Below are 500,209 nucleotides of genomic sequence, written 5' to 3'. Positions count from 1 at the left end.
TTTTGACAACATGCCAGAATCATAACTAAGCAGAAACACAGAGGTCAGGCCCATCCCACTGTCAAAGCACACTGTAGCAGAAACACCTGAAGATTACCAGGATGGAGGCCAGGGGCAGGTTGATATTAGAGAAGCAGGTTGGGGTCCCCCCTTGGGGGGGGTTCCCCCACTTTACCATAGACATAGCTTTCCCACAGCAGGCTACCACCTTCATGATTTCCAGCAGTCTCAGCATTTCTTTTGTGTGCACAGATACTGCAATTGTCTTTGACACTTGCTTTCTAATTTTGAGAGTTTCTAACTTAACCTTCATGACAGAAGGTTCAGCCGCAGCTGGCAACTAACTACCACACATCTTCTCACACCTTTCTCTGGTGGGATGGAGAAGAGAATCAGGAAAAAAAAAAAAAAAAAGTGAAACTTAAGGGGTGGGATACAAGCAGTTTAAGAAATAAAATATGTCAATAATAGTAATAATAATAAAACTTGTTAAAACAAGTGTTGCACAACACAGCTGCTCACTACCTGGTGAACAATCCCCTCCCCAGCCTGTTCCCAAGCAGCAATCAGTCCCTTCTGGGTGACTTCCCCCAGTTTATATATTGGGCATGATGTGCTGTGGTATGGAACACTCCTTTGGCCTTATTTGGGTCAGCTGTCCTGTCTCTGCTCCATTCCAGCTTCTCTTGCCCCTCCTCACTGGCAGAGCATGAGACACAGAAAAGTCCTTGACTAGGGTAAGCACTACCCGGTAACGACTAAAACTTCAGTTTGTTAGCAACATTATTCTCACACTAAATCCAAAACACAGCACTGTACCATCCACCAAGGAGAAAATTATCTCAGCTGAAACAAGGACACCTTCATGTTATTTTCATGGTTCTTTTGGGTTTGAAATTTGATATTTTGTTTATTCGATTTGGTAGCATAGAAGAACTCAGGCAGATGTGGACTTATCTAATTCCTTCCACTACACTCATATAATACCACTCTGTGAGCAAAGTGTTACCCATCTGGCCTGGATCACCTTTAAAGGTCCCTTCTAACCCAAACTATTCTATATTTATCCTGGGTAGTTTCAAGTTATTAGATAAGGTGAAGTAAAGACTTAAGTCATTTAAATTCTTCTTTCTTCCTTGCTCATTTCAGGTATAAAAAGCATAAAATCTTTATGCTGTGGGGAAAATATACCTGTTTAGAATATTGGAAAGGAAATAAAGTACTTTTTGCCTCTTGGGTTTGTGTGCGAACCTGCTGCATTTTGTACTTTTCAGATAAAAAAATACTATTCAGTGGTTCTCAATGAAGAAAAAGCTACCAATTTCATTCTTGTATATAGTAAACAACCATGCACTTCAAAACCTGAAGTTTTCCTCTGAAGGAGAATATCAAAGTGATTGTTTTTAAAGCTGATGCTACTCTCTAATTACAGAGCAAACTGCTGATACTAAAACAGATTCTCTTCCTGGGATCCCATGGACTACTCTCAGCAGGCTGCATCTACCAGAGCTCTTTCTCACGACACCTCTTTTCTGGTCAGCAAGTTCTGCACGTATACCAGATCCTCTGAACTGTTTTGTCACAGACATTTGACAATATGTTTTTCCATTGGAACTCTGTACACATTTAAAGCTTTCATTCCCAATCCTCCTCAAAGTCCCTTTCATCCCTTTTTGCTTTTCTTTGTTTGAACTTGATTAATTGTTGTGGAAAAGGAGGGAATTGTTGCTGTTTGTTTTGGGTATCTGTCTTTGTCTCTCTCTGTGAGAAGTATACATATTGTTTTGTATGATCTCTCCAGTTCACAGAGTGTTTTCTTAGCTAGTTCTTAGTCCTGTCTTTGTATTTTATATATATAGGCACGCTAGTCCTTCATTTGAGAGATACAGCTTTGTATTTATCAAAGCCATTCACTACTGCAAAACTGAAAATAATGTTTGGGTCTCAAATTTTGTGCTTTGAAGTAGTGTGCAGAACCACTGCTTTTGGGAATGACAGGGTTAAAATGCCATCGTAGGAGAGGAATGCTACAATAGGAATTAGCAGGTACACTGAGGAGCCTGAAACCAGATAAAGCAGCTCACTAGAGCTGCTACTAAGATCTGCAAGGAAAGATGAACATGTGGCAGAAAAAAGAAGGGACTGAGATATTAATCTTTGGTTAGATGTGGCAAAATCTTCACATTCATCTACAAAGACCATGAAAAGACCAACACTACTTTTGGGTGAAGATTTTGTCACATAAATGCTGTTATATGACGAGAGTTCAAACTCTGAAGTGATAAGTAGACACTGACCTTTTTCCAGCCAGTGACTTCTATTTTTCTGCTGTGCAGCTGGTCTTACATTTTGACAGTATGCTTTTAGTACTCATCTTTCCTCTCTGTGATCAAGGCATTTTGCTTGATGCAGCTAAAAGTTGTTCTGAAGGCAGAACAAGATAGCCTTTATACCAAATAGTCTCATAGTGTTTCAATCACAGTAGATACACATCTTCCTGTGAGATACCTTTGCTAACAATGCAAAACCTATGATTTAATATAAAAATATCATGTATATAACTTTTTTTTTTACTTCTGGCTTCTGAATCTTTGGAGGAGTCATGTACTGTAAGTTTTCTCCAAAATCCATATGACTAGAAACCACCTGTTTTTGTTAAGAAAATGAACCCTGGGTTTTCAGCATGATCACCTCTCTGTAGGAACCGATGTTTTCAATAGATACTCCATATTCTGAAGAACTGCAAGTTTTGATCTTCACTTTTCCAAAAGGCTTGTTTAAATCTGAAATCAATCTATGATCTATATTCCCTACTCCCACCCTTCAGTGAAAAGAGATAAGCTGGAAGCAGAGCTGTATTTTGAACTGTTCACATCTATAATGTCTGGCTGAATTCTGGCCATCCTGTATTTTATGGTTACTGCTTCCTTTTTAAACTCAAGTCTGCATCATGAGCACAGCAATGCTGGAATTTTTCGTGGATTCAAAAATTAATGCTTTACAGTAAAATCAGAGCAGACAGGTGAATGCTAGCACCTCTATGTGTTCTGCAAACATTTCTAGATAATAGACAGCTTTTAATGGAAAAGGTCATAAAAATGAGATCTTTTTAAGATGTCACGTTTTATATTGTAAAGAACCTAGAAGTCCCAGAGAGATATTTTTTGCCATTTTCAATCTTCTATGTTCCACAAGAGTTTGTTTAAATGTAATTGTTAGTTTGATTCACAATTCAACACATTTCAAAAGTCACATAACAATGAAAAAGAACTAGACACAAGCAGTAAGTAGCTGTAGCAACTGGAGTAGTTTGTTTAATAAACCATGCGCCTGAGCCAAGAGACCATTTCAGCCCGCTACAGCACTGAATCATCTCTCATCTGCAAGATGAAATCACTTTGGTTTTGGTTATAAAACATAAGTTTCATAAAACAGGTCATCCTCTGATTATGACATAGAAATAAAAGTCGGGGCCCAAAAGTTCTGTTTCTGGCTCAGAAGCAGACTTGCTGCCTTTATTAATACAGTTACGCTTCAAGATTGAGACCAAGCTATGAACTGCTCTGCTTACTTGGAGGGGAAAAAAAAATATAAAAAAAAAGGTAGATAAAATGATGAATGAAAAAAGAGAATAATCAAAAGTATGAGGCCTGTACCTACTGGACAAGGCAGTCTTGATCTTTATCGATCTTTATTCTCTGCATTACAGCTTAGTCACTCTTCAGCACAAACGCATTTGTAATCAACATGTCCTTACAAAATCTTCAGCTTTCCTAACCTTGAGCTTTATAGTTCCATCGTACAAATAAGAAATGAAAGCAGAGAAGGACTAAATAACTTGTTGGAAGTCACACAGGAAATCTGTAGCAGAAATAGGGAGGAAAACAGACCTAAATTTTACTTCACTTCAGATCATTTTTCTCCTTTCTCTGTAACTCACAATTCTTTGGCAGTAAAAGGGGATTATGCATCTCTTTCTGCCTTGAATTTTTTCAGGGAGGGAAACCCCACCAAAATAAAAACACCTGTTATTTGGTGTAGAGAGAACCTCGAAAGGGAAAACATTCTATATTTCACTAATATTTTTCCATTGCAAAGTTTCATAAGTTTTCCTAGTCTCTTTGAAAATGTTTTATAGCTTAGTTTATGTCACCAAATAAACTTTTCCTTATTATTTGCAGGATGTTTTGGTGGTATTCTCTTGACTAAGTTCCCATACTCACAGTCACTTCTGGTTTTTAATTGCAGTCCAAATGTTTCCAGTTTTAGAAATAACTACACCATGTGTGAAGAGCTACTAAGGGATATACTTCTTTTTAATCTCTATCAGATTAAAGAATGTCAGACTAAATCTCTCTATCAGTTCAAGATATTAAATGACTAATGAGAAAGCTAATGTATTTCCTTATGAAAACAGTGGGAGTAGTATCATACAATGAAGGCAAAAGAAGAACCAAACCTTAAAGGTCATTTTTCAAAATAAGCTCCATGAAGATCAACAAATCTTATACTTGAATTTTTTAATTTATCCGTACAAGAAAGACATGCTAATTACCCATAATTATGAACTATTTGTACCCAGTCTTGTTATCATCTTACTTGTGGTTGTGTATGATGTACATTGAGGTTAAATATGGTGCATGAGGCAGTGTGGGCTTCATCACACCTAAAATGTAAATATCTCCATATCTAGCCTAAGCACTGTAAGCTACTTTCCAGTCCATGGGGATCAGGTCAATATAGTGAATGGCAGCTAGGCCTTAACTTATTGTTAATAAGGAGTCAGAGGTAACCAGTTCAGATAGAGATACTTACGCAGCAAACAACTACATCTAGTATATGGGTGAGGAATGCCACCCATACAGTAACAGTTCTATGCCACTGTACGTGTCCCTCCTGTTTTACTTACAGATCTCTTCGGTTCTGAGTTTTAATTTAAACTTTTGATACAGGATTTTATAAAGAATTTCAGTATTTTTTCCTGAAGGTTTTTTTAAAAATAACTTTTCCAAGACTTTTCCAAGTTAGGTTTCCATAAAGTGGTACTAGATTGTTTCATAGCAACTATAAGAGAAAACAGATACTACCACAACAGAGGCATGCAACATAATACAGTGGAGATCTCCTGTATCAGTGAGATGAATCACCAAGTCACCTATTTGATTTCTCCAAGAAATGCCCACGTATGTACACTAAATTGCACTCATGAACTTTTCATCAAATTACATTTATAGAGACCTAGATGTTTAGATGTAACAAAATAGATGTTAATGTTACAACACATCACTCTTTTCACTGCTTGCAAAACTCCTGCAGCACTCTTATAATGTATTCTTAAAATTTTGTCCTTGGCACTGATTTTATTTTCAAGAATTTCAACGTACTCTATTGGCCAAATCAGGATTTCTAATGGAGTTTACAATTAGGTATCTTTGCTGCCTTGCGAAAGTAACTAGCAACTTTAGGTTGAGCTTCAAGAACACTATCTCCCTCTACTGGTAAATCACACGGCATGTTTTGACAAAAGGTTAGAAAGTGTATTTTTACCCTTAATGAGGTTAGGGGATATAACACGAAATTACTTTTCACAGTTAAGGTTGAAAACAATCTTCAAATATCAGCAGAATTTAACAGAAACACACAGATGTACACCATCCATATATCCAAATGTCTTGTATATAACATTTACACAAATCTCTTCTACAGGAAAGCTTTTCTGGAAAGTAAGTTTAGCTGAACAGAGAAAGCCTAGTGATATGAGACTTCAAAAACCAATTGTACTGGTTATATTTTGAAAAAAATAATATTTAAAGCATATTTTTACAAAGCTGGCCCAGCAATACATTTTTTTAATTACTTGACAAGAGAAAAATCTACCATTTGTTAGTAGTTTTGTATTGCCTTATTAATATTTTTGAATTATTTACAACAAAACCTTGAAAATCTACAGAACTCCACATTGCAGCCTATCACATGCAAACAGCAACTTTCAGTGTGAAGAACTATTCTCAATTATCTTATTACAAACAAGTCATACACACTGAAGAAAGACCTTAGATTAGATATTTGATGCAGATCTAACAGAATTAGTCTAGCAGTATAGCTCTTCAATCTCTTATCTTGCAGGCAAGCAGCAGTATTTCCTGGCTGACAACCAGAATAAACTCCCAAAGAAGAGGAAATTACTTCAGGTATCATAAGCCTCTGTTACAAAGGTCAGTTGCATTGCTGCTTTGGTCCACAGACTTAAGCTTATTTTGGAGTCAACGATAGATACTCAAATAATAGATAACATCAAAAAAAGCATCCCATTCCTTTCATACCAGGAGCTATTCTCTGGAATGCAGTTGGAGGATTAAAGCCCAGGAGCTTAATTACTGCACCTCATGCCTTGGAATGTACTCTTTAATTTTTAATTTCTCAGAAGGAGTTAGATAGGGTACAGTATTGTATTAACACTTCATGACAGAAACGCCTAGATCTTTCTGACAGAACTGCCCTAGAGCTGTATTCTAACAAAGTGGTAGTAAGAGAGATCTAGACTTCCTTGATCATAAATCATGAAAAGAACTACTCCCTTAAACAACAAATGCATTCAGGTGTTAGTGCCATTCACATAACAAAGAAGAAAATAGGAAAATAAATGTTTACTTCTCCAGCTTTATACGCTTTGCTTCTTTTAAGTCTGACAGATATTTATTTTGAAAAAAAAAAAAAAAAAAAGAAAGGTAAGTCCAGATTCCTGGCATCTGTCTATACAAGCTAAGACTGTGATGAAAACTACATGGCACTTTTCCCACTACCTATCCTCATCCCCATGAAAGTGTTAAAGGAATTAACTCCCCATTCCAATCTCAAATTTTTTTTTGTTTGTTTTTGCAGACCTGAACGATTTAAATATTTCTCACATTATTAAACATCATCCTCAAAATTTCTTTAGCAAGGCAACACTAATATCTTCAGGCACATGAAGTGTGTTTTCCTGGCATTTGAAGAAACCAAGGTCACCCAGTTTATAAGATAGTCATTTCTGAGTGATTTTTTTTACTGTCTGCAGTTTCAGTTTTTGCATGTAAGCCCAGAAAGACATACACATCCTTTTAAATCCTGCCAGACTGTAAATTAGCACCTCACCAGTAGTTACCAAGTATAACTTCCCAAGAACTCTAGGTAGTAGAGCTAGTCTTTCTACCAAAATGGACTATATTCTCCACAGTCACACTCTTCTTGGCATAATCGAGAAGTTCTTAAAACTTCAAAGTTTTCACATGTTTGGTTCTTTTTTTTCATTATTGTCTGATGCTCCTTGTACTGGGAAACAGGAGACTCCTGCCAGGAATACAATTTTCTACGATTAAAGGTATGAGGTATGAGTTAAGTAAGCATGGGCTTGAGCTTTTTTTCACAATAAGGATAAACAGCTTTTCATAGCGAGGGATGATAAAAAAGTCTTACCCTTACAAAATGCAGTTGTTATATGCATGCACACATTACATACAAAAATGGCTAGGCTAATTCATTGTCATCAAGTTACCTAGCAGTTTCCATTACAACCCTGTTTTCAGGCCTCTGTTTTTTTATTACACTCACAATCTGGTCTGAAATTTTCCAGATAAAATGCCTACTTTGAGGTAATTTTGTTGTTCTTCAACCAAAAGAACTCAGGTGTTTCAGGTGTTGCCCCAGATAAGACCATCTGTACCCTTTTCTGAATGGATTTTAAAAGTACACTTATGCAGAGCACAATGTGGGAAGCCAAGTGGTGCCCAAAGATGAATTAACAGTACTAGGACCGCTGCATCCAAGATGGAAAGAATACAGACTTCTGAGCCAGCACAAGTGGATTGATACCACTCTGATCATGTCTGCTGTTTGGTTGCAGGGTAGCCCAGACAAGAACCCAACCCATGCTCCAAAGTAGGACTCAGATCAGTGCTGGGTGAGGTGCTCAGCCTGGAGCTAACAGCATCATCTAAACTGCAGCAGTACATCAGGGCACACAGCCCTGATCCTGATGTTCTTGCATCAGCTGAGCAGTCTTAGCAATTGGGTCCCTGTCATTAGGAGCTGGGATTTTACTTTTTTGAAAATTGAATTGCTTTAGTCAGACTAAAATCTTTAAATTTAATATGTCCTACAAGGCTCTGTGTTTGTCACCAGTCAGATACTTCCATCCCTCCTCCTGGAGGGACATAAAAATACACTAAGAACTGTGGATCAGGTTTTCTTTTATTTGGGCACTATGAGAAGCACAAGAAATGTCTGCTTCAACAAAAAAGCCAGAGTGACATATAGTCCTCCAGCTGTAAAAGCTGGAAATCATGAGCCACAGGTCTCACGGTCACAGGTCTCGTATGCAGCACTTTCTGAATGCATCATTTCATGCTCTTGATAACTCCTGCACAACAAATACCACACATCATCTTTACTGGGGTTCTACGATGCATATGAACAACTATCCTTATCAGATCAATGCTGTTTCAGCGTTGAAGTGTCCTTTAAAGCATATCTTTTGATGTATTGAGGATCAGATTATATTATTTAGTAGTCACCTACTAGTCTACCACTCTGGAGAGAAACCTTTTCCTCTATACATAACTGTAGAAGAATTCAGTGCTCTTTTTATGACACACAGCTGTTTAAACAGTCAAGGATGCGGGGGGGGCCCCCCCCCAAGGTATCATGTACTGTCTTTAGTGACTAAATCTGTAATTGTAAAAGCTGTTAATATGAGAAAGAGTGGTTTTTGTTGCTGTTGGGCTCTTTTTCTTTTTATGATTCCAGAGGTAAGGTTGCTCAGACTGAGTCTGTTAGTTCACAGAGACTACAGAAAGTACGCAGGGAGGAAGGATGTGATGCTTCCTAAGTAGAAACTAAACCAATGGACCTGGTTTTCCATACAAAGCTCCAGATGAATGAAAAAGAATTACCTGACAAACTCTACATTCGGTTTATACCCATAACTACTCATTAAGATGCTGTGACACGTAAAAGCCAGACTTCTCCATGCAGCTCAGAGCTGTCAGGCAGCTCTTCCTTCCATTCCTCCTACTCTCTGCTTGCTTCTCAGTTTCTGCACCTCATCAGAACTGAAGTCCAGTCCTGGTACCCTTAAAAAGCTCTGTACCTATAAAGTTTCCAGACTAACTAAAAACAGGAGTTATCTGAAAAATTATAAATCAATTTATGTTGGCAATGTTTCAAGCTCCTTTTCTAAGACTCAAGAAAACCTAATTGTTTGCATAAATGCCCACAGCTGCAACTGGTCTACACAGCCCTTGCAGGCTTTTCAGTTTTACCTTACGAAACACATACTGAAGCCAACAAACTTGTCTGCAACTATAGTAAGTGTAAAATGAGGTCCCATATGGCCCTCATGAGATTGATGCAACATGGCAAAAACCTCCATGTACTAACAATGTAGTGATTAAAGACAGTTACAAGCAGCAACAGTAATTTTCCTGTGGTCACTGAATCCCTTGGCCGCTGTCAAAGCACAGCAGTGGTTGCTGTCACTAGTTCAAGGTCTCAGTTTAAAATGAGATTTGCCAGTGCCATGTCCCAGGCTAAACATCTCTTACAAAATCTAACTTGCAAGAGAAAAACTTGATTTAAAGCCAAACCACAGTGGCATGTGAGACAAGCAAGCCCATTCTACCCTAACTCAATAGAGCATCAAGTGACGCTTTGGTCATTGCCTGTGGTTTGTCCCTAGTCCAAAAGAGTTAGCTACATATTTTCCTTTCCTTACTTTGTATAACTTGATGACAAGACCTTTGTGAAGAACTCCAGTAGATCTTTATAAGTTTACATCCTGAATAACTAACATTAGCTGAACCAGGAGAACTAATTGTTCCTGCAATTACATCTGCTGGCCTATACACAAAAAAGTTTTCTGAGTTTCTGTAAGAAAACTATTGTGGCTATGCATAAAACCACAAAATCTTATTTAAATGTTCCACTTTTGCCATGTGGTTATCTACTCCAGTTAGGTTTACCTCCTGTGTTCAAGTTCTTGTTTCTAAGAGTCTAAAAGCAAAAGGTTGTTATGTAGAAAGGCATCAGAAATAATGTTAATTAAAGTTAAATATAAACAGTAACTCATTAATGGCTTCAACTGAAACTCACTAAGATTAACAGGCTTCTTTATTTTCAGCCAACTTTGCATCAGATCATTGTTTTTTATGCAGGCAATGTGATCGTACTCAGAACAAGCTGCTACTTCAGTATGAGACTGCCTGAGAGACTACACAACAGACTTGAAGTAGTCTAATAAACTTTCTCATTTCTCCTCTTTGTGCATTTAATATTCATTATTAAGTTTTCTAAATCCACTGATTAGTATGCTATGTATATTTTCACATATAATAATTCAGAAGATGTGGGGAATAGATTAGTAGGACTGCTGTTTAAGCCCATAGGTACACTGTTAAAGCTGTGCATGACTTCTTTCAGCCTCTTTCTGTGCCCACTAATAAACATGACCATTTTCATGAGTTTTAGAATCCAGTGAGTAAAACATATAAATACCTCCCTTTGCCAAAGCTTGAAGATTAGCGAAACTTGAGGGAAAGTCCGGCTGAGGGAAGATACACCGAGAAAATATGCAAAGATGTATGGAAAGAAAGGGGATGATGGGTGAAAGCCAGCATGGCTTCACTAAGGGCCAATTGTGCCTGACAAATTTGAGGGTGTTCTATGTTGGGGTTATGGCATTGTTGAGTAACAGAACAATTAGCATCATCTACCTGGACTTGTGCAAGGGATTTAACACTGTCCTGCATGACATCCTTGCCTCTAAACTGGAGAGGCATGGATCTGACAGATGGATCACTTGGTGGGTAAGGAATTGGCAGGCTGGTAGCACTCCAAGAGTTGTGGTCAGGAACACGATGTCTAAGTGGAGAACAGTGACAAATGTCATTCCTCAGGGACGGGGTATTAGGACCGGTGCTGTTCAACATCTTTGTCACCGACATGGACAGTGAGATTAAGCATGCCCTCAACAAGTTTTCTGGCAACACCAAGCTATGTGGTGTGTTCAACATGCTGGAGAGAAGGCATACCATGCAGAGAGACCTTCACAGGCTTGAGAGATGGACCCATGCAAACGTCATGAAGTTCAACAAGGCCAAGTGCAACAGTCTTGTGATTGGGTTGAGGCAATCCCAAGCACAAATATAGGCTGGGCAAAGAATTGGATTGAGAGCAGCCATCAGGAGTAGGACTTGGGGGTGTTGGCTGATGAGTAGCTTGACATGAGCCAGCAGTGTGCGCTTGCAACCAAGAAAGCCAACTGTGTGCTAGGCTGCATCAAAAGGAGCATGTCCAGCAGGTCAAGGGAGGTGAATCTTCCCTTCTACTCTGCTCCTGTGAGACTTCACCTGGAGTGCTGCACTCAGCTCTGTGGTCCCAACACAGGAGGGACATGGACCCGTTGTAGTGAGTCCAGAGGAGGCCCATGAAGATGCTCCAGGGACTGGAGCACCTCTCCTATGCAGACAGGCTGAGAGAGCTGGGCTTGTTCAGCCTGGAGAAGAGAAGGCTCCAGGGAGACCTTAGAGCAGCCTTCCATGACCTAAAGGGGGCCTACAAGAAAGCTGGAGAAGGACTTCTTATAAGATCAAATAGTGACAGGACAAGGGGTAATGGCTTTAAACTGAAAAAAAGGTAGGTTTACATTAGATATTACAAAGAAGTTCTTCACTATATGAGGGTGATGAAGCACTGGAAGAGGTTGTCCAGTCAATGTGTGGCTGTCCCATCCCTGGAAGTATTCAAGGACAGGTTGGATGTGGTTTTGATCAACCTGCTCTACTGGAAGATGTCCCTGCCTGTGGCAGGAGGGTTGGAACTACATGATCTTAAAGGTCCCTTCCAACCCAAACCAGTCTACAATTTTATGACTCTATGAAAATGTCCTTTACACATCTGTCAGCTACATTTTTTCTAAAAGAAAGTGAATTTTAACAGTCACAAAAAGGATTTTGCTTCAAAAGAAAAGTCACTAAGGCTATTAAACTTTCATTTCCCCTCTTTTTTTGTTTTTCTTTTTCAATGTAGTGAACAAAATGTAATTGCTGCCCACATTTCAATTGTCTCCTAAAACACGCACATTCTACTTGCCGAGGCTTCCTGAGCTGTTGAAAAGATTTGTAAGATCTTCACACTTTAATAACTTCAAATAAGTGTGTGTACAATAATTTCATTAATGGGAATGTAATGCGGCAGATTTTTTCTGTTATGCTTATTGAATACCAAGGTAAAATGTATTCCTACTGAATAACACTGGTGATAGTAATGCAGAGGTTGTGAATTTCCTTGTGATCAGAGCTTCTCTGCAGCCTTTTTGGGATGCCTACTTCAGTCATTTCAATTACTGTTACTTGCAGTTACACAGTCTTTACTACTGCATCTTTTGTTCTTACTGAAGTATTTCTAAATCTACTCATCAAAACCAAATAAATGTGTGATTGCAGAGAAATATTACCTTTAGGACTGTCTTCTGATTGTATTCGTAACAGTTAAGAAAGACCTCCACTCAGAGAAGGTTCTTGACAGAAAAGAGGGGCAAAAATACGCCCCATTACCTTGTGTTTCTTAATCTTTCAGTATAACTGCACTAATTGTATTTGATCTTCAGCTTGAAAGACACCTCAATTTTTCATTGCTGTCTAAACTATTAGAGATTTTTTTTTTTTTAAGGGACAGTATATATGAGGGAAGGTGAAAACATGCATTCTATACAGGACAACGTACACAGAATGGTGAAGAAGATCATCCATACTTATAAACATAGATAAAAAGCAGCACTAAAAGCACAGCAGTGTTGACAGTAAGCAAACAGTGAAATCTTGATGAGGTCTCAAGAAATGTGGAGACCACAGGCACAATACTTGATTAAGAACTTTAATTCTTCCCTACTTCCCTGAATAACTAAGCATTGTCTTCACCCCCAGAGCTTCAAGACGGAATCAAGCTTTAATCTCCCTCCTGCATGGTTGTATGTTGGTGGGATGGGGAGAATGGAGACATCTCATGAAGCACCTAGGTCGTGACAGAGGTTAGAATCTGTGGGCAATTGCAGATTGAGTCCCCAAGGTCAAGACCCTGCTGTCCACACATTCAGATAACAGCACAATGTCTAAGCAGGGACACATGCTTGTCTTTGGGAAGGCAGTCAACCTTGATGACAGTTTACTTTCAATAACATGACAATTTACTTTCAGTACTCTCAATAACAGAAAGAATATACAGCTAAATTGCAACATTTAACATCAATCTAACCCTTTCTGTTATTTGTCACACTACAGTGTGCATACTGTAACTTTTCCAGCACAGGCTTAGTAACTCAAGGATCTGGGAATAGATCTTCTTTGTAGATTGATAAATACTAGTATGCAACATCTAAAATGCATTTTAGAGTAAGATCTACTGTAGATGGTCTCATTGAGAGACTATTCTTGCACGTTGTCAATTAAAAAGTCCATCTGGAAACAGAAGGTTTACCATTTCTTGCAAAACAAAATATTTGAAGATTTCAGTAGTTGGTTTTATACAAAGGCATTTATTTCACTGAATCTGAGTTTGTTCTGCAACATTTTGAACTATTTAACTAACAAAACAGCTTTGAGAAATTGTCAGGGCAAGACATCAGATATAAATTGTGCACTGGCACCACTACAAATTTTGGTTTGGTGACTAGAGCTGTTTTCTCTATGTATTGAGTGGAATTTGGGTGTACTGAGTTCTCAAGCCAATTAACCTCTTAACAAAGTTGTGTTATTTCTCCAATATGCCTTTGCTTTCATGTTTGGGCTTTAAAGTTTCTTGTTACCTGACGTTCAGATTTTGAAGTCATACAGCTGTAATGACTAATAGCTCTCTAAATTATCAACTTATATTTTTATGAACCAATCAGAAGCTGCTGCAACAAATATTGCTTACATAACACCTTTACAACTCTGCTTTCTATGCAGAGTGTCTCCTGGACCAGGATATAACAACAAAGGTATAGATAAGATATACGACCTAATGCAAAGACATTTCCTGCATCTTGTGGTCTAGAACAAGGTAACATTTGCATAAACCAAAAGGCACAAACACTCAATTACTAAGATACTGGAACTTACATTCCTCTGAGCACCAAAATGGGAACAGTGGGTAAAGAATGGGGTGTGTCCATTTTCAGTCCAGTGCAATTTTGACGGACAGATGACACCTGGGAAGGTAAAGGGGATTATCTGTCCAAAAATGAAAGCTACATAGATTTTCATATTGTTATATTCTTACTGGGTTTCTGCAGAAACATAATACTGAAACAAACATTACGACTTGCTGAAGGTTTAGATGGATGAAATCAAGAAGTGACACACTGATCATTTTGAATACTGATAATTATAGAATTTGTATTTGTCACTTTTTTTTACAATTAACTTGGGAAAGAAAGAGGATCTATTTGGTTTTTATGTCACTAAATCTAGTTAGAGTCTTGATGAAGCTTGTGTGTTTTTTTCTTTTAGAGAGCAAGAAAATACATAGAACTTGAGAATATTCAGTGATCGGGATATCTTGGGACTTCCAAAGATCAATTTTATTTTATTTTTTAAACAAAGCTCTCTTTTCAGAATATATTCAAAGACCTCATTAAGTAGGAAGCTAGAATTAATACAAATCTCAGTAGAATACCAACTTTCAGGATCAAACACAACTGTTTAAAACACAGCTGTATAGAGTCCTGTACTGAGAATCAGCTCATATTTCTCTGGGGACAGGGGCCAGAGATGGAGGAGGTGAGAATGAAAGAACAAGTTCTGCTTAAAAAGGGTGGCCTGAAACACCGCAGTTGTGTTTGTCTCTCTCTGAAACAGCACATCTGGGACACAGCATTACTGCTTCAGAAGGCCAGGCTAATCAAGGTTGGGAGAGGAAGCAGGGATTCAGTCATACTCTGCCTCAGGCTGGTCTCACTGTCACGAGGTGGTCTTAATCTTGCTTAAAATACTGGAGAGAAGACTGCTCTGAACTCAAAGAGTAGTACATGTTTTCTGAAAGCATTTAGAACTTGTTTTAATTATGGGTTTTCTTGATCTTATATATTACACTAATAATTACATTATATGACAACTGGAATAGTGAATAATTATACTACCACAGTTTCCATTGTCCTTTCATGAGGTATAATCATACACAGGTATAAATTGAGAGAGGAGTGGCTGGAGAGCAGCCCTGAAAAAAGGGATCTGGGGCTGCTGGTCAGGAGCAGGCTCAATAGGAGTCAGCAGTGCAGTGTGCCCTGACAGCCCAGAGGGCAAATTGCATCCTGGGGTACATTAGACACAGCATGACAAGCCAGTCTGGAAGACATGTCCTATAAAGAACAGCTAAAGACTTGGGGTTTGTTTAGTTTGGAGAAAAGAGAAAATCGTTTTCTACAGCTTCCTGAGGAGCAGAAGTGGAGGCTGAGGTACTTATCGTTTTCCCCTGGGATCCAGTGATGGGGCATATGGGAATGGTCCAAAGCTGTGCCAGTGGAGGTTCACACTGGACATTAGGGAGCAATTCTTTACCAAGAGGGTAGTCAAACACTGGAATAGGCTTCCTAGAGAGGTGGTCAGTGCCCTTAACATGCTTTAACTTTTGCACAGCCCTGAATCATAGGTCCCCTCCAAGTGAAACATTTCAGTCTAGTCTACTCTAATCTAGTCTAGTCTAGTCTCACTTCTAAACTTGGTCAACCGTATCTAGTCAAAAGCGTTATACAAGGTGAGGTTGGTCAGAGCCTTGGATGACATGGGTTAGTGGGAGGTGTCCCTGCCCATAGCAGGGGGGTTGTAACTAAATGATCTTAAGGTCCTTTCCAACCCTAACTATTCTATGATTGTATGATTCTATGTCATCTCTTAGCCAACAACCATATACAAAATCTGTCCTATTATCTTAGCTTTCTTCTGCCATCTGAAGTATTTTCCACCAGTACTCCTTAGCAGTTTTTCGTTTTGCCCCACCATAACTTCTTTTCTGCAGTTGGTGACTTACAGTCCTAATCTACACTTATGAGATGCCTAATTAGGTACAGACGTAGGATCACGAAGCACATCAGCATGTCCAGTCCAGACTGGTGTCTCCACAGGTCTGCTAAAGGTTAAGTAAAGTGTGCAAAACAATGCGAAGGAATGCAAACATCCTCCTCTTCTTTTCAATCCCCTCTATAAGCATGACGGAGAACTGACAAGTGTGCCGTTTGTGACTGGAAACTCCAAATGTCAAAATATCTCAGTGGCATTATTTTTCAGCAAAAAAGTTCAGTGGAAATTCCAGTCTGTGGCATTTCATTGCACACCAAGTGTTTTGACAACCCACTGCTTGTAAACAGCACTGTGTTGTCCATTAAACTGCAGCACAGTAGTTTCTTTCTGTTCTTAAGTGGACAACCAAATTTGTGGTGCATCCCTTAGCTCTCAGTAGGAGTATCACAGAAAAGATTGATGTGAAATGATGCTCTGCCTTTGAAGACAGTTGCTCTGTCCTAAAGCCACTGCTTTTTTTCCCCTTAACCCTGCAAAAGACTGGCAAAGTTTTTCACAAGGTGATCTCTAACAAAACCCTATCAACAAGAATGAAGTACTCCATATGACACACAATAAATTGAGTCAAAACCTTAGATCTATTTAAAACGATAGTTTTTTATAGCATTCACTATCAGTGTTTAGTGGCAAGATAGAAATAAAGTGTTATAACAACGGCTTCTAAAACCTACTAGTGGTGAAGCCAGCACAGTAACTTACGTGGACAATTAGAAAGTGAAAAGGAAGTTGCCTTACGTTATATGGTGGATATTTTTATTTTCTTATTCATGAGGGTGGAAGACTTGCCTGCCTGGTTTGTACAGCCACCTGGCTTGTCATTAAGTAGATAAGTATTGTTCTAACTGAACTCATTCTTATCCTGATCTCTAAAGAAAAAAACACATGATAGCAGATCTAATCATGAATACCAGGCTGTTTGGATACAGCATCCTCTGAGCGCAGCTCTACACACGCCATCCTGGAAATAACTTCTGTTTCAGTATTCTCATGGTGTGAGGCTATGTCTCAGTACCCACCAGGAGGAACTTAACAGACTTAATCGAAACCAGCAAAGTTTTAATTTAGGTTAGCTATTTCAGTGACAATTTCTGTGCAGTTGGTTTCTCCTTTTCTGTAATTTTTTTTCACTCAGGATCCACTCAAAAAAAGTGACTATATTAATAGCATTATTCACAGCTTGTGTACTGTCCCTTACTGGATCTCAGATATACTCACAGACAACTTTTCTACTTGTCAGCTCTATAATCCAATCACAGGACCTTTTCTTTTTGCAAATCATCCTAGAAATAAGGGCTTGTAGGTCTCATTGTATTTTAATTACTCTCTACTGTTTTAGGGTAATCAGCAGGTGTGAAACTAATTGGCTGTGCAAATGGAGCACTGTCTAAAAATTTGGTTTTGATGCACAGCATGGGTTAAATATGTAGCATGTCTCATCTCCCTTATGCTAGACACAATCATTTTGTCACTTAGGACTGAGTCACAGTGAACCCAGGAGACCACCACTTTGAAGCCATCTTTCACATTACTGTATTTTTTTAAGGACTGCAGAAGGCTACTTAGCTAAGAAAATGATTGCAAAGCGTAGAGGTTGATTTTAAGTTTTGAATTAAAGGATCTTAATGGTGCATACAGTACAAAAGGCTGCACGTTTTACAGCAGCAGCCACAAGGTGGAGACCTTCACAACAGATTAGTCCAAACAGTGATTGCTGCTGTGAATATGCACACCTGCTAATCAGAGGTTGGGGTTGCTAGCATCTGTGCCTACGAGCTATTTTTCCTGTAATACTGGTGTTAGAGCTTAGCATAGGGAAATGCTGTATCAGATGCTACGTTCTCTAGTTGAGAGTCATGCACACACACAAAGCATGCAAGAGTGGTACTTCTCTGCCAAGTAATTGCCAGCTTGAAAGGGACATTCTCTGCCGCAAAGAGTAATCTGACTAGTAGAGGAGAATCATTGCATTTGTGTCTGTTTTTCTGGAATCTTTTTCCTATTTTTTTGCAGAGGTGTCTTGGGTCTTAAAGATTTGTTCTTGAAAATATCCATTTATACTATTTTAGAGGTTCTTATTCCTATGCTTTTACCTTAACTAACAAAAAATGTGGGGGCAGGAAAACGTGAATATAAAAGAGAATTGTTAGCTAGAAACTACTGCTTCCAAAATAGACTTATTTTTTGGCTTTGAAAAGCTCTTTTTAGCCTCTTTCATCTGCCCTCCTTGAACTCTCTAAGAGGGGTAGGTGGTGATAAACCAAAAAATACCTGACTATGGGCAGAACAAGTTTTGTGTAAGATTTGAGGTTGTTACTGTTCATGTCCCAAGACTGGCAAAAATAGCTGGTATAACAGCAAAGTTAGTCAAAATGTAGAAACCTAAAAGGAACACTAACATGATCAAATGTGAAAACAATATTAGTAACATTGTATGGAAAAATATAAATTAGGTGATTATGAAAGATGACAGACTGGCATGCCCCTGTTCATTCTCCAGCAGGCATTAACAGAGACCCTTTACGTCTGAACAAGTATAGCAGTTCAAGTCAGCGGTGCCTGACCACTTGGTTTTAGAGGAAGAACTGTGACTGACTAAGTATCAGATTTTTATTTTGAGTTGTTATCATCATTGAAGGCCTCACTAGAATTTGAGGAACCCTACCCAAGTCTTTGCTCTAGGTAGGAACTGAAGAGATGCTTTCAGATTTTGACAATGTCAGAAGGAGACTGCAGAATGAAGAAAAGAAATGTGAACCCAAGGGACATTGTCTTGTTCACTGCCTTGGTAATAATCAACCGTTCACAGTAAGGCAGGTTTTAGTTTCTCTAATATTCAGCCTCTTTATTCTGCCCAGTGAGGTTTTTCCCTTTCACAATGCCATACAACATTAACCCAAGCAATCCCACCATTCTACCAAAAAAATGGCATTATGTCTCTTATAACAAGACCTACCTTCCATGAAACTGGCTGGCTGGCATTAATTATAATTTTAGCCTCAAATTCTTCACTGGTGCAGTCTTGAATTATGCGCCCTATGACTTTCATCAGAATTGACACCAAGCAAACAGTCTGGTAGTTTTCTGGGTCACCTTTTTACCCTTTTAAATACTTAAAGTATATGGCAAACCTCCAAACTACTAATATTTTCCCTTTTTCTTCAGGCTTTTTTAACAGTTAACACCAACATTTCTGAGGAATTTCAGAAGGAAATTGGTAAAATTGAAAACATCTGAACTAGACCTAATTGTTTCAACTTCCCCCTTTTTTGGCCAGTGTTTTGAATTACACTGTATTTTTGTCTTAGCAGAAGAACTTTACATGAAGAACAGAAAATTAAATTTAGTACACTTGTGTTTGATTTTTTTGCTTTGACATTGAATCAACTGTTATTTCACTAGCTGGGATTATAACTAGTCTATATATAGGAAGTAGGAGGATATGAATATAATTGCAGACTCTAGAGTTAAGTATATTAATGTGGTGGGAAACAGTATTTTTTCACAGCATTTGGGAAAAATATTTGGGCTAAAGATCTTTGTGCTACTATCCAATTAAACACAGAAAGCGTCCCCTTCAGGAGGAATAATGTCCTTCAATGTAAGTGGTCTACAAATTGACAACCGAAAGAGATAGCTACTATGAGCTGACTGTAAAGTGCTATGAAATATATAGCACTTTATATATATAGCAATATACATGAAATACAGACACAAGATGTATTTTTTACATAAAAATAAAACAAAACCATACCAAACCAACAAACAAACCCCCCCCCCCCAAAACCCAAACCAGAAATCATACTGTGAATTCTTCAGTACTATCACATCCATAAAGGCAATATCCCCTCCATGCCCCATTTTTTCATGAACAACCTATTGTTCTTTATGAATAAACCCCACCACCATCAGGTGCTATTTAACACACCTAGCAATAGCTGATCAAACACTTACAGAGTTACCAAGTCTCATTATGTTTTGTAACTGGTCCCAGATCACAGATCTAGCTGACACGGAAAAATTAAAACTTCCATAAATAAAAAAGGAGTCAAAACTACGAAGACCACCCACCTTGAGAGCATCTATATGGTTACACAAAAATGAGTCCTCCAAAAATGCCCTTCCCTACCCAGCTAAGAAAAAATAAAAAAAATCCACCACAAAATTTACAATTTAAGCATTTGTGTCTCTTATTTGTTTCCTGCATACTTACAACTGACAAATCATGGGATGCAAATGCAGCCACTCCCTCTTTGAGACACTGTCCTTCCGGATCACCTTGAAGGCACCTGCAGCAGAAAGCAATAGAGAATGTTCATTTCTATTCATTGTCTTATATTTTCCTAACAGATAAATTGAAGGCTGTAATGTCAGTTGTTTTGATCAATCCAAATGTGCTCATTAAAAGATAATCTCAAGACTACTGTTTAAGATTAAAATTTTGCACAACTATAGCAATACACAAGTAACTAAGAAGAAATTTCTTGTGTCCTTTAAAGGCACAAACCTTCCTGTAATGGCAAATATTTTGATCAGAACTGCAAGAAATAGTTATTTAGCTCCTTACAGAAGCTATTTTGGATTTATGTCTTCTGTTTACTTAGGTTAAGTGTTTTCAATACAAAATATTAATTCTTATAGATTAGCTTTGCATTCATTTACCTCCAATAAAATGCATCTACATACCTAGAAAGAGAGAGGAAAATAATATTTTTACTTCAAAGATAATGCAAAAATATGTCATCTATAGGAAAAACAAGTCCTAGCCAGCTTTTTTACATTAACTTCTCTAAATAACTTTTCTACATTGCTACATGATCATAATAACTGCAAAGTGTCAGACTCTTAACAGAAGCTGCACTAGATCTATATTCATAATCACACAAGTCCTCACCTACTTGCTATAGAAAGCAAGGACTATCTCATGACTAGCAAGCAGAAAAGGAATCCATAAATTCAGCTACAAGAGGATCATGTTTTACATCAAAACCTAAATATTGTATGAAGCTTATGCTGAGACATGTCCTTCATAAAGCATTCAATGACTGGTTGATCTGGAATATCTCAACTTTGTGGATGTCTAGAAAGACATTAAAGCTAAGACAGAGTGAGCCAATGTGCAATCTGCTTGTGTATTTGTTGTCAAGACTAAATACACCCATACATCCCATAGAGAAAGACATTCAATTTCTAGTACTGCCTTTTGACATTATAAAAGACAAGATGACTGTATAATTTTTGGATTCTTGAGCCTTCCCCATGTACAATATCTCCTTATGTAAGTACAAACAAAAATGAATAGGAAAACAGTTAGTAAGGAAATAACGGGTCGCCATACACAAAGCTGCTTGTGTGGTTAGGCAGGTGGTCTTCTGCCTAGGTAAAATACTATTTTCTTTAATGCTGGGTGTATAGATTTAATAAACCAAAGGCAAACCTTATTCCGCAAAGCCTGCCTTGCAACAGCAGCAAGTCACATGTTTCTACACAACTAATTCACCTCCCTTTACAATTAGTTTTATGTACAACACACTTCTGTATTCTAAACATACAGTTTATCTTTTTCAATGACTGGTTTCATACATGCACCTCATATTGAAGTCAGGAACTGATAAGGTCAGGAGCTTTAACATGTACAAGTCTTAGGGTTTATTTTAGTCAAAGAAGCAAAGGATTGCATAGTATTAAATGGAAGCATAAAAGAAAAGGAATGGGGAAAATAAATAAGTCTTAGAGACCTGATGTATTGTATATTACAAACTGCTTATGTGAAGTAGAGTTAGACCTTGCAAATGAAATGAAAATGAAAGATGTAAAATTAAAGTTTTAAATTAAAAGCTATAAAAATAAATACATTAAAATATTGGTTAAAGGAAATACAGACTTATTCTATCACTGCTTCTCAACCTGTGGTCCATTAGTGTTCCTCAGCATATCAGCAAACAGTCTCAAAATGACAACACAGGAAAGCAAACTCATACACACATTCCCACGCTTGCAAGTAAACAAACAAGTAAAACAGAAAAAAACAGTAACAAATGAAACTGTTTAGGTTAATTTTTAGCTGACTGTAAATGAAAAAATACAGCATGAACTGCATTCATATATTTTAGTTTTTCCTCAGATAGGCTAAGTAATTCCTTTTAAAAGACTGAGAATCTCTTTCTACTGTTCAGCAAGGATGGAATTGGAGTTAAGTGTGACATAGAAATAACCCCTAAAAGTAAATGAAAATATTGATTCAGTTAGCGATAAAGTGATGACATAAATGGAGTTAAGATGCAGTAAATTTCTAGGTCTGGGGAGAATCAGAGTAATTTTTAGCAGGAACCGAATGGCTCATTATATTACAGTAAAAAAGAAATTACATTTCACAATATAAAGTCATGCCCACACACCTGAGAAGCAGTTACAAAACTTCAAGCTGTAAATTTACAGCTGGTAATAATAAACATACAAATAAATGTATTTGAATGCATTAACTTGAAAAAAAAGTCTAATAAAAAAAAAAAAGAAAAAAGTAAACCCAGATGTTGCCATGTTAGAAGCAGCTTTCCATTAGAACCATTAAGACAGAAGTACTTTACATTAAAACAGAAGTACTAATACTGTTGTACTGACACTGTGAGACTTCATTTTGGTCATACAAATTTACAAAAAATGTTCCAAATGAAAGCAAGTACAGAAGAAGTCTTCAAGAAAGATCACAAAAGAAGGCAGCTTACTTACATCGGAAAAATTAGTTAAAGAAAGGAAAAACAAACCCAAGCCAAGTATGCAGGAAACCAACCTGCTGGTCCCAGTTAAATACAGTTGGTACTAAACTGAACTCTGAGCTGGTCATTCAGCGGACAAATGGACATTTTAGGTCTGCAGGTAATTTCTGGTTTTTGTTTGTTTTTTTGTTTATGCTGAAACTTGTAAGAAACTGATGAAACTGAACGGCAAAAAAATCCACAGATTGCTCTAGCATACTGTCAGGCATAGAACTACTGGACTGAAGGGAAGAAATACTTCTTTAGAAGCTATTGAGAATACTGACAGGTCATGAAGGGAGTCACAGAAGATCCATTCAAAAAGAGATTTGATATGAAGGTGGATATGATTATGCCTAAAACAGAAAGGGACATTTGATTTCTTTATGACTCACACACTAGGAATAATAGTGCAATACCCAAGCTTCAGATTCATCCCTTGTGAATTTCCTTTCAAAACAAATCTGTGTAGCTTGACAAGACAAGTGTCACATACCATGTACATCTGGACTGGTAGGCAAGGCACGAACGCACAACTCAAACCATTAGACTTCAATGGTTTCAGGAAAAGGAGAATTTCTGTAGCATAGGTTTTAAGCAGTATGCACACGAAGACCAGGAGGAGCTATGTCCAACTCAAAGAATGTCAGGAGACCACGTTCAGATGAGTTTTCCTTGCACAGACACTGTAACACACAGCAACAAAAAAAAATCAGCAAAAAAAAAGGTGATTGTTTTTGTTCTCATTTCTCCATTTCTAGGTTCTGCCAGTAAGAGTATTTCAGGCTTTTCAACTTTAATGCAAGAACCATGAATACTTGTATATCTCACTATGAATTTATCAATTTATCAGGTTAAACACAATGGGCACAGAGTAAAACAGCATTCCCTTTTCTGAAGAAAGGCTATCTTTCATTCTCAAAGATAATTCAGGAGATTATTTTTTTTCAGGAACTACCTGAAAGAATTACACTGCAAGAGTTAAATAATCTGACAAGAGCAGCAGCCTGCCATATGACTTAATCATCACTGGGATTAGATATTAAGTATGAATAATTACAACCATATAACTTTTCTCTTAATTACTCAGATACCTCCCTTATGCACACAAAGCTAAATCAATCTGAAAACAGTGACTCATACCCATCTACTGTGCACTAAACCCAGTGGTATGTAAAGCTATTGTTCAAATTTTAATAATTCCATTCAGAGCCGTCTTTTGTCCCTCTGCTTTGTCAGTCAACCCACTTTAATACCCTGTTAAATCTATAAAGCTTCTGATTTTTATGTGGCTCATCTTTGTTACAAAAGCTTATTACACAACATAGCAGTTCTTTTCATGGTACACACTGATCAAGAATGGATACATTGATGCTTTCTCAAAGTCGGGGCATCAATCTGCTCCAACCAAAGGATATATTCAAGTTAATGAGGTATGTGTTCGCTGGCTGCAGCTGGTACCCAGACATTTCACTGTAGTCAGCCTCTGTGTTCCATGTACTTTTGCAACTTTGATTGCTTAAGTAAGATTATTTTCTTCGCAAAGTATTAGCATGTGGTTTACTGATAATCTTATCAATCTACATAGCCATCCTTCTGGTAAAGGCAGACCTAAAAACTAATCTAGCAATGTAATAACAAGTGACCACTTCTTCTGAAAGTTTATTTTGTGAATAACTTCCTAAGACAGACTACAGGACAACTACTGAAATTCAAGATTTCTGTGTACTGGTTTCAGCCTTGGACCTGTGGCAATAAAGACAGACTTTCTCTGAAAATGCATAGTGATATGGCAAGAGGCAAAGGACACAAGCTGGAATATGGGAAATTCCAGTCACATACAAGCAAAGTCTTTCTCACAATAGTGGTAAAAAACTCTAAAGCATGCAAAATCCCTGTTACTGGAGATAATCAGACCTAGACTGAACAAGGCCTGGAGTAAACAGACCTAACTGGATCTTCTCGGAGCAGAGAGATCTAAATGTCCTCTAGAGGTCCCTTCCAGTAAATTATTCTGTGATTCACTTACAATTATTCCTTTATCCTTAGATGAAGTGGGATTGAGTGCACCCTCAGCAAGTTTGTCGATGACACCAAACTGTGTGGTTCGGTTGATAAGCTGGAGGGAAGGAATGCCATCCAGAGGGACCTTGACACGCTTGTGAGGTGGGCTGATGCCAACCTCATGGAGTTTAACCATGCCAAGTGCAAGGTCCTACACCTGGGTCAGAGCAATCCCAGGCACAGCTACAGGTTGGGCAGAGAAGAGATTCAGAGCAGCCCTGTGGAGAAGGACTTGGGGGTGTTGGTCGATGAGAAAATGAACATGAGCCAGCAGTGTGCGCTTGCAGCCCAGAAAGCCAACCGTATCCTGGGCTGCATCAAAAGGAGTGTGACCAGCAGGTTGAAGGAGCTGATCCTGCCCCTTTATTCTGCTCTCGTGAGACCTCACTTGGAGTATTGTGTGCAGTTCTGGTGTCCTCAACATAAAAAGAACATGGATCTGTTGGAACAAGTCCAGAGGAGGGCCACAAGAATGATCAGGGGACTGGAGCACCTCCCATATGAAGATCGGCTGAGAAAGTTGGGGCTGTTCAGCCTGGGGAACAGAAGGCTGCAGGGAGACCTCATAGCAGCCTTCCAATATCTGAAGGGGGCATTTAGGGATGCTGGGGATGGACTCTTCATTAGGGACTGTAGTGGTAGGAAAAGGGGTAGCAGTTTAAAACTTAAACAGGGGAAGTTTAGATTGGATATAAGGAGGAAATTCTTTCCTGTTAGGGTGGTGAGGCACTGGAATAGATTGCCCAGGGAGGTTGTGAATGCTCCATCCCTGGCGGTGTTCAAGGCCAGGTTGGACGAGGCCTTGGGTGTCATGGTTTAGTGTGAGGTGTCCCTTCCTGTGGCATGGTGGTTGGAACTTGATGATCTTAAGGTCCTTTCCAACCCTAACTATTCTATGATTCTATTCTATGATTCTATGAACATTCCAGGAACCAAAAAAGCAGGAAAAGGTAGTTTGTGCCAACATACCACCTTTCACTTTTCCCTAGGCCTTTTTCCTATACTTTTGCCAAATGCCAAACTCAATCTTCTCCAGGAACACCTCCAAGGTAAATTCAACTTCTGTACTTTAACAGTGATTAATTCATTACCTGTTGAATAGCATAGTTCGTTTTCCTACTCCACATTATCAAGTAGTATTCTGAATATAAACTTAAGTGGAAATCCAGGCATATTTGCAAGCAGCCATAGGCGCAAGGATACTCATACTCTGATGATCTCCAAATACAGTACTACATTTTGTGAGCTAGGCCATTTTGTGTTCTTATACTGCTATTATCTAGTTTCTGGCAAGAAGTCCTAACTCACACAATTTTACAGTGTATGTTTTAGGTGTTATTTGCCAGAAGAGTTGTTTCAATTACCTTTCAAACCTCCTTAAACAATAATGAAAATAAAAATAAAAAAGATCAACTTCATTAAACAATAGAGAAGACAGGCTTGTTCGTTTGCTTAAATTAAGGTGCTGTGTTCATTTTACTTCCGAATAGTTTTACTGCTCTGAGATAGTACATTTACATTAAAATAGTCTCCATTGTCTCTTTCTTTCCTGAAATTCAATCTATTATGTAACTTGTTTCATTTAGAGATCTCAAAGCACATTTTATTCATGAAGATACTGAACAAAAAAACCCCCAAAACAGCAGTCAAAGAGCTCACCAGAGTCACAATTTGCAGATTGATGTTAAAACAGAACTTGGTATATCCAATTCCCTGCTACTCAGCCCACTCCACTATGCAAGTACCTGCCTCGACTTTTAGATGGAAAAAATGCCTGCAGGGAAAACTTTTGGATGGTTGTTGGTTTGGAATGCAAGTGGAACAAGAGTGAATATGCTCAGTTAGCCAGGGGTCATACAGTTTTCCAGACTACAGTCTCAGAAAATGTTACTCCATTAGTAGAGTAGCTTTATTCCTGCTTTGCTCCCCTAGAAGTGTTCTTGCCATCTCTTCTCACCTGTAGGCAGAATGTTTCTCAAAACTCTCCCTCAGTACACAGCCTTTCACAGTCTGACTATGCCACTCTAACTTCTAAGGTCAAAAATTAGTCTTTATCTCTTTACAATGTAAAGTGTGTTGTACACTGAAAACCACTGCACACCTGGAAATATTGTAAAGTAGCAAATAGTTCTTGCTGAAAGAAATGGAAGAGAAACTCAGTGAAATTCAAATTGTGGAGACAAAGAGCCAACCACCAGCAGCTAATAAAGACAAATTATCCGCACTTCTATATTCACAACAGAGTTGCACTTTTATATCCAAACAGTATTGTTAGTATTAAGGAAGAGAAAGAACTGGGGGTGTTCTCAAAAGTTCACTAAATCCTTTTGATTCCAAAATGAGATACGTGTCTCATGAATATCTACATCATAAGCTCTATACACAGAAAGGACACAATTCTGCTTTCCATGATCATCAACATGCGTAGCATAGTTTTTCTTCCCATTTGCATCAAGTAATTAAAATGTGAGACAACAAACATTGAAGGCAAACATGGGGGGAGGGGCTTAGCAGAGACATTTCCTCTCTCCAGTTTCTGTTTCTGCTTCCCCATCCTTTCAAACTCATTCTGCTTTAGAGTTATTTTGCCTGAGGTTAGATGATATTTGAATAACTTAGCTTAGATTATGGGAAGATTGGCTCACAATTTAGTGACATTGTTTTATTTCTTCCCCCCCCTTAATTACTTCAGACCTCCTATTAGAAGCTACTAGCTTGATAGTTCCAGATGATAAAGTTGTCCCATTGATACAGCAGGTCAAACTGAAATGTAGACTTTTTCCGCACTAATGTTACTTTACATCCTCTTGAAGATGAATGAACCAACCAGGCATGGGCTCGATGGAGGAAAATGAGAAATGGAGGGAGAGGGGAAGTGAAAATGGGCCTTTAAGTAAAACAGTCTTTCTCAGCACAAAGAGGTTCTGCTATCTTTCTCTATCCAGCCTTTCTGCTGGTTGGAAGGTAACATCAATACTGAGCCGAACCCAAGGTCAAGCCCTTGGGAACTTAGGAAGAGCAAGACACCCAGAGACAATGAAAAAGTTTCAGTCTTCACTACTCCCACTAGCTGCAAGAAAATTTAGGGGATTATCCAGTCTTTTATTTTACTTTATTATTTTTCTCATTTAGAAGTGTCTGTCCTTTAGGCAGAAGGTGTGTGGCATGGGAAGCTTTCAAAGAAGCAGGTATGTTTGCATTCCACAAGCTCTTTAGCACAGCCAGATTGGTGGAAATGCAACAGAAGCACCAGGATTCTACAAAAACTGATCTGCATCCCAAGGAACAATGCAAGGAACTTGTGCTGTTTACAGAGGGAAGACAAGTACATCAAACCTAACAAAAGTTGACCAGACTACTTTATCTGTGAAACTTTAACCTTTAATGGCTCAAAGAGAAAATGACAATCAGTTGTCACAATTTTGAATTTAACTTTGAACTTTTGTACTGAACAAAGAGAATACTGTTCTATGAAAAGCTATACTTACATTACTGTGAGGAAACCAGAGGGGAATCTGGCTGCTGTGACTCCAGTCCTTCCTCAGGTTAGAACATGTTAACAAAAGGGAACATAGGCTATCAAACCATGAAAATAAATCAGACCTCAATCCTATTAGAAAGTCTGTGTATTTTAGTAGCCAATACTATCAGCAAAGTCCTACCATTCCCCGCATAATCCCCATGCCCAGTGATGAACTTGTCCAGTAAAACAAGTAAGAAATATCTTCTTGACTCCACACAGGGATAAGCAGCAGAATTTATAACTTTTCATTTCTCCCAGCTAACTGCAAAATAAGCTTAGCAATCATTTCCTGCCATGTAGAAAACAATATGCTGGCAACACATACACCTGTGTGTGTTAGTGCACTATACGAAGGTGTACTGTTTTGAATGTCAGTATGGTTGTGTACATAAATATTAATGAAATAGAGGCCAAACAGGAACTGAACTCTCTCTGGGAACTGCTCCTTCATGGCATACCCAGGGAAGCAGGGAATGAAACATTCAGCAAGTGTGCAAAAATTGCTTAAAGCCAAACACCACTATCTTCTATTGTGTCCATCTTTTGTATAAAAAAAATCCAAGAAACTAAACAAGTGCATTTATAATGCTCTCAAGTGGGATTTTTTGCTGTTGTTTGGGTTTTTTTTTTTTTAACTCTAACTTGATTTAAATAACAAGAACAATCCAAAAGTTATTCTCCTTGAGAAACTTAAAAAGGAAATTTGCCTTTCAATACCCAGGAAATTCACTGGTACAATTAAGGCAAATATTTCTGAAATATTTTACAAAGTAACTCTATCAGCCTTTTGTATTGCAGAAGAAACCTAGTCTTTTCACAATTTTCTTAAGGAGAAGCAACTATATATTCACAGGCAATATTTAGAGGGGAAATTTTTTTCTTCTCTTGTGCAATAAAACTGTATTTGTTTTGCTGTACAATGGCCATTTTAAGGTCACATGAAATTTTTTGTAATCTGCATTGGATAGTTGTTAGAGCTCCATAATGACTGGATCTTCCACTACGCAGACCAATTTTACCAAACTCTTCTACTTTGGTGTTACATCTTTTACTTTTGTTTCTCATCCCTGGCCTGTATGTGTGCTACAAAGTGTCATGCACTGTTGCATGCATAAACCTATCTGATCTGGTTTTAGGCATCCATTGGTAATAATGGCTGAGAAACCACAGGAGCACGTATATTAGCCATAGATGTCTAGGGCTGACCTAGGCACCAGGTACTTTCTCAAACATAGAGCTGCTGCCTTTACATCAAAATATTAAATACACAGATGATGTTATTATATAGAAGGGGCTCTATTTCCCATGCCTCAGATGGGAAAAATGTACTTTCTAGGAATTAAAAGAAGTTATTTATAAAAAACCTTCCTGAAGGGGAAGTGGGTTTTGTGGTTATTGTTTGTTTGTTTTTTTTTCTGAAAGGATTATTAAAATGATTAAGTACCAAGGCATTGATTCTGACAGAATGGCCAACTTGCTGAATCTGAGGCACTTTCTGAGTTTTCTGGAAGAAGCCACCTTCAAAAATCCTTCTTTAATTCTTGCTGTAACCAGAAATTTCATAACTGTGACAGCACTGTACCATTTGTATAGAAGAATCCTGCTATCTCTCTGGTAAATAAATAGTTATTTCCTCAGATTTTACAGTTTTAAATTCATGCAAGTGGGAAATGTGTTGAGCCTGTGTGGTCTGAATGGAAGACAGACAAGAGCTGAAAACTTCCTCACCTAAATGGACAGACTATCAACACACACAAAGGTTTTGAGATGGTTAAATGGTTAAAAATGAACCATTACTTCATCTTTTGTTACACCTCCCTCGTGTCTGAACCTCCTGCTGGAGAGACCCATGTCTGCCAACAGCTTAATAAAAAGCCGTGGTTTCAGCAACACCTAAGTAACAATAAAGCAAATGCAGGAAAATGCTGTGCTTAAAATATTATGTTATTAACTGTTTTGTATAAAATACAGAAATCTAAACTCTAGCTTTGTCATTTTTTATATTCCCATTTATGGTTTGAATAATCAGGCTAATACTTACACAAATGATTCATTAGTGGATCATTAGTGGATGAAAACACCCAGAGCAAATAAAGGAATTCATTTGAAAGGAAAGTCGTGGGAGGAGGAAGAGAAGCAGCGAGAGAGGCAGAGCAGGACAGTTTTAAAGAGAAGCAATTCGGAGACTTTTTGTATTACTTCTGTGGAATTAAAATTAATTTTCAATATTTTACAAAAAAAGAAAAAAAGAAAAAAAGAGATGGGCTGTATCCAAACAGCAGGAAGGCTTTAATTTGCCTCATATTTGATTATTAGTTCTTCTCTAGCAGAAGAGAAAAAGAACGAACATCCATGAGAGAACAACAGAAAAGTAAGTCAAGAGAAAATTTTTAAAATACCTTAAAAACCTTTCAGAGAACATCATAGTCTAGTCACAGCATTGAACCAACACCAGCATTTTGAGAGGTTTATATACAAACCAGGATCAATAAATAGTACTCTTTGGGGGCACACAGAATTGAGACAGGTTAAAAGCAGCCTGATGCCAAAATGGAGTTGATTTGGAAGGTTTGGTGGGTTTCCCTACCATTTTCTTCAAGACCTCCATTTCTAATTAATCTGAAAAGTCAAGCCTAAGTGAACTTCAAAATTCAACATGTTGATTCTACCTCAAATGCATAGGTTGAAAAAAAACCCAAACACTAGCCAACATACTTTGAGTTGTAATCTCATCAGGTGGTACACATCACACTGTATCCCCATTTTTTACTGAAATTATTAGAAAGGGTGTTTTTCTTCTAGATGCAATGTCATAAATCTCCATTTTAGCAAGAAGAAAAGAAGTTTAGGTATCCTTAACTAAACACATCTTTGGTATACCTTGCCTCAAAAATATTTTTGTTTCCCAAAATTTTATAAAGAGACCATCTTCCATGTAGGAATACTTCACCCCATCTGCTATTCTTTACAAAGTGAAGGAAAGGAAATACAATATTGCTTGACCTGTGATCACCTTTGGATAAAGCTTTCTGGCACAAAAATCCTGCTGCCTGAAGGCATGCTTTTCACTGTTCTCTCATTTAGGACCAGACATGATGTAACTTTGCTTCTAAGGCAGACTCAGGACTCTATTCATAAACAAAGTCTGCAATCAGGATACATTCATTCCACAGTTTTCATACAGAAATGTTAAATTGAATGGCATGCCTATTCTTCAGTCTTAAAAAGTAAATAAATACACACAAAATTTGTTAATAGAGGGAATCCCTTCAGTTTGGGGGGATAGAGCAGTTGCAGTGGTATCTAGAAATAATGTATCTGTGTCATAAAGTTGGCTTCTTTGTTTTTCTCTCTGAAAAGAAATTAAATATTGTTCTCTATTTAGGACAATTGGTTGAGTACACCTCCTCTCTTGGCTACCTCTTCTTGTTTTCTCCAGCTGTGCATCATGAACACTTTACATAATTGGTCATACTTCATACAGTGAAGAGAATGTATAGGTCTACTTCCTCTCAACTCAAATCCTGATTAAGAAAGGCATCAAGAAGGAAGCTTGCTCAGCATTAATTAGCAGTCTTTTATATGTATTAAAATGTTTAATCTATCACGCATGCACCCAAAAGGAACTTTGATCTGAGTTGCTTGCACCTTGTCTTCCTCCCTAACATCCCTTCCTTGTTCATTCTGCTGTCCATGCCAATCCTGAAGAGATGTATTTGTACATTATTTTGGAAGGAAGGCAGTGATAGGAAAAGGGGATCAATTTACTTCAGTGTCAGACACGGAGATAAACTTTGTTTACATTCCTGTTCCCTGGAAAGATCATGAGATTATTTAGACTATGTCTGGACAGTGCTTTGAACATTTAGAAGAGCCATGTAATGCTGAGCATTATTATGAATAGTCTCCCCTTTCTTTTTAAACCTCCAATTTCCAAATACATACAGGCAGCCAAAATACAGAGTTGTGTATGTCAGCAATGCTGGTATAAATCCCTGGCATCACACATCAGTATGTTCTTTCATGTGAAATTAAACCTCCTCTTTGAAGCATTAGTCGAAACAAAAGATGGGCACCAGGACAGTCAAAGGAAAAACAGAAGATGAGAAGAGAGGTGATTGGAACAGATTGGACTGAGTTAACTGCTCAACTGTAACCAAAGGGCAGATGAAGAAAAACATTTTATGCTCAGCCACATTTCTCTGTTAGCCACAAAATATCCCATGAAGCTTACCATCAGGCCCTGACCAATTGTGTGCTAAGTTTGATGCTCATCATTCATTGCATGCAGTTTCTATAAGATGGCTTCTACTTAAAAATCCAACATTAAAATATTCTGTGGCTTCCCCTTGTATAGCTCTCCTGGAGTAACTTCAGAGAAATAAGATTTTTTCTGAATTTCCCATACAAAAACCCAGATAAAATACATTATATATACTGAGCTTTGCAATATTTAAGTCAGTGTTGATGGTAGAGTAGCTTGAAATTTCAAACTAAAAAGTCTTAGAGAAAATTACCAATATTAAAGTAAAATACTCCATTTATTATTGGTTTTAACAAAATGTCTTTCTGAATTCTACACCCATTAACATGTAAACTGCTTTGAGTAGAGTGCAGTCCTGTTTCCAATTACAACTAGCTGATTTATCCAGTACGTAGGCTTAGAGTTATGGTAACTCTTTCACTTAGCTTAACAACCCACCCATTTTGCAAAGTCAATAAAGTACTGACAGTCCTCAATTTTAGTCTAGTTCTAGGATCAAAATGAACCTCCCTGTTCACCCAATTTTGCCACAAAAAGTATTTCTATAGAATTATCATATAGTCCCTTTCTTAATCCCTCACTCCACCTACTAAGAAATCTTCTAAGAACTTCATTACTCTGTTTAGAAGCCTCCATTCAACTCCATCTTATGCTTGGACAATTCATATCCTTTTGTTCTTATGTCTGCATCTGCCTTCAGCTTTATAGCTTTTCCCCCTCTGCTATGTACCCTGCCCCAGCTTTATCCATAGAGAAGAATGATCCCATGTACTCCCTGTAAGTCCCTGGGAAGTCACCAAAGGGCTGCTCAGCTTCTTCAAACAGAAAGAACCACAAAATAAATCTAGCAAGAGACCAAAACAGACTTAAGCAGGAAAAACACAGGAACTAAGTTTTGCTGCTTGGGTACCTGGGACCTGCTTGTGCCATAGTCAGCAAAAGACAGTTCACTGAGCAGGGTTTGTCTGACCCTGGTCTGTCTCATTAGTACTGAATCTATTGAACCCCTAAAGTACTTTTCTCCCTTTTCTGCAGAGTTATGTCAGGCATAAAGAAACCCCTTCCTGCTGCTGCTGCCTGTGCTTGGGAAGCAGAATCTGCAAGGCAGGCAATACTGCCAGCACTCCAGCAGACCTTCACCAGAATTGCGATGGATTGCTGTCCTCAACAGTAACTATGTCCTCAGAATAGTATGACGACTCCTAGATGCATCTTGGGAACCTTCTGGAATTCTCTTGTCCCCAAAGGTGGAAAAAAGATAAACATAGTCAGGATAAATAGCAATGTCATTTCGTCTGAGGGGCTAGGGGGTAGGTAATTTCCCACATGTTTGAAGAAAATAATCCCAGGGGAATTAAAAAAAAAAAAAATAATCACAGCTTCTTTTTCCCTTCATAAAATCCACAATAAAACCAGACCTTATTAAGCAGAAATGAACCTACCAGAACTTATGAATAACTTGCATTCTTTCACTGGAGCCCAGCCAGTTACCCTTGGAAAAAAATCCTGTTTACTTTGTAGTGAATGTGAGAGACACACAGTCTGCCAGAAGCTGTTACGACAGTAAAAACACAGCCAGAGGCTGTCACAAATGGGCAAATCACAGAGAAAGTTAATATGTTAACTTCAAGGACAAAGATTAAAATAATATCTATTTAGTAAAAAGTTATTTGCTTTATCACATAGAAGACTTGAGTTTACATGAAAGCTATTCTAGTTCAAAGGCAGATTTCAAATACTTCTTCAATAGTTAGCTTGTTTTAAAAATTTTATTACATTTACAAAGAGAACTTCTTTCCTCCTTGTTCTCAGTTTGGCTGAGATTAATATTTTGCCCTACAACTGCATCTTTCTTCCACAAAGCCTCAGCCAGGATGGTTGCATTAGGAGTTCAGATGCCAATGTCCTTGCTCAAGGCACTTCCTAAAATCTTGGGGAATTATTAGACATGCTTGCATTTCTGGCTCTTTAGAAATTTGATTCTGGGTAAGTCCTACATAAATTATGTCCTAAACTGTAATTTTAGAAATCCCAGAAAACATACTATCAATCAGTAACCACAAGCCGAATTCTGAGTCCCAATTAAGATGACAAACTCATTTGAGAGCAGAAAGAGGGTAACATGTAGCCTTACAGCTCATGCATTTTTGTACTGTAAGTTTAGATTTATTTCTTTCTGAAGTCCAACAAAGGTGAATGCAGTTTTGAATCATTTTCTATAGTTTTGTTTAGAGTATTTGTATTCCTCCTTTCTTGGTAAATTTTAATGAAAACTGTAAGACGAACATAAATGCACTTTCTCTTGTTCATTTATATTCTTAATTAATTTTTTTGCTTATCTTTTATAAACAGCTTTTATCTTCTCCCACTAACTAATCAAAGGCTCACAATCTACAGACGTCTGCTGTCTCAAAGCTGTCACATGCACCCCAGCTGTCATAACTTCTTTCTGTCTCTGGTATATTTTTCTATTGTCTATCTCATTCCCTCATTCCTTTAAATCACATTTTCTAGTCTTTGTTGTTTTGCTTTATACATAAGACCAAGAACATGTTGAAGTCTTTTCCTGAGCCTGAATCCAAGAATGGTGACCTGATAACCTTGTAATGATAGTAAAAACAGGAGACAATATCAACTCAAAGAGACACTTAAACATATCTGGCCTTGTCAGAAACAGGAAATACCAGGACCCTTACGTAAAAGATTTCCGACCTAAATTTGCAGACCCAAGGGATTGGATGGCTTGAATATTGTTCGGACAAACATCCAGACTTTGTGGTGATTATCCAAACTCTTTGAGTATCTCAAAGTTTTGAGGTTCCCTCATCAGCATTATGTTGAATGCATCCTAAAACCAGCTTGCACCTTGAAGGAGTCCTAAATCTCACCAATATTAATCAACCAAAAGAAGGAGGCTTTGTATTTAAGTGGTCTTTCTCCATCTGTTTTGTAACATTTTAACTTTGAAATCTGTTCAGCATAATGCATCAGAGAAACCTTTCAGGCTGCTATGTGCAAACCCCTGTTGTTTTTGGTAAAATTACTCAAAATTATCAAAAGGGAAGGCATTTTTAGATCTGGTTAGTAAACATACCTTGTTAAAGGTTCTCTGCAGCCAGCGTGGGAATTCAGGGGAGAATGGAAGTTGAAGGTGTGTATAAATGCACTAATTGTGATCTGTAATAAGAGGGTGAAGGAAAATGCACTGTCTCCAGCTTCTTACTGAAAAAAAAACAAACCAAAACCAGACTAGCCTGAATTTCCATTATGTCTCAACAACCAGTTCGCATAGATTGCATTTTTATCTTTAGAGGACAAAAATCTAGACACATGCAAATTCAAGTCTACCTCAGGTTAACTCTATTAGCAAGGTATTCACACATTTTCTCTGAGAACCTGCTCTTCTCTTTCATCTTGCCAGTAATAGCACTCATAAACCTCACGTGCCACCACCAAACCATAGATATACCAACTAATCTATTTATTCCCAAATATTTCATGGGCTTTAGATAAGGCTTTTTGCATTTTCTAGGCACTGTTCACAGGCCCAAACTGTCAAACCTGAAAGAAAATTGCTTAACTCTGGAGTACCTCTTGCCTGCTTTATATGAGCTTTAAAGCTCTTGCTTTGCTTTAAATGAGCTAAAAGCAATCAGCAGTGCTGCCTCATCAAAACCTCAAAAACTGCATGTCTAACCAAACCTTTGTTTGTTTTTTTCCAATTACAGTAATTGGTCTCCTAGGGAATATTGACTCTACCTTCATACCTTACTTGCCTTTTCTTGCAGGCATGACAGCACTGCTACTAAATCATGAACACGGTGGTTGCAAAAAGGTGCTCTCCTCCTGCTGTGATTTCTTTCCCACACTGGAATCTCCTAATGTCATTCAAAACATGCAAACTGTACATCATGACACATTACTACTCGTATCTCACAGATCAGTGACAACCCTTCTATTGCCCTAATTACAGTTATGCCACTTTCTAGTATCCCTTTAGAAAGAAACAGCATTTATAATTTTCCAAAGGTAGGATTTTATACACCAGCCCTGATGAATTTAATGTTTTCTCAGAAGTGCTTGAGGAAAACAACACACAGTATTTATAGAAAAACTCTTACAGGATTTTAGTGGGCTGTCATGCAAAGCCATTGTTTTGCTTTCTTATTTGTTGTCCCTATGGAACTATAACACCCTATTCTAAATTGTTCATTCACATCTATTCATATGGAGCAATGAATTTCAAGACACCACAGGCTGGCTGCTACTGCCAAAATGCTGTAAGGACATTTACTGCCATTTGAAATATTTTTACTTCAAATGAAAGAATTAATGTAGATTATGGAAATGATCTTCAATCTCTGTATTTCCACTGACCAGTTTTCCCTCCAGATACCTCATAATAATTTATTAAACTACATGTTAGCTTTATAATAGAAAAGAAATTGTAATGCAATGCGGAGTGGAGCATAAAATCTTCCAGATGTATGTACTGCTTCCAACACAAAAACTTTTTGAAGTGACAAACACCCTTGTCACTCAGTCCTACTGTCCTGCATTGGTGTAGCACCATTTGAGGTAATATAAGTTCCCCCAGTCTTCCCCCATGCCCAGTAAGTGTATACCAACTCCAACACTAAGAAAACTGCTAGCACTACATCTGTACTCACTGAAGAAAACATTTGCTTGCACAGACTTCAATCGCTTCTGACAACTCCCTGAGCTGCAGATCCACCATGAATCCACTATATTAGTGGTTTTATATGAACATGGACATTGTAGGAAATGAATACAGAAAACAAGAAGTGCACTATGACAATGCATCTAGACACGTGAAAAAAGACAATCTATCAGATCAGCAAATATAATATCAGCAATATGCAAACTTACGTTATTTCACTTCTTAAGAGTATCTTCAAGTTTTCTGCCACATTATCTATATTGATATTACTTACTCTACCTATCCATATTGACGCCACCTTGACCTGTATTACCGAACATTTTATTTAAAGACATTCAGTATGTGTTATATCCCAATTGCTTAAAGAGTCTTGTCGTGCTTGCAAAAAAGTCAACTTGAGAGGCTGATGGAGTCTCCATGATTGGAAATATTAGGAACTCAACTGAACCTTCTCTAAGCTCACGTTGTTTTGACCAGATGACCTACAGAGATCCTTCCAATTTGAAATTTTCATAGCATCATTTAGGTTGGAAGGGACCTTGGGATTTCCAACTTTCTATTCAAAGCAGGGTCAGGTCTGAGGTCAGAACAGACTGTCTGGGGCTTTGAAAATGTCAAAGGATGGAAATCGCACAACATCCAAGGTTTGATTATTTTCATGGTGGAAAAGTTATTCCTTATATTGAGGGGTGACCTTATTAGTGTATATAAATATATAAAGGGGGAGTGTCACGAGGATGGAGCCAGGCTCTTCTCAGTGGCAAACAATGATAGGACAAGGGGCAATGGGTACAAACTGGAACACAAGAGATTCCACTTAAACTTGAGAAGAAACTTCTTCTCAGTGAGGGTGACAGAACACTGGAACAGGCTGCCCAGGGAGGTTGTGGAGTCTCCTTCTCTGGAGACATTCAAAACCCGGCTGGACACGTTCCTGTGCAACCTTATCTAGATGTTCCTGCTCCGGCAGGGGCATTAGACTAGATGATCTTTTGAGGTCCCTTCCAATCTCTAGCATACTGTGATACTGTGATATCCAGTCTACACCTCTCATGTTCAAGTTATGCTCCTCCCACCCTGTGCTTCAGTGAAGAACTCCAGATTTTCAGTAACATTTTCATAGGTACTGAACATTGTTGTGACATCACCCCAAAGCTGTCTCTTCCCCAGAGTGAGCAACCTCTATTTCCTCATCTCCTCCTCACATGGGAAGTGCTCTAGCCCTGAGCATCTTGGTGGTGGCCTTCCACTAAACTCACTTCAGCTTACAGTCTTTCCTCTACTAGAAACACCAAACTGGACACAGTATCTGGATGTGACACACTGAGTGCTGAGAAGAGAGGGGATAGTCCCCACCTTTATCTGCTGACCATGCACCTGTTCATGATGCTGCCCTCAGTGCTGCCAGGTCACTATGGGCTCCCTCTGTTTGATGCCCCCAGGCTCCAGCACCTTTCCTGTAGAGCTGCCCAGCCAGGCAGGCTCAGATTGGATTGCTGCCAAAGGCTGTTTTCCTAGGTGCAGGGCTTTGCGCTGAACTGAATTCCTTAAGCTTTTTTCAGACCATCCTTCCATGCTGTCTAGTTTGCTCTGACTGGCAGCCCTGCTCTCAGGCTGTCACTTGGTACTCCCAATTTGATGCCACTTAAAAACTTGATGAGACCTGCTTTCCATAGCTTCCTGCAGGACATTGATAAAGCTCTGTCCGGGACAGATCCAACGGCACATATCTGTGGTAGTCCACTTTTTATCAGCCTTTGTGTAAAGAACCGTCTATTCACTATATCCCTGTGAATCGGATTGTCTAACTACTCTTTCAGATGGATGGACAACTAGTTGGAGAGACTGTAACTCCTATTCTGTGTTTCAATAAACAATTTATCATTTAATGTAACATAAAAAAGATTCATTTCCTTTTTCAGCATATTCTGAAAGATGCCAGGCAAAGGACATTGGAATTACTCAGATGTGTAAATGTCCTCAGTATAACCATTCTGTGAAGTAAAGGTTCTGAGTACTGATTTCAACAGAAAAATCTCACTACTGGTTTTGGCAGTATCTAATAGAGTTAATGCAGCTGATTTCCAACTGTGGTGATATGGAAGAGCTGAAGACATTATGATGAAAAATCATTTGCTTGAGAAAATTACACATACCTAGACCTTTTTTCTTTTTTTTTTTTTTTTTGGGGGGCGGGGTGGAGGGCTTTATTTGGTGAATCAATTGTTGGTTTTTTTTTAATATGAGCTGTAAATAGAGCAAGCAGTACTAGAAAAACTGGTGAAAACCTAAAGAAAAAGGGAAAGTCTGTGTCAGAACTGCCATATACCCACATAACATGGTTTATAATTAGTGTCTCAGATATGCCAAGTTGTGAAGCAAACGAGTAGAAAATGTTTCCCCCAAGACCTGTTTATTTTCATCAGAATATTAAACTTGAAAAAGGAGATGGTTTGACTTACCCAGTCAGAGAGCAGACTGTGATGATGTACCATGGAAAGGGAAATCCCCCTTTCCTTTATTTACTAATATATTTGATTAGGCAAACATCATAGGACATATTCCAATGCATTCAATGTAATACCATAATACATACAGATAACACATTGTAGAGAAGCACCTCTCTTCCAAAGGAGCAGAATGGGGGTGTTGTTCATGTTCATGGCACGCTATTTGAAAAGCTACTTACTATCCTTAAATAATTAAACATTTCTTATACATCTAAAGTCAGGTACAAGTCACCTCATTTGTAAAAAAAAATTTTCTTAGTAAATGAGGTTAGAGATTTTGCTGGGGTGATGCTTTGGCTCTATTTTGTTTAAAGGTAGATGTATTTGCATTTCAGAACAACTCATTAAATCTTCTATCATTTTGCTACAATTGCAAGTACAGCAGACAAGTTTAGAAATAATTTTATGTGCTGACATCTATTCTAGAGGGATTTTCAATGGCATGAGTTTTATCTCAGTGGAAGATGAGCTTCAAATGCCAGACAGTGTCTGCATTTGGTGTTTCTCCTTTCATCCACCTGGTTTCAAATAATATTTTTACCAGGATATGTATGCAGCACCTTAACGTTTCCTATTATTGATATGAACAGTTACAAATACACCCTCTCTGCCAGAGGAAAAAGAAATTTGGTGGAGTATCTTAATAGCCTCCTGTATAGCTACGAGACATATCTGGTTATTTGCATAACTATCACAAGGCAAAGATTTCATCTATTGCAGAGGCCGCTACATTATATAGAACTTCATAAAAGTGCTCTAAGCCAGCCAGGGGGACTCAGAGCTTGCCACTGTCCCATAGTTGTATGATCACACACTTGGTACACAAACCTTGGTTCTAAGGCACAAAGAGATCAGAGAGACTCAAACAAAACTCCTACACCCACAAATGAGCTGCTCTGTGTTTTGCTAGAAGTAGTGTGTGAGAGTATGCAAAAAAAATGTGCTTGTGAACATTTTGTACTTGCAAATCCAGACCAGATGAAGAGCTGACTTTTGATTTCAAGTAGCAGAGCTCTTGTGCAATGACATGTCTACATCCCTCCAGGTCTTGGAGCCACACTACCAGATTTGCCTTTGTTTCTGCTGGGAGTTCTTTGTGCTTTGGGCCCTTTGTCCAGGCTTTGCTAACAGCCTTATTTCTACTCCAGAAGAATAGTAAGAATTGCATTTTGGTATTCAAAGGCTGAACTCTTCTACCATAAGATGTGGAGGAGGAGGTGGTATGGAAAACCAGACAGAAAGACTTAAAAGTTGGACTACTGATCCTGCTACCAAGAATAGATGCAAAAGTGGAGGGAGATCCTGCCCTACACACCCCACTCCCTTCCTTCCAGTGCAGCAGCCTTCCTGTAAATAAACCAGCAAGGCCGTAGCAGTCATGCTGCTTATAGTCAGCTGCTGCCCTAAATGATGAAATACTTCTCCATGGTACAGCTTTCTGTGGGGAGACAAAAGCCACATTTTAGGATTATATTATGTTTCTTGCTCTTTGGTTTGGTATCTCCACCCTACAGTAGAAAGGTATCCAAGTCCTTTCTCAACATGCTGGCAGCCATTACATGTCATAGACAACAGACATGCTGAATTCCCTTGCACCAGTATTAAGAGAAAGCACAGTTCAGAAAACACCTCTCTATTTGCACTTTAATTCTATTCACTTCCACTAAGCTAAAGCTGACAACCCTCCAATTAACATTTTCTCTGCCCACTGTTTACCCCAGTCTGTTAGGGCAGAACAGAGATTCATGGGCATTTGTTACATACAACAAGTAGACTTACAAGAAAAGTTGCCATGAGCTACAACATTTGAAAGCAGGACTGATTAGCAGAAACGTGTCTACCGCCTGGCAGCCTTCAGAACAGAAGGAAAGAAGAAACATTTCAGGTCAGACCAGAGAGGGAAGAGCAGAGGCAATAGGAACAAGAGGAAAAGGTAACCAAGTAATATAGGGAATGTAAGTCTAGAAACACAAGTTCAGGGGCTTTTTAAATTCGTATCATCATGACTTCTTTTGTCTTACATGACTCTTAGCTGGATTTATGGCATCTTAGAGCGAAGTGTTGGGGAGAAAAAAACCCTAGATACAAATAACTGAAATGAAAAGCAACAGGACATTTCAAGGCTTTGATGATTCAGCAAGAAGGTGTAGAATTCCTTTCTTTTGTTTTTTAAGCACTTACTAAAAATAGAACTAAAAATAGCTAAAAGTAAGGATATCAGGGCAACGAGGATATGCTGACAGCCCTCTTTGGTCCAATACTCTCATTTATTCTTCAGACAGTGTAGGAACAGGAATTGCAAACTATAAATTGCAAAGCCAGCATCTGCAAACATTCATTCAAGGTTCCTAATTGTTCTGTTATTCAGCCAGACATGAGGTTCTTTTTATTTGTCATTTGTATGTATTCAGGCAAACTGGCTGGTATTAGCACGTTTGGAGGATGGCCTTTTTTCAGTAAGGTGTGGGCATATTTCCATTTTGGTTTTAGGAGATCAGTCATTTGGGACCAGACTGAAACATTTCAAAGCCAGGACAATTTTTTTTTTTTTTTAATTATCCTCAGGGAAAAATAACAGTCTTGGCCATTGCACAATTTTAAGAGTTACAGCCTTACTTCTGCCAGAACTTTCATCCATGACTTATACTAACAATAGTACAATTCCATAACCCTCAAGGTGCAGTTCACCACTTCAAAATGATCAGATGTTTCTTTATAGCTTCAAGACCAAAAGTAGGCAGTGTTTCAGAGCATGTATGTGTAATACAAAGAGGACAATTAGTGCTACAGGAATAGTCTTCAGAGCATGTAGATTCATTTTAAAGAGTACAGCAATGCTCCATAATGTTCTAGGTCATTATAGACAAAGACGTGCTGCATTTTAATTGCACAATCCGTGACAAATACCTAACCAATGCTCCCTAGGAGGACACTGCAAATACAAAGACAGAAGTAGATGAACCATGCTCTAGTTCTCTCCTAAAGCAAAGTGTTATGCATTACTATTAGGAGATGCACTAAACAGCCTAGATCTGCCAAAAATGCATATTCAGGTATGTCTCTATTTCACCTCAAGAAAATGATATCCTAAAACCATGAAAAATTGTACTGATTTTCCCTAGAGAATAAACATTACACATCCATCAACACTGTACTTGTAACCTCAAGAGAAAGAGATCTGGGTGACCCTGGTGCAGCTCTGACTTAGGCTACCTCCTTCATTTTCTGTAAAAACAGTATTATAAGCATTATACTAGTAAAATCCTACTGAGTTATCTGAACAAATCTCCTTTTTTGTCATTAGGTCACTAGAAGTACAGAAGTAGCCCAACAGGATATTACTTAAACTGACATCCAAGCAAATAACTCAGAAACAGGTTACTTCATAGGTAGAGCACGGCTTAAGGTCATCAGAAAGCCAACACAACCCAAAGAGCAATAGCACTTCTGGGACCTTTGCAAACCTACATCTTGCACTCCTTCCCATTGATACGATGCTAACATCCAAGGGCTCAAAGACGTGCCTTAAGCCATCATTACTCAGCTTTTGGCTCACAAAACCTTAGAAAACAGAGGCAGAATAAATTTCTCAAGGCAAATACTGGGGGTGGTAGAAGGAACCAAGTATATCTCTCAAGGTTTTATACATTTCACATATACAGAATTTTGCAGTTATTATGTTGTAAAAGTAATCAGGTTGTTCACTTAAGTGCTAATCTTTTTATCAGACTCCTTTCCACAACCATACTACAGTGGAATACAAAGCCTGTGTAATTGCAAGGTACTGAGAAAGGCAGCTTATTTCCACCCTGACAAAGTTGTTCTGAAGTGTTGGCTATGCTATACACCAGGCCTGTCTATTGCTTTCAGCAAGATGAAGTCTATCTCTTCCACTTGTGTGTCACAACGCCCTCCTCCTCACATTCTACAAGCAGTATTTCAACACCCTAGTGTTACCACATCTTGTAGCTACTGCAGTCTTTCTGGCTTTTCACCTGCTCCCAGCTTTTTGAACACAGAATCTTAACTTGCATTGAAAAAAAAAAAGTTCTGGTAGCCTCACTTTTGAAGATAGGAGTTTGAAAATAACTACATAAGCATCAGAATTACGTTGTTGTTGACTACACCCGAAGGAAGGTATTTTCCTATGGACACCGTTTTCTTTAAAAAAAGGGAATGTTACAAGGTGTGACATTAATGTGAGGTTATGATAAGTGTGCTATTTACCCATGACTTAAGTCAATTTAAATTCCGGGCTGCAAACAAGTCATGTACCTGTATTTCCCAATTCATGCCCTCAGAGCTGGTGTAGGTCTGCTAATTAACAGAGAAAACAGTATACATGAATTGCTTCCCAGTCAGAACTCCCTCATCTGGCTGGCAATGAAGCCACATATTAGTGCTACTGACTCAATGAGAGGCATGATTAGCAATTTCAGAGAGAGCAAACATTTATTAAGATACTTGTAAGAATGTGTGTTCAGTGCATCCCAGAAGGTAAGTGACTTATTTTGCTTGAACTTCGCTTGGAGTCCAAAAAGAATCCCTTGGTCTCCTTCCCCTGAAGAGGAACCCAGGAAAAAAAACAACAACATACATTACTGAAGACCAGCATTAACACACGTATTCTATGTGTCATTTGGAGATAGAGCCAGGGAGTTTCCGGAACTAAGAAACATGAGCGACATGAACTAGACAGCTAGGTGGGAGGAGAAGCCTTTGACCGTGGGAACAAAAGAGCTATAAACAGAGTATGCCAGGAGAGAAAAATATCTGAAACTAACAAAGATAGAGCATACTGGTTAGAAAAGTACTGCCCAGGTAAGGGTGTACCCCATTCCTCCCACACAGCCTAGCTGATTTACTCACTCCTTGAGAACAGCTAATTCAATTTGAAACCGGGTTTTACCTGTCATGGGCTGAAATAATCCACTCAAGCAACTAAACTGTATTTTATATTCTGTACAATTCTATTCCTTTTGTATTCTATAACATGTCTTAGGACCTCTTATAGAAGCCCAGATTTGAGAACAACACAATCACAGCCCTGTATCCCTAGAAAATAAATTTACAACATTTCCCAGCATATACAGTGAATATTATTGCCAGCACTGTGAAATTTGCTTTCTGAAACTTCGGGAGAAAAGAAAAAAAATCAGGCAAGCTTTTTTTTTTTCAGACAAAATAGGAAGAAACAAAGGAAACCATTACCACACACATAAACAGCCTGAACTTCCTCCTCCTTCCTTAGCACAAGGCTTTGTTTTTCCCCTCACAACTGTTTAGATGTTATGAGAGGTCAGGAAGTCAGCTATTAATCACTTGAGTTCTCAGGCTGCTACAGATGAAGTAACTTACTGCTCTTCTCTTCACTAGGAAGCAGTAAACACACTTTTTTTCAAGCTGGGTTTCATGAACTGCAAGAGATCAGATGCTGAGATCCTGAAGAGGTATAGATACAGTCCTACTGGTGTTAGTAGCTAACCTGCAACTGATATCAGTGGAGAAGGACTGTATTCAAAATACAGTTTTATATTTGCCCCAGCCTTTCCTTGCATGGGTAATAGACTCAGCCAAAGCATCCTTTCACAACAGATAATCTGTAACACCCCAGACTCTTGTCTATTCATGCCACTGGGTTAACAAGTCCTCAGCTGTATTGATTGTATCTGTAGGACATGAAGCATTTCAAGCACCAGTATAGTTTCACTTGAAATGGTTAGAAAGAGTTGGTTGGCTCTTCAGAGCCTTCTGTTTACATTGCTTGTACAGCAATCATGCTGAAAATACTGAGCAATTCACCTACTTGTATATAAAAACTTATTAGAAGTAAATAACTGCAGCAGGCACTAACATTTTGATCTCATCAGCATAATCCTCACCAGATTATTGAGCTATTTAGGGTAGAAATTGAATAAATTTAGCTGTGCCTGCAGTTGGGTGGATATATGCCTTGATAAAAAGCAAGTCTATACGTTAGATCACTCTTCTTTTTTTTTTTTTTTTATGCATAAAAATCTTTCACAGGATCATAGAAGAGTTAGGGTTGGAAAGGACCTTAAGTTCATCAAGTTCCAATCCCCCTGCCATGGGCAGGGTCCCCTCACATTAGACCATGGCACCCAAAGCTTTGTCCAGCCTGGCCTTGAACATTGCCAGGGGTGGAGCATTTACCACTTCTTTGGGCAACCTATTCCAGTGCCTCACCACCCTCACAGTAAATATCCAGTCTAAACTTTCCCTGTTTAAGTTTAAACCCATTACCCCTTGTCCTATCACTGCAGTCCCTAATGAAGAGTTTCTCTTCAGCATCCCTGTAGGCCCTCTTCAGATATTGGAAGGCTGCTATGAGGTCTCCACGCAGCCTTCTCTTCTCCAGGATGAACAGCCCCAACTTTCTCAGCCTGTCTTCATATGGGAGGTGCTCCAGTCCCCTGATCATCCTCGTGGCCCTCCTCTGGACTTCTTTCAACAGTTCCATGTCCTTTTTCCGCTGAGGACACCAGAACTGCACACAATACTCCAAGTGAGGTCTCACAAGAGCAGAGTAGAGGGGCAGGATCATCTCCTTCAACCTGCTGGTCACGCTCCTTTTGATGCAGCCCAGGATATGGTTGGCTTTCTGGGCTGTAAGCGTACACTGCAGCCAGCTCATGTCCAGTTTTTCATTGACCAGCACCCCTAAGTCCTTCTCTGCAAGTCTGCTCTGAATCCCTTCTCCGCTCAACCTGTAGCTGTGCCTGGGATTGCCCAGACCCAGGTGCACTTGGCTTGGTTAAACCTCATGAGGTTGGCATCAGCCCACCTCTCAAGTGTGTCAGGGTCCCTTTGGAGGGCATTCCTTCCCTCCAGTGTATCAACCAAACCACATAGATTAGTGTCGTTTGTAAACTTGCTGAGGGTGCACTCAATCCAACTGTCTGTGTTGCTAACAAAGATGTCAAACAGGATTGGTTCCAACACCGACCCCTGAGGGACACCATTCGTTAATGGTCTCCAGCTGGACATTGAGACACTGACCATAACTCTGCATGAGAACATCCAGCCAATTCTTTATCCACCGTGTGGTCCACCCATCAAACTGATGCCTCTCCGGTTTAGGGGCAAAGAAGTCATGCAGGACAGTGTCGAACACTTTGTACAAGTCCAAGTAGATGACGTCAATGCTTTACCCCTATCCATCATTTCTGTAGCCCTATCATAGGCTATGTTGGCTGTCACCCACTGCCTTGTTGTTTTTCATGCTTTCCATGAGAATCTGCTCTATGATGCTGCCAGGCACAGAGGTGAAACCAACTGGTCTGTAGTTTCCCAGGTCTTTCATCTTCCTCTTCTTGAAAATGGGGGTTATATTACCCTTTTCCAGTTGTCAAATAACATATTTCAACATATTATGAACCAGTATTTCTAATTTTGCATCAGAACAATGGGAGACTGTATTTGCCTACAGCAACTGATGATCCACAGAGATCTTTCTTTATGCAGTGTATGTCCTTGCATTTTCTAAACATGGTGAGAAAACAGTCTAATGCGATTTCAGACCCCTTCCCCTTTCATTGCTAACCTAGAGTTGTTTGTGTATGAAAAGGAAGAACACACAATGAGCACCCAACCACACAGAGCTGAATTGCCTGCAGCCAAAAAACAAAAGATTGGATATGTAACTTTTTTTGTAGTATAATCATTCTGTCCTGCATAGTGGATGCACCAGCATAGTTTGGGCTTTTGAAGACCTAAAGCAAAGCTTTACTTTATTCCTGTAAACCTCATCAGCTTCAAATTGAAACATTCGTTTCTGTCAGTAGCATAATGCTTAACAATGAAATTTCATTGCCCGAATAGGACTTAGGGGTCATAATTACGCTTTGAAAATATATTGTTAGTAATGATTTTGTTATTCTGGGGGCATATGAGATACAAGAGCCTTAATATGTCTATAATCCCATAAAGGGTGTGGGAAAGAAGAAACTGAACAACAGATTATCCCAAAATTCTATTTTCTTCAAATTCAGACTAAAAACTTCTGGAGGTCTGAGAGTGGATGAGGCTGAAAGTGTTGGGGGGTGTGGCAAATAGTACAAAATATCTGGGTGTGGAAGAAATTGATTGGTATATTCTCCAGCCCTAAGGAATTAATTAGGCAATCCTCATGAGTGTGCTTCAAGTGGAGAAGCAGTGAAAGCCATGGAGAGTTGGTCTTCTTGCTTATTTGTGAAGCTTGGAGGTGGGGGACATGACACACAGAGCTTACAAGAAGAGATACTTTGGAGTTCCTCCCTAACCAAAGTGAGCAGTCAGCTCAAAACAAATGAAGGCAATGGATTAAAATATTTTATATAAAAATTTTTGTTTCTCTGCCTGACAAGATTGTTTACAGCTCATAATGCAATGTATCAAATTACCTCGAGTATGTGGCTTCATTTTCCTCACAGGATATCAAGAAAGTTGGTCAGTCTTGTTTCACAGAATGGGAATTATGGCAAAAAGAGACCAGATGACATGCCCAGAGTCAAACAGGTAGTTTGTGGCCAAGATGGGTAAGATTCAGAGTCCTATCTTTTTTAATGACATAACTGCAAGATCGCAGTTGTTTTCCTAAATGAAAATCATCTTTCACAGTGATGAGTACCCAAATTGTGATCAAAGGCTTGGATGCCTGGTATCTAGGCATTCAAAACATTATTTCAGTGTGATTCATTTCAAAGGAACAGGCCAGTCACCACACTCTGGTCAAGATTTTAATTTTTTTTACTGCATCTGCCCAGAATTGGTCAGGACCCGTTTGTGGTACCATTACCTTCAAAGAGATGCAAGCCCTCAGAGAAAATGGTAACAACCCATATGCATGCTTGTGACCTGGTTATAAGACCTTCTAGAGGTCATAAGACCTACTAGCTTATTGACCACCTATTGCTTGCTGTGCTTGCTTGCTCCTCTTATGCTTGGTCCTCTTATGCTTGCTCCTGCTTGTTACTAGTCCAGTTACAGCATGTATGCAGCTATAATTTCAGCCCTGATGAGTTTTTAGGCTCAGCAGAGTAAGAAGGAAATTCCACCAGCACAGCCACTACAGGATTATCCAGAAGAGGGAGTGCATAGCATACATACACATAAATCACTATTTTGCTACGCTACATCCTCACTGCAGAGCAAAGAGACTGTGCAAATGTCCAGACTCATTTTAGACTCTGCTACATGCTAAGTTTTGCACAGTGTTCAGTGAAATCTCTATAGCTCATCCAACAGTATATCATTCCTCTTTGCTGTGTGTTTGAGATTTTTCTCTGATGTTTAAAAAAAAAAAAAAAGCTTTAAAACGCTTGTTTTTCATATCAGCTTCCTAGTCAAAATTAATTTCTCAAGTTACAATTTAGGTAAGCTTGGCTCTGTCGTGGTTTAAGCAGTTTAAGCGTGTTTTAAGCATGGTTTCCAAGTCCCATGCAATTGTTCTTGCTCCCTGAATTGATAACTAACTTTTAAAAAATATTGCAGAATGCAAATTCATTGCTCAGACTTATTCAAGAGTGAAGCTTATAAACTCACTTCCTGTGAAGAGTGGAGATTTCTAAGTAGAACTTCCACTTATGTTTATCTTGTTTTGTAATAACAGACCGAAATAGTACCTAGGCAGTGTTGTAGGTGCCCTTGACAATTAAAAATGCGGTCAACCACAAGAACAAAGCCACAGGCAATCACCATGTACAGTAATAACCAGTTAGACCTAGATTATGAAAAGGAAGCAAGAAATGGGCAGGCATACTACAAGAAGTTTATAAAGTAAACAATTCTGATAATGTTTTCATGTTTTTCTTAATTTCTACATCAGCACGTCCTCTTCCTCCCCCTCAACACAAGCTGCTCAATTTTCTGTTGAATTACATTCTTTTTATCCTGGACTAGATCTTTGACCTTGGTTTGACTTTTTTTAATTTTGCTTATGTCCTTTTCTCTGGTTAACAGAATACACCGCCAGACTTAATTTTGAAAGAAGGATTGAAAGGCCATATTAACTTCTTTTTTTTTTTTACTCTCCCCAATAATTGTGCAAATAGTAAGAACAGGTTTCTTTAAAGGATTATTACCTGGTTTTATGTGCCTTCCTTACCTAACCTTGATCTCTTTCTTTTTTCTAATGTCTTTTACAGATTATCAAGAGCTAGTATATTGTTGACTTTCGTTATTCATTAAAAATTAAGTTCAAGGTCAATGTAGCCACAACTGATATATACATGCTGTTGTTACGGTTTTGAAAATAAATAACAACCATTGTAGCGTAGTCAGTAAGATTTTTAAAGGAAAAAAAATAAAAGTAAAAAGACTTCCTGCCTTGTGCTCCATTACTAAGCATATATAAGCATATATAAGTGGGTTAAAAAGAAAGTAACTGCTGTAATTTAAATTATCAGTACAATATACTGCTTTATCTTGCCCAACTTGCACATTTTTTCTTCGGATGAACCCAAATAGCAAGTTCAAATAACAACCTCTGCTTATCTTCAGCAAGGTAAATAACTGAGAAAGTACTCAGTATTAAACTTTGATTGATTAACATTGTTTCAGTTCGGTTATCAATCCCTGCAAAGTTTAAGGCCCAGGTCCAGTCCAGATTCACCTGATCTCTGACTACATGACAGCAGAAGCCTGAGGAAGGCACAGACTGACATGCTGTGCAGCAGCAAAGCAGAGGTGTCTCTTGTAATGGTTCTCACTGCAGAAAGCCTTTTTTCTTTAGGAGACTGGGAGAAGAGGCAGCAATGGCTTCTCCTTTCACCTACTTCTATGGCACTGGGCAGTTTACTAGCTCTACACATAGGCAGACCGGCACTGCAATTCCTGGACGAGTGTCAGAGGGCAGGGAGGTGCCTGCTGACTGAGAACCTCAAGGTCTTCTGACTCCCAGGGGCTGCACAGGGCAATGATAGCATCTAGGCTGGGGCTGAGCACACAGGTGGGTTCTAAGCAATAAAGGACAAAGCACCATGCAAATGTTATTTAACAGCTCAGGCTCTGCTCTCTGAAGCAAGAACTAGCAGAGTATCTATAGTGATCTGGAGAGCAGGAGATAAACTGACACTCTGTCCATGTGTCTTTTCTCTTTTGAGAGGCCTAAGAGCACTGAAAGAACAGACCTTCCAAGATGCTTCTTAGGGCAGAGGCAGTAGATTTTGCTTGCTGATGCAAAGTAATTCTGAGTTGCTTCCATGAAACTCCAAAGGTTTTTTCAGTGTAAGGATGACTGGGCGCAGACAACTGGCACCACAATGCTTGGCAAAAATACTAGCTTTTGTTTAGTAGTGTCTGTAGAACTAATAAACCACCTAATTATTTGCATTCAAACATACAGTAAAGTCACCTACAATAGCATTCAGAATATTAGATTTGGCAACTGACTTAACCTTTCACTGGAGTTGCTATGAATGGGATGGAAATTCAAAGGCTTGCCTCCAGCAAAGGCTGGAAAAATATAATCCTCCTTTGTTTATATGTTTCAGTTATTCAAGCAAAAGAAGGGGATGGTAATAAATGATGCCAGTTAAATAACTAGTATCAAAAAGAATGATCATGGAAAGTGGAAAATGATGACAAAAGCAGAATCAAGTGGCACAGAGCACTGGAAGCCTGGTATAGAGCAACAAATTACCCTCACCTGACTTTGATTTCCTCAAATGATAATGGTATGTTGTTCCTTTCACTGCCTGCCCCAATGATTGGTTTGTTGATTTTCTAGAAACTTAACCTATTTCCTAAAGGAAACAGTTGTTATTTTCATTTTACTTAGTGGCTGAGTTAAGGTTCAGATGAAAGAAAAAAAACCAACAACCCAAACCAAAAAACCACCAACCACAAAATAAACCCCAACAAAACCAAAGCAAAGCAAAACAAAACAAAAAACAAACCCAAACATAAAATCTACACCATGGTGGAATCCAATTCAATTTATTCTGGTTGGAGTCTGTTTCCAACAAGTTTTAAAACAGTATCAGGTCTTGTTCTACACTTTCTCCCAGCCATGACTACTGCTATCACCTAGGAAAACATTCAAAATCAGCTCCTATTGTTGTTACTGAAAACATGCATCTGAATCATTACTAACACAGCATTAGACTGCTGCTCACAGGGATAAGAAGTTGCTGAAAAAAAGTCCACTCAACAGTTACATTGCAGACATCAAAGTAGTTAGATGTAACCCAAATCTGATGTAGGCTTGTTTTATAAATCAGACTCTTGCACAACAGGGATTGATTACATTTGATAATGTCTTTCCCTGTTGGCTGACTTAATATTCATACAACATTTGGTCCATGAAGACAGATCTATTTATAATTTTCTTCTCCTTATTAATAGATCTTAGATATCAATATGAGAACACTCTAATTTATTCTACCTAGTTATACGTGAGTTCTCTTGATTTTATATGGATGAATTGCAATTAGTTCAGCAAAAGATCAGTGTTGCTACATCCAGGATGAGAGAACCTGTGTCCCTTTACAGTCATCCCTGCGACTGTGTGTTAATGTTTTTGATAGCTGTTATAATTGCACAGAAATAAAATGCACTATTAATTTGTGTGTGATTATGTATTTCATCTGCTATTTTGAACAAAATGGGTGTGGAAAGAAATATGCTAGAGAAGTTACTCCTGACATTTGGAGGAGGGAGGAGACTAATTAAAGTAAATGTACAAACCCTTAGTCATATGAGTAATTCTTTCCACTGCAAATTATTTTATTGACGTCAGGTGACGCTCCTTTTGTGAGGCAAGGTTATGTATGTGACCAAAGGCTTGAAGGATTAGGTCCAAACATTATTCCAGAAAGAGTTCTCATAGTTTTCCAAGATTATCTTAATTATTCTGCCCTTCGTAAAGTTCCTTCTCAACTGAAATTGCCTCTGACAAATTCAATTTCTTCTCTAGATTTCCTATTACCTTTCTACTGTTTTTTAGTAATTTTCTAGCAGTCGTGGTGATTGGAACAGTGATCTAATGTTTAATTCAGCAGTATAAGGTAATGCTGTTGCAAGAATATCTTACACTAACCTCCTGATATGTCTGGGTTTATTCATCATTATGAAGGAGCAGAATTTATATACTGTCTCTCACTGCATTCAAGCAATGCCAATATGTTGCTATTTCCTTTTAACTGCTTGATATAACATTCCAGTGCCAAATTATTACACATGAATGCAGAAATCTGGCTTGCACAAAGCTTTAAAGCTTTTAATATATAAATGACAAAAAAAAAAAAGTCTTATTTTCTTGTAGAATTTCAGTCGTATTATGTCTCTATAGTAAAAAAAAAAAAGGTCTGTATTGTAACAACACTTTATACATCTCAGTAATGTATCATCGAAATAAATTCTACTGACTTTTTAGCTTTGTTCCAATCTTACATTATTTTGTTACGAATATCACTACCACAATCTTAACTCAATAGTGTATATGATTTTTATTATGCAGAATGGAAAACAGCAGGTTTTTTAGTTTAGAAACCATCCTCTTTGACACTTGCAATAGTGTTGTCCCTTAAGTGTATTAAATTATTCATCTACCAGAATACTGTAATAGAGTGAACTATATTGAATTGTTTACACTGTGGAACCTTGAACCCTTTCTCTAAAGCAATAAAAGGGAGAGAGGTATGCTTTCGTGCTCCCATCTGGACCTGGACATGGGATCCATGGATGTGCACATGTTCATGTGCCTCTGCACTGCATGCTCAAGTGCAAAAGTTTTCCAAAAATGGGGCAGGTTTTAGTTTTTGTCTCCTAGTTCCAGAGCTCAGTTCCCCACTGCCAGGTAAACCTGATGATGGATGATGGAGAAAAATTGAGATGATGGAGAAAATCTGAGATGATGGAAAAAAATTCCCAGATCCAGTATTAAAGCAGGGAAACAAGAATTTCTGCTCTGGTGGATCTTGCAGAATATACCTTACATGGCCTCAAAACAGATAAAGCTGCAAAAGATGACCTCTTGAGGGCCATTTTGTTTTAATCCTGATACCAAAAAAACAAACAGAAAGCCACTGGCATCTCTTACTAAGCCATTACCTGACATTCATTATTCCCCAGGTTCACATAAAACCCAAGGCCTAGTTCAGGTTAGACACAACTCTTACTGCTTTCCAGAATAGCACTGACTATACAACTGATAAATTTTAGGCTTGCAACAGAGAAACTTACATCAATATATGGAATGGATTTGAACCCCAGTTTGCAGTTAGAAGTAATCTCAGTTATTATGCCATACCTAACACTGTTTCTAGATTTAATCTGTATGCACACACTGAGTTTTAGGAAAATTTTACTGTCGTGGGAGTATTAAACTGAAGAGGACTCAGACTCCAGATTTTTAGAGCATCCATTTTGAAGGGATTGCATTTGTTCTCCAGTTTTGGCTAATTAATCATTTCCACCATTATCCAAAAAAGCAGTAGATACTACACAATCATAACAAGGCAAAGAAGGGATGAGCAACAAGGCATTTAATTGCATTTATTGAGAAATTTGTATCTAGAAGGTACTCAACTGGCACAAACCCTCATCAGTACTAAAATGAGCTTCTAAATCATGAGTTTCCACCATTGCAAGACTGTACCCTAGCCTCAGCACAAGCAGGAGGAAAACCATTCTCAGCTTAGAGCCCATTTTCATATCACCTGGATTCCCTGTGCAGTTTCAGGCTTACTTGTCCTTAAACTAGATACATATAGGGTTATTTTTTGACCTGCAGAAGTGACTTCTGGTATACCATTAGTATGTAGGAGTAAGTAACATATATGTTGGCTAATGTCATAGGAATAAGACAGCAACAGTTCATCATTTCACCTGCAACCAAACACACCAACTTCTCTGTTAAATACACAGATGAACAGAATGGAATATTCAGCACACAGCCCTCTGTGCCAGATAACGTATTTCATATGATAACAAGACTCCTTAAAACTAACCCTAACCAGTTACAGGGAGGTTGCACTGTAACAGCTCAAGAAAATAAAAGGGGTCTAACTGTGAAATTAGGATTCACAGCTAGATGCAAAAGCCAGTTGCCATTGTGTTCAGTGATGATTAGATCCTGATTTTGTTGTTTATTTGTTAGGTTTTTTAAAAAGACTGGTGAACAGTGAAACACTGGATTTAGTAGTAAAACTAAAATGTACGTATACATATGTCAACGTGAGGAAGATGTTCTTGAAAATGAAGGGCTTTTTGGTTGAGTTTAGAATAGGAAATATTTCATCTTGCACAGAATAGATCATCAAGGATCATAAACCGTCTCATGGACAGATGATGGGCAGTAGATGCAGAACTCCTGCAAAACAAGCACCTCTGCTGCTGCTCAGCTTTCATGCTTTACGATGTAGTTTTCCTAAGAATAGTGCAGCACTAGTACTGCCATATTCCCCTAGTGCTTTTCATTACAGAAACACGTTGAAAATGAAAGCTGAAGTCTTTCTAACAAAGCATACCAGATATGCCTACTTCCCAGGAAATGCTGTTTTCTCTTGAATTCCTGTCATTCCCATCTTCTCCAAAGATGGATTTTAGTGATACAAAATCGCATACATGTCATTGATTATATTACTTAGATTGTCATGGCTTATATTTATACTAACCACTATGAACTCTAGTCATTTAGGCATTTTGATCTGTGTCACAGAATAAACCTGCAAAACAGACAAGAACAAGTATTCAGGTGTTTCACTTCCAATCTACTCAGCATTTTATTTTATTTTATTTTATTATGGTGGGTTTGGGTGTTTTGGGGTTTTTTTTAAGTGTTGGAAGCTGTAATTCCCCCCCCCCCCAAATGACAATACTCCACATGTAAATGAAAGGGGGGCTGCGGAGAAGCACAGAAGCACAGAAGATATATGTGGAAAAGATTTCATAGCACAAGCAGCAAAGTCGAGGTTAATGAGCAATACTGACTTCTTATGGTTTAAAACAACACTATTGCTGGTATCTTCAAAACTCAAGAAGCAGTGCAGCAGGTACACCACAGGTTTAGGGATACTTACATATATACAGTAATACTGCTTGAGCAGTTGGGCAAATGTTTGCAGTGAACCATTGCGTTTTTACATGAGTCATTTGTTTATTGTCAGCTCTATCAGATGAATCAATAACCTTGTGTATCAAAGTCTCTAATGTGATTTTGTTTGTTTTCTTTTTAAAATGTTAAACTGAAACATTTATTCCATTCATCAGGTAATCTCGCAAATTATTAACACTGCTATCCATAATAAAATAAATCATCAACAACAAAACAGATAGGTCTTACCAGGACAAAACCAATCACTTAATAAAAGCCCAAGAATTAGACACTAAATTATTTCTTTCTGATTTGATTTGCTTGTATTCTTAGTTAGGAAAATGGGATCTTCCAAATGAAAAGCTTTACCACAAAAGATCATCAATATCTCACTCTTTAGCCCGTGTCTTTACAAGCTTGAGTTTCTCTGAAAATTTTAAACTGTCTAACTGTAGGAAGAGGGGAGAAGAGCAAGACAACAGATCTCCCAAGATCAGTTTCAACTGGATTAATAATTTCTCCCTAAAGACAGCATGGCTTAACAGCATAGTGACCCCATGAGATACTTCAATGCAGTTCTAATAGAAAGCATCAGACTCTGAAAATATTTTCCTTCTGGGACAAACACAGTAATTTATATCAATATTATATAAGAAAATATTTGCTGTGAGAAAAGCCTTCACTGCATTATGAACGCAATAAATTATGGCTGGTTGTTTGGAATTCTAGTTTCATTAAGTCCACTAAAATAAATCTGCTAACATTTAATTCACCAGAACAATAGCTATTTGTTCTTTCTCTGCGTCAAGACCTAAAGTCTCTTTCTTTCTGTTTACCTTTTAAAATAGAAAAGGGTCTGATTGGGAATTCCCAAGCAGGGCTTTTGGTGCTGGCCTTGCACACTTCACCGAGCTCTTTAGGGACAGTCAGAATTTCTAAAAAGGCAAGGCTCCAAGCAGGATTTAAGTCAGTGGTAGTTTTGATATTGAATTGAGATCTACATCCAACTCTCTTTCTTCCTTTCAACATAAGCACAGGCTGTTCGATGAGATCCTGTTCAAAGCAGATGTACAAATGCCACAAAGTAGTACTATTCAGGAGTACTACTTCAGGCTTAGACTTAATTTTCAGGCTCAAGGAATATAAATCAGTCGCTTTCTTTTGCAAGAAATACACTTCCAGTGTGGCCACTTCCCCACACCAGTCAACAGCCTAATATCTATTATCAGCCTCTCTGCAGGCTTTCAGAAAGCAAATATGAAATGGTAGGTACAGAGAATGAATAGGAGTTTAGGCAGCCAGACACGAGCCTTTCAGGACATCCTACCTTGCAAACATTGAGGAAAGGGGCACCAAGACTGCTTGTTTGGCTTTTTTCTAGAGCCATTGGCTCTAGTAGGAAGTACCCACTACCATGTTTTTGAACTCTGATGCCAAACTTTGTCAAAGAAGGGAAAACAGAGAAAAATACTTTTCAAAAGGTGATGTTAACATTGATTTTTTCCTGATGTCTTTGCATAACATCTAAAAGAAGCAGTACGTTAGAGGTTTCATCTGCAAATTAAGCTATTTCCTCTGTAATCCTTAATTTACTTTAGATTTTTATTTGTGTAGTAAAAGGTATATCTTTATATAACTAATTAAATTTACGTTCTTGCAACAGTTAACTTCCACTCATGAAAAAAAAAGAAAAAAAGATCAGAGTTATTTTTCTTTAACACAACAAATAGAGACATATTTCCTAAGACTGAAAGCCTCATGTATTTTGTCTTTCTGTCTTACGTGACTTGTACACGTGGCCTATATAATGTGTCATGTCTTTTACAAAAGTAAATTTTTAATCAACTGCAATCTTAGTGACCTTCTTTGGAGCATTCAAAGTACAATCCAGTTATGGTTTACATATTGATAGGTCACTTCAGAACAAGACCAGTGAGCCATGGAAATGTTTCCATATGAAACTGAGCCAATAGCATATGCTGCCAACATTTGATGATATCAAAAAACATCTTGAGCATGCATGGTAACTACCTTTTCTTGCTCAGCCTGGTCTGGACCCCCTTCAGAGAGTCATCACTGTTTCCGTGTAAATCCAGCTGTGCTTTACACAATTTTCTCTGGATCTAAGCTGAATCCAGTCACTGTTTCTCCCCAGAGATCTTTCAGGCATGCCTGAACAGAGACCTCTTGCCCAAGGGCTTTCTATAGACACATGTATCTACAATCAACTTTGGTTCCCAAAAACCAGGGACTCAAACACCTATACTATAGAGTTATACACACAAAAATGCTACTTAGCTCTTCAGGTATCTGGCAGTATATGGCATCTTTGATACCAGTGAGAACTACTTTGTCCATCATAGTAGACGATTAAGCGATGTACATATGATACATATAAAACTTGGTGGAGAGTCAGCCTTACTTCCTACTATCCTAAGATGTAGGAAATACTAAGGAAAGGCAGTTACGTGGTAGAACTGAAGGAAAGGAAGCAAGGCAGAAGATACATGAGGCAGCAGCAATACACAGCACTTTCTCCCAGGCCAGGAGCAGCACGTGGTTTTCATGACATTTGAAAATTGCTTCTTTTTGGCAGCCTGAGAGCCAGAACTGAGCAGCCCTAATGACACCCACACACCTTGGGGAAGAATGGATGTTTGATTTACTCTTAGGTGTTTGTACTCCAGGGAGAAATGGAGAAGCCAAGCATATGAAAAAGCATATGATAAAATCCATTAAAACACATATTATATCAAGAACTGATATTAGAATAAGTGACACAAGCATAAATAAATAGATGTACACAAAAGCAGGGGAAGATACAAGCACAGACTCCTCACAAGAAATCAGAAGTTTGCTCGTTCAGGAGAGGATCAAGTTTGACACCATCTTAGAGAACCTGAACGTGCACAGGTCCATGGGACCTGATGAAATCCATCCATGGGTCCTGAAGGAGCTGGCAAATGAAGTTGCTAAACCACTGTCCATTATATTTGAAAAATCATGCCAGTTGGGTGAAGTTCCCAATGATGGGAAAAAGGGAAATATAACCCCCATTTTCAAGAAGGGGAAAACGGATGACCCAGGGAATTACAGACCAGTCAGTCTCACCTCTGTGCCTGGCAAAATCTTGGAGCAGATTCTCCTGGAAGGCATGCTAAGGCACATGAAAAACAACAAGGTGCTTGGTGACATCCAGCATGGCTTCACTAAGGGGAAATCCTGCCTGACCAATTTGGTGGCCTTCTGTGATGGGGTTATGGAACTGATGGACAGGGGTAAAGCAGTTGATGTCATCTATCTGGACTTGTGCAAAACGTTTGGCACTATCCCGCGTGACATCCTTGTCTCTAAATTGGATAGACATCCATTTGATAGATGGACCACTCGGTGGATAAAGAACTGGCTGGAGGGCTGCACGCAAAGAGTTGTGGTCAATGGTTCAATGTCCAGCTGGAGACCAGTAACGAGGGGTGTCCCTCAGGGATCTTTGTTGCTGACATGGACAGTGGTGATGACACCAACCTGTGTGGTTTGGTTGATACATTGAAGGGAAAGAATGCCATCCAGAGGGACATTGACACACTTGTGAGGTAGGCAGGTGCCAAACTCGTCAATTTTAACCATGACAAGTGTGCAAGGTCCTACACCTGGGTCAGAGCCATCCCAGGCACAGCTACAGGCTGGGCAGAGAAGAGATTCAGAGCAGCCCTGTGGAGAAGGACTTGTTGGTGTTGGCCGATGAGAAACTTCACATAAGGCAGCAGTGTGCGCTTGCAGCCCAGAAAGCCAACCGTATCCTGGGCTGCATCAAAAGGAGTGTGATCAGGAGGTCAAAGGAGGTGATCCTGCCCCTCTACTCTGCTCTCATGAGACCTCACTTGTAGTATTGTGTGCAGTTCTGGTGTCCTCAACACAAAAAGGACATGGATGTGTTGGAACAAGTCCAGAGGATGGCCATGAGGATGATCAGGGGACTGGAGCACCTCCCGTATGAAGACAGGCTGAGAAAGTTGGGGCTGTGCATCCTGGAGAAGAGAAGGCTGCGTGGAGACCTCATAGCAGCCTTCCAGTATCTGAAGGAGGCCTATAGGGATGCTGGGGAGGGACTCTTCATTAGGGACTGAAGTGATAGGACAAGGGGTAACGGGTTAAGATTTAAACGGGAAGTTTAGATTGGGTATAAGGAAGAAATTCTTTCCTGTGAGGGTGGTGAGGCACTGGACTGGGTTGCCAAAGGAAGCTGTGAATGCTCCATCCCTGGTGGTGTTCAAGGCCAGGTTGGACAGAGCCTTGGGTGATATGGTTTAGCGTGAGGTGTCCCTGCCCATGGCAGGGTGGTTGGAACTAGATGATCTTAAGGTCCTTTCCAGCCCTGACTATTATATGATTCTTTCTGCAGCTATTATAGATTATCCCATATATCCCATATGCCCATATATGCATCATCCCATATATCCCATATGCCCATATTCTGGGCACTGATGTAATATTTCTGCCTTGAATGCAGACTAAGCAGAAATGTGGTTTATTCTGTTTATTGGAATATATCCCAATATCGTTAGCAGGTTCAGTGTCCTAAACATCTGATGAATGGCAGAAATCCGAAATACTAAATAAAATTGGATCTATTTCAATGCTAGTTGTACTGTGCTGACTACTATAATTTGTTTTGTGTACAAGATATATAGTACAAATACTTTTGTGGAGTTACTATGGGAATAGTCTATTTCTGTTACTCTTCTCAAGACTGCACAGTGTTCCCCCAGATTCACATTTAACCTACTCCTTGCGCTAACAGTGTGTTGATGTTTTTAATCACCTGAAAGTTATTTGTTTTAATGACCCATATTCTGACGTCAACCTGGCCACAAATTAAGCAAGTTCATAAAAACCTGCTTGGAAATAGAAGGTAGGAGTTAAAAAACAGGAATTTTTTTTTTTTTTTTTTGTCTTGTTTAATGCTGTGCAGGCAGGCTTTCAGTGAGCAACAGTTACATCTTGACACAAAGTTGAGTAGACTATCCCCTCCTGCCATACACGTTTGAAAGCATGCTGTCAAGTGGGCTACCTGTCTGGGGGAGCAAGGCAGGCAGAGATCTGTCCTCTGAAAAGGTCATTTTTCCCATAATCAGGAGGACAGATAAAAACTGCCCCTCCTCCACGTGTTTTGTTTTCAGTTTGACTCAAGGTGCCAGATCTACTCCCGGAACTTGTAAACACTCATATTTCCTTTTAAATATTTACAGCAGAGCAGAACACAGTACAGGTTTGTGTCACTTTGTCCCAGAAGGGTGTACAACCGCTGTACAATTACAACATTTATGCAGTTTTGGATGCACCTCACTCCCAACCAGGATATAGCACTGTGTAGTGCTTTTTTACAAAGAGCTGGGCTAAACTGTTCCCTTATTTTCTACAGATCACTAGATGGGGCCTGTCTGATAAAGTACAATATGTGTTGTGTCCTTTCAGAGATACGGGCTGTTTACCTAAGCTTGCTAAAACAGGACTTGATCTGCTGCATGTTGAGCAAATACACCACTGTCTTTAAAAAAAGGGTAAAGGGAATCTGAGGTAATGTATCAGTCAGCCAACCTTCAATCCCTTAAAAACTCATGCACACAAAAAATATGAAACAAGAACTCAGGTTAATTTTAAAAAGGCAACAAATTATGTCAAAGTAATGTACTCATTTTCTTGGATGGGGCAAGTGGCCCATTAGCAGAAGGGAGGTTTCTTCCTCCCACTTGGTAAAGCACATTCTCACAGAACATTCGCGTAAGGAGCTATTATTGATTAGTACTTGGTTTATGATTCTCTCTGTCAGCCACAATTTCTTTGCTGCTGAACAGCTTCCTTGGTGCATGTGGTCAAACTAAACCTCTTCTAATCAAAATAAAAGTTGAGGGTTCTAAAGTCAGAAGTCCACATTTTTTTTTCTTTTTCTCTTTTTTCCAGGGGAAAATGACACAGACAGTTATAGGTATGTTTGATGGTATAATTGTAATGCTTTACAGGTTGGCAAATACTGCCGTTTTTTGGGTACCAAAGAAAGTTTGCGGGTTTACATAAGTGGATGCACCACTGCACATCAAGTCAATTTGGCAAAATGAAGCCAGTGCAAAATCACCAAGATGTGCACTCCTAGAACCTTTTGCGTGTGTGACGTCTCCTTCAAGCACCCGCATAAACCTCACTAGTCCTGATCTTTTTTGAATCAAAGTGACACCCTGCTTACCAAGGAACTCGATTCAATCAGTACATGTCATCTCACTTCAGTCAACAACCTCTCCCCTCTGGTCTTTCAGGAAGACCTTTGTACAACTAGTGGCTCCTTTGATCCCTAAGCTATCATCTTTGGCAAAACAGCTACATAACCCAGGTCAACTAAGGTAATCTGAATCTTTAGATCTTTTACCTTGCTGTTGTTTTGAAAAGCATTTTTTGGGAGGCTCCTTATTAAACATTTTCCTGCACTGGCTGAGAAATTTCCTCCCTTTGCCCAGGCTTTAAGCATGCAAGAGAATGCACAAGATTTCTGCCTCAATCCCCTTGGTCTTCCTGTCCTGCATTTCCATTCCTTTCTTTTCTTTTTTTTTTTTTTGTTCCCTCTATTCTTTTTTACTTTCTCTTCCTCTTGCTCTCTTTATTCCTCTCTTTCCTTCCTCTGCTTCCCTCTGTTCCATCCTATAAATGCACACACCCAACCCATATCCACCATATATCTTACCAGCTACAGCCAATAATAATAAGCCTGGTAGATTAAAGACTCAACTATGCAGACTTATGTTTCATGAGCCACTGCAAGCAAGCCTCCTATTTCCCATTTTCAGTCAGATCAGAAAGTCAATGCTTTAAAAGGCCACAGGCATTCTTGGCAAATACTATAATCCCATTTTCCAGATGGGATTTCTATTCAATTAGAAATAAACAAGTATGCAAAACAGCTCAACATTCCCACTCCTACCCCCCAAGTCACAATGTCACCCATCTCTACTCCTGCTTAAAATCTATATACATTATTAAAGATGTTTTGCAAATGTGTGAACACAAGACTCCAATCCTATACTTAAGAGTGATGTATATAAACATAAGTATTTCTACAGTTGTTGTTATTGACCAACTTTCTACAGGTAAAAGGGTCATTCAACTGCTGTCAGCTTGAGACTAATGCTGACTAATAATTTGTCAGCAAGTGCAGTAAAGGGAGTGCTAACCCTGAAGGAGAGGGAAGGCTGGAATAAGGTCAGCCTTCCAGTAACCCACCACTGAGATCCACTGGACTGACATCTGTAAGTCACACAAAGTCACTAATGACTTAGGAGGTGGAAACTCATGCGAAAGTATCCACATGAGTTTGTACTCTATCCAGTTGCCAAAGTGAAGAAAAAATGCATGATATAAACCACAAAAAGAGCTTCTGAAGGTTCCCAGCCAAAAGCTTTCCAACAGAAAAGCAGACTTCCAGACATTTCAAATCAGATCTATCAGATTTTAGCAAAAACTGAAAGATATTAAAATTTCTATTTAAACCTTTTCTTGCCGTCAAATATAATGAAAATGTCAATTTGATGAAAATGTCAGTTTGCCACTTCTTCAGTTCCCCCTCTTTTCCCAAAAAAAAATGTTTTCTAAATATCTTTCCAAATCTGTAAAAGTAATGATGTTAAAAGGAAAACATGCACAGGAAAACATGTAAGAGACTTAAATATCATCTTGTGTGCCTCATCCCAGCTTTTCTTACATTGCTTATTTAATTAGATCCTAAGATACTGTGAACCTGTCAAAAGACAAAAACTTTTGGTAGGCATTTTAATTGTTTACTATTATATTAGAACTTCAAAACTAGTACTTTGATAAGCGCATCTACATTCCCATGAGGACACAGTCCTTGTTCATCATTAATACATGACATCTTCCTCTATGTTAGAAGTAAACTACTTAAGATGTGATTAAGAGTATGCACATGGTAAATTATTTGGTTTACTTCAGAGTAATTTTCCCACCTGGGCAAGTCCTAGGTTTCACTGTGTTTTCTTCTTCATGTGAGTAATTGCAGTGGGGTTTAAAAAATAACTGATATCTCTTTTCTAGAGATTTTTTGTTTTGGTTTGGTTTTTTTTGCTAGAGAATCTTTTCTGTTTTGCTAAAGCAATTTTAATAATGATTAACTCATTTTCTAAGCACAACAGATTCTATGGTTCTATGATTATTACAAGTAAAGGTTTACCTACGTTGACCATTTCTGATGTAACAACTGATAATTCAGTAGGAAATTACAGTGATGTAGGTACCTATGTGTTGGCTTCTTGCATGTCAGTCTTATATCTTAAGAGTATTTAAGCAGACACTCTGAGTGAAGTAAGGCAACTCGGAAGTTGCTTAACCTGTCACTAGGAAATACTGTAGTCTACATTTATAAATAAACAAAGAATTGAAACCAATGTGAATTTATTAACTGGAATCAAATTATTGTGTGATTTTCAAAACATATATAAAATTGCATATTGTGAGAGCCATTTGATTGTAACTGGTACTTAACTGTGATGGCATACAGAGTAAAAGTTCTGCATTTCAGGTAAATAGGACTTTAATCATCCAAACAAGTTTTTTATGAATGTTATTAGGTACTTTGTGAAATAATCTTACTACAGGATGATGTTCATACACTGAATACAGCATGTTAGTGTACATGTCTTGCTCTCTGTACCACCTCCCAGTACAGTTACTGACATGACAGTATCTCCAACCCTTATAGTGCCGCAGGAAATAGAGCCACAGAAAGTATTCATGCATTGTACTGATTTAGAGACAACAGTTTCAAACCAGCAATGACAGCTGTAACCTATATCTGTCAAATGACACATCAAAAAAAAAAATAATAGAAATAGGGCAACAAAACCCCATCTCAATTAGCTTTTATTAATCCTGTTGCATAAAAAGACCAGATAGTAGCATTAGTGTAGAGCTCCAGATGCATTTTTGTCTTTGTTTTCTGGATTGTCTAATGGAGTAGAGGTACCAAGAATATTACATCCTAGCTACATGTGCAACACAGCACAGAGCCAAGCTTAACACACTTAAAACGTAGAGCCTAGAGAGAAGCTGAACAATAGCCTGGACACAGGATTCCTCTGTGGAACAAATAACAAATATATACTTAAAATTTAATCTCTGAAGAAAAGCTTTCATCAGCTTTCACAGAATTGTCAAATGCAGACTCCACTTTTAACATATGTTCCTTTATTACTGTTACCAAAGAGAGAGTCTATCACCACTTTTTCTGTCAACAAGATGGCATTTCTAAGCAGTTCTCTATAAGAGCTGTTTCCTTCAAGAAAAGATTAGAAACAAAACAAAACAAAACTCAAAGAAGTACTGAGTTTTCAAATGGATAAGAAGGAGCTAACATTCCTAATCAAAAATGGCGCAACACGAGATGCAAAACCAGCTAAGCAATCTGACCTAGTTCAAGATGTCCCTGCTCATTGCAGCGTGGTTGGGCTGCATGACTCCTGAAGGTTAAACTAATCATTATCTGCAGAAGCATTATGACCAGTGCAGAGAGACTGCACTTTTGTCTACCAAGGAATGCTCACTGATCAAACTGTGACAAATTGCCATTAAAACACCAATATGACCAGAAAATAGTGAGAAGCCAAGAGCAGAAGTGGTGGCAATATTTACTGTTCTATCTACAACAGACAACTCCAGCAAGTGGAGTTTGAAAGAATCACTGCCACTACTTAAGACGAACAACTCCTGACGTGCTGTAGCCAGTATGTTGTTGAAAGTAAGATATTTGAAAATGGGCACTGAAGGTGTGACACACAACAGTGCTGTGAATTATCCCCTGTTGGTAAGGAAATTAGCAGGAACACATGAGTTGCCATACAATTTATTTGGCCAACCAGGCAAACCAGTTTACACTTAATGTAAACACGGAAGAAACGCTCACCAGGTAGCTGCAGCAGGGAAGGGGAAGTACAGAGGATGGGTTTTGGTGGTGCAGAGAGTAACAAAGTTTTTAATCTAAGCAAAAATCTGAGTTGCAACAAACTTGCTGAACCTGATACATAAATTACCCTTGTTTTCTGTGCACTTGGGTATATGCTGTCTCCATTTACTAGAGACACAAGAGAAGTGCATACCTGTTCTGTGTCTGGAAACAGCTGCGGTTTTCACCTTGTCTGGAAGTTCTTTGGGGAAAATGAATACTGCCTTTTTTAAGGCATTCTTTTCATGACTTTCATATTAACTAGTGTTTTCGCTTTCCTGGTGGAAGGTGCATTTCTAGACATCCATGGAGTCTTACAGCACTGACCATGTTTCACCGCAAATGTGTCAAGTGTCCATGATACATCAAGCATTCGACAGCCTTTTGTCATGAAGAAACTGCATGGGATGAATCATTGCTAATGCAGAAAGGAAGAAAGAGCTGTTAATCTCTTCAACTGTTCTGGGGTGTATTAAACATGCCAACTTGCCTTTTTTTGAAGCTACTGCTGCTGCAACCACTGTCAGAAATTTGCCTCAAACAAAAGCTGGCACATTCTATTTCCTTAATCCTCTTACTGAGATACTTTAGCATAAAGCACTGATTTATTGGCAGTATGAGCATTTTCAAGAAATTACAGTAATAGTTATTTGGAAATCCAATATAAAATCACACTCTATAGAAAGTAATCCTAGATCCCAGTTCTAATATTGTACTAATAAAATTACTCTGGTAATAGCTCTTTAATGATACTGACTGCTGGGGAATTGTAAATGACTCACATAAAGCGCAAGACCAGAATCAGGAATTTAAAACAATGACATGACCACCTATCAGAATATCATTTGTATGTAACAGGTAGGCAATGCTTTGGCTCTTCTTCTAATAATTATTATTGCAATAATCCTGTAAGTGGTAAGGACCATTACTCATCATATACTACAAATGTGGAAAACAAATGCAGCAGTAAGAACTGAAGTTTATCCACACAGATGCAGTACAGACAACCTGCATTTCAGTCCTATCCACTTTAACTGTGCCTTCAGCAGACAATTTCACCAAGGTTAGGCCAATTTCTAGGTTTGGTCCTGTTTTGCATCTTGTTATGAGAACTCAAAACCATATAGTTGCTTCTACTGAATGTCTGTTGCTGGTTCTTGTACAGAAAGAAAGGTAAAATCTCAAAGAGCAAAAATGGTAAGGGAGAAGTGAATCCAGTGTTTGACATTTGTGATCATTTAGTACTGGGGGACACAGCTCATCCAAATAAGGGCAATTAAAGAAACTGAAAAGATTCAGAAACAAACTGGTGAAATTAGGAAGCCTTCCTGCCCACAGTGCTAATGAGCTTGCTAGACAACTTTTCACCAGATCAAAATCCATGCTAACAGAAGGAAGCTCTTCACATGCAAGCCCAAGCAGCCAACACAATGAAAAACGTGAGATTATTTGCTTGCTATACCTCCTTTTATTCTCACAGCAGGCAGCTGTATGACAAAAAGTCCATCAGCATTTGTGTTGTAGGATCATGTCTGGCCCAGCAGCATAGCTCTTCTTACTGTGTTGCTCCACCTTTTGGGACTTGAGACAAATTCCTCCAACTTCTGTCCCTGCTGGAATGCCCAAGTGAAGGACCATTTCTCCAACTTGCAACTCCTGCATCAGCTACTATCACTGCTCACAGATTCTGCCACTGCAAGACTTCCCTTCAGACTAAGTTTATCTTATGTCACCACCTTACTGGCCCAGTATGTTCTTGCATACATGCTTCAAATAGTTGTGAACTGGCCCCTTCTTAGGGACTTTTAAATTTTTTTAAGGCTTCCCTAAGTGTGTAGCACACGAGTATCTACTGCTGCTTTAAATGTCTTACAAAGTGACCAGTAGTCCTTGCTTGTCCTTGCTGTGAGTCATGAGCATTATGACCTCCCATCAAGCTTTAGCATTTTCTGCTTTTAATAACTCATCCTACCATTTCCTCAACCGCACCAAAATTCTTGCCAGTCAAACTTCAGAGTTTTTTTTATTTTCTTTAATTCTGCTTCTGGAATGAAAGAAGGCTACTCAAGAAAGGACCTCAAATCCTATGCCTTGTGGCATTCCCATGCCAGCATTCAGCGTATAACATGGGAAGGTACACTGCCCAACAGACAAAATCGAAACAGAAGCTGATGCATATTTTCCTTTTAATATTCTTGTTTTCTTTAGTCCTGAAGAATTCTATGGGGTGCCTGTGGCTATAAATGCTGCAAGTAATTAGAGCCCAACTCTAAAAGTCAAAAAAGTTGTTACCTCTCTGGTCTTGAGCAAAGGTGTAAAAATGAAATGCTAAAAACTAAACCCCATAGCCCTAAAAATAAGTATAAGAAAAAAATCATGTTCCTTACAAGTACTTGTTCGTAATTATGTTGTCATTGTGCATCCATTTGCACTTCTGGAAAAGTCTTCCTGGCTACACCATCTGCGCAAATTTCAGAAGCATCTGATCTGAACAACTAATATGAGAGATGAATCATGGAAGAGCTTTGTGGAACTTACATAGATTCTTACAGTATTTTCCTTTATATATATATATATATATGCATTTCAGATCAGGTTGTCTTAAGACTTATGCATATATTTTTACATTCATTGCACCATGACATAAAATTAACATGTGCATAAGTCTTTGCATTATTACAGCCTAACAGAAAGTGATACTGACTGCCGTACGTTTTCTGGTATGTCTATCTATCTGCTGTAGAGTTAGATGGGTCCATTAAAGAGCCCGTTTGAAAGCACATTGCTTTCCATCTGGTCATCACAGAAGTTGCAGTTGTTTCATCCTTTTTACATTCTTGAGAACTTGTTAATGAGAGTGTTTCAATAAATGCTGACAAACTGTGCAGATTTCATAGGTATTCTAAGCATTTTCTTATTTACATCCTTAAGAACACCATGCTCCAGGCAGTGAAATTAATTGGAGCTGGCTGGCTTACTTTTTTCCAACTTCTCAAGAGAATTTGTTATTCAGTTTAACAATAACAAGGTGGTAAAGAGCAAAGTACTACAAGATTTGTAGGGCAATCTGTAAACTGCATAAAGAACAAAAGTTCAGGGAATTAGATCCATTTGAAATAAAGGAATTATAATGCAAAGAATAAAGTTGGAAAAAAATACCCTGAGAAAAATAGTGATGTTCTTTTCAGACAGTAAGTCCAGATACATAATTGATTTATTTTTTTCCTCTCTAAAATACCTATATAAAACTATTATTTGACTATTTTGCAAGCTATAGGTAGGGTTGGGAAGAATCCAAGAAGGCACACTCTTAAAATCAGATTAACTTCATTTCGCATTGATATTGAAAGTCTGCAGAAGCATTCCATAATATCAAGTAAATATTAAAATTGTTCCCCTTTCAAAAAGAAAGGCATATCAAAGCTCTTTTATGGTGGCTTGCTCCACCTGCTCTACCTGGAGAAGCAGCAACCTGGAGCCATCATTTCCAATGTATTCCTTCAGGCACTATGAATGGGCACCCAAGTCTTCAAAATGCAAGAAACTCCTCACAGTGAGCTTACTCCTTGCCTTTCACATAAGCAAGACACAACAGTTCAATAGTGGCAAAGGACTCCCCTAAGTAACACGGACATTGGGACTGCACACATTCCTATTGAGTGAAAGGGTCAACATGGTCTTACTGGTCTAATTTCTGTGAGAGGCAAGTATTTTTCACTCCCAGGTGCTGTTGAGATTGTAACTATATTCCTCACACTTCAGGTTCTGACACGCCCCATAACAGAAATAACAAACATTTGTTTCAACACCTCTGTAGTAGAGACATGACAGTTTCCCAGAAAATCTGCTGCAAACACATTTTTTATTTGATGTTATGTATTATAGATTTCATGGACATGGAAAACAGAGTAGTACCTTTGTCTTTACAGCAGCTTTTTAGTCATAGAATCGTAGAATCATAGAATAGCTAGGGTTAGAAAGGACCTTAAGATCATGTAGTTCCAACCACCATGCCACAGGCAGGGACACCTCACACTAAACCATGACACCCAAGGCCTCGTCCAACCTGGCCTTGAACACTGGCAGGGATGGAGCATTCACAGCTTCCTTGGGCAACCTATTCCAGTGCCTCACCACCCTCACAGTAAAGAACTTCCTTATACCCAATCTAAACTTCCCCTGTTTGAGTTTTAAACTGCTACCCCTATCACTGCAGTCCCTAATGAAGAGTCACTCCCCAGCACCCTATAGGCCCCCTTCACTGGAAGGCTGCTATGAGGTCTCCACTCAGCCTTCTCTTCTCCAGGCTGAACAGCCCCAACTTTCTCAGCCTGTCTTCATACAGGAGGTGCTCAAGTCCCCTGATCAGCCTCGTGGCCCTCCTCTGGACTTGTTCCAACACATCCATGTCCTTTTTGTGTTGAGGACACCAGAACTGCACACAATACTACAAGTGAGGTCTCATGATAACAGAGTAGAGGGGCAGGATCTCCTCCTTCGACCTCCTGGTCACTCTCCTTTTCATGCAGCCCAGGATACAGTTGGCTTTCTGGGCTGCAAAAGCACACTGCTGCCTTATGTGAAGTTTCTCATCGGCCAACACCAACTAGTCCTTCTCCGCAGGGCTGCTCTAAATCTCTTCTCTCCCCAGCTTGTAGCTGTGCCTGGGATTGCTCCGACCCAGGTCCAGGACCTTGCACTTGTCATGGTTAAACTTCATGAGGTTGGCATCAGCCCACCTCACAAGCGTGTCAATGTCCCTCTGGATGGCATTCCTTCCCTCCAGCATATCAACCGAACCACACAGCTTGGTGTCATCGGCAAACTTGCTGAGGGCGCACTCAATCCCACTGTCCATGTCGCTGACAAAGATGTTAAACAAGACCAGTCCCAACACCTATCCCTGAGGGACACCACTTGTTACACGTCTCCAGCCGGACATTGGGCCATTCAACACAACTCTTTGTTTGCGGCCACCCAGCCATTTCTTGAAAGCTTATGTTCTTGTACAGTCTCCTTTCCTCTATGTAACACAATCCTCATGCTTTCAGACTGCCTCATACACATTATTTTCCACATCCCTGAGAACTCTTACCACTGGCATCTGGACTGCTTGCTTTGGTCCATTTCATTCTTAACATGCGTATTTCAAACACTGAAAACTGAACACCTCTTTTGACTTAAGGTCTTGCCAAAGATAAAAGCTTCTTCCCTGAGACCACTAAGCAAATTTTTTCTATGTGAAAAAGACCCCCAGATCTTGGGTGAGTTAGACTGAAGGTAAAGTTATGATCAATCCTGTAGTAATGAAATGACAAAAAAGAAAAAAAAAAAAAAAAGAAAAAGAAAAAGAAGCAGCAATTAAATTGCTTTTAATTTTCAGACTTCCTTGATTAATCCTAAGTGTATGAACATATTGTCAATTACCTGAAGGTATCTCATTAATTATCCATTAAAAAGAATGTGTAATTGCAGATGTCATAACTCTGTTTCACATATTCTGTGTTACACAGCTATGTTTATGGTGATCCCAGACTACCACAGCAAGATATTTAACTCATTTCAGGCCAAATGTAAAAAAGATATTAAGATGACTAAAGATACAGATTTAAATCACTCATATTATTAAATCTTATGAAATTCAACATGCATATAAAATACAAACTTGTAAATAGTTGTAATAAAATATATTATTCGTTAGTTCTGGGATTATTGAATCAACATGAACACATAAAAACAGGCACAGCAATAGCTAGGGTTTAGGTGAAGAGTTTCATAAAATTGTCAAGTCAATGGTTGGCAATTGTCAAAAAAGACAGCCAAGTCTCAGGAGTTATTACAAAAGCAGTGCATCGTGAAACAGAAAATCATGTTACGACATTACATACATCCACGGTTCTTTCACACAGAGTACGCTGCAAAGGTTTGGTGAAACATAAAACATTAAGAGTGGAAAAAGTTCCTAAGAGAGCAATGAGGATGTTCAAATGTATGAAACAACTTCCATATGAGGGATGATTGAGTGCAAACTATACAGCACAGAAAATATTTTATTTAAAGGAGATATTTCAGATGCTTATATATTAATAGCCTCGAGGAGGTGAATAAAAACCAACTGTTCATCTCATGCACTGGTTCTTGCACTGGAAGAAGAAGTGAAGCTAACAAAAATCAGATTCAGATAAATCAAGGTTGTCAGTTGTTTCCAAAGCACTTATTTGTCTCTCTTTCAAACTAATGTAAATATTGTGCATCTACAGCATGCTTTGGTAAAGAGTTGTATAGGCCTACCACAAGTTGTGCAACAAATTGTCTCCTTTTGCATTTGGTTGTGCAGTTCTATTCAATCAAACCTCACACAGATGTTGTTCTGTACCTTTTGTCCTTTCCATTTGTTGCTCTTTCCATTTTTAATAAGCAAAAAGCTTACATGAGATCACAGGGCAACTGGACAAATGCTTATTAAAGAGCTGCAGCTAGGATTATAAAATTGACAAATTCCATCAGCTTTGTCTGGAAACGGCTGGGGGCTGGGAAAGCAGATGGGCGAAGGCAGAAGAAGAGAGGGAGAGGAAAAAGTATAGTATGCACTCACTCCAGTTTTACTTTTTTCTTGACATTCATACACATCTGGCCAGTATAGGAGTCAAAGTTGTGAGCCACACAATAACTTGGTCCAAATCCACATGTCCATTCTTCTGATGGCTCAAATAAGAGTGAAATATAAAAAAAAAAAAAAAAAAAAAAAAGTATATATAGACTTTTACCCAAAAAATCAAATAGCTTTTACTGTTATGTCTTGAGTCAAGATGCTTTGAGCACCATGCTTAGTGGTAGCTAGTAGTTAATAATTATTAGTCAGTAAACAATATGGATAGTATTGGGAATCTTGCTGAACAGTTTATGATTTAGCAAGATGTTTTGTGAAGATGCATTCTTATGACTCAGTTTTCCAGGACACATTTTTCCTTCAGGACTCCTTAAGTTTGTTGTGATGACTCATTCCTATTTACTTATTCTTCATGCTAAGGACAAAACTGTTTTGTGAGAACAATTGACCAGACTGACAGATTGTCACCAAGATCTAAACAAAGGGAATGGATGGCTTCAACCTTTCACAGTTTTAATGTCATTAGACAAACTGCCCATAAACTGATCTAAAAGACACAAACCAGGCTACTCCAGATTTTGGGGTATGCCCAATATTCTGACATATATATGTTAAAAGGCATGTTACTCCCTACCTTTGATAAGGCAAAGGCCAGAAATGTGTGATTTTGTGTTGTAAAAAAAGCTGTTAAGCACACACAGATGCTTCCTGCTTGATATTGCCAGGGTTTGAAAAAGCCCTCAGTGTCAGCATTAAGACCTAACACTGGCAAACAAACTTTTATCTTTGCTGATATTTTGACTCCTTTGATCCTTTTATTTCAAACCTGGATCAAAAAAAAAATCATATTTATCTTTATTTTTAGGCTCCACTGAGAGGAAACAATCTTTTAAAAGCCATGAAACTTCTCAACATTATATTCTGAAAATAGTCTTCTACATTCAGAGTATTCAGAGGGCAAAGTCTGACTCAATAACAGGACTACTGCCCATGCCAGCATTTTTAAAGAAAATGAGGTTCCCCACTGCAGCAATATAAGCTAAAAGCATGTTGAGCTTTTTGTCTCTAGCCCTGCACAGGGCAGGTTCATTTCAAGTACCAAACAAGCTTTTCAGATCTCAGGACTCTCTTTGTCAGATTTACTCTGCCATTTTCACACCAAGAATTTCCATATTCAAAAGGGTAGCATGAACCAATGCTCCAGTGTTTTTCTATCAGTTAATCAAACACTTTGCTGACTTTTACTACATTAGATTACGTGCCAGTCTGCTGCATTCATCAATTCTTTCACTTGACAATATTTGGGAAGCAGAAGAATGAAAACTTCCCATAAACAAACAAGCTCTCTATAATCAGGAAGTTAGTAAAACCTTGACATAGAACAACAACATAAGCCACATAAACACTGTTACATTTCAAGACTATGATAAACAAACAAGAGAATTTCTCCTTTAGAAAGGGAACAAATAACAGATAAAGTGAATGAAAAATGTGTTTACTGAATGCCCTTTGGAAGCTTCCTTCCTGTAAGCCTGCACACGGACTCACCAACAGTCATTCAGTGTGCCAATCACCATTATGTCAATGGTAGCAACATGCACCTCATAAAGCAGGTTGTAAGTTAAATTCTTGCAAGGTCTCATCAGATTCCATAAATTTATAAGGAGACTAAAACAAGTGAACCAAGCTCAAACCCATTAGAAGGAAGACCTTATTTCAAATATAAACATCAGTGAGTGACATCGCAGAGGATAGACTTCATCACAAATCCAATTTACATTGTCTGATCTTCAGAGACAAACACTCTTAATTCCTGGATAGGTAACCTCAAAGCAGTTTCCAAAGAAGATCACCTTGTCTCTGCAGGCCAGCCTATTTTACTAACCCCAAGAGTTGTGATACTAACCTTATCTGTAAATCTGGGTCACTTCTTATTTGCCTTTGTGGTTACACACATTTCATTTATTCTACTTCATGAAAAAGCAAAGCGTAAGAGACCAACAGCACCTCCCTCAAAGGAGGGAAGTAGGAAGGGGCTGCTGAAAACAGTGAGGGAGAAGAGACATTTACTTATAAAGATCATTCAGTAATGACACTATAATGTAGATTGGCAACAGAACAGGTGTTAGCAGGGGAATAGATTGTATGGTATATTTTTTTACACAATGCGTGATTTTTACATAGTCTTCTTATGCAAGTATTGTGTACTACATTCAAGCAAATTTAAAAGCTTAAAATCTGATATTTTTCTGAGCTGCAAACAGAGTATTTTGCCACAGCATTTATTTAACCTACCATAATCAAAACTGTTGCTTTCTGTGGCCAGACACTTTGGAAATACAGCAGTTCCCAGAAGTCTGGAAAGGTTTATTTTTCCTTTGACTACTCAGACAGTATTTCCTTTTAGCCCTGTCATACTGCTATTTCCACCAGATGGTTTGCTAGTTCCTATTCTAGCTAAGGATTTAAGCCGCTTGAATTAATCCTTACAGTTGTCATCAACTAAGTGTTAATGCTCAGGCACTGATCTAATCCTTTGGGATTTCTTTCCTCTCTGCCCCTGCCATGCCTTTTGGAAAAGGAGGGAGAACACTTGTGGTCTTGAGCTGACCAAGGACAACACAACACTGTGCTCCATTTCAGCATCAAGTTTACTGGTACTCTCCAGGCACTGCCTATCCAGGCACATTCAGATGGTAGATAAATATTACTGAGAAAGAGCTTTTTTATCATAGGAAAACTCAGTAATTCAACTGATGATATGTAAGCCAATGCATGTGTAAAATTTGGGTTGTCAAATTTTAGATTTTGTCTTTCAAACTGTACAAATTTTAAAATTTTCATCTTCTAATTCATTCCCTTCTCATTTTTCAAAACTACAATCTCTTTTAAAACAGTTTTAACTCTGTTTTCTTTCTTTCTAGAGTCTGTATTTCCTATTGTACTCCTGAATCCAGTACATCGGCATGCCCTCTGTGCGCATTAAGAACAACTCTTGGAATCTGGGTCATTAGCATATCACTAATCTCTGGAGACTAATTATAAAGTGCATGCCCAATTTACACTGACCTTTTCACCATGAGACTTAGAATCCAACTGAACAATTGATAGGCTCTTACTTTTCACTTCCCACTGTACCTTGGGGAACAAAGGATGAGTGCTTACAGTAAATGCAGGTATCACCTGGTGGGCATTTAACATTCTGTAAGAGATGGTAACATCTGTTGCTTGTTTATCAAGACAAATTAATATTCAGGTTAAAAAAAAATAAAATAGAAGAAGCCTATTTGCTACTGATAGAGCCCTTCCATGGTAAACTTGCCTCTAGAAAACATTTTAGATCTTTCTTCAAACTGCATCATTTCTGCTACAGATTGCAATCTGGAAAGCATCTATTTATAATCAGGAGGGTAATTCAGGGGCAACATTCCTGTTGTCCTTGCAGGAAAGCTACACATAACAGAGAAATTATTTTGACTGTTATATCAGAAGCAGTTTTCTGAAGGATTGATTTGAAACCATGCAGCATTAGATTTGTTTAATTGAGACAATACCTTTTCAGGAAAAATAGACAGTCTGCCACCCCCAGGTTTGAAAGCAGTTGTGTTTGAAATTATTTGCAAATGCTTTGGTTGGCTTAAAATCTTCCCTAGGTAAATTTTCTCAACAAAACCAGACAACCCTAGACATGCTAGCTTTAGTAAACTAAATATGAAGTCATTTAGCAGAATTTAGACTGTGATCTCACATCCACTGACTTTAATAACCATTCACCAGTGTGAAAGTAATAGTTTTAGGTGTTTGCAGATGATTTGCAGGATGAAGTTTTAAAATAAATATTTCCAGGTACTGAATGAGCAATTTCAAAAGAAAATATAAGCCTTCTCTGGTTATGGCTGGGATCCTGAAAGAGCCATTCATATATTCTATTTTATCTTTTCTGTCAGTTGTTTTTTCACTTCTTGATTTAGCATTTTAAGGAGCATAACCAGATTTTTTTTACAATAGGCAAAGTGTATATTTATTCTACTTTCCAGCAATGCTTTCAAGAACAGTTAATAGAACTTTTGCTCTCATTTTCTAACAGTGGTCTTCAAGCAGCAACAGGTCATGCAGGACTTCTACCAAAAACGAAGCAGGTGAAAACATGTTGGTATAATGGAAACTTCAGCAAGACTGAAGCTGTTATGATGAGTTTCCAGTATTAGGGTTTAGGGTATATTTCTATTTCTATATGTATGTGATTTCTATGTCCTCTCTTATCCCTCTGCATGTTCATACACATTGTGTATTCCCTCTTTGTTTTATGCCATACTTCAACTGGACCACTTTTCTTCCGCACTGCAGTGCCTGGGCTCTGGCTTCTCATTCCTTCCACAACGAGGACAAACCACCACAACTTTTCAATTCACTTCTGTGAATTATGGTTCCCAAATTTACATAGCAAATTTACATAGCATTCCCAAATTTTAAGCATGCTCTTGAACAGGGATACTAGAAGATAAAAAGGTAATGAAATTACAAATGGGGTGAAGGTTTAGTGTGCTAGGACAGCTTTTCTCCATTTTCACATTACACACAAGTTTCATGTGTACTTCTAGCTCAGAATGACTTTTATTTTTTTTTCCTGCTGCAACTCTATTCCAGATAATACCTTATAATGTAAAGATCCTCACTGAACTGGGGGTAGGAGGAAACCAACTTTGGTGGGCTTTGGATCAGGCTGGAACTGTTAAGACTGAACATCTTTATGCCTGAGATCCCTTTTTCTTCCCTCACATAGTAGAAAGTTTGCTTAAAGTCAGGAGTTGTCTCTCCAACCTCAGGTTTTGTGTTCAAGGGTCTTTTGTTATTGAGCAGAAGCTCAGGCAGGATTTGCAAGGGTCCCAGCTCTGTTATGGGTATGTCTGTGGTGTCTGCATTACATGTACAGATGCGTGAGTTGCAAACACCATCATTCCTCTCATGTTACTGATCCTTTTTTCCTAAAAGTTGAAAGTGTAAATTGAAACACTAAAAGGAAAAATGGCGTTTTGTTCTGGCTTTCAATTATCATACCCCACCACACACACTGTGATGGAGACATCAATGGCCGTTGCATTCTCAGACCTGCAGTAAGAAACATGGTTTGACTTGAGCTACATGAGCTCTTATAAAGAAGTTCAATGACAATGATTAATTTACCCCAAATTTAATGACAGGCAGCTCTTGCATGGGAGGCTGCCAGAAATCCCAGCTCCAGTGTGCTGCCCAGCACTGCAGCCCCCATTGTAGCACTTAAAGCCACCTCCAGCCCCCTGCCTTCTGTGCTTTTGCATTTCTGTCATCACTGTCAACCCAACTGTAGATCTGCCTAATTTGTCTTGCCTTGGCCACCTGGGCATATGGCTGTCCCTCCATTACCTACCTTCTTCCCTCAGGCATCTGTTTCTGCCACAGCTGGCCCCCAAGCAGCCAAAATGGCTCTGGCCAAGCTTTCTCCTGAGGTGGTGACAGGCAGGGGCTGAGGACAACATGGACACCACAGGGGCTGTGAGGAAATAGTCCTGGACAAAGAGGAGGGATGGCACTGTGATGCAGGCAGTTCTGTGGGAGGAAGAAGCTCTGACATTGTCCAGACTCTGAAGAGGGCTAAAATGGATGAGAAAAAAAGAATCCTAAACCAGAAACAATGGGAGTGACTGTTAATGAAATGCCATTCAGTACCCTGCGGGAAGCATCCAGAGACTGAGGCCTGAAGGAAGGGGAAAGACTTTATGTTTTAAACTGGCATCTGTCACGTGCTTTTTCTAACCCAAATGTACTCCCAGTCTGAGGAGGAAATATCGCTTTGGGAGGCACTCCTTCACCTGGGCCTTGAGGGTGCTCAGCGCTGACCCCTCCCCTCAGTAGGGTTGGCCACCTGGGACAGGGGCTGCAGGGGGCCATGGTGCTACAGGAGCTCTACCCTGGCATCACATGATGGAGAATAAGCTCCTTTAGAGAAGGCAAACATGTACCTAGCATCACAGCAGCTAGGCAAAGCATGTAGAGTTTGGATAAATCATTTAAAATCATGGGCATTTTGCTCAGATGCAGATTCCTTGTGGGAATGTGAGTTTCACAGAAAAGCAGATGAATTTTTATTAATGATGCCTTTGTTCCACATTTCCATGCAAGTGATGTGCTGGTCTAGTGCTGTCATGGCAGTTCCTGGGAGGCACAGCTTCCATACATGCACAGCAGAACAATTCATGGAAAAGGCTAGTTTGCTCCTCTAGGTCTCTGTGCTGTGCCCCTAAACCCCACCACCACATGAATGCCTATAGGCAGATAGCATGCCTGCTGTTGACTGATGGGTGCTGATGCCAACCTGTCCTAAAACAAGTGCTTTTCCCCCTTTATTCCGATGAATAAGAGAGTAGATGCTATCAATGTCCATGTCAACAGCAGGGACAGTCCTACCTAATCTATCATTAGAAACATTTCTAGCTCTTAACAGTTGTTCAACATCTATGATTAGTTACTTACTACTTCTATTTTAATAATCCACAATATCAATTGCTGTCAGCTTATTTTATCCGTGTGAATATGCTTATGTAGATATTCACCATACCTCCTGCCACTGAATTCCCCCTGTGTTCATTAAGTATTCTAAGCCTATAAATAAAAAACAAACAGTAGCAAATAATCACATAGTAAACAATCATGGGTATTGGGTCTCCATCATTTATTTTATCCAGTGGTGCAGAAAGTGGGCCAAAGAGCTCAAGTCTTCATGGTAATAGCTTTGTCTGCTGAAATGTTTTTGACCCCCTGATTGATGTATGGTGATCTAACATTTATGATTTCTCTAACCCAGTGATGGAAATAGCATTTCCCTTAGGAGGAATACTTTTTTAGGGTAATGCCCCATTTCCTTAGATTGAGTTCCTAGCACTTGTTTCTCTCTGCTCTGCTCCATAGGTGGAGCAGATTTACTTTGGTTATATACAGTACATTTACTTGAAAATGTTTTCAAAGTCATATCCATGATTCTTAATCCCTAATGACTGCTAATTAAAAAAATTTACTCATTAACTTTGCAGCATTACTTTACATGATGTCAATGATTACCTCTGCTATTACTCAGGACAACATCTTGTGTAAACCTGTTTCCCACAGTTAATAAGATAGTAACTCCTGGTTAAGAAAGAGAGCGAGCGATTGTTTTAGTCACATTTTTCACTGAATTTAAGCCCTGACATGTATACTTGCTCATGTTGAATACCACTATGGTTATGGTCTTTTATTCAAAGTAAGTATGAGCACATATTATTTTAACAAAACACAGAAATCTGGCTAGAACATGTAGTAACTAAGATTCTTGGTCTTGTTGTAACCTGTAACAATCACCAACAGGCTGGTTTAATGTTTGCTTTTATGAATATTCTCCCTTCTGCTCACTAGTTGAAATAAAGAGAGAGTTCACCCATACTAGTGGGTGCATGTTGATCTATACAAAAGGAGCACACATACAGGATTGTACAGAAAAGAAAAAAAGCACTCTCGCATGGTAAAAGATGTTTTCATCTTTTTATACTCATGCTGCAGTCTCCCACCTCAAGCACCCTCTGACAGAAAGAAGAAGAAAAGACTTCACAGACCAGCTTGCTTCCCTGTGGGGAGACAAAAATACAACAAAAAGCAGAAGTGGAGCTATTTCTGCACTGCTAAGAGTTAAAGCCTGTTTCTCTCAATGGTCTCTCACTGGAGGAAGTTCTGGACAGATTAAGAAACAACAGGTATCTTCTCCATTAAAACTGCCAACCTGATCTTTACATATTGATTAATGGACTCTAGCATAAAGGAAATAGGGATTTTGCACTCTATACCATAACCCTTTTGTCTGAAAAGTCCTTGTGCCTGGAAGAGGTGGCAGAGCTCCAGCACAGCATACCACCACATACTCTTCTGTGTAAAAAAATCCAGTGGACTCACCAAGTGTTGTTTGACTTAAACACTTTCCCAGACCTCTGTCCTTTCTCATCCCACTAAGGCTTGAAATAGTCTCACAACCTCAGTGTCCATTTGGTTGGTGAGCCGTATGTGGCTCTGAACTAACTAGCTACCCACAGGACCAGAGCTACCTAAAGCCTTTTTTAGAGGTCCTATCCCAAAAAATATCACAAGTAAATTAAAATAGATGATTATTCTATATCCCACTGCTGATACTAATAGGGTATTTTAAGTTTATTCTAGTGAAATTTGCTGTAACTTAAACTTGTCAGATGCCTTGTTTTGTCAAGTTAACAACAGGCTTTTACATTCATGGCTTTGTTACAGGAATCTAGAGCTCTGCTTTCAAAGGAAATAGCTTTAGGCTGCATCACATGCCATACCTCCATATGGCAAACAGTTATAAAACCCTTTTCTTACACATATCCAGGAAAATTCAGCATTGCTGTCAAGGCTGACATAACAGTCTGCTCTATCTCCTTAGTCGACGAACAGATTAAAATACCCTTTTTCTCACAGAATGCTAACACAGTTCTGTTTCTGTGTATAATCCCATGGATTTATTGCAAATCTACTCATAAAACAAGCACTGTAACAAATTCAGCAGACTAGTGATTTAATTTTTTTCCCCTTAGAATATTTGAGTATATATTGGTACCTCTCATTTTAAATATTTTTAAAAGTTACTTTAGGAAAACAACTGTTTTTCAGTGCACTCCAACATTTTCTAATTTGACAAACATGTCAGAAAACAGACATGAACTGAACAATGCTAATTCATGTGTTTGGGCTGAATCTGTAAAGCAGAGATTTGAAATTTAAGTTATATATATGTCTTAACTTCTTAGATGTGCATCTAATAATATCATGCCCAAACCAATTGCCAGCTTTTTTGGCACTGGTAATGTCTAACCCTGCCTAGCCAGAATTTAACCTGGCAACCAGCTTTCAAAAGACTGCATACCTCTGCCAGTCACATGAGCTATGCTGTCTCCCAGACCCTTTCCTATCCTTTATGGCTTTGCCTGAGGCATTAGTAAATCTTCCTTTCAGACACATACTCTGCATACTGTTAATAGCTGATGGTATGCCAGCACCCTTCTCCTCATGTATTTCCAGCTCTCCAAATAAACCATTTTTAGAAACCTGAAAATTATCTCTAGAGTCTTTTCCAACCTAAATGATTCTATAAAAAAAAGAAAAAGGGAGGGTTATTTATGGTAAGTTTTCAGCAGTTTTTATTCTAATTTCTTCTTCAAAATTTCTTTCTCTCTGCTGTAGCTACTGGCAGGTTCTAACTGTTTCCTCACTGTGAATGTAAATTCGAGATCTGATGTAATTCTGACAACAATAGACCACACCTTTCTGTGGAAAGTTTCTAAGGTGTGGTAACTATTAATGTGTCTTGCACTTGGAGGGTTGGGTAAATAAGTAAAATGAAGCTGGATAAGTAAGTGCTAGTATATAACGAACCCAGCTTGAGCTCAATTATCTAGTAATGCTTTTCGTGGAGTACGTTAGATCAATAAAGGTTTTAAACGTGAGAATCTTCCTTTAACTCTATTCGTCAACTCTTTTCCATTTTCTGATAATTAGTAAATCCTGGCCTAGATTTACCAGAGCTAGAGAAGAACAAAGGCAGAAGAAGCCTTCCATAAAGCTAGAAGGAAGGTGTACTTTGTCTTGCTTTCTGTCTCAGTGCTTGCTTATGGTACTCCTTTCTTTTTTCATTTGTATGTGGGTTTTAGGGGTTATGTTTTTAAAAAATTACTTAATTTTCCCTAAATATAGAAACTCACACAATGATATCACATTCATAGGCAGTTGTGCTGACCATCACCTCTACATACTTACACCAGATGTAAGTCTGCACAGAAAAACCTTGGCTAGCCAGACATCTGAAGCAGGTTGAAATCCAGGAGGAGGTGGGGTGGATGTTGCATGTCAGATCTGGTATAGTGACGTTTGCATTCTCCTTTATTACTCATGTACTGACTACCTAGAAATCACTTTAAATTCAGATAATTATAACACTGTTCAGCTCTGATATCTTGCTTTTAAATCCTCCTGTATCTTACTTCCATTTACTGAGGTGATACTGGTTTTTAGGAATGTCAGTTTAAAAACTGCCACAGAAACCGAAGCTGAGCCATCCAGGAAAGTCAAGATGTTCCATTCCCTAAAAACAGCAAGCAGAATAAATATGAAGAACAGATCTGGCAGCACAGTTTGCATTTCCCAGTATTATTTGCACTGTCGGTATGTTGGAGATAGTAAGAGAAAATAAGCTGCTCTGAAATCTCTTTTCATTGCTTCAGAATAGTCTAGTTTATCTATATATTCAAACTTCTCATTATTCAGACAGACACTCCTATTTCACCTCCTTTCTTTGTTTATCCATGATAGCATGATTGAGTATATTTCTAGTTTACCATGCAAGTAGGTGTTCTGATTTATGCTTTGCTTTCTTAAATACCTTCCTATGATAGGCTTCTTCTCCTTCAAAACACAATCTGCACTGCACTTTCATTTTCTTACAGGCATCAAGTTAGGTACAATTCACATAGTCATTTCTCTAACCCCAGAAAAGGGGCAGTCTGGGTAGAACTGAGCAGTAATTACTCAGCACTTACTGAGAGGTGTCTGGCAGCCACAAGCTTGATGTAAGTAGCTGATTGAGGAGCCATGGAGAGAAAGGAAGAGTTCAGTCTTCGAATCTCTTCAATTGTTGTCCTTTTTACTGAAACATTCGGGAATAGAAATACTTGTCCTTCTGGAACAGAACAGAAATCACATTTTTCCCTGGTCAGGACAAATTGTATGTTTTTTTAGCTCATGCCAACTTGAGTGTGAACTGACACTTTTATAGATTAAAGTAATAAAATCTCATCCTTCAAACCAGTGAGTTTTTACTACTAATCACTACATTTTCAACTAATGAATAAAATTAAATCGTTGTGTTTTGCATATGTCTACCCATAGCAATTTCAGGCTGTAATATTGCTGATGACTTTGCTGTTTTACAGGTCAAAAGAACAGAAATCTTCCATGACATGGTACAAGAATTTCAAAACCATCTAAAAAATATGTACCTTTGTAGATTAAAAGAAGTATTACATTACTTCAGACAAAAAAACTTACTTGACAGCAACTGCTGAAATAAAGCAGTGTAAATACAGTGGGACTAGAACACTGCACTTACTGGATACACACTTCTTGATTAGATCTGCTCTTTTCCAGGTGCATGGATAGTATTTACTTTACAGATTAATTATACTTGGAGTGAAAACTTTCTGAAAACTTATCACTAGTTAAATATCTTAAGCTAAATGTCTAAGTTAAATGTCAAACTCTTTTTTCTAGTTATTTCATTACATCCTACTGGACAATGTTTTCCTGTTACACATCTTTCCGAATTGGTTTTGCTCTGCTTCATTATTCTTAAGCAATCTCTAGAGGAGCTTCACAGGAAAGGGATTTATCATGACTTTCCAAATAAAAACGTCTCTCTTAAACTCTGTTGTCATAACAGTCACAAGGACTCCCAGCCCAGTTAGTGTGCATGTTGTAAAACCAAGAAAAATACTGTACTTAAAAGCTTATGAACTTACAAACACAAAGAGACAAAGCAAATCGTAGGCTTTCTTAATTCAAATACCCCACGTAGCTTGCCTAGGAAAAGATTTGCTCTGCCACAGCTAAGTGCAGAGATCTATGTGGGAAGCAAATATTGAAATGAAGTATTTTTATTTCCCTGCTCTTCATCTTCAGGTGAAAACACTTGACCTTATTTGTAGGAGGCCTCTTTATATTCTTGTGTATAAAATAGGGAAGACTCAAGTTTACTCTGAGCTTGTCGTATACAGAGGCTGTTTTGTATTATAACCTCATCAAAACTCTGCATTTGAGGAATGAAAAGAAAAGGTTGTAGTAGTAAGGCAGATTGTTTTTTTTCTGATAGAAATACCTAGAAAGTTCATATTGCTTCATCAGTATGAGACAGCTTCTACTTAACTAAAACTTTTGTAACCCAAGCTATGTTCAGGTTTTTGTTTGCCCTGGAATCTGGAGCCTTTAGCCTATCAAAACCTATGTGTTTTTTTCAACTTATTAATAGTTAATTGCACATTAATAGTTAGATACCTCTGTTCTCTGATCAAGAGAACTAAATTATATATACTGCGTGACATCCTGTTTGCTTTAAAAATCTGAGAGCTCCATCTCTTTTGCAGTTGTATTTTTAGCTCTGTCATTATAAAAATGGATATGTATTTCAAAATGGGTCATGCAAAAACTAAAAGAAGACATACCACCAATTATGCCCCAAGTCATAATCAGAACCTTAAATGTCTGTATTTCAGTGTGTTCAGTGGAGCTATAGCAACTTCAGTAATTCTTTTTATGGTAGTCTATGACCAAAAAATATTTCTTCATATTCAGTTATGCTTCATCCCTCATTCTTTACATGCTGTAATATTTTATTTTTCAATTTATACTTGCAAGTTTCATCTCAGGAGGCTAGTGGTATTTTCACATATTCATATAAGCTCTTAGTTTCATAAATATAATGTCATGAATTCATGAATAATTGTCATCACCCAAGAGGGATGTGAACCTACCAAGTTCTTTTTTTAAATAATTGAATAAATCTTATCTCACACCAGGGATTTCTTGGTTTTAAGTGTCTTCAATTAATTATTGTTACCTAGAAGATTCATAACCTATCCTATATTTCCTGGAGAGACACAGAGGCAGAATTCTTTCAGACAAGGACAACCAGAAAATAACATTTGCTCACTACAGATAATGTTTTTCATTGATTGTGTTAACAGTTAATGCTTCTGACATCTTGAACAATTAGAGTCTTGAAAGTACTTAAAATGTTTTGGGTTTTCTTTATCTTCCCTTTTTTTCCTCCTCTTCCACGGTGTCATATGAGATCTGACTATGTATCACTGACTTTTTGAAATGTCCTGGTTATGGTTTGGAGCCAGGCTGTTTTTACATGAAATCACTTTAATGGATTTCAAGTAAGAGGCTCTTACTACATCTACTAAATATGGTTTATGTTAGCTTCACCTTTCAAACTGCCTGAATGTATGAAGTCTCCTGCAAATTTACAGTGTGTATACTATGAGGTGATACCTAATTTAGTTTGTGCTATGGAAGTCTAGTCCAGTTCCCATAGAAATAAAAACACTCTGCTGCCTTAATGAAAATTGGGATTCAACCCTAAAAGGGTAGGGCTCTGTTTTTATGAACAGAATGGAGAATATGGTATTTCTTTCAGTGTTTAAAGCAAGAATGAAAATTCAAGACTGTCTTATTAGAAAGAGAAAAGTAAAGACATAGTATCAGTGAGGTCTGCAGAGACAAAATGATATAAATGCTTTCAGGTTAATTGTATCGTTCTGACAAATGATGCAAAACCATAGTAGCTGTTGCAGCCTCAGGTTAAAATCAAGACACAAAATAAAGATATTTTGTGTGATAGAGACTCTACTGAATTTATGAGCATAACATATACTCAGCTCAGCATTTGCATCTTTTTCATTTTATACCTGCCTTTATGATCTCATCTTGGTTTCCCACCCTTGGTTTCTTAAGTCATAAACCTGCTTATACTATGTGCTTAGGGACTTTGTGAGCTAGTATGGATTCTGCTTGGAGAGTGTATATTTCAATATCTATGGCACACTGCATCAGTGCTATAAGATAGATGGCTTTTTTTAATTTTTTTTTAAACTCATGTGCTACAGCTTTCATATAGTACTTCATGTAGGGATAGAGTCCCTGGCAAAAAAAACCCAAACAAAACAAACCTTGGGACCTCAGTAGAGGTGTAGAGGTCTTCTGGTGCTCTGCATACAATGCATGGAATAAAAATCTTCCTGAAGTTTCTGACATGCTTTTGCTCCCTTGGATCTTCGGAGGGAAGTGTAGCTGATGAAAAAGTTGAATTATTCTCTGCCATTAAGACTCTGTGTGACTGGGCATATTGGGCTACTTGTATTTAGCTATGAAACCCTTTATGGCTTCCACATAGCATGGACATACTGAAGCTGTTACCACTCAGTGAGTATGAAATGAAGTGGCACTCATTTGTTTCCTTCTTATCTATAGCTCTCTGAAGCACTAATTAATAAGATAATTAGTGTATATCCAGATCAACCCTGTAACAAAGCTGGTCCTCAAAATGTGAATAATCATCACTGATGAAACGCTGAAGGAGAATCTATTAAAGCTTCTAATACTTTTGTATTTACAAAATACAGTGCAGAAAACTTATCCAGAATCTGGATTTTTGGAAAATCATGCTTAAAGAAAGACTAATAGCCACCATTAGAGAAAATACAGTGGCTGAACCTACAGGAATATACATGTTAATTTTAGAAGAAAGGCAAAAAGGCACTATTAATAAAGACTAAATAAGGAAACATAGCTGAGATGGATTTGATTAATACATTCAGAATAACAAAATAACACAAGTACTTTTGAGGTTCCCAGTATTAAGTAATCTTAATTATATTCTACTTCTCTAATTCAAACACACGCGTTTATTACTGGACAGCTGCGGTAAACTGTGGATAGTGAATAAAATATCCACTATGTTGAACAGTGAATTTATGTATTTATATTATTCTCAATATTAGAAGTCTATTTTAGAAGAAAAGTTAAGGTAATGTATTGTTTTGTATTTAGGGTCTTTTCTATAGTCCACTGGAGTCAGATGCAGCCTCCCACTGAATCCACAGCACTAAACTGAGCTTATTAATGTGAGATGTTTCATACTGGGGAGTGTAATTGCTCTCAGGTGTGTCTAGCATCCACTGAAATAGTGCATTTACCATTTTTCTGTGGGTGAGAAAGTGAGCACCAAAATTTTGATTCAAGCTCTCTACCAGGTTTTATAACTCTATATTGCTGGGAGGTTGTGGAGAGCATCAATGACTAGGAAAGATTTGCTGCTGCCCAGCCCTTAGCAGCCCAATCTCAGCAAAATCAGAAGCAAAGGCAAATTGCTCTGAATTCTCCCACTTGCATAAGGCTAATAATGAGTTTTATGCCACGGATATTATGTGTGATGGAGCCAGGGACCCCAGTGGTGCTTCCCAGCTGTGCTGTGTCTTTTCCCCCTCCAAAGGGAGAGGGGTGGCCAGCCTGATACTGCTGATTGTGCAGCTCCAAGCATCTGCCTTCTATCTTTAGCAATGGCGTGCTGCCAGTTACTGAAGATCCAAAACCCAAATGAACTGCTAAAGGATAAAGAAGGACAAGGTAAGAGCTGACATGAAACATTTGAAACCATATTCTATTTGCAAATTTTTCATATATTTTGCTCAACGAAAATGATTTCTGAAGAGACAGAGATAATAGCTGTTTATAAAAATGCAGTATTTGTTATCACTGTGAAATAAGAACAAATCCTGGAAAAAGTAAAGTTATTTAAATTATGAGAAAGTTGAACCCCACAGGTGTGACATTTAAAACTGTAAATGTGGGAAAGAAGTAAACAAGTGAATAACGCCTTTCCACAAAACCCTGCTCATAGTAACTGACATTTTCAGTCCCAATATCCATGCTTTGTTTTATGTTTAATACTATTGCCACATTAAAATATAAATTTCAAATTTTAAATGTTACACAAATAACTCCTTACTACCTGGAAGAAAGATGTTAATTTCAAACAAAATTAACTCACCAGTAAAAAAAGAGCTTGTCTTTTGTTATAGATGGACTGCAAAGAAGTAAAGAAGACATTTTTACAGAGGTAAATCGATTTGGAGTAGGGGGTTATAGCAGCTTTCTGAAGGAATCTGCTTGTATTATTATTATTATTATTATACTTTATATTTTTTCTGTGTTGCATTAAGCCTATTAACTGTGCATCCAGTTTTGGACAGCAAATGTGTAAGTCTTACTAATAAGAAGTACTTTGAATCTTTGCTCTGCTATAACCAAAGCCAGGGTGGTTTTTTTGCATGCAAAAACATTTCATAGAATCATAGGATCATAGAATAGCTAGGGTTGGAAAGGACCTTAAGATCATCAAGTTCCAACCCCCATGCCATGGGCAGGGACACCTCGCTCTAAACCATATCACCCAAGGCCTCGTCCAACCTGGCCTTGAACACCACCAGGGATGGAGCATTCACAGCCTCCCTGGGCAACACATTCCAGTGCCTCACCACCCTAACAGGAAAGAATTTCTTCCTTATATCCAATCTAAACTTCCCCTGTTTAAGTCTGAACCTGTTACCCCTTGTTCTATCACTACAGTCCCTAATGAAGAGTCCATCCTCAGCATCCCTATATGCCCCCTTCAGATACTGGAAGGCTGCTATGAGGTCTCCATGCAGCCTTCTCTTCTCCAGGCTGAACAGCCCCAACTTTCTCAGCCTATCTTCATATGGGAGGTGCTCCAGTCCCCTGATCATCCTCGTGGCCCTCCTCTGGACTTGTTCCAACATATCCATGTCCTTTTTATGTTGAGGACACCAGAACTGTTCACAATATTCCAGATGAGGTCTCAGAAGAGCAGAGTAGAGGGGCAGGATCACCTCCTTCAACCTGCTGGTCACACTCCTTTTGGTGCAGCCCAGGATACAGTTGGCTTTCTGGGCTGCAAGCGCACCCTGCAGCCAGCTCATGCTCATTTTCTCATCGACGAGCCCCCCACAAGTCCTTCTCCGCAGGGCTGCTCTGAATCTCTTCTCTGCCCAACCTGTAGCTGTGCCTGGGATTGCTCCTACCCAGGTGTAGGACCTTGCACTTGGCATGGTTAAAATTCACGAGTTTGGCACCTGCCCACCTCACAAGCATGTCAAGGTCCCTCTGGATGGCATTCCTTCCCTCCAGCATATCAACCGAACCGCACAGCTTGGTGTCATTGGCAAACTTGCTGAGGGCACACTCAGTCCCACTGTCCATGTCAGCGACGAAGATGTTAAACAAGACCGGTCCCAACACCGACCCCTGAGGGACACCACTCGTTACTGGTCTCCAGCTGGACATTGAGCCATTGACCACAACTCTTTGTGTGCAGCCCTCCAACCAGTTCTTTATCCAGCAAGTGGTCCATTCATCAAATTGTTGTCTCTCCAATTTAGAGACAAGAATGTCATGTGGGACAGTGTTGAATGCTTTACACAAATCCAGGTAGATGACATCAACTGCTCTACCGCTGTCCATCAGTTCTGTAACCCCATCATAAAAGGCCACCAAATTGGTCAGGCAGGATTTCCCTTTAGTGAAGCCATGCTGGCTGTCACCAAGCACCTTGTTGTTTTTCATGTGCCTTAGCATGCCTTCCAGGAGAATCTGCTCCAAGATTTTGCCAGGCACAGAGGTGAGACTGACTGGTCTGTAATTCCCTGGGTCATCCATTTTCCCCTTCTTGAAAATGGGGGTTATATTTCCCTTTTTCCAGTTGTCGGGAACTTCACCTGACTGCCATGATTTTTCAAATATGATGGCCAGCAGCTTAGCAACTTCATTTGCCAGCTCCTTCAGGACCTGCAGATGGATTTCATCAGGACCCATGGACTTGTGCACATTCAGATTTTTAAGATGGTCTTGAACCAATTCCTTTCCTACAGTGGGCCTAAGGTCTTCATTCTCACAGTCCCTGCGTCTGCCTTCCAAGACTTGGGTGGTGCGGTCAGAGCCTTTGCTAGAGAAGACCAAGGCAAAGAAGTCATTCAGAACCTCAGCCTTCTCCAAATCCTGTGTAGCTAGTTCACCCGAGAGCTTCCTGAGGGGGCCTACGTTCTCTCTAATCTGTTTTTTATTTGCTATGTACCTGTAGAATCCCTTCCTGTTATCCTTAATATCCCTAGCCAAGCTTAATTCTAACTGGGCCTTAGCTTTCCTCACCTGGTCCCTAGCTTCCTGAACAACATCCCTGTACTCTTCCCAGGCCACCTGTCCTTGCTTCCACTTTCTATAAAACTCCTTTTTCATTTGAAATTTCCTCAGCAGCTCCTTATCCATCCAAAGGATTTCAAAGGAAATCATTGTATATATTCCCTCATTAAACAACCTATTTTTCAGCTGGAGACATGTTTCAAAATTTGAAGTGTTAATATTTAAACTTACTGTTTTCTTATTTTGAAGATATTACCTGCTGATTAAAACAGGGATCCATCTCAACTGGTCAACTTCAAGTCTCTTTGAGATGTCAGCAATCATAAGATTGGTAACACCTGCCTCCTTCATGCAAGGATGGGGCAAAGTTTATTGGTTCTTTGTAAAGTATAAATGAAGAATATTAATGGTGCAATGTGAGGAAGACCTTTTTCTAATCTAATGTAAAGTTCACATTTTGCAGTATGAATTTGGGGTGTTAGTGCAGTAGCCTATTGACCCACTGATTCACTCAGAACATTAAGGTAAAATAAGCAGCACATAGCTGAATATTTGAACATCAAAACCTCTACTGTAAAGGGTATACTGATGCCATGAAGTTCAGCTTTCACACTGAATAATGCATCTCACATGTGAGGCAGACCAGCTCTTTTAGCATTTTTGCTGGTTTGGATGACTTTCCTCAGTCTGTCAGCACCCTGAAGGCGAAGCTCCTGGTACTGTGATGTTTTAAGGGCTTAAGAGATTTTTTTTAAATATTATTATTATTATTTTTATATTCATTCTCAGGAAGTATTTGCACAAGATTTTACAAGCATGTTGTTTTCCACTAAGGAGGTGTGTTTGTTTATATACAGGTTGTTTTTCAGACTTACAGACCTTTTCCAGCTCAACAGTTAAATCTGTTCCAAGCTGAAGCAGAACAAGCTAATTGCTAAGAGATTTCATGAACACGGAGCTATTAATTGCAATTAGAGTATAATACACAAGAAATCTTTAAATTTTGTTATCTGACCTCAATCAACTCACATGGACTGGGGTTGTAAACTTTATGTCCCATCACATGACTTCTCTGGATAGTACTTGGTAGTCAGCCTTGAAAGGAAACAGTTATAATCTACAAGCCCAATTAAATTTTCGTAACAATTAAACTTTGGTGGTGATTTGTTGAGTGCCCTGTGCTTAATGCTGTCTTTCACCCTGGAGTAATTTCCCTTGATAAACATTGATGAAAATGCAACCAAAGTTAATTGACACAATTTCCCTTTTTCATTCTGAGTGTACTTGTTCTGTTTTACTCTGCACAGGCAGAAAGATCAGTTGTCTTAGAGATGGACTTATTTTGCCTGAGAAAGAAGGCCCTCTGTTAACCACATCTTTCCACAGGCATTTCCATGACAATCTCCTCCAGTCATCCAGAAGTCTTTTGTCAGCCGTTTCATACTCAAGGACAGCATTAATCTTGTGGTGGAAAACCTTATAAAAAATGAAAGCTCTTGTCTCTGCTAGCAGTCAAGAAGCTCTCCTTCCCTTTCATGCAACCTTATAACTTCCCTCTGAAAAGAGGCTTCCCAGAAAAGAGATATTTCTAACTCTGTTTTAACCAGAAATATTTAGCAGCACTTTTTTGAAAGGTACTTTTTAGAGGTTTAGTTTTATCTCTAAGACATCAGCAGCAGCATGGTAACGAAACCTGGCAGTGTTTCCTTCCTAAACAGAATTGATAGCACTGATCTGCCTAATCAAAGCCCGCACAGTATTTAGTAACAATAACAGCTTCATTTGCTTCAAAGCAACAGCACCAGTCGCTACATTCCTGAAGGGTTTTACAACATTTTCTATTGAGACTTCAAAATAGGAAGATAACTGGAAAATATAAATGTATTTTTTTAATGTATAACTTTGTGTATGATAGCATTACACACAGAGAATATTTTTCTGCAGACATGCCTCCAGCTAATGTATTATTTTCTTGCTCAAAGCCCTCAAAAAATTAGAGAGTATGTCAACATTGACTTGTGTGAAAGCAGCCTCCAGGGCCAAAACATGATGCTTGTAAAGTTGGAAATTCTGAAGTAAAAACATCTTAACCATTTGAGTGCGTTGCTTTATTTTTAGTGAACTTAAAAAGCGTCATCATCAGTTAAGAACTAATGTTTCCCTTCTGTTTTTCAGGAAACTTATTACCATGCTCCTAATGATTTCTGGGTTTCAGCAATTTTAAAAAGCTTCTATACAAAAATTTCCAGTTTTGTTCCCTTCCATTTGCCAGCCATTTATTCCTGTTTTCCTTTTTGCTGTAGTTGAAGGAGCCAGTCTGGTTGCCTTTATTTGCATGAGCAAAACCACACAGAGCTAATCAAATACATGAACTTGCTAGGGAATGGACAGAGTCAAAGAACATCAAGAAAATCTAAGCATTCAGTTCTCTCTGATCTCATCTGTCAGTTTACTGATCACTGCAAGATCAACTCCACTGAGTTCCTTCTGCTATGGTAATTAAGATGTCTGGGCACCTTGCAACACCCTGCTTGTTGTTTGTAAGCTAAGGGAAATCAGCACTGAGGCATTTTTGAGGGAAAAGAAGCACAATTTCTAAACTGTAAAAATATAGTAAACTGTATAGCTAACTAGTCCATTCCCTATTGATTGGATCTTCTTTTTTGTTGGAGAAGGCACAGGGGTCATCCTCTCTGCCTCAAAGTTTCTGGATCAGGATATAAAGAAAACAGTGGGGCTTGCCTGTCTTGTTCCTCATTTGGTGGAATTCTCCCTCATTTGAGGAGAATTTATGCTTCTTGAGATAGGTATTGGGCCATGATTAGATGTACTGCAGTTTAAAAATAGAGAGAGATGCATATACAGATATGCACACAGAGACCAGTCCATAGGGATTTATCCTACAACTAGACAGGGAAGTGAAATGTCAGGGGAGCATTTGTACATTTTCTGCAGACTGTAGTAAAACTTCCACTTTACAAAGCACAGAGAAGGTAGCAGAAACATGTCTTGGGTAGTACATATTCAGAAGTGAGCAGATCTGTGCCAGGGATTCTCTACATCCAGGGGAAAAATGTGCCACCAGCAGTGGGCAAATGAATGAAAGTGGCAAAATAGTTGTGTAACTGGGAGATGATCTGTTCTAGACTAGGATGTGCAGGCATCACCCTCAGAAAGGATCTGTTCCCTTCAGCCTCTCCATACCATTGTCTCCAGAATACAAACCAAGAGGCCCCTCCACTTGTAATCACTTGCATTCAAGGACTGTTATTTCTATATCATATAAACTAATTTAGAGTAAGAAATTACCTGATTAGCTACCTTCCTGTTCTCTCCAGTCTGAGCTTGTACTTGGGGGTGGGTGTCCTTCCATGCAGCAATACAAGATTTTCTGTTCAGAGATACAAACTTGGTACAGTTTAACAATGTAACTTGTAAATATAATAGCCTGATTAAAAACCTCCTGAAGTTAGTAGAGTAACACCCATAGATTTCAAAGGGATTTTGCTCAACTTCATGTTTTTCCAACTTATTTAGGTGCCTAATGGGATTTTCAAAAGTACCTTAAAACTTCAAGCATCTAGTTGTGCTGAGAGTTAAGCATCTCATTTTCTTTTCTTTAGATTTTCTTTTCTTTAGATTTTCTTTGGAAAACATGATGTCTGGGTGCCAGCTACATTTCTAGCGATACAAAGGTCTCTGAAAATTGGACTCAGCAGTTTTCAGAGAGCACATGGTATGTCAGAAAGTAAACTCAAGAGCACCAACACTGTAGTCTGCTCGCTGTGGCTCTCTGAAGCTCATCTGGTCAGCCTTAGATTTTAATGACTTTTCAGTGCATGAGTACATTTTCCTGACATGATTAATAATAACTGCAAATAAAGATAACAAAAACAACTTACTGTCCTCTCCATTCCACATTACATTTTTTGGAAGGAATAACATATATTTCTAATTATTATTTGTGGAATTTAAATTTAAGTAAGTTTAAAACCACTTTAAATTTTGGCTTTACAAGACCAAATTAATTTATTTTTATCTCATCTGGAGGTCTTTTTTCATTTTCCATTGTACCTGAAGATGTCCTGTGCACAGTATTTATTTCCCATTAATTTATTTTTTAAATCCCTCCTTTAAAGCTCTGTATCCCTATACTCTTATTTTTCACGAAAATTTACCATGAAAAAAAAGAGGAGCAGACAGAGTCAGGGTAAATGACACTACTTTATTTAGCTTGGCCTCTACATGGACCTACATATTTGTTTATGATTTGTGAGGTTCCTGCTTTCATCCAGGAACAAAATGGTTGCTAAGCAGTAGCACTGCTTCTTTAAAGGCAGAGCCAGGGCCTGATCCTGCACTGGCTTGTTCATGTGGTTATTCACAGGGTTACACCCAAGGAAAGTAACTTATACATACCTCCCACTTATGCACAAATATATCTGTCTCTGTATAATTCAAATAGGTATGTACATGTGTGTGTATATATATGTACATACAGAGATAAAAAGAAATTAAGTTTGTGTTCTCGTATGTATTTCTGGGTGCATTGGTACAAATCAACTTAAAAACTGGTATCTGTCCTTTTAAATGAATTAATTATTACCTAAACTGTGGTGGTATGAAACTCATTCACTTATTTTTGCCTCAGTAAAATCCATCATAAAAACCTTGCATCAGGCCTGGTTTTTTGGTTTTTTGTTTTTTAATTTCTTGACAGACTTCAAACATAATGGAGAGAAGCTTTGAGCAAGTCAGAGAAGTTAATAATATATAAAAGAACTATCAAGTAATGTCTCAGCCTTTCTTGCATTATCATGCCTCTGCCATTATTTTTATAACAATTAGTAATCTGTTGAAATCTATGTGTGTGAGATGCATGAAACTGTAAAAACATTTGGAGATTTTGCTCATTAATCCTTCACTGATTTTTTGCATTTAATCTTGAACACAGGAGTCAGGAGAGTGCATGCTGTCCCTCGGCTCACAAACCAGACAAAAGGGCTTACAGGAGATGACTGCAAAAATACAGATTTCACATATCTGCCATACAAATAGAATATAATACAATATGTGGATATCATATAATTTTAGGTGTGCAAGCGAGGTGACTTCAGTAAATCCTCTCTAAACTGCTATAAAGCCACTGTTCCCACATAATACCTAGAACCAGTGCACTTTTAATCTGCAGAGTGCTTTATACACTTCACCTAATTCTCAGCATTGCTCTGGAGAGACAAGTCAAGTATCTGGGTGCTGACACATCACCTGGGAAGTCAGTCAAAGCACTGCAGTGGCTTTTTTAAACCCATAAGAGGGAGTTAGATTGAGGAGAGGCATCATAAATTCCTTGCTTCACGAGCCTAGCAGTAAATAGGCTGGGCTTAAACACATAAAACTAACTCATAAAATTCCACGGATGTGGCACAGGTTGCCAAGTGACTTGGGGCAAATTGCATAGCTTATCCACATCTTGTTTTCTTTGTGTATATTATGCAGTGGTCTGGCTAGGCTCTGTAGGTTCCTGAAAGACACTGTGATAACAAACAGGGTGACACACATGGGCCAAATCACTTCATCTGACACACTCTTAGGTAACTGTTTTCAGATCATTGTGCTCTCTCTTTCCTCCTCCACCACCACCTGCATCTTTGTGACAAACCACATAGTCATTAGCATTAAATGACAGGGAGGTGAGCACTTTCAAGTGTAACCACAATGTCTGACAAAGACCAGGTAACTTCTAAAACAAGCTTCTGTTGCACTGTCTTTCCTTGTTATTTTTATAGTAAGAGATTAAGTGAATGTTTAAGAGGACCACAGCTTCTTTGTACCACTGGAGAAGTTTTGGGCATCTCTATAGGGTCTGGATGAGATGGAGTTAATTTTCCACATATATTATTTCTTCAGCATCCTATAACATTGTGTCAATATTAGAATTTAAAACAACTTTGAAACACAACCTTCCTAGCATATGAAAACTTTGTTTTGCCCAAATCTCTGGCTCTTGGGAAAACTTACTGCTGTTTCTCTTTGGTGTTGAAAAGCAAAATTGATTTAAAGTATATTTTTCAAAAGCCAGTAGGAAGTTAAAAAGAGAAGTCATACACATGACTCATGGTCCTGGAAACAGCTGTACTGCTTTTGGTGACAAACAGCTGGGTTTATGCCTTATGTAACTTCAGAAGAATCAATATGAGCAAATGTAGTGAGTCAGAAAGGAATCTGACCCAAAAATTTAAAAACACTACAGGCTGCCTCATCTTATATCTAAATGGGTGTTCTTTGTCTCTCCAAATATCTTACTTTCTGCGATGTCCTCAGAAAAGGATGAGCGATGCACTTGCAGTAGATTGGGTTGCTTGGAAACAATGTATATCAGAACAGGTTCAAAGTTAACAACTGCTATATCGTAACAACATGAAGACACTGCTGGCCAATAAAAAAACGCCAAAACTCCAAGTTGCATCCAGCCTAACACAAAGCATCTTCATGAAAATAAAACCTGTACAGCAACTATCTTCCTCTGGAATTAAATATTCAGAGGCCTCTGTAAGTACTCTCAAAACTGCTCATTTCTACACCTCCAAAGTACTAAGGAAACTGGACCAGGAATGTTGGTTGTCCCTCAGACACAAATTCTATTTGATACCAAAAATGTTGGATAGTAGAGTAACCTCTTCTTCAGTACATGTTTGAAATGGTTATATTTGTGCCTGGCTGTATTTTGTTTCCCGATACCCCTAAACAATGTTTTATCTTGTGTTTATTTTTATAGCATTCTGTTCACATACTACTGGGTACTGTGCTACTCAAAACTAAAGCAAATCCAGATATTTGAGACATATATTTAGCAACCCCAGACCCATTTATATAGCAGGTATAAGAAATGTCCTTAGGCCAATGGTCCATCCTGCCCAGTTTTCTTCCTCCAACAGAAAACACTGTTTTGGGAGAGCACATGTGCCTGACCACTTTCTGTGGTCTTTCCTACTACCAAACATCCACAGCTGTGTTTGGGATATTAGAAGATACAACTCTGCCTATTCCCTATGGTGGCTATTTATGTACCTAGCATCCATGAATTTGTCTAAGTCCGTTTTAAATTGGCCTCCATCACCTGCTGTGGGTATAAATTCTAGAATGTTATTGCACGCCATTTAAAGACTTTCTTCAATTTAATTTATAAACCTACCTCTTATTTGTTTGAACATATGCTCCCTACTACTGAAGAATTCAGTGAATAACAGTTCATCAGGTATCCATTGCCTTCATTTGTACTTTTTTTTGCCTTACTGATAATGAAAGAACTACAAGTAGACACTTCGTATGGCACTGCTTGTGCCTTCTTCTGGTCTTCTTAAATATCAAGCCAGTTGTATCAAGGGATACACTGTATATAGTACTGCTATCCTGAGACTGCAGCCCATTGCACAGTGGTTGTGTCAGCAAAAGGAGGTGTAAGTCTTGCCAGCTAATTAATTGCCCATTCCCAAGCAAACTCAATCTGTTGGAACATTCAGGTTGAAAAACGTCCTCAGGGAAAAAAAAAATAATAAAATAAATAGTTGTTTTTATCTTAGGTCTTATTGCTTGTCCCAGCAAGCAATTGCATTGGTGTGATGGGAGGAGGGATGAAAAACAATGGTGAGGCCATAGAGGTTGGTCTTCTCAACCACTTGTTTCTTCAGCCAGATTTGCAGAACTACAGCAACCGTGGTTACATATAATGAAAGGAAACATGCTTGCCATATTTCTGTTTTGCTGTTCAGATAATCATGAAAAAACTCTCCATTCCTCCTTATGAATGGAAGTACAGATGACTGTAGAGTATGCCTCCTACACTCATTTTTCTTAACCCTAATTTGTACAACCCCATAACTGTGCCTAACAGAATAACAGAGGTATGTGCTGAAGTGCTTGTCTTATCAAACTCTCAAAGTTTCTGCAGTTTTGCTCCTGAAAGAAAAAAAAAAAAAAAAAAAAAGAAAAAAAAAAAAAAAGGTATTCTAAGTGATCCATCAGGCTGTGCAAGAAACTACTGTAGGTTATCTCTGTTGTAGTGCAGTAGAGTCCTGCACAGCAGCAAGAAAGGAATCCCTTCTTGTGACAGCTGATATTGTCATCCTTTCCTGTTCTCCTGGAGGGAAAGTTAGTACAGCTGCAGCTTGCATCTCTTCCTCTTTAGCTCATTCTCTGTATTTTACTAATTTGAATCATGAATCCACTACTGAAATTATAATGCCCAGAGAACAAAGCACACCACCTATACAAAATCACATGTCAATGACATGCTCACCTATACAAAATCACGTGGCAATGACATGCTACTCCCTGAAGTCTGCAGTGTATCTGGTTCTCATACAGTACTCCCAGTATTACAGCATGAAGAGGAGGCAGAAAGCGAAAGATGCAGGATTATTCCAGAGAGCTGACTTTCTTCAATGACACAGACTCAGGACACCTGTTGTTCATATCTAGGAGTAGTTTTTCTGCCTCTAGATATGGCAGCAGCTGCATCCACAGCACAGGTGTTCTGAGACAGAAGAGCAAGTGTTTCTGCATCTGTCAGTGAGCTTGTGGAGGAATAACATCCAACTTTAACAGCTGCTTCTCTGACCTAAACTCTGAGTAAGGGAGGAGGCAGCAAGGAGCTTGGAAGCATGCAGGCAGTTCAGAAGTGATTGGTGTTGAGAGGGTTTGTAATAAATGAAGGGCTTTCAGGCAGTGGAACTAGAGGTGTGCCTGGGCATATGCATGGAGACTGGAAAAAATGACTGGGCATAACAGTGAGCTATGCAAGTTCTAAATTAGGGAGGAGTCAGGACTGTCAAAGTCAAATTCATCACAACAGTTTGCGGATGAAGGTGAATTAAGTCTGTAGGTGGAGAAGGGTAAATGAAAATCATAGGAGGGCTATAGCTGAAAGGGAAGATGTCACAGTGTCAAACAATATCTCCTTCATTCTGCTGTTTTGGTTTGGTTTGGTTTAGATTTTTAATTCTGAAATTTAGAAATCCTAGAAAGCTTGCGAGTGTTCCCTTTTATTTCCTCCACCAGACTTTTCATTATGATTGTGCCATGATCCATTCTTTCAAAAAATATTTTTCCCCAGTTCTGACACCGAATTTTTCAAAGAAGTACCTATGAAGTATAAGAAGATACTACAGCAATACCTGCAGCTAGCCAGTTATTTGTCCAGCAGCTTTCACTGTTGACTTAAAAATTCTCAGGTTTTTAATCTTCTCCAAATGATAATACATCTGTTTGGATATTTTCTGCTTAAAACCATGCTAGGTTATTAATATTTGTAAGGTGGTCCTCTTCTAAATGGGTATATAAAAAAGGAGTATATATGCATGAGTCATATTATTCTTTGCATCACAACAGAACAATAGCTTTAGGGTGAAAGTGTTGATGCAGGACTTGGGTGGTCCGAATTTAACTCACAATTTTGCTGCATTCTTCCTTTGTAACTTGAACCAATGACTTAGCCTTTTTGAGCCTCAGTTTCTTAAGCTGTAAAATGAGATCTATGAGTCATTATCAGTTTTGGTGGTAGGATCAGATATTACAGAGAGGAAAACTTCAAGAAAAGTAACTATAGTAGAATTCCAAATAACAAGAGGACATAACCCTGATTCACTCATGAAAAGGGAATAACTACAGAACCAAAATGTATCTGGCTTTTCTTAGAGGCTTTAAACTTGTTTTTCTTTTCAACATTGTGGCTGCAAGTTTTATAAAATGGTTATGCGGCTTCCTCTTTCCCACAAACATAATTCAGATCTCATTTCTTTATAATTTAAAGGAAAAGAGAAGGCATCCCATAAAATTACCACACAAGTAAAGCCACTGGTGATTGTTCTCTCTAATGAAGAGTCTGCAATTTATCACCTTGGGTTTTGCCAAGTGACATAAAAGCAGATAATAAATATTACTGAAGAAAGGACATACAGAAGACAATAAATTAACACAAGAAAACAAGAGAGATGAACAAAAGGCAAAACTTAAGAGACGAAGATAGATTACCAGTCAACTTCTTTTGGGAAAAAGCAAGACAACATTTTCAATTTCTTTTCAGAACTTGAGGCCTCAGCAATGCAATGTGAAAATGTTTCTCTGGACTGATATAAAATGTGCATTTGCATTCTTTGCTCCAGTAAAACTAGAATTCACAGGAGTTGAATACACAGTATGTATTTTGGAGTGGCTGTATGGTTGTTTTTTTTTTTTTTGGTCTGTGTGTCTTGCCTGAATATTGCTTGTAGAAAACCACTGATACATTTTTTTTTTCTTAAATACATGTAATTTTTAATGTTAGAGACTTGCATGATAATTAAAATGTAAAACTGCAAGTAAACCATGTTACAATTACCTGAGTAATTTGATTCAAATCAACTCACAAGGCTGATCAGATGACTGAAATAGATGTTACTAAAGCATATTATTTCATACAGCTACCCAAGGGGCCCGTTCTTGTTCCCACAGAGTTCAAAGATAAACATGCTTTTAACAATAATAGGAGAAGGAACTTGATGTTGACTTGTAAGGATGACTGAAGACCTTTGAAGCTGAAACAAAATACGCATGGCTATCACACATCACTAATTATCTTGGCACCATAAACATTTATATATCAGCATGTTACAAAATTTTCATCTTATGTATGATAATAAAGTAACTGAGGTCTTATTGTGAGAGCCAAAACACAGTATTCCATCTTAATAAAAATTGAGTTTATTGCAATAACTTCCTCTCCTGAGTGTCCTAACATGTTAATATACAACACATAAGGATGGCATTATGAAATGCACATATACATATGTAGGCTTAAAAAATTAAGCTGTTTATTTTACTGCAGTGTTTGGCCAGATAACAACACTATTAATACTTGAGTGTAACACAAGGCAGGCTGTAACACTTATTCTGTGGAACGATAAAGATAGATGGAGCCAAAAAGTGAGATGTATGACCTTATAATGGAATTTGCAGTCCTAAGGAGAGCAGATATATTTGACACTGAGCGTACGTTACATACTCTTGTTGCATTTAGTTCATTCCCTTAACACCCATTATGCTGGAATTTTAAATCTCTGCAGTATTTTTGTCTCCTCTCAAAATTGTTGAAGGGATGCTGGTGTTGCATGAAAAGTATTTCTTGCTTTAAACATGTTCCTTTACAATTTCCCTCTATGCTGCTCTACCTTCCACAGACCTTTCAGTTCTCGTCCTATTTACACTTGCATTCATGTCTTCAAAGTGCTTGGTTATTTTGATTATGTAGATTTTCTGTGACTGTATTACATGGTGTCAGCAACCTAAGGTTGTTTCTGTGCATGAACTGGCTCCTGATTAAATCAATATGTGGGCTAACTAGCTCTAAATTAAGACCACTTTGTTCCTGTTTACTTGTGTTTAAATTGAATATTCTCATTAAGAAAAAACTTGCAGTTAACTGTGCTCTTTTATTTTAATGGTGACAATTTCCCTAAGTATAAACAGGTTACACTACAGATATTAGATGTGAACATCTCCCATTTAAACTGTCAGAGATTTCTTCTATTAGCATTGCAAACAGAAGCTACCAGCTAAAAATGAAAAAAGAAAAAAAAAGCTGGAAACAATGACCTGCTCAGTTTTCAAAGAAAGCATGCAAGCAGAAGGGCCTCAGCTGCCTTAGGCATAATTTTGGCCCAACCATTAAAGTGAAACCCACTGCAATAAGGAGTATAATATAGTCCTTCTAGCCCCAAGCTAAAGCATTCTTTACATAGCCCTTACCCACTATATCGTTTCCAGTGAGCCCTAGCCACCTCAAGGCATCAAGGAGAGGAGACACTCATGACAAAGATAGTTACCACCCCTGCAGAGTGGAGGAGCCCTAGGCAGCAAAGATCCAGCCCCCATGCAGAGCTCAGGAGGGAGTGTTTGGGTTGATACATTAGAATTGCCAATGTTACAGTCAGGGCTGCACGGGAACCAGTTCAGTATGGCTCAGCACAACCAGCTGTTAAAATCACAGTCAGATGTCCAACCTGCTCTTAAATGTCATTCCTATCATCTGCTTTCTGCTGCAGTTCCCTCTCTATTCCCTCCCAGGTATTTCATCCCTAGAATAATGTGCAGTGTGCCATGCATTGGACACACACCATACACACATGCAGAACACCAAAAAAATTCTGATGAGTGCAGATTGCACTGATTTTTATTTTAATGTAGTCTCTCTAGATTCAAGAGTTGGGAAACTAAGTTTCTGTCAGTGTTGCCAGTTTTCACACTTTTGTGATCTCAGACAAATCAGACAGCTCTGTTCGTGCAGTCAGTTAATCTGTAAAAACAACTACAAAAAGCAAAGCATAAGTATAAAATAGTTATCTCCTTCTACACATTTCTATGCTGATGAATTAATTTACATACAGTTTGAAGGTCTTCAAACAGAAAATGCTATAGAATTGCTAAATATCAGGAGTCACATGAAAGTAACCATTTCAAGACAAACTCTGACAGCTAAACTCTACCTTTGGTTCAAAGAGATTTCACTTTTGTGGAAGTGTTCCTCAGTCCTATATAAACCTACAGTCTATGGAAAGCCATTGTAGGACTTATCAATGTTTTCAGAAAGAAATCCTTCCAATAAAAGAGACGTGTCAGAGATGTTAAACAGAAAAGCTGCATGTTGAATGAACTCATTGGAAAGCAAAGAGGATCTACATATAAGAATGTTATTTTTTCAGACACTATCAACCTGCAGCATAATACAGGGTGAGGACAGTTATAAATTTCTGTTGTTTTTTTGTTTGGTTGGTTGGTTTTTGTTTTGGAATAAATGATTAGTTTTTCAGATTAATTTATTGCTCTTGACTAAGAACCAATAGAGCTCATCTTTGTCTTGTTCCTATGCACATCTGAAAAACAGTCCTAAAGGAGGCTTTCTCATTAACCTTCTGCCTTCCTGCTATCAGGGATATACAATGAGAATAGCTTTCCTTTCACAGGACATAAAGGTTTTCTATGTTTTTCTTCTTTTTTTTTAATTAAGATAGTCATTACATATTGTGCCTAAAACATACAAGCAGAGCTAAAGTGCCTTTAGAAATGAGGGTACTCTTTTGCTTGTGCAGAGATTACGAACGCATAGTTCAACTCTTAAATAAAATTTCTCATTAGTTTAAGATGTTAGCATTAATTAAAAAAAAAAAAAAAAGTAATTGAAGGCCACTGGGTTTTTCTGCAAAACTGAAAAAAAAAGTGTTGCTTGGAAAAGAAACAACAGACAACACTGAAACAGGAGCTTTGGAGCTACTAGTATAAGTCTTTTGCCATTGCTTGGAACATTAAATGGGGCATTTAATTCCCTTTCATTTTTCCCAGAAAAGCAGATAATTCACTACCTGGTCATTTCTGCACTCACAGCTTCATGTTATTTTAAAAGATAAACTGTCTTTGAGATGGAGATGACAGATAGTGTTTTCTTCACAGCCACAGGAATGAAAGCAGTCTGTCCTGGAGAGCACACATGATCTCCCAAATTGTTAGGATGGTGCTGTGCCTGTTATCAGTGTTGTATTCTAGTGTTTCTAATTATAGTCATCACTTAATGACCAGATTAGGGATACAAAATTCTGCAGAACCATAAGTGACAAACCGCTGGCAGGAAGCAGCCTTTCCCAGTTGCAGTGGCATAACAGGAGTCACTGACCCTTTGGCACAAGGGATTTATATATCTCCCTTTCATTCACCTACATGACCCCACACTAACACAGACTTCTTTTTTTTATTAGAGGCAATTTGGTGTTTGTTTTCCAGAGATTTCCTAGCAATATTATTCTTAATATTTGAAAAAAATATTATCATAATTGGAAATTTCTAATTATTTTTTTTTATTCTAATTTTTCTTTAGGACCAGAGTGAAAGTAATGATGTAGTTTCAGGGGGGTGAAAAAAAAAAAAAAAGACTGGACTGGACTGCAGTGCAGTCAAGAAACATATTTTGTGAATGCAACACCAAAGACAAATAGTACAAAGCTCTTATTTGAATGCACAGTCAGAAGCTGGCAGAAAGCTTAAGGATCACGAAGGCAAACAATTTAAGAGCAAACTGTTTTACAGCCTTTTATTGTAACGCTCTGAACAGGATGTTTCAGCCAAAGAAACTATTGTCCTTATGGAAGCAAGGAAGACATACAGGTGTACTGAACAAGTCAGTGTCTTTATAATGAACAAGTAGGATATATTTGCAAATATCACCAGACAGCAACCATAAATTAATACAGCTGGAAAGCATGGGACATTTGTTTATTTTAAACTGGTCTTCAGTCCTAAAGAATCAAAAACAAAATTTCCATTTCTACAGGAAAGCCATGAACTTGAGACTTTTTTACAGATTGATTCCTGATGAGAAGCCCTTGAGCACACATAGTCCAAAGGATCAGACTTTAAGGAAGTCTCCTTACAGTGTCTTCTCTTTTGATTCGTTTGCTCACAGAATGACAGGACAGATACTGTTTTGTGAACATGATTATGCATTTTACAGACACACATCCATACTTTCAAATTGGTATTACATCTGAGTTAAATACTGTTACAACTGTCCCAGCCAAAGTAAAAATAACTTGTAACATAAATAAAGATAATATATCCATGCACAAAATAGATCTGCTAAGAGTTGCCTGGTGAGAATTATCTTGAAAGCATTATAAAAGCTACAATTTTTCAAAAATTGTAGCTATTTTCTCTATGCAAGATGTATTTGCAGCTGGGAGCTCCCATGAGGCTTCATCCTAAAAGCTGTGTCTTTGAGATTGCAGGATTGATCCTTCAAGGACATGTAGTCAGGAAAAGATTGGGGTTTTCTTAAGACATTAACTAGCAGCTCTGTCAGAATCCTCTGTACATTTCCTATGGACTTAATACAATTGAATTAATTAAAAAAGACTTCTGTTTGCTTAATGGAAATGAGACAAGACATCATTTATAACCTTGGTGTTGAAGACAGCCTCTGGCTTTCTGTCCAACAAAAAACTATTTGAAAGCAAGAAAAGTTGCCGTAGTGGAAGAATGGTGTCTCTTGAAATGAAGAAAAAAAAATTGTTTACATTGTTTAAGAAAGATGAACAGACACATGAGAGAGAACCTGCCTTTAAAATTAAGCCCACAGCTATTAAAATTGGGTCTTTAAATACTCTTTCATACTACATGTAAATTTCCTACAATATTTCTTCCTAAATAAAAAATTCATCCAAGATTATCATTGCTTTGCCTAAGAATAGGGGAAGGAAAGGAGATGAACTGCCCTCCTCAGAGTAGCTCTTACCAGACAGCCAGATTGCAAGCAATGTGCCAGAATTTACAGGAAAGAGTCCAATGAAGATTATTAATTCCACCACTGCCTCTACACCCCAAACACCATTAAAATGTCACTGCTACAGACTCTGAGAACCAAGACACCAACAAAACATATCCTACAGAAAGATTTCTGTAACCTTAATGAATTATTGAAAACCCTTCAAAAATGCAGTGAGGAAAAATTATGGAATGAACAGGTCAGTATATGTGATAACTACAGAGAAAACAAGTAATCTTCAACTGCAACATGTCTATAAATATCTATATATGCAATACATATATATGATATATATAATAAATTATATTTTTCTAAATTGTATTTGGTTTCACAAAACATTTTGTTCATTCAGAAAAAAAAACAGTTTTCTTTTTAGAAGAAGACCATGGACCAAATCTTTGACTGGTAGCATACTTCACTAAGCTATACTAATCTGTGTCCAAAGAGAAATGCTACATGAAGCTACATGAAGATTTAAAGAAATTGTGGAGTGGCTTAGATGAAAAAAGGTCTTGATCTTACTTTTACCACCAACATATTTCTTTTACATTTTCTCCACTTTTAGTGCAGCAATTCAAGCCACTTATTTTGCTCTCACCAAATATAGTATTTTCCCCTCTCAAGTAGTATTCACGACTAGGCTTTGGTGGAGGCAGTTTGATGTTATGACATTAAGCCCTTGCAATATCCAGAGTTAACAAATTCAGCCTTTTCTTTAAATATTAGATATTTAGATGAGACAGGGGGAGTCCATTATAACAAGACAGGGCCCAGCAGAAAAGCCACGTCAGAGTCAGGGTCACCAACAAAATGCCTGACTTAGGAGTAACATACTATTTGGAAGACAAACAAGAGGGCTTTCCAGGAGAGGACTTTCCATTCATTAATTAGGAAGACTGTATTTTCTGTGGTGGGAGACAAAAGGTATGCAGAACATCCAGAGCCCCCACAAGCATAACTTTATTATTTATTTAGTATTTTTTAATACAGTGTTGTTAGAGGAGTGGTTTTGTTAAGGAAGTATTCTTGACATATTACAAACACTGTTACAAGGAAGGACAGCTGTCAAACCAGGAGATCTAAAACCCTAATGAGCATCACTGCTCTGGTGGCTACAGATGTTCTAATTAGTTTTCCTGGTTCAGCTCCCAGTGATTTAATTGTGTAGTATCAACCCAATCCCACCTTTCAATAAAGTGTTCTTCAGAAATAAATTAAAGTTTAGAATAAGTTTCGTTGGGAAGTATTGCAAAATATCTAACAAATTGAAATTTGGATATTTTCATGTTACAGAAGTCTTTTCCATCATCACAGGAAATACAGTCACATCTCAGATGCAGCAATGGTGTTTTAATGATGTAAACCAATTTCATTACAGAGCAAGAAGCAAAGAAAAAAAAACCCAGCTTCTTCAGTGGGAAGTGAGTTTGGGTGATTGGAATGCAACCAGTTCAAATGAGACTCTGCCTGAGCTCCTGGTCTTGCCATAGTTTACAAAATCCAAAATGTGTTCCCTGTCATAGGGATCTATGTGAAAAGAACTGGAAACGCCCATCTGTTAACTCTGTGCTGTCAGGAAGATGCTATGCTTGCTCTCTGATATCACTTGCAGGGGCTGATAAGGAAAATTGATGGTGATTCATACAGATATCTCCTTTCCTAAGAATACTGGAACAGCAGTTTGCGTAATCCTGAGATTTACTTAATTAAGGAACATCCCCAGCACTGTTTTATTTGATCATAGTTCCTGTCTCTTGCCTTCACCTCCCTCTCAGCTTTACCACAATGCCTTTCATTTAATGCTTTTCATTAGCAAGGCCCTAATAAGAAGATTAATTCAAAAAGAAAGCAGAGGGTGGAAAGGTAGGCTCTTAGGTGTGGCTAGTGATTTAAAAACCGAAAGGAGAAGGGAGTGGAAATGTATGAGGGAGAGGTGGGACGCTGAGGCAGTCCTGTTTACTGCCAGCAAAAAGAGAAGCTGAAGGCAGGGGCCTAGCTGCAGCATGAGCACTGTGCTATCATATATGTCTCCAGAGGAGGGATTCATGTAGGTGAGGAATATATCTAAAGCTTAATGCCTCTGCTCGCTTCTGGTGAGACATGACCAGTAATTTTAAACATTTTGAAACATTTTTTGCTTGAAACCTCAGTATCATCCAATTTCAGTGTTTTGAAATACGCTTCTTCAGTGAGATTCTTGAAGAATGTTGAGAAATGGTGGATGACATATACGATAATATTTACCATTTGACAGCAGACACTAAAGCTGTATCTAACATAATCTCCTACAGGTCTCTGTTTCTGACCAACGCAGCCTCTGAATAAGGAGAAAGCACACAGGAAATGTACCACTGCCTTCCAGGTGACCTTGGCATTTTAAATCAGGAAGCCAGCAAGAAGCCTCGGACTTCATCCAGCTCTAGTTAGTTTTATTTGCTACAATATTGCAGCAGCACTCAGGGCTCCAGCCAGGAATCAAACCCATTACACTGTCCAGCATGCAACTGTATAACTAATAGACTTCAAACACCCCTTATTTATCAGCAGTGATGCTTTAAAACAACTTTGCCTGGCAAGATAGGATTTATTGTGAAAAAGGGGGAGATGCAATTTTTTCATCCAGAAATGCCTTCTCCATAAGGATTCAGGGCCGCTGGATCCAGAGGCAGGATGGAGCACGGTCTAGCTGCCCGTGCACACAGGACAAGGCTGCGCATTAAATGCGGTAATTTTTGATTAAGCAGATACGACGCCTCGAATCACAGTTCCGAACAGCGAGGAAGCCGTCGCTGAGAAGAAAAGGCAACACCAGTTAATCGAACCAGACTGAACCAGCAATAAAGAACGCGGCAGTGGTTACCCGCAGCAACGTGGGCCCGCGCGCTACGGGCGGCTCAGTCCCAGCGCCTCCCGAGCCGGGGCATTCCTCCCCTCAGCTGCGCCGACCCCTTCCCGTCCCGTCCCGTTCTCCCGACCGGCGGCCGCCACTAACGGGGCTGCCAACGACGGCTCCCTCAGGAAGGCGGGCCGCGAGCACAGCGCCCCCTCTCGCCCCGCCACCGTCCACCGACCCACTTCGGCAGCGGAGGGAGGGGCGCGGCCGGACTTGTTTCTCGGCGGAGCGATGCCCTCCTCCTGAGCCTGCCAGTCGCCCCGCCGGAGGCGGAGGGTTACAGGGCGCTGTGCAGCGTCAGCGCAGGCGGGGTGGCTTTTTCAGCTGTCGCGGCGTGTTCGTGGGTGTTGTGCTCCTGCTTGCCACCGCCGTTGCGATTCGCTTCCGCTGCCCCGCCAGCAGCTCCGCGCCTCGTCCCGCTCTATCTGCGCTCTCCGCTACCGCTTCCCGGCGGGCTGGGGCTGCGTCTGCGTCTTCGCGTCGGCTTTCCCCTTAGCCTGGAGGCTTCCAATATGTACAGCATCGTCTGTCCTGAGAGGCACCAGGTACGGCAGGATGCGCCGGCTGTGAGGGGACGGGAACACTGTGAGGCTGGGGACAGCCGGGGGCTGCGCCGCCACGGCCCCGCTGCTCTTTGTTCGCCGCTCGGCCCTGGCGCAGGGGTGGTGGCGGCCTGAGGCTGCCGGCGGGTGGAGCGGGCCCCACGGTGGCAGCCGCAGCCCCACGGTGGCGGGCCTGGTCTGCCGCACCGTGCCCTCCCCGCTCCCTCGGCGGGGGGAACACGAGTCCGGCTGGGTGTGTGGCTTTCTGTTGCTTATTTGGGCCCGTTTCTCAAGGGCTGGCCAGATCTCTAAGTTGCCATGCTCTTCAAAGCGAAGTTGTGTGAATGGCCTGAATGGTGTGAGATGGATCCCCTCACAGCTGCCGGCCTTCGTCCACGGGGGTGCCGCGAGGGGAAGTCGGCGTTGCCGCCGTTTCCCCGCATGGACACCAACAGCTGGTGGGAGCGCGGTGTAGCTCCCAGGCCAGAAATTCAGATGTACCTCATACGGGTGGTTACTGTTCCAAGGTCAGGCGTTGCCTGCGCGCCTTTCCAAGCGCCGCGTTGCAAGTCACGTAGTGACAGCTTCCTTAAACCCTTTATAGTAAAGGTAGGAGGGGGGTGATGGGGGAAAAACCGCAGAAATCCTGGACTTCGAAAAAAAATAGTTTTTTCGGGATGAAGAACATGCCAATGTCATAGCCCTCCCTGCCATCTATACCAGTTCTAGGAAGTAGGCGGTAACACAGTGAAAACATCGGGTGTCAGTCCACCTCAGTGCTTCTGGAGAAAGGTAATGAGTATGAATGACCAGAAGGGGGTTTGGGGCGGGGGCGGTAGAGGTACAGTATTTTTTGCCCGCATACACAGAGTTTGAGCACGTTTTTAGAATTTTTTAGAGGTGTTTCAAGGTAAAAAATACCTTTTAATTGGCATCTTAACTGCTCCTTAATGTGGAGTTCCCACAGATATAAAAACTGAGTTGGTTACAATTTTATGCAGGGTGGAAAAAAGTTGATGAAGTGAGAGGTGAGGCATCGGGTTATTTACAAAGGAGAAGGATAGCAAGACTGAGTGGAGGTAGATTAGTGGAAATTCAGTATCATGTCACTTTCCTTGTTTGTTGTGATTTGTGAAGGGGAGGATTTTTCTTTTTATTATTTTCCAGTGATGGGTGTGTAGACACCACATTTATTCTCTTCTGTCAAGGATCTATAATGTAAGACACCAGTCAGGATGTGGTGCTTTGATGGTGAGATGGGTTTAATTTTAGAAAACAGATTTTGTAGCCACAAGCCTAACTCTTGGAGCAGAGGATGCAGCAGTCAGGTAATACTTTCCAGTTAGGAAATGGTACTTTAGCTACTGTAAATAATTTTGTTTGTCTAACTTTATTTTCTTCAGCTTAAGTTCTTAAGGAGCAGGAGATAGTAAGACAGGCAAAACCTGCCCAGAATGGGGGGTGAGAGACAACACTGACGCAAACAAAAATCCACCAGTTTGCTGGTTGTGTGACAGAGGTTTGAAGAACTGTGGGAAGGTGTGTAAGTAGAAAAACAAACAGGAAAAAAAGGGGGGGGGGGGGCGGGAGGGAAAGAGCTCAGATTTTAAGAGTGCGTATGAAGCAGAAGGTAGAAAAAGAGGTGTAGATAAAGACTATGACAACAACAACAAAAAAGTACTATGTGGAAAAGGAGAAGAGGAAACAGAACCAGTATGGAAAAGTGGGGTAATGAGCAGTGATAAGACTTGGTGAAAGAAAAACAATGTATCAATAGAAGAGGGTTGGAGGGGGGAAAGGATAGCATTGGAAACTGTACTAAATGGGCACCTGGTGTGCTACAGCTCAGTTGTAGTTGGAAAAGCAGTAACATTCAAACATGAAACCTGCTTCTCAATTTTTTTAAGTGTACATATACAAATGTGTGTCTGGTAGATCTTTCTAGACTTGTTTGCTTAGAGGACAGGCCAAGAATTACACCTTCTTGGACTGCATCTAAAAGATTTCAAAAAATGTTCGTAGCTCTTTTTCTTTCCCTGTCAATTCTTAACCAATGATAGCAAATACTCTTTCCCTCTTCCCCTCGTGGTTGAGGTGGGAAAACAGCTAAGCCTTGAAGTGAAATAGAACGGTCTTGTTTACAAGTCAGTTATCAGTGAGACTAAATCTTTAGTGGATAACAATTGAAAACTGAATATGCAAAGCAAAAGCCATATAAATTCTGTGAGTCTTTGAATCACTGGTGTAAAGAAAGTGGGCCTGTTTAGTGGTGTAAAGTAGGTTGATATATGTCTTGGTCCATGGTGTTTATCTGGAATGCAAACTTGGGCATGAAAAGATTGTGTGGTTTTACCATAAATAAATGCTAATGTATGAAAGAGAAATTTTGAGGATGCCTGGTTTTATCTTCTGATAGAAGTAATGGATTATGAGTAGTTGTAATTGTAACCTACATTTCTTCTGAACTGGGCCATGAAAAGCCAGAAAGCCCACAGCAGCTAAAAGGCACAAAGTGTGTTAAAAGTATCTCCCCTAGTTGATCTGTTACTTGTAAGTTGAAGAGGTACCAGCCTTTACCTGAGGAAAAAGTTTGGGCAGAATTGGTACAAATCAAGGCTTTTATTTACTTCTATAATGAAATACTGCACATGGAAAGTACCAATGGATTATACTAAAGATGAGAGTTGTCAGATGGGAGGAAAAACAAATACTACCTGTGGTGTTAGGTCATGGCCAAGGTGACTTTTGCCTTACTCTGTTGCTCTGGGACCTGTTGTCTTAGCACCTCACCTGAGACCAGAGGTCATGTGTCCCCTGAAAGTGGCTCTGCAGTGGAGAGCCCTAGGGCAGGTTTTAGATCTCAGAAAAATTCAACAGTAATCATCTTGTGGCAGGTTTCTTATATGTTGAAATATTTTCTGCAGTAAGCAGCTGTTAAAAAATTATAATGAAAGCATCCTAAATTTTAAACCCATTAATTCATGGTGCAGAGGTACATATGTATAGCAAGTGAAAATATTTGTCTGTGCATAACAGTAAGTGTTTAGGAAACACAGTTACGTTTAAATCAAGCAACTGGCCAGACATTTGTGTACTGCATTCCTTTAGTTATGTACAGCTGTATCAGTGCAACACACCACATGAATGCTTCATGGCTTCTGGCCTGTCTCAATCCTCTGCTTTGTTAATGCCTAACATGATTTTACACCTAGCTTTCTTTACAGTGAGGGTGGTAAAATACTGGCACAGGTTGCCCAGAGGGGTGGTGGATGTGCCATCCTTGGAGATGTTCAAGGCCAGGTAGGATGTGGTTCTGGGCAACCTGATCTAGTTGAAGATGTCCCTGCTCATGGGGGGGTTGGGCTAGATGACCTTTGAAGGTCCCTTCCAACCTAAACTATTCTGTGATTCTATGATCAATTCTTGATTGAAGGTGGCTCAACAGGAGTATCAATCTTAAATACTAAAACTAGAATGAAAGTCTGAATTTTATATATCGCACTTTTTTTTTTTGCTTTATTTTAAAAAATAAATACAGGAAATAGCCCTGCTCTCCAGAATTTTCTGAAATGGAATGTGTTGTTTCCATTCTGGAATGCTAATTCTCTAGCATGTTTAAGTAAGTGTGTTTTTATTGAGCTTGAAAACTAATAATTTCCAGAGGCATCAGACTTCATACTTTGCCTGTTTGGCAGTGATTTGTAAACATAGTACTTAGTTTAAAAATGTAAAATCCAGCAAAATTATAAAAAAGCAGCTGACAGTTCTTAATGTGATGAGCTAGAAGGGATTATCATCAAGGGGGTGGGGGAAGTAATGGCAAAGTGAGTCAGAGTTTTGAAGTAATTTTAAGAAAGGAGTTTGTTTGCCATACTTGCAGCATTCTTAGCTTTTCTTGAATTTTGGCTTATTATCTGGCTCTTGTTTTGGCAGTATACTCCAAACTAAAAGGAATGCAGAAAGTAATGAATATGATTGTTCTGTTTAATGGTATTTTGAGTAGTAATATTAGCTGTGGGTCACATGCAACAGTCTTGAAACTTTGTGGCAAGAATTAAGACACTCTAATTCTTAGATATTCATGTTGAACAATATGATTAGCTGCATGAATGCAAAATTGTGTAGGATGACCTCATGCACAAAGGAGGGCTTTAAAAGACAAACCTTCCATTTCAATCCAGAATTATTTTGGATGTCTTTTTTAGGTCTTGAAGGTTGTAAGCAGGTACATCAGGCAAAGTTAAAACATTGCACTTGTTCTTCTGTTACAGCAGAATGTGACAAAACATGCCCAGAGAACTGTGCAAGGATGATTCTGGAATTCAGTTGAAATTGTGGAATAATCGTCATGTAACTCAGTGTTTCAGTTGAGGTGAATCTTTGGGGAAAGTGTGGACATGAGACTGTTTCTGGTTTTGAGAAGTGAAACTTTGACTGCTTTAGAAACGGGAATGGTTATGCCAGTTGTACCAACAAGAAAAACACTGACTTCAAAATGCTTAGTTAAATATTTGGTAAACAGAACTTGGTTTCAGTTTCATAACTTGCTTGTAGGATTATATATATTTAATCCATGAGATTTTTTTTATTTTTTTTTTTCCTAGCAAAGTATGGTGACATTAAAGTATATTGTAGAAAGTTGTAGTCCCCAGGGCACTGTTCCTATAGTCCTTCCTGCATTTCAGGGGTACTATAATCCAGACAGACACCACTGTTGCTCTGGAGCAGTTGTTTCCTTCTTTATACATGTTGTGTCTGTTTTAGTAGCTAACTTAATATTAATTTTTTGTACAAGATTATCTACCTTCAGCTTTGCTAGAAGCTGTTAAGGATGGAAGCAGTTTTTTTATAGAGCTGGTGTATAGTGGGATAATGCCCCTTGCAGCTCTTGACAATCAGCCTCCTGCTTGAGCTGCTGATCTACTTCCAGACCAAGGGCAGTGCTGTTCCTGCCAAAACGATCCCCATGCGTAAGCGCTGGCCAGGCAGTCGGTCACGAGGCTCCCTTGCTACAACATGGGTGACTTAATTTTTGCCGAGGAGAAAAGAGCTGCACCTCTTCACAGGAAACCTGATTCCCAGTGTGGCATTTATTCTGTAGATACAAATATAGGTTTGAAACTGCAGTGGTAAACTCAAGTGGATGAAGTGATTGATGTTTTCCTGAGGTGGCATCAGGGTCATGGAAAGTTCCAGAGTGGGTGTTTGTTGCCTGTTCCCTCCCCACTGCTGCTGCTCCTCCTCTTCTCTCCTCCCCCCCCCCAAAAAACCCAGCATAAACAGCCCACCCACCTGCAGAATCCCAACAAAGCTACTCCAGTTGTAGAACTTGACCAGAACGTAACAGTTTCTGTTTGCAGGGTAGCAAAGAGACTTTTTTTTTATCAAAGAAAGTTGTCATTGAAATAGTGATTTCTGACTTTATAAGGTTTTTTTGTTGGTTTTGTTTTTGGTTGTTTTGTGTTGGGGTTTTGGTTTTTTTTATTTTATTTATTTTATTTTGGAAGTACTGAAGATATGCTTAGTCATTTCAGACATGTCCTTAATCCATCTCTAGTCCGTTTTATGCATTCAGTAGAAGAAGGATATAAGTAGATGAGTACAGGAAAAGCAAAAGGTAGAAGGTGTGTGGATTTGTTTCTTTTTTAAAAGGTAGTACTTTTTGTTGTGTTACTCAAGTTATCTACTACTGTAAGCAGCAATAATGATCTGGATATAGGAAGTGCTGGAGATTAGAGTTGGTAAGGAATTATCTAAAAATGAGATGCAGCTGTTAGAACTTTTTCTCTAAGCACAAATTTAGCTACTTTTTTTGTCTCTGGGTATAAAGTTGATGTGATTGACTTCTCATTAGGCACGAGAATATATTGGTGTCAACAGGGAATTTTTCAGGCTTTTTTTGTGTGTGTGTGTGAAGAAAAACATGTTTGTTTGGGCAAGGAACTCCTGTTTAAGACAATATTAAAGTTTTGCCTGAAATAAATGGTAGTACTCTCTACTGTCCTTTTACTTTATGCCTTCTCCTTTATTGCAGGTTATGATGCATGATTATCACAGAAGAAATTCATGTCTATAGCTTTTAAGGACTTTATTACATCATCTTCAAGCCTGATAGTTTTGGAATCCATATTGCATCTTCAGAGACCCATCTGCAAAGACACATCTGCCTTTGCATTTCAACAAACATCTTCCCTGTTAAAAGATACTGAAATTAAAGTGCTCTGTTTTAACAAAGTAATACCATTATATTAAGATCTCCCAGTTAAAATTTTACTGTCATACATTTGCTAGGTAAGTTGATACTGTTAACTGTGTATAAAATATGTAATACTTTTTCTAAAGTTATGGACTTTAAAACCTTTCTAAACTAAAATGCAGCAGAAGGAAGTGTATGCAAGTGGATAATGATCTTTGTAAGTAATATTATTGTTGCCAGTTTAGGGTCAAATGCTTTCAATATTAAGTGAATTTAAAATAATTGGATTAACACTAGAACTGGGATGGGGGAGGGTGTTGCCATTTTTGCTACTGATTTTTGCTGTCCTCTTTTTCTGTTTTGGGGTTTTCTTGTTTAGTTTAGTCTTAAGAGTTTTCTTAAACTTCAGGTGGAAATCATTGCTGGTAACATTATTAGTATCCTACATGTACTTTCCTTTAAAAATGTTGATGAAAGTATACTTTTGCATATATTAGCAAAAAAAAAACCCAAATCTGATCTTTGTAGAGGGGAATGAAGCTTCTTGTGTAATCCAGTGGTTTTTAGCTTGCTCCTGTGGAGTTAGCACAGATTCAGCATGTACTTTTGAAGTTGGTACCTACTGAAGTGATGTGAATATGTTAAAAGTTACGGTTTCAATCGCTGAAAATCATTAATGCCTCCAATCCAAAGGTGATCAACATGTGCTGATCAGCAGTAGGATTTCTCTAGGCTTTTTTTGAGGTGATTTTTTTTTTTTTAGTTCCTCATGAATGTTTGCAAGCAATATGTTAACAGTACTTCAATCCTAAAGCAAATGTTGTATCTATAAGCTTTATACATTGTGTTTTCAGCCATACCAACACAAAAATGATTCCCAATGGATATTTGATGTTTGAAGATGAAAACTTCATTGAGTCATCTGTTGCCAAACTAAATGCTCTGCGCAAAAGTGGTCAGTTTTGTGATGTCCGTCTCCAGGTACTTTTTTTCTTTCAGGGTATGGTGATTGAATGCGTTGGGGATTTTTGTTACATTGTGTAATGCTATGTGCCTCATTAACTGTGAGGCATGAGACTTTAGAATCTGATTTTTATGAAAAATGTATACTTTAAAAATCCCAGATATACTTTGAGAGAAGCAATGCTAATATTTTTTCAGGTGATGTAAATTGGAGACAGTATCGGTTTGAAAAAATTGTTTGAACTTTGACATTCACTAGGGTAGGCCTTTATACTATTATAATACAAACATAGTTTAAGAAAATTCTTACCAGCATGTGGGTTTCTTATTTGTGTTTTAAATAAAGGTATGTGGACATGAGATGTTGGCGCACCGAGCCGTGCTAGCTTGCTGCAGTCCTTACCTGTTTGAAATCTTCAATAGCGATAGTGATTGTCATGGAATTTCCCATGTTAAATTTGATGATCTCAATCCAGAAGCTGTTGAAGTTCTGTTGAATTATGCCTATACTGCTCAGTAAGTAGTTTGCACAGAAAGTAGACAGAGCAGACTTTCATTTAAAAAAATCAAAATAATAAAGATTAATTTTTAATAGGTTAAAAGCTGATAAAGAACTGGTGAAAGATGTATACTCTGCAGCAAAGAAGTTGAAGATGGAGAGAGTTAAGCAGGTACAGTTCTCACTTCTCCCAGAAGTGTATTCCTCTTTCTCAAGCTGACTGCATCATGCTTTTTGGTGTTAATGAGACAAAAAATTGTTTCTGTTTAAAATGTGTTCAGTGGATAAGCTTCTTTAGATGTTCATTATAATTACATAGTTTAAAGTGACATCACTATGTATTATTTCCACTTGTATTATCTTTGTGCTGAAGGACTCTCTGAAGTTGTGTATTTGTGTACCTGTATAGTCCTAGCTGGTTACTTACTTTCAGGTTTGTGGAAGCAGTGGTATGCTTGGTTGCATTGAGGGAATAATTAAACCTGTAAATCTATGGCAGTATGTGGAAAAAGAATAATTCACACATCCTGATTAATTCACGTATCCTGAAGATACGCTTGGTAGCACCTGACTTTGAGAATACTTTCTCTTGCTGCAAATGGGGATACCTTTGACAAGGAAATAGGGATTCTTATCTTCACTTGACTGCAGATAAGCAGTTTTGAATAGGTGTTCAGTAGAAAGGCATGGGGGTCAGTGTATGTGTGAGAACTTTTAAATGTGCATATCCGTATGGAAGGCAACATTTTGTTTACAGCTCTAGCTCAGGGAGAGGATGACAACAGTCAGTCACTATTCTGCAGTTAGAAAAAAGCCATTGTTATATGTTGGGAAGGATAATTTAAATGTATAACAATCTTATCTATGTGTAAACTAAGATGCGGCTTTTTTTTTTTTTTTTTAAAGGTTTGTGGTGACTATTTGCTGTCCAAGATGGATGCTCAGAGCTGCATCTCTTACCGCAACTTTGCAAGTTGTATGGGAGACTCGCGTTTGTTGAACAAGATTGATGGCTACATTCAGGAACATCTTTTACAGATTTCAGAACAGGAGGAATTTCTCAAACTTCCACGTTTAAAGGTTAGCTTAAGTTTGTAGATGTCCTTCTGGTACGCAGTTTCCAAGAAAGTAACCCAGGGAGCAACTATTACAGCTTCCTTCTGGGGACTAGGAACAGTAAAAGTCAGTAGGTGCACTGACTTTTATCAACAATGTGTATATTCTGGATCTGTTCATCTTAACAGTAGAGTATACATACTATCGTCCTTTCTGAGCATGAAATGTAACCGCAGATGTACTTAAATGTGCTTCCTAGTTTCAGTGCATGGCCTGAAATCTTGTAGCTGGTGTTTTCTAGCTCTCTGGTAAAGCAAGAGTATTGTTCACTACGTAAAGTACAGTATGCTACAAATACAGGGGTAATACCTATAGACTAAATCATCTTTCTCTCTTCTAATTAAAGCTTGAAGTAATGCTGGAAGACAATGTTGGCCTACCTAGCAATGGCAAACTGTACACAAAGGTAATCAACTGGGTACAGCGCAGCATCTGGGAGAATGGAGACAGTCTGGAAGATCTAATGGAAGAGGTTAGTCTTTAAGAAAATGGGATTAAACATAAAAAAAAATCAATATGAAGGATGATCCCATGATCCCTTTTTTTTTCTTTCACTTTTTTAACTATGACCCTAAAGAATTTAAATTTTACTGTAGGTACCCCTAAGCTGAGAAACTGGGGGGGTGTTCAGGTGAGCTGAATGAACTGTTCAGTCTGGTCTTCCTCTTTCCTTTTTTTTTTGCTCACTATGTGCTGTATAGTAACCTCAAAGTGGCGTGTATCTTGCTTTAGAACTGGGGAGGTGGTACTGAAAGTTGCTGTAGATTCTTGATGTTTTCCTTTGCAGGTTTTGCTTGTAAATGCAAAGTAGGTAAAAGCTTCTAATGGTTGTTCCTCCCCGTTGATTTATCTCCCCATAGGTTTATTAACAAAACTAGGATACCAAGGCTGAAGAACCAAGAAGAAACCTCAAGTGTATTGACACGTACAGAAGCAGCAGTCCTGCCCCAGTTCTCCTAAGAAAATCCGCTGTGGGCAGAGAACGATGATGATGCTTTAATGGTGTTTACTTACTCCTTTACAGGATACATTATTTTGAAAGTTGTGTGTTTATTAAATGGTTTTGCTCATGAATACTTATACTAGTTATGGCCTGGGCAGTGTTTAATGGAAAACTTAGTGGGGAATCTAAATTTTTAATTGGCTAGAGACAATGGACCTTACAAAATCCCCTGAAACATCAACATTTTCTGAGTCTGTTACTAGAGGCACAAATGATCTTCGAAAACACTTGTATAGGCAAAAGTACATGTTGATACTGTCATATATTATCAAGTGTATATTTCCTCTTTGGAAAAACTAATTTTAAAAGCTTCGATCATGTTCAGATGCGTTTCATTGAAACAGTTGCATCTGATGTTTATTTGTGGCAACAGTTTCCTCAAGAACTTAAATTTATGTTGTCTTCCCTCATTCCCATACCTTTCTTTTAGAGTCCACTTGTGGCTTCTCTTAACATCTTTTGATTGAGATAAATATGTGTATTTTTCAAAGCAGAAAACTTGTTTGCGGGGATAGTGAAAATGCTTGCATGAGATTGTGAATTTGTGTAATTCTGCAAATTAATGTGCTTTTTGCTTGTCTAATGTTTCTGTGCTGGAAAAACAGTAGAAGTCCTTGGAAAATGAAGATTTCTCTCAAGCTGAGAAAGTAAGGAACCTCATCCCATGTTTGAAGATTGCCACCATGACATCTGCTTCCTTTTAGTTTTGTCATTCTGCTAGATTGAGATGAGATCACAAGAAGTATGCTGGCGACTGCCTTTTGTAATCTGCCTGTAGCTAATAGCAGTGGAGACAGTAGCCATATGGGTATTCTGTTGTTGTTTTTGCAGGTTCAAACGCTGTACTACTCAGCTGATCACAAGCTGCTTGATGGAAATCTGCTAGATGGACAGGCTGAGGTGTATGGCAGTGATGATGACCACATTCAGTTTGTGCAGGTACAAATTGCAGACAGTCTCAGGTAACCCCAGATAGACTGGAGCAGTTTACAACACACCTGAAGTCTTGTGTATTGTTAGCAGAGAAAGCAGCAGTAGCTTCAATGAAGAAATAGGTGATGAGAAAATATTGTTCTCGAAACTGCTGGAGGCAATGATTTAGTCTGTGTTTCCAGTTTTTCAATAGACTGACTGCAAGTCTTTGCAAAACAGAGTGCTTGAGGTATGACTTCTAAATAAATCTTAGGCTGTTAGAAGAAAGAAGAGGTAGAAAAGCAGCCAGCTGTAGCAAGTCAGCTGTGGCTTTGTAGACATATTCAAGAGACTGTAAAGAATCACGGACTGCTTGGCTTGCAGTGGAGAATGCATCTGTTAAATTTTGGCACAGACAAAGATCCCAGACGTAAGTTCTAATCCTTCAGCTGTCAACGTCCATTTCTTTCGTTCAGCTGCACTCTTCATGCGCAAGAGAGATTTTTAAAAGCTGCAGTTAAGTAACGTCTCATCTGGAGATAGCCAGTAGTCTGCGTACAAATCAGTCTTGTGCTGAGGGTTTTTTTGGTCTGTGAATTATACTTTTTTTTTTTCCTAGCCAGATATAATCATTCTCTACTCTTGAAAAACACAGCTTAGCACTACAGAGGCTGTTTAAGAAAAAATAATAATAATGGGCTAATAGATGCAGGTTGTCAGTTGCTTTATACAAATAAAGGTTGTTTAAATTCACGGAGTTAGAAGCAAATATGTTGTAATATTTTAATGCATAACAGTGGAATATGCTGATCCAAAAGTCATTTCTGAATTTTTTAGCTAATGTTTACATAAAACACTATCCCAGAACATGCATTTTAGAAGTGAAAAGAGAGGAAAATGAAAAGGCAGTTAATTTTCAAGTTTCTTAGTTGTTTTTAGTAAGCTTTCACAGCCTTCACCACCTTTGGCTACTACTTGCAATAGACGCTGATAGGTGAACATTCAAAAAGTTCGTTTTCAGAAATAAGGCCAAGAGTTCTCAACTTCTATGCAATCCTTAATGACAGTAAGAATTGCCAACTTCAGCCATTCTAAACAGTTGAGAAAACTAACACCATATAACCCATAGATGACAGCCCTGGAAAAATTGTAACTCTTAAACCTTTTAATTACAAAAGTTTGTAATTTCTGTAACTGTCAAGGCAATTCAGGGATAAGAATAAGCTGTTAATTGGATGAAGATTCAGAAATAACAAAAATGCCATCCACAAAGGAACTGATTTTCATGGTGAGCGGAGTATAGCAATCAAACTCTTATATATAAGCTTATCTATGAGTTAGATGATGTATTTCAAAAGTCGTATGACAGTTTCCATACAGATCAGACTCCAGGGAACTGCAAGCATTGCGGACTTGATATTGTGGTCATAAACTTTGCTGCTAAACCAAGTAGACAGAACATTAAAACTTTGTGTTTGGTTCTTACAATTCAGAAAAAAATGAACAACCCAACCAACTGTGCAATGTGCTCTGAAATGTGAAGGGGGGGGGGGCGGCGGGCAGGGGGGATGTGAGAGGGTGGGATGTTATAGTTGAGCAAAATAATGTAAGTTATAGTATAAATGTAATTGAAGAAGAAAAGAAAGCAGAAATCTTCTGTTAGGTATCAAGGGAGTATAAGCCAAGAAACAGCTAATCTGAGCACAGAGAGCAACTGAGGTGAAATAAATTTGTCTTCAGGGAATGAACAGTTAATTCACTTCCAAATAGCATTGTAATTAACCCAAGTTCCAGAAGCAGAGCTTGTGAGTGAGGCTTCTAGTTTGTATCTCAGTTCTTTCCAAATGGATGTAGGTTTTTCCTTCCTTTTGAAAACCTTGCTAGTAACTTATACTGTCTTCTAAGAATTTGAAATGATTTCTAGTCAGACACCAGCAATATAAAGCTACTGTCGCAGGATGAAAGGATTACCAGGATAAGATGTAGGGTGGTTTTTGGCCACTGTTGCTGAGTAGGCAAGATGTTCTGTTGAAAATGTAGATGTGCTATAATTGATGCTCTGCGGAGGTGGTAGCCTAAGTGTTCTTTTGAATAGTTATGTGTTAGAGAAGCAAAGGAGGAAGGAGGTGTAGTCTTTGGCTAGGTCTCTGTAGCTGCCTTTTGATTTTGCAGAAGAAGCCACCACGTGAGAATGATCACAAGCAGATTAGTAGCAGCTCCTCTGGAAGTCTTTCTCCAAATGCTACTGTTCAGAGTCCTAAACATGAGTGGAAAATCATTGCTTCAGAGAAAACTTCAAGTGAGTAACTGGGGCAGGGTTTGTCTAAAAGATGCATCTGGTATTGTATACCTACCACTTCCCACTCCCTGGGCATTTTCAACATCTGTAAGAAATGCGGAAGTACCTTTTCTTCCTGATGATGCAAGTCAGATTTGCCTAGTAATCTGTGGGATGTTTCTAACATAACTGGGGCCTAACTGGGGTCACTTACATCTTGATTGCTTATATGCACGCTGTCCCAAATCCCACGGAAGTTTACCCAGAAAGTCCTAAGGAGTTAGGCAGCCTCTAATTTACAGAGCTATTTGGTGTATGTGCGCAAGGCACCTTTCTTCTAGCACATCTTTAGATTGCTGTCTTATGTCTTTGAACACTACATTAATAAGCTAAACCACATATTTTTCAGTAGCTATGTGAATACTTGGAACCACAAGAAGAAATAAAATTTTCACACTTAAAAGGGGAGAAGCATAATCTGATGACTCTAGTTAGTATCCACTTAAATTCACCTAAAATTTTATTATATTGATGGTCTCTCCTTTTCTCTTGACAACAGGTAACACCTACCTCTGTCTTGCTGTTCTGGATGGTGTGCTGTGTGTGATATTCCTGCATGGCCGTAACAGCCCACAGAGCTCTCCCACAAGCACACCACGGCTGCTGAAGAGTCTGAGTTTCGAGCTTCATCCAAACGATGTCATTGAGAAGCCCATGTCTCCAATGCAGTATGCTCGCTCTGGACTGGGCACAGCTGAACTTAATGGCAAACTGATTGCCGCAGGTAAAAGAAATAGTAACAATTCTTTAAACAACTTGCTGGGTTGGGAGTGGGAGGGCAGTTATTTCCTAACTGTGTATGCTGTATTGGAGTCGGTGTTCTTCAGTGTCAAAACAGTTGGTGTTTGGAAATGTGGTATCATATAACCTTTTGCTTTTAGGTGGATATAATAGAGAAGAGTGTTTGCGCACAGTGGAATGCTACGATCCGCAAAAGGATACTTGGACTTTCATTGCACCGATGAGAACACCCAGAGCTCGGTTCCAGATGGCAGTTTTAATGGTGCGTGTTGGGTGGAGATCACGTGAAATGTGACTTTATGTAAATGTAGGTGGGACAAACAGGGCAAACTTTACAAAATAGTAACAGATGTTGCTTAACTGTAGTTACACAATTACTAAAGTGCTAATGATTTTTGTTGTGTACTTAGATGTGAAGCATCTTATCTTTTCTATTTAGGGGCAGCTGTATGTTGTGGGTGGGTCAAATGGTCACTCAGATGACTTGAGCTGTGGAGAAATGTATGAGCCAGAAATAGATGACTGGACTCCTGTTCCAGAACTGAGAACCAATCGCTGCAATGCAGGTAACAACATCTACAGTTGACTGAATGGGTTTTTAAAAATATATCCATTTATTAGCTTACCTATTATCTTTTCCTATATGAATAGGAGTATGTGCCCTGAATGGAAAACTGTACATTGTTGGTGGTTCAGATCCTTATGGCCAAAAAGGACTTAAGAACTGTGATGTGTTTGATCCCATAACAAAATCTTGGACAAGCTGTGCTCCTCTCAATATCCGTAAGTGTGTTGTGTAGTGGGGAGGGGAGGAGTGACTGCAAACCTGCAGGTTTTAAACCAACCAACCCAAAAACCTGTTTAAATATCAGCTGCTGTGGCATGATGTTAGTGCGTGACTTCTGTGCTGGGCTGTAACTCCTGGCATTTGATTGTAGGGAGACATCAATCTGCAGTGTGTGAGCTGGGTGGATATTTGTACATAATTGGAGGAGCAGAATCCTGGAACTGCCTGAACAGCGTAGAGCGTTACAGTCCAGAGAACAACACCTGGACACTGATCGCACCCATGAATGTGGCTCGACGAGGAGCTGGAGTGGCTGTCCGTGATGGTATGTTTCCATGTGCTTAAACAACCTCTTGCTTGATGCTTAATGAATCTTTCATGTTAAGCTATAATGCAAGTAAAATACAAAGTTTCCTTCCTTCCCAGCAAGGAAACAATACAGTAAGAACCTGGCTATGTTTGCCTCCAATTTTAATTAAGAACTGTAACCAGAAAAACAAAACACCTCTGGTCTTTGTTTTGGGGCATTCACACCTACCTGTTTTCTTTTAAAAACATCACCGTGCAGTTTCTAGAGCTGCATCTGCCTGACTTTGGACACTGCACTTACTCTGAAATAACGTCCAGTCAGCTTGAATGATCCAAAGCAGATCAATGCTGTAACTTTAAACCTTAAGTAAGGCAAAGGTTTCTAACAGAAAACCTGAAGTTCCTTCATTTTTACTTAGTTTAGGAGGGGTTGTATTTGGTGACACAGGCAGTGCTTAGCAGTGAAACACTCACTTTGTTTCCTTTCGCTAGGAAAACTGTTTGTTGGTGGAGGTTTTGATGGCTCTCATGCGGTGAGCTGTGTGGAGATGTATGATCCTGCTAGGAACGAGTGGAAGATGATGGGAAGTATGACTACTCCAAGGAGCAACGCTGGGATTACGACAGTGGCAAACACTATTTATGCAGTTGGGGGATTTGATGGTAATGAATTCTTGAACACGCTTGAAGTCTACAATCCAGAGTCAAATGAATGGAGCCCCTACACAAAAATTTATAAGTTTTAAGCAAATTAAATTCTCTTCAAACTAACAGGCTTAGTGATGTAATTGTGTTTTAGTTGAGGTACACATGTGAATAGGGTTGGGGAGGGCATAGATGTTGCCAACAGCAACACAAAGCTTTTGCATATTGCATATTAATGTGCTGTACATATTTGTTTTGGAAAGAATATCAAGATGAAGGGGGTTTGTGTATTTTTCAGCTTTGGTTTAGGGTTGAGTTTTTTAAGATTTTGAAGATAACACAGGAAAAACTGGACTGGGCCATATCATTGCAGGAGCTTCCCCCAGTGTTTGTTTTGTCACTTTGCACATTAGATGACTTTTTCCTGTAGGAAGTGTTCTTGGGGCAGGAAGTGTAAGGTTTATGGGGGATAGTTTTTTTTCCATCAGGCCTTGTTTTCCTTCAGTAACTGGAACAATCTGTAACAAGAAGCCTTATTTAAATAGATATAATGGCTATTTTTTTTATTAAAAAAAAGCTGACATACCTGCCAATACCTTATCTTTTATGATTGCCTTTTTATAACAATTTTTATATACTCAGCAGAGTATTTTATCTGTTGAAATGAAAATGGCAGATAAATGGTTACTGAAGCAAAAAGACAACCTCGGATTTCATAGAGACTGAGTGGGACAACGGATTTACCACTGTACATGAGCTTCTGAGCTTTTGCCTCTGCTACAATACTGTAACTTAGTATGCAACACCTTTGTTAGAGCTGAATAGAGTTTCTGAACATAACATAGCCTTGACTTTCTAGGGTGGGGAAATTATTTTGGCTCCAAATATTTTGACAAAAAAGGCAGAGGGTGCTTTCTGTACAGCAGTTTTGTTACTTTGGGTGAGCTGACCTTTGTAAAACAAAAACTTTGGTGTGTGGGTTTTCTCATGGTTATTAAACTCTAGCCAGTTGGCAATGAAAATGTGTTCATCTGGTTAGTAACTGTCTTAAGTTTATTTTTCTAATATTACAAGCTGAAAGGGTGACAGAACACAACTTGACTCTGTATGTGCTCAAAGTACTATGTTTTAGTTCACTTTCTCTATTCCTATGGATAAAATGTTGGTTAGGATGACTTGGTGTCTAATGTGTAGTGCTGCACATCTAACTCCTGGTGCCAAAACTAGCTTGCTGCTGATGCAAACACATTAAAGGTACCTTTTGGGAAATCCTTGCACTACAGGGCTGCGGTGGTGTGTCTGTGTCCTCTTCTTTAACAAGGTGTAATTTTCAATAAGAAGTTTGCAATGCTGTAACAGACCTTTCAAATGGATGTAGCTAAACCACAAACAACAGATGTTTAACTGCATCCTCTTCCTCAAAGTAGAAGAAGATTAAAGCGTGAGGTACACCTCCTACCAGAACCTTGAGCATTACACTTACTTCTGGTGGGCAGAGGGCTCAGAGCCAGCACTGGCTCCTAGAGAACAACCAGCTGTTGTCTGAGGGAGATTTACCCCCTCAGAGGCTGCTCTCAGGCTCTGTGCACATGAGAGTGTGGTGCTCCACAGGTGAGATGAGAAAGGGGCCAAAGTGAACTTGAAGAAAGTGCATTACAGTATGATGAAAAGCAGCACTCTTATGAGGAGCTTGATCTTGTGGTCCTCAGCATTAATTAAGTAGCTTTAGGAAATTAAGCTACACCAGTCACAGCACTTATTTCAGGAACCATCCCATTCTTAGTTCACTTTCTGATCCCAACTCTAGTTATTTCACATACCACCAGGCAGTCCTGCTGAAGGGGAGCATGAGCAGACCACACCATCTCTACTGGATGCAGGAAACCATCAGATCAAAGAAATGTACTGATTATTCCAAGGTGTAAAGCTGGGTGCATTTGAACAGTAACAGTCAGTATGGGAGTAAGTAATAAAGTACTTGTCTTCATCTGTCAGCTGTCCTCCCATACACTGTATCAAAAGTAGATGTGACAGACATCCATCACGTGGTTAAACTGATCCAGCTTCTTAGATTTGGGTACAAAATACCAATGTAAGCTTATTTGTGCATAACTAACCTCAATGCTGGGATAAGAACTTGGATGGAAATAGCCCTTAAAATGCTTTTTGCTCCAACAATAACTCCACTAAGCTGCTTCTCTATGACTTTGAAGTGTCTGGGGGCAACAGCTACATCCACAGTAATAAGGCAAAGTGAAAACACCTACTCAGAGTGTAGAATTAACAGCCATTTACTGTAACAATAAATAATATTTTTACAATGAAGATTTTACAAATACATCTAAAAGTTAATATCAAAATAAACGCTTCTAGCACTCTGTGATCATCTCATCTCTGTACAAATACATACATAGAAGAGGTAGGTTCAAAGGCCACAGAAGCACTGAAAATGGCTTTTAGAAAGTTTCCATGGGCTTAAAGCAGTTTTGAAAAGCAACAAAATTGGTTCAAAAGGGGTGGCACCTGGAAAGCATTTCTGCTGTATGAAGATTAAGCAGACATTTTAACAAAGGAAAAACATCCATTTCCTCCAAAAGAGGAGCAGGACAAACATACCTGCATGACAGTGGGGGTTTGTTTTGGGTTAAAATATATATATATGGATATATATATATATATATATATATTCTTTCCCCATCTGCTGTCCTCTCTTATGTATCCTGTAGTTCACAGGCTACATACTGCATCTGCATGTTAGCCTTTCATGTCTGCAGGGTTAGCAAGCATTATGGGTATCTGGCTTGGTATTCAGCTGCTTTCCTTTCTGTCCTTTCAGAGCCCCAGGTGTCACAATATATTCTTTTTTCTCACTTGTTACTTCAGCAAACAAATACCTTACACGGATTTTCCTATGCAACCATTAACAAATCCAACTCCAAATGTCTGGAATTTAGAACACCAGCACATCTGCTGTGCACCAAGCCAATTCCATTAGCTGGTGATTCTTAGCAGAAATCCTGGCATTTCATGTATACCTGTAACTAGTTGCTTGTTTTGTTTTCCTTCAAATCAAATACAAAACAGCACCATCAAAAAAAAGGCAGATTTTTTTGGTTCCTCAAATATTTCCCTCACATAACTCAGAGAAGTTAGACTTTGCCTGGACAAGGGAAGCACAAGGGGTGAGCAGCAGAGCTCCAAACCTTCACCCAGGTGTCACAGCCAGCCCCTGTTCTTGGCTTCTGTCTGAACTGATGCATGGCACTGCTTAATGGTGTGTTCTAGCTGGACCAGCTGGCAATATCCGATTTCTAACCTTTTCCTAGGGAAGAGAAGATAGAAAGGTTATCAAGACCCTATGGACCCACTGTATAAGACAAGAATCTGGTCCTGTATTCCTTTAAAACAAAGTTCAAAGGGATTCTAATACCATGCTTTAATTCTGTCAGAAACAGAATACTTGGTGCCTCTGGAGATCCAGACATATTTTTATCTTTATAACAAATGTTATAAAAACATTATAAAATAAATTACATTTATTATAGAGCTGGCTAATCATTACATGCTCCCAGCTGTATCCTGCAATGAAATCTTTAGAAAGGAACAATTTAAGAGCCACACTGCAGTCATCAGTTGGGTCTTCTCAACCCAAACCTGAGCCTTCAATTATAAAAAGTTACTGGTTTTTACCCACTGTGTTTAAACTGAAAGTCGACTACACATTTCCTACAGGTTTGTGTGTTGCAGATACAAACAAGTTCTCTCCACAGTTACAACATTGTCAGAGACTGATTTTAGGCTTTGGGAATAGTGTGACCAGTATTCATTGGGCGCAGCTAGTCCTGTTGCTCTCGCACTTGCTCGACATCTGTCATTTTCCTGATAATCTGTGGAGTGTCACCAATCAGAGACAACATTTTACAAGCTTATGCTTGCACAAGTTAAATATTGCTCAAATTAGCTGGTCATAAAGGGACTTATGGTCAAATATTCAAAATGGGACACTGAGAAAAAAGTATTGTAACATTTTTTTGGAAACCAAAACCTCCCCTAAGTATGCATTTACGGTAACCACAGCAATTCTACAGTAACCACAGCGATTCCTGCCTTGGAACATATGTCAGGCTGGCAAACGGTGCCAAACATTTAAATAGCAGCCAGTCTAGTTGAAAACCTCTCTAATTTCAATGTTCTTCTGAAAGAAAGCAAAACAAAGCTTCCATTCCTCAGAGCGGTTCAATAGGTGTTGGCAAAATGACCAGATCCAGGACGTTGTTTCCCTGTGTCCAATTTCATAAAAATCAGTGGACAGACACTGAACTGCTGCAGGCCCTGGTGCATTCTTATTTACTCACACAGACTGATCAGTCTTCCCTGTGCAGTTTTGCCTATTTCCCAGCTGTGAAATGGCTGAAATACCTGCTCTTGTTTTTCTATTTCAACTTGGAATTAGATGGTAAACCGAAAATGGTTAATGGTAAACAGCAAGAAAAAAAATCCCAAATCCTCATTTCTATACTTAAACTTGAGTATTCTGCAAACATATTTGCTATTGCAGTTGGTGAGGGGAAAAGGAAAATAAAGCTTGCCACACAACCCCAATACTATACAGGTACATACATATTTAATACAATTCAAATTAAATGATGCTTTTAAAAAGGAAATGCACCTTATCTTCCCAGTATGTTTTGGCTCTCACAGGTAACAGAATCTTGGCAGATCAGCCCAACAGAACAGATGAATTCTATCATAAGCAGCAGTCTAAATGTGTATCATTTCTCTGGCAATAATCTACAGCACTGGCACAGCTACGCTGACGAACATCCATCCTCCTAATGAACAAGTGTCATTCACCAGCTAAAAACTGTACCTTGACTCAGTTTTGACACAGGAGAGTTAAGTACTACTGGGCAGCCAGTAGTAAGCACACAGTGTACTTACTTGGGCTATCAGTCAAGTCTGAATACAGAACTAGAAAGAACATTGAGATGCCTCAGCAATACAAGTTATAAACCCTCTGCAGCAGTGAGCGTCTTGAAAAGCTTTCACTAAGAGCTCTTAAAACTAGCACAGAAAAATATCAGTTTCATTACCCTTACCTCAATTAAAATTTTCCCTACATCATTCTAGTGGCCACTGAGTAACAGTTAAAATTATAAATAGTATGATATTACATGAAGACTTTTATACCCAAGAACAGTACAAGAGGTGAATCAAATGTAGCTACTGCATTAACTAGGAATAAAGCTAATCAGGCCAAGAGAGGTTCTTCCTGTACCCTCAGTAACACACTGGTGCATGCTGGATTGTGGATAACTTCCATTGAAACATGTGATGCCACAGTGGGACACCCAGCTGTGCCAGGCTGGAAGAAAGGGGTGTATACAGGCACTGAAAAAGACTCTCAAGAATCAGAAAAAGGGATGACGTTTGCAGCTGATGCAGCTAGTACTCTCAGAGAGCAGTCCTGTGCTTCACTGCCACAGCCTGCGTATCAGGACAATACGCTAAACCACTGCTTTGACCACACCACACTCAGAATCTGGCCCCATGGTTGGTAGGACAAGGAGAGGCACAGGGTGCTCTCCCTGGCTAGCACAGAATACTTGGCCATAGGGATCAAGCATGCTGGCACCCCTGTGTCACTGCCCATGTCAGACCTGAGGCATCAGCACGTTCCCAACCGCCAACTACCACAGTCACCTCCACCTCCTTTGCTAGTTTACTGTAAGACAGATGCATCAGATGGAACAGCAAGAAGAGCAGTGCAAGAGTCATGCATTACTTTTAAGCAATCTACTTGGACACCCAGCCCTCCATAAAATAGATTTTCTTAGTTATGACAAGATCATAGGCTTGCAAAAAATATTTCTTTCTACCACTTACCTTTTATATCAAACTGTCATTTATTAAATGATACAAACTGTTCACTGCTCAACAGTGTATCCTGGGTAACTAAGAATTCACATTAGCTGCTTGCCATGCAAGCTACAGAAATCTCTCTGAAACTTCCCTTGCAACCCAGCAACCCTATTGCTCACAGTGCCCACTTGAATGGGGAGTGAGGGACGGAGGAAGAAACAAGGGCTTTAACTAAACCTCCCTTAATCTACCTAATTCTTCTGCTGAAGCAGCTCAGGACTGTAATGTGTTCCCACTATTCAGAAGGCAAAAAAAACAATTAAATTAAGATTCACCAGGCTACAATTTTCATGGTTTAGTGCGAGGTGTCCCTTCCCATGGCAGGGGGTTTGGAACTAAATGATCTTAAGGTCCTTTCCAACCCTGACTATTCTATGATTCTATGATTTGTCAGGCCTGAAGAATGTGGACTGAGAAAGAAATCAGTGGCCAGGCCTGCCCTCTGCCACCTTTGTATAATCCTGTCTCTTTCCTCACAGGCTACTGCCTGGCCCCATAACAGTGATGTTAACTGTGACAGATCTAACTCAGTAAAGTGGGTGACTTTTCTCTTGTTAGAGAATCTCACCAGATCTCAGTCTCTACCAATAAAAGACGAGGAAAATGTGAAAGCAGGGGAGTAGGGAGGGGAAAGTAAAGGGAGACACGGTACACAACACCCCACCAGAAAAAGAGAGGTGGGTCAACACTACCCAGATCTATGGAAGAAGATTGGAATCTACCAGGCAAGTTCAGAAAAAAATTAAAATAAAGTCAATTAAGAGTTTCTGATAGAAAAACTTATTTTGTGAATTTGCTGAAGATGCAAAGAATTGCTACACTGGATCTCTGGGGCATCTTTGTTCCATTTATATCCTAATAATCTGGACTCTAGTCTTTGGCTGGCATCCTCTAAATGCTGCTGTGATACCAAAGCCCATAGTAACCCTTAGGGATACAAAAGCAGTGAGAACTCTGCATGTAGCTTTGACTATTTAGCTCCAAATAGTCCTTTTCCTTCTCCAGACAAGAAGAAACCCTTTGGATCAAATTCTCAAGATGAGAGCACCCTGGCATATCCTGAAAAAGAAACAGTGAGAGTACAAATATTCCAGACAGGAATTTATCTCCCAGAGAATTAAGAGGCCAGGCTGAAGTAAAAACGTTTGCTGGTAACTGAAGCAAGGGAAACACTTTGTTCAGCATGTTTCTGCCAAAGCACAAGTAATTCAGCCTGCCTTAAAGTAGTCTCCTTTCCTGTGCTTTTGCTCTTGCCACACCTCTTTTTAATTGAGGGCTTTTAAGATTTCATTTAGCATCTCTGTTTTACTGGGTGGAGTAGTATCTTATTTCACTTCTGTAATACCAAATAGGTTCATTGCCGTAAGAACCAAGAACAATTAGACATAATTAGTACTTTGAAAATCTGTGGACTGAATTTATAGCAACAGATCTTAATCTTTGCTTAATTTCCTTTATATGTTTTCAAAGGACATTACTTTCATATAACAAAAACGTCATCGTCACTCTGTACCACTCTTCCAGAAAATCAAAGCTCTGGTGAGAATGTTTGTTCTGGCCATGAAACCTACTGTGACACACAGAATTCACAACAGTGGTCCAAGTACTCAGGTTTTCTGACAAAATGTAGACCTAGGGACATCTTTCTTTTCAAAGATCAAGAAATTTATCTCCCTGTCTACCCTTAGCACAATACCAAAGGCTGTATGTATGCTGTAGATTTACTACAGACATGATGGAGCTGTCCACAAATGCTTGAAAATATGAGAACTACAGAAGCGCTGGTCATCAACTCAACACAATTAAGCTTCTGAACCATTTTTCTGCATTGATACACAGTCAAATCACTCCCTCCTGCATAACTTTTCTCTCCTGACCTTGCAATTTGCACTTTCAAATCCACAGAAGATTTAGGAAATCGGTATCAATCCAGGGAAAGGAAAGCTTTTTAGAATAATTTGCCTACTCAGATTAAAATAATCTGCAAGCCTTTCACACAGAACCACATTTCAAACCCTGGCAATTTACAACTTGCTCATATCCATGTAACAGCAATGTCAAAGAAAATACCTGCCTTTTATTATCCACTTAAGATTTATTAAAAAAAAAATCTTATGGCATTTTAAAAACCCTACAGCACCTGGATTTACAAGCTCTCAATTACACAAGTTCAGAAAAAAGACCTTATATGAGCCAGAACCTTTATTGTAAAGAACTGTAATGTTTGCATGCCACTCATTTTTAGATTGCTTTCAAAGCCTTTAACTCAGCTCTACAACAGAACATTTATTTTCCGGTGGCTGAGTTGCGAAAAAGCCTCATAAAATGGAAACAAGGACTTGGAATCTTATGTTTGTTTCTCTTTTTTTTTTTTAACTGTACTTACAAATGGCTTAGTAACACACAATGGCTTGAATTACAACTTTTATAATGATGGCCACAGTGTAACACAGCAACTGCAGAGCAGACATGCCTAGTTTGACTTGAGAATCATTTGTGGTTTTACTTCTGCTGATTTAAGCAAAGTTCTCACACCAAGATGTTTTGTAAAAAGAAAGGGGGGGAAACGTCAAAAAACATCCCCACTCATCTTCCCTATGTCCCTCCGACAAATGACAGCTTTTTATTTATCCAAATGATTTCTCTTATGGTACTTTGGTTAATCCAGTACATCCTAAAATGCTGTCTCAAACCCCATCAGATGCTGTCAGTAACTGGCTTACCGATACATCTCTTGTGAAACACACTCATAAAGCTCCTCAGCAGTGAATTTCATACTGTTATTTACCTAAAACAAAGAACAAAAAAATTAACATAGTAATTTATCAAGTATCACATATAGATTAAAATTATACAGCTGGTGTTAATAGATATGGTTAACATATTACCTAACAGGCTCTCAAGTTGAGACACCACACAAAAAAGTCCTGTTATGTATTATAAAATCTAATATTACGAACATAATTGCATATAATGGGTGTGATAGGTATCACTCCAGCTCCATTTTCTAACTCTTTCTGCAGGAATCTAAAATACCTTAAATAATTAAATAATTATTTTTTCCTTCCTAATTTACCCTATCGCACATTAAGTAAATTCTGACTTGTGTTAATTCCATAAATGTAAGTACAGGCCCAAACCCAAATATAGCCTGTATAGGAGAGGACCACAAATATGAATACATAATATACTGACTAGAAAAATACCTCTATTCTACTGCAAACATTCATTCTAATTCCTCTTCTTAAAATCTTTAAGCACAGAGGAGTTAAAACTTCATGAATAACTGGTAATTTCAATTTATCTTTTTTCTTCTGAACTGCAGCCAATATTCTCCACAGAACTACTTAATGCAATGTGCTCTCTTCTCAAAATGACTAGATTAGGGATGTTTTGGTGACTTCAGCTTCAAGGCTTTTTACTCTCAACAGCGAGTTATTCAGAAGAAGTGAGCACTCAGAACGTCAAGCAAGTAACTCAAATACCAGTAGAGATTTGAATACCTTTTGGTAAGTGACAACCAAAAAATGTGGTTTTATGCCCAATGCCTAATAAATAACAGCAAATCTTCAAAATTCTAGCTTAGTGGAAACATAATGATGAGACACCCAAGCTCATAACTGCTTTAAATAAAAACCTGTAACTTAAGTGTATCTGACAAAACTTTAATAAAACGTCATACCTCATTGCTTATAAGGAAGTTATAGAGAGCCCAAATATCTTGGAAACTACTGGTTGGAGTCAATATTCTGAAAATGAAAAGGTTTGGGATATTTTAAGCAAGTATAAAAGAATTCTATGGCGGAGGTAAAAATAGTCAGAAATGCTTCATGGGAAAAAAAAACCACCTAATTACTTTCTTTAAACAAAAAGTAAATTATGATCATTGAAGAATTTTCCCTTCCACCTATCCCTTTCCACTCCTCTAAAAGAATTAAATGAACTTATTATATCTGTGAGGACTTTCTATGAGAGTTCTTCCTAATTAAAAATTCAACTGATGTTTTTATGAGCAATTTCTCTATATAGACAGGAAGAAACCCAGCAATAATTAAAAGCCTTTTGTTTCACATAAGCAAAGCCTGCTGTACTGATGTGGAACAACAGAAAAGTGGCACGCAATACAAAACTTTCCCACACTAGCTAAAACTTTAACTCATTCCCTCCAGTAATCTGATGTGCAGCTCAAACGCTACAATTTACATACCATGTTTGCTACCTCTAATAATAACCAATTCCCACCCACTGAGAGGTGAAAATGGGATTTGAGAGTTGAAGAGAGGTGCCTTTATGAAGAACCCAGTATCATGTGAAATATTGCTATTTTATCTAGCCACAAATGCACACAACAGTCAGCGACATCTCAGCCTTCCCCAAAATCTAGTCCTTGTTCACCTTGTTAAAGCCGAGACGCCACCCAAATCAAAAAAGCATCAGCTTTGGTGTCTCTGTAAGGTGGTGTAAAGTTCAGAGACACGTACACCCTTTTCTGCAAGGCTCCCAAAGTGACCCAATAAGGAAATTAGTCTCTCAAGAATTAATTATCCCAACCTATTTAAGCAGATGTGATTCAGTTATACCTCAGCATAACTTCATTTGCATTCACTAGGAAAAAAAGAACCCTCCTAAACAATGCAAAATGTACATTAGAATCCATATTAAAAACATGTAACACTTTACATATATTAAAAAATAGTGATAAAATTCTGCCTTAAATTTTAAGTAAGTAATTAAGGATTAAGAAAATTATTGGATTTGGATTGGGGGTGTGTCTGTGAGGGGGAATAATCTAATAATCTTTTTGGGAAGCTCTATTTACTTTCCCATGGGAAAGTGCCCACATTCTTCCTACCCTCCCCTTTACAAACTGTAAGCCTTCATAAATGAATTAATTAGGAATTGGAAAACAAAACAAAACAAAATGCAAACAAACCCACAAAAAAAAACAAAACAACATGACATAAACCCCCCCAAAAACTAACAGAATAAGTTCAAAATCCCAGTTAAAAGAGAAAAAGGCAGTATCTTTTAAACAGGCTGGAAGACTGTGACACACCACAGGATTTATTGTAACTAGGAAGTCCACTGCTTATTTTCATCATGATTTTACATAGGAATCACTGTTAAAAAAATCAGTCCCACATTCTTTCCCCCTTCATAAGAACATGAACTCAGAACTTTTTTTCTTAAACTAAAACACTTAACCTGCCAACTAAAAGTCAGCAAGAGAACCAACTGGCCACTTTTCCTACATATACCTCGAAGCCTTCAACTGCTGCCTCAGTGAGAAAGCCATCAACTTTGACAGCGTAAAACCCCAGCAGAGACAATCTGGCAAATATCCTTTGAAACACTGGGAATCTTGGCAGCTTGAACTGCATCACAGCTAAGATTCCCACTGACCAGCTTCATGTAGCCATTAGCCAGCAACCCCGTCTGTATGTGATAATACATCAGATTTAGCTATCAGACCAGTCATCTGTAACATAAATAAATGAGTATACCTAAACCTGGGAAAGAGGGATTGCTATTGCTGATGATTTTTGTGTCACTACTTTATGCCTTCCATTTTATGAAAAAGGAGGAAAACTTGCATGCTTGTTTTAATAAAACTGAATGCAGAACCATACAGAACATTAAAGGTAAGATATTACTTTACTGATGCCCATTACATGTTGCTACACAATATGACAGGACAAAATACATTCATCACTCTATTTTTCCTGATGTGCACATATGCAAGACTGCTGGATATGTAAGGGTGCTGCCACAGCTGAGCTGCTGCTGGGAAACTGAGCCAGGTTCAGTTTTCTTCAGGAAGGATGGAGAGTGAGGGGAATGGGCAGCTGATGAAAGAAGGACCTGTATAATTACGGGCCTCTGAATTTTGTTGACAGAAAACGTACATGCAAGCTACAAAAGGTGAAGGAAGAGACTGAGCACAAAGGCAGGATTAAATGGTGCTGCCTTTCTCTTTGACTATAGGGCATCTCCACATGGCTACTTCTCTGTTCACCTGACTTCTAACCTTCCAGGAAAGAGAAGTGGCTAGAAACGTCACATTTCACTCCATAGTTCTTAGCAAAGCTACATTTAAAGAAAACTAATTTGAAAGCAATTTTCAAAGCAATATTAGACTATAAATCTAAGGTCATATTTAGACACCTGGTTTTGCACAGATCTTTAAAGGTACTGTATGAAAGCAGCCAACATGCTATCTACATGTTCTTTCCCTTAACACCATGAAAACACCAGCACTGCACAATGCTCTATTTGATCTTTTCTCATTGAAGGGAGCACTTTTCAACAATCACTAGAGAACTGGAATCTTGACACCAGTTAGGATGTTGCAGACTTAAAAATTATTCCATTGAATTTTCCTAAACAGTTCACCTTAGATACCCCATAAGATACCCTTCACTACTCTTCTTATTCATTTTTCATCAGGGCATCAAGTTGAAAAATCATACTTATTTTTGTACTGATGATCAAAGCATGTTAGCAAACAGCTAACATCATCAGTTTAGCTCACTGTAAGTAAGCAGACCTCAGGTGGATGTACAAATCAGCTGTGCTTCTGGTTCTTTGGGAAATGAACAAACAAAAACTGAAGTAGAATAAGCGTACAAGTAACAATGTTAAATCCTGTAACTTATTTCATGGTGTTTGCCAGGATTATAACAACAATTGCTTCTGCACTTGTAACATGAAATGAGAAGTCTGACATTTGACTCAAAGTGTTCCAATATCTTCAAATAAAAGACATGCTGTTTTCAAGGAAGAACTGTTGCTACACATGGAGTACTGAAAAGAAGCTGGTTGAACAAAAAGCTTGCACCATAACTTCCCCCACAAATTCTTAACAGGTCAGCATTCATAAAACATGCTTATTGCTGTTTTGAACTAAATACAAGTGGAAGACAAGCTCCACTCTTCAAATATATTTTTCTGTAGAAATCTGCAACACGTTTCTGTCTGCAAAGAAATGATTTCACATCACCACTGCTGTCTACGGGTTTTAATCCTTTTGTGTTAGTTTCTTCTCCAGTAGCCACCATTCTGTGTTATGGAAAATAGAAATTTTAAGAGATGATGTACATTGGGAAATCCAGACGTGCTTGCATGCACATCAACTCTGCATTCACCACTTCATTAAATCAAGTTGATCTCATTTTCACCAAAGTTTCTTAGTGAAATCAAGTCTGCCTCAGCTACAGAACTATGACTAAAGAACACCCTCTAATAATACATGAAGCAAATGGGCTCTTACGTAAGTGCTTCTAATGAGTAATGTAAATCTCAGTATTGTGACCACTGCAATATTAGCCATTGCTTTTTCTTCTCTCAAAACATGACATCAAAAGAATTTCAAAAGCAGAGACTGGAAAAAGCAGAGACTGAATCACTTTGCCTATCCTATCAGCACAGCCATGCAAACCCAAACTACAAAACAACTCCACGTTATGTACTTCAACTCTGATTTAATCCAAACATCATGCACTGAGCAGGTGTGTTGGCAAGGATGCTGGATCACATGAACTCTGGATTGCCACTAGAATGCAATTTGTTAATCAAGCTGAAACCTACATAGCACGGTTCCAAGCAGTTTTCTTAAAATCTTTAGGACAAGGTGTTGAAGAGCAAGTCATAGAAAGACACAAAAAGTTACTATGGGTATCGATGGCTACACAACAGAGCTTAGGTATTGTTCTTGGGACAGAAGGGACAATGGATAGAGTCAGACGTAATCACTTCTATCTCATAAGCAGTAGCGCTTTCCAAACCGCTCAGAATGGTTCTTTACTTACTGTCCTGTTACTAACTGGACGCTAAATGCATGTATGGAGTATAATATATGAAAAAAACGGAAATTAATAGGAAATAGTTCATGCGGCGATTCCTCACTTGTGCGTTGAGAAGATGAGGGAAACAAACAAAGCTTATTCAGAAAGGATCACAAAAATAAGTTACAAAATAGAAGGGGAAAAAAAACACAACACCCTCAACTTGCAAGACAATCTGTCAGTGAAAGCAGGTCAGCCTGGCAGCTGCTCACAAACGCTAAAATCCTGGGCAATGACAAGTAAAGCATATGGATAAAAGTCCTATGAGACTATGTGGTAATCACAAATCTGGGAAAACCCCTGTACCTCAGCATCTGTCACTGAGCCATTCCTCTTTAACAGTTCTGTGTAACTGCCTGTGGCGTAAGACTGGTAAGACTGTCATAAAGCATTAACCAATTCAACAAAACCATGTAGATAATCAAAAAGGCATATGGTTTAACTGTATAAAAGTCAACTAAACCTGGTAAAAACCCCATTTAACTTCACTGTCAGAATACCAGGAAGCAAAAAAGATGAGAAATGGAAAACCCAACTTCTGTGTAGCTTACTAACAAATTATCATTACACTGCAATAAGGGACTCAAACTGGTGTTACAATGATCAATACATGCCAGAGATTTTTTTCCAATATAAACCTATTGGGGAATAAGGGATTTCTTTTCCAAAATGAAGTCAAGCTCATGCTTTCTACTGTGGAAGCACTTCAGATGTGAGATCCTAGTGCTGCTTTGTCTAGATGCCTATTCTCTAGCTTTACAAGGTCAGAAAGGACCATAGCTTTTATCACACTAACTCATTTATTCACATTTTTCTGCTTTCTGGAATGGTTTAAAGGCAACAGGGCTTAAGCAGCTGTCACAGCATCACCTCTGCCCTGCACCTTGCTAACTGCTGGCCAATTTCAGCTGTATTTGGCAGAGGCAGAGTACTTAAAACTTTTATACTTCTTACAGCTTTGATTAAAATAGGAGGAAGTGTGAAAGACAAATTTCAGCCCTGGCAGCAGAGAAGACTGTAGGCAGTATCAAATATAAAAGGAGATGGCAAAGAATCCATGTGGGAAATGACAGAACTAGGAGAAAACCTTCTGTCAGATACTATGCATGTTCAACTTTATCAGACATGATAATTAAACTAAAGGATACAATACTACAGAAAGACGAGCTCTGAAACTGTTATTATTGATGTAAAATAGTTGATTTCTTGGTAACTAAGAGGATGTTTCTGTATCAGTTCTGACACCTGGACAGGGACATTTCTACACACAAGTCTTCTCCACAAGATGCTTTACAACACATCTAACCATAATCGTGCTCTCAGCAGTGCCAATCTGTGTGGTTAAAAAGCTCCATGGATGCTGTAAAACCTCCTCTTGCTCACAATTCACGAGTTACACAAATTATGTTACACATCTTGTTCAGGGATCAGAAGATAGCTGATGGGTGTTAGCCATATCTACCCCTAAGAAAAGGAAGAGGGAACCACGCTCCATGTTGTATAATGATTCAATGCGGTATTTCCAAGTCAATTTCTCATTCACAGCAAATTGTTTACTATGGGACACTGCACAAAGCCCAGAACTCTGAGGTTCAAATTTACATGTGAAGTAATTTAACTGTTCTCTTCTAGCAGCTCAAGAACATTTCAGGTTTCGCCTAAGCAAATAAAAAAATAAAAATCAAACAACTACTGATAGGAAAGTCTGATACTTTTTGAACTAGGAGTTAAACTCCATTTTATTTCCAGAAGGAGACTGCATGTGGAACTAGAGCTCTTAATCTAGACTTTATGATAGAAATTACTAAATGCCATGGCATTCTCAGAGAAGGAAGACAATTCTCTAACCAGACACCATGAAAATAAAATATTAGTTCCTTTACTGATCACCTGAATAAACAAAAAGGAAACAGTTTCTCTGCATCTGTAGAATTTTGTTTTTAAATTAGTAAAACTGTAAAACTGATTTTAAATTATTTAATCTCAAAATATTCAATTTAGTGATCAGCTCTGGTATACTAATGCTTACCTACGCTACGGAGATCTTAAAGGACAGTTTTAATACAGCTGATGCTGTATTAGTACAAATATTTATAAGTATTGTATCTAAGAACACATGCTGTAAATTGCGATTTTAAAGTTGGCTTGTGAACAAAACAATCATTTCTGTCAGCAGATGAAAAAAAAAAAGACCCTATAAATAGCTATCAATTCACCAAAGACTAAACTTTCTTTTTCTTTTCTGTTAACAAGGATTTCTTATCTAAAAGTAACTTGAGCAGGAAACATGAGGACACAAAATTCCCTAGAGGTGCACCCAAACCTTTCAATCAGAAGTTGTATTTAACCAGGGGAAGAAGGAGGCTGGTTATACACAGCTCACAACCACACTAGTTATTGTCTTTATTTTAGAGCTGAAATAATGTAAAACATTTATGGCATGCAGTATTCTGCAGTATAAATACCATTCTGCTACCAACGTTGTTAAAGGAAGAAGCAAAAATAATAGTATGACAAAAATACAAAAATAGGGTAAGATGAAAAAGCCATGAATATGATTTCTTCCACAAAATAGCTTTTTTAAATTATTATTTTTTTTACTATCTATATTTGTCATAAACACGGTCTCTGACAGAGGCTCGATGACCAGATTTGTTATAAATATGTCTCTGGTCACGAAGAATTGCTGTAGTAGTTTCACTGGCAATACCACTAGTGTCAGTTTGTTGGGTTTTTTTTTTAATGAGGAAAGGTGTTACTACACACATTTACCTCAAGAAGTGTGATTGTGCTTTTCTGTTTTTAACAATCTGGAAATCTGAATTTTCAATGCAGTTGCACTTATAAGTGTAACTTATTTGTAAAACTTGCAAACTTTCACAAATCAGTTTCTCTCTCCTTTGTTCTGGACAGCAAGGAATAGAAGGTAGAACAAAAAACAGTTTAATTTTATCACCAAAAGCTGTATTACCTCCAAATATTCCAGCCAGAACTTCTTCACTACTTTTTCTCCAGATACCTCCTTTTCTGCAATCGTACCATTAGACTGACTATAAGCCACTGGAAGGTATTTTTTCAAAATCCAATAAAAATAAATATACTGTAAGCTCAGTTTTAGAAATGCTGAATAACTTAGGCAAAACGAGCCTCACCCTTCCTTTTGTTGTTTAAATACTCTGTAATATACACAAACCTACAATGATTCATAAATATAACTTCTGACTCTTCGGAAAACCTACCCAGAAGTCTCTAAGCTAAATATCTACACAAGCCTAAACCAGAAGGGCCATCGTTAGTGTCTCTCTGAATTCCTTGCTCCACGATGCCACCTACTGCAAATCTGCGGAACAAACTCGAGGCAGGCATTTCCAAATGCAACCGTGCAGGAAAATTACTCCACTCTGAGAATCCTCCCGAATGCCTAAATAATGTATTTCAATTTACAGGTGCAAAAGAAAATTTTGAAGAGTATTAAAGGAATTTTTAAAGCTATTTCATCAATGTTACCGAGTGTCATGTGAATCACCTGGAACAGAAAATAGCCTCTCCATTTCAAATGTCACTTGACAGAATCCTGTTTAACTTTGATCCGGATATTCTAATGGCTCTTATCAATAATATATATATTTGTACAATAAATATCTCTGATATTTTTACTTTTATAGAACTCTTGCTTAAGGGGAAATACAGGAGGTAAATAGCTTTCACCAAAAAGAAATACAAAATGTGTTCTGGTATCGCCACCATTTCTCTTTGAAAGGATTTATCCCACTATTAGTGAACTGTACAGAAAATAATCAGAGCTAGAATGCAGGCTATAATGCTACTGATGCAGGGATGGTCTTTTATGCCTTTTTTTTTTATTACTGAAAGTCATGTAACCACACATAATAAATTGTAGTTTGGCATCAAAATATTTCAGTGACTTTTATGACTTTAGGTGACTCTTACTATCACTACCTGCTATGAGGAGCTTAAATGCTTACCTACTAATTCCTTCACGGATATCATTCACAGCTGACATCAGTTTCTGCAGACCTAAAAGAGCTTCTTCAAATGAAGACTTTGCAGTCACAGTTACCGTGCCAGGGCCCAACTTTTGGAAAATTTCAATACTAATATTAAAAGGAAACAAAGAAGAGACATTGAAAAGCTGTTAATAAAAATTATCAAAATACAGAGAAACCCAATATCTACTGTATGCACTATATTTTGACTATCACAAAAAATAAAAAAGGTCAAATGTAAATCTATAATAAAACCACATTATCTAAAATAGTCTTATAATAAATGGTAGAAAGACCACACCCTACAACTGTACTTCTCTGTTTAAAATTTTCCTTGGCAACTATATTCTGTAACAGTTTTTTACCTTTGACTTATCACTAAACTGCACTTCAGGTACAACCTGCATACAACTAACTGCCTCACTTAGGAGTGTTAGGTTAAAGCAACAAAGTTTACATCAGTTTTTCAAGCAGCTTCCTTTTCCAGATTTACTGGAATGGTCTTGACACCTTCCCTGCAATGGTTGTACTGGGAGAATGAGCTCCAGTGCACTCATGAAGAATTACCCACACAGGTGCAAGGTAAGTAGTACTTTCTTGACATGAGCAAGAAGCGTGTGAAGTGACCTCTGATCCTAAAATTTTATCCTCTTTTCACAGTATGGTCCTTAACAGATAGTAAGAGCCAACAGTTCGGTTGCCTTTTCATTACAGAGTGGTACACTTGAAGGAGCTGTTCCTCAATGCCTATACGAAACCTTCAAGCTCACAGTTAGTATTCCAGTAATAGACCACACAGCTGACCCAAACACCACATCAAGCTGATGTCAATTTAGGTTTATCTGCACTGGTGTAAGCCAAGATGATGGTGCAACTGTACAGTACATTCAAATGCCAGTGTAGAAATGGCATTGGTAGAGTTATTATCACTGTTTATTAGGCGAGTGTAACGGACCACTAAAAACAGAGCTCCTCTGTGAACCCAGCTCCTCCTTCAAAAAGACTTCAGATTAAGACTACAAAAAGAAAACACAGTATCTATTCATATTTTGTGAGAGTATCCGGAAGTATGGCATCTCAGTGATTTTCAAGCAGATTTTTCAAAAATAACCAAAATAAAAATAATAGTAAAACACCTAGAGTTTAATTTCCTGCAATTTCAAGTTTATATGAGAAAGAAAATTCATCACTAGATTCTACATGTGGATTTTATAGATTGAAAGGTTTGGATTAACAAGAAAATACACTGTATTTCAAATTGATTAGTTTTGTTGGTTCTTTTTTACAGAGTTTTCAATGCCATTCTCTCAGGCAACTTGCTTCAGCCACTGTCCAGAAAAAGAGCAGTAGACTAGACAAACCACTGGCTGTATATACATAACAATTTGCATGCTCCTAACTCCTTAGTGTGACAAGATGTGTGATTTTTTTTTCTACAATTTTGATTAATTACATTACTAACAGCATCTTCTCTAAAACGGGGGGGGGGGGAAGGCAATTTCTAAAGTGTGCTTTTTTGAAAATTATCTAAGGTTACATAGAAGTTTCAACTTCTCCAGCATAACCTACCTGTACAAGTTTATTGTATTCCATACACCTTCAAGGACTGACCAGATTTCCTGGTGCCTGTTTTCTTGAGACGCATGAAAGCTTGGATGTAACTTTTTTTCCTCAGAGCTTTGCAGATTTGGTGTCATTGCTTCCATTTTTTCACATACAGCATTTTCTGAAAGAACCATGATGTCTTCTGATAAATCCTGCTCATTGTCTGACCTCACCTTATAAAACAGTTTAGCAAATAAATAGTGAATGCATTTGGCTCCCAATTTAAGAGAACTTGAACACTTCTACATCTTTTTTAAAGCAATGCTCAAAAAAGCAGGACTAAACTCTTCTCAGCACAACCATCTTTTAGTTATGCCAAGAATATAGTCTCTGCATCTAAAACACCTTTCGGTCTTTCACTAAGTCCTTCTTCTATATGTATATATTGGTATTTATACAGATAGGTAACTGAGGCAAAGGGAAACTTTATGCCAAAGGTTCCCAGGCATGACAAGCAGGCATAAACAAGAACTGCTTCTTACTCTACTCCGCACCACACAACATTTTCCTCTGCAACGGCACAAACTATTTACAATATGTTATCATTTGGTAAGCTGGTTCAGAAAATTTGTCCAGCTTAAACAGATCTGGCAAAACCTAGTCTGTGTAAGAGCAGTTCTCTATGAAGTCAAACAGTTGCCAGGACAAGGACAGGACGAAACCAGTTTTCGGACAGAAAGCCTGCTTCATATAGCAGCACAGTTCACAGAACTGTGGATTAAGTAACTGACTGCAACGTGCACTGAAGTTACAGCACAGTAGGCAAGCAAGACTCCCACATCATCCTTCATCTCTTTAATCACCTTCTTCCTTTCCCTTGCAGATTTCTCCAAAACTGAAGAAACCTTCTTATGATATTCTGACCCGTATTCTTTCCCATATACAGGAATATTTCAAGTCATCCATGCTCATTATCCCATTTTCATGCCATTACATATGGAACTAACAGTAACCACAAGACACCAAAATGTCCACACCAACTCAGAAACCAGCTGGAAGACATACTTCTCAGAACACAAAAGGTGTCAGGACACCCCCCCACTGACTATCACAAAGGACATGACAGAACAAGTCTTTTCTTCATGTGTAGCACCAGAGCTATCAAGGCAACAAAAGCTGAAATAGCACACCAGGAACATATACTAGGAATAATAGTATTGGATCAATGTCAGAACTAGAAACAACAATTTTAATCTTAAACATCCTTTTCCATAACTACAAATGCAACAGAAAACTAAGACATTTTTCCTGAAAACAGCTAAATAATGTTTTTCAGTCACCTTCCCAATACTAAAACATTTATAGTAGGGAGAAAAAAAAAAACAAACAAACCAGAAAGTCTACCAAACATATACATAAAGGCAGGTGCTATATTAAAAAGTTAAATTTGGGGTCTAGAGCAAAAACACTCTAGAAACAATATTTCCTGAAATAATTTGTTGAAATTATGGAAATAATTTAGAAATCTAAGCCAGGTTTATAATACAAACAGAGCAATTTGAAGATGTTAGCTGAACAAATACTACAGCTCCCCTTACCTCTGTAAGTGTTTGGTATAGCTTATTCACTTCAGCATAAGCTTGAGGAAGTACACCATTATAGTCTGACCTTGAACTGAAAGCATGGAATAATTTTTTGGATTCCTGGAGCAAGATACACACTGTTGAAGGGTCAACTGGTTTACCTGGTATTTATACATTATGGGGAGTGGAAAAAAAAAAAAAAGGCATATTTAATAATCAAATAGCTGAACAGAAGCATATAAAAAGCCTTAAAAATAGCTTAAGTATTACATAAAACATTCCCAAGAGAAACACGTGAAACATATCACTTCTTAATCAAGTCTTCACCATTTATCCCAGGATCCGGCAACAGGATCAACTGCCATACCTGAAATAATTCTGCAGAACATATCCCAAAAGCAATATCCCAAAAAAGGTACGCCTGTACAAAGCAAATTCTTAAAGATATCTTCAAATAAATGAAAGCGTTTGTTTCAGGGGTTTTTTTGTTGGCTATTTTTGAAAATAAGCCTCATCTCCCATATTTAAGTAGTCATTACTTATCCATAATTTACTTGGCAAATGCAGATCATTTTGCCACACAAAACATTGTGGCAAAGGAGAAAGTTTATTTGCTATTTAAAAATAGTTTAGAGATTTTTGTTACTATTAATATTTACTAGATGTTTATCCCCCAATTTTTGCAGGTACATAACAGATGTTTGAAATAAATTCTCACATGCCTGATAATGTCCATACAAACCAAAGTCAACAAGAAACCCACAAACATTTCAGAGATTTTTATTATTATTATTATTATTACTATTATTATTATTATTATTTTTGCAGGTCATATTTGGACCATCTGGGACCAGAGCCTGGATACACCTGAACTTGGCATAAGTTCTGTCTCTTTTTCTGTTTAATACAATTCATAGCTCATCAATTCTGGCTTTAAGGCTGCAAAAACAGTGTTGGGATTTTGTCATCCATCCAGGGAATAAATTGTGGATCAAGAGAATAAATTGTGGATCGACAGAAAAGTAGATGAGACTGCCCAAGGCATGGCTCCATTTGGACAGTCTTAAAAAAACAAAAAAAACAAAAAAAACAAAAAAAAAAACAAAAAACACAAAAAAACCCCAAACCAACTCAAAACAAAATCCATAGAAGATGGAACGCATTACTATTTTAACATCCAGAAGTAGGTCTTTTGGAAAGACGCATACTTCTGTACTTACTAAAACCAGAACAGTGTGACTTTTCTAGAAGTTCACAATTAACATTCTCAGAGATTCTTACCTGTACAAAGGTGTCCATAGAGACATTCAATAGTTGAAAGCAAACTCCTTGGCACAATATGACCAAAAACAGCCACCCAGTGTTTTCTGTAACACTTCAGCAAGTTTGCTAATGTCCATGGTGGCTTCAGATACAGTATCTGAAAGATAATACGTTATAAATTCAAAGGCTGATTTTCATATAGACATAATCCTATACATTTCACAGCTGCTCTGTTCTTCAATAATATTATGATTTGTGCTTTTTGTAGTAGAATTTCAATGATTCCTCACAAATATGCTATATTCAAATTTAACAAGTTTATTATTAGAAAAGATTTTACTCAGCAGCAGCATGGATTAAACAGTGATGCTCATGTAGAAGCATTTAGTGTACAATCATTTTAATGATTTTTGGTTCCCCTTTCCTCAAAAGCTCCAAATTTTCCAGTTATCTCTTGAAGTGATTTAATGTGTTGTGTACAAAAGCCAAAACAGTAAATATGCCTTTGATTTTCTAGTATCATTAAAAAACAAAATTAAATACGCTTTTCATAGCTATGACTATATATACATGAAGTAATATACACATATTGCAACAAAATTGAAATTTATTAATACCAAGTGAAAACAGAGCTTGAAAAGATCCTAACAGAATTCAACTAAGGTAATCAGAAGTGCCTAAAAGCTTAACAGCTAATCAAAGTTCAACCTTGTTGAACAACAGTCATTCCACGTAAATTATTTTTTTTTATGAAAGCCACAGAGGCTTTATCTACAATAAATTTAAGCTTCTAGCTAACTCCTACCAGCTATAAAATGGAATCTAAAAGCATGGATAATCTGCAAGTGCCTTGCACCTAAATATTTTTGAATACAATTCTTTTGAAAGAGCATTTGGAGGTTCTCATTAACATACTTGTAATTCTGTACCTGCACTGCAACCAATTTTGCTGTGAACAATTTTATCTACGTGGTATCTGAAAATACAAGTTCCAAGGAGGAAGTGCCTGAAACAACAGTGCCTCAATGTTATATAAAATGTAACGGAATAACCTCTTGAAGGACATATTTACAATGCAGTGATTTAACCATACTAAAAAAGCCAAAATCAAAATTTAATGCAACTAATAAAAACATTTCTGAAAATTCACAGTGAACAGCCACCATTTCCATTACCATATTATTAAAAGACTATTATACTCTGCAGTCATTACTGCAAATAGAGTAATCTTGTTACAGAATGAAATAGTAAAACTGAGCACAGAGCTGTTCGCTATCGCTGAACTGGTATGTTAGTGAACTAGACAATGGCTTAGTAAGGGTATCAATATAGTTAAAATAACAAGGACACTCAAACCTCTTAATACTTAATATAGTAAGCTGACATAAGAAACCACCTCCATCCATAGGTTTCCAAATGCGATTTTCATTTCAGTCTCCAAAATACAAGATAAAGCTTCTCCTAAATTCTTTTCAAGGTCTGGAAGTATATTTGGGCATTGTGCAGTAAGACTAGCATCACCTCTTCCTGTTTTCTTGAATTCTGTATCTGTCAAGCCAATGATAATAGAAGGTACTTATTGCAACTGTTTCTGTATCTAATTTATGTTGATAGTACATAAATAATTTATACCCATAAAGGCAGACTAGTGGATGGTCTACATCTAATTAGGTTTCAAGTATTTCTAGTTATACCCACCTGTACTGTGGGCATTTTTAATTATAAGCTACTAACCAAGAAGATTAATTTCCCAAGAGCTTTATTCATTTGTGACATTACTCTGCATTTCTTTTTTCCTTAAATAACTTTGACTACATACAGCCAGTGGGGTTATCACTGAGTATAAGATCACTTCTTAATACTGTAAGCTGGAATTCTGCCTTTGGAAAAATGAACAGGCAACCCAAGAATCAAGTTCTGCTCTTGAAGGTAAAGATATTACCACAACACGCAAGGAGTGATCTTAGCATACTGAATTTTATTACCAAGAATAAGACCCAAATTTGCTCAGCTGGAGAAACCTCTCTTCAGACCTAAAAAGTTCAGGATATCTTTTAAATTACTATGAATACAGGAAATTCATGCTGGTTTTTCTGTGAACCAAAACTACATCCTATTTTAATTTCCCAGAACACAAGAGACAGATATGTTAATAAAGGTCTCCAACTTTCAGAAAAAACAATTTATCTTTGAAAACCAAAATTTGCCCCAAACAAAAAGCATTACAAAGATTCAGAGTATATAAAAACTGGTTACAGTAGAGACTATTCTCCCTCATCTGCACCGATTACTAGGTGTCTCAAAAACCAGCATATGCATACATTTACACTAAACAAACTTACCACATTTTGTCTGTTGCAACTCAAAACAGTTCTGCTGCATGTTTACATGCAGATTCTGTAGAATAGTAACCAAATCAGCTTTGCAGAATGCCTTGACCTCACTCACAATGGCTTTATTACATAAATTTTTATCATCCCTAGGAGAAGAGAATTGTTGACATAACTATGACATTACATTAAAAGAAGCACACTGAAAAGACTGTTTTTGTTAAGCTTATTTTGTGAGCTTCATTATATACAAAGTTTTCTTCCTCAAGCAACTAGAAGCAGTTAAAAAAAAAAAAAAATCAACCAGAAAATTAACTGAAGCTTCTGTTTTGAGGAAAAAAAAAAAGGAAAAAAGAATACTGAAAAATGTTTCCGGCTTTATACTGCTTTAAGAAAAAAACAGCTATAAATACTACAGCAATGATGCCAAGTTGCTATCATCTTTGAATGCAAACAAGGCAATAATTCTAAGACAGTAATATCTTATACAATTGCTACATTAAATTCTCATTTTCGACACTATTTTTTACTGTTCTACTGGTCGAATCATAGTTCCAGATGCCACTCTGAAGTATACGCTGCTCCAGCAGTACTACTACAAAGACGCAGTACAAAGTTTGGATCCTAGTACTTTCTCAAAAATTCCTGCTGCTTACATTGATAAAATGTATTTTCAAATGAAAAGCACATCTGAAGTCACCTCTTGGTCTTTATTCAGAGAAACCTAAATCATTATCAACAGCCCTACCACTACTGTGACTGAGATAGTATTTTCACCAACAACCTGATCCACATGTCAACTTAAACTGATGCAGGGTCTTAACCTTATTTACTCAAACTATGCAGGAAATGGTTCTAGCAAGGACCAAAGCAAGCTCTTTACAGTACCTGTCAAGAGAGTATTAGCCCTTTAAAAACTAGCTTCATGTGACTTGTATTGATAATCAATACTCATAAGTCAGCTCTTACCCTTACAAAACAAGAACAGAAGCCATCTTCCCTCTTTCTAAGATTAGCCCCTGACAATGGTTATCACTGTTCCTAAACAGGTGAGCAGGAACAAAGTATCTAACTGGATTTCAGTCATTAACAGGAATACTTTTTTTCTCATTTTGTAACTCCAGTAGTATTTTTATGAGAAACTGGAATAAAATCTGAGAAAGCTATGCTTTACAAAGATTTAAAATTGAATACTGAATAAACTTAATTCTACTTCAGGCCTAAAGCACATGCAGCTGATTAAGTCTACAATCTTGTTTATTACATCCTTCTACCCCAGCTTTAAAGAGGGTGATTGCTCTTCAAAAAGCTTACTTTAGAAACAGCTCTTCATTTTAAGATATGATTTGAAAATAGTGCATTTGGCATGAGACTAGCTTCCACCTCATAAGAGACCTAAAACCACACAGGAACTCACGTGCAGAGTATGACAACAGCTTGAGGGAAGAGGTTCTGATACTGCAGACAACATTGTAAAACACGATCATCATTGTTCTCGTCACTCAGGCCATCTGCAAATTTAGTCAAAAATGAGCTGAATGTTCAGGAGTAACTCAACACAAGAAATCCTTCAGTGCAGTCACGGTACTGTTTATAAATTTAATAGTCCCCAACAAGGACAGAGAAGCGTAACGTAAACACAAATCTAAGCTTTGAAATATTAGGTACTACTCCACTCAAAAATGCTGCATTTTGCCAGAAAAGGTCACGTGAGCCACATGTAATTTAAGTATGTTAGATTTTGTGATGACAGAGTCAAGCAAAAGCACACAACATATCCTTAGTTTACAAGTAATAGTAATTAGATGAATTTTCATTAAGTAATCCCCTAATAACCAACAGATACAGCTAGAAGTGAGAAATAACTAATAAACCAAGGACTTTGCAAGCTCTAGCCCTGAATATGCTCTGAAGGCTTCTGTAAGCCGTCCCTAATTTCAGTTAGCAAACTGCAGAGCAAACACTGTACTAAACTCAAACTTTAGTGCTAAGGCTCACACCAAGCAAACCACAATGATTAAGTGCCCAAAACAAATTGATTGCACATATATTACATATTTTTTGAGAAGCAAGCTGCATGGATTGTCCCCACAATTTTGAATCTTGGTTTTTGAGACACATATAGATGAACTGGACTGCAGGGATAGCTTTGTCCCGAACATGCTGCAGCATTTTCCCCTTCTTCAAGTTGTCCAGCTCTTGTAGAACAACCCAGGGAATTATTAATGCAAGTCTGCCAACACCTGGAAGTAAAAAAAAAAAAAAAAATAAATAAAAAAAAAAAGAAAATTGAGAGAATACAACCAAAAAAGAAACACATTTTAAAGAGCCACTCAAAATACTACAGATAATCAGATAAATTTTAGTTCAAACATTGTATTTACATAAGTTCACACTTTTTTGGCCAGTAGTTTTCATATTCCATGCTCAGGAGTATTTAGCATTAAAAAAATTAACAACAGAGAAAGGCTAAGTTCCTTCTTTCTAATTTAACCTCAAACTGGCACTACATTGGTTACATGTAAAAATTATACTATTAGGCAAACAAAAGGAAGACATGATTTTAATCAAAAGACTCCTTTAACAACAGTATGTAGCAATATTATACAGCATATTTGCAGCAATTATCACCTTGTCACAAATTAGCTATAAAATGGTAAAACAAGGTGACAGTAGCTGAAGTAAAAGGCTCAAAATACCTGAATGACCATGACAGTCAATGTGCCAAAACAATCACCAAACAGAAGGAGCAACAGCTTTTTCTAGTCTGAAAACCAGCATTCCTAAGACAGGAACAGGCAGTATGAATATCTGACCATGCCTGCCTTTGTATGTAAGTATGGTCTGAATTTTAAACCATTATATATGAAATACAGTGTACTAGAAATTTAATGACTGAATTTAATTTAATGACTGTTCTGCTGGTCCATTCAGGACAAAAACTGTTTTCCTTCTCATTCACAATAAGAATGCCATCTTGAAAAAATACATTAGCATCCATCTGCTTTGTAATAGAAAGGTCAGGAATCAGCAACCTTCTGAATACAACGGGTCTGGTGCAGGACCAGAAACTGGGAGCTGCAATAGTCTAAAAAAGGCATTCCAGTGTACACAATGCAACGCTCTTCCTAATATGGGAAAGACAAATACAGTATGATACAGTCATGAAAATTACTCAGGCCCTTATTAACGTTATTTTCCAGGTGGCCAGCATAAGTGTACTCATTAACTGAAAGTATCAAAGAACCTTACATATTCTGATAGAGAGAATCACAGAATAGAATCATAGAATAGTTAGGGTTGGAAAGGACCTTAAGATCATCAAGTTCCAACCCCCCCTGCCATGGGCACCTCACACTAAACCATATCACCCAAGGCTTCATGTAACCTGGCCTTGAACACTGCCAGGGATGGAGCATTCACAACCTCCCTGGACAACCCATTCCAGTGCCTCACCACCCTAACAGGAAAGAATTTCTTCATTATATCCAATCTAAACTTCCCCTGTTTAAGTTTGAACTTGTTACCCCTCGTCCTACCACTACAGTCCCTAATGAAGAGTCCATCCCCAGCATCCCTATAGTCCCCCTTCACATACTGGAAGGCTGCTATGAGGTCTCCACGCAGCCTTCTCTTCTCCAGGATGAACAGCCCCAACTTTCTCAGCCTATCTTCATATGGGAGGTGCTCCAGTCCCCTGATCATCCTCGTGGCCCTCCTCTGGACTTGTTCCAACAGTTTCATGTCCTTTTTATGTAGAGGACACCAGAACTACACACTATACTCCAGGCGAGGTCTCATGAGAGCAGAGTAGAGGGGCAGGATCACCTCCTTCGACCTGCTGGTCACGCTCCTTTTGATGCAGCTCAGGATACGGTTGGCTTTCTGGGCTGTGAGCGCACACTGCAGCCAGCTCATGATCAGTTTCTCATCAACCAACATCCCTAAGTCCTCTCCGCAGGGCTGCCCTGAATCATTTCTTTGCTCAACCTGTAGCTGTGCCTGGGATTGCTCCGACCCAGGTGTAGGACCTTGCACACTTGGCTTGGTTAAACTTCATGAGGTTGGTGTCAGCCCACCTCACAAGCATGTCAAGGTCCCTCTGGATGGCATTCCTTTCCTTCAGCGTATCAACCGAACCACACAGCTTGGTGTCACTGGCAGACTTGTTGAGGGTGCACTTAATCCCACTGTCCGTGTCACCAACAAAGATGTTAAGACCTGTGCCAACACCGATCCCTGAGGGACACCACTCGTTACTGGTCTCCAGCTGGACATTGAGCCATTGACCACAGATGAGAAATATGTCTACCAACAACTGACATGCAGGATCCTAATCCTTCTAACATTAAATTACTAAAGTTTCACAACCTATTAAAGCCAACATTACAGCCAGGGTCTGCAATTTGAATTCCTGAGAAATTGCTCACACATTTTGTGAATTCTGTGATGTTTACCAAGACAAAAAAAAAAAATAAATAAATAAAAACACTGCCTGCTTATCAGATTTTAAATGTTTTCAGATTTGTAGGAAATTAAAAAAAAAAAAAAGTAGGAAACATGATTACCACCAGTGGACTAAATGCTTAAAAGTATGTTTTTACAATAGGCAGGAATTACTTACCTCTAAAAATTCAAACATGTTCACGGGAACATTGACCATGATTCTCTATAGGTATGTAGATACAAGCATAGTAGGTTCTACTTTCACAGCTGAACTCTCCTTGGGAGGCAGCTTAGCTGGGTTCACAGAACCTGCCTCTTAAGTGTGAACTTTCTGTCTTTGTATGAAACCTGCTGCCTTTTTAAGGAGCCCAAGTCAGTTTTTCTTCACATAGCCTCAAGTTCTTACAACATCTCTATTTTCTTAAAATGTCATATCGATCACCATGTATTCACATACCTGGTATATTCTCACATTTCAGGGATCTGACAAACTCAAGGTGACTAATCATTATATTTGTGTCAATCACCACTAGTATGTTCAGACCAGAAGGAAAAGTCTCTGGGGAAAAAAGAAAAAAAAAGTTGAGGAAAAAAAAATTGGAAATCAGTTGTGCACTCTCTATTCAGAACATTAGCTACTTGCAAGTAGATACCAAAGAACATCAACCCATGACATACCAGCAGAAATATTTAAATCCTGCTCTGGAAGATCTATTTCCATACTCGTAAGTTCTCCACAAGTCTCTACTACAGGCAGCATCATCCTCTTCTGAACACGAGCGACATGCAAATCTTCAACTATCTGCATCTACAATGAAAACAATCTGCATCAATTCTAAGTAATCCTGTATGAACTGTTCCCAAAAAACATACTTTCACATGAATGCTGTTAACACTGACTAAAAATGAAGCATGAATAATTTGAAATTGGTACAGCAAATGTAAAGTCATGAGAACTTACTGCATATCCTCTGCTATAAGAAGCCCACAAAAGATATCCAAAATACAGCTTCAAAGGAAGATTTGTTTATGACATTTGTACTTAGCACCCCGAAACTTTTTTCCATTTTTTGCCTCACAGAGTTTCCTGACTGGCATTTCTTAGAAAATATAACTTTCAAGTTGGAAAAGAGACAAGATGGAAAATGACATAGATGCAAGAAACTATGCTGGTGCCCTACATTGCAGAGAGTAATAGAAAGCCAGTCTTCTATCTCTGAAAGTTCCTAATGAGCAATACTTCAGCAAGTTCGTTTAGTATTTGAAAAAAAATGCTCCACCTAACCTCAGTACCACGAGTTTTTAATCCAACATAGAAGTGTTAAAGTATTGCTAACCTCTTGGTCTGTTTCAGGGATCGGACTGTCTTGAAGAGGTGGAAAGACTTCAGAGCTCTGTAGGAATTTAAAAAAAAAAAAGTACCAACATCACAAAATATTAAGGAAGACTGAAGAACAAATAATGTCTATGTCAAAGAGCTTTGAAATACAGCTCTTCAGAGTTAAGTAAGCACAGCACTAACCTTTTGGACAGACTTTGTGTCCTCACCTTCTTGGTAGGTGTCAGAGGTGCATGGGACTTCAAAATTTGAGAAACAAGTAGGAATGGAAGTAGAACATCTATCAGTTGTCTAGAGAACAGTGAATATTCACAAGTGAATTGAAAAGGTAACATAAAACATATTTTCAATATCCATGATGAAGCATCTACAGCATCCTTTCAAAAGGGCTTAGAATCTACAGCGTTCTTTTAAAATGGCTTTTATTTTCAAATAAGTATAGTGGATTACACTGTAAGCCTATTTTTCCAATCTCTTGTGGGTTTATGTCTATGTTACTCTTGGTCTGAGCAAGACAATTCTTGCTCTGGGCAATACAAGACAGACAGGGATTTAAAAGAGTGATTTAAGCAATAGATCACTAAGATGACTAAAGGGCTGAGGCATGTCATACAAGATTCTGAAAGAGCTGGTACTGTTTTGCCTAGAGAAGGGAAAGTCTTATCAATGTTTACAAATATCTGATGTGAGAATATAGACTCTTAGTAGTGCCCAGTGCCAGGAGAAGAGGCAATGGGCACAAGCTGAAACACAGCAAATTCCATCTGAACATTAAAACCTCCATTTATTTCAGTAAAAGTGCTTAAACGAGCTTCCCAGGGAGGTTGTGGACCCTCCATCCTTAAGAGATATTCAGAACTTAACTCGACAGTCCTGGCAACCTGCTCTAGAAGACCCTGCTTCAGCAAGGGGGCTGAACTAGGTGATCTCTAGAGGAGCCTTCCAACCTCAATGATTCCATTATTCTGTATGTCATTACTATCTTTGTGTATGCACAAAATGATCATGCTACCTTAATGTGAACGGAAATCAAGAAAATCAAAAAGCAACCCTGCTCAAGATAAATTTAACATCCAGAGTCAAACACAAGCTAGAACTCAGAAATAAATCAATCACAGCCAAACATGAAGTTCTGCAGGAAACATATATATTTAGTCCTAGACCTACAAGAAATTGTCCTGGCATCACTTTGTCAGCAATGAGCACCTGTTTAGCATGCAGGTTTTCACTGGTTCAGTTTATTCACTCAAAAAATGATACAACCATGTCAGCCTTCCCCAAAATTTTGTTAAACCGAAATGGAAGTATTCCACATCCCTTAGCAGCAACACTATGAAAGTGCATGTGCAGATACAATCCTACTATGCAAGATCTTTATTCTAGTTCATTTAACCAATTAGCAGAGAAACATTTTAACATGGTTTAAATTGGGATCAGAAAGATTCATCTGGTCAGCTATGAAATCCTTTTCAAAATCTGTAAGACAGTCTGCTTAGATAAAACCTGCCTGTCCTTCAGAAACTAGCCTGAAACAAGACCTGGGTTCTCATTACCTGTTTGAAACATAATGATGTGGCTTCAAAGCCCCTTTTTTCTTTCTCTGTATTACCAGCAGCTTTATCAGAATTGGCATCCTGTTTCTTCCGTTTACAAGAGTCCCATCGTTGTAGTATTTCAGTCGAATAGTGTGAGGGTGTAGGTTTACTCACGTACTGTTTTTTCTTAGAAAACTCTTTACATTCATCTTCATACCCTTCTTCCCAAGTACTAGATAATATATTTGGCCTCTTAGTGAAAGACCTATTATCACGCATAGCCCGTGCAGAGGTGTCAGAGCACTTTTTTGAATTTCTGACATCCTCACTCAATTTTTTTCTATCTGCCTTCTTATGTGGTACATGTGAATCATTGACAGATGACCTAATTTTTTCCAACATGGTTTGTTCCCCTTTTAACTTTAGTTTACAAAGTTCAGCCTTCTCTGTCTTTTTCTTCAGTGCCTTTCTCCTCTGAACTGCAAAGCTATAGAGTCTTTTTCCTTCTGTCCCATCAAGATGACTTTTGTTGTAACTTTCCTTGCTAGTAGTCACGACATCAGGAGTGCGCGTACTTTTTCCATGTTTAATTTCTCTGGCTTTAAATTCAATAACTACTTTCTTTTGCTTTTCAGTTTGGATTAAAGAATTGTCTGTGGTTTTGTTTCTATTTAAAGATTTTCCTTTGGATTTTCCGTCAGTGCCATGAGAACATCCAGAACTTCGTTCTTGCTTCTCCTCTTGCCCATCTTTCTCTGTTTTGAATCTACAGAAACATTATGAGAAATGTAATCTAGCTCAGTTAATGCAAGAATAAACAAACAAAGCAAAAAAAAAAAAAAAAGACTGCATTTGCTTTAGGCAGTCACAGCTAAGTATTTATGAGTATTGGTTCAGTACGTTCTTAAATATGGACTTGCAGCAATACCTGTGCTGACACACCATTTTTAGTATTTACATTGTTTTCTTAGCTGGACAGCTATTTTAGCTTATCAAATTGAGAAAAAGCTTTTTCTGCATTCACTATCTATTAGTTTAAGATGCCCTACAAAGACTAGTTTCATCACACAGATAATTTTTAACAGCAGTTTAATGATACAAGGTGTGTCACCCTAAAATTCAAGTGTGTAGCAGTTCAGCTTGGCTGCCAGCACCAAACACTGCACAGCTTTCAAACAGTGCAGAATAGACAGACTGGAGAACCAGGAAAAGGAATAATTGATGGGGACAATTTTACAGAAGTAATGAATATGAAAACTGAATTGGAAACTTTCTTGTAAGAGCAGAAAAAAGTATTAATAAATCTATACATTAGGTTTAAAATAATCCAAAGAAAGTTCTACCCTGCCCTGTAACAGTGTTCTCAAAACTGTTGGGGAGGTAAAGGCCATTTGACAAACTCATGCAGGACAGGTAACTTAAATGCACAGATTGCCATTACAATTTCAGACTTAGGAGATCCCTACCTGGTTCTTAGAAGATGGAAGAGTATAAAACAGGAAAAAAAAAATTCTACTTTTCTTGTTTCACATATTCCTCCCTATACAAGCCCTACTGGCCACTATTAGGATAGATTACTGGACAGAGTTCTAACATGAACATAGCTCCTGTTTTACAGTTCCATTATACTGTACTAACAAACGTATTTAACACCATGTGTACATGCAGCTAAATATCCTGCAACTTACAACTCCAGTTAAACAGAGAATCTGCAACAGGATTTTACCATGACTAAGAAACAACCCATAGCCAGTGTTGAAGGCCAGATTGGATAGAACCTTGGGTGACCTGGTCTAGAGTGAAGTGTCCCTGGCTCATGGCAGGGGGTTGGAACTACATGATCTTAAAGTCCTTTCCAACACTAACCATTCTATGATTCTGATTATCTGGCTACAAGCCAGGCAGCATATGGAAATATGCTATTTGCTGTCTGAGGATTCATGAGAACATTCTTGCTTTATACAAAGCAGTTTTAAAACACCGTTTATATTTGCTATACTCAAGGTGAAACATTACTTTCTTTGCCTTGGAATCAATTACTCCAAGCACCAGGGAGATCAATCATTTCAGAAATACCAGAATCTAGTAAGGGTATTAAGTTCACTGCAGAACTACCCACCAGACTTCACTGGAGCCTCCTTTGCTAACAAAACACATGTAATATGCAGTAGACCAACAAGGCAGTACTCAAGACAAAGGAAAGAAAGATTTTTATGACAGCAGTATTGGAAGGATAAAATTTCTACCTCATCTGAAGTGTAGCAGAATACTACACCTACAAGTTAAAAAAAGTAATTTTTTTTCAAGTAAGAGTTAAAAAAAAACATAATTCTAAATCCTCCCAAACTCCTCAGCTTAGACAGGATCCCCTCATTAATGCAACACCAACACCATTTTGTCAGTTAAAATACCATATTTTATTTGGTGAACAAGTAAAACAAAATTCTTAAATTCAGTCTTAAAAAAATAAAATAACAGACTTCTTTAAGCAATTCCACTTAATGGCAGCAATAACTTACCTCTGAAATTCTGTCTCTCCTTTCATAGTACGGTTATAAGATCTTATGTCATCAATGTTCTGAAAGAAGGAAAAATCCAAGGGCTTATAGAGGAAACTACAGTTAAAAAAAGCTTCATGAGGTTCAACAAGCTATTACTTCATACTAGATTCAGTTTGACTTTGAACAAAACCTTGAAAAAGGCAACCACATACCTTGCTATAATTTAGTATTTAGATTTTGTTCTATTTCAGAACAACACAAGGGGAAAAACTGAATGTGTTACACAGTCCTGGGGTATAAACAGAGAAAGCTCAAGTAAAACACATTTAGGATTCATGTGTTTCATATACTTTACAAGTATATTAATACGTAAATATGCATTTTTGTATATTTACAAAAATTCCTCGTGACAAAGAAAGTGACCCGAAGACTGCTCCCAGCTACCTACTAGGTAAGGCCAAAGAGGATCTTTCTACAGGATGTTTTTGTGCAGAAGATATACATTAGTAATTTTCATCAGATCTATTAATAAGGTGGAACAACGTGAAACTGCAGTTACATAGACCTGGTTAAGAGTGAAGGTAGTCCCCAAACAAAGAATTTGAACAACCCTTATTTAGAAAGCAGTCATATCACTGCTTGGCATATCTATATTGCAAGCTGTCACATGCATGTTGTGGAAGAACTGGAAGGCAAGTTTGATCAGCTCAGAACACAAAGCAGTTTATTATTGCAGCTATGGGAGAGAACAGAAAGCAGCAAAATGACAGACCCTGCTGATAGGAATTCTGCTAAACAGAGCAGTAAATTTTTCTTTTTTTTTTTTTTTTTACACACCTTTGTGTTTGCGAAAGCCTGGAAACTGAGCTTGTCTCAAACACTGCTTAAGCGAGTTTCTCCCAAACACTGCTTAAATTGAGTTTGTCTCAGATACCATCTGCATTCAACCACGGGAGGCCTTCCAAGAATTACCATAAATGAAGTTAGCTTTCACTACTGCATCAGCAGGATCATTCTGACCCAGTTGTTTGAAACTGATGAGCCTCCACAGGACTGTAAAAAAATGGTCAAATAGGGGACAACACAATATAAGGGACAACAACCACCCATGGGGCTCCTTGCAGAATAACACTCCAAAGAACATGAACATAAAAGGGCAGGGCTCTCTCTCTCTCCAGTCTGTTGAAGAGTTTCAGCATCTGGTCTCATTTGTGCCTTAAATCCAACCAAATACATTGACTCTGACCAGGTCTGAGTCACATACGTCTTCCGACCAGGTTGAGACAGGGTTATATGACTCTGTTTTCCCAAAACTACAGCCAGGTGCAGGAGATTACAACAAAGGACAGTACTTCAGATAAGGAAGCTCCAGACAGCACATCCTTTGGCAAATAATTTACTCCTTCAATTGGGTCATGCTGACTCAGGAAGGCCATTAGGTCACTGCTGCAGAGATTTTCCTGCTTAGGGAAGTCCATAAAAGACCTATGAGACCTTAGGTATTTTACTTCCACATTAGAAAGCACTTCATGAAAACAAAAGAGTCACAGAAATCATTGGAATCCTGATGGATGAATTAATTAAATTTTGAAAGCTTCCACCTGTGGTTGGTCCTGGAGTTGTGACAGCAGCAAAATCAATGGAGGCTGTTAAAGGCTACTGCCACTGAATCATCCATGCAACTTGCTGCAGGAAGACCTGTTCAACTTGGTTATCATCAAAAGGCATCTAAGGGTTTTACTGGTTTATTAACAACTCAGTTAACTGGCAATCAGTGAATTATACACTCATGACCAATACCAGCAATACAACAGAAAAAAAATGTAAGAACAGACAATTACAAAGGGATACCAGATCAGATGACTTGGTACTTCTGTGCATACTTCGGCACACATGCTCGTGCTGTTAAAGACATGGGCGCTCCAGCTGTATGCACAGCCAAACCACTTCCTACAATCTGCTAATGCAGTTGCTGGTGATAAAGGCCCCCCCATAAAGTCACATACACACACCCAAGGTGTGGAAACCTACAGAATGCCCACCCTGTAGTTTCACACCACCAGCTAAAATCAAACAGGCCTAAAGTTTTCTGTAATCTGTTGTCGCACTTATACCACACACACATATAAACAAAAACAAACACACAGTCCACTTAAATAGTTACTTTCACCTGTAAGACCTCGAGATACCTCTTATCCATAATACGATCACACTGAAGAAACACTTGATACTATTCAGAAGTTTCCTTCTTTTTAATATTATTAGATTGTGTTCTCATTGTTGCTTATGCTGGTCAGTATCTGTGTATAGCAGTATTTAAGGTAGTCTCAGACCAAAGCGTCATGCAACAGTTAAAGCTCCATATGCTTCAAACTGGCACAGGCATTATCAATGTCAATACAGCTAGATCATGACATTTTAAGCCAAGTTTTTGACCTCTGTATTACACAATAAAAAAAAAAAACAACCAAAAAAACAACCAAAAAAACATTAAAATGACCAAAAAAAAAAAAACCCAAGAACCAACCAACCACCAACCAACCAAACACAAAAATCCCAAATAAAACCCAATATAAACCACACATCTTAGGATAAGTTAACATTAAAAGATAAACTGAATAATAAGGAATAAAGAAGAAAAAAAAAGATACAAATATTTGGCTTTGAACAACATTTTCTAGGAGAGCAAAAGGCTTCTAGCATGTATAACTCAGTTTATAAGGCTATAATCACACTCATTTATACACACTTCAATTTTTTTTTTTGAGACATTTATAGTAAGACAGTTAAAAGCTCTCTTCTTTCACACACACCTTACAAAATACAAGGGAAAATAAGTCCAGCAAATATTAAGTGTGGATTTATTTGATATATATTACACTTCTGGCAGGAAATAGCCTCCCAGAAAGCAATACAAATAATGAAAAAAGAACAGGAAACTGCATACAAACATGACCAGAAAGATTATCCCCCTGTAGCACCTGCATTTCCAAGTGATTCACTGAAAGCTTACTCACTAGATACAAATAGGTGCCAGCATATTCTAAGAATTTTGGTCATTGATTTCTGTCTCAGTGGTTAAAACTAAATATTTGAGAGTTACTTGCTAAAATGTTGTGAAGTACAATTTGTAATTAATCATAAAATTAAGACATATGATTCAAGATAAAGAACAATCCAGAAAAACAGCAGTGGTTTTAGCAATTGTTTTAAACTTGACTTAGATCAACCAGAAACATATACTAAAACTAAAAAAATCTTTTGTTTTCTGATACCACACCACTTACAACCTCTGGAGAAGATCTGTCTAGAACTTGTAGTTAACTGACAGATTCAATCCTTCCGATATTTACAACCTCACCTTTAAATTTGATTCAGCCTTCTATCACAAGGCTGCTAAACAATTCATGCTCTTCTCTTGAATGTGGGGTTTTGAATTAAAATAATCATCGTAGTAATAATATAGCTGTTCCTACTTTGTCATCCCGGCCATCCAAACTGTCTTCTTTTCCAGTTAATTTCTTCAGTTTCTTTTTAGACATCTTCAAATGCTACAAAAAAGCATTGCCATTATTATTATTTATTTCAAATTATTTCCAGCTAGTACAAAACTTAAATTTTAACTGCATATAGAAAAAAGAATACTCAAATACTCTTATTTTCTCATTACAGAGCCACAGCAGGTTCCAGAAGATTTTAACAGTAATTATGTCTAACTACTGAGAGAACTTCACAGGAAAAAAATAAATAAATAGAATGACCATTACTTTACCACCTGCTCTAGAGACACACATTTTGTACCGGCAAACATACCAGACCACTAGAAACAAACATCCTTTGACACTTAAGTCATGCAAACATCAAGTTTTAAAGCAGTTCCAATTATACAACTCTTGCTTTCGGCCTTCCCCCACCTTTCCTCTAGGTTAGGTATAATATCGTGGTATCTCACAACAGCTACGCCACACCTTACATAAACCAACCCTTCGAGCCTGTCGCGAAGCAGGAGAGGTTTGAAGGCTGTAAGAAAGCTTCACCAGAAGCTCCCAAAGCTTTAGAGATGAATTTTCATAGTATAAGTCAACTATTTAAACAGACAAGACACAGAAGGAGCTCAGCCATAAAACAAGGAAGACTCACTAAACAGCGAGCTCTTTAAGGCAGTCATCAACATGGGCGGGTTGAAATGACTGATAGAAGAGTTGCTGCTCCGCCAAGACCCAAGAATCTGCAGCCTCTTGCCCCTCAACCCCACGCGTGTAGAAAAGGGCAACTACGAGGAGACTCCTTCTGGCAGAAGCCAGAAAGCCAGCTCGCCCACCCCCGGCAGCTGCCGGCACACCCCGTTCCTTCCCTCTTTCGCTCCCACAGCAGTAGGACACAGGAGCGGCCCCGCCTCACAAGGAGCCAGTTCAGACGCACCCTCCCGTGGAAGTGGAAACCGATGCGGGCAGCGGGTTTCCACCCCTACCCCGCCGGACCGCCCGGCCTCAGGAGAGCGATCCTAGCTGAGGGGTCTCAGGGGTTCCCCGAGAGCAGTTCCGCTCCATTGACAGGAAGAGCTCACCGCCAGGTTGCCCGGCGCGGCCTGGCCTGGCTTAGCCCCTCCCCACCGCGGTGCATGCTGGGCCAGGTCCGGGTTCCGCAGGAGCTAGGGTCCCAAAGCACTTTGGGAAATGTAGGCGGTGTCGGCCCGCCTCTTCCCTTGCTGTACGTGCTCGGCCGCCCGGCTCTCGGGCGAGCGGTGTGTGGGTACGGCGGCGTGTTCCTTCGCCTCGGTTTGTCTCCCTTCGTCCCCCACTGGGCCATCTCCGGAGAGGATGGCAGAGGAAGACGCTGCGGAGTCCTCGCTGTCTGGGCTGTCTCCTGAGCGGAGGCAGCCAGGGCTCGAGAACGACTGCGACGAGGATGAGGAGAACCCTGAAGGCGACGGCGAGACCGCAGCCCTGAGTGAGCGCCGAGGTGGAGCCGAGAGCGGGCGGGTGGGCGGCCAAGGTGGCGTGGTGGGAGCCGGGCCTTCCCTTTGCAGCTCTGCAGGGAGCAGCTGCTGCCCCTCTTCCCATGTGCGCGTGGTAGGAGGCAGTGAGGGGGGCGGGCGGGCGCCATGAGTGAGGATTTGAATTTACAGCCGGGCGCCTGCACCCGCCTTCGTGCCGTCTCCATTCTCCTTCCACCTGCACCGTGAAACCGCTGCGGAGTGAACGGAGCTCGGTTTTCCCCGTTTTACTGGCTTTTTGTAGAATGGGGCCGGTGCGGCGCAGGCGGCCGGGTCGCCCGTGGTCTTGGCGGCGGCGCGGCCCGGCGCTGAGCCCCGGAGGTGGTCTCTGTGCTCAGAGAGCTTTGAAATAGCAAAGCAGGGCTTTTGGCGCCCTTTTCTCAGTTCGGTGAAGTTTTGTTGGTCATAGTCTTTTATTATTTCCAACCGCAGTCCACGAGGTCCCTTTACAATCCTGGCCTGCTGGAGGCGGGATGGGGATGTGCCGGCTCCTTGTGTGCCTCAATATTTTAAGCCAAATGCGTTTAAATTGGTTGTGGCGGTTTTCCAGCCGCGCTAAATGTGGCATCGACACCAGGCATTTGCTCCTGCAGTCGTCAGAGTTGAAGTGACCAGGCTCTTCAACCTAAAAAAAAACCAAAAACTGTAATTTAGGGTTTTTTGAGCACTTTTCTGTTTGTGCGCTGTCAGTGGTTCCTGATAGGCATTTAAAAAATCCTGCAATCTTGCATCAGTCGCAGCCTGATCTTCTTATTCATTTAAGGTGAAAGGTTATCTCTTTTTATGTGGGTGTATATATAAACTATACGTATATATATGCATACTCTTTCAGCCAGTTTCACCTAGGCACTTGCTCTGAAGGTGCAGACTGTTAAACTGTTACGGACTTAGGTCACTGCTACGCTCTTGCTGTGCGTTAACCATGTTCAACTTTTTCTAAGAGTACTTGTAGTCAAAATCAGTCATTGTTCTTCTTACAGATTTATTGCCAAAATCCTTTTGCTTTATTTTCTTTCTGTCTTTGTACTAATAAACTGTGTAGAAACTACAACCAGGCATCTTGCAACTTTTTAATTAGAAGTAGGCAGGAAATACAAGTCTCTCTCAGGTGAGTTGTCAGCTTCAAAATAGATCTGTGAGAAATACAACAATGCTTTCTGAATAGAAGTGCTGGTCTTGATAAATTTTAAGGTACATAAAATAATTTCACTCTGTGCTTTTGTCTTTCTAAATAGTTTCTTGACAGCCTCCCTTGTCTTAAGGTATTCCTTCAATTTCCTCTGAGTTTTGCTGTTGTGTTTGGGTTTTTTTTATGTAGAATAGCAAAGATTTGTATCCAAATGCAATGCTTAAAAGTAAGCAATTGAAAAGCCCCAGGGGAATTACAAGAACTGCTGTAAGATCCTTCCACCTCTTACTATGTTATCACTAGTGACCAGGAGTAGATGGCTAGGGAAGACTAGCAAATCAGAGCAAGTATACATTAATGCATCCTCCGGAAATATCTTCAAGCACAAAACAGTTTGTTATTCCCAATTTTCTTGAACCAAAATTCATATTTTCTTGAAGTCTCAGAGTGGATTTCTCATCCACAGAATTATCACTTTGGCACAGGTAAGCTCGCAGCATCCACAGCAGCTTGTGGCAGGGAGGTCCACAGCATTAGCAGTAGGTCATATAGAGAACATTTTTCTTCTGTGGATTTCCAGCTGAAACCTCCATGGGATACATCCCAGTTGTGTTGGAATAGACAGTGAGTCGTTGGCTTCTCTGATTTCTCAGCATCTCATGATCTTGTAGAAGTCTGTCTTATCCAGGTTGAAAAGTCATAGTCTGCTCTGTTGCTTCTCAATGGCTAAGAAGTGATGCCATAGCTTTGTTACTTCTTGTTACCCTTTTTGGAAACTATCCTTGTTCTGCCTGTGTCTTTGAAGCCTGGGGGTCAGGGCAGTATCCTTCAGAGTGCTGGTTGAATGTGGATTTCAGCATCTTTTACTGGTACTTCTTGACAGCCTCCCTTGTCTTGAGGTATTCCTAAAAAAAGGATGCTGGGGAGGGACTATTCATTAGGGATTGTAGTAATAGGACAAGGGGTAAAGGGTTAAAACTTAAACAGGGGAAGTTTAGATTGGATATAAGGAGGAAGTTCTTTAAGGGTGGTGAGGCACTGGAATGGGTTGCCAAAGGAAGTTGTGAATGCTCCATCCCTGGTGGTGTTCAAGGCCAGGTCGGACGGACCCATAGGTGACATGGTTTAGTGTGAGGTGTCCCTGCCCATGGCAGAGGATTTAGAACTTTATGATCTTAAGGTCCTTTCCAACCCTGACTATTCTGTGATTCTACTTCCGAACACCTGTCTGTGAGGAGAGGAACCTACTGTTTTTGAGGATTTATATCTCTTACTTGCATCAAAACCGTGTCTTAAAATACCAAAGTGGTTGTCCTGACTGGTGATGCTCAGTTCAGAGTCCGTGCATTGGACAGGGAAATTGATATTGGGCTTTATCCCCAAGTCCACCACATGACCTTTTTTCTCAATTTATTGTCCAAATTGCTCAGCCTCTTAAGTCTCCTTTAAATTCTTGAGTCACATGTAGGCACATGAATTATCCAGAGAAGTAATTCATAGAATCATAGAATAGTTACGGTTGGAAAGGACCTTAAGATCATCGAGTTCCAACCCTCCTGCCATGGGCAGGGACACCTTGTACTAAACCTTATCACCCAAGGCCTCGTCCAACCTAGCCTTGAACACTGCCAGGGATGAAGCATTCACAACTTCCTTGGGCAACCTAATCCAGTGCCTCACTACCCTAACAGGAAAGAATTTCCTCCTTATATCCAATCTAAACTTCCCCTGTTTAAGTTTTAACCCATTACCCCTTGTCCTACCACTACAGTCCCTAATGAAGAGTCCCTCCCCAGCATCCGTACAGTCCCCCTTCAGATACTGGAAGGCTGCTATGAGGTCTCCATGCAGCCTTCTCCAGGCTGAACAGCCCCAACTTTCTCAGCCAATCTTCATATGGGAGGTGCTCCAGTCCCCTGATCATTCTCGTGGCCCTCCTCTGGACTTGTTCCAACAGATCCATGTCCTTTCTATGTTGAGGACGCCAGAACTGCACACAATACTCCAAGTGAGGTCTCACAAGAGCAGAATAAAGGGGCAGGATCACCTCCTTTGACCTGCTCGTCACACTCCTTTTGATGCAGCCCAGGATACGGTTGGCTTTCTGGGCTGCAAGCGCACACTGCAGGCTCATGTTCATTTTCTCATCGACCAGCACCCCCAAGTCCTTCTCCGCAGGGCTGCTCTGAATCTCTTCTCTGCCCAGCCTGTAGCTGTGCCTGGGATTGCTCCGACCCAGGTGTAGGACCTTGCACTTGGCATGGTTAAACTTCATGAGGTTGGTGTCAGCCCACCTCACAAGCGTGTCAAGGTCCCTCTGGATGGCATTCCTTCCCTCCAGCATATCAACCGAACCACACAGCTTGGTGTCATCGGCAAACTTGCTGAGGGCGCACTCAATCCCACTGTCCATGTCAGCGACGGAGATGTTAAACAAGACCGGTCCCAACACTGATCCCTGAGGGACACCCCTCCTAACTGGTCTCCAGCCGGACATTGAGCCATTGACCATAACTCTTTATGTGCGGCCAGCCAGCCAGTTCTTTATCCACTGAGTGGTCCATTCATCAGATTGATGTCTCTCCAATTTAGAGACAAGAATGTCGTGTGGGAGAGTATCGAACACTTTACACAAGTCCAGGTAGATGCCATCAACTGCTCTACCGCTGTCCATCAGTTCTGTAGCCCCATCATAGAAGGCCACCAAATTGGTCAGGCAGGATTTCCCCTTGGTGAAGCCATGCTGGCTGTCACCAAGCACCTTGTTGTTTTTCAAGTGCCTTAGCAATTCATTTGCAGATGTTAATGGCACCAGCACTTAACCCTCACCATGGCCCTTGATGGTAGCAAATTCCTTCTTTACTCTTCTCCTTTCAGATTATTCAGCTAGTCATTAACAGTTCTAAACTTCTCTTTTCAAATTCTCTTAGTCACTAGTATATTGTTATGAGTATTTAGTCCTCCGGCTTGCCTGCTTTGTCCTGCTAGGACTGCATTTTGCTAGAAAATAGCACGTAAATACTACTTTGTTAACTTCAAATATCTGATGATACAGACTTTTGCCTGTCCAGGATGGCATTATTTCTCAGATGTATTATTCTCCAAAATACTGTTTGTGTATTCCTGTTTTCCTTCACACTTTTGCTTGTTGGAAGCACCAAATTATTGGAAACAAATTTATTAGTATAATTCAGTTCTGTCAACAACACTCTCACTGGGTTTTTGTCTGATTTTGTTAAGATGGCCTGGTTGTCTCTGGAAATCTGAAAAGCAACGATGTGGATATGAAAGTTGCCAAGTCAGAACTGAAAACTGATGAAAAAGGAATGGACGAAGAATCCACAAGGGAATCTGACAGCAACATTTTGGATGTATCATCTGATTATCCAAGAGGTTTGCTGATAAACTCTTAATATGTGTGTTGTGTGCTTGAGGAAATGAGGAGAAAGGTAGAATTAGTGGGAAGAAAGGTAAAGGGAATGTGAAATCTCATTTTCCATACATCCAGTAGGTATGATACTTTTTCCCATGCATCTAAATAAATTATTTTCTCAAGGTGCTGACAATGTCTTTGAAATGAGGGGCCATTTTCCCCTTACTAACATTTATAGAAATCACTGCTGAAATTGGCACATAGATAGTGACAAGAGAAGTTGGTGTTGGATGAGGTATGATTTACATTAGGCTCTGATGGTAAGGGCACCACAGATGTCAGAGAAAAATCATTGGTACCTAAATGCAGAAATGAAAAGCTAGGAATTGCTTTTAACCCTGGCTTTAAAATTCACCTCTGTTTCTTAAACACATTAAACAATTGCTATCTTCATTTCACCTAAGAAAGCGTGAAGACAAATCTTGTAAACACGTTGTAAAAGCTTTAAAATTGCTATAGAATCAGTATTACTGTAAACTGTGATATTCTGTATGCTAAAGCCAATAGAGCTGGTTTATTGGATAAGCCAGTTCTCTTGGTTTTGGCAAATTCTCCACTGTTTCACTTGACTAATAAGTTAAAAAATCAGGAGGTAAATTTAAAAGTTAAACACTCCTAAGGAAAAAAAAAAAAAGTGATAGAATTTAATGTATAAAGTGAATAATTGTTGTTTACAATTGATCTACTTCTAGCTGTTATTTCAATTTTGCCAGACAGCTTCTAGGATGTTTTTATAGTGCTTTGCTCATGCTTTGCATTCACCTAACAATGCCGAGCATTAAAATCTGAAATAAATGTAATGTGACTTCATTTTTTCAGCTTGCTTTTTCTTTGAAGCAAGCATAATGAAGGTCTTTCCCATTAGAGAAATTTGATGTGTGTCAGCGTTAAGAAGAGTGTAGAAATACATGAATCTTGTTAAAGAACCATTCTAGGGGTTAATTTTGCAGTCAGTTTTTCTACCATGGAATTTAAAGGACACAAACAAATACTCCACTTGATACTGTAGTCATTCTCTAACAGTGTTAGATTTGAAATGATGTATAGAAAAATAGCAGTAAACTAAACTTTTAACTAATGATGTTTAATTTCTAAATATCTCTGCTTTTTAGAGAAACACATTTCAATTCAAAGACATCTTGCTGATCTAGAGAAACTAGCTGATGTGAAAGAAGGTGAGTTTACCATGTCAGTATCCCAGAACTTCATGTTACAGGTATTCACATATTTTCTTAGTTTTTATTTTTAACACATTACATATATTTCTAATGCTTGATGACTAGGTGTTTCCTACAAAATAGCTTTATGATTTGTTCCCTCCCGTAATCAAATTTTGTATTCTTTTGGTAAATTTAATGCTTTAGTGATTCCTTTCCATCTTTTTCCTCTGCATTGTAACATTCCTAGTGTTGACAGTGTGCATTGATCAGTATGGTGTTAATTCTACCTATTCATCAGTAGCTTAGTCTAATTTTTATTTTACTTCCAGTGCCAGAATAACAAAGTGTCCTGGGTTCAGCTGTAACAGTCATTTTTTCTCCTTTTTAGTAGCTGGTGCAGTGCTGTGTTTTTGACTTTCAGTCTGGGAACAACGCTAATAACACTGATGTTTTAGTTGTTGCTAGGTAATATTGACTCCGATTAAGGACTTTCTCAGTCTCATGCTCTGCCAGGGAGGAGGGGAAGCTGGGAGGAAGCAGAGACAGGACACCTGACCCAAACTAGCCAAGGGGTATTCCATACCACAACATGTCATGGCCACTATATAAGCTGGGGGGAGTTACCCGGAAGGCACAGATTGCTGCTTGGGTTGGGCTGGGTAGCAGTCAGCGGATGGCAAGCAATTGTATTCTCTCCCCTTGGTTTTTTTCCTTATCATTCTTATTCTTGGTGGTAGCAGTAGTGGCTTACAAAGGGAAGCTTATTGTGTTTGCAGTGTTTCAGTGTCTGTTTAAATAAATATGCATTCTGTTTGGATGGTTGGGGGTTTTGGTTTGTTTTAGCTAGGGGATTTTTTCCCCACTTTGTGTTAATTTCTGAACCAGTTCTAAATCAGAGGATTGCTTTAAGACTGCAAAGTGGTTTTATTACAACTTTAAGTGTTTCTCTGATTGCATCTGTATATGAAGTGCTGGTAGTGGCAGCCCTTGCGAGTGAAACTAGTTTTTATTCATAGATCACAAAAAAATCAGTGTCCACATGGGCTCTGTATCCTAGAGCCTTGTGCCTGAATCATCTTTTACAGTGGCAATTGATGGAAATAATAGCCTACCTCCATGTCTGTTTAATTTTACTAACAAATACACTAAAACTTCTATAGAGAGTTTGTTCCATTTTTAATGAGGAGATAGATCATAAATATCTCACAAGTCTGGTACTTGTATCTGTTCCTGAGCTGAGTGGTATGTATATCTGCAGTAGTGGAAAGAAATGTGTTATACCCTTGTCTGTTCTCAATAGGGTGTTTTGTTTTTTGTTTCTGCCACAGAAATAGCATTCTTTTGCCATGTGTGTTAATGGATTGACTTGTATGTACTACCATTGCCTTGTGTATCTGATACTTAGTAAATCATAACTCAATAAAAGAGGCTAACCAATTTTAGAGAACTTGGTGATTTATTTGGTGAGCTTCAGGCTGCCTTTGTTGGCACAAGTGTCGTGGGACTCTGCATGAGCATAGTAATCCACTCATTGAAAAACTCGTAAAGGAATTGTACTGTTCTGCAAGTCTAAGGCAAGTAATTGTTATAGATGCCCATTTTGCATGGTGTGTTTCTGTACTGCTCTAACACATAGAATCTTTCCTGCTAAGATCAGCGAGAGGTTGGTTGACATTCAGCAGTCTTAAGCCCCAGCAGCAGGTGTATGCATGTTCTAATATGTAGTCCCTGTGTACAGCTCTACAGCATTGATCTCCCAATAGCTAGTTTTTATTTGGGTTAGTACTTTTAAAACCTTTGATTTCAGATAATCTTGCCTTTGCATTTTTGTCCCTTACATGGGATTACTAGGAACTGAAATTACTTTAACATGGAGTACATTCTCTTTTTTGCAGCTTAAAAAGATAGGAGCTGCTTTTTTATCTAGAAGATTTGGGAGAAGGAGAGACAGAGTCTTGTTTTAACCTCTTCAGTTGGGTTGGGTGTTTTTTTGAGACACTGCAAGTGTCCAGACTTCATCTATAAAATTGTGTTACTCTGCAATAAATTTACGTTGCTGGAGTAAAAAATACTAGAAAACAAAAGCTAAAGATTGTAGGCATTGATGATCTTCAGAGTAATAGGGGTTCTTGTCTTTATTCAATTGAGTAGAAAGAGGCCATGCATAAATTTGAAGTTTGTATGTACTTAAATGGAATATAACCCTGGGAATAAATCCTTAACTTCCATTGATAGTACCTTCATTCTTTTTATCTCTTACCATGCGTTTCTCGTAACGAGTGGTAACAGCATTTCATATGTTTCTCATACTTTTTGTTTATTTGTATTTTCAGATGAAAAGAGGCCTTGTCCATTGTGTCCTGAGGAGAAATTCAGAGCTTGCTATAATCATAAGCTTCATCGTCACCTTCAGAATTTACACTGGAAAGTTTCTGTTGAATTTGAAGGTAATGTCAGTCATAGAATCATAGAATAGTTAGAGTTGGAAAGGATATTGATCATCCAGTTCCAACCTCCCTGCCGTGGGTAGGGACACCTCACACTAAACCGTGTCACCCAAGGCTCTGTTCAACCTGCCCTTGAACACTGCCAGGGATGGAGCATTCACAACTTCCTTGGGCAACCTATTCCAGTGCCTCACCACCCTTAAAGAACTTCCTCCTTACATCCAGTCTAAACTTCCCCTGTTTAAGTTTTAACCCATTACCCCTTGTCCTATTACTGCAGTCCCTAATGAATAGTTCATCCCCAGCATCCTTATAGCCCCCCTTCAGACACTGGAAGGCTGCTATGAGATCTCCACTCAGCCTTCTATTCTCTAGGATGAACAGCCCCAGCTTTCTCAGCCTGTCTTCATATGAGAGGTGCTGATCATCCTTGTGGCCCTTCTGGACTTGTTCCAACAATCCCATGTCCTTTTTATGTTGAGGACACCAGAACTGCACACAATACTGCAAGTGAGGTATCGAGAGCAGAGTAGAGGGGCAGGATCACCTCCTTTGACCTGCTCGTCACACTCGTTTTGATGCAGCCCAGGATACGGTTGGCTTTCTGGGCTGCAAGCGCACACTGCAGGCTCATGTTCATTTTCTCATTGACCAGCACCCTCAAGTCCTTCTCCTCAGGGCTGCTCTGAATCCTGTTTAAACAGTAAATACTAGAAAATATTGTGGACATGTAGGAATTGTTCTGCTTCATCTTTTTAAATTCCTCTTGACTTCCATCTTGTTAACCAGCTTTGAATCAGAATCATATTTTGATACAATGAATTTTGACCTGGGATGTAAAATGTAAATGTAAAAAAACTCTGTATTTGACATGCAAATGAAACAATTGCTTGGCATGCCATAAAAATTAGTATAACATTTAAAATATGTATGTAATGAGAATTAGTTTAATAAAAGTTTTGGTTTTATTGCTAATAATGAGCCACATACACATGTGATCATTTTTGGCTTGTTATAAAGATTCCATAATTTCAGGTAAGTACTTAATAGAAGTGTTTGTTTGGTATTAGCGTTTAGCAGCCCTGTCTATTTTTAACAGGTGTGCTTGTAAGTTGAATTAAAATCCCTACAAGAACTCTAAGAAGGAAAAGAAAGCGAGCAGTATGTGTTTTTTTAAGAACTAGGTGTATGGGTTTGCAGGCAATAAAATGACTAATTGGAAGATGGACAATATTAAACTAAAAAAGGTCAGACTGGAGTTCTGGTGTTGCATGCAGTTTTTTTGTTGTGCTGGTTGTTCTTTGGTGTGGCTTTTTAACAGTGGAACGTATGTTTTATAGGAGTCTTCACACATCTTTTAGCTAGGTTACATACAATATTTTTGTAAAATGCTCTTAAGTAGTTTTGAAAGTTATATACTGTATAGCCTGAAGACTCAATGTAGCTTTGTACGATGCTGACATACTTACTAAAATTAATAGCTCATATGTAATGTTTTGTGCATTTTAAATTTTGAAATGTATAATTAGCTGATAAATTTCCTTGTGCAAAGGGTGAATGTACCAAATAATTGACAATGTTCTCTTACTGCTGTCTCATGGCAGTATTTGGGAATCTTAAATGAGACCATTCAGTATAGGACAAACTATGTTGGGTTTACTTACTGTACTGTGATGTGACAAGAACTTATTTTCCAGGGTACCGAATGTGCATCTGTCACTTACCTTGTCATCCAGTGAAACCAAACCTTATTGGAGACCAGGTAAAAAGTGCTGAATCACAGATGTACTTGTTACCCTATAGAGTGGGGAAAACGGGTAGGGGAATTTCTGCAGTCTACTTAGTTGCAAAATACATCTTGCTGTTTGATGTGGGATACCAAAACTTTATCAGTCCAGAGTACAACTATTTGATATAGTCCTTGGTTAGTTGAATGTAGTTGGATCTCTTATTTTGGTGTGTAGCTGCCTAGATTATTTTGGAGTAAACAGCAGCTTTGGTGGAAGAGGTGAAAGGTTCATTAGGTCAAGCAATGAATACTTGTCAGTTCCTTCCCTGTGTGCTGAGTGTATGGAGTATTGGCAGAGTTCAATTGGATGCGGTGCTGTGCCAGGATAGCTGTGCTGTGTTGTGTTGGCCCTGTGGGTATGATTATTTACAGTTTCTGTAGCTGTAGATTCAAAATATTTTTGTATGCGCTGGAGGTAAGAGAAAGATGACTTCATATGCCTGTGTTCAGGTATAGCTCTGCTTTAACCATGTTTTATGTATTCTGAAACTACATGTATTTTACAGACATTTTCAAAGATGGGAGCCCATTACCATTGTATCATCTGTTCAGCAACTATCACACGAAGAAGTGACATGATAGGTCATATCAATCGTCATGTGAATAAAGGAGAAACTGAATCAAGGTTTATTACAGGTAGATTCTTACGTAAAACATTCAATCCTTTTATATGTAGCATTTGTTGAGAATTAGTCTGATTTCTTTTTTATCTCTGTGTAGGTGTAATGATTTTCTCTTGGTACACTATAGTAAAGATGGTTCTGGGAGCCATGAAGTTCACATGTCTTTCTGTTACCAGTACACATTTAGGAATAGCAATTGAGTGTCTGGACATCAGTTTGAATGTCTGAGAAGCAATAGTAGTGCCATCCCATACCATATTCCATACCTTTAACTAAAACCTGTTTAGATTTCATGTTGTGAAATATTGCTCTCTATATGGTTCCCTTCAGAGCTCTTTGTAAAGAGTGGCCCATTTGTTATTTCATAACAAATTCATGTGGTTACTTTTCCTTGCAGGGAGGGGAGAAACTTAGAGGTCAGATATTTCATGCTTTGTACGCGCTTCAGCAATACCTGCAGACTATGAACACGGAACATGTGGTAGAGCAGTTCATAGATAGGCAATCTGTGTGTTTGAAAGCACTGAGAAAGGCAGGCTGAGCACTGGAAGGTATCTAGTTAGTAGCCAACAAGTTTTTCCTGATCGTTTCTGGGTAAATTTTGCTTACCGTTAGACTGGGGACAAGGTGCTCAGATGAAAGCATGTGTTTGCAGTTGTCAAATCAGTTTTGCCACAGGCTATTTTATATAAGGCTTAAGTGCTGCAATTTGCCCCATACTTGTGCTGTCTATACACATTTCATGAAGCTGTTTGATAACTTACAGAGATTAGATCAAGGTATTTTGAGGGGATTTTTTTGCAGTTTGTTGTTCTATATTCAGGATTGTGTTAATAGGGTTTTAATTAGTTGGCAATGTTTCATGTTTGAACATGCAAAACAAATGTGATAAGCCTCAGGTCCAGGAGATTGCTGTCTTAAATTTGAGTAGATACAGAGGAGCCCAACTGAGAAACAAATCTGATGTTTTATGGGAAGAAAACTGTGGTAGAGTTTGATCCATATCTGCTGCTCTTAGGACTACAGGCTAAATTGTTGCTTGCTTTTTCTCCCCAACATACTTGTTAACTGATCTATGTCTTGCTGGATTACAGCATAAAGATTTCTTGCAATATGGGAGTAAATTCCTAATTTAATTCATCAAATGTGTTAATGTCAATTCTCACTAATTCTTTCCTCATGATTATTCTTCCAGCTCCTGCTCCCAAGTCTTCTCTAGAAGTGCTGAAAGAGTCGGCCACAGATGTGCAGGTTCTTCCAAACTACTCCACACCTCATAAAACAGATTCTTATTTTAATCCCAAAATGAAACTCAACAGGTAAGAAATCAGAGAGTGGGAGGATGTACCAGAGGGGTGCTGAGTTTGTAGTGAAAAATATTTAATGCATTTTGAAAAGCAAACCCTGCAAAACTTCTGTTCAGAGGGCAGGAGAAAGAGATTTCCATCAGGAAACTCCTTATGACAAATAATATTTAAACCCAAGAACACTATATGGGAAATATTATAATTTCTGAAGCAATTGAAGTATTTTTCTGGAATGAGTAGTTTATGGCGAGTAATGGGATTTGAAAGGAGCATACTTGAAAACTAAATTCGTTGTGTACACTTAGTGTTTTTCTGTTCATCTCCACAAGATAGTATGGACAGTCACTGTTCTCTTTTCTCTAACTGAAGAGCAGCATACCTATAATTTACATTTTTCATATTTTAGGCCTTTTTCTCTTGGGACTCAGATTCTCTCAAGTGTCTTCTCATTATTTGCATTAAAAAAAGATGAAGAAAGAAACATTGTCTTTCTTTGAGGAGAGTCATAAGTGGTGTCTGTACCACAAAGGAAGGTTGTGAGAATGGACACCAATGCGTGGGGCTGCACTTCAACCCATGCCAACCCCTCATGTTCTCAGTGCTGTTTGTATTTGAGCTTCCAGATTTAGCTCAGATATATGCATCTCATGAAGGCTGTTGCAAATCACAGTATGGCCATGTCTAAAAGAATCAGGCCTGTTCCTCAAGTGGAATTTCATTGCTCTTCAGGACGTATTTTTAAACACAGAGCTTTAGTAGGGTAGTATCAGATTGTGCTAGGAAAGTAGGAAAAACAGTATTTACTTTTGAATGCTAGCCACTTTTTCCAGTGTTATGAGTAATTAGTAAATTGATTCAGGATCTTATCATGTGAATGTCTGCTGTAGAACTGAATTTGTTCAGGGTAGTTGTGGTTTTCAATTTACAATTCTTCTGCGTAAAAGGTAGAGTTTAGGTTAGATGTTCTAGTTTTATATTCAAGGGAAATAAATAAGGAAAAATACTTCTTAACTTACTATGACCATTCTTTTTTCTTTTCAAGGCAATTGATATTCTGTGCACTGGCCGTTCTGGCTGAGGAACGTAACTCTATAGAGTGTTTGGATGCTTTTGGTGCCACTGGTAAGGTCAATTTCTTTAATCTTTTGGCTAATATTATCCAATAGTATGAAGCTGCAGAAATCAGGAGTAACTGAGTTTTAAAAGTATTTAAAAATACTGTGAGCTAAAGAATATATTTCTTCTTAGGCAGTCATCAGCTTCCATACCAGAAAAACAGCTGGCAAGAGCCTGGTAATAGGCCTTTTCAGAAGACTGTACGTAATACTAAATGAAAGTTTATTGGTCTCCTTAAAGTCACCTTAAAGGCCATGAAATGGCATCTTCCTGAACTTGCATCCAAGGTCTCACCTATCTTCTCACTCCACGGCTGTGGAATTTGGCTGTAAAATCAACCTGTGGTTTAAAAATGGTGATGAATCCAAGCTTCTATATCAGAATCATTTCTTCATGTTCAGAATTTCTGTAATCAGTTAACTATAAATGTAAAGTAGTTACATCAGTGTCTTTTAATCATCTGTAACTAAAATCTGAAGTGATCTAGAGTGCTGCCTTATTACTAGCCAGCTACTGTAAACTTAAGGTCATAGTTGAGAACAGCAGTAACTGCTTAGCATTTTGTATAAAAATTCTTGATGATGAATTCATCACCATTCTGAACTAGGCCAGACCTCACAGTACTTCCTGTCCTGTACTTATACGGTATAATCACAGGCTTTACTACAAAAGTCAGGAGTAAACAGTTGGAGGCAGCCTGAAAATCTTCCTGGCACTTATTCTCATGTCAGTGTTTTATGGTAGTCTGTCACAAAAGTCTTGTCTGCTACACTGGAGTGTTAAACAAGACAAGGGGCTTTCCCACAGATTGTGGGTCCAGCTTGCCACAAAAATCACAGGTCTTTTGGTCTACCGGTTACCGTAAAAGAATGTGCCAATTGTCCCTTTACATACCCCATTATCACTGTGTTGAGGCAGAAGGTCATCAATACTTCTTTGCAGGAATATGATGAAATTCACGTCACACAAACTTCTGTTCTACAAGTATTTAAAAGGATGATTTTTTTTTCTTAGTAAGTTCAGCAATCCAGAAATCTTTATTCTGTCACAGAGTTACAATTCTGTCTTCCCTTAGGTATAATGGGATTGCAATGGGCAAAGCACCTTGGAAGTTCTGTGAAAGTTACGATTAATGATTGTAATGAAAATTCTGTGAGAATGATTCAGGAAAACTGTCATTTAAACAAAATGAAAGTGAAATTGAACATTAAGGAAGAAGACCACGATGAAGCTGTGGGAGATGAAGAAGGAAATCCTGACACCATTGAGGTGACAAAAATGGATGCCAATGTTATAATGCATTTGAGATCATTTGATTTTATGTAAGTGTTGAACGTCTTTGTTAATAACTATCTGGTCTGATAATGACACACCCTACCCCATCTCCCAGTATATAATAATTTGGGAAAGTTGGAATGAAAGAAACAACCAACAGTCAATTGGTATTTTAAATGTAATTCTGTTGTCCCAGAAATGCTGTAGGGAGTAGAACTTTAATCTTAATTTGAAATCACTGGAAAAAATACTAAGCCCTTCTGACATCCAGGGAGGACTGTAAATGTACATGAAAATTTTAAGCCAAACTTTTTATATATATCTAATTTTATTATCTGTTTGATAAAGTGTCAAATTAGTCTTTTTTTTTTCCTAAAACTTTTAAACTTATCAAAATTCATAACTGTGTGCTGTTCTGTAGGACTTTGTTGCATCTCTCATTTTCATCCATTTTGCAGCATATTCATTTTCAGTTAAAGTAGGACGACTCTTCCAAGTTGGTTTTATAGATGCATACATTGAAAACCTATACGGACATCAAAATAAGTAATTGGGGGGGGGGGGTTGCATTGATTAACATTCATATCTAAGCTGCAGATATTCAGGATGAAAAATAGCCTAACTATTTAGTACATAAACTTTGAAGATATTTCTGTTTTTAGAAGCTTCCCTTTAAGGATGAAGGTAAGCCTGAAGGCAATATTCTTGTGACTTGAATTAGCTGGTGGGTCAGGATGCAACAAGAAGTACTTGCTGGCTTTGTGGTGATGTGTATTTTTCAGCACAGTGTTTCCATGCGTCTTGCAATTTGACACTAAAGTATTTCAGAGTAATTCATGAGAGGTGTGCTGAAAATTTTAGTCCAAGTTTCCTATTTTGTTTTAAATATGACCATGGGCAAAGTTTATAATAACAGTGTTTTCCTCAGTTTAAAGCTAAACTCTTGAGCATTTGTAGGTACTCAGTGGCACTTTCTTTTCAGCCATTTGGACCCCTTTGGAACTTCTGTGAATTATCTGGATTCTGCCTTCAGAAATGTGAGAAATCTTGGAATTGTGTCATTGACATCCACAGACATCAGTTCTCTATATGCAAAGGCTCAACACGTTGCCCTACGTCATTATGGATGTAATATTGTCAGAACAGAGTACTACAAGGAGCTGGCAGCCAGAATAGTAATTGCTGCTGTGACAAGGTACTGCTAAATCAGTTCAAATTACGGTAAAAAAGTTATTAGAAAATTATTAGCCATAAAAGACCTAAGACTGCTGCTGTAGATTGTGCATGTTACTTTCCAGAACTCCCTATTTTTAAAAGCCAGACATCTTGTTCTGAAATTAGTATTTCATATTCTTTACGTGCTGGTATGAGATAATCTAAATTTTAAACTAAAGGACTGGGAAAGGTGAAAATGCATAAATAGGGTAGGGGACAGGGATGGTGAGGTTTTTTGATGGTGGTAATAAATAATACTCAGATTTGCCTTTCTGCCAACTCTTTTTTTTCCTCTGTTGGTGTTGTCATTTTAGTGCTGCATAGGGCTTTGTGAATATTAAGCTGCTTGAATGGCTTCTAGCTAAGCGTTGGAGCTAGACTTGCTTCAGTGAAAATTGATGTTCACTTCAGATCCTCATGCTTGAGGTTAAAAAGATAGATGTAATTAATAACTTGTGAAATTAGTCATTTGCATAGAGATATTCTCAGTAAATTCAGTCTGTTAAATAAATGAAGACATAAAACCTGGTTCCTAATTGGGAAAAAAAAAAAATATATAGGCAAGAGGGTGTGACAACTGCTCAGGAAAGATGGGGAGGAAATTAAGCATACAGAGGTATTCAGAATGCCAGAGCACAAGTACTGTCCTGAGTATGTTTAGATTTGCATATATAAGGTTGTTCCTTTCAGAGTACTCTTAGATAACAGACATGTTGCTCAAGCAACGTTTTAATTGTGTTCTGGGTTACATGCTCAAGCTCCCTAAAGATTTCTTCTTCTCAATGGTTGCCTGCTCAGGAACTGTTGGCATTCCTTCCCCCAGTCTATTCAATTAACATGCAATGATTTACCATCATGTGTGCCCCCCTACATTTGTACATTCTTGGATTTTTATTTAGTTTGTGTATGTTTTTGTTACAATATTCTGGCAATAGGTATTTGGAAAGAAAGGTGATGCAGGTGGCAGACCAGTATTTCTAAACATGATAAAAAGATGCAAAGAAGATGTGCTTAGCTTTCCAGCAACGAGACAAAACCAGGCACTTAAGAAACGCACTTTCTTCTGATCCCTTTGTCAGCTCTTTAGTATCTCCTTCTAGAAAGTGGATGACCTCAAGAATCTTGCAGCAGGTTCAGGTGTCCATGGCAATGTTAGTCTGCTACATTCAATGCAATTTGGTTTTCTGTTTGTGTTTTCTTCATAGAGCTGCAGCTCGCTGTAACAAAGGCATCGAAGTTTTACTTGCAGTAGCTCTGGAACATTTTGTTCTAGTAGTGGTCAGAGTTTTAAGGGGACCATCCCCTGCAGATGATTCAGCCAAGAAAATAAGATACCTCATCCATTGCCAGTGGTGTGAAGAGAGAATTTTTCAGAAAGAGGGTAACATGGTAGAAGGTAAATGTTTTTTCTTTTGCACTTTCTAGAAGGCCTGATTCCTGTATATCTGTTTCATGCTTTAGGCCTTGTTTATATTTACATCAATTTAGTAAAGTAATTATTCCCTTTAATGTAACAGTGAGTATATTGTATGAGGCGAAGAAAGTATGTCTGCCTCACTGTATGATGTGGAGAAGTATCACGCTTTATGGTACTGGGTTAGATTAGTTGTCTATGTGGATTTTGCTGTAAATATACTGGATTTGTTTCTAGACAGTACATACTGCTGTGGCTGTAGCTTCTGAAGCTGCCAGGATGCTCGATATATCCATGGATCCGTCTTCTCATGAAAGGGCATAAAAAGTGGTGCAATCTTTGCTGCTGCTGTTTGGTTCCTACATACAGTGGCAGCGTGATAGATTTCAGTGTCAGATTGCTTTTCTGCTGTTCATTTCAGTTACCATAATATGTAGTGGACTAAACAGTATCACTTCCCCCTGTATTTGTACATGCCTGATGGAAGTATCCTGGCAGGTTTGGTAGGAAAGGTGTACACGATTCCTGTAATTCATGTAACAGTGGTAGATGAAGGCAGCCTCTAGGTTAAAAGTTGGCTGTTCATGGACTCTATACACAAGTTAGCAGAGGTAGGAGATGAAAATTAAGCTAGGATGTAGCAACTAGCCAGATGGTAGTTTGAATGAAGATAAAAGAAAAAAACCTTGTTTCGAAGTTTTGGTTCCTTGGATATTTTAATTGCTAACTGTAGTCTCTGACTGCCCCACACAGGAGCATGCAATGAGCTTGTTACTACTAATTGTTATTAAAACAATTAGATACTAAGAACAGGACTGAATAACCAATAAGTACAGTGTTATGATAGAGATCTTAATTAGCAAGTGATTTGTTTACTTAAAGATTTAATTGCGAGCAGGCTGACTTTGGCTTAGAAAACTTGTAGGTGGGCTCTGTTTTGTAGATTTAATTGGCTGGTTTCTGTCGGTATTTACTGTTAATTTGGACAGCTGCTTCTGTTAGGTGTAGGAAGGCTCATTATTTCCTTGTTAGTCAATGTCTGCCAAGAAACAGAGGAGGTTATATGACCTTTTTCTTTCTCAGTGTTTTAACAATGATTACGTATCAAATCATCAATCACTAAATTCTCATAAGCACTGCTTGGCAGAAATGAGAATGTGTCACACTTCTGCTGTGTCTTGCCCTTCCAAATACCTTCACTGAAGTAAGCCTCTACTTCATATCTGTATCATCTTTCTCCAGTAATGCAGGCATTGCTGACTATTTTCCTGTTTTTCTGTGGTAGAAAACCCTTACCAGCAGCTGCCTTGTGATTGTCATGGCAGTATGCCCGGGAAGACGGCAGTAGTTCTTGGTCCTCTCTGGTAAGTTCAGAACTCAATACAGAATTGGAGAATAATTGAGGTTGGAAGGACCTCTGGAGGTCAGCCGTTCAGTCATAGAATAAAAATGCAAGTCTGCTGGGTAAGGAGGTACAGCAACTGGGAGGAATTCAGGAAACATTTAATTGATCTGAATTTAGTATGGTATTCAGTTCTTGCTTTTTTTTAATAGGGGTCAAACCAGTTAATAAACAATAACAGCATCGCTTTAAATTTCAGATTTAGTACAAGTGTTGTAATACCTCCTGCACAGGAGAACCTGCCTGTGTGTTCCTCTAGTTGCCAGATGTTAAGCAACTCTTCTTTTACTCTGTACTTGTGGAGAATTTATTTAGTAAATCCTTACATGTGCTGACAGTAGTAAATAATACACTTCTTGGTAATTAATATTTAAATTTTCTCTTGTGAGAAACAAAAATAAATCTCTTTTAAGTTTTTTTTTACCATTTCAAAGTAGTATTAACAACAGCTTACAATTGACAGTACCTTTCTTCTCAGAGTAGAGTTAGCTTCTCAACATAGTAGGGCAGAAATAAAATTGCCATTCCTGAGATCTCTGTTTTTTTTTAAAACGAGACCAATGTTACTGTCATTACAAACAAAGCACTTCAGTATCGTTAAGAACACAGTCGGTCTAATAACTGCTGATCAGTTTGGGCAAGAGGTTTTTGGAGCAACTTTTTTGCTTTCATTAAGAAGTCTCAACTTTTCATCTGTCTTGCATTTCGTAGGTCAGGACCCCTGTTTAACACTGGATTCCTCAGAAGGATGCTGTTTGAGGCTGTCCAGTATGGTTTGGATGAAGCTCAGCCACTTTTGAAGACATTAGTTTGTGAAGCAGAGTGCACAACTTCAAAACATTTTTCTACCCATAGTCCTTACGATGAGAACAAACAAGGTAAGAAAAATGACAAGACTGTTCACAGAAAGAACTGGCTTTGCGGTGATTTAGAAAGATGTTGCTCTTTGATAACTTACTACTAACAGCATTGTATCCATAAAATTGAATGCAGTGTGGGCCTTGTCAGCTCTTGTCAGGTGGTCTTTGGCAGAGCACTGGATTTGGACATCTGGAATGTGTGACAGGTCCTAAATCAAATATCATGCAGGCAGGTTGACTGCCATGAGATCCAGTGCATTTCCTGAAGGAGATGGAAATCCTGTGTCTGCTAGTTCTTTAGTGTATCCTGATCCTGACCTAAGAGCATGTGTTGTTGGGATGAGAAGACTCCAGCTGGGTTTGCAAATCAGTGTGCCAAAAGAAATGGCTTTCTGTACTGAAATGCTGTTCTACTCATAAAAGGAAATTGCATTTTGAGTATTCCCTCTAAATTCATGTTACTGAGAGTTAGTATGTAAAAGTTGCCTATACGCATGCTTCTTATTACAATTCCTTCTTTAGGCTGGAATGTGATATGTTTTCTTTATGCTTAACCAAGGCATTTTGCCATTTTACTGTCTTACAGTGGAATTAATTTTGACTTTTAATTGTATTTTAGAAGAATGTGGAGTATATATTAAAACACAGAATACTGCTGCAGAATCCTACTTGCTACAAGGTAAGTAGATCATTCTGGTTTAGCTGTAGCAGTTTCAAATCAAACTATAGTTTAAGTGATGGCTAAGCCAACCTAGTGTTCACTTACTTTTTTTTTTTTTTTTTAATTTTTATATTTAACAGTACTGCTATGCAGGAGTATGGGGTTTTTTTCCCCACCAAATACTGGTTTTACTTTATCTTCATCCAGAATCATACTTACTAATAAATGCAGAATGCTAAATATTAAATGCTAAATACATGAAGCCTACTTGACTCCCTTGTTACTGATAATGGCATGTTAATTAAATTCAGGCTGGATTTCATTCAGCTCTGCAGAATGCTGTCTTACCTCACTGAGGTGTAGTTACTATGTGGCTGGTTTTGCTATACTGTCTTTGGCTTTACTGGCACTTTTTTGTGGTCTCACTGAATGTTCACTGGTTTCACTGTTATTTTTTGTGATCCAGGAAAAAGAAGAAGTGATGAAGTGATTCGAAGTGCAGCCAAGAGACAAAAATCTGAGAACAGTGCTGAGCACCCTGCGTTTTACTACAATATCCACAGACACAGTATTAAAGGAATGAACATGCCAAAGTAAGTTTAACTTTAATGCCAAAGTTTTGTTTAACTTCTGGTCTAATATTACTATAGCAACTGATACATAACTTGTATTTAGTCACCCTTACAAGCATCAACTCCTTTTTATATTGCTAGTTTAGTTTCTTTTTTACTTCTTGTTTGTTTCTTTCTTCCAGGTTAAATAAGTTCTTAAACTATCTTTCTGAAGCTGGATTCCGAGTAAGTAGAACCCACTTTGATCCTATGGGAGTTCGCACGAATGCGCCCTTGGCACAATTTAAGACTATCCTTACGAAGTACAGCATTCCCACATACACGGCAGGACAGGCAGAAGGCCCTGTCCATCTAACTGAAGGTGTCCTGGCAGAACAGGTTCAAGCTGCTGCAGCTGTCAAGGCAGAGGATGTTGAGTTTCTGGAAGATGGTAAATCTGGAATCACTGCTGCCATGTTCACAAACGACTACCCTACTCACGGCGCAGCTGATTAGTGCAAATAATTTTGTTCATAGATAGGATATTGCAGACCTGCAGTCACACCCTGTTGAAGTAAGCCACCACTTCTTACCAAACTGGATTTTGAAAATTTGAGATATCTGCTCTTTTGACAGATGTGTTAGAATTGTGTGGCAGAATTTACCCCTGATCACAGCGTGTGTGTGGTCAACGTACTGTTACTGTGAAAGGGTCTCAGAGGCATTTACTTGGATCTATGCTCACATCCACATTCAAACTGAAGCATTGTGGCTGCTGCTGAGTGTTTGTCGAAGCCTTATTGCTAGCACAGAATGCAGAAGAGTGGGTGGGGCCAAAAGTCTTTAAGCATTTCTGAACATGAGGTTAATGTGAAATGGAATAGTCCTAAAATTAATCATTCCTAAAACCTCACTGGTTACAACTCAGAGGGGGCTCACTTTAAGATGGTAAAATAAGACAGAATAAAATGTTAGCTGAGTTTAAGCAAGTTAGAAAGTTCTGGCTCAGGACTTATAAGTCCAGATTGCACATGTAATTTGGCATTCAGTTCTGTTTTCATTGTTCTGCCTACAAGCAGGGACCTAGCACAGGTGAGAATGCAATAGAATGGTTACATTACTGTTACTGAAACTTCCGTTTATAACCAAACTTTAGTGAATTGTGTTAGTCACTCCGGGTAGTTGTTTGGTTAGAGTTTACATTTGGTTGAGTATTGCAATAAAGGTACAGTGACGATGCACCACAGCTTGGAAGCTCTACTACAAATTTGTCAATAATACAGTCTTAGTGGTTAAAAAGATCTCTTCTGTGAATAAGCAAAGATGCTGTGTGTTGGCAGTCAGTTCTGGTTTCCTTAAATACATGGCAACATTCCAGCCAAATCAGCTTGACTTTTCTCCTTTCTTTTCCCCAAACTTTGTTCAGATACCTCCATATATTCAGTTTGGAACAGCTTTCAAACTTGAACCAGTCATTCCAGTTTTTCACAGGTTTGGCATTAGATTTATCTAAGAACAGAATGTGAGAGGTTATTACTTATCCATCTCTGAAGCTTCACAGTAAGTATTTTTTTCTCACACATTGAAAGCTAATCAAGAGTAACATGACTGATGCGCCTCTGATTATGCAAAACTACCTAAGCTCCTACTAGGCCAGAATGAAGTTGCTGTCTCTTAGGCCAACTTAAACTCAGCCCTGAGGTGGTAGTGAGTTACTCTCATTCTGTCCTAATATATATATATATATAAAAAAAAGAAAAAAGAGGAGATTGCTAAAGGAATCATAGATTGCACTTCAGCAGTGATACAGCAACAAAGTTTCCTTCAAAAATTGAGTGCTTATAGTTCTTTTCCAAAGATAACATGGGATTGAATTGAAAAGATAAATGCAAGAAAAAGAAATTGGTGTTCCCTAGTTCAGAGTAAGTGCCGACGCTGTTGTAAGACTTTTGTTTGCAGACAACACCCTGCTTACTCGAGTGTTAATATTTAAGTGGGATAGAATCAGTCATAAAGTCAGTTAACTGGAGAAAAAAAAGAATGCTCCAATTACAGTAAAATAGGCTTAAAAAAGTTTAAGTGAAGCCTGTTGTGAGAAATATTTTTTATTACTTTCACAGTTTCTCCCAGTATAACAGCATTGTGCACCTTTTCTAAGTCAAAGCAACTAGTCCTTAATGTTTGCAGATATGCACAGGGAGGGGCACAGAAAGTGACGTTCAGGCTTTTCCCCACAATTCAGGCTTTTTTTCCTCTGTCAGATGGCCAGAAGCCATCAAAATCTGGGACAAGGAGATTTGACTGTTGTAAGTAAGTGACCAGCAGAAGAGGTGTTTGTAACTCAGGCCTGTGAGGATTCACTTTCTCTTCAATAGATGACTCAGTTGTTCATCAGGCAGGGTCAGTCCTGCAATAATTAGTTAACAGAACACCAGTGTTGGTTCAGGGCTGTTGTTTAGGGGTTTCTCTTTTATTTTTCAATTCTATTATAAGGTATAGACTAGTGCCTCAACCCAACTGGTACATTCCAGTTACACTACACTGTTTCTGTTGAAGCTGCTTAATACACAATTAAATGCAACCAAAGCTGATGGGTTTAACATGAGTGCTGTGAAAATCCTTCATACTATTTCTCGTGGTACAGAATATGATTAGAACAGCAGCACCTATGACTGGTAAGTGGTAAAGCAGCTATCTTTTATATGGATTTGCATTTCTCATTCATGGTATGCAACATGCACAGGAGCTCAGCTGGTTTCAATGGGCTAACTGTGCTGAGGACCAGACTCAGATTGACACTAGTGGAAGTCAGCTGGTCCCTTTCTTTTGGACAATAAATCATAAACACAGCAGCACTAACAAAGTTGTCCAAAGGGTTTCTTTCATGAATTGTAGGAGGAAGCAGCACTGGAATTTCCAACAGATTATTGACAATTTCTCTTTTATTGTCAGTTTGGCAGTTTCAGTGTGAGCATCTCCCTTATGAGGAAGGACTGAGGGAGCTGGGTCTCTATAGTTTGGAGAAGAGGAGATTGAGGGGTGACCTTACTAGTATATATGAATACATAAAGGGGGAGTGTCACGAGGATGGAGCCAGGCTCTTCTCAGTGGCAAACAATGATAGGACAAGGGGCAATGGGTACAAACTGGAACACAAGAGGTTCCACTTAAACTTGAGAAGAAACTTCTTCTCAGTGAGGGTGACAGAACACTGGAACAGGCTGCCCAGGGAGGTTGCGGAGTCTCCTTCTCTGGAGACATTCAAAACCCACCTGGACACGTTCCTGTGTAACCTTATCTAGGTGTTCCTGCTCCGGCAGGGGGATTGGACTAGATGATATTTTGAGGTCCCTTCCAATCTCTAACATACTGTGATACTTGAGCTATGCTTACATGTACCTAGCACACATTATGTTCTTAACATGGCTTTAAAAAGTGGAAGGGTAAAGTTGTCTTGAAAACAAAGGTTTATAGGAGTAAAGAGCCACAGTGCAATCAATGGTTTAATCAAACAACTACATTATATATATAATATTTAAAGAACATAAATATTCAATAAATTCACTACAACATGAAAATAAAAGCTTCACATTCTCCCACGCTTTTTAAAGAACTGGGGACAAAGTGACAGACGCCTCCTAGACAGACTGCTCAGTTTCACAAACATCTCTCTTGCTTAAGGGACTGAACATTACCTTAGCTATCACAATGGGAAGGTATGCTGCAACTAATCTAGAAGATTCCCCATATATTTTAAAGCATTTATAATCGCTGCTCCCTTCCACCCCCCCCAGATTATATTTAGTGGACATGCACTACTAGTCTACACAATGCAACATTTCATCAGAAATTCATGAACAATGTAGTTCCTTAAAAACTGCCCCCTCTGTGTTCTGGGGCCTGAAAACTTCATTTCCTGTCACAAAAAACCAAAGTATTTCCAGTAAGAGAAAAAAGTTACTCAAAGGAGTATGTGCAGTTTTCACATTGGGATACAGCTGATATGAAGCAGCAGTCAGAATAGATGCATATTTACAAGTGCTAGGCTTGAAAGACACAAGCCATGGAAGGGTACTTCCTTCTTTATGTACCACATGCCAAAACTGGTCTTAATTACAGGCAAGAAGAAGAAGGAGCAATACCGTATGGTTTAAAACACATTACTTCTCACCTATCATTGCAACTTTTCTTGCTTCTAGCTTCAGGTGCAAATGGGTGCAAGATTCATCAGCAAGTCTTAGAGCAAAGGAAATTCACAGTAACATATTTTCCCTTAAAACGGATTGCTAATGGATAAAGCGGCCCCAATTAGGTGGCAGCAAGGTCCAGAAGGAAGCAAGAGGAATTTAACATGCAAATGAACAGTAGCTACTGGATTTTACATAACGGCTACTGCCAAGTTTTAAAACTTGAACCTAAATTGAAGACACTAAATGGTAAACTTTGTCAAGTACTAAAACTGTCTTCCAAAGTGCTAAACCACATCTGTTAAGCTATGGTAAAAAACAAACAAACAAACAAAAAAAAACCTGAAAGACAAAAGTAAAAGAAAACAAACCTCAAGCAGCTTATGTCCTCCCTGCTCAAACTGAAGCCCGGATAAGCTCCCAGCTGGGGTGGTGGGGTGGCACAAATTCCATAAAGCAAAGCATTTTGATGTTGCATTATGCCCATGTGCTGGAATTTGGGGCATTTGCTTTTAAAAAAACCCAGACTTTTCAGAACAGTTCTTTACAGAACATTCTAATACATTCACAATAAAAATCTGTTGTTACAGGGAACATAGTAAGGCTGTAAAACTTCCAGATTTTCTTCAATTAGGCTTGTGAGGACACTACAACATAGACCCCATGGGAAGCTGTAGTATGCATCAAGATTGGCATGTTCTACATGGGAAGGTTACGGGTTTGGCTTGTTTAGGGTTTGTTGGGTTTTTTTTTTGACTGGCTTGCTTTTTAATGGGTATTTCAATCTCATGAATCACCTTGCACTGAAGTATTAGGCCCAGTAAACAGCAAGGTTTTAAAGTGTCAGTTTTCTCACTACATCTCTGTTCACAAGAAAATGACTAATTGGATTACTTCTAGCTGCAAGACTATCAGAAATCCTTTACCAATCATTCATATGGATAACCATTAGCAAAGTACAACATTTAACACATTCCTTTGTATATGTTACTATTGAATAGACTTACTTAGCCATCCAATGCTCAATACTTCACAGAGGCTACTATAACTGTGTCAAATGTATTAGAAATCCAGATTTACCTGGACAAAATAAGACATTCCAAACTGGAACACTCATTCAGTTATCATGCATTAGGAACAAAAAAGCATGTCAAACACTGGAATGCACTGGAGAAGGTCATTTAGTCTCCTAGGGAAAAAACCAAAAGCCCAAAACAAAGACTAAATTAAATACAACCCAGAATATTAATAAGTATACTGAGAGCCTGAAGGCATGTGTATTGTCCATGAATGTAATGGTGGTGCCTTCTTTTAATATTAAAGAAGTCAGCTATAAAAAGAGTTAGTCCCATCTCAGTTTTCCAGCACAGCTTATTTATGTTCCTTTGTTGGTGCATAGTACAGTTCCATGGGTTTGTTCACTTTCCAGTACTTCTCACTGACCAGTTCCAAGGAAAAGGACCCATTTAATACCTAGAAGAGAACACCAAAACAGAAATTAACTGTCTGATGGTTTGCAAGGCTAGTGCTGTAGAAACAGACTATTTAAATTAGAGGACTGTGCCAGCTTAAGGGCATCACCAATAATGTGGCACAAGTTATTAGCTGAACACCAGGTGTCAAAACGCAGCAATGCAAGCTGTTGTGAACTCTTGCTGATCTCACTAAAACGGCACCCAAGAACATTTTTGCAAAGTGAATATAGTTGTAAGTAAACTTCAGTTTTTCCTCTTTCCTCTCTCTGCAAACAGGGGACTAGTAGATCGTATTTAGACAAAAGCAGAGATGTTTCTGGTGTAAGGGACACCCTCTAGTCTGTTTGAAATAGACTCTTAATGCAAAGCATCTGCTTATCTCTGGCTGGTTACTTGGGACATGGAGAAGGCAGACATATTTAATAATTTTTTTGCTTTGGTCGTTATCAGCAAGTGCTCCAGCCACACTGCACAAGTCACAGGAGGCAAAGGCAGGGACTGGGAGAATGAAGAACTGCCTATTATAGGAGAAGATCAGGTCTGAGATTGTCTAAAGAACCTAAAGTTACACAAGTCCATGGGAGCTTATGAAATGCATGTGCAAGTCCTGAGGGAACTGGTGAAGTTGCCAAGTCATTTTTGCCTTATATTTGAGAAGTCATAGCAGTCTGGTTAAGATCCCACTGACTAGAATAGGGCAAACATAACACCCATTTTTAAAAGGGGAGAAAAGTAAGACCCAGCGAGCTACAAACTGGTCAGTCTCATCTCAGTGCCTGGCAAAATCATGGACCAGTTCCTCCTGGAAATTATGCTAAGGCACATGGAAAATGAGGAGGTAATTGTTGACAGCCAACATGGCTTTACCAAGGGCAAACCATGTCTGACAAATGTGGTGTCCTTTTATGACAGGGTGACAGCACTGGTGGATAAGGGAAGAGGAACTGACATCATCTGCTTGGACTTGTGCAAAGCATCTTGACACTGTCCCATGCAACGTCCTTGTCTCTAAACTGGAGAGGCATGGATTTCATGGATGGACCACTCAGTGGATAAGGAATTGGCTGTATGGTCACACTCAAGAGTTGCAGTTGCACTCAAAGGTTGCTCGATATCTGGGTGGAGACAAGTGACATTTCCCAGGGGTTGGTATTGCAACTGGCACTGTTTAACATCTTTGTTGGCGACATGGACAGTGGGGTTGAGTGCACCCTCAGCAAGTTTGCTGGTGACACCAGACTCTGGTGCAGTCAACATGCTGGAAGAATAGGGATGCCATCCAGAAAGCCAACCCTGTGCTTGGCTGCATCAAAAGGAGGTCCTTGACCAGCAGGTCAAGAGAAGTGATGCTCCCCTTCTATTCCACTCTTGTGAGACCCCACCTGCAGTACTGTGTTCAGCTCTGGGGCCCCCAATACAAAAAGGATGTGGACCCACTTGAGTGAGTCCAGAGGAGGGCCACAAAGATGCTCAGAAGACTGGGTCACCTTTCCTATGGAGACAGACTGATGGAGTTGTTCAGCCTGGAGAAGAGAAGGCCCCAGGGAGACCTTACAGCAGCCTTCCAAGTACCTATAGGGGGCCTACAAGTCTGAAGAAGGACTTTTTATAAGAACTAGTTAAAGACATGGGGCAATAGCTTAAAACTGAAAGAGTAGATTTAGATCAGGAAGAAGTTTTTTCTTGTGAGGGTGGTGAAGCACTGGAACAGGTTGCCCAGAGAAACTGTGGCCACCCCATCCCCGGAAATGTTCAACACTAGGTTGGTATGGGGCCTTGAGCAACCAGAGGAGTTGAACTAGATGATCTTTAAGGCCCCTTCCAATCCAAACCATTCTATGGTACAATTTTATGGTTAAACATATGACTGACTTTATTCAGATAAATGTCCAGGCTCAGAGATCAGTCTAATTGAGATATTGCCTTTTATCTATATTCTGAAGTCAGCAACTGACAGCAGTGGTTCTTCCCTAAGCATACTTAGCTATTTCATAGTGGAACTGTGGAAGCCTACATGGAAGAGGAGAAATGCCACCTTAAAATAGACACTTCCTAGTGCTAGAGCTATCTGCTCTTGAAACAAGATTCTCAGATGAAGTAATATTTTTTCTCTTAAATTTTAACTGTAACATAATAGCATAAGTCAGCTTGTAGCTGCTGTCATCACTGCATTTTCCAAAAGTAACTCATATACCTCCTTTTCTACTACCAAAGTTTTTACTGTACACTTTTTCTTAAAAAGCAATTTATCTGTCTCTAATAAACAATCTGCTGCTATGAATTTTACCCCTAAGCCAACCGTAGAAAAGTCCAGCTGAGTGGATTTTAGTGAGATCTATATCAAAGATATACTGATGCTCAGTGTTACTCTTAGGCACAAGTTCTACTCACAGTGAACTGCCCATTGGCAGTAGCAATGTAAATGGTATACTGCTTCTCACTGGCTGTGTCAAGGTTCATCTGGTTTGATTCTCCTTTGCTACGAAGCTCCTCCAAAGCCAGTCTTACTGCTAGATACTTGGACAAGTGATCAACAGTGGCATTGCCTGAGGTCTTGATGTATCTGTCACAACAACCACAAAGGTAATCAGACATTTGAGTTGCAGGTATGGGAACAAGACAGCTGGAACACCCCCAGATATTAAGCATCAAGTGTGAAAGGCCTTTAAAGACAGCTTACAAACAAGAATTATAATTGCTTTCACCCCTGCCTTGCAAGCAGCTTACTAAATTAAATTGCTCCTAAGTGTTCTTGCATCCCTTTGACACTTCTCCCACAGGCCCTCCTGCTCTTTTGTAGAGAAAAGACAACACTGTCCTGTCATCTGCTCAAAATGAAAAACCTTATAACAGGTTCTCAAGGGGTTTTGAGAACTACTCACAGCTGCTGAAACCTGATCATAACTACAGTCTGAAGTGTCTGGACAGAAAGCCATGAAAGTGCCAGAGCTATACATGAGACACTCTCTGCACCTCTGCTCTTTGTTAAAGTTACTTATTGTCTCACAATCTGCTCTCACTTCAAGTCTTTATTCAAGAATTAAAGGCTGACACAAATGCTGTAGAGGCCTCTCCCAGAAGCTCGGCTTTCTTTTTTGCCTTTCAGCACAACACCAAGAATTCCCTTGCAATTCCAAACCAAAAAGAAAAGCTGGCTGAGGCTTATAATACATTTAAAGACACTACAGAGATATGTTTCATCATGACAGGAAGCCAGGAAGGGACCTGAGGAAAATATGAGACTGCTCATTGCTGTGATCCAAAATTTGCAGTCTGTGCTTGGACTGGATCATGAAAAAAAATGCCAGGAAAAGCTTCCAGCCTACAAAACCACAAATCCTGCTGACACAAAGCTGCTCTGAAAACTGCTGACATGGATAGTTTGTTTATTCCCAAAGAATCTTAGAATAAGTAGAAAGGGGCTGATGCCATCATCCTAGTACCTACTGTGAATTGCAACACTAGAAACTCTTAAAAACATCTTTATCTGCAAAGGCTTAAACCAGATTGTTACTGTATTTCTGATAACCATTGAGCAGTACCATCTACCTGACTTGAAACAGAAAGACAGGAAGAGTGCACATAGTTAAACAGCATGTGGTATGACCAAAAGTAAATTGATTTTTAAAAGCCCCAAGAAGTGCTAGAAAACAAAATCACCAGAAAATAGCAGCAGCATTCATGAAGAGGAATAGAAGACATTTACCTTGTCTGTGCACTGTCATCATTCTCCATGAGGGTCGGGTGAGGCCTGAAGACTAATTCAATTTCACTAGCACCATCCATTACAGGGTCTATTGCCACAGTTGTGTTGTTATTGTCCAATTCTAGCCCAGAGTCATCCGATGTTTTGGTTCTCTTATTACTAGGCCCTGCTTCCTGATTGCTGTGTGTTGAGGCATTGCTACAGTGTGAACTGTCACCATTATCCTCTGCACCACTACCATTCTCAATCTGTTGTTTCTTGCCCCTCTGCAACCTAATCAGAAATAGGTAGAAATAAACACTAAGCCAATGCAGTATAAGCACAAGCTTCAGAGATATACAAAGTTTAAACAACAAAAAAAATCCATTCTTACTAAAAAAAAAAACAAAAAACACAAAAAAAAACCAAAATCATAGACAAGATTATAGATTTTTTCCTATCCCTCAAACATCTTTTAGACATGTTATAGACATGGGTTTAGATATGTTTTAAGATAATTTTTAACTTCATATGTTTATTTTTATTTTTCAGGCAATTTCAGACCCTTATTTTCATCTAAATATGAATCTGTATGTGATTAAAATACAAATGACACCATGCTTCACCATAACGTAACATCTGGGGCCTCCTTCCCAGCTGGCTCTCTTAGATTTAAATACACACCCAGAATTTCACTACTGTGGGAAAAACACGTATTCCAGCCTTGTGAATTAAGTCAGAACTAAAACATAATTTCTGGTGGTATGTGTATTTATTTGTAGGTAATGACAGTATGTTGGAACAGGATTAATTGTATTACAGTTTATTACCTAAAACACAATAGCCGTAATTTGGTAAAGCTAAAATGAAATCTGTCTATGTCAGGCTGCCACAGAAGTTGCAGGGAGTGATACAAAGGTTTCTATCAGTAGATAAAAGGTTACAAACTATTTTGGCAGACTTCACAGGAGGGTATCTCAAGCTATATGGGGAGTGAGGACAGACTTTTTACTGTCAAAGTAAAAAAGGCTACACATGGACAAATCACATGGATTACATACCTGTTCATCGCTTGAATCTTTAATCCTTCCTCAATGCTGTGACTTAAAGCTTGCTGGTTATTGTGCTTGCTGATTCTTGCTAGCACTCTCTCCTGATGAGCTTCATACTCATCTCGGCTTGGATAAATTTTACTGATGAGAGCATCAAAATTGGGATCTGGTCTCAATGACCTTTTTGAAACCAGCTTTTTACGACACGTGGGACATTCTTTGTTGCTGGACATGAACAAGAAGGAAGAAAACAATACTAACTCTCCAGCAAGAACAAGTCTGTTCTGACATTGCAATTCATACGCAAAGTGCTCACTAACACTGAATATTTATAGTCAACTTTGAATAGGGCTTCTATCTTTTGACAGATCAGGTAGTTACAGATAGATATTTAAGCAAAAAACCCCAAACACATCTCCCTGCTTCTTGGGGGGTTTCTTTGTTTTGTTTTTAAAGTACGTTTAAACAAACTATATTTAAGAGTTCAAAAGTTCCACTCTGCAAACCAGTTCTTCCCTTAACCCTGTGACTGGATTTTCACCTAGAAAAAATGCATGTCTAGTGGAAATTATATTGAGGCATAGTCTTTCTCGCACCTACAGGACAAAAGAAAGATTAAGGAACCTGTTCTGTAGTTGAAGCACTAACTACTGCAAAAACTAAGAGAGTCTTCTCCTTCTTAACATTTTGTTCCCATTTAACTAAAATGCTAGGTTCACACAGTGTTTTTCCTGTTAAAGGGAGAGGCCTGAATAGCTGAAACATTGGCATCATTACTTGTTTCTCTCTAATGTATTTTTGCTCATTACTCATCAGAATTTAAAGAGGCACAGTAAATTAAGTGCAAACACAAGTAATTGCCATTATCAAGAATAGGTGCATCATTAACTTACTGTTGATTACCTCAGAATTCTACTGCTTTTGGGGAAATGTGAACTTGTAACTGAAGAATACAAGAAAAATTATTTTTACTTTATCGTAAGTTGTTTCAGTACTGAAGTTTGGAAGCAGAAACACAGTTGCAAGGACACGATTTGCAATTTATTATTAGGAAAAAAAAGAAGGGAAATGGGACTCATTTTTGAAAGTAATGTGTATTTTTTTGTTTTGCTAGTAATGGATCTTAAAAAAAAAAAAAGAGGTTTTTAACTCCTTGCAATGATTTTTCACATGAGGAAACAAACAGATCTGGTCTGCCACAGATAGCTGAACACACAAGAATGAAATATGGAAGGTGTGTTACACATTCAGAAATTTGCAGGGCACAGGCATGTAACTGTTCCACATCAACACCCAGGACTTGAGGGATTTCCTTGATCACGTTTTCATCTAAAGTGAAATCCCTTTTCTTGTAATGATATTTACATACCCACTCCTGAGGGCTGTAATGATACAGTCAGCACAGAAGCGATGCAAACATTCTTTTGTTGTCATGGTGTTTTTTAACATATCCAAGCAGATGGGACACATCAGTTCACTGTGCAGGCTCCTGGGTGACACAACTATTTCCAAGCCATCAGTGATTGCTTCCTAACATGAAATAAAGTACAACTTCTTTAATCGAATTTAGTAGCTTTTTCAGAAAGATTGCATGTTTTCCTATTTCTTTAAGAGAAACACAGTAAAAAGACCAAAAAAAAAAAAGAAAAAACAAAAAACACCTGCACAACCACATCATGCACACACACACACATGCTGCTAAAGAAAGGAAAAAAAACCAACCCAACAACTTTATTTTTGGTTGATTGGTTGGTTTTAATATCACAAGAGAGGTTTTGTTTTGGAAGGATTTTGATTTTAAATATGGTATAATTTAGAATAGGCAGTTAGCACTCCTAAAGGACAATCTTACACATCAAGCTTCAAGTTATAAAAAGTATCTTAAAAAGCCCTGCCTTAAAGGCCATTTCTTTAGCACATATTACCTGAGGTGTTCTTTGCAATTCATACAAACTAAGCTCCCACGTTTTGCTTAAAGGTTGCGTCCCATTCGTCTGCACGGCTTGAGACATGGCTGGGAAGAAAGAGAGAAACAAGTTGCACACTGCCATACACTTGGCTACAGGAGCCAGCTCTTTTGAGCAGGCTTCTCTGGCAAGTGCGGAGTCACAGGAGTCTGTGCCAACAAAGCAGAAACACAGGAGGAGCCCTTGTTCATCCAGGTACCAGGCTCCACTTTGTTACAGATGGCTAACCCTGTGCTCTGTACCACTCCAGAAAAATCAGAGGGAGTCAGTCAGCCGTGAACACTTTGCAAAAAAATCAATTAAGACTGTTAAACAAAAGTGACACAGAACTGAAGGCTGTAAAATTTGGCTGTGTGATGTGAAAGCTGCAAATGCCACCTGATGTGGAAAACATTCATAAAACATCCACTTATAAATGTGCATGTGGGTCAAACAGGTCTACTTCCTAACCAAGTGGAAGGTCATCATACACAGCAAACTAGCTAAACATGTTCACTGGAAGCATGCTATAATGCTTTTCTTTTTCCTCCTGAAAATACATCATCAGGGGTTTCCAACAGAATTTTAGAGAATTCTAAAGGTCAAGTAAAACCTAGTCACTGGGTAATTTCAATCAAGAGCTTCAATTTTACTGCACAGTCCTGCTGGGCTTCAGCTGATGTGCACCTGATTCTCAATGACCTGGGGAGGTGGGGGAGGATGGGGGTGGTGAGACGTTTTTAAGTTTCAGAAACCCAAATCATACACACATTATCAGGGTTTTTTTTGTATCAGTAGCAGTAGACAGATACTTCTGGAAACAGACAGGGCTAGAAATAACTGCACTCAACAGAAGACTAATAGACTCCACAACCACTGCTGCAGAATTTGCTCACAGGGAGAGGAGAGGGGACAGTCATCTCCATCTTTCCCCTGAGGCAGGAAAACTTACCCCACACTGTGTATGTTTAAAGAATAAATGTAACCATATAAGAAGCAAGACTGTAGCTGCAGACATTTCTACTAGGTGGAAAAATTGGAGTGCTTTCTCCCTTTTTATAAGGGTTTTATTTTTGTTTTGTTGTATTTCTTTTTGTGGTTTTTTGTTTGTTTGTTTGTTTGTTTTGGGGTTGTTTTTTTTTTTTATTAACCTAGGCTTGTATTTCCAGACCATCCAAATCAGCAGCCAAATGCAGAATCTACTGGCATCTGCCAGGTACATTATAATCCCCTTTCCAATTCATCAAGTTCTATAGGAAAACGATCTAACTCTCTGGAGAACAAGGTTGCTTTATAAGTTTTAATTAATTGTTGAGGGAAAAGCAATAGAAACAGTGCAGCAAAGAGTATTATATCTACTTTTACCCAGGCACAGAAACTATAGTTTTCTTACCTTATGAAAAAAGGAGAGGGTAAAAAAAAAAACAGCCTGAGAAAGTAACCAAGTCCACTACTTTGTCTAATAAGCAATCAGGGACTAAAGACGTGTCAAAAGAAATAATTAGGAGATGACAGACTGTCAACTCCAATTTTTACTATATAAATATTGTGCCCTAAAAATGCAGTTTACTTGCCACAAGAAACACGTTCCTCTGTGTGGATCAGAAAAGTAAGATCTCACCTCCCCATTAAAAGTGACAAGCCATCACAACCCAGCTGCAGACTGTCAGCTCCCCATCTGGCCAAGCATTGGGCTGTCCTGTCAGGATTCAGGGCATTTTATTTAAATTATTCCAAGGTATGAATTTAATTACGGTATTAAGTGACAAATCTCAGTAAAGAAACAGCACTGAAAAGCATACTAATGGCAAATAAAAGAAACAGTATTTCTGTGTTCTAATTTCCACTATTATTTAAGGTAAGGATTTTTATTATGTGTTGTTGACAGTCAGTTGTTGTAACAGAGGCCCAACATTATTATTCTGTGTCCACACTGGATACTGCTCTTGAGTGTTTTAAAAGCTGACACATTTAATTAACTATTATTCCAACTACTAAAAGAAATTTGTGAAGCTGCAGATCATTCACATCTTTCCCAAAATCTGCTGAAACATACAGTCAAGACTGCAGCAAAGACAACTAAGTCCCACTAAATCCAACCTGCCTTAACAGAAAAGCCTGCTCCAAACATTATGCAGCTCTATCACAATAAAGAGCGGCCCCATAGTAAAGAGATGGTCACATGCACAAGTAACTTCTTGCCTAAGCTTGCAGGCCTACACTTGCTAACAGAGAAAAGCAGCTCTCCAGGTGCCAAACTGCCAGCAAACCTATCAATCTGGAGAAAAAGTGTATTAACAGTACCATTTATATTGCAACCTTGCCTACAAGCTTGAGGCTACACTGCAGAACACATGGTACAAATGTCATGATAAATAACTGATCAACTTTATTCTACAGGCTTCTAATCTGAGATGCCAAGTCCTTCATTCTCACCCTAAGCTCTGCAGTAATATCACTTTAAATTTTTTAAGGAGGAAAACCCTGGCCTGAAAGCTGGACAGATTCACACAATCCCCTTCATCACTAGTAAACACTTCCTCCGCCTCTGGTATGTCCAAAGTCAAAATCTGAGCACCACTGGAAACATGGTCAATTCAAACATGTTGATCAGATCTTTTCAATTTCCTAAACAAAGATGACCAGATTTCTTCTTCACAGCTCACAGGTGCTAGCATTAGGAACAGTGTGAAGTCAGGTACCTCCTGTGAGCCTTTTCTCATCATTAGGTTTTTGAAAAATCTTCTAACACACACCACAACTTTTTAATTCTTATCAATTTTTACTTTTATGACTTGTATATACCCTCTGGATATAAGAGGAGAGCAACCAGCCACACAACAGAGTGATATAAGGGGGAGAAGCTACATTCCTGTAGGCAGATCAAATATCTTCCTCTCAGAGTCATTAATGAGTCCCAGTTATTGTGATTTACGATATAGCCAGAGGACAGTATTCTAAGGAAACCTGCAATTCTTCAGACTGACTCAGTCTTCGAGGCACAGTAAAACTCTTAAGGACAAACTTAATAATTACAGAGTACACACATCTGTCACTATCAAAGCAAGAGCTGACTGATATAACCAAAAGAATATATTACAGATCTGAGAGCAATAAACACTATGAATCTCTTCATGTTTGATTCCTTGTCACTCCCCAGTTCCAAACAGCATCTGAAAAAAGGGAAGCAAGCTAACATTCAGTATTTAGTCATAAAACTTGCCTAGTTGTGTAGTGTTATTTATAGAGAAAACTGGAAGATGAGACAGGGAGATCACTAAAGATTATCAGGACATGTAAATTTTGATTTCTTTGTACCCAGAATGTTTCCGAGTTCTCCACATTGCCAGAGCATCAAAACCAAAGTAAAACAAAACTCACCTGTACTGCTTTTAAGGAGCTTCAGAAACTTTTGATCAGTATTATATATAACCAAACTTTATCTACACGTGGAACAGCCCCTTAACTAGAGCTGGGAGATGAGCCCGCCAGCTTCAGTGAAAAGCACCATATAACTTCATTTGAAAATCTTGCTATTTAATTTGGATTTCCTTGTAAAACAGGCTTATGCAGTCTTGCTCCTTGTGCTCATCCATCTGCAGACTATTTTGTAAAACAAATCTAAAAACAAGTAGCTGAGGTTTAAAAATGTAACAAAAGAGACCTTGTTCCTGAAGCACTGGAAAACAGAGACAGTTACAGAAGAAAATAACACTATGAAAGACCCCACCAGAAAAGCTGCTCTGATCTGCCTACCTACTGACTGGCGAATTTATGCCAGCAAGTCCTTCCAACGCACTTAAAAAACCCCTCCAGCAGAGCAACATCTGTACTTGTCACACCACATCCACTTTACAAGCTCTTATACTTGATTAATTGCTCAAATATAGTCATGAGTCACAGCAGGCTGGGCATTTGGGTATCCCATTCCTGAAACTGGCCAGTCAATATAAATTCCAGCTGGCAAGAAGTACACTTCAGATCACTCAGAGCTGCAGACCGGCTGGCTGCTCTGGCTATAAGGCAGCCAAAGGAGGAGCTCAGCAGCAGCATGTCGCTGCTCCTGCTCTTCCCTACTTTACCATTTCAGAGGTTTAAACCACCCTGAAATTCACTGATGTATAATCACTCAGACTTATTTGTCATTTGTGAGATTTTGAGATTTCCTGAGCTCTAGTTTAGAACTAACCTTGATGGTGGTCCTGCTTTAACCAGGGAGCCAGGACTTTCTACCAGATGCCATCAGAGACCACTCACGACCTGAATTATCCTCCGAAACACTTTGCAGTGCCTATTTTAGCCCAGGCAAAGGCTAAGGAGCAGCTGCACATGTGTTTGTGTTAGCACACCTTGACATCAGAGAAATGGTGGAATGGCACCAAGCAGCTGGAAGAGATAACCGTAACTATACCACACAGCACAAGTTCACCCCCCACAGTGGGATAGGGAAGAGAACTGGAAAAAAGCTAAAACCTGTAGGTTGAGTTAAGAACAGTTTAAAAATTAAGGTATAATACCATACTAATACTACTAATAATGATAATAACGAAAAAGAAAATAACAAAGAGAGAAATAAAACAAAAAAACCCGCAACAAATAGTATGATAGCCAACACCATTGCTCACCACCTTCTAACCACGGCCTAGCTCATCCCCAAGAAGCAACCAAACTGTTCCAGGTAACTCCCCCCAGTTTATATACTGGGCGTGACATGCTGTGGTATGGAATACCCCTTTGGCTAGTTTGGGTCAGGTGTCCTGTCTCTGCTTCTTCCCAGCTTTCTGTGTCCCTCCTCACTGGCAGAGCATGAGAGACTGAAAAGTCCTTGATTGTGGTAAGCATTACTTAGCAACAACTAAAACATCAGTGTGCTATCAGCATTGTTCTCAGAATAAATCCAAAACAGAGCACTGCACCAGCTACTAGGAAGAAAACTAACTCTGTCCCAGCAAAAAACAGGACACTGCTATTGAGCTCAAAACAGTGTACTGATCTCTGATACTTTCATGAAAAAAAAACAACCCCAGAAAACACCCAACAAAAAAAAGAAACCAAAACCCACAAAATAAAAAAAAAAACCAACCAACCAAACCAACAAAAAAAAAAAACAAACCCAAAAAACCAAAACCACCACAAAACCAAAAGAACCCGACAACCAGACACACACACGCACAAACACACACACACACAAAAACCCACTTCAGGATAAAAATTGCACTAGTTTCCTTTAAAAAAAATTTTACACAGTATTAAATCCTTAGAAATCAAATTATCTTTATTCCAAGCCTTACAAGATAAATATTTAGACTTAAAACAGTAAGAGTTTGACCTCTATTTGCCGTGCCAAGTTCAACAGCACCTTCAACCATTCCTTTCCCACCCCTACCCCCCCAAGGGATTAGTTCTTTAAATAGGTATCATAGTGCAGTTACTTGGAAACGTAACAGGATTAGAGTTTTATGTTTTACTCCCTGATACTTTAACTAGTATTAAGGACAAATTGCATGTTTTGACAAAGTATTCAATTCAATCATTCATTTCAATTTATTCAATTAAAGCATTCTCAAATAAAACATCTTTCCACCTTTATTTTCTTGCTAAGCACTTGACTTGAAAATAACTCAAACATTTCTGGATAGACATTATTTGAAATAATTTATCTTCACTGCAGTTCACTGGTGGCTCAGACTGTACTCCAGTACTAGTTGTTCTAGATTAAAACTGGATGTAAAGCAATCTAGTGCTTTTAGTATTCACTCTTTTCTGAAGCTTTTTTCATCGCTGGTTCTCAAAATCCCTGGGAGACAGCTGAATCAGGTTCTGGCCTGGAGCTCATTTTGTTCCCAGCTCTGAAATTAACTGCTCAATGATCCTGAACAAGTATGTCACTGCATTTGTCTGTGCCTCCCCATCCTCTTCTGCTTGTTCACTCATATTGCCACCTCTCCTCAAATTGTCTCTCAGCAAGTTTATATTGCACTCACGGTAATTATATACTGATCTCAAAAGGGGATAAACTTGAGAGAGGAATGTCTTACTAAAGTGTTTTTTAGTTCATTCAGCTATCAGTCCTTCTCTTCCCAATATCAAGTTCAATGTCACAACATCCCTTACTGGGACAGTTTTAACTTCTTTGTATTTGTAAATTGAATTCAGTATTCTATTAGCCATGTGTAAAGTCATCTTCTCTTGACACAATCAATTAACAGCAATGTTAACAACGAAGTCAAGCTCATTAATTCATATTCAGAGTTGCAATCAAAACACAGAGCCTCTGTAGTGCAGCTCACCTCCAACATGCAAGGTTCAAGTTGTCAGCCTTACAGCCATCAAAAGATAAGATGTGATTTGGTATCCATCATAATCTCTTACAGTCATTAAATCCCCATTTAAAATCTTCAGGAGACTGTGCTGTGGACTCATAGCATGAGCCACACATAAAGCAACAAACATAAGCTCCTAAGAACAAAATGAGAAAGTATTTGCCATTACTAAAGACATATGGACAGATAGAATAAAATCCTAAGTGTCAGGCAGCAAAATTCATAGGGGAAACTAATTCTATACTGACAGCATAAAGCCACAGCAAACAGATCACTAATAAAAGGTCACTTCAGAGAAGCTGCAGGATGTCCACTCTTGGAGATAGTCACACTCAACTAGATGTGGTCATGAACAACCTGATACGATTGACCCTGCTTTTATCAGGAAATTGTATTAAATGATCTCTGGAGATCTCTTCCAACCCTAATTATTCTAACTATAGGGTTACCTCACTATCAGGGACATGTATACTTAGTTTTGCCATATAGAAAGTGACACAGCCAAGAAAAAAACAATAGCAACTAACATTAATCAACCAATAAAGCACTACCATAATAGAAAGCTGAAGAAACTTGAACAGGACCCTCTCATAGTCCACACACTTTTTACAATCTGTGTGGCTGAATATTATATGGAGATTGTCACACAAAACAAACATCAGAAGGATTCTGGGGTATTACAGTGACCACTAGCTTTATGTAAAGTAGAATGGATTTGTTTGAACTGTGTGAAAACAACAAGGGAATTCAGATTCCTAGTCAGTTTTTAAAAAAAACCAGCAAGCCTACTTAAGGTGGGAGTTTTCTCCATAAATACATGATATAATCATAGGATCATAAAATAGTTAGGGTTGGAAAGGACCTTCAGATTATCTAGTTCCAACCCCTAAAGCCATTCAAGGAAAATAACACTTTCTTTAAGTATCTTCTGAGAACTTGTGGAATCAGCAGTGAAAGCCCCAACCAGGTATTTTTGTTTAAATTGGAAAACTAATAAGCACCAAAACACCATACAAATGTTTTCTGAGAATACAGTTTCTCCTGTATGTACATTTAAACTCACCAACAGCAAGCAAAACTGCCTTGGGTTTTCAGCAGCTACTGAAAAGCAGGCCTCTTGAGAGGTGAAGGTATCTGCCCAAATGTAACACTCGTAGCTGTTAGAATAGAGCTGTGAGTGGTGACAGATTGGTAGTCAGTCTGAAGATCTGATACAGATTACAAGATGAATGTTATCAAGAGGATAGTCAGCTACCATCACAAAACACCTAAAAGTATATTCATGGGCTAATTTCAAAATTACCAAGCACTTTATCAGTTAATAGAATCATAGAATAGTTAGGGTTGGAAAGGACCTTAAGATCATCTAGTTCCAACCCCCCTGCCATGGGCAGGGACACCTCACACTAAACCATATCACCCAAGGCTTCATCCAACCTGGACTTAAACATTGCCAGGGATGGAGCATTCACAATCTCCCTGGGCAATCCATTCCAGTGCCTCATCACCCTAACAGGAAAGAATTTCTTCCTTATATCCAATCTAAACTTCCCCTGTTTAAGTTTGAACCCGTTACCCCTTGTCCTATCACTACAGTCCCTAATGAAGAGTCCCTCCCCAGCATCCCTATATGCCCCCTTCAGATACTGGAAGGCTGCTATGAGGTCTCCACACAGCCTTCTCTTCTCCAGGCTGAACAGCCCCAACTTTCTCAGCCTGTCTTCATACGGGAGGTGCTCCAGTCCCCTGATCACCCTTGTGGCCCTTTTCTGGACTTCTTCCAACAGTTCCATATCCTTTTTATGTTGAGGACACCAGAACTGTACACAATACTCCAGGTGAGGTCTCACAAGATACTCTATAGTAACATGAGTTCCTTTGGAAACAATCTACTATGTTTAAAAATGAGCGGTTAGCAATGCTTACGCAAAGCCAGTGCTTAAAATACTTCTGTACACATTAACTAGAAGTACAATCAAAACCAATTAAATGACTATTAAAGATGCCAAATTAATGTAAACAATAAAGCTGAAACTTCAAGTAGCAATTATGTGCTTCAGAAGTCAAATCTGATAACAAACAACAAGTATTTAGACCATGCTTTTCGGCCTTGTAATACATTCAACAGATACATCCTTGGACTGTATTTATGGCATAGAAACACTGAATTAGAGAAACAAACAAACAAACCAAACCAAACCAAACCAACCAAGACCACACAAACCCCAACATAAAAAACAAAACAAAACAAACAAACAAAAAAAGCCAAAACCAGAAACCAACACACCAGGAGGGAGAAGAGACAGGTTGTTGTTACATGCTCCATGAAAGAGATGAAAGGAGCACACCAGCAACACCAGGGCAACAGTGTTGCTGGAAAATAAGGAAAGAATCAGATTTTTGTCAGGGCATCATCCTGAGCTGGGCTTTGCCAGTGCATGTTTAAAATCATCTGCAACATTACAACCCTACCTACCACATTCACTCCCCCAAAAAATCCTTACAAATGCCAGCACAGTCCTTCCCAAACACCACAAGGAAAAACAGTATTACCTCTATGTTCTCCTGCAACCACCCAAAGTTTCCAGCACATTGCAGGAAGCCTCTGCTCTTCTACCTCTCTCCAAACATACTGCAAGAGTTAAGAAAATGTCAACCTACAGAAAAATTCCCATCTACCTTCACTGCAGATTCAACTGCTGCCCTTACACACTTTGCTGGACAATTGAATGATGGTACAAAAACCACATTTATGATTGCTTGAAGGCTAACATTATAACCTGTACCTTAGGAAAGCTATTAGCCATGAGACATGCAGTTAAGTATCTTCTCTCCTTTTTTTCTCAGGTCCATTTTAAGGGGTTGTGTATTTTGTTCTTAAAGATGAAACTTGGAAACCCAGTTGTGAGCTAAACAAAGTAAACAGAAACCAAGTCTGAATAAAAATGTATGAAAATAAAGAACAGCTGGTACCATCCTGAGGCTACACATGACTGTAAATAATAACGTATATTAATGCAAGCAATCTGACTGCAGTGCACATCATGGTGAATTTTTAAATGTGATGAAGCAATTTAAAGCAGGTCTACCCTTCCACTACTTTAAGTCATTCCAGTTTCAGTTATTCTTGAAGGATATGGGTAATGCACACTGAGAAATAGTCATGATGTGATATACATCCTGACAATCTCATTTTAACAATGCTTGCATTGGTTCTTTGTCATACTATTTTCCTACTTTATTTAGAGAATTAAATGAAGAGATTAACAGTAAAATGTTTTGATCAATTAAATCAGCATAGCCTCACTATGGCTGAGAAAACAATTTTGCTAGAACCAGAAAACTAACATTAAAATGAAGCACTTTCGGATGGGTACATCCAGCTCCCACGGAATGTTAGATAACTGATCAACTGGCACAGTGAAGAAGTTACAAAAGCAATAAAGCTATTTGTACACACGAGTGCCAGATGTTCCCCACACTAAAGGTTGTGCCAAGTTCTACATTTAAAATACGAATCCAGCTTCTTTTGTATGAAAAAATGACATGTTCTCCTTTTTTTTTATAATATTGTGTCACCAGAACGCACACTAGGAGAAGCTGCAGGTATGTATCTCTACAGGCTGCTTGAAAGCAAAGAATCTGAATTTAAGACAGTTTGCCAGATTCTCATTTGCCACTTAAAATTGAGCTTGTATTTCTCAACATGTGAAGTTCATTCAAATCCATTATACAGGTCATCCTAGAATGAGTCATACTTTTTCCTTTTATCCCATTACTTTCAATAACAAAGCTTTTCATCTAGAGGAGACTCAATTACATGAGATGGTACTTTATGGTGACTCAGCACTGAAGTACATAAAAGTAAGGGAAGCTACATCTGTTCCCAAAGCAAGTATTACAAAGCTCTGTGTTTTCAGATGGCCAAACTGAGGAATACAATTTTGTCAGTCTGTAAAGAGCAGTTAGCAAAGACAGAAAACCTCATTTCTGCCCTAGAGCACCAGCAGCCGGGAGGGTGTGAAAACAAGGAAAAAAAAAAAAATTAATTCAAGACCACAGACTCAAAAATGTCCCAAAGCAGCCAATAAAACTCAGGAATGCAGGGAAATCTGAGGCACCGGTGCAGCTTAACAGCCTCAGCAGTCAGCAACATTACAGATGGTTTTCCAAAATGATTGTCCCTCTCAATCACACTAATTCAGAGCTTTTAGTTTTCCTCATAACTAGCCCCAAACTCACATTTTTTTCCACAGTGTGCCCCATAAACTTAATAGGCATTTTTCTTCAAAATAAAATAATCCTTCCTTGAAAACCAAGTAACAAAACCTAATGCTCTTATTATGGAACATCCATCAAGCTACTGGACAGATGACACCCAACAGATGGGAAAAAAGAAGTAACACTAATATTGCTGAAACACACTGTCATGCTAGCACATAGTCTTTTACAACTTCTTCACTGTATTTATTCTCCTAAGGAAGAAGTATTTTGCCTGGTGCCTTAAGATGTAGAATCTTGCCATTAACTGCCATTCACAATTTACTGGACCTGAAATGAATTGACCCATGGAGTATGGCAGCATTTCCAATCTGGACATCAAGCTGCTCACACTGGCCTTTAGAAACATTTGTGCTATGACCTCATACAAACCATCTGCTATACATATGTACACCTATGGAAAAATTCAATTAATATAATGCTAACAGAAGTGACCACAGAGAGATACTCTTTCCATTTTGGATGGCAAGAGCATTAAGAAAAAAAAAGTATCAAATTAAACTTTTAATTATACTCAAGGTGGTTTCATTCCAGTGTTAAGAACATTCACATACTTTTGGACATGACAGAAGTACATGATTTTAAGTTGGTGTTTCTCTGTATATTTATGGCAGTGAAGCATATCAGTGTAGAAGCACTATACGTCCATGTACATTGCTCCTATGTACCTGATGCTCAAATTTAAATTTATTCTAATGAAATTTATATTCCCTGATAAAGGCATCAGGGGCCTTTTCATGCTACCATCTGGATCACTCCATTAGTGTTGATAATCTCAGTCCTTAGTGCTCAACTTCTTATTTACAGTTCTGTATCATACCCTCCCAGACATCTCCTCAGCCACGAAAATTGAATACACAAATTTACTATCATTTCCAGGGAACTCTCTCTGTATCATGTTAGTTGCTTTCAGATAGTTCAGAATTCACCCATTTTCCTCTCACTGTCATACCTGCAAATGCTCAAATTCGTCACATTCCAAAACCAGCCTATTCCTAAATTAAAATGCTTAGATTTCTCAGAAGGATTAAGTAGAAAATTTTCAGGTTTTGGTACAAGAAAACAAACAAACAAAAAAAAAAAAAACAGAACAAAAAACCCACAACCAAAAAAACCAAAAACCCAGACAAAAAAACATTGCCCACTATTCTAATGCAACAAGTTGCAAAATTATTTTAATCATTAGAGCTAAAAAATGCTGGCACTTACCCTGACACACTCCCTCTATCTTGTCCAAAGCAAATACTGAAATATGATGAGACATTAATGCCTTCTGCCAAGAGTGAAAACAAAGCTGTTATAAGAACAGTAGTTTTCCACTCTTGATGTGGGTCAATAGATCAGGCAAGCACTTGACCTCAAATGTGACAAACCTTCGCCAACAATTCATGTAAGAAGTAAAACAGCCATTTCCAAGCTATAATCCAGCCCTCATTACCAAGCCATAATTCAGCCCTGTGAAGTAACAAAATAAGCAGCACTCTGGGGGAGTGAGCAGAATTGCAGTTTTCTCTGTTAACTGTTAAATCTTATGCAAAGTTTTTCATATTATGAAGCATGCTACAGTATACTGCATGCCAGACTAACACAGGTGAGCTTCAAAAATTAAGTTCCTAAGCTCTTTGGAGTTAAATCAACTCCAGACTTCATAATTAATAACCAACTGTGAAGGAGAAATGCAAAATTGCTTTTCTAAAATCCTGCTTAAATTCATTTCAGTACAGTAGCAGACTACAGTAGGAAGGATAAAACACTTTTGGGAGCAACCAAAAGCAAAATAACCCCAGTAACTAAATACATACAAACAGGCCAGGAATCATACATTTTACCTTAGAATATTTTTAATAAGACTTACTTTTTCCCCTCTCCTTTTAAAATTCATTCTCTAGTAGCATGTTTATAGTGCACTGAAACTCAGAGTCTGCAGTAAAAGACCACATTCACCTGGATGTGATCATATCAAAATACTCTGTGCCCTGCTATTGTGCAGTGTACCCCCGTCATAGAATTATCCTTCAGAACTAGTCCTTTTGTTTTTACAGTACTTTCTTACCCTCACAGCACTGCTGGCACATTTTCTAAGGCAAATCAATGTCTCCCTGAAATAAGAGTGGCCAAAAGCAAGAACTGACCACTACAATCAACAAGGTTAAGTCTGACCTTTTCAATACCCCCATTGGTTACTTTTTAGTTTGCTGTACATTTTATTAAAAATTTTATGAACATACTTGTACTACTATTCAAGTGATCTTTCCCAGCTCCATTAATGCTGTTACTAGCTCAGTAGCAAGGGTTAGGTCTCTAGAAAACTAGTCTACTTCCAGGTTTTACATTGGAAATGAGGAGAAACGCATTCCTTGACTGATAACTACTGGTAGGAATCACTTCTGTAACTGCAGTTACAGCAGGAAAACAAAACAAATAATCAAGAAAAAAACCCAAAGGAAACAAAAATAAATCACACAGCTCTTTTTCTACCCACAGCACAACCCACTGTCAGTGGTGATAATAAAATTCACTGATTCTATTTTACCTTGAGGACTTTGCAGTTTTAATACAACTCACTCAGATAATACTGCTCACTCAGATAAAAAACAAACCTCCTGCCAGAGGTATGTGTAGCCTCAAATACACTGTAACTTGCGTGTACTGCCACTTTCTTATCCTTCTCTTCAGCATACAACATACTTACTCACATTTACTAATATAAATAGGAGTATTCTAATGAATTTATGTTGTGGGAGAAATTCTGAATTCAAGAAATATATTTGGTTTTCAGTTTTTGCAGACCTATGCTAGCCACAAAAATTTCTCACCCACTTACCAGTTATCATAGAGAAGCTAGCCACAATCAATAGTAATATAATTTTTTTAATGAGAACAAAAGATGGCTTGGTTATTAATCAACAGAAAATAAATTCCCTCCAACCCTTAAGAAATAAGAAGAAAGACTTGAGTCATCTCACGATAATTGACTTAATAGCTACAATAAGTATACAGAAACAAAACTGTTAATTTGGCAACCAGACAGCTTTCATCTGAAGCTGGGTGACAGCTAAATACAATTTGTGTTTTAAGGACACTCTTTCAAATAAAACTGTACATTTTGTAAACAGTACTACAGGAGCAATACATTCATAGCTTAAACCCAGTAATCATCCAAAATAGTTTAATGTTATCCCTGAGTGGTAAAGAGTAAAGAATAGATTAGGTTTTTAATTAGTTAGCAGAGTACTACTGCTCCCAGCTGTTCACAAGAGAGCTGTATGATCCAGAAGTGGGGGGTATGCAGACTGTGATAATTCCTAAAATATTTCTCCACTGCAACAAGTCTAAACTGCTCCATCATACCGAACACTGCTCATTCCTCAGAAAATTAAGAATTTAAGGTCAACTTTAAAGGCCAGTTATTTTCATCAATAAGCAGATCCAAGCTGAGGGTCAACAACATCCCCCCCTTCCATTATTTTTCCTCTCTGTTTGCATCACTATTAAATTGCTGATCTATTCAGGGGAAAGTAGGTGAAGGGGGAAAAAAGGAAGAAAAAAAGTGAAAGTAATCCCTCTACTCTGATACTTCTTTCATGCATGTTCTTTGAACTGGTGCTTCATTAAGACTAGATCCAGTGCTCCTTTTAACAAAAATACAACTTGCAGACTTTCATCTCATTTCTTGAAGTCCCTTTTTCCCCTTGCTTCCTTCCCCACCTTGCATTTGTTTTGTTAGGCAAGGGAAAGAGAAGGATTTTAAAGAAGCTGAAGAAATTCACATATCCCAACATTTACTCCACATATAAAACTGACGGTTTTCCTACAGGTGCCAACTATATTTTTATTTCATGATAAGGCAGCCCTGAAAATGCCAGAAAACTCCTCTAATCACCTAACATGCCCAACCAAGTCTTTATACTCAGTATGTTACCATGCATCACTTTTAAAACACAAAGTATCATTGATAAAGAGAGACCCAAGCAATTTATTCCACTAGCGTATGCATATAATTTCAACCTAAGATACTGCAGGCAGTGTTTTTCTTGGCAGCTGTAGCAGGGCTGGTGTTTCAAAGCTCTGAAGCCAAAGCTCAAAATTTTAGCCACTGAAGAAGTTAAAAAACTCCTTCAATGAAAAATCTGTGTCCCACTATTATTATGAAGCTGAATGCAGAAAATATTTATTAAACATTGTAAATGACAATTCACAGGGTCACTAAGGTCTAAAGATATTCTGAACTTACCTACATGCCATCACTGGAAGGGTAACAGAGTCAGATCCAGCTGCAAAGCTTGCCACCCAACACTGAGGCTCACAACAACATCTATCCAGTGAAAAGTCCTCCCATCTCCAAGCAATTGTCAAAGATAACCCTTCAAGCAAGTATATTTCTTAATACAAAATATACTGCTTATCGATATCCAATACTTTCAAAATAAGTGCCTCTGTCTTAGCTGACAAGTTGAATGCCAGCTCTGAGCTTAGCATGATGTATTAAAAAGTCAAATTATCTCATTACAAAAGTTTTTAATGAAAATACAGATGAATACAAATGCGAGTACCTCTGCAGGGAACTCCAATGACAAATAGTCTTTGTCACTAAATGAATGACACATTTGATTAAAGAATTTTCCCCAAGCAAAATAATTTCACCCGCACACCAGTCACGTTTTCTCAAATGCAGGCAATTTCCTTTAATCCTTAAAAGCCTGCGTGCAATGCATAGTTATTACACAGAGCTATAAGGAGCTACACTTCCAAACAAGACTGGATTAAGATTTATCGTACTGAAAACACCTTTCTCCATTGGCTGTCCTATGGATTTTTAGGGAGTAAGACACTCGATCCAATTACTCTACATAGAAGAGGCTCTGAAAAAACAAATAGCTTAACAAAAGCCTTAAGAAGAATACTGCTCAGAGTGTGCATTTCATATATATGCTACATGCTACGCCATGGGATGAGTCCAAGGAAGGCAAATACATGATTCTGATGAGCCAGCTACCACAGACTATAAAAGTTGGCAAGAAACAGGTGTTAAACTCATATCGGAAGCAGTGACAGCAAGTGTGAAGGGAGAAGACACAGCTACAGTTCCCGACACAGTGCCTTTCTCCACCTGATACCCTGCTGGAAACGATGACATTTTCACAAGAGCGGTCGGGTTGCTCCCAGTACGTTTATCAGCATCACGCCTTGCAAATACTGTTCAACATGGTTATGTGCATGGGCTTTAAGAGAAACAAAAGACTGGGAATACAGAGCAATAAATCATATATGACATACTTCAACATAACGTATTTTAAGCAGGGGCAATTCGTAAAAACAACAACGGCTTGTGGCTCTGTTAATCAGCTCTCCCTTCCCAAGTAAGGCATTTGGCAATGCCTCACTCTTTGGGCTAGTGTTACGGTATGCGGGTGTGATACGGAGCTTTGTACGGTACCTCTCCCTGCAGCTTCCAGAGTATGTGTGCACACACATTTATCTATATTCCCGCCGCACACTGGTCCCCAGGGATAGCTCAGGGCTTCAGAAGCTCCCCGCAGCTCTGCAGCAACGCCAAAGGCACCAGGCTGAAGGGAGGTAGAAGAGATCCGGGTCTTTCCCGCGGCCCCACCGCCGGTCCCGGCAGCCCCGCACGGCAGGGCGGGGGAGCAGCCTGACAGGGACTCCAGGCGACCAGAGCCGCCTGACGCAGCGACTGCCCCACTGGGGTCGGGAGAGCCCGACCACGGCTTCCCCTCAGACAGCCCCGCAACCTGGAGGACAGCCCACTGCGGAATACCCCCACGCCACCACAACAGCCCCTCCTCCGCCTCGCCCGCACCAGGTCGGGCACCGCTCTCCGTACCAGGCACCCGTCCCAAGCACCATGCTACAGTGGGCGGCTCCGCACCTTTCCCTGCCCCACTAGAGGGAGAGACCCGGCAGTGGCAACCGCAGCCGGCCCGGCCCAGTCCTCGCCCGTCACCCTGAGCTCACCGCCCGCCGGGCTCCCGCCTCAGGCCGCCGACGTCGCACTACACGGCTCGCTTCCACCGCCCTCTCCCGCCAGCGGTGAGCCGCAGACCCAGCAACACAATATGGCGAGCGGCAACCTCCGCAATGGTGCTCGGGAAATAGAGGGGAGTTACATATTCATGGCTGGGGCTGGGCAGGGGGAGCGTGGATGGAGCTGTCGTGACCGGGCCTCCCAGCTCCCTCCCTCTTTCCCTCTCTGCCGGGGTACATCGCTGGCGGGGGTCTACTGTCTTCTGTCCCCGCCTTCTTCGCACCTCTGCTGCGGCTGCTCGGGCCTCGGCTCCCCGCCGCCTGTCAGCGCCAGTGCCGCGCTCCTGCTGTCCTCATTGCACTTCTGGTCTCGAGCCCAGGACGATGCGGCACCGAGAGCGGCGGGGCTCCTCACGGCCGCCCTCCCTTCCCTCAGCCAGCGGCTGTCGCTCTCCAGCGTCATGGCCTCCCCCTATTAACAGCCTACAGCTAGGCTAAGCTCTCAAGCCAGCAGTGGCCCCCTGCTCCGAGCCGGCGCCACGGCCCTGGAGCGGCGCCAGCCGCCGGCGGTGTTGGTTTGCGAGAGCGAGTCAGGGAGCTGCGTTCCTTGAGGCCGATCGGTGCGATCTCGTATTTTGCACTCAGCGCCTGAGGGCTGAGCCTTCCGCAGCCCCGGTGCCTGCCCTAGAGCTAGCGGGTTAGTGTGAGGTGGTGCGGGCTACTCCGTGACGAGAAAGGCAGGCGGGATGGCGCCGGCGATGTTCTGGGTCTGGCTGACACAGAGCAGCCGCTTGCGTCTCATCGTTTGTGGGCAAGAGCAGGTCCACCAGCCTAAGGACACATTGAGCCGAATGCATGACATCTGTCTGGCCTTTGCTGTGCTTTTCTCCGTGAAGGTGTCCTCTAGACTCCACGGTTCTTGACTGGTCTTGTTGTCAAGACACCATTCCAAAGAGAGGGACATGCTTGCCGTTTGTAGGCCATGAGATTAAGCTGGACCCCCAGGCAGGACTGAACCGTGAAGTTAGGGCAGTGTGGCACCATCACCCAACGTAAAGGCATGATACCATTTTCACACTTTAAAAACAAGGGTCAGAAACTGAAACAAGACTATGTGCTTGTATTTAAGATGCAAAAATGCACATTAGACATTTTCAAGTGTCTCAAGTGTGCTCTATGGTTGTAATGTGAAATAGTTTTAATGTTTGTTAGTTTTTATGAGCTTTGGGTCTTCAGTGATGCATTTATTGGTCTTGTCATTAACTGTTTTATAGCAAAAGCAAAGTGGTATGCTTAGTGTAGTTAAATGGTGAACAGAGATCACCTAGTTAGATGTTGTGGTTTAAAACCAATCAGGCAGCTCGTTCACTCACTTCCCCCCTTCTTTCCCTCTTCCTCTTCCCGGAGGTACGGAGAGGAGAATTGAAAAGAATGCAACTCCCACAGGTTGAGATTAAGAACAGTAACTAAGGTATAACACAAATCACTACTGCTACTACCAATAATAATAATGATAGGAGAAATAACAAAGCAAGGGTATACAACACCTCACCACCCACCGACTGATTACCATGCTGTGGTATGGAATACCTCTTTGGCTAGTTTGGGTCAGGTGTCCTGTCTCTGCTTCCTCCCAGCTTCCCCTCCTCCCTGGCAAAGCCTGAGGCTTACAAAGTCCTTGGCCAGACCAAACATCCCAGCAGTAACTAAAAACATTGGTGCTATCAGCACCATTCCCAGGCCGAAAGTCAAAAACACAGCACTGCACCAGCTACCAAGAAGGAGAAAAAATGACTGCTACTGCTGAACCCAGGACAGATGTGAATTTGAATTAATACTTCAGTCTTTAATGATGCAGCAACATCCCCAAATATTATTCAATATGGAGTAGTTAAAGCAATTCAGTATGGAATATTTTACATTTTTCTAGTTTTATAATAGATGTTTCCATAATTGGTATATTAATAAAGTCCTGGTTTGGACTATTAACCTCTTTGCATAATTTCAGATATTTTTAAGAAATGCTAGCCTATGACAGGTTATTCCTGGTAGTTCTAAGTAACTTTTTATGTTCTTTTTATCTTTTTATCACTTCCCCACGCTCATTGTGACCTGCACAGCAGCTTATATAACTAAGTACTCACAACAGCTTGATAAGGTAGTCAGCAATCTCTCTTTTCGAAATGTGATCAAATGTCTCAGCTAAATCTCAGAGGGGGTCAATTGGGGACAGGATTTAACAGTCCCTTTTTGTTCTTGATTGGGCCTTTTTTAAGAATTATTTTTCTTAAGTGGTTATGTTGACCTCTTTAAACGTTAAAATTTAAGGATGGTACAGAACAGAAAAATAGGTTATGATATATTCCTTTCTTTAGAAGGACACTAGTCAGAATTAAGGGCTGAAATTTTCCTGATGTTTCAGCTCTCCATCAGTGCTGACAAAAGGAAGACGTCATCTGCCAAGCTATTGCTGTACCAGCAATAATTGGTGAAAATTACTTCACTTGTTAATTGTTTGCAGGACTGTGGTGAGTGAAGAAGTTCCTATGTTAATATACCACTCTTAGTAAAATTTTTTTGAGATTAGGTCATTGTATGTTGCAAAAATAAGATTTGTAAAATTAAAGCATGCAGTTTTAAGGAAGCCAGATCTCCAAAGGCAGATGGAGTGCAAGGTGAGTTGAAAACATCTGGTAAAATGCAAAACTATACAGTGTCATGTAAATTAACAAACTATAAACATTTTAGGAACATTTGCTGAAAGGGAGACAAAAGGAAATTCAATATAGTTAAGTTGGGCTAGTGGTGTCCAACTCATAAGGACATTTATTTTATTTTGGTTATATTTCCTATATTCACCATTTATTAGTAGCACCATGGATCTTCTCTGCAGTGTGGTGTTCACGCTGCTTTTAAGGGTGTAAAAAAAGCCACCAAATACTTCTCAGGTGGAAACTGTCAGTCTGCCAAGATATCAATATGAAGAAAGTTTCCTGTTCAGGGGAAAAATGTGGCGCAGATGCACATTTCTTTTCCATACCAGATACCTCCCTTGTTGCAGGAGTTAGGACACTACTGCCTCTGTCGTGAAGGCCCTGGGACCAGCATCCTGGGTGGTACAAACATGGGAATGGCCAGGAGATCAAATTAGTCTGTTTTGCTCAGCACTTGTTAGGTCACATCCAGATACTGTGTCTGGGTGGTTGGGGATGAAGAATTTGACCTGACAGGAGAGGCTGGCCGTGGGAGTGGGACTTGGTTAGCCTGGGGTAGGGAAGATTTCAGGGACCTTACACCATCCAACTCCATCCTATGAGGTTATTGAGAATATGAAGCCAGGCTTTTTTCAGTGTTGCAAGGGAGTAAGGTGACAGGAGACAACAAACTGAAACAAGAAAGAGTTTGACAGAATGCAGGGAAAACCTATTCCCCAAGAGAACACTCAGGCAGCAGTACAGTTTGCCCAGTGAGATTGTGCCATCATAATTCTTGGAGGTTTTCAAGACCCAATTGGTTCAAGCTCTGAGGAGCCAGGTCTGACCTCAGAACTGGCCTGCTTTGAGTGGGAGGATGGACAGGGACCTCCTATGGTCACCTCCAGACCAGGTTATCCCATTAGTATGTGATTCTGCAGTCACAGTGCAGACAAGAAAGGATATGGATAATACTGTATTTCAAACCTTTTATTTGTGAGCACTTTTGTTCTTTGCAGCTTTCCCTGCAGCAGGTAGAAAAAAGCATGCAGCATGATAGCTGAAAAAGCTTTCATCAGCTCAGGGTTTCCACTGTGTAATGGAAACATTTTTTCTGCTTTTTGCAGCAGCAAAATAATACTAAAGAAAATTAGTCGTCAACTGAGACATGCTGTTTCCATGTTCTCCTTCTAGGTAAAATATTTATTACCTGTTAAAGTTATTGAAGGTCATCAATTCACTGCCTTTTAGAAATCAGTATTTAGAGAGAAGAAAAAGGGGAAGAAAACCCCAACCAAACCAAACCAAAACAAAAAAGCCAACCAAAAAACCCCCCAAAACCAGAAAAACACATAATTTTGTAAGTCTGGAGGGAGGGAGCTGTAAATAACATACAAAAGGTGGAAAAGGTAGAAGGAAATGTCCCTGTTGGTGTGTTACTCCACTGTGGTACATTACAGTAAAGAAAGATGAGTGTATAAATAAATGATAGCAAGGGAAAAATAGTCAGTGAATTGGAAAGATGAGGTAAGGTGGTGATGTTCCAGGTAGGTTGAGAGATGTGTCTGACCCAGTGGTAGTAAAATATTCAATCCTTTCTCCCATGCTAGCTGTCCTTGTGAAACAGAGCAAGAGAGATTTTGGAGGCATTTACCCTTTGTGCAGATCACAAAGCATATACAAAGCAGCCTTGCTTAAGATCAAATTGGATACAAGCAAGGCAGGAAGAAAGGATACTGAGTTTGTTCTTCTGAACCAACTTTGGCTCAGAATTGATAGGTTTTCTACAATTTAAGATTTTGATTCTTTAAAAATAAAGCAGAGGCAAGCAAGCTGTGTGATCTTTAGTGAAAACTGTTGAATATTATGAATGGAAAAGGAGGGAAGTTAAACAAGATTGCTCAGCAAAATTGTATTGTGGCAGATCACATTCTTGAGGAAGCTCAGGACACAAGAAAACCCTCTGTATACTTGCATGTGATGTTTGTGTTTATTCCAGCTTCAAAACTAAACTACCTTAACAAGAAATGTTTGCTTGACAGTGTTATCTTGAATTGAGAGGCACCATTGGCATAGGTAGATGGACTGATGTGACATGGCTGCAGTGGGGCTGTAACTGCAATGTACCTCTTCCTCTTTCTAGAGCTATAAAAATCTGGTGAATATGTCCAGTGGCAATCCAGAGGAAAAACCTTTTTCTGTATGATAAGAGAGCTGCAAAAAGGTAAAGGCAGGAATTACCTTTTCATCAAGTGACAGTTTACTTTCATGAAGGTATCGTGTTTGAAGTACGGTTCTCTGGCTGTAGCTGGATTTACTAGACCCTAAGTAATCAGTGATAGAGGATACCTTTTGTACCAAGGCAGAAGTTAGGTAACATTATGCAACCTTCAAATGGGCATCTCGAAGTTAAGGGTAAGGAGTTACTTTGGATGTACTTGCTAACTGTGTAGTCGATTATGCTCAGCTCAGGCTTATCATCGATTTCAATAGTGAATCACACATTCTAGATACTTATTTGTATATGCAATGAAAATAATTCAATGTCAGAAACATCATCTCCTCTATAATCTGTATTAATTTCCTGGACTGATAGGCAAGGTAAATATGTTTGCAGAATTTTGAAAAGACTCTGGCTTTATTTTGAGACTTTTAGACAAAAAATAAGTGCGAAGGAGAAAGCCATGGTGTATTTACTACTCACAGATGTAACATGAATAAATTAGAATTGTTGCAGAATCTGTTACTCAGGGATCAAAGTGCACAGATGAGGGATTCTGTTAGCTTTATTCCTTTGGAAAAAAAGTTGTGCATGAGACACTACAGGGTCTTCAGTATTCAAGCCTCACCGTTATTAAGTTCTTGCTTTCAAAAGGGTCACTGAAGGCCAATACTAGAAAATCAGTGTTGACCCAAGAGGGAAAGATATTGCTAAACCCAGCAGTTTGTAAGTCCTGAATGATCTAGGAGTGGCAGAGATGGGAGCAGAGAATAACATAGTGGATCTTGTTTAGGAAGTGCCAAAGACTTGTTTTCCCCTTCAATGTATCCTTAAAATGTTCATGTGTCTGACCTAATATAGCCTTAAAAAACTTATGACTACAATGCACTTCCTAAACTGTGTGCAGATTGGCAACAGATTTTAAGAAAGCAGGGGCATAATATGTTTCACCAGCTTTGATGGGAACAGTATTAGGTCACGTTCTCTAATGCAGATTGCTTATGAGGCAGCAAAGGTGAGAGACAGTGTAGGAAAAAAAGTATCTGTCTGAACTCTTAACTGGCAATATAGTCTGATAGCTTTGGTAGTTGTATGGGGATGAAGCAGTTGAGCTTAGGTGCAAGCCAAAGAATCACACAGCCAGAACTGGTGAGCAACAGTAGGAAAGTGGTATCAGTAACTGGTAGTAATACAGAATTATTTAGTATTTTCCAGGCAACTTTTTCATAAACCCATTGAACTGCATGGTCCTGAAAGTAATCATATCCGCAAAACAAAAACAGAGGTCAAAACTAGGCGAGAACTTCAGGATTAGCTGCAAGATAATTTTATTTGCTTCATAAAATGAAGTTTCAAGCAGTGATCAAAGGGTTTTGCCCGTTTAAAAAAATGAAAGACAAGTCAAAATATTACATCCCCCAAATTAAAGAAATGGCCATAAAAATAAAAAAGTTAGTATATGAAATTCAGATTCTTGAGCGTTTCAAAAGACAAAACTCCAAACTCACTTAGACTGAAAAAAACGTATTTACAAAATCTATAGCCTTAGGGCTTGTGATCAAAAACAATGGTTTCAGAATACTCATACTTTGAGTAGAGGTACTTTGAACAGAACTAGGGACATGATAAAATAATTTTTACAACTTCTTAATTTGTGATTCAGCAAACATGTTTGCAACATCCTATCCTCTATAGTAAGAAAACAAGTGTGTTTAACATGTATCAAATGTGGTTTCCCATAGGGAAAATTGTATATACAATGTTTTGAAATAGGCTTTAAAACCCAGTGTTTGTTGGGTTTTATTGTTGTGTTTGGGGTGTTTTGTTGTTTGGTTTTTTGTTTGTTTTAGTTTTGGGGGGGTGTGTTTGTGTTTGATATAGTTTGTTTTGTTGGTTTTTTTTTAAATAACTATGTATATACATTGCAAAGACAAGGTCAAAGGCATATAAGGTGGTAATGTTCGGGGAATAGCTCTACACGCTGAGACTGACCCGTAGTAAAACTGTGTCTTGCACCAATGAACTTCTAATTTGTGGTGAAAAAGTTACACTGTGCCCTGGAAAACAAATCTAACAATTTCTGTTCTTATCCTAGAGCTCTAGGCAGTATTTTAGGTATGTGCAATATTTTAGGTATGTGACACAAGACAGCATTGGAAGTAAGATTAGAAATCGGGCAATGTTTGTAGGTAGAAGCAATAACTGCGTGCAAACTCTCCTTGGGATCAGAAACAGAAATCTTCAGGCTGAGTGTAGATGGAAACACTAAACTTGCCACTTAATGTGTCTATATTGAAGGCCTGACTTGTAATTGGTTAATACAGCTATTGATCTCTAATTATGAGAACTTCTTCACATCCAGCCCCCCATGTGATATTTCACATAACTGTCTGGTGCCCTCTTGTGGAGTTTTCCACATCAAAGTATAGTGAAGTATTTTACTCTTTCCATAACATCCACAAAGATCTCTTTTAAAGTGCACAAGTAAATTTAGTCTTATTTGTAATTGTAGGTATATGAAACAGATGTAATCAAATACAGATTTTTTTTCCTGGAATTATTACTTTTGCAAACATAGATTATTTTTCTACCAGGGAATCATAGAATCATAGAGTAGTTAGGGTTGGAAAGGACGTTAAGATCATCTAGTTCCAACCCCCCTGCCATGGGCAGGGACACCTCACACTAAACCATATCACCCAAGGCCTCATCCAACCTGGTCTTGAACACTGCCAGGGATGGAGCATTTGCAACCTCCCTGGGCAACCCATTCCAGTGTCTCACCACCCTAACAGGAAAGAATTTCCTCCTTATATCCAATCTAAACTTCCCCTGTTTAAGTTTGAACCCATTATCCCTTGTCCTATCACTACAGTCCCTAATGAAGAGTCCATCCCCAGCATCGCTATAGGCCCCCTTCAGATACTGGAAGGCTGCTATGAGGTCTCCATGCAGCCTTCTCTTCTCCAGGCTGAACAGCCCCAACTTGCTCAGCCTATCTTCATATGGGAGGTGCTCCAGTCCCCTGATCACCCTCCTGGCCCTTCTCTGGACTTGTTCCAACAGATCCATGTCCTGCAAGCGCACACTGCAGCCGGCTCATGTTCATTTTCTCATCGACCAGCACCCCCAAGTCCTTCTCCGCAGGGCTGCTCTGAATCTCTTCTCTGCCCAACCTATAGCTGTATCTGGGATTGCTCCGACCCAGGTGTAGGACCTTGCACTTGGCACGGTTAAACTTCATGAGGTTGGTGTCAGCCCACCTCACAAGTGTGTCAAGGTCCCTCTGGATGACATTTCTTCCCTCCAGCATATCAACCGAACCACACAGCTTGGTGTCATTGGCAAACTTGCTGAGGGCGCACTCAATCCCACTGTCCATGTCAGCGACGAAGATGTTAAACAAGACCGGTCCCAACACCAATCCCTGAGGGACACTCCTCGTTACTGGTCTCTAGCTGGACATTGAGCCATTGACCACAACTCTTTGTGTGCGGCCAGCCAGCCATCTCTTTATCCACCAAGTGGTCCATCCATCAAATTGACGTCTCTCCAATTTAGAGACAAGGATATCATGTGGGACAGTGTCGAACGTTTTGCACACGTCCAAGTAGATCACATCAACTGCTCTACCGCTGTCCACCAGTTCTGTAGCCCCATCATAGAAGGCCACCAAATTGGTCAAGCAGGATTACCCCTTAGTGAAGCCATGCTGGCTGTCACCAAGCACCTTGTTGTTTTTCGTTTGCCTTACATGCCTTCCAGGAGAATCTGCTCCAAGATTTTGCGTGGCACAGAAGTGAAACCAACTGGTCTGTAATTCCCTGGGTCATCCATTTTCCCCTTCTTGAAAATGGGGGTTATATTTCCCTTTTTCCAGTCATCCGGAACTTCACCTGACTGCCATGATTTTTCAAATACGATGGCCAGCGGCTTAGCAACTTCGTTCACCAGCTCCTTCAGGACCCGCGGATGGATTTCAACAGGACCCATGGACTTGTGAATGTTCAGATTTTTAAGATGGTCTTGAACCAGTTCCTCTTCTACAGTGGGCCCAAGGTCTTCATTCTCACAGTCCCTGTGTCTGCCTTCCAAGACTTGGATGGTGCGGTCAGAGCCTTTGCCAGTGAAGACCAAGGCAAAGAAGTCATTCAGAACCTCAGCCTTCTCCAAATCCTGTGTAGCTAGTTCACCCGAGAGATTCCTGAGGGGGCCAACATTCTCCCTAGTCTGTTTTTTATTTGCTATGTACCTGTAGAATCCCTTCTGTTATCCTTAATATCCCTAGCCAAATTTAATTCTAACTGGGCCTTAGCTTTCCTAACCTGGTCCCTAGCTTCCTGGACAGCATCCCTGTACTCTTCCCAGGTCACCTGTGCTTGCTTCCACTTTTTATAAGCCTCTTTTTTCATTTGAATTTTCTTCAGCAGCTCCTTATTTATCCAAGGATGTCTCCTGGCCCTCCTGCTGCACTTCCTTCTAGTTGGGATAGGGAATGGTCCAGCCAAGATCACTTTTGATGAAGTTTTATGGTGCACTGAAAAGCACAAAAGAAGTAAGTAAGTATGAGGATATCTTGGCCTGTTGTATTTATTTATTTCTACAAGGCCATTTATAAAGTGATGAACAAAATTGAATTTTTAGATAGACAGTGAAGGATAAAACCAGAAGCAGGAAGAAAAGAGGAGGAGGGGGAAAAATCGTAAAACATCCCCAAACCAAAACAAACCCAGGATACAGTTTTAGTCATCCCTGGTTTAAGCATCAGTTATAGCAAATGAATGACTACTCCTTCCCCCTTTGTGTATCTTCTTTTAAGAATTTCTCATAGCATAGACTTACCTTTTTTTGTAGCTGGTCAAAGCATGTGATCTCCCATATGACTTTATCATTGAGTGGGGCCTAGTCTCCATTAGTGGAGAAGCTCAACAGACGGTTGTGCAGTGCCTTTTAGGGGCTGGTTAATATTTGCAAGACTATCCTTGAGCTATGTGTTTCAAATATAATTCAAAGGGGTTTTCTTTTAACGCATCTGGGTTTTTTTTGATGTTTGAACTTAAACAGTGATCTCAAGAAATTGTGAAAAATAGGTGTATGCCAGTTGTGTTCTTGTTCTAAGTCCGTAAGTGACTCACCAAAGCAATTCTTCCCACTTCATTATAACACAGCTCTTTTCTCGTAAATTATTAAGAATTGTTTAACTAAAAGATTGTTCTGCTGCTATAGTCTTGAGATCTCTTGAATTTGGGGCACATAGATTTGAGCTCAAATTTATCTGGGATGGTAGTGCATATTGCACACACTCACATTTCAGCCCAACATATTTAGTAGGGTATTGCAGTTAAAGATTTTTTTCCCAAGGAGGCCCAGCCCAATTTGCACTTGTACTACAGATTGCCTGTGTGAACCTAAGCAAGTCACTTAAGGCTTGCAAATCAGCTCCAGCACCTGAAGGCAAAGATAAAAACTGTCAGATGATCTTCTAAACAACCTTATGAATGAAGGATCTGCAGTGGACTGTGCCAGGTGCTGGGGCAGGCATTACATTAGGGTAGAGGTCTAAAGAATAAATGATTTCTCTGGTTTCCACCTTCACTCTCATTATTTTTCAGGCTAAGGGATGGAGAAGTGAAATCTTGGCTATATGTCATTAATATATATATATATATCTTTTTTTTTTTAAGTCTGTAGTTCTGTTCTTTGGAAAATTTTTGCCTTCCAAATAATCAACAAGAACACAGATCAAAGAAAAATAGCCTGCACCTATTCTCTATATTCTCACACATCTGCTTCAGAATTACAGCAAGAGAAGAAATGAGATGTATAATACAGGTTTATGAACACAGCAGATATGTATGTCCATACATGCACACATGTTGGATACAGAAGACTTAAACCTTCTGGATGCAGATAAATGAGGCATAAAGCTAGTGAGAAGTACATCACCATTTGTTATAATGGTTTCCACATCACTTGTAAAGAACCTGCACTTACCAAAACCACCCTGCTTCTCAGTGTGGTCTGATAATGAGGATTGCCTGGTTGCTGGATGTCTTCTTACAGTAAGATGAGAAAGGCAGTTCAACAGTTACTCTTGCATTGCCTAGAAGAGACCTACGCAAATCTGCTGCACATAATAAATTTCAGGACACCAACAATGCCTTGAATTATTTGCCACAAGACAGACAGCTCATCAGTGTCTTGAACCAGCCCCTGAAAACAGTCAGAATATGGATTTAGAAGTTAGCTATCTGGAAGTGAAGTCTCATAGAACTGGGGGTCTATGTTAAAAGTTGTCAGAATTTATTATTATCTTTAGAACAAGCAGTGGAAAGGCTACAACCTTTTTAAAGCAAGGAGGGAAAAATGGAACAAGCCAATATTTCCAGACAAAGAAGGTGATGATTAAGGTGTATTAATGTACAAGAATTTTAAACTTCTGACAGGACATAATTCTCCACAGTATTTGTGTTGTATAGTTAATAAAATGTCAGTATTAATACATATTTAAAGTTATTCTGTTTCTAGTACCTTTTTCATTTTTTAGTTGATTGGAAAGATTGATAATGTGCCTCAGGTTTCCAGTCATTATGAATTTATTTTTCTATATTGGTTATTGTAAGGTATGTGAGCAAGTGTGATCAAAACAGATGATTTACATTACACAGCAGTGTGGTCTGTTGGGGCAGCACATTTACAAAGCCATTGAAAGTGGTTTCAGAGAGAGCTGACAGATTACTACAATGTTTGTCATTGTTACAGTCTCAGTGGGAGTCTGTTTTAATCTAATTAACATAACAGTGGGAACACAGTGACAATAACAATTAGATGCACTAAAGAACTCTTCTGTTATGTAGCCAATGTGCCTGACTGGAAAAGAGACATTGCAATGAATGCAGAACAGAATGCTGAAGAGTAACTAATAGAATCCTAGAATGGATAGTGCTGGAAAGGACCTGAGGATCATCTAGTTCCAACCCCCATTTAATAGTTTAAAGAAACTTCTCTATTTTTTTTTATTTTTGGGTTTTTTGTTTGTTTTATTTTTTTACTTATAACATTAAGGTGGGCTTTTTTCCACACAGTGTGCTCTGATCATCTATTTTAGGTATTCTAGATTTCCTTGTCTATGCTTACATGCCTCTGAATTGACTAAACTAGTAAGATAGCTTCTGTCCTCTGAATCATACCTAAGTTAGATGTGTAGAGTGACTTAACACTGAAGTTCAAGATTTCCACCCAGGTCCAAACTTATAAAAGTAAGCTACAATTTGAAGTTGAGCTTACAAAGCTAAGGAAGAGAAATTGCAGAAGGTATAATTTGACAGGTTTAATCTGAAAGAACCTGATTATAAGTTCTTAAAAAAAAAAAAGACCTTCATTAGTTTCGTGTTTAGTTTTTTGTTTTGTTTTGGAGTTTGTTTGTTTGCTTTTCTCTGTGTGTGTGTGTGGTTTGGATTTTTTTGTGTGTATGTGTGTGTGTCTGTGTTGTTTTGGGTTTTTTGTTTGGTTGGGGGTTTTTTTGTTTGTTTTAAACTCTTTCAATTACAGCTTTGGAATTAAAAACATGAGGGGAAAGGAGGGAAGGCTGGAATGAAGGAAATAGAACATAGTGATTCTCTCCAGGTAGTGATTCCATTGTATCTATGTGATTAAGATGCATAAATCATACCCACTTTCATAAAGAACATGAGCTGCTTTGAAAACAGTATTTTCTCAAAGGTCAAAGCTAAAAGATTTTGAAACACCTTGAAGACAGCAAAAGCAGGTGGGAGGAAGTAGATGTATTTATTTCTCGTCACGATCCACAAAACCTGGGTTGTTTTTTTTTTTTTTGGTAATAGTTTAGCAACAATAGAGAACACTTCGTTAAGAAAAGTTAAAACAAGCCTATTTCAAACCATGGAAACAATTTAAAGAGTACCATTTGAAAGGAGTTCCAGGCATCACTAATAATAAGCTAAGTGGAAGTGGGGGGGAACTGTCAATGGATACCAAGACCTTTACTGCCATAAATGAGTAGGCATTGTTGAAAGCTTTGTTCTGCTGGTTTGTATGCTTTACAGAAGTGCCTACTGTGTTTCAGGAACGGGTATGCTGAAGTAATTCATACAGTAGATGGTTTCAATTCATGAAACTTTGTGGGTTCCTTTTCCTACTACTTTGAGTGGCTTATTTTGAGGAAGTTCAGTGTCTTGGTGTGCATCAGGAGGAAGGAGTGGGGACAACCTAAATCCACAGCAGAACTGTAGAAATGCCTTTCACAAATTTATCTTAGCATATGTCTTGGTCCTAAACACTTATCTACAACAGGAACAGTGGAGCAACAGTCTTACTCACTTAGGAGATATAACATAATATTGCATAATAGGTTAATAATAAAAACAAAAGTTACAAATGCATTTTTAGGAGGATTCGTCCTGTCATTCACTACTGGACCAGGAAGCCTATAGGAAAAAAAAAAGTAATCTATTGGCTGAAGTAGTCAGTGATACAGAGTTCTTGGAAAATGAAACTATAGAGTACATGCCTGTTTTCACAAAGCAACTGAATTTACGTTTCCACAAAGTAGCTGGAAACAAGTTTTTAATGTACCTTCTTGTGAAATAATTTACAGTAGTATTGTGTAGCCACTGATGACAGAATAATCAAAAGGCCAGCCTGCAGAAAGATTTTCAAAGGCATCTACAGAAAGTGAATGGCCAGTATCTGTGAATTTTTACTGAAAACAGCATTTATTTCTCATCCCAAAACTACAAATAAAAGGCCATCTAAAACATACAGATAAAATGCCATAAACATTACTGAAAAGCATTAGCCAAAAGTCAAAGCATTCTCTGTGTTCTCTTAGACAAAATTTCTCTTCTTAGTTCCTTGCAGGTTTTTGATGACAAACTAGGAAAATATGGTAAAAAGAGGTCTTGGAACACTGCATGGGGCTAAGGAAGCAGTGTGAACAACTTGACATAGTGAAAAAGACAACAGGGAGGAAGGAAACAGAAGAGAAAGTGGTTTGGCAATCAGCCTATGAGGAGAGGATGTAGAAATGTGGTGATTAAGTGCTAGCCCCATATTGTTTCCTCTTGTATGAATTCTTAAAACCCTCAGGGCTTGTGTCCTATTCCTTGGCTTTTGTGGAAGTTGGGACCATAGATTTTCAACTCCAGATAAAGAGATGAGTTCATTCTTTCTCACACCAAGGGAACAAATTTTCTATTACAGAGCTGTTGTTTCAGGTTGTTATACTCTCAGCTGGATGAACTGAGAAACTGCCATCAGGAGGCAGAGGTCAAGTCACACCTCCCTAAACTTTCTCTGCTGCAGATTCAATGGGTTTTCTGGGCAAATCCACTTAGAACTTATATTTGAGAGACACAAAGTCTGCCTGCTTTTTCTTGCCTCTACTCAGTGCAGGGACAATCACTGATACACAGTTATTCCTATCTTTCTACAGGGAGTAGCAAGAAGGCTGAAGGTGGTATGATGGTAGTGAGGGGACAGTGAGATGCAAAGCAATTTGCTTCAACTTCAGCTGAAGTCTATGAAGGGAAAGGTAGAAGATATTACCTTGAGGAGGTAAAGACACTAATACCTTCTCAATTCATTTTGTGGCAAGGGTAACTGTTGTCAGTAAGTTGGAGACAACCAGTGGGGAGCTGGACCATGGTAAACTGAGGATGCTAGGAATAATTTTGTAAAGAAAACAAATTGCATGATAACTCTACGTTAACAAAGCTATGGTTGCCTGGGAGCCTTTCAGAAAAGAATGTAATGAGTGGCCACAACCGAGGTATCTGAAAAACAGAGAGGTAAGGGTTGGTGGGTCAGGAAGGACCTCTGTACGGAAAGACCTCACCAGAGGAGGACGATGCTGTAGGAGAGTCTCCCTGTAAACAGACCTTCACACACAAGTAAATGTGCGGGAGAGGGCGCCAGATAGCAAGGAGTAACTTGCCGCGCTAACATCTGGACGAAACAGGAAGAGAGCAACTAGTTTAAAGTTTTGGTTGAGGTTATATTTTGCATAGCCTCAGAGAGTTAAAGCAGACAACTGAGCATCCGTGATTTTGGTACCTAGTGGATTCAATATGCGTTATAACAGTCAGTGATATATGAATGTCAACAGGAAAACCTGATTTCTGACATTCATGTCAGCAACTCTACCCTTTGATCAGTTAGAAGAAATCTTTATCACTCCTCTATAATTAGATGTGTGAAAACAAGCTTAGGAACTGTACAGATTCCTTTATTTTTACTGTGTCATACTAGTGCTTCAATTACAGCCATGTGATACCAGCCTCTACATTGAACTACTTCCTTGATAAACTAGAAAATTCACTTACAAGGACTCTCAATTGATAGAGTTAGCATTGGCTGGCTGTGCTCCCAGGCTATGGAATTAGGAAACATACAACTAAGTTACAACTTTGGCTCTATTTAGTTTCAGGGCTATAGCAATACAAGGTGCCTGCTCAATGTAGACAGCAGAAACATTAAGGAAACAGGACACTGAAGCTGTATCAGACAGGGTTTAATGACTCCTTTTGCAGTGGTGAATCCATTTATGTGAAATGCACTGAGTGTCAGCTGCTTATACCCATCCTACCCTCAGACACAGAAGCATCTTCATGTTTGGTGGACTTTCAGAGTCTTCACCTATTTGTATAGGTTGCTGCTTGATGCAAAACTTTCGCTGCTCTATCTTCAAATTCACGTATTCAAACTTCAGTCCTATTTCACTGCTATTGTCAAGAAGACCTCAGTGCCTAGTGAAGATCTAGTGAAAATATTCATAATTCATCTTCATGTCTTTCCTCCACCACTGCCTGTCTAATAGCTGCAAAATAAATAGTCTTCACAAGCTGATGTGGTGCTTTTCCTTACTATCCTTTGCAGATACATCTAAACACAGCAGATACAGTTGTTATTTGTGCAATTGATTCTAGTGGTAACTGCCATCCGTGGTGGCCAGAATTAAGGCTGGTACGTCACATACTTCATGTACATAGACTTTAGATTATTTTTCTCTTTTTTTTTTTTTTTTCAGAGGAGTTTTCATTTTGCACACAGCAAACCTCTGGAACAGCTCAAGATATCACTGGGCACTCACAAAATCTTTTTGGTCATTTACTTTTTTTGCCCATGGACTAACAATGCAAACAGTCCTCTCAGCTGATAGCCAGCAGACAAGTGGCTACTGGTGATAAAGAGAAGGAAGGAGGAGCAAGTGAGAGTATGACCTCACAATATTTGTTTAGATTGCTGGTTCTTTTTAGTATTTCCTCTTGTTATTCTTTCAAGTATTTAGGGAAAAAAGAAGGGAACTGTAGCCAAACCATGCATGCTTATTCCATAATCTAAACATTTTTATAGTCTCTCTTTTTTCCTTTTTTTCCTCTCACCCTCTTCCCCCCCAAGTTGCTTAAATAGCTATAGAAATATACCAGAGAAATAGAGACCAGAGTCTAAAATTTTGCATGATTTTGTTCTGGGCAGTGGGCCAAGAAACAGGTAATTGTTGGCAGGACTACAGGTTAGTTTTGCATACTGCTTTCCGTCTACAGCAGTGATGTATGTGCACAAACTGAGGGTTGAATACAGGCCTTCAGGCAGTGTCTAGGACTTTTATAGCTCACTTATACTATATCGGCAGAATTCTTGAAAAACTTTGCTTTAAAGTGGGGTGGGTGGCTGTTGTAGAACATTAATACCCTCGATTTCCAACCTCTGGCCTTCTCTGTTTCTTGGTTCTCTGGTACTTGATGAAGTACTTAAAGACCACTCTTTTCTGTCTAGTACTTGTGGAGGCTGGGGAAAGGGGAATGAAAGACTTGGGCAAAAGCTAGTGTTCAGTTAGTTCAATTACTAAATATCTAGCATGACATCAGAAATAAGGCTACTGCTGTTTCTTCTGTTGGTTATTTAGACAGGCAAGCACTAATTTGCATATCTGAACACATCACAGGAAAACACATGAAGGCTAGTATAAACAAGTTACTTTAAGGAAAAATTCTCTCTGGATGTAGGTAAAATAAAAAAAAAATCACTGTGAGAACAATTAAACATTGGGATAGGTTGCCATGGAAGTGATAGAATTTGCTTCACTGGGAATATACAAGACTTGGCTTGACAGAGCCCTGGACAACCTAACTCAATGACTCTGCTTGCAGCAGAAGTTTGGACCATATGGTCTACAACAGTTTCTTACAACCTAGATTTTTCTGTGATATATGACAATACTTCTAATCATCATGTTTCAAAGTTGGGGTAATAGAAGAATGTCATTATTTTCTCTCATGTCAGGCAAATGAGGATTCCAGTGCCTAAGGAAATACTAACTTTATTATGAAATAGAAAAGGAAGGAAAAGCAATAGTTGCATATCATTTTTGAACATTATTGCAACTAACTGTAGTCAAAACCAATCTGGTAAAGCTAATTCACATAGACAACCAGGAGAACACAGGTTTCTGCTAAAAATCATCAAAAGAAGTATTTTATTTTTTTTTTCTATAGAGGGTCTTTTAATGTCATAAATATGCCAATATGTTCAATAGAGTACAGCAAACAGCTGGACTTGCAATGATGGATGTATATATAAAAGCAAGCAATTTTTTTAATGAGTATTATGCTTTCCTATAAAAGCCAAACAAACATTGACATTTAAATTGCTTTGAAAAAACACAGACTTATGAGTGATTTGAAAGAATTTAACAATTCTAAGTAGATCACTATTATATAAAAATGTTCAATTTAGAGCAAAAGGAAAAATTGGCTACCTTCTAATTTCTAGAGCTTAAGACTGTATTTTTCACTGCTTCTACAGCAAATCAGGGTGTCTGTCATTGTACAAATTACTGTTAACCATTTTAAGAGATGTAAAAGACACTGCTAGCTTGGCCATGCACTTGACATATGTCTATGAGTTGTATGACAATAATGCAGGAGGTACTTTCCTCTTTTTTATTTTATTTTTTTTTTTAGATTTAGTTAACAAAGAATGTATAATAAAGCAAAGCTAATGCAATTCATTTTGTTAAACATATATTGGAAATAGTGGGGCCAGCAGGCTAAGGAAGTAATAGTCCACCTGTACTCAGCATTAGTGAGGCCACACCTTGAATACTGTGTTCAGTTTTGAGCCCCTCACTACAAAACAGATATTGAGTTGCTGGACAGGTCCAGAGAGGGGCAAGGAAGCTGGTGAAGTGTCTGGAGAATAAGTCTTATGAGGAACAGCTGAGGGAACTGGGGTTGTTTAGTGTGGAGAAGAGAAGCCTCAGGGGGGACCTTGTTTCTCTCTACAACTGCTTGAAAGGAGGATAGAGCCAGGAGGTAGCTGGTCTCTTTTCCTAAGGAATAAGTGATAGGACAAGAGGAAATGGCCTCAGGCTGTGCAAGGGGAGGTTTAGATTGGATATTAGGAAAATTATCTTCACTGAGAGGGTAATCCGGCTTTGGAACAGGCTTCCCAGGGAAGCAGTGGAATCACTGTCCCTGGAAGTGTTAAAAAAATGTGTAGATGACCTGGTTGATATGGTTTAGTGGTGGACTTGGCAGTCCTGGGTTAGCAGTTGGACTTGATGATCTTAAAGGTCTTTTCCAACCTGGTTGATTCTATAAATCTATATAAATATCACAAGATACAGAAACTGCTATAAAGGTGTTAGCTAGAGAGAACCCAAGCCAGGTAACAAGCTAAAAAAGCAGATTACTTGTTACCCACATTAACAACCAGAAGAGCAACAAAGTAGGCATAAGAAAATCAGTGCAAAGGTAAGAAATATACCAATTAATTACATTTGCTCTCCTAAAGGACAATGAAAACCTCTATGTCCAGGTATTGCTACTCAAATAAGTCTTGGTAATTATTAATTGCTAAGATTCTTGCTTCCTGCTTCACCATAAGATGCTTGTTGCAATTTATATACTAGTCAGCATTACTATGGCAGATCCTGAAATATTAACAAACATATCCTGACACAGCATGTACTGGAATGGGGGAACTGCCTCCATAATGTGCTGGTGCCATTGAGTAGCTGAAATCCTTCTCTTGTGTAATGCAGATGGGCTGGAGAGGAGTGTGAGTCTGACAGGATTATAAGGATCAGTGGGTACCTCACCCGCTAACATGATTAGTACATTGTGTCCTTTATTGTAAAAGCTTATCACTTGTGGCTTTCCCATGTCAGAAGCTAGGGTTGGATGGGTGGATGCAGTTATGCTCTGAGCAGCTAAACTTAATGAACAGAAAAACACGTAAACATTCTGAGATCCATTTATTGTAAGTTGAAAACCTAGGAGTGCTAAGGTTTTGATAAAATTCTCTAGAAAGAAAATGAAGCAGATGAGACAATTACTTCTGGGGAGAAGGAGAGGAAGATGGTGGAGAATATAAAAAATCCAATCTATTCAGCTTTCCTATGTGTATCTCCTTTTGAACTCTTGCAGCCCATTCAGTGTGCGAAACAGTTTAGCAAATCCCATTTCAATCACAACATATGCCATCTTGGATAGGCTCCTGATGAGGAGCTTCTCCATGGAAAATGGAGACTTGGAACAGGAAAACTGTATTTAAACCCCATGCTTAGTCTTAATGTATATACTTGGAATGAAAAGCAACCAAAACCATCTGTGGCCAAAAGAAGCAAATCCAGATGTTGTGGGGATTTATTCCTCTCCTTTGTTAATCCTGTCTGCAGGATCATTCAGCTTCTGCAGCATATGCCTGCTGTACTTTTGAAGGGTAGTTATTATATGAACATTGGCTCACTTTGGAACAAAGTTTCGGTCACATCTTTGTTAATCAAATGGAAACGCAACTTCTTACTCCCCTAAGTAGAGTCATACTACAATTTACTTAATCAAGAAGAAAAAATGACAGGTCTAATTTCTAGCTTTTAATGTCTTGCCTCAAAGTCTGTTCAAAGACAGTGGGATGTGTTAAGACTTCCTATGGTACTTGAGCTGAAAGCCTTTAATGCTGTCTTCTGAAAATCCTACCCTATAAACTCAGTTTCAACACTTGCGAAGGTTTTTCTTTTTGTCTTTCCAAGCAGGTGTGGCTGCCCAACCGAGACAGTAAAGAATCCATTGGATCTCTGACAGGCATGTTCTTATCCTGGATTTTCTGCTGAGATCGTCATATTGAGCTGTGCCTTTTTGTTTGCTCTTCTGTAGCTATGTGCACAATAGGCAGTGAAAAGTGCAGTCAACTGGAGTTTTATTTACTGGTTTCTATATGCCACTTCTATTTTAAGGTGACAAGACAAATCAATGCATCTTGTTTGACAATGAGGAAGCTTGCTTCAACAGTTAATTTACAAAGGCTGTATGTTATAGCTGCTTTGATGTGAATGCCCTAACTAATTAAAATACAGCCCTTAATGGCAACTGAGCAGGAATGATCACCTCTAGCTCTGTCATTTAACAGATTTCATAGCCTAGTCACTAAGCAGAGAAGGAAATGGCATTTGAATTTACGAAATAGGATTTGTGTATTTAGTAAACAAGAAAAGTTCAACACATATAACTTATTTGAATTTACATACATATAAACCCCTGTAATTACTTGGCCACTGGGACAGGCAAATGAAGTATGCAACAGCTGGAGGCAATTCTCAGCTCTAGGTTTCCTTAATATATCCAAAACAAAATCAAGAATCACATCTTAAAGATTCTGAATTTCACATTCCTACTGAGAGTCTTCATTTCTTTCCCAAATGCCCTTAGTCCTGTGTCATGTCCTAACAGAGTTTCCTCCCTAGTGATTCCCATTTGTTTTGGGTTTGCTGCACTTCCTTACTTTCCTGTTCTTCTAGATCCAGCTTTGCCCATCCAACCTTCCAAAAGCAGACTCCAGCTTCAAAGAGTCAGAAAGCTGACATCAAAAGACCAAGCTTAAACCAATGCTCTTTTTAGGTTTTTGATGTGGTAGGTGATAGGCCAATATCATTCCTGCAGTAAAACCAGAGAGGAAAGAAGAGAAGATCAGGGGCACCTTTCACCACAGGGCTTGAAGAGAAACTCAAAATTAAGATAAAGCAAAGTCTCTTAGTCTTTTCTTGTGAGGTTACTGTTTGCAGAAATTTTCAGATTTTATCTCTTCCCTAGAACATGGTAGTACTTCATATACTCCACATCATGCTTTTTCTCTTCATCTTGATAAAAGAAAGAAATTTCTTATAGAAAGAACAATCATTCACTGGAACAACATCTCCAGGGACATCGTAGTCTCCATCGCTGGAGGTTCTCAAGATGCAATTGCACAGAGTGCTAGATAATCTCATCTAGGCTCACTTTCCCATGAAAGACTGGATGATCTCCTGTGAACACTTTCAACCTGGGCTGTTCCATGATTCTATTAATGAAGAATCTATTAAAATCCCCTCTTGCTTTTTGGGTTTTCAGGGCTTCTTCCTGGTCTCTCAGGATAGTAGGTAAAGCACAACCAACTCTAACTTTCTTTAAGGCTAGTTTATCAAAATACTATTTTGGTCTCTCCAGCCAAAACAGTTGTGGTTCTCTTAGGTTATCTTCTGCAGCTAGATTTTAAAACCTCCTTCCAGCCTTTTGAAAACGCCTCATAAGAATAACATCTTCCTATATTAGATAGAAGAGATTCAGAATATATTTCAACCAACAACCTGTCCTGAGAAAAGGGCTGCTTTTATCTTCTGGTACTACTTTCTGCAACTTGGTTTTGTCTTTCAGACAAGAATGGTTAACCATTTCCTCTAGCAATAGATAAATATTACTTATCTGTGATGGTTTTATTATATTTGCAGCTGTCTGTCGAGAGTGCCTTGATATCCTGCTTACAGAAGTCAGCAGTCTTAAAATGACTACGGGCCTTTGGAGAAATCTCATAAAGTAGTCTGCATAATTTCTTTTCTCTCCCAGTGGATTTCATACATACTTCACTCCAATGCTTCTGGTTGATAAGCTGTGCTTCTGAGGCAACCAAGAAAGTTGTGGGAGAGTACACACAGGACGAACCCTCTAAAGCAAAGGGTGCAGTTAAGTGCTATTATGTGGCATGTCAAAGTAACTCGTTCCTTGGCAAGTCTTATTTACAATTAGATAAGTGTTGGTACACAGGAGAAGTAGCCAACAATATGGCAAAGATTTTGTCACTCCTTCTGATGAGACATCTGCAATTTCTCAGCCTTGTGGTCGCATTAAGGACTGTGTGTTTGACTAACAACCACTGGAAATTTATTTATATATATATTATTTATTATGGTGGTATGCACATTTGCATTGAGAATGGATCTCGTCATGTCTATGTCTGTGGCACGTCAGGGCTACATTACAGTTCCCTTCAAAGGGAGATAATAAAGCAGTTGTGGAGACAACCTCCTTCACCCTCCCTCCCCAAAACAGAGTTGGAGTCTGATACAAAATAAGGCAGTGCAGTGACTGTGTACTGACTGCACTTTTTGGGTATGAGAGTTCCCAGCAGTTTCACTGGCTGCCTCCTGAGTAAAGACTATAAGTAAAGTTTGGACTCTGGTGATGTAAGAAACCACCTCTTTCCTGATGTCAAGCTGTTACAGGTGAAGTTGCAGAGGCAGTGGAGACAGATCTTCATTCCTTTGTTGGAGAGGAGGTGCATGTCCTGGTCCTGTTCACCCCTGAATTCACTTTCTCTATGAGATGGAAGTGTTCCATCATGTTGTCCTATAGGATATAATACAAAACAGGTGTTTAGAGAAGGAACTTTTGGGGAGAGTAAAGGTAAAAGGTAAAACGCCCTAAAAGATCAGGATTTCACTGGAGAAAAAGTTGGAAAATATTTGTTTTATCTTTGGTGGTATTTTTGTTTTGATGTTATTACTTTTGTCATTGATAGCTGCAATGTGGATATGTTACAGATCCCTTATATGTGTTCCTGACTTTGCTCACATTTCTCATGGTATCTTCTTAAGACACTTAAGATAAAAACTTTGCTATTAAAATACCACATTTCCCTATCTTAAAAGGCAAATTATGATCTTTAATTAGCTAGCATTTGTGAAATGCTTGGGGATCTTGGGGATCAGGTATTGCCAAAGTATAAAATGTTATAATTAAAAACACTATTCAGTTCTCAGTTTGTTTTTACCCTAGCTGTAATTAGACAGGGAGATTTCCCATTCAGTATGCATACTGACATCTGTTTCTGGGTATACAGCTTCTGGGATTTGGCATATTTTCATCTGCTAAATGATGAGACAGAATAGCAATCCAGTTCACAGCTCATGAATTTTCCATAGTTTATCTCTCCAGACTCCTTGAGCTGACTTTATATTACATATGACTGTACATTATGAAACGCTTTTCAAAGATATTTGATAAAAGATATACTACACTGAGTGGACCCCAAATTCTCCTCTAAGTTAATGCCTTTAAGATGCACAACAGTAAACAGTATTTCCTCATCATTGCCTACTCACACAGCTCAAAGACATGCTGTGAGCAAACTACAACACCCACCTTTCTGCAAGCAAGTGCAAAGCTCTCAAGGAGAGCTTAATAACCAAATATATTGATAATAGAGTCAGATCCACTTTTGACCTCTGGAAGTGCTGTTGATTTAATATTATATTTTCAGCTGTATATAGACTTGTGAAATGCTGTTTTAGTGATGCTTTGGATGAATGTGGTCTCCTCAAGGTAGTTCAACAATTGCTCTGTCACATTTTGGCACAACCAGCATGTGGCCAGCAAGCATGAATTTATATTGAAGTTGCCTTCAATTAGCTTTCTTGAAGGAAGAGGCTGTTTTGCAGAATACTGAACTTGATGTTACATATCAGTTTCAATATTTCAAATCTGATCAAGTTTAGCATTGGTTTAAAATGTTTTACAATTCAACTCAAAAATTTTTAACCTTCCTTAACCAACTGAGTGGCAAAGTACTAAATTTACCTACTGCACAATCCTTATAAGCAAAACTTAACTATGTTAGAGCAATTTCACAGCAAGTGACAGATGTGCACAAGCTGAATGAAAAGTATTTAAGTCTAAAATGCATAACTTCCAGTCACTGTGACAGCACAATCCATATTTATTGCATCTCATCAACTCCATACCAAACATATGAGGCACAATAACATATGGCAAGCTGCCCATTCCCAGTCAGATGAATTATCATTATAAAAACAGCAAAAGACAAGAAAATGCCTTAGAAAGTTGTAGAGGGTATAAAGTCTTGCTGAGACTATTATTCAGAGGCAAGGAAATTTGGGTAACTGTTCCATACCATCTTACACCACTGTGTTGAGAATCAGCAAACTGGTGCTCTTGCATGTTTTAGGAAGTTGGTTTGATCATTGGATAATGTTTACTGAAGGGACATACATTTTATTGCTTGCTTGTGTAGGTTTATCATCCTGGAATCATATGTTTATGATTCTGAAATTGTATATTAAATAGCATTCTATATAGACCACCAGGATTCCCAATAAGATGAGCAGGAAGATATGGCCCTGAATACTAAGCCATATGAATCCCATGGTGTCTCAACATGCCTTGTAGGAGGCATCCTATTTGAAGGATGTTTCAGGTGGTTCTTCTGTCTTGAAAAATGTTGGAGAATATTTCTAATGGACTTCAATCCCATGATGCCAACAACATGTATAATCTTTAAAGTAGCCTCCATGGCTACTTCAGAACATCTTAGCACATCTCCAGAGGGATGGGGATTTTGAGATGGGGTAGCAAATGACATGTGGGCAAAAGGAGACAGCGCTGTACATTTTGACGAGCCAAAGAAAAAACCTAGGGACATGCGTATCTAGAGGCACACTCTGCTTGCCTTGCAGGTGGATGTGTTTTCATTGCCTCTACAACTCCTTCTGCGGCCTCCTGCCACATTCTGCTCTTCAATTTACGAGACTGGTGACGGGCAACCTCGGGGTCGCCTCTTGTGCACGGCAAGAGGGCTGCTGGAGGGTGAAGGAGGGAGCGAGGAGGGGAGGAGGCCAGAGGGAGGCTGGAGTATGGGCCGGAGGAGCCCTCCCGCTCCCGGGGCCCGACCTCCTCGCGGCGGCGGCGGGCGAGAGGCGGCGCCTGCGGGAGGAAGCGGGCAGGGAGCGCGGGGCCGGGCAGAGCCGGGCAGGGTTGGGCTGGGCTGGGCTGGGCTGAGCGGCAGCGGTACTCGGCATCGCCCGTGCAGCAGTCCCGCGCCGCCGGCAGCATGGGAGGCTCTACCTCCAGCCTGCTGGACGAGAGCAAGTGCACTTACATCCGAGGTAGGGCTCTGCAAGGGGGAGGCGAGGCGGCCGGCTGCCTCCGGAGACTTCCGAAAGCGCTGCATCTGCAGGCACGCTTTGTGGTGGGAAAGGTCTCAGAAACTCACCCGCAGCGCGGCAGAGTTCCGAGCGGGGCTGGGGCCGGGGCCGGCGCGGTGCAGAGGCGAACCGGGTGTCCCAGGCACCGAGCGGGCTCGGGAGTCGGCGGCGTCAGCGGGGTTCGGGCACATCGCTGAGCTGGCTCGGAAAGGGACAGTGTCCCGTGGGGGTCTGAGCAGACGGTTTCCTACAAGACACTGCTTTAAAATTTTCCCGTGAGGGACTTAGAGCATGCCGAAGAGTAGACGGTAAGACTGTGAAGAGTGTGGAGAGATGCGACCTGTAGCTGCGTGACAGTCCCAGTTCCCCAGCCCCGGCAGTTGAACCTTTAAAGCACTTTGGTTTTGCCAAGGTAGATCGGTTCAAGACTATATGGCTTGATGTTTTGCAAAGCCATTGAAGGCAGTGGGAAAACTACTACGTCGATATTTAGGTAAATGACTCAGACTTGTGTGGGAACAATGTTTTATATCATTAAAATGTTAGTAGAGAGAAAATGAAAAAAGAAAAAAAAAAACCAAAAAACCAAAACCTGCTTTAAATTTATGCATATTACACTTAAACTATGAAATAAAAGTGCATAATTCTGTATTTTGGGGGGTGTTTTTGTTATTTGAGTAGTTAAAATATTAAATACATCTTGCTCCTGTCTACCTACACTCCTCACCAGTAAGGTAGCAGGTAAAGTGTTTACAAAGCAAATTTTAAGGCTGGGGATTCACAAGCAAAGTAGAAGTTTGAATGTAAAAAGGAAGCCCTGTTCTGGTATATTATGTATTATGCATCTGGAGCCTGTAAGAGTCCTCTGAACTGGATGATCAAACTCAGGGCTGATGACTAAGGGCATGGGGTGACTCCTGGGTGGTGCCCATCAGCCAAGTTGTCCTTTTACTCTGTTGCTTTGGGATTTTTTTGTGGCTTAGAGAGAGTGCAAGTGTTAAACTGTGCCTCTGTCAGGCTTTTGAAATCACAGTGTATCTTTCGATAGATTCTCATAGTGGAATCATCCAAATATTACATGGCTTTCACTCAAAAAAGCAATCAGCCATGTATCCAACCTCACATGCAGAGATTTTTGTATTGTGTCCCCTCAGCATTGTCATTTTCACCTGTCCCACTGTGGGTGGTTTCAGGTGCCATCAGAGCCATGAAGGTACAATCCCCCAATCCCCATGTGTTTCTTCTTTTCTTTACACTCATCCCTACGCTGCAGCCAAAATTGCACTTCCACAATTCAGCATTTCAAGCTTTCTGGTCCCTAACTGAGTGAGGGCAGTTAAAAGCGTCTGAACAGGCTGGTGTCCAATTATTGGAGAAAAGGGAAAAAAAAAACAAACAAAAAAAAGGAGGAGATACAGGGAACTTACCAGCTTCTTCACAGCTGTTTGAGAGGAAATTGTCATTACCCTGGCCATCATCTAGAATTAGAACAAGGAACTCGTGCCAGAGGGTTGGGAAATCTGTATCTGGACCCATGTGAAACTTGGCTGGACGTATGTATCTGAAATTTCCCTGTAGCAAAAAGGGAGAGTGCCTTCGCCTTGCTAAGAGCTGTGCAGCTCTTCGGACACATCTCTAGTTTTCCTATCACGTCTTTGCAGGTGCAACTGCTAAAGCAAAATCCTTGTGAAAAAAGGGATTAAAACATAAGGCTTATTCCCTGGCTCAAGTTCTTGCTGTGAGGATGCCCCACTCTAAACTCTTGCTTTGAAAAATAATTAATGAGGAACTTTATACAAAGGCTGCCTGTAAATTAATACTTCTGAGAAGGAATTGGGAAGAGCGTCTTAAATTGAAATAGAGTGTGGTCCAGCCAGCTCACCAAACCTACTGCTCATGTTGAGGCTGGAGTCTGCAAGTGTGACGTATTTTCAGGGCAAGTGCCATGGTAGACTGTGCTTATTCAAAGAGGAAGCGGCCTGAATCACTGATTTTGTAGATTGAATAAGCAGCACAATTTTTAGCTGTCTTTGTAAAGATTAGGTGGGTTTTACTGGGGGTCAGGGAGCTTTGTGGTTTGGTTTTTTTTCCTCCAAAGAAGGTGCAGGAGGGTCCCCAATAAAAAGGGAGAGGGAATACATGCTTTTTGTCAGTAGAACTGTAGATCCATAGTGCTTGAATGGGATCACATTGGTCATGGAGATTGTGACACAACAAGCTCAAGGGTGCTTCCTTGTACATCGCACATGCCAAGACTGCAGCCAACGACATTCTCCAAACTTTGTGCATTCTGGGATGCTCACTCATATTGGCCCAAATACCAGTGGACTCAGGACAGGAAATCCTGAGTATTACTTCAAGTGAGAGTTTGGTCTAGATCATCTCTAGTGCTCCCTCCCAACCAGTATTTCAGTAAACTAATTTACACTTGCAATCTTTATGTCCTGATTTCAGCACTAATTTTTTTCATCTCCCTTAGCATAGCTTGCCTCGTGCCCCCATCTCCTTGCCTTTGCAGCAGAAGCTTGCTGTGATTGAACACTGGTATCCTGCATCCTCCGAGATAGCTCCTACCATGCAAAACTCAACCTGCAGCAGATAAAATTATTTGGGTGGCATGTCAGCTCTGCGGCATGCCAGGCTGCTCCCTGCAAGGTAGGGGAGTTAGCCAGTATAGCGTGGGGGAGGGTTAAACATGACTGTTTTAATGTATAGTAGGATTGCTACATGGTTGTTGTCATGGTGGTTTAATTTGATTTCTTGTTGACGTAATGATAATTTAATTTGTCTGAAGTTTTATCCCTGTATTGTAAAGCCTTGTAATTGGTATTTAGACAACATTTGAGCTAAAACACAGCGTAACAAATGGAAATGAGGGACTGAGGGCTTAAAGGAGTAGATGGAGTTGTCAGCAATAAACTGATACAGTTTGTTCATCAACATATGTACAAATCTACAGGCTTTCTAATTTGCAAAAGTCTGCTTACATTGTTTGAGAGATGAGAGTAGAGCAAAACAAGGGCAAAGAGTATGTGATATGTAAAATTATGTAAAAAAAATATGTAAAACCATATATGTAGGTGTTCATATAACCAGCGAGAACATGGCCCTCAGAGCATGGGAGACACTTTGCAGTTCCCCACAGGTGAATAAGCATGAGTCTTGTCAGACCAGTTGGAGAAATGAACCCCAGAGAAAATCATGAAGGCATCCTATGCAGAGTCTTGGTTACTGAATGCAAAGGCTGTGTTTTCCACCAAAACCTACTGCAACTTCTGTGCTCTTAAGAAGTGGTAGTATTGAATCAACCAAATTGCAAATTGTTGAGACCTGTGTATACTTGTACGTGGGGCAATATCTTGAGCCATACCTGAAAATCAGCTATTATAACTATTGATCTGGTAATATGTGTTTCCTGTGGCAAATAATGCCTAAGAGGAAAATATACAATGCCAGTGTGTGATTTTTCAAGTGGTCTTCACTTTACAATACAAATGAGGCTGTGTTTGAGATTGCAAGGGCACGAATCATCCTCATGAAGTTTGAATTGAGGACAGGAACTTTGTAAACTGCCAAAAGACTTATTTGCAGATGGCAATGTTTTGTAAAACATTTTTTTACACTCAGGAAATCTCCACATTAAGAAATTCTCTCTCACAAAGTTATATTTTGCAAACCATCACAAAATCTTTTTGTCTTTTTCAAGTAGAAACCAATGAAAATTGATCATTATTGAGGGATGAAATTGTGAAGAAAATGTCAAGACTCAATATTCCTTACTCGTACCTGAAGGAAATGAATGTCATAGTAAAATAATGGAAAACCAAGTCATCAGGGATTCCTGTGAGTGTGGAAGACAGCTTGAGCCCACTGTGAGGACCTGGGTGGAGGGTATCTAGAGCAGAGTAGGAAGCTGTAGTGCCAGCAAGGAGAAATGCGGCAGAAAGCCAGGCCACACACACTGCAGCATTGCTAGTCTTGAAACCGTAGCAGTTTCAAAGGTGTCTTCTCTTCTGTGTAGCACAAACCTGTTTTTCTAACCATACCTGTGGAAAAATATTTTTTCCATTTATTTAAGATCCTTATGATATTTTAAATGCACACACATTATAAGCAGTAAAAGGATTTAAAGCCTCCTGAAATTAAAAGAAATTTTAATAGTAATTCCTCTAGGTGTTGGACTGAGCCTTTAAAAAAAAGGAAAGACTTGTGGCAGAAATAATCCTTCTTTGTAGGGTTTTTGTGGGACTACATGGGAATTACTCAGGATGTGAGTGAAATAGATGGAGTTTAAAAAATGTCAGTAATAATTAAGAGACTGGGAGTTGGTCAGGTGAAAAGAGTTTATTAAAAAAATTCATGCTTTCAGCTTGGTGAAGCGTGGGCTAAGCTTGTGATGGGACGTGTTTGTTGCATGATTTGTCTAATGACATTCAGTGAGTGTTACACCCAACAGGGAGCAGTATAGGGCAGTAGTGAGGAGTTATGGATTCAGGGTGCAATCATGGAATTGGGGAAAAATATGAAAGTGCTGTTAAAACCACTTAGTAGTATGCCCTGGGAGATTGCACCAGAGGTGCCAAGATAGCTGATAGAAAATTCTTGCTTTAGGTCTCTAATATTAGGCAAGAAACAATCAAGGAAGCAGATCTCATAGTGGGGCGAAGGTGGGAATGACCCTGATAGTGCTAATGATTTTCCATTTCTGCAATCTCAGCAGCAGTAGTAGGGGATCAAGCTCTGCTCTGTCAAGTGTGGTCTGTCGGGACCAAGTATTTTTAAACTTGAAGAGGTGGGGAGATTTCAAGTACCCAGTGCCAGTAATTTCAACAGGTACATCTTCAAAAGACTCTAGCATAAGAAAATGGATCTTCTGTGAAGGCTATTTTTTTATTAAAGGTGTTCAGCGTACTTGACTATATCCAATCTGACCATTTCTGTAAAACATAAAGATATCCAGAGAACAAGGCTTTGTAGTCATTTGCTTTCGATTTGCTTGTTTAAATGCAGTTTTTCCTTCTTCCTTCTTTCCCTTCTTTTCCTTCTCTTTCCTCACCCAGGCATATGGAACAGCCCAACTGAGTGACACAGCAATGGTGCTGTGACCCTGTGGTGCCCAGGGGCGCACCCTATGGGTTTCCTCATTGTTCAGGACTTTTCTGAGCAGACCTTCCAGCTGTTATTCTTTTCAGTTGTCAGTGAAAGCTATTGCTTAACGTCTGTAAGAAATTTCTTTCTAGTTATTTGTTTTGCCTATGATTTTCAGTATGGTACTAATTAAGATGGGGTTTTTTGCACAACAATAAAACACTTCAGATGTGCTCCTACAAATGCAGCATACTTACAAAAAGCAGATACACTCTTCTTATTCTGTCAAGTTTTAGAGACTTGAAGAGGAGCCTGATTTGCACTTAACGTAAAAGGCAAGATAAGGAAATCAGTTGCTAGCCTTACAGGAAACTGTCTGGAAAAAATACCATTGGTTGCATGGAGGCAAGTCCCACTGACTTGGAGGGAGCTAACCCAAGTGCCTACTACAGCTCTGCAGTGAAATTCTTCCCAGCAGCCAGCCGGCGTGCACATAGCCATGAACAGGGATGCTGGAGGATTGAAGAATAGCTTGGAATTAATTGTGGAAAAGTTGGCCTTTTTTGGACAGGCACTCAGAATGGATATTGGATTTTCTTCTTTAAACTGTCGCATAGTCCTTCTGGTTTTAATTTGGTGTACAACTGCAAGTATAAGAGTTTTGTAAAAATCTGTCTGCACTTACTGCCTTTTCTCTCAGCCTTTTACAAGCTATGGCTTGCTGTGTTTTGGAAATCCTCTCTTTCATTTTCTGCAGGTGAGTGTGGATGTTGCATCATACAGAGCAGGAGCATGGAGTCTTTCTGGACTTCACAGTGTCTGCTTCATAGCTCTTAGAAGGTGCTTTTCGTTTTCATGTTCTGAGGTTTATGGTGAAAGCTGATAGGATTTTCCTGCCATTACCAAAATCTAGGGAAAACGGAGAGTAATACTTTCTTTTACAAACATGTACTGAATCCAGAATTCATGATTGTGCGTTAACACCAAGCAAGTACATCTAGTCCAATCCAAATAGGCATAAATACCCACAGAATGAAAAAATTAAGCAAAATGCATAGGAAATTCAGATTTCAATATGGAGGAAATTCTGTTCATTTTATGCACCTTGCTAAGTTTCCAAGTTCTTGAAGACCTTAAGAAATGAGAATTTGGAAAGATACCGTTTTGGCTTTACTTGCTTTCTTGGAAGTTTTAGTCGTCAGAGAGGTTGTTGCTCTTGGAGCCAGTGGCAGATTTTCATCCCATCGTCTTAATAAATGGTGCCTGTCTGTTTGGAAAGGAGAGGCTCTTTATTTCTTCTTACATTCTTTAATTCAGGAGGCCAAGCACTTTATCTTAGCTCTCGACTGAATGCAAGCAAAAGATGTCCAGGGACGTGACTGATGGAAAAGGTATTTGCCACCCAATTTGAACAGAATTTACTGTACTTGGTAACTTCCAGATTTCAGCTTTGGGAGATTAAGGCAGCAGATAGCTTTTCTATTCAATTTTCATTGCTCATATAGGCCTGTTTATTAGCTTCTTTTAAAAGCATGACAATCAATTCTGGAAGTTTGCAGTCCTGTTGTCTTGCAATGGGAGTGGTCAGGAATTTCCCTATCAAAGCAGGAGGTAAGATTTTGTTCTTCAGTTTGTCAATAAAAGGATTGTCTGTGGTCACATCCAATTTACCTTCTCTAAATGGCTTGAGGTTTTCATAAACCCAGAAATCTGTTATCCATTTTGTGACACAGCTCTCTCTTCTGCCAAAAGCATCTGGAAAGCTGGGTCAGGCTCCTTGCCCATTCATCAGGATCATCTCAAGCTTCCTTACACCAAAGACTGGGTTTGCACAAAAACTAACCTCAGAAATTATGTGCTACATAATGCTTGCTACAGAGCCTGAGTTTGAAAACTGAAAGGTGGCTTCTTTCTGGGAAAGAAGGTCTTTTTCAGGTGGTATGAGTGAAGGGAAACCGTCAGGTGGTAGGAGAAGGCATGTGGCATTTTTCATTCTTTTCTGCTGCCTGTGTAGATGGAACTACTGAGAGAGTTGAATTAGGCATGAGTATTCATGGAAAGAGCTTCTTCTCAACAGAAAAAGTGAGAAACATGCTCACCTTTGCCACAAAAATCTGTAATTGAGAGGCACACTGTGTGGAGTCTGCTGCACTGTTGTACTTACTGTTTTCCAAAAGCTTAAAGACTGGAGGTGCAGCTTGGCCACAAATTATAAGACAGACTTTGCATCTGATAGAAATTTTATTGATACTAAAGGGAGAAAAAGCGAGCTCTGAGATGATTAAAGCAGCTTTGTTGTTGATGCCTTTGGGCAGTGGCAGCTGAAAAGCCAGTGTCTAGATTGGGAAGGATGATATTCATAAGTAATGTGGTCATGGATGCTTTTAAAGTACAGCAGCATTTCTTTCTACAGCTTTTTCCTTTGCATATAATAAACATTCTGTTCTCTTTGCACTTAAAGGACAATTAAAAGTGGCTTCAAGCTTTTGGCCATGTATGCGAGCATTTTAGTTCCTTTTGCGTTTAAGGGACAGTGATGAAATGAGGCCAACTCTTACACAAAAGTAAGATTACAGCTTGTGGAAATCACACAGATTTGTGTGAAGAAAGAGCTCATCTGTTTGATTTTTCTAAAAACTTTATCCTGTTTTTTATTATTATTAAAAGTTTAGTGTGGATTCTATGCTAATACTAGGTAGTTGTCTTAGCTAGCAGTTATCAGGAAATAGAAAACAAAAGGTGGTTTCTTCTGGTTAGATGATTAAAAAGTTAAAAGTGATATAGTTTTCAGAAATATGTAGATTTTTTATAATATAGGAAATAAATAAGGAATAGAGTAGTTAATTTATTTTCTAAATTAAATTTCTAATCCAGAAATAGCTGTAAAAAATAACACTGATGTTGTTTGTTATGATCTTGGTTCTAAGCCCATTCTTCTGCCTTGCCCTGACTAAGGGGTGTGCAGATGCTACAGAGGCTTTTATTGTGTATGTTCAGTGTTCTCATGCAATCCCTGTTCAGTGCCAGACCAACCAAGTGTCTCTCAGGTAGCTTTCTGATGAATGTGTTGTAGGTCCCATGTGAATAGGGGGAGGCACAATGTCAACTGTCAGTGTGACCATGGTGGTTAATATTTGCTGCTGGCAGGTGTGTGGTCATGCTCTGGGATTTCAGAGTATGCTATGGCAACCCTTTAGTCAATGCAGCATGCACTCCTTCAGGACTGCCTCAAACCATGTCTGGCACCATGCTGCCTAATGAGCTGGGATAGCTGCAGCAATGGGTTGCTGCAATTCAGGATGGAAACAGCAGCAGAGGTTTCTGGCTTACTACCCACTTTACATATCTTCCCAGGAAGACACGATCAGTCTTTCAGAATAAATCCTGCTTTTGAGTTTTATGCAAAGTGAACATGTCAGCTGATGTTGAGGTTGTTTTTTCTACATGTCATTGCTTAAACAGTGGATGTAATGGAGCCTCCTTGTTATGGTTCCTGGCCAGCGAGCATACTGAGAAAAGCCACCCACATCAGTGCCTAGCCCAGTTTTTTGACTCTTCACTAACAATACCAGCAGTGGTAATGCCTTTTCAAATGATAGTGGACTCGTAAGGAGATCATTGGTAGTGGACTAAGACAGTCAGCTCATAGCTCCCCCAAAATGCTAGTTTTTTCCAGATTCATTCTGAATTGTGCTTCTAAGGTCAGTGCATGTTTTGACTGTGGCTCTCATGCATTGCAAAAACTTGAAGTAAAAGGTCATCTACACCTGAATAGCACATTACTTTTTGTGTGTGGGACATGTAGGTCCTCACAAAGACTGTTCATGGTACAAAGAGCATAAAACAATCCTTGTTCCTGGTTGTTTACTGTTTAAGCAGGCAGAACACACAAAGCTAAAGCAAAGGACCAGAAAAACAATGGCATGGGACCAGGGAGTTCTCCTAGGCAGGACTAAGAGAAGCAGCCTGCAGCAATCTCCAATGCAGGGTCAGGTTTCTGCCACAGTTCCAGTTGAACCATGTTGATGTGTCCCAGCCAAGGCAGAGTCAATGGCTGTGTTATGTGCTAGGGACCAGCTGGACCTTTAAGCACTCGTGATCACTAAATACTTTCACAGACAGCCTCAAAAGAATGTCTACAGCTTCTTTACATTATAAAAACATCTGGTGTTTCCCATGAAGGTTTACATTCCCCAGGTTAAGGTAGTTGCAGGTTTTGTGGAGCTTGAAAGCTGGCTCTGTCCACACATACCATTTCTGAAGATCCAGTGCTCATTGCCTGGGATGGCTCATTCACTGGCATAATGCCTTTCTGGTTTTCAGTTCTTTGTGCTTGGGATCCCAGATAAAAAAATCTCCTTGTCTGCTGTATCTGGAAACTTGCTGCCAAGAAGTTTTTCCTTACCCTTTTCAGAGATATATGGGCATTGCTTCATATTTACATAAGGTGCCACCACCATCCTGCCACTCGGCATATCCAGCTCACTCCTCCTGGACCTTTTATCTAGCACTCTTCTTAAGTCCCTCTCACCTGCTTCCTTAAGAAGCAGTTTTTAAAGCTTTACATGATATTTTCCCTTTCTCTACATGAAGCCACAATTGCTGTTTGTGCTGTGATTCTCTGGAGAACTTTGTCACAATGTTGATAGCAGAAGACTTGATTTTTGAAGCAGAATTGGGGACATTAAATGTCTAACATTGTCTAAAGACCAGCGTGCTTTTATTGAACGTGATATGGAGGTTCCTTGTGTATTTTCATTTCATGTTCCACATAGTGTAGTGGTCGCACTAGAGGAAAGGCAAGCTTACATTTTCTGCAGGCAAACGTTCAACGGCAGAGCCTGTGCAAAGGGAAAAAAATAATCCCAAATGAATGCAAATATTATCTTAGGAGTATTCTGTAAAGTAAGAGCATTGTCTCTGATTTAGTCTACCAGACACTTTCCACTGTTTTCAATTGCAAATGAGAGTTACCAGTCTTCAGCTGTTCAGCCTGAAGTTTCTGTGCTGAGTGTCTGTCCCATTGCATTTTTCAGAAAACTGCAGCTAAAGCGGAGGAGGTTTCTTTTCTTTTCTTTTCTTTTCTTTTCTTTTCTTTTCTTTTCTTTTCTTTTCTTTTCTTTTCTTTTCTTTTCTTTTCTTTTCTTTTCTTTTCTTTTCTTTTCTTTCTCTTCTCTTCTCTTCTCTTTCTCTTTCTCTTCTCTTCTCTTCTCTTCTCTTCTCTTCTCTTCTCTTTTCTTTTCTTTTCTTTTCTTTTCTTTTCTTTTCTTTTCTTCTTTTCTTCTCTTCTCTTCTCTTCTCTTCTCTTCTCTTCTCTTCTCTTCTCTTCTCTTCTCTTCTCTTCTCTTCTCTTTTCTTTTCTTTTCTTTTCTTTTCTTTTCTTAATTAAGCTACAGAAAATGTGTTTCTCTTCTCCTGGATATTCTGTTGAGCAGCTCAGGCATATCCTGGAGGAGGAGGAAAGGGTTTGGAGTCATAAAGCTGGAATAAGGGAAACCAGAGGTGAATGCAAAGGGTTCCTAGTTACTGACAGTGTTTACCTGTTGAACTAAACCCCATTGTTTCCACATTTGCCCGCTGTCCAGTATAGCAAACAGCTGGGAACCCCACAGCTACCAGCAGCTGTTCACTGCTGTAGACAAAGGTGATGCCACAAACCGAACACAACTTTCTACCACATAAGCTTACAGTGTTAGGTGAAAAGGTTCATGGATCTAAAGCCCTGAACTCACCAGTGATGCTTGAGGGACACCAGGGTGCCAAGGCAACATTTTGCTTGCTGTTGGCTTAATTCAGTAGGAAGCCCCAGATCTGTTGTTTGGGTTTGGGTTTTTTTTCCCCTCCTGAGATTTCCTGTATACCTGTCAAGCTACATAATGCCGTGCAGGCATCAATCAGCAGATGATCTTCCCACTGAGATACTGTGATAAATGTTGGTATTTTATTTCATGCATGAGGAGTTATGGATATTAATTTGGGGCTTGACACATCTAGTGCTTAATTGTTCAGGGACCTGGCCATTTTAATGCTCCCCCCAGATTTCCAGCCAGGCTCCAGCTGTCCTTAGTTGTGATTGCAGGCATTCAGCAGTTCTGGAAATTAGAAAAAAGTGCAGCAGGAGCCATCTGGGAGCTTCTCCCATAAATGACATATGTTTTGTCTGGCTTTACATTTTGTAGCAGACACAGAAGACAGGATCTGGTTCTTTGGGGTTACATTTACCTGTTATTTCTAGCTCACCATGCTAAAAACATTCAGAGCTCTGCAATGAATGGGGCAGGTGCCATATGAAATTGATTAGAAAATTGGAATTTTAGATGTGACTGTAAAGCTTACAGTCTAAGCCACTGCTGCTCGTACTCTATCAGTTTCTTTGCTCTAAGCCTAGGAAGTAGCAGTTGACACGAGTATTTTGAGGTTAGTGATGGTTTGTGAATGTGGCTGGAGGAAAGTATCCAGATGTCAGGGTTGCATTTGGCGTGTCTGCAGGAGGGACCTAAAAATCATCCAGATTGTCAGCTCATATAAACTGGTGGTTTTTGTAGTGATTTGGAGGAGGAAAGATAATACATTCATTCATAGAATGGTCTGGTTTGGAAGGGACCCTTAAAAATCGTCTAGTTCCAGTCCCCCTGCCGTGAGCAGGAACAGCTTCCCCTAGACCAGATTGCTCAAAGCCCTGTCCAACCTGACTGTGAACACTTCCAGTGATGGGGCATCCACAGCTTCTCTGCGCAACTTGTGCCAGTGTCCCACCATCCTTTAAAAGTGTTTCAACTGCATGTGTTAAAGATGACTGTCTGAACTAGAGATGCAGAGAAGACATGAGCTCTTGATTTTTGTGTTTTTTCAAAATGTAATCATGGTTGCTTACTTATTACTGTTTCTGCCAGACCTGGTATTTTGCTACTAGCTTTCCAGCTATGGCCAGGAAACAGAGAATCAGCTGGAGCATCTTTTACCCCTCTTGTGACCCTCAGTGAAGACCCTCATTTGCAGAAGGCAAAGTGATCATGTAATGAAATTTTGCTAAGACCACAGGGCTTTTATGCTGCCATATTTTTAATGAGAAAGGAAGTGTTTAGACAGAGACTGTGCCATTTCCTACAAAGGGATATTGAAAAAAAAAATTCCAAAGCCAAACATTGCATAAAAAACCCAAAAGGAAAATGGTGAAGGCATGTCCACCTCCTGTGTAGGCTGGAATTAGGAAATCAGTTGTGTATAGAGGGAAAATGAAGCTGTAAACTTGTGGAAAAACTATATGTAAAAGTGACACAGCTGCCGGATTGTTCATGAGGAATCGTGTTTTATATAAACCAAACCAGACTCTAGCATTTCAGGGATCAGACCCTGGAGGCATTGCTCAATGTTATACCAAAATGCATGCACACCTACCTGGTGTTGCTTCCTATACCTTGCATGGGAGGCTTGATAGACTGCAGCCAATGGTTGTTTCAGCATCTTTTGGTTTAATAAAAGATAAAAAAATCAGAAATCCTGTGAAACAAATCTCCACATGCTTCACAGGAGGATTTAATCCAGGGAGATCAAACAGATTAATCCAAGTGTACAGTCTGTGAAGGAGGGACATATATCCATTTGAATATGAAGCATAATGAATCATCTGTTTACCTCAAAAAAAAAAAAAAAGAGAAATTTTCTATCCAAAGCAGGATGGCAAGCTATGTTAGCCTCCTCGTCCATTTATTCAGCTTGTGGCGCAAATCAAACATTACCATTTGCAGGGAGGTCTCAAGCAGACCGGTGAATGGCCAGAGGACAGGCATCACTTTCAGTTTCCTTGAGCTTTATTTGAGTCCAGCCTGCATGTGAAAGGTGTTTGTAGCCCACACAACAGTCTTGATTCAGCCATCACAATGTATTTAATAGAAGAAATTGATCTCTAGGAAGTTCAAAAAGCCTTATGAACTACAGAAGCAAATCATGTGCTGAGCGGAAAACTATGTTAATAGCTGCTTCCATCAGCCTCTTGATCAAAAACAGACTGAAGGAAAGGGAAAGGATGTCAGTGTCCATGTGGACTGATGTAGGATTTCAGTGCCACTCTCTCTGAATGCCAAAATCAAGGCATCTTGAAAATGTGAATTCTGACTTAAATGTGAATTCTGACTTAAACTTATTTCTAGGTGAGTGATACTTCACCAGTCTGCTACATTGGTCATACTGTATTTTTAGGGCCAGTATTAGGACGTGTCTCCCACTTCTCTTGTTCCTTTAGAGATAAGTATTTTAATTATATGGTGGATGCTTTTCTTATGGAATAGCTGCAGCATGCATGCTTGGTTTCATGGTACATAATTACTGTGCTGCTGCAGTGAGCATGGGTATTTCATTAGCACAGCAGTTTTTTTGCCATTCTGATTGTCCTCACCATGGAATTTCCTCAGAAGCTGTACAAGAAAGGTCCTCATGTTGTTGTACATGTTTCACCAATCTCTACCACATCAATTCCTTCCTCCTGTTCTTGGGTTCCAGCTGCTTTTCACCTGAGAGCAGGAGGGCTCAGCAGCAAGCTGCTTTCAAACACTGTCCTAACAAACCCAAGGGAAACAGCGGGAAGCAAGAGTGCCAAGAAGAATATTAAGGCCATATTTGCTGTGAAACACACCCGATATCTGCAGCAAAATAAGTTTCTGCAGATTTTGGAGGTTGGCTTCTTGTGTTTATGATAATCCCTCGGGGGCTGTGGCCAAGTAGCGGTGACAAATCATAAACTGAAGCAGCCCCATGAGATGCAGCGCTGGAATTTGTTGGAGGAAGAAGTTGGCTTCAAAGTGAATGAAGAAGGAAGGCCCTCATCTGCATTTATCACCAACTTCCCTTATGCATGGAAAAAACTTGAATCTGCTCAGCACATCTTGTACCAGAATGGGGATGTCTAAAGCTGATACCACACTGAGATACAAGGGAGTTACTAATGTAAACAAACATATAAAACCAAAGTGTTGATAAGAGTATAAGATACTGCATGGTAATTCTGAGCAAGAGCTTGTGGTTTGGTAGCTATTCATCTTGCTACATCGTTTTTCTTTAGCGTGCCTTAAATATTTAGGCAGCAGGAAGTGTGGTCAACTGAAAAGTTGCTGTGCTGTTTGCATAAAAGTTGGCATTGGCAGGTGTTACTTTCATGAATATAAAATGGAAGCAGACTTGCCTTGGAGCATGCCAGGTCTCGCAGGGTGCTGGGGCTGAACAGTGTAGATGAACACTGGCTGGGTTTTTACTGTTACTGTCTGCAAAAGAGCAGTTTAGAAAATAAAACCCAGCTTCTCTGATAGCAGAGGTGTCTGGAGTTCTGTTGGAAGGGACATGCGATTTTCTGAGAGACTGAAAGAAAAGTAAATTTAAACCTGAATTTTAGGATGCTATACGGAATGTTAGGTTGAGTTTCTGTCACCATTATGTATAGTAGCATAGTCTGAGTTGGTGCCAGAGATGTGAGTGTGTGCAGCCTTGGGAGGATGTGAAAGCCGTATTTCATATGGGGCCCATCTCTCTATTCATTTTTAATTTCTTTTGGATGATGGGAATAAAGACATCTGTAAAAAGTAATAAGTCTCCTTTCCTTCCAGAATAAGACTATGAGTTTTCCAGCTGTTGGCTAAGACAGGTTTTCCTGTCGAAATAGCTTTTGTCTGATGTAAGTCTAAAGCAATATGGTTATGGTAACAGAAAATACTTCTTTGTCAATTCTGTCCCTTGTTAGTTTTAGTTGTAAATGCAAATATTTCTATTCATTGTTGCATCTTGTAGCAGCTCTCAGATTTTTAAAACCTTATGGATTCTTCCAAGTTAAGGGCACGTTGTTGTTAAAATGCACTATAGCTTATATTCTGTATTTTCTTTATATTATGTATTTATATTATGTTGTGTGGCTAATTCTCTTTTATCTTCATAGTAGATTCTCACGATTATAAAACATGTTTCTGCTTTTCTTCAAGAGTCCTGTCATCTTGAATAATACAAAACCAAGGTCATAACATTGATTCATGTTCTTGGTAGCAACCACAATAATATGGACTATGCCATATATTTGTCAACTGATGCCATTCTATATTCATAAAACAATCCTTGAGATCTTTTTCTAGACATGTAGAGTTTTAAGATTAGCTTAATAGGCATCTCTCTGGTGTATAATTATTCCAGACTGAATAATATGTTAACCAGTAGATATATAATTTGTATACAGGAGACAAGGAAAGAAGAGTGTATGTTTAAAAAATTATTTTCCCAGAGCAGTTTGACAAAAAAAGTAGTTCTATTTACTATCTTCTAATATGACTTTTATTTTTATTTAAATAACTTCTTTTTCTTTTTTTTTGAAGTGTGCTGGCTATTGAAGCAGTTCTGCTTTTGCATCTTACAGGTTTCTTTGCTATAATTGTTTTCTTTCAGTTTCAAGATACAGTATTTTACAAGTTAGAGGAATGCTAGGAAACTGAATTTAAAAAAACATGTTAGTGTATCTGCTCAATCTTGAAGCCAGGGCCGTGATATCTCCTCCAACTTTCTTCTCATTGCTCTGTACTACTCATTCTTGAATGAGACAAGATCTGACACTTTCATTTTTTTCTTGTAGAAGGTTCTTCTGAAGCACACCATGCAGATATTTTTAATACATCCCAACCAAAACTTGTAATTTTTAAAACTTCAGTTGGCATTTAGACTTCGAGCTTGGCTTCAGAGGTGCTGAGCACCTGCCCACCCAGTGCTGGTGGTTAGTACCCAGCAGTTCTGGAAACTGCCTCACACCAGTGGTAGCAAAAGTAATTTTCAGAAATGCCTTTGAATCTTCAACCATCCTGTTAGTGACAGAGGCACTTCTGAAATAATTACTACAGAAAGACCCGATCTCATTACTGATTCAAAAGAGGTTGTAAGAAGACTATCCTCTTACACTATGGTTTTTGTGGCTGTTAGCTGAGGCATATGTCCCTCATAGGGACATGTCTGCAAGCAAAATTGGAAACTAATATGTTAAATGAGGCCTGTGTTTTGATGTCTTGACCTCTGAATTTCTGAGACATGTAAAGAAAAAGTCATGACCCCATTTAAACCAAAATTTTTGAAGTCAGAAGGTTCAACCTGACTGGCTTATTTTGAAAGGTTTGGTGCATCTTTGCTAGAGGAGCTCGGTGTAAAGTGGAGAGCATAAGATGCACTTTTACAACAGTCTCTCCTAGTGACTGTGGTTTTGCATTGGAAATTATAAAGAGTCCATTAATCATATTGGTGGTTTTTGTAAATACAGTTTTCCAAACTTCCTGGCCTGTTCTTACTCTATCATCCTTTAGCTTTTTAGCTAGCAAAGAGCCTGCCTGTTTGTATGAAGCTGCTGGTTTTATGCAAAACATGTGGTGAAACTGTTGGTGAAATGGTTGCTCAGTGATGCTTGAAAGGGTAAGTAGCAAAGAAGTAGTGTCCCAGGGTACAAAGAAGTTTTGCTACTGCATGAGCAGAATGCAGCCTAAGTAGCACGTCACTGGAAGAGATGATTGCACTGTCTTCAGGTCTTCAGAGGTCTTCAGGAGTAATAGTAAGGGACAGAAAAGTCTCCAAAAGGTTGTTCTGGCTTCAAGCAAGCCATGTTGGATGCTGTTAGGTGGGAAAATACTTTGTAGAAATTTAGTGCTCATCCTGCATTTCCATCAAGCTGGTAAATCCTGTAAGCCTAAAAGAAGACAGAAAATGGATTTATGTGGCTTTCTCTGCATTTGTTTCTCAGCCAGCCACATTGAAGAATGCAAACATGGCTTGAAATTTAGTTGTAGTCAATAAATGCAGGCAGCCTATAGAGGAATTCAGCTTTGGATCATATTTGAAATGACAGTTACTCTGTTAGATTATAGAGGTAGTTTGTGAATATTGGATGCTTACATGGGCTCATGGCAAAATTTTGCAGATCAGCATTGCAGGGGCTGGAGCAAAAACTTGACCATATCGTAGGCTCCTTTATCTTCTGCAGTCATTTAACTGACAAGTTTGGGGAAAGACACAAAGAAAACTATGTTGTATAATTTTGAAATTTCAAAGCAATGCCACATAATCACAGCTATTTCTTATTATCCAAAATCTTCTCTCCCTTATAAAGACCTGCACTAACGTAAACATTTTGTGACTCCTTTTGCCACAGAGGGGTGCCTTTAGCATCCTTCTTCCCAGTTGTGAGTCTGTGAATCATACTCCTGCCTGCCTGCCTCCCCAGTGAAATGAACTGATAGTATGCTTAAAGTGCAGTTGAGTAGACAGGAGCTAAATATGTTTAAAGTAGCATTACTAATGATTACCTCTGCAGTCAGAAAAATAAAATGTAATCTGGTGCACATGAATTTGCCACATAAATCTCTTATGACAGGAAAGCCATTTTCTTTTTTTCTTACCAGCATGTTGCATTCTTAGGGGTGTTTTTTCCTTAGTCCCTTAAATAAAACATTTTACAAAACAAAGAAAGGTGAAGAATTTAGTTTTTATTAGGGACAAACAAATCAGAGGACAATATTCTTCTCCAAGAAGAGAGGAAGTATCAGCATCCACACTGATGAGAGCTCACATGAGATTGATGTGGGAACTTCACGGAGACCCAAGATGGAAGAACTGAGACGTACAAAATGAACTCCATAACTGATTGTACAAAGGCAAGAGCAATGCAAGTAAACTGGTAAATGCCCTAATTGAGGTATTGCCACCATAGATATAAAACCAAACCTTGAGCATGTTGTGGTTATGTGTTGCCACAAGTTGCAACCTACCAGAAAGTACTTTTGATGTGTCTATGCACCAGAGGTCCTGCTGTAGACCTCAAAAGGCACAGGGTTTCTGTGAACCACCAGGAGATCTCTCACCGAGCTATTTCCAAATAAATTCTCAGGAACTTCCTCTTCTTAATAATAACCTGTCTGGCTGTTTTTCCAAGCCCAGAAGCTCACATGATCCTACTGTACAAACACAGCACTGGAAGAAGATGGTTTTTATTTGTTTTATTCCTTTCAAGTTGTGTCGTGTTGTCACAAACCCTTCTGAACATGAAAGATAAATGGAGAGGAAATGAGGCAACTTATCGTTTTCTTTTTTTTTTCAAAAAGGAAGGAGTATTGAAACATTGAGGCGGAAGAGCTTGAGCAGCCAAGGAGACTTAAACCCACATTTAGTGTGAGAGACAATAGCTGACTGGAGCTTCTTCCCGGGAAGTCTTCTTAGAAATGGAAAAAACAAACACCAGTGCTAACCCTATTGTCTTCTTGGTGATGCCTTCATGAGAGTCTGGGGAACTGAAACTTGTCCAGGCAGAAGAATAATAATGTACAACACTTGGCGGACTGTCAAGTAGCTAGACTGTAACCCCTGCAAGCTTTATTCCACCACATATAAGCGGGTTTTATTGAAGTCACCTTCATGAAGGAAACAAGACGACTTTGAGACTCCACCTGCAGAGTTCCCTGCCATCGCCTTCCTATTACAGCAAGTGACACCATAGCCATGCCTGTCTGGGAGTCACAGACACACTCAGTGGGCTCTGGCATTTCTCTGAATTAGGCTAAAATAGAAGCCTGAAAAAGCAAATAAATACTTTTCAACAAAAAGTTTAAAAGGCAAAAAGGTAAAAAGGACAAAAGGTAATTAGACCTGAAACTCCAGCATTTGCCCGGGAATGACAATAAGATAAATATCTTGCTTTGTATGTGATCTCTGTTATATTTACATCGAATTCTTTCTGAACACAGTTCTTTTGCCCTAATTTTTCCTTAAATTCCCCTAACCTATGACTTTGTGACCTCTGAGTATTTCTTCTACATCTGGTGATCTGGATTGCTGGCACTGGCTTGTTGTAGGGAGGGGCAAACCTGGTGAATGTGAAGGCAACCCTTTAATAGTGCTGTAGTTGCAGAAAGTTAAGGGTTGTTAAGATTTTTACTTGACCTCTTTGCAAGATGAAATTTCCAGAATTAATTATGAGTTTGCTAGCAGAAGGTATACTTTTATTAGTCAGGTCCTAACTTCAATCCAGAAGAATCAAAGGCATAAACTCTGACAAGTAAGACATGGTTACTTAAGTTTAATGGGTTCTTTTAGCCTTGAAAAATTAGAACTCAAAAAACTTTTGGATCACTTTGTTTCTTTCTTTCACAGTGTTTTGGGAATACTGGGATCTTGATTCTGGCCTTGCTCAGATTTGAATGGAAGAAAAAAAGGGAAAAAAAGGCAAATGACAGGTCTCCCATGTTGAGAAACTCCAGGCAGCCAGAGGGCCATCTCCCATCTTCTCTTTGCTTGTTCCCCTTTATTTTCTTTTCATGGCCTTTTGCATCATTTCTCTGCTTCTGCACCTGGATTGCCCCTGGACAAACAGGGGCTTTTTGCGTAGTCACATCAGTTTCACTAGGGAGGGCAAGACCTTCACTCCATTGTAGTCAGTTCTATTTCCTTTGCACCCATTTCACAACTGGAAGAGAGCAAAAGGCTGCTCCTAACCCGAACTAGGACTTTTAGGCAGTAGCAGCAGTTATAGTAGAACCTGAGTGTGAGTGAGAAAACCTGGCGTACTCATTAAGTCCAGCATTATTTTGAAGGGTGAGATATTTTCATAGCTTTAAAGAACATCAGGTTCATGGAGCTACTGCTCTGGTGCCACTTCTTGGTGTTTCTCAACTAACTTGGATTATAAAACTGAATCTTGCATCACGGAGCTGTAGTTTCCCTTCCTTATCTGTAATATTCACAGAAAAAGGAATGTTTTACATGGGGTTTCATGAGCAGATTCACGTTCTATACACTTATTTTCTAAACTCTTAACCTTAATTGATGTTTTTTTTTGTAACAGTGGGAAGAAACCTCCTTCCCTGCAGGATGAGGCGCCAGCGCTTCCTCCTGTCTCTTCTGTAGAATTGAAAATTCAATGAACAGTGTGGTTTTGCTGGCTGGGAGGTATTATCATCCACAGAGAAGTACAGAAGGGTTTGATTATAAAAGGGGAGACTTTTAGTTGCATGAATATACACCCTTTAATGCTTGGAAGTATTTCTTGCAAAGTGTGAACACAATTTTCCCATTTTTCTTGTCCAAGCTTAATGTAAAGTGGGAGGTGGGGTAAAAAAATTCCTTGGGCTGTGAACTGCACATAGGCTAGCTGAAATATTGTCCCTTGGAAATTGTGACATTTACTGTTTTTCAGGGTATATGGGAGCCAAAAGAGAATCAAACACCTTACGATTTGGGGAGGAAAACAGTAAAGAAAAGGGACCTGATGGTGCCCTTATTCTCATTTTGTTAAGCACATATAGCCCTTTTCCTTTTTCTGTGATTTGTGTGTTTGTTGAGAAATAGAAAAATAATATTACCACGGGAAAGTGGCCTTCTGCTGCAGTGCTTAAAAAGCAGTGTCTTCATGGGAAGCCTGGTACTTTGAACCTGGTACTCTGAGAAATCCATCTGAGTTGATTTACACTAGAGTGGTGATGAAAGTAGTTACAATGGGAAGGAAAAAAGGGAAATTTAAGACTAAGGTACCTTCAGCAAAAATGAGGCCCCACATGGAAAGACGTGTGTGTGTGTACTCATAACTATGTCCAATGTCATATATGCCTTTCAGTAATTTTGTAATAGAGCTGTCTAGTATGGCATAATTTTGGCAAAATAATTAAGGAAAAAGAAAAAAAAAAAGGAAGGTTGTGCATGAGCACAGTCCAGGCATTGCACAGAATTAACCTTCCGCAGGTGTGTGTGCCTATATAAACACATATATAAGGAAAAACCTTTAACTAGTACCATGAAGGTGGTTATAGCTGTTTTTTGTATCTGTGATGTGAGGATGGGTTTTGTTATTTTGTCTTGTGGATGGTCATGCAGGGAAGTAACTGGCTGCAACAACACCCAAAAGGGAGGGAACAGGGCATACATCATCCTGATTTAAAGGGTGATGCAACATTTGCTTACATTTTTTGAGACCTGTTTAAGTGTTCCCAAGAAACGTTCTTGTATGACCTATCATGACATGTAACGTGATGCTGAGTTCTGGATTGGAGAAAGCTGATCAAGAGATGCTTGGTGTCTGTTTTCACATTAGTGGCTCAACTTGTGGCTCAGAGAGTTGAAAAAAACCCAAAACAAATCCAAAACTAGAAAACCACTCACTTTCTTCAAATTAACTTAATACAGAGCATAGTTTAGCTTCTTGTGACCCCAAGGAGCTAGGTTGGGTTCGTTCGTTTTATTAAATCCCTAGTTCTTCTGGGTGCTGTGAAATAAGCTTATAAATAAAGTATTATCAGACCTTATTCTTGTTGAATTTGATAGTAATTGTTTCTAGACAGAATGTTGCTGCTTCTAACCTCATTACCAGTAAAGGATAAATTTCAGCAGCCTTAAGGATAAGCTTATCTGACACAGTGTTAATCAAACCCTTGGCTTGCACTGGGCTTGTTTCTGCTTGATTAACCACAGGTTTTGACCTTTATGTAATTCATGATCATTAGGATATTTTTTAATCTAACAGAAGTGCAAAGGCAACTCATGAAATCTTTTTTCTCTCCTAAATAACGATTCAGCAATGGGAATGTTGCAGAGCTGATGGCTGGTGGCTCCCACTGTTTGACAGAGGAGTACCTGATCTCGCTGGTTGCAATTCAGATCTTTTAACGTTAAGATTCAAATCCTCCCAGTTGTTTTCCCTATCCCCTGCTTCAGACCTACATGTTTAGGAGGACAGTAGCACTGCAGATACGGTCCTGGTGTTTACTGCCTCTCTGCTCTGCAATGTTGGTGGAGCTGCTTGTGCAGGACCCATCTCTGGCTGGAGAGGTTGTCCATTCTTTTCTCCGAGCATGGGAGGTTGCACATGTATGGGAGAAGGTATGAAGAAACTGGAGGGGGTGGTGTCCCAGGGCTGGCACGTGTCTGTGAAATGCACATGTTGAAGAAGTAGATGTACACAATAGAGGCTCCTTTTCTGTTTTAAGTGGTCATGAGATGTGTGCCATCCCAGCCTTTGGCTTTGCAATTGTGGGTTGATGCTAAAATATCTTTTCCTGGGCATTTCCATCTTAACAGCAGCAGGTATCGAATGTAATACCTGGCGACACATAGTGAAGTCAGAGGGAATTGTGTACTTCTTGCAAGAGACACATTCATGAAAATAAGATGATTGCAATTGAGATGATACTCTCCAGAGACTTTCAGGTTATAGCAGATGCTTGTGAAAGCGTGGAAGACATGCTGTTAGGATCATGATGGTTAACCACAGATCAAAGGTGTGATAGTCCTGTCTCTGCATTTCCTGATAAGAATTTTCTTGATCTCAGTCTGAGAGGGAAGGGAAAAGAGGAGAGGAAACACGGACAAAGGAATGAGTTTTTGACTTTGACCCAAGAGAGGGGCTGTGTTTAAGCAGGATTAGTGCTCTGTATTTTGCTCTGCATTTTTAAAAAATGAGATAGTATTCAGAATTAATTTAAAATAGCAGGATCCATGGTCAAATCATAGAATCATAGAATAGCTAGGGTTGGAAAGGACCTTGAGATCAAGTTCCAACCCCCCTAACACGGGCAGGGACACCTCGCAATAAACCATATCACCCAAGGCCTCGTCCAGCCTGGCCTTGAACACTGCCAGGGATGGAGCATTCACAACCTCCCTGGGCAACCCATTCCAGTGCCTCACCACCCTCTCAGGAAAGAACTTCTTCCTTATATCCAATCTAAACTTCCCCTGTTTAAGTTTTCACCCGTTACCCCTTGTCCTATCACTACAGTCCCTAATGAAGAGTCCCTCCCCAGCATCCCTATAGGCCCCCTTCAGATACTGGAAGGTTGCTATGAGGTCTCCACTCAGCCTTCTCTTCTCCCCGCTGAACAGCCCCAACTTTCTCAGCCTATCTTCATATGGGAGGTGCTCCAGTCCCCTGATCATTCTCGTGGCCCTCCTCTGGACTTGTTCCAACAGTTCCATGTCCTTTTTATGTTGAGGACACCAGACCTGCACACAATACCGCAAGTGAGGTCTCACAAGAGCAGAATAAAGGGGCAGGATCACGTCCTTCAACCTGCTGGTCACACTCCTTTTGGTGCAGCCCAGGATACGGTTAGCTTTCTGGGCTGCAAGTGCACACTGCCAACTCATGTTCATTTTCTCCTTGACCAGCGCCCTCAAGTCCTCTGCAGGGAGAATCACAAGCTACTCTTAAGAAAACAAGCCCTTTTTTAAGAGAGTATGAGGTCTCTACTACTCAGGTCTTCCTACTCCCTCTGAAATAGGAGATGCTTATGAAGTTGCCCAAGATGAACATCACAGGTGCATAAAGCTATTGAATATCTATGGGATAATTGTACAGCTCAGTATAAAATTTAGCCTCACTTAGCAGAGCACTTGAGGAAGACCTAAGTACTTGAGTAAAATTGTAGAAAAGGAGATTTGCAAGGTTGGAATGGAACCTGTTATTTTTGGCTCCTCCTTTGCCATGGATCAAGTTTACACAAACTTACAAATGTGTTTGTTTAACTTGCCCTGAGAGAGAAGCTTCACTTCTCTTAGAGCGCAGATTTCACACCCACGGTCTCAGCTGGCAAACTTGCTAACAAATCTGATTTTTTTCCACAAGACAGCATCAACTTTCTCAGTCATCCTATAGAGAAGATGGGCTAAGCATCCAAGGAGTGCTTACATGCTGAGACTGAGAAGAATATGATCTCAGGTGTGATGTGTATCATCCTCTCATATGCATTGAGTTTTGGGTGACTAACTGGAATTTTACCAGTTTAATTCAGTGTCTGCATTACAGATGGATAATTTGGGAGTGTGCGCACTCCAGAGTAGTTACAGCGTTATAAATTTTTAATAAGAGTAGGATCCATTAATACAAACAAGGCTGAAAGTAAATAATAGGTTTCAGTATTTTATAAGATGCAAAGCATGATTTTCAGCATGTCTACATGGGGAAGAGAGGTGGCTCCACCAGAGAGCTTCTTGGTTTAGCTGAGTGAGTGCAAACAAACCTGCGGAGAAGTGACTCAGCCAAATCAGAACATGGGATTTGTGTCTGTCATCCCTTTTTTCATAACAGGTATTAAGTCATGACTCACAGATAATCGAAATACTGTTTCTGTAAATAAAGATCAAACTGAGCTGTGCTTTCAACAACAAAGAGTGTTTTATATTGCTTCCCTGTATGTGCAGGACAAAGCGTGGGAACACTTGGATTTTGACAGTACTGCACAAGAAAGAAGACTGTAGGAAAGAGGGAATTGCTGGTATTTCCCACTGCACTATAACATATCCCAGAGTCCTGGAAGGTGCTCGGCATTGTTTGAGAGGATATGCCAAAGAGAATTGCATTTACAGGGTTTTTACCATATGCATTTAATAATTGATAATAATGTTTCAGATGAATGAGTGAATTTGGGAAGAGCAGCTTTTATACACAGTATTGCAGCAGAAGCAGCAGAGGCTGCTTCTCTCTCTTTATGGCAAGCATCCAATCTGTTTCAGAGCTGCTAATATTGACATCCAGCTTTGCCAATTCACAGGGCTCAAGTAGAGCATCTACAATTTTACATGTTTATCCTAATCAAAGGCTGAGTTTATCTTGGACTTGGGATGAAGTCGACCCATGAACTGAACACTGAAATTATTTTGTTAACTTATTTGCTGCTACCCTGGTGGGCTGTGAGAATAAGATTATGTATATGGATGGATGATAGTAATTTTAAAGCTCAGTACTGAATTTGCTGAATAACATTAAGGCATGAAGTGTAGTTTATAGTTTGTCATATAAAATCATGTCGTCGACTGTGGGTTGTACTCCTGGCTGGTGAAGTACCATGTGGGTATGATCGACTGATCTTTTTATATTTACTTCTGATGACTTTGGTTGTGGCCTTGTGGAAGAAATACAAGGACAAAGTCATTAATTCCTGTTCTGTTTCAGTACTTCACACTTGTTTGAAGTGCTGGGTGTACTGGCGTTCAGCATGCACAATCCTTACTGTTTATTTTAGGTTTTATTTTGTCTAGGGTTTGCTTTGATACAGCAGATCATCTACTTTTCCTATAGTTCATGACTCTTGAGGGCAAAGTATATTTTCCAACAGGTTTAAATAGTTTAAGAAGATAAACCCTCCAGACCTCCAAGGAGATTCATATCACTGATCGTGGTATTTTTTGAAAACCACATTCAGAAGGTGCTGAGTGCAAGCAATTGTGCCATGGAGAGGAGTGTCATGGTCATCTTGCTACCCTTGGAAGGTAGCAAGATAAAGGTAGCAAGATCTTACTACTGAACACCAATATGTAAGTGGAATAACAATTTTCATTTGAAGTCCTTACCTCTTTCTAACTTCCAAATGGCTGAAATCCAGTGACTGTGAGCAACCCCTCTCTTGTATGCCAGCCAGGAAGTTATTGTTTTTTGCCCTTTTCTTCTGAATTGTCCTGACCTGTATCTGCACCAGTCTCTTGGCAACACATTGTTAAGAGACAGAAGTGTGGCAGGGTGAGCTAGCTGGGTTGCATGCAGCTGAGCCACCACGCCGAAAGCCAGCGGCTACACCAGCAGAAATTCATGGGACAACTTGACAAAGAGTGTCCTTAACGTTTTATTTCAATAAAAGCAATGAAACACAATATTGAAAGTCAGCTATCTGAGGACATGCTGTGGGTGTTATGTAACCTGGAGTTACATAGAAGTGTCTAGCACGAGTCACACACGGTTAAGAAGGTCAAAGGCAGTGGAGCAGCAAGAACAAGTTTGAGGGAGGGTTCCTGATTTCCAGTGGAGCAACTGGCAGGTGTTTCTTGTTTGTCAGTGCAATGACATTCTTTTTTTGTTTTAAAAGACATATCGTAGCGTCTGTCAAACTTTTGTGATCAAGTGCAAGAATGTTTCTGTGGAACAGGAGATGAATCTTGAAGCATTAGCAAAGTTTATTCTGGAGCAGGATCATTCCCCTCAGCAAAGGGGGAATAGACCCTTTCTTCATTAATTTGACAGAAATCCTTCCACCCCCATCTTTATCGTCCTTTCCTGTTGGTAATTTCAGTTGCATGAAGGCTTCTACTGGAGATGATCAAGCTATATATTCTCCTAGGATAAACATCTTAGCTGCTGGGTTTCAGATCACATTCATACGGGCTGGAACTACACTGTTGCCAGACCAGCCAAGTGGGAAGGTTGGCCTTGCTCCATATAAACATCTCAGACTAAGCAAGCTGCACTAAATTTGGAAAAGAATTAAGGGAACTCATTTTTCAACTGCCCTGGAGTATTTTATCTCCAGTTGCCCCATATTATTATTACATGGGAAGAGTTTCTATTACTCGTGACTGTTTCCATGGTGTTCATTTTCTGATAGTGTATTTTTATCTTTTGTAAACCACAAGAGTTTAAAGATCTATCAACAAACAATGGATCAAGGGTTCATCCGCTTCTCTTCCCACCCGTAGGTAGTGTTGCAATTCCTGCTGAGCCAGGAAGTACAAGACCAGGTCTTCATGTGTTGCCACTCACAATCTCTTGATAAAACCTTTTATTCTAATTTTAGAAGGTAGACTTTTTAATGCAGAGATCCTTTGCAACAAGTAGTGTAAAGACTAGAATAAACAGCCTAAAGCATTTGCTCCTTGATTCGTGTTTTGATTGATTGTAAATACAGTCTGCACATAAAAAAAAATACATTGATATGATATTTTTCATTTATATGTATTATGAATTACATATTCCTTTCTCTTTGGTCATTGTACTTTAAGCTGCTCTAAGAAATGCTGACACTGAAGAATCACACTTCTGAGCCAACATAGCCGTAATTGAAAGACCTCGCCAAAATTACAGGTATTTCCTGTGATTGTTGGGGTTTTTTTCCCAACACCACCATTTTGTTCTTTGTTCCACTTCCTCTACAATTTTTACTGCAGGATGCAGGCAGTAGTCAAGTGAGGTCCAGTGTCCCAGAGCCCTCTGTAATAGATTATGAGGCCACTGCAAACTGCAAAAGTAAAAGCTGTGGTGGAAAATAGAGGCAAACCCTGAGCAGGAAACTCCACCGTGCCTGGGGCCAACAACATCCTACTGCTGGCTGGGACCAGAAGGAAAAAAATGTGCTATAAAGAATGTTTTGGGAAGCTTTATCCTTATTTGGAGAACAAGCTTATGCCTCTGCCCAAGCAGGCTGGTTTTTAAAAGGATGTCATACAGGCAGGGGTTTTCTGCTTCAGCAGCATCGGTATCCTGCTATTATATGCAAGCATGTCCTATAATCAGTAAGCCTCAAAAAAACTGGTGTCTTAAAGCTGAAGAGTTGGAGTGCAGATTGTCACCTGGTGCTGTCCCACAGGTAAATCTGTGAAAAACTTGCATAAGTGAAAACTTAATGTGGCTTCCTGACATCCCTTCAGCTTTGTGTAGTGACTCTGCAAACTCAGCGGCTGGCTGAGCTGTCTCCTCTGTATACCCAGTTTTGTGGCAGTTTTGTAACCTGGTGGTGATGTGTGGTTGGAATGGTGTAGGAGTGGGGCAAAAGGGGCCTTCAGTTCAGCTGAAGACAGTGATCCTGTTGATGCTCAAGCAGGAAAAGGCTCCAGCTCATGTCTCTGAGCCAGTTACACAGCTGTAGCTGGAATGTAAGTTCATGTCAGTGTTGTCCCTAAACTTGAGTGGTGTCAAACTCTGTGCATCAAACTGAAAATAAAATTGCAAAAGCAGAGGAGCTGATGTGTAGCTTTTTCCTTATTGTGCATATCCACACAGCTACAGTGATGTAAATGTAATGATCAGGAAGTTAGAGAGTAATTAAATACTGTAGCTATTTGAATCGATGAAATTACCTCTAACAACCCAATAATGTCCCACATTAGGAACAAATTCTGGTTGGACCTAAAATAATCACATTAAAAACCTTTTGAGATCTCACATCCCTGTGAACTCCTTAGCAAACTAATTATTTTTCCATGGCAGTCTCAGCCACACATATTTGTATTTTTTAAATGGAAATAAGATGGCCAGATGTAGTAAATCTTGGCCCGTAGCATCTTGTACACCAGAGCATCCCACACACTTTCTCCTGCAAATTCCCAATACACTCATTTTGGTAATAATCCACAGCTTTTCTCTTTACTTCACCATACGTAAAATTGTCTAAGATGAAAAAAAGCATGAACAATCTGGGAACTGTGCTGCCATGTAAGCCAGATTATTTTTTTTTTTTGTGAAAAATGGCAACAGAATCAGTACTAATTCAGGAAGTTTTGCATAGTTACTTTAGAAGGACTATGCTTATATGTTTGAAACAGCAAACCTGTCTAAACCTCTCTCTGATTACATCATAGCTGCTGCAGGCCCACAGCCCGTTGTATAAAGTACAGAAACATCATGAAAACTCCCAGTGGGTCCCTTTTGGTGGCAGCGCTGGTGGGTGGCTGGAAGGAGTTTGTCAGTCCAGCAATATCATTATATAATGCAAGTGGTTCAGCTTTTTCAGGACTCTGGAAGTCACGGTGCTTCTTGCTGGTTCCTCTGTTTGGCCCTTCAGGAGTGCTGAATTCCAGTCCTGGTTTAGGAGTCCATACCTTTAAAAGCTTCAAGAATTCTCAATTTGTACATTACCATTCTTTTGTCTTATAGATAAAATTTGATATTATTTCCCCAATGCGGAACAAAGTAAAATTTTGAAAGCATCAAAATTCCTTGAGTTGTGAAATTCCATTTCTCTTTTGTATGCTCAAAAAACCACAACCCTTTGTCATGGGACTCCTTAATACACGGAAGAAAGATATCTCTCCAGTATTCAGGAGGTTGGGATGCTATGTATATCATAGTCCAGGTTTTAGTTTTCACATTGCCAGAGACTCTCTGAGTCATGTATGTGCACATGGCTGTAACTTTCAGCTTCACTTCCCTGTTTGTAAAGCATTATTATTTCTTTGATAGAGTTAATGATTCAATTACTTGTAAATTGCTTCAAGATTCTCACAAATGAGACTGTCAGTGTGTTTATTGCTCTTATTACTGCTGATGAGATCTTGATCATAACAAGACAATACAAGATTAGTGTTTATTGCAGCATGACTGAGTATCTGTTTACATTAAAACAAAGAAGAGACTTTCGTGCCCAAGCCTAGAAAACATCCTTTGTAGGAGCTTTGAGTCAGCTTTAAAATCTCATTATGCGAATAAATTGGTTAATACAGCTAAATACTATCCAGTATCACTTGTCTGTTTCTTTGAAAACCTTACCAGCTCTTGAACACCTATGGCTCTGTGGCAGTATGTCCCAGGAAGAGGCAGATAGCGTCTTTTCTGAGAGAAATGGATTTGGGATATATTTTGACCACTCTTAGAAGGAAGAACAACATCCAAATCCCAACATTTTCTTGGACAAATTCCCTGTGTGCTTGGTTATCACAACAGCTGAAAGTATTTTTGAGGGTTTCCTGATCTGCTGTGCAGCAAGTGACCATTGTTATGCTTTGAAAGTATTTTGGGTTGCTGGTGATAACTGCCTTGGTTCTGCATTGCACTTTCTGAACCCGTGTCATTCATTCATTCATTCATTCATTCATTCATGGCTTGACTTCGCGAACGAAGATTTGGGAAGGGCATTTACCCACGCTTACTACAAGCGCGCTGATGACTAAGAAGGCCAATGTGGGATAGGCAAATCCGGCTACAAAAAGCACAGCAGAAGGTCTCCTTGGGTGGAACAGGTGGGACACGATTCTTCCTGCGTTGTCTTTTCTCCTCGAGACTAGTTCTTCGTGAACTCTCAAAGGAGTCAGCGGCATTATGTATGGTGTGCCTCCAAGTCTCCCGATTGGAGGCCAAGGTGGACCACTGATGGTAGTCAATATGGCCAAGGCTAAGGTATTGTTTCAGGGAGTCCTTGTATCTCTTCTTTGGGGCACCTCTCTTGCGGCTACCGGTGGCAAGTTCACCGTAAAACACGATCTTGGGGAGGCGGTGATCCTTCATCCTAGAGACGTGCCCTGCCCAGCGCAGCTGCAGTTTCAGCAATGTGGCCTCGATGCTGGTGACCCCTGCCTGTTCGAGGACAGTGACATTAGATACATAGTCGGTCCAATGGATGTTTAGAATTGTACGAAGGCAGCGCTGATGAAAGCGTTCCAGGAGTCGCAGGTGATGACGATAGATGACCCATGATTCAGACCCATATAAAAGAGTAGACAATACAATGGCTCTGTAGACACTGATCTTTGTACTTTTCTTCAGGTGTTTATTACACCAGACTCTTTTATGGAGTTTTCCAAAGGCTCTATATGCCTTTGCTATTCTGTTGTCTATCTCTTTGTCGATCGTGGCGTCCGAGGAAATGATGCTTCCCAGATAGCTGAACTGCTGAACTGTCTTAAGCTCTGACTCGCCGATGGTAATATGGGGATGGTGATAATCTTCTTGCGGTGCAGGTTGGTAGAGGACTACTGTCTTCTTCAAACTGACTTCCAGCCCAAAAACCTCAGCCGCCTCCGCAAAGCAAGATGTTAAACGCTGCAGAGCTGCTTCTGTGTGGGCAACAAGGGCGGCATCATCAGCAAAGAGCAGTTCACGGACAAGATGGTTTAGGGTCTTAGTGTGGGCCTTCAGTCGCCTTAGATTGAATAGGCTACCATCGGTACGATATCGAATATAAATGCCGTCTTGTTCGTCGAGGTCTGCTGTAGCCCTTTGGAGCATCATGCTAAAGAAGATTGTGAATAAGGTCGGTGCGAGAACGCAACCTTGTTTCACACCATTGGTTATTGGGAACCCGTGTACATTAAATACAATTGAATCTCTATTTTTGCTCCAGGAAAAACAGAGGCTGTCATCAAAAACTTCAGCCCACACTACAGACGTCAGTATGCGGTGGCTTTCTGCAAGCATGTGCAGGATGAGCTGGAGCAGCACCGGGATTCTCAGTCCCGGTTCCTGAAAAGCAAGGTAGGAGGGCATATAAACTATTCCCCATCCTTAAGATGCCCTTCAGCTCTGCTCTCCTGACAGAGTTAATTAACACATTAACTATTTAAATAGCACATTCAGTAGTTGCAGTGTATGAAAACCTGTGCTGGAAGTGTATCAGACACTGACTGAGCTTGGTTTTCTTTTTTCCAGTGTTTAATACTATCAGGTAAGGTTTATAAGCAGTACAGATACTCAGAGCTTCTAAAAATCAAACCCAAAGTATTTTTCAAGTTATTTAAATGCTCTCTATATAAGTATATACATATACAGATATATTTTATATGTATACAAGCATTTCCAATATAGCAAGTGTTCTTTCAGCTTCTTATATTGGATAGTTGCATACATAATAAATGTGCATCTGGGACATTTTATGTGTGTACTTCTTTTTTTATATAACCCGAGTGTACACAACAGATTTGTAAGTGCAGATGTTGGATTTGGTTCAGTTATGTTTTAGGTGGAAAAGTTGCATTTGGGTGCAGGTTTAAAATTTATTTTGGAGAATTAATCTTTGTTTTGGTCTTGTTTGAATATAGCATGAGAAGAATCATGACACAAGTTTTTGGTACAAAGCATGCATTTCATCAAGGTAGAGTTGGACACTTGGACAAAACTAGCTGCTTCCTGCTAATTGCAATGTTTTGCAAGAATCTTGGTACAGAGATCATACATTCAGGATTTAATTATCCTTGGCTACAGGGTTCCATAAAGGAGATGGCAATAATCCCCTCTGTGAACTATAGAAAGATGTTTTCTAGTAGGGGAGGAGGGACAAAAAGAGAAACAAAGCTTTCTTATTAGAGGAAAATGCAGAGAAACAGCATTCAATGTTAAGAAACAAATCTAAATTTTTTGGCTTTATTGGAAATCCAGTGCTCTTGACTAGGGTAAATCAATGAGTTGGGATGTAAAGGTAGGATAATATAAGAGCCCTGTCTTTCAGAAAGATGCTTATCAGTTACAAGAGCACAGGTGCAAAAGAAATGGGAAATAATTTACTATTTTGTAATAAAATTCTTCGCTGCATTGATGAAACAGTTTTGGTACATAGTGGAAAATGGGAAATGATGAACTACAGTCATCTTGCATTCAGCATGCCAACTGAAAGGTAAATAAGAATGCTGTGTCTCAGAAAGCTGGAATTATTTTTGGAAAGCAGAGCTCTTCTGCTGCCTCCTCACCTCAGGCTACAGAAATTTGTTTGTGTATGTAGTATCTGTCCAAATCAGAGAGATGTTTAATAACTTTAAATTGCCTTTGAAGACTCAAAAGCCCTCGTAGCAGCATTATGGGAATGTAGAAATAAAAGCTTCAAAATGAAATCCATAGTAATCCAGAGTAATTTTGAAACTTGAAAATCATCTTTGTAGCCCCCAATGGAAGCTGGGGTGGTCTTATATGAAGCAGAACTGCTGCATTTTGCTGAGGATCTGAAGAAGTGGAAGGACAGATATGTTGTTATCAAAAATGATTACACAGTGGATTGCTTTGAGAATAAAGAGGTAAATGCTTCTTCCCTTTATGTTTCCAAATAAACTGATATTGAGTGAATTTGCTCTACCTTTCTCTTAGCAATACTAGATGAAATATTGTCCTCAGTGAGGTGGCTCCAGCCTTGTGGTCCAGAGGGATGGCTGTGTACAACCAGGTGTCTTCCATTGGCCAGGTGTCTTCCATTTTAATGCTTCGAACCTTCCTTTTCCTATCACAGAACACTTCTTATCTGTATGTCAGGGTAATATGTTCCCATGTTTCTGCAGTTGGATTTTCAGTAGCAGTTTTTGGGTGGCTTCAAGTTGACTGCAGTGAAACTTTTGATTTGGCAGCTGCTGTAGTCAAACAGTCCTGGATGACAAATCAATCAAATAGAACTTAGAAGCAAATCCCATGCTTTCCTATCACTTCTGTTCCTGACTCTTTATCACAGCTGATAAACACCTAGAGGATATTTTCAAATATGTTTTTTATGTTTAACCATGGTTTAGATTTGATGTGCCTAGGGAATGTATCCAAAGTTCAGTCTGACAAAAATTTCCCTTTGGGGAATATCCCCATGAATTAGCTTTGTCAATGAGTTGTGGGGTTTATGTTTTCCCTGTCTTTAAATCTCTTATTTGACTCCCTCTCTCTTGATTTTCCAGGCCTACCAGAAAGGAGCCAGCCCTAAATATCATGTTATTCCTGCAGGAGGCAAAGTACTGACTTCAGAAGAAGATTACAATTTGCTATCTGATAAACATTTTCCAGATCCTGTTGGTAAGCCCTGCTCAAAGCTGAACTGCCAAACCCCAGGATCCATTCCTTATGCAGACCTCTCCTCATTGGGCTTTCAGGATAGACTATAAAATGGGGAAACGGGAGATGGGCACAGCCCTTTTTCTAAGTCAAAACACAGCTCCAGAGTGGATGTACACAGAACGTGCTATAGGCTAACGTTCAGAGAAATGCTGGCTCCCTTTTCTTTCCAACATCCCAGCACAAAGCTGCTGGAAGCTGCCTTGAAGCAGGGCAGGAACCACACCACCATTGTTCCCGGGCTTTGTTAGTATTTCTGGTTTATTTGTTTCCATTTTTAGATGCCAGCTGCCTATGTTGACTTACAGTTAATAATAAGTCCCACAGAAAGGCCAGGAAGGTTGCTGCTGCTGAATTTGTTGTTTCTGGGACTGCAACTGCTGTGATCCGGCCTGCCCCCACTCCACAAACATGGAGAAGATTCAGGCTTTAAGGGAGCAGATCTCATGTTGCAGAGTCAGATTTTGAAATTTGGATGGGATGCCACATAAGGAAAGGGAGAAGAACAACATGTAGAGAAAGATTATTTTTTCTAAGGTCTGTTTCATACCATTTAAAGTTATGACTGTTGGGAGGTGGCCCTTTAAACCGCTTTCCCAAGGGTGGTCAGAGGGTAGCATGAGGCAGCAGTGGCTGGAGGGGTCCTCTGTGTGTATCACAGCTCTGCAGTAGTTGAGGTTGAGCAATCTGCAACAGCCAAGGCTGCTTGTGGGCTTCCCATGGTCTCCCTTCACAAAGAGTGACTGGGTCCTTTATGGCTCTTCTCCCTTTCTGTGAGATGTGAGGATCCCCTGAGATAAACTCCTTGTGGCTAGGCTCTCAGTGTGTGGCATTGACACAAGACTGGGTTTGGTCATACATAAACTGCATTGTATAGCATCCCCTGTTCACAGTGACTCAGGGCAGGTGGAAACAAGATAATGCTTTCTTTGCTTTACCTTCAATGGCTCAAAGTGACAGTTCATAAGGCCATTTTCCAGTTGTATTTGGAGACCCTGGAGACAGGGAAACTGCTGCTGCTCCTACATGGTTTAATGCAGTTCTTTTCTGTATGGAAGATCATGTGCTCCTGTGCGGTCTCGACATGTATGCCTGCTCACTGACTTACACATTTGCCTTGAAAACTTTTTTCCAAGCAGCTACAAGCCAATGAAATAGTTTCTTTGAAATGTCACCCAAACTGTGTAGTTTATGGCCACCTTGAATACAAAACAAAAGGACATGAAGTTGTATGGTATAACCTAGAGAGGTGTTTGGTGCCTGCTGAATTTATCTGACCCAGATGTGTCCCCTTGACCTGTGTGCCATATCACTTGGATCAAGAAGGAGACAATTTTTTCATGTCTTGTGCATCCCTTTTCTCTCTGTTGTAGCAGAGTGAAAGAGGAAAACCCTCCATGAAATGTGCAGATTTCACATGGAGATGTCTTTTTTCTGTGTAGGTTCAAGTGAGAAGGAGGTTGCTCAAGCCTTTGTTCAGCTGCCAAGGGAGTTCCCAGTTTACCTGTGGCAGCCCTTCGCCCGGCACAGCTACTATTGCTTCTCAGAGCCAGAAGCTCAGAGGCAGTTCAGCGCCATGCTGGGGGACTGCGTGAGACACTCAAACTATGGTGAGTGAAGAAAGACCTCTTCCTGTATGTCATTCACCCCAGTGAAGATTTCAAAGCTGAAAAAAAATGCAAGTCACTTACGAAAGATTTATGACCTTCAGTACCTTGAGGAATCCTGTAGCATACCCCTTCTTGCTTTGTTGGGAGCAAAGTTAGGTGGGATTTGAGCTGCAGTGTAGTAAGCTTAGGTAGAAAACATGGGAGTTGCTTTGAAAGTGGCATTCCCCTCTCTGACAGCTCAACTAAATCTAGTGTCATGATACAAAATCATAAGAGATGTTTACTAAATATGTCATGGTAAACTCTCACCTGTGTTTGCAAGCTTGACAAATGCATCATATATATAGTAGACCAAGTCTGTAAAAATGTGAAGGGAATGTAGTCTCCTGTACATGTTTAATGTTACATCACAAATGGTTGAACGGTTACATCACAAATGGTCAAACATTTGATCTTTTCTGTTGGTGTTTAGATAGCACCTGAAGCGAGGGTTAAGCCCTGTAGCTGGGTCATGAATAGTGTGTAAGACATGGTATTGATTGTACACATGAGGATAAATTTTAAATCTCACTTTCTAAGTATGTTAGACTAGAAAACATAAAAACTTCCAGCAAATTGTGTCTTGCTAGGATTGTGAAAATGACCTTACTCCCATGAATTTGAAACACCATTTATGAGTTGTATCCTTCAGACAAATAAATGCTTTCCTGTTTTTCAGATGACTTTTCTCATTTTCCATCAAGCTGACCTGGTTCCTCTGCTGGTGTCCAGGTTCTTCCATGCCTTTAGTGTCACTTTCAAGTCCTTTCTGCTGCTGTTAGGTATGGAGTTAGGGAGTTAGGAATACTCAGGAACATCTCCAGCAATCTCAGCCACTTGGGCCTGAAGCCCGTGCTTGCAGATAAATGAGAGTGCAGTGTGTGAACAGTCCCTTTACTTACAGAAGTGGCTCCCAGTGTATTTTTTTTAGCTGTCACTTTTGTCTTCTCGTCATCAGCTTCACCCTATTACCCTCTGACAGTTGACTCACACTGTCCTCCCTGGATCCTTCTCAACTTCCTTTGCTATTCATTTGCCTCCATTGCCAAAGGCATTCCTGGTCTCCTTTAGGACTCCATTCCCATAATGAAAACACACATTAGGGTATATTGCAGTGCAGATGTGGAGAGGCTGAAGGCTAGAACACCCAGTAGGTAAACACCCAGTCACAGGGACTATAAAGACTGTTTCATGGCTAGATTAGCAGGGGTTGGAGGCAGAACACACCTTCACTTGGCACTTCCAAATATCTTGAGTCTTAATAAATACTCTCTACGTAGCTGCCAGAGTAACTCAAATTCCCATAGCACGCTGGCATCTATGATTTTCAGTACTGATTAACTTGGTTTCAGATGAGGTGGTCATACAGTATTAAAGTGTTCTGGAGCCATGCCTTTGCTCCTTACTGAGTTTTGGTAAGGAGACGGGGATACAATCAAGTTTTCCTGGCACTGTTAGTCCTCCATGACTTGAAGCCTGTTCATTAGGTTGGGTTTTTCATTTCTCTCTTCTGGAGCAAGTGTAACAAGCTTGACAAAGCTTTTGGCAGCCTTATTTTTTCTTAAAGTTCAGCACATTACTCTAGGGGCCAATTCTGCATTGGCAGAAGCCGGGACTAGATGACTTAATAGGTGTTTTCCATCTCCAGTGCCTGCAAGTCTGTGTTTTATTATATTTCATATAGCCCAGCTATTGCTCATTTATGCATCTGTTCCAGGATTTATCCCTCTCAGCCTTTCCTGTGGTCAAGTTTTTATCTGACCAAAGATGCTTAGAGACACTGGAGTGTTTAATGACACTGAAGAGCTTTCATCAAGGCTCATCCTTTTTGTTCCATTATTTCTGCCCAACAGACTTGTAAGCAAACACAGTCTGTATTAAGAACTAGAAAATGCAGCTAGGAAAATGGGAGCCAATATTTTCTGGATTTCTTGGAGTTACAGTATATTCTAGAAACCTAGGTGCTGCAAGCAGAAAAATGATCACTGACAAGCACCCCAGTAACCTTAGCTTTGTCCTTAGGGTGAATTTCAAGGTTTTTTCCAAGGACTTCGTATGGATTAATATTCATTCTCATACATGATGCTGCTTTATTAATACTTTAAAAAGCCCTATTTGCAAACAATTCTTCCTATAAAAACAGGTACCTGAACAGTCTGACAAAGTTAGAGGCACGTGCAGAAATACAGTGGGTAATAAGGCTCATGATAGAAAATTTGGCTGTGTTCTTTTATTAAATAAAATAGAAAAGAGAGAAGAAATGTGAAAAATCCCTGGAGTTTGACTGTGGAATATTATTTACAGGGATAAGGAGCATCAGCCAAGGCAGCACTTGCCCCACATCTTCTGAAAAGCACTGAGTTAACTTTTGCCAGGATAAATTTGGCAAGCGCAGGAGAAATACAGATGTAATGTCTGATCAGAAGTTGCCTTTCTGTCTTTTCTATAATCTACCACCTCTAGAAAGGAATGTATCACACTGGGCTTTAGCCAGAAGCTTGGAGTAGTTTTTGGTTAAAGTCTGTTTTCTCCCAGGAAGCAGAATTAAATAGGGTTACTTGCTGAACAGAAAATTGAAGTGAATTTGCATGCAGTCTTACAATGTGAGCTGCCCTGGCATTCAGCTGTTTCCTCTCTTTAGAGTCACTTTGTTTTACCTGGTCCAGCCTGTGTTTCTGGGTTTTCTGGTCAGAACGCACAGTCAGGAGAATAGTTACAAAAGCATTTGGATTTAGAGTCACCACTTCTAAATATGATTGAGATGTATGGATTGCAAGTTGTTCTCCCCCTCTGCTCCCTGCCCCCCCACACCTCCCCTGCCAATTTTCCTGTTATGTTTATCTTTTATACTACTTGGTAAGGGTTTGCAGTTTGAGGGGACAGTGATTTCCTTCATTATCAATGGAACATGTAGATTTTTTGCACCCTTCTTTAATACAGTTCAAATAAAGCATATTTAAAGCCTTTAAAATCAGCTAAGCCAATCAAGACCTGATTGGTAATGGCTTTAAAAATATTCAAGCACAACCAGATGCATCCACTGAGATTCTCTGAATTACCTTCACTCTCAGGGTTGCTTGATGGATTAATCTCTGTACAGAAATCATCCCAGTTCAATGATTCATCTGGGCAACTCCCGCTTTGAGCTTTGCAAGTTGGCTTTTGGGATGCTTCAGGATTTGGGGAGGGGATCAAATGCTTTTTGGGTTTTTAAGCTTTGAGGTCATGTGATTCAGGGAAGGATAATTAAAGAAAACACAAGTTCGCAGGAAGCATCAGAGGAACCCAGGCAAACTGATAGAGGCAGAGGAGACCCTGACTTGGCTGCCTCAGTCCTCAAAGGAGGGAGCTCAGCTCATGAAACCCATCCAGGTGGGCCACCAGTGGTCTGGACCTGCTATCAGTAGGAACAGGTGCAGAAGGGTGTAATGAGATTTTGCAACTCTAACATAAGCCATGCTTGCATTTGACTCCCTTTTCTGGCTGAGTTGAAGTAAAATATATGTCAAAATTGCTTTTCAGCATTTATTGTATGACGCGTCTCCCGTGAAAATTAGTGGCTGTGTAACTTTTCTCCTAGGAAAAAAAAAAGATTACTGTAAATTTGCATACTCAGTACAGAGGTGCTACTGTCTAATCTTGGCCATTATCTCAAAAGCTCCGTCAAAAGGCTTTCTTCACTCCAAAGTGTCCATTCTTTACCAACAGCTTTGTAATGAAGGACTTCAGTGGGCTGCATTAAAGAACACTGCGTGCGGCTTGAAATGCCACTGTTCATTTCTCCTTGAATTTATTACCTAAGCATAGGATATAAAATATTGTAGCAGTCATATATGCTGATTTCAAAGCTTTGTGGCTTTAATCAATTAATATGATAAATGAAAGGGTGAATTAAAGTAGTTAAATGACATAAACATAGAATGATAACACTGAGGGAAGTCTCTGGATATATAACATGGGTCAAAAAATACTCTTTGTAGAAAAACAACAGGCCAACAGAGGAGTAAATAGTAAAACAAGGTGGTGTAGAGTAATACAACCTAGTGGTAGCTCTTGATAAGCATAGAATTCTAGAATGGTTTTGGTGGGAGGGACCTTAAAGGTCATCCAGTTCCAATCCCCTGCCATGGGGCAGAGACACCTTCCACTAGACCAGGTTGTTCAAAGCCCTGTTCAGCCTGGCCGGGAAGACTTTCACGGATGGGGAGCCCACAGCTTCCCTGGGCAACCTGTTCCAATGTCTCAGCACCCCCATAAGTGATGAATGTCTTCCTAATATCTAATCTAAATCTACTCTCACCTTAAAGCCATTTCTCCTTGCCCTATCAGTATGTGTCCTTGTAAAACTTCCCTCTCCAGATGTCTTTTTGGCCCCTTTACTGCTCTGAGGTCTTCCTGGAGCCTTCTCTTCTTAAGACTGAACAACCCCAACTCTTCCAGCCTGTCTTCATAGGAGAGGTGCTCCAGCCCACTTATCATCTTCATGGCCCCTCTCCAGACTTGCTCGAGCAGGTCCACATTCCTTTTGTGCTGGGGGCCCCAGAGCTGAACGCAGTACTGCAGGTGGGGTATCAGCAGAGTAGAGGGGGAGAATCCCCTCCCTCGACCTGCTGGTCACGCTCCTTTTGATACAGCCCAGCACATGGTTGGCTTTCTGGCTGCAGGCTGCAAGCCCACACTGCCGGCTCATGTGGAGCTTCTTAGCAACCAACCACCCTCCAAGACCTCCAACCCCCCCCAAGTCCTGCTCCTCAGAGCTTCTCTCAATCCAGCCTCTGCTCAGCCTGTACTTGTGCTTGCGGTTTCCACAGCCCAGGTGCAGGACCTTGCACTTGGCCTTGTTTTTAATCCCTTATGTTTGTATGTCCTGAAAATCTGCGTAAATATTCTGAACGCCTATTTAATTTTCCAGTATTTTAGGAGGGCTTCTCATTTCCTGTATGAGGTTACCAGCTAGTGTTTCACTTCATATTTGCTGTTAAAAGTGAAGAAGCCTAACCACTTGGTGCTTGGATAGAGGGGATCTGTGTGACAAGAAGGAAATTACAGCTAGCTAATTCTGAGAGATGTGGAGTTTCACTTCATGATTTTGTTTTCTTTCATCTTGTTAGATTTCACTTCCTTATCTTGATGATCAACCTCATGACACAGGAAGCTAACGTAGTTTAAAAATCATATCCTGTCATCTCCAGTTTCACCATAAAAAAAAAAGAAATAAATATATTAAAGAAGTAAAATAAAGAAATACATTAGGTAAGAAAGAAATACATTCGGTAAGAGAGAAATACAAAATGCACTTTTAAGGTCATGCAGGATATTCTGTCACAGCTTGGCTATGTCAGGACAGCTTCAGGTTCTTTTTTCTTCATCTCTGTCTTTTAGCATTGCTATTAGCTGCGTCCACATTTCCTTTTTTAACTGTAAGTTTAGCTGGCAGGTGTTTTTCTCATTATTACTTCTAGCTTACCTATATTACATTCATATAGTACATGTAGGGCTTACCAATGCTTGGACTATAGTTCAAAATAGTTACCAACGTGTTGATAAAGGTTGAGAAGTTAACATTAAATACTTAAGCTGAAGCATACATATCTCCATATACAGAGCAAAGCAGCTGTCAGAAGTCCAAATGGGACTTTGGAAAGACTTCTTAGTCTTCGTGTTACAAACAGGGTGGCTTATTTTGTCTGGAGATAGCAGCTGAAGAGAAGGATTTTCTTGTTGCCTTTTTCAGATGACATTCAGAAGAGCCAAGTAAAGTAGAACTGAGGAGGGAATTGCTTTTTTTTGACATTAAAGAAAATGTACTTCTCCACTGGGATGAAAGCAAGACCTTTCTGAAGGTTTGCATGATGATCTGGGGTTGGAAAAAGTGTGAATGGAGACAGAATATTCAGCCCTTTGACTGCCTCACTCAAATTTGGGATATGTTCATTGGCTCCTCTCACTGCATCTGCTGCACTTTGACTAATTAAATCACTTTATGCTTAATAAGATCAGATTTCCTGTGATCAGGATGAGTGGCTGGGACCATGGCTGTCTTTCACCAGATATCTGAGACCCAAATGGACTTTTCAAAACTGATGCGTAAATTTGCATAGGAATGTTATTAATGTAGTCATAACATTCAAAACCATTCTGCTGTATCTTTGATGAGGCTTTTAGGGTGCTACAAAGTATTTGAGGACACAACTTGGAAAGTTTTTGTATAATTTAGAATATTTTGCTTAAAATAAGGCCATTTTTCATCTTTTGGTGATGTTTCATGCTTTACAGCATCAGTTCTTTCAATCAGTGTGGCTTTTGCCTTTCCAGTAAGTGTGTTTGCCTATACCGTAGTGAGGATTTTCAGTCTGTAGGAGCTCCATTCATTCTGAAACACCATGATTAACATGCTAAAATCCTAATTGTGAATTCAGTCTGTTCATCTGTTATTACCTCCATGCCTTGTGCTGATTCTCCTTTTCTTATGTATTACCAAGCATGGATCAGTGCAGAAGAGCCACTGTGGTGGGCTCATCACCCTAGCCTAACTTAGGAGCTGTGAAGATACTAATTTCGTGGGTGTAAGGTTGTATTAAGGCTCCAGCTTCAAAGTTAAGCAGCAGAATAATTCCCACCTGCACCAGTAATATTGTAGCTGGTTTGGAAAGCACTTGGAAATTGTCACAGATAAATGATACTGTGATTCTTTGTGTTTATACAGGGCACTCATGTCTTAGATTGTGAAACATAAAGCTGCTGGTTGCAGTAGAGGGAGGTTCCTTGTCATCTGTCTTACGCTGCTTTGAACAGCTTTAATACAGGCATTATGTGCTGCAAAGCAAATAGTTAAATCTGCTGAATGTTGGTTTGATGGTCTTGGAGTGAACTTGCACTGCAAAACTGTATTTGCTATAAATACAGTGTATTATTGCAGGGTTGTATCCTGTTTGGAAATGACCTCATCTAGCTTCTGTTAGTGGTTAGCAGCTTCATACCGCATGATGTATGCATAATAGGATAGTACATTACTCTCAGGGAAACATCTGAGCTATAAGGTTGATGCTTCTCAGACCCAGTGCATTATACTTTAATTTATTCTCAATTTGGATAATAATATGTCAGGACTCCATTCTACAAAACTAAACTCTGTGCCCTTCTATTCAGGGGATCATTTCCAGAGATGCTGTAGTCGTGCTACAAGCCCTGGGCAAACTCTCTTTTCTTGAGGTCCAGTTCCCAAGCTCTCCTCATCTCCTCAGATTGAAGCAGATGGATTGATTCGCATTTTCTTAACTGCCACCCTCTTTGGGTTGGGACTATTTGCTGATTTTTTGAAAACAGAAATTTTTCGAACTTATTTTTTGGAATTGATGCCATGGGTTTTCTTACCAACCTTCTGAAGTATCTTACAAACAGCAGCTCTTAAAATGTGATGGGAACCCAGGTGGTAGCTTTTTGTCATGTGGTAACATGATCAGATGGTCTTGCCCTCTCTTAGCCATTCTCTGAGTCTTGTCCATAATCCTCTGTGTGATGATATCACTTATACACCCTATAGTAGAAAGTTGCTCATCATTAACCAGAAACTGTGTGAGCAGGGGACAGTAATCATCACAGTCCCTACCCACAGCAAAAAAAATCCCAGGCAGGTGTTACCAGAAGTGCTAGAAAAAAATGCTATTGCAGGAAACCTGTGCTACAAAGATCACTCATACAAAGGGAAATTATTCTTCATCATGCTATTTTTATTTGATAGACATCCCCTAACTGCAGTGTTGAGAGATTGGCAGAATGATTCCTTAACTGCAGGAGCATCTAACTGATGTTTCACAGCTGCATTCACCCGAAATCCTTCGGTGGCTGGCAGTGTGCAGTAGCTTTCTTTGAAGTACCAGTACAAGAGATGGAAATGACCTATGTATTCAGATGGTTAAGACACCACAGATTTTAAAATAGCAGCCTTTTCTTTAAGCAGCCTCCTTCTGGTTTGGGTTTGTGTGTTTTCATTTTTACCTGCTTCTGTTTTAAAAGAACTAGAATTTGGTGGGGTTTTTATTGTGTGCTTTTTCTTTTGTTGTTGTTGTGGTTTTGGTCTGTTTTTTTTTTTTTTTTTTTTAATCAAAGAGCATGTACAAAGGAAAGCAGAGGAAAAACAACAGTCTAGATACATTTGAAAGAAACAGATGCCAAGGGGAGAAGGGGATGACTTGGAAGGATAAGAAAATTGGATAAAACGTAATTTGTATTTCCTAGCACGAAATCTATTCCACTGAGAGTAGCAGTGTCCAGTGGAAATAGTAAGTGGTGAAATCCCCATCTTTTGAGACTGCTAAAATAAAGTATAAGACATTTAAAAATAATTTTTAGCCTTATCCAGCTCCTACTACTATTTGTAGCATCACAAGAAGGAAGACCCTTCACTGATACTTGTACAGAGATTTTTGTCCCAGGAAAATGCTATATAAGGTGCACAACAAGAAAGAGCTACAAAACAGTTTTGGTGCTGCCTTCACCTGAGCCAGTTTTCCATCAAATAGATGAAGAAGCAAGGAAATATTACTGTGGGATCACATAAAATTAAATGTAGTTTCTACTAATTTGCCATACTAATTTCCTTCAAGCGGCTGTCTTCCTACCTTCCCCACTCTTTAAACAAAGTCAGCCTTGGTTTTTGAATATTTGAGGAAGTATTCATGGTCCCTGCTGTCTTGTAGGAGGGAATTACAAAGTATAGCAAGTTGTTTGTGACTTACACTGGGAAGAGACATTTGACCAAAGCTGCAATTATTGAAGATGGAAGGCAAGAGCCAGGCAAGGCTACCTTCCTACCTATGGGCTTTTACATGATCATCTCTTATATATACAGCCATAGTTGAATGCCAGATTGCTTTAATATCAATTATAGTTACCTGCAGAAAGAATTCAGGGACTGTATGGAAAATAATATTCACTGAATGCAGAATCTTCAACAAAACTGTAGGCAGCTCTCCAGCTCAGTAACATGTACATAGATGTGAAAGTTACAGGAAACAGATGAACCCAGGGTGGATTACTTCTGAGTTTTGGTAGTCAGCTGATGTGTGTTATGTCAGAATCAGCATTTCTTTAATTAAAACCCGTGCTCCGTGAGCTCAGACTTCTGGATTCTGTTTTAACACTTGTTCTCCTAAGTCTTTGGGCCTCAGCCTATTGTGAAATGTCAGCCAAAAAGCTTAGATTACTCTCAGTGTTTTAGCTCACTTTGGTAAAAGCGCTTCGTCCACAGTCAATCCCCTCACTACTATTACAAATAAAAGTAATAAATTTCTTGTAAGAAAAGCCCATATGGGAGACAGACATTTAGTGGTTTGCAATAGGGGCACTCTGTTTTCAAGAATGACATACTTGTTTTTTACACATCATGAAACATACTGACTGCAGTTCCTTGGCTCTCCAAACAATTTAACACAGTAACGCTGTTGCTGTGTGCAAAAATCAGTGAGTCCCGATTCGCAGCATTAGCCAAGGCACAGGAGGGAACCGTGAACCATTGGTGTCTCAGGAGAGCAAACCACCCCATCACTTCTGGGAGGTGGAAAATTCTCACTGTCTGAAGTCCCACCAGAGCTGGACAAACATTTCCCTGTTCTTCCCAAACACAGACTTTTCTATGCAGTTGCACAAGGATTACAGAAAAGAGCTGTGTTGACACTTATAGGAAGACTTAACTGTCGCTGTTGCATTTGTTAAGGAGGTAAATGATATGCCGTCTGTCTTCAAACACCTATTGGCATTCCTGTTGCTTGATGACCATTTTAGCCTCTTTCATGCTACAGTAGTGAGTTTGAATAGCTTCATTCATGACAGTTATTGTTCAGAGGGGCACACAATTTAAATATTGATATGGATATTGATATATCCATTCAATATGGATATTGAAATACTCACTTTAACAGTTAGCACGGCAGGTTAGTATATGTAATGTTAAAGAGGCATGTGTTGCAATTAAGAAAAATATCAACTAAGCGGTTAAATATCAACTTTTGAGCTTTTTGTCACAAAGCACAGCAAGAGACCCAATTCAGCAGTCTGCAGTATATACAGATACAGAATCTGAACTGAAATATTCAACTGCAGATTTCGTATTATTTCGATTTGCTGAAAATCCACCATTTCAGCTAGATGCAGTGATTTCTGTGGCACTCATCCTCTATGGTAATGATGTGTATTTATAGAAGTTTTTGCACAGTGGTCTTAGTGTTTTGACTGATCTAAGACCAGTCAACCTATGACTGTAGACAAGACCAAATTTAGCAGGGCAATTAGTTTCCACTGCTGCATTTAGACATACAGAGGAAGTATTAATGAGTCAGAAAAATTATTCAGATAGCCTTTCCCAAGGGGCTTTTAAGCAATGTGCCAGTGACACATCCATCCTCAAAGTTGCAGCTGTCCTGCCATGGGTGGGAGAACACACAGGAATTTGGGACTGAAGATTTCCTTGTTGATTGCCTGTACAACCAAACATTCACCTGCCAAGTAACAGAGAAGGAGTCCCAGCTCATTGCCTGAAGCACCCTGTTAGGAGACTGCAGATCCCACAGTAGCCAAAAAATTGGACACAGGTGAAATTAGGAATGAGGAACTCTTAAGTTAACACTTCTGCATCAGGTGCAAGTGCGCTCAGTAGGCATCAAACAGTCTGTCTTCTGCATAGCATTTTGTTAAGGTTTGAGATTTTTTGCTTTTTAAGAGAGATTTAAACTGTTTATCCACTGCATGCTGTAGCTTACTTCAGTCCTGAAGAAACTGAGCTATGCCTTTGAGAGACTTTCAAATTTGGGTAGATTTGTGAAGTCATGGTGCTTCCAGATGTCCTTCTATCTTCTAAAACAGAGCTTTATAGTGGTTATTCTGTTATGTTTATAAAAGGAATTTATGGCTAGTAATATCTGTTATAAAAATTAGGTTCCATACTTGGATGTCTAAAGACAGAGTCTCTAGGTGGGTTTTCTTATGTTAAAATTAAACAAAGAGAATTTTGTTTTACTCTCCACAAATAAGATGATTCATTATCAGTTGGAGAAGATGCTTGGTAATTTTCCAAGTGCAGACTAGCCTGGATTAAGCATGTAACATCAGTCTGGGTACCTATAAAGCCTCACTGGCCTTTTGCTGGTAGACATTCAGTAAATTGTATGGCTTTGTATGGGAGTTGGTTAAGGCTGATGTACAACCACCACTGCACCAAACTCCTCTAAAATGTTCCATTTTCTACAAGCAACGGGGACAGATGTGTCACTCATGGTAGGTGCCAGCCAGATTTGTTGAAGGGGAAACCCTTGCAAGGGCGTTAAGGAGAGTGAAGTACACATCATCCTTTCTTCTGATGAACAATTGTTCCTGATACCACTGGGGTTTACCACCTGCCCTGTTTGCAGCTGCAGCATTTGCTTCCATCTCCCACGCACCATCCTCTCTCCTGCACGCAAGTGGTGCTATCCCAACAGCTTATTCATTGTTGTCCTTGCTTTGCTATGGCATAACAGAGCTGGCTGCGTGGTCCTCTAGCCTTTTCATAAACTGCTAGATCTGATTTATAGAAGCTCTGTTTCTTCCCTGCTGAAATCTTAGAGTATGTGCACCACAGCTCCTTTCAGCTTGGGTACAATTCTTTCTTCTTGAGCCATACTCCATGAATGTGCCTCTGTCTTGTGTGCATCACTAACAGCTTCTGCACAGCCCAATGTTGGATGGATCTAGTTGTTCAGTGCCTTATCACTGATGCAATCTTTTCCTCTTATGGAAAGGGGGAATGAAATTGCCTAAATTAAGCAATTGTAGAAGCCTTGAAGGATAAAGCTTTCTTTCTACTTGGGGCTGTTTTTATAGTAAGACTGCCATAGTTGTGTTTTTCCTCCATGTTTACTGGCATAGGAAAGAATGCATGACTGGGATTTTATGGTACTTGCAGCTTGATATTTTTCCCATGAACTATTCAAATAAATTGCTTTTGGATTTTTAGCATCTTCTTCCCACTTCTGTATTGAATTAGGACAGTCAGAACAGAGAGAAAATATTCTCTTGACCATGAAGTTAAATGAGTTTGATGATCTTAGAGGGCAGACTCTTGTCAGCACTGGTGCATCATCATCTCAGCAGTCCGAGATCCAGCCCTTTGGATGGTCTGTTGTCCCTTTTGGTTAGGAGCACAGCTGTGAAGAAGGAAAACATGTGAGTCATGATCTGAGAGCTGCAAGAGCTGCAGTTTTCCCTTTCTCCAGCCAAGACTGGCCCTCTTCTTGTCAAAATATTCAGAGTCTAATTCTGTGAGGACAGAAGCTTTCATATGCAGTGCTCCACCAGTTTCTCAGATGAAATACTCCATTCTTTCACTAAAGCTGCCGTCTCTTGGCAGTAAACAACCTGACTTAAACTCCTTTACTGATATGTTAGCATCCTTGTTTTTTACTTGCTATTAAAAGTGCTATAAATCATGGAGGTAGCAATGAAGGTAGGGTTAGGATTTTACCTGGCTGTTTTTCTCTTGTTTGATCATCGTGTGAGCTTGAAGAAATTGTGTGATCTCTCTGGACCTCCAAATAGCTGCAAATTGGGGATGGTATCTAGAGAGTGGCACTGAGTGTTTCCTGCACCACACTATCTATAACTTACCTTCCTGAAGTAATTATTACGTTCAGGGGAAACTCTGAAAGGGCAAATTCTGACATGTGGGCTCTTAGCAGATCTGAAACCTCATTGCCTACCATTTAGAGAAAATCCATTCAGTGCTGTTTTCAAGCAGCAGCCACGGTAAAGCACTGATGAAATTAATTGTATGTTTCACTAGCTTTCATTTTTGTGTAAAGCATGTGGTAGTTGACATTTCAGGCATTACTGCAGTTTTAATCCTTTGTGTTTCCCATAATTTGTATAATGCCTGTATTGTCCTTGGTATGCATGCAAGCCTCCTATAAAGCTCCTCTCTTCAGAAGTTTCATGAACAAGTCAGAAATGTCTTGCTTGACAGGCAGGACTTATGAATTTACTCTGACTCTTCACATAACAATAGTTTTTACATATCGGTACCTTTTAAAGTAGCATACTTACCTTTCAGAGAATTAACATTCTTTCCTCCTTTCTTCCTAACATGTACACAACAGGATTTCAGCTGATCAAGGCTGCAAGTACACAACTTTGAAGAGTGGACAGTAAATCATTGTGGCTTTGTTTTTCCCTTCAGATAATCCTCACAATAATCCTGAAGCTCAGTTCCACACAGAGACACAGCACTTGAATTCCTGAAGTGTTTCAGTGGTGGTTTTTTCTTACTCAGGTTTGTCAGGCAGCCTGATAGCACTACGAAGCTTTTCCACATTTTGAGGCAAAGCGAATGTTTCTCCCCAGATCATGACAAACTAGTCCTGTTGTATAACTGCTGATGCAGTCTTAATTAGCTGTGGGTTTGTGCACTCTCATGTGAAGGAGAGTGTTGGCTGCAACTCTCTTGAAAGCCATTAGCAGTTTGGAAAGAACAAATTGTCTGTGATGTGATTTCTGTTGCATGACTGGTTAACCGGAGTTTGTAAGAGCAAACTAGCTCAGGGACTTCTCAGGTTTTCCTGTGCTGTGGTCTCATTTTTACAACAGAGTAACATTTTACAACAGAGTCTCATTTTACAACAGAGGCTACCATGCTGCTCTTGGGAAAAGCTACCATCTAGCAGCAGTAGCTGTGGATGATAACCAGATACTCTGAAGCTGTGGTTAAACATTCTTGAAATATTTAGGGAAAGCAGCATGATTTTGTCAGAAGTTTTTGTGCTTAATTGGTATGAGCGAAGTGCTTACTTTGTTCATGAAAAATCATCTTTATCATCAGTTCCTGAATAAAACAAAGAAAATAAAAGATTATTGGGAAGTGTTTACTCAGGGTTTAGAAATTCATCAAGCGCTTACAGCACGACACAGTCAGCTGACTATGGTTATCTTAAATTCTTAATTCTTGTCTTAAATTAAAGAAGCAGAAGCTCCCAACTCTTGGTCCTGATATGGACCATCAAAGTCTTCCCATGTACCATCTTACATTGCTCATAGGTATAAAGGCAAGGGATGAGCTTTCACATGTTATGTCCACCTTATCTAAGTCTACCACAGACAAGGCTTCCTACCGTAAAACTCTTACCTTATCATGTGCTCCATATCAACATTTGCTGGTTTGGTTTAACTTATCAACTCAGATGAGGTGGTATCATACTTGCAGTGTGATAGTTACCATTGCACTTCTAAATCTTAATGAAAACCCAAGATCCCCAGACATTCAGGTTTAATAAATAATTTAAAAATATTAGTTAGATGCACATGAAACAGAAAAATGGATCAAAAAAGGATGGTAATTTTGTAAAGACTATTTATGGGTAAATCCTTTATGTTACTTTGTGTTTTCTCTAGATTTTCTCAACCAGACAACGTATGAAGTTGAGGCATTCTTAGAAGCCATTCAATTCTTCCGGCAGGAGAAAGGCCACTATGGGATGTGGGAAATGATAACTGGTAATGAAAAAGAGGTAAAAGAATATATTCCTGATATTTTATTGGCTTTGAATATGTCAGCTTTGAGGATAATGAAGGTTGTAAAGCCTCTTGGGAAAAAATGGCATTTTAAAAAAGAAAATCTGGTAGGTAGAAATGCCCAAGATTTCAAGATACTTCTTACTGATATGTAAAGTGATAATTCTTTTTTAATAAAATCCATTTTGAGTTTTTTTTGCTAGAAAGTCAAAGAAAGTGTGCTATGAACTAAAATTCTTGCATTGTACTGGAATGTACGGATGACCACATTTCCACAGAAAGCTCATGCATCTACTTTAATTTTATGCCATGGGGTCAACTGGTGAATAAATGCTGTGTCTAAAACAAAGCACTTGCTAATATCTCTCTATTGCATTTGGTGCTGTTTACAGTTTCAGTAAATTAGTGACAGCAAAAGCAATACACACAGAACCCACGGTCTGTACGCAGTAGATACTCTCTGTCAGCTGCATTGGGCTGTGCCCTGTTTTTCTGTCTTTCATGAGAGCTATTTTGCAGATAAGAGATTTTTTTTTCTTCTGTTGCTATTACCTTTGTTACTTAACACAATAATTTCCTGCTCCTTTTCCTGTAATGGCTCCTCCAGATGCCATCATAGGATATCAAGTTTCATGAAGAACAGAATAGCAGCTAAACAAAAATTTTGAAGAACCTCTTCGTTTTGCTTTTCCCTGTACTTTGGGACTGAAGCTTTTAGTCCTGAGTGGATAAACTGGTATCCCTACTTATTGTGCCAGACTTCTGAAACAGAGTCTTGCATAGTAACAGTCACACTTAAACACCAGAAATTTGTGTACTTCAGTTCTTCAGAAATAAGGTCCCAAGCTCAAGGTCTGGGTCCATATTTAGGCACCTGAGCAAGTAGCTTTGGAGCACTGGTGGTAGCTGAAGTAATTCCACTGAGCTCTCTGGCATCACTCCAGATGTCTTTTAGTGCAATTGAGCCATTATTTGGACCCTGATTTACAGTTATTTTCCTAAGCACTGAGCACTCAGCAGCAAATATTTACTTTAGTACCAGCTGCTGGGTGTTTTCCTTCACGAAATCTGGCTTCCCTTTGGGAAAATGGGAAAAAGCTTGATGGAGAGTTTATAATCTGGGGATTTGTTTTAAGAAATCAGATTATTCTTTTAGGAGAAGTCTACCTTTGAAATGCTGAAGAATGTGGAAACTGGGGAAGAAACTATAAACAGTGTCTTTCTCAGTGTCATCATGTCAGGGTTTGAGGTTTACTGCTAACATCTGATAATTCCTTAGTATAAGGAGTTTCATCCTTCCAATGGAGGGAGTGAGGGTTTTCCTCTTCTCCCCTCCTCCCTCAAGTTACATAGCTGTTATAGCGCTAGTTCCATTTTATATTTTATTTTTATTATTGCTTGCCAACTACTTAGTCATAGCCCATATACCTCAAGAGAACTGTAATCAGAAGACATCCAGACTAGTTATGCTATTATCTTCTTAGTAATAATTCATTCTACAACTATGGTTTGTTCTCATGCCTGCTTTGACAAATATAATAATTATTTTAGGCAAATATCCAAGATAAGTGAGTGGTTTGGAATGAGCAAGCTACAGTTTATTGCTGTAAAAATCTCTGCAGAATGCCAATAAATATATTCCCTGACAGAGTCCTTACAGCATTAGATCATGCAGTTCTACCTAGGTACTGCAACACGGATGTACTGCTAGCAAGTACCCGTCACTTGGCTGAAGACCTACTGATTTTTTATATTATTTTTGTGTCATAAAACTTCTTTTTTCTGGTTTCGTTTTTGTTCTTTTTCATTTTTAAGGTTTCATTATTAATAAAGGATAAATTCTGTAGTAGATGGTATTTCTGTGGGTTAAGTGCTGAAATACTGGGTTAAACCCACGAAATTATCAACAACACTTGTAAGCAGCAGCAGAGAGCTTTTTTTGGTGAGAGCACTAAAACACCCTGATGTTGTACTAATATAACTTCATTGGTCAGTACTACATGAATGCAGAAGTAACGTACTGGTAAATCAAGAATAGCAGAATAAGGGATTAAAAAGCCCCAAAATTCTACAGTGAACCTTTCAGTGCAGAAATATAAAGCCAGTCCAGCTCAGATTCTTCAGAATATGTTTGATCCATTGTCACGTTTATTGTGACCAGTTTGGGTTATTGAGATTATTTTTAACTGACCTATTAGTTTTAACTGACCTATTAGTTTAGGACCTGAAATAATACATTGGTTTTGACAGGTATTTGAGACAGCACAGCTGAATCCAAAGTGGTAGTGAGGCATAATCTATAAGTACTTAAGTTACATGAAACAATAATAATAGGGTATGGCATGTTATAGATATATTAGATGTATAAGTAGGGTATTGTGTGTTACATTTCTGTAGGGGCTCACTTACACCCAGGAGGTACTCTATTTTACACTATGTGGCATGCAGTCAGAGCTCTTTCTTACTTACTTTTGCTGTCTAAATTCCTGCCATTTTCTTGTCGTGTTGTTGGTGCATGCCTAAAACCCACTCAAGGAGCTGTAATATGTGAGGTGGAATGTCAGGAAGCATTGGCATGATGAAATGTAAAGTTGAGCAGTGCTTTTGCATTTTGTATTAGCTTAGCCAGTAGCTGGGTGCCTCAGGGCTGCGGTCATTGAATGAGGACTATGCTGGGCTGTTGCTGAAGCAAGGACAAGAGCTGGGTTCAAATATGCATCACTTAGCAAAACTTCTGTTCAAGCCCCACTGGAGGAAAAGGAAGACTAGGTACTTTGTCTGTGACACTTTACTGAAACCATTGAGCAAGGTAGTAATCCTTTAAATCCTTTACCCAGAGTAAATGAGAAATCTACAGAAACTTAAGATGTATTTTGTGCTCCTTTTATAGGGTTACTATGTCTCTCTGTGATTTTCAGGTTAGCCACTGCACTTCAAAGCTTTCAAGAGTCTGTGGGCAACCTCATATCTGTGCACAGTTGGGACAGATAAAAAGCCTTGATGAAAGGGCTATGTGCTGTTCTGCATAGCACATGAACCATAGTATTGCCTCTGTCATCATAAATTGGCAGCTGTACATCTGTAACTGTGGGCCACGACAAATATACCTGGCCAAGATCTATGAACAGAAAACGAGCATGTCCAGAAATAAAAGATGTCCCTTTCTCCTCTGAATTATAAGGATGAGTAATGACTGAACCAAATATGAGACTGAGGAATTTAGTTCAAAATTGAGATGCTTTAAGCAGAGAAATTCAAGAATCCAGCATATATCCCCAGCACTGATAGATGCCTCTATAGGAAACATTCAGAGACCTGAGGTCACAAAGAAATAGTAATAGGGCAAGTCCTATGATGAGCTCCTTACCTTTGCTTGCATAGTTCGCCTTATTGGCCAACTTGCTGCTGAAAGTGTAGGAGAGAGGTCTCACAGCTTTCTCAGGCCAGAGGACATACAGTGTCCATAAATAAAAAATGAAGAGGAAAGCCTAGACTCCCCAAATCAGAACTCTGCCTGTAAATCTGTGCATTTATTGCCAGTTTGGTGCATCTGAGTGGGATGGGCAAGGAAGAAGTTGTAGTTCAAATTTACGCAGACCAGGTTCAAAGCCTGATACAGTGTGTAATTCTGAAGAAAACTTCTGAAATGGGTATCAGTGAATGAAACCAGGCATCCATCTCACACCATTAAAATCTTTCTGTATTGAAAAAAGAATTTGATCCTTCTCCTGTACAAAGTTGGGTGATGCTATCAAGAAAACCACAGAACCATAGAACAGTTTAGTTAAAAGGGGATCTCTGGAGGTTATCTGGATCAATCCCACACTTAAAGCAAAGCCAACTTTAGGGGCTTTGTGCAGTTTAGTTCCGAAGATATCCAAAGCTGGAGGGAGCATGACTTGTTCCCATGATTGCCCTCATGCTGAAAGGTATTTCTTAATACCTGACTTATTTCCCTTGTTACTACTTGTAACTGTTACCTTCTTCCTTTCCCTGGCCATTTCCAAGAAAAGTCTGATTGTGCCTGCCTAACGTCCTCCATATTGAAGTTGTGGACAGCAGTAAGGTCTCTCCTGAGCCTTATCTTCTTAAGGCTGAGCAAACCCAGTTCCCTTTGCCTCTCCTTACATGTCATGTTCTCCATTCCCCATCCTGGTGGGTTCTGCTGGATCCACTCCAGTGTGTCAAGTTCTTTTTTTTACTGGGGAGCCCCAAACTGGACACCACTCCAGATGTGGTCTGACAAGTGCTGAATAAAGGGGAATGTTCTCCCTCAACCTGCTGTTGCCTTTTGCTGCAAGGCCACCCTGCAGACCAATGATGAATATCTTTCCACCAGGATGCCCAAGTAATTTTCTGCAAAATTGCTTTCCAGCCAGTTGTCACCAGCCTAAACTGATGTTCAGGGTTCTTCCATCCCAGATGATTTTGCTAAACTTCATGAGGTTTTTGTCCACCCATTTCTTCAGCCCATCTAGGTCCCTTTAAATAGCAGGCTTGCTTGTCAGTGTATTGAACACTCCCCCAAATTGGTATCATCTGTATTCCCAGTCTGATGCATTTTCTTTCTAATTGGAACCATCTGCAAGACTGAATTGCTAGCTAGATGCTGGGATGAGAAAGAGTGATGCTGCTTTTCTACAACCACTGAAACCTGTTTCAAAGTAAAAATGTTCTTGAGGGAGAAAAGTACTAAGTGTCAATTTAGAAAAACACAGCAATGATAGACCAACCATATACTTAAAGAAATGATAAAAAAATGGGGCAATGACACTTTTTCCTGAGTTTCTTTACATTCCATCATGAACACTCCACGTGTAGAAGTCCCTCTGACACTTCGCTCAGCCTTTCTGCTGTGATGCGCCTTTGTCACAGAGTATCTTCTTAGGTTTTCATTCAAGAATCTGGAGGTGTTGAGAGGAAAGTTTAATGTGCATGAATCCTACAGTGTGAAAGTTTTATTGGTTTTCGACTCGTAGAGTTATCTTTTAGTGACAAAAGAAAGTGCTTGAAAATTTTTTCTTGAACTCCAACAGCTAGCTATTTATTTTATCTCTTTTTCATATCAGTATAAGGTTGGAGGTAATAAATCTTTTGGGTAATGTTACAGATTTAAAAATTCAGAGTAGAATTATGTGATTCACAGGTTACCCACAATTCTGGTTCCCATTTCTGTCCTGTATCCTGTTTTTCATAGGATTTTGTTCTTTTCTTGTTTGAATTGTGAAGTTGGTGGTCACCTAAAAAATGCTGGAGATTCACATTGGGACAATCATATCTTTCTTTTCTTGCACAGTTATCTTCCTATCAGAGCATCCTTTGGTTTATGACTTGTTAGAACAATTTATCTTCGATGATACCTCCTCTGGGAGAGTGTGAGTGTCCCAGACCAAAGTCACGGTGGGGAAGCAGCAAACCAACTTTTTTTATCCAGTTGCTGAATTAATCATTTTATCTCCACTGATTTGCACATGGCAATTTCATAATAGCATGCGGTAAATTTTAACAGACATCCTGTTTCATCTGTTGTCAAGTTTTGCATGGTCTCTCAAAGTCTTTGAGTGAGAAATGCTTCAGATGAAATTCCTGGATTTTCCCTCAGGCATACTAATATTTTTAAATCCAGTGTTCCTGGCAACCTGGGATAGTCATTGTATTTATTTGAGGTTGCCTGAGTTTGCACATCACAATGTGATGTGAGTGCTCAGTTTTCAGATGGAGAACAGTATATGAATGTGTAATTTTAATCATCTGATGATATAGATCCTGAGCAACCTTGTGATGGAGGAACTCCTGCCTAACCTTCAAACAATGATCCTGCCTAAAATGAAAGGAAAGAGGAATGATAGGAAGCGGACCTGGTTTGGTGTAAGTGCTGATATTTACATAGTTTTTTCTCGTAAAACCTTGTTGTCTGTGTGTGCTGATTCTAACCTATGCTTCTTAATTTAATTTGGGTTTAGATCGTAGAAGAAACTTACAGCTTAGTTCAGCAGCAAGTGTCAGAAGGATTAAGTGCCTTGAAAGAAGAATGCAGAGATTTTGCAAAAACTCTTGAAGGAACAATTCGTTCAGACATGGATCAGATTCTGAACTCCAAGAACTTTTTAGCTGGAAAAATCAAAGGTTAGTGGAGGAACAGCTGTGTTTTGCAGCAATTTTTTAATGTTTCCCATTGTGTTGCTCAAATTACCAGATGTCATTGGTTTGAAATTCTCACGTGTTTTGAAAAATCCAACTGGAGACACTGATTTTCAGAAAAAAAATGCTTTGAACCTCTGCTGCCTTTGATGAGAACTGATACCTGTGGCCAGTGTCTTTGAAAATACTAGGTCTTCTCAAATGGAGGTAGACCTGATGGGTTTTGAGTATTATGATTAGAGTTCCTTGTTCTGGTTTCATTTTTATTTGGGCAGCCTTATGCAATGAAGATAAGAGGTCACGAGCATAATTAAAAGTGTAGTGGTTTTGACCTGATGTCTGGGAATGTGCCACAAAACCAGGTTCTGGTTATGTGAGAAATTCATAAGCTATGAAAGAGTACTTAAGCCAAAGGGCTTCTTAGATAGTTTTAAACTAATGTGAAGTAATTTATAATTTTCCTATGAATATAAAAATGAGCATAAAAAACAGGCAAAACATTAGTTGATGTTGCTTAAGCTAGCAAATAAATAACTGATAATTTAGGAGCTGTTTTGATAAAACTCAGGATGTTCTGTTGATATCCTCACATACCAGATTAGGATGCTTTCAGTGAACTATAAAGTACCAAGTTTGGATGCTTCCTTATACAGTTTCTGTGGCCATGCTCTGTCTGAATCTCCCAGTATGTATCAATGCTAAGAGCTGCCCTTCCCTGTGCTCTCACAGTGCCCCTACGCTGCTAGCATTTGATTAGGCGGGACATGGGAAGCATGTTTAATTGTCACTCATAAAACTATAAACTCTCGTTTCATCATCTTCATCTTTGTGGAGGTGCGACTCTGGGGAAAAGCAAGGATTCATTTAATTCATTGTAAAGTAAATCATTTCAGATTACTTTTTCACTATATCTCTTAGTAGCCTAAATGCAATTGTTGTATTGTCTGACACTCTAGCCACTGTTTCTGAGCCTGCCCAGAAGTGCTGCACAGAAAATATCCAGCCATTTCTCACTTCCATATTAGAGGAGCTCATGGGTCCAGTGAGTTCTGGATTCACTGAAGTTCGCTCACTTTTTGATAAAGAAGTCAATGAAATCATCCAGGACTTCCAGAAGACAAATGATACCACAAAGCTAAAGGAGGTAAGACAAAAAAATATATTTGGAGCCTTTTATATTAGCACAAGGGCCTTCTAGCTAGACTTTGATTGACAGCAGTGGTTGCTTTCCCAGGTGATAGTATGTTAGCTCTTGCATTTTTTGTTTAGGAAGTCTTGTGGTATTTGTGCAACTGGAGTGCAGATATCAGAATTTGGTTTAGGGCCACTGTTAAATTCTCTATTAAAAATTCACCTCTGGTATCTTTCTCTTGAAACCTGTTCTTCCTCCACTGGAATGCAGAACATGGATCAGCTTATGAACCTGCCGTTCAACTCTGTGAAAATGGAGCCCTGCTATCTGAAAGTGAATCTCCTCCAGGAGCTCCTTCAAGACCTCAAGAGTCGCTTCAAGGTCTATCACATTGATTTTGTGATTCAGAGGACACAGAACTTTATGCAAGAGGTATTGTAACATCCATTTTTTCCTCCTGGGAGAACAGGTTAGGTTTGCTCTTCTAATGTGCTTCAAAGTAACCTTGATAAAAAGCTGTGCAAGAGTCCCAGAATATCTCTCAAAGTACAGATAACAAAACCTAAGAAAATCACAGCTAGAAGATGTCTGACATTTACGTTTGTGAGGATGCATGTGTCTTTCAGCAAGGCACAAAAGTTTGGGATGGATCATCTCTTCTCCTGATCTTTCATGTTCTGAATTCTCAGTACCCAAGAAGCTTGTGCTTGTATCCAGTGGAGTGCTAAGATCTGCCTGATTTCCATTCTCAAGGATTCAGGAAGGGTCTTAAATATATTTTACCAAAATGGAATGTCTCTTCCTTGGTAGTCTGTTTTCTCATTAATATAAAGTCAGGCAATTAATATTAGAAACTGGCAATTACTTGGACACAGATGATGTCTCAGGATGTAGCTACATTTACATGCTTTAAACAAACTTCACTTCTCATTGGAATGGTTGAAGTGTCTACATCATTTCAGATAGAAAATTAACTCCTCTTTTCACCATCTAGTGTGTATTGGTACAGGCTATAATTTTGCTTTGCATTTGTTTCTTCCGGATGCCTGGCCAGAAATCTATTAAGACCTGGCTGGTAGGCTTACTTTGATTGCCAGATCACAAGACAGATTTGGCCTTCTTCCTCTAGGTTGAATCTTGTGATTTTACTATGCAGTTGAGAAACTAAATAATCTAGTTGGTAATCTTATGAAATGGAGCTGGTCCAGTTCTATGGAATGGGAGTTGTGAATATGGAAAGGAAGTCTCTAGCACAGTGCTGGGATAGGGTTTTCCTAAAAGCAGATCTTTTAAATACAGCCATGATCAGCAGCCAAAGAATTATTTAGAAATAAAGTTCTGATTTCATGTCTGGGTCTTTCAGGGGGACCATTCCAAAATGCTGCCAAATAAAATGTCTTTCAGTAAGTGAAGGTTATGAGTCAAGATATAGAAGTAGACAAAAAATAGATCCCATACAGTCCATGTGCTGCTTTTTTTCTGAGCAGAACATGAATAAAAATTCACAGTAAATAAATTAAATTAAAGAACAAGATGTTCTAAAAATGCTGTTAATGCTCCTCTCCTTGAAAACCTTGTATCTAAAAATACTGTTAATGCTTCTCTTTTTAGAAGGCTGGTATTTTTCTCAGAAACATAGCAAGTAGTTTCACTTTGTAGTCACGGACATTTATTTTATTAACGAGTAAGGTCAGACATGTCTATGCTCGCGTAGTCTTTATGTCAAAAGAAGCATTTGACTCTGGTGGAGGAGGGAGCAGGATTCCTTGGTTTGGGAGCTTGGCATCCTCTAGTGGCCAGTTCTCAGAAACTTCGGAGCACAGTGCTCAACTGGCGTAAATAAAACAGCTTTAGTGACCACCAGAATCACACCAATTTATCATTTGCTTCAAATAAAAATTGAGATAAGAAACGAGTAATCTTTTAATTAGCCTCTGACTTAACTCTACACTGATCCTGTATTTTTCTTGAATCCAAGGTTTTGTAGTGCATGAGGATTTATTGCACAGCCTTCTCATGCACACACAAATTGAATAAATCTCCACCTTCTCCATTATACAGCCTGTATAGTCCAATCCTACATTATCTGAAAAGTCAGTTATAAAACTGGTCTTCAACATTTGTCACTATGTGTTTTCATTCACTAAGATTTACTAGCCAAGGAGGAATTAAAAGGATGTCTTATCCCTATGTATGTACATATTAATTTACAGACTACAAGAAGTCCTATATTATATGTGGCTATGTATATTGAGAGAGGTGGCCTCATGTGATGCAAAGGAATAGCTGGCTCTATGGACAGCCTCCCTGTGGATATCCCTGTAATTCTTTAATCAGAATATATTAAAATTTAAATGAAAACACTTAGCTAAAAAAGACAAAACCTTATTAAGTAGAAGTAATTAACAATTGCAGAACTGTTTTTATGAAATACCTTTACAGAATAGTGGATTAATGTTTTTAATGAATCACTGAGCAACTTGAAAATATGAGAAATGCCAGCCTACCTAACATAATTCCATGAGAAATTACTTCACTCTGCAATTTTTGCTGATAGTGATTTGTTTCATAAGGAAAGCTACTGATTAGTTACCTTTAAAAAAAATATTCTTCAGTATTTATGATCAAGACCATTAGAATCTGATAGGAGTCAGTGGGAGTCATCTTATTAGAGATGAGTTTTGTCAATGGCCTTCATATATATAGATGATTGATTCTACTTTTTTGTCTTTGTGACTGTCAGTTTGGATGGTGACATGAGATAAAATCTACAGGAAAACTATGATAGCTTAATAATGATACCAAGGCTATATTTTCTTTATTGCAAGATTTCTATGTATGTTTTTTCTTCCCCTTCTACAATAATTTAAAGTAATTGAAATTTTTATTTTAGGCCTGTTATTCTTTCTTTGTTTCACCTTCTTAAAAGTACAGTTTTATGTTACTGGTCTTTAACAATTGTTGTGGGTTTTTTTACTTGTTATTGTTTTTAGCTGATGGAAAATGCAGTTTATACTTTTGAGCAGTTGTTCTCTCCAAGTCACCAGGCAGACTCAGCAAAAGTTGCAACCACCATTGAAAAAGTCAAGCTGAGAGTACTGAAGGTAAATGCCTTTTCAGAAACTGAGAATGTATTTTATATTAATTTATCTCAGTATTTGAAAGAGGATATCTATTACCATCCAGCTGGAAATACTGATTTGATGGCATTTAGCATTTGGGGGTAAAACCTAGCTCTGGACATACACTTGTGAAAGTATTTACATGTGCGATGCCTTTCATTGCAATTAAATCAGATGGATATGATGCTGTGAATCTGGGTAAATAATTTTTATTAGCTTTATAATTAGCCTGCCCCTAGAGTTTGCTACTCTCAGAAGAGGCAGTGCTGAAATACCTGGAGAGAAGAATTGGGGGATTGTTTCTACAAGGGAAAGAGATCCAAGAAAACTAGATTTTAGATTACTTTTTAAAAGCTGGAATAACCTGCATAAGAACTCAAACTCCTGAGTGCACCCATGATATGGTGTCCTTTGGAATTCACCCATTACCAGTTACAGGATAACAAGAGCCAGTTCCTCTTACGAGTGATTAATAACCACAGATATGTTTGGGCTTGTTTCTCTTTTTGTTTGTTTTGACAGCAGTATGATTATGACAGCAGTACTATCCGGAAGAAGATATTTCAAGAAGCACTGGTACAGATTACTTTGCCCACACTGCAGAAGACACTGGCTTCAATGTGCAAACCAGTAGGTTTCTGTGAATATAAAAAACAATTATAAAAGGTAGAGAAGGATTAACACCTTGGCAGTAAATCCTCAATTCTATAAGGCTGTTTTCTCTTGGACAGTTGTGCAGATTGGCTGCCAGCTGGGACAGACACTTAGATTAGCCAGTTCATGGGTTGCTTACATACGGAACATAAGGAGGATTTCAGGAAACAGGGAAGCTGTATATACAGCTTGTTTTCTCAAAGATAGTTGCAGACCTTTGCCTATCCCTATTTCATTTCTTCCGTAGAGGTTTGAAGTCCCCTCAAACTGGACTCCTCTTGACAGTTACGATTGTTGTTTATGAACTTGTCCTTGTGTTCAGCAGCCCTACTGCAGGCAAAAACGCAGTCTGTGGGAGAGGGCACTTCCCTCTTTAGCAGCGCTCTCAGAGGCACACCTGTGACTATACAGAGCCTCTGCTGTCAACCTCCGACAAAGCCAATGCCTGCTTAGGTAGCAGGAGCAGACAGGCCTTGCACTTGCTGTCAGTGATTTTAAATGGAAGTAATTGTGTCAACAACCAGGAAACAAACAGAGATGATCTCTGTTATCCTTAATCATATGGGTAGGTCAGTACTCAGCAAATGTGGGTACCAGAGTTTCCCGGAGATGTTATCAGTACGGCTGCATCAGAAGTGTGCTGGAATGCTGTTCACCTTGACTCAAAACAAATAGTCTGTGCCTTTCTCGAAGCCCATGCATATCCTCTTGCATTTCCACTGTACCTGCTGAAAAATGACTGCCCTAAGCCATCCCAGCCTCTTTTGTTTCCCTTGATGTTTATCAGTTCCCACAGGCTGTGCTGCTCTTGCTGTTTCAGTTTTAAAACCAACTATTTTCCCAAGTTATGCTTGTGAGACTTTTAAGTACGGATTGTTAAAACTCACAACCTTCAAAAATGTGTTTAAAATTACTCTCTTCTCTATGTCACTCTACTTTCTTTACTATCCCAAAAATAATACTCTCTTGTAGAGTGTCAGCAGTGCCTTCACACAAGCGCAAGCATTTCATCACCTTGAATATATGTAGAGAGGGTGGAGTCCCACATCATGTCTCTGTCATACAGGATGAAGGAAGCAGTGGTGGTGCAAACTTCCCACAAGCCCTTTCTGTTTCATTTCTGACAATTGCATTTATGCCTCTGCAGAAACGAGCAGCCAGCTTTAGAAGTAAATATGTGGAACAGCTGACATGCCCAGCCAGGTCTTGTTGTCTTACAGGAAAACCTCCAGATATTTTCATGTAAGCACCTTTTCTAGAAGTAGGCAGAGGTCACATATAGACAACCAACAGCTGTTTAGTGATAATGACTCAGTTATTGTTTAGACAGGCTACTGCATATAAATCAGTAAGCTAAAATGTTACACACCTATTAGAAAAACAAAGTCAAACCATGTACCTCCCATGCTCACTGTGGATTTGCCTCCTTGGACAAACACTGAGGCATTTCCTCACTAGCTATTTATTTCAGAATTGTTTATTATAGTGCAGATGGTGGCGATCTATACTGCTTTTAAATGTAATTATTGTGCAAGAATACTGCTTGATAAATGCACAATAAATTGTGAACATACATAGTTCATTTAGTCATAGTTTGAATAGATCATCTCAAGAGCCATCAAGGTGCATTGCAAGACCTGCTAGAAGGCATCTCCAAGGTGCTATGTTGAAGCAGAACTTTCAGAATCTCTCATTTTTATATATCTGTTCCTTTCTTCTCTGTCTGCACAGGAGCTGCAGAAGTACGAGCAGTTCATTTTTGCTGATTACACTAGCGTGATTCAAGTAGAAAATGTGTATGAAGAGATTTTATATCAGACACTGCTTGAAGAAACCCTGAAAGGTGAGAACTTTATTGAGGTGACGGTAACAACATTTCAATGTGAGCTCTTGCCTCAGAGCTTCCCAGAGTCCTAACCTGGCTGTTTCAGTCCCAGGTCCCGCTTTCCTTAAGACCGTTGGTTACGATGCTACAGTGCTTTTATTGAGCTTGGTAAAAATGTGTGGCAAGCCCTAAAATCTGAATTATGTAGCAACTTCACTAAACCTGGGAAATTCAAAGTGATAGCTTGGCACAAGCCTATTTCTAACAAAATATAATTATACCAACTTCATTTCATCTTGATTTCCTGGGTCAAGGAGTGAAATTACGATCTTATTTGCAAAGACTTGGTGATATCTAATGGCAGCAAAAATTAATTTCCTCAAATGAAATGTACTGCAGGATGCAGTTTCCAGCACATCAGTGATGCCAGTGCAGTGTTCCCTGCAGATCTCTCTGCTTTTGTGGCAGAAAACTAAATTATTTTTGATGGCATGTATAGATACATAAAATACTTGCATCTCTCTGGACCTGCCTGTGTGTCTATACCCTAGATAAAAGACAAGCATGTGTATTGCACAGTAAATTTTAATAGACCCTCTTTGGCACTCCTGTTTAAAAATATGAGTGTAATAATAAAAGTAAAGAACACACTTCTATTCATATATTCTTGTAATATGCATTGAAACATTATCTTTGTGCACTGTGGGTTCCTCTGGTAGTTTTCTATTACAGCAATGCTTAGGTCAATATTGAAGTTCTATTATTCAAAGCAGATAAAATCCCTGCTCCCCCACCACAAAAGAAATGTAAACTAAAAGCAAGTTGAAAATGAAAACTACTGTTGTCTGCAATATAAAAATGTACAAAATTAGAAACTTGGGAAAACACTGTACCTTCTTCAGTGTACCTCTGTCAGTCTTTCCAAAACAGTTTGGTCTTTCTGTTTTATCTAGTGATAAAAGAAGCTGCCATTATGAAGAAGCACAACCTCTTTGAAGATAACTTGAATTTGCCCTGTGAAAGCGTGTCCAGCTTAACAGACCTGAAGACCCCTTCAGGATCAGCACAAACCACTCCTGCAAAGAAGCCTTCCACCACTCGAGCTGAGATGTCAGACACTGAAACTCAAAGTGATGAAACGCTCATTGTGACAGGAAAAATTTCTTGGGAGAAGGATCATGATGATAGAAAGTCATCAGAGAAAGAGGCAGTTGCTTCTGTTAAAATAGCTAGTGATCAGGCAAGCAAAAGTGAAGAAATGTTCCATACAAACATTGGCCAAGACCAGGAGTCCCTTTCAGCTATCCTCACAAAACAAGAAGTTGTAGAGAAAAAAAGCACTTTGGAGAATGAAGATACAATGAAAGCAGAGTGTGTAGTAAACACTGAGAAAGAGCTTAAGACACAACCAGAAGCTGTGGAGGGAAAAGTAGCTTCTGGGAATGAAACTGAAGTAAAACGTCTTGGAGCCAGCCCTAGAAAAGAACTTAAGGTACATGAAGGAGCAGTAGAAAAAAAGGTAACTTCTGAGAATCAAATGGCAATGGATACTGTGTTTGTTGTTGGCACAGAAAAAGAAAGCAAAGCATGCAAAAATGTTTCTGAGATAAAGATGACTTCCCCACATGATAATGTAGCAGAAGCAGATTTTTTAGGGGATGCTGAAAAGAAAATCAAGGTAGAAAGAGAAATTACAGAAAAACTAACTCAGAGTGAAAATGCAGTAGGAATGGAATTCGAAGGGGATAGTAAAAAAGAAAGCAACGGCCAAGGAGCTAGTACTGAGACAAGGGTTATTTCCCAGGATGAAAATGCAGGGAAAGGAGGGCCTTGGGATAATCCTGACAAAGAAGGCAAGTCAGAAGAAAAGAGTTTTAAATCCCTCGATGATATAAACGAGATAAGGAGTTTGCTTACGGTTACAGTTGAGATACCAGCAGATACTCCAACTGAGAACATAAAGGAGATTTGCGAAGGTGAGATACTAAAGTTGCAGGAGCACAGTAAAGGGAATAATGAGTTGAGCAAAATGGCTGCAGCAGAAATTCAAGTGAGCCAGATGATGATGAATAAAGATGCAGCAGAATGTGCAGAGTTCAAGGAGGACCGACCATCTTCACCTAGTTTGGGGACAGATGGTACGAATTCAAAGGATGTGTCCAAGGGGGTCTGCAATATGGCACAAGCAGAATGGCTGGTGGAAAGCTCAGATATGCCTCAGGAGACAAAAGCAAAGGTGGAAATCAGACAAAGTGTTTGGTACACAGGTATGGGAAACTGCAAAAGTGATAGATTGCAGCCAGAAGAACACACTGAAAATGTCTCCAAAGACAAAAGATTAGATGGTGAGGAGGGAGGAGTAGGGAATAGCCATGCCACCATAGTGGAGACTGAGAGCTTTTTTCACAATCCTGCTGAAAATGCAGACACAACACAAGTGCCCATTTTGGATACAGAAAACCCAAGAACAGGACTACTAGGTACGCCAGTTTCTTTACGGCTGGAGCAGGGCGAGGTTAGTGCCAAAGAGGTCATAGAAGATACAGAGGCTGGTGAGGGTGAAGGGAAGCCAGGACATGAATCATCTTCACACATGGAACCAAAAAGCACGGAAGTAAAAGATATTTTAACAGAAGAAAACAGAGAAGATAGTTACACACAGCAAAACTCTGAGGAGTAAGAAGTGTTTTTCAACCCATCGCTGCAGGATTTATTTACTCCAGTAATCCCTGTTTAATTGTGACTACTTTGGGTCAGAGCTAGAGGAAATGGGCTTTGTTGTGGTTTTACCAGCTCTTGCAGTTTTAGCACAGAACCCTTCCTGTGTGATGGGTGATAGGTTTCTTTTCAGTTAAAGCCCTCACTGTTTAAAACCAGGTTGCTGTTGGGAACCTCATCTTTCATTCAAAATTTGCTACCTTTTATGGCTATAGAAGTCTGAAAATATGACCACTGAATGGTTCAAAAGCAACTCACTCTCAATTATAAAGTTATTTTAACAACTTAACTTTCTTAGTTTTTTAGCAAGGGAGTGGCTTGTGGTTTTAAAGTACATGGATTTGACAAGTACTGCTGTGATTCTTAGGTGGTTGGTACATACATTGCTATTCAAAGATGCTTTTAGTATTTGCATGCAGTATATGTGAAATAAATAAAACCTTTACTAGTTAAACAGAACCAAATAATTAATTTAGAAAGTTGCTCAAAAGCCACACTCTGTACAAACTCTGCAAACTGATTAATTTAATATCCACCAAAACTTCAAAATAATTAAGACAAGCAAGAGTTCTGACTTTTTAATTGCTGTATTTAAAATTGGGAAAATATGGGAGCAGGTTTCTCAGTCCCGCTGTGTACTTCTGGGTTATTTAGCCTCCCAGAGCACTTTATGGCTACTTTATTTTGTTTAATTTTATGGAAGGAAAGATGAGAATGTTTACAACAACTATAACTATTAGGCAGCATCTTTCTGTTTTACTTCCCACCATAAAATATATTCATTTACGGCTGTCTAATACAGAATATTAATAATTCTGCCATTCCCATTCTTACTGAGTTACCCAGTTCTGTAGGTCTTTTGAGGTGTAAAAAATATATAATAAATGGCAATAATTGTGAAATATCATAATAATTGCATAGAATTTCTAACACAGATGTTAAGCAAAGAGCAGCCAAAGGTTATTCATATGTGCTTAGACTTTGGAGGGCAGAATCACATTTCAAAAGCAGTTATTGAAAAGAGACCTATTGCTTTCATAGGTGGCATATTATCATCCATATCAAATCTATGCACAGAGTTGCTTATATGCATTATCTGCATATTTACAGCACATAAAAGCTTGGAAATGAAAACCAGTATTTTAGTAAAATGAGCTTTAGATTTCAAGGCCTCACTTCAGAGATCAGTTTAAAGCACCTTAAAATTTTTGCCTGGTATTTCAGACTGTTTCTGAATAAATATAATACAGTACAGGACAGCAAAGATTAATAATAAATGATTAATGATAAATGCAGCATGGAGTGCAGGATTTACACCCATAAAGACATGGGAAAAAATAATAAATTCCTGAGAGCACAATACTTGTTGGCATTTAACTTCAACAGATTGTGCAAAGTCTATTATTTAATGCTATCAAAATATGCTATAATACTAACACTGAATTGACACTAGAGGAACAGGCAAATATTACTGCACAAGCAAGGAACATTGTTGAGTAACTGGATCAACTGCAATGTCACTATTATAAAATAAATGCAACTGCTGTTTGTTCTAGAAGTAATACTGAGGTATAGGAACATTAAGGTCATGGAAGTTTTCCTTGCAAAAGTACTTTGACTCATTTCCTCGTATTTCATGCAAAAATACTAATTCATAAACACACAAACCACTGTCAGCCATTTTTTAACAAATCATTGATTATTTCACTGTAAGCTGCTTTGTTTTTACGAATCATTAGCTATTTCTAATTAGTACTGAATGTTAAGTGACTTCAAATTTATAATGTATTTTACAGTTAAGCAGCAGCAGTCTCTCTTAGCCATGATAAATTAGGCGACATGACTGTTTTTCATATGATGTTGTATGAAGGACTAGCAAGACTGCGACTCTGCAAAAAAGGCTGCAGTCTCCATGAGCTGTTTAGAGCTAATACAAATCAAGATACATCTATACAGAAAGTATTTAGCAAAAGCAATCCCACCATAGTAATTTTCCAGGTATTTCTATGACAGATTTAGACCTGGGTAATATTTTCCTGTAATATTGAAGAATTAAGTTGCTGAATACAGGTTCTCAGCATTATTTGTTTTTCTTAACTAGGGTGGGAAAGAGGGAAGATTCAGCCTGTACATTACCTTGTTCTGCAATTTAAATTGAAGTTCCTCATGGCTAGGGGACAGAACCTTTGACTGTATGGACATTTTCTGTACATTTGAATGTTTGCAAATGGATAGAGTAGCATTTTTCTTGCCTTTAAATAGACTTGGGTGGAAGTGACAGCGATTTAGAGGTTAGCAATCCACAAGGTTATGTTGGACCACTGATCAGAAAGTACAATAATCCACCCATTCAGTAATTTTTGCCATGTTCTTGGAATTTTCTACACTTATTCATACTGAATTATTGCACTTGTAAACTAGGAACAATAATAAATCACCTTTCACCGCCTGGAAGGTTGAGGGTTAGGAACACTGGGGTGTCTTGAAGGGAGTGGCCGGGGGGAGTGTTACTGCTGTTTTATTTCATGGGATTGCCAGTTTTAAATGACAGGATATGAAACACGTTGTATCTTGCTTAGAACCGTGTAAAAACGCTTATCATGAAAATAAACGAAGCTCTTCCCTTCCATCGCTGGGAGGTTGGTTTTTGTGTGCGTGGTAATTTAACTACAGGGCGGGTGTGCTAAAACCACGCGGGCAGGCGGCTGCCGGGGGCCCAGGGAAGGAGGCCGGTTACACCGCGCTCCCTGGCCGCGGCTCCCCATGGCCCGGCTGAGCCCTCGGCGCCAGACTGGACCGGGCGCTCCGCTTCTCCGCCCGCGCCGTTCGCAGTTCCCCTTGCGGCGGCCCCGGTGCATACCGGGAATTGCAGTCCGACACTGCACCAGATTTCCCGCCCCTCCATTTGTCCACGTCGCCCTCTCCCCCGGCGTGTCGCTGCCGTCACGTGGTCCGCGCACCCTCCTGCGTCGCGGTGTTCCTGTTCCCGTTCCTATTGGCCCGGCGGGGCGGTGCGTGTGGGGGTACCAGGAAGTGGCAGAGTGAGGCGGTTTCCCTGGCTACGCCACAGGAAAGTGGAGGGCCGGTCCCTTCCGCCTGCGCGTCGGCTCTGGGAGCTGTGGCTGCCGTGCCGCGAGGGGCGGGCAGCGGGCGAGATGGACCGGAGCTGGGCCTAGCGGCACCGGGCAGGCGGCCGCGGCCATGAGCGGAGGTGCAGGCTGCCAGGGGGGCGGCGGCGGAGGAGACGACGACCGGGGGCCCCGCTGGAGGAGGCCGTGGAAGCTCCTGGCCCTTGGCCTGCTCTCTGCCTCCTCCGTTCTGGCGGCCGCCCCAGGCGCCGGGGCCATGAGCAAGGAGGAGAAGCGCCGGTTGGGGTGAGCGCCGCCGCGGCGGTCCGGGCTGGGAGCGGGGGTTGAGGAACGACGGCGGCGCCGGATCGCCCTCGGGGCTGCCAGATAGGCGGGGGCAAAGGCCGGCGGGGCCAGGAGCTGTCGCCGTGTTGCGGTAGGGGGATCTACTCTGTCTCCGGGGTTTGGGCTCGATGGGTGCGGCTCTGTCCTTCGCCAGGTAGTGCTTCTCTGGTCCTTTCGTTACCCGCACTGAGGACTCCACCAGACGAGGGGTTTCTGTCTCCCGTCAGTGTCTGAGGTGTTTATGTCAGAGCCGGGCTAGTCTTTAGGGTCAGGTCATCACGATTATTTGGGGCAGGCAGCCCCTTACCGCCTCTGCTGTGTGTGGGGTCAGACCCTTCTGCCATAGGCTTGAGAGCTGCCGTCTTGAAGACTGTAGCTAGTGGTTGCGTGTAATGATGGGTAAAAGTGATCAAAGGTAAATCTGAATCCGTTGTCAGTTTGTCTAATTATGGCTATGCCTCTGTAGCGAGTGTTTGGGAGTCGTAAAAAAAGGTAAATGTTTGCATGTGTTCTTGCCTAGTTGCTATATGAGATTGACTATAAGATAGACTACTTTGGTCCTGTGTGCTTGTACAGATTCTCTTTTAGTATAGTTTTTAGTTGAAGGACAAAGACTACAATATAGGTGGCCATGCATTGCACTGCACCTAGTAGGGCTTTTTTAGACAAATATGTGATCAAGCATATCACGAGCTTAGACTATTAGTGGGGCAGTTTCATCATCCTCCTCCTCCTCCCATCTACTGATCAGTTGCATGGAATAATGATGCAAAAAGTCTGCTGGAGAAGCACTCTGGATACTTTCATGGTTGTTAATCACTAGTTACAAGTTGATATTTAACTTTGATAATGTTTACAGTTACTGAGGTTTTCCATCTTGGATTCTCAGGGTACTTTGTGTGGACAGTGTTTTGTATGTTTGAATTTCATTCACCAGTTGGTTTTAAAATTTTTGTGTTCATAACTTGCAGTCACTGTATCATCTCACGCCCAGGCATATGCAAGTAATGTCTTGCCACAGTTTGTATGTGAGAGACTGAGCTGGGTCGTTTCTCAATAGTGGCAGGTTATCTGTGTGCTTATTTAATGACAGTCGCAGAAGTTATTACAGAAAATGCCTTGTAGATGTAAGTTGTGTGTACAGAAATAAAAGTTTTAAGAAGCTTTCTGTGTGCTGCATTACTGAACAGCATTGTATGCTTAGTTCATCTGGATGTGTCACCTGTGTGCCAGATGCTGGGGTTTTGTCTGCTGAAAGGCACACCAGAACTGCAGACTGGATATAGGCTGTGAAGTACCTGAAAAAAGCTTTATACTCTGGTCTTTTGATGACTTAAAATATTTGATGAGTTAAAACTACTTAAATTTCCAAGTCACTGAACTAAATCAGGTATTTAGAATATAATTGTAGTGTTCTTCTATCTTTTATGTTCAATCTTGTCAGTAGAGATTGTGAATTATGCTACTGGTAGCTTAGAAATTAGCATACTTTTTTGCCTTTCAGGGCTTCTCAGTAAACAGGAGCAATTGGAAGTAGTGTTGTCTCAAAAAAAAACCAAACCAGTGCTTTTTTATATAGTAGTGTTTCTCACATTGACAGCTTTTCAAACATGTAAAATAAATGTGTCTTCAAGGTTTTTCTTTGGTATTTGCCTGCCAGGACTTCTAATGCAAGGAAGAGGTGTACCTCATAATTTACGGTCCTTTTCTGAATGACAGACAGGAATTTATGCTGTGTCAGTAGGTCTTAGTATTGGTGATTACAAGCAGAACATAATTCTATTTGCTGGTTTTTGCTGAGCATGGAATGTGTCCCATCTCTAGTTTTAACGTGTGGGTCGCATCTACAGATATTTTAAGGGGAAGCACAGGAGGTTGAAAGAGATCCCCAAATACTTACCTTCATGTTAGTGAACAAAAGTAGCCAAATTAGGAAAAATTACCCTGCTATGTTTCATTTACTTGAGTAGAATACATTAGTAGAGTATCGTTACTGATACTCAGATATTAAAGTGTAATATATCTTGCTGTTCTAAGATGGTGAGTTAAAGGCCTTTGTGAGGCAGATCACTAATTCTTTTCCTTGTTTCTTTTTTTAGAAACCAAGTGCTTGAAATGTTTGATCATGCATATAGCAATTACATGGTAAGTAAAATACTTGTTGGTTTATTTTTTTTAGAGTTATTATTGCTGACTTGGGAGAGAAAGCAACCTACAGTGTCACAGAATCATAGAATGGTTAGGATTGAAAAGGACCTTAAGATCATCTACTTCCAACTCCCCTGCCATCAGCAGGGACACCTCACACTAGACCATGTCACCCAAGGCTCTGTTCAACCTGGCCTTGAACACTGCCAGGGATGGAGCATTCACAACTTCCTTGGGCAACCTGTGCCAGTACCTCACCACCCTTACTGTAAAGAGCTTCTTCCTTACATCCAATCTAAATTTTCTGTGTTTAAGTTTAAACCCATTACCCCTTATCTTATTGGTACAGTCCCTGATGAAGAATCCCTCCCCAGCATCCTTATAGCCCCCTTTCAGATACTGGAAGGCTGCTATGAGGTCTCCACTCAGCCTTCTCCAGGCTGAACAGAGGCTCCAGCCCCCTGATCATCCTCGTGGCCCTCCTCTGGACTTGTTCCAACAGTTCCATGTCCTTTTTATGTTGAGGACACCAGAACTGCACACAGTACTGCAAGTGGGGTCTCGCGAGAGCAGAGGAGCAGAGTCACCTCCTTTGACGGGCTGGTCACACTCCTTTTGATACAGCCCAGATGTTCTAGAGAAATAGCATGGAGATAGGGGCTGAAACAAAGCTAAATTAGTAAGAGCACCTGTATTGCCTTTGAAAATAAATGAATAAATCTTACTTTCAGGAAGATCAGCATCAAGGAGGTTATGAGGGCTTTTAGAACGGTAGCTAGGGTTAATCTGTGCGTGATCTTTCTCAAACCAGTGTATCTCACATCAAGTTATGAACAGTTTTAATTTTGGTAAAGTATTTGTTTTGAAATTCCAGACTCCTAAAAATACTAGGAAAAGGAAGCTCAGGAAGAGCTGTCTGTAGTCATCAGATTCTGGAGAACAGAAACTGATCTTACTTTGTAGATAAAAAAATATGTACAATATTCCTTTTGCGGTAAGATATGGTAGATGCAGTTTGGTAGCTCTTTTGCAAACAAATACTGTTCGTAGAACAAGAGGGGATCTGGCTTCATATCTACACAAAATAGCCTCTTCTGAGAATGTGACCATCACATGACTGAACTGTGCTCACTATGGTTTCTTTTAATGTGAGTTGTGATTTTCTGTGGAGGTATCTTTGTGTTCTGGATGCGTGAGCCATTCTGCATTCTAATCAACCTTGAAATACATTAGCTTGGTTTAGATATGTTTAAGAATAAAGAGTTAGAGTGGACTGACTTTCCTCAAGTGATAACTACTTTCAAATATACTATAAGTAACACACTTCTGAGAAACCGTGAATGTGAATAAGATAAATATAAAAGATGGATTCTTACTGAATTTCCATTAACAAACATTTTGTACATTTTTTGTGGCTGTTGCAGAAACCTCTCTTCTTTTAGGTGGCACCAGTTCTTGCGGTCAAACTGCTGTGTCTTGACAATATCGTGCTACAAATTCTGGTTTCTGTATTATGGTTTAATACTTTAAAAAGCTTGTGAGTTACAAGCTTATGTAGTATGGGAGAGTTATAGAACTCTACAATGGATAAAAAGCCAAGTAAGGGTATTTTTGAAGAGAGTGTAGTTACTCTTTTTTTAATATTAGTCTTTGCTTTTGACACTTTAGCAGTTTAACAAACATCAGCCTTTTTGTGCTAATTTGTAACTAGTTACTTGAGACCTGGTTCAATGAGAAAGACTTGGCTTTTGTTTCCCATGGCATTCTGAAGGAAAAACTCTTACATATTTGTCAGAATTGAATAAAATATTATATCCTGGTAGAAAGGACCTGTGCTTCTACTGCGCATTGTGTGTTGAACTGGAAACTGGTAGGTGTCTTGCTACACCTGAAGCAAGAAAATTCTGGATGAAAGAGAAAAATGACCTCAGCTATGCTGGAAACTTTGAAGCCAAAAGGATATTTGCTTGCCACGTATGCTGGAGCACTAAACAAACAGAGAAATATGATTTGTTTGTTTAAAGCTGAAAAAAAGATTACTGTATCAGACTTGATTCTGACAGGAGGAAAATGAAGTATTTTTGCAGCTGCTTTTGAAACAGCCACCTGAAGAGTTTAGATTTTCTGTTTCTATTATTATGTGTTTTAGACTTGTGTATTTAGAAGTCTGAAAATTCATGTTTGCATGCAAGGGGGAAACTCCCTTGGCTTATTTTCAGTTGTTAACTGGAGCTTTGAGTAAAAAGCTGCTACTTTTTTGGTGGTGGGTTGTTTCTTCTTTTTTCCATTCCTTTGGCAACATCTGTAAGAATCAGAATTCTTTTCTTCTTGACTGCTAGAAATATTATGTGAAAATGTCAGTTGCTTGAGACCAGAAGGTGTTTTTTGTTTTATAGCACTATTAGCAATGCGTCTTTTTTCATTAATCAAGTGCTGTTCTACCCTGACTTTACAGTCCCAACATTAGGCAACAGGATCATCTGTTGGTCAGAATGTGTAGAAATTCCTGAGTCTGTTGAGCTCTATTTTATAATATTTTCCAGACATACGTTTATTGAAACATTTATATCATGTTCTATGTCTTGCTACCTTCCTTTGAGCTTACTTGAAAGGGGAAGAGTTGAAAGTTGGGAGATCATTTGACCCAGTAGCTTTCCTGTTCTAGAGAGAGAATAAGTGAACTTCTATTTTTCAAAATGCTTCTATTTCCTTATGATGTTGTAAGGCTAAAAGGCATTTTTTTTCCCAGAATTTGTATAACTTTTTATCCTTAACTTAACCCAGAGATCTTAATTTTGACATTGCTTTTGTTTGTACTGCTTAAATCTGTTTTTCTGAATACATAGCACAGATACTCAGAAACATCTGAGCCATATGAAAATTATCTAGACTCTGGCTTTTGTAGTTAAACTTGAGGAGAAGAGAGTCATGCAAAGACTGAAATTCTTGAGAGGGTGGTAAACGGGGAAACAAAACTTCATTTTCAAAAGAAATTGCTGGAAGAGCTGTTTATTTATAGATGATTGTTCCTCCTATTCCTCTGTTTCATCTTTGAATATAGATTTTATTTTTTAGCATTTTTTTTTTAGCATATGTTTGGGAAGACTTTGCACTGAAACTATAAGTAAAGACATTCAGTATTTGAACTTTTTATATTGTCATGTGTTAGTTCTCCACTAAAAGTAAAATAGCATGGCACAGTACAATAGCTGGTTTCCTGATGTAATCGAAAGAGAGAAGCTTCACCTCCATCCCAAATCGCTTGTCTTTGGCTTCTAATGGTGTGGCAATTTCATGGATGTTTGTTGAAATTAGGTATCTTTCAGATTTATCTTTATTAATGTCAGTGGCCTCTGAAAATTTTTCAGTAAACCTCTCCTGTTACACAATGATGTATTTCAAATCTGTTTCTATTTAGTTTGCTGTCCTATTTTGGTGGTAGCTTAAACCTGCAAAACTTGGGCAGTGGTACCACTCCTGTTATTTCTGACTGACTGATGAGAAATAATATTACAGTACAGGATGCTTTGCGGAGTTCTTTCTCTAGAAATATGGAAAGTAACCATTGCTTAAAATAAAATAGCAATGTCTCTCCCTTTAGAAAAAGTTAATTTGTAAAAGCCTCAATCTTGATAGGCTTTTTTCTGTGTGTGAATGTTATCCTTTGTTATGCCTTGTGTAGTGATTTGACAAATTTTTATTTTAACTTCTAAGTGAGTTCTCTTATCTGTCACTGGTTGTGACCCTGAGTCACTTACATTCATCCGGAAATATTTTGAAAGTCACTTTAAAGTCTAATTCCCACTGTTGTCTCCCATGAAGTACCAACCACTTGATAATGCCTGCATTAGTTTTAGGTTTTAAATTCATCTTTGACATGATAACTTCTGCCTAAAAAACATAATAGAAAGTGTCATACGCACCTTGTTGCAGAAAGCACACAATTAACTATATAAGTTAATTGTTCTGTTGGGCTTTTTTTTTTGTTGGATGTGCATTAGTTGTTCCAGATTTCTCTGGGAGGTTAGATGGAAAGAGGTCCTGTTGTTCTGTTCACAATTTAGTGATTTCCAGCCACCCATCTGGAAGGCATCTCAGCAGAAAAAGACCTGGGGTCCTGGTGGACTCCAAGTTGACCATGAGCCAGCAACACGCTCTGTGGCAAAGGCAGCTAAAAGTATTTTGGGCTGCATTAGGCGAAACAATGCCAGCAGGTCGAGGGAGTTCATCCTTCCCCTCTACTCAGCACTGGTGATGCCACACCTGGAGTCCTGTGTTCAGTTCTGGCCTCCCCACTTCAAGAGATGTACTGCACAGAGCCAAATGAAGGGCCATAAAGAATAATATAATAGAATCATAGAATAGTTAGGGTTGGAAAAGACCTTAAGATCATCAAGTTCCAACCCCCCTGCCATGGGCAGGGACTCCTCGCTCTAAACCATATAACCCAAGGCCTCATCCAACCTGGCCTTGAACACTGCCAGGGATGGAGCATTCACAACCTCCCTGGGCAACCTATTCCAGTCCCTCATCACCCTAACAGGAAAGAATTTCCTCCTTATATCCAATCTAAACTTCCCCTGTATAGGTTTTAACCCATTACCCCTTGTTCTATCTCTAGAATCCCTAATGAAGAGTCCCTCCCCAGCATCCCTATAGGCCCCCTTCAGATACTGGAAGGCTGCTATGAGGTCTCCACGCAGCCTTCTCTTCTCCAGGCTGAACAGCCCCAACTTTCTCAGCCTGTCTTCATATGGGAGGTGCTCCAGTCCCCTGATCATCCTCCTGGCCCTTTTCTGGACTTGTTTCAACAGTTGCATGTCCTTTTTATGTTGAGGACACCAGAACTGCACACAGTACTCATGAGAGCAGTGTAGAGGGGCAGGATCACCTCCTTCAATCTGCTGGTTACGCTCCTTTTGATGCAGCCCAGGATACGGTTGGCTTTCTGGGCTGAAAGCACACATGCCGGCTCACATACATTTTCTCCTTGACCAGCACACCGAAGTCCTTCTCTGCAGGGCTGCTCTGAATCGCTCCTTTGCCCAGCCTGTAGCTGTATCTGGGATTGCTCCGACCCTTGTGTAGGACCTCGCACTTGGCATGGTTAAACTTCATGTGGTTGGCATCAGCCCACCTCACAAGCGTGTTGAGGTCCCTCTGGATGGCATTCCTTCCCTTCAGCGTATCAACCGAACCACACAGCTTGGTGTCATCGGCAAACTTGATGAAGGGCACTCAGTCCCACTGTCCATGTCAGCGACGAAGATGTTAAACAAGACTGGTCCAAACAACGACCCCTGAGGGACACCCCTCGTTACTGGTCTCCAGCTGGACATTGAGCCATTGACCACAACTCTTTGTGTGCGGCCAGCCAGTCAGTTCTTAATCCACCGAGTGGTCAAATTCATCAAATTGATGTCCATTCATCAAATTGATGGACAGTGTTGAATGCTTTACACAAATCCAGGTAGATGACATCAACTTCTCTACCACTGTCCATCAGTTCTGTAGCCCCATCATAACAGGCCACCAAATTGGCCAGGCAGGATTTTCCCTTAGTGAAGCCATGCTGGCTGTCACCAAGCATCTTGTTGTTTTTCATGTGCCTTACATGCCTTCCAGGAGAATCTGCTCCAAGATTTTGCCAGGCACAGAGGTGAAACTGACTGGTCTGTAATTCCCTGGGTCATCTATTTTCCCCTTCTTGAAAATGGGGGTTATATTTCCCTTTTACCAGTTGTCAGAAACTTCATCTGACTGCCATGATTTTTCAAATACGATGGCCAGTGGCTTAGCAACTTCATTTGCCATCTCCTTCAGGACCTGCAGATGGATTTCATCAGGACCCATGGACTTGTGCACATTCAGATTTTTAAGATGGTCTCAAACCAGATCCTCTCCTACAGTGGGTCCAAGGTCTTCATTCTCACAGTCCCTGTGTCTGCCTTCCAAGACTTGGGTGGTGCGGTCAGAGCCTTTGCCAGTGAAGACCAAGGCAAAGAAGTCATTCAGAACCTCAGCCTCCTCCAAATCCTGTGTAGCTAGTTCACCCGAGAGCTTCCTGAGGGGGCCTGTGTTCTCCCTAGTCTGTTTTTTATTTGCTATGTACCTGTAGAATCCCTTCTGCTATCCTTAATATCCCTAGCCAAATTTAATTCTAACTGGGCCTTAGCTTTCCTAACCTGGTCCCTAGCTTCCTGGACAACATCCCTGTACTCTTCCCAGGCCACCTGTCCTTGCTTCCACTTTCTGTAAGACCCTTTTTTCATTTGAATTTTTCTTAGCAGCTCCTTATCCATCCAAGGAAGACTCCTGTCCTCTTGCTGCACTTCCTTCTAGTTGGGATGCAACACTCCTGAGTTTGTAGCAGGTGATCCTTGAAGACCAACCAAGAGTCTTGGACCTCCCTGCCCTCTAGGGCTATATCCCATGGAACCTTACTAAGCAGGTTCCTGAAGAGGCCAAAGTCTGCTCTCTTGAAGTCCAGGGCAGTGAGCTTGCTGCACGTTCTTATCACTGTCCTAAGGATCTCAAATTCAACCATCTCGTGGTCGCTGCACCCAAGGCTGACCTGGAGTGTCACATTTCCAATGAGCCCTTCCCTGTTGGTGAGCATGAGGTCAAGCATGGCACCTCTCCTTGTCGGTTTCTCTATTACTTGCAGCAGGAAGTTGTCTTCCACACAATCAAGGAACCTCCTGGGTTGCTTGTGCCAGGCCGTACCGTCATTCCAACAGATGTCAGGGTGGTTGAAGTCACCCATGAGAACGAGGGCCTGTGAGCATGAGGCTTTCCTATCTGCCTATAGAGTGCTTCATCTGCAGATTCCTCTTTCTTGTGGGGAAAGGTTGAGAGATGAGACTGTTCAGCCTGGCACAGAGAAAGCTCAGGGGGATTTTACGGATGTAGAATACATACCTGAAGGGAGGGTGTAAAGAAGATGGCGCCAGGCTTTTCTCAGAGGTGCCCAATAACAGGACTATAAGCAACGAGCACAAACTGAAACTTGGAAGGTTTCTCTGAACATTAGGAAACACTTTTTTACTATGAACATGACAGAATATTAGCACAGGTTGCCTAAAGAGGTTGTGGAGTTTCCCTCATTAGGGATACTCAGAAGTTGTCTGGACATGGTACTGGGCAACTGGGTCTACTTGGCCTTGCTTGAGTAGAGGGGTTGGGCAAGATAAACACCAGAGGTCCCTTCCCATCTCAAAGATTCTGTGGTTGTCATTAAGTTTTTTTGAAGTGTGGCACAATTTGGCTTCCTTTTAACGGGCTCTAAAGAGTTCCTGAAATGGCTATAACAGTTTTAACTTCTTCCGTTGTTTTGTTTCCCTACAGGAGCATGCGTATCCAGCTGATGAACTCATGCCTTTAACTTGTCGTGGACGAGTACGGGGTCAGGAGCCAAGTCGAGGGGATGTGGATGATGCCTTGGGAAAGTTAGTGCTTGCAATGGTTACTGTCTCTTGTAAACATTTAGAAATCCAAGTACAATTTGCAGCCCATAAAATTTATTTGTTCAGTTGGCATACCCCAAAATTTACATGTGTAAGAAATATTTATTTTTATCATTTTTCCTCATGATATTAACTGATGTGAAATTGTACCTTAGTCAGAAAAAGAGAATTGACAGTGAGTGAGATCAAAAGATGCTTGGAGAATGATTAAAAACATTATTTTCTGTAGCAAAGTCTTCCATATGTGAGCTGACATTTATGGTATTAGTAAATTTGACTCCTCAATAGAGGTTGTAAGGGTTAATTATGAGCTACACACAGCAGAAAACTGTTATCCTTATAAGTGGTATTTAAAATGCCTTTTATTTTCAGTAGAAAGCTCTTTGAAAACAGAATTAGTCAAATGATTGTCGTGTGTGGTAGCCTGAGGCCTTCGCCAAAGTATAAAACATTATTTCAGACATGGAAATTCTTAATATTTTTTCTTGTAAGATAGCTTATAGTACAAAGTACTGATTCTTTGGACAGCAAAATGTAGGTTTAAGGACTGGTTTTCACCATGTTCGATTGAACAATCAAAAGACAAAGTTAATTTGGTCTAAGTGTTTGTGATTGATTCCTTTGTTGTCTGTTTGTATGCAGTTTTATGTTTATAGAGCAATACTTCAATAACAAATAGCTACTACTCTTTTTTTAGTGGTATCACTGCATGGTGTCCCTAAGCCGAATAGTATTAATCAAAGATGAAGTCCTTGTCTTAAATACTACTTCAAATTCACTGTATGATATTGAGCATGTAATTTTGTTCTTTTTTTTTGTTTTATTATATACAAAAGTACCTTATTCTAGAAATTCCTATATAAGCCTGCTGCCTTGGAGATTTTGAGAGATATGGTTGATGAGAGACTTTTGTTTTTTTTTTTTTAACATAGTAACATGCTGTCATTTGAGTGAAAGTATGTTTCATCCACTTAGATGCACTGAATAGTAGAAGTATGTACTATTTTTCTGTATACATGCTTTTTTTCTGTTTTGATAATTAGCTACATAAGTATTTATCAGATTTCTTATATAATCCTTTTTCTATCCAGTTGGCTTATCAGTCCTGTTCTCTGCAAGCCTTTGCAATCATAAAATGCCACTGCAAGATAGGTCAGTTATGTTTTCCAGGAGGGCTACGGAATTATATCGGCTTTCTCTAGCTCTGAAATGCCTGATCTCCCCTACTGCACACAGCCACTAGTTAATCTCTTTCTCCTGTAGAACAGTGCTCATGGAATGCCATTATATCTTCACAAATTAAGAAAAAAATTATAATCTATGACCACTAATTACGTTGCCTACAGTGTCTCAAACATTAGGTGCTTGCTTAAATTCTTGGAGCTTGTTCTTCAGTAGGCAGGTGTAACTGTTTCCAAAGTTTTCAATATTAGTACTATCATATTCTGTAAATTCTGTTCTATGCATTATGTATTTCTTAACATAGGAGCAATTTTATCAGGTTCAGCTAAAGGTCCACTCAGCTTGTATGCACTACAACAGCCCTAGAGAAGAATTTATGAACAGGACAAGCCTCGTTGTGATATTACTGTTTCAAATAGTATGGATCTGACTTGATGTCCTCTTTTTACGGAATAAGTAGTTATTTATTTTAAGCCTGCCCCTTGCTTTCCCATGTGGGAAGTTTCATAACAAAAGTACAGCATTTTCTTTAGTCTTCCACAGCTAAATTTAACACTGAGTTTGATTGTACCAAACTGCAGCTTTTTCTGAAGTAGGTAACTGGAACAGTTGTGAAAAAATTTAGTTTTTTTTAGATTTTTTAGATTTTTGATCTTTCTAAATATTTTTGCTGTTACACTTAATAAGACAACACTTAATTTTTTTAAAAATAAAAAAAAGGTTTGAAAAAGACTTTGAACCTTTCTACTGGGTTTCTTGGATTCCACTGGAAAATACAAATAAAAAATTAATTTGCTTACGGGAAATTTGAAAGATTTTCAGTAAATAAAGGTATCTTTATAAATCATAGCTTGCTTCAGTCAGCTCCTATTCTGGTCACCAACAAAGGGAGAAAACTTAGTAGGGTGTTTTGATATTAAATATATTGTGTACAACTAAAATTTTTGAAGCTATGGTCTGTAAGAGTTTAGTTTCTCCCACAGTATTGTTTACTGTGAAAAACAATTTTATTTATACACATACAGGTCAATAGTAAATTTGTTTTAAATTTTGTTCCATAGATTTTCACTAACCTTGATTGATACCTTGGACACTCTTGTGGTAAGTTTAATCTATTAATAAAACAAGAAGATTGTCATCTGATGCTCAGACTTACTTTTAGATTTCTATTTTGTTAAATTATACATTAAAAATACAAATTTTTCTTCACTTTTGATCTCTGTCTGTCTGTTCGAAGTGGCTATTGATTGTAAGAACTTCCAAGTGCTGTGATGGTGGTGTTTGGAGTTTGTTGCAAAAAAGAAAACTACACCAGTTCCTTCACATTACACTGATGCTTCCTTATCTTTTTTTTTTTTTTCTTGGACTTTAAATATAGAATCATAGAATGAATCATACAATGGTTAGGGTTGGAAAGGACCTTAAGATCATCAAGTGTATGTGGGTTTGCTTCCCACTATAGTCTTAAGCAACATGCTAACTTACAGGTGAACACCTCTTTATGCCTACTGAATTATTTGTGGTTTTGGATTGTATGTATATGTTTCATGGATGAATTTGTGCGTGCTTAAATATACATTTTAAAAATGCAACTCTGGATACGTTAGCTAGGAAATGTTGCCAAACTTCTTGTTTCATCTCTTATTAAAAGATTCCAATCATTAACAAACTACTTTTTGTTAGATTTCAATCCCTTTGACGTATTTTGTTGTCATAAGGTGGAGTTTGGAAATCAGAATTTCTGGCCATTCACATCTACATGTAAATCTGTTTTGAAAATCCTTATTGCCCTGATTTGGTACGTGAATCATATAGTGGTCTCTCTCTGATGGCTGTTCCCTTTTTATGATGTGCTGTGAGGTGACCATTGGCTCTTCTGAATCAGGACCACAAATGTTGAAAATGTGGAGTCTGGACCTCCCTGTCTTGAGCAGACGTTCAAATGGATTATTGTGGTTCATTTATTGTTTTCTTGTCTTACAGCAGGATTAACAGTTGTAGAATTTAAAGGTACTAGTGATAACAAGTTGGATAACAAAGATTCTTAAAGATTGATTGAATAAAAAGAAGGTGTGAAAGGAAATATGTAGGAAATACGGAGCTGTTCTTCAGGTACAAGGAGAAAACTGTTGCGAGGAGGAAGATTGCTAGGACAGTTCACTGAACTTAGCATGTGGCTCCTTGGTGGATAGGAGGCTTCTATGAAACTGGAGGCACCAGAGCAGGCTAGCCTTCGGCCACTCTGCTAACGTAGCTGCAGGCCACTGAGTCCTGTTGCACTACAGTCATGGTGAGAGAGTAGGGAAGGAGCAAACAAATAAATCCCTGGGTAGGTACATTCTCAGTGACTTCATTCTTTGTGTACAGCTTTTATTCTCTTTCATGCATCTCATGAGAAAAACAATACTACCAACGTCTGTTGCACTGTGTCAAGAGTATGCCCCTGCAGGACCAGGATATCAGTCTAAGCCGTGTTAAATGCTTTCTTTTTTAATTCATTGCACTAGTTATTCTATGCCTGATTGTGATTGTATTAGCTATGTTTGAACCTAAACACCTGCTTATATTTCTATTCCAGGTGTTAAATAAAACCAAAGAGTTTGAAGAGGCTGTAAAAAAAGTAATAAAGGATGTTAATTTAGATAATGACATAGTAGTATCTGTCTTTGAAACCAACATAAGAGTCCTTGGGTGAGTAACTTCTATGTTTGCAAAACGACTAAAAATGTATTTTTCAGCTGCATGTCCTTAAGGCATACCTTTCTGTATGTATTTAAATTAGATTTAAGGAAGAAAGTATTTCCTGTGAGGGTGGTGAGAGACTGGCACAGATTGCCCAGAGAAATTGTGAATCCCTTGAAGTGTTCAAGGCTAGGCTAGATGGAACTGTGGGCAGCCTGGTCTAGTGGAAGGTGTCCATGCTCATGGCAGGGCATTGGAATTAAAAGACATTTAAGGCCCCTTCCAACCAAGACACTTCTATGATTCCAATTCTATGGTTCTGTGCTGTTTTCCCCTCATTTAAAACAGTTGTGCCTTTGTCAGTTAGCATACCTTGACACCTGCCCTAAGAAAGGTTTTAAAATGCTAGGCAAGAATTAATGCAGTGAAGTTGACCCCCATCTAGCTGCTGCAGGTAGAGTTTTTTTAATTAAAATAGATAGATAGATAGATAGATAGATAGATAGATAGATAGATAGATAGATAGATAGTGTCCTTTGGTAGCATTGGTTTTTATTTATGGAAGCAGTCTTACAAATTATGCTGTTCAGTACTTGATTTAACAGGTGGAACATTTCCATACTTGGTATAATAGCTTATTTCAGTTTGGAAGTGACTTCTGGAGGTCTCTAGTCCAACTTGCAGCTCAATGCAGGATCAGAGCAGGTTGGTTTTAATCTATTATGTGCAGTTTTAGAGATGTTGGTTATTCTTGACTGTCAATGGAAACAGTGATTCCTCTGCAGTTTAGGACCAAGTCCTAAATGATACAGAATTGCTTCTGAAATACTGACAGCTAACCTTGATTGTAATTGGGAGTTGTGTCTGCTCAGCATTTCTGAAAACTAGGGCTATGTGAATATAGCACAGTTATGTACATGGGCATCTAACTGTTGAAAGTTTTGCATTGCTGTTCAGATGAATATGCCTTTTGAGATTGTGGATAATTTTTCTTGTGTTTAGGGGTCTCCTAGGTGGGCATTCAGTGGCAATTATGCTGAAGGAAAAAGGTGAATACATGCAGTGGTACAATGGTGAACTTCTGCACATGGCAAAGGAACTAGGCTACAAGCTTTTACCTGCTTTTAATACCACTAGTGGTCTCCCTTATCCAAGAGTAAGTTGTTTGGTTTCTGCAATTCAGGATTACTTGTGTAAGCAAAATTTTTGTTGTTTTGCTTTTATCCCTGTTTCTAAAATCACTTCTAAATTTAGCCATTATACAGAAAATAAAAGCTGGTACAGTGCTCTTTTGTAATGCATGCTACCTTGTGTTTTAAAATACAGATTTAGGCTCTGAATACCTACATTTCCACCTCTGAAAATTCTAGTATACATTGTTTTGTGTAAATAGTAACAGCAGAAACCTTGTTTAATCACTGCTGATTTCTTGCTCCCTACTACTGTAGGCATCACCAAGAGGCTGAGGAGAGTAATTTTTGTTTTGGTACATACCATTCACTAAGACGTTGAAAGAGAACTAGTAAGCATTTGCTTCTGAATTTAGCACAAAACTGATTAATCTTTGTAATCTACATCCACATTTTTAAGAGGGCAAAGTTAGCTGTAATCTAAAAATACTCAATGTAAAAAAATTCATATTCAAACGGACCATGTTGCAAACTTAATGACAGAAAACTACTTCCCATGTGTATCATCCATTGATTTTGTGAGATGTAGCTTTGATTGGAATCTTCCAGAAATTAAAAATTTAGGCTAGTAAATCAGTGCTTTTTTAGTGAAAAAGGCTAATTCAAAATGTTCAAGCTTTGACAGTCTTCTGCTGAGAGGGCCCTCTTCAGAGTACAAAGGTTATGTTGTGCCCTCAACAAAAGCAGGCCCATCTTGCAGATATTCTCTGGAGCTAGGAGTAGCAAGATATTTACAAAGCTTAATTTTGAGCACTTGTGATGTTCTGAGTTCCTGGTTTGCTGGTTAATAAATAGCTAGAATTAGATTTTTAGGGTGGTATTCTTTTATTTAAATTTTGAGTGGCCCAGGCAACAGGTATTTAGGCCAGTCCTTGTTTTGGAGGGTTGAGTATTTTGGGTACTTCTGGATAACCTTATGTGCGTGTTTGAGTTGATAGTATGTGGTAAAGCAGAGGAAAACTGAAGGGGGCTTTGTGATCTTTTTTTCTTGCCTTTAGAAAAAGTTACATAGTTGCTCTACAGACCTATCATAGAAGTATAAATTCTTTCAGCTAATAACAATAAAGATGATGATATCTACTTTTCTCTAGGTTAACTTAAAATTTGGTGTAAGACATCCAGAAGCACGAACTGGAACAGAAACTGATACCTGTACAGCTTGTGCAGGTACCTTGATCCTTGAGTTTGCAGCTTTAAGCCGATTCACAGGAACATCTATATTTGAGGTTTGCTTTCCATGCTAACTTATTTTTTGGATTAGGTATTCATTAGTGTTCTGTTACATTTCTTTAATTCTGGGCAAACAATTTTGTGTTTATGAAATGGGTACATATCTTAGGTGTTCTGCACAAAAGGTTTGCATGTGTTCATATTTGCCATGTGTTGGGGATTTTTTCCTGAAGTGTTAATCTGATTTTACATAATAAAAAACTACAGGAAATAATTTTGTTTGAAAGTAGTTACAGTAATGTAGAAGTAAGCTAGATAAATATATTGAAGAGTAGCTAAAGGATAATGCTTGCATGGCTTTGGGGTAAAGAGATCAGGACTAGTAAGAGGAAAAGTGGGATATTTGGTCCTTGATATGCAGCTTGAAAAAAATAATAAATAAACCCCACACTTATGTAGTCCCACTGAACTTGTGCAAGACCCACCTAAGGGTATATTGTCAGCAGGAAGATAAATAAAAATGCCTGCAGGTATGGTTTTGTTGGTATGATACCAAAAAGAAAAGCCAACAAACCCCTTCATTATGTGCCTGGTATTTCACTTTATGTCATGTGGAAGCATAGCTGGGCCTGTGTTGTGTGTTTTGGTAGAACTTGTCTGCTAAAATCCCATGAATATGCTTTGTGATTTAAAGCCATTTTTGTTGTATAGGTTATTACCTTCAAGTTAATTTTGTATATATAAAGAATGTATGTAACTTGTGTACTAACCCATGCAAAGGATGTTTTAACTTAGTGATACACTGTATGGTCTTAGGCAAATAGTTGAGTAGTCAACACCATTCTTTCTGATCAGAACTGAGTAACTATTCAAAATGTGGACTGAACATTATAGTATCTAAGTGTAATACCGAGTTACAGAATTGTTAGGTATGAAACATTTTATTACTCCCCAACATCTTAATTTCAATAGTCAAAAGAGTAACAGTCTTTAGGATCAGTGTTTCTCTAATTTCCTTTAATTAGCATTTTTTTGCTGTTGCAGGAATATGCCCGGAAAGCGCTTGATTTTATTTGGGAGAAGAGACAGCGCAGCAGCAATTTAGTGGGTGTTACAATTAATATTCATACTGGAGACTGGGTCCGCAAAGGTGTGTGATATTCTGACTCAGAATCAGTGACCACAAATGGTTTTGGGCAAGAAAAAAATCTTGACACCTTCCTGCCCCAGGCAGGTTTATCTTGACTATTTAAAAATAATGGGATAGACAACTGGACTTAAATAATTCAAGTAGTGGAGAAACTTGCTACAACGGAGCCTGGCTTTGCTCAGGGAGGGTGTTTTGGCAGCAAAACTAGTTTTATTCATTGCAAAGGAAGTGTTCTCTGATTCACTTTAATACTGAGAGGGAAATGCCTTGGGATAAATTTTCAGAGATTCTACTATGAATACATAGGAAAAGTATAAATAGGGCTGTGGTTGTTTATGGCAGCCAGTAGAAATATTTCCATATGAGGAAAGTGAAACAACTGATTTCAGTGCATGTCTCTTCATATTATGTGCACTGATATTGTAAAGCCTTTACCATAGATACACCGTATTGTGTCTCTGCATCCATCTGTGCCTTAATTCTAGTGATAGGAGGCTTTTCCTTTTGCTGAAAGAGCCTTTAAAGTAAAAATGAAACCAAGGGAAAATATCCATATAATTATTTAAAGCAAAACCACCTTTTAATTTTCTGCTGTTTCTAGATAGTGGAGTTGGAGCGGGAATAGATTCATATTATGAATATTTATTAAAAGCCTATGTCTTGCTGGGAGATGACAGTTTCCTGGAAAGATTTAACACGGTAAGTTAACACTTTGTTCAGGTTTGTGCCTTCTGTAAGACAAATTTAAGACTAGTTGTATTGTCAGTCAGCTGTTAGTCTGTAGAAGCTTATAAAGGGATTTAACAGAATGTCTATGACTTCTGATATGTCTGGTGCCAGTTCTTATTACTATAAGTTCTTGCTAATTGTGGGTGAATTGTCACCTGAGCTGCTATTTTAACCTCATCCAATGAGAATTGGAATCTTCTGGATCTTTTTCCACGTTTCCAGTACAGGAGAAGCCGTATTTCAAGATCACCTTGAAGAGTGTAGTAGTGCAAATGTTTCTGTAAAACAACATAAAGGCCACTTGTTGCAAGCCACAGTGCAAGTTCTTTCAGACCTGGAGCAAGAAAAAAGAGCTGAAAATCAAAACCTGGATCTTGCATTGAACTGCAGATCCTAAGGCCCAGTATACCAGCTGAAAAGCACACCTATATTACTAGATTTTTAAGATTTCTAAGCAACTTTGTCAGCATCATTATTCTTTCATGAAAGTATGCTTTCTTTTGAAAATAATAATATCCAATAAAAACATTTTTGTATAATAACATGATTTTATATAGAATAATTTTCTATCATAAGCAGTATTAAAATTTGAATAATTCAGCAGCTAAAGGCCTGCTGCAACGCTCTAAGTGTAGTGATTGTTTTATATTCCTAACCTGCAGCCCCTTTTTTTTTCCCCTCTGTTGTGTCTGTTAACTGTTTTCTATTGATTAGGCACCTGTGTCCATGATTGTACCTTCTTGTGCTTCAGAAAACAGGAAGGACAGTAGTCTTAGGGTGTAGTAGGATTGGAATTTAGTAAGTTGACAAGTTAGCTAGTGGGGTTTAAAGTTCTGAGACATCTAGTCCAGCTGCTTTTGTTTTCTATACTTCCTTTTCCCCTTCTTCTGCGAACTGTTTGCTTTAGAATTCTGTTGTCCAGAGAAAGCAATTTCAGCTTTGTTTAGCTTGTACTTAAAAATTAAGCCAGAACTAATATACCTTAACTGTAATAGTTACATGTTTATTGCATGGCTACTGAATATACTTTTGTGTATGCGTACTACTTGGAAAATGTGATGTATATTACATATGTAATACTGTGGAGCTTTTCAGTATTTACTACACATTTTTAGTTTGCAAAACTAGAAATTAGTGTCCATTGCCAAATGCAATAATGATCGGCAGTGTAGTATTTATCCTTCCTTTGAAATAAAATTTCATAGTCTGGTAATCTGTATCTGTTTTGTAAAATGTATTGATTATGCAAATTCATGATTTTTCTGATGTTTGTCAGCACTACAATGCCATAATGAGATACATTAGCCAACCACCTCTTCTTCTTGATGTCCATATTCATAAACCAATGCTAAATGCTAGGACCTGGATGGATTCTTTGCTAGCTTTCTTCCCTGGATTGCAGGTAAGGTTTAAAACCCATGCACAGATGATCTTAATAACAAGTAAATAATTAAATAAATTGGATATATCATTGACAAGTCAAGCTTAGTAATCTGACTTTCCAAAATACTGAAAGAGGATTCTTGTACTGACTCTTCCTGTAACTTCAATGCTATGATGCAAGTTAATTTGTATTCTGGCCATGTTGAGAATCAGGAATAGTATGTCTGTATGATTTGCTTCCTTCACCACCAGTCATTAAAAACACTGAACTTAAGCTGCCTTTTTAGTAGTCTGGTGACAGATTTTCTAGTTTGTGTGCCGTTTAAGACAAAGTCCCATTTCCATCTCTGTAAATGATAGTGATCCTTTTTCTACATAGGCAGTAGTCTTAATAAGGTCACTGATTTTGCTTTAAGAGCTCTAAAGGAATATCTATGGCTTACATACTGTAAATATTACCCCCTTTCAGTGTATCTGCTGGAAATGTAGAAATTGGTCTGTAGCTTTACATGAACACAGTGAGTGTGCTTAACTTTGACTATTACAGAAGTAATATTGGAATGCATGGTGAATTAGTGTTAATTTTATTATTTAATTTTAGGTGTTGAAGGGCGATATTAGACCTGCTATTGAAACTCATGAGATGCTGTATCAGGTTATAAAAAAGCATAACTTTCTCCCGGAGGTAAGGTAGTAATTTTTTGATTGTGTAAACTGATTCTTACCTCAATTTGAGCAGTCTCAGCCATTTAAAAAAAAAATAGTCGGTATACCTGTTACTAAAACCAAAGGCCTCATTTCCACAGCATTCTCATGTGAGCTACAGTTCTGCACATATGACAACTGTGTTTTGGATATGAAATATTTTTCCTTCAGTTATGCTGTAATTAACAGTCATAGGAAGCTGCTGGTGTTAATAATTGCTTAAGCTTTATATTTCAGCCTTTCAAAATTGACCTTGACTCATTTCAGTATGCAAAACCTGTACAAGCAAATGTAGTAGTACCTGCTTAGTAATATAATAGCATTAATGCTAAAGATCACAGCCATGTTCGTACCAAAGAGGGAAACTAAAGACTGAATTGTTCTGAGAGAACATTCTGAAATCTTGCGTATTGTAAGTAAGTACACAAACTTACCTGTAGATACTGCAAGTGCAGTGTTTGAGCAAATTAATTCTGCACAGAAAAGCGTGTTTACCTGCTGAAGTGTATGTCTTTGTGATGATCCAGAATATACAAGAGCACTTCTGACTCCAGTTTTAATTTTGACTTTCCCTAGTGTAAGCTTATTTCTGTTAGAGAACATTTAATTAACATCACATTCACCTAATGGAGATATTGAGACTAAAGAATGCTCTCTAAGCACTGGGATAATTTTTTTTGAATGCTTTTAGAATGGTATGATTTGGCTTCTCAGGACTCTTTTGGGTTGGTTTTTCAGTGCTTTGTACTTAGGAAGGGAACTTTGAAATATCAGTTATGCCATCTCCTTTAGCAAAGACTTACTTTAAGCGCTAGAATGAACCAACTGGTAGTGCATGTGAACACATAGACTAGGAAATTTTTCGGTGCCTGACTTTTAGTCTGTGGTATTTCGTGTGTTAGAAGTGGCTGCTCACCATCTGTCAGTCTGAAATGACTGTTCAATGCAGTGGAAGTGTCAGGTGGTAGGTATGTTCGCAAAAATGGTATTTGTGAAAGTTTGAGTGGTCTCTTGGTAGTGGCCCTTCAACAGACTGCTTTAGGTGGATTGCGGCAGTTGTGTATTTGTGCTGACAGGAGTGATTGCAGGCTGCGTGCTGCGTGCTGCCTTCTGGGTCTGGACCACAAGTTCTCATCTTGCTGGAAACTTACTAAGAAGCTGGGTAGTGTCCACAGTCCTGCACTAACACAAGCTTAAATCTCACTCATACTAAGTGTACAAGAGCACTGGTTTAGGTTTTGGACTCAAATGTAGTAACTGGACAAATGTTCTTGTAGCCTCCTGAGACTGATGTTGGGCCTTCAGTCCTCTACTGTTGTGTACTTTAACTATTGTAGTAAGTAGGATTCAAAATAAACCTGTGTTTAGTTTTTATTCTTGTTTTAATTTTTGTTCTTTTTCTTCTTCAGGCATTCACAACAGACTTTAGAGTTCACTGGGCTCAGCATCCTTTAAGGCCTGAATTTGCTGAAAGCACTTATTTCCTGTATAAGGTAAGATAATTCTCATTTGTCTGAGTTTTTGTCACTTGTCTAGCAGCTAGAATTCTGTTGACATTTTATTTCAATATAGAATGAGTAGCATATCTCCAGCTTATTTTATCTACTGGTGCCAGTTTGTATATAAAGAAGATGACAGTATTGGTTATCAAAAATTGTTCTAGGAATTTTGTTTGATATGCCTAAAATTAGAACAAAACTGTTTAGTGACAAAGGCCTGTATTTTTAAAGATATGTCAGTGTTGCCCATCTCTCCTAAAGAGATGTTGGAGAGTAAGAGCTAAAACTGTTTGTATCTTGCAGAGAAGAGCAGTGCCTAAATGTCGTGTTTCTGTGTTTCCATGTGTGTATCTGCATATCCATAGAAAGTAATGTCTCTCAATGTCTCAGAAGTCTCTCTTGTGACTAATATTAATAACTTAAGACTTTACTGGTGTCTGAGAAGGTACAGAAACAATAAATTAGCATTAGGAAAATGATTGCTGCTGATTGTAAAGTAAGTCTAAGGGCACCTATATGTTTGGGATTGATTTTTGTTGATTTTTCTTTTCTAGGCTACTGGGGACCCTTACTATCTAGAAGTAGGAAAAACGCTCATTGAAAACTTGAACAAGTATGCAAGAGTACCCTGTGGCTTTGCTGCAATGAAGGATGTTCGTACAGGAAGTCATGAAGATAGGTAAAAGTTTTCACAATTTTTTCATAAAAAAAGACTAGAGAAAAAAATTCTTATTACTCTGTTTATATAATAGAATTGATTGACTGTTGGGTAGCTGTCTGTCTTCAGTTTGATTATGCATTTAAATTATGCATTTGTCATAGTCTGTAAACTATTTCAATAGTTTTAGTTTGTTACACAAGAATATTTTTAGCTTAATAATGCTTCATTTGTCTCAGAGCAATTAATTATTTTCCAAAAAGATACTACAAATATAGAGGTTTTTATTTTTCAGTAATGCTGCTTTGTAATGATTATGCTGAATCATTGCCTTACAAACATGGTTTCTTCCAAGTGAAAGGAATGCTGATGGAATGAAGTTCAACAATAGTAGTCATTAAGTCTTCAGAGGTGGAGCAATATAAGTATTTGTTTTGGTGATGTTGTAGAAAAAAGGGCATCTTCCTAAAGGACATCCACTTTTTTCCATAGAATGGATTCTTTCTTTCTGGCCGAGATGTTTAAATATCTTTACCTGCTGTTTGCTGATAAGGAAGACATGATTTTCGACATTGAAGATTATATCTTCACTACAGAAGCTCATCTATTACCACTTTGGCTTTCTACTACAAATCAAACCATTGCTAAAAAAAATACTGTAAGTAATAGGTTAATCAGTTTTCATAGTGCTTCGGAGCAGTTCCTTTTTTTATGAGAGGAAATGGAAGAAAAATCAGAAAAAATCATAGTTTCAAGAAATACATTAGTTGTAACACTTCATTTAATATGAACAATTTCATCATATTAACAGTGCCAGCCACATCAATATGAATGATGTTTCTGTGACTGGGCTCAGCACAACTGAATCTTGAAAAAATGCCGTGGAAAATTAGCAGTTTTTAAAAAGAAAATCATTCCCTATCTCTGTATGGATTTGAAAAGAACGCACTGTGATGTTTTTATATCCATCTTTTTTTTTCTCTAAAACATTTGTAACACTGTGCCTAAACTTTTGTCCTTTATTTTACTACATGAGTCCTTGGCAAATTTTGAAAGGTTTTTTGAGCCCGCTAGAAAGTTAGTTTGACAGCTGCAGCTTTGGACTATTTAATTAGTTTAGTCCATGCAGTAGCCATCTATTGTGTAAATCTGAGGACATTTATTGGTTTATAAATTACTTAACCTTCCAAAATAACCTGTAGTAATACAACTGTCCTTTGAAGCATCATAAATACTTGGGGGTTTTGTGTGTTCAAATGAGGTGACGCTATTTATTTTTAAGGCAGTAATACTTCTGGCAAGCAAAAGAAATAATGAGAAAGCAAAGAGAGAGGTGTCTAGGGTATCAGGGACATAAATTTTCTTATGTTAGTGTACCTTTATTTTTGCCCTTTACTGAGAGTTTTACAGTAATACCTGGATCAGGGGACATGCTCATGCTGTATGTCAAGCCATGTGTCCCAGAGAAATGAGTAGGTCGCACTCTGTTTTATGGACTCTAGCATTAGACAGTGAACCATTTTTAATTACTTGCACTTAGTGTCCAACATTGGTAATACATTTAATGGGTCATGGGGTTGGCTTTTTCATGTTCTTGATGATGGAGATCCTGCACCCTCACTGAAGTGTTCTTTCTTTGAGGATTTTATTATCTTTTGTCTTTTAGTTTTGGAAATGGAGACTTTTTTAAGCTATGCAAGAAGTTCTCTGAAGGGTCTGAAGGAACATTTTATATAACTTTTGTTGCTAACATGAAAAGTTGATACTTTTGAGGCAGACAGGATTCCCACAGCTGATGCTAATAGATGGCCAATAAAGAGGATAGAGTAAATTCATAGAATCATAGAATGGTTTGGGTTCGAAGGGGCCTTAAAAGTCGTCTAGTTCCACCCTCTTGACACAGACAAGGACACCTTTCACTAGACCATGTTGCACAAAGCCTCATGCAACCTGGCCTTACACGCTTCCAGAGATGGGGCATCCACAACTTTTCAGGGCAACTTGTTTTCTAGGGTCTCACCACCTTCAGAGTAAAGAATTCCTTCTTAATACCTCATCTAAATCCATTTCCAGTATAATCTAAAGCCATTTTCCCTTGTCCTGTCAGTACATGCCTTTGTAAATAGTCCCTCTCCAGCTTTCTTGTCAGCCACTCTATGTACTGGAAGGCTGCTAGAAGGTGTTCCTGGAGTGTTCGCTTCTCCAGGCTGAACAACCCCAACTCTCTCCGCCTGTCTTCATAGGAGAGGTGGGCAGCCCTCTGATCATCTTCATGGCCTCCTCTGGACTTTCTCCAAAAGGTCCATGTAAATTGTTCAGATGCAGTCTTCTTAAGCTCTTTTAGGTCAAAGCTGCTAATGTTCAGAATATAAGTAAGATCCATTGAAAAGAGTGTCAACAAGATGCATTAAATGGCTTAAAGGCTGTGAAGATAAGTGTGTTAATCTTTTATGGAATTTATCTGATGGGGAAAAAATGATAAGAAAAAATGGAATGCATAAATTATTTTTTATATAAACACAGTGCTATTAAACCAAACTGTGACATAGTTGTAGTATCAGCCCAACATCCTATTTGTATTTATGCTCATAAACAGGAAACGTCATGTCTTACTATGCTGATGTTTACAATTGTGCTTGCAAGACCTTCTTTCTTAAGTGATGTGACTACCCTTTGTCACACTAAAAGCATAGGTACTTTAAACTGTTTGTTCCAGTAAACTAATAGCCTTTTAGGCCTTGTTTTTAAGGGAGCCTTTAAATACTTGATTCTTAATTAGCTAGTGCATTGCGAACAGTGGGGTGTGTTTTTTTTTCAATACATAAATACTACATTAACTTTTGTAGGTGAGAAATTTAACTTGCCAGTTATCCAATCAGTTATTTGCAAAACTAAGAAGAGGTTAAATGTGGCTCCAAATCACTGTACATGTTCCACGTGGTTTTACATGTTACAAAACAGTGATCTGTGCAAATGCTAGCTCTGTCATCTTTTCTGAAAATAGATTGTTTGAATTATATATAGATCGGGGGTTGGACTAGATGATCTTCTGAGGTCCCTTCCAACCCTTGGGATTCTGTGTGATTCATCCTTGCCCATTCAGACTACCAAGTCAGTATGGCTCCTGAGGAGGAGAATGTTTTGCTCACATGAAAAGATGTGACATTCAGTATGAATCAAGAAAGACCTAAGGCCTGAAGCTGATCCACTCTGATAAAGGTGGTATCAATGTAATTATAACTACTTCCTTTCATAGTTTCCTTCCTTTCATGTTAGGAGTGGGCTTTAGAAGTACTGTTTGCTAGTAGAGGATTAGCTGTTTCTGCAGGAAAATTCTAGAAATTGTGGATACAAGTTTGGTAAGTTACAAATTAGAATGGGTGTTACATTTCTGTATCTCTAGAAAGGGATTATAGTGCACTGGTTACCCCTTGCTAGTGCAGTGTGTGGCACAGAAGAGTGATGTATTCTTCATTCCTGGAATCTGTGTGCTTGTAGAATATTTATTGCATTCAGTTGCTGTATGTCCTGAGTAGAGAGATTACTTAAGGGTAGGTCTGGCTGTTGATTGTTCTTTGTATAAAAATGTAAACAGCAGTTTTAATAGGTGATCTGTATCTTTCATTTCAGACTACAGAATACACAGAGCTGGATGACAGCAACTTTGACTGGACCTGTCCAAACACCCAGATTCTTTTCCCAAATGACCCTATGTTTGCTCAAAGTATTCGTGAACCTTTGAAAAATGTGGTGGATAAGAGCTGTCCTAGGGGTATTTCCAGAGCGTAAGATGAATATTTTCTGGTTTTTTGGTAGCATAGGAGTATGTGGAACAGGGTATGTTAAGCATGGACAGAGAAATTCGAGCTGTATTGGAGCTTGCTCTGCTCAAGTTTGTAGTCCTTTCAGAGTGTATAGCCTAGCTGTAGGAAAAATCAGTTACGTTTTCTCTGGCAGCATCATCAAGACTTAGTTAATTTTGAGCAGGAATTAGCAAGTCTTTCAAGTAAAAGATGCTGAATGAGCCATATACTGCAAGTGGTAGTTGTAGACCAGGTATTAAAGGAAGTATGTATTTCTGATTTTTAAAATTAATGTCTATAGACTCTTGAACAGTTCTGCAACTCTTCTTTGTAGTAAGCAAATCATATTACCATATTACTTCATCTATTTCAAAGAATTTAGGACAGTCTGTTATAGCTGCGGAAGTTTTATCTATCTAACCAGCTCTTTGATATTTATACTTAAGTAAAACTGACTAGCAACTCTGTAAGGAAAACTGGGTTTAGTCAGTCTTAGTAATGCAGGCTATTTAGAAATGTATTAATTTTATCAACACTGCTGTGTTTTTTTGCACTATAAGATTACTGATAGAATTAACAACTTTTAAAAAAGATAGTTTGACCGAGAAGTTGCATTATAGTGAAGCTTGTACTCAGTGTTATTCCAAGAAATTCCAATTTGTGGCGGGAATAATGTGGAAGTTAGGTTTCAAGAATAATCTGCTTTTTAAAGATTTGACCTCTAATATCTTTTGGCAGGGAAGAGAGTTTGGGAAGTGGACCAAAACCACCATTGAGAGCCCGAGATTTCATGGCCAGTAATCCTGAACACTTGGAGATACTGAAGAAGATGGGAGTCAGTTTGATTCATCTTAAAGATGGAAGAGTACAATTAGTACAGCATGCAGTGCAAGTAAGGCCCAATGGTACTTTTTTTGAACACTTTCAGTAAAATCCTACTAGCAATGATTTCTGACTTAGAGGTTCAGGAGGGACATCCAGACTGTGGAAGAAGGCACATGAGCTGGATATGCAAATATATTTGGCAGGCTGATGCTTGTTAATGTTTTGCCTAAGCAGCACTTTTAACTAATCCTCCATTACATTAGATGGGGGCTGTTCATGTCAAAGTGATGTACCTAACAACATCTTACCTGAAAGCCCTAGCTTTCAATGTGGGGTGTTTCCATTTGTTTAGGAGGTCTATACATTTGTATGGTTTTAGTCTTCTGGGTGGTGGACACAGTAAAAGGTTAACTTCTGTATTTGAAATGACGAGCAAGTGCCAGTGAGCTTCCACTCTGTGTTTTAAAATCTTCTTAGCACTTGTCCAAGCAAATGTAATTCCAATTCAAAGTTTCTTGAATATTTAAGAAGAAAGTGGGTTTTTTTGGTTTGTGTGTTGTTTTTTTTTCTTTTTTACTACTCAGGCAGCAAGTTCACTTGATGCAGAAGATGGCTTACGGTTCATGCAGGAAATGATTGAACTCTCAAGTCAGCAACAGAAAGAGCAACAGCTACCTCCTCGTGCTGTTCAAATTGTTTCCCATCCATTCTTTGGTCGGGTGGTCTTGACTGCTGGACCAGCACAATTTGGGATGGACTTATCCAAACACAAAACAGGGGTATGTAAAATGTGTATGTAATCTGTTTCTAGCTTTCTGTTACTTTCCTTATTGCATAAGGCTAAATTTTACAGTACTATTTCAGGATGGCCAGCTGGAGGATGACCAATTAATTAGGAATTAAAATGACAGGGCACAGGAATGACAGAATGACAGCAGTGATAGTCTTAGATGAGTGGCTTATCAGTCTGTGGCTGGTGCTCTGTTCCTGAGTCACTGGTCATGATTTAGGATTTAATACACATACAGAGTATGATTTTTTTGAAAAAAAATTGTATAATCTGCAGTGCATATTTTAAGAGATGTTAATTTAACGGGAGGTTTTCCTACCATGTCAGCCATGAATTTGCAGAAACCTTTTTAGAGGAGGCTATTTTTATGCAAGCATTTATAAAAGGCTGTACCTAGATGGGAGAAGAAAATATCACAGAGACAATGGTCCTTACTGGAAACTGTAGGAGAACCTGGTGACTTTGGCTAGGCAAGATGCAGCCCCAGAGAGAAGCTCCAGACTAGCAGTTCACAGAAGAACATTTTCCAGAGGCAGCGGTTCACAGGTGTAGAAAAAAATACACTGTATAAGAGTTAGGTTTTCACTTGGTCACTTTGCTTCTTAGAACTCCAGCTTCATGGTAAAGACTGCCTGCACTGACAGAAAACAACATGAAATACATAAGATTAATTGAAGAAAATGTTTAGGGATCTTTTGCAAGCCTGAACCTAGTGTTCTTATCCTCTCTTTGCTTTTGTTTTTCCAAACAGACAAGAGGATTTGTTGCAACCATTAAGCCATATAATGGATGCTCAGAGATCACTAATCCTGAGGCAGTGAAAGAGAAAATTGCTCTGATGCAAAGAGGCCAGTGTATGTTTGCTGAAAAGGCACGAAACATTCAAAAAGCTGGAGCTATAGGAGGCATTGTTATTGGTAAATAACATTTTGAGTTCTTAATTTGTGTAGATGTAATCTGTATTTTACATATTTGAAGGTACTGGAAAGCTGACAAGAAGCTGTTAAACTCTTTGAGATGCACAGAAATCATGCTTTCAGAAGATGAAGAAATGTTTTTGGCTTTGTCTGGTTTTGCACAAAAAGCCTAGTGAAACAAATTGGGATGGGTAATTGTCACTGCTTTTGCAGATTAAGTTATTACTTTAAGGATCACTGTGTGTTGAAATAGTGCTGTCTGCTAACTGCTGAGAAAGACTTGAGATACAAAAGATGTTACGGAAAACAAGTACACAAGCTGGCTTTTTGCATTTTACAACCAATGTACCATTTTATGTGTGGGATCCTCTTAACTGACTGCACAGTAGAAAGTTGCTCAAAAGTGCTGAAGTTCAGAGTTGTAGTCTGTTTATCTAACAGGATGTTTGCTTGCTTTTCCTTTTGTGTGCATCTGGCTAGATGACAATGAGGGAAGCAGCAGTGATACAGCTCCTCTCTTTCAAATGGCTGGTGATGGAAAGAATACAGATGATATCACAATTCCCATGCTCTTCCTATTCAACAAGGAAGGAAACATTATACTGGATGCTATCCGAGAGTATGAGGCTGTGGAGGTGCTCCTTTCTGATAAAGCAAAAGACAGAGGTAAAATCAGAGGTTATTTTTACAAATTTAGCTTCCATCTCTATCATGGCACAATGTGAAATGTACAATAGTGATTTCTACTGCTACTCAAAGGTACAGACACCTTATTTGATAGCTGTAGTTTTCTGTTGACATTGGTATCAGTTTTTCCATAAGAAAGCCATTATCTGAGACATTCCATTATCCACTGTCCCATCAAGTTAACGTTAACATCCAGAAATGCTGTTCATAAGTTAAATGTCAGTTTGACTGATGAGAAAATACAGCCTTTTTTATTTCTTTTGAACCCTTTTTGCCACAGTCTGCTTTGAAGTAGTATCAGGAATAGCATAAGTGGTTTTAGTGCCCTACATTGTAAATGCCTGTCTTATCAAGCTTCCCAGTGGCATTCTTGGTATTCACAAGGAAAGAGGCAACTGTTAAAACTGTTTTGCCTAACTAAGGAGAAGTGGTTATCATGAGAAATAAGGCCACTGACCTCAGATGTTTTGCAGTTTTTCTTGTATAATGCAAGAAAATGACAAGCTAATATATTCCTAATTAAAATGTTTGCATGTGGCAGAAAATTCTAGGTTTTCCTTCTGTAAGCCTTCCTTGTAGTGCTGCTTTGTCCAAGCAGAGCGTGTAAGAACAAGTATCTCTAGTAAACTAATGGGAGTGTTTATTTTCTGCACATTTGCAGAGGTGATATGCTGAAAGCTAGTGGTGTTTCTTCATAGCTGCTTACAAATTCTTCCTAACTATGGTTAAGCTGCTCTAACAAAATACTAAATACGAAAGATAGCTCTGCATTTGAGAATTTGTAATTCATGTCTACTTCTTCTTCTCCCTCTTTGTGCTTCCATTTGGTATCCCAGCAACAATCTTTAAAGGTAAAATGATTCCAAACTACATTATTGATAGCAGTAAGTATCCCATGTTAAAAGTGGTGTATGCCGTTAAACTCCCTAGAAGTCTTGAAATATTAGTGTCCTGTACACTAGGTATAAGCTTCAAACTCCAGAGAAATCTGCATGGTTAAATTGGATGGCTGTTGTAAAGCTAAATAGGTAGTTGAGATACGTATGTTACTTCATTTTAGTGGGGATGTGATGAGGGAGGATTCATCTTTGGGGCTCTCTAGTTCACAGTTCAGTAAACTCATGAAGCACTGTCTTAACTCGTGCTTGCTTAGATGTGAGAGAGCCTGTTGAATCTGGGAGTGGTTTAAAATTGGTGCTCAGTGTGCATGTAGTGGGTATTTACTTAAGACTGAACGATGGTAACTAGCACTTACCTGGAAGTCAGTATTCAAGTCTGAGGAACCAAAACTGATCTCACTATATTGTTTGCCCTCATTTAAAATGTGTTTAAATGTCTTCCCTCCCCTCCCCCTCTAAAATGTGTTCCTTAATAATGTTTTCGTATCAGAGGTAAGTCTGCACTTCCTTGAGGACATAAGGCCAAGGGAAATGACCTGACTTTTAAAATACATACTAAAATCTGCCTCCGTATCTTCCCCCCCCCCCCAACATTTCTTTTTTTCTTTCCCCCTCTCAAAGACTTGGAAATGGAGAATATGGACCAGAAATTGTCTGAAAATGATTCGCATAAACAGAATTCAGAAGAAGGTACTTCAGCATTTCAGGATGTTGGTGAAGTCAGCGAGGAGCCTGAAGAAGAAGAAAGTTCTGATGTTATTGACCCAGAATCTTTAGCTCCTGCTAATGCAGACAGTGACAGTGTTTCCATTTCAAATCAGGATTCCTATGTCCGTGAACCTGATGAGGCTAGTGCTCCAGAGCCAACATGTACGCAAGGAGATAACCAGCCTCAGGAACAGAAGACCGAAACAGAGTCAAATTCCAAAGTTAACTGGGATAATAAAGTCCAGCCTATGGAATCCATATTAGCAGACTGGAATGAAGATATAGAAGCATTTGAAATGATGGAAAAGGATGAGCTATGACTTGTAATAATAACTTATTTGTTAGTAAACAAATGGAGAACTCTTTGGGTAGAAGTGAGGCCCTGGTATCTGAGAACTAGAAAACATATTCAGTATTGTGACGAGCAACCAGGTTTCACCTGGAAAATACCATAGAAATCCAGCACACACTCTTTGTTTTAATTTTTCCTGTTTAAAAATGGGAATGTGCAATTGAAGCATTTGTCTGGCTCCACTGCATGGTGCTGTAACCCAGGAGGCTCATTCAGGGAATTAGCCCGATTTCTGCGTTCCAGGCTCTGAGAGGTCACACTCCCTTGGTCTCTGGAAAGCAGTTGAACACAATGGGGTTAACATACTACATAACGGTTATCGGTGAGAGCATGTGAAAGCAGTAGTTCAGCCACTGTTCTGGTTGGAGTGAAGGTGCAGTTTCACTGATCACCACTGAGTTGAAAGCCTTCATTGATAGCAACAGGTCAAATTGTTTCCAATTGTTGTATCTTTAGGACACAGCTAGAAGCAGTTTGATTTTTGTCCTGACATATCATACTGGGACATGGTAGTGTTGCTCATCACCCCTTCCATTACTTTGAAGGACTGTCACAACATCTGAGTGTTCTGCTTTTGACTAAAGAAACTGTATAACCCAAAGGTAGGGTAGAGTATACATTGTAAGCAGGTTTCATCAGGGAAACTAAGACAGCCTTGGTGTGTACCAGATAAAGGTGTTCCCAGTGCTTTAAGTTTGAGGTTAAGGTAAAGTGGACAAGAGAAGACGATGAGTTACAGGTATTTCCTTTGGCCTCCCAGGTTGGAAAAACTCAATCTGCCCTGAAATATGAATTTAAACTGGCAATATCCTCTGAAAGGACACTAAACAGAACTAGATAAACTATAACATAATCTTCCTTTTTCTACAAGTTTGACTTCTTACAGCTTGACTTTGTTGTCATTGTTTTTATATGCAGCTTCTATACTTGTGATACTTAAGGCAATGAGGCCAGTACCGGTAGTGAAAGGCAACAATTTTGGCTGTTGGGTCCATAGTTCAAAGTATAGTGGTGTGAACTGCAAGGATGACTGGTGTATTACTCTGAGCTTTGGGGGTTTATTAGGGTTTATTACAGGTAAGTGTGAGTCCTAGTTTGCTATCCCTATTATGAAAAAAAATATTTAATTAAAAAGGGGGATGTTTAAACAACTGAGAGATGTTTTGACTGTGTCCAAAGAAACTGCCAAAACCCAATTAACTTGATTTATATAAACTGCTTTTAGTGACTTGTGTTTCAAAGAATTGTTTTATATGAAAGAGTGAATTAACACTGCCTATATGCTGCACCAGGCTAAAAAAAAAGGTTTATATTCATTGTTACATGGAATAAAAAAAAAATCCCCATCCTGAATTGCACCTTTCATTTAGCTGGTGAAATTATGAGTGCTGAATATGCAACTGTTAATTAGTACAGCCATACTGTATGTATTTATGTATACTCCTGTACAGTGTGAATGGAGAGATCCCAGGCAGATGTTGTATACATGTATACTTAATGTCAGTTGCTTTCAAGAGTATCAAAATGCACAGGCACCTTTTGACAGCATGACAGTCAGTCGGAATATTATCCATAAACTGAACGGTAATATTAAATCACTAGAGTAGGAGGTAATTTTGAGGAGGAAATGAAGCAGTAGCAGAATAGTGAGTAAGTGTCCTTTTAAATAAATTAGCTTTTAAATGTAGTTATAATTCTTTTGCACAAATAACTGTATGGAGGTTTGGTCTGAATGAGTAAGCTTGAAGCAGCTGTGGTTTTTCAGTTGAGATTTTTTTTTGTATAAGTTTTTTTGTTACGTGAGTTTCTTTATGTCAGGCACTTGATCGTGGGAGCCTTTTTAAGTGTCCTTTGTTACTTTAAGCCCCAGTGGTGCTGTGTTCCCCAGCAGCGCCCAGGCTCAAAGTGACGTGGCCAAGTGCAGTCAGCTGCAGGCTCAGAACCATCAGGTGCAGATCAAATGTTTTCACTCTGGTAATTCCTTTGATCTGTCAGTGTACAGTGCCACAAAAGGAGCATTTTTGTTCCCGTGCTTTTCAACATAGACTACATCTTCATACTTGTTAGCTCTTTTGGTGGAAATAGAATTATTTTTATAGCTATAGAGGCCCTGTGATCATTCTGTTAAGACTGTCAATATAGCAACTAAAGGTTTTCTTCTTTTTTACTTGCAGAAAATTTAGGTGTAGATGTAAAATTTTACTAAAAGATTAACTTTATTTGCCATCACCAGCTCATTTTGATTTAACTGCTTTTTCTACATCTATTGCTAAAGCAGCAGACAATAGCTCTCCTTTTACGGGATTTTGAACGATCCCAGAGCTCTGTTTGGATTTGAAGCATCATTTTGGTGGTGGCCTACCTCAGATAACTGTTGCCTCCTTCCTTTTGGGGTTTGTTTTTTTTTTTTTGCTGTTTCAGTTTTCCTACTTTACTTTTGAAACCGTCATGAGAGACACAGCTTTGTTTACAGAACTGAATCAGGTGTGGTTGACCGGTAGGGAAAGAGGAGTAAATTGGGGAGGGGTGGGGGATAGTTTTATTCAGGTTATTTTAAGTTCGTAGTTCGTGATGAACTATGCAATGGGTTTTAGTTCAACCTTTCCATATCATTTGGGAAATAATTCAATTTTCTGTCACTGTCATCTTAAAAAGTGAAAAGAATGTATTTATCAAAAAAAACACCTTTTAGAGAGGGGAGTAAGTGTTCTTCCCAGATTTTTAGAAGCCTGCTCCCTCCATGTGGAATATCGGTTGTACATTGTTAATCAGTAATCGCCTCTTTCTTTGGATAGTTTTGTACATTTATTTGTATGGTATTTAACACTGACGAATTCAGGAATTACAGCTGGAACTAGCACTTACTCCATGACATGTAACTCAGATCAGCCAATTAATTTCATCTTAGTGAATCTTCTAAATTGTTTACATGTATTGTTTCTTAATGAAATTTCAAAATGAGCCCAGCTTTTGTTCTCCTCCTCCTGCCAGAGTAGCTGAAGGCGCAGTCATAGGCATGGCAAAGTGTATGTTGAGAGGTTAAAAACAGGACATCTTATGCAAAAGGCATCAGTCAGAACATAGAAAAAACCAAAACCATTCTGTGAATGAAATATTGTATGTTCAGATTTTATAAGATTTATTTTTTTTTTTAGCCAGCCCAATTTACAGCCTTATATTTTCTTATGAAAGATGTCTAATAACGGGTGCTGTAACACTATTGTTGGGTTTCACTGTCTGGTGATAAGTGTATACAATATTTCTAAGGGCAACTATGTACTGTGATGTAAAAGTCTGGGCTAAAATGTATATAATCTGTGTACATAATTGTGTACTTGATTATAATTGCTGATTGTAAAGATTTAATAAAATGTAAATATTCTGGTCAGGCTCTGCTAAACTGATGCTAATTTCTGAATTATCCAACCACCCGTGTTTGCCTTCATTCTTAGTAAGACCTTTGGTAGTCACACCGGTACTCCATGTCTGTCTGTATTAGCAACCTTAATGAGGTCCTCTGGGGCAGGCACCAAAGGAAACCAGAGCCCCGTTTAACCTGTTGCCCTCCTGGCTGCTGATTCCTTGTGGATGGTGGAGAGGGTCTTGGGAGGAGGTTGAAGCAGAGCCATGAAGAGCAGCAACGTTGTCTCTCTTGTCTCTGCTGGACTAACTGGAGACATTTTTGAGCAAACCCTCAGCAAACAGCATTACTTTATGTACATACATAAACACACACACGCACATATATATATAAAAATATATATGGAAAGATAAAAACTCTTAAAGGAATCGGTGTTTTCTCTTTGCAATACCCTTCCACAGTCATAGAATCATAGAATCATAGAATAGTTAGGGTTGGAAAGGACCTTAAGATCATCAAGTTCCAACCCCCCTGCCATGGGCAGGGACACCTCGCTCGAAAAGTCCTTGAAGGATCTGGCTTTATTGTTCCATATTCTTCATGACCTTGCTGGCCTTGATGCCCAGATGTTTGAATAAAACCAGGAGCCACCATCCCATTGCAGATGGCCTCTGAAAAGGCAAAAATATTTTGCAAAATCAATAGCTGGGTGTGCCCCCATCCCTGCTCCTCTTTATATTTCTTTTATAACAAGGAATCAGGAATATTTAGTTATTTATTTTCCAGTCTGGACACATTCCATACATTCTTACTCTTCAGGGATATTCGCACAGGTGCATTGAAGGGTAAGTAAGGCATTGGTATGTCACACCTCTGATAAAAACTATCTATCTTGGTAATTACCTTATACCAATGGTTGTATCGATGGTCTGTGACTCAATTTTCGCATTTCCACTTTCTAGTTAGGTCACTCAAAGCTGGATCTTCAGCAGCTGTGACAAAAATTCAGCCTCAGCAGTTGCTCATCCCGTCATTTGTGTCAGTGCAAAGCTGCTGTGGCAGGACTCCGGTTTTATTTGGAAGTGCTACATAAAAAGGTAATGTTGATAGATGTTTCCAACTGCAATGGTCCCTAGAAGCCACTATTTGCCTGAGAAGGTTCCAACCAAGCTATTAAGCCCCAGCATGGGCGAGTTCATCTTTATTAATCCTTTGGTGGAGGGTGCAGCAGGTTGGCCTGGCACCGAGGTTGGTCTCTTGGCCAGGGGCATTTAAGCCAAGATTGTGCAAAACAACGTGCAGTACTCGGTGGTACTTGCACAGCTTTTGTGGAGCACCAGTGGGAGGGCTCAGGCACCCCACTGGCTGTGACACCAGGACAGACCTGATAGCAGCAGTGCAGGGCAGAGAATGGGAACAAATACAGAAACCCGATTTCACCCTTAACAAAAAACCACCACAAACCTTACCCGGGTGTTTCTCTGCCTGCACACCCATTGCTGGGTGCTGCCATCAGCCTCACGGTGCCATAGGCTGTGATCACTGTGCTAGGAAGGACTCCCCGAGTTTGGGGCATAAGCCCCTGCCAAGGGGGTGCTCAGAGGGTTGTGCAGGAACAGGCGGAGCTGGTGAAGTGGCAACATGGGTGAGAAGAAATGAATGAGCAATTCAGAGCTGGCTGTACTGAATTTGATGCATTTGAGGATCTCTCGTACCTCTTCTCCTTGTGGGCAGCAGGTTGGTAATAGAGTAAATGTGATCATTAAGAATGTGCGTGATCCTCCCTTCACAGCAAAAGCTGCTTTCCCATCCCTCCTCTGGCCAAATGCTCCTCACACTCTGGTTTAAGATCCTTAGCAAAGGCAGCTTAGAAAGGTGTAAGGAAAATAAAAAAAAGGCACAAGATGTGCAGGAAAGGCCAAAAAGGCATTTCCAACATGGGCTGGCTCTCATGGCTCTTATGTAACTGAGCACGTGGCCCTCCACGTTTATCTTCAGGCTTGAACACGGGTTATCTGATTGCCAAGCAGAGAGCATCTCTGTTAAATGATGTCAATCTTCACCACACTGGCATTACAGCATCATAAAAAATTACATAGCTGCTATTTTGGGCAGCAGCTCTCTCCGACTCAGTGAATAAATGCATCTCCATATGACTCACTCCGGGGGATTATTAATAGACACTAAAGCAGAATGCCAGAACACCAAGAATATTGCTCAGTTCCCATATGTAGCTTTCTAGTTTCTCACAGCAATTGCACTTGAGAACTTTTTGTCTCAAGATTTAATTTATATATATATATACTTTTATATGTATATGTGTGTATACAGGGAGAAGAATTTTCTATTCAGCTCACACCTTGAAGGCTTGGTGGGGGGGAGGGAGAAAGTCTGCAGTGATGGAGGATGCTCGCTGCTCCAGTTCTAGGCATGCACAGTTCCACACTCCAGCCCTGCATCACACGCTGGGCACACACCCATCCAGGTCAGCGCCTCCTGCTACCAGGCCCATTCAGGTGAGGCTGCCCTTATTAGCAAAGCTTGAAATAGAAGCTCAGTTTTGTGATTTAAACAGAAACCACGTGGGATGGCAGAACAGCAGGGAGGAAGCGAGTCATTCTGAGAGGAAAGAAATCACACACTTCTTTTGCTGTGTGACAGCTGGAGGATAGATCAGGAAACAACTGCCTGATTAAGATACACCTCAAGCCTGGAGCTCACCCCACCCTGGGGCTGCCTTCAAGCAGCTTTTCAGTAATTAGGGTGAAAGTCATTGGTGGGGTCCTCCACACCATCCTGGCACCAGTGCCACACAGAACTGCTGCATTCAAGTAGTGTCAGTTTCCACAATGCAGGCAAACCTTTATGAAAAAGGGTGCTTTTCCCATAAAATGTTCTGTTTTCCTGTTTTTTTGTGAATGATGGGATGAAGGTGCTCGTGGGTTGAAGATTTCCTCTGTGCAGCCAGGATTTGGAAAGCACTGCTCCTCCTGCTGCGCAGAAAGGGATGGAGAGGCGCAGGAAGTCACCCTGGGTTCTGTGTGGCCCATCCACAGCTGCAAAGAGGTTGAGGCAGGGTAGGAGGCGGAGCTGGGTCTTCGGGTCCCAGCAGAGATATAATTAAAAAAACCCAACTCTGACTGAAAGCAAAGGAAGGTTTGGATGTGTTGTGATGCTGAAGTCCAGTATCAGAGGAGGGTTCATGGTAATCAGGAAACAGCAGTAGTAGTCACATAATTAACTGGCTGCTTTGATAAAACTTTTCAAGGGTATTTGCCGAAGGGCTGCAGACTGGTTTCTCAGTTACATCAGTTTACCCATCCATCCTCTCCATCTGATTATATGGTTTACAGGCTGCTCTGCACTCTTGATACTGTAATACCTGTGTGCGGCAGCATCTATTTGTACCAGGCAAATAAAACACCGGCAGGCACAAGTCTTTGATGGGAAGTTGAAGTGGATCCTCATTCCATCAGCCCAGGTGTATTTTTAAAAGGTAAGTCCAAACAGAGATTAGGAGGAATAATTAGAGAAACATCTTAAAACCCACCATGTGGATGGCAGCAAGATGTGCCATGGCCAAGATTTTGCTGACTTGATATAAATAGGAACATCCCACCATTCACCCCCACCTAGTTCTTTTCCCATTTCTTGCAGAAGGGTAGAACAAATAGAAGTCTTTCATCCTCGCCCCACTCCCACCAGCCTGGTGGCAGTCCTGGAGCACATGAACTCCAAAGACAGGTATGGACACCCTCCAACCCTTCTGCCCATCCTCATGCCTCCACAACCAGCAGCAGGACAGACTACCCAGGCACTCACAGATACTGTCATCTAAAGGTCCAACAGTGAGGTTATAATTTATGCAGAAGACTAAAGCACTTGCTGCTGGTCACATTAAGTGCACAGGTTAAGATGGGAATTGCTTTTCCTCTCTCACAAAGCTTCCACTATAGCCCATTCCTTTGATGCCATCATCATCGGCAAGAAAACAAATATATTAAAACTAATGGCAAGTTGAAAGAAACTCCATGCAAAAGGAGGCTGGTGTACTGAAAGATGTACCTGTAACACAGGGTTTGTATAGGGAAATGTCCATACAGCACATTCAGCAGGTAGAAAATGAACCACGTTTCAAAAGGACAGACCCAATTCCATCACTCTTGTATTGCTTGTGAAAGCTTTGTAAAGCACTTCTGAGAGCAGGATTTGTGGGCTCAAGCCCCAGGGCTCTTTATTAATTAAAGTGTTTAAATAATTGAAAAGCGCAGTCTCCTGACTCCCCTTAGCACAGCTACCTGCTTGAGAGCTGCCATAAATTATGGAAAAAGTCATATGCACGAGGACAGAACTACCCCTTGAAGAATTCATAACAGATCAAATGGCTCTGTAGCACTGAGAGGTGCCAACAGCCCTAAGAAGGATGATGTGATGGGAGTAGGTAAGTCAGTGAGATCTCATCTCCATCGATTCTTGGGACTTGCTGCATTGTCCAAAGCAGCTGCCAAAATGTGGTGAGAATTTAGGAGCATTAGAAGTGGCTGGCAATTTCTGACCATGAACAGGATAAAGATGCACATAGTAAACTCTGCACTCAATTTTTTGCATGGAAAGCTGCTGAAGCCAGGTAGTGCTTGAGTTGTCCCAGATCTGCGATACAGCAGCCACTCGACTCAAACCAAGGTTAACAGGAGACTGAGTCAGTAAGAGACTAAGCAGTTTGCAGCACTCAGAAATAGCTCCTACCTTAAGAAGAGGGCTTGATGCTGCAGCCTCACAAATGCTGCTGGGGAAGCTGCTCTTGCTGAAGGTGTTCACATCCAGTCCTGCTTGAATTAAGTTCCCTCTGGTGTGTCCTCCCTACCCCACTCTCTCACCCACTGCCTTGAAAGCCAAACGAAAATCCAGTTCAGGGAAGGAAGCACAAGCACTTTTTCGGGGGGGGGGAACATATTCTAGGTATGCCACAGCAGCGATAGGGAACAAAATCTGCTGGTGCAGACCGTCCAACCCTACTTGGAGTGAGCATTGGAGGAAATCTCGTTAGTCAAGAACGTCCCTAATGTTTTAGAGATTTTCAGAAGTCACAGGTGATTTCTGAGGGACTTAAAACCCTTTCAAGAGCTCTGATTTTTCACAAGGTCCAGTGAAAAATGGCCAGTGTTAAAGGGCTTTGGGGTGAGTGCCCCACTCACGGGTCAGCCACTTCAGCAAAAGGTGCTATTAATGGAATCTCATGGTCTATCCCACATACATCACGCAATTTAGAACAATGAAATCAATATAATACAGAAACCTGTGTCCTGACAAAGCATTCTCCATGGAATGCAATGCAAACCTGGCTCTTACATGGTGTCAAATCAGGAAAAGTATCAGCACAAGTAACGATCTCAAATAATAAATGCAAAAGCTGTATTTTTTTCCCCTTCTTTTTTTTTTCCTTTTACTCATGACAGCATTTCTTAAAAATATTACATCTGCTTTTGAGAAGGCATTATCCTCTCCATATAATATGGAAAAATAAACTCTACATGATACACAACAGATACCCCTAGTTGGCAGGGCTGCTTTAGGAGATTAAATCCACAGACTCACCAGTGCAGAGGGTTGGTTTTGCCTTCCTTGTCCCCAGACTCTTAAATTGTATTGTAGGAATGGTAAAAGACAAGAATACATAAAAACAGTAAAATGTTTATTTTCTTAGAAAAAAAGAGATTCAAAATGATTGTGATCACACTCCCATTCGTGCTCAGCAAAGCCAATACTGCAAGCTTAGTCCTTGATTAAGATACCTATTAAACAAAACTCTTTTTCCTCTTAAAATACAAATTCCTGCTCCTGCATCACTTCTAGTATTTCAGTGATAACATGCTTTTAATGGATAATAGTTTCTCAACTTCTTCTCAGTAGAGAAACAAGGCCTGCCATGGCAAAAAACATCCCATCTCCAAAGCTTGCCATCACCACCATTAATAAGCACTCCGGCCTGAATGCGGACTGACAGACAGCTTAAGGGTGTTTCTTAGATGCTTGAATGTTCACTTATGGAAGCTTTGTATAACACTACCTCATCTGATAGAAAACAGGCCAGAAGCCTCAATAAAATCAACAACGTCTTTTGGATTAACTTTAAGGATTTGCTGCGTATCTGGACACAGAAAAAAGTGAGAAGTTGCAACAAGTTTTAACTAGCAGCAACAAAAACAGTTCCTTACGAGTTCTTAACAATATTCCTCATCTGTTCATTAAGAAACACTGTAACTGAATGGAGCATATAATGTGGAAATTATCTTCTTCTGTTATGTAGTGCTGTTCACTCTAGAAGACTTCCAAAAGGTCTTGACTGGGTTGTAATCTATTTACACAGTAGTATTCCTGGTGTGAGCGGCAGAATTGGCACTATGTGACATCCTCCTCTTCTGAACAATAATCACGACCCTGTAAGGAGAAAAGCCAAATTTTAAATGACTACTTGAAGACAGGAATAACATAAATCAAGGGAGCACTCACTAATAATGCATATCAGTTCTCTGAACTTACGAGATTTTAAGTTCAGAGCTGGGTAGAAATCCTAAAAATAGGGAAGAGAGTTTGCACAACTCCTCCAACCATCTCTGGAAGGTCTGCATGGAATGAGGATAGGAGACCCTTCCCTTTCTGTCACTATTAATCTCATAAATTTCACCCCCTCTACTGAATTCCAGGGCGAGTCCAAACTGATTTACAAAACTATTTTACGTAAAGATACATCTTCATGGACACAACCCTAGAGATCCATTGCGAAACCATAATCTCGGAGGCAAAAGCAATGAAGCACACAATCCTATGAACAACAGAGCTCAGCTGCTGTGAATAGGAATACCTCATCTGATAACCTCATCAAGGGTTGAAGGTAAGAGCAGAAAGGCTAAGCTTCACTAAACACAGACTTCTTAGTCATGTTATGCCTTCTATCCCATCCAAACACAAGACTTGCAGCAGCACCTATCTAGGTAACACCCGCAGAAAGGTCTGGAGAAGGTATGTCCCATCCATTACTAGCTGTTTTCTTGCAAAGTGGCAAGAATAGAACCTGACAGGACCCACTGTCCCTGTTTCTCTATACAGAAACAGCTGGAGCTGAGCTTTTCAATACACAAGCCACCCAAGGTAGCCTGTGTAAAAGAAGTGCCTCAAATGCAGTACCAAAAATCTCAGCCTCTGGACTATTTCCATTGTTCCTATGTGCCAAGTGTATCCCAAGTGGTTGCATGGAAAATCCAAGTACCTGAGCAAAAGGCTGGCAAAGAAGAAAAGGAGAAGCACAGATCTCACCCCTGCAATAATGTGTAAAAGCCTGACAACACCCTGTAAGCAGGAGAGACCAACTGAGCAGCAGTAAAATGGGTGAAGCTCCACTCAGTCAAGGTGGGGTACCCAGCTGCCCAACAGTCAAGCCTCTCACTGACTGGTCTAGAAAGAGGTGTGGGGATCAGCTTGTCCTGGGTTCAGCAGTAGCAGTCATTTTTTTTCTCCTTCTCAGTAGCTGGTGCAGTGCTGTGTTTTTGACTTTCAGCCTGGGAACAGCGCTGATAACACCACTACTTTTAGTTACTGCTCAAATGTTTGGTCTGGCCAAGGACTTTCTCAGTCTCATGCTCTGCCAGGGAGGAGGGGAAGCTGGGAGGAAGCAGAGACAGGACACCTGACCCAAACTGACCAAAGGGGCATTCCATACCGCAGCATGTCATACCCAGGATGTAACTGGGAGTTACCCAGAAAGGCACTCTCTGCTCAGTCGGGCTTGGTTCGGCAGGTGGCATCATATTTTCTTCCCTTGTTATTTCCCTTACCATTATTACTATTGGTGGCAGCAGTAGTGGTTTGTGTTATACCTTAGTTACTGGACTGTTCTTATCTCAGCCGGTGGGAGTTGCATTCTTTCTGATTCTCCTCCCCATCCCTCTGAGAGCAGGGTGGGGGCAAAGGGAAGAAAGGAGCCGGGGGGCTGTAGACTGCGTGGCTGACTTGCTGACAGGGTTTAAACCATGACAGCTCTTTTTGGCGCCCAATGTGGGGCACCAAGGGTTGAGATAACGACAGATCTGACCGGGGTATGTCTAACTGTGTTTGTGATAAGCATTAATTGTTTCGGATTAATAGTCACTCATCACAATGCTGATTTATTGGCTGCCAAAGTTGTTGCTTCTGATCTCAGAGTTTCAGAATGTTGTAACTTACTTAGAGCCGGTATTTGCTGTGTTAGTGTTTATCAAGTGTGGGGCTTGGGCTAAGGTTCCTGTCTCACTGTACTTGATGGCAATGACTTGTAATATGGGTGGGCTCCAGCAGCAGGGTGGGACGGACGTGGCCGTGGACTGGTACCTGGCCATCCGGCTGCTCCTCACTGTCCTGGCCCTCACCCTTGCCTCCGTCTGCGTGAGGCTCTGGGAAGCCGAGGGGGACCGGCCCCGGGAGCTGGTGGTGGCTGAAGTGGCTCGGGAGAGCGGCCCCAGGCACCAAGCGGCGGCGGGAGCAGGGCCAGAGGAGGGGGGAAGCAGCTGCTGGTGGAGGAGATCGGGGCAGTTGAGGAGCGGGAGGAGGCGGCTGCCGAGCAGCGGGAGAAGGCAGTGGAGGAGCTGAGCTCTGCGGTGGCTGAGAGCATCCCTCAGCAGCCAGCCTCTGAGCCCCATGAGCCCAAGCCCCAGGAGGATGTGGAGAGCAAGATGCCACCTTTGGGAGCCTCAGCTGGGTCCAGCCGCAGGCACCTGGGAGAAGTGGAGGATGCAGGAGGCCCCGCAGCATTTCCCAGCAAGGCAGAGGAGGAAGATCTGGACTCAGAAAAAGAGAAGCTGGTGGTGGGAGAGCCAGCAAGCACAGCAGCTACACCAGTCCCAGTGACAAGTACAGCAGCATCGCTTGAGAGTTCTGAAGGTTTTAAATGGCCTTTGGGTACCCTTGGGACCTGCCTGCTGATTGTGATGGGGATCAGCATGTTGGCACACATACAGAGTGTGTTTTACCCACCACCATTTTGTCTGATCTCAAAAGTTAAGCAGAGTCGGGTTTGGGTCTTGTCTGGGGTTAGACGATGATACGGGAGGACCAAGAGGTTTTCCCCAAGGCTGGACAGTCATGAGTGGCAGGGCATGTGGGACAGTATGGGTGAGTATCTAGTTCACTGGGCCCCTCCAGTGCTCTGGAAGCATCAGAGATGGAAGACAGCTGTATGGAGTTCCCAGCAACAAGCTGCAGTAACTGCTGGAGGGGAGGGCGAATAATTTTGGGCCTGGTGGGCCCATGGCACTTCAGGTCAGCAGGGCAGAGATGCAACATAGAGATGGACTCATGATCGAGGGGTGGACTTAGCAATGGACACTATTGTCCAGGTTATTCACAAGTGTGAACACTGCACACAGCCTCTCCTGCTCTGAAAGACTGTTACAAGAGATGGAACCTGACATCATGGAATAAATGGACTCAGCAGCTTTATAGGGATTGGTCCATGCACTAAGAAATGATCTCTTTCTCTCTGTCTGCGTATGTGGACGTATATATATGTGAGAGCGATGGTATATTGAAAATGTGGGATCTGAGCATGACGTGAATGGTATGGAATAAGGGGTGGATACTATCCTGGGTTCAGCAGTAGCAGTCATTTTTCCTCTTTCTTAGTAGCTGGTGCAGTGCTGTGTTTTTGACTTTCAGCCTGGGATCAGCGCTGAAATACTAAATACCGATGTATTTAGTTACTGCTCAAATGTTTGGTCTGGCCAAGGACTTTGTAAGTCTCATGCTCTGCCAGGGAGGAAGAGAAGCTGGGAGGAAGCAGAGACAGGACACCTGACCCAAACTGACCAAAGAGGTATTCCATACCACAGCACATCCTGCGCAGGAGGTAACTGGGAGTTACCCAGAAGGGCACTCTCTGCTCAGTTGGGCTTGTTTTGGGGAGTGGTTTCATATTCTCTTCCCTTGTTATTTCCTTTCTCATTACTATTATTGGTGGCAGCAGTAGTGATTTGTGTTATACCTTCGTTACTAAACTGTTACTATCTCAGCTGGTGGGAGTTACATTCTTTTGATTCTCGTCCCCATCCCTCTGGGAGCGGGGCGTGGGGGGAAGGGAAGAAAGGGGGTGTGTGGGGGAGTGCCGTAGACTGCATGGCTGACTTGCCAGCAGGGTTTAAACCACGACACAGCTCTGCTTTCAGTTCAGCAACCCCTGACCCAGAAAGGAAAATCAGACATTTTTCTCAAGTAAGATATCAGACTCAGAAGGAATGCCAAAATACTTTGCAGAGAAGCCCAAGTGCATCGTTTTCTTCTATGCCAGGGACCACAATACATTCAGAGAAAACCATGAGACTAACCTGTGGTGGTGATGAAGGCTTTGTCCAGCATGCTTCAAGGGCTGTGAAAGCCACCCATAGCAAATGATGACTGAGGCTCAGGACACTTCCAGGAGATTAATTTGCCTGGATGCCCAGGCTCCCACTCAAGAGAGAGACCCCAGAATGCTCCACACCAGTGGCCATCAGTGATACTAAAGGCTCAAACAGACGCAAAACATGGAAGAAAGCTGTCCTGGACTTTTCCTTGCCCATTCTTCCTGCCATTCCTCTTCTGGGTTTGCTCTCTGGCAACCAAGTGCATTGCTCCTCAACAGGTTGCCAAGAAACTGCTTAAAAAGCAACATGCTGAAGAAGTCCTTGCCAGCGTGTGGAAATACCACCTCTCACCCACTGCCTGTAGGCTGCTGAGAGCCAGGCTGCTGCTGCCAGACACTTTATTTCCATCTTCACACCAGCGGGGATGGAGCCATGTTGGTGTCTCAAGGATGGCCTTGGAGCCATGGACCTCAGTCTCTGGTGGGCAGGGAGCTGCCACCACACCAACCTTCCCGCCAGCCTGCTCCTTCCCAATAGCGCACATGGGCAGCAGTGGGCACAGGGGAGACAGGGAGGAGGGTAAGAGCTGCCACAAACACCAGAACACCTCCCACCGCTTCCTGCAGTGTGACACACAGCCTCTCCCACCTGCAGCCGGCACGGACCCACAACCCCGACCCCACTGGCTCATTTGATGGCCAAGCTGTGGTGACACCTGATGGCAAGGTGAGGAGCCCGCTGCAGCCCCAGCCCGCTGTGCAGCTCTGCAGGGAGGGTTTGCACTAGCATGTCCTTCAGAAGGGGCAGTCCTGCCAGAGCACCAGCTGGTGGGAAGGGGAGGATGTGTTGAGGGAGCAGGGGACCAAAACAGGCTCCTGGAGCCACTCAGCAGCAGGCTGAAGGCTTCGCATCCCCTTCCCCTCTCCACCACGGAGCCATGTGGAGGAGCACGCTGTGAGGCAGGGGAAGGAATCCATTCGTTACACACCAAGAATCGTGTAGCGGCAAAGGCACAGCAGGCTAGCAGCTTGCATACAAAATTGGGGGTTCTGCTTTCGCTTGGGATTTACAGCAAGTTAAGAGGATGTTGCTTTTCTTTACCTGGAGAAAGAAGAACCACATCCATCCTCTCAGTAGTCAGATGCAAGACAACCTGTGGGACCACCCTGGTCTGGCAAGTTTAGCTTGTCAGGGGTGGGGATCAGCTGTGACAGCAAAAAACCAGCTTGCATACAGTCCTGCACCCATCCCAACTGTCCTACAACCACTGCCCTGGCTACACTGCAAAGGCCTACACCAATATGTGCCCAGTATTTAATCCCAGCACAGACAACAAACGTGGGTCTCAGCCTGACAAGGCCTAAAGTGTCTTGACCCAGTTCAGCAGGATTAAGCACATAACTTGCCTTTAAAGACAAGGGAAACAGTACTTAAGCCCTGGAGCAGCTCATGACTGCTCATGAGCAGAAAGCTAACAGATGCTTTAGCACCTTCTTGAAGAAGGGCTCATGATAAGTGAGATCTCCTTGAGTAAATACATAGCAATGGGTATTTACAGCAGTGGGTATTTATCCTCCTAAAAAGAGCATGAATGGAAGAAACTATACTACAAAGAAGCCCAAAAAATTAGAATTCTCCCTTTTGTCTAAACTTACTCCTTAATTAAATTTTTATCAGTAATACAAGAGGAGTGTTCCTCAGAAAGATCAGTGAAGGAACAAAGTGCCCTGTGGGGTTTTCTGGGGGAGCAGATGTGTGTTAGGAAGAGAAAGAAGAAACCAGAGAAAGTAAGTGACAACCCCCCAAACAGAGCAGAATCATAGATGGAAAATGAGGGTGCAGGACTGCCAGACAAACCCTGTGCCCTGCTGCCCAGGGGAGCAGGCTCCTGAATGCAGAGGAGCTACAGGCACGGAGCATGCAGCAAATAACAAAAATGCATGGGTCATCCTTTAATAGCCCTTAATAGCATAGGCTCTTAAGTAAGTTTTAATGATTGGGAGTGTAAATGAACTGTACCAAGGAAGATGAGAGCAGGAACATACGCATCCAAGTCCAGGTAAATCCCAAAAATCCTCTCTTCCTCCCCTGCAGTTTCAAAATCCAACTTTCAACTTTTGTAGATGTTCACAGAAAGACATTCACACAAGTTGAGGGACCTTGACACGCTTGTGAGGTGGGCTGATGCCAACCACATGAAGTTTAACCATGCCAAGTGCAAGGTCCTACACCTGGGTCGGAGCAATCCCAGGCACAGCTACAGGCTGGGCAGAGAAGAGATTCAGAGCAGCCCTGCAGAGAAGGACTTGGGGGTGCTGGTCAATGAGAAAATGAACATGAGCTGGCTGCAGGGTGCGCTTGCAACCCAGAAAGCCAACCGTATCCTGGGCTGCATCAGAAGGAGCGTGACCAGCAGGTCGAAGGAGGTGATTCTGTCCCTCTGCTCTGCTCTTGTGAGACCTCACTTGGAGTATTGTGTGCAGTTCTGGTGTCCTCAACGTAAAAGGACATGGAACTGTTGGAACAAGTCCGGAGGAGGGCCACGAGGATGATCAGGGGACTGGAGCACTTCCCATATGAAGATAGGCTGAGAAAGTTGGGGCTGTTCAGCCTGGAGAAGAGAAGGCTGCATGGAGACCTCATAGCAGCCTTCCAGTATCTGAAGGGGGCCTGTAGAGATGCTGGGGATGGACTCCTCATTAGGGACTGTAGTGATAGGACAAGGGGTAATGGGTTAAAACTTAAACAGGGGAAGTTTAGATTGAATCTAAGGAGGAAATTCTTTCCTGTTAGGGTGGTGAGGCACTGGAATAGGTTGCCCAAGGAGGTTGTGAATGCTCCATCCCTGGCAGTGTTCAAGGGCAGGTTGGATGAGACCTTGGGTGATATGGTTTAGAGCGAGGAGTCCCTGCCCATGACAGGGGGGTTGGAACTTGATGATCTTAAGGTCCTTTCCAACCCTAACTATTCTATGATTCTGTGATTCTAAGTGTGTGAACTTAAAGTAGTTTAAAAAAAAGCCTTATGCTCCTTTCCTGCTGCTTGTTCCCAAACCAGAAAAGCTCATTCCCCTGCTCTCTCCTCTTGCTGCATCTACCAGGGCATGCTTCACAGCTGGTGATACCCTTTTAGAGGAAAAAAAAACACAAACCCAATCCAAAACCAACCAACCAAAAAAAAAAAACAAAAAACCAACAACAAAAAAAACCCAAACCCACAAAGAACCCCAAACCCCCCCAAAATGGAGAAAAAAGAAATCACAGGAAAAGCCCTTTCCCCCATTGTTGCGGGTGACAGGCTAATCAACAAAACTCCATGCTGCGGGAATGCAGAGGCCCTCCTACTTCAAAAGCCTTTTGTGTGGCTGGCAGACTTGCCCAGGGAGAGAAGGCAGCTAAGGAGATGCTTCTTCCGCCACAGCTCTGCAGCTTGGCACCAGCATCCTCACACCGTGGCCCTGGCTTGGAGAGGAGGAAGAGGAGGCCGGCCGGCCCGGGAGAGGAAAATGTGCTGCACCAAGCAGCTCTTTCTTCTGCAATGGCTGAAAGAGCTTGCGGGACACAGTGGCCCCTTTCAGAGGAGATGGCCGATGCTGGGAAATGTTAGCCTGGCTCTGTGGTGGGAACCCTTTTCATCAATCTGGTTTTGTTTACAGTGCTCACAGAAAGGACGGGAAGAAAATGCTGAGAGGCAGCATGAAATAATTGTCTACTGTGCTAATTTTTGTCCGTTTCTGATTTTGTTAGAGAAAAAAAAAAAATCAATCAAGTCATTAAGAGCAATCCAGTTTGCTAATGAGTTTTAGGCTAATAATTCCACCCTTGCATACGTTTCAGTTAGCAACCCCCCTTTTTCTAACAGCACTCTTTAAATACGATACAAGGAGCTGCATTGTGTCTTCCTCCTGCATTTCATGCCCAGTTTTACTAACGAGGCAATGGAGCGAGTTGCCGCCAGGCATCCCTCCCATGGCCTCCAACAACAAACTGGTAGTCTCCAACCCAGCTACCAGTGGCCAGGTGTGCAGATTGGCAGAGAAAGTCTTGCAAAGCAATTTCAACACCAGTGCTGCTGATCAAGAGCAAATTATCTCTCGACCCACAGTGACATCCCCTGTGGCAGTGGAAACACAATGCCCAGGGGCTCAGGACATCCACCGGCCACATGAGTTTGTAGCAAGACATCTTCACATGCTATGACATTTCTTAATCTCTTTGTTTTTTCACAAGCACGTTTGCATTGTGATTACTTGCAAACCACTGTATCTATGTAGGAAACAGCTTATGATGATGGGACCAGTGAGGATTTCCTCTGGTGCAGTTCTACCTGGATTGTTTTGGGTTTGTTTTTTTTAAACTACAAAGCCAGAGATGCTTCTTTTCTGGAGGTACAATCCCCAGATACAATCCTAGAAATCACTTGTCAACTGTTCAATTATACCTCAGCCTTGGTGTTTTTTCCTACAGTGAGACAGCTGCCTACACACTGTGCCATGGCTTACAGTAATAATATATACTTAAAGGAGACAGATAATTTCTGATGATTGTTTCACTGCTCTGTATGTAGGATTCAGAGAAAGCAGTCATTCTCCATGATAGCTATCATCAATGTGTTTTCACTAGCAAATGCTGAATGGGGTAAATTTTCTGCGTTCAGCACTTCATGCATCATAGCTTTTAATTTTGCTTTTATTTCATACTTTCATGTGAGCCCTGGTTGTACAGGGCTCCCTCAAGTCTATGGACTTGTGCCTGCAAACACTGTGTTCAGGATTAACTTTCTCTTCTGAGTCATCCTGTTCAATTAATGGCATTTCTTCAAATTTTGCTGCCTCTGGGTTGACTCTAGCAGAATCATCTAACCCTATTGTGAGTCTGACTTTCACATTCTCAGTCAGTCCTACCTCAGCATTCAGTTTTGAGACTTTGTTCCAGCATTTTTCCCTTCCAACAAGCCCCATGAATTGACGTACTATAATCATACACAGTTCCATACGTGCAAGTTCAGCTCTAGCTCTCTGAGCAGGAACACACACTCACACAGAGATAGGAACAGATGCCTCACTCTGAATATCTCTCAGTGTTTTGACACCAAATTTTGGTAGACAGAAGCTCCATGCACTGGGGTTGGCATTCTATCTTTTACCTTTGTGTGGTATTTGCAGAAGGCAGTTCAGCGCTGTACAGGCAGCTAGGAACACAGGTGTGTGCTGGGTACCAACAGGCATTAGACTTTCAGAGAAATTCTGCAGACCATTTCATTAAGTCTTTTTTTTTTTGGATCGCCAGGATAATAATACCACTTCATACTAATAAATACTTCCTATTTTCAGTTGCTAAAACATCATCCTGTGTTCTTTCCATTTCACACTTTGATTGCAGAAATTCTATTTCAGCTGACTTTCCTGTTCATTTGTTTTGATGAGTCTGAAACACCCATTTGATTTTCCTCTCTAATTGTTAGAGTTGTTGTCACTTATTTGTAGTACGTGACCTAACATCCCTTGGAATTTCATCACAAGTTGAAATCTCTCTGTTCCATAGTTTCTGTAGACACAGCCTGTGGAGGCAGCAATGGACAACATGTCTCTGTTACATATCCAACACTACTCATGGCTAGTTAACATGTGAACATTACAACATGTTTTGGGACCTCATCAACCACAGGCAATGACCCCCATCCCTGCAGACTATTTCAGGTGTAACTGGCAAGCTGTTCAGTGACACAGTTCTTTTAACTGTTTGACTGCTGTCCTCCATTTCCCTGAAGAAGGGATTCAAAATGGTACTTAGGAATCGAATAAAACCCCTCATATTTTCCAATCTTTTTGGCACTTGTGGCAGATACCTAGAAAAATAACATCCTGTGGGCAAAGATTAATTAAAAATGCCAAAATTCTCTTAGGAACACTATTTCCTTAGGCACAGAAGGTCCCCAGAGAAAGCAAATCCCATGTTCAGTTGTGCATTAACTCACGCCAATCTCATCAACCATCAGCAGCTTGAAATGCATGGGAGCCATTTCCCTGTCTTTGATAGATAAACCCATGTATTTGCTCTAAATAGGCAATCTCCTAATCTAGAAGATAAATTAGTATAAGAGCCCTGTAGAACACCTGTAACCATCTGAGAGTATGATCCAAACAGCGAGGAGACACAGTCAACTGCATCTCATTGTGGCAGCTGGTGAATAAATGCTATTACTGTCCTGAAACAAATCTCGAAAACAAAACCTGACCTCAATTCATAATTAGGTACAGCCATCAGATGGTCTGGTCTGTAGACAAGACAGGTCTTTGGAAAATCCATTTCACTGGATATTTTGTGTTTGACATTATAGAAAACGGTGTTGTCCAGGAAGAGCAGAAGCAAAATGCATTCACCCAGCAAAATACAAACCAAATGCATTTATTCAAAGGAGATGTAGCTATACTATGGATATGTACAAATTCTACTTTTAAATGCATATAGGTCAAGTAAGATCCTACCCCTGTGAAATACTGGACACCTCTTCACTTCCATTCAGGCATTGACCACCTCTGTAGGAAGCTTCTTCCAGTACTTCATCACCCTCTCAGTAAACAAATGCTTCCTAATGTCCAGTCTAAACTTGGGAGCACATATTACTTCATTGTAATTGGGGAAGCAAGTATTAGTATGAAGTATTAAATAAGACACACCATTCCAAAATTTTAAGTGTAAAGAGTATATTGGTGAATGAACATCAACTCAAGGAATAAGCAAAAGCTGAGCTCCAGACTCAATCCAAGTAGACCATTTAATTACTTAAGTCTTACTTTTCCATCTATGTGTGATGCAATTATTTACTACTGTCTCACGAAAAAGCTGAGATTCTCATTTTAAAGATTTGTGAAAAACATGAAAGCTGCTATCAGACAATGAGATACGCAAAGAACTATTAAACCTCTTCTTCAAAACATCTCCAGCATCATTATTTTGCTCAGTGTATGTCCTGAGGCAGGGTTATCTGCATACACAGCTACACTATCCCTTGGAGCCAGGAGCTATTTTGAAAAGATTTTGCAAGAAATTAGAAGGGTATCCCAGATACTACCGGCATTAAGATTCCATTTGTCTCCCACAGAGGTTAAATGAAAGAGCAAATCACTAAGGGCATAAACCCCCACTTTGTTCTCCCTAATCCAGTAGGTTAATTTGCCCTTCATCCTAGACTGTTCATTTTGGATTTTCTCCAGTACCTCCTGCAACCTCTTTTACCTTTTTTTTTTCTTTTTGCACCTGAACTACTTAACCAACAAGCTTTATCTAACCAAGGAGGAACTCAGATCAGAGCCCCTCCAAGTAGTGAAGAACATGGAGTGCTGCAACAGGCAATGTCAAGTTGTCCTCCCCATGGAGCCAGGAAACCTGTGTGCCCGCTACCTGAGTGAAAATGTATTTCTACTTTATTGTGTCTTACCTTTTCAATCTTTTCATCAAGCATTCTGAAGAATTCTTGTTGGCTTTCAGAGATGTGCATGCTGAAAGGCAAAGAAACAGTATGAGTACCAAAAGGACTTATTCAATTTTAAAATACTGATGCTGCAGTCCAGGGTTGTCGAGGGGCCAGCTGTCAGCTTTTACCACTGTGCAAAATAAATCAGTTTTCACTTTCAGCTACAATTATAATTTAATTTTTTCCCCTTTTTTTTTGCTTGCCCATAGAAAAAATATTACATTTAGTTCTGTGTATACATGCTAGGCTTGGGATGGTAACTAGGACCCACATGCATCCAGGAGACTATTCCCTTTCCCAGACAGAGTGCAGAAAGTTTATAGCCCACTACCATTTCTTGGGCTAATGAGAGCCCTTTCTGTATCAAGAGAGAAGGTCTTCCAAGACTGTCAAACTCACCACCACAAAATGAGATGCCTACTATGAGATATGAGGTTAAAGCCTTGCACTGGAAGACGTGCATACCCTGCTACAGCTGGGCTCTGCACTCAACACCCAGAAATGTCTACAAGCCCGGGCTGGTCCTTCCCTCCCAGACAGGTACTGCTCCCTAAGCAGACCCAGCAGATGATTCACTTCAATTAATTCTGCGGCACCAAGAGGCTCAGGGTTATTTATATGATTTTGCAAAAAAGGAAGAATGGAGGCTGGTGCCGGCAGTAGCAGTGATGTCAAATGGTTAGAAGGACACAATCTCAGAGATTTTCTCTGACACTGAAAGCTGATTTGGATTGCTGAATTCCTACCCCAGTCCTCTCTTCCTCAGCATGATCCTTTCAGCTGTAATGAGCTAATACTTTTTCTAAGTGCCCAACATGATGCACTTCCCTACAAAGCTCAGCATTCATACTTCACTTGCTATCAGGATGAACGTATACAATGATTTGCTTATGCTGGACATAAATGAAGGCTCAGTTTCGGAAGAGAAGGTCTCAAAAGTGGCATTAAAACCTAAAGCTGGCAATTCAGGAAAGGGAACAATTCAGCTTTCAGTAGCTGTGGGATTTTGTGCCCCCAGCTGACTGCCTGTCCCTCAGGTTTCCACCTACACCTGAAACAGGGAAAAGATGTGTTTGGGGTAGCCGACCCCCTTGCCTGCATATTCAGGTGTCTTGGAGAAGGACCTTAGGACTGTACAGCCCTTTCTGGGTAGGTAAGTGCTAGAAATATATTCTTGCCTTTGCAACATCATAGATTCAGTTTCTAATAAAATGAGATATTACACCCCAATCGTAATTTATAAGGAAACTAAATGAAGGGGGGGAAAAAACGGAATATTCCGTTGTCATACACATGCAAAGCCCCACAGGAGGTCTTCAAGCCCTTGCAGACCATGATCGTCAGAAAAGAGTTGGGGTTGTTCAATGCAGAGGAGGCTCCAGGAAGACGTTATTGTGGCCTTTCAATATCCTAAAGGGCCTTATAAGAAACATGGATAAAGACTTTTTACTAGGACCTGTAATGACAGGACACAGGGCAACCATTTTAGACTGAAAGAGGGTAGATTTAGACTGTACACAAGGAAGAAGTTTTTTATGATGAGCATGGTGAGACACTGGAACAGGTTGCCCAAAGAAGTGGTGAATGCTCCATCCCTGGCAGTGTTGAAGGCCAGGCTGGACAGAGCCTTGGGCAACATGGTCTAGTGTAAGGAGTCCCTGCCCATGGCATGGGGGTTGGAACCAGATGATCTTAAGGTCCTTTCCAACCCTAACTAGCCTATGATTCTATGATTCCCCAAACCATTCTGTGACTTTGTGATATAGGAGGGTAAAAATAGTACCAAATACTATTTTCATTTTATGCTTCAGGCTGCTGTTACTCCATGAGTTATGAACATGTCTCCGTGTAGTTGATGCAGCATACCTGATTACATAGCAGTTTTGAGGATGATCAAACACATTAAGTGTCTAAGAGGTTGGGGCAGGGTGCAGGAATGAAGCCCCATGAAGGTACAGCAGGTATCAGGATGCAGTATAAGGGTGAAAGACCAATCTCTTGGTCTCTTTCAAAGACACATGTAAAGCTGGCTCCCTACATACAGTGCTTTTAGAGTCCAGGGTTCTAGAAGTAAAAATCTGAATCCTTCTACAAACAGGAAGAGCCCTCACAATTCTTACTTTTACATCCAACCTATCAAAACTACCTCCATTGTAAATTAACTTATGAGGTGGTACATAGTCCATGTTTTGTTTTGAAGTACCACCTGTTCTACAAGAACAGTCTTACAAGATGCATCCAATGATTTATCTATTTAATTTCTGCTCTTTTAGCTGCCACCCATTGCCACTCCCCCTTGCAGTCAGAATTACCAGGGTTTTTAGAGGATAAACCTTAAAAAAAAATTGCACATTATAACAAGAGATTTGCTGGCTTGGTGCTTAGCAGCTCGAACACATATAGCCACTTTATAAACAGAAACACAATGCCTTGGATGCACTAGAAGAGATGACCCATCAAAAGAAACAGCCCTTTTTTAAGCCCAGGTTCATTAGCCTCCCATTAGAGCATCTTACATACATTTCTAACCCTCCTTGGAAGGACCAAGCCACAGTTATGAAGCACAGCTTTGCTGAAGGGTGATTTTATCTCCACCTCCTTACTGTGAACTTCTTTGCAATTACATCTGACGCACTCCATTTTTCCTTTTGAAAGGAAGCTGAATTATACTGTCAGTTGGTTAGAAAATTAGTAAAGTTTCCAGACTTGAAACAGTGCACAATGCACTTGGTATGCAGCAAGTTTAAGTTAGTAAGTACCCCAAAGGCACAGCATAAAGAACAGCATTTCTGCTATTGTTTAAATTCCAGCAGCAAAGCTTTATCACTTCTTTGTTATGAATCTGATACATGTCTCCACATAATGTTATTTTCAATCCAATTAGTGATTAAAATGTAATGGTGATTTAGATAAGAAATGAATTACTAATATCTATGACCAGCTCTGTCACAAGAGTTGAGTATTTCATAGCATATGTAATGCTGACTGATATCAGGCAGGGTACAGGCACAGAACAGCAAGCAAAGGATGGAAAAAGCATCAGCTACAAAACAATCCTCATTTTGAGAAACAAATTGACAATTTTCAATGGAAGAAGTTTACCATTCCTAATCCTAGACAGTATAGCTGCTAATCTAAGCTAAGAGCTAGCAAAAACTTTCCTGAGAACTTAACAGATAGCATTTAGAACACTAGTGCATATAGAATTTTTGGTTATGAGTAAGTTGCATAGAAAGCTGAGAAGTAACATAGTATGGCACTCCTAAAAGGCATGGCAAGATGCATCTCACGCAATTTTAAATCCTGCTTCTTAGCTGGGCAAACAAGAGGATGATGGAGGGATGCTGGCACAAGTGCTGTCCAGTTGTTACTGGTCTCAGAACACAGGCAACCATACCTATTTTATTTAAACTGAGCATGGTTTTAGGGCTGCTGGAACCACCAGTTGGTTTTCACTAGGCAATAATCAGGAATCTTACAGATACTCCTTAATTCGGTGTTTATTTGTATTACAATTAAAAAAAAAAAAAACAACCCCAAAACCCAATAAACTTACTTTGCTCTGGGCTGATGTACTAATCCTGGGATCTCTTTATTAGATTTAAGTCTTGCATTTGAACTGGCACTTTTTTCCTGAAACACACAAAACACACACAACAAAGATACCATCAGTATTTATTAACCACACAAACTGCAACAGGCATTTGTCATCATGGTGTCACACTCTGCTGGATTCAAGCTCTTCTACCTGTACAATCAAGTAAGAAAAGATCATTGAAAACAAGATTAAAGACAACAAAATGCAGTGACCCTAGGCAGGCAATTTTTAAATGTCACTGGCTCGATGGCCTGGGGGATTGCCTCTGGGTTACCAGGCAAAAATCTGTCTGGGACATATAGCCGTCAAACACTGCGCTATCTAGTAACTCTCCAGTGGTCCATGGAAAACGAGGTGTGCAGCTGCAGCTTGGCTCCTCAGAGTCATATCAATAATATCAACTGGTACCTTAACAGAGCAAGACAAAGCACTGAAAAGACAGAATCACAGATCACCCAGACCTGCAGGTTTGCTCAGAAGAGAGGTGAGAAACTTCAGCATCATGTGGAATACCGTATGTGGGAGAAAGCATACACTGAACATGCCAGTAAGAAGAGGAGCAATGGCAGACCTGCTTAGCCAGAAAACTGGACACAAGGGGGCCAAGAAAACAAACTGGAGTATCCTTATAGGCAGGGACACAAACACGTCTTCTCGTCCTCCACAGAAGACCAGAACCATTTAAAACATCTAAAAAAGTCATGGGGAGGGAAGAGCTTAATTGAGAGCTGACACTTCAAGGCAACATATTGCCCTGACGTCAAAAACGTGAAAATCAAAGCTTAGTGCACACACGTATCTATTGTCTGCAAAACCTGGAGAACAATACAGCCCCTTCTGGAACTTCCCAGCACTGTGTTACAGCTCACCCACTCCACAAATCCACCTGAAGTTCTTCAGCACACCATACCCATGACAACTTAAGAGATGCAAACCCAAGAATTAGGGCTTTCGTAGGTAATTTTGGTGGTTTTGTTTTGTCTTATTTAGTCTTTGAATGTCTGAATCACGTAACACAATTTTTAAGAGGGCTACTAAAGCACTGAATAAAAAATAAAAAAAAAGAGGCTGTCTAGCAGTTATTTTTTTAACGAGTAATTCTACAAGGGCTGTAAACATCAACTGCCTCAGTGTATTTAACACTGTTTAATACATATCTTCTAATCCTCCTAAACAGAAAACAGTGTCTTGCATGAAAATAACAGTGAAAGAGAAACAAGCCTTTCTTCTAAGCCTTAACAAATACCTCTAAGTATCTCTATGCTTGTTACATCCTATCAGCCACTGCCTGCCCATGATCCCATGATGTCTATTCAAAGCAGAACAGAAGACAAAATCACTTGCTTTCAAAGAATCTTCTAATTTTAACAGTGTTAAGTGGAGATTACTATGTACTTGCATGTTGTGCGTGTGGTAAACATGCATGTACTTAGCCATATGATGACTATGTACTCATACAATTGCCAAGCAACTCTACAATTGTCAAGCAAACTAAAGAGAAGGGGATATGCTTCATGGAGAAGACACCACACCCAGAAATCAGCTAAATGCCAACCTCATGCACCAGATGACACTTTATCCTCAAATCTGCTCCATGAGTTTGCCACAGGTCAGGGGCAGAAACTGGGAATGGTCTGCATTACATATGTGGAATGGTACATCTGGATGGTCCAGCCATAGGCATGCTCTGCAGCTGTAGCACTTCCTGCCCACCTACCACAACACAAGTTTGGGCCACCTTCTGTCTTTGCACACTGTCACCCTGGAGGCATGGACCTCTCATCAGCAAGAAACTGATGTGAATCCACTGCGTTATGAAAAGGGGAGAGAAGTTCTGATTTACAGCTCCTGCAGTGGGAGCTGTGATAAATCAGGACAGTGCATAGGTGGCTTTCCACACCTCAGCTTGAGGCTTGGTGTCAGTGCGGCTCTATCAGTAGCTGGAATCAGCACAAATCCCAGCCTAAATAAACTTGTTACTTAGGAACAAACAGAAAGACACAAGAAAGAGATATGTTGCCTTCTCTCTGTGGGTCCCAGGGCAATATTCAGAGTATTACTTGAGTCACATAGGAAGAGGGAAATAAAATTCCAGTTTACTTGAAAAGTTTGCTCTTTTCCTCCTATTGCTTCTGATAATTAACATATCTCGATTACCTATTATGTACAATTCTTCTACTTGAGCAGGAAGTATGTTACCTTCTCCATCTGTTGCCCAGCAGGAACAAACAGAAAAAGAGGAGTTAAGAGAAAAATAAAACCCAGCCAGGTCTGGAACTAGCTGTTGCTTTGTTTATAGCTGTTATTTACAGCAGTGAAACTTCACTGCACTGACTGAAATACTGGCTTCAATAAAAATAGATATTAAAAAATAATTCTTCCAAATACAAACAAAAAGAATATTTTTTTCCACATTACTTTGAAGACAAACTGACTCATCAGAAATTAATGGTCTGGATTCTATTACTGAGCTTACGAAAAAAAAAACCCCAAACCAACCCAAAACCAAAACCAAAAATAAATTCTTTAATGCAGTCAGACTGCTCTTCCAGACTGTCTTGACTTTGATTGAAAGGTCACTTCTTTTAGTGTAACCTCATTTTCTCCCTTGTTTAACATTAAATAAGTTAACATGCATCAACAGAACTGTAATTGGTTTAAGAGATCTAATCTACTGCAAATAGAAATTAATATGCAAAAGTTTGTTTTTAATCTAGTCTTGCTTCTAAGGATTATTTAAAGTAAATGCAGTAAATGATACAACACAACAGAAGCTTAGAAAGTAAACCCTCCAGGATGCTGTACCTGGATAGCAGCATTAGCTTGTCTATAGTAAAAAGGCAAATAGTGGACATTTTACTTCCCATTATTTTGCAATTAATTATTATCAAGATAAGGCTGTGATCAAATCAAGGTGATTTCATTTGATAGATTCATTAATTATTGTTAATTCCTCCATAAAGGATGCACTGTATTCAGAATTTCAGGGCATTAACAGATGGCAGTGACTCTGCTGCCAGATGCTATTAACACTGCAACAGCCACTACTGCCATTATAATTAAATATCTGTCAACATTTCCCTTGATGCTTCCCCTCTTACAAACCCATTTCTACAGAAATGTGAACTTCATTTGAAGTATTCCACTTTTTTTTCATAAGACTGCCACAGATGGACTCAGGTAAGCTGCTAACAGTCCTTCTTAACTCAGCACTCACACCTTAGTAGAGAACTGATTTTTAAGAGATGCTTCCATAAGTGCTAACACATTTTATGAAGAGCCTATACATTATTTTATGCATTTTTAATTGATTGAATTGGCCAGGGAAAATCGACTAAAGATGACAGCAGCAATTCTACTACCTAATCTAATGGCCGATTTTCACTAACTTAGTCACATTTTGGTCTTTGTTTTTCGTCTGAAATAAGTATAACTAAACAAATAGAGATTCAAATGGCAAAAAAAACCCCATCTAACCAAACCCACCTAAACCAGTAAAATGCAGTGTAAGTAAAATGAGGGTCTTAGTCTCAAGGCTATTTTTTGTTTAATTTGGAAAAGGCCGAAGTATCCAACTTCTATCTTGGAGCCACCAATGCTTGAAGGTGGCATGCTCCCCCAGATCGGTATAATTTTTATGATTAATTTGTCTCTGTAGATTTACTACTAAAATACATTGAGGTTGACAGAGTCACCAAAGGTCTCTCCAGACAGTGATCATGTTTTACTCAATATAGGCTTACAGCTATTCAAATATTTATAAAACAGTATTATTGATTTATACCAAGATGACACGGTTCTTCAAAGGAGCCCTCGGTGCCCTTCAAACTGCTTTCTGGAGCTATGTAATTCATTATTAAAATAATGTTATTTGAAAAGAAAAAAACCAAATGCATCAGTTAGAAACGGTATGAAAGATAAGATGTACAATTTCAATATGCCAGCCAAGCAGTTTTTATGTTCTTCAGCTATGAGGACCAGCCTCAGATAATAGCATTTTACATGGACTGTCTTGGTGTACCAGGGTGAATGAGGGAGAACTACTGACCTGTGAGGTTTTACTCAAGTTCCCTTGCTTTACATACATGAGCATTTATTTTTTGTATTATAATTTCCCAGGAAGAGAGCCTTTCTGCTTTCTCTAGCTTCCTGGAAGCAAAACCACTCAAAAATGTTATTTGGGGTAACTTTATAATGAAGGGGGAAATCAAGCACTGAAAAAGCTCAGATACTGGTCAAAGAAGATTATTCTTGGATGCAATTTCAGAGGAATCACATTATCCCTGCCATAACGTGTATATGTGCCTACACCTGCGCTGTGCTGTCTAGAAGGGAGTCTAGGGCATGCTTGGTGATGAGGCGGGGAATGGTGGATCTTGTATATTGGCTGGCACTAACATAAAGAGCCCATTCCCCACCTCCTCTCATGATCCTGTGAATGGGATGAGATGATTAAAGTCATGAAGTTATTGCACAATGAGGCAGGTGCCTGCATGGGCTGAGCTTTGGAAACCAGGATGGAGAGGGCCTTGATATGCACATACTCCACATGCTCCAGATGCACACTGGCTCCAAAATATACACTGGACCCTGAAGCTAGAGTCCATGAATTTAACCTTCATGGCATATACACAAAGAGACACAGAGAAATAGCTGGAATAAACAGCTCATAGTGAGAAGACACCTATGAAAGATGTTATCATCACAGCCATCAGAAGGACCTTCTATCTTTCCAAAATAAGTCTTTCTTAAAAGCAAATGGTGATGAGAAGAGCCAATAGTGGACACGACAACCCCTGATCTCTCCAATACATCTTCCAGTTGGCTGCAAATATGGATGCAGTCACACAGACTCCTGAACACACAACTGTGAAACAAGTCACCAAGTGCCAGCATCACTCCACTACTGACGCCTGTCTTGCCCTTGGACTCTTATAAAACATTTGCAATTCACCACAGGAGCTCAGTTTTAAGGAGCGCCTTATAACTGAGGCAACTAAGGCAACAATGTTCAGCCTGTCTATTTGAGCAAGTGCTGCCATCCTGCTGCCTGAAGCACCTTGGCCTTCATAATGAGTTGATAACACAGCTTTTATTTGTGGATCTGAATGAAGCCTGAAGTTGTGTTTCATAATAACATCTTAGTCATAATAACATCTAAGTGGAATATTTTAATAAATACTATTGCTGTATCAGGCCAAAATTTCCACAACTAAGCATGAAGGATTTGTCCATCATGCCTCACCCCTACAGATACCTCTATCCTTGTAGACGTCTAAAGGCTGTCTGGACTTGGTCCTGGGCAGCCAGCTCTGTGTGGCCCTGCTTAAGCAGGGAGGTTGGACCAGATGACCTCTAAAAGTCCTTTCCAACCTCAACCATCCTGTGATTCTGTGATAAAGTATCTTTTTTAATAAATTGGGCAATGGGGGCAAGAGGAAAGTAGGTTTGCTGAGTTTTATTCCCAGGTAACAGTGGGAGAAACTGAAGCCTGAAAACTTCAAAAGTTCAGTGTGCATGGCTACTGAGGCATGAAAAAGGAAGGCAGATGCCTGTATTTTGGGAAACGATCAGATTCTGCAAACCCAGCCAACATCATGTAGTGAGCCTGCACTGACGCTGGATGTATAACCCAAGTTTGATAGAGAAAAACTCTGTGCTTTCACTAGAGGTTGATGGTTTTCTCTAATTTGTCCCAAAGGCAGGCCTCATCCTGAAATGAGCTCCTCCTTCCCAGCTATTAGTGGGAAATCATGCTGTAGCAACTCTAGCTCCTGAAATCCAATATTGATTTGCAAAGCACAAAAAAAAACCCCAAATTAATCAAAATGGGAAAAAACAGCTTAAAAAAAAAAAAGAAAAAAAAAAAAAAGGAAGGTACAAATCCTGAGGAGCCTTCTACAGCCCACCAGAAAAGCATCCATACACTGCAATCTGAGAAATTAGATAATGCTGCTTTTGGTGTTTATTTACCAGTCATACATACATGCATGCACAAACCTAAGCATCTTGCTCAGCAAGACCTGGCTTAAAATCAGCAACAGTCTTTCAATTGAGGGAAAGGTGGCTTTCAGCCAGGCCTTCAAAACACAAAAGAGAAATGCTTGCTGTGCCTGGACAAAATAAGTACAACCTGCATGAAGATCCTTCATCAGACTTGTATAAAAAGAAGTCAACATAGAAAATCAGGGCCACTGCAAGTGAGAACAAAATAATACCACAGAAGAGCATGGAGTACAAAGAAACTGGGTGAATGTGGAAACCAAGAAAATGGGTGCTAGTTGAGAACATGCTACAGAGTCTGAGAGCAGTTCAAATGGTGCCTAATTTACCCCTCGAAAGGAAGAAGCAACCAATCTCCTTGCAGAATGCAGCACTGGCTAGAGGCAGGGCAATGAGTTTGCTCTGTCTGCAGTTCTGGTCTCATTTCAGTTCTTGCCGTGCTGTCTCTCTCATACTGAGCTCCCTGCTTAAGGACATCTGATCTGAAGTTACTTGCTTTCTGTTCAGGTTATCACCGGGCCTGCTTATTTTATTTTCTTGGATCAGCTGTTTGTATATTTGGCTGAAACTGGTGCAGTAACTAATGTGTAGCTGCTCTTTAAAAATGCCTTTGAAATGTTAAAAACTGAGGGGGAAGGAGGGAACTATTAGAAGAACTTCTAACATGACCATTACACTCAATTCAAGCTGCTGGATGGCAAAAAATCTGAGAAAACCCACCAGAAGTGTGAAGTTGAAGAAAAAAAAAAAAAAAAGGAAAGGAAAGAAGGGGATGAAAAAAAAGAAAAGGGGAAGGGGAAAGAAAAGGCTCCCTCTGGAGAGAGCTGCGGGACTTCTCCTGCAGTACCTAAATATAGTTCACCCTTAGCCAAAGCTACTGGTCTTTGAGCTTTGACAGAGAACATCATTAAAGAGCAGAGAAAAAAAAATGAAGGGCAATACCTAGCACTAAAGGCTTTTCAAAAAGGCATTAATACTTACTAAATCTAATAACTACAACTTTATAAATATCCACATCAGCTTTTCAACTCCTTCTCCCTCCCAGACAACACTGGAAATATCAGAAAGCCTGGATTAATTGATTATGGTAATTCCAATTAATTCTGTCAAGTAACCAAGTACCAGGAACCCTGCAGATGAACTGAAGCAGCTGGCATGAAGACAGGAAATTAAGGCAGGTAAACAAATGAAATTACAAATAAGGAGCATAAAAGATACGTAAGTATGACCAGGGATACTCTTACCTGTACCTTGTATCCTAGTCAATTCCACAGCTCTGCAGTTTTATCACCCCCCATATTTGAATCCTCTTCTTTTTTATACACATTGACACACCAAGGTCCAGAAAAAAAAGTATACTTCTATCTCACAGTTCTTTCCTGCAGATAGATTGCTAAAGTTCAAAGTGTTCCCTACAGAAAATTAATATTGTGATCGTTAGAAAAATGCCTCTACTACACTGCTCTAAACATCAGGGTTTTCTGGTTCCTTCAGCCTCTGTGGTACTCTGAAAGGTCATCTAGGTGCAGAAAATGAACATCAGAGTCATAAACAAAGCCAAAACACCTGTATCTATATTACTGCATGAAGTTTCATTTAAAACAGGAAATTATCTTGCTCGTTCAGCAGAAGTCTTACCCACACAATAAAAGTCTGTATGGAAACACAAACAGAAAGCAAAGGAAGGGACATATCTGCAAGATTTCCATTGGGAAGCAATTTGTAAAGTGAAGTTGAAGAGTATCCCCCTCCAAGAACAACTTTGCAAGAGGCTGAAAACTGTTCCTCACAGTTATATACACCAGAAATTAAGGTGACAAGGGACTGATTTAGAGCATGAAGAATCTTACATCAAAAGATACCCAGAAATACTTACTGCAAACAAAATGCTATGGGCAGAAAGGAGACCTGCTCTCCAACTCTCATTAATATACCAGATCTTTAATGGCTTTGGTACATCGGACTGGTTGAAAGTTTTATCTAGCAAATAAAAAAATGGATGAATAAAACTTAAAAACTGCTTTACTGATAACTTGGCAAGACTAGACTGACTTTTGAGGAAACTTCAGGGGCACTTGGCAACAAAAAGCACAACTAACCTTGCTTTTTTGCAGGTATGTCGCTCTTCTGGATTGTACTGCCACCCTGGACACCAAAACCTAGCTCAAAAATTAAATTTCTGCTTATTAAGCCTGTGTCATAAATTATTCTCTCTTGCTCAACAAGCTTTTACAAAAATATAGTTATTTATAGTAAATGTACATATTACTCATGCTCTTAATTTTTCATGCGTGTCTCCTGAAGGCTGTTTCCACCAAGTGGAAAGAACATGGTATTAAGCATGAAACAACAGTGTTGCGTGAATTCTGTAAAACATTTATAGCCACGAATAAATGGTATAGGCAGTCTTGAGAGTAACATGGTGTATTATGCAGCTGGCCTGCAGCAAGGCATGTATCCATTAGTTTTTGCTTCAAGAAGGCACTCTGCTGGGATGTCAAGCAGGTTATTGCTACTACAATTTTTGCAAAGCTTTTTTACTGGGATGGTTTTGAAAAGCTTTATGCCTTTCAAATATATACAAGAGAACATATCTGGAGAACGAGATGTACCCAGTTTTGTGGCTTTTTAAATAGCTGGGCCTAAAATTTCAGCAGCTGTAGTGATTTATAAAGCTGGTTTTCTAAAGGCAAACCTGAACTTTTTCAGCCGTTTTTTGGAACATGCTCTACACCCACCCTTTGTAAAATCAGTTCTCTGAGAGACGCCTCTACATAAGGCACATGCAAGCAAAGCCTCCAGAGCTCTTCCTGCACTGTCAAAACCAATCAAGACTCCCCATATGCACATATGCTACCTTGCTGCCTTAATACTAAGTTTTAGGGTACATTTTAGACTGGGCTTATTAAAAAGAAGGTTATCTTCAAACAGCCTCTTTGAGGAGATGTTAAAAGTAACGCTTGCTTCTCTTCATCTGCAAAACAACAGCATGTTGATGGTGTCTCCTCCTGTAGAGTCTGCACAGTCCCTGGCTTTTGTCCGTAAACTTACAGTTTGACTGTATTTATTGCATGCAAGCAGTCCCATGAAGAGCACCGAGATCCTCCTAGATGTTAGGACAATAGAAGTGCCTCATTAACTCATTATTAATGGAGAATTTTGCAGGATAAATGAAAGATACTTTCCCCCTCTTGTTCAAACCTGAAGTTTACGAAGGATGGAACAAGGGAAAGCAAAGAAAAAAAAGTCTAGGTTTGTTGCTTACAATTAAGAGAAGAAAACCGGAACTGATTAGAAGAAATGGTGAAATTAAAAGACACTGTTAAGCCAAACGTAAACAGAATAAAATGGTAGCAAGAAATTTTGATCGAAGCAAACCTGAGAACTGAGATGACAGAAACCTGATCAATACAAATGTATTTGCATCAGGAAGGTTTTGGGCACTAACAGCCTACAGGGATAAGTCTCAGGCATAAAACAAATGCATAAATACAACCATCTTCATATGTCCCACTAACATGCAAGCACTCTCACACCTATTATTCCCACAATGTTTCCAGTTCCCACAGGCTGACATCACGGAAACACACATGAATATGTGGAACATCATGCGCCACACGCAGTATAGATGGACACTGCTTGCTAACTGTACTTCTCACTTGCAGAATTGTGTGGCTAACAAATGGAAACAAATTTATTATTGCCTGTTCCAACCAGCAAGAAATCCTTACAATGAGCTCTCATTCTCCCAGCACTGTCCCAACGTTCAAATTTTTAGAATTTTGGTAGACTGCAGTTATGTAAATGTCATTGCTGGAACATATTTTCAATGTCTCCATTTTGTTCCTCTTAAAGTCTGTTTTATTTGCATTAATCCTCAAATTTGCACAAATGTAAGATTTAAGACCTGAGAGAATGAAGTTATGGTTCTTGCTACATGGCAAATTTCAGCAAATATGGATAAAATACACATTTTAAAGAACATAACAGTTTGAGTATTACTGAATATGATCCTCTCCAACCTTAACTATTCTATGGTTCTATCTGTACTATGGCACATATGAAAAGTATTATGGCTGCAGGATAAGCCTTAAATCTGATTTATGTATTTTGTAACATCTTTTCATTGATTGGTTTTCTGTTACTTTTGAATAGTAGAAAGGATTATTATTATGTCACAAAGAATATAGTAGCCTGTTCACTTACTGAGTTTCCAGTACATAGATGTGTAAGAACGGATTTTGCCTTGATTCTCAAAGCAATTTTTTCTGAAAGTAATACAGAGAATAGATACCATATACATCAGAAAGACAGACATCATTAACAGTTTAAAAATTTTATAAGCCATTTAGATCAGTAATGCAGGCTGGGCTTTAAGTGTTTATCTCTTTAAAAAGAACAGATAAAATAAGCATGTCTCAGTGTCAGCAAAAAAGAGGCACCGATAAGTAAATATGTTCCATCAAGGATGTATAAAAATAGCTTTGATACTCAAGATGCCGCAGGTTAGAGGAAGATATCCAAGCCAATAGAGGGTAAAGAACTACCTGTTAAAATCCAGTGACAGGCCTGGAAATACTCATGTCCAACACTTAAGATGTCCAGTACCTAAGAGTCCCAAAATGACTGTATGTATGTTATGGCCTTTACTATCCACTCTGATTTTAATGTGTCCATCATCTTACCTTCTGCAAAGCCACCCCTATAGGTGAGAGAGGGCATGAAAAAGACTCAAAATCAGCTTACCTCTCTTTTTCCAGAAAGCAGTAGATCTTTTCTCAAGGGAAGTATCAGTACCAGCTGAGGAAAGTAGCTGCTGTGCATCAGCTCCAGCAGTGGCATAGCCATGATACAGGCCAGTGCTGGGATACAGTTTCTTCTCTCTTGGGAGAGATTAGCCATGGAAAAGGAAGTCTTGTACAATATCAGACTGGCCAGGGATGGATCCTTAACTCACCCACAAAATTTCAATGGCTCCTTGATTAGACTGTGAAATAGCATTGTGAAACTTTACAAGATTAGTCTTCTGAAAGTGTTACATGGTATCGACCACCATGACTGGAAGATATTTCAAAATATCACTTAACTGCATCACCAGAGGGCACATATCCAAAACACTTCAACAGATTTGTCTTACCTATTCTTCAAATTCCTATCCCGCAGGTTTTCTCAACAGTCTGCCTTTCATTTTGACACTTCCCTAAAAGTTCAAATGTTTATCCTACTGCCAAGCTCAAATCCTTGCCTGATGTCTTCTTGCATCTCTCAGTGGCCACAGGAAAAAAAAAATATTGTCAGGCTTTTTAAAGAAGCCTTTTATATATTGATTGACTTGTGTTTCTTTCTGTATTTTTAGGCTGAACAAATCAATTCCTTCCACCTTCCATTACAGCTTATGTTTGTTAAACCTCCTATTCTTGTCACTCCCCTTTGGGTTCTTTCCTATCTGCCTACATCTTTCCTACAGAGCACATTTCCAATTTCAGTCACAGTATTTAAAGCCTTACTGAAGTCAGGATGTGTCACATGCACTGCCATATTTAAGAGCAAGAGAAGTTCCTGTTTTTTACCGCGGTTATCTCAAAAACCAGTGAGGTTAACCTACTGTATTCAGAGATGGCATTTCTCTGTCTGCAGCAGCCCTATCTGGGACTAATAAGCAAAGGGACATGGTTCTACCAACTATTTTTACTGTTGAGGTTTCCCTAAAAAAGGAAAGCACGTGTATTTTGAAAAGCAGGTCAGATTATATATGTGGGGATAAGAGAGCCCAACTCCAAAACCAGAGGCAGCTCCTGTCAAATCTCTCAGATTTCTACAAGCTCTCTCTGAATGTACCCATTTTGTTATCGTAAATCATTGTTTGCCACTGAAATATCATCAAGTTTTATTACCACATATACAGGGGACATCTGTAAACTGTGCATTCATACTTCAAAAAACTGAGGCAAATAAATGCTGAAGAAGAAATAAGCTGAGCTTCTCTAATGGGTACATAAAAATTTTGGTACAGTACTCAAGATCTCTCTGAAGCCAAAAAGCTGGTAGGGATGAGCTATTTTCCACCCTCATCCCTTGGATTATTTAACAAAAAAAAAAAAAAATTTGGTGCTAACAGAGTTATCAGAAAGTAAAATATCTTCATGTTCCATGACTCACAGTCCAACAGGTCTTCCTAGAATTAACAAAATTCACATGAACAAGCAAAACAGGCATTCTTAAATAATTTCAATTTGGCTGTTTCTAATCAAAGCTAGCTTTCAAGTCTACAAGTTGGTTTCCAGCCATTTGCAGATGCCAAGTTTTAACGCACACTCTATTTTCTTTTCAAGTCAGGTAAGTGCAAAGAAGAGAGGAAATTGAGCAGCTGTCTACCTTGCCCGGTCTCTCAGTAGGGAGAAGGGGAAGCCGGGAGGAAGCAGAGACAGGACACCTGACCCAAACTAGCCAAAGAGGTATTCCATACCACAGCACATCATGCCCACTATATAAACTGGGGACAGTTACCCGGAAGGGCTAGATCACTGCTCAAGGTGAGCAGTTGTATTCTCTTCTCTTGTTATTTCCCTTATCATTATTGTTATTGGCGGTAGCAGTAGTGGTTTGTGTTATACCTTAGTTACTGGACTGCTCTTAACTCATGGAGTTACATTCTTTTGAACTCTCAGAGTTTATGAATCATTTCATCCACTGTTGGTGGTACTATGTCATTCCAGGTTACTGCTGCCAATGAATGGGCATATGATGATGGTGCATTCCGTGTAAATTTCCACTACGTGGGTCCTCTGGTGGGGGGGCTGGGAAGGTAAGGGAATGTCTCCTTCACAGGTTAACCACCCAAGGAGGGGGAAAAAAAGATGTGTAATTGCTAATCTAAGTCCATCTGAGCCACTTCAATCTTAGCAGGTTTATCCACTTGTTGGTTGTTCTGGCCGTTAAGCATTGGCAATATTAATTGTGGCATATCACTTGGCTGCCTTTGACCTCTAAAATTCAACAGGATTGTCCCATCACTGGAATGTTCAGAAAATGATAGACTGTCATGTTACTACCAAGAGATTCAACACTGCCAAACACAAAAGCTTTCTGCCTAAATTTGAAGTATACTCCAATGCATGTTCATACGCATGGTACTTAGAACAAGGATAAAACTAGAATTTAGTATGGAAATACCACCTAATTTTTCACTGCAATGTTGTAGTATTAGCATTCAATTGCTTCCCTACACTTACTTAACTCCATGCTGAATCTTATGTGATAATGAGAACTTTAATTCAAACAATATACCACATCAATGGTATGATCCTAACAGCAAAAATAATTTTATTAAAATCACCAAAAGCCCCAGTGCTTTTCTGTAAGACTGAGAGCCACATAAAAGCACAGCAGCTGCAGCAGGCCAAGAATCTTCCCTGATTGCTGCTAAGAACATTAGCAAACAAAATGTATTTTGAAATAAAAAATCAGTAATCTGTAATTAATATTTCTCACAGCAAAATGAAAAGCAGAAGAGACACAGTGATCAGGGCTCTCTGCAGATCCTCTACCTGTGTTCAACATTAAGTCATTTGTTCTGTCAATACTTTCAACTTTTGAACAACCCATAGCAGAGACTCACGACACGTACTCCTTCCTTGGCCTTTCTCTGGCCCACGTTTTGTTAACTATTTAAAACAGACTAGAGACATAGCAAGTTCTAGAATATCATGACCTAGCAAGGAGCATACATGACCTTCAAGCAGGCTTAGGGACTCTACAAGGAACACCAACAAATGAATCATGTAACTTTTAAAAAGACAACTGAAAATACCATGCCTGACACTTAGCAGCCAATCTGACAATGCTTACCCAAAACTTCTCAAACCTGAAGGATTGCAAAATCAGTTTTAAAACAAACTGAGGCATGAACTGTGTGTCAGGATCACTTTTTCCTCTATCAGTCAGTGAAATGCAGAATTGCTGGCATTCCCTGACTCTTCATGAAAAGCACAGCCTCCCACACCATTAGGCTATGGGATGTGATGGAGCACATCTCTAAAAAATCATGTTCTTAAACTTATTGTTAATAGCTTTCCCCAACACAAACTTTAACCTAGGCACATTTTGTTCCTGGATCTGCAAAGCACTGAAGGGCCCATTTCATCTCATGAAGGTGCCTAAATCCTCCTTAGATCAATGGTGCATATGCCCATAACGCTGCTCTCCTGAATTATGACCTGCATGATTCTTCTAGCATAAGACCACATGTGCTGAAGACTCATTTTGCAGCTTTTAAACATCATGATGACAACAAATGACTTTATGCTGGAAGGACTCTTTGCAACACTGCTATGTATATTTAAAACAGCTGGGTAACACATGTAGGGAAAGCAAGCTGAAGGGGAAGACAGGCAATCAACCAGCTACAGTTACAGCATGGAGGCCAGCTCAGAAAGCTGGTGCTATGTATAGGCAGAATTGATAAAATAACCTTCACCAGAGAAAAAAAGGGAAAACAGCAGATGGGGGACCACAAGATGGGGGACCACAAGATGGGGGCATATTTTATGATAGGTAAACCTCACTTAAGCGAATGGGGATCAACTGAGTGTAATGAGCAGGAGGAAATAAGCTCCTTTAAGCTAAGATTCCTTTACTCATTTCTTCCAAAGAAAAGACAGGCAGCCACACATCACCCTAAACTTGCAGCTACAAATAGTGAGTAGTAACACTGCACCATCCTATCAAAGTTTAGGACCATTAAAACCTTTCTGCTACTATGTATAAAGGCTTGCTCCTTTGCCTCAGCAAACATAATGGCCTGGTGTGCACTTGCCTCAAACATGAACTTCTGCGTCCATGGTCTCTCTTCTACAACCCATCTAGGGACTTTCTTGCCGCTCAAACAGCACGAAGTGAACTATCTGTGATTATATCAATTCCAGACTGAGATGGTGCCCAGCTATTTCCCTGGTTCACTCACTTCTGAAAAGGCACATTAAACAATTTGCTAACCAGCCAGCAGGTCAGAGACCACTCAGGATGCTGTCAAGGCTTAGCTGGGAAGACAAACACAGGATTAGGTGGTCCCCTCCTAATCCTCAAATTCAGAGTTTAGTTTAAGCCCCAAATTCCTGGAGCTTAAAATCACTTTCAATTAATATTACTTAAGCTTGCTGGGAGGGTGGCTTTTGGCCAGGCACAGCTGCCTACATGGACATTCAGCACATTCCCTCCTGGAACGATCAGAAACTCTGGCTAACATTAATAACACAATACATGCTCAGAGAATATTTATCAATAATGAAAGGTATTTATTGACCTCTTGGTAAGTCTTTCTCTCTTTAAGAGTGCAGTTACATAGTAAATTGATGGCTATTTGACTGAGGTCTGCCACTAAAAGGGTCCCAGCCATGCACTTCTGATATGTTCCTTCTGCCAGGACTCAGACTTGTCTGGCCCTGTAAGGAGTCCTCTTAACTCACTGATCTGTTTGAAAAAAAACAAAACAATTTTAAGTCTTTTTCCCATGGCTCATTCACCAACTGACTCGAATGGCTGTGCAGCCCACCACATGCCAAAGCCAAAGCACCAGGGAGGTGGCATGGCCAAGGGAAACTTTCCCCTCTCTTGGCTACCACCACAAAGCTCACCTCCTCGGAAAGCTGCACATTGTTAGTTGTTCTCCCCTGTTCCCACTCTTACCTTGTCAGCCTTTAATTACTTATGTATGAATGCTACTGTGAGCAGGAACAAAGATGTCTCTATTGTGGTTGATTCACGGATTTGCATTCACATTAGCCTTTTCCTTCCCTTTCCTCCTACCCATGAGGTACTTTTGCAAAGACTTTAAATTATGCCACTTGTGTCTCTGTGTGATTATAAGTAGTGCCCATTGACATGGCTACAAAGAAGGTCTTAGAGGAGCAATCATAGATATATCAGGAGTAAGTTCTACATCACAGAGGTTCAATAAACTGGACTTCCCAAATGAATTATGAACATAAATTTCACAGTTTAATTATCTTGCTGAAAGACAAAAGGATCTTCCAAATGTTTTGTTTAAAATTATTTAACATCTAAGTATTGATTAGAACATTTTAGAATGACTATTTATCACAAAACCCAGATTATAGTGAATAATTTCAAGATAAGAAAACCAATCTAATAATGAGCAACATGTTTTAATTCTACATGCTGTACTCTGTCCCTTGTTATATTTGGTCTAAGCTATCAGCCTACTGTAAAAGCCAGCCAAGAATTCTTCAAGCCCTGCCAGAGCTAGAAATACTGGCCAGAAATGTTTGTCATATCACGGCTCAGTTTCCAAAAAGCAAGTTGCTGGACTTCCATAGCCAGGAAAATACAAGGTGCAAAGGACAATAAAAAATTGACTTATTTAATATTGTTGGAATGCAGCGGATCAAATGAATCCATGTGCTCTTCATCCTGTAGGACTGCAGCATGACAAATACACTTCATTTAGATACTCAGTCCCCCTGAGTCAAATCAGTCTAGAAGATTCAGCCACACAACTGCTGGATGCTATTCAATTAGCATGAGGCAATGATTTCCAGTCCTCAGCAATGGAGGCAGTCTTCTCCTTTAGAGAGCCAGGCAGTTTTACCTAGGATTAAATGTATTGATTTTTCCACTATGTATAAATAACAGCGTTGTCAGGCTATTTCAGATGAGCTCACCGACCACAGTATTAATGGATTTTGCTGATTTTTTCAAAGCACTCATGAAATCAAAACAATGGTGTCTTGTAACAAGGTGTAACTGCAGATGCAGCTTTTACAATGCATCTTTCTCCAAGAAAAATGTGTTGGCGCAGACAGGCCCTTATGAAGTCAGGGCTTTATATTTACATACTGTATGGTGCAATATCTTCAGCCACAGCTAGCCCTATTAATTTCAGCAAGCTTACCTGTTGCACTAAGCCCTGTTCCCAGGAGAAGGGTACCGGAAAGAATTAGTATCTCTCAAAGAAACCATATCTCTGCCATTTCATTCAGTACTCAGACCTTCACTAATTCTAGTCAAGATAAGATCCAGTGTATAAACCTAACAAATCAGGAAATTACAAAAACTTAGAAACAAACCCTAATTCATCTTGGATCAGGAAAAAATTAGGAGCAAAACTTAATTTTTCATCTTGAATCAGTCACAGGTGTGCAGCTGCCTAGTCTCAAAGCCAGGAGAGCTGCTGCAAGATCATGTTTTTCACCCATCTTACTTTCAAGGAGCAGCAATGCTCACTCATCCAGATAGCATATTTACCTATTTACAGAGAAAACATGCCCTGAAAACTCTGATTGGAATTGGGAAGGTTCTTCAGATGAGTTCAAGTGTAAATATATCGGAGGTACTGATTCTGAAAGAAACGTATAGGAGGATTTTTATATTATTTGAAAGACGACATTACCCTTTTCCAAGCTCATTTTGGCATCGTTTAATGATAAAGCTCACTACTTACACACCTGTGTTAAATTGATCAGACTGACTGAATCTGAGCTTTGACTAATACTGAAGCGTATAATAAAGGCATTCAATGCTCTTCATTCTGCAGCAATAAAACCTGCTTCCAAAATTCACCCTTTTCCTCTCAAGTATGCTTTGCAACCTAAGCTTGTATTTTAAAGAAAATATCCATTCTGTAGTATTAGTATTTTTAAGGAGAACCTTTACATGGAAAATATGTTGCAATCTATCAGTACTTGAAACTTCGGTTTAGAAAAAAGAAAAGAACCAAACTCACATTAATGTAAATGCTGTATTTCAGTTATATTGGTTACAGTGAACACGTCATACACCTTGATTTTTGTATGCTTTGTCACCATCTCTCTGGGCATTTTCGTAAGTTAGGAAAATCATGTCTGTCTAGACTTGCTAGTTGAAAGCACTCTAATATAAGTGCAAAGCTGGCTGAGAAGCCATGCAGAAGGTAGCTTACAATGGCACGTTGTTAAAATGAAAGCATACATCAAGCAAGATTTTGTTGGTATCAGTCCTGCAGTTGGATTTTCATTAGGGACTGAGATCACAGAATCATAGAATAGTTCGGGTTGGAAAGGACCTTAAGATCAACCCCCCTGCCATGGGCAGAGATGATGAATAATAATGGAGACTACGACTGCTTTCCAAAACCACAGAGAGCATCAGGTCAGCACGGACTCTGCTTTGCAGGATTCAAAGTTATCCTGACAAATTGGAGAGATGTACTGAAAAAGACAGGACATAATTCAAACAGGGCCCAAATGCTAGGTATAGTACTTTGGCATGAATAACCAACCGGATATATACAACATGGAAACACCAGCTTACGCAGTAATTGTGCTGAACATGACCTAGAAGCTTGCTGAACAAGAGCCATCAATATCATGCTCTTTCAAACAAAAACAAGCATCATACTGATGGGTGTAAAAGGCATTATACACCTAGAAGGTGTCAAAGAGCCACAAGAACAACCAGATCTACACAAAGCATGACCATTGAGAAAACACTTCATGAACTACAGCTGCTCAACCTAAAAGGTGGCAGAAGTGAGACACAATGAACTTCTGTTCTCCATATCTACAGTGACCCCAACAATCATGATGACATACAACTTGACTGTTAACTTGGAAGTTTGAATGGCAATTCTGTTAACTATTTCACTACCCAACATTTTGATGGTGGCATTCAGCTGAAGTCCCTGCTTCACAATCCCAGTATGCCTTTCCTTTCCTTACAGCTATTGATCCTATTCTTAGTCCACTTCTATGACTTTGTTCCTGACAACTTCTTTATTCACACAAGGCAATGAGCTTGAAGTAAGAGCAGAGTAATTATTTGGTGTCTCCCACTCCAGTGCTAAGCTCCTCTAAACTCAATTAATCATGAAGAACCTCTGGCAGCTCACAATTTGCCAGAAAGATACACCAAAGTAATAAGCAATTTCACATTCTGCTTTTGAAGACAAGCTATTAAATTCACATGGTGTACTAGTTTAATCAGGAATAGTTAATTAACCTGTTCCCTTATCATTGCTGTTCTTATCCTTCTGCACCAGCTATACATCACTTTCTTAGGATTCAAGACTGTGGCCATGATGCTTATTTGTAATCTGTCTTTCCAAGTTAATCTGTCACCATCCATAAACTCAAAGTGGATCCAATACATTTTGTTTCACTGGTAACTGGGCCAAGTCTGGGGACACTGAGGACTGGAGGGTGAGTGATGCTAGAGGATCATTTCACAAAAAGGTGTTGAGGGAAAGCTGAATTACAAATCCCTCCGCAGTTTGTCACCTAAAATGACACAAAATACTTTTTATTATTTTAGTGCTATGTGTTATTTCCTTAAGTGAACTCAACTTTATGCTCTATGCCACCATCATAAAAATCGATTTAATAACTTACATTTGCACAGTAATCATCAGCATACATAATGCAGGAGTCATAAGTATAGGCTATAAAACTAGGGAGATCTGTAGTGTCAGATTATTAAAAACATTAACATACGATAAGAATCTAAGTCTGAATTTATTACAAGCCAAAATTCCCAGTGATTTTCTACATACATTACCTGAGCTCAAAGACAGGCTAATGCAATGCTCTTCCAAAAAAAAAAAACCAAACAACCAAAAAACAAAACCCTGGCAACAAAGAAAAACTAAAACACATGCCCCCCCCCCCAACTTAAAACACAGCAGTCATAGGATCTAGATTTGAATCTCTTCTGTTTTAAAGCACTCACAGAAGTATACCACAAAACTTCCATCACTACTTGGCTACGTGACTTAACTAAGAAAAGAGCTTTATGAAGTAAAAAAAGTTAACAAAATGAAAACTTGGCCAAATTTTCCACAGTGGTGCAGGAATCCTTAACTGGGAACACTCTGATATTCTGTCGTAAGAATCTGGTAAAATTTACGCCCTGAAAAATGAACGCAGTAGACAAGGTGCAGACAAGACATGCCATCTCATCTGGCCTTTAATGAATGCATACCATCAAGTCAAACCAAGCCTTCCATATAGTCATGACCACTTTGATTTAGGTTTTCTAAAAGGCAAACTTACGAGTTGATACCAACTGGCTCTTTTCACACCCTCAAAATTCTACAGATAATTTGAAGGAAATACAACCAGAGGAGGCACTTTAACATGGGACTATGGGATCCCATCTCAATTAAGGCTCCACTGAGCTGGTTCTGGAAAAGCCCCTATCTATGGAGACAAAAGGAGAAGCATGTAAGGGCACTTACCCAGGTCACCTTTTTGTTTTGTTTTTTTTTTTAATTAAGATAGAAAAATAATCTATAGTGTGTTTTATTTAAGTAAGAAATCAAGTACAGCCGGAAGATCAGCTTCCAAAACACAACCAAGCCTACAAGGAATATGCAAGTCCACTCAATAAGCCTTTGAACTGCCTGGTACCTCTTGGGCCTTTTATGTGTTTTTCCCATTTAATAGTTAGATTTGTTTAGATAAATTCATAAATACAGTTATTTACATAGCAAGATAGAATGGTGTATTTAGGGATTTTAAGCAAAGGAAAATTCTTTCATGCTAATCGTAAAACAAAAGCATGCCAAACTTTAACTAAAGAAACATGTTCTAACACCGAGAAACTTTTATAATTAATCCTTGCCTTAGATCATCTCAGAAAGAGTTATGAGTCTAATTAACATCAGTTGAGAAATTGCTCATGTTTCTGAAATCGCTGAAACTAGACACTGAGGAACAGACAATCTGTATGCTTTCTATCCCATGACCAAGTTATGGCTAAGCCCTGACTCACCACATTAAGTCCGAAAATATTTCTCCACATTAGCAATATCTCAGTGCATAGGCACAGGCGAAACAACGGACACAGCCTGTTGTGGGGGGAAAACAATCCCTTCCAAACTCCCCCTCCCTGGGTTAGGGATGAAAACAGTGCATTGCTAAAATCTTTTGGCGGGGAGGACGGGACCTTTTTGAAAGAGCACCAGTACTATTCTTAGAGGAGTTACATGGTGTGCAGGTTGTAGCTAGCAAAGGCTTGGCTGGTGGCCAGTCGTGGCTGGGTTTGCTGCAAGGCGGAGCAATGCCTTTAGCTCAGTAGAACAGTAGAAGGCTTCTGCAGAAAACTTAATACACAACCCCCTAAGAACAAGCTGTACTTTGGAAAGACAGGCCACGTTGTCCTTGCATCTGCCGTCACCACTTCCACACTGCTAAGTCCTGTTTCATTGCTGAATGTTTTCCCTAGGAAGGAAATGAGTGTAAACATTGCTCCAGAAACAGTGTTCCCATACAGATGTTAATCTTTGGAAAAGCTGGGCAGAACAGAGAAACTTAAGAGAGCCGGGAGATCTCCAGAAGAAACAAATCCCACAGATACACACGTTGCTAAACTTGTGCATCCAGCCAAGCCCTTATAAAAAATAAAGCATGATTTGGCCTTGACTCACTCTTAGAGGTTATGAAGCAACTTGAAGCCAGTTATTTAAGAGCCCCACCAGTCACCTGAGAAAGGGCTGAGGATTTCCTATGTTCAGCTCACATATACTTGCTAAGGCAGTGTGCTCTCCAAACCTATAAAGAGAAGTCAATCTGGTAAACCCACACAAAGTTTCACCAGCATAATGTTACCAGCATCTCTCCAACCCTGAAATCATCCCCTACTTCGCACCACACCTCACAGTCAAATCTGTCGCTCTTCTCTCTCTTATGGCAGCTACATTTCTCTGAATGGCTGAAGGAAAAAGGAAAAAGGCAGCTTGATGGTGTGCTCCCCCCTCACAGTCATCCAAACTGTCCTCTCTCACCACAGGGTCTGACATTCAAACATTGGGGGTATAGGATGGCAGCACATCACGCTCAGCTGCATAGCATGCCTTTACCCCCTCCAGTGTTTGGCTTTTAACACCTTGGAGTTTGGAAACTTACCCCTAAGTCACTCGCCTGGAAGTACAGATGTTGAAATAAAAGTGCTGGTTTAGACAAAATTTGGGGGAAAAATTGGTAATATATGAGCCCCTTTTTGCTGTGTTTGCAGGCAGAGCAGCTGCTTCTGATTCCCAGCTACTGCCTTCAGGTGCTGCTGCAATACAAGCTACATTTAAATATATATATGTGCACACACACAATTATAATATTATTACATTATTAAAACACATTGGTTTTGTGTTCCCATGCATAGGCTATCCAGCAGCTTGCTTATTTTAGTTAAAGCTGCCTGTCTTTGATGCTATCCCAGGGAAAGATTACATATGAGATAGAGTAGCACACAGAAGCACACAGCCAGCGCGGTTTGCACAGATCAAGTGTAGGAGATGAAAGTGGAGCACTGGAGAGCTGTGTTTGAACTTTAATAATGCTTCTTGTGGGAGCAACGAGCAATTTAAAGTCAAAAAATGTTTTCTTCCCAGTGAGAACAAACACAGGACTGTTTGGTAAGCTGCATATTACCTTAGTCCGGTATTACTTTGCTATCTGTGAAAACTAGTGCTTCACATTTAAAATTATTCACGTACACAGATTTATGTTGTAACATACCTACATATAATTCCAAACTGCACCATCCCATGTATGCACAAGAGCCTGAATTATCTGCACAGAATCTTCATACTATCAAATTGCTTGCTTTTACAAGCATAAATTTATTTTCATAGGGTTTTTTACTCCCTAAGTAATAACCCCCCTCCCCAAAAAAAACCAACAACCAACAAAAAAAAAAGCAAAAAACCCTGAACCTGGGAAGGTTATAATCCTATACTCATTCCCCTTCTCCCAACCCAATTTTCTCTTCCTCTTCCCAACAGATGAAATGTGGAAATCCCTTCCAACGTATGTACTTGAATCTCTCAGCTGCCTGCAGAGCAGCTGGTCTTAGCTATCTTCAAAAGCAAAGGGGAACAACTGAAGCTGAAAAGCAAGAATATAGTTAAAAAATAATCAGACTAAGCCCCTTCCAGCCCTGGTTTAAGCATACGTAGTACAGATGGACAGATATGCTCATTGCTCATCCTTAGAGGAGGCTGAAGCATTTCTAGTTCAAGTGGAGGCAGATATCCAACACAGTGAATTTCACAATGACTTGCCAGAACTGGCAGCAATGCCAAAAGCATCAGCAGTGCCCTATCACTTGGTGGAGAGGGAGTTTATGCATGCAGAGGAAATGAGAACCCCCAAAGTTCACACAGTCCCAAGTCCAGCCCTATCACTCCATTTAAAACAGAAGCATAAGCTGCCACCTTCAGCTTCACAAGATTAAGAATTTTTTTATGACTATATTTGGCAGGCGCCTAACCCCTGTTCCAGGCATCACAGAAACAACACCACAATGGAAATGTCTCTCATTTACAAAAATAAAAATCCTTCCATTTCAGTTAATGTATTTTAAAAATAATACTGAAGAAAGAGCCTGCAAGCATCACCTTTATTTCAGCCCCTTCCCCTTCACAGGTCTATCATGTTTCTAGTTGTTGGTTTTTTTTGTGAAGGGGTGCAGCGAGGCTTGGGCTGTACAGCGCATCAGTAATATCTCAAGAACACCAGAAATGTCATTGGTCTCCCCTATATGGATGATGTGTGCATAGCTTACATGACCTCGCTTTCATTCACCACTGGGAATAAATCCCCCCATCTTGGTTCACTTACCTCCCCACTGTGGATTATTCCATGGCTTCACACTGCTCTGGAGATTTCTGCGGTGCCTGACCTGGCACCAGTAAATCCCCTTCGCAAGGTGGGTCAATGTAAGCTGAAGAATGTTAACTTCTCAATGGTCCCAAAATGCATGGCAGCCAAAGTACAAACAAGCAAATGCCTTCTGAGTTCTTTCTTTTGAGGACACCTGGATTTGCCAAACCTGTCACCCCAACCATGCAGTAATTATGGCTAAACAGCTAAAGAAGCCATTTAATACAGCTAATGAGCTTCCCCAGCAGCCACCTCCAGTTCTCTTCCACTTTTTCTAGAGGAGACATCATTAAATCATGATGTCTTCCACCCACATGTGGCCTTTCCTGCAGCACTGTCCCAGCAAGCCTAAACTGATAAAATGCCTGGGTAGCCCAGCCCCTGCAGAGATCCCTCATTTCCCAGGGAGAATTAAAAAACAAACAAACAAACAAACAAACAATCCACTTATGATGTCCACAGTGCTTTCAAATAATTTTGTACTAAATACCACCATTTTCTCCATGGCAGATTTTAAATATTTACCAACTTAGTTCACATATTGTGATGAAGCACAATCAAAATATCAAGCAAGCAAACACAAAACAACTGATGCAGCAGTGGAAAATGTCCCGGCTCAGTAACAATGTGAGCATAAAATTGCCTAACAGGTGGAAAACTTAACAAAAGCAGTGACGACTGAAACAGGAAAATAACATTTCATACTCATTCAGTACAAAAGGCATTGTCTTTTCAAACATTAGTTAAATAATTAGCTCTCTCCTGCTACAACTTTTATTCCTGTGAGTACTCCTTATTTTTGATCTTTTACTGTATTTGCTTCTAAAAGTATTTTTTTTTTCCTATTTCTTACTAAATAATCAAGATAGGGGGAGAGGGGATGTGAAAGCATGCAAAAATAGTTTAGGTGATGAAGAAACTCTCACGTGGATTGGATAGTGGAAGAAAACGACATTGCTTATGTAAAAAAGGAGACAAAACGCAAGAGTCTCAAAACAATAATGTTGCAAAATTGATTGGGAGCTCCTGGTTTTCCAATCCTAGAACAGAGGAGAAATAGGGCTTTTCAGAGAAAAGCAGCAAATTCAAACTGATAATGTTCATTTGTTCAAGATTAGTTAGAAAACTCTCGTTTTCAAATAATGACAAATCTAGATTATGCAACATGCTGCCATCACATGCTGTCCATGGCAAAAGCTCAGACCTGCTTGTTGAAAGGCTCTGCACTGGTTCGACCAGAGTGAAGACCACCAGAATGAAGCACAGATGCACGGGACCTGACCCATCTTATACAGGACAACACTGGGTCTGACCACAGCAATCCCTCTTGGATTAAACTGGGAAATATCACATGAAGTCACCAGAATGTTCACAAAACACCTGGAAAGAAAAGCTATGAATAAGCCCCCACCTACATCAGAAAGGTCACAACAAAATAGTTTTTAGCGCTGATGAGTGCCTCAGCTATTGCTGTGTGGATTTAACACCAAGTAAAACATTGGCTGGTGGTAAGCTACCTTTGCTGAACAAAACCTGTGTGTTTTCCTACACATCCATTATGAGGTGTACGTCTCATTAAGGTAGCCCTCTGCGCTACTTGGGATGCCCCATTTCTCATGGAAAGCACATCTCTCCTCAGCTACGGCAAACTGGGAAGTTCAGGGCTGTAACAGCCCTCTGAATCTCTTCTCACCCCTCCCTGTAGTGTTTCTGTTCCTTTTCCCCTTTTTCACCCACCTTTCATGTTTTGCCTCGTCCTCCTTTTCCCCTCTTCCCAACCTCTTCCTAGGTAAATCATTTAATTCCTGCCTGTTTTCAGCAGCTGCTAATACAGATTACTTTATGGGGCTTTTGATTGTGCTCCCCTTAGCAGCACTGCTAGCCACAGAAGATGCCACCTTTCTTGGCTGTCACTCAAGAAGATGCATTAAATTCCACCCAAGAGATACATCCAACACAGATGTTGAGGCCTACTTTGCACAAGAGCTGTCAAGCATCATCTGCTTCGCTGCATCTGAGATCAAAGCATCAACAACCTCAGAAGACTGCAGAAGCAACCTTTTCCCCAAAAAACATGAACAAATCCTATCCTTTCATACCAGTCCTCGCCTTCAAATTTGATCTCTGAATGTATACAAAGCCATCGTAATTCAGCATGAGCAAGCTGAGTTCCCAGCTACTACTATAAACCACTTTAAAGATTCGTTTCTTTATAAACAGGCCAGGGGATCAAAGTGCTGGCATTGGTCAAAGAAACACACGATAAAGGTAGGAGAGAAGGAAGCATCTGTCACTGCAGACCATTAAATCCTGAGAACTGAGTTCTGGAGATATTTTATGTACAGGGGACAGTAGTGCATTTGACTGGTTTCAAGTTCACCTCTCAACTAGTTTTAAAGACATCGGTTAGCAAAGTTCACAGAAGAAAACACTTTCCACTGCAAAAGATAGCCACAGTATAAAGAGCTTGCAGCAAAAACCACCTCAGCTTCAACAAATCAAAATTAGTAAATCCAGTACTGGTTTGGAGTCTAAAATGGCACATGCCATCTCTCAGCACCTTGAAACTTCTTTTCCAGGTGCAATACTACATTCAAACTGAGAGATCGATAAGGCTGCATGGTTAAACAAATAATGAAGTACCTATGGATAAATTTGCTTGTTATCTCTTTGTAGTTAAGTAGTCTGAAACTAGCATCTCACTGGATAAATATATCCTGGGCATTATGTTTCCTCCACAACCGCCTTAACTGAAGGAGTCTTACGCATGAAAAGAAAGCTTGAGCAAATAATATCATCTATAACTAAATTTGAACAGATAAAAGGGTGAACCTCTAACCTTGGTGCTATCAAAAGGAGGCAGGAGGACAGGAGACTGCAGCTCAGCAGTGGTCAGTGGTATTCCCACCCAGGACTCTTGGGCTAGCAGTCAGCACAACTGCCTGGATTTGCCACCTTTATTCTTTGACAGTGACCTTTGATGATTTTAGGCATTTTTGTGTCTTCATTTCTGCCTGCACATTATCTTATTTTCTGTTCCAAAACAGCAGAATTAATAATCAACACCTACCAGGCAAGGTGTTGAAAAGCAAGTACCAGAGGACACAGAGAGCTTCTACTGTTGACAGCTTTCAAAATCTTATTGCTCATCCTTCTTAAAGTTTCAGTTCAAGTTTTGAGATACTCAAGCTCATAAATAATAAAAATAAATAATAAAAATAATGGAAAATTATCTACTTTGACAAGCGATGGGAACATCTCCGCAAGTTTTGTGAGAATCTTTTACATCAATGATACAAGCCAGTCCTGAAAATTTGCTCTGGACAGCTGCCCAAGGCTCCTGGGCATTAGAACTTCACTAGGTTATTTTTTTCTCCCAGCAAATGATAGCAAGACTACAATTACATGCTGCTTCTGTCCACTGTTATTTTAATATGCTTAGAAAGAAATATCATTATTTTTTTTAAGTTTTCTACTTTAAAATCACTTTCATCAAGAGCCTCATAAATTGTATCATTCTGCCTCTCAGTAGGGCAAGATGTGGGTGAAGACAGAAACAAGGTCTAGTCTGAAGAAATGTACCTGCAGCAATTACTTTTTATGTTAATTTATGACTTGCTAAGAGTATTTATTAATAGCATCCACTTATTTTCTAGATTTTCAAAAATTAACTAGAAGAAAAAATTCATCTTCTACCAAAACCATTTTTTATGGAATCCTGAAGAAAAAGAATATTAATACTCAGTGCAATCATTTACTTTGATGTCTATATAATATGCAGTGACCCATACGTTGAATGAGCTAAAACTGTCATAAATTCATTATGAGAAGCCTTTCTTTGAAGAATATCACTGCAAATTTGAAATTAAATGGCCAATATGGAAATAAGCTAATTCCATGGCGTTTCAAATAACAAGTTCTAGTAACAGTATCTTTTCTGTGCACTTCTGTTACATCTGCAAATGCACCTCTTTCAAAAAACATTGTAGAAACTGGTTTATGAAAACTGAAATGTTGTCATTACTTTCCACTGAGTGATAGGGCAGCACTCGTTTAGGCTCTCATTTTTGAAGGGGAAAAAAATTCCAAAATATGATTTTATAGTTTTAATTTCCCCAGGAAGAGGAACCTAGGAGTACATGCAGCATAAAATGTACCAATTCAGAGTCTACCAGTGAAGACTGGAAGAAAACACATCCGATAAATAACTGTATATTCCCAGGGGAATTTCTTAGGTATCATCTTACAAAAACAAAAAGCAAAGTTCTTTTTTACTTGCTTTGCCTGATCTCTCCTGGTGCTGCTCAAAGTTGCTCTGCCTGGAGGAAATGACAGCTTTGCCCTTGCAGCTGCTTGGGTCAGGAAGGTTCATGGGTGCCGCAGCGTGCCCACCTGTCTGCTGGGGTAGGGGATGCTGCCTCCTTTATACTACCACGAACCTTGCCACCACTGGCAGAAAGGAGCTTTATATTAAGCTCATCACTCCTTCATTTAGTTACTTTTAAATTTTACTCACTGGTTTTTGTTTACTTACTTATTCTGTAGTTGCCTTTCATAGTGGTAGCTTTTGTTATATGGTTTATTTCTTGAACTTGAGAGAGGAACAGTCCAGATGGGGAGCACCTCTGCACTGGTCTGCGAAGAGCCTGTGGGACCCGTTTCCACAGACCTCCCTCAGGGCCCCAGGATTTGGCTGATTCAGCATTTAGGCAACATGCCTTTTCTTGTGGGAAAACGTGGGGGAGTAGCCTTGCTTTGTAGCCCTCAACTTCACTGCTCTATTTTTCAGCAATCAGGATTACAGGAGATGCAATGGCTAGGTGGCACAGGAACCCTTCCACATTATCAAGTCTTCATGAACACCTGGCAGTGCTCGCTTTGTTCTTTTATTATTCTTATGCCCCAGGAACCAAAGAGAAAAGATGCCTCGAGTTCTTGTTTCCCTCCCAGAATGACCCAAGCTGTATTTTTTTAGTGTGTTTGTGTGTTTTCCTGCCTGGATTCCAACACAAGGGACAACATCTTCAAGCTGTTGAGCTGAGGCTTTAGAACTAAAAATAGGAGAAAGGAAAATAAGGTGGCAAAAGGCAGAGAAGTAAATAGCCTCTCCTTTAGATACAGAAAATAGATACCCATCCTTGACAGTGGATGAACCAACATGATGCAATCATTCAGTGCTCATACCTGGAGCTGACACCATGTCAGCAGTGGGACATGAGCTCCTCCATGCTGGATGATGCTGCATACAGCACCAAAAGCAAACGAGGGATCAACACAGGACTTAACACAGCAAAACTCTTCAGGATAGACAAAACCTGAGAAAACCTCTTCTTTCTAAGGGCTTGAGGGCTGTTAGTCTTGGTCATTTCTGGTTTCTTTCCCATTATAAGCAGAGCATGAGCAAGTTCTATCCTGAAATCACGTGTTTCAAAACATGCTATCATTGCAAAATGGTTTAAAATAAATAATTAGGTAACTACAGCCTGAAATCTTACTACTGTAGTATATGTTATTATGATACTAATTTTAATTTTTACAAAGCTCTTCTCCAATGTATTACAACAGTGCTGTAATACATTGTGCTGACTGTATTACAACAGTGCTGTGATAAATATATAATTATGCATTTAAAACACAGCAATTCAAAGCTTATCTAGTAACAGTAAGCAGCAATGGCTTTAAAGACTTAAAAGTACTAAATTAATTGTGTTCCCATGCTTACATTTGCAATTTTAGAAAGGAAAGCACCACAAATACACAAATAAATTTAACCCCAGAGAGTGGTCGCTAGCTGATTTCTTTTAGCTAGCTTATTCTTCATATTCTTTTATCTCCTAGATTGGGCATCTTGGCAATAGAATTAGAAAGATATTTTCCTAAATTGATCTGGAATTCAGACATACTCCAATATTTGCATTGCACATTACAAAATATTTCTGATTGATGTATCTGTAATAAATGTTTTGTATAATATAAATATTTAATAGGCATCTTTCCTTTCACATATTACATTTTACATAGTAATTGCAGTTGTTTCATTCCTCATTTTATGCTAGGCTTTTAATTTTATATACTTCATCTATCAGATACTACTGTCTACTTTTACTATATCATTGCAGAAAATAACTGGTGTTAAATACAGAGTTATGGAGACTGAAGTTTTGCAATATTAAGTATTACAGAGCTGAATGATAAATGGCAAAAAGCAGCTGGGCTGAGAAGCTCAAGACATAAGAAATAATAGCACATGCAATGCTGACAAAAATTACATTTGCAAGTAAGTGGAGTGGAAATTTACACTTAGTGGGAAAAAAACCCCAAACAACAAAAACATCATTAAAGGCAGAGTGAGAGATAGCAAGAGCAACAGAGAGAAACAATTTTCCTTCAATTCTATCACAAATTCATCTCAAGCTAACATGCAATTTCACTATGAAGCTTCAGGACACAACAGAGGATTATGCCCAATTGTTTTGAGGGTTTGGATAACAAAGCATAAAAATCCCAGTAAGTATCCTTTTGTGCCAATGAAGACTAGAAAAAGTTTGCTATACAAAAACATCTAAAAACTGAACTGCAATAAATACTGAGTTAACCACCTAATGCACACACAAACAAGTAGCTTTATGTATTTGATATTTTCAGAGGTATCTGTACTACTACAGACCGTTTCAGAGGAAAACTAGTAAAGCTCATCAAGTCTGCTAAAGCATTGCTAAGCTGCATGAATACAACACACCTTCTTGGTTTATCTTTTCTGGCAGTAAAATTTTACAATGGAAAGCCATTAGTGCTGCAAGAGTATGAAAATGAGAACAATTAGATTTGTCCTTATTATGGACAAATTATGAACGTAAAACAGGCTGTTACAATTGTAGCCTGTGTATTTAACATGATGGTGTAGAGCTGAACAGTGAGTCCTTTCCAAACTAAAAAAATAAAATAAAATAGTTCTTTAGAAATAGTAAAATATATTATTTATTTTGAACATACCAGCTTGTGGCAGGTACATTTTAAAATAGATTCAGATTGATTTTAATACTCTCTAATTTTAGCATTTTAGTTTTCCAAAGCAACAAAACCAGGTGACATATGTGATTAGTTTTGGTAATATTTAGGGTCAAAAAAAAACATCCAGAGCTGCTGAATGGTAAACTCAAAGTTGGTAAAACTCTCTTTGCTTTAGAGAAGGCTCATCATAAATCCTTAAACAGCCCATAGTCATAGAATCACAGAATAGTTAGGGTTGGAAAGGACCTTAAGATCATCAAGTTCCAACCCCCCTGCCATGGGCAGGGACACCTCGCTCTAAACCATATTACCCAAGGCCTCATCCAACCTGGCCTTGAACACTGCCAGGGATGAAGCATTCACAACCTCCTTGGGCAACCCATTCCAGGGCCTCACCACCCTAACAGGAAAGAATTTCCTCTTTCTATCCAATCTAAACTTCCCCTGTTTAAGTTTTAACCCATTACCCCTTGTCCTAGCACTACAGTCCCTAATGAAGAGTCCCTCCCCAGCATCCCTATATGCCCCCTTCAGATACTTGAAGGCTGCTATGAGGTCTCCATGCAGCCTTCTCTTCTCCAGGCTGAACAGCCCCAACTTACTCAGCCTATCTTCACACGGGAGGTGCTCCAGTCCCCTGATCATCCTCTTGGCCCTCCTCTGGACTTGTTCCAACAGCTCCATGTCCTTTTTATGTTGAGGACACCAGAACTGCACACAATACTCCAAGTGAGGTCTCACAAGAGCAGAATAAAGGGGCAGGATCACCTCCTTCGACCTGCTGGTCACACTCCTTCTGATGCAGCCCAGGATACGGTTGGCTTTCTGGGTTGCAAGCGCACACTGCTGGCTCATGTTCATTTTCTCATCGACCAGCACCCCCAAGTTCTTCTCTGCAGGGCTGCTCTGAATCTCTTCTCTGCCCAGCCTGTAGCTGTGTCTGGGATTGCTCTGACCCAGGTGTAGGACCTTGCACTTGGCATGGTTAAACTTCATGAGGTTGGCATCAGCCCACCTCACAAGCATGTCAAGGTCCCTCTGGATGGCATTCCTTTCCTCCAGTGAAGATGCAGAAATGCAAGAAAATTCACCTTTGTGGAATCACTGTATATACGCAGGGAGTTGAGGTTTAGTTTTAACACATGTGGGTTCATTACTCCACTTCCCATGCTGGCATGTCCAAGCTGTGCACGGAGACACCACTGTCTTGGCTTTGCCTAAGCCAACAACCTTCAGAGCCTGGCTCACGGTGGGCAAAGCCAGCTCACCTGCCTTCCCAGCCATGCCAACCCTGGACCCTGATACATCACAGCCACCCATTCTGCTTCTCAATGCACAAATAACCATCACATTTGCTTATTTACCTCTAGAAATAATAACACACTTGAGACCTTCTATGCATGTTTACCATCTCATAGGAAAATCAGCATAATTTCAAATTTCTTAAATATATATACCCCAACACTTGTGATTAAAAAACGTACGTAGTACGAATAACTTCTTCCTTTTGCCTATTTACTAGTTCTTTACAGATCTGAGTCCAAATATCCCTGATTTAGCTGAGCAGCTCTTAAAGCACATGGTACATAGTGCCAGCATGCAGCATAACCCCAGCTCTCCGGCACCTAATCCTGCTACATCCCATTCCTGTCTGCAGGCTACAAAGATGCGTGTGACTGCCACCTCAAGACTTTTCCCACCCAGTGCAACATGTCTTGCTTTATTTTGATGGAGAACCCAGGCAGGATGCTCAGGAAGGTACCAGGAAACAGAGGTACTAGGAATGAAACCAGGATCAGAGAGATCCCAGTGGCAAGTGGAGAAGCAGACAAACAATCTGGATAGAGAACTGAATCAGGCTGATAGATACAAAGGAACAACAGGAAAACAAAAGGTGACTTTGGCAGAGACTGAAACAAGCGTGGCTTTTTTATCTTTTCTTATTTTCTCCACACACCCCCCTCCTATCCCGTCACCTCCTTTTCAAGAACCTATATTTTAATTTAAAGACTTGATAATGCCAGAAAATGTCTTCACATGCAGCATTTTCTGTTTCACCTGGCAGACAGTTCTAGCGCAGCCATTCTTGTTAATACATCTTAAGAGTATTTCTGCTTTACAATTTCAGACTTACTCAAGTTTTGAGCCTTGCTTAAGGCTCAGGCTGAAGTGGAGAAGATTGTAGTTCACTGACAGAGCCCCATTTCTTCCACAGACACCCATGGCTTGTACCAGCCCTTCTCCAGCTTTCTCGCTGAACAGGATAAAAGCCTGGAACCCTGAATACAGTACCCCAGTACAAAATGGAAATTTGCCTAGTGACTGCCATGTCGTCTCATTCTCTTTATCTACTTGTGTGACCTTTTTTCTTCCTGACTCAGAAATATTGCAACACTAAAGGCAGAGATGGCACCACATCAAAGAGCCTAAGTTATTAAGGGAAGCAGCTTTATTTTCACTTGAGCAGAGGTGGGTTTTTCTTAAGCAAGACTTCAAAATACATTAAAAAATTAACAGTGTTGATAATGAGACCAAAAAATTTGGTGGCATCTGTGTAAGCTAATTCAAACACAAGTTATCAGAGGATAAGACACCCCACACCAGGGCAGTTCCCAGGGAACAGACTATAATGAGATTCAGGTTACTCATCTTTTCTGGGCTGCATTTCTGAAGGAGATGTGAATTAGCAGCCCTCTGACAATAAAGAAACGTGGGATTAAGAAACAAGAGAGCAGAGAAAAGAGCCGGTCGATTCTGCCACTGCATTTTCTTGTTCCTAAAATTTCTGTTGCCTGGAAATGGCTGATGAGAAGATGGGATTATATATGTGCTTGCCAACTTTTCACACGTTAAGAAAATTAAAGCCTGAGTGATGGGTAGCTTAACCCATCTTCTAAGCAGTGAACTAAAACATGTTTACTAAGGAGAACTCGAACTGTGAAAGGCCTTTGAAAATCCTAGAGTGATGAGGACTTGACAATTCTCAGGATTAAAAACCTGCATACATTACAATATAATCTCCTTATAGTAAGATCAGGAGAAGGAAAATAAAGCTTTTCTGGTGTGCAAGATGGTTTCTGTTTTATATACATCCTGTCCGATTTAAGACTTTCTTATGCTGTTGGTTTTTTTTCTTTTCTCCCAACAGACATGACAGAGAGCTATAGCAGCCCTCCAACTCCATATTAAGCTATGTTTTCCAAAAAACAACTGCTCCCATTAAACATGATCTGTCAGTAATAAAACAAGAAGTACTCTGCTGTAGAAATGTCTCTTCCTAAATTTAATCAGGCTAACATTTAAGTGCAAGAAGCAAGCAGGCGCTAATGAAAGTGCAAAATATCTCTATCTAGTTTTGAATATAACTTCAGCAACTGCGTCACCTCAGTAGACCTAAGATGTCCTGAACTATTTGTTGTTATCATGCGAGTGGCATGTTATCTTCTGCAAATATTCTAATTTCATTACAGCTGAGGGACAGTTTAAAATTTAGCCTCCTAAACTTTTTCCACTTTTTATAGTAATTAAAAAAAAAAAGGATTATGCTCATTTGCTCATTTTTCCTTTTTTTCTGTTTGTCAGCAAAGCATTGGGGTCTCTACAATGAGGAAAAATTCTCATAGTCACACTTCTTCCAGTTCAAAACAAACGTGCTTACATTGGCAATAAAGCTGAATGCACTGCAGATGCTGCTAGAAAAGGTGATATTCTCAGCAATGTTTCTACACTGGAAAAAACTCCAAAATCCTGCTTCAAGGTGAAGTTGCGCCGTCCACCAGAGCATCAGCAGTGCAAATATTGCAGGTGGCAAATACCTAATCTGGAGACTGAAATAGAAATTGTTTCCTGCTGTTCAACCAGTACTCAAGCAAGAAGGTTAGAGCAGCAAAAGAAACCCTCTCTATTACAGGAATACATGTGTCATTATGTAATGCAAGTTTGTGCATCTAGAATATGGAATATGAAGTATCGAAGTTGCCTGGAGCTCACTTGTATCTTCAGGAAAAGAAAAAAAACCAAACAAACAGTGGATTTTTGTACAGCTGCCAGTGACAGCAAAAGGCAAATCCTCAGCTGGTGGTAACAGGGTTCCACTGAAATCTGATGATGACATTTCCCCTTTGGTCTTCGCGACGGAAGGGACTAAAAAAAGCAATCTTACATGAAGAAATGCTGCAATGAATGAGTGCAACCAGAAGTAAAATCTTGCACCTGAGTATTGTTAATTGTGGGATAAACTTCAAAAATTTAAACCTGGGAAACCCCCAGTCAGCCAATTACAAAAATCTATGTTCCTTCAGCTCTAGAAATGAAGAAATGACTTCTCAGAAATGCCAGATGTGACTCACCATGATTTTTAAGTCGCTTCAACAGTATCCCAGTCATTTCAAATAGCACTAAGTTTACCTGTGACTTCTTTCCAGAAAGTGGAACTCCAAGCTGGCAAGATGCTCAAATCAGGGAAAAAGAAACTCACACAAAATGACTCTTTCAACTACTGTGTCACAAATATATTGCTTTTCCTATTCTGAATTGCCTTCTCTGTGAATTTTAAAATATATAAAACCAGAAAATATAGAGCAAATAATACCTACATAAATAGGTCATTTTTATTAATTGTAGAGCGCTGCTGGTTTATCACCAGTTTGTTTGCAATACAGACATATGCATTTCAAAGTGCATATATTTGGGTCTGTAAAGGACGTGAGTGAGCGTTAACTGGGGAAGCACTCACTCCAAGATCAAGTAGAGCCTAATTCAGAAAGACAAGCAGGAAAAAGTCATATTTTGCACCTTCTATGTGAGCTCCACAGAGAGTTATGACATTCTGAAGAAAATCTTCTTGCCGCGTGTAAGCTGTAGTTTGAATGTGCTGCACGTTGCATATTTCATTACAAAAGCAGAGCCATGTTATTTCATTAGATAAGTGATAAGTTCGATCCTTACCAAGTTTTCTTGGTTCCTGGCTGCTATTTTCTGATCATCTTCTCCCCCATTTTTCATGTATTTGACCTCTTCCACTGGTTTGATCCTATACTCATCTGAGCACCAAGGGAAAAAAAAAAAAAAAAGAAAAAAAAATTTTGAACCAGTGTAGTTCAGCAGCTGGGACAAAAACCAAACTAAAACCAAAACAGCTGGCTAGAAAGGCCCTAGTTAACCAAAGCAACTAAAATCACATGTATATAGTTTCAGAGCTTTAAATGTGACTGTTAACAAGGAAATTCTTCCTGACTGAAGCTTCAGTAAGAATTTCTAGCTCTGGCTTCCAGAAATTGTTGCGTAGCTATCTGGTCTGGTATAGCCACAGCACCACGAACAGGGGATGTTCAGTATGTACTTTCCCCCAGATCCCTAGTTTTCGGTATAATACATTCAATACACACAAGTTGTTGCTCCTGCATCATCCCTGGATTTTTATTATCAGTGGGCAAACAAGCAATGTAGAGTAGTTACTACAGAGAGAAGTCTGCTCATGGATGTTCCTTGCATTGAAAAAAACTTCTTTGAAATGCAACGCTGATGGATGCCATTAAGTTTAAAGCTGGGAGAGGGGGCACCCACACCTAAACCCACTGTACTTATTTGTTTTTCCTGCACTGTTTGAACTGAGCTAAAGCAAAAGGTACACACTGCAAAGTCTTATAACAATTTCTGGAGAAAAGACCTTATATTGACCATCTTCCTCCCCCCACTCCTCCCTCCTCTGACCATTCTTCTTGCACATGGTACCCAGACAGAAATTCAGCACGAAAATAACTTGTAAGAAAATAAAGATTCCTGGTTTGTCTTTAATTATTTATCAGCTAGGTATTTCAGCTCTTCAAACAATAAATTCCCAGCTCCAGTGTCAGTATGAAAATATTATCTAATGTATATGTGCTATCCCACTGTAAACAGCCTCACTAAAGAAATTTTTTCCTTGGTAGGACAAGATGGGATTTCAGGAGAAGTGATTCTTTTCTCCAGCCTGAGAATTCAGTGCTTACAGTATGAACACTACCTTTCCCAGCTACGTTTTGCTCTGGTTATCTTTATAGCATGTTAAGTCCATCGGATAAACACCCAGAGTTTTGTGCCCACAGTCCTCCAGCCAGGATACATAAAACAGAAAAGAAACTTCACACCACAGAAGTAGAAAATGTTAATACAAAATGAAATGAGACACAGTACACTGGGAATAAAAGACAAAACCTCAGCAAATTAAAAGAAACTGCACAAACTTTATTCTTCTTCTTTGGGTTTTCATGCAATTTTATCTCACTTGCTAAGGAAAAAATCAGAACACAAATGGATTTTTCTGGGTTACTGTATTGTTTAAAAAAAAAAAGATGACAAAAAAAAACAAACATCAAAACTATTTAGAAGGAAGCCTATTTTCAGGAACCTGTTAACCACAAGTTAAATAAGCCTATCTTTGAAAACAATCTTTTTAAAAAAAAAATACAGTATGGTTTTGCATTTGGCCTAGTCTATTTCTATATGCCTTTTTTATTACAGAATCTAAATAAAACTGTGAGTTTATGAAATAGGAGCATCTTAGATGCAGAGTCTCAAACAGATGGAAGAATTTAAGACAATATTATTAGATCAGTAAATGTGAGCAACACTTTTTTTTCTTTTTTAAATGTAATTCAGCTAGTCTAGAGGTGACAATTCATAAAACCAAAAAGGCTGAACACAATAAAGCCTGAGAAGTACTTGATTGACTGCAATTATCTAACTTACATTTTTCTCACTGCTTCAGTGATCTCTGTTGTGATTAGCAATAAAACCCACATGCAGAAAAAGCATAAAACTCCCACAGTGGCATGTAGGGATTTGAATAGAAAAACAGATGAGAAAGAGAAAATAGCATAAAGGAAGTTTGCACAACCTGCAGCTAGTCCACATTAACTAAAAGCAAGAGGCATGTTCAACCCAGGCTTGTGAAAAACAAGTAAGGTATGGATGCCCTGATGTTCACTGGCAAAAATAAGCTCTGAAATGTGTCTCCTGCTTAATCCAAGAGATCAACTGTGATTGAACACCAAGTGCATGCCCAGGAAGCAGGTCATCCTATGTGGACTGTATGGAAGGGATGCTTCCTTGGAAGACATAGTCTCTTGTAGCAAGTGGAACATGATGATCCCATGACTAATACTCAGTATAATCAGATTCAGAGATGAAAGTTTGAGACAGTTTGATAGGATGGAGGCAAGACAGGAAGGAGGATTTATGCTGGGAACTTAATTCTGTTGTTGTTTTTTTTTCTGGAACTGATCATATTAGAGTTCGGCCAAGTGTTGCTGTTTGGGTGTCTGAGCTGAGGACTTGCTTGTACCTGGCTTCCCAATATCCATCACCACCATCGTGACAACACTCTTGTAATTACTGCACTATTACTACTTACGAATTTATGCTGCTTTTACCAGGCGAGTACAACAGAACAGAACAGGTCAGTTGAAAGGGACCTACAATGATCACCTAGTCCAACTGCCTGACCAGTTTGGGATGACTGAGTTAAAGCATGTTATTAAGGGCATAATCCAAATGCCTCTTAAACACTAACAGTTTTGAGGCATTGACCACCTCTCTAGGAATCCTGTTCCAGAGTTTGACCAACCTCTCAGCAAACGAATGCCTCCTAATGTCCTGTCTAAACCTCCTCTGGCACATCTCTGAACCATGCCCATGTGTCCTATCACTGGATCTCAGTGAAAAGATATCAGCACCTCAGCCTCCACTTTCCCTCCTCAGGAAGCTATAGGGAGCAATTAGGTCACCCTTTTCAGCCCCCTTTTCTCCAAACTAAACAAACCCCAAGTCTTTAGCTGCTCCTCACAGGACATGCCTTCCAGACCAGCTTGTCATGCTGTGTCTAATGCACCCCAGGATGCAGTTTGCACCCTGGGCTGCCAGGGCACACTGCTGACTCCCGTTGAGCAGCCCCAGATCCCTTTCTGCAGGACTGTTCTCCCAGTTTTATACTTGTGACAGCATCACTCTACCCTAGGTGCAGAATTTGACATTTGACTTGTTAAATTTCATCCCATTAATCATACCCAAACGCTGCAACCTATCTTAGACACCTCTGCAAGGCCTCCTGTCCTTCATGAAAGGCAACTGCTCCTCCCAGTTTGGTATCATCAGCAAACTTGCTAATCATGCTTTCAACTCCTGCATCCAGATAGCTGATAAATTCACTGAACAGCACTGGCCCTAGGACTGAACCCTGAGGAACACTACAGGCTGACCAGTTACCACCCAGACGTAGTCCCATACACTACAACCCTTTGAGCTCTGCCTTTCAGCCAGTTCTTCACCCAGTGTGCTGTGAACACATTCAACAGCTGTATAACTTGTGCAGAAGGATGCTGTGAAGGACAGAATATCTGTGAAACCATGTTGACTGTGCCTGATGATTGCGTTATTCTTTAAATGCCTTTCAGTGGTACCCAGTAGAATCTTCTCCCTAGTTTTTCCAGGTGCTGAGGTTAGACTAAGAGGTCTGTAGTTCCCTGGATCTTCCCTCATGCTCTTTTTGTGAATTAGAGTAACACTGGCTAACTTCCAGTCAGCCTGGATGTCCCCAGACTTCCAAGACCTTTGGTAGATGATTGTAAGGGGTCCTGCTGTAACATATGCTAGCTGCTTCAGAACTGGGAGGAGTCCCATGGACCCAGTGAACATTCAGCTGATACAACTGGTCCCTTAGGAGAATATAAATTTAAAAAGAAAATCAGGAGGAACAAGTAGAAGACACCTGTTTCTGTAGATATTAGTGGAGTTAGTCTATCAATGGAAAGTGTCTCACAAAGTTTATATTAATGTCATGGCTCTACTATATGGTAGGTGTTTGAGCATGAGAAATTATCTACCTCTATCTCAAAAAGCAATGTAAATTTCATAATCTTAAACTCTGACCTTAAAGGCCAAGAGACTGCCTCTTGGGGATGAGGCACATTAAGGAACAAGCAAGCTGAGTGGCCAACTCAGACTTCAGTGCCTACATAAATGATTAGCAGACAGGAGTGCCAAGCAGCTAGCAACAACGTTAAACTCCTGTGTTTTGAGCAAGAGGTGCATGTACCAGTATCAGCCAACAAGGCAAACACAGTGCCGGCCTGTGGAAAACAAGCGATTAAGATAATCTGGTTACCGGGAGAAGTGAGGACTGAGCCATGAACAGCTGTTTTATCAGATACATGAAAAGATGAAGGGAACGGATCAGTGATGTTGAGTTTGAAGTGATATTATTACTTGTAAGCTCCAGTAATTCCTATCACAGGCAAAATATTTTCCTTGAAACCAGGAGTACAAATATAATATATTGGCAACATTTGTTCGTATTGAGTAGTCACTTGCTGGAGGCAGGTATAAACAAATAAGATTCCACTTTCAAAGGGGAAAAAAACAGCCAAGTAATTATACAGCCACAGAAAGAAAAAGGAGTCTTCAGCTGACTATAAGCCCTATAGCTTGCCAAGTATGACAAGGCATACCTGGAAGCATCCACCTTTTGAGCCAGACAACACACTGAGGAAAAAGCCCACCTCCAGCTAATTTCACTAGCCAGTGAAGTCGGCTGCTTATATATGAGTAACTACCTGAATCACATTTAAAATGTTGATATATTTATAACTGCAACCTTGCTGCTATATGTAGAGAAACACTGAATTTTGCTACCAGGTCTCCCTCTAGCATTCACAGTACTCAGTAACACAAATTTTACCTTTGATGTTCATGTTGAACTCTCCCTTTTTCTTCCCCCTCTACCTTCCCTCCCCAGATCAACCTAACTTGTAAAATTGCTTTATTTTTATGGCCCACTCAAAAGTCTGTTGAGACCTGACATGAGAAATACAGAACGATTTATGAAAGCAATGGGACCAGTCAATATTTAGCATGTTCCCCCAGCCAAGACTGTTTACTGCTATGAGCAGACAACCAAGAAGACAAAGGATGCAAAGGAGAAAGGGACAGTGAGCAGCTTAGCTAGGGAAGATATGGCTAGTTGCTGTAACAGGGAAGAAGTGAGTCTGGTGCATAACACATTATTCACTGAGAAAATAATATTGATTATTTCAAATATACTAAATATAGCAATTAAATTCAAATGATTATTTTCAGAAGACAGGTCTTGCACTATTATCATTGCACTCCCGTATTACTGGGAGGACAACTATATATGAACTTTTTGACTAGGTGACTATAACTTTTATCTTCTATAGATAAGGTATTCAGAAACCACAGATTCTGAGCTATTTATGAAATTGTTCTTGTTCTGAAGTTACCATCAGAATGGAAGTGCTGCAAATGCAAAAGAACAGATGTTTAAGAAACAGACAGACCTTTAAGTATGTCATGGGAAGGATGAACATTAACAGCTTTAAGTGAATATGAAAATTAAAGGCAGGTTGGAGGAATGGGCGTTTGATACCATTCCTAAAAGTAACACCTTTAAGCATTTGCAAAAACCTGTTAACTCTTACCTTGATAAGGTAAGAGTGCAGCTGGAGCTGAAGGATCACCTTTCGATTTTTACGTTCTTATTTCTACTGAAGTAAATACAGCATTTTGAGATATTTTGGCCTGAGTGATCAGAAGCAAATTCAAGAGAAATCCTGAAATGCTGAATAAGATCAAGTAAGACCTAATTAAGTCTGACAGTCAAGACCTTTAAAATTGTAAGAAGTTCAGGATAAAGGAAATTATACAAAGTTCTATGCATATTTACCTTGCTCTATCTTGCTAAAGAGCAATACCCTTTTTCTTTTTCCTAAATATAGTTTTACATCAAAACCAGAAATGAATATCTTTATGCCTCTTTCCTCTGCAAAACTAAAAATTGAGTAGTGAACACGATAAAAATTTTAGGATACTATTACTATGCTCCTTTCATGCGTAAAAGTAAAAATCAAGTACTGTATTCCATTACGGGGTATATTACATAAAAAAGACAAAGCTTCCAACAACTTAAATGGGTGAGGAATGGGTTTACAAGACTGCTACAGCAAATACCAAGTTGAAGAAAAGCAGCTCAACTGAACTGAAAGAAAACCAACATAAAAAAACCACACAAATAAAAGACAGAAATATTATTGAGAATAACACCCACCAAAGGTTATAAACCAGAAAGCAGTAACACCTCTAGAATGAAACTCTTTGGAAGGGCAACGGAGACAGAATTTTTAAGTTGAATATGCTACAAAAATTGTCAGTAGGCAAATCTTATGAATGAAGATCTCCACCTGGAAACATGATTCTATTCAAACATGTCACCCAGTTGCCATGACAATGTGACAAAGGAAAACAGCACTTATTAATAATTATTTCAGTGATAAATTAGTATATCAACTTATAATATTGAAACAATTACTGGGGGGAGGGGGAACTGTGGCTTTCCTATGAGAAAAATTTCTTCAGCACTTCCAGACATCTCTACAAGTGCCATTACCACAGCAACATCAGTAATGACTCTATTTCTGTCCCAGATAAAAAAACAGAAAACACAGAAACAAACAAACCCCCGAACAAACCACCACCCTCACAAAAAAATACCAAAACACAAAAAACAAGCAGGAAAAAAAAACACCACACTAAACCTCCAGCACAACAGCAGAAGAAAAGCATAAATCCATCAAATCTATATCTGCACTCACTGTGACTTTTGGAAAAAGCTTTGTTAAACAAACTCTTAAAAAAATATGCTGATTTATGTTGCATTCCTATTTCAGACATCTAAGGACAAACCAATTTGGCTCTGCTGTCATCAACAGGGATGATGGGCTAGTCTCTCTTCTCTATTTTTAGTGATGTATCAAGTATCAGGCAGCAGATAAGTGGTACTTTAGTAACACCACGAAGAAGAAAGTTTCTAACCACACCTTCATTTTCCTGTCCTTCATGTTTTAATTTAGTATCTCTTGCCCTTCTATCAAAGGACATGCAAAGATTTATCCTTCTTTTGTAGTAAAATACACGTCTATCCTATAAAATACGAACTTTTGCCTAACAAATTTCTCTGTAACATACTTATTCCTGCCAGGTGCAGAAAGCACTCCTATTGCTGTGATCATGAGGAATGCCACAGATCAAAGATTCATGTGCTGTTGTCTCTCAAACACTTGAAAGCTGAAAACTATATTTGGGTAAAGGGTTGAATTGCTCTTTCTAAAAATATTTGTTAAAAATCATAAGATGTTTTTATGCAATTTAACAAAAACATGTAACAGCAGGTAAGCCACTTTGGTGCTAAACACAAAACATGCCAAACATCAACTGCAATGCCACTGAGCTTCACAGCTACACTGGTAGGACATGAGCAGTGATGGGCTTAACTCTGGAAAATGCCAGGCTAGGCATCAGGAAAAAAAAAATAAAAAAAATCATTAACCTCAGGGACAGTCAAGAAGTAGAATTAAATTGCTTGGGTGACTGCAGTTCCATCATCAGAGTGGTCAGCCCTGAGTGCCATAGGTTCAAGTCCATCCTGTTTTAGAGCACAAGATGGATGAGATAAGCCATTCCGACTGTTCCAGCTCTGTTACTGTATGCAGATATCAACTGCCTGGATGACAACAGAAGCTGTGTCAAAGATAAAAAAAAAAAATTAAAAAAAAAAAAAAAGTCAACAGTTAAAGAAGTTGCCAAAATCCTGTAAGCAAATGTTCTTGAACAAAATACTCGGTAATGGAGGATATCCAAGTTACCTTCTTAGCTCTAACTTCAAGAATTCAAAGAAAACAGTGTCTACATAGTTCTTTTGATTCTACATCCTTGTTTTGATTCAGTCTTAATTGCTGAGATCCGCAGTTGTGGGGGTGGATTTCCATCCACCTGGATGTGGGTTGAAAGTGAAACTTCAACCAGCACTGAGTGAGCAGCCCATTGTCTTCCTTTGTCATCAGCCCTTAAAGCTATCAACTCACAGGCAATTCTAGATCCCAGTGATCAAGTTGTTTTTACTAACATGAACCAAATGAATAGAACAGCTTAGGAAATAAGCCAAACCACTTTTTTTCTAAAAACTATCTGAAAATGCTCATTCAGATTTCCCAAATGAAGTTATCTTACCTTAATCCAATTTAAAAATCCACTACTCGATGATGAGACACCGGATATTAAAGAGAGAACAGGTGCACAAACACCACACCAATTTTGCTAACAAAATACAAATCATCTGAAAGAGAAGCTGTTTAAGAAACTGAATGTACCACACAGATCACAGCACATCTGGAAAGACCACCCTCAAGTATGTTTTTTTCTTCCTACACAATCCCAACATGTGCCCAAAGAATGCTAACTACTGCTTCTGCACAAGACAGCTGTTACTGCTAGGGTTGTTTTTCTAGAGGAAAAAAGCAGGCTGAGACATTCAGTATAATAAAAAACAGACCCTACATGGAAGACTTCTGCAGTATTGGAAGGACACTTGCTCTGAAGCTAGGCAAGATAAGGGTACCTCTTTCCTAAGCTACCAAGCAGTTCCTACTATGTTCCCGTGTCACACCTAGTAATTTATAAAATATGAACTCCAAGGGTGATGCCTACTTGAAAAAATCTAGCAAATTCCCTTCTACTTTATCAGACTACCCCTTCTCAAGCCCAAATGATGACAGATTTCAACAGTGTTCCCCTGAGGCCACCAGGTTTGACAGGAGTGCAGCTCCATTAATGTTAATGGACATCATCTTGATCTTTGCTGCTGTAGAAGCACAAAAACTCATATTGCTATACTAACTTGTTCTTCATTAATGCTGTCAGAAGCCTCTCAATCCTTTTGCTACCTCTGTCCTCTCCCAGGAAAGGCACAGCCTGATTCTGCCTGTGGGAAAAGGTGCTGTTTCCTTGTTTTTATAGGTTTAATTTTTGGATTTTGCACATGACTTGCAGAGACAACACCAGTATACGCAGATGTGCAACTGAATCAAGGTCATCATTACTTGTTTCCTTCTACAACTTGTTTTCTTCTTGGCCAAAAAGCTCCAAAGGCTACTCTGCATCTAAATGTCACACAGCCTACGGACTGTGAAAACTGTAGCTGTACATATAATTTTCTATCACATTATGCATAAAGGATCATGTTAACTAGCCTTGCACCAGAAGCACAGGCCCACTACAGTGTATCTGCTAGGTCTACCTCAGTGGTAGGTAGGTCAGAGGAGCACTTTGGCAGGGGGAAAAAAAATGTAAGTATACACACATGTAGGTGTGCAACCAATACCGCTGTTTTGTGGGAAGTAATTTTTCTGTTAAGACTTTTGCTTCATATGCAATGTGTCTAATACCAACACCAGGTGGAAAAAAAAAAGTGACAACTAAGCATGGTTTGCACAACTGGCTTCCCTGCATGCAGGTCATTCTTCCATGGTCTAGAGATCGAGGTGGGAAAGCAGGGTACAACCTAAAGCTTTTCCTTTTCTAGCTCAGACTTCCTCCATGTTCCTCAGGTTTAAATCTCTTTATGTGAAGAGAAGCATGGGAAGATTCACAAACAAGTGGAAGCCACTGAATACCCAAAACCACTTGAAAAACAATTCCTGAGGACAAGGAGGCTCATGGGTTTGTGTGTGTGCTGTAGGGGAAGGAGCATAAATTTTTAAAAGACCTGGACCCCGTGAAGGAAGACGACACTGATACTGCTCCGCTCCATCACAGACCCGTGACAAGGTCAGGACACTCCAGCCAGTTCCACCAGTGAATGCCTCTGGCCAGGTACATGCCACCAGTGGCTGGTTCAAGCACAGGAAAGCGTACTACAGTCTCAGAGGCCTTTTCATTACCTCAGAAAAAGACTTAAAAATACAACCTCAATATCCTAAACTAAACATGCAATTTCTGCCACGCTTGTACCATCTTTAATGATACAACCTCCAGATCTTTTAGAGACCCGTTCATATTTAAGATCTGAGGAAACTCCTTACATAAGCTGGTACTGAAAAAGCCACAAGATTGTACAATTAAAGACTTATGTGCTAGTCTGTAATTAAGAAGCCAAAAAAAATAGTGCTGGTGGTGTGCACTCATAACTATCTTTCCACTACACAGATTTTTTTCTTGCTACAACTATGTAACTCACACATATATACACACACACACATATACATGCATTTTTTTCACCTTTTTTTTTCTTCTTCTTTCATTTGATTAAAACATAACTTTGAGCCATATACAGGTTGTTCAAAGAAAACCATTTGTCAGGTGAAGGAGATTACAGCCATGGTGCTTGGCAGGAAGGATACTCAGTAAACGCAATTATCTAGCCCACTAAAAAGATCAAATTGAGAAATGAAAGCAGGAGAGGAAACAAGCAGCAGAGAGATTAATTAAAGGAACAGACAGGAGGAAAACAAAGGGTCTGTGCCTTGAAAATAGTGCTGTTCATATGAAGCCATGAGGTAGAGTTTTGGATCAAGGTTGCACCACCCTGCCTCAGCATCCCCATACCATGACAGGGGAGCAGCACAGGGCTGGCCCCACACAGCACTCCCTGTATCCTGATGGAGCTGGAAGTTCAGCATTTCCAATCACTTATTACATTTAAATACCACAAACTTACTTTTTAAACAAAATCGTGTGACCCTGCCCTGCAGAAAACTTTTTCATGCTCAGAAACTGTAAAAGCGAAGCTTGAAGAACTGGCTTCACTGCCATAAACCTCTTTGTTGTGGAAGGGAGAGACATGAGAAGAGGAATAGCTGGGGAGCAAACCCGCAAATATAACATAAACTACAACACAAGAAGAACTTAAACTTCTAATGCAGTCCAATTAGGTGGCTTGTAAGCAGTGATGGTAAGAACTTCTCAAATGTGTAAGAGAGGTGGGTGACATCCTCTGGCCTCACCACGCCACATTCTGGAGACTATCTTGATAAAATCCGAAAGATGTCACTTCAGCCAGTCTAGACAGCACAGCAAAGCCAGGTCAAACAGGCTACTTCAACTCCACTTTACTGCTCTGCTTTTAAATTCTCATATAGAAAAAAAAAAAAAAAAAAAACAAACCACCAAACACTAAATATTTCATTCTCTTTAGTTTTTCAACATCATTAATGAAACTCCAGGTCTCTGCTGACTCTCCCTGAGCTGGCATCCATCTACCTTCTCCACTGCAAAATAATTATCATTTTAGCACAGAACCTGTCAGGGTCTAGTCAGAGTCCAGAAAAAAATAGAATCATAGCATGGTTAGGGTTGGAAAGGACCTTAAGATCATCAAGTTCCAACCCCCTGCCATGGGCAGGGACACCTCACACTAAACCATATCACCCAAGGCCTCATCCAACCTGCCCTTGAACACTGCCAGGGATGGAGCATTCACAACCTCCCTGGGCAACCCATTCCAGTGCCTCACCACCCTCACAGGAAAGAATTTCCTCCTTATATCCAATCTAAACTTCCCCTGTTTAAGTTTTAACCCATTACCCCTTGTCCTATCACTACAGTCCCTAATGAAGAGTCCCTCCCCAGCATCCCTATAGGCCCCCTTCAGATACTGGAAGGCTGCTATGAGGTCTCCATGCACCCTTCTCTTCTCCAGGCTAACAGTTCCAACTTTCTCAGCCTATCTTCATATGGGAGGTGCTTAATACTTAATTGACAATTCCTGTGAGCATCCTTTATACAACAATGGAGGTCCTGCTCCTTGCAGCCCCATTAATATATCAACCAATTGCTTCAGAGACCAAAAACCTCTTGGGGGGTGTGTGTGGGAAGACATTACCACTCCACACCCCAAAATTCCATATACACTATTACAAATACATGACAAGGTGTCTTCAGTTTCCTTGTTGACAAAACAGCTGATTCCTCTTTACTTAACATGTTATGCCATTCTCAGTCAGTCAACCATTAAATGAGACTGTTGCCCTGAAACATATGACTTGAAATGGATTATAACATCCTTTCCGACATAATAGTTTTTTTCTATTAACATCAGTTTATCAAATTTTCAGTGCTCATGCACCTCAAAGAGTATTTGTAAATCAACAGCTCTTTCATTTTACTAATTGCATTATGAAAGGGACAGAATAATAATCCAGGACCAGTAATGTACTGAAGATTCACGATGAGCACAAATGTCTCCTCTACTTGCTAGTACTCTGTAAATCAAAAGAGAAGCGGAAGACTAGCGAAAACTTCATTAATAAAATACAGCACGAATTTCCAGTGCAAAAGATACAACAGTTAATCACACTACCTACAGGCCATCCAAAGAGGTTTCTGTTTTACTGGTTACAACATGCAGAGTTAATTTGTTACCTCTGAAGGATGCTTACTTCCCTCAGTAGCATCCATGTTGCAAAAGCTTTACCTAAAGCAATACCTACCACTCACCCGGTGCCAACAGAGGGAGCCATATAGTTCAGGCAATCAATGGTAACAATGGGAACACCCTAAGAAATTTCCCAAACCAGAGCAAAATCAGGCAGCAAGACACCGCCTGGCTCACAGCCCTGTCTGGTCATAGGAAATGCCTGGATTAACAGCTCCATTCCCCCATATACGCCAAGCTACAGATAAACTGCCAGTTCTCTGTAGCATATAGTCAATGCCCTTCCACATTGTCTTGTACTGTTAACAATCTCCTCCCTTGTCCCTATTGTCATCACAAACATAACATGCTTATGAGACTGGAAGTACTCATCCACATTCACTGCCTGCTGTCTTACAACCACATTAAAGCCACTCTGTGCAAATAACACATAAACACACACATTTAAGATATGCTAGAAGTGTAAAGATGACTGGGTGGAAAAGAAAAGAAAAAGAAATTTCAAAAGGCTAGTGATTCTCCATACCTCCTCCCCTTTCCTCTGGGCAACGCTGTTTAAAAGAAAGCAATATATCAGTGTGTGAGAAAAGGCAGTTTTTTGTATCAGCTAAAAAAAATAAAAAAATAAAAATAATAAATGTGTGCTCAGAGGACACGTATCAGACACGTACTTTCAACCTAAAAATACCTCAAGATGCACCCAGTTCCTACTTAAAAATTCAATATACCACTTCATGACTTGATGGGATAAAATGTATGCAATTCTAATAAAAACAACCATTAATTCAATTTAGGAGACTTCCTAAAAAACAAACAAAAACAAACAAAACAAAAAAACCCCACCAACAAACAAAACAACCACCAAAAAAAACCAAACAAAACCACTCCACACAAACCACACACACTCTTTTTTTCCTCTTTGAATAGACCAAAGAGAAAATTCCTGAAACCATAAATCCTGAAACAAAGGGAATCTCATGCTACTTCCCAGTAAGGCAGAACATTAAGCGCTCTGTATCTCTGTTGCCTGAATGGCTTCTTGCAGTGCTCCCATTACAAGAGAAATACACAATTTAAGAGCACCCTAAACCTGATCCTTTTTGCCAGAGACCCTCCTCCTTGAGATAAGAAAAAAAGGCACATGGTAAGGCATGATTACACCCACCCAGCAGAAGAAAGGTTTTGTTTTTTATAACTCCATGAGGCAGCATTATTAAGACAGAGAGAGCACAGTCAGTCCTGGGCCTCAGACCAGGGACAACGTAAGACCACTTAGTTATAGGATTTATTTAAAATACCCATGATGGCACAGTGTTTTGGAGAAATACCTAATGGAAAAATGCCTTATATGTTAGCGAATGAATGTTTGGCTGTAGTCCAAGCACATAAGATAACAAAGCATTTCAGCAGCTTCTAGAAATCAAAGTTTCATAACAACTAACCTGTAAAGGTATCTCTGGCTGTGTATGGGAGGGCACAAACACTGGTCAGGTTATCTTTTCTTGTACTTAACAGATATTTTTCTTGTATTTAATAGATATTTCTAACAGTATATAATCCTACTATAAAATTACAGCCTTGTGTTGCTGAAATGAATATGCATCCATGCAGCTTCACAAGGCTTACCTGGGGAATCAGAGAATTATCCCCCAGACTGAGGGTTTCCTGGCCAAATTTCAGTCTCTGGGTTTAATTTTTTTAACTTTGTGGCCAAGTAATATGACATTTAGAAAATGACAAAAGGAACACAGCAGTAATTGAAAGTGTGTGGCATTTTTACCATGATTCTTCCTTGCCTGTACCTACAGGTAGGCAATGAATACAAAGGATTCTGTCTTCAAAAGATTAAGTAAAAAAAAAAAAAAAAAAAAAAAAACAAAAACCAAAAAACACAATAACAAACGACCAACAAACAAAAAACAAACTTGTCTTAAAAATAAATGGATTTCCTTCAGCACAAAGGCTGCCAGAAGACACATCCTGGCTTCTTTCTAGCAAACACCAAAGGCGGATGTATGCCTCTATTTATAGTACACTAATGCAATTGTGAATGCATACCCCATGCACCTTATTTGTATTCCATTTTGACTATATTCTTCATCGAGCTAAACAGATTGTGGGAAGGGTCATTTCCAAGAATAAAACTATATTAACCCTGTCCACATATCAACTGCTTGCAGGGTCTCAGGGTGACCTCAGAGCCCTGCATCCTCTGATACATCTCTGACACAAACAGGCAAATTGCAAAAGATGAAATTAAGAAGCAGGGAAGTTACAACATGCTTGTGATTAATTTCTCCCCCTTCCCCCAGCTGGGAATAACAACTGCTTCTCCACCTTGGTTCACTTTCTATCTTTATACTATAAATCCCCACTAAAGGTGCTGAGCCTGACTGCATCCGTATCATGACAAACCCAGCAGACACCAGTCTGGAAACCCAGGTGTCACTGCAAAGCAAACAGTGGCTGTACTAGAGAAGATCTATATAAATACAGTGCTCTTACACTAAGTAGAATGACTTTGCAGAATAATTCCTTCATCTAATACCATGACAAGGGGTTGTAAACATCACAAGAAGACTAACCATCAGGAGAAGATAACTGTAGTGTCTGAAGGCTATCTAGCTAATTTATAGACACCTGCTCTGCTTTAAGTCCAAGCAGGAAAACCTCAGCAACATTTATTTATATGGCTAAGATCTACTACCTATTTGGGAAAGTAACCCCTTTTGGGATCTTTCTGATTTTTTTTTGAGGGAAAGAACTGAAATAATAGAAGACAGAACTCCAAATATACACTGAGGACCATCTTCAACCACTGTTGCTCTACTGCCCTGAAACAATTTACAACTGAATAATTTGCCAACACCCAAGTATTTAAAGAGCTACTTTACCATCAGTTCTGACCTAGTTTTCTTCACTGCTGAATCAGTGAAACTAGATGCTGAAAAACAATCTTGTTGAAAGTGGCAAGGTATCTTCTTGGAGTCTAGGGGAACCTTTCAGTTCATCTGGATGTCTTTCCTAAAGACCAACAGACCAGAATTTTGCTGCTTTCAAGTAAAAATAAGAGGGGAAGGAGTAGGAGAAGGGAGAGCTAGTTCAATCACAAATATTATATAAAACTCACAATTAACAAATAGATGCTGTTAGGGCCCCGAGTGCACTAAGAGGCCATGGTCAACATCATGAAACCCCTGCCTACATTTTCTGCCCATGAATCTAGGAGCATGTCTCCGTGGAAGCTTGGGCCTTCAGTCCTTGCCAGACCAGATCAGCCTGTCTCTAGTACAGCCTCAGGTCCCATCTTCTGGAATGACCACAACCCCCCGTTGTAAGTACCTCATCTCCTAACAAAGCCCTCAGGAAAATCTAGCATATTCCTAGCCCTGTCTTTAGCGTCCTGCTGCTCCTCACTGCTCACCTGGACCTGGTTCACTCTGTGCTTGGTACTGCTGACAAACCCTACCACCGGCAACTAGCTCTGGCACACCACCCTCAGCTTCAAGCTTTTCCTCCCTCATAGGGCAACCCTGCTACTGCTCCAAGAGAGATGTTACACCTGTTGCACCTTCTACAGACAACTCTTTTTATTCTTTGTATGTATCTATATATATTTACTTGCTGGAGGGGGATGAAGAGCTTGTTTTGCTATTACTCTCCGAGTAAACCCATAGTCCAGAGCAGCTTCTTCCTTATACTGCAAAAGCAATACGTTTTCAAGAGAGCTATAATGATGAGCCTCTTCTGTTCACAAAGAAGTGAAAATACAGAGTTTTCTTTCATGTGGAAACCACTTTCTTAAAATACACTGATTATGAATACATGACTAGACAAAACCTGAATGTGGGTTTTATTTTTTTTCAAATCCTATCGCTTCCTTATGAGAATAAAATAGTAAATTATTGACTTACCAAGGGTGTTCTCAGAGTTACACAAATACACCATAAATCTAGATAACAAATAGAATTTTATTACCTTTCCCACAAGAATATAACACCAAAGTGGGTTTTGGTACTATTGTCTTTCACTTCCTGAAACACTTTAAGGAGTGACCCCTGTTTACTTAGATACGAAGCAGGCTATCACCAAATTGTGTTGGAAAAGAGTAGATAAAACCCAAGATGTTGTTAAACTAAAAAAGAAAAAAAAAAAAGTAAATAAAAAAAGTGAGGAAAACCACACTGCAGTATAATTCCGGAAGATGCTTTTGCACTTCAGCTCTATACTGCAATGCACTCATCTGCTTTTCTTTACCTTTCAATCATCAAAGCAAGATCTACTTTATAACGTGAGTTGCTGAAATAATGACCAACATGAAAGCTACCCTTTCAGAAGCTCAGCCAGAAGCTGAATTTAAGCAATAAAAATCTCCTCTGAAGGTATTCAGATGGTGGGTGCCTATGTGCCACTTACTTCCATGGATTAAACACTGCATGGAACAAGTGCTTGTGGTTGTACAAAAAGTATCTGTTCATGTTTGAAAATGTCTTTTAAAAAGGTTATTGTCTTGAAATAGTCAGTATGGTACTGTGACACTGCATGGTGCTGGTCCCCTTAATGCATAATCACTACTGTCCCTAAAATGAATAAGCTTTGACATTGAAGAAGCATGTCAGGACAGCCAAATGAACTGAAGCAATTACCGTTTGAGTGCTAACCAGCTGACCAACACAGTCAATATAATAAATGCTGCCAGGCAAAGCGAGTTGTGTGTTTGTGTGATGCCTGGTGCAGCAAGACTTTCAGATCACAGCATGCATTCATGGTCAGTATGACAGAAATTACATTCCTTAAGCTACAGCTTTCCAGATAGTTTCAGTTCAGTGAGGATGGCCATGCTATTTTTCAGAAGAAAGAATTTCTCCTTCTCAATTTTAGCATTTTTTCTGACAGCTGAGGGAAAAGAAGAGATAACAAGAATGTATTATTCACTGTAAACACTTCTAATATATTTTGTTCACTTCAAATTTTACTTAAAAACTTCCCAACTTCAGAACTTCAAATGGCCAGAAGATGACCCACAGAATTTTGTGAACAGGAACTAGTTCTCTCATATTAATTACAGACATATGAAGAGTCTTGCCAGGCCCACAGATATTTTGAAGTGTCCTGAGCAACAACATGAGACTGAAGTTTTGAATCAGATTATACTTCTAGGCCTGCTTATCAAGGAGATTTTCAAAACAAACTAGTCTCTACAAAGAGCTGGGCACAATATTTTTGGAGATCACAATGCAAATTTAGGAATGGTAAGTCATAGTCTGAAATTCCCCTTGCTCTTCTCTTCCTTTGTATAGTGAGCATGTTTTAAAAGTTTCAGTTACTTTAGCATCTTTCGGCACTTACTTCAAATGCACATGGCACAGAGCTCTGCTGTCTTGGGCTGAGATACCCACATGGATGAGACATGGCAGACACAAGGCAGGAAATAATTGAATGTCACAAGGCAGGGATTAGCAAAGTGAGACAAAACCATAAAACATTTAGGAAGAAAGAAAACACCAATATGAGGTAAAATCCTAACAAGCTGAAAAAAGATTTTGGGTTTTAAATGATGGTACTGGTGAACAAGAAACCAAGTAAAGCTACTTTCTTCCAATTCAGTTATGGGTGCTACACAGCGGTGTGTTTGTTTTGGGTAGCCAAGCTGAACACTTCAATCTGGTGAGAGAAAGGAGCCCTTCTGGTAAGACTGGCTGCTGCTTTCCCAACACATCAAACTGACTGCCATCATACACAACGGGTAAAAACTTGCTGTAGTTAAATACTCCCTGCTTGGATTTTGAACTATGGCGTTTTCAAAATATTTGGGAAAAAGAATCAACACAGGAGAAAACTGTTAAGAAAAAAACAAGTGAGGAAGAGCACAGCAAAGCAAAGGGCATGAAGATCTGCAAGTGATCTGACATCAGGTCCCTCACACATCATCTCCATGCTGTCCATCTCTAGAACAAGGGTGGGTCTGTAATACAAACCGGGGAAGTTCTGAAGATGACTACACCACAGCTTCTGAAGCAGTCAGATACCATGTGCATCAAACAGTTTTTCAATCTCACTCTGATACCTCAATGCTAAGGATTTCATTTTCTAGCATTCTCCCAGCTGCTCTGAGATAAACTGGTTTATAAACTATTGTGCTTTGCATTCAGCTTTATTTAGACTGGTTTAGAAACTTCAGCTGCTGTTATTACTGGAAATCCTATTTGGCAAATGCAGCACAGATATTCACAGTTTGCCAGAAGACTCTTACCTGCCATGTTTACTTTTACTTTTGCAAAGCACCCAAGAGCTCCATATAAACATCTGAATTAGCCTCTCAGATTAATAAACAGATTCTAAAATAGGGTTTTCCCCCCCCACAGCAAATCACATTACCAGTTATTTTCTTACACAAAAAATTACGCCTACAATGTCCTCCACAAATGAATATCCCACAATTTTTTAAAAAGGCATAAAAAAAATTAATCTACAAGAGATGCTACATTATTAAAACATATGCTGAAATCAACAACACTCAAGGGTCTATCATGGCATTTTGGTCTTCACTGGTATTTACATTATTATAGTTCTTATGTATTGGCCTGGAAATCAGCTTTGAAGTGGAATCATGAATAAATGAAGATGCATTATCACTATCCTTATTAGAGGGATTTTAAAGTCATTAGAGACCAACAGGACGTAATAATCATATTACATTCAATCTTCTCTAGAACATCTCCTTTGATAGGCCTGCTAACTCAATTGTTTTAATATATATTATAGCAAAATGCAACGTACCTTCTACAGTTTCCATCTTATGGAAATTTTTGTGTTCGGCTTTCAGCTAGCTAGAATTTGTTCTTACAGAATTCAAGAGTTTCATGGTGGGTTTCTTGGTTTTAAATTTACAGTGAACCCTGGGTCAATACATCTGCTCAATTGGAAAAAAAAAAAACAACAAACCTAAACCAAACCAAAAAAAACAAACCAAACTGCAGTGACTTTTAAAAGTAAAAAAAGTCCTAACACAATCAATAATCTCTCAAATAGTCAACAGACCCTGCTTCAACCAACCCCACCAAGGAGAAAAGTAAAAGGCATCTAGAGGCTCTGAGGAAGAGCAGAAGCAGAACTGCACCACTCTGAGCAGTTTAGAATACAGAACCTCTGGATTTGATTTGGTATCTATAGTCATGCCAAAACTATTGATCAGAAAAAAATATCCAAACACTGTATACTTGGAAATTATTTCCAAATACCATGATCAGTGAGGAAAGCTCTGGAAATGTTAAGTGGTCTTCTAGACAGGCTACCTTCTGAAGGCATGGAGGGAGGACTGCAAAACATGTTTAAAGCTTATGGCATGCAAGCTGAATGACAACAAAAAGGCTGAGGGCAAAGCTGCAGCCCTGTTGGTGCTTATAACTCCTTCATGGCTTCTTTGCCTGCTTTTCCCCTGACAGGAACAGGAAAAAGTGCTGAAGGACTATGTTCACAGTAAAGGAAGTCAAAGTTGGCAATTCAGTAATGACACTGTTCTGGCAACTTCTGCAACATGAACACAAAACTGCTGTCCAAGGCAGAGAGAGCAATGAGCTGCACAAGAATTACTTAGGTGCTTTCCACTCTTCCTTTGCTCATGAATTCCAGTACCATAAGCCTATCCCAAGCTTAGAGATACAATCGTATTTACTCAATTCTGAGGCCACCTTCATGTCTTCTTCAGTTCAGTCAACTAATGATTGTTGTATATGTATAGCAGACCTCTTTCACAGGAAGAAACCATGTCTAACTACAACCAGACACATCTTCTCTTCCCCCCAGCACTCTCACTACAGTTACAACTCTTTTCCATCAGTTACAAGACAGATATTTATAACCCTAGGCTATGACTAACCCCCTTCTCTGCCTCTGAAACTTCCACCATTACTCAATCTTGATGGCAGAGGTGGCAGAGTGCCCCTATGACTGTAGGGTCTCTATCACTGTGGGCTGGCAGTGGCAGTTGTTAATGTCAAGATGGAAACAAGTGCAATGGTATCAATGATCATTCCTCAGTAGTTCATTCTTCAGTGGCTCCACTTGCTACTTGTAGAGCTAGATTAGAGTAGTAGAACAAAGCGGGAAAGCTCTTGAGCACCAAACACAGAGCTTACAGAAAAATCATGTGAATGACTGTCTTGTTGCCAGTGCACTTATTTGTGGAAAAAGAGTGGTATGTGGGAAAGTGAAAGTTTCTCAGCTGTGTGGCTAATGCTTACAACTACCCACTACAAAAAAAAATCCCTAAGTGGCTAAAAAACCCCAGCAGCCTAAGGCATAGGTAACAGCAAATCTGGCTAGAACCAAAGGAAAGTATTTTCATACCTCTACTCCTCACTTAAAATTACACATCTATTACAAAAGCAAGATGGAAAGTAGAGTCCTTACTGTTAACTCTGCCTGCCTGCAAGTTGGCTGGGGATGATGTACAAGGAAGAAAAATGAACACTGTTTTCATCTCAGATTTTAGCAAACAGCAAGGGAGGATATACTGTAAGCCACATCTTTCATATCACACCTGCTGCCTAGGGAAGGCAGCACCATCACTAAAGTGTTTTCCTTTAATTCTGTCATTGCTGTTCCAGGTCCTTCAGGATTTTCTCCACTTAGCTCATACTTGCTACTTCTGAACAGGCACCTTATGTCAGATAAGTCCTCAGATAAAAATGCTCCAAGTCGCCTCCATCTATGAACATCATGATATACACATACCAATATTCTCAGGATGTTATTGATGTTATCGCTACATCAGCCACCATCCAACCTCACTTGTTGTATCTGATTCTTTTACTTTCCTGCCTCCTTCCCCAAAACTATTTCTCTTACTACCTACCTCTAATTGTCTTTCCATTACCTTCTTGCTCCTCATGAACCCTCCAGTTTTCCTGCTATTCACCTTAGCCTTGCTCTGCCTCGTCGTTCTGCAGTTAATTTTCAATCTCTATAGGCTACAGAGATACTCTGCTCTTGGCTACTGGCTGGATGAGACACTTCTGCCCCTTCCCAGAAATAAAGAAGGAAACATTCGGCAGTTCTTGGCACCGGGAACTGGACAGGCAAACAAATGATGGAAGTGGTGCAGTGCTTTTCATTTTGTTGACTCTGTGGATCCTCATCTATCTCTGGGAACTTATTCTGCTACAATCTGTCATCCTAGTTGAAATCATCTGTTCAAACCCAGCACAACTATGCTCTCTCCTTGCAGGGAGTTGATAACAGCCCTCCAATATTGCCACTGACTTCCTCCTTGATGACTTAAGCAAAAACTACAGAATGTGTTAGATAGATTGAACTAATTTGGCACTAACAACATGAAAGTTTAAAAGGAAATTAAATGGGCAGAATATATTAAGCTTTCAGAACTAACTCATCTCAAACAAGGAAGAAGGAAGTCAGTCTCCTATGAAAGAGCTCTAGGCATTTGTCAAGTCCAGAATATTGTTAAGAAGGATGATAAATATGACATTAAGGTGCCATTTTTTTATACTCATTTTGTTTATTCAGTTTTGGTTGTTTTTTTAAATATGTATTATTAAGAAGTTGTTTCAGGAACTATGCAAGGCACTGCATATACGAAGCACGCAGCTTCCTGCTTCTGGGGGTGTAAGCATTCTGTTGATTATTTCTAGGTCCCAAAAGTACAGCAGTAAAGCCAGGTACACTTCAGCTCACCTTTCTCATAACCCAATTCCTAATCTAGAGGCTATCGCTCAGCAGCAAGGGAGAAAACATGGCTTCTGTGCTCATTCTGGTTACCATTCAACAAGTTCTTTCCTTTGCTAAAAAAGGATCAGTCATGGAACTGAAACTTTAGCAATGACAAACTGCATACCTAAACATATGCCAAAAAATGGTTAACAGCAGGGAGTATTCCTGATATCAATAGGTTTCTTTAAAATAGAGAATGAGTAACAGCCCTCAGATGAACCCCAGAATGGCTGAATGATACTGCTTGACACTAGCCCAGCCCTATAATGTGGGAGCCTTTTAAAATCCCTTCAGCCTTCTTGATTCTCTGCCACCAGAAATTAGTTTAAGTTTCTTGTCACTAAAGTTACGATATTTGGCCTGCAGGAAGCAGCTCAACAAAACAAAAACCAAACAAATAAAAAGCCCTGAGACACACATATTGCCAGAATTTGCTCCTTCACTAAATATCAGCTAAAATATAAACTCAGATTCCTTTGAGAAACTAATAGAGCCTTTTGCTCATGACAGCACTTAAAGCCGGTTTTAACAGAAGTAACATACTGAACTCACAGTTTCCAAACCAGCATCTCTCAAGTTAGCGTAGAAGCACACAAAAGAAAATAACCCATCACTTTGTCCTGAAGTTTGCTGAACAACTACTTTCTCTTCAGATTACACTTGTAGGTATTCTTGCTTTGGGAACTAATGCGAGAGCAAACTAGCCTCAAATAGGCTAAAAAAAGTGAAATTAAAAGGAGATTTATTTTTTTTTTTTGCTGCTCAATGTGTCATTCCCACTACTACAGAAACAATTGCTATAAAAAAACTGCAGAAAAGTTTGGCATACTCAGTAGCAATGCACCTATTTTAAGAATAACAGTACCAAGTTAGTTTATTCACAGCTGACTTAACTTTCAGATAAGTATCTGGGCAGGTCTAGAAATTCCACTTCAGAACAATCTTCCAGAAAATTCCAAACATTTTAAAAACTGAATTATGATTTACATCATTATCTAGAAAACATTTAGCATGTATTAACAGAAACAGGAGTGGGTGGGAATTGAAGCTGACTATGCATTTTATCTCATAACACTTTATCTTTCCTGATGCACTGTGACAAGACCTGGATCATAGACCAGTCTTCCCACACAGTGAACAGATGTTTTCCTCCCACATTTAGAGCTTCCGAAGACCAAACAATCCCTCACAGGTTACTTCTAGTTTCATTGTACCTTCAAACCCTGTTTGCTATAGGATTTCAGAACTAATGTTTTATTGCTTTACAGAACAACAGTATTTATTTTTAGGAAATGAGTCAACTAATTTGGTATCTAATTAAAAATATAAATAGGCACATAAAAATATGAGGGGTTGTGCAACTTGTCTTTGAACCACTCCAGGATTCATGGAGTTAAAGACTGTGCAGTATTGTACATCACTTAGAATGTTAATTTTCTACAAAGGATTTCACCCAGACCTCTGTTTCAGGTGTCATGGTACTGTCCCCTGGAAAGTCCAACTGCGCTACAACTGAGATTATTTTAACATAATTTTCCATTATATTTTGTGAAAGTTTAAGGCTCCCAAATATACCTTCCAGAACATTCTTGATACTGTGAGAAAGATGAAATCCTGCAACACTTACCACCAAACACATCTCCGTTCTGATAGTTTTTCCCCTTCTGAGTTTCCTCTTCGTTTTGAACAGTAGAAACATGCTTGGCAGAGGCACAGCCCATAGCTTCATTCAGACAGCTCCAGCTGGACGGAAACAAATCATGTCTAGAGACGCATACTCATTGTTTTAAAAATAATCCACCTTCCTGCTTGGTTGTCAAGTCACTTTTACCTAAAGAAGGCCAAAAAAAGAGAGAAAAATGTTGACAAAAGGTGGCTTCTAAATGTGGATCTTCAAGAAGACAACCGGGTTTCTGAAGAGGAATTAGAATACCACAGGCTCTCTCCATCATCTCAGGTTGCTAAAACTGTATTTAATAAATGTCTGACACAGGTAGGTCATGATAGAGGTATATCAATCCTGCCTTGGGACAGGAGTGCAGGACTGGAACCCAAAGTCTCTTCCAGCCTTATTTGTTTAATCTGTAGCTTGACAAAAGGCACTTCATACAAATATGTTTTCCACAAACACAGCTATTCCCACAGAAGAGGGGTATTTTTTGAAAGAAACCACCAATATCCACTCCTGTTCATTTTATCAATCTACCCATCAAGCTAGATTTCTTACAAAGTGTTTTAGTGATTAAGAGCTGCTAATTGCAAGTGTTCAGACAAAATAACCCCCATAAATCAATTAAAGATCTTATGTTAATAGATGTGAAAGGCGATAGCCAGCTGTACTATATTTTTTTCTATGTGTTCATTATTCTACTGAATTCATAAAACCTCCACTGCTCAAAAAGGCAACTATCCCCATTATGAGATGGAATAACACTCTCTGAACAATCCAGATGTCACATAAAACAAAAGGAGGAAGAAAAACCTAATTGATAGATGCAATATTTTATGTGAAAACAAAACCAAAACAACCCTTTAATTGCCAAGTGGTTCTGCACTTGAATAAAAACAACTTAAAAGTTTGGTGAGATGACCTGGCTCTCTTTTGCACCAGCCAAACCTTTTGGAATAAGAGAAAAGCTAGAGAAAAATGAGAACCAACCCTCTCTGCTGAGTTATTTAGTTCAGCTATAGCATAAGATTATACGTGCAATTTCTTGACTCATTACTTCTGGGCATTTACTTTAAAAAGATATGGCTCATTTTACTCCATGCCAACAACAATAATTTTATCTATAACAGCAGATGGGCCCTCTTACCAAGGATATATCAGTATCCATCCCACCAGAAATGCGTAACTCAAAAGAAAATAGTCTGAGATTTATTTCCTTGTGCGCTCAGTATGAACAGCACACCCGCTTCTGCCAAGGCAGCACTGGGACACATCAGGACATGGTCTAGGAGGGCTCCACAGCTGCCCTCAAAGTGATTTCCTTGCCCTTTCCCAAAGCAACAGAAACAAGGATGGGGCCACCAGGTTGAGAGCAATTCTGCTTTTGCTATTGCAGCCTCAGGTTCCCTGACAAGCAGCTTTTACCATGCAAGGGGAAGGACTCTGGATAGATCCACCCCTCACGTCTATTCACAGACCAGCTTATACTTTCCATCTTGCTCTGCACATCTTTCTCTATTTAAGTAGGGTATTCCACTCAAAGTGTACAACACATATATGCTCAATCCCTGTTCTAAGCAGCTAACCCTCCCAGACACCCCTTTACCTGCATTTTCCTTTGTGTTCAGTATATTCTCCAACATGCTTTTTCCTTTTTTCTTCCTCCTACATATGCACACTTGAGCATAAATTTCTAATATATTGCATCCTTCTCTCTTAGCAAGAGCTAGCTACTTGCTTGAAAGTGCAGGATTTTAAATAAGGTACTCATGCTGTCAGTGACAGATACCCTGAGCTACTTTTTAACCTTACATAGTTACTTTAAAAAAAAGCACAACTACAACCACCAAAACAAAAATACAAAACAACCACAAAAAACCTCACAAAAAAATATAAGTAAACCCCCCAAAACAAAAAAACCCAACCAAACCCAAACCAAACAAAACAACAACAAAAAAGTAAAAGAAAAAAGAAAAGAAAACCTTGTTGTAGCACAAGTCAGTATTGAACTATGGAAGCCTTCTGCTTCCTCAAGCAATTGCCAAGGATATTTTTCAAATTGTTGTAATGCATCTACTTGTCAGTTGTACAGACAAAGCTATAGCACTCCTAAGCCACCAACTGCTCTCAGAATTCCTCTACGCACATCCAAGCAGTCAATAATCCGGATTAGGCCATCCTAATTACACTGCCATGCATTGTAAATACCAATACACTCATTTTATGCAAACTATATTGGTTATTCTTAAGTCTTTGCAACACAGTGAAGGTTGCAGCAGATAATTCTTAACGTGTCCAAATAGCAGGACAGCTTGCATTAAGCTAATATGTTTTGTCTCACTACTGGAGTTGGAAATTAAGATCTTTAAGCATTTCAAGCATCAGCTACACCTGGAGGCAGGTATGGGAGATGGAGGAGAAATAGCAAACTGGGAAGGGTAACTTCTAAGTGGCCTGGAAATTAAACATGGACTGATTTTCTTAGAGGATGCAAATCTGCTTAAAGACAATAGCTTTTAATGCACCAGCTGAAATAAATGAGGGAGTAAAATGATCAAGTTTTTACCTCAGAGTCTGTTTCAGATTTCAGATGAAAGCAAGAGCCCCAAGGTAAACAGTCTAAAAAAAAAACAGTAACTTTGATTGGCAGTTTAAAATATAACCAGTTATATTATCCCATGGAAAAGGATATGTCCAGCTATGTGGCAAAGAGCAAGGGGAAACCAAATGTAACCCCAGAAAAAACATGATGTGTAGCTGGGACTGCTAACAGACTGTACATGGGGAAAATCACTGCACACTGTAAAACAGGCATCTCTCACAGAACAGCTGAGCTGCTCTCACAGAAGTACCTGTTGAATGAATTATCCTCTTGCCTTGTTCAACTATTTTTCCTCTTTCTTTTTCTGTCTTTCGCAGGGACCATTCAGAAAAGGGAAAGAGTTGCTTAGTAATAAAAAAAATATTTCATAACACAGCAGTGTCTTGGTTTTTAGAAGAGGATTTTTTTGTGAAGCCTTATACAAAGCCAACATGCAGCAGTACAAATCACAAAATACTTAATCGTTGATGAGTAACCAGGAGAGTGATGGTCCCATCTCACAGGACCAGTGAGCTGTAGAAGCTATCTGAAACAAAGAGATGCTAAACACCAATGCAGAAGAATAAAGCTCTTTGGGGGCGGGAAGGTAAAATATACAGTCAAATCTCTCTTGCAGCATCTTGGTAGCACACAACAACCTAACTAAAAATATGGTCACATTCAAAGGCATGCTGTGATTAAAGGAAACAAATGGGAATACAAGAACTGAAAGTTTCATCTTTTACATTTAAGAACAGTAATCATAGCAGTGTCTGAAAAAAACTACACTACTAATACTTGGATTACAGTGACAATTTCTTCTGGATCCAATTGATTGGGCTTAGAAAGCTACTCCAAAATGACCTCCAAGATAAGTCTAAAACACATTTCTAGGCAAAATTATTGGACTACTGTTAATATAGGGCAGAGCAACAGACAAGACTGTGACATGGATACCTAAAACAATCCAGAATTAGAAGAGGATTTAAAACAAAGAAAGTGAGAGAAAAGCAGCATTAATTTTACAAGAGATGAAATCTGAGATACATGACACTGTGATGATCTCCAGCCTTACACTGCCCCAGCCCTTGCCCAAGTACTGAAGCCCTCAATGATGAGGTTCGGGTATCGCTCAGAAATGAGGTAGGTGTTGGCCCTCATTCAGTAGGATGCCTGCAGAGGGTTTTGAGGAGGTGAAACATAGTACTTCAAGTGGCAGCAGAGTAACACAGCCATTCTGCCTCCTCCCCCACTTTTGCACAGATACAATTTTCCCTTTTGTTTTCCTGAGCATTTGGGGGTATACAGATTTTTAGAAGCCAAAAATAAAAAGAATAAGAAAACCTCAAACCATTTGCAGTTCATGTTCGCCACCCACCATCATTAATTATCAAGATTTGAGAGACAATTTACAAGCTCCAATCTGCAAAAAGCTAGTGAGAAAAATCTCTTAGGCAGATCAAAAGTGTCTACACCACCCCCGAATTAAATGCGACAGGTTTAAGATTAACATCTTATGTGCAGGTCGAGAGAAGGCTACAGATGCTTTCAGATGCTGTCCTTTGTACCTCAAGTTTCTTCTGAGCCAAAAAAACAGGGAGCTCAATTCTTAGAATACAAACTGCCTTTGGAAACTTAGCAATTCCTTTTCTTTTTTTAATTGGTTTGTTTGGTTGTGGAGTGTTTTTAGGCATGCCTATGTTGCGCTTTTTATTTTACCAGCTCTTTCAACACTTCATTAATCAACTCATCATCCCTTCACCTCTTATTTCTGGCAGTCACATCCAAGGCTGCATCCTCAACAAAACATATTTTGCTTCCACAGCTGAAAAACACATACTAGCAAATGGAGGATCTCCAGTGTTTTACAACAAATGTATGTTAATGATTCTATTATCACAGGTGTATTTGTTTTCATCCTTATTGCATTGAGATAACCAATCTTTCACCTTCTTCAGGCTGCAGATATATCTAAAAGTTTTCTTCCATGTTGACCACACTGGAAATGAGGTTAAAATTTCACAAAGCTCAAGATATCAAAGCAGTGAGCTCTGTGCAGCCATCAAAAAAACCCCTAAGCTACAAAGAAACAGCACACTGGCTTTTCCTAAAATACAACAATTTTTCCTAAAATACAACAATTGGCAGATCCCAAGGATTTAACTTGCTGCTATTAATCGCACTTATTTCCTACAAGAAATAGGCCAGTTTTATTTCCATTTGATTCCCCTCCCAAAAAAAGAAGAAAGCAGAAATGTCTTCTGAATTTGTCCTCCATGACTTCACTGGAAGTTAGCACCTGGGAGTCGCCCACTGTGACATCCCTCTTCCTCAGCCACCTTCCACCACATCTGCCAGAAAATACGGGGCTTGGGGAGGTTTTTTTCCAACTGCCAAAAGGCATTTTTCAGCCAAAAAGACACAACTTTTACCTCTGCAGTGCACCAATGGCCAAAGGAGGGTATGAAAACGAAAAGATTAAAAAAAACCTTTAATATAAGCTCTCTTTCTCCTTCAAATTATTTGAACCTGCATTGCTGGTGAATAGCACAGTTATATTGAAAATGGACTCACTGACTTGCTAAATGAACAGGGCAAGGTTATGGCAGAATGAGAGCTGCACGCACTCTGGAGTATACCTTGCAGTGGCAGAAGGGGAAAAGAAAAAGCCAAAGTGAGCGGTGATGATCTGTTCCTTTGAACCCATAAAACATACTCCCTTCCGCCTGTTGATACCAATAGCCTTGAAAGTATTTTCTCCCCTTTTATGAATTGTTTGTCTCTGCGATGTAAAATTTCAGTGTTTATTACCACATTTCAGCATCCTATTGAAAACACGCTGTTCCGGCCAGCTGGGCAAATGCAGCAGTAATCTCACTGAAAGGGGAAAAAATTAGCATTGTGCTACAAAATCAATAGTGCACAAGGAAACAGAGAATGCACTCCACGGTTTTACCGCATTTTACTCAAGTTGCACTAAAAATACCACTGACAAACTAAACCAGCCCAGTTAGTCAGATGGTGGAACTGCCATTTGCATGTATCCTCTCTTGGGAAGCCACACTCAGCAGAAATCGTATTTGAAGCATTCATTTTTCAAAGAGCAAACAAGAATACTGCAATTTGACAGCTAGAGACCTGACAGAGAGAACATAAAAGCTCAGCTACATCGATTTTCCCAGCAGGGAGGGCCTGGTTTGAATTAATGCTACTGATTCATATAATCAGGTTATTCTTTCTATTACAGGACAGACTTTGCCCTGCTGAGGCTTATCTTACCTTTTTTATCAGAATTATTTTATTTTGTTCACAATCAGCATTTCTGCTGATCCAATACATTGGTTTTGATGTACTAAAGAAACAAGTAATTTCCAAAAACACACTAGAGGTGCTATGTTTCTTACGAGAAAGCAAGAGTTTCATACACATTTCACCTGCACAGTCTGTTTTAAACCAGTAGTGGTGCCACAGCTTCTCTTCATCACAGTAGGCAGTGACACTCAACCAGAATTGCCAAGAAATCAGGATATTTATCCTACGTACCCTGCAGAAAAAACAAGCACTTTTTAATAAGTGCTAACATAACAATAAACTGAGAACACCTTAACTATTTCCTGCGTTTATATGAGCCATTGCTATAGCTGTTACAAGGAAATTAGAGAGTCGCAGTAGAGATTTCTACAACACGCACACAAAATGTTCAGACCTGTGTTTGCTACCAAAGATGTTTCAGAGATGATGGGCCAACACAGAATCTCAGCCCATTGCCCAGTACTTCTCTTTTGGGTTACAATCAGTGCTGTATGATTGAAAACTCAACAGAAACCAGCATAGGGGATCCAATAAGACCCTTTCCACTGACTTTAGGTGGCTTGAGGTCACTTCCTAAACCTCAAATTTCATGGAAGGAAGACTGTTTTGTGATTTATTTCCAAAGGGATTTTGGAAATGTACTGCTGGTGATCACAACCCAGCCAGCACACTGTTGTGTTGGAGATATTAGACAGGACTAGAGAAAAGCCAGGTTCAATTCTCCTTAGTACAACTTTCGTATACATCTGAGAATAATCTCCAGCACTTACAGTAATAGGAAGAGTGCCCAAGTACCTATAAAGAAAACTGACAATAAGCTCTTATATTTAATTTTATTTCTGTCTTCATGGTTTAAGAGCAAGATGTGGTTTACTGAACAAGATACAGTAAAAGGCCTGAGGTAAGGAACAGAGATTTATATAATGTTCTGTACATGACTAAGTACAGGTCTGAGTAACATCTCCCTTTTGAGAACTCACTCCTCTTGCTTTGCTTTACTAAAATTAAATACACAACCATTATACTTAGCTGATCAACCCCACTATTTAGAATTAGATTAAAATCAAATGATGCATTAGCTGTAGCTGCTCCTTCAACAAAACCATTTGCTTTGGAGAAAAACCTTGAGAGATAATTACCACACTGTGAAAATTCATCAGTTCATCTAATTCATTCATTCCTCCTGCCCTCTTCCCACCAGTGATGGGGCATACACCTGCAGATGTAAACACTGACTTTGGCCTGAAGCTGAACTCTTTTTAACACTGTCCCTCTCCCAGAAAAGCAGTGGCACTGTATCTCCTAAAAATATGAATCACATACTTATTTCAACAGTAAAAGCATCAAGTATCTAATACCACATATTGGTGATATTAGACCTGGAGTTTTTAGACTTGGAGGTCTGATCTTTATTCTTTATTCTTCCTCGCTTTTATTTCCTTTCCAAACTACTTCTCAATTTTTCTCATGTGCTACCATAATGGTGGATATAACATACAAACATGGAGCTGGTAGATGCCTCCAGCTATGCCAGATGCAACTTCTTCACTTCCTGTGGTGATAATTAGCATCTTTCAAACCTCAGTAAGAGCACCTTTAGCATCATAATATCAAAAATCCAGCAGAGCTATGCTCTGAGAATTGTAGACTCCCTGAGAGGTGGGGTGTACACAGGAGTCTATCCCATGCACCTGAGGTGATGGTGGCAGTCCGAAGTGATAGTGAAAGAAAAAGATTAATTCTTCACCTCCAACACCAGGGTACAGCATCTGCTATTATAGCAAATCCCCTTTGATACCCAAGACTGAAACTGCAGTGAAAGCACTAGTGTCACAGACCCCATCGTCTCTCCCCCATTTCCAGCTGTATCAATGAAGGATGACCAGAAATACAGCAACAATTAATCTATCTCCCCAAAAATCACCTCCAAACATACAGCATGGGATTATCCCACCTTGCCTTGCGAACCTACTTTCAGTCCTGCCCTGAAAACATGCTCTCCAGTTAAACTGTGCACTTCCAGATTTTACCTGGAGACGCTTCTTTGCTCCCCAGTAAGCCTGGCAACGCAGCAAGTTAGACCAAATTCATCACTGCAGGAAACAGGGGAACAGCTGCAAGCTGGAGGGGGACTACTGAATGTCCCTGCAGCAATATAGAGCACACAATTTGCACCCCATGTCACCTCCAAGGCATTTTGCATCTAAGGAGCTGTGGCAGGAGCTCATGTGCCACTTACACTGAAATTAAAACAACTCAGCTATACAGAAGCCAAGGGGATGAGATGCCAGAGACCTGCTAATGTGTCAGCAAGGAAACATTTGCCATATGCACCTCTGCTATTTCTGTGCAATTAAAGCGTGAAACGATTTAAAGGGGCCTACCTTTTTTTTTTTTTTTTTTTTTGCAGATGAACTAGAGAAAGAAAAAATCTTTCTTCACTAACCCAGTAACACTTAAACGACAAAATAAGTGCAGAGATGCTGCTCAAAATCATGGGAGGTGGCTCATCCAGGTCAGTGAAGAATAATTCCAGCACAAGCACCCACTGCTGTGCACAGCTGCCTTCTCTATAGCTGAAACGACAGCTACAACCTAGCTTAAAATAATCAGTTTAAATTACTGATAAAATCTGAAACTGGCTCATGTCACTCAGCTTTTTTGAACAATTGTGAATGGCACAGGTAAGAATGAAAGGCATGCACACTGCAACCTGCATTCCCAAAATTATACTAGTGACTGCCCCCTCCTGCTTAGCAGGGCTAGTCCATGGGCTCAAAGAGAAGGAAACAGAATTTCTGGTGCTGAAGGCCACAGTCCCCAAATGTTTGCATTTGGCTTGATCCGAGAGCCTTATGCAATACCCTATCTGATATCACACACTATCACGCACCCAAGTTGGGTGGGCAGCTGAGAAGGCAGGCTGTGCTGAGGAGCACGAGAGCTTCAAAAACCTCTGGCTGAGAACAGGCAGCTGAAAAAGCATAGGCGAGAGAGGGGCTGGGCTATGGGGAGGAAAAGCAAGGTGTTGCCGCTCCTGTGACACCTGCTGTGATCCATTCCCTTCTTTGACTGCATCTCCCCATCCAGTGCTCAGGCAGTTCCTGAGCAGGACATCCCTGCTGGACCTTCAGTGCTTGCAAAAAACACTTCCTTACTCCACTCCCTCAACACAGATTTAGGAGCTTACCCAAGTCACAGCTCTGGGTAGGGGTATTTTCCCTGGTGAATGGATATGTGCATAACCAAGCCTGGATACTCAAAAAATAAGATCTAAACCACCTTTCAGCCTATGATATGAGTAAATGAGCAATAAACTAACCAAAACAAATTGAAATATTTTTAGTTCAGATTAACACAGTTATAATTCAAACACAACCAGCAAGCCCAGAGCTGGATCAGTGGCACAGCAGCAGTGAATGCTGCAGATCTCTCCTCCCACTGATGATGCTGATGCAGTGCCCGAATTCCCTGGGTCACAAGAAGGCACAGTCAAGGCAGCAACTGACTTCATCAGCATTAAAAACATAGAAACCATCTTCTACCTTCTTTAAACGAGCAAAGTATTATTCAGACTGTTAGCATCCTGCCCCTGTACTTTGGTCTAATGTTGCATACCCCTAAAAGTGATCATGTTATTTTTCTGTGTGCAGGCAACTGGCTCTTATTCAGTAGCTCATATGTCACAGAATGCTCTTGTGCTTTGACCCACAGTTTAGGGATCTATTTGAACTCAACAAAATGGTGTTTAAGCCAACTACATATAAAACAAGTTAAATCTTTCAAATTAGAAATGTTATGGGACAACACATCAAGCCAAACTTTCTGTTTCACTGTGTAAACTTTTTCTGGGTACCACTTGAATTTACTTAAACAGAACACGATGCAGAATAATAATTACAAAGTAATTTGGGGTACAGAAAGAGGTTTCAGAACACTCACAGAACATGTACACCTTGCCTATGAATCCCAGCTCAGCAAAACCCCTGCAGATGTGAAGGACAGTTAAGATCAAGGGCACAGTATCCTTTTGGAAAGGTCTGTTACAGTTTGGGTGCTGTTACCCACCAGCTGCTCACTGCTGACCATCAGCTGGATATTAACTTCTCTAGCTCTGACCTGCACTGATCCACCATCAGAGCATTTGATATCTACTTCAACTCAAAGGTCAGCCAGCTGAGCAAGAGCTCTAACTCAATGGTCCATGTCTGCAGAGGTTACTGCTCCCACCTGCTTGTGTTGTCCCCTCTTCAAGGGATACTTGCTTGCTCCCAGCAGAGTGAACAGAACTACTGCCACTCTACCCTGGACGTCAGTCACGTCCATCTGTGTCCTGACTCCTCTTTCAAATGCTGAATACAAAAACGTTTGCGGTTGATACAATGAAGACTTGAGAGTGACTGATCCAGCTGCTGTCCCAAAATGCACCCACACAGGATGGGTATATGTGAATTCACTCAGTTCATCCAAAGCTGGTTTGAACTTGCTTTTGCAGATCAAGTTTTGCAACTCCCCAGGTCAGGAGATCTTTAGTGCAACATCAATGAATGCAAAATACCACGCCAGTGACAATTGCATGCACAGCACAGACTCCGTGATTGCAGAAGGCATTAAATAATATTAAGTTGGTTTTGCAAAGCATGCATGTGCCTTCACATCTCTGTGGGAACAGCGAAGACTACAGACTAAGAAGTGCTGCTCACTATCAAAAACTGAAAGTGGAACTGACTCAAGGTCTGGGAACCATCCAAAAACGTTTGGTGTACTGCGGAGCAAGAGGTCATACATCAGTCTAGCTGCGGGACTGTAAAGTTGCTAAAGTCAGGGAGATGAATTGCTGGCTTGAGGTGTTGCAGTTGTGAAAGATGTGTAACTGAGCACGAACACGCTGGAGGAAACAGTCCTGAAAGGAAGCAGCAAATGAAGTGCTCTCCCACACCCCCTCACAGTTGCCTGGCCACACAGTAGAGCTCTCACCCTGTTTTTTCTGCCAAACTGACATGAATAGGAGCAGGGAGGAAGGGTATGGACAGGAGGTGGAGAGGGGGGAAACAGCTGAAAATATTACAGCCTCACAGGAGGCAAAGCAAGGAGAGAAACCTATGACCAGTGTAACGCACATTCTGCTCAGCTGTAGGAGCACGGAAGAAATGTGTAAAAACTGAAAAACATTCTGAATTCCATTGCATTATAGCAGTAGGAATTTTGTGGGTTGGCTTTTTTTTGTTTGCTTGTTTGGGAGGGGGAGGGGGTTGTGTTATTTTGGGGGGTTTGGGGCTGGTTTTTTGTGTTTGGGTTTTTTGTTTTGTTTTTTTTTGTTCGGTTTTTGTTTCATTTGTTTGTTTGGGTGGTTTTGTTTGGGGTTCTTTTTATGTTTTTTGTTGGGTTTTTTTTTCCATGTTCTTTTTGGTTTTTGGTGGGTTTTTTTAAAGAACTGAACTGCCAGAACAATACAACTGGTTACAGGATCATAACTCTTGTGGATAACCCACACCAAACCACAACGGCACAGAAATCTAAAAACACTACAGCTCTGCAGATACACATCCAGGAACAGAAAACTGATGGAAAGAAAAGTTAATGCAATACTGTTCAATTTGCACCCAAACAGCATACGTACTTATGTCCTTGTTGCTTTTTTAAAGTCTTTTCAGTCTTTTGTATTCCATATTTCTGTTTTCTTCAGGAGACCTATATTATTTTGTTCCAATCCTTCATATATTTGCATCCTCAGAGCCGTCAGCTGCTTAGCTCCACCTCCAAGGATGCAAATGCACCACCCAGGCCGCTTTCCACTGGTCCACATTGGATCTTTTACTCATATCCAAGGACAGAAGACACATCCATAGACATGTGGAAATTTCACCTACTGTACTGTTTTCATCATTTTGAAACCAGAAGAACAATCCTGATTCAAAAGTTTTTTCCAATTTTTTCTGCTATGCTCCAAGTAGGTCTCCTTTCTCATGTAGATGAACTGAGCTGGCCCTCCACAAGCTACCTTGACTCCTTTTCCTTTTGCCCATAATGAACTCTCCTTACAATTACTTTCTTATTTAAATGCTCAAATACTGCTCCTTTTCAATTCAATGTCAACTAAACTAAGACATTAGTTATTTACATACTGTCACTAGCAATAAGTAGCCAAGGAACATGCACCTCTCTGCATACTACCCATACAGTCACAAAGAATTGCTAAAGCCAACTCAGCAGACTTCAAACTTCAGATATTTTGACCTACTACTGATATTTGTGCAGAAACTACATGAAAACCATCACAATTCAATAGTACTTTGTCCTGGGTTTAACAGTGGCAGTCGTTTTTTCTCTTTCTTGGTAGCTTGCTGTGTTTTGACTTTCGGGCTGGGAACAGAGCTGAAAAAAAAATGATGTTTGGTTTGGCCAAGGACTTGGTGAGCCTCATGCTCTGCCAGGGAGGAGGGGAAGTCGGGAGGAAGCAGAGACAGGACACCTGACCCAAACTGACCAAAGAGGTATTCCATACCACAGCACGTCATGCCCCGGATGTAACTGGGGAGTTACCGGAAGGGCGAGGACTGCAGGGTTGGAGGAGGTATCAGTTGGCGCTTGGTCGGGCTGGGGGGGCAAGTTATTGGTTTCCTGGTGATGAGGTGTTGTATTCTCTTCCTTTGTTATTTCCTTTATCATAACTATTATTGGTGGTAGCAGCAGTGATTTGTGTTATACCTTAGTTACTAAACTGTTCTTATCTCAACCCGTGGGAGTTGCATTCTTTTTGGTTCTCCTCTCCGTCCCCCCAGGAGTAGGGGGAGGGCAAGAAGGGGGGGGGGGGGGGGGGGGTGAGTGGACAAGCTGTCTGGCTGGGGTTAAACCACGACATACTTCTACTCAACAGCATAGCATCATTTTTGGCATTTTGATAAACTCTCTAAAAAGATGTCATATGGCTGTAACATCTTCTTCTGGCATGTTTATTACTTTGAGATGTACTGTTGGTTAAATTTGATTTATTTTCATTCCTTCTTTATTTTGTTGCTACTTCCCTCCTTGCATCATGTAAGGACAAACTGAAATAACCTGCTCAATTAAATTGTTTCTAGCCCTGCAGGTTCACCATCCCCAGCCACATCAGGTCCATCAGGACCATTTCACCAATCAGGGCCCATGACTCCCTGTGACAGTGAAACTTTAACGCAGCTGCATCCAAAGTTAAAAGTCAGCCAACCAACAGCTGTATAATGTTAAGCTCATTGGCCCCTTTACTCCCACATTTAACTTTTTGTGCATGAAAATAGCAGCTGCTTTCCTGAGAGTAAATTCTGCCATATCTTTATAGCTTTCCTCTCCTCACTTTAGGTTCAAGGATTTCATTTTAGAAGCAGAAAAAATAAGTAAGTTTATGAACTCTAACAGCAGGCAGGCTGTCTTGGATATGCTTTTATTATGTTATGAATGCAATACTGAGACTAAATTCAAAAACCAATGAATTTTATATTAATTAAGAAAAAAAAAAAAGGCAGAATCAAATTATTTCAAGTTGCAGTACTTCTCCAAAAGGTAACAGTCAAAATCAGAGTTTACCAGAACCTTAAAAGACACAAACCCATTCACATCAGAGCAGAACAAGGCAGAGCAAATCTCAGCCCTTTGCAGGAGGCCTGCTCATTGACACACAGCCCACCTGGCTGTGGTCCGCCATAGTCCTCCCTCAGGCAAAAATCACTGTATGTCTTTTTAATGCTTGGGGGGTTTTCTTAAAGTAAGGCAGCACCAAGAAAAATTTGTACTAACACACACAAATTCTATCCAGCTCTCTAATCTTGGTTTTCCCTTTTGCAGTGCTAAAAACATACACAATAAAACCACTCCTCTTTCCCCCCTGCCAAGAATGTGATTGCACCACAAAAACTCAGCTTTTAAACAGTGCACCTATATGGTTCCGAGTATAAACCAGTGATGCACAAGGTTCTGCATGGATTGTGCACCTCCCGCTCAAGCCCAGGAATGTAGGCGGTCACAAATGACCAAGGAGCCTGTAAGAGAAAGCTGGTTCAATGTTATTTCTAAGAAAAAAACACATAACCAAATCCAGTTCCCCAGAACAGCATTTAACTCAGCACAACGTAACTGTAAATGCTGGCGTCATTTATAGCACCTGTAAATCATATATTGCCAAACAACTGACAAACACAGTCTCATGAAATTCAGCTCCCAGAGCAGTATGTACCAAAACACTATAAATCCTTCAGTCAGTATTACTGTATTTTTCCATCTCCATGTTATATGCAAATTCTGCCCAACTGAATTATGATACTGTAGCTCAGCACTTACCAATTATATTTTAAACAGACTATTTAAAGGTGCCTACATCCCACTGCAAAAACGTCATTAGAATAGACACAGCAGAAAAGCACCAAGCCCAAAAGCTAATAACAGGATTCTTCTCTCTTCTTGTTTCTCTTCAATCACATGTTTATAATTTGAAAAATTACATGACAAATAGCCACTGTTTTGTCATCTACAGTGAATCTTTTAATACATATGTCAGTGTTCATAAATAAATCATACCGCATCAAGATAAAGTCGAGATCTTTGAGACATCAAAGACTAAATCCAGAACATCAACGCAAGAGCTTGAGGCTAAAAAAGATTTAAAAAAAAAAAAAAAAGCAAGGAAAGAGACAGTATTTTTGGTTCCTCAAGGCCTTGTGAAGAACAACGTGGAAAGAAGGGCTGTTGTGCATGCAGAGGCCTTCACCACTGTACCTTCTCCTACGGTGACATGCTAAGGTACAAGCATCAACATGGGAAATTCTCTTAGTGACCATCATCTGTTTGGAAGAGTGACAAGTTTTAAAATATACTGAAATAGAAACTAAATTTTTTTTCTTCCCTTTCCTAACAGAGAAGTTAAGTCTAAATGCTCAGTTTTATAAAATATGCTGTAAACAAAAACTAAAAAATGAGGCTATTCTACCTAGAAATCTTCTAATTTTCTATTATGATAAACAGCTTGCCATAACACTCCCTCATCATGTTATTTTGCTGTTTGACAAAATCTGTGGCTTTCCTATTTATGACACTGCCACCCCTGGAAGAGGTTTTTCAATACACCAAGTCCCCACAGCACGGCAGTCTGCACCTGGAGCAAGGGAAGCTTGCTTTGAACACTACCATACAAACTCAAGAGGAAACCAAGTGATGTGAGAAGCAATTTGATACGGAATTCAGTAAAATCAGCTTTGTGTTACCAATGCCATCCTGCCTCTTCGCAGCAAGATTATGGGAATTATCAACTGCTCACCAGGATGGAAGAGACCCTCCCAAGTCCTCCCAAAACACCAGGGAACAGAGAAATGTCATGGCAATACAGGAAGAAGTTGCTTAGCAACTCTCTTATTCTGACAGACCAGTTGGCTGACAGAAATTAAGAGAAATTAAACACAGAAACTTTGCTTCCTACAAGGTCCTCAGATTATCTGAACCACATTGCTTGGGTGACTTTTGCAGGGCTAAGTCAGCCTGTGTCAGTTGTGCATGCAGGGCAGAAATAACAAGTATCAACAGCTACCCAGTGAAGAAAAAAAGCTGCAAGAGAAATGGGGGTAGGAAGCCTTGATTACCTGCAGGCTCCATTCTGAAGGTGCACAAAAGCAGCCACTTGGATTTCATTACCCAAATGCCAATAACTGCCCCCAAGCACCCCAAAAAGTCAGTTTCCAATCAAGCACCAGAGATCAAATTTTGAATACAGCCAAGATGAAAAACCAGGAACAGCAATTCCTCAGGCATTTGCCAGCTGGCACACACAGAAGGCACCAGCTCTAACGGAAGCTGTAACTGTGTCAGCTTGGTTTCTTCTCTCTTCTTAGCCAATAAAAAGATGTTACACAGGCCTCTGAATTCAAAGGACAAATGACAGTGTTTAAGCTAAAATATGACAGGAAGAATGATGGGAATGATGTGGATGCTCACATAGCCCAGAGTTAAAAGCTGGGCTTACCAATGGCTTCACATCTTCACTCTGGACAACCCACTTCCCCAGCATGCACGGATCACAGAAGAGAGATTCGATAAAACATCGGATTTATTTGATGCAAACAAGCCTTTCTGTAGGTATAGTGGTTTTCAAAAAAAAATAAAGAAAATTCATTTTTGCTATTATTTGACACAGAAGATCAATCTGCATGTGACCAGCACATTTCAGTCCATAATATAACTGATCAAAGTTTAATGGAACACTAATCTTGGTTTAAGGCTGCTTAAGTGCCTTATTAGGGAAAAGAAAGGGGGGGGAGGGGAACCTGATTTTATGTAAGCCAACGTACAGACACAGAGAAGGACCTTAACAGATCTTTTATTTGTGTATAAAACCCCAGCCTGGCATTTCAGAGCACAGCAGACTTTTTCAGAAGGAGGGGAGCAAAGTAATCCAATTTTTACATGACAAAATCCACCACTTTTGTATTTTTATCACAGCGCTCAGACTTCCTTGGTGGTTTGCAAGTGAAAAGCCAGCCCAGGATGGAGACCTCCCCCTGGTCCCCCCTCCCTGAGCCCCAAGGATTTCACTCCCTGAGAGCAGCCATGCACCCTCATGGAATACCAATGACATTGGATGGCACATCTGGGAATCAAAACAAGGGGCTCCAAAACAGGCTAGCAGATTGCAGGCAAGAACCTCACTTTCAGCAGGAACAAATTCTGGCATGATTTGCTAAAACAAAGACATAAAATAAATACAGCGCCCTGCTCGCTTCTCACCTGCTGCACAGCTGGTAGCTAATGGGTATATTACAGGCAGTGTCTGAGGTGCGGAGCATGCCCATGACATTCTCTACTCTCCAGTTTGCAGGGACATGAAATGTTTTATTCACTCAAAATTTACCAGGGAAAAATAGTCCACTTTCCATCCAAGCTAGCTAGAGAGAAGTGGGAAGCTTTCTGCAACAACCTTGAAAATTACAGATTGATCAACCTTCAGAAATTCATGATAGTGTTTGAAAACAACTACAGAAACATGTTACATCAAAAAATTGTAACCTAGCCTCAGTCACGGAAGTCAAATGTCACATACCTGAACACTCAAAAGCCAGCAACAGCATCTTGGAGGGAGTTTATTGCAGCACCCTGAAAGGTCATTTGTAAGGAACCTTAGAAAGTCACCTGGTATGCCAGAGAGAAAAGAAGGAAGATCTTCTTAAGGGCAAGTTTACCCTTAAAAGGCTTCACTGACTGACAACACAAGGAAATAACTCCTCCGTTAAGAGCCTCACTCAGGAGAGCTGAGTGGTCCTACATCCTTCCTGCCTTCCTTCAGTCCTCATTAACTCATGTCCAATCACATAACAATAAACTTCAGTACAGAAAAAAAAAGCCTACAACAAACCAAATCGACCCATGAAACAGACTTCACTAAATACAGAGACAAACCACACCTCCAGAAAAGACTGGCCACAAAAGAGCTATAAATGATGGGTAGCACTAAACTGGGCAAATTAATTCAGACTGAGAAAACTGGAAAATCCCAAGGGGCCAGAGAAGAGCCAGACAATTAAGCTGCCCAGTAGAGGAATAAAGTTATCTTGACAAGCACAAGGTAACACAGATTAGAAGGAATAAAGTACAACTGTGACCCAGGCTTTACTGTAGACAGCTCAATGACAACCTATCTTTGGGATTTGTAACACACTTTAAAAACATGATGAAAAATTACACAAAGGTACATTACCATATATTTTATGTCTTGCCTTTATTTCATCATTTACCACAGGATGTTCTGCATACTGAAATAAAATATAAAACAAAACCTAAATCAAAACAGCAAAATGATTAATTTATACTGACTTGACAGGCTGAGAAAGATGGGGCTGTTCAGCCTGGAGAAGACAAGGCTGTGTGGAGACCTCATAGCAGCCTTCCAGTATCTGAAGGGGGCCTTTAAGGATGCTGGGGAGGGACTCTTCATTAGGGACTGTAGTGATAGGACAAGGGGTAATGGGCTAAAACTTAAACAAGGGAAGTTTATATTGGATATAAGGAGGAAGTTCTTTACTGTAAGGGTGGTGAGGCACTGTAATGGGTTGCCCAGGGAAGTTGTGAATGCTCCATCCCTGGCGGTGTTCAGACAGAGCCTTGGGTGACATGGTTTAGTGTGAAGTGTCCCTGCCCATGGCAGGCAGCCTGGAACTAGATGATCTTAAGGTCCTTACCAACCCTAACAGATACTCAATCTTTCTTTTGGTGATCAGGATTATCTCTTATGATCACCACACACACTTTGTTTATACATACAGTCAACTGGTCTTACTACCAGGCTTCACCGTGGTACATTGTAATTTGGTAGTTCTCTCAACTTCTAAAAATCCTTCTTGAAGGCATAGCATCATTTCATAGCAAGTTTTAGTCAGTGGAAAACAGCTGGAAGAGCTGTCATGATCTGGCATAATAGTATGCAAGACAGTTCTTGCATATTATGCTTGTCTCTTATACAATCTCTGGTTAAAAACCTGCAAGTACCTTGCTGCTGCATGCTTTTAGTAGATCCAAGCTGCAGCTCCTGTTCCCCAATTTCTACAGACCAGGGTATCTCACTTACAAAGATTAATTTTTCATGCTTAGCATGAAGGACTCCATATGCACATTTAGATGCATGCCTTGAGAGGGAAGAATTTGTAATCTTTAACAACAACACTGTCAGCTTATGCTACCAGACAGCTCCTTGCTAACATCCCTTCATTAAGTCTCCACCTCAATGCTAAACTTCCAATTCCACAAGTTGCCCAATCAGTAGATGTTTTCCCTGTAAATAGGCCTCATATTTTGCACAAGGAGGCTCAATCAAAATAACAGAGCAAGAAGGACTGAAAAATAATCCTGACTTCTACATATTTCCCTAGACTGAAGGCAATATATTCTTCCCCCTTGGATTACCTTCTGTTGGCCCCACACACCTAGTCCATACATTTGCACCTATTTCATAAGCAAAGTTAACTGGATTTCCTGTTTTCAAGGAGTATTCTGGACCGGGTTTTTAGCCTAGAAAAATTCTGGAGCAAAGCTCTACATCAGCTTTTTTTTTTTTCCTTACACATTTTATGAGAGTTCATAAGATGTTTCATAAGTAGTACTGCCTGTCAGAGGTCAAAAAACAGCCACCTTCAGTTTCCCTAGACACCTTTATGCTTGGTAGTGAGGAAAACTTGGTATCTTCCAATTCCCCAAGATAAACCAGGCAAATATAGTAAAAGCTAAGAATGAATGACCAAACACAAGATGTGCTACAGACTACCACACTCCACAGCCCAGGCTGCAACAGCACAGCTTGTGCAGTGTATTTTCAGGCACCCCTGAAAGTGTCCATGTTCTTCTCTACACAATTCCTTTAGACATGAAAATGTTACAAAGGTGCATGTGCATGTATATATACATGTATATGTGTGTACACACATACACATAAATATTTATCTCCTATAAAGTGAAACAAAATATTTAGAAGATACAATGCACACATCTTTGTGTTTCAAAAACAAGATTCCTAAAAATGCCCATCCTTACCTCTTCCTCCTCCAACGGTGCCAGGCCCTCCCAGGTCAAACAGATTTAACAATGCTCTGTGCTAGGGCTCCTGCCAGCTGGTTTTGAGGACAGAAAACATCTCTAGCCTTCTTATAAACATCAAAACTGCTTTTCAGAGTTGCTGCCTGGCAAGGCTTAAAACCATTTTTCTGTGACTTACCCTAAAACTGCCTTTTTTTTTTTTATAATTTTCAGTATTGTTTTAAATATGTCCTCTGATTATAAAAGCTACATTTATTTATTGCCTTTAAACTTAAACCTCAAGTGACCTTGATTAATATTAATCCAAATGAGACCTCCCCAAAAACAATAATATTGCATGGCATTTCTAAATTAAAGTAGGATTTTTTTTATTCTGCAGCTTTCTTCCAAGGAGACATGAAGAAATGGTTGCAGGATAGGAAAGATGGGGTGGGGGAGGAACAGCTGGTAACACTTGCAACATGCGCACATCAAACTCCCTACACCAGGGGACCTTCAGCAGCTAGAGATAAATTTTCAGTAAACCTGGGAAGCTTCACTTTTTACAGAAAAAACTCAAGCTTTCAAAATTATGTAATTTCTTCTTGATGCCAAGCAACAGTCAGCCACCTCTGCTGAGCTGTGTTCTGATGGTTCAGATTAAGAAAAAGACATGAAATCACTGCAAAATTCCAGATGCGTTATGCCTAGCAAAGAAATAGCTGCACCCTGTTAAGGTTATGCTTGCCATGCTGTTTTCAAACATGAGATTAAAAATATCAAGTATCATTATTTATTTAACAGGCTGGCTGAGCATCAGATTTAAGTGTTAAGATGTATCTTGCACAGAGTAAACATCTTTGGTTGCAACTAATAGTAATATGGGGTTTAATTAAAACACAGTTGTCCAAGAGCAACAGTTTGGTATCTGCTACAAAGAATGCTACTTTTAGCACTGTATTGCTTTCAAGTTTGGGGTTGGTTTGGTTTTGGTTTTGTTTTTTTTTACTGTCAAAACCAAAGCATTTGTTATGGACTGACAATATCCTTATTATGCAAATCAAAAATCTTTAACTCCGAATGCTCCCAAAGACTTTAAAGTATTAACAAGCACAAAGCATATTCTGAGAAACCTTTGGAGGTAAAGAGCTATTTTACATAAAGTTTCAAATATTACTAATATTCTTACTTAATTGTAGGCTTCTAAAGAGACCTACTGTTAGAGCTTCACATTACAGTGGACAGAAAACAACATACATGAAAAATAAAATTACAAAAAATTTGCTCATGCCATTCATAAATATTATCTATCCTATCCCTTACAGAAAATAACTAACAGTTACTTCTAGTAAAACAGTGGGAGGGTAGTCCAACTTGACATCATAAAAAGGTTATATTAAAGATTTTTGCTTGTTTGTTTTTACACCTGCTTTAAATGTTGCTCTCATCTGCTGAGCAGAATCTTGTTATCTTGCCTTAGGTAACAAAAGAACATGCAGAGTTTGACAGTTCTCACACAACTTCTCTCTGTACCTAAAACTATTTGTCTCCTGAAACTGTTTGTCTCTGAGTGCACATATTTCACGATCTTTAATTTCTTTGATTTAGTCCCTAACGACAACAGTCCTTCCAGAAGATGAATAAATATTCACAAAGAACCTCTTTGATTCTTATCTGCAGACACAGCTGCAGCTGCTCAGACTGTAAGGCCCTACTGGAAGTATTTACAAAAATGGGGTTTTAACAACCACAAGTGTCAAGTAACTTGTCTTGTAGGTACAGTACCAGTGAATGTCTAACAAAGGATGCTGATTTGTTGTCATACAATAAAGATGAAAAGCAACTATACCACTAAACAAGATCAAATTAAATATTGACCTCCTGTGCTAAGCAAACCCACCCCAGCTTATCTCCCATGCAGTGGCCCAAGGAGAAGAGAGATCAGTCTGGGATCCAGGCGACTCATATCACTGCTGAAGCTCTTGAGTGATACAAGAAGACAGCAGATGATGTTTTCAATAAGCCTTTGAGACAGTTCCTATTCTTTATTTAAACATTTCTTTATCTTTATGCTAGTTTATCATTTGGTTTAAATTTAAAATAGCTCTGGACTAAAAGAAAATTCCTCCAAAACCACAGCTCACTGGACAGCCAAACCCTGACTCTGTTCAACAGGATTCTTCTATTGCTTATGAACATCACCAGAGGAGATGCTACAAGCAAATGATGAGTATTTATACTGTAAATACCAATTTGAATTGTGTAAACAGATGATACAAATCAGTCCTCCTCCTACAAACAGATGTTGTTGGTTTACGTAATATCCATCTTCTTCTAAATACCACCAATGTCTTATTTCACATTTGGTTTTACTCCTTGGACCTGAAAATCCCCTTTTTGGTGCCTCTGTAGCCTTTCTCACCATAGTTTTCATCATGATCAAACTCTTCTCCCAGAAGCATTCGCACAGGTGTGTGACAAGTGACCAACACCACTTATCATAGCATGGGTTATTACATGGTGGACTTTTTCCTATCAGACTGTGTACCCTGTAAAAATTACTCTCTCCTAACACATTACAAGCAAGAGAGTAATCCCACTAGCACTTAAGGATTCCCCTTATAGAGAATTGTATTATATTAGCCAAAAATACTTTAAATGTTTCACCAAATGTGAAGAAAAACCTCGCTTTCATCAGAGAGTCTCCAATTCAACCTTGTGTTGAGACGTTTCCTTGCAATGCCACCCAAATGCATCTGACTAGCACTGACCCCTGTAACTGGCTGCACTATAAATCCTTAGCATTAATACAGTTGCTTCAACACATACCGTGGTTTGCAAGTGACAGCTTGGGTCATCAAATAGATGGGCTTTTATTTTCTTGAGCTACTAAACAGTAAAAGAGCTCTTTGAGTTCAAAATGAACGTCCAAACTTATTTGAAACAGCTTGTGCAAACCAGTGCAGAGGACCGCACACATATAGCAGGATTGGGAGCAATATTACTCCTACACAACTCTTCTCCCATGAAAACATGGTTCCTCTGTGCATTCTTAACAGCCCAAAATTTTGCCATGCAAAAATGGAAATCTCCACTAATCCTCTGGATCAAAAAGAAGCTTAGGGATTTGGATATCCTAGAAACGATGTTCTTACAGAATTGTGTACCTGTTAGACTCCTTTGCTTATTACTTCTTTAAAATGGCATTTAAAAAAAAAAAGATTTATCCTTTAAAATTGCAATATACTGCATTTGAAGTCTGATGTTCACATAAAAAAATATATAATTAGGACTTGGGCACACAGATCAAGAAAAAATTGTATGTAGTTTTTTTCATTGTATAACTGCAGATATAATTTTTAAGAAAAAGCTGTGTTTCTGCCAAGAAAAAAGCTTGTAGTAGAAATTCCTGGGGGGGGAAAGTATGACATCCTGTTCAGCTTGCAAAATTCCAAGTATTCTCGAAGGCGAGCAAATAGCTGGGAAGCATCAGTTAAAGGTGTCAATTCTATTGCAATCAAAACAGTAAACCATAATAAAAATAAATTTTAGCAGACTAGGTAAAACACACTTTAACACAGCATCTTAAAATACGATACCTACCAGGCATCACAGCAGCAGAGTTTAGTCATTGTGCTTTATAAATAATCTCTCATGAGCCAAGAAGCATGAGGTTATACAGTCAACAGTTACCATGAAAATAATTACCAAATTGATTATCACTGCTGACATGTATGAGGCATAACCTTTTAATAAAGTAAGAAAGCACTTTTACTGGAAATAAAAATGATTTCAGTGCTAATATAGTAAGCTGTGACTCGGCAAAGATTGCTGGTCCGCCCTATATAGAGATATACCTGCATGTAAGGTGCACAAGAGTTTTTCAGCACATTATCCATTTCTCAAGATAATTTGTACTTTAGGGGAAGAAGAAAAAAAAAAAAAGGCACCAAAACAGTAACAATTCCCCCCTCCTTTACAAAACAGCCATAACTTCAACAGCAGAGACAGAGGCTCTCAAATTCTAAAAGTAAACATGTAACAGGAAGCTAGACTAGAGAATATAAGCTCTGCACAATGATAAACTGAAACTGCAAATTAGACATCCTCTCAAATTCCCAAAGCTACCTCAAAAGCTGCGATATGAGCCCGTTCAGGATCTGCAACAGCAGCGTTTGGATTCTAGATACAAGCAAAAAGTGTTTGTTGCCAGCAATAACAGGTTTGGTGAACAAAAGGAGAGGGAGGGAAAAGGAGAGGGATACTACAGAATTTCTAACTAAAAAAACACCAAACAAAAAAAAAAAAAACCCAAACAAAAACAACAACCCAAAAAAACAAACAAAAAAAAAAAAAAAAAAACACCCCAAAACAACCAAAACCAACATTTGGGTGTTCATCATTTCCTGATCCCAAATGCTCAGAGAAATACAACCCTCAGGTTCGCTTGAAAAGGCATGCCTTGAAGTACCAGAGGTTATAAAATTCAGAGAACAGGATAGTAATACAGCATATTAACATATTTAATAGCCTCTTAAGTATTTATTTGGCAAGCGAAAAGAAATACACAGAATCCCCTTCAATTTCCTCAAAGTTCTGAAATAAAAAAAAAAAGTAGAAGCATTGGCTAGACTATATAAACACCCATTACTGAACTTTTATTCACCTGATCAAGGATTACTTTAGTTTTCTGCATTTTCCAAAACTTTACTGTGACAGTGAATCCATATTATAGAAAAATAATTTGAATACTTACAAACACTTTGCAACAGCTCTGCTCAACATGACATGCTATAGGGCTTCCTTTCCAATACAAGTGTTTTAATTCATACAAGTCAACCAACATGCTCACTGAAGTGAAACTCCCCCAGGAAAACATTCTAATGAGCTCATCTATTAAATTAAAATATATATATATATATCTACCTGCAGTTGTTTAACAATCATTTGAGTTTCAATAGGGCATCCTTCAGTACTTGGAAGGAGCATGTTCCCATACTGTTCTTACTAAAGAAGTATCACCCCTCTGGAAAGGTTAACCATTTTTGATGCACAAAAACAGTGTATGAATATATTTAGGACACTACTCGTCATTAATGACAATACTGCATCCTGTCCCTTCTGTAACTTCTATGAACAAGAACAGCTGCCATGAACAAGAATAGCTGCCATGAACTACCTGTACTGTACAGCTGGAACCAGGACTATCAAACACACATTGCAGCAGTGCCAAGGAGTAATGGATCAGGAAAATTTTGCCCAAGGCTGTGAAGGAGCAAGGCAGCAAAGGACAGGGAAAACACATCCAGCAACAGAGAGATCTGCTCTTCCATGGGTCTGGAAGAGAAAGGCAGCGCAATTTTCACATAGCACCACCTGAACACAACTGGGGGAGGGGGGGAAGAAAGTGGTATGTTCAGAGGGGTAAAAGTCAGTAAAGCAAATTATCACTGCTTTTGTAGCCTTCCAGTCACAAAAAGGAAATAAAATAATGACCTTTCATATGTGTGCGCTTTGTTTATAAGAAAGGAAGAAGTTTATTAAAAAAACAACAACAACCAAATAAACTCACAAAACACTGTTTTTTTCACCATCAGCCTTTACTTTCAGTCACTCGTGAAAACCAGTATCCTGCATAATTCAAATGCACTGGCAATATTTCATCTCAGTACTAGAGACAGAACTGCCAGGCAGGTCAATGATATCTGAAATTAAACAAGCTCCTTCACAAGTCTCTATGCAGATGTGCAGGACAACAAGCTACATTTCACAGTACTCAATCCCAGAAGGGCTAGCATTCATATAATTATTAAGAAAGCGATTGAGAACTCTGCGCGGCTGTTCAGCCTTTTAATGCTGTGAAGGCTGCATTCACAAACATCTGCAGAAACAAGATCTCCGGTGTTTGTTTAATTCTTGTACTTGAACAGTTTCAGATGACAGCAGAAAAAAACAAGATTGATAATGGGAACCAAGAATTTGTTGGGGAATAATTCAAACGTGAAACTGTTAATTAAATATGCAAAATACTTCCAGAAGCAGGGACAGACAAAAAACTCAAATGCTGTGTCTACTGTAAACAAGTGAAAATGCAAAGAATAAATATATCTACCTTTCAAACTGGGATTTGACTTTCTAATCCCTTGTCTACAGATTTCGGATTCTCCTCTTTCTTAAACACATGTTCTGCGAAGGATGTACCTGCAAAATTAAGACAGGAAGTAAATATTTCAGTGTTTAGAAAAGGGGAAAGTTGTTTGTCATTTCAGTTTTCTTGAAGTCCTCAGAACACAGAAAACAGCTTCTGCTCCTGTTTAACGTAAAGGATTTACCAGTATGTAAGTGAACAGTGCTTCTTGTTACCAAACAGGCAGCAGGAAGCTGTGACAAGCTCAAAACAATTCTAAGCACAACGCACAGGGTTTCAGGTAAGACAGGTGAAAGGAGGAGTTGATGCATTTACAGAAGTTTGTGTGGGAGAGGAGAGAGAGAGAGCTACATAAAATTTCATTATTACTTAAATATCTGCTGCTCATTTCAGTCTGGTTTTCAGAAGATGGAGGATATCACAATTCCCATTTTACATATGGGCAAACAGACAACATAATTGCAGCAGGTTCCAGATTAAAATAGATCAGCCTTCAGCCCCTCAACAAATGAATCATCCTCAGCTTGAAAGATGGTTTTATAAAAGCAGATCCAGTCAGTTGAGGTCTATGCAGCAAGTCCATAGCATCAGCAAAATGCACCATGCTCACAAAGATGGGTGGATGGGACAATGCCAGGCTCCTGACAAGAAGTTTTATGGGGAAAAGGGGATAAACCTTCTGGAGGGAGTTTTATGGGGAAAAGGGAGATGCAGAAAGATCAGGATGAATCTTATATATACAACTGACAAGGAGAGACATGCTGTGATTGACACTGTATGTAATAAACACAACTGGTAAAGAGTCTAGACAGGCTTTCAGTTATTATATGCAACATGCTGGAGGGGACTTGCAGCAACCTATGATTTTAAGATTCTACCTGAAATTTAAAAGAAATACAGTGATATCCTCCCTGGCTCCTGCCCCAAGCAGATTCTGCTGATTTGCCTAACCAGACAAATCAGATAAACCCTGTGGTTTACTAATGCCTTTCAAGTTTATTCTCAATAGGTAAATTGAGAAAAACTATGGGTTTGAGCGGGTTTTGCCCCTGAAGAGAAACTGGGTAAGGGAGAAAAGCGTCTGCTTCCCCATGTAGCCTGTTCATCCTTCTTTGTACTCACAGCGACCTATGAAACTGAGTTGTGCCCAGCATCGTCACTGTGCAGGCCAGTGCACACTGGATGGCTGTTTTTTTACCCTGAGAACAACATGAAAATAGTTTCCCACTGCATTGTTCCCAAGCATTTTTGCCTATACTATTAGAACACAAAGTTAACTCCTACCACAACCCTTCTTCTCTGTAAACACTTCACATAGAACACATCTCAATCCATCAATTCAAGTCTGTCCAATTTCAGAAACGTTTCAGAAGTGCACCACAGTATGAATGCAGCTCAGCCTGAACACAGGGAACAGAACTGAGAGGGGATTACTAGAATCATATAAAGAAAACTCAAACTGTCAAACTGTAAGAGCAAGAGATGCTTCCTCTGAAATCATTCCTCTTGGGTGTGAAGATAAATCATGAGGTTTTCACTTGACACAAAGCCATCAGATGTAACTCACCCATCTCACAACAAGCTACCTCTTTGTGCCTGCACGTCCGTAATGCTCCAGCCATGGAAAGAAGTGGAAATTAAATACCTGCCTGCACAGCCTGGTCTTTGGGTGATTTACACCAAAAATTTTCCTTTTTGCCCCCCTTCTTTCCTTTCTCCTCTTCATAAGAGAAAACTTAGACAATTAAGGTGTTAGCAGACCAATCTAGAAATGTCAGAATTGCATCAGGAGGTTCTCTGACAGGGAAATACTGGCATGACAGTGAGTATTTAACGATGAGAAACAACAAACCTGAATCCCACTAAGAAAAGTTAGTATTTAAAGCAACATAATACTTTCCATCTCCTTCTTGGAGATGGCTTTTGGCTGATTTTCTTCTCAGCCAAAGCACTTTAAACACACACACTTCAACCACAACCACCTTACAGGCTCAGAGTCACATGCTTGTCAACAGGTTCTGGTGAAAGATGACCAAATCCATCAGCAAAGGCTTTTGGACCAGCAGCAAAACAGCCAGCTTGCTGTAAGTACTTCCATGTGAGTACATTGACCATGCTAGGCCAAAAGCAGCATTGTGTGTTTATCTTATTAACAAGTTTGTTTATCTTAAGTATGTCTGACATCCCCATCATTCAACATCAGATGCTGTTCTCCAGCTCTGGTCTCCTCCCCTCCTTCAGGCTTCCAGCAAAAATTACACCTTGAATTAAGCTTCCAGTAAAATAGTTATAGTTGGCAGGTATTTTTCAACAGTGATTTGGAAGCCAAAAAACCAAAGCAAAACAAAATAAAATAGAAACTAGCATTACTCAACTTTCCTCAGAAACATCTTGTTCTGTAGATCAGGTATTTTCACTGGTGGATGATTTTGCTCTACCACTATTTCACATGCTTCATGAACCTCAGAAAAGCATTAGCTGGACAACTTACTAATTTTTTCCTAAGATAAAACAGGGAAAAAAGCATCTTATACAATCACAGAATCATAAAATGGTTTGACCTGGAAGGGACCTTAAAGATCATCCATTTTCACCCCCCCTACCATATGCAGGGACACCTTTCACTAGACCAAGTTGCTCAAAACCCCATCCAACCTGGCCCTGAACACTGCCAGAGGTGGAGCATCGTAAGTCCTTCAAAACAACAACAAAATGACGTCAGAAAGAAAAAAAACCTACTCAAAAACAGTGGATGCTTTTTGTGTGGAAAACAATGAAAACAAAAAGGAAAGCAAAAAAGTAACAACCTAATCCATTCCCAAAGCACATCTTCCACTGGCCACCATGGGAAGAGGTCTGGCTTGGAAGGCTTTCTTCATATCACAATTTGAGGAGAAAAGGCACCCCATCTCAGGTGTCCTGACCAACAGACATGCACTTGGGGCTGGACAGAAAAGTATGGAATTTACTTCCAACCTACTCAATCTTCTCCACAGCTGAAAATAAGGATATGGCAAAAGTCGTTATTCACAGTTTCTGTACAAAGTAGGATACACTTACTTAAATTCAAGTAATGTAAATTCTCAGTGAGGCAACCCAAATGATCTTCTCCGTTTTTACTGGCAGGTATTTTATTAAAGAAAGCTGCCTTGTAATCATTTGGTAACCATTAAATCATGTAAAGATAGCTTTCTCTTGCTAAAAACAGAACTCTTTTGAAAACCCAGAGGATACACTGTTCCTAATAAATAATTTCATAGCTTCCCATACATTTGCCATAATTCCCAATGGTTCATTTCTTTTTATTAGAAAGTGTTTCTTTCTTAGGACATACTACATTATTTTGATAGAGGTCAAACTGCAGTTGAATACAACACTTCATCCCGATTTCTACCATGCTGCTTCTTAAAGAAAAAAAAAATAAAAATCCCTGCCTGTATCACTGTGCAGATCTTTAGGAAATCTGCATGGGGCCAGATCAACATCAAAAGACAGAAGGGACATATGTTGAGCGGTTTGCTTTCAAGTCTTTTGTCTAAATACCGTCCTTTTGTGCATATTACTCTTGGTATTTTACTGCTCTTTACTCCATCAGAGCTCCGAAAGTGCCTACATCCCATACTTCAGCTCCTCACTGCCTGGGGATCAGCACACAAAACTACCATGCTCACAGTGAACATGCCTAGAAGCAGGACCCCTGGATGACATTTCTCTTAGTAAGGAATTGCAACAACAGTTCCTTCTCACCCAGACACAGGTGAGATGGTTTGGGGTTTTTTTCCAGTTGAAATGCGAATCCAGAACACAGCAAAAAAAAAATGTGGCACCCCATCTCAGTTTCCTCAAATCTCCGACCAACAATGACATTGTCCTCAGCATCCACAAGATGCCCTCCTCCCCCCCTCTAAACCATGGTGCTTTTGATTTTTAGGTTGACTTATTTGAAGACAAAGAGCCAAAGGACACAACTGATTCACACCAGGTGGAAGAGTCAAAAATGCATTTGTGTTGACCACCCAGAACCTACACGAAAGCAGCACATGCAGCATCTGATGACGCAAGACAGTCTCCACCCAGACCCTTGGGACAGGCTCTGCAGCTCTGAAAAGGCAGTAAAGCAGTAATAGGCTTCCACATCCCACGTTACATTTTGCCATATAATACAGTTATATTTTTCTAGCAATCCCATGGGGGACTATTATAGGGGTGGAAAAAAACACATTAAAAAAAAAATCACTCCAATTTGCACAATATCTGGGAAATGATAAAAGGAGAAAAATAGGGTTGAAGGAAAAAAGAAGCAGCTTCCACATGAAGAAGTACAACACACAAGAGCCCAAGTCCTTCACTTGATTTCTAAGAAGCCTCCACTACCATCATTACTTCATTTTGCATGCAGATGATACACTAACAAGCCCTATAGATAACTTAGTCCATATATAGGCATTTGCTAAAACACTACTGCCAGTATCCAGTCAATACAACGGACACTGTTTCTACTTCACTGCATTAAAAAATTGTAGAAAGAGGTCACAGAAAAAATTAGCATGAGAGAGAACTCCATTTTCAGAAGTATTTCAAGTCAGTTCACCTCCAGTTTATTTTTCACCAGAAGCAAACGTCAGAAAGCCATTTCCTTCTGGCACTGCTAATTCAGCACTTGCTTTATTCCCACACTTTATCATTCCCGTTTTTTTATTCATTGCTGCCTTCGAGAAAGGATGAGAAGGGACAAGAGGAAGATGAAGACAGGAGCCCTTGGCTTTCTGAACGGGTGCCTCAGGAAGCGAAGCATTTAACACACTGAAATGCTGACCTTTGATGTACAGAAAGGAAAAAGTGACATCCTAACAATCCCCAAGGTTTCAAAAAAAGTAAACAAACTTGTCTGTCCAGAAAAAGAAAATCATTCTTACTGCTTCTTCCTCTGTCCATGGCTACTATTTCTTTTTCGGCCCACACTCTTAAAAATACAGTATGTTTAACAAAAAGTGAGCAATATTTGACTACAAACATCTTTTGCCAGCATAACTCTCAAACTGCCTAAGGGCTTAAGATACTCAGATGCTTTAACTAATAATTGAACACAAGACTGCATTTCATAGGTGGCTTCAAGACCTTTGTCAGAGATTTTTTTTTCCCCACATATACATAGTGAAATGGATGGATCATTCTGGAGATGAGTCACTACAGAAAACAACAGAAAAAACTCCCATGAAATGCTGTGGGGTTTGTGCTTAACATTCTCCAGTGCCTTTTTTGGAGTATTTGGGAAGTCTCTGGCAAATGCTCCTCCCACAGAAATCAAATGATGATTTTGTCAGTGAAATAAATCTATTATTGCTTATATATTCATTTCAATCTCCACTTACCTTATTCTGCTTGAAGTTTGCTCCCTCCCAAAGCTGTCAGAGGAGAAAGAAAAGCCACTAAGGGCAAGGCAACTGCTGATACTGAAAACACTATCAAGCTGGGTTTCCAAAGCTCCAGACCACAGGATATGCTCAAGCAGATTTGCTGCTGTAGCTGTTTCTGAACATCACCCTAGACAAAGTGCTTGAATGCATACAACACTTGAATGTTTAGACTGGCTTGCACTTCTAAAGGGTTAGGCAACTAAAGGCCAATTAACACATATAAAAGGGGGCAAAGTAAAATTTAAGGGTAAGGAGTCTTTGGTGCACAAGGCAAGGCAAGGCAAGGCAAGGCAAAGCAAAAGGAGCCAGTAGAAATGAAACCTAAGCCCAGCACTTAGGGCTGTCATGGTCTATCTGCTTTACACCTGCCTGCTTCTCCAGTAGTCTTTACATACTCATACACACTTCCTTCAGAGCAGACACCACAATAATCACTGTGATTCAATTCAGTCTGCATATAAATCGCTGATGAAGTCAGAACATGCAAAAGGTACCAAACCTGGAATCACAGGTATTGTCTCTGTCACCAGCCTTAATCTCAGGGACATCAGGGGACTGTGGGTACTTATCTGGGTTGTTGGCCTGTGTTGCAATCTGCCTTGCTGTACCTTTTATATACACTGCTACTTATTTTAAAGCTATGATAAACATTATTCCTAATGTTACAAATACACCTTCAGTTATCACGTATACATTATGCTATGGCCACTTACGTTTTTGATTAGAGTTACTTTACAGAAGCATGCACATTTATATAATTACTGATCTCACATCTGTACAGAGTATATAATTTCTTTTGCGTCAGCGGATACCATGACTAAGTAGCATTAAGAGTGAAATGGGTATCGCAGCACAATCAATATTTTGTGCAATTCATCTTACCCGTAGGATTCCGTGATAATGTGTGAGCAGCAGAAATGGGTGGGAGATGCAGACAGACGTCTGCAGCCACAGACCTGCATCTAGGTGGTGTACAGCAGATGGCCATCCACCGCTGACTTTGATACCTAGACACCGTTTAATATCACTACAAGGGATATGTAGTTATTTCTATAATTAAAAAAATGCATGTATACACACATGCACAGAAACAATCAGTGCTCCCCATTCAGTTAAAACAGCATTCACATAAGAATAACTTTTATTACAGGTATTTTCTTAATACACTTGTATTTGTCTTTTGTATTTTCACTTGCATTCACTTCAAATGAATAAAAATACATACTACTTGGCTTACAAAACATTCACTTATTAAAAAAGCTGATGTGAACTTGTTTGAAAGACAGAAACACAGAAAAGAAACAGCAGAGCTGTAACCATGCACCAGACTCACACTTGCTCAACCGCATACCCAGCACAAAGGCATGACTGAATCCACAAATCCTACATATATTTTTGTCATATAAACTGAAAGCAAACTTCAGTCAGGTCTAGTGGCAATTGAAACTGAGGACAGGGCTTTGAAAGATAGCATGCAGCCACAGGCTGCAGTACTTGCACTCAAAGAACAGAGACATTTCAGGTGGCTGGACATTACAAACCCTTTATGCTTAATGAGCTGCTGCCTAATCATTTCTGTAATTATATGCTGTCTTCAGCTAAGGGAGGAATCTGATGGAGAACAGAATACATTGTTAAATTACTATAAAAGTTAAATCTGGATTAAAACAAGTCTTCTGATTGGCTATACATAAAGTGAGGAGGCAGGAAACTTGAAAAATGTACTTGCAGACTTCGGAGGAGAAAAGTACAATCTTAAAAAAAGCAACCAACTTTAAGTTCATTTTTCTACTGGCTTAAAAGAGACTAAAAATAAGGGGGTTTTAGTAAAACAAATCATTAAGAATATAAACATGAAAATGAGTTTTCCTATTAAACAGCATTCAATCATCAAGTAACAACATGCAAGGAGCAAGTGCACTGACATAATGCTCAAACTTTGCTATTTCAATTAGTCAGTCCCTTAACAGATGATAATCCATCATTTCTTGGAGACTGCAAAGTATCAGGACTTCTTTTAGCACTCATCTGAGAGGAAGACAGGGAAACACTGTAAAAGAAATGAAAGACAGGTACCACCCCACCCCCCCCCCCCCCCCCGTTGCAACCTGACAGAACAGGTGCTCCTTTTTATGAACAAGGGAAATACTTTGCTATCATGCTGAACTCTTACTCGTTTGTCCCCATGTACTGTGTAGAGGTGGTTTGCATTTTTATAACATTTCGCATACAGGAAACCAAAGGACAAGTAACACAGCACACACAAAAGAAGTTCCGCCTTTATCGCCCTCTGCTTTTATATGTGTGGCAGAAGTAGGCCCTTTTCTAATTTTGACATCAAGCTTTCATTGTATTCCTCTGCTTTCCAGAATTGTTGTTATCCAGTAAGCTTAACAGCGGAAGTACAGAAACAGAGGCAACTGCTTCTTCAGAAAGCCTTCTGTGGAACCTCCTAGTCCCCCAAGCCATTCTATGCAGACCCCACAAACCCAAACAGACTAAAGATAAGCTGACAATGCAGAATTATTGTCAACAACTACATTGGGTTGGACTCAGAGTCCATTTCATTCTGCACACAACAGAAATTAGAAGCGGAAACCTGGGAAAGGATATAGGAATACAGATCAAATAAAACAGTGAAATCACCATGTAATACCCCAGGTGAAGTATAGGGACAACTTTTTTCCTCTTTGATTCAAGGTGTAACTGAAGTTGTACTAAATGCAATGCACCAAGTCAACATTGGTCAATCATCATGGCCCTGGGTTGCTAATCAGGCTCTCCTGTACATTTCGCTGTCCCCACTCAGCCTTGGTTGCTCATCTCTACCTTGTGACCTTTGGGAAGCCAAGATCCTTGCCAAAACTCACAAGTGTGCTTCCCAGAATGACACCTGATCTAATCAGGAGTTTCCTTGTGCCAACATCACACAGTTAGTAGTGTGGCAAAGGCAATTTTAAGAAAAGTAAAGCGAAATGGGAAATGGTGTTAGTGCTGGTGAAAGGAATCCCCCTAATAGAATCATTTTGACTTACAAGTCAAAAAAGTTAATCACGGAGCCACCTTTAAGGTGGGATTTTTCTAAGTTTAAGCTTTTATCATTACATATTTAGAGACTCTTTAAAATGTTAAAACGATACCAAAGACACCCCTGACACGACTTTATGTTGCCTAGGACTTCACATACACTACATAAACAAAGTTCCCTACCAAAACCAGCAGTAATGCACTTGGTCTTAGATAGAAGGCCCTGCTGCAGCAGGCACAGTGCCTTACCTCCATTACATCTGCTGGCCTACAAGACAGTTCCTGTTCTTTGGTGTCCTGCCAGTATTTCTGTCAAACACACTGTGTGCCAACACAAGTGGCAACAGGAAACTCCACAAAAATTCATGCCGTTTGGGGTTTTGCAGGGCTGCTGCGTAACACAAGATAGAAAGGGTGGTGGACATAAAACAGAAATGCAAGCAAGGCTCAATGCTCAATCAGTCCTACAAAGCAGGTGCATTAGCAGGACCATTAACCTGTAGAAGCTACTGAAATCATGAAAGTCGAGGTATTCCCATAGCCAGTGTTTGCAGGGTCAGCCACTGCCCCTACTTCCCCAACAGTATGTTAGTGCCACAATGAGCCTATGATTTTTTCCATCAAGCCCCATCTCAGGTTCAACAAGTGAAGGCTGATCCATAAAATTTTGTCCTCACCTTTGATTGTCCCCAGAAGACATACTCCTGGATCAGCTATAGTTAAGGTACCATGATGAAATGGATTCTAATCAAATACAATTTTTTTTCTTGTTGCTTTGCCTTTTGAGCACTTGTCTATTTGTCTGTCTTACATTTCTTGCATTGTCACTTCTAAAAGGAAAACAACATGAGTCCCAGCATCCTGCATCGCAACCTACAGAAGAACATGGCTCTGGCTCCAAGAATGTACTCAAAGTTTTTATTCATAATACACACCATAAGAACAGAAGAAGGAAGCATTTGTTATAAAAATTCCATCTTGGCCATGATCTGATTTAATTAATTATTTATTACAATTGATTAATATCGAGAGGCAATAAGCAAGCAGCACTGGGTGTGCCGGAGGGTCTCTGCTCCACCCAAGACGCACACCAAGATTTCTGGGGTACAGTCTCTTATACTCCTGGGTCTTGGGTTTCAACCAATCCTGTCGTCTCCTTCACCCAAATATCAACGTGGTTCCTTTTCATTGTTCTCCTCCTGTTGCTGGGGACTTATCTTTGGGTGAACAAACTTCTTAAAAAGTCCTTGGCAATACATTAACAGGGGATGTCTGTCACAAGCTTAACAACCATCTTAGCCCCCTAAATTCCATTTCTTATATAGTTACTTATTCAATACACAAGTTACATCACAGGATGAGGTGAATCTCTTGATTACCTAACCCCCTTAAGGCATTCAAGCAGTTAAACAAAGTACCCCTTAAAGTAACAAAGCGTTTGATTAGGAGGATTATTCCTTTGTTTCTTCTTCTCTTTCATCATTGTATTGACAGGCACATCTATCATAATCTGATCATTCTTATACATTCTACACATGATACAATGATTTCAGGGATTTTCGATTCCACCCAAAGTACAATGATGACAAGGACTCCTAAGTTGCTGACACAAATCATTCCTGTATACCTCACACATTTGATTATTTCTGCCCCCTGAACCACATACCTTGAGATAATAATGCAAAGCATGCATGTGGTCTTACGCAATTTCCTTTTCAACAGCAAGTGCCTTTTGGTTTTGTTAGTCTCTGTCTCATTTTCTCCTGCTACTTTTCCAGCCTTGTGCCATCAGACGCTCTTCACATTTCACCTCCAGCACTCTACCTTGTCACCTCCTTGGTTAACACATTTATGAACAGACATAGTATTCCTGCTCTCCATACCATTTCACAGTATCACAGTATCACAGTATGTTAGAGATTGGAAGGGACCTCAAAAGATCATCTAGTCCAATCCCCCTGCCAGAGCAGGAACACCTAGATAAGGTTACACAGGAACGTGTCCAGGCGGGTTTTGAATGTCTCCAAAGAAGGAGATTCCACAACCTCCCTGGGCAGCCTGTTCCAGTGTTCCGTCACCCTCACTGAGAAGAAGTTTCTTCTCAGGTTTAAGTGGAACCTCTTGTGCTCCAATTTGTACCCATTACCCCTTGTCCTTTCATTGTTTGCCACTGAGAAGAGCCTGGCTCCATCCTCGTGACACTCCCCCTTTATATATTTATATGCACTAATAAGGTCACCCCTTAATCTCCTCTTCTCCAAACTATAGAGACCCAGCTCCCTCAGTCTTTCCTCATAAGGGAGATGCTCCACTCCCTTAATCATCTTAGTTGCTTATTGATAACAGCTCTTGATGGTAATTACCCAGAAAAAAAAAAAACATGCCCAGGCTCTGCTCCTAACACAAATGAAAAGAATTAGTCAACTCCACCTAGACAGCAGTGCTAAGAGAGAGCCTATGCAATATGCTCTTTGCTGGGCATCATGATGGTCAGCATTACTCTGAACTTCTTTTTCAGTATTATTCTTTAGCCCAAGCGAAACCCAATTTGTCTGCAGGCTCCAATTTATACAAGGTAGCCTGGGATTGTAGGAAAGGATTGGGGTGACGGGGAGTTGAAGTTGGGTGACAACCAAAAGTCAGATGTGCAGGGGAGGCGTAAACCTCCTAAAGAGGGCAATCAGAAAGCCGGAAAGACTAGTTTTCAGCTTTATCTTTTCACACATCTATGATTATGGCTTTTAAAGCCACAGGACTCCTTCTACAGCATTCAACAGTATTAAAAAAAATCATACCTCTAAACATTTAGAAGCTAAATCCTAGACTTGCTAAGCTCAACAACAAAATTCTCCATGACTTCAGCAGTACCCAATTTTGACCCCAGGGTATAGAATGCAAACGCACATAGGAGCTAAACATAATCTGTGCTGACATTTACATAATTTTGCTATATGTAAACAAATCAATGTAGCCACAATATTTGATTGTACTTCTGTCTTCCATGACCTATGAGTCAGAATTGCTTGTGTATAGTTACTAGCAATATAAACCTGCAATCAATCAGCACTGTCTTCACCCTAACCCTACAGAAGCAGGAAGAAAACAGCTACAAAAGCCATCAGGAAATAGCAATGGACACCCCAGCCCCTGGACTGAACTGGGAGCATTAGTACTTGTCATAGACAGCAATAGGATACTCTTCATAACTATGAACTTCAGTATTTGAAAAGCTAATGTGTTATGAGAGCAGAATTAAGCTCCTAAAGTTCAAGCTGATCAAGGGATTTAAAAAATAATAATAATAATAATCCAGATTTCAGTCTATTTAAAAATAAGTAAATAAATTTCAAAGCTGAGAAAAGCGACTTGTTTTTATTTTTCTGACAAGGCACAGAACAAGATCAGAGTCCTATCACACTGCATGCCACAAAGATACCATCACGGCTACAAGGAATCTGAATGGGCAACTCCAGTCACAGCAGCCCCATAGCTCTCATCAAAAAGAGCTGTGGTCTCCCAGCTCCCTCCCTGGTATACCATTCACTACACCATTTTTCTGCTATTCCAGCAATATCTGGAATCACATACATTTTTTCCTCCTTACCAAATGCTTTGAAGCTGATTATCTGGTGCATGCTTGTTCTCCTTTATATTGCTTCTCAATATTCCCTAAAACCTTCCCTGCAGGCACTCACTTCATCTCAGCCTTTCTTGTACAGATCCATAAGAAAGGAGCAAACAGTATAAAAACCAGGGAATTACTAAAGACAGATGTACACAGCACAAGGGGTATACTCCTAAATTTCCAGGTAAGTACAACAAACACAGCACCTTAGACCACAGTAATTTCCATTAGTTCTAAACTTTGTCCTGGAGTAACTCTGGTGACAAACCAAAAGCTCGAATCTACTAGATGTGCTGGCTAATGACTTGGTAGGAATGATGAACTAGAAACTGGTAAGCCAACTTGTAACCCCTACCACCAAAAGGCATAATTCTTCAAGGACAGAAGTTAATTCCCCTCTTCTGTTTGCCATCTCTTCTTCAGCATTCAAACAGAGACGCAAAACCAGTCGTGCAGTCTGATGATACAGAAAGGTCCCTGCACCTCCTCCAACACTGTTTTATTCCCCTCAGCACTGACACTAGGTCAGCATTCTCAAAGACAGCGTCTCAGCTCAATGCTCAGTTTGCACTTGCAAAAGACCTTATGGATACCAACTGCAAAGGTTCCATGCTACTTTTTTTTTTTTTTTAACACCCAAGCGATACTCAGTACTTTCAAAGCAATAAAACTGTTTCAATACAAAACACAATTCAGGCACATTCATGAGGTGTCACAAGAGCTGGCAGCAGGTAAAGAGAAAGAATGGAAAATTATAGATAGGGAAAAAAGGAACAGGAAATTGAACATCTGAAAAAGCACAGAAGTCACAAACTTAATAAAAGAATCAGTCCACAAACAGGTCAGAGCAATTCACCAAGTAGCAACCAGAGTGAAGCCATGAAGACTTCAGGGCTACCTTCATTCTTGTAGCTTTCATTCTTGAGGATATTCAGTCACAACCAAAATCAAAAGTGGAGCTGACCTCACATGCGCAGAAAACACACAGCAGATTTTTTTGGGATAGTTTCCTTGGCATGGTTAATTTACCTTTCATTCCACCTCTGTCTCTCACAAGCACTGCATTAAAACTCTCCTCCTGCTTGTGAGGTGCTTGAGACTATGTCCCAGGAAACACCTAACACTAATTATAGCCAACAGCAGCGTGCCTTTTCAAAGCATATGCTGATGCAAAAAATGCCCAGAAAAGAGAGTTGTTTCTTCTGCATTTGGCTTAAGGCAAAAAAAATACAGGAACAAGACAATTACCCTGCTGTTTACCTAAAAAGATAAAGGATGCGATAACAAGAAATTGCAATCAGGTTCTTCATGTGCTTTCTCAGGATAGCAGTAGCTCTTGGGAAAGCAGAATGGAAAAGAAGGTAGGAGATACTGCTACTAGGATGCTATTCTCCATCACAATCTTTTGACATTGGTAGGATCATTCCTGTATCTGATATATAGTGCTTTATTTCAGCATCAGATTTTTAGACTGGTGGGTTTTGGCACCTCAGGGTTCATTTTGGAGTGCAGGGAGCAGGGGAAAGCCAGAAGTAGAACAACTACTTGTCTTACTCTCAATAATCTAAACAGGAGCAAAGAAACTCCTCATTGTGCACTGCAAGCCAACATAAACCCAAAAAAACAAGAGTCCTCGACCCATCATGCTTAATGAACATTCCTGATAAACTTCACCTTCTTCTCTGTAGTCTCTCTGGACCTGTGCTGCTGCCCAACCTGTTCTGCCTACAAAGCAAGGCCAGGGCAGGGCCTGGAAGGGTTTGGACCTATTTTTCACCCAGAAGCAACAGCACTATGTGCTGATTCTGCCATAGTTGCTATTGCTTCAACCTCAGTGCCCTCAGAAGACCAAAACCCACAGGCTTTGCATAGCCAGTCTTCCCTGACTCAACAGGAACGTCTTCCAGATCTCAACGCTGGCATGCGCTGCGCATCTATCTGCAAGAACAGGATCTCTGCTCGCAGCCTCACATAGGCTGCCTGGATGGCAGTCAAAGCATGGGGGAGGAAAGGCTACGCATTTGTTTACACTCTCTGCAGCTGAAGGGTGGGAAGGGAGCTGGGAGGGACAAGCCAGCAAAGACAAGGCGCACATCCTTAACCACCACTTTCAGAGTGGCTGAATCAGCGCCGGGTGGATGGCTATTTACTGCTGACACAGAACTGCAATAAATCACTACCTTTCTGAAGCAACAAGTAAGTTGCAGGGGTGACTGAGTCATCCTCCACCCTGACGCCATTCCAGCAGCAGAGCCATGTACATCCCCAAGCTTTGGGCTGTTCCCATGGCCCAGAAATAGCTTTTAAGCCAAATCCTGCAGTCATCATTCAAAGCTGAAATGCTTTATATACACTCAGCAAGAATTCATGTATGTATTTGACACTGCTAAGAGTAACCAGTATGTAAATTACTCACTTAACAAAGGAGTCTAACTACAAGAGTTACACCAAGTACGCTATCTTTTCTGACCCACATAGAAGCTAATAATTTGCATTTTATGGAACCACTTTGCATAGACAACCAATGTTAATGGCCAACAACATGATATACAAAAATTAATAACTGAAAAGCAGTCATCAGCACTGTTATTTGTGTTACAGGTAACTCACAAACCTCATTAAATTGTAGTATTAAATTTCTAACGACCTTCTGAAAAGCTGTTCACTTTTAGAGTCTTTTTTGTAAGGCATAAGCTTGCAGAATGCCAAGCAATTGCAGAGGAAGTATGCGATAACTACCCTGTGGGAGAAGCCAGGCAAAAAAAACACTGTCACAAAGATTTCACCCTGATCTACCTTTGGCTGAAGAAGTGACTTTTTCATGAACCATCCCCCTCCTTCCAGCTAGTCACTTGACCAGGCTTCTCTCACAAATTTCGGCCCTAATGCCAAATTAATCCTACTTTATCCAGTCCCCAGACATCTAAGAAGCTCCAGCCTTTTTTCTTTCAAATCACTGGCTTTTAAACTATTTCTGTTGCACCCAAGCATTTGCTGTGGACGAAGAAAGGCTCAGAGACTAGCACGTAAGTGTAAAGGCAAACAAAAATAAACCACAAAGCCTGGGATTTTCATAGTCTTGGGGAAATTAGGTCCCTTGAATCCCAGTGCAACTCAGTGAAGAGTCAAGTGCATAATTTTCCATTATGCTTATAAAAATCCCCAAATAAATTTACAACTAAACATAGCTTCACAAGGCTAAGCATTCATTATTCTCCTAAATAGTGTTACTAAGCCTGAAGCCTCTTACTCTCCCCCTTTTTTTTTTTTTTAATAAGGAAATAGTCTCACTCTTCCCAGAACATCAAAGATTCATAATGCTAGTAAGAGGAAAATCCACCTCTCAGAGTCAGGTCCTGTCATTGGGGAAGAACAACAAACCCTATATTCTGAGCTGACAACCATCACGATCTGCCCATTAGTGTTGTGTCACTCTTCCCTGGTTTGTCATGCTGATGGAGTCTGTCTGTTTGTGTTGGGGGTGACAGTCACTCCTCACTGCTGACGTCTTTGCTCAGGGCTGTGCCGTGGTCTCCGGTACACAATCTGCTCCAGAACATCCAGACTGGCTGTTGCCATTTCAAAAGCTTTCCTGGCATATTTCTGTAGACTAAAACAGGAAGATTTGGGGCAGCCAGAGGCTGATTTAGCATCCTGCAGGTGTAATTTGGGCAGCTCTTCCAAACAAAACATTTTCACTGTGATAGCAAAGGCAAACTCCCCCAATTTGAATTTGTATGCTGGTTAATTAGTATCCTCCACCGCAGTGCTCTAGACAAGAAAGAAGTGCTGCCCTCCTCCCACAAGCATCAGGACTTTTTAATCTCAAAGATACACCTCATCTGACATGACCACAGCAGAACGGATACAGCTTCCTATTTAAAAAAAAAAAAAAAAAAAAAAAAGCATAGGAAAACCAACATAAATTGTTGTTCACTGGGAGGTTTTGATTTTCATTTCAGTAGCACTGGGTAGACATTTTTTAAATGACAGGCTCCTACACCTGAAAATTAGCTACCAATTTAAAAACATAAATTGTAAGAAAAAACAACTATGTCTTTGACTGATGAAATACCAGAGACAGTACTAGAAAACCCTGGTTGGCTTGCTTTCACCTGCTAATAAAACAAGTCTCTGAAGTACTTAAAGTTTCTTCTCTATGTATTTCTGTGGTAGATAAAGGGGAGAGCTGACAGATATGCTCCCCTGGATTCAGTCCAGCTTTTCAGCATCTTCAGTTTTGCTATTTCAGATTCCTGCAAAAATAAAGACTCAGATGAGAAAGCTGAGCCTGTGGGCATCCACCAGACCACAGCTACTGTTATAATAAGCACAACTGCACCGGAAGAAAAGGAACAGTATCCTCTCCTTCAGCATCACATGGCTGACCATGATCAGCTGCCCAAACCACATCTTTAAACATGCTACTTCAGACAACACTCTGCTGCTGAAGGTGGCTTCCTGGTGACGGACTGCTGTGCAAATCCATCTGCAACAAAAGACCAAACTCCTGCACATTCTGTCAGTACATTTATTACACATCAACTGCATTCCCTTTAAGATGCAGCCCAGATGATCAGGCCTGTAGACAAAATTAAGCAGCAGGATTCAATCTGCGTATCGCCAGAACAGAGAAACATCTTAGTCATCCCTAAAAGTTGAACCTGAAATGGGCTTACAGCCTGTTAACAGGCCTTAAAAGGACGGCATTTGTTTTGTTTTACCAGACAATTCTTCAGACTGTTTTCTAGTGGAGATGTGCAAATATTCAATATTCATAACTTCACTGAATAGCAATTTAAAAGGAATTCTCCAAACAGAAAGGCAAACTTCAACAAGCCCGTTTCCCCAAGAATGGCACACCAACATCAGTACATCATCCTGAAACCTGCAAAGTTCACAGAAAATGTTGCTGCCAGAGTAAGAGGAGAGCAATTTGTTCCTTCCTCTGTGCCTTCCTGATAAAACAATCTCCCTGTCCAATATCCTAAATTGTGCAGGCTCTGCAAATCTAATTGGACACGACTCTAAAATGCAAAGGTCTGTCTGCCAAACATGCATAATCACATTAAAGTTGTTTTCCTTTTATTAATAAAACCTTGGGATGAGATGAGATAAAACTCCTAAGGAGAAAAGTCTAAAAGGTAAGTCCTTCCAAGTCACCAAATAAAGAGCTGTCTTTGTGTGGATAAACTCCTCTATTGGGCAACTTGGGTAAACTTTTCCTTGTTTATTATAAAAGCACAAGTTCACCAAGGTACTTTTATGTCCTGATGTATGAAATTATTCCAGCTACATATCATTTTACAGAGTCAAAGGGGTGAGGCTATGGTATTTATAGATGAGTTCAGGGCTAGAATTTTGGTTAGCAACAACATAGTCATGGCCTCAATGACTAACACACTTTTGGGAAAATGCCTATCTGTATATATAGATGCTGGAATTTTTTTCCTATATTATACCCATTTCATTTGAACGTGCTTCTTATCTTTTTCACACTTCATAAATAAAGTCTATTATTTTCTGCTAGAGGTACAGAGACAGAAGAAAATCAGACTGAGGCCACTTAAATAGTAAGAGGAAAGAGTCTGATGTAACCCTGGTGCTTTCAGACATGTTCAGTGGTTTGGGGCTGGGTTTTTTCTATACCAATAGTACTCCACTCCAAAATGGGGCCTCAGTTTTACTAAGCATATGCCACACATTAACAGATTAATCTCTGCAAACAATTCAGACAGATAGAGCTCTGTAAGAAGAATCCATGGCTTTCCCTGATGCAGGTAACAATTTAAGAGCTCATAATGGTTTAAAAGCCTGTTTCTCCAAACCTCCAATCCTGGGCCCTGCCTTAAAGCTATTCGTGACTGGACCAATACTCCAGTTAAATCATGTGGCATTGGCATCTCTTTACTCCAGAATTACCTTCCTTAGGAGCAAGTGACAACATACATGCTGTTGGAGTAATACTCTGGAGGAGATCTAATCCATATGTATATACTGTTGTTGTATATAGCATCATTATGTAAGTGTGTCTATTTTTAAAACAAACAGAAAATGTTTGTCTGGTCAATCTCTACTATTATCCCACCCATAAACCAGTAAGCTGAAATTCCATCCACTTTAATCATGGTTTACGGGCTTGAGGGTGGAATAACAGTAGAAATTACAAGATGAAGATTTTCTGTTTGCTTTAAAAACATGGATATCTTCCCCATTTTTATCAGACACTGCCATAATAAGAAATAAATTACCAATCTTTGGAGGGATTCTTTTAACGCCCCAAACATAACTGCCATTACCACCAACACCAAAGCCTAGTATAACAAACTGTAACCCAGATGGTTCCTGTAACCCAGACAGACTCCACACACCAGTACAAAAGCAAATACTGTAAGTCAATTCACAGTCAAAAGATCCTGCTTCCCTACCACACGAAGGAAAAGTGGAATTTAAAACAGAACTTTTTCACACCCGCCTATTTCTGAAACAGTCCAGGATGGCATGTTGAAAGCTAACCTAAAGAACAATTCAGGGGACCCGTCACTGTTTTTATTGCATTATGCTGCACTTACTGGAGTCTGTATTTCTTAACTTAAGTTTTAAATTCTGTTACCTGCATCCTTTCACATTCCCTAAAATGCTACACCACATACCTTGCAAAGGATTACTTTGGTAAGAACCTCAAGCAACACTGCTGAAGTCACCCCATGGCAAGCAGCAACTCTTGTCTGACTTGTTCTGTATCAAGACTTACTGCAATCTGCGTGCACAATGTACATCTGCATAAATCACAACACTTATTGTGTTTGAACATTTTTTTGCATGCAATCACATAAATGAAACAGCAGTAACAGTACATTTCTATGAAAGGAGACTGTAAAAGGGGCTGGGAGCATACCTTACTACAAACATATAGCAGTTATCTTTATGTAATGTTCTAAGACCCATTAACATCCCCATACATCATTTTCTATGTGAAAATCTAAAAAGGAAAATACTCTTCCATAACTCAGAGAAAATCACAGGGGTAGCACTCAAATGGCAAGCCATAAACCAAAATAAAATCATTTTCAGGGGACACAATTATACCAGAAGTTCACTAACACAGGATGTTGTGAACACTAATGTGAAACACTAAGTTTCTCAAAACAAATCAGGCATTTTCCAGAGAAGACAATCCATCAGCAGCTATTATACACAACACTGTGCTGGTTTTAGTCAGAGTTGAGTTGATTTGCTTCATAGTACCTACTATGGGGCCATGTTTTGGATGTGTGCTGGAAACAGTGTTGATAACACAGGGCTGCTTTAGTATGGCTGAGCGGTACTTAGTCAAGATCTTTTCTGCCTTTTGCACCACCCCACCAGTAAGTAGGCTCGGGGTGCACAAGGAGCTGGGAGAGGACACAGCCAAACAGCTGACCAAAAGGATATCACAGACCATATGATACCATGCTCAGCATATAAAGCTGGGGAAGAAGGGGGGTGATGACATTCAGAACGGTGGTGTTTTGTCTTCCCAAGTAACCACTACATGGGATAGAGCCCTGCTCTCCAGGAGATGGCTGAACACCTGCCTGCTGATGGGAAGTAGCGAATGAATTCCTTGTTTTGCTTGTATGTATGGCTTTTGCTTTACTTATTAAACTTTATCTCAACCCACAGGTTTTCTCAGTTTTACTCTTCTGATTCTCTCCTCCACCCCACCATGGGGGGAGCAAGCAAGTGGCTGCCTGCTTTGCTGCCAGCCAGAGCTAAACCATGACAGTCTCAACAGAACTGACAGACCAAAGAACAAGGACTGCTGGAAGGGTTTACCAGGAGGAGAGTAACTGTAGTTTCAGTTTTCCTATGCATCTGTAAGTAGCCCCATCAGAATAGATACTGAGCTAGACAGATCTCTAGTCTGAGCAAGAATAACTGCTTTTATTCAGTACATAAAATTGAAGACAAATACCAACCTGTTAATAAATCAGAGCTGAAGTAGACTAGCACCAGTAAAAGAAATAGCCTTAAAATTACTGACTGCATATCACATTCCCCACCATCCCTTCTCTGAACATCCTACAATAATACAGCCTTAACAATATTACTTATTCCCAAAAGTACCTCCTCAGATTCCAGTTTACCCTAAGTGTGCTTGTGTACATTTAGTCCCAAATACATTATACAGCATAAAGATCAGCCAGTAGCATTGTGATAAATATTTGCAAGTGCATATGAAATCCGTTTGCAATTAGATGTCTGCTTGTGTAGTATTAAACAAAGCAAGGAAATAATAATTTAAAAAAACCCAACCTTTCCAGTGTGTTTTTAAATGTGTATCCAAAACTTAGTCCTGTTCCATCATCTTCCTCAAGGATGAAAGAGCAGCATCCTCGAGAGTATCCTACCTTTCCCTGAACAGAACAAGAAGAAGGTTGGAAGGGCCAAGCTTCATGCAAAGGCCTCTAGAAAACTGACTGCCAGGAGTCAATTATTCCTCCTTTCCCCCAAACACTTGACACCATAACATACTAAAATAACAGTGGGCATATTTCATGCTACAGTATTTTTAGAGCATCGTCCACTTAGAGAACTCAGCCCACACGAGATCACTGTATGGCAACTGCAGACAAGGGTCCAAGTAGGCGCTGCATGCACAGACGCAGAGAAGTCCCTGCTGTAAAGCCAATAAACACCTCCCTCTCCTCCGTGCGCTCCAGCTACCTCCCCCCCATCCCAGGTTTCCACCATCCCCTTTCTATATTGCCCCTTGACTCTCCTGGCAGGGTCTCACTTCTGATACACCAGCACTGCCTGTACTGTCTACTCCTGCACTGACCTTTGCCGTGCAGAATGCACCTCATCGCCTCCTGTCTGAGCACATTCAGGGAGACAAGCCTTAAAAACCTCTCCTGCAGCAATGCTGCTTCCACAACAAGAAGAAATAGTCAACTGGCTGCCAGCTTCAGCAAACGTGTCTGGAATTATATTTTTTTTCATTGAAAAGCTTCCAGTTGAGCACTGGTCATCTTCCTAGAGCCAAAACCTGCACTGCAATTAGAGCAGAACCTGCACAGCACCCTAGGCATGATCGGGTTGCGCACAGAGACATCTGCTGAGGCCTTTGCTTGTTAACTAAATGAAGCTGAAAGTAAGTTTGCCCATGCATGCAAGGCATCACCTAACACACCACAGAAGCTCCTCGAGTACAGACAATCAATAGTAAGTACATTTTAATTCCTGGTTAGTTTACCAAAAACTCATTTACTACATTGCTCTATCCACTCATTGTGGTTTTTGTCCAATATTTGCAATATGCTAACTGCAGCATACCTCTCCGATGCAAACAGTTACCCTAATCTATGATGTTACATGTATCATTTGTTCACCCAAAGTTGAATGATCATTTCAACCTTTGTTAATCTGATTGCATAACAAACTACAGCAGCCTTAAATAACCAAGCTGCTCTCTCCAGCAGAAATCAGCTGAAGTCACTCATTTCAGCACCCCGGTTCTTTTCAAAAAGAAAATGAAACAGATATTGGAGAAAGAAAAAAATAAAAGCACCTGGCCACTGCCTTCACAGCTGTCTACCATACATATCATGGAATATCGCAGCATGCAGATGCAATGTAGTAACTTCACACCTGGTACAGGCTGCGAGCACAAGGTGAAGCAAAATGTTTTCAACTGCTGAACAATATTGCGCAATTAAAGCACATTCTGCTAGATATTATTCACAGCTCCAGCACAAGCTCTTATGCAAACTATACAGCATGGATTTTCAAAACAACTAATTGCACGTACATAAACTAAGGCTGTAATTTACATGGCAGATCCCATAAAAGCTTATCTACCACATGACATCACACCCGTAAATTACAACTTAAAGTACCAGAGCCAACCTACTGCTGTCCTCCCACCCCAAAATGAACAAACATAATTAATATCAAACAGTGCTCATCCATGACTCCACTTCTTGGAAATAAACACACATGAAGTACCTCCCAAGACAAAGTAGTATTTAAAGATTCTTCATACAATAAGAAGATTAATAATTATTATTGTATTGCATCATCACAAAGTATTAAACAGATCAAGCTGCCTCATCATACAACGCTTAAGATAATAGAAGGTTAAACAACATCAAGCAGTACTGGTGCACTCCACTCGTATCAAAGGGAAAATACCTCCAGCCCCCATACATGGTAAATCTTCAGAAACATATAGCCTTACAGCTATCACCAATAGCAAGTTAGAAAAGCAAAATCAAAACACATGTATTTCTTCGAACAGACGCAGGACCAGAATTTTTCCAATTGAAATCCAACCAACCTCGGCATAAGGAATGTGAAGGATAGGCAAATGGTAAGCTGAGTAAGGGGAGGAACATGTTTTGGCATCTCTCAATTTTAGTTCACCAATCCATGATCAGATCAGCCCATGAGAAACCAAAAAGCAGTATTGGGAGCTAATATGAAACTGCCTATTGATTGCAGCTGGCTTTCTACAGCACACAACAAAATTAATTCTCTTGACTGATACCCATGGTGACAGCCTCATCATAGAAGTCACAGACAAGACAGGAATCAGCAAATGACTCTCTAACCAACACATATCTGAGTACCTTTGTAAGGGAAAGCAAGCTAAGTATCTCTGCTCCAGGCACAAATATCTGCTCCTCCAAGTCTACAGATAGTCACCCACAAATCTAACAATCCATAGACAGTCATCCACAAATCTAACAATCATCTCAGTGCCCCTACAATCTGCATGTGTCAGGGTACTACGCACACAGCAGGCCCTGCACCAGAGAAGAAAGAGGCTTCACTGAGTCTGTCCATCCCAGCTCGGTCTGTGCCATCTCTATCACGCTCAGCCCGCACCAAATTCACCATTTCTGCATGTTATTGCGAATCTGACATCACATCAGTGCAAGCACAGTCTGACATCTACAGTTAACTCGGTGATGGTGTAAGTGCCGCCTGGCTTACAGACATTCGGTATTGCAATACGCTTGCTGCTGAATCCTTGAAAGCGAAGATACATACACACACAAAATCTGCTACAGAAAGCCTCACAGTGACTTGTTCCTTCTTCATGAGGCCGGCAGAACCGCAGCTAGCTACGTCCCTCCTGCGAGAGGAGGAAAATGCAGCAAGAGACCCCCCCGACTCACTCCACTTCTGATCCGCTGCCACGCCAGCACCCCCAAAACAAACAGATGCCGTTCAAACCTCAGGCTGCCTGCCTGGATGGGAAAACCTTGTCCATCCTGCAGCCATTTCGCCTCCAAACTGCGAGCCCCCCGTTCCCACTCCAGCCTCGGGGTCTGGCAGCAGTTGACGAACTGCGGAAGAACGCACCCGCCCCCCGTACAAAGCCCGGCGGGGTCATGAATAAAACATCGCCCGGAGGAGGAGGAAGGGGGGTAATGGGGGGTGTCTGGATAGAGAGAAATAAGGGAATAAAAAGGCTGCGCGGCGGCCGGTGGACGCGGTGGCGGGCACAGTGCCACAGAAGGGACCCCCAGACACACACGCCGACCCCGGCCCAGAAGGGGGGCGTCGCCCGACCCCGACCAGTCCGCCGCCTGCCACCGGCCAAGGCCCGGGCTTCAGTGGGGGAAGCGGCGGCCCCCGGCCCCCCACCCGCGGCTGCCGGCCTCCCTCCGCGCCTCCCACCCCCGTCGTCACCCGGGGGACACTCACCTCAGGGGCCGCAGCTCGGAGCGTCTCCTTCAAGGCGGAAAACCGCCGGCAGGCGCCGGGCGCGGCTGGGGGCCCGGGCTGGAGAGAACGACGAGGCGAGGAAGAGCGGGCGGCTGCAAGTAAGTGTGCGAGCGCGGCGGAGGCGGCAGCCGGGCGCGGAGCGGCCTCTCCGGGGAGTCGGAGCGAGCCGAGGCGGGGAAGGGGCGGGCCGAGGCGGGGAAGGGGCGGTGCGGAGCGGGGGGCGCGCCCGGCCGTCACGGCGGGGAGAGGTCGCGCAGGAGGAGCCGTAGCGCATCGCCTGCCGTCACCGACTCGGGGCTGGGGCCGAGTACTCGGGGCTGCGAGCGGCAGGAGTGGCGTTACCTCAGGCGGAGGCTGGTGCTGGGATCCCCTTCCCGACCGCCGCCTCACGCCAGCCCGCCTTTCCTCCCCGGCTGAAGGGGCTCGGTGACCCACTATCACTCTCGGTTTGGGTGCCGGTGGAAGGCAGAGGGGATGTCGCGGAGGATGGGGACCTATGCCTGTTTCGGCAGGGCAGGTGCAGAATTGGTTGGGATGCTGCAGAAGACGTTTAAAAATAAGAGTATGACGTTAATTAAAATTGTCTTATAACCATCCACGAAGCGGTTGCAAATTAGTATTAAACGTGTGGCCTTTCAAATGCTTTGTTTCAAACACAACTAACGGGCAAGGATAACATATCATTTTTATAGTTATTTTGGAATTCCTTCAAAAAAATTTCCCACTAGCCAATTTGTCCTTCCCGCTGACTGTTGGGAATGAAGTTGCAGTGATTATGAGCTCTGTGCTTTTTAATTTCTTGACAGAAATCTTGTTTATGTGCAGGGGTGGAAAAAGTGCAGGGATAGGACTTTTTCAGGTCAAGCTGCCGTTAATACACTGTCTGTGCAGTGTTTGTGTGAGCAGTTCAGTGCCCTGAAAGGACGACAGTGAGCAGCACAAGGACATTCCCACTCCCTCTCCTAGAAGTCTGTACCCATCCCAGCGGGTGGTCTGGCCTCTCGTGAGGAAGAAGAAAGGCTCAGCACCTTCAAGCATCCACAGTATCTCAGGGTAGGAGTCTGAGTATATTGAAGTGGGAAATCACCAGGCATCTAGGCAAAGTTGGACATGCAAAAATACAGAACTCTGTGCCTTTGGTGTCCTCCCACTCAGCAATGGGACAGCAGAGCAGTTCACATATCATGGAGAGTGGTTTTTTTTCCCCCGAGAATGCAGTGTCTATCAGCTTTATTGCAGCATGCACCCAAATTTCTGCAGGTAAATCTGTGGGTTTGTGTTCACAGAGGCATAGTTTTCAATGAAAATGGCCATGGACTGAAAAAGAAAATGGAGGCTGAGGTGAAACTTCTTTGAAGATCCGGTTATGAAAGCTTTCTCACATTGCTTCTGCCAGGAAGTGCTACCATGTGAACTAGAGAGATTCCAGCAAGCCTACATTCTTTCCATCACTTACACTTTTAGTATCTTTCAATAATCTAGGCAGATATGTTTTCATCTAAGGACGTTTTTTCCTTAACCATCAGGAAAATGTTAAAATGAATAAAATAAATAACAGTTTGTTTGCCAAAAAACAGTTTGTTTGGTGAGATGCTATTTGCAACCATTTCTACCTTCGTCCTTCTAGCAATCTAATTATTTTTGTCTGCATTCAGTACTAGAAAGGATATCTCTTGAAACATCAAGAGATTCCAAAGAGGAAATATATTCAACTATAGGTTGACAGCTTTGAAGTGAACCAACTTTGTTTTTCACTGTTTTCACTGCAGAGAGCCTGATGTTGTTTCCAGACACATGGAGCTTTTACAGTGAAAAAGATATGATTGCTATGCCACTATAAGCTGTGCTTCCAATGAAAATGACCATGAAAGAGCAGCATAAAGCAAACATATTTTGTTTAGCATCCCCATACAAACCTCCTTGAAGTTTTCCTTGTGATGTGTGCAGCTAGTCAACATTCATAATATAATTATTTACATGTAAATCCACTTCCTTGGCACAAATCTGTCAATCAAGTCTTTGTCTACCACTCTCACATGGTCAAAGGTATGCCTAAAAGCAGAAAATAGTTACTTCCTTGATTTCTTACGTTTGTTTCACTCATTTTTTAGATGGGACATTGTATACTGGAGAGTTAGTTTTAGAAGCTGGAAGATGATAAACAGTGGAAACAATTTCTGATATCCATAAGATATTCGGTATCAAGTGTAGCCCATGTCAACGAAGCCCAGTGCTCTGTCCCTGCCTAGTGGTGCCTGAAGCAGCTACTAGTTCATTACCCCAAGAATAAATTATAGTTTTAATATCAAAACCAGGGCCTGGTGGTTGTTTCTGCAAGAAGATGATGACTTTCACCCTGACTTTTTTGTATAGTACAAAAGAAATCAGCTTGCCTGATTCAGTTCTCCTGCTACTGTGGGAACTAATTGGCTTCGATCTGGGGAAGCCATGGACTAAAGAGTTGCTAGAGACTAATATTTGCAAAGATAACATTCTTATTATAAGAAAAAGAAAAAACACACAAGCTGCTCAAAATTCTCGGAAAGGAGAAGGATGACGATAGAAATTAGTTTTGAGAGAGTTGGTGGCTCCAGAGTTTGAACTTGGTAGTCTTTTGAAAGAAGCTCCACCTTTGGGCCAGATTCTGTCACACTACATTTTGGGACCCTTTCTTCTCCAAGGCAATTGCTTGTGTGCCACCAAAACTTATCAGCAGAGAGCCCTCTCTGGCATCAGTTGGAGGTTCCATGTTGACCCAAACACAGCATGCACTAGATAGAGCAGAGTCAGTGATGTGCACAATTCATTTCCAACAATGCCAGCAGACTTTAAAGCTGGTGAGTTGATGTCTCAAAGTCAAAAGTTTTGTACTAAGAGAGGTTATGTGTTGGCTTGATCTATGCATTGTTTCTATCCTGATGAATCCATTTGATTAGAGCATGATTTTTACCCAGGATGACATATATTATTTCCAATATGGATGCAGTTGTAGTGGGAATATGGACTTGTTTTCTAATGCTTGTACTCACATTATACTGTGATAGAGCACTTACATTCACAGAAGAGCATTTTCAGTACAATAACTATATAGAGATTGTTAAAAGTGTTACAACTGGTGTATGTGTAGAACAAGCCTTGATGTGAAATGTGAAATGTGAAATGTGAAAGGGAGCTCTGGAAATAGGAAGCCTCTTAAGAGAGCAGTTAAAACAGTGGTGTAGAAATATCAGTTTCTCCCATTTATGAAGAGGGGGAAAAAAAAGGAAAAAAAGAAGTTATTTGGCTTTTATCAGATTCCTGTTGTGAAATTGGTGGGTATGTGTGTGTGTGTGCGCCATGTATGTTGTCAGTGTTACAATGTCACGTAAGTTATGTCAATATGGCGATGATGTAGGGATCTGTTTTCTCCTAAAAATGGGAACACAGTTCACTTATCTATGCCAAAGGTATACATGGCATACCTGCTTCCTACTTGTTACTGGTAAAAACTAAACCTTTCTTTTAATCATGTTACAACTTTCTGCTTCAAAACCTGAAAATTGTTGCAGATTTCAAAATTACTTGATTTTCTGAAAGGTACTGTTGATTTCCTGATACTTTAAAAAAGCTCTACATTTCTGCAGTGGAGAAATTAGAGAAGTCAGGCTCAGTTTGTAGATATATAGGTGAAATTGCTGCACATTTTTCCAAATTAACATGAGTTCAGGAGAAAAACTAAAATGCTGTACAAACTAGTGCCAGGAACTTTTTAAAGATTCCAATTGATTTGTATCCTCTAGACCCTGCCTGCGAGATGCTAATGTAAACTGCACAACGACAAATTAATTTTCCTTTTAAGAATATTATTTTTGAAACATTGAACTATTCAAAGGTCTCTGTAAACATAATCTCTCAGGTTGTAAAATACTGCCACTGTGAAAGGACTCTGTCAGCCAGGGTGACAAAGCCATTCCTCCATCTCCAAGGACTGGAAGAGAATCACAGTGAGGCTCGTGTGGACCAGGTAGCTGGTGCTGCTTGATAATGAAAAGGGCACAGAAAGACAAAAGCTCTGTAGATTCAGTTTCTGATTCTCCATGTCCTGAAAAATGTGAAGATGTCACATATCAAAAATTTTTACAAGATAGCAAACTTGCTGAGGTGGGTTTGATTCTGTAAATTCTGTAAAAAAAAGCTGCTCTTTGAGCTGTTCTGCTGTGTGACAAGTGATACAGGAGCAGACGTGTGAACTTCCCAGCTCCTTTTTAATGGTGCATTAACATCAAAGTATAGCTTTGCATATTTAAATGATTACAAGTTAGTGGATGTTTGTTTTGTACATTCTGGCCCTGCTCATTACATTTGCTATCATTATTAAGATGGAAATGGTGTTAAGCTGCAATAAAGAAAAAAATTCTTGGCTACTAGAGAATGCATTTTAACTAATAAATAATTATCTTAAAATCAATAATGCCCTTGGAAACATGAACTGCTCTCATTCACCTCACTGAGCAGTATGCCTGTTTGGAGGGCAAAAAGGATTCTGAAATATTTAGAAAGAGTCAGAGATTAATTTGCAGTACTTAAATCTGCATAATTCTCCTCAATTTTGTTTTTCACATTTTTGGTATCACAGAAGAGGGTCTACATTAAAAACCTGTGACAGAAAGCAAGTCCAGCTGTAAGAGAAACCTATAGATATGCCTGGGAATTTTCAGACAGTCTTTCTGATTCCAATTTATTTATTTACTCTTCAGATTCAGTTATTCTCTTTATACCTGAGCTTGCAATTAGACAAGACAAAATAAGTAGATAAGCCTTCAGATAAGCCAGACATATTCCGGATGCTGTATAAACAAGAATAAAGTATCTCTGTCAGAGCATCCAGTTCTGTGAGCCTAATTGTAGATTAATGACACAGCAAAACTGTCTAATAATTTCAGGCAAAGGCACAGAAAGTAAAGAATAAGTGGGCACGTTCGTTTTTAGTTGTTCAACATTTGGATGCAGCATGGATAGTGCTAAAGTTGAGTTTCTTAGCCTAAAATATGTTTTGTGCTGGGACTGGAGTTGTAGGCCATGTGTCCATAATATAAGCCAAGCAAGATCAACTTGATTTGTGTGCATGAAGGCACAGTTTTTCAGAAACCCCAACTATTTGCTGCACTAATTCTTTAACAAGGCAATGTATGATCTGAAAACACAGGAAATTAGTGACAAGCAATGACTGGCTACTATGGTCTTCTTTGGGTCACCAGCAAAAGATCCCTCTGACTTTCATGGTGAAGAATTGGATCCAAAGTAATGAAGGGGATTTTTCATGTATTTTAATGAAACAGAAAAAAAAAAACAAAAACACCTCAAAGCAAAACAAACAAACAAAAACCCCCACCAAAACAAACCAACAAAAACACCAAACCACATTCCAAGTTCATAACTAGTTGAAGGATTGCTTCAAACAGTAAAACCTGTCATAGGTGAAATCATCATTTGTGTTCATTCAAGCCATTTATCAGCACTGAAGCTAGGGAGTTTGCACCATGTGCAGAGTTAAACCTGAACACAGCTTTTATTCAGTCAACATCTCAGGTCTCAACATCTCAGATGAGCAAATGATGATTCAGTAATTAGCTTAAAGCATAAAGTGGGCATGAGAAGCAAAGCTGCAAGCCTTGGCTAAGAGGCTGTGTTTTAACTGCTAGCACAACTCTGTCCTTTTCATGCATTGGAAATGGGCATTAAAAATAAATATATAAAAGGATTTGTCAGTGTCACTTTTCACACCAGAAAAGAGAATACTGCTTTCACACCATTGGCTTTTGAATACTGTTGTCCATATGGGACTGGAGATCTCATTCACTGTTATTCATTGTATGTTATTGCCTTTTAATTTCCAAGTTGAGGAAATAAAGAAAATACATTCTTTGACATTATGCCACTATTATTGCAGAGAACTTAATTACATTCAAAACAAGGCAAAGTTATGATTCCCTTAGAAATTGTAACTTGGTCCAAAACACTTTTGGAGCAATTGTTGCTACACAGCTTCAAAGAAAACATTAAACTGACAGAAAGTGTGCATTATAGTTGATAAGGGAACTATTATGTTGAATTTCACAACTTGGATGCTTATGTGATTAATCACAAATGTATTTTTATTATAATTTTTATATATAGGTTATGATACCAAGCTGTGGGCTAGGATTTTTCTGCCTTATCCTAGGCATCTCAGAGTTAGATATCCATGCTACAGCTAGTCATCCGTGGCTGCTTTTGAAGTCAGCGGAGAAAAATGAGGACCTCCAAAGGCTGATTTATCTTAAGATAAAATGAATGACCTCCCAGAAGCTTGTGTTTTGCTGGGATAGCTAATACAAGCACAGGCAGCTAGGTTATGATGTCTAAACAATGTGAGGTGTATTCATTCTCAGGGGGCAATTCAATAGTCTTTAGGAAGGCAATCATTCCACCATCATTTGGGGGAGCTTTCTCCCAGTAAACATGTAAGAAGTTTTGCCTTTCTTTCTTGCTTACTTTTTAGTCTCTATTTGCTCACCCTCCTCTGGAGCAGTCACTGTTCAACCTGGAGAAGTGGAGATGCTACCACTTCAGCACTAATTACTGAAAAACGTTTTCAGTTCATTATCAAAACAAACTGACTTGCTCCCTAAGCTGTTCAAAAGTTTCTTTCTTGAAGGAAGAAAAAAAAAAAGTTATTAAAAAGAAGAATGTTCCTTCCAAAAAGGAAGGGGGAATATTGCCAGCAGTCTTGTCTTAATTACCTCTGTAGCTTAGAGACAGAGAGAGGAATTGGGATACCAATAGGAAGAATTAAAAGGTAGGTACCTGAAACTACACTTTGAAGAAATTGACAAGAAAGTTGTAATAGAAACTTTCAATGATTAAAAAATTGAAAAATCACTTAAGAGTTCACTCTATATAAGTTTAGTTTGAGGCCAAATCAGAATTGGTGTTTCTGTTGAACTGTGCAAACATATGACACATAGTTTGGCTGTTATTTATGCATGTTTAAGCAGAATGAAAAAATGTGCTTCCCATCATTTGGAGCTAATGTCCAAATAATGGGGACTGTTTGGGATCTGGAAATTCAGTTTCAATGTCCAGCTCAAAAATTTACACATCCCAGGGAGAGGTGATGGTGGGGCTCATCTTGAGGTAAAAATGGCATGGAAGCATTCTGGCCACCTTCAAACCAGTGAAGAACAGTACCCAGAAGTAGTTCTTTGTTACTTGTTTTCACAAAATTCAATTATATTCCTTTTTTTTTTTTTTTTCTTTTTTTTAAGTCTAAAGACTTCACCCCTCTGTGAAGTGAGGTGATTGCCCATTCTTCTCACCAGCTTCTTCTGATGCTGAACGACAGGGACAGGTGACAGGAAAACCAAGTTATGTCCACAGGCTAATATGGGGAAGGATAAATATCTTGCCCAGTCTTCCATGACTTTTTTGTATAACCTGTCTCTGAAGGACTGTGCAGATGATTCATTGGTGTCCCTCATTCTCATGCAGGATGCAAAAGAATTCGGTAGGGCGCCCCATCTCCTGCCCTCCACCATCATAAAACAAGTTCAAATTTGGATCTCTGTAAGGAGGAGAGGTGGAAGCCTGCCTGTGGGTGAACTTGTGCTTTCTGTAGCAAGAAGACTGTATATACCCAGATTATCTGTCACCAGTGGCCACGGGGAATGGAAGGGAATCTCACCTTAGGCTTTGGATAGTCATTACTGCAGTTTTGCCAAACCAGTGGAGAGTCACTGACAGCTTCCTTAAATTGCTGAGCCATAGCAGAGGCAGGAGTCAGGCACATGACTCTGTGAAGCATGTGGATTGAATATTGTCCCAGGTGATCCAGCTAAATCCAAGAATAATGCAGCCTTTTCCATGTGGGGAATAATGATGAAAGTCTTACTAATAGTGATGCAAGAAAGGAAATCTGCAGCTTTTATGCATCAGCTCCAATATCTGTGACCTGCTGCTGATGGATTGGGGTTCTCCAGGCTTCAAAAAATACAGAGGCATCTCCCCTAAAATGAGTACTGGCCTGGGAGTCTGAAGAAACTATAAGCCAAACTTAGTATTAACCTACCTCCGAGCATTGTAGCAGTGTAATTTTTTATGACATGCAATGCCTGAAATTTTGCAAACATCTGTTAGTGAGTTTGTTGTTTGTTTTGTATATATGTGCTCTTCCAAGATGGGAGAGGGAAAGAACTGCCAGTCTCTGAAGTTCATTGTAACTCAGAGGTCCAGATGTGATGCTAAAGAAAAGTTGGATTGAGCCAAAGTGAAAGAAAAGGCTTTAAAGATATGTAAGAAAGCTTCTATTAAGATTCAAAGGTGGAGCATTTCATGTGAAGTTTAGCAAAACTTACTTTTTATCATCTATGCAATGATAAAGGGAGATTACCCAACTTTGCACAGCTACAATAAAGAAATACAAAGTGTTATTTTCTCCATCAGTTGCTGTGGAACTATACTCTCCCCCCATGAGCTGCTGTCAGCAGTTCAAAGGTGTGAAGCAAACCTAAACCTCCAGTTTGTGCTATTAGTGACTTCTATTGTTGACCAAAAAGGGAAAGGCAGTTCTCAGTACCCAGTGTCCATTCAGCAAAGCCTTTCAAAAATGAAAGAACATTGCGCCATCACCTTTGTTTGAAACCTTTCTCATGGTGCCTGTACATCTCTATAACTCCTTTCTGAAAATAGCTTTGAGTGGTCTGAAAGATCTGATTAAATCTGAAATTTAAGGGTTGCCTGAAAATAGCATGGCTCAAGGTTATCTGTCAACAGTGGGCCTTGGTGGTCGCTTAGCCATGGTGTTGTGTGGTCTGAATGGATGTCACTGTGTCTTCAGTTGTCTTCTTCATGCTGACCTAACCTGCAGCAGGCTTTGAGGTGTCTGGATGAGCAGGACCAGATATTTTATTAGCTCATTTAGTGTGGTGAGGGTGGAGGAAAAGGGCTGACTTACTTTTACTCTTAAGCAGACATCAACACTTGTGACTTTACACACAGGTGGAGCAGTTAAATGAACAAAAAAACAGTAACTAAGAGACTGAGCAGATCCCAGTTACCAAGAAGCAGAGGATAAGTGTTTTTCTCTTTCCCTTTCAATGAGGACCAAATCAGGCTCCTAAATGTCATAACACACATCCCAATGACTGGGGAACGAGGCTACTTGACTCATCCCCGCAGTCACCTGTGCTCTTGTACTTCCTTTCAGAAAATAGCTACCTCCATTAATCGTATTCCATTTAACTGCATTGTTACCTAAGTGTTAACTATATTTTCTATACTGTGACCAGAAGGGAGACTGAACACCATACCTAACCTCATTATATATTTATGTGTACAACTAAAGTACAGGAGGAGGTCTACACTTGCCCAAATCCATGGCATTGGACAGGGAGAAATTTAGCCCAATAACTTCTGAGACTGGGTAGGAACATCCTGTTCCCTGCTATGCACCAAAGGTTGTGTTTCATGTTCAAAATGGCTTCTTTGAATGTGAAAGACCTTTTCAAAAAATAAGGAGACTGCTCTTCTCTGGGCATGGTGGGGACTCTGAGGTGCAGATCAGCTTTGGGGTCCCATCTGAACTGTGTGCTGGGCTTATTTGGGCATGGCATCAATTTCAGACACTTGGTTTCTGAGTCCCAGTGAAAACAGGAATAAATACTTCTTGGTTCCTCACCCAAACAGTGCAAAGTTTTATTGTGCACTATTTGAACAGCACTTTGAAGATACAAATCCCTAGCATTACAATTTGTTTCAACACGCATGTCCTGCTAGTAAAGTGCTGTGTAAAATCCCAGTCACAATGGTATTAAGAATAATGCAAATGATTCAGAAATATGACTTGTTCAGAGCCCATAAAAGTTAGCAAATGTAAGCAAAACAAAAAATGTCTGTATACAACAAAACTATTACAAAAGACTTATAACAATATATGCATAATATAATTTGTATTGTATGGGAAGCACTTCAGTATCCTCTCCAGCAGAAAATCATATGTAAATCACAAAATCTTTTCCAAGGTGTTCTATAAGCTCTTGTGGGCTAGGAGATGAGTTTGAGATTGTTACCCTATCTGCCCTGGAGCAGCCCAGGAAAGTAGATCTGCTGCTGAAAGAGAAACAATTTTCCAAAATGTATAGACTGTAAATATTTTATTTACCCTCCAAAGGTGAAGTTCATACTCATAGCAAAGAATGTGTATGAAGTGTGTGCAGAAGCCAAGAGATTTGAGGTGCCTTTTGGTTCCGTCCTGTTCATCACAGGGAGGTACAGTGAGGTTTCTCAGGTATGTGTGTCCTGGGAGCACTGCAGTGTTCTCACACGCCTGTGATGGCATGGAGAATTTTTCACACTTTAACTCTGAGCTGGGAAAATACAGATGAACTATGAATACTATGCATTTTGATATGATATTCAATTCACAAGGTAGTGTATTGCATAAACTGCAAGCTTCTTTCTGCTTCTACCTTTCTTATAATTGCATCTAATCTAGCTGAGATACAGCACATCATTTCTGAATACTGTGCTCTCTAAGCAATGTGTAAGGGTAATGAATAGGGGGGTTTGGGTATGTGCATTCTCCAAGTCTCATTAGAGGTAGCACTAATATTTACTCGTTCACATTTCAAACGAAAGGGAATCTGTTTAATAACATCACTGATTTGGTCAATATTGGCACAGTCCAAGTGCCAAGTGGAGAGCTGAATGATGTTTTCATTAACCTCAGCACTCCCCCTATAGCTGCAGTTTTTCTCAGGAAACTGTGTTTTCTGTAGTGTGACCAGCAGTGTGGAGGAAGAGCATTTAGTAAGATGGTCTCCTAAAATCTCAGGTTGGTTCCTGAATGAAGTGCTAAAAGTGCCTTCAAGCTTTAGTCATCACTGTTGCCTCTGTCCCAGAAACCAACTTGCCTGTGCTTGGTACATTATGCATCTTCTCTTCCTGTTCCTGCTCTACCTGCTCAGGTTGAGCCCCACAGATCCTCAGCTCCATGTGAGAGATCTTATTTCCCTCCCCCCGCCCGCCACAGCAGCCTTGTCTGTGAAGCAGCTGATACTTGTCAGCTTGATGTGACTATAACCTTCCATTACTAACATGCCCTTCGTTAATACCCTTGTGAAAGCACACTGTGGATTATGTTGTTTATGTAGTTTTCTGTGGCAGCCATCACAGTGTTTTGCAGATAGAAGTGGATTTGTTCTTAAAAATTGGTCTGAGGAAGGGAAGTGTACCAATTCTAATGTTAGAGACGGAAAAGCTACGGCAGGGAAGTAAGATGACTTCCTTAAGGAGTCTGTGGAGGAAGGGTGGGAGGGGAAATTCCATCTGCCAAAGAAGGAATTAATCCAGACTACAGGAAGCATGGGAGATGACTCAGCTGCAGATGATAAGAAGGTTGGAAGGCAAGTGGAAGCTGGTCTGAAATCTGGATGGATGCAAGAGAGACAGAAACTGTATTTTTCTGTAATTACTTACAAGAAAGTACCTACACTTATGCAGCTGAAGGGAAAACCAGTATCTAGGCTAGGACTTATCTGTCAGAAAATAAGAAGACTTCAAATTACAAGGTCGTCTCTATTTGGTTCAAGTACACTGCTGGGTAGCATGCTTAAAGTAGGGCTGCCTGCTTACAGGGAGTCTGAATTCGAACCTTTGAGCAAAACATCTCTTGGATCAATAGTTCTGTTCACAGCAGAGGTTACAAGACAGGGTCACAAGAAAGAAGTAATTTCTTCACTACTGAAAATTCTCAGTTTCTACATAATAACATTTGCTGTTTTCTGCCTACTGTATTTTACTGTGCTTAAGCTCATGTTACATTACATATTTTAATATTTTTTATCTTTTAAAGTGATAGTAAAATAGTCTTCCCGCATGCCCTTAAGACCTTTTATCATTCAGACTTTTTGCATAGTGATAATGGCAGAGATTTAGGTGCTTAGAACTACGGAAGCAATTAGACTATTCATATGAATTTAGTAAAGTTAATCTATACTGGACCAAGTCTGTAATTCATCTAAGTCAATTTCATTTGTCAAGTAATTCCCAAAGAAATAATTCCTAAGAAAATTATTTAAACTCTTAACTCCAAACTTTGTATTCAACCACTAAAACATGCTTCTAGGTGTCCATCATGTGTTGGTCCCACTCAGTTCTTTAGTTAATACGCAGATTGGTATCAGTAGTGAAAAACCTATGTCTAAAACCAAGAATAAAGTGTGTCTTAGTGGAAGGACAAAAAGTCTCTGTCAGCAATGACTTAACTCAGTGCCTGTTGTCCCTCTGGGGTCAGGATTTCATGGTACTCTTAATAAAGAAATTTTGCACTCTTATGAGTAGAACTCTCGGCTTGTATCTTCCAGCATCAGAGGAAGTTACCCATGTCTTCCTTTTAGCTGCTGACAGAGCAAATACGTCAGTGCACGGAAGTACCCAAAGGTACGGTCTCTCCACAGGAATGAGTAAAGCCTGGTGAAATGTGAACCTCTATGTTTTCCCTGGGGACATTTCAGATAGCTTCTATTTCTATGTGGGCTACAGATTGTGAGCAGAGATAGCTTCACAGTAGCTTTTCTGAATCACAGAGGGCAAAACGGAAGGCAAGTGTAAATCATCAGGACAAGGGAACTCAGCCATCTGAGTTTGGAAAGCACCTCCTTATAGCATGAGGTTTCAGGGAAGGTTGTTTGAAAGAACTTCATTGTCAACTTTGCAATAGATCTGAACTAGGTGGCACAAAATGTGTTTCTAGAGCTCGTATTTGTACACATCATGGTGCTGCAATGTGCTGCTGTTACTCTGTCTTCAGCTAAAAATGAAAAGGAGGAACACTTGCCTCCATTGTTTCCATGATGCTGTACCTCTTCTGGGCCAGCCCAAAAGTTTCCTGAGCACTTTCAGTTATTGTCCCCTGTGTCAGTAGCATCTCTCATGACCACTGTCCAGAACCTGTGTTGAAAAGTGCTGTCTAAATGAGCACAGTATTTCTACTTGATGTGAAGCACCTGTCCATCCTGGTATTCACAGCTTCCTGGCAGAGGCATTTACTGATTTTATTAACAAAAATAGCCCTCCCCTTCTGAAGTCAATTTTAATTTATCTCAGCCCTGCCACAAAAATTTCCTTTGGGTGCCAGTGAGAGATGAAAGAAACTTCTAGAAATAAAGACCAAATAAATACAGGTAAAATATAGCTCTAAAGGATGTGATATTTTAGATGAAAGGCATCCTTCAAAGCAGTCCAGTGTATAGTGAACATGATGCCTTAGAAGCTGGCAAGTGCCCAAACCAGCTTCAGTATTTAGATAACTGAACATCCCTCTTTGGAACCTGATGGTGGGAGAAATCGATCAAAAAATAATTTGCAAAGGAAAGATGGACCGTCAAACATACACATTTTGAGACCTGAAGGAAGAATCTCTTAATAAAATTACACATTGAATTAGCTTTATTGCTAATTCAGTGTGCTAAACAATTCTCAAATGATGCTATAAACGTCCTGGTATATTTGCAATCCCTCACTAAACTACTTGTCAGTTTCATTGCAAGTCTGTTGCCAAAGTTAAATGTTTTAATACAGTTCAGTTTTTAGTCCACAATGCCACTCTTATCCCAAGGCACTGTTAGTAGCACTCTGATCTTCATTTACAAGCAGTTAAAATAAATTTTGACCGAGCATGACAAAATCCTGCACTTCCCTACATGTAGGTGATCTGTAATTTCCACCTCTTTGAAGTGACTGTCAAAGCCAAGGAGCAAAGTTGGTATGGGCGTGGGGCAGGAGATGAATGTTTTGTTACATGGATGGTGCAGGCAGTAATCTTATTGCCTAATTTAAATTAGGCATTAGAAAGCTGGTTTGCCTTGGCTCTACTTAGAGTCAGTGAAGCCTAATTCACATGTTGTAGTTTGGCTAAGCTGTGCTCTCTGGTGAAGACTTTTTTTCCTTTTTTTTTTTTTTAGCATCTCCTGGGACACCAAAACTGGATGCATGAAACCAGGCAGAGTGAATAACCTTACTGGGGGAGATAGGTACCATGCTTACACAAAAAAGCTTACAACACCAACCTCCCATGAAGGGACGTGGGACAGGAGCTCTGCTCTTCAGATGAGTACAGTCTCACAGGAGTGAGACATGAGAAGATGGAGAAATCAGTGAAAATAGAGGATGGGGTTTCAGAAGGGAACACATGGCCAGGAATGGGGTAAGGGAGCTGAGAAGTAGCTTAATAACTGGGAATTTATTAGTTTTCAAAATAAAAACTCCTGTGGATTCACTCCTCAGCCCTCACTGAGTGTTCTATTGTGCTTCCAAACAGGACCAAGAGTTTCTCTTGTGACAGGCTGGAGGAGCCTGTGTGGTACTGCACAAGTGCTGTGAGGTGGGCTCCAAACCTACCTGCCAGTCATGCCTTTTTAGTCCAATGCTGCAGCAATTCCTTTCTGGGAAGAAGAGAACGTGAGTGAGTGAAAATTCCTTTTTGCTGGTAATTTAATGTTCCAAAGTTCAGCTTATGGATGAAATGGGGGTAGAAGAGAAAATGCAATTGGCAGTTTGACCTTTTATTGAATATAGTGTGGGGGTGATATGGGATGTGGCATTTTAGAAGAGCAAAACAACACATTAGGCATCAAAGAAGATAGCACTGGAAGTGCTTCTGATACACCTCGGTGAATCTCTGGGTGAGTTTAATGAACAAATGGGGAAGAAGGGATTGCAGTCTGCCTTGGGGAGAGGCAGCAAATACACAACAGGGACAGTATGTTTGTAGGTAGCCACAAACTCTAAGCATAAAGTGAGCAGTACCGTGGCTAAGCTTCTCACCATTTCAAAGGTGATGACCCTGCTGTGAACTCTTCCTATGCCCAGAGGAGGCCAGGCTGTTTGGCTTTGAAGCCTGCAATGGCAACTGCACCTCCCTTGAAACCACAGGTGGGAGTTTTGCTTTCTGAGAGCAAAACCACACTGGAGTTATGACCGTGTAGGAAGACAAGTGAAAATAGACCCAGTCATCAACAAGAAAATCAGATGTGGGAAGGAAGTGTGGTAAAGGTCAAAACAGAAGGACACTAGATAAATTCAAAATACACATAGCCTAACTATAAAAGTGTAAAGGAGTAAACTCCTCCAGGGCAAATAAGAGGAGATTTATAAATATTCTCTTGACATACCAAAAAAACCCTGGTATATTAGGAGGAATATATCTCAAGTAGCTTAATGTTACTTAAAGATGTGCCAGCTTAATCATACTCATTAACAACTCTTTGTAACAGGCAAAATCACATAGAAAACCAGAGAAGAGGCCAGATTTTATAATCAACCCTGAAAAAAAACCCGCCAAAGAATGATAAAAGCACTGTGGAAAGAGAAGGAGCAAGTTGCCACTTTGGACCTAAGCAGACCCTTGTACCAGGTATGCAGGTTGCTAATCTTTGATCTGGTTTGTGTGGTCTTAGTTTCATTTCAAGCTTGCTGTCTCATAACATGTAAAGGAATATATATTCTAGACAGCTACCTCATTAGAGTACAAATTTGTTGCATAGAAAGCTGGATGTTTTCAATGACATGTAAAAATGCTGTAGCTAAAAAGCATTAAAATAGCTACAGCTTGTTAGCACAGAGGGAGCCTACAAGAGTACACTGTGCAAATTGCTGTTCTTCCTCCCAGTGGGCTGGAAATTATTGCTTGATTTTCTTCAAAATGAAAAATGTGCTATGTTAAAGATATGATCTTGCATCTTACACAATTTTATTTTCCTCATGGAAAACTGGAGAATAAACTCTTCCATTTTCAATAACATTTTCACATATTCTCTGAAATCTGAATCCTTGTCATTGCTCTACCTCCATATCACTTTGGAAGTTGGCCATTAGGGTTTGGGGCGGGGAAGGGATGGCTCAAAGCTCTTCCACAATGTCATTAATAATTTTTAAAATGCCTTTTTAAAATCTCATGGATACAATAGGTATTTCTGATTTAATTCTTGAATTTGAAATAACTGTTCATTTACAAACTTCTGAGTGTCTCCCACTGCAATGTGGGAGCAGCAGCTCTTTAACATTATGGAGCACCATTTCAGAAATGTTTAACTCTGTTAGAGGAGGAATCTTTCAAATTATAGGTGCCAAAAATAGTAACTTTTTCATTTATGCTGTATAAATAGATATGTATATCACTCAAGTATGAGAACAGGGAATGCTGAAGCATTCTCTGTGTATGGCAAAGATACAACTAACTTGCAATTATTTTCTGTTCTCTAAGGATATCAAAGAAGACAATATTGTGGCAAAGAGCAGCTCATTGAATACATATGACAATCAGGAGCTTGCCAAAAGCCTCTCAGAGACATGCTTTGTATAGTTAGTTCTTGTGATCACATCAAGCTATTCATGTTTTGTAAATTCAGATGGCTTTCCTTATGGGGACAGCCTGTCTCTCAGCTGACATTTGATGAGCACTGTTGTTACCATTGCCACATCTCTGACAGTGAAGGAAGGGTACAGTAGATTGGATGAAACATCAGAAAGATGTTGGTGCTTGTCAGCAGTGAGGGCCAGTCTGGTGATCATAACTGAAAAAAAATCAACGGTTTGGGAGGGAAAGAGAGCTGCAAGCCAAGAAGCATCAGTCTAAGCTATAGTTCCCTTTCATTTTGCAGTACAGTGCTGGCATGTTGCACCAGCAAGACTCCCAGTCCCTTTAAGAAAGGAGATCTGTGTCTTCGGATTAAAGATACATAGATGATGAAATATGTTGTGACGTGAAGAGTGTGCTATGTTGCTCCTAGCTAGCAGGGACATTAACTGAACTCATTTCCTCCTCCCTTTTTCAGGAGATCAGCAAAAGGGAAACAGCAGCAACTTGCTGGGTCCAAGGGGAGGATACATCCCTGAGAGGACAGTGTTCTTTGGGGTGTGGTGTAGGGCTGGTATAGGATCCTGCTGGGGATGTTCACATACCTTGCATCAGCTTATGTTACTTTCTTGCTATATGCATTGACCCTGGAAAAGACAACTCTGCTGCTCTTCTGCAGTTATTTAACTCTTCTGTATTGAATATGAAGAGGCCATCTGGAAGTCTTCTGTAACTGTGTAATTTTCTGTAATTGATTTTTTCAATATACTGGACTTCCATACAGTGACAGCAGGCCTTTGAGCAAGGCCATCAAGAAATTAAAATGAGGCACTAACTTGGCAGCTTCTAGGACACAAATGGGGTATCTAGAAAATTTAGGAGATTAGAGAGAAATATAATTTTGTATGCAGTGGAAAAATACTAAGGAGGAAGCATAAATTTTGAGAGCTGAGCAAACCATGAGAGAAATGACTGTGGCTTCTAGATCCAGCTAGGGCCAATTTTTTCACCTTTTGTTGTATGTGTCTTAAATAAAAAAATCCACCTCTATAGAGGAAAACACTTTCCTGTCATGAGGGTGGAGAAATACTGGCTCAGGTTGCCCAGAGAGGTTATAAAACCTCTGTCTTTGGAGATAAGCAAAACCTGACTGGACTCGAAACCTGCTGTAAACAGGATCTACCTTGATAAGGAGATTAGAGTAGAGGTCCTTCATTTCCAATGTATGTGATTCTATGCCAACAGTAATGTGGTATTTTTCGTCTTCATATCAAATCCTAGAAAAGGTGGAGCTGTACACTGTTCAGTGATATATTATCTTTTAATATAACACTAATTTTAATATATAATTTAATAACAGGTCTCAGCAACATCCATTTACATACTGTAATTCATAGTTAAAAGAAAATACCACTATTCTGGTTCAATATCAGCTAGGTGATTAGATATACAGACAGGTACATGCCCTAGCTGGAAGCCTTCATCAGCAGTTGCATGTACAACCATAGCCCAAGTAGCAGTAACTAGAGAGGTAACAGCAAATATGATTCCAGCCCCCAGTTAAATTCTGAAACTCAGACCTGCCAGGAGATGGCATTCATTTGTTTAGGTAGATGTCATTATATCAAACAGAGCAAACATGGATGCTTAGGTTCAGAAGGACCCTGTAGGGCACCATGGATGACGTGTACCAGCATGTGGATAGCTCCATGCTGGAGGAGGGGAAGATGATGAGTGTTTAACCCTGGTCAGCATTGCCATGTAGAACAGGATGTGAAGGATATGTTCCTCACTCAAAACATTGTGAATACTTTCCTTTTTCTTTTTTTTTTTTTTCCAATCTAGTCGAATTATAGAGACTGGAATTTGGCTTCAAAACCTGGGCTAGCCTGCCTGCAACGATGAAGTGAACTAAGTTATTGAACCGTGGCCCTTGGAAGTGTCTTTGGGATTTTATAATATGAGATTCTGAGGCTGCCCAGTCTCTTTTTGAAGGATGCCTTTATGCTGAAGCTGGAAAGTTACATTAATTTTTTTAAACTTTCTCTTTTTATGATTACGTTCCTGTTAAACCTAAAGTCAAACTGCTTCTACTGCAGTGACAGCTCAGATGTGAGTGAAGGGCCAAATGAAAACTATGTAGAGATCACATTTGACAAGGCCAGTTTCAGACAAAAGAAATGTTAAACGAATAGACTTACACAATGGGAAATGGTGAACTTCTGCTGAACCTTCCTGATGGCTGGGTGCCAAAGGAAAGTTTGAAGCTACCCGCATGTTCTCTTTTGGAAATCTCTCTGGTATTAATGTCCAGCATTCGTATACCATTTTAAATGGAAAATGAAGAGTGTTTAATTGTCTTTCCAAGTTATGACAGCTGATAGAAATTAAAATGCAGTGCTTCACAGAGTGAGATCCTGCATACTGGTAATTAGGCAATATAAACCTAGCCCTATGAAGCCATAAACAATAAATGAGAGTAGATGGTTTTTACAACACAATGATAGTATCAAAGAAAATGAAATCATTCAGGTGTATCACCCTGAATGAGTCTTGCTTTCGGACTGCAGTCTGCTGCTGCAAGTAGTAAAAGTGGTTGTGCTCTGGATAACTTTTGAGAATTATCTTCTTGGCTAGGCAATGCAAGGCAGGGGTTGTGGGTTGAAGTTATGTCTTTTTTTAGGCTAGACGGAGTTAGAAGAAGCTTTACAGCTTTCAGGACTACAGATCCTTCTAATTTTAAAATAAAACAGCAATTTCTCTGCCTAATATAAACGAAATCCTGGCCAGAAATGTGAACTCATGCTGTCAGGAAAAGGCTCTAATATCTATCCACCTTGTCATTACCTTCTGGTATTCCACTCTTTTTTCCTTTTTTTTTTTTTTCCTTTTTATTTCCTTTAGAAAAAAGCTGCAGTCTAGTATTTTAAATATTCCGAACATTGCTATCTGCAGTAATTTCAAAGAACAAATTACTAAAGGGATTGATCTCAAAAAGTGAAATTAACTATTTGAAATGGAAAGCTGCCATCACAATCTGATGACACAAATTAAAATTGTAGAAAATACAGCTCACTGTTTGAGGCAAAATAAAAACAGAGCTTGGGCCAAGTTATTTTAAGGTGTGTCCTGGTCCTCATCCTTTTAACTCAAGATGAGTCTGAGCTTTACATCTTAATATTCAAAGGCAAGTATCCTGAGAGGCTGGAAGGTGTTTAAGCGCAGGTTTGTACCTTTCATTCTCCTGGTAGAAGAAGAAGGAATGCTATTTCTCCCCTTCCCTCTTCTATGATGCCTACAAAATGCTTGGCCATAACTAGAGCTTAGGAGCCCTCAAACCATAGCTTAGTATGCTGGTGAAGACAGACTAACTCTACGTGAATGCTTTTCAGTGTCCCCCAGGTTTTAGATGATCAGGTCTTCATAGTGAGGTTTCTGCCTGGGATCCTGAGGAGCTTCCACAAACCCAGCTATGAGTAAAAATTACATTGGTGAATTGTTGGGTCTGACCTGCTCTGCTTAAAGAAATGTTTCTGCTCTCCTCACCTAGAACAAGCTCCTGAAGTGAAGAAGGGTGACTGATGACTTGTTTCCATTGGTGGCTTTAGGGGATGCCATTACATTATGGGACAGAGCTTGCTAGTCAGGGTATGGAAGTGCCAGTGCAAATCCTTCTGTGTGGAATTGCCTTTGAAATCCCCAGAGGATGTAGTAGAAATCTAATGAAAATACCAATTATACAAAATTGGCCTGGCAAGTAGTTTGTCATCTGAGGAGATGCTGGTTAAAATTTCATTGTCAAATAGCAAGAAGAGCAGGATAGCTCAGTTCTTCTCATTAAATTCTTGTTTGCAGAGATGTTTTGATCCCAAGGAGTTGTAAAAATAAATTGCAAAGAAGCTCAGCCTTTCACATGGCCAGACGGAGGCAAATGGCAGGTATTTTAATAGAAGATATACCTGAATCTATACACTCCTTGCAAGATGATTTCCCACCACCCATACTTCAGCTGACACCAGCTGAACACTGCCCAGTGCAATGACATACTCAGGGCTATTTTCAGGAACAGATTCTAAACATTTCTAGCTACAGACTAAATACAATTTTGTTTGCCAAGTGCAGCCTCTTCCCTTGGTTTGCCAAGTGTAGCTGAATGTAAGATGTATTTGTACTGAAGCAAGAAGACCTATGAAAAACCCACCCAGCTTTCTGTCCTTTTTCTCTGCAAAAACAGTAATCCATGGTGCAAAAATTGCTGCAGGAGCTAAGCTAAACATCCTTTTTCTGTGTGAGAGCCTGTTACTTAGGTGCTGTCCTATTGTGATTAATGAACATGGGCTCTTCTACTCCCTGACTTCTCTGCCATTTATGGTGCTAAACGTGCTCAGCTAAAAGTAAAACACTTTGAGGCTGTTTTCTAGCTGCTAGCTTTAAATTTAATCAAATTAATGCACTGCTTCTCAGGCACCTTCTCTGTTGTAAAGATTTTATCTGCCTCATCAGTTCTACCTGCTCCAGCCTATTAGCTTCAGCACTGTTGAGAGGGTTCAGGGTAGGAAAAAATCCAGCTTGAGGTCTCCTGACTTCCAACTGTTGCTGCTGAGTATGCTGGGACAAGAAAGGAGGTCTCTGTTCTCTTCAGGCAGGAAACTGTAAATTCACAAGGATCACACATGCCAACGAGAAGGTGGCCTTCACCAGTGAAACCACACTTGCAGCCAGGGCCAGGTTATGGCCCTTCCCCACACCATGGTCATGACAAAGTCATAAATCAACTAGATTATTTCTCAGCCCAATTCACTGGGACCATCGCTTGCAACTGAAGTTGTGACAGGAGTAAGAGAAGAATGGTACTGACTCTAAAACTTTGGTAAGGTTGTATTTGCTATCACTGTCCAAAAGTTTCCAGTCCACCTCTGAATGAGCAGGTGACCAACATCTGCTATGCAGAAGGCAAAGCTGAGCCTTAACACATTCATTCTGAGAAAAAAATGCTTCTTGAAGTATAGGCTACAGTAGGAAGAGTTTTGGTTTGCAATATGTTGGATAGGGAAAAAGAAAAAACCCTCTTATCATGCCTGAAATGGATTTGCTACCTGGATTTCTGTAGCTGGGTTTTGATGGCTTTGTACAGTATGCTTTCAGGCATCAGGAACTAGAGCAGTGTGGGGATTGAGACTGGCTTAGTGTCAGCAGCTTCATTCTCTGGATAGCTGGGCACTCCTCACCATCACTCTATGTGAGGTGGGCAAGAAATCTCTGAACATATTTTTTTTCTCCTGGTTAACAATCAGAGAGCCCAAAATTGTAATGGAGATTTAAGCCAGCCAGTTTTCTAATTCTCTCCAAGAAAAGGGAGAGCTATTATGAATTCTTACCAAACTAAAAAAAAAAAAAAGAAAATCCATGAACTTTTTTCATGGAGCCTGGCTTCCTGCAGACTATCTTACATTACTGCACCTCTTGCACTGCCATAGCCCGTAGTCCAACGAATTTCTTAAGATACATAATCACAGGGCATCCAGAGACTAAGCTTTCTGCAAAACAGCTCCAGCTCTCCTCTTCACATCTCCTGGACCTTTCTGTTCAACACTTCCTCTCTCATGCAAGTTGGAAGATGCAAATTCTCCCTGTCTTTTCCTGTGTGGCAGCATTAATAACATCACTTTTCTCTACATGCTTCCCTATTTTTATGAAATTTAGAGAACTTCAATTTTTTAAGAAAATTACTTACTAGCTACCTTGGGTTAATGCTGGTCATGGTCTGATGGTAACAGCCTCATTTCCACAGGAAACCAGGCTAAAAGAGTTCTTACCTGCACTTGGAAGCTGCCAGTTTGACAAACTGCCAGAGCCTGCCTAAAAAAAAAAGCAGACCTTTCCATGCTTACTCCTGCAATTACTTTCCCATGGAGCATAAATGCGAACTGCCAGGCCATTGATCTCACTGCAAACAAGGTATTGGCAACAGTGGCAGGAGATGTCTGTGAGGATGAAGTGTCTTGGAATGACACACACTGGCTGCTCGTCACATTGTTCTGGTCCCTAAATGAAGAGGAGTCACTGAAAGGGAGTCACAGGTCATTTGACATATTTTCATTAGGAGCTCTGAAAAAGTCACCCACTCAAAAGTTAGACAAGGCATGGCATATTACAACTTTGTTTCAGCTTCAGCTCCCTTGCAAATTCCTCCAGCTTTTGAACATAACCTTTGCTTTAGTCTTTAGAGGAGCACTTAATGCCAAGTCAACACAATAGTCTGCTTCTTCCTTGTTATTCGGTGACTGATCCCATTTCTCTGTTTTGAGATGGAAGGGCTGATGGAAGAGGGAGCTATACAATCCTGAATGTGCTGGTGGGTGGCATAGCTCCTTCTGCTACCTGTGCTCATTCACCATCAACCCTCAGCACCCCTGCCAAGCTGGAGACTGGCACTGTGACTGTCCTGTGGACAGGGATCTAAAGTCCTTAAAGTTAAAGCCATGGCTCTCTTGGGTTTGAGTATCCGTCTGCCTGGGCTCTGGCTTTACAGAGAGACCCTACACTCCTTGCAGCCACAGTGGCAGAGCTCTCAGTGACTAAAGTTGCACCTATGAACAGTGAGCATTTCTGTAAATCAGGCAAACAGGATCTCAAGCCAGTCAGCAGAAATCTGGGGAACCATTAGCCAGCAGCTGTCGCTGAGAAACGTATTGTGTGAAACGCAAGTGATAGTGGAAGTGGTGGCATTTGTGGACTTTCTGTTACCTCGATCATACAGTCACTCCTTACCTTCCTGCGGGCTCTGTCTCACTCTACAGCAAAGAGGAAAAAGTGCCACAGGACAGAGCTTCCATCACACAGACCCTTTTACCCCAAGGCTGACACAGAGCACATCCTTCCCATACACTGCACAAAGTGCCACATGTGGGACAAAGCATTCATTTTTAAACCAGGTAATGTCCATAATTGAGTTAACAGCCTGGCCCCACAAAGAGTTCTGCTGGCATCACCTGGGGGCAAGAAACTGTGGCACAGAGGAAGTCCTTGACTAGCTAGTGATAGCAGTATTTGGGACCATTACCCACTTCTGCAGCTGAACCCAGTGTCAGACCACACATTAACCACATCTTCCTGAGGTCTATCAGTGCAGCAGGAAAATGTGTGTGAGCCAGTGATCAATAGCTGAGAGAACTGATTTAAGTTGTATATGAAACTTCAATGGTGGCACTTCTGAAGCGCTTGGATTTTTAAATCTAACAGCATCAATTTAACATTGATGTTTGTGTAAGTTTTCAGGCTTTATATAAGGAACCCGAGCTCCCCACCATCCCTGAAATCCCTTCCTGTGCTCATCAGAGCCTACCTGGACCACCAACAAGGCTGCAATCCTTCAGTGTGCTGCCCAGATTTCTGCCACATGCATTTGTGAAGTAGCTGGTTGTGACTGTTTTCCGGAGGGGATTGATGGGCCACTTTGATAGAAGCATGGTGGGATAGCTCAGTCAACTGGAGGGTGTTTGTGAAGGATAGCCCAGGATGAGGAATTGCTCTGTGTGAGAGGGCAAAGGGAATGGACAGAGAAATGTCCCAGGATGCGTGATGAGGCAGCTGAGAGCTTGTGGGTCAGGATTTCTGAGCATCCTGTCATGGGTGATTTTATCATGGGTGTCAAAGGGTGAAGGATGAGCAGCACAAAGTCTAGCTGGATGCCAGACAGTAATGGTGTACTGCAGAGGTGAGTACTAGTGCAAATCCTGTTTAATACCTGCAGATGACACAGAGGGGGGAGGAATGGCTGATGGACTGGATGACTGTGCTGCCATCCAGAGGGACCTCCACAAGCTGGAGTAATGGGCCAGCAGGAGCCACATGAAGCCCAACAGGAACTGCAAAATCCTGCCCCTGGGGAGGAACAAGGCACCAGTATGTGCAGGGAGCCAATTGTCTGGAAAGTATCTTGGCAGAAATCCTTCCATGGCTTCCATGTCCTGGCTGGGGTGTCCTCGTTGGGCCCCAGTGAGGCTGATAGCACTTCTAATTGTGTGGACATGTGTAGATAACTGGGTAGGTAGCTTAGATGTTACAACAATCTTTTCAAGAGCTTGGCATGAAAATTGTTATGCTGGGGAAGGAACCCAGGCATCTATTCGAGGGGTGCAAATGAAAACCAAAAAGAGCTTGTGCATGATCCAGTTCACACTTCTGCTCTTACCTTGTACCTTCAAGTCATTTGCCTGTTTTAACCCTCAAGAAATGGGATAACGGCTGTGCACCATTTTTTCCATTATGCCTGCCTTGGCCAGTGAAGTCACAACAATGGTCTTGAACATTAGAAACAGAACAACTTAATAACTGTACCCAGAATCCTGGGGAGGATCTAAATCCCCAGGGTCTCAATCAAAAGTCTGCAACATGCCAAGGTTTCAACATTTTCTTATCAAAAGCTGAGACAATATGTGAGAGCATGATGGAAATGGCCTTACTGTTGTCATACCCCAGTACAAAATGTGACTCAAGACATTTCAGTACATCCCAGTATGCTCTTGAGACTCTGTTTGCAGGAAACTTCTACATCAGAAGAGGTGCTCAAGGAGTAGGATGGAGCAGAAGAGTGTCCCAGTATTAATTTGCATCTGTCCGATGTGCTGGTTTTGGTTGGGATAGAGTTAATTTTCTTCCTAGTAGCTGATGCAGTGCTGTGTTTTGGCTTTAGTCTGAGAACAATGCTGATGACACAACGTTTCGGTTGTTGCTCAGTAGCACTTACCCTGACCAAGGACTTTTCAGTCTCTCATGTTCTGCCAGTAAGGAGGGGCACAAGAAGTTGGGAGGGACCCCAACTGTCCAAAGGGATATCGCATATCATATAATACCATGCTGAGCATGTAAAGCTGTGGGAAGAAGAAGGAAGATGGAGATGACATTTGGAGTGACAGTTTTATCTTCTCAAGTAACCATTACATGTGATGGAGCCCTGCTCTCCTGGAGATGGCTGAACACCTGCCTGCTGATGGGAAGTAGTGAATTTCTTCTTTTGCTTGTATGTGCAGCTTTTGCTTTATTTATTAATCTGTCTTTATCTCAACCCACAAGTTTTCTCACTTTTACCATTCTGATTCTCCTCTCCATCCCACTGAGGGGGAGAGTGAGCAAGTGGCTGTGTGGTGTTTAGCTGCTGGCTGGGGCTATGCCAGAATACTGAATGCATAAATTTCTATAACTGTTCTTGATAACCAAAACCTCACTCAGTAGGAGAGATTTTTATCTGCAGCAAGGAAACATCGCATTAACCAACAGGGTTTGTTCCTAACATACTGAAGAAGGATGCACATGCAGAGCTGGTTTTTACCTTTTCCCTTTATCACATGGAGGTGCCTAACCAACACAGAAGACAGAAATGTCATTTTTACATGACAGTCCTCCCATATCTGTGCAGTGCTGCTCTCCCTGCAGCCCCAGCTGGACAATGTCTGCTAGAGCAGCAAGGAGCTGGGGTTGTGCGCATTGAAGTGGCTCGTGGTGCTGAGAACTGTTTTCAACAGGAGAGAGGCTTTCTTCTGAATTACTAAGAGCTCTCAACTAGAAGCCAGTCTAGGGTGAGATGAGACCATGGCATTAATTTTTATTTAGTTTAGACTGAGGTGAAACTAGTGGTAAATCAGTTTTCACTGTCCATACACAAACACAGCTCCTCTGGTAAGTCAACATTTTCAACTTTATCATCCACTGATATCCTTTAATCAAAAATAACTTAACAAATTAGTAGCCAAAGCTTTCATCATACCATAATATGGAAATTATTCATTGCCAAAGTCTGAGTGCACAAAGATGCTTTGCAATCCACATCGTATTCTTTCCTGCTTCAATAGTTTTTGAATTTGTCTGGAAAGGACTAATTACGTGGTAAAAAAATCACACTTGGTGAGTTTCATAGCTTAACCAGAAAAGTCCGTGTTCAAAACATGGCACTTAAACCATGCAGTTGTTCCAGTAAGCAATAATCATAAAAAAGGTCTGGGGGAAGCAGTTGTTTGATTTTTATCTTGGTTTTCTAAATTATGCATCTAAGTCATGTTTCTAAGTTTACTCTCCATAGGGAAAGGCAGAAGTTTAACTAGCTTTTCACTCTAACTGCTTTTTCGCCACAAAAGTTTCCATTGGTGGAACAAATTCCTTCCAAATGACAGTGAGCAACCTCAAACACAAGAGCCTCATCTGCAGCCCCACAGGGGAGCCTTGCCCCACAGTGGGACCTTCAGCTGCTGTGTTTTAGACCTGTGGTAGTCAGGGAAAGGAGTATTTATTTGCCATGTTCCCCTGGGAGCTTCAGGGCCATCGCTGCTATTTACGGGCTGATGAAGCTTGGCATGACATGACTATGTACTTCTTTTTTTTTTTTCCACTTGCTTCTGGGTGCCTAAGGCACTGCAGTTCTGTTGTACATGTGCCCAGTACAGCAAGCATTTCTTCATGAGAAAAATAAAAGAAAACAGAAAAAAAGAAGTGTCCTCAAGTTTCACAGTCCTTGGGACAGATCTGAGCTGTGTGACTGTAATTTAGCAATTAAAGTTGTGCCATGGGAGTTAGTCTGGAGATGATCAAAGAATATAGCTGGTGTTTCTTGTTCATTAGATCCCTTTTTCCTAGATAAAAACTGGAAACAAAGCCCAGCTGTTCCTAGGGATGATGACCAGTGGCTAGGCTGCAGGAGGTGTTGCTTGTTAGCAGAAGTGCATGCTAGACTCAGCTGTAGGAAAAGGTGGATGGGGCATCCTCAATGTTCTCAGCTTCACCCTTGTAGTGATGATGCTGAGCCCACCCAGGCAAGAAGACTTACCTGACCTGGTTTACTGTGGGTTTTCCAGGCCACTGAAGCACAGATACAGGAGCAATAGGATGCCCATGCGTTCCTGCAGGGAGGAGGACAGACTTACCAGCGGTGCTTCTGAAAACCCCATCGTGCTGTTTGCCAGCAAGGGGTGTAAGTCTTGTGTTCAGGGTTCCTGCTGCTCCCTGGCTCTTCTCAGGGGTGAGATTGTCAAGCTCACTGCTTCCTTTTTTTTTTTTTTTTTGCTTTTGCTTGCATTTGTAGCTAGTTTCAAAGGCAGTCCATGTCATGGCTCTCATTTCCTTGACTGTTTTCCCAGTGACTCTCATGATATGCTGCTTTGGGTTTGCAACTGAGGTCATGCTCAGTGAAAATTTACAGGTGAAGAAGGATTATAACACCAAAACCAGGTTTACCGAAACAGGACCAACCTCCTAACAACTTCATTGTCAGTTGCTCTACTGTTTGGGACACTTCAGTGTCCAAACATGTCTGATTAGAGAGACAAAAATAGCCTTTTGTAGAGCATTGGCTTGGGGTGGCATTGGAGCCATCCAGCTCATGGTAACCTCAGTTCAGCAACCCTTTGTTTCAGTAGGCTTCATGCTTGTTTCTCTACAGAGGTGTTCAGCCTCTGCCTAGCCACAGCCAAGCAGGACCAAAAGAGCAGAGGAGAGCAGGAACATCAAAATAGCATAAGGGTCTATTTTCATTTCAGCACAAAGACAGATCCCATCATGGCTAATCATAGCAGTCATCCCTGCAAATAGAGGTCAGAATACAGGTAAAGGGCTGAAGTATTGGCTCAACCCTTCACTAGTAGGAGCTCCTTGGATCAGTGGAATATCTGGATGTGTGACAAGTGCCATTTTCTAGGACAACCTCTGAGTCACTCCCAGATTTCATGTCTCCATTCCCCAGGGCTTCTGGAAACAAATGGTGAGTATTTTTCTTCTGATGTTTTTATTATTCACATGCCAGGAACTGACAGGAAAGACTGAGCACACTATTTTTAGGTGGGTTTTTTTTTTTTTTTGGGTTTCTTTTTTACATCTCATGGAGACTATGAGATGAGTCAGGACATGAGAGGAATGTCATTTTCCAGCTTGATGGTCACAGCATATCAGAGCCCAGGGTAGTGCCAGCATATTGATGGTGATGACTTGAACTGTGAGGGGCCTCGGATGCAGCCATACCCCACCCATCCCTGCCAGCACCACTTGTCATCCTGACCTTCTGTTCCAGTTTCAGGGCAAAAGGGCCTATTTTTTCCTTTCTGTTAATTTTAAAGAGATAAATATAGTCAGTTAAATGACCTCTCATTCCCATGGAAATCTTTAAAGCTGAACATGTAAAATTTAGCAGTAGGTCCTTTTTATTTATAGGCCGCTCATTGTTTCACTTAACGTGAGGTTATATTGTGTGCCTTGAAACGCAGTTAATTAAGACAAGGTCAGCTAGCTTTGCAAAACAATGACTTGAGTCTTTATTTTGCTAAAAAACTGTTTTGTAAGGAAAAAACAATGGTACCAGCAGCAAACAAAGAGTGTCCAATGTTGAAACATGAGTGAATAGAATCCTGAGTAAG

The 500,209-nt window shown here is 39.7% G+C and overlaps 7 protein-coding genes across 17 annotated transcripts; 4 read left to right on the top strand and 3 right to left on the bottom strand.

The window, feature by feature from the left end:
- Window positions 1-108,914: 108,914 nt before the first annotated feature.
- Window positions 108,915-171,827, top strand: IVNS1ABP (influenza virus NS1A binding protein). 3 transcript variants are annotated; one of them, XR_009724228.1, is made up of 16 exons: window positions 108,915-109,156; window positions 115,188-115,444; window positions 116,204-116,330; window positions 116,659-116,828; window positions 116,908-116,983; window positions 117,718-117,891; window positions 118,274-118,399; window positions 119,762-119,869; window positions 122,015-122,141; window positions 122,680-122,904; window positions 123,062-123,183; window positions 123,361-123,487; window positions 123,573-123,704; window positions 123,860-124,033; window positions 124,510-125,088; window positions 171,813-171,827. XR_009724228.1 is itself a non-coding variant. In XM_061345715.1 (15 exons), exons 3-15 carry the CDS (start codon window positions 116,220-116,222, stop codon window positions 124,761-124,763), a joined length of 1,926 nt encoding a protein of 641 aa, XP_061201699.1. In that variant the 5' UTR covers window positions 108,915-109,156; window positions 115,188-115,444; window positions 116,204-116,219; the 3' UTR covers window positions 124,764-125,931. The 3 variants fall into 3 exon arrangements, 2 of the variants coding, with proteins under 2 accessions (XP_061201699.1, XP_061201700.1); XM_061345715.1 differs by lacking the exon at window positions 171,813-171,827 and having other exon boundaries at window positions 124,510-125,931; XM_061345716.1 differs by lacking the exons at window positions 108,915-109,156; window positions 171,813-171,827 and adding an exon at window positions 114,619-114,770 and having other exon boundaries at window positions 124,510-125,931.
- SWT1 (SWT1 RNA endoribonuclease homolog) lies at window positions 127,824-163,260 on the bottom strand. 2 transcript variants are annotated; one of them, XM_061345709.1, is made up of 19 exons: window positions 163,118-163,260; window positions 162,454-162,528; window positions 158,996-159,054; window positions 156,495-157,242; window positions 155,125-155,232; window positions 154,940-154,996; window positions 154,281-154,410; window positions 154,060-154,161; window positions 151,211-151,399; window positions 150,574-150,667; window positions 149,169-149,305; window positions 148,223-148,374; window positions 146,845-146,983; window positions 145,579-145,724; window positions 144,005-144,213; window positions 142,415-142,543; window positions 134,267-134,333; window positions 133,308-133,372; window positions 127,824-127,984 (listed from the first exon to the last, which is right to left on the bottom strand). In XM_061345709.1, the coding sequence occupies exons 2-19, from the start codon at window positions 162,517-162,519 to the stop codon at window positions 127,879-127,881; spliced, it is 2,703 nt and encodes a 900-aa protein (XP_061201693.1). In that variant the 5' UTR covers window positions 162,520-162,528; window positions 163,118-163,260; the 3' UTR covers window positions 127,824-127,878. The 2 variants fall into 2 exon arrangements, with proteins under 2 accessions (XP_061201693.1, XP_061201694.1); XM_061345710.1 differs by lacking the exon at window positions 155,125-155,232.
- On the top strand, window positions 163,722-495,716 carry TRMT1L (tRNA methyltransferase 1 like). Of its 2 annotated transcripts, XR_009724227.1 has the most exons (17): window positions 163,722-163,927; window positions 168,343-168,495; window positions 169,648-169,710; window positions 172,029-172,142; window positions 173,840-173,904; window positions 174,438-174,567; window positions 175,750-175,873; window positions 176,904-176,983; window positions 178,053-178,299; window positions 179,235-179,447; window positions 180,673-180,863; window positions 182,167-182,245; window positions 182,995-183,161; window positions 183,763-183,822; window positions 184,271-184,397; window positions 184,559-185,585; window positions 495,704-495,716. XR_009724227.1 is itself a non-coding variant. In XM_061345714.1 (16 exons), exons 1-16 carry the CDS (start codon window positions 163,798-163,800, stop codon window positions 184,869-184,871), a joined length of 2,256 nt encoding a protein of 751 aa, XP_061201698.1. In that variant the 5' UTR covers window positions 163,722-163,797; the 3' UTR covers window positions 184,872-185,739. The 2 variants fall into 2 exon arrangements, 1 of the variants encoding a protein (XP_061201698.1); XM_061345714.1 differs by lacking the exon at window positions 495,704-495,716 and having other exon boundaries at window positions 184,559-185,739.
- On the bottom strand, window positions 186,614-213,528 carry RNF2 (ring finger protein 2). Of its 4 annotated transcripts, none has more exons than XR_009724229.1 (8): window positions 213,281-213,528; window positions 196,680-196,768; window positions 196,124-196,284; window positions 194,764-194,979; window positions 193,724-193,996; window positions 192,409-192,580; window positions 189,623-190,015; window positions 186,614-186,762 (listed from the first exon to the last, which is right to left on the bottom strand). XR_009724229.1 is itself a non-coding variant. In XM_061345719.1 (8 exons), exons 3-8 carry the CDS (start codon window positions 196,764-196,766, stop codon window positions 189,914-189,916), a joined length of 1,011 nt encoding a protein of 336 aa, XP_061201703.1. In that variant the 5' UTR covers window positions 196,767-196,768; window positions 212,742-212,871; window positions 213,281-213,528; the 3' UTR covers window positions 189,091-189,913. The 4 variants fall into 4 exon arrangements, 3 of the variants coding, with proteins under 3 accessions (XP_061201703.1, XP_061201704.1, XP_061201702.1); XM_061345719.1 differs by lacking the exon at window positions 186,614-186,762 and adding an exon at window positions 212,742-212,871 and having other exon boundaries at window positions 189,091-190,015; XM_061345720.1 differs by lacking the exon at window positions 186,614-186,762 and adding an exon at window positions 212,742-212,846 and having other exon boundaries at window positions 189,091-190,015.
- Window positions 238,267-306,232, top strand: NIBAN1 (niban apoptosis regulator 1). The gene is made up of 14 exons (XM_061345711.1): window positions 238,267-238,439; window positions 269,375-269,505; window positions 270,903-271,034; window positions 271,674-271,788; window positions 273,270-273,437; window positions 287,892-288,007; window positions 293,775-293,879; window positions 293,975-294,137; window positions 295,109-295,296; window positions 295,555-295,716; window positions 298,278-298,388; window positions 298,929-299,036; window positions 300,792-300,903; window positions 301,839-306,232. Exons 1-14 carry the CDS (start codon window positions 238,385-238,387, stop codon window positions 303,563-303,565), a joined length of 3,393 nt encoding a protein of 1,130 aa, XP_061201695.1. The 5' UTR covers window positions 238,267-238,384; the 3' UTR covers window positions 303,566-306,232.
- On the top strand, window positions 306,526-341,347 carry EDEM3 (ER degradation enhancing alpha-mannosidase like protein 3). 2 transcript variants are annotated; one of them, XM_061345712.1, is made up of 21 exons: window positions 306,526-306,977; window positions 309,116-309,161; window positions 316,512-316,612; window positions 318,874-318,913; window positions 320,391-320,503; window positions 321,497-321,650; window positions 322,776-322,910; window positions 323,899-324,004; window positions 324,606-324,703; window positions 326,010-326,135; window positions 326,718-326,801; window positions 328,231-328,314; window positions 328,875-328,999; window positions 329,471-329,636; window positions 332,609-332,763; window positions 333,520-333,673; window positions 334,191-334,385; window positions 335,148-335,313; window positions 335,794-335,979; window positions 336,837-336,884; window positions 337,521-341,347. In XM_061345712.1, the coding sequence occupies exons 1-21, from the start codon at window positions 306,805-306,807 to the stop codon at window positions 337,925-337,927; spliced, it is 2,862 nt and encodes a 953-aa protein (XP_061201696.1). In that variant the 5' UTR covers window positions 306,526-306,804; the 3' UTR covers window positions 337,928-341,347. The 2 variants fall into 2 exon arrangements, with proteins under 2 accessions (XP_061201696.1, XP_061201697.1); XM_061345713.1 differs by lacking the exon at window positions 336,837-336,884 and having other exon boundaries at window positions 306,527-306,977.
- CUNH1orf21 (chromosome unknown C1orf21 homolog) lies at window positions 346,992-471,604 on the bottom strand. Of its 3 annotated transcripts, XM_061345721.1 has the most exons (7): window positions 471,419-471,604; window positions 447,617-447,705; window positions 422,049-422,252; window positions 398,377-398,471; window positions 362,723-362,799; window positions 359,131-359,191; window positions 346,992-347,758 (listed from the first exon to the last, which is right to left on the bottom strand). In XM_061345721.1, the coding sequence occupies exons 3-7, from the start codon at window positions 422,140-422,142 to the stop codon at window positions 347,720-347,722; spliced, it is 366 nt and encodes a 121-aa protein (XP_061201705.1). In that variant the 5' UTR covers window positions 422,143-422,252; window positions 447,617-447,705; window positions 471,419-471,604; the 3' UTR covers window positions 346,992-347,719. The 3 variants fall into 3 exon arrangements, with proteins under 3 accessions (XP_061201705.1, XP_061201706.1, XP_061201707.1); XM_061345722.1 differs by lacking the exon at window positions 447,617-447,705; XM_061345723.1 differs by lacking the exons at window positions 447,617-447,705; window positions 471,419-471,604 and adding an exon at window positions 437,969-438,091.
- Window positions 495,717-500,209: the final 4,493 nt, after the last annotated feature.

The sequence above is a fragment of the Neopsephotus bourkii genome, unplaced genomic scaffold, assembly GCF_033783945.1.
Source record: "Neopsephotus bourkii isolate Nb327-2 ecotype Australia unplaced genomic scaffold, CSIRO-AGI_Nbou_v1 NB_234, whole genome shotgun sequence".
NCBI classification, from domain to species: domain Eukaryota; kingdom Metazoa; phylum Chordata; class Aves; order Psittaciformes; family Psittacidae; genus Neopsephotus; species Neopsephotus bourkii.
This window is presented reverse-complemented; position numbering and strand designations above follow the sequence as displayed.

Bases quoted from the DNA above. Each gene is read 5' to 3' on its own strand.
- NIBAN1 (XM_061345711.1), top strand. From the start codon at position 238,385: ATGGGAGGCTCTACCTCCAGCCTGCTGGACGAGAGCAAGTGCACTTAC. The intron at 294,138-295,108 runs GTTAGTGGAGGA...CTGACACTCTAG, and splicing joins TTTAGCTGGAAAAATCAAAG to CCACTGTTTCTGAGCCTGCC. The intron at 295,297-295,554 runs GTAAGACAAAAA...ACTGGAATGCAG, and splicing joins ATACCACAAAGCTAAAGGAG to AACATGGATCAGCTTATGAA.
- CUNH1orf21 (XM_061345721.1), bottom strand. From the start codon at position 422,142: ATGGGCTGTGCCTCTGCCAAGCATGTTTCTACTGTTCAAAACGAAGAG. The intron at 362,800-398,376 runs GTAAGGATCGAA...TGTGTGTTTCAG, and splicing joins CCAGGAACCAAGAAAACTTG to GAAAAAAGTGCCAGTTCAAA. The intron at 347,759-359,130 runs GTAAGACACAAT...TTCTCCTTACAG, and splicing joins TTGATGAAAAGATTGAAAAG to GGTCGTGATTATTGTTCAGA.
- SWT1 (XM_061345709.1), bottom strand. From the start codon at position 162,519: ATGTCTAAAAAGAAACTGAAGAAATTAACTGGAAAAGAAGACAGTTTG. The intron at 148,375-149,168 runs GTAAGTTTGTTT...TTGGCTTGACAG, and splicing joins GTTGCAACAGACAAAATGTG to ATACAGAATTCAAGAAAACA. The intron at 146,984-148,222 runs GTGGTTTCTTAT...ATTATCTTTCAG, and splicing joins TTGGAAACCTATGGATGGAG to ATACTGTATCTGAAGCCACC.
- EDEM3 (XM_061345712.1), top strand. From the start codon at position 306,805: ATGAGCGGAGGTGCAGGCTGCCAGGGGGGCGGCGGCGGAGGAGACGAC. The intron at 326,802-328,230 runs GTAAGGTAGTAA...TTTCTTCTTCAG, and splicing joins AGCATAACTTTCTCCCGGAG to GCATTCACAACAGACTTTAG. The intron at 336,885-337,520 runs GTAAGTATCCCA...CCCCTCTCAAAG, and splicing joins AAACTACATTATTGATAGCA to ACTTGGAAATGGAGAATATG.
- TRMT1L (XM_061345714.1), top strand. From the start codon at position 163,798: ATGGCAGAGGAAGACGCTGCGGAGTCCTCGCTGTCTGGGCTGTCTCCT. The intron at 179,448-180,672 runs GTACTGCTAAAT...TTTTCTTCATAG, and splicing joins GTAATTGCTGCTGTGACAAG to AGCTGCAGCTCGCTGTAACA. The intron at 180,864-182,166 runs GTAAATGTTTTT...TTTCTGTGGTAG, and splicing joins AGAGGGTAACATGGTAGAAG to AAAACCCTTACCAGCAGCTG.
- RNF2 (XM_061345719.1), bottom strand. From the start codon at position 196,766: ATGTCTCAAGCCGTGCAGACGAATGGGACGCAACCTTTAAGCAAAACG. The intron at 196,285-196,679 runs GTAATATGTGCT...ATTTCATGTTAG, and splicing joins AATTGCAAAGAACACCTCAG to GAAGCAATCACTGATGGCTT. The intron at 194,980-196,123 runs GTATGTAAATAT...GTTCATGTCCAG, and splicing joins ATTACAGCCCTCAGGAGTGG to CAACAAAGAATGTCCCACGT.
- IVNS1ABP (XM_061345715.1), top strand. From the start codon at position 116,220: ATGATTCCCAATGGATATTTGATGTTTGAAGATGAAAACTTCATTGAG. The intron at 118,400-119,761 runs GTTAGTCTTTAA...TTGTTTTTGCAG, and splicing joins TGGAAGATCTAATGGAAGAG to GTTCAAACGCTGTACTACTC. The intron at 122,142-122,679 runs GTGAGTAACTGG...TCTTGACAACAG, and splicing joins TGCTTCAGAGAAAACTTCAA to GTAACACCTACCTCTGTCTT.